We start from the raw sequence: 576,716 nt of genomic DNA on the forward strand, positions 1-576,716 counted from the left end.
TTTACCAATTTCTCCGACGGGAAATATTAAATGAACTTCACCAGGACTAAGCCTAAATGCAAGACCAACCAATATAAGGCGAAGTCTGTCGACGCATAGGCTACTCCGTTATTTACAAGTTATTTTAAACAAGTTGACCATGTTCATTTGTAAAACATGAAAATGACGTATAACTGTTAACTGATTGTTGTAAACATATTAAATAGTGTCTTTTAATCAATTCATTGTTAATCTCAGTATTAGCAAAGCAGGAACAATTTCAATGTTTAACAAAAATTTAAAGTACCAGTAAACGCATCTATTGTAACCCTTTGCTCATGTGCGAGAATTGATCCAAAAGTTCATGGATATTAGTAATATTTAATATTAACGGACGCCAATATAAACATTTTAACTAGACTATTCGAAGAAGAGGGCTATTGTACTCAATCCAGGCGTCGATGTAGCCGTCGCGAGTTATATTTAAGAAATGATTTATAGCAAAACCGTGTTTCAACACTATTTATATACGCCGAGCGTAATAATTTTACGAGGGCGTATACCGAGAAAATATTTCATACGACGTATAATCTGCGGAGTGTATAGTGTTCAAACATAGCTTTGCTATGAACTATTTTGATTCTAATATGTCTATTGTAAAATTTTATTCAAATATGATGGAACTGTTTCTTCGCATATAACTGTTTCTCCTTTTGAAAGGCTTATTAAAATCATCTCCGAACATGCCCGGATCCAGGGACGGGCAGATGGTGCCCCCGTCCCAAGTTTGCTGAGAAGTGACCTATACTCATCAAAGATGCACCATGTACTGTATGTACTTGCACGCAAAACTTTAACCAGGATTTTCTAAGTCCAAAGGGGGCATAATTTGGCTAAAATGCAGGTCAGAGTTATGGGACTTGATGCTGTCAACTAGTTTTATAACCCCAAAGACACATGTGAAGTTTCAATTCAATATCTGCATTATGATGGGATAGAAGTTTAATTGAGAGAAAGCTATATTAAATCAAATAAAATTTATGATATATCTTGTTTCACGAAAATGCTTGCTGCTTGCCTTTAAACCAAAAGAGCTCTTGGCTTACAAGCAATTACATTGAGCGTTTTAAGGTTGGTCAAAAAGTTGGTTTTTCTTAAACATTTCTTTATTTCTTGTCTCTCTTGCGAAAACTGCTGCCACACTATAAATTCCAAATTGCTAACGACGTTCACGACGACATCCAAATACAACCGTCGCTTTACGAACGTTGGTGTTTCTAATATTAGCACGACATAACGTTTCAATAACTTTTAACCCAACCCATTTGTATATATGACATATATGATGTATGTGATTGTTGTTTATGTTTCCGTATATATGTACAATAAAATATGATTAAACTAAATGATTGAGTAGTAATTGGGAGTCTGTAATTATATTTAAAGGCGAGTGTTTTAGAAATTATATTTTACTGAACTATTCATCCTTTATTCTTATGAAAAACAAATGCTTAATTTTCCTTGGAAAAAAAAAAATCAGTTAGTTTATACATTTAAAATGTATGGCGCGAAATATCACGTAGACGAAGTCATGGTGGAACTGACGTCTATATGTGCACAAAATAACAACTATTACAATTTCATCAAAACTCTTTTGAGCAATAATAATGAATAAGACATTTGACATCGGTCTTAAAATGAGCAGGTTTCGAAAAGTGGACCTCTGTCAATTTTAGTACACTAATTAGTCGGGCCACAAAAGTGGTCACCAGGCAGTGCAGTCTTAGGGTTAAGGTTTACAAGCTAAATCTTTCAAACAAGGTTCCTTAATAATTTTTGCCTTAATAATTTTGCCTATAGAGGTAGCTTTTAAACACTGCTAGATCTTTTAAGCTAATGTTATCTTTTAGCTAATGTTAAAACTGATTCCTAAAACCTTCGACCTACAACATGCGCGGTTCCAGAGGGGGTTGGGGACCGGGGGTCCGGACCCCCTCTGGAAAATCCTTGAAAATGGAAAGAAGAGAAGAAGGAAAAAAAATGTTTGTTTTTTCGAAAAAGGCAGTATTAGGACCGCATTCAAAGTATATGCGGCTGCTGCTTCATACGATCCCGACATAATTCATATTTATATCAATTATCTAAAAGAAACTAAGAATTCTACCTTGAAGAAAACTGGATTTTATCATTTTCCCCAAATTTAACAGGTTATCACATAAAACTGTGAAAATAAGGGGTATATTATATATAAACTTGCAGTGGAAAAGTGTTCTTAAATGCTCCTAAAATGCCCAGAATGCTGAAAGCGCTAAATTTCAAAATTTTCCGGGTGGGGGAGGGGGTCGGACCCCCTCTGAGAAAATAAGCTGGATTCGCGCATGTACAACTCCAAATTTCCCTGACTTTTGCCCAAAATCCAAATTTCCCTGACTAATTACAAAATTCACCGACTTTCCCTGACCGTGGGAACCCTGACAGAGTTCAGATGCGTATGAATTGAACGCCCGACTTGTTAAATACCGATCTAGAACAGACAAAAATAGTTCCGTCTCGGCCGAAAGTGACCTTGGCCTTTCAGCTAGGGATGTGGATCTTGCACATGTCTCATTATTTATATAAAATTCAAATATTCGTTTAACTCTCTCTCTCTCTCTCTCTCTCTCTCTCTCTCTCTCTCTCTCTCTCTCTCTCTCTCTCTAAGAGTCTTAATTACTGTATATTTTCTCTTAATTACAGTACTATATTTAGCCCACTTTATATATTTTTTCCTACTGAATTTTGTGATCTATTCCCGAGAATATACTCAATAATAGTGTTCCGAAAAACTAATGGCATATCAACTTGTGGTCCGACGGTTTTGCTTTCTTTAACATGGTGTGTGTATCTTCTATATATTGTATATGTTGTGAAAAAGAGGAAGAATAGAATAGTATTTAAATAAAGTGAAGCATTTTTTGACAGTAAAATCTTTTAATTACCGAATATCACGGCGAATTTGTAGGTTCCAGTCATTAAATCTGGTCATCCTTTGTTTTGTTAAGTTTATGCCTAGAGAGAAGAAATTAATGACGAGTAACTTGGTAAACATGATTTATTCCCCTTTATCGCTCTTCACGGTAGATGCTATTTTTTTTTTATAAGAGCTAATTTCATGAGAAATAACCTTTACAATTTTGTTTGATCAGAGTGACTAGATAAAAGAATAATTGACTAGTTGAAACTTACTAAATCTTATAGAACATTGATAATCGTATCATGCAATCAGGTCTATATAAATTCGTTCTTTGATATTGGTTAGAAACAGTGGTTAAGACATTATTTCACGGAATTCAATGAAAAGTTATTTATTTAAGCCCCTTCTCGAGACAACACATAAAATACAAGAATATAAATAGTTTAGAAAATAAATGAAATATTGCAATAAATGTCTTTTATCAGCACGCAATTAAAAAGTCAACCAGCAATGTTCAATTAACACATGTACCGGAAACGCAAGTAGGACCACAGAACGTTGCAGCGCCGCAAAATGGGAACCCTTACGTATGAGTTACTATGTCCTACGTAGGAGATACTAACTCCTACGTAGGAGATACTAACTCCTACGTAGGAGATACTATGTCCTACGTAGGAGATACTAACTCCTACGTAGTACTTAATATCTCCTACGTAGGAGATACTATGTCCTACGTAGGAGATACTAACTCCTAGATACTATGTCCTACGTACGAGATACTAACTCCTACGTAGTACTTAATATCTCCTACGTAGGAGATACTATGTCCTACGTAGGAGATACTAAGTCCTACGTAGGAGATACTAAGTCCTACGTAGGAGATACTATGTCCTACGTAGGAGATATTAAGTACTACGTAGGAGATACTAAGTCCTACGTAGGAGATACTAACTCCTACGTAGTACTTAATATCTCCTACGTAGGAGATACTATGTCCTACGTAGGAGATACTAAGTCCTACGTAGGAGATAGTAAGTCCTACGTAGGAGATACTAAGTCCTACGTAGGAGATACTATGTCCTACGTAGGAGATATTAAGTACTACGTAGGAGATACTAAGTCCTACGTAGGAGATACTAACTCCTATGTAGTACTTAATATCTCCTACGTAGGAGATACTATGTCCTACGTAGGAGATACTAAGTCCTACGTAGTAGATAGTAAGTCCTACGTAGGAGATACTAAGTCCTACGTAGGAGATACTATGTCCTACGTAGGAGATATTAAGTACTACGTAGGAGATACTAAGTCCTACGTAGGAGATACTATGTCCTACGTAGGAGATACTAAGTCCTACGTAGGAGATACTAACTCCTACGTAGGAGATAGTAAGTCGTACGTAAAACAAATTTAAATCTCTCTGCTGGCACCAGGACGCTTCCATATTTTTGTATGTTTCAGTTCATTTTGTAATATTTCTGTGTAGTAAAAGCATCATATAATAATAATATTATTTGAAGCTTTGTCTGCAGGAGAAAAAACAAAATTCGTGTGTACCTTGGATAAAGCTTTCTAACTTCGAAGTGAAAACTTGGGTTTAGAGGGTAATAAGGAAGGGTTTGATTCATAAAATTTAACTTGAGTTTTTATGATTTTAAATATATCCTTTTTCCATTCAGTGAGAGCGTTCTGATTTGCATTTTCTTTCCGACACCATTTTTTAATATAGTCATCAAAAGACTGAGTTATTTCAGAAATACATTTTTCAAAGACGAGGGAATTTGGACCTTTGGAGAAAATATTTCTGATTCTTTTATCATTAAAAATCTTAAAATTACCCGTTATGATATGGCTGGCTGGTTGGTAACAGTTAAGCTCTATGTCTAAATCTGAGACAATTTTATTGTGATTAAATATAACGTTTCTCATTTGTAACAGATAATAGGTGTTTCTGAATTCTTGAAATATTTAGGAATTGAGTTAACTACAGATTGGTCTCAGAAAATACTAGGTAAATCAATAAACTCGATTCCATTATTTACGAAAGATAATTTTAGAAAGTTCCGTGATCGGATTCAGAATCAATATGAGGTCTAAGAAACTGTTGCGTATAGCTTTGAATCAATGAAGCAGTGTCGTAAAATGGATGTGTGATAAATATTATCAGCTTCTTGATCAATTTGCCTCAACGAAGAAACAGGTAAAGAGGTTAAACATGATAACATAGCATGTCTACCAGAGCGTTTTAGTATCAGCAACAGTCATTCTTTTGCAAAGTTTACGTTTGATATTCACATTTCGTCGAACACCATGAGAACGATACAGTTGCACTGAAATCTCGAGTAATAGATTTTTAGTCCGAATAGGTTCATTTATATATGAAATTTGACCTCGTTTGATACATAATTTATGTTTACATTTCACTATCATTGTATACTTATTAAGATCATAATGTTTCATTACACATGATACCTGGTCATTGAAGTGATATGTTACTGAGGTAACATTATATACTTTGCATCTATAATAAATATTTACGATATTTATATTTGTTTTCAGTTGTCTATCTGGCATTGACAGAACCCACTCTACAAAATAAATGTATGCCGACTGGGCTACGTCGACACTTGTATAGACTGTATTATTCATCCGCAGCTTTTATTATATTTGACTGGCATATCATAGTAGGTTGTCCCCCTTGAAAATTATCCGATAAACAATATTGGTTTCCCTGCTGATATCACTTTGAGCAATGGATTATATAGGAAATTTATTTTCAATGATTAATTCCAAATATGTCTTTTGGTTTGTGAATATTTTAGCAGATATGACAGTATACATCGATTTCTCCCCTTCAATTTAATGTGAAAATATTTATTCTAACTGAACATCTTCTTTAAAAGTATCACCGATCACTTATATTGAGCATATATTGAAACTCACTAAACTTTTCAATTTCTTTTAACTTTAGAGGCAAATAAATTATATTTTCCAAAACATGACAACTTAATAGCACATATGTAGGTGCACTTGACTTTATAAACAATACAATAGTATATCTATAATTGTAATAGGATAAAAGCTTCTTGCTTCCATTTAACGTCAAAGTGTATGATTTGGATTTCTTAAAGTTCTGATGTAACTTAAACGGTTACGGAACTGCATATACCAAAATTTTGGTATCGTATGCAACCTAAATTGCTATCAAATATTTATATTCAAAACAAAGAAATGCCAAAATAGTGCACACGAGCGTTACTTTTTCAAGAAAATGTCGTTAAACATTCTAATGCGCAAAACACGTGCACAGTTTTTCTAAAATATTTTGCCGCCATGTTTATCAGTGTTTATTTCAAGGAATTAAATATATGATTGTTCTTTTACCTCAAATTTCCTTACTGAAATATGTAAGTCTCCTTATTCATGGTTAGATATATCCATTTAGTATAGTTTTGCACTGTCCGATCTCGTTAATCTGTTACCGATCCTTTGCATTTAAAGAATAAACGCAATGTGTAATGATAGCTTTTTCTTGGACAAGAAAGCCGTTTCACTTAAAATTTGTAAGCATTCGCTGGCAAAATATTAATGGCTTTTTCTAAAATAAAGTTCAATTTCAATCATTTTCAAAAACGGGAAATATTGCACATTGTGTTGATTTTATAAATAAAACAAAAATCCCAAAAATAAACCATTTTAGAACTTTTCCGGGAACTATACGTTTCAGCCGAACAACGCATTTCAAGATGACACAAAACTGATTTCTTTTTGTAAACAATGTCAAAGTTCACCTGAGGGGCATTGCTGAAAATGTAAAAGTGCTTACTTGTTTCAGTTTTACGTCTTGTAGAAAACAATCAACTTTAAATGCCTATATGTTCTATAATTATTCCAATATCAAAAACCGTCCGATCTTTTACGTGAAAATTAAAACGAAGCAATTCTAAATATTTGTTTACACTTCAACTATGTGAAATTAAAGGCATGTACTATCACGAGACTCCCGTGCATTTTGAACCTCGTGGTGAATAAACTGAATTTACTTTAAAGTATGGTGTCTCAGTTGAGCCAGTTATTTGTTAATTTCACAGAACATACATTACAGAAGTGTTTATGAGATTATGCATGTGTAAGAATATTTCAAAGTCTACTTTATATTAATGACGATAGAAAACAAGTGTGCACTCGGCAAATAGCAAGTGTATTATTTTCAGGTGTATACTGTCAATTTCTATGCCGGAATTGCAATACACATTTTTTATCAGTTTAAATCTATGGAAGTGTGAAAAATATCATTCATTAACGAAGAACCAAGATACAAAAAAAAAGATACTTTTGAGATATTTCTGATTTTAATCATAAGGTTTTCGCGCGAAAAGTTCAACCGATTGCATTTTGTATGTTTCGTAGTTATCTACAATTGTATACAAATTGTATTACCTCCTAACATATTTGGCTGTGCATTTTTTTCTGCGATTTATACTCACTGTCCTGCATAAATTTTCATATTGTATAAAAAAAATCGATAGATCAAACTTGGTTAGTTTACGACGCATGAAACATCTAATAAGGAATCACTATACACATCTAACTTGTCCAGGACCAGTATGCGGAAATACTGTTGCCCAATGTTTCAAGATTTGTCTTTTATATTTGCATATATCGTAATCAAGCAAATTGTTTTTATAATTTATCAATATACAATCACGTATGTGTGAGAAAGTTACGTTACGTTAAGTAATTTTGGTAGTTTCCGCAGAAAGTGCCGAAAATTCCATTTCCACAAGTACATAATTCCAGTAGAATGAATTAAACCTTTCGTATACTTGCACAATCTTTGAAACGAATTTTGGATCGTTGCCAAATCTTGTTCTGATTGAGTCTGAGACTTACAATTTAGGCAGTACACCATATATGGAAAAATCATTCGCACATTGCACTTCTTTTATTTATGCTGAAAATAGCAACATGTACAAATGTATTTTCGTTTCAATACATGAAGTGGTCAGATTTGAAAACAGATTTTGTAATAAGTGTAATTCTATTCAGTAAGACAATTCTCCTATGCATTAATTGAAACTTTGAACTAACTTTTGCCATTCATGAATTTTTAATAAAGTATTTGGAAAGGATTTATAAATCTAACCAAAAATTTGGAAAAATACAGGTAAAATATCTGCTTTGTTTATTTCCAAAGTTCAGTATCACTTTTTATACAGCTAGTTTTAATTCAGATCTTGTTGCAAACTGAGATGTTTTTGTGCTATGGAACGAATTTGAAAGCCTTTGTTCACTATATTTTCACTCGTTTATAAAACAATCCTCGGATGTTTAGCCTTTATTTTCTGGCGGAATTCAAAGTTTCAAAAGAAAAGAAAAGACATTTATTTAAATGTTTTCATTTTCAGTTATATGACAACACAAATTCCATAATATCACAAGTTAAAGCATAGCAAAAGTTCCTTCTAGGGCACATCTATATAAATATATAATGATCATCTTGTAAAATTTTGGTTGCAATGTCTGTTTTATATTGCCAAAAAATGTCAAGTAAGTATTTACGCTAGTTATTTAACATAAATTGTTAAATCCAACAACAAATTAAATCTGTTGTGTGTGTGTGTGTTGAGGTTGTTTACCCTCGCTACCGGTTAAAAACCATATGGGCGAGCATAGCTACAACTAATTAACTACACTTTATATGCTACATGTAGAGTGTGTACCATAATTCACAGTCCAAAGTAAGTTAAAGTAACCGCCAGTGGGCTGTGAATAAGATAGGAACTTAATCCCATACATTTACTTTAAAAACTACAGTTAGAAGAAAAATAGTAGACTGTCTTATTTGTGTGTCATCATTTATATGTATTAGGCCTCTGTTATGTACCTCATATAGTGTATCAAGGCATTTTGCTTTCCCCATTTTAAGATATATCATTTATTAAAACTTATTTTTTATTTAAAAACTATATTCAAGGACTGACAGAGACAACAAAGTCCTAAATTCCCTAAGAAACTTTGGTTTGTTTACATTTACCAGCCGAACCACGCTTTTGGTAGGCCAGCGCTGATTGGCTTAGACCTCATTGCATCCTTTGTCGTGATTGGCTGACTGAAAGTTGTTTACAAATCAAGTAGGTCAATCCGATTTTTATGAAAATCCAGAAAAACCGAACTGAGCCACCTGATTGTTGCTGTAGATGGAAAATAATCATTTTTAATACTTAATAAAATAATTTTGAATAGCAATTTACCTTTTTTTTATATGTTGTCTCAGTCATTTTATCTATATTCAATTTTCATACTTATATATTGTCTGGACCTTATTATTACTGGGTTTTGCTGATGACCATATATGAATAACAATGTTGCCAAGTAACACATTGAGATTCGAACCCCTCAGAAAAATTCTGAGTTGTACAATAGTGCCCCATTTTGCTATCAGTAATTTCTGTGTTGCCTGGTATGTGGTGCGGCTATCTTGATGAACATATATAAGATAGTCCCACTCTTGTATGGGCTCAAGGTGACTTATGCTCCATATTATTTACAATGAGCCCATTATTGCAGTAAACTGCTAAAATTATATATGTTAAAAGAGGAAAAAATATTTATGTACAATATGGAGTCTTTTAACATATCAGGCAACATGTAGCTTCCAACCTCCCATATAAACAATATTGGTCATCAGACAAAAACATTTAAGACAATGCCTCTCATGTGACCCTATTTAAAATGTAAGTGACAAAAACAATCAATAAGTAAGCCGTGAAGCGGTGTCTTTCATATATATGAAAGACACCGCTTCACGGCTTACTTATTAGGGCCACTGTTAAAATAACAGAATATATAAAATAATTACATGTGAAATATATACAAGTTAAGGGTCACATGATATGGCAACAATTAAAATTATGCAATTTTAATATAAACATTCGTGTACACCATGGCGTCTGTACTGTCTTATAAGGATACAGGTCATCTAAATCTGTTACCACTTTCAGTTGAGTAAATACGGCAATAAGACATTGACCCGGTCAATCCATTACGACTCGATGCGTGAATTTGTTGCGCATAATTAGAGGGTCGCAATGGGGTTTGTTTTCACATATTAACCATGCATTTGAAGGTAACGATAATATTTAGTTGTTTACATGTAAATTTGCTGATATATGTCTATCTGTTTGTACAATATATATGTTATGTTCTTCAAGAATGGAGGAAATAAAAGAATCAATCAACCATCCTCGGGTTTAGTAATATGTAATCCACGGAACGCGTTCAGTCAGAGAGTCGCCTCAATTAGGAAAGAATAGATTTAACGTTAGAGATTATTTCTAAGGTCACGGAGTTTGATTGGCCAGCTTGTAATGACAACAGCTTTCGATATCAGTAGCTCAGTCAAGTGTGATTTACCGAATCATAGTGTTCCTTCTGAAGAGAAGGAACAATAAGCTAGCATAATGCTTTTTTACAGAAATGTTTTATATCTTTACAAGAATAATATTTCTATATGAATCTATAAAACAACATGATTTATATAACTGCCTACATGTTTTGTTGCTTTCTATGGAGTAATATGTGAGCTTTATTTCCGTGTATTTCCCAATACACGGGGGAGGAACTGTTACACGAGACTCGGTTGTGGAGGATATCATGTTACAGATTTAGGATGCTTCTGTTACAGTATTCCTGGATAACGTTACAGCATTCGGAGGATAATAATAGCTGTCGGTATTTTGTTTGCCAAAGATGTGGTAAAGATTTATCTCTTTTTCCAAAAATAAAAATTGTTTTTCTAGATCAGTGATATGCACGTCTGGCTTTCATGGCTTAACCTGCGAAACACAGTATATTGATGTCAATCAAGCGTTTTATGAAAAAATTCGAAATTTTGATAAAAAAATAACTAAAAGAAATTGATTAAAAGATATTCCAACCGTATTTCATGCAAATTTGCATTGATTAAAACCCTCTTCAGGCATGGACTTATAAAACGAGGTAGAAAAATTACTGTTGATCTAATATTTCGTGGTTTTATAGAATGTTGCAGTTTAGCCGGATATGTTACTGTTGTGGGGTGCTGCTTTTGAATGTGTTACAGATTTAGGATGATACTTTTTCCTTCTTCAGGATTCTGTTGTTAGATGTAAATACTGCTAAACCACATTTATTTTGTCATTTGAGGCAGTCAGACATGTACTAGAGTGGCGTTGCTGTAACGAAGGAACACAGGGAAGTCCACCTAACGGGAGAAGATGTCGGTTGTGATATGTCAAGAATCACATATGATGAACAGTTGATGATACAAGTTATGCAGAGCAAATCTCCCATCCCTTTTCCATGCAAATTGACCGATTGTTTGAACAATCTCTAAATACATCGGTTGTTAAATGTTTTTCCATAACCTCTAAATAAATCACCAAAGATATCGCGCAGCGAAATCGAAAAATGGTTTAAGTGTGTATTTATTTATATTCACATAGATTAATTACTTTCGTTCAAATCTAAAAAGAGAGTGAGTTACTATGTTTATAAGGTAACTCCTAATTTTTGAACAACCCGAATTTAATGTGCTCGTGCTCGCGTTTACGCAATGCCTACAGTCCTGAGACATGCCTTCTAATGGCGCACAGTCCTGAAAAGCCCTTGCCACTGTCATACAAAGTCAAAGACGCATATGCTTTTAGATGAAAATCCTGAAACATTATCCATTTTAATTATGAATTGCATATAAAATCCTCTGTTAAATGATTTAGGCTCCTAACTGTGACCAAACAGATTCAATGCTTCAGATTAGCCTATTTGATTGGGCATGCTTGCCAAATCTTCATTGCGCAGATGCATATCTGCTTGTAGGCAGCTACGCGCCTGCAAGCAGACTATGATTCGATGGTTGTTCCAACAGTTAACACGTATACATGTTTAACAAAAAAGAATTTTTTGTTATTTGAAATGAAGTTTTATTGCACATGTGCGAGTTGTCGTGAGAAAAGCCAATTAATTTCTTCAGTTCTCCATTAGCGTTTCCGAGAGGATATTTTCTTTTAAGCTTATTAGTAATTGAAATCGTTGATAAAGACACGCATTGCCAAGCTCTTCTGAAGCTAGGACACATCCACGGTGCACAATCACGTGGTCTATGACGTCATGCTATAGGTATCGCGCCAAGCAATTTTGTCAACAAAGCGTCGATTCAAGAAGAAAATTCGTCGTAAATATTTTGTTACGAATTTTTGTAAAATGTCTTTAGTATGTTGCAAGTCCTTTTATAGATGCGTACCTCCGATCACATAGCATCTGCCCCGTGTCTGCTTTAGTTTTGCTGGAAAACGGGACAAACTGACCAAAATCTCAATGGCGGAAAGCCTTGCCATGCTGGCTGCACACGTTTGTCCTAGCTTCATCAGCCATTCTGCGTTTGAATCTGCAAATAAAAAACACCGTTAGCCATCTTATTTATTATGATTGAGAAAAAAAGCTAATTTGGAAATTGAATACTAAAGCTGTAAAGTGGGTTGATTTTGCGTAGGTAATTTTTTCGAGATTTTTAAAATTTGAATATTTAGCGGTGCGTTAAGCAAGAAATAATTATTACGCTTGTGTCTTGAATGTGTGCTTAAGTGAAAATCGCGTATATAAAAAAATAATAGCCTCGCGAATATACCGCTCTAAATTAAAACATGAACATATTTATTATGCTTCAAAGCCTTTGTTTTATCCTGAAAATCTAGCTAAAACCTTTCAAGCCACCGTCATTGCACATAAAAGTTTCAGCTTGTTGCGATAGCATTTATCTTTTAGAACTTGCCGCAATATCACATCTTTTTATCCTTGGTTTTTACCGGAAAATAACACCTTTAACGTGAAAAATAATCAATCAGCGGATGTTTGAAGACAAAAAGTACCAAACCAAAACGGCCATTTGAAGACTTCAGCAAGAGAAAGCTGGTTTTAAGCTGGTTCTGGAATCAGCTTGGAGCAATAGCAAGAGCGATTTTGAGATTTTGGTCAGTTTGTCCCGTTTTCCAGCAAAACTAAAGCAGACACGGGCAGATGCTGTGTGATCGGAGGTACGCATCTATAAAAGGACTTGCAACATACTAAAGACATTTTACAAAAAATCGTAACAAAATACTTACAACGAATTTTCTTCTTGAATCGATGCTTTGTTGACAAAAAATGCTTGGCGCGATACCTATAGCATGACGTCATAGACCACGTGATTGTGCACCGTGATGTTTGGTTTTTCGAAAATTCGTATGGAACAAGTGCTTTAATCACACATTTTACTGCAAGAATACATCATGCATAGGGCCGGATCCAGAAATTTTTGACTGGGGGCGGGGAGGGCAAGGTATTGGAGGTTAGTGCCTTTGCCAATGTTAGACGTTAGGCAGGGGTTCCGGGGTCATGGGGCGGGTCAGGGGGACTCCTGGAATTTTTTGAAATACAGGCAGAAAATGATGTCCTCTGGTGTATTTTAGGTCTAAATTTCATAGTATTGGAGGGGTACGATACTTCCCTCTTGATTGGGGTGTTAGGGGGGCTCTCCCCTGGAAAATTTTGAAGGTTTTAAATGGTGGCCTCTGGTATATATATCTGGGTCTAAATTTTGAGAAATAATGATTTGCCAAAATAGTAGGGTGCATCTTTGATGAGTATGTCACTTCTCGGCCAACTGGGGAGGCACGGGCCCCCTCGGCCGGGCCCTGTATCCGGGCTTGATGCATGAAATGAGATGGTTTATGTTTATGGGCCTACACTCCACACTGCAAGTTTTGCGGATCGAAACCGAAAGTAGGGGTTTATTGTGCGAACATGAGCATATTTTAGGGTAGCAGACTACAACTGACTGACATTTTACTAGGAACTATTACACTCCCACTTTATTTTCATCGTTACTTTAAATTATGATAGAACTTTCATGAAAAATAGGTTTTGGAAAAAATGATGTTCTACTATTTAAGATAGGTAAAGAGGTCATGAAGTTTAGTAGGTTTGCAGGTTTGTCGAACAATTCAAGCATCGAGGAATTTGCTTATCATCAAAATCAGAGCTAAAAGAATGGGAAATGAAAAAAAAAAAAAAAAATGACGAGAAATTTTGGTGAACTAGGTCCACCCTATGCTTGCTCTGGGTAACTTTTTGTACATCATTTCAAAGTTATTACAGCTCGTCTGTTACTTAAACTTTAACAAAATATCATCTTACCTGTCTTATCGTCTGTTGCTAATTCTGTATTGCAAATGGTGATTATGAACCTAAAGGGGAGTAAGTTAAAAACAAACCAATCTGTTTTTATATTTGCGCCTTTGTAGATTACAAGAAAGCGTTTGATTCTGTCGATCGTATGTGTTTATGGAATAAATTGCTGCAGCATAACATCGATGACAAAGTCTTTGAGGCTAAATATGCAATATATGATAAAGCCAAATCTTGTATAAAGTCTAGCCAAGGTCTATCAAATTTCTTCATTATAGCTCAACTGGTGTACGACAAGATGAACATTTATCACCTATCTTATTTTCTGTTTTCTTGAATGATTTAGTCTCACGAATGCCTATTTTTTTTTCAGGACTAGTCAATTTTTTTTCATGACTAGTGGAATTATCAAACAATGTAAAGGACCTGCTAAATGGTTATATTTCAGAAAGGTTTTCAAGTTATTTTTGTTACTTTATGCAGTGTTATTTGCAGAATCTGAAAATGATTTATAAACTGCATTAAATGTTATGTCAGAATATTGTTATATTTGGAAACTTACAGTTTATTCCAATGAAACTAAGGTTGTTATTTTTTCACGTGTAAAAATGCGAAACAAGCCTACCTTTTATTCTAATAATGCGGCATTTGAAGCAGTAGATGACTTCAGTTATCTAGGAATTTAATTTAACAACAATGGTTACTTCAATAAAACTAAAATGTATTTGGTTGACCAAGCTAGAAAATATATGTATGCTCTGTTGAAAAAAATGTAGGAAGTTGCAGTTTAGTATTGATTTACAATTATGTTTATTTGAGTCTGTGGTTCAACCAATATGGATCAAAGGTATGGGGTTGTAGTGACGTTAGCATTGTTAAAAGTTTTCAGCTTAATTTTTTTTTTAAAATGGTACTCAAGGTTAAAAAAGTCAACACCTAATGTCATGTTTTTGGGCAAGCTTGGTGTATTACCAATAGATGTTATAATCAGAAATAGAATATTGAACTACTGGTGTACAATTATTAATGGTAAACAAAAAAAAAAAAGATAAATTGTATATTTTAAAGGTTCATGTAGAAACTCCATCAGAAAATGTAAATCATTGTTCTTGGATTTCATACGTAAAAGAACTTTTAGAGCAACTTGGATTTGCTGAATACTGGTTGAATCAATCAGTATTTACACCAGCGTATTTCCGCAATATTGTACAACAGAGGTTGAAGGCCAGTTTATTCAATCATGGAATGAAAAAGCAAACATTGCAAATTTCCAGAAAAATTTTTTGTGTTACAGAATATTTATAACAACCTTTGAGTTTGAAAATTATTTTAAAGTTTTACTAACAAATCTCCCAATATCCATGTGTCATTTCCGATGTAGAAACAATTTGTTACAAGTTGAAAGAGGGATATTTTCGAAAATTGAGCTCAATAACAGGACTTGTTATCTGTGTGATAATACATCTTTAGGAGATGAATTTCATTACATTATAGAATGTCCGTACTTAAATTTAGACAGAGTAAAAAATACACCAAATGACTTTCAACAGTCTAATGTCATTTCAATGTTTATTTCATAGTAACGATAGTACTCTTCTTTTTAAGTTAGCATTGTTTCTACAGAAAATACTTCAATTTTTTTTTTTTTTGGAGGAATGGGATTTTGTCACTGGCAGTTATTTGCTGGCCACACTGTTTAAACCTGGTTAATTCTAAATGTGCATCGTCCTTTATCTTTTAGCTTACAAAATATCTGTATCAGATCTATTATGACCGTAAAACTACTGTTTTATTTTATGTAGGCCCTTTAAGTGTTTGTTTTGTTAAATTTGTTATTATAATACTGATGCCCGTATGGGTCCAGTTATAAATAAAATTTTGAAATCTTGAATCTCACAGATTTCCTCTCTTGACGTACATTTAACGTTTACAACCACTGTGAGGTGTGTGTGAACAAACATAAAAAGAGATTGGATCTGATAACCAGACTTCCATATCTACTTCTTTTTCTTCAGTTAGTCACCTGTAAGACACTTATACAGTAGTGTATATTGTATGCACTTGTAAATAAGTCGCATAATTAGCACGAACTTAATGGAGGGTGCACCTATAATTACAAGATACGATAAAAGGCAGATTTTGAAGCCGCAGCCTCTCCCTATACGAATACACGCCCAGAGAGAGGGTCCGATTTCCCTTTCAGGAAGAAAAAGAAGGTCAGTCTTAACATAAGCACTTTTGCACGGTGCGACGACAAGTCTGACCGCTTTCATAATGAGACTGAAGAGAAAAAGAAAAACTCCAAGTAGGCACAATGATAGAATGTGTAGAATAGAGGGGTAGGTGTGAGGGAGTTTTTGATATTGGTGAAATACTGCTAACTCACATCTTTACATTTTTAAAGTTAACATTCTAATCATATAGATCTACTGAAGGTCGGGTTTCACATTTCCAGTTGTTATTTCCAGATCCTCAAAGCGATTATTTAAGTGTACCATATTGCGAAAGTAATCGCTGCGGGGAGTTTTATAAATGTTCATTGACATAACGAGGACGGTACCCATGTGCAAACGGGCATTTTTATTTTCATTGTTTATTTTCATCCATCGTCAGAGGTACCATCAAAAACAGCGGCAGGATGCATATAATTGAAAATTTATCAACAAAAATAACTTGCATGTACACGATCCATTCGTTTTGTAGTTGAGTATGCATAGTTTTACCAAGGAGAGTGCCAAATTCAGTTATCTCGACTTCGAACAAAGAAAAATACGTCTCAAAACGTCAAATTACATGAATTTCGTTACATTTCTTCAAATTTTGTAGTCATATCAATATTAGTGAGGACTGATATTTTCACCAGTGCGAATTAATGCATTTCCTCGGACGATTCTGTCTTTAAAATGTTCAACATGCTTAAATATGTGTCATACGTTGGTATTGTTTTTATATACCCTATACAACCTACATGTATATAAATCACACGAGGGTGGTATCGCTCATTCGAGTAGGTACCCGAATAACCAGTGTGAATTTACAGCAATGAAACACATCTTTATGTGTGTTAATACAAAGGTCTATGGCGCTAGACAGAATTTGTCACTTTTACTTTCAAAATTTTGGAAAAAATGAAGAAAAACCACATCCTCATTTGTTTAGATTTTTAGAAAAAATGGCACACTTGTCTAATTAACGGAAAAACGTCTCGAAATTGTCTTGCCAAGTTTTTATATTTTCAAGATGATATATCTGATATATTCATGTTTGATAGAATATTAAAAAAAAGTAGTTTTACCTTCAGTTATTTTTTAATTAATGTTTATTAAACATATCCGTCAGTAAAAAGTGACGTCAAAATATAACGCATAAAACTCTATCTAATTAACGTTGCGTCAATAGAATAATATGGATGAACAGACACAATACGTTTTCACTCACGGTTTGTGCATATGACAAAAGTACCAAGGTATCAAGCTTTAAGTATTTTTGTATCACGTATTTTTCCTTAAATAATTACTTTATGTTAAATGTATATATGCATGTATAAGATATTATGTACTTCCTGTGTGGAGGTAATGAAAGAAATCTATTCTATTTTCTATTTAGAACAATTTTTTAGTGAAAAAAAAAACAAAACATTTTATAAGTGGAATAAACCACTAACAGTGTGGGGAATCACGTGACTTACAAAGGCTTGTGATGAGAATCGGGCAGCTGAAGCAGAATCGATTAATCGGTCCGATTTTAATCTCTCTTCGATTCGATTAATCGAAAGAATCGGAACCGAAAGATCAATACAGACTTTTGTAATGTGGCAATATGGTAGTAATAGCAAACCTTTCTCAAGACTTTCAGATTGTTGTATGACTATTTTTATTACTTTTTATGAAGAATTCTATGACACAGCTGCTGTACTGTACAGCCTTTAGCAATTGATGGGCAATTATGGCCCAGTTGTTCGAATCTTTAACCGGCTGTTAACCTATCTGCTGGTTACATCTTGATTCAAAATATTTGTCTTGATGGGATTTTTTTATTTCACTATAAAGGCAGTCCTTAACTCAAAGATTTGTTTTTCAAATTCTTCTAAAATGTCGACAAATAGCCTTAAAAGTTAACCAACCTATAACTTAAAACCGGCTGTTCAAAAGGTTCGAACAAATAAATCCAAACTGCAATCTGGGAGGAACTATTGGACCAAATGCAAAAGTAACAAGAATTCATCTTTTCTCTATGACTCAAGGCCTGGGATTCAAGTCATGCTAGATGCACTGCCAAATTTGACACGGAATATATGCTGGGGACATTGCTGGCAGGTCTGGAATTAGTGTATCATCTTTTTTTTAAGTAAATCCACTATTTTATATTGAAGGAATAATAAAAGCTTATCAAATAAAATCTGAAAATTATTTCCAATTAGAAAAAAAGTGGGTGGGGTACATTCGTTAATGTTTACGCTTTAAAACATAGTTTACAAACAGCTCTTGTAATATCAAGGTTTTCCTTAAAAGGAGCCAACACCCGGCATTCAGGCTTCATGCAGAACCCAAAATATTTCAAGGCGTCTGATTTTTTACTGCCAGGGCAACAAAATGTTTATTATTGAGTGGCAGGGGCCGAGTACATTTTTTAAAGAAAATAGACAGATGCACTTTAAAGGCAATTTATATTCAACTGGTTATTTATGATGTTTATAGAACTGAGGATTCCTGCGTACGACTAGTTATTGTGTAAAGTAAATATGTACTTGAATCGATTTTCCTAGCTCCGTGTAGACGGCCGGGTCCAAAGTAACGGAATTGAGACGAAATGGAAACGGTCATTCATCCATCCAGATTCAGCTCAAAATAGTGGAAAAAGTAAACAGTTATGAACTTATGAGACACTTTTCTTCCTACTATTATTTTCGTCTGGCCACATGCTTTAAAAATATGCATGTGTTTTAGGTCAGTCATTTGCAGATAATACGGTACAGGTCGCGCAAGGTGTGCATTTTGGGCCATTTTTGCCTCAAACTTTAGTGTCCTGAAACCTACGTTTTACTCGTTTTTATCACAGAAGCAATAGAATCGGCAGGCTGAAAATGTCACACAATGAAGTGCATAGTCTATGCAATACATTCGCTCAACAATTGTCTTGAATTTATCAAAATTGGATTTTTCATGATTTCTTTCGCACTGGTATCAGCGCAGATTTGTTGAATTTTCAAATTAACTGTCCGTTGCCGCCCATGTTACGATCATGACAGCTGGCCTGACAGTCCATTTTAAAGAGCAGATATTTTGATACTAACCCAAAGATTATAAAAGAGCAAAAGTATTTAAGCTAAACAGCGAGAAGTATCTGAAAAAGTCATGAAAGCGGGATTTTAATTTTTTTAACAAAATCAGTGACTAGAATCGATTCTTTTTGGTCAGAATCGATGTCGCCGACTTTGAAACTTTGGCGATGATTAATCGAACATCGGCGACAATTGGAACATCACTAACAAAGGCAGATTACACGGAAAAATGGCCGATAATTCTTTCGATTCGTCAGGAAAATCCAGGTATTTCTATTGATGAACATTTGTTTTAGATGTTCTAACATATCCTATCATATGCCCCTCACCTTCCGATTTTCTCCGGTACCCATACTTTGTTGCATTCACCTATATTTTCCGAGAACACTTGAGAAGTTTGAATACATTCGCAGTTTTTGGGATGACGGTATCCACGGACCGACATTATTTTGTCCAAAAAATACAAATTACTGAAGTAAATGACAGTACAATCACATGTAAAGTTAACCAAGTATCTAGTCCATCATAAACTTGTAACGGCAAACAACAAAGCTGCTAAAAAGAGAATGTCGAAATCTATGAAATGGCGCTGAACACGTACAAAGTCTTCAAAGGCGCTGTGCACGTACAAGGAACAACTATTTTATACTATTGAAATACTTATGTTGCCACGAGGCTTCTATTAAACAGATATGTAAATATGACTTTAAGAAGTTCTTTTGCTGCGACTGTGTACTTCATTTTATGTTTAGTGGTAACGTACACTTTACGGAATGACATTCGTATAAATGATAAAGTGGTTGTAGATCTATTTGTAAGTACTATTGTTATAAATTGTATTTGTATTTCTATACACGCAAGATATATGTAAGCTTTTATCTGAGAAAAGTGAACAACATTGAAGTTCGTTTACGCAAAGAAGTATAAAATACACAGAATGGCAACTTGCTATATTCTCGCGTGATCTCGTGTCAGAGCGTGAATCAGCGTTATATCTTAGTAAAAACAACCATCGGTGAGCATGGAGTTACAATTTGTACCTTTAAAACTACATTTCAAATACATGTTAGCTTCTAAAACAACATTCATAGTTTAATGTGAAATAGTCTTAAGACAAAAAGTACACGTTTCTTGCCATCAAAATAAGTGTGGTCACACGGTGATAATTAATTTAGGCCACACCAAATTGATAAGTTGTTCATCGGATTTTTTTCTGAAAAAATTGAGGCGGCGAGCGAAAAAATAATTTAAATATTTTTTTTTTTGGTTTTTGAGAAAATCAGGAGCGAGCGAAGAGCGAAGAAATATATTTGTCTTCATTTGGCTCTCGACTGACTGATAAAAACCTTAAAATAGAATGTATAGCTCTTTCAAATTAAAAAGTAAGTCCCCAGGGATTGAGAAAATCTGACCTGCAGACGCACAACAAAGCGAACTCGTGGAAAAAGGGTAATAATATTGTCATACAGTACACTGTAATCAAATAATGCATGCTTTTGAAAATGCTCTTAGAAAATATTTAATAAACAACAATGCATCCCCTTACACCATACTTATCACATACATATGTGACTTGAATATTTACTGCCATGAAAATGTAGCATTTTTAGTTGACTTTACAAAGTTTTTGATAAACCATACCCTTAAGTCTGAATCTAGACAGAGATATGCCCCTTTTAACATAGAATATTTTTAATTAAGTTTTATGTAATGACCAATAGCTCTGTTACTTTCTGACTATTATGCCCCTTTTACTGGCAAAGCTCTGTTTCAAAAAAGTCGACTATTATCAGATTATGTCTTATGGTACAGCCCTTTTTCTAACTTTAAACTTCCATAACACATTAAATTTGTTGAAACAAAGTCTCAATTAAGGTCTGAAATGGAGATTAACGTGCATTAACATTAGTCTACTAGATGATTGGAAAATTTGAAAATCGAAACTGTTCTAAAAAACAACTCGTAATGTAAATTCCTTACCCCACCAACTTTCGTATGCAAATGCTGATAATTTGGACAGGAAAAACAGAAAACAGATAAGTGACATGCATCAATAAGTATTTACCCTTACCAAAATAATGTAGATTGATGTTATCAAACAAATTAGTATGTTTTTCTTCATCCAGTTTTCATTGAAATAAATCGATTTTTGCAGCATGTAATTTGGTAAACATTTGAAGAAAATGGCGTGACTGCATAAAGGGGAAATGCAACTAAATGTAAGTGTTATGATTTATCATAGACGGTGTGTGCGTAGTATATATTTGTTTTGATTAAAATCCGTTTGAGAACAATCGGGGACTGAAATTATAACCATTTATACACTTTTTCCGTGTAATCTGCCTTTGTTAGTGATGTTCCAATTGTCGCCGATGTTCGATTAATCATCGCCAAAGTTTCAAAGTCGGCAACATCGATTCTGACCAAAAAGAATCGATTCTAGTCGCTGATTTTGTTAAAAAATTTAAAATCCCGCTTTCATGACTTTTTCAGGTACTTCTCGCTGTTTAGCTTAAATACTTTTGCTCTTTTATAATCTTTATGTTGAAGAGGGTACTTGGTTAACTTTTCATGTGTTTGTACTGTCATTTACTTCAGTAATTTGTATTTTCTGGACTAAATTGTGTCGGTCAGTGGATACCGTCATCCCAAAAACTGCGAATGCGTTCAAAGTTCCAAAGTGTTCTCGGAAAATATAGGTCAATGGAACAAAGTATGGGTACAGGAGGAAATTGGAAGGTAAGGGGCATATGATAGGATATATTAGAACATCTAAAACAAAGGTTTATGAATAGAAATACTTGGATTTTCCTGACGAATCGGAGAAATTATCGGCCATTTTTCCGTGTAAGCTTCCTTTTTTTAGTCACGTGTTTCCCCACACTGACTAAACAAAAGTAAAAACTGTCCTGCATATCACAACTTTGTTTTTAGAATAAATCAAAAATGGCTATTGAATGAAAAGAACACGGTGTCACGCAGTTTCTGCATTAACTCTTTCTTCTTAGCAGTTGGGATTAGTGTATTATTGCATTTGATTAAACATTCGATATAGGCTGTTCTACGCAGTATCGATGCGATCCCATACTGTTACACGTACGTGCAACGAACTTCTATGAATGTTAAAAAAAACTTGCTTACTAGTAATTTTTTACAAATAAAATCCATCTTTTGCCCGTTACACATACAGGGGTACTGGGGTGGTATAGTGCGTCACCAACAGGTGCGCGCAACACTTCCCGATGCGGCTTTGTTGTGTCAAAACATCTCGATTCGGTGAGTAAACTTGCTATTATTACATTGATAACTAATAGATTCGGAAATGGCATATAGTCTAAAGTACCCGCACATGCGTCTAGTTATCATTTACGTTTGCATTTTTCAAGAAAGCCTTCCGTTAAGAGAACATTTGTGCACAATGGAAACACTTCCCTATTCACCACACCATATTATGTCGCATAACAAGAGTTTACATGCATTTCTGATAAATCCAAGCATTGACGGGTGTTCTTTTATGGTAAACAGATGTCAGTGATACCTTGGTTAGTCAATGGAATCTAAACTTTCCGAAAAATCAGTAAACTAAAATTTCGCCTTCCCGGTTCACCAACTGAATTGATGTCCTTCCCGGCTCACCAATTTCCAGCATGACTAACATCGGGCTGGTGCTCATGTTAATGTGATCACGCTTGCCTAGAAGTTCTATTAATCCGAATAACTAATTGTTAGAGTGCTTGCACTAGATGGTCCGTAAACTTCATTTAAACATTTGAAGATAATATTGAAAGAACGAGGCATATCTTAAACATATGTTGTATACTATAAACGTGCATATGTATGATATGTGTTCTATCATGTCCTTATATTTGTTATTTTAGGTACATGAAAGATGAAAAAGGAAACAAAACTTCTAGTCTGCATCAATGGAATTGTCAATATATTTTAAAAAGGATTGCTGAGTTGCAAGACATAATTGACGTATTATATTAACCAAAAGCTGTACGACATAATATTTGAGAATCGGAGAACATCCTCTAACGGAATTACCCCAGACAAGGATTTCAACTCTCAACTAGGTCTCCGTACCAAACACGACTATGTCGGTTGCTGTTTGAAGGTATGAATATAAATAACTGATTTAATTTCAGTAATGTTACAGTAGACAAACCTTTATTAGGGGTATAGTTAGATAGGCACTTCGACACGTGATAATATAAATAGAAAGTATTTTGAAAACCATTAGTTAACTTGTTACTCTAATTATTTTTTCATGATAACTATATATATGGCGTGTCATCGAAAATAGTCGAGTATGATTGGCTTTGATTCCGAACTTGAGTTCAAGGCAAGACTCGATGAGACAAATAAGAATATGCATTGATAATATGCTAAGTAAAGCAAAATTATATAGTTAAATTATTATCATGTGCTGTTTTTTAAAGGAGTAACCTTATATTAACTATAACTATACTTAACTATATTTTTAAAGGTATAAAGTCGCACCAATGCAGTTTAGTTTTTAATTATATGCTACTATTTAATTTTGTTTAACGTTTCAGGGCCACGTGATCATCACAATTGCTCGGGGAAAATGAGAAATTACTGTATCGCGCCAAAGAAATGTTCTTATTAAGCAGTTTTAGATGTGCGCAGGGAAAGAACAAGAGTGACTGCAACCAAATTATAATTACCACGTAGAAGAATGGGACATCGATTGAATCTACACAAGAAAGCGGTTCAGGATTTAACATTTGACTAATGTTCGGATTTTGCTTCCAAATCTTAGTGCACCCAATTACATGTTAAAACTCGAAGTGAGCTTGAACAGTGGTAGAACAAGTTTACTTGCAATGTAAATTATTTTACTTTTCTTAAACTGTTTAGTTGTTGAAAATGTTGTATAAAAGATTATTTAAAATAGGAATTTTTACTGATTTTTTTATTTAAACCCTTACACAGTGGAAGCCGTTGTGACATAAACATACGCACATACATTTTCAAGATATAGCAACATTTTCCTTTTTATCAGCTAATGTTATATATTTACACAAATCAACGCAAGTAGATTTATTACTTGATTGTAGCAATTCTAAATTTTATACACACTTATACGAGTATAATGATAACGTTTCATTAATTTGGACGTAATTCTTTACAACTCATTTTTTTTAAAAAAACGAAATTCACCTTAAGTTTCATTAAGATCGCATATCTGACAAATTCGTTCCACATTGTATGCCATAATTTTCTTCGATCAAGAAGTAGTGTACGTCTCTATGTCACATATTCTCAACAATTGGAAATATTCAGACAAGACAGGGAACCCTAAAATAATTACAAAACTTTTGTGGTAATTTTAGTGTAAAAGAAAAACGATAAAAGACTATTGGTAATTTATTATCACATATTCTAAAACGCACAATATCCTCAACAACATGATTATTATGAAATTAAAGGTGTTTTATTTTAAATGGCCGTTTGTTTTCATCCACATTCTGAATAGACGACAGCAGCTTTCTGTGGAAAAAATGTCGAAGAATATATCAACATCTATAGAGGAAGGAATTACACGGAAAAGAAAGCTATGAATGTTACTGATAAATTACCGTTAAAACCAGTTATTGCCATGATATACACCATGTACATGTTTTTGTAATTATGAAAATTTTAAAAAGGTTGAAGTGGAAATGCACTGCCTATACTTCAAAATCAACAAAAAAAATCAGAATATAATAACTCTTGAAAGCATTAAACTGGAAAATGTTGAGGTTTTGCGCAACTTCACTAATTATAACTCAGAAATTTCATTAAAAACACACAAAAATTGATAAAGTGGCAATGTATTATAATCTGTGAACGTTATTGGCTGAAACATAGAGATAACAAGAATATTTATATTGTTGTGTTTTACGAGCATTAGTGTCAACTACATTTCATACAAAGTTTAATTCTGCTGTTGCCTTTCATCAAAATCTGTCAAATGATATTTAGAAGAAAGGAGAGGCAATGACAAGACTCTGTGACTTCAACACAGACAGACAAAACAAAAAATGTTTCAATAAAAAAATCACAATTGTTTGAAGTCACGCAAAATCACATTAAATTCCGTGTACAAAAGCTGTTCATGGCTAAATATTGTACAGTAGTGGTCACACGTAACAGTGAGCTTTTTTAAACGGTGTCTGCACATATTGCCAGTGAGTGAACCTCAAACAACGACTACTCTTGTGGTCTTCATTTCTGACTTTTTCACAAACATTCACAACAACCGTATTGTTCTTTCTGGACATATACGCGAAAACTTGAAATTAAGCATCTAATTTCAACTTTTCGTGCTATAAATTTACCGCGAAAAGTCGAAATCTTGAAGTTTTTGACCCGACAATTGTCGTGCAAACGTCAACTTTTCGACCTAGAATCTAGCGCGAAAAGTAGAAATTAAGAGAGCTAATTTCAACTTCTCGTGCTAAGATATTTCCTCGAAAAGTTGAAAAGTCGAAGTTTGTAACGCGACAATTGTCGTGCAAATTTCAACTTATCGACTGAATTTTGTAGGGCGAAAAGTATAAATTTAAATCTTAACTTCTACTTTTCGTGCCAGTTCTTTGGCCGATAATTTCGCGATGTTATCGCTTAAATTTCGACTTTTCGTTCTAGGGTTAGGGTTAGGGTGACATAGTTTAGGGTTAGGGTTAGGGTTTGTTAGTTATTCCCAGAACGAAAAGTCGAAATTTAAACGATAATATCGCGAAATTATCGGCCAAAGAACTGGCACGAAAAGTAGAAGATAGGCCACTTAATTTGAGCATTTCGCGCTAAATCTAGCGGCAAGTTGATGTTTGCACGACAATTCTCGGGTCAAAAACTTCAAGATTTCTACTTTTCGTGGGACATCTTTGCGCGAGAAGTTGAAGTTGAGGCTTTTAAATTTCTACTTTTCGCGCTTGATTCTAGATCGAGAAGTTGATGTTTGCACGACAATTGTCGTGTTAAAAACTTCAAGTTTTCGACTTTTCGCGGTAAATTTTTAGCGCGAAAACTTGAAATTAGATGCTTAATTTCAAGTTTTCGCGTATCTGTCTGGTCGAAAAGTCGATGGCGGAAACAGGATTCCGTAGAAATTGCATTTGCTAAAGTACACTTTCATTTCCTATATATGATGACAATGAGTTGATAATTTTTGACCTGTTAGTTACATTAGCACTTTTTCCGACCTTCTCAGTTAATATTGCGCGTATGCCCTGCTCACGGTCACGACAATGTGCCAATTTAAGCATTTCATCCTGTTGGAAAAAAAGTTGCAAATAGTTTTAATGTTGACATACGTTTAATGTCTTTATTCTTTATAGAAAAATCCCTGTAAACAAGATCGAACTTTACAGTGTTAATATTTTCAGGATACCAGCATTGCATTATGTCATGTTAGTTTAGGAAATGTAATTTTATCATCTTATCTCGAGCCAACGATGCCTTATCTCGAAAGCATGACATCTTATCTTGTGTGTTCGACATTTTATCTCATGCGCGCATCTCATCAACTGCGCATGACATCTTATCTCTTCCCTTAAATAATGCAGAAACGAGGCCATGGGGTTCTCCTCCATCATCAAAAACTGGAAAGCCGCTTTATGACTAAAATTGTGTCGGTGTGTCAATCTAAACCCCTTATCACTGCAAAGTACTATAATTTTAAAGGAAAACAAGGGATTTTCGAACTACATTTAAGAAAAAGTCTTCCTGTAAAACATTGTCTTTATCACTACACTTACATGAATCTGTTATGCCACATGTTCTTGTGACCCTTTGTTTGCCTTGGGTTTTTCAACAGTATTTCAGTTCTGTAACGGTGGGCAGTTGATTAACCAGTCTTCCTGGATTCTGTACCAGTACAAACCTGTTCTCCGCCAAATAACTGCCCTCATGAATCAGAGGTGGAGGACGAATGATTTCAGACACTAGAGAGTTTGAGATTTCAACCTTCGCCTTCCCCTTCAACGTCTCTCATATATAGTTTGGGTAAAACGTCACCGATATGAGTGTATTTTATTTATATCCGTCGTTGCTACTGAAGTTTTCCATATCAAGTAAGCCTAAGACCTCTCTTTATTACTATGTGAAATAAAAAGCTTTGTTTCAGGATTTCTGCTTATTAAGTTATTCGATTATCCATATGTATAATTAGACTAAATTTGATGCGGAACACTATCAATAAGTATAAGAATAATGAAGTTTTGTATTGCTAATAATGTTAACTAAATACATTGAAATGAACCTGAAAGTATGAAGTTATCAATTGATTTTGAGAAGCATTGAGATTTTGTTCAAACTTTAACTTCTACGGCATATTTGTGTCCCCAGGCGGTATCGATTATACTAGATTGGCCTTTTTGTCGTATGAAGTGAAGTTTTGAACGTCCGAAGATGTGATATCACGAAAGTCAAAACTTCAGTCTTTTTTTAACTACTCTGTCCACATACTCGGCATCAAAGACTGAAATCTGGATGGAGGTACACGGCATGACAGTCATTTTACTTGAAAAATAAATAATAACGCGCGATTATCGTTTAGTGGAACATTTATTTTCACTACCAGATAAAAACAATCCGTTTCTGTCTGACACTTTATACGACAGTTGCGTTTTAAGAATAAACATAAAATGATACTAGTAAGACGGAAAATTCTTTTGAGGTATCAGACAATTTTAAATCTATAATATCATGATGCGAGAAGTTTCCTGTGTCAGACGTATGGGATAACTCCATTCTTTACATGCACGGACCCAGGGCCTTGCAAGAGGGCCATTGTGGGTTAATCCCCCATTTGATTCTTACATTTTACAAAGAAAATCGGTCTTGAAACTCGATGTGACCCCCCCCCCCCGCCCCCCAATCGGTGACCCCCTGTTTAAAGTTAGTGTCCCCCTAACCGAAATTCCTCAATCTGCACATGCTTTACTTATAAAAATAGTATATTCAAACAAATACATGTATATGCCCACATGTTATTTTGTGCGACAATTTCCTAACATTTCTTGATTGTTTCGCTAGACACATGGTGACTTAGCAAGATGATATTGTGCTGTCAGGGAGTTTGGCATTATACAGAGTCATTTAGAGCGTCATGATGCCAACACGTATAATATCACGAGACTATCTTACTTTTGTTTAAATTCGCTTGTTAAATGTATCCATAACATATGTATATTAGCTTATGTTATCAACATAGGTTAGATTTTCATCAGGTACATTGTTTATGAGTGTTTACAAGTAAAACGCGTATTTTATGTAATTTTAAACTTTTGTGTTTGCTTTATCGCATATATTTAACTTAATTTCAAAGTTTTTCGACAAATGCATTTGTAATAGTTGGTGTTGTATGTTTTTGTTTGAAAAATATTAATTGTATACTGTCATCATTTTACATAAAATCTAAATGTTTCGAGCAACACCAACGAGGTTTTACATTGTTCACATTGTTTCGCTTTTTTATCGTAATCGAACTAATATCCGTGCGATAATTATATTAATAGAAATGTATTTAAAACCTCTTGTAAAATTCCCGCCCTTTTGGACAATTTATATCAAAATGCACGAAAAAAACGATCATAATTACGGATAAATTGAATAGGCGGATTAAATAAAGTAAGGTCCATTATAAAGATTGAAATCTCAAGGAATTTTTATCGAACTTCAACTTCATACGTTAACTTCGCCAGAGACATTGAAGGGGAAGGCGAAGGTTGAAATCTCAAAATCTCTACTGTCTTTTATCAACGTACGCCTCCCTCAGGGCCTCAAACTCACTAACCCGCGATCCGTAGATCTGCGCTCTCCCTATTTGGGCGAAGTGGGCGGGCTCGAGATCCTTCTTTAACGTTCTTCAGCTTTTACGTTCTTCAGCTATTACAATTTAAAAAAATCCTTTTCATGAAAAATAAAGAAATAAGTAAATTTATAAATGACCTTGATTGCCTACATGACGGCACATTTTTGCCAGATTGAAAAAAAGATCTGGAAACAGAATTGTTATAAAATTTAGTCATGAAATATGTTAATTATAAAACAATTAAAAATTGAGAAAATACAAGTACATTTATACGGCAATATTCAGTGCACCCGACCGCTTAGCTCAATAGGTAAGAGCGTTGGTCTACGGACCTCGGGGTCGCGAGTTCGATCCTCGGGCGGGGCGTATGTTCTCCGTGACTATTTGATAAACGACATTGTGTCTGATATCATTAGACACCTCTGATTCATGTGGGAAAGTTGGCAGTTACTTGCGGAGAACAGGTTTGTACTGGTACAGAATTCAGGAACACTGGTTAGGTTAACTGCCTGCCGTTACATGAATGAAATCCGTCGTTTATATGACTGAAAAATTGTTGAAAAAGACGTTAAACCCGAACACACACACACACACACACATGACTGAAATACTGTGAAAAACGGCGTTAAACTCAAATCAAACAAATAAACAAAGCATACATGCCTTTTTATGTATATAGAATATTTTTACGAAACCAAAGTATATAAGAGCGCACTCTGATGTCACTTTTTGTTCGTTGAACAAAATTTTTTTGGGGGGAACAAAAATCTGTGATTTAAAAGAATACTAGATAGTAAAAGTCCTTATTATTTTTTAATTTTTATCAAACAATTTAACCTTGATTATATAAAATTTTGGCCAAAAAATTTTGAGAATGTCGTTTTTCTTCATTTTTTCCATCGTTTTGAAAACAAAAGTGACAAATACTGTAAAGCGTAGATCTTTATATAATACACAGTGTCATTGCTATAAAATAAAAAAAAACAAACAAATGAAAAAAATAAACCGATTTTTTATCGCTTTTTAACGTGGCGCTAAAACAGACGTGCATGGTAATGTTTACGATGTCACAGCTAAAAAGTTTCACTTAAAACCAAGAAAACAGTTATACATTTAAGAAGGGGTTAACTACTACTTTAATATGATATCAAAATCACACGCGGGTTTTAAAAATTTACAAAGTGCTACTTCCCCTTAAGGTGAAATTGCGCATAATTTGAAATTATTGGGTTTCATTTCGAAATTTTGATTAATATAAAATTCAGCATATTCCTCATAGACTGCGTATTGTACTTTTTTGATATTTCTGTAACTTTTTTCTCTGCAAACCTTCAAAAACGACCATTGACGTCCATTTTTGATGAACCGCGATTTCACGTCCGTCAGACGGTTTTCGTAAATCGTGTTGTTCATTCTACAAGAATCGATTTGCTTGTTGCTCATCACACTTTCATTTAAAAATGTCTTTAAAATGGTGTATAATTTATGGAGATCATTTTAACGTAAAAGTCGATATTTACGTTAAAGTGACGTCAGAGCGACAAATATGACGTTGAGTTTCGAAGAAAAAGTTTGCTATAATCTTGTCTCATGTAAAACCCAAACGATAGAATTTGAGAAAAAACTAACATGATGATTTTCTATGGATAAAATTATTGGGTCACCGAAATCATTTTCGCGTAAAATTACATTAGCGCTACCCCTACCCCCATACCCCTTAATCACAACATAGCTTAGTTTACGTGCTTTTCTGATATATGTCTTTTTAAATCTTAGTATTTTACACTCTCATTCATCAGAGGCTTACTACAAACGTGAAACGAATTTTGGTACGTGAGAAAGAGGGTTTTCTTTTCAAAAGAGGTCTTTATAACTTTAAAACTGGCGACCGGTGCGAAATGGTTTCAATGCAATTTTTTCTATATACGCAAATGCGAGAACTTTGCGTAAAATACTGATCATGTTATTTTTTAAATCGCTTTAAATATATTTCTTTCTAATGATTATTTTTTTATCTTTTTCTTATTCAAAATACCAATAAACAAGTATCCCATTGTAATACACAGCTAAAATGAAAAATTTATGCATATGCAATTGTATACTTCGGAGTTTTCACACTTGAAACATAATTATTGTAAAATATCATAGTTCAATATTATACAAGTTCAAATATTTTAAAGTTTGTTATTTCAGAGGTATGACCATTGACTTAGCCGCACCGCTAAGGAAGTAAAGGTTGTTTGAATCTTGTTTTTCTTTTTATTATCCCTAACACTCCCTAAGCACGCACGCACGCAAGCACGCACGCAAGCACGCACGCATGCACGCATGCACGCACGCTATTTGAAATAAATCATAACTTGTATAATTTCCGTAATCATGATATAAGAGATACTATCACTAGGTTACATATACGTGTTAGCGTACCTTTATAAACTTCCGATGAATGTTGAAAATTGTTACATTCTGAATTTTGACACCTAAGACGATTACAAAAATAAAAACATTCTGAAGAATATGATTTTGAGATGTTTTATTGATGTTCCACGGTCCTGCAGTTCAGTTTTCCTCCCGACCGACGTCCATAACCATTAAAAATATCGCACGGCACTTTTGCGCAAAAAAAAGTTGTACACTGCTGAGGAAATGACGTCATAGACGATAAAAATGATAAGAAAAAAGGGGAAATTCTCTTCGTTAAATAATCTTTCGTTAATCATCGTTAAAAACGCAGAGAGATTTTGAAACAAAATTCGTTTAAGAACTCGAGTTCTGTACAGACAGATAATGCTGAAGACTCGGATTAGATTTCCTGGAATCACGGGCGAAGAATAGTGGTATTGGAATTCCTTGCAAGTTGGCTTATCTTGCCACAACTATCGGGAACACCTGCATTTGTCGGACATTGAAAAGAAGAAACGATTTGGCCTCGCGTCTATTTTAGACATAAAATGTCGAGGCTGTACTATGATATTTTCGGTAGCGACAGGAAAAAAGCACACCATAGATGGATCAGGAGCGGCCCAATGCTTTGATATTAATACCAAACTCGCTGCAGGTTTGAATAAAATTTCAGTGTTTTAGTTAATTCTAACACATTTGATTGTTTTACTTTGAATAGATGAACAGATTTTCTAACAAATTAACGTGCACATCGTGCCAACTGTGTGCGTGGCAATATGTTCAGTATGCCTTTATGTGTTAAAATAGTTATATCAAATTCACTTTTAGCTATGGTAAACGCTGGTGTCGGTGAAACTCAAATTACAAATATATTTGCAACACTAAATATCCCATCCCCACATCACACTACAATAAAGAAGAGGGAGAGAGAGACTGGAAAAACATTTGAAAAGATTGCTGCTCAGTCTTGCAAAAAGGCCGTCTGCGAAGAAATAGCTGCAACAAATAGGTAAGAATACGTAAACTTGACTAAATCAATGACTTTCATGTCTAAAAATTGCAGGCTTCTGTGATCTAGTCGTTGTAGTAATTACTTCGTAATTCTAACACTACTCGCAATTTGTCTCCTATATACAAAGAAGGATTTCTGCGTGTTAAATTATACGGTATATCACATTGGACGATCAGAACTACTTCAAGTTGGGACACAGTTGTACCCCTTTTTCAAGTGAAAGTGTTAGAATAGAAATAGATTTTACTTTTGCGTTATATACCGTTCAGAAGCTTCGGCCTTCTTGATTAAATTACTATGCATCTGAACTCTAAATCGTGATATATAAATCGCTATGTAACTCAAAAGTAAAATATATTTAAATTTCAGCTGAATTTCAATAACATGGCGGTAGGTTTTCGTATTATAATTCTCCATAGCATCAAATGAGAAAGTCACTTACTTTCTGGGCGTTCGTTACTGTAATGAAAAGAACTACACATAAATAACTGTTTCACAGGAACGGATACGACGATGCCACTGTATTACTGGATGGAGGCTGGCAGAAGAGAGGAAGCGGTCAGAACCATAATAGTTTATCAGGTAAAAACCGTTCAAATTTCATTGAATATTTTGAGTTACATAGCGATTTATATATCACGAATTTCATTTCACTCGTTTACGCTTTTGAAAGGAGCAATGTACGTCAATTCGTCTGTTCATTTTTTCATCTGCACGTGCATTTATTCAACACTCGGTCCTCAACTAAAAGATCATAATCACACGTTCGGTGTTAATGTCCCACTTCGGGGTATATGTCGCTCCTGTTTGTTTAACAGCCCAGTTGTTCGAAACTTTAACAGGCGATTAAGCGGATGATTGAATTTTAAAGTTATTTTTCGACATTTTTGAAGGCATAGAAAAACAAATGTATAAGTTAAGAATTATGAACTTTAAAATATCTTTACAATAACATCAAAACATCATACTAGTGTTTCCCACCAAGACACTAGGTTTGAATCAAAATTTAACCAGCAGTTAGTTTAAACAGCCGGTTAAAGTTTCGAACAAATGACCCCAGATCTGCGTTCTCTGTACCGAAACTACGGCTTACAACTGCATATATTTACTTTGTGATAATTAAGTTTTGTACTTGTTAATTTTATTTTGTACTAGTAGCCAAGTATGACTTTCCATTTAGCAAACTATTCGAATTCACATTTTGCCTACTGAACAGTGTTACTTGTTAATATTTTTATTTTATTTTGATCTAAAATTTGACTCACTTCAGCAAACTAATCAAATTCATTAACTCACCAGTTTTACATGTTAATGTTTACTTGATAGTTTTATTTTGTACTAGTAGCCAAATATGACTTTCACTTTAGTAAACTAATCAAATTCAGTTTACCTATTAAGAACCAGTAAAGGAAGCACTAAAGCCCCTAACACCTCAAAAGGAAAAGGACCCCTTTGATTTTTAATTAATCTAAAAAATTAAATCTGACATTAAAAAATGGCAGCTATTGACGGTAAACAAATTGCGAATATGATTTATCATGCAGGTGTGTGGAATCCATTCTTACAATTGGGTACTCACAGCTTACCAAAAAACTTCTAAAAATGCAAACACCCAAAGTAGATTTCAACATGGGTGACATAGGAATACTTGACAGTGGATATTATGCTTGCGATGGCAACGCGGGATATGTTACAAATTAAGCAAGGAATTATTTAAGCTGATATTATGAAATAATTTTCAAAACAAATATACATTGAAAAAAATGGCAAGCGCAATAGCGATGATGGCTGGTGGGGCAATAGTTATCGCCCTTGCATTCAGTGGTTCAAATTATCTGTTTTCACATATAGGTGATTCAGCGGCTGAAAGAGAGCGACATGACAAAGCAATTGAACAGTTACAAGCAGCACAAGCTGCGTGGAGTAAAAGAAGAACAGAAAGATTAGATTACATTAATGAGCAGATGCAAAAGGAGTTGCATGCAAAGCAGACATTTGATGATGTCGACCAAGCTATAAAGCAGTACTATTATTTGACAGGAAAAAAACTAGAATTTACCCCCAAACAACAATTGAGTAATTATTATACGCCGTCTCCAGCACAGAAAAAAAGAGAAATTATGTTTATTGTACTTGGAATAAGAATTACTGGCGTTTTGGCATAAACAATATTGTAGACAAAAAAATAAAAAATAAAAAGACAAATTGTTAAATAATTTACCATTCTGGAATAACTAAATCATAGGAATGATACTTATTTTTTTTATTGTTCTTACACGGCCTTAATCCGAGTGGTAGGAAAATGGTGGGTTTGCATAGGTATCACCTTTGAATATTTTGTCTCTGAGCTAGGTGTTCTGGTGCCCATACTTCACTATTATTCAACAAAGACAATATCGTAGACTTACCATTTTGTGTTATCAACAAGTCTTGTCTTTGTTTATTTCTAGATCGGAGGGCCTCCGTGGCCGAGTGGTTAAGGTCGCTGACTTCAAATCACTTGCCCCTCATCGATGTGGGTTCGAGCCCCACTCGGGGCGTTGAATTCTTCATGTGAGGAAGCCATCCAGCTGGCTTACGGGAGGTCGGTGGTTTTACCCAGGTACCCGCTTGTGATGAAATAATGCACGAAGGGGCATCTGGGGTCTTCCTCCACCATCAAAGCTGGAAAGTCGCCATATGACCTATAATTGTGTCGGTGCGACGTTAAACTCAACAAAAAAAGAAATATTTCTAGATCGGACCATTTCTTTGTGCCATTATGATTTTGCTCTTTGAGCAGTTCATCGAATTGTACAGTTGTGAGCTCTTTGAATTCTTCCATTTTTTATATATATATATTTTATTCTTTAAATAAAAGATGGAAAAGATTTATTACAGCCCAAAAGGATTTTTGAGTGGATATTCGGTAGTGAAAAAACTGGCAAAAGAAGCCAAAGTTAGTGAAAAACATGCACTGGAGTTTCTTAAAGGGTAAGGAAAGCCTGACAATAAGTTAATTTTATATGAAAGCCATCCTCAAGCCTTTCATAAAGCTGAAAGAATTTTTAAAATCGGACCACTATTAAAAAAGATATGGCATTTTGAAATTTAGGAAAATGGCTTATCATGGAAGCAGCATTTTAGTGTGTTTATGACGTCATTTATACACTGCTGAATTCTTTATTTAGCAAAATACCTTATAAATAGATTAATTTTCATATGTTTCTTGAGTGTTAGGTGTAAAACATGATAATTTCTTTTGTTATAGCTGGAAAAAGTAGAGAAATTATTTTACAGAAACAAGTAAATTTTATACAGTTCAAATTTTTATACAGTTCTAAAAAATTAATAAATCCGCCATTTTGTTTTTTGTTACCATGGAAAACAAAATGGGGTCTTCCTCCACCATCAAAGCTGGAAAGTCGCCATATGACCTATAATTGTGGTTTGACCAAATATTTAAATGCTCATAGCTTTCTCATTTTTACTCCGATTTTAAAAATTCTTTCACTTCTTTAATTGATTTAAGAAATCCCAGCTGACGAAAGTGACATAAGAATAACGTTACCTTTCCCTTTAATATGGCAAATATATTTACCTGCACCCAAAATGTTAATCAGGCCAAAGTTTGACGTTTCATCTAAGAATGGAGTGCATCAAGCTGATTTGCTGTTTCTGCCACATGATACTTTCGGCAAAGGACGTGGATGTAAGACATACAAATATGCTCTGACTGTCGTAGATATTGCGAGTAGATATAAAGAAGCAGAGCCGCTTACTTCTAAGGACAGCAGAGAAGTTGCACAGGCTTTTGAAAAAATATAATAAGAGAAAACTAACATACCCGAAGTTATTGCAAGTAGACCCGGGCAGAGAATTCATGGGAGCTGTAACACAGTTGATGGAAAAACATGATATTAAGATTAGACGGAGCCAAAGAGAAATACATAGAGACCAAATGATTGTTGAAGGGTTTAATAGAATATTGGCCGAAAGATTGTTTGGCTATCAGTATGCTGAACAATCCACACAAACGCAACTGAGAATTGGTTAAGAGATTACCAGATGTTATCAAGGCAATTAACGAGGAGACAAAACCTCCGCCAGGAGAACAAGAAGATGGCAATAGAAGACGTGCAACTGATCCGATATTGAACGTTGGTATACACAAGATTAATGATCATATTATTACCCAGGGTATAAGAGTTTATTATTTGAAAACACCAGCACCACAGAGAGGCTTTTTCAAGGAAGAGATACTTATTGTCCCACCTGATACCCAAACGCGTATGTCTTGATGCCATCCGGTGCTATAAATCTTTTTGTATCAAGTGGAGAAAGTGTGGTCTTGTTTATTTTAAGTCCGTATATTTGATGCTTCTGTGATCGTAGCATGTTCATTTCATGGGTGTATTTTTGTTTGTTTAACAGTGCATCTTTGTAGTTGTCAAAGTTGATACGTTTCTTTATTGACATATTTTTTTACACCTTTGGCCTTCTTGATTATTTGCTCATCAGCTCTCAATATTGAGTAAAGCTTAGGACGCAGACCTATATACTTAGCAATAGGAGTTCCGGCACACTCATCTTTCATTTTACCAATCACTTCTTTGTTTGTCCTTATGATAATCAGAGAAGTCATACTCATCTATCATTTCAGCCATGTCTTGATATACATCTTGTGTTCTGATGTCTACCAATAATGAATCTGTGTCAGTGTGCAATAGGGTACAGTTTTCATCATACTTCCTTTTCAGTTTGTTGTAATACCAGTTATACATCAGGTGTTTTGATAGGCCAAGGACACAAAAGCCAACGTAGATTGGTTTGTTTAGTGTTAGTATTGTTTTGTTAACATGTACTGCAGATAGGTCATCGGAGAATTTCAAACGTCTGTTAAAGTTGGGTCTGGCTATAATTTTTCTTATTTTCTCGTTTTCGCTTCCATCAGTTCTGACTTATTTTATATCCACTCTATTACGGAGGTTTTCCATTGTTTTACCATACACAGAGTTATTGTTTTACCATACACAGAGTTGTTTTACCATACAGAGATTGTTCATAAGTTTGTAAAAGTCATTTTCAAATGCAGAAGTAGCCTTTTTATGGAACTCAGTGTTAAGTCGGATGTAAGGTGCCATCCAAGGTTTCTCATCAAATTCAAAGATTCTGTGTACTTTCTTGATTTTCATGCCAAGAGATGTATACAGATGTAGATTTTTATAATGCACTACGTATTTTTCTTTGTCCATCAAATTGGGGACAAGTTTCTCTGAGTTTATCATGCTATTTTCAAGCAATTCTGTTTGATATTCTGAGAGCCATGCTTTTTTCACTGCTAATTTTTCTGGAGCAAGTGGATAATCATTATGAGATTTGTGTAATTCTTTGGGATATTCTAAATCTACTTCAAGTATCCAACCTTTTCCTTTTTCTCTTTTTCCAACTTTTCCAGTCTTCCATTTGAATCCAGAGTACGGGAGTGGCTGTCTCATAGCCCAACCACAGAGATTGTTTCCATCATAGTACATTATGTAGTTGACTTCATTGTCCGGATTGTAATCTGCAACATGCGGGTGCTTTGGCATTTCTTTTTGACACCATACTTAATACCACCATGCATACACTTTTCTATGAATAAATGCATATCAATGTCTGTTAGGAGTTCTAAATCTGTCTTTGTATATTTGAGTAAAGCATCCCATGATAAGCCGGGTGCAGTGTAATAATGTAGTGGGTCAAGTTTGTATGCTTTCATGCATGTTTTTCTGAAAGTTTGGAATACGTCAGCTAGTAGAAGGACGTCTGTTTTCAGGTATAAATCATGATAATGACCAATAGTTCTGCAGATGAATTCTTTCCATACATTTAAAAAAAAAAACATGCTCGTAATCTTTTTAGTTGATACTTTCATCTCTAAGCCTGCTTTAAAATTTATCTATGGGTGGTAATTTCGTTTCATTAAATCTTTCTTGGCTGTCAATATATTCGTATGGGTAAACACCTTTACGTAGAATTATATCTGCCTTATCACCAAACTCACTTCTCGTTATTTTAAAATCAGCCTTGTCAGTTGCATCCACCAATTTCTACAATGAAGATGCTATAAACTGGAAACTATCTAAGAACTTGAGTTGCCCAATGCTAAACGATATATACTTTTCTGAATTATTTGGTATACATGTAATATTACCATTTGCTTTGTATATTTTCTGCATAATAAGATGGCAGTCATATCCTTTGAGGTTGTGGAATATCACAGGTAAGTTGTTTTGTTTGGTTTTATTCTGAGTTTAGATTGTAGTTCTTGTGCGCAGCACCTCTGTATTCACCTGTAAAATGACAGTGGTCTCTTACTTTTTCCTTTTTAATTTCTCCATCGCATATCCAGGTCTTTGCCTTTCGATGGCATTTCTATTCTTAATGAGTTCTTGTTAATGTTTTTACAATCTTCTCTGTGTTTGATGAGCAAATCTTCCCTTGAGAAGCCTTGCAGCGGTCGCAGAAGTAAGTTCTGCATTTATGTTTGTTTTGATCATACTGTAATCTGCTTAGGTTCTTAATCCAGCAATAATGTTATTTTGTTTCTCTTTGTAGTTCTGGATGGTCAGCATCTGAATAATAAGTCTCATTTATTATTCCCTCTTCTTCATTATTGCTTTCAACTTCTACATCTTCTGATATCAAGAGCAGGTTAATTCTCTGCATTTCATTTGGTTGTTCTGATGATACGGAAAGATCCTTATCTTTTCTGTCTTTTTGTCATGGTATATCCATACACATCTATTGCTAGTTTATTTTGTTTCTCCACTTTTGAAATTTGAGCAATTGGTGCGGGAAAGTCAATTCCGTTATTGTTTTAAGTACGGTGAAAAGTCAGGATACTTTGATAATCTGTCCGAAGGATCTGATGCTGGATAAAGAGCAGAGTTTATTGCGTGGAAAAGGCATTTATTATCTTTATTTTTCCCATTAATTATAGCCTTTTTGTTTGCCACTGCCTTAAGGAGCGGAATATAAGACGAACCTTTGAGTGGTGCATATTTTGCTATATTGAGGTAAAGTTTAAGACAGTGGTCAATCTCAAGTCCTCTAGCGGTGTTTGTAAAGTTATCTGTATAGACTTGAAAATGGGCACATGATTCGTCGTAAAAATCACCAATCTTTTCAGTGTTTAAGATAGCATATTGACTGCTGTGAAATACTCTGGTTATTTCTTTCTTTGAAGCACCTTCATCTTTGAAAAACTTTACAGTAAGACCCAGTTGAAATTTTAAACCATTAAGCTCTTTCAACTCTTCTCTGATTTGCTTGTGAATAATAGATTTCTTATCCTTCAATGATTGGGAGTCTTTGTATTTTGTGGCAGATATTTCTTATGCTTTGAAATAACCACATTTTGGTTTATCTACCAGTTTTAGCTGAGTTGTGTTATCTCTATTTTTAAGAACCTGCTTTAGCTCCTCTACAACCTTTTCATAATTATTCTTATTTTTGTGTAATTCTCTTATGTTTCTTCTTGTTGCGCCAAATTTTCTAATGTCGATGATTTGGCCTCAGATTTTTCTGGGATCATACTCTTTGACGGATCTTTGAGCGCATCAACTATCTTCCGAAGCTGTTCATTATTTATTACACCATGACGGTGATGAATGTCTGTAATCTGTGAATCGCTACTCATTTTTGATATATTTTATAATATAAAACAGTTTGATAAAAGGGAACAAAAATGAGCGAGGCTTGCCAATTTCTTCAGGTTGGATCAAACGAACATTGTAAAAACAAACATACAAAAACATCAAATTATTGCAGTCTTCACAATAATAAAATAAAGCAAAGTAAGGTTGTGACATGCATACTATGTGGAAAAGGGACATTAACTGGTTCACAAGTCCAAATCAACCTGTAGTAGATGCTCCCAAAAAGGTACACTTGAAAATTTGCGTCGAAGGACGTGTTCGTAATCATATATGCCAAGTGTGTGGCAGTAAGTTTTTGGAAAAAAGATATCTGCAGACACCTGCATTCGTACGAAGAACAGTTTGAATGCATTTTCTGTATTTGTAAAGTTTATCCTTTAAAAATGAGGATCCCGCGTTGAACGGGTGAAACCGGTTATTTATTTCTTTATTTTTATTGATTTTTAAATGTTTATAGACAATATTAAAATGTAAAGACTTAAGCATCTTTCATCCACATCTTTGTTTCCCTGTATTTAATCCGTATTGTGCTTTTCAATTCGGATATATATATATATATATATATATATATATATATATATATATATATATATATATGGTAACATATATACTATAATGGAAAAGTAGATTTTCAGTGATTTCATGATTTTTCAGATATTGTAATTGTTGTTCATTATGAAATAATAAATGCATATTTCTGAAAAGGGTTCCGAAACTTTTAGATCAAAAAATGTAAATCTAGACTAACAAATGTTCAAAAATCTCATGTAAGAAAACAACAGAATATTGAGGACATTGTTAATTTATAACACTTTCAAATTGATTATAGCTTTGAAAACGAACAAATAACAAATAAAAAAATGTTTTAGAATAGTCAGGCTCATTCTAAATAGCCTCGACTTCAGTCATTCTTATCTTGCAATTAATTCTTATTTTTGTTTAAGGGTCAAGGTAACATTTTCATCAGTGGTTTAATTTTAGACTCGTCACACTTAAAAAACTCCCTTCTCAGTGGCTGGGTTCCTTTCGGAGGTCCATCTAGATCTCTGTTTACTGTCCCTGGCTTCCTGTGAAGGCTCTGTCCTTTTTCATTCAAGTCTATCAAAGAAGTGGTTCCTGAAAAAATCGTCTCTGTTTAAAATTTCATACCTATTTAAAACGTCTACATTTGTTTCCAAATATGTGTATAAATTCTTCGGCTCAAAATAACTTGACGTATAGATTATTTCCGAAAAGTTCTGTTTTGAACCATAGGTTACACTTTATTTTTGTTCTCAATATACACATTTCATATTTTTATATATGAATCAGATGAAACTTTTTTTTAGATAAATATAACCGTTAATCCTCATCATGCACTGCCTTTGCGACCATTGCAGATCATGACCAGCCTGCATATCCGTGCAGTCTGATCATGATCTTCACTGTTCGCCATTTAGTTAGTATCGTTTTGGTATGCATCCATTTTAACAGTTAATGGTACTGCCCTAATTGAAAGATGGATTATTTTAGAAAAGCAATGAAAGTCTATTTTTATCACATTTCGAATCGTTTGCCGGTTTAACGTTGTAAACTGACCCCCATAGAATAATGACCCCCGGTCATAATATTATGACCCCCCGGTCATTATTTTATATAGAATAGTGACTCCTGGTCATAATATTATGACCGGGGGGTCATAATATTATGACTCCCCCACACGTAGAAAAATGACCCTCACATAGAATTGTGACCCCCTATAGAATAACGACCTCTAATCCAAACCCTATCTCTAACCCATCTAAGGTACACTTACAACATTTTCTCCCGCCGATAGGCATCGGAGGAGAATATGGTAATTGCACCCGTCCGTGCGTGCGTCCGTGCAATATTTCTGTGACTGCAACTCCTCATTTCATCCCATTGCGCCACCGAGGCTCACAAAAGTGGTAAGTATTTATCAACAAATATTTAGCTGATATGCAATAATGTTTGTAACGACATAAAAATAAATCAAATATTACACAACTTGCTCGGGAGGAAAAACAATTAAAATGAGTGACCAGTAAAAATGTGATTAGCGGCAGATCGCTGATAGCACATGATGTGAATCTTTCTAATCTGGTCCTCTTCGGGCAGTGTTTATCAAATGCCATATCTAGAGGGGCAAAGAAACAAATCTTCTCCGTAAAATATATAAAGGCTCAAAATCGATGACGAACCAGCATATAAAATATATTTCCAAATGTTTCTATTTTCGTTAATGTTTTATTTCTTAAGGATGATCTCAATTTCTATCAAGAAAACATGACTAGAATCATTTCAGATGAATAATTGATTATCCTCTAGCCTAAATATCGGTTCTCTCTATTTCTATAGTAACCTTAAAACGACTTAGGTATATTTTCTATTATTGTAATACTTCTCCTTAAGTACAATAATGATAATTCAAATGAAACCCCTTTTAAATTTCATTTTTCAATAGATGTACGTTTATTTCTTAGCTGGGCCTCCAAGTTATACTGCTGTTGTGTCAGCTGTAGACGCAGTAGCAGCAGCAGCAGCAGCAGCAGCAGCACAGCAGCAGCAGTAGAAACAACAACAACAAATATAAGTAATAGAAACACGACAGTGACTCGAATTGATATAAAGTATGTTAGAGGTTAGGTGGGGGTCAATATTTTATAGATAAAATCAGGGGGTCATTATTTTATAAAGGAGGTCAGCATTTTATAGAAAAGGGTCATTATTCTATGGGGGTCAGTTTACAACGTTACACCGGTCAATAATCAAATTTATAGGTCATCGGGCAATAGGCAATACTGACCGGCAAACCATTAAGTGTATCATATTACATTACTCCTTATATACATATTATCCAGTTGCATTTTTATTTAGACAGGAGTTAATCATTCTAAACTCCCCCACTGCTGCTAGTAAGGTGTATTAAAAAAATTTAAAATCTTTGCATAGAATTATTGCTATGATGCAAAGATAACTGAACGTTTACAACATGTTTTAATAAAAAGTTTTGAAATTTTTGACCTATCTTTTGTCCAAACTGGCTAATATTCAAGATGAATTATGTTCTACAAAAATCATTCAGGATAAATTAAAAAATGTGCATTATCACCTTCGGGGTTCATTTAATAAATTACATGTAATACTAGTATATTCAAAGAGATATAAATATTAATTTTGTTACGGAAATACGTTTATCATAATTTTCTACCAATCAAATGATGTTATAGTGTGATTTTAGAATACAATGTCACCCACCCTGTCTCATCTAACTTCTGCGCTTATGTAAAACATTAGTTCTGGTGTCAATAAATAAATCTTCGAACCTCTTGTAAAGAGATTCAACGGTCCGTAGTTTGTGCTGTTCACAGGTCTATAGTTCAACATAGCATGCCGCACTTAAGTAGAAAAAAAAATTGTTTTTTGATCTCATTTAATAATAAAACTACATTTAATGTCTTACCGGTCTCCAGTTAACACTATTTAATCATTCGCACATAAGACAATAGTTGCATGGTAAGCTATTATATAAGTGTTTCATTACATATCATCAGAAATAGATTTCATTCTGTCTGTCTAACTGTTTTGAGTACTGGCATTTACAGACTAGGTTCAAAAACAAAACATTACAGGAACAGATTTGTGATCAGCTAACCTGTTTGGGTTACACTTGATCGTCATGATTTCAGTCAAACTGGACATTATTTTTGGAACATCTTTAACTTTGACCGATATATCTTGAATACCTCCAACGCAGGTTTCGGCCGGTAGGCTTGATGCTGTCCTAACACAGTAGGAACCACACATACTATAAAGCTGAATTTTTGTGTCGATTCCAGTTCTAAAACTTTCAAAAGCTAATCCTTTTATATACTGACTCGGAGGATGGAAGGATGCAAAATTAACGCCTTGTAAAAGGTATTCCTTCAAATTTAACCACCTGTTTATGCGGTCTGAGACACTAAGGGAAGGTGCGTCCTCAGCCTCATACCAACGCGGATAAGTCTGCAAAACTGTGCTTCGTTTAAATCACCATTTTCAACCATTACATTTTCAAATTCTTCTGAAAAAAGTGTCTGTGCATTAGAGTTAGACTGTTTGTCAATAAGGTCATCGACCATAGACGGAGTACTATATGACTTTGCCACTTTTTTTCCATGCATCCGGTGATATATTTTTAAGCCCTGTGGTACTTGTTTTCGTTCTAAGATTAGTTAAGAGGTGGTGAGAGTCCAAACATTTGCATAACATTGCATCCGTTGAAGAATTCCACTCTGGATGATACCAATCCATTGATAAGTCACAGCCTTCAACGATGACATCAGAAGATATCTTCGATGTCTGTTTCCAGTCTTCCAAGCGTGCAGGAAATATTTATTCTGCATAACTGATATTTAATGCGGCCTTTGGTACTTTTGAACTGTTTACAACTTTCTCTGAAATACTTTTCAAAGACGGTACTTCTCTGTTCTTTCTCTTGACTAATCTGAATAAGGGTTTGGTCACCAAAGGCTTTTGAGATTGCATTAACCTTTTCTGCTTTGACCCAACTCTTCCTATATGTAAACATTGTCTTTTACTTTTTCCGCTAATATATCCAGTTCTGTCCTTGTTAACTTATTAAGATTTTCTGCATTTTGCTTTGATTTCTTCAATTCTTTTACTGTCCATTTATCTAGTTTACTTTTTTCTCGAATTGTTTCACAAATACATAATCTGGATCTTCAAGTGCTATTTTTCTTAATTCATGTTCAGTCGGTACAAGGCTGCCTTTCCACGTGTTCTAGATTTTCTTCACTTTGATGTTCGACACTTACTTCTTCTGGTGTAACAAGTTCTTTGTTAATGTCACTTAACGTCCTGAGCAGCTCATTATCTCCCTTTTCCTCAATTATTCTGAGAATACTTTCTGGTAACCAACTTATCTGAATACTACTTTCTGTTTCATCTTGAGAACTTTTTATAGTTTTTGCCTTTGCTTTCTGAACTGTTCGATATTTTATACATTTAAAATCACGATCAGTCGATTCAACAACAATTTGTCCCGTTACGCGAGTGATCGATATTTCTCTTGAAGGTAAGTTGGTTTTCATTTGCACAAGGTTAAGATCTTTTATTGCATTGATAATATCCTTCTTTTTTAGTTTTGAAACCTCATTCCAAATGTCCTTTTGTAATTGTAGCTTTGTGAGAGGGTTACCGCTGCCATTAATATTAATGAATGCCGCTGGCCGTCAGACGTAAGCATTGGATGTTTATTCCAATCTTTGTTTGACAGTACCCACACCATCACTTCATTCGCTTTTTTCCTTGACAGTTGGTGACCAGTTTCTAAAAGCTCACTTGTTTTGTTCAATGTGTAATGTATGTCTTTAATATTTCATGAATGTGTCTGGAACCATGAGAATCATACGGGGATTCATTAAGGAAGTGCGTTCCGAAAATCAGTATTCTGAAGCTCGATAGATGGCATCTCAACTAGCAGCTGGACCTTACTTTCTACGTATTCCTTAATTGCTTCCTTAAGTGTTCTTACATTAGAACGAAGCTTAGTTGGCCGCCGTGGATCTTCAACACCATACAACTCATCTGTTTCAAGACTTATCATTGTCCAAAGTTCTTCGTCAAACTGCATTGAAAAATATGTTGTACTTTCCTTGGAGTAGCAGACAAATACTAAAGAATCCGTGTAAGGCTTTCATCTCACTAAAAAACTGACTGACAATATATGCCGGTACTTTATATACTACTGTACTTTTATGCTGTTTAAGGAAGGGACATTTAATTTCAACGTCAGAAATGCATGTACTTCCTGGTACCCGGTCTTGTGTTCTGGTTCTGATACTTCCATCTATCTGGAGAAGCTTCAATACACGACTTTCCAGGTGACGACATAAGGTAACAACCCTCCTCTACGTAAACCCAGTCCGGATAAAACAGAGGCATAAATCTTCCAAGTGTCGCTTGTGCATGTGGTTCGTTTTTAGTACCATGATCCATATACATCTTAACTGTATCGCTCAGCTCTTCTGGTTCCTTCTGTAGTAAGCAAGTCTACAAGATAGATTAAGCTCCGCCTGTGATATCATATTTCATTATTGTTTCTGTATGTAAGATATATACATATTTCTATAGAGGGAGTGTGAGTTTATACTTTGGATGCAACACATATTAAATATATAATCCATCCTTCGGGTTTGTGTGTCAATAAGCCATCTCAATAGATCAGTACATATATATATTACAATAGCGACGAGGATCGGATTATTTTAAAACCGAGGATTAAGTGATTATGTGACAATGGCGATTCCCAAATTTGATGTTTACGCTGACGAAAATTCCCTAGGTGTTCGATGTAGATAAATTGGAGAATTTATTTCTTAGGCTAGGTTTATACCTAGCATACAAGAAAAATGAAAAAGGCACTGTTACTGCACTATGCTGGAGATGATGTATATGACATTTATAATACGTTAAATCTGCATGGAGAAAGTGAAAATTACGATGAAACAAAAGCTGGACTTACGAACTAATTCAAACCTAGAAAAAACACTTAGTTTGAAATTTTCGAATTCAGGAATATTAAACAGTCTCACAGAAATTGACCAATATGTAACTAGATTGCGACAAAAAGCTAAAAACTGTGAATTTTCGGACACTGAGTCAGAAATTAAAAGCCAAATCATACAGGGTGTTATTTCGCAAAAATGAGAATGTGATGTTTGCAAGATTCAGAAAAATCACTTAATGACTTACTTACAATGATGAGAACAATGGAAATTTCGAAGACTCAAGCAACAAGTATGTCAACACTAGTAGTCAGCAGGTAGTGCGTGTAAAAAGCAATCCACATTTTAGTCGGAAATCAAAGGGATTCATACCACAACGTTCGCAACAACGTTCTAGTTCATACCAAGGTTTACCGCAAGCAGGCTCGTCGTCGGGAAGGCGAATCAGTCCTCAACAAACCAGCAAGAAATGTCGTAACTGTGGAGGAAAATACCCACATATATCACGTTGCCCCGCGCTTGGAGCAGAATGTAATTATTGCCATAAAGAAGAACCATTATATATCGGTTTGTAGAAAACGTAAGAAGCAGGTGACATTGATCGAGGATAAACAACTAGATTTAGAAGTTTTAACAGATGAATACGCGACGGATTGCAATGCGGATGAATGTGATGTGCTATTTGAATTTATGTCAGATGGGAAAAAAGTGCCAAAAAAAGGATAAAATTAAATGGCGTAGATGTGAATGTTTTGATTGATAGTGGGTCATTAATCAATATTGTTAGTGAAATTGTCCTTGAGAAAATGAAAAAATCACCGGAAATGAAGAAAACGACCTCGAAAGCGTTCGCAGTTCGACAGAAGTCTCCACTGCCATTCCAAGGTAATGTTCTTTGCTTGTTGAGTCGGATTCAAAATTCGTGTCCAGGGATTTCCATATCGTTACGGGTAATAAAGAATCATTGATTAGTTATGAGCTGTCCGTAGAGCTTGGGATTTTACCGCAGATACAATCTGTTCAAACCAAAAACGAGTATGAAGGACTTACTGAGGAATACTCGCAAGTTTTCACTGGGTTAGGATGTCTGAAAGACAGAAAAGTTAAGTTTCACATTGATGAAAGTGTTGTGCCAGTAGCTCAGCCTCCTAGGAGAGTGCCATTTCATGTGCGTGAGCAAGTTGAGCAGGAACTTAAAAGTTTGGAGGATATGGATGTTATTGAAAAAGTGGAAGGTGTAACATGGGTATCGAACCTGGTAGCTGCTCCAAAACCAAATTCACCGGGAGAAGTAAGAGTGTGCATAGATATGAGGAAAGCCAACACCGTAATCAAAACAGAGAAAAATGTTAGTCCGACGGCGGATGATATAATCTTAACGTTGAACGGCGCAAAAGTGTTTTCGCGATCTGTAAATTGAACTGGATGAGTCATCACGTGTAATGACAACGTTTCAGACACATGTTGGACTTTTTCGATATAAACGTTTAAATTTTGGAGTGTCAGCAGCACCGATTCTGTTCCAAAATGAGCTTCGTCAAGCACTTCAGTGTCTGACAGGCGTGTTAAACATTGCTGACGATATCGTATGCTACGGCAAAACGCGTGAAGAACATGATATCAATCTGCGAGCATTACTTCAACGTCTTCAAGAACGGAACCTGACATTGAACAAGAAAAAATGTTCGTTCGGACAATCAAAAATCAAGTTTTATGGGTACGTGTTTTCGGAATCGGGAATTTCACCTGATCCTGACAAGGTATAGATGCAGTAAAAACATGGACAGACCAAAATCTGTATCCGAAATTCGTTCATTTCTTGGTCTCACAAACTATTTGTCTAAGTTCATAGACGGCTATTCAGTCCTAACGGAACCATTACGACGACTTACACATCAGGATGTAAAATTCGAATGGAATGACGATCAGGAAAAATCGTTAACTTCACTAAAAGAGGCATTGACTAGTGACAAAGCCATGACGTATTTTGACCCGAGGAAAGAAACTGAACTCTGGGTAGACGGCAGCCCAGTAGGCTGTTCAGGAATACTTATTCAGAAAGGAAAAACAGTGTCGTATGGAAGCAAAGCGCGCTTTTCGCAAACAGAGGGAGAAGCTTTAAGTGCTGTTATTATGATTTAACATTTTCATTTGTACTTATTTGGCAAGCAATTCAAATTGATAACGGATCACGCTGCACTTCAATCAATGTTCAACAACGTAAACAATATATACAGTCACCAAGATTAGAACGTTGGCGTTTGAAGTTGTTAACGTATGATTTCCAGAAGATTTATAGACCAGGTAGTTAATGATCTCAGATTATCTTTCCAGACATCTACACGCGAGACACGCGACCAACACAGTAGCCGAACAATATATCAGTTTTATCACTGATAACACTTTGCCAGATGCATTGAAGCTATCAGACGTAGCAAAAGCTACTAAATCAGAATGTGTATTAAGTTGTGTCAAGGATGCAATAAAAACAAATGACTGGAAAAATCAGAAATGCCAATCCGATGAAAGTTTTCGGCTATACGAAAACTTAAACAAGAATCAAGAACTTGCAGTTGCATATACCGATGAAGGATATGTGTGCTACTTTCGCACGTCGGTCACCAAGGCCAATCAAAGTGCAAAGGATTACTTCGAGAATATTGTTGGTTCCCTCATATGGAAAATGGTTGAAGAAGCATGCAAATCATGCATTGTGTGCCAAGCTGCATCACCAGGATGTACTCCAGACCCGATCAAACCAACACCTCTGCCACGAGATGTGTTTTCTGAAGTCAGTTGTGACTTCTGTGGACCATTCCCGGACGGGTACCTGTTATTAGTAGTAGTAATATGCGATTATAGTCGTTTTCCAATAGTTGAGAGAGTCAGGTCAACATTCGCAGAAACTGTCATACCGCGTTTGGAATCAATATTTTCGATATTTGGATAGCCAGACGTATTGAGAACGGACCTCCATTTCAGAGTCGTGCTTTCAGAGAATATGCTGATAAAGTCGGGATTGAAGCATAAACGGATTACTCCATTGCACCCACAAGGTAATGCAATAGTCGAGCGATTCATGGCACCATTGCAAAAATCAGTCAAAACCGCAATAGCATCAGGTCAAGATTATAAGAGAGCGTTGAATAGATATCTAATGAATTTTCGCAATTCGCCACAATCTTCAACACAAAAAGCTCCTAGTGAATTAATGTACAATCGGAAAGTAAAAACGAAATTACCATCAATGACATTTGAAAAGGAAGACACAGATGTTCGCGACAGGGACAATCTGTCAAAATCGAAAAACAAAATTTATGCGGACAAAAACAGAAGAGCACAGCCAAGTGCATTGAAAATTGGAGACCATGTGTTACTAAAACGGGAACAACGTAACAAATTTGAGACAGTGTTTGACCCTACACCTGGCATTGTCATTGCTAGGAAATGTTCGATGCTAACAATCAGGCACAGAGGAAAGGAAATTACACGAGACGTGTCAAAGTTCAGGGTAGTTCAAGGTGGTCATGAGCCGGCGCAGACGAAACCTGCAGATCCTGCATTTGCACCACGTCAAAGGTCGCAAAGGAAATGACGACCGCCTAAACGTTTTGTCAATGAATAATTGGATTAATCAGTGACATAATGTCACATGTTTCAGTGCACAAGATTAGTCACCAAGTGTTGTGTGGGCCATAATAATGCCCTATTTGCTACAATAGCAGTGTAGTCATGCTGGATTTATTATTCTTTGGACAAATGATCAGTTTGTGAAAATATTATGTTACTCTTGGGAATTCTTACTTGTTTGTTTCACAATTACATTATAATTAGTTTTTGGGCGGTAGAACTGAAAACTTAATTTATAATTTTGATAAAAATAACAGTTGATTGTACACATTTTAGGGTTTTGAGATAAAACACGAAACTGTTAGATAACGACGGAACATTCCGAGGACTTTCCCAGGATATTTCAATTTACAGTGACATTTTAAAAGTACTTAGCTAAAGCAGATGCTCTATAAACTGATTATGTTGATAACAAGGGTTAATGAACATTGCTGAAAAAAAGGGGAGATATTATGATAATAGATTTGCTAACTAGCTTATTTCATTAGAACAGAATTTTCATGTTTTGAGTATATATTTAAACTTTGATTATTTTCAACAATAAAAATAACAGATCAATCTTAAAATGACTCAACAATATAATGAAAATTATGAAACACTATATAAACAAAGACTAGATTTTAGAATGACTAGAGTTTTAAACAACCTTCTTTGAAAATAATACTGAGTTTTAAACAACCTTCTTTGAAAACAATACTGATTACTGCACTGTGAGTGCATTTGTTCAACATAACTTTCTATTAATTCCTAATGTTCTAATATATAACTGAGATGGATGTACAATCTAATGTTTGCATCAAAAGTTAACATTAGCACAATGTTTCAGCACAATGTTTCATCTTCGTTTTAATATAATACAGCAACAGTTCTGTCAAATGTTTCTTCGTCTTAGATTTACAAGTTTTCAATGTTTTAATGCTGTAATTAACATTCCTCCAAGTATGTTTGAATTTCTCTTCCTGTTTCTTACACTTATATTTTCTTATATTTTTGAGGATTATTATGCCCGTGATGGGAAATTAGAACACTGAAGTATTTTTTTTTTTTTTTACTGCAATTTGTAGTTAGTTGCTTATATGGGATTATTATGCCCAACACATTTCATCAATTAATGTTTTACGAAATCTTTCAGATAATTTGATTCGCGTCTCATTCTCACAGGCCTTTCCTGTTCCGTTGAAGTTCCCTGTGGTGATTTTTGAATTGAATTCAACAAGTGTTTCGGATTTTTCAGTTGGATTTTCGGTGATCGGTTTTTCAGTAAGATTTTCATTGATCAGTTCATCTTCGATGTTTTCATTGTCATTTTCAGACTGTAATTTAGTCCAGATCTAACCTTTTTAAACCGTGAATCATTTCGTGTGACTTCGTGGTTTTCATTTTCTGCTGTTATCATGTTTCCTTTTTTCCCTTTAACCACATATGGAGATGGTATATACTTTGGTGATATTTTTGTTCTCATTTTCTAGAAGTACCTTATATCCAACATTACGATTGTATTTTACAGCATTGTGTCTTCTGTCGCTGTAAGATTTACTCTCTGACTTGGATTGCTCATCGCGTTGTCTTACAACTTCGTCAACTTTAGATTCTGCATCCTTTTCGAATACTTTAGGCAACTTTGTGTTCGGTTCTCGTTGGAACATTAGTCGGTACGGTGTGGGGAGTTGCCCTATATTGTCTAAGAAATTTGAACAGTTCTTGTTTCCAATTCTTGCCTTCGACAAGTGGCTTACTGAATGCTTCTGCTTTGCGATTTAGCTTTTGGCCACCGCGGAGTTACGCGTCGATGTGTGAATCCACTGTATGCTGCAAACTGTCTGAATGAATCGGAATTGAACGGACTTCCATTATCAGTTTTGATGGTCTTGACCATACCAAATTCGGATAGCGTTTTGTCCAATATAGGTATGACACGGCTAGATGATACCGACTTCACTACTTCCACCATAGGGTATCTTGAATATTCATCTGTTATGACAAATAGATATTCCTCGCTTGGTAATGGTCCGTAGAAGTCTGCGCTCAGATCCTGCCATGGGCCAGAAGGTAATTCAGACATCTTTAGAGGTTCCGTCCGGTTTCTTTCTTTTGTTGTAGCCAAACACGCTATGCAGCCTTTTATAATGTCTTCTACCATTTCATTCATGTTTGGAAACCAGACTTTTGATCTTAGAAATGCTTTTGTTCTGGTTGTTCCTTGATGACCTTCATGTGGGATGTGTATGGCTCTTTCACGGAGGGACTTTGGTAAAACACTGTCACGTAAGAGGACTGTTTCACCGTGCACAGTTAGCTCATCTTTGATGCTTCTAAGCGAAGTAAGTTCTTCCACACTTATCTCTGGGTCTTCTATTGATTTCATATTGTGCCACTTGCCATACTTTGCATAGTCAAATGGCTTGCCTTGGACTGTAGCTAACTTCACTTCATCAAGAGTCATAGCATTTAGCACTGAGCTTTCAGCTATAAAGTTAACATATTTTTCAGCAATGTTCAGTTTTTGTTTTTCGTTTTCAGAGTTTACCGGGTGTCGCGACATGTAGCCCGAAGGATTATCTTTTCCTGGTTTGTATTTTACTGACATTTTATACGGTTGTAAGCGCAAACCCCACCTTTCTATACGCAATGGAGGTTTTGGTTTCTCCCATATTTTCTCTAGCGGTTTGTGGTCACTGAAAACTGTAAAATGTGGAGCGCCACGTAGATATATTTCGAAGTGTCCACATGCCCACACCCACAGCTAACGCTTCTCGTTCTGTCTGGCTATAGCGACTTTCCGTATCGGTTAAAGTGCGGCTTGTCTATGCGACTATTTTATCGTTTTGTGTCACTATAACGGACAATCCAACAGGACTTGCATCCGTCATTATTTGTGTTTCTTCACTTGGATTGTAGTAACACATAACAGTTTCACTGGATAGTTCATTCTGAAGCATTTTAACGGCACTTTGCTCACTTTTGTCCCATTGCCACTCTACATTTTTCTTTGTTAGTTTTCTAAGCGGTTCTGTAATACTGGCATAATCGCGTATGAATCGCGAACAGTAACTGGTCATACCAAGGAAGTTTTTCAGTTCGGTGACATTTTGCGGCGGTGTCATTTCCTGTATCGCTTTTACGTTCTTCGGATCGGCAGATATACCTTCGCCGCTAAAAACAACACAGAAAAATGTGATTGATTTTTTGTTGTATTCACATTTTTTCTCGTTCAGTGTTTATCCCGTTTTCATGTATTCGCTGAAATACCTTTTCGAGCGCTTGGTCATGTTCAGTTTGAGTTTTGCCGTATACTATGATGTCGTCCGATATATTCTTCGCTCCATGTATGCCTTGTATGACGTTGCGGGTGGTATCTTGGAAAACATAACCCAAAATTTAGACGTTTGTATCTAAAACCTCCGACATGAGTGTTGAAGGCAGTTCTGTATCTTGAAGCAGGGTCAAGGACAAGCTGATGGTATCCGGCACGTAAATCAAGTTTACTGTAGACTGTCGAACCATTCAAATCGTTGATCAGCTCTTCGATTGTTGGAAGGAGATGGCGCTCGCCATAGCTTTATTCGCTTCACGCACATCAATGCATAGTCTTATCTCATCTGTGTTTTTCTTCGGTGGTGTTACAATTGGAGTAATCCAAGGTGTTGGCTCTCCTTCAACTTTTTCGATAATGTCTTCTTTCAGCAATTTGGCTCTACTTTAGCACGCAGATGAAATGGTGTTCTCCTTTGTCGTTGTGGGACAGGTTTCACAGATTTATCAATGTGAAGTTTTACTGTGCGACTCTTGAGTTTGCCTATTCCTGTAAATAGACCAGGATATTTGTTTTCTCTGTTTTTGACTGTGTACACGTATCACACCAAGTGTCTTTGCTGTGTCGAACCTAATAAGGCACCATGATTCCCTTTTACAATGTAAAACGTGTCTAAAACAAATGTGTCACTCTTTTCAATTAACAGTTCGCATTTACCTTTCACTGCAAGGGTTTACTACCACCGTACGGCATGAGATTTGGTAGATTTTTCTTTGATAATTTGACTTGACCCACTAACTTGTGTATTTTCATCCAAAATATTTACAGAGGCACCTGTATCTACCATCATGGTTATTTTCTTCTTATTTATTGTGACACTAGTTCTGGGACTTTTATTTCCAACTTGGCCAATTATGCCATAACAATATTTTCTTCATCAGAATCTGACTGTCCCCCGACTGCCCCTTCTTGAATTTCGTTTACATTTTGATTACGACGCTTTTTCATGCATACTTTCATGAAATGATTTGGTTTCTTGCAATAGTTACACAGTTTTCCTTTTGAGGATATTCACCTCCACAGTTGCGACACTTCTGATTTGATTTGTTGTGTGCCATGAATGATTATTTTCACTAAAGCTTTTCTGGGGTCTTTGTTTACCTTTCCCTCGACTTCGTCCTCGATTAATAGCATTGACAGATTCCCTTTCCTTCTCCATCACCTGGGCTTGTTCCTCCGACAATTCAAGTGAACGACCAAAAGCATGTATCTCTGCTAGAGTTTTATCTGGCTACAGGTGCCCTTCTCCTTAGTCTATTAGATTTACCGTGCTGTATTAACTGCTGTAAAATTTCAGCATCACAATCTGCAAATTCACAGTTCTTTGCCAAAGTTCTGAGTTCTGTTACGTACTCGTGTAATGTCTGACTGTTCGTTTGTTTATATGAACGAAATTTATAGATTTCCATCTGCACATTTTTCTTTCGTAAGCACTGTTTTTGTTGCTGCGAACGTTTCCTCTGATGTATCTTTTTCGGCATCGTAGATGTCGTAGACCCTTTCCCAGCATAGTTTCCTTCCATCGTTGGTGATTGCCATGCCAACTAGAAGGTTCTCCAGACGACCGACCCATTTTTCCTAATGGGGCCAGGCATTTGATTTGTCTGCATCGTAGTCAAACGACGGAAATAACGGCAGACTCATGGTTAGAATTGACGATAATTCAGCGGAGAATGCTTATTTGTCTACCTCGTAGCCAAATGTTGTGTTCATGGTGAGGATTGAGGACGATATTTCAAGAATAACTGAATATGCAATGTTGTTTTTGTATTTATTTCGGATGTTATATTTTTACTATGACAACGGTACATGTTTATTATGCGGATCATATAAAGGTTAAGGTACACTAAAAGATAGGTCACTACACTAACCAGTGTGAGAAGACAGATTCAGATTGTTTGTTTAGAATTGTTGCTTTATCATATGGTTTGGTATAAGCTTTTCCTTCAGATTTTAAGGGTGCTACACCATGATTGTCTGTTTTTTATGTTTCACAAAAGAATAAAACTTTTTTTACCAGTCTCTGAGTCATTAGAAAAGATTACTGATTTTAAATACTCCCAGTATGATTTGCGTATTTCTCTTTGAATGGTGGCTTTAAGAATAGTAAGTCTGTTTCATTTTACTATGATGTTCTTTTCCTTTAGCATTTTTACATTTAGTGTGTAATTTATCTCTTTTATGTATCATTTTGATGATCAGGGAAGATCACTTCTGGGTTTAGTCATTTTGGTTGGTATGTATTTACTTGATAGCTCATCGATTTTATTTTTAAATTTTCCCCACGGTATGTTTGGGTCATTATATGGGAGTTTAACAAAAACATTTTTAAAGGTGGATAATCAGATTTTGGACATGTAACGGATTTGTTCGAAACTTTAGCATCTGATCATTTACACTCATTTATGTTCACTTAACACTTAATACAAATTAGATTTTCACTGGAGGTTTTTTTAAAATTTCATTTTCCTATCCTGGTTGCCCAACCAAGATGGAGTTATTTTATCGTAAGTATAAATTTGATAAACATACTTTGCCTAAGGAAATGTATAAATATTAGACATACTGTAATATATTTGTAAAATATTCGCATTAAAAATTATGTATTTAGATGGAATTCATTAGAAACGCAAGTTTGAAAAATTATTATTACCTCCATTTGCCTATCTTGGTTGCGCAACCAAGATAGATTGGAAATAAATGAATTCAGAAGCTACACAAAGCTTTTAAACTTGCATTTTGGTTCAGATTGTTCAATAGTTGATATGTCTATCAAATGCAAATGTAAAACTAGACGTTGTATCGAAATAAAAAGAAATACCCAGCTTTTTATATACTTTCATATTAAAGGGGAGTAATTACAAAATTTTATAAAAATAATAAAATATACATTTCAAATAGGAATCTAACTCTATGTAATCGGTCTTTTTGTTCCTTAAATAATTCTCTACCAGAATATACAAAAAGTGAAAAATGTCATTTCATGTTGTTTAAATGTGATTGACCACCTTTAAAGTATTCATTGAGATCAGACTTGAATGAATCCCAACTGGCTTTTCTAAATTCTTTGATTTCACGTTTTACTTGTCGAGGTCTACAAATTTTGATGTTCATTTCATGAAAGACAGTATTTATGATCTGACGATCCAAGACTAGGTAATATTTTGGTAGAATAAACTTGAGAAGGCGTCGTGGTATCGAATCGTGGTGATCTTGATCGTCATGATCGTAAGGATCGTTACAAAATTTTTGAGGCAAACAGACACTAAATAGAAAAAAATATGGTAGTCGCATAATGGCGGATACAAATAGTACTCAGTTTTTTTTTGCTCTGTAGAGCTTTTTTCCTCATTTTCTATGCAAATTGGTTTGCTAAAATCAAATGACAGATCTAAGCTTGACATGTATCACGGTGCACAATCACGTGGTCTATGACGTCATGCTATAGGTATCGCGCCAAGCATTTTTTGTCAACAAAGCGTCGATTCAAGAAGAAAATTCGTCGTAAGTATTTTGTTACGAATTTTTGTAAAATGTCTTTAGTATGTTGCAAGTCCTTTTATAGATGCGTACCTCCGATCACACAGCATCTGCCCGTGTCTGCTTTAGTTTGGCTGGAAAACGGGACAAACTGACCAAAATCTCAAAATCGCTCTTGCTGTTGCTCCAAGCTGATTCCAGAACCGCATTAAAACCAGCTTTCTCTTGCTGAAGTCTTCAGATGGCCGTTTTGATTTGGTACTTTCTGTCTCAAAACATCCGCTGATTGATTATTTTTCACGTTAAATGTGTTATTTTCAGGTAAAACCAAAGATAAAAAGATATGCTAGATATGCTCTTGTGGCAAGTTCTAGAAGATAAATGATATCGCAACAAGCTGAAACGATAATCTTATTTTAAGTCCGTTTTCCCATCAGTTTTCATACGTAAATCAACCGCGGCGTATCACTTTTTCATCTAAACACGATCTGTCAGTTGAATTTATCTTGTGTATAATGCGAGTTTATAGGCAAAACACGGAGCAAAAAAATATGCCATCGCGGCTAGTTTTAAAAGATAAGTGATGTTACAACAATCTAAAATTTTAACTTGGAATTTAATACATAGCTCCAATTAATTTCCACAATTACCGCTTGGTACTCTTTCATTGAAATACAGCTAGGCAAAAACAGGGAGCTAAGATTATGCTACTGAGAAAGATCAATGATATCGCTACAGGCTTAAACCTTTCTTAAGCCAATATTGTCATATAAATCAAATATCGCATAGAAAGTACTGCACAGATAATGACAAATTTCAATGGCTAATCAATATATCTGAGAAAATAATTATTTTAAGATACATGTATGGGGTCCCAAGAAAAAAACGAAACTGGTTAAATGATAATGCAAATGCTAATACAAGTATTTGATACTTTTGTTTTAAGAAAATATAAGACATTGGATTATACGAGCTATTCTTGTTTTATAGGTCCTATATACTATATATATACCTATATACTATCGAACTAGCCGGGAGACTGTTTTCAAGCTGGTGGACAAATATGAGCGACGAGCAGATGGCAGGTCCATACAACGTGTGCCCACTAATAAACGTTGTATATTGGAAGACAGGTAATACAATGCAACCTCTGTAGAACAAGACCCTCTGGAACTGGACTCGACAATGATGATACACAGCATGTTGGCGTGTTAATTGATATTTCTTCTTTTCGGCTAAAAATTCAGTTAATTCTCTTAAGCCTTTAAGGCCAATTATCATGATGTAGATTGAATTTTTCGTTTAAACATTTGTAACATTTTACGACTAACACATTCCATAACTGTCAGCTTAAATTTTATTATTTTTAAAGACATGTAACTTCATGTATAATAATACGTAAACAATGATTGTAAAATAATGTATTATGTCCCGAAAATTCAGAAAAGTCAGAAATTTAGATAGTAACAGCGATATTTGACTTTATCAAAATCTTTAACCAAAACATTCTTAGTTGAAACGGACATAACTCTGTCAAATTCAAACAAAGTAGCAGGAATTGTTTCATTGGTGTAGACTTTGATAGCAAATAACTGTTTTATGTTACAAGTCAATGGCTTTGATAGTAACAGATATTTGAATTTGAAAGCCGCTTAAGAACAAAAAATTGAGAGGCACGAGGGTTGCATCATGCCAAAAATGCTATTTGACCTTGACCAGAATGCACCACTAAAAATTCGAGATCAACATGTCTTCATCAATTTTTCAAAGTATTCACTGGTTTAAATTACACACACATTCCTGCGACGTTGCCTTATATCCCGATTCAGGAATGGCCGGTTCTTATTCATTGCACCACATTGTATGCAGGCAGACTCCGGTTGTATTAATGACTGCGCATGTGCTCGGTGAGTTCGTAACGGGTCACCACCAGATAGCCGCAAATGTCAGAACTGAAAGTCTGAGGATTGTTCCCTCTCCTGTCGTGAGCGTTTAAGTGTGAACTTATGCTCTCTTCATCTGAAAATTAATCGAAATAATGCCGTGATACTTTCCAAATTTTAAATAAAATATATTATGCACTTTTGTCGTAATTATCTGCATATTTGGGAACCATGTCATAGATACATACCAAAATTATAGTCATTCAGAATTGTTGTATTCACAAGAGGAGAGGCCAAGAGCTTGTACGGCGGCCGTCCTCTGAATGTTGCTGATGCTGATGCAATTGAGCATAGAATAAACAGAACAAATATTTCGTAAATACACTCAAAACACGTAAAGGATCAATTGATAATTTTCCATTGATTTACAAGTAAACTGTTTCATTTTTAACCAGCTGTAATTTCAGTATTTATCACACCCGTTAACCGGTTCCGAGCAAAACAGTTCGTGGCGGACAAAACAGTTTACCGATGTTTTTGCCGGCATCTGCATTGCGGAAAGTATTCTCCATCCAATAATCGGTTGGTGCAAAATATGTTGAAGATTTTTATTTCTATAAAGAGTAGCATGAACGAAGAACATGTCATGTGCTTCCCGTTTAAAAATAACCTATATTAAGTAAGTTATGGCGAGTTAAAAGTGTGATTTTGTTGAAAAACTGTGGAAATGAAAGTTTAACGCTGTATATTTAATTAACTTTTCAAAATAGGGCTATTGTATTAACGTCAACCTATAAAATAATGTTTGCTCTGAATATTGTCTAAGTTTTAAACAACAAAACGCAATATTCAACGAGTTATAGACATTCAAACATGACATGGTCGAAAAAATGTGTGGCGGCATTGCACAGTTCAAACTTATTCGTGTGGCGAGCAAGAGCGGTCCTGTGTCTTTTTTTATTTTATTCTAATAATAAATGGTATCAATAGTGATATCAAGCTCGTAACTCTTTAAACATAACGTTTTTAATTAGACAACAGCAATTTACACTAGCTTTTATCAACAAATAGATGTAAGCCAAAGCATAAGTAATCACCGCATAACAATGTAATATATCATCAACACTTCTTCCTACATTTTTGAATTATGATTACAGTGGTACAGTAATTTGATGTGATGCATTCTCGTGCTTTAGGAACGTTCCACTTAAACTTTTTTGAGGATCACAATGCATATGTACCTGTGCTACTTATGCAATGCAACAGCTGACTTTTATAGGCACTTAATTCAGCACCTCTGCAATAGCCATAGGTTTGACACGTTAAAGTACAAGCAACTTGAGCTTGACTGACTGACAGGAAAGCCCGATTCAGTAAGGAGTTTGAATTATGTCCAGAATATATGCACGTGTTGAACAGATTGAAAAAGAACATGTACCGACAGAATTGAAAGATTTAAGAAATGAAATATATGAAACTGTCTGAGTAACTGGTGACAGAATAAACGATTTGAGGGAGTGTATATAGATCTTACATTCCTGCCTGTGTAAGACGGGGTTTTCCCTACCCGAGGGACAGTGTGGAAAGGAAAACCGAGAGTTAGCGAGGTTTTTTATCCATGCTGTCCCGAGGGTAGGGAAAACAGCTGTCTTACACAGGCAGACATGTTAGATCATTTTTCTTGCCTATCATGTTCAAAATAGATCGTTACGACAAATAGGTTTTTGGTATTTCTTGACATTATTTATAAAGTTTATGACGTCACAATGGTACCAGTACTATGTGACCTCACCTTAGTGCATATTATTTTAGACAAGGTTTTCCCTAGGGAAAGACAGGAATATCTATCCTCGGCGCGTGCTCGGATGAATTTATACTTTCCCCGCTAGCCTAGGTAGGCAAGAATATTTAATATCTTTAAATCGCGGCATTGAAAATTTCATAAGCGGGGAAACATTGAAGGTAAACAGAAGACGAAATTAAGATTTGCCCCAGTGATCGTTCGCTTGAATGAAATTTCTTGGCCTTAAAGTGCATATAAACGTCAGCTGTTGTACTGCAGTAGTTGCACAGGTACATATACATTGTGATCCTCAAAGAAATATTACAAGTCATATGATATGATAACTTAAGTGGAACGTTCCTAAACTGGAATGCATCACACCAAACTTCTGTACCACTGTAACCATAATTCAAAAATGTAGGAAGAAGTGTTGATGATATATTACATTGTTAGGCGGTTGTGTGGTTACTTATGCTGTTGTCTAATTAAAAGCGTTATGTTTTAAGAGTTACGGGCTTGATATCACTATTTAGACCATTTATTATTAGAGTATAATAAAAAAAGCCACAGAACTGCTCTTGCTCGCCACACAAATAAGTTTGAGCTGTGCAATGCCGTCACACTTTTTTTCGACCATGTCATGTTTGAATGTATATAACTCGTTGAATATTGCTTTTGTCGCTTAAAAATTGGACAATATTCGGAGCAAACATTATTTTGAAGGTTGACGTTAACACAATAGCCCTATGGTGAAAAAATGAATTAAATGTACCGCGATAAACTTTCATTTTCACAGTTTTTCAACAAAATCACACATTTAACTCGCCATAACTTACTTAATATAGGTTATTTTTAAACGGGAAGCACATGACATGTTCTTCGTTCATGCTACTTTTTCACGGGTACTAAACAGTGCCTGCGGCACCGCCTATGCCGATGAGAAATGAAGGCACTTCGCTTCCGGTACCGCAGGCATTCCGCTAATGTTGACAAATCAAGCGAGATAGGTGAGTGATATTTTTTCAGTTTTGTCATTTTGTTACTGCATGTAGCATTTTTTAAAAAATCGGGGAATGTAGCGGGGTGTAGAAGTACCTCATGAACATATCCATGCTAAAGCTTGTGGGAAATAATCAATTTCCTAGAAATGTAAGGACAAATAAGTTAGGAATGAAACGTGATTTTTTTCATATCAGTGACTGTTCAGACTCATTTCTTTCCGCTGACCCAAACCATATCGTCTCTGCCTTTGTAAAACATATTTATAAATGATATGTGATCTGCAAAAACATGAAATGTGTCCAGAAAATTTCGAATTTGAACGTTATGCCTATTTTGAAAATGTGCCGCAGGCATTTCGACGGTGCCGCAGCCCCTTGGAGGTGACGCAGGCACTTCTTAAAGTATCGGGGCATAGATTTGGGGGTTCTAGATTTCGCCCAAAACTTACCAAATCTCGAATAACTTGCATTCGTGCGATTATATATAACATATTCACAAACATTTTCAATATCAATATATTGATAGCAAAATGGATTTCTGTCTGTGTGTGTGTGCGTGCGTATTCTTGTTTTCCTTTTTTAGAGGAGCACAATCGTATAAGTCACTTATCTACTTTCCTTGCGTTTCCTTGCGTTTTTCTAAGTTGTTCCACTGAAAAGCAGTTTTGTTGAAAAGATAGATGTAGTCATACAAAATGAAACGTAAGTTAAGTATATTTCTAGATGGGCTCGATTATTTACTCCTTTTTTGTCCTGTACCCCAATATCAATTTTCATTCGTTTCAGTCGGGCTAGTTGCACGCGCATGAATTCGGTACATTTTTGGGACATGTTAAATAGCCCGATCGAAACATCAAGGCGCAACTCAGTGTACCTGTCGCGTGATCCGGGTAGTCCGGCTTGGTATTATGTCTGTCCCCTGTGCGAAACATAGGGAACACTTCTTTGTTGTTTGTGTTTTGCAAACAAGTAACTATTACAAACTAATGCAAATACTGAATTGAAACCTACCACATTTCTCAAGGTTTATTCGACGCCGCCCTGAAGGCGGCGTCGAGTATATGGGATACACTTTTATTTCGGACCCTGTAAAGATGGTAATGAATAGTTTCGGAGTGATAAACTGAACACAGTGAATAGTTTGTAAAAGGATCAACGATATTGCACAATAGATTTTAGTGAATAAACAAAAAAATGGCAAAAAGAAAACATAAAAAAATGCATGTAATGCACTATCTGTCTTTCCTGTCCATATTTGTAGAGCAGAACTTATTTTTTTTTATTTACAATTTCGTCAAAATGTTGATCCGATTTATTGATAAGGGAGGTTACTCTGTAAGTCAAGTTTTCTATTTCTATTCTTAGCATGACCTACTTACCTATCTCATTTTCTATAAATATGTTGAAATGAACGAAGGAAGTGCCGCTGTTAACTTATTTTTAACCTTTTGTCTTATTTTCTTTGTTGATAGGTACAGTGATGTAATTTTAGAATGCGCACACTTTTGCAAATTTCTATTTCTATTTGTTTTTTGTTTGTTTGTTTGTTTTTTCTTTTTTTGCTTATGTGTCATATACTCATTGTTTACAGAAATACGCTGTCAACTAAGGTGTGCAATAGGCTAAAGAGCATTTGGCTGAATTTGTCAGTGACAAGTTAATACTTCTTTAAATGTGGTTAGATCGAAATATCAAAAGCCATGGGGCCATAACTTATCAAAGCATCAGTGACTTTAAAATAGAATTCCTTGTTGAATATATATGTTCATTGATCTTATATGACTAGTCGGTTGCTCTGGTTGTATTATATCTTGTTACTTGCTTCTTTTTTCTTTTTTTACTTTAATAGATAGTTTTTGTATCTGTCCATTCCTGACAAAGAAAACATTTTCATTGAAATATTTTCTACACTTTGGCAGTGGGTTATTATGCTTGCTTAATTTTTTGTAATATTAGATTTGAATCTAGACACTGACATATTCCTAGTAACCTTACGGTTCAACGAGGACTTCAAGTTTATCGTTCGTCCGAAAAAAAAAAATGAATTCTATGATATTCCAAAAGTATATAAGAAAGATTCATGCTTTGTGAATAGGGGCAATATAGAGATTATTTATGTTATATCATTCTTTGCTTGGACAAATTTTTTGGTTGTTTTGGTAACGGAAACAGTAAAATGCTGTGTATAATCTGCATTCTGAAATCTATAATGTAGGTGACTAAGGTCCATGAAACTTCATCAGTAAATAGAAAACACTCATTACATTACATGATAATAAAAATAATGGTTTCTGTTAACCACTACTTTGAAAAAATTTCAACATTTCCTCATTTCCCAACAAACTGCATTTCTGTGAAACTTCATACACACGCTCCTGCATATAAGAACTTTTCACAGGTGTTGACCTTAGTTAGTGAAATAATTACTTTAATTTTGTATGTAAAGGGACCACCTACTCGCAATGTTAATGTCATTGCAGGTAGAGGATTTGTATTACATGGTAAAACTTTTCTATCATGTTTATTCTTCATGTTTTAAACAGTTTATAACATATATGGTTTTATGTGCTAATGTTGATAACTTGTAGCCAGTCAGACTAATAAAGTAATGATTAGGTGATTTCTCATATTGCAATAAATGTACTTCAGACGCAACACTTGGCGGCGTCTTTGATGCTTGCATCAATGAATTTCCTTGTAAACCTATGTTATAGCATAAAATTCCACAGATACCGATTGAAACTTTATAGATATTTTAATATTAAATGTTATATTCCCGAATTCGAATAGTCAAGGTTTTGCTGTCTTGTGGCTCTTGTTATAAAAGTTTTGACAATAAGTTTTTGAGTAAGACAGCACGCCAAGACAACATGGTTATTCCTGTCAACTTATTATTGTCTCTTGTCTAGAGTTTAAGATTACTTGCGAATATAAGCTAATTGCTGTTCATACTGTTGTAGAGGCCACATGTGATTAAATCCATTTAACATATCATTTCTGACTGCTCTTTTCTTTGTGTTCTCCCAAATTCTTCGTCAGTAGCAACTTCCGTATACATGATGCATTCTTTACACACGTTATATTCTTATAAACTTATAGTCATCACATCATTGATAGCAACTAGCCTTACATTTTATGGAAAGTCCCGCCCAATGTTTATTTAAACGCGAATTAAATGCATTTACTGAGGGTGCTGACACTACATTATCAGGTATAATTTGCTAAACATTTTTATTGATAACTCATCGCATGTATCGAAAATGTTTGTGAATATGATATATAATCGCACGAATGCGAGTTATTCGAGATTTGGTTAGTTTTGGGCCAAATTTATGCCCCCGATATTTTAAGAAGTACCTGCGGCACCTCCAAGGGGCTGCGGCACCGTCAAAATGCCTGCGGCACATTTTCAAAATAGGCATAACGTTCAAATTCGGAATTTTCTGGACACATTTTATGTTTTTGCAGATCACATATCATTTATAAGTATGTTTTACAAAGGCAGAGACGATATGGTTTGGGTCAGCGGAAAGAAATGAGTCTGAACAGTCACTGATATGAAAAAATCACGTTTCATTTCCAACTTATTTGTCCTTACATTTCTAGGAAATTGATTATTTCCCACAAACTTTAGCATGGATATGTTCATGAGGTACTTCTACACCCCGCTACATTCCCCGATTTTTTCAAAAAATGCTACATGCAGTAACAAAATGACAAAAACGAAAAAAATCACTCACCTATCTCGCTAGAATTGTCAACATTGGCGAAATGCCTGCGGTACCGGAAGCGAAGTGCCTTCAATTTCTCATCGGCACAGGCGGTGCCGCAGGCACTGTTTAGTACCCGTGTTTTTACAGAAACAAAAATCTTTAACATATTTTGCACCAACCGATTCTTGGATTGAGAATACTTACCCCAATGCAGATGCCGGCAAAAATATCGGTGAACTGTTTTGTCCGCCACGAACTGTTTTGCTCGGAACCGGTTAACGGGTGTGTTTATTCTCCTGTAATAAACTGATTCATACACTACAGTTCTTCGGTCATGAAGTTATTCCTTCATGAGTTTAGTGTCTCACACGTCTTCGAGAGTCCAAAGTATAAAATTTAAAGTTATAATTTTAAAGAAAATGCACATTATTTTCAAAAGCTTCTGAATGTTTTCAAAACTACAAGTTCAAGCTTCGCATATATGGCCCATTTTCTGTCCATTTGCTACACACATATAAAATTACAGAAAATAGTTACCAATGCCTATCGAGAGCTGAAACCCCTAGGGAAACGTTTCTGTGTGACTTTTCTCGAGCGTATGCAAATTTCGCCTATGGCGGAAAGCCTTGCCACGCTGGCTGCACACGTTTGTCCTAGCTTCATCAGCCATTCTGCGTTTGAATCTGCAAATAAAAAACACCGTTAGCCATCTTATTTATTATGATTTAGAAAAAAAAGCTAATTTGGAAATTGAATACTAAAGTTGTAAACTGGTAGGTAATTTTTTCGAGATTTTTAAAATTTGAATATTTAGCGGTGCGTTAAGCAAGAAATAATTATTACGCTTGTGTCTTGAATGTGTGCTTAATTACGGCTCTATATTTACACATAAACATGTTCATTATGCTTCAAAGCCTTTGTTTTATCCTGAAAATCTAGCTCAAACCTTTCAAGCCACCATCATTGCACATAAAAGTTTCAGCTTGTTGCGATAGCATTTATCTTTTAGAACTTGCCGCAATATCATATCTTTTTATCCTTGGTTTTTACCTGAAAATAACACCTTTAACATGAAAAACAATCAGCGAATGTTTGAAGACAAAAATTACCATATCAAAACGGCCATTTGAAGACTTCAGCAAGAGAAAGCTGGTTTTAATGCGGTTCTGGAATCAGCTTGGAGCAATAGCAAGAGCGATTTTGTGATTTTGGTCAGTTTGTCCCGTTTTCTAGCCAAACTAAAGCAGACACGGGCAGATGCTGTGTGATCGGAGATACGCATCTATAAAAGGACTTGCAACATACTAAAGACATTTTACAAAAATTCGAAACAAAATACTTACGACGAATTTTCTTCTTGAATCGACGCTTTGTTTACAAAAAATGCCTGCCGCAATACCTATAGCATGACGTCATAGACCACGTGATTGTGCACTGTGTATGTAGCATTTTCATAATGAAATAACAACATGACAAAATTTTTCATGGAAACTTAGATCATACACCACCAGTATAATTTGGTGTCTCATTTTTTTAGCTGATTTTGCAGTTTGTGTGTTTGACTGAAATTATTTTTCTTGCATCAAACATGGACCCCACTTTTCTTTTGATTTTTATTTAGCACTGACAATATTCTTCAAGAAAATGTAGGTTACAGACTTTTAAAATGGGTCCTGATGTGTGCTGCGGCCATTGGAAATAGGTCAATTTTATATAGAGTAAAGAACAACAGCTATTTAGTGTGTTATAACCTTGACAGTCAAAAATGTTTCCACGATTAACCCAATTTATCGTTAAATTCTGAGAGAGCGTGATAAAACGCAGACCTTAACATAGCGCATAAGACCTTAATGCTCCATCGTAGGGATATGGGTGAAACACGATTCCTTAAGTTCAAATGAGATCCTGCAGGTCCTAGGCCTTCTATTTCTTCATTTCCTTCCTCTTTCTTCTATCCTGCCCTTTTCCGTCCCTTGTTGCTGCTGCCGACCAGTAACTATATACACGGTGTATACCCGTATCGGATCCCTCTCTGTGGAAATTGAGAAAACGGATCCCTCTCTGTTCGCGCACAGGACACTCTCTGTGCTAAACAATGAACTCCACTGTCAGTCAACTCGGAAAATCAAATTTTTCGTTATTGTGTGCATAAAAACATATGGCCCACGGAATGACGTAGATATATGCCAATGTCTTTTTATCGTTACATTTGTTTTATCAGTTCACACAAGTCCAAACGAAGATGTAATGTAAGACGGAGGGTACTGGCTTGGATGAACATCATGTGATGTTTATGAAACTTATATACGACTTTCTCAAATATAGCAAATAACTGGTCCTTATTGTGAGGTCGTTGATCCCATCATACTTGTAAACACACTTTATGTGGTGGATATTTTCATTATGTTTCCTTAAAACGCCCTACTTTCGATTTCGTTGAAGCACGGGACCCCTCTCAGTCGGTGCAATTTTGCCTCACAGGATCACTCTTGACTCTCAGCACCCGGCACGGGAACCCTCTTCGACAAAATATTCTATCGGCACCGGTACCCTCAACTTCAGTGTTTGAATTTTGAGATGGTATTCTTATTGAAAACAACATCTGTTTCTAAGGGTATAGATCATGGTGTCTTTACTTCCCTTAATATGCTTTTAAATTGAAAATAAATCAGTAATTTCACATAACGTTCAAGTTGAGATTTCGAGTTACTTAGTCGAAATTTCGAGTTAATATCTCGAAATTTCGAGTTTGAGCCCATATGTCTTGAAATTTCGAGTCACTAACTACAATTGTTTACGTTGATGTAATAGGTCCTGGCCAAGATTAGGTACCTGGTGTAGTCATTGGGTAGCCTTACAGGGTCACAAGGCAGCGTTTGCTCATAAAAATATCTCTATTTAAACAATGTTTCTTTATTCATTGATTTTGTTGGGTGTAACGTCCCACCGACAGAGGCGACTTCTCAGCTTTTATGTTGGAGGAAGACCTCAGGTGCCTAAACCATGCTTAAGTCTGGCAGGTTTCCGACCTAGATTGAGCCCATATGTCAATGAAATATAGACATACCTAAATGAAAGTGTAATTATGAGTCTAACCAAGATTGGGTACCTTGACAGACCTTGATTTTGAGGAGAGGTCATAGAAGGTGACCGGGAAGTATTCAAACTTAAAATATTTCGCTATTTTGACCATGTCTGGAAGGTTTTCGACCTAGTTCGAGCCCCTAACACATGAATATATTATGCATGTAAATGAGGGTATATATATCCTGAATACAGTTTGAAATCTGGCGTAGCTTTAGATGCTATAGTAGGTCATACATTGATGTATTGTAGTATATGTTCAAGTCCCTACATGTTCGGTACAATATATGGATGTGTATATAGATGATTCCACTTTGAAGAGTCAAAAGTCGTCCATTACATTTTTGGCCTTTGACTGACGGACGGACGTTCAAATTTTGCTGATAAAAGGGCAAGACAGTAACTCAAAACAAAGAGCTATAAAAGATAAATAGATTGGCAACTTGAAAGGCACATAGAGCAAATCTCGCCAACCTCCCGGGACAAAAAAACGAGATCTCGTAAGAGTCGTTTACCGGAAGTGGCGCTTTCTCCACGCGCCATTTTGTATGCGAAAGCAATTATTCATCGGTAAAATAATTATCACCGTATGACCATGCTTCTTTCGATGGCAAAAAAACGTGTACTTCGTGTCTTAAGACCATTTCACATTAAACTAATTTTGTTTTAGAAGCTAACGTGTATTTTAAATGTAGTTTTAAAGGTACAAATTGTAACTCCATGCTCGCCGATGTTTGTTTTTAGTAAGATAACGCCTAATCACGCTCTGACACGAGCTCACGCGAGATTACAGCCAGTTGCCATTCTATGTATTTTATACTTCTTTGCTCAAAATTCGAAATTTCGAGTTACTAACCCGAAACGCACTTGACACTAATGCTCTTCCGTAGATATCTTAGTGATACACAAGTAACTTTTAAACGCGAATTTGTATAATTTGATTTGATACAAAGAGGGGGCATTCATGCATAGCTAGTCTGAAAAGGTTCAGCAACACATCTGTACTTATCATAACAAAACCCCGTCCGCCCGGGCACACAAGTCTGTACCGAAAACATCGGTACATACACTGACGCCTGACTTTCATATCGGATGCGTGGCGTAACTGAATGTGTGTCGTGGCATTAACTTTTTTTATTTAGTTCAGTATTGTCAATCTTATTCAGACTATTGAAAAAAAAATATAGTGCAGTTACATTACATTGTATGCGTATGTAATAAGAAGGTTACCATCTTTGCATCGATAAATATGCACTCGATCGTTCTTCAGCGAAAAAATATTGCGCTCCTAAAATCGTACTATCTATTTCCGCTGCAAAACTTGTGCATAGGTAATAACCTATAATTATTGTTTACCTATAATTATTGTTTTGCTTTTAAATACGAACACCATTTCATAACTCTAACATTGAAGTTAAATTGAGAGGGCACCTGTGCCGATAGAAAAATAATTGTGTCCGAGTGGGTTTCCGTGCCGTGTGTAGAGAGTCAAGAGGGATCCTGTGAGGCAAAATTGAGCCGAATGAGAGGAATCCCGTGCATTAACGAAATCGAAAGTAGAGCGTTTTTAAGGAAATATGATGAAAATATCCACATATTGTGTATTTACAAATAAGATAGGATCAACGGCTTCACATCTAAGGTACTAGATATTTACTATATTCAAGGAAAGTCGTATATAAGTTTCATAAACATAAAACAATGTTCATCCAAGCCAGTACCTCCGGCTATACTCCATCTTCGTTTGGACTTGTGTCAACTGATAAAACAAATGTAACAATAAAAAAGCAATGGTATATAGCTACGCCATTCTGTGGGCCATATGTTTTTATGCACAAAAATGTGTTTAGGATGAAAAATTTGATTTTCCGAGCTGACTGACGTTGGAGTTCATTGCTTAGCACAGAGAGTGTCCTGTGCGCAAACAGAGAGGGATCCGTTTTCTCAATTCCCCCAGAGAGGGATCCGATATGGGTATACACCGTGATATAAGCATACATGAAAATTGCCAATTCAGCATCTTCTTCGTCTCTTGCATTGCATGTGTCATCCTCTCATTCTCTCCAAAGATTCCAAAGAGGAACGAGCTATGCATCCAAGAGATGAACAAGATGCTGAATTGGCAATATTCGTGTATGCCTATGTAGTTACTCGTAGGCAGCAGCAACAAGGAACGGAAAAGGGCAGGACAGAAGAGAGAGGAAGGAGAAGAAGAAATAGAAGGCCTAGGACCTGCTGGGTGAGACCATGGTTAAGTGAGAACAGAAGGCATTAGTTGGGACAATACTCTCAACTTTTCAACAGAGAACTTAGGCGTGAAGATGTTGGCTCCTACGTCAACTATGTAAGGATGCCTCCAGATCTAGTGGAACTTAGAATCGTGTTTCCAAGTTCACCAAGATCCCCCAAAGGCGACTATTGATACTGTTTGTTGAAATGATGTTTTTTACATAACATATAGTCTAAACTCATTCTTTAAATGTTGTAGCTGATTGTGCTTATGAATTGTTACACATCAATGTCATTTATTTCAGTATTACTTAAACATTTCTCTTGGAGATATGAAATTATGTGTTTCATTTTATTTTTTTATTTATAATGTATTTTATTGCTTGTTGATAATGATTTATTTATTGTAAGGCGGATAGGCGGATGCTCCCCGACCCCTATCACGCCATTGACGGGGAAAATAAATGGGGTAACCCGTTTCGAAGGCGCCTGAAAAAAAATCCCCCTACGATAGAGCATCAAGGTCTGATGCGCTACGTTAAGATCTGTTAAGCTGCATTACGCTCTACTACGATTTCAACGTTCTTTCACACTCTCTCAAGATTTAACGATAAATCGGGATAATCGTGGAAAAAATTTTGACCGTCAAAAGTTTTGTCACGATCCTTACGATCATAACGATTCCACTAAGTTCCCTTACGATCATCACGATTCCACCAAGTTCCCTTACGATCATCACGATTCCACCAAGTTCCCTCAACATCACCACGATTTGATCCCAAAACCTCCAACGCTCATCACGCTTCTCTCAAATCGTGGACATCGTGGACATCGTGGCTAAGTGTAAACGCAGCATTAATATTTCAAATAAGTGAGTATTATTGCGAGAGGCAGATTGAGAAAGTTAGAGTACTTCTGACATTATTATTTTAACAAATTTACACAAGTTTTACACAAGTAAGAACTTCCGTACTTGAAAGTATTGTTTTAAAACAAAAATCACTGGTACCATGGGTATTATATAAATGTTACTAACGAGCCTATTTCTAGATTGCTGAAAGAAGTCACATGAAAATAGATAATGTTTGTTTTCTTGCATACCAGACGGGGATTTCCGGTATTTGTACCGGTGCTGGAAAAATGTAAGATAACTCTCGTGCTGTAAATGACGTATTTACGAACTACATATATGTAGAAGATTTATGTAGTAATTTATATTTTATTTAAAAAACGGAATAAAAATCCAATACCTTGAGAGTTCCTGATAGTATATTTCTCGATTTAAATCACGTTATTTTATCAAAAATTCATAACGTTACGCTGCAAACTGATAAAACAAAACCGGAACTAAACATTGTTATTTGTCTTTGAAACGTCATGACGTCTTTCCTGTTTACGGACGTTGGTTTCCCGCATTTTGTTTAAATACGCTGCTATAGAAAAAGTTCTAAAAAGAAAGCCGTTCGATTGATTTTATTTTTATTATCATTTCTTGAAATCGGTATGCAAGAAAAAGATTCTGTCACTGGTTATAGGTGCAGATGGAAATATCCGGCACTCGGGTAACTGTTTAGGCGGAACTCGGCAGGAGCCTCGTTACCGCCTAAACAGTTACCCTCGAGGCCGGATATTCCCATCTGCACCTACAACCAGTGAAAGAATCTTATATTCTCGAGCCAATTTCATCATAGATCGGTGTACCATCCCATCTATCAGTTTCAATTGGTACTGTGATTGGCAGTCCTGAATTTAAAGAGGGTGATATAGTCTGATTAAAAAAAAAAAAAAAAAAAAAAAAAAAAAAAAAGTATTGACGACTTCACATTTATGCCTATTAACCGGTTATGCAAGGAAACATTCTGGATTCATAAGTTAAAAACACTCAATCCTGATGGACTTAATTCTAAAACATTGCTTAATGTGTAATGAATTTTACATGTATATGTGTTTGTTTAGTGCTATTGCGTTTTTTTTTTATATATACTGCTATAGGAAATCCTGTATTCTTATATCCGTAATGTACTAAACTTGCTATCTGTTATTCACATTAATTTATGTAATTTTTTAAAAAAAACAGTATATATTTTTTCCGCCATTCAACGTCACGTCCGTTGTTTTATTATGTATTTATCCTGATGAAAGCGCCGAAACGTTGATAAAAGATAAATATTCACGTGTTGTTGTTGAATTTTACCATCGCATAGTCTGATTGAGAAAGTAATGCAAAATATTGTTCTAACTCGAAACAATCTTTAAAACTCATATATATTTGCCTCTTAATCGATTAGTTTACTCGAACCAAGATTGCCTAAAAATTGGTCTTTTAAAATCTGTTTCACCTGCTTATGAATATTAATTTCAGTGAAATTGTTTTGATTAGTACAACATCATTTAATATGCTTTTTACTCTGTTTAACCACTTATATTCACAATTTGTGTCATTTTAACATGTAACTAGACATTCTGAAATATATTTTATCATGTTAACCCGCAAGTATTCTCGACCAAAAGGAGATAATACGCGTTTTAATTATTATGGAGATAGGGTATCACCCAACTCGCATATATCATGTACATTGGCGTTGCCCTCAAATTTCTGGAATTTGTGTCTTAACGGAAGGTCATATTTAAAAACATTAAAAACATTAAAAACATTTTCTATAAAAGAATTCGTGAAAACACGTCAAATAAACTTCTTATGGATGTTTTCAAATGTGATGAAATGTTACAGGCTAGCGGATCCAAGTCATGGCTCAATTCCATAAAAGATCTGGAGGAAAGGTTTAATATTGTAAGCACCCATGCTTTTGTGTTTCTGTCAAATATGTATACAGGATGGACTAGGAATATTTAATCTGCACTCTTAGTCACTCTTATCATATTCGCTGAGTAAATCGCATCATTGCTGTGTCAGTCTTGTCGAGTGGAAGGTCTACGTTGTTTCAGATGATCAGTTTTGGTGGAGAAAGCCGAGTGCGAAAGTTGAGCCAATGGTGAGAAAGTTGTTTGTGACTAAGAGCACGGATTACGAAGAAACCATTTCTATAAAATGGTTTGTTGTAGATATGGATCGGGCTATGGTGGAGGAACTGATCCTATAAATACACTTTAAATGATAACAGTAATGAAGTTCAGAGTTTTATATGTTATTTAATTTAACGATAACGTATTCAATATATTAACGACAAAATATGCTTCTTACAATAAAAATGAGAAACACGTAGGAGATTAAAGGCAGACACAGCAATGGACCAGTTGCAAAGAACTACTTTCAGCCATTTAGTTTTTATCAAAGTTCTACTAAAACCATATTTTATAGAGATCTACGATATAATTCACGATTCTAGAATATAGCGATAGTATATTAAAGGAAATTTGGTAAACCGCTTGTACCTAAAGCTTCAGAGCTTGACTGCATTTTTGAAATTTGTTGAAGATCGAACTTTAAAAGTAGATCAATGTTATTGTTATTGTTGCAACTGACCCAGATTGCTGGAACGTGCGTCCTTTTATAACTGACGCAATGCTGGAAGGGATGCTGGAATGCTGGGGACCAATCAAAATCCTTGACACAAAAAGCGCGCTGTCAGTGTTATCGGGTCAAGTCACAGTAAACATTAAATAATATGGAATTAACGTAAACTGTGCTGCTGTAAAGGGATTAAAAGGTAAGGGCAGATACAAAGAATTGATTTAAAAAGGGGAACTGATATAATTGTCTCCGATAAACCAAACTAGAGACGAAAATATAGCGTTCCAGCATTTTCCAGCATTGCGCGTTCAAAGCAGACAAATAGTTACACGGAGCGTTCCAGAATATTTCTGAAGTTTGCTAATTACATATTCGCTTCCGAATAAGATTTACTTTTAAAACAATCAAAGTTAACAAAACAGTATTCTATGGCAATATAAATCAGTCATTTAAGCATTCCCTGCAAAATTACCAAAATTCATGCGCAAACATTCATAACAAAAATGGCGGACATATTCAACTTGTAAATACATCATGCAGGAATGCTGGAAATCGAAATATTAACAAAAGTGATTTATAACAAGCAAAGATTCTCTGATGAAATCAAAGTGTTATGTCAGTACTAAACATACATTAAAGGAAACTGGATTAAAATCTGTATTCTACACATGGTGAGTACTGGTTCGTAAAGTGAATGATATCCGGATACACGAAAGTTGGGTTATCAGATTTCCAGCTATTACAATATTAAAGTCAAAAATACGGACAATAAGTCTATCAAAACAGTTGTAAATGAAAACAGTAAGCAAAACATGTTAAACCACATCGAATACCTTCGAAACTCCAAGGATGATAAACTAAACTTCTTTGCAAAAATATATGGCACGTTTCAGTTACAACCATATCACACAATAGGATTAACTAAGTCAGTAACAAAGAATTTAACTGCGCTAAGGATATCCAGTCATAAATTACTAATAGAACGAGGTAGATATACAAGGTCCAAAACACCAAGGTCTGAAAGGCTTTGCTCAGTCTGTAATATAGTTGAAGCTGAAACGCATTTTTTACTCGAATGCAGGAGAGTTAATAACAGAGAACAGTTATATGATACTTTAAATCTAACATTCGGAGACATACAATCTAATAAACAAGAAATAAAAAATAAATTTCAGTTATGGCAGCGTGACGAAAATCGTTTCGCATTGAAAACATTGTATTTTATCTTTTTTTTTTCTTCGTAGAAAATGTATTTAGCACTAAAATCAGACGCTCATTTACATTTTTATTCTACGTTCAAAGCAGTAAGCGAAACGCTTTTGTCAACCGTAAACAGCAAGCGTCTACTGACGTCTTACTGATTAATTACTATGAGCATTGTGTGCTGGAAGAAACCCGAACAACACCGATTCCAAAAAAGTACCACGAATTTTCAACTCTATAGTAATTCTATACACAGTTTTATTCATTTTCTTTTTCACACGTCTAACCGTAATGCGACGCTGTCGGCGCCGCTTTGCGGCGCCGGTAGCTCTGCTATTAAATACTACGCATTATAAGTTATGTGTGTCCTTTAATGGTTGGAAAGCCATACTACTGCATGCATATGTTAAAAGTTCGCTTAAAAAAATGAATACAGCCCATGCATGAAAATCTATCTATCGATCGATCGAGAGAGAGAGCACACTGGCCATAGCTTTATCAGATCAAGTGGTTCCAACGTTGTTTGTCCATTTAGCTGTGATTTTTGCCGTTTATTCAAACACTTCTGTACAGTCCGGCGGGGGAAGGAGATTTTTTACAGTTTTTGACAATATCGCACCAAATATAGTGTTAATCGGGAACAAGTAACTGTTAAAACACTTTTTATGTAAATGGCTACCTCTTAAAATAAAGCGTGTGTGTTTTCATAGAATTATTCAGGGTTATTTCTGAAAAATCGGCCGAAAACCTAATGCAACGCCGTTTCGAGTGGGTGGCTATGCAACGCAATCAAGTTTCATTTTTGAAGACGGTTAAGACTCCGCAAGTAAGACACAGAACGGTTTCTACTTGATTGCGTTGCACAGCGACCCACTCGAAACGGCGTTGCATTAGGTTTTCGGCCGATTTTTCGGCGACGCCGTCTAAATTTGTTTTCGTTACCTATGCCACGTGACTTCAGTTTGCAAATCAAACTACTTGATAACGCATTATAGATAATTTATCAAAATGGAAGATTTATGCAACACTCTGCCTGACTGGACGAGAGTGTCAATTTCTTTCACTCTATTGATTGTGCTACACTGAGTGAAATGTAGACAAGCGTTTATCCTAAACGACGCTGTTCACAGTTTTAAAGCTAACTTTGGCTCAGTATATTTAGCAAGAATATTGATATATCTCAAAATGATAAGTAAGTGTAATAAATATGATAAAAACCTGTTCAAATACCAACATATATCAAATTAAAGAAAGAGCTGAATACGGTCTGTGTATCACACGAATAAGGGTGTGATAAGAGTCTTTTATGTAGAGAAGTGCTTTTTAAAAGATTTTCCTTGTTACAATTGTCGTCTGTATATGAAAAGGTTTCTTGCTTTTGTGACTTATTCAGATTGCATATTAAAATGAGGACTTGTTTGCTTTGATATATTTGTTATAAATTATTTAACTGATTTATTATATATGAATATTTTTCTTTAGTATGGTATGCAAGTACTGAACTCAGTTGAAATCTGTTTTATTATATATATGCTATATAATGACTGAATCTCATTACACTGAAATGAAGGTACGCTGCATACAGTTTATCTATGTGATATGACTACGGTCAAACTTTGCTTATGAAACAGAAATATTGAAATAATTGCAATTGTATGTTTTGCTTGACCTTCACTTTTTTATAGGTGTGACGTCATTGTCCAAAGATTCATGAATAGCGAATATGTATTTGTTAAAGCGGAATCAGTTGGCCTATTTTAGAAATAAATAAAAATAATAAATAAAAAATCCTTTAATTGATTTTTTCTCAAGTATTCTAATCAAACTTGATTTGTAGCATTTGTAGCTTTATTAGGCGCGCAGCGTTTAATGACCTCTTCTCATGATCCGCTTCATGAATCTTCACCAAACTACTGCTGTAATTATTCGTCTAAGGATAAATGAAACAAAATTGCAACCCTACGAAACCTTTGCGAAAAATTAAAAGAGAACCATTTAAATTGTTAAAGTGCGGTGTTTAGTTTTGCAATTTGAAAAATGTTAGATGAAAGATGAATGTTAGATGAAAAATTCATAAACTTCTTTCCTTATTACAATTCGCCGACCATCATTTTTAAAGATATTTCTTGTTCAGAAATAACCCTGAATAATTCTATGAAGATACACACGCTTTGTTTTAAGAACTAGCCCTTTACATAAAAAGTGTTTAACAGTTACTTGTTCCAGATAAACACTATATTTGAGGCGATATTGTCAAAAACTGTAAAAAAATCTACTTCCCCCGCCGAACTGTACAGAAGTGTTTGAAGAACAAAGAAGTATAAAATACATTTATTTTTATAGCTCTTTGAATAAACGGCACAAATCTCAGCTAAATGGACACATGTGCTAAAACATAGATACATTTGCGCACCAGGTGCACCCATCGTTTTCATTTGATTCGTTATTTAACGGGTAGAAATTCCTTTAAATCATACTTACAATACCGGAAATTTGTAGTATCGGCCATATTTCTCCATCTGATCGGCGTAAAATTCATCGCTAAAACAACGTCGGAACCATTTGATCTGATAAAGCTATGGCCAGTGTGGAGAGAGAGAGAGAGAGAGAGAGAGAGAGAGAGAGAGAGAGCTGTGTCAGGTCATGCATAATAATGAAAGTAGTCCGGCTATGACAGAATGAATTTCATTGAAAAAAAGAAGATACTAATTTTGAATTTTCATGAATATCATATATTTATGTCAATTTAAGTAAGTTGAATATAATAGGGTTAATATAACAGTAGCTCGATCTGCGCGCCGAGTGTGATCCGACCTTGCAAAATCCATGAGAGCCGAATACAAAATCCCATATCTAGCTACTATTATAATGACTCTTTTTCTATATACCTCTACCTTTTTGTTTGTTGTTTTGTTATTGAACGAAATCTCCACTGTTTATCGATATTATAATGGAACTAGTGAAGTTTTTATGTGCGCTTTTTATAGAGCTGTGTCAGGTCATGCATATTAATGAAAGTAGTCCGGCAGCATAAAATACAAAAGGTACAATACGGAATTTAAAAGATATAATACGGGTTGTTTTCTGCCTGTTCATATTAAATTGTGAAATAGGAGCCGATTTTTTACATAATTTATATAATATGCTTGTCTCTGTTAAAACACTTTTACGCTAGAATGACGTCACGTTAAAGCGCGGTGACGTCAATTTTTTTGTTGCGACCAAGAAAGAGTGCTTCTATATTTTATCTAGTGTTTGAGATTAAGGGCATATTAGAATCGAAATAATTTATAGCACAAGCGTGCTTTAACACTATATTTATACACTCGGGTGGTAATGCGTCGTTCAAATAATTTTTATTACGCCCGACGTATAACCACCCATCGTGCATAAATAGTGTTAAAGCCTTTGCTATAAATTATTTCTTAAATATAATAAATAAGATTAATTATTGTCTGTATTTGGATATATATATATATACGTCTATCAAAATTGAAATTCGAACTTAATTTTTAATAATGTTCATACATATTACCGGTGACAGTATCATTATAATAATACTTCACATAAAGGCTATATTTTATATATAGGCTATATTTTATATATAACAAAAATGCCAGTGCAGCTGACCTGAGGTCTTGTGACCGTGCAGCAGACCTGAGGTCTAGTGCACGCACCGATGACGGTTCACTAGCCACTGCCTTCCCATTTACTTTCCCGATCTGTAGGGTGTCAAGATCATGTTGTAACTTATTGCAATCAGTTGTATTATTAATAGTTAGATAGACAGCTGTGTCATCAGCAAAAGTCGGACCTGGGATTTAACATGGTCAGGTAAGTCATTGATGTACAGAAGAAAGACTAAAGGAGAGGCCCGAGGACAGACCCTCGGGGCACACCAGATGTCACAGGAACTTCAACAGTTTTCTCGCTCTCGAGAACAACCACCTGGGTAAGAACAAATCCAGTCAATCTTTAGTCAATAATAATAATAGTCTGGGCCAAAACAACTAATGGCCTATTCCAGAAAATATCCTCAACTGTGGAAGCAGTTTTTTTTGGACAAGGGTACGGATAAGAGAAACAGGGGGTGTCTAGAGGGAAGGAAGTGGGGTTGTATTTTGTTTGTGCAGTGTGGAAGCAGTTCACAAGCCGGGGAGTGGGTATTTTACAAATAAATGGGTTATCTGCAGGACCAGATGGGAGGACGGGATATTGTTAAGGAAGGGGAGGGGGTATTTTTAGGTAACCGGTGTGTAAAAGGGGGAGGAGGGTAAAATGTCTTCGGGAATGGGTGGGGGGGGGGGGTAATTTTCTTCAAACAAACTGCTTCCACAGGGGGTGGGGGATATTTTATAGACTCTTCCACGCGTTTATACTACATATTACTTGTATTGCTAGACAGACCAGTGTAACAGACTAGGATATTTTATGGAAGAATCCCAAAACCCAAAATAATTGGCCCGTTACATTTTCACATCTACCTCTTTTGTCTATTTATTACTAAACTGCCGCCTAAAATTATTCATACGTGATATAGCATTATTTAATAATTACAAGATCAGCAAATATAACATCTATAACCATGAACTGTATTTCACGCTCTCCAACGGCTTTGTTTACACCGGAAACAGTTTGGAAGGAAGTGTCAGACCTCGGTGTTTTGTTTTGACCCCTCAAAGAATATTGCTGCCTCGGGCAAACAAAAATATTACATTAAATAAAATCATTACACTATTCTTAAACAAAATGATTACCGAACGCTTAGAAAAATCAAAGCACTGAAAGTGCTGACAGCAAGGGACTCATTGCAGATCATGAAAAAAAGACTCTTCGTTTTATTGGTGCCATTTGTAGTCTGTTCCACTGATCTGTCTTAGCTATGGGGGCATGGAATAGTAAATTTTGAGATTCCACAAATCTGTGTTGATACCAGTGCGAAAAAAAAATCCAATTTTGAGAAATTCCCGGGAAGTGTTGAGCGGATGTAGAGCATATATTTAACTAGCCTTACTCATTTGGTTTATCGGGGTGACTTATTTTATGATCTGATAGTTTTTAGTTGTCATCCCTCTAAGCCTTACCCGTACTGTTAGGAAAATGAAGACATTAAAAAATCCCAAAAAGCCATAATTTACTTGTCAGACTTACTTGCTCTCATAAATTAGACATTTAATATTCACGCAGAAACTTCAAATGAGTTGAATATAACTCATAATTTGAAATAAGAGACTTAAATCTTCGAAAATATGAAGTGACAGGTGTGAGGAGATATCTACCCTGACACCGGTTTCAGTATACACATCAGACTGCCAATAACACTAAATTGTAGAAACAAAACACAAAATATACATTCATAAAATATCAGCAAGGTAAGTTTATGCTTTAATGTCAACATAAATTCATTATCAGAGATGTAATCATTACAAATACTTTGTACATGTACCAGAAATTGTTCCCAAAGGATTTCTATTTGGGATTTCCTAACAGAAATATGCAGAATAAGTTTGGACGTGACGGGACAGCGACAGTAAAAAGTTATCACGTTGTCCTGAAACGTCCTATTATTTGGACTAATATTTAACACTTCATCATGCGACATTTTCAGCCTGTCGATTCTGTTGTTTCTATGATAAAAACGAGTAAAACTGCAGTTTTAGGACACTAAATTTTCAGGCAAAAATGGCCCAAAATGCACACCTGTAACGCATTATCTGCAAATGACTGACCTGAAACATATGCATATTTTTAAATCATGTGACCAGACGAAAATAATGGTGGGAAGAAAAGTGTCTCATAACCATTTACTTTTTACACAAATTTGAGCTGAATCTGGATGGATCCTATTTTTTTCTGACTTCCGTTACCTCAGGTAAGATTTTAGACCCGGTCGCCTGTACACGGAGCCAGGAAAATCGATTCAAGCATTTATTTAATATTTATTTTGCATAATATTTTTGTTTTGTTTGTTTTTGGGTTTAAACGCCGTTTTTCAACAGTATTTCAGTTATGTAACGGCGGGCAGTTAACCTAACCAGTGTTCCTGGATTCTGTACCAGTACAAACCTGTTCTCCGCAAGTAACTGCCAACATCCCCACATGAATCAGAGGTGGAGGACGAATGATTTCAGACACAATGTCTTTTATCAAAACGCCACGGAGAACATACGCCTCGCCCAGGGCTCGAGCTTACGACCCTGAGATCCGTAGAAATTCGCTCTCCCTATTGAGCTAAGCAGACGGGCTCCTTAGTTCTATAAACACCAAAAAAACAAGTTGAATATAAAGGCCATTAAAGTACATCTACCTATTTTATTTAAAAAATGCGAAACTGTCCACTGTCCGTGACTCAACGACAAGCGTACAGACTTCTGTATCAACACCATGATCCGCCGCTCGGATGCTAATCTAAAAATAGCCAGGCTTTCCCTAATAGAAATTGGTATTGAATTGTGTTAATCCTCATAAAAGCAAAGAACTCAACTTTAAACATTACATGTTAAATCTACAACTATGAAGGTTTAAAAAATACACAACTGGTAAGCGCAGATAATTCCAGTCATATGTAGTTCATGGTGTAAAATATAATAGTATAGATCTAATTCTCTACATTGTAATTAAGTATACCTAATTGGGGTTCTAAAGATAGTTTAATTGTCTGTGTATCCATCATTTACTTTTTGTAACACATTCAACTTGTTTGAAAATTGTTTTTGTGTTTATTTCTTTATTAATGCAAAACATACATACTTGGTTTTTGCTGAAAACTCTAATATTTTTGTAAATTCCATCGCATAATGAAATAAGTCTTAATGTATATAGATCTACCATAGCAAGCAGCCGACCAAAACGATAAAAAAGGGAAGCTCCGTGTGATGTTTACATCGATATATACACTCAGCCAATCAACGATTGCTATCTTTCACTAATTTTATACCTGGCTTGTTTAATGAATCGATAAGCTGCTCCCCAACGAATATATACAGTTCACGCGTGATAGGCATGATTCCACTTTCGCGTAGGAATACATTTCTTTTAAATTCTGTAATTACAATATTTTAACAGCGAATTTCTCTTGGGTGATTTTTATTTTGTAAGTAATATCATTTCAAATACATTTTTTCCAGTTGATACCGCAAAAGCTTACCGCTGCTTTCTTTTTGTTTACCTAGGACTACTTTCTTCATGCGCATTTGGCGGTTCAAATCTAAAGGTTTTCAATGAGTGTCTACTCTGTATAGGTCAGAGACCACCAATTCAAAAAAGTACAGGGTCTACTCTGTATAGGTCAGAGACCACCAATTCAAAAAAGTGCAGGGAACTTCCTGGGAATGAGATTAGTTTATACCTGGGAATAAGGTAGCGTCTGTGCGTTCTGATTGGTCAGTCATGTAAACAAACCCAAGAAGTGATTATTTTTTTCAAAATATAATGTTTTACTGCATTTACAGTATTGCATTATACATTTTGACAAAACTGGCTACGTTTTATGTATATTAAAAAAAAGTTTTATCAAATGAATTTCTCCCGCCATGACAGCGATGTAAACTGGGGGTCATCTCATTCACAAGAAAATTACTTAAACAAGCAAATTCGATGAATTGGTATCCCCCGCCGAAAGGGTTTGTGGTGAGGAATGGCAAAAAAATATATCCGGGAAAAAAGTTAAGGATGTTACTAAGAAGCAAATAATTTCATTAGTCAAAATCAATTTAACAGAAAACTAATGTGCACATAATAAATGCATGATACGTTGATCCTGACTAAAGAAATTATTTTGAATGGAATATGTTTACTGTAATAAGCTTAGCTTTTAGAATTAAATGGAGTTATTTGAAATGTGAGCTTGAAGTGTAATTTGAACGAAATATTGTCTTTGAGTAGTTTGGCACCAAGTGTTGCTGTTTAACATGTACATTTGAACTTAAAAGAACAGAATCTGATGTCCTTAAGAGAACACAATCAAGTAAGATATCTTGAACATGGCTGGGGGCAAGGTGGGTGTGGTTACAACTTCACATGTTGAAGGTTTTAACATGTTTTAAAAAAAGGAATGAAAAAAAAAATCTTTTTTTTTGTGTTTGTGTGTGGAGGGGGGAAGGTGAACGGGTGAGGAAACAAAACTTCACATGTTGATTATAAATATTGATGGAAAATTAAAAATGAAAAAAAAATGTTGAGGGGTGGGGAGGGATGCATGATCGGTGGTGGGCATGACTAGGTGGAGGAGCGAGGTGGGGGAATTGTACAACTTGCATGTTGATAAATATTCGTGGAAGGTTTGAAAAAAATCTAAAACAAGAAATGGAATTTTTTAAAAAAGATTTTGGGGCGGGTGGGGGTAGGGGTAGCGGTGGGGGAGGGGTAGGGGTGGGGGAGGGGGAGGGTGTTACCAAAGCAAGGGGGTGACCAGGTGTGGGTACACAACTTCACATGTTTATAATAAATGTTCATGGAAAAGAATGAAAGAAGTTTAATGAAATTCTACCAATGGTAAGTTTGTTATGTACAAATATGTGGATTTTTAAACAATTAAAGGGAAATAACTCTGAAGTTACTAAAGAACATTATGGTGATCTAAATTCAAATTAAGTTTCATAGTTTTAGGTCAAAATTATCAAAAGTTATGAAGCAGAAATTGCCATATTTATAGTACCCTATATAGTTAACACTAGAAACTTCATAACTCTGCTGTTACTTGGGCAATCTGACTGAAACTTGATGGGCCGCATAACCGCATAGTGGTGAACATGTAAATGAAGTTTTATTTAAATATTCCCAACCACTTCCTAGGTTAGGCTCCGGACGGAAGGACGGCCAACGCCAAAACTATATCCCTCCGACTTTCATCGGGGGATAATAAAGTATCACTATTCATATGTTTTTTGTCCGATATTTTGATGGAACTAAGATAGTTCTTGAAAAAAAAATGTCATTGGATATACATGTTTCGATATATGGAAGGCTGTACACGCCATTTTTATAGGCCTAACCAAAGGAACCAGCGTGGGAACTATCTGGTCTAGTCGCGTAATGGCGGACAGGTTTTTGAACACTAATTTTTCACTTGGCATGTGGATGTATTTTTGACATTTTGGTAGGAAAAATGGGACAGCAGGTTGTATTTGGTGAAGTGAAGCTCAATTTTAGTATGAGTAGTACTTACAGGTCACAGCAAATGTGACAAGAAAAATCTCTCTTAGAAGATACATGACCCCTACTTTTCTCTTCATTTTATATCAGTTTTATCATAACTCTTTTAAATGAGGTAAGGATTTGTTCTCTGAAATGGGTCTAGCAATGTATGGTAGCTCTTTTGAAAAATGTCAGTTTTATATAGAATATGTAGGGAAAACTATTTACTTGTTTTGTGACCTATATGTTATGATGGAAGTCTATGGGAAAAACAATTAGTGTTCTCTAACCGGTACTCGGACTGCTAGAACGGGTAGGCGTCCGGTTACCGGACGGCAAGACACTTTCCTTCCAAACTGTTTCCGGTGTAAACAAAGCTGTGGAGAGCGTGAAAGACAGTTCATGGTTATTTATGTTATATGGTTATTTATGTTATATTTGCTGATTTTGTAATTATTAAATGCTATATCACGTTTGAATAATTTTTAGGCGGCAGTTCCGTAATAAATAGACAAAAGGGGTAACGGGGCAATTTTTGGGGGTTTTCCCGTACGAATACAGTTCTGTAGTGAAATGGCCTGCAAGTACGGCAGTTTTGTATGTCCTTACAGTCCTCATTTACCAATTTTCGGTAGTGACATGTAATCACATTTGGTCATCATGTTACAAATAAAATGTGGGGCCTGAATCATAACTTTATCATGTCATCACAGTAATATACTGGTACTGATGGTAAACCCGAATAGAAAATGAGGTTTTTTACATGTAACTTTTTTATTTCTGCAAATTGTAATCAATGGTCGGTATCAAAATAAAAACTTTACATAATTCAAATTTATATTTAGTAAGTAAACTAACACGAAGTGAGGCCCTGAAAGGGGTTTGTAAAATGGGGACTATATGAACGTTGACTGATGATAAATTCGACCACTTTGTCATTTACAAAATTTTCTTGGTATTATTATATTGAAACTTTCTCAAAAAGCTGCAACAGTCATTCCTGATCAAGTAATGAAAAGTGTGACCCTATGTCAGGCCTTCATGTTTTGGCAGTGAGCATGCGCAAAAAACACTATTCCCCAGTAATTTTGGATAAATATTTTTTATACAAATAAATGTAAGTCATTTATTCGTACAGAATATTTACCAATTTTGTTTTTGTTTACACCAGTTGGTGTTGTAAGTGGAACCTATTAGATGGTTTGTTCAATTTTATAAATAACTGATTGCAATCTAATATTTCCAAGGTGGTCGACTTTATCATCTGTCCGGGTTTATCATCAGTACCAGTACCGAAAACTACTTCATTACCGAAAACTACTGAAAACCAGTTTTGATTACCGAAAACTACTTATAAATATTTTAAAAAGTATAACAGTTATGAAATTTAAGTTAATATATACTGATAGCATATAATAATATAGTTTAACAGACGAAATTTTGAAGAAATTTGTCAAATTTAAAGTGGTTTAATTTGGATTTTATCAAAGTGAGTGATAATTGTATACTGAGTTACTTCCCTTTGATAAAGTAATCGAATAGTATTAAATATCATTGTCGTCACAAGTTTGTTTTATTTGAAAATGATTTTATAAGTAATTGAATTATTGAACATTATCAAATTATGGTTGCATATGATTTTTTAAAGACCAGTGTTTTGATCAGTGGATATTAATGGATTATATTATGGGTAGATAAAATAAATAATTGTATCACGTATCGTAGAGAAATGAATAATTTAGTCAGGTACACAAGTGTTAATACTGTATCATGTTTCTTGAGCTGTTCTCACATTTAATTAATATAAGCAAATGAGATAGTGCGTGCTTTGGGGGAAGAAGTTGCCAATTTTTTAAAGATTTCCGCGGTTTCAAGCTTGCTGCCCAGATATCACACCAGTTTAAGTTAAAGCGAGATCGCTTTTTATAAACGTTTGAGACAATGTGAACATGAATTCCGAAAGTCTTTGGCGGACGAAATAGAAACTCTTTCTACGGAAAATCCAAATTACTTCTGGCAGAAAGTAAAATCTCTAGGTCCCAGAAAGTGTTCAAGCATTCCAATCGAAATAATAGATGAGTCAGGTGAAATATGCTATGACGAAAATTTGGTTTTTGAAAAGTGGAAATGTGACCTTACAAAATTGTACAATGGCGATCAAAGTGAAGATTTTGACGAAATCTTTTATAATCAGTGTAAGCAACATAAATCTGTGATAGAGAATGAAATGCTTGATCCTTTGTATGTAAGTCATATGCGTTTAAACCATGACATTGCAATTGAAGAATTATTCTATGTGATTAGGTCTGCCAAAAACAAATCTTCTGTTGGTATTGACCGCCTGGGTAGCCTAGTGGTAGAGCGTCCGCTTCGAGTGCCGGAGGTCGTGGGTTCGATCCCCGGCCGCGTCATACCAAAGACGTAAAAAATGGTACTAGCAGCTTCCTCGCTTGGCGCACAGCATTAAGGGGATAGTGCTAGGACCGGTCAGCCCGGTGTCAGTATAATGTGACTGAGTGGGGTATCATGCCAAGTGTCTACGGCGTGATATTCCAGTGAGGCAGCACTATAAAGTTGGGCATTTTGCTCACTGCTACAAGTAGACACCGTCGTTTATATGACTGAAAAATTGTTGAAAAAGACGTTAAACCCGAACACACACACACACACACACACTCTGTTGGTATTGACTCGATTCTGTACATTGTACTCAAGTTTAATAACGTCATCATAGTGCTGAAGGAGCTATTTCAGTTAATATTTGACTCCGAGGCAAAACAAAGATTATTTAGATTTTATGCTGACGAGTGGCTGGAAAAACTGAATTATTCGCCGAAACTGAGAACCTATAAATTGTTCAAACGTAATTACGAAACAGAAACATATGTTAAACTTAATTTATCCAGAAGAGAACGCTCAGTCATGGCACAGTTCCGTTGTGGAGTCCTTGCCCTTAGAGTGGAAACTGGCCGTTTTATTGGCGAAGACCTTAATAATAGATTATGCAAATACTGTACAAAAAATGATATTGTAGATGAAAGGCATTTCCTCTTAAAGTGTGACTTATGTAATGATTTAAGGCAAGGAACATTTCAAAGAATTATCTCAGACTCTGAGCGAAACTCTTTTTCAGATGTTGATTTATTTAAAACATTATTAGTTGACTTTCCAAGGAAAATGGCTAAGTTCCTGTCATGTGCATTCGACCGTAGAAAATGGTTAACATTTAGATGAATATGAATACTGTTTACTAACATTTAGTCTAAAAATGATCAGATGTTTGAATCAGCCATCTACAGATTTTTTATCCATGTCAAAATTAATTTAAGTTATAAAATAGTGACTTATGGCCCATTGGGCCAATGGGCTGGTTGTACTGTAAAATAGTTATATTTTGCTGTTGTATTTATTATGTTGTACAAATGTCACTGTAATAAAAGATCTCTCTATCTATCTATCTATCTATCTATCTATCTATCAAACTCACAGACCATTTATCATACAGACATAAAATTTATATTTTCTGAAAGCTTAGATATTCAACTCTTGCTGCAGGTAAAATATTTTCATATTTGCATTTATCTTTTAAATTTTACCCTCATATATGATAGGTGTGTTTTTTTTTTTTTTGGATTGATGAAGTATTAATTGACTAAACACTGCTAGTAGATAACTTTTACCTAGCTTTTTTAATATTACATGCAAAATATAGTTTTGAAAATTTCAGCAGCAAGAGTTCATACTTAATGCTTTTAGGAAATGTAAAGTTTATGTTTGTTAAACAAATACCTTAAAAAAGTTATATTTGCTACAAAATGAGCAATTTTGGAAATTTTTGCAGACGCGTGATATTTGAAGCAGATAACAGGTCAGTAATGGAAGTTGCTTTTATACGTCTCTGGAATTATGAATCACACAACAGTCTTTGATGGTAAGCTAAATAAAAGAAATTGTACTAAAAAGACTTTATAAAAATAACATGTTCTCCAATTTCAGTTAAACTACATTAGATTTAAATAACAAATAACATTTTGACGGGTCATGTCATATAATATTTATTATGTCCGTACTGGACAGAAAATAGACACGAACAGTTGCGAGACTTTCTTGCACGTGTTATGAGCGTTGCAAATATCCTGCATATTTGAGTAGTTATTGTAGTGGAGTTGAAACTAAGTTTAATAGATATTGTTCACTGTTTGATAAATGCTTATAAATATCCTGCTGGTTTATGGAAAAGACATTTTTATTTTAAAAAAGACGTCAGTCAAAACGATTTCTTGAAGATTAATGAAAGTTTTTATAACTGGTCAGTGAAATACGTATCTGTTTTAATGCATACAAACTTTGAAAATATTTCATTATTATCCAAAAATCATTACAACAACAAATGATTCTAAAATCATAACGGCTGAATATAAAGAAGTTATATTTACCTTGACAAAGCTGCACTTGCATCATAGTTAAATCCAGAGGAAACACAACATTTGCACAGAAAGTTTAAGTGAGCAGCAGACCAAGTTTTCAAGTACTTAGAACAATCACAATGTACCCAATTCTGACAGTTGGAACAATGTATGCCTTCAAGGCACTCAAGAGCACAGACAGAGCATGGATATTCCATAATGAAACCAAAGACAATGGTACTGAGGCTACTTTTTCGGAAGCTTAAATACGGTATACGTTAAAAACAAAGAAGACAACAAACTATGAAGAATTAAAATGAGTGACAAAACTTTTTTTATGTTGTTTCTTCTAATGTTATGTAGATTAAAGAGAAGCAGTTTCAAGATATATTGTTTTTAATAATTACCTTTAATGTGTCGTTTGAAAGCTCAGATTAAAGACACATTATTATCACCTTAAGGCCATACCAAATTGATTAACAGTTCTTCAGAAAATTTTCAAAAAAAATTGGAGCGAGCGAGTGAATTTTTATTTATTTTTTTCTCAATTTTGATTTTTTCATAGGCGGGTAGATTTTACATGGAGCGAGCGGGTATTTTTTTTTTTTCCTGCTTGGACCCTAAAAGGAGGCATAACCAGTTATGATTATACATTAAGTTAACCTTTCTTTAAGAATAACACAGAAATCAAACATTTACAGTGTGACTAACACAGTAGATACCTTTTCTATATGTTTTAAAGACTACATGAATGGTTTTGTAAATAAATTCTTGCCAAAATTCACTGAATCAGTTTGTTTTTATTTTGTATTTATAATTACTAAGGGATTTTCTTTTGTAACTTCAGAGTTATTGCCCTTTAATTGTCTAAAAATCCGTACAAAATTGTGTGTGCACAACCACATTATAGTGCTCTAAATTCTGTTTAAGTTTCATAGTTCAAGGTCAAATATATCAAAAGTTATGATGCAGAAATTGCCATATCTATAGATCTATAGTACCCTATATTATAGTTAACACTAGAAACTTCTAAGGGCCATAACTCTGTTGTTACTTGGGCAATCTGTCTGAAACTTGATGGGCCCCATAACCTCATAGTGGTGAACATGTTTATGAAGTTTGTCTGAAAAAAATGTAAAATAATGATTTTTTTTGGGGGGGGTGGGGGGGGGGGGTCGGGGGAGGGGTGTGATCAAGGTAAGGGGGTGACCAGGTGTGGGTACACAACTTCACATGTTTACAATAAATGTTCATGGAAAAGAATGAAAGAAATTTAATGAAATTCTACCAAATGGTAAGTTTGTTCTGTACAAATATGTGGATTTTTATACAATTAAAGGGCAATAACTCTAAATTTACAAATAAATCCAAACGAAATTGTGTGTACACAACCACATTATGGTGATCTAAATTCTGTTTAAGTTTCATAGTTCTAGGTGAAATATATCAAAAGTTATGATGCAGAAATTGCCACATTTATAGTACCCTATATAGTTAACACTAGAAACTTCTAAGGGCCATAACTCTGGTGTTACTTGGGCAATCTGACTGAAACTTGACGGGCCGCAAGAAGTCATAGTGATGAACATGTATATGAAGTTTTAAATAAATATTCTTAACCATTTCCTAGATATGGCTCCAGACGGACGGAAAGACGGACGGACAATGCCAAAACTATATCCTTCTGGCTCGTCGGGGGATAACAACTGTACATGTACATACTCAAACTTTTCCCTACCAAAACTGAAAATGAAAATTATACAACATTTGTTTTTCCTTTATTTTTGTACAAAAGATGACCTATGCATTTAATACAGACTTTTTACATTTATTAATCTAAATATATTAAAATTAATAAAATATCTCATAACTCATTGTATGATTAAAATTATAATCATTAATAAACTATATCAAACATGAACCTGAAGTGTTCTAATTTATAAAGCTGCAATTAATATGGAAAAAAAATGCAACTATTGTATACAATGTATATTTAAAAAAAGTATCATGAAACTGATTATAAGACAGTCTCAGTTCAAATGTAATAACACATGACTGTCAGAAAATCAATGTATGTTGTACTTTAATGATATCATCATACATGAATGCCATCAATAAACTTCATATATAACAAACTGTACCACTATGGCAGCCTCTTTCTTGTTATTTCTACAGCTTCCAAAGACAGACTGTAACTACATGTATCAGACACTGTAAGTAAAATATACAAATTATCATTACACAAGAGAATTTTTCATGTTAAATAAAGGGAGTTAATTAAATGCAATCTGAGAATTTTTGCTAAACATAAAGGGAAGTAATTATCAATAAAATGAATGAAGAAAAATGCATATATAAGGGAGGTAATTTAGGAAAAAAAACTTCAAATGTCAGTATAATGTTGGTTGACATTGACAATGACCTATATCAAGTATGCACAACATAAGAAACAGCAAGCACTTGAAAAATGCATTAAATTTCCTTGCAATATCAAGAATATTTGACTGTATGTAAGGGTTCTCTACATGCTGTTATACTGAAAAAAAAACTTTAAATATAGCTTAGATCTATTTATATCTTCAAAAAAAGGAAGTCCCAAATTTCCACAGCTATTTACAGGCTGAAAATTTTAGGTACTAATATCAGCAAAGAGGTTGATATCTATACTTTTTAATAACTATTGTCAAAGGTAGGGAAAAACTTACTGGAAAGGCATAAACTTCTGATCTAGTCATTTCAATACATTTTCAGCTCATTTGCATATAAGAAGAAATTTACAGAATTCCCCCTGTTTCTCTTCATTTTAAACAAAATCTGTAAGATGGATATAAACCAAAACATTCTCCTATGTGTCAGCTATCAAATATATATTTCAACAAAAACTGTCAACTTAATTACCTTGTTTTTAGAAGAAGACAAAATTCCAGCAACTTTCGCTTCCCCGCAAAACTGTACCCGTGCACACATAAAAAAATCTCAACTGTGATTTTCAAAATAATACAGTCAGACCACAATTACTTCCCTTGAAAATAAAATGCTCTAGGTAAATGCCTACTATTTATTTTGTTATTTAAGAAGATATAATGATAATCGGCACGGAACTGATTGTTTAATAATCAGTAACCGACATTAAGTAAAAGAAACTGTTTGTGAAAACATCCCTTGTATCTCGTAACAGCTGCCAAATGTCTGGAAAACACAAATACCCTAAGAGTTATTTATCATTGAAAATAGTTTTTTTTCACAACATATTTAGCATTATATTTTTTAATCTTTATATCTTTTTTTTCTGCCAGTTCGAGTCCTCGTGATTTATTTGTTGTTCCTCGATTATTTACGTTTCGAAGGAAATTGTAACAAATCGGATGAACATTGTTATCTGTAAACCATTTAGGTCCAAGTTTAAGGTGAATACTGATGAAGTCTTATTTGTTATTTCATTTTCAATAAAATTTGAAATGTAAATGACCCTTAATCTCTAGAAAAATGAAGGTCCATACCCCTAGAAAACCCTTAACAGCCTTGTCTAGAGGTACGGATCTGTACCTCTAGAATCAGATTCAAGTTTTTGGAAGCTGTCGGTAGTAAGTATTTTAATGTTTTTCTCTGCTATTTGAAATAAATATTCTTGTTGAGTATATTTTTCAGTGTATGATAAATGTCTCTGCAACACACAGTCGTTAAATAGACATTAACGCTTGAAATTAAAACGTATTTTCACCAAAAACACAGATGGTCAAAGCAAAAGACGAAGCATTCAGGCAAAAAATGCCCATTATTTTGGAATTGCGAATGAAATTCGTGTCAGAACCGCTTATGAATGTTTCATTATCAATCCATGCACAGTCATGAGTTTATACCTACAAATATGCATTTACAATCCTGAATAGTACAAATATTGTTTAATATAACATGCATCTGAATTATGCACTGGTCACGAAGTGACAAGGTGAGCTATTGTGACCGCTTGATGTGTGTCGTCAGTCGTCCGTCATGCGTCGTCCGTCAACAATTTCTAAAAAATCTTCTTCTTGAAAACCACTGAGAAGAATTGCACCAAACTTAACAGGAATGATCCTTGGGTGGCCCCCTTTCAAAATTATTCAAAGAATTGAATTCCATGCAGAACTCTGGTTGCCATGGCAACCGAAAGGAAAAACTTTAAAAATCTTCTTGTCCAAAATCACAGGGCCTAGGGCTTTGATATCTGGTGTGTAGCATCATCTAGTGGTCCTCTACCAAAATTTTTCAAATTATCCCTCTAGGATCAAATATGGCCCCTCCCCGGGGGTCACATGGTTTATATAGACTTATATTGGGAAAACTTTGAAAATCTTCTTGTACAAAACCACATGGCCTAGGGATTTGATATTTGGTATGTAGCATCATCTAGTGGTCCTCTACCAAGATTGTTCAAATTATCCCCCTAGGGTCAAATATGGCCCCTCCCCGGGGGTCACATAATTTATATAGACTTATATAGGGAAATCTTTGAAAATCTTCTTGTACAAAACCACATGGCCTAGGGCTTTGATATTTGGTATGTAGCATCATCTAGTGGTCCTCTACCAAGATTGTTCAAATTATCCCCCTAGGGTCAAATATGGCCCCTCCCCGGGGGTCACATGGTTTATATAGACTTATATAGGGAAAACTTTGAAAATCTTCTTGTACAAAACCACATGGCCTAGGGCTTTGATATTTGGTATGTAGCATTATCTAGTGGTCCTCTACCAAGATTATTCAAATTATCCCCCTAGGGTCAAATATGGCCCCGCCCCGGGGGTCCCAATTTTTTCATAGACTATATATATAGGAAAAAAAGTTTAAAAATCTTCTTGTCTGAAACCACAACACTTAGACCTTTGATATTTGGTTTGTAGCATTGTCTTATGGTCCTCAACCAAAATTTTTCAAATTGTACCCCTTAGGTGAAAAGAGGCCCTGCCCTGGGGGTCCCAAGTTTTATATAGACTTGTATAGGAAAAAGCTTTAAAAATCTTCTTGTCTGAAACCATACGACCTAGGCTTTTGATATTTGGTTTGATGCATTGCCTAGTAGTCCTCTACAAAAATTATTCAAATTATGCCCCTGGGGTTAGTTATTATGTGAGTTATATAGGAAAAATACTTAAAAAATCATCTGATCCTATTTCCAAGACTGTTTAATTATAATTACCTGATGACCCCAAGTAATATGATGTCACTTGACTGTGACCTTGACCTACTGACCTACTTTCTTGTTTTTTAAGATACAGCCTTGAAATTTTGATGACATACACAGTTTTGCACACAAATCGTAAAACTGAATTTCATTGACCATGAATGTGACCTACTGACTTTCTTAATATTTTATCATCAGTTTGACATTTGAAACATGTAGTTCATATTACTCAGGTGAGCCATCAGGGTCATCATGACCCTCTTGTTTTCTTTTGCTTATATCTTACTGTAACTTCACGCATACAAACAAAGCCTTTTTATGCAGGGGCTGTGTCCATTATACCCTAGGTCAGGGTCACCCAAGGTGTTATACTTAGTGTTTGAAATTATGTTTTCTTTACAAATTTTAGCTCGGCATACAGACACACGTGCTGTCTACCTGATTAATTACCCAGTAGAGTCAAACGAGTCCCGCTTATTCAAATTAGTTGTACATGTAGAACAACTGATGTAATCACTAGTAACCAAGTCATTTTCAGTTTGTTCTGTAGCGAATAATGCAATAATTTTGAATGAAAACGAGAAGGACCTGGATGTTAGCTTCAATCTGCTTGATTTTGAATGATATCAGCGGTGCTCTGGAGCCGGATTTTGTTCCTACTCTTACACTATGATTCGGTAAGTCACACTTGACTGAGCAACTGACCTCGGAAAGAAGCTGGCCAATCAAACTGCGTGACCTTAGAAATAACCTCTGACGTCCTAATTGAGGGGACTCTTCCGCGGACTACATATTACTAAACCTGGGGATGGTTGATTGATTCTTTTATTTCCTCCATTCTTGAAGAGCATAACATATGTACAAACAGACATATATCAGCAAATTTACATGTAAACAACTAAATATTATCATTATCTTCGAATGCATGGTTAATATGTGAAAACAAACCTCATTGCAACCCTCTAATTATGGGCAACAAATTCACGCATCGAATCGTACATTACATGTGGAAATGGATTGACCGGGTCAATGTCTTATTGCCGTAGTAGATAACGGATTTTCTTTGTTGCTGGATTTAACAGTTTAATTAAATAACTAACGTAAATACTTACTTGACATTTTTTGGCAGTATAAAACAACATTGTTCTTTTTTCAAAATTTTAGTTGTTTTTTTGGTATTTTGTTACAGTATATATTGGAAACAATACCAAGTAAAGTAAATCACCCAGCACTGAACACTAGTCGGGATATCAGCTGCAACCGGGAATCGAACCCAGATCGCTGTCTGATAACCACTGCGATACTGACTCCCTGATTAAACCGGGGGATATGGAATGTCAGTAAGGTAGAATGGTCTTGTCCTTGTGTCTGATTGTGGGGTTCCACACACTGATGACCAATATTTAAAACAGACTTTACAAGATGATCATTATGTATTACATTGTATATAGATGTGCCCTAGAAGGAACTTTTGCTATGCTTTAACTTGTTAAAATAAACTGAAATTACCAGTTACCGACTTCTGTGAATGATTATAAAGTCCCCGTTGTAAAGTCCGAACAAGTCCCTGAGATGCTGGAAATGGATCAAACACTGAGTTGTGTCATGTAACGATTACATGAATGATGCGTTAGTGATTAATGTTCCTAACTGTGTAAAGAATCTAGTCATTACTACAAAAATAATTTCAAACATTATGCAGGTTAGAGTTTATTAGTTTTTGTTTGTTTGTTTTGGGTTTAACGCCGTTTTTCAACAGTATTTCAGTCATGTAACGGCGGGCAGTTAACCTAACCAGTGTTCCTGGATTCTGTACCAGTACAAACCTGTTCTCCGCAAGTAACTGCCAACTTCCCCACATGAATCAGAGGTGGAGGACTAATGATTTCAGACACAATGTCGTTTATCAAATAGTCACGGAGAACATACGCCCCGCCCGAGGATCGAACTCACGACCCCGCGATCCGTAGACCGACGCTCTACCTACTGAGCTAAGCGGGCGGGCTGAGTTTATTAGTACGCATGTATCAAATTAAACTGGTTGGACCAATGTAATTTGTTTGTTTGTTTGTTTGTTTTGGGTTTAACGCCATTTTTCAACAGTATTTCAGTCATGTAACGGCGGGCAGTTAACCTAACCAGTGTTCCTGGATTCTGTACCAGTACAAACCTGTTCTCCGCAAGTAACTGCCAACTTCCCCACATGAATGGTCAGAGGTGGAGGACCAATGATTTCAGACACAATGTCGCTTATCAAATAGTCACGGAGAACATTAGCCCTGCCCGAGGATCGAACTCGCGACCCCGCGATCCGTAGACCAACGCTCTTACCTACTGAGCTAAGCGGGCGGGCTCAATGTAATTTGGTAAATGCTTACTTATAAATACTAACCTAAACGAAAAGTGGAATCGAAACTGCAGTAACAACATCTAAACTGGTCCATCACTGTTCTGAAAACAAAAGAAATTATAACTATTATTTTTTAACTGTTGGTTATCATAAAACAAAGTCAAAACATTGAAATGTAAGAATGAAAAGAAGTTTTGAATAGGCGTACAGTTTTTCGACTAAGCGTACAGTCTGGATTTTAAAAATTGCGATTATTGGGCCAGTAATGTATCGAATAGTGAGACAGTGTAATCGGCATACATGTCTCATAAAAACACATTTTCCTGAAAACGTATTCGTTACCATAGAGCCGTGCTAGTATTTATTGATGCGTAAGATATTTTTCTACGAAGTAGCAAAGGTTTCAATTCATTGCAAAAGCTCAAGATACATGTATTTCAAAGAGTTGATAGTTTCATTACAAAATCGAACAAATATCAACACGTAATTTGACTTGAAATTAAGTATATAATGAGTTTTATCAGGCGTGTTTGGTATCTACGTAAACAGTAGCTCTTACACAATACGTAAATTAAAACAATATACTTACTTTATGCGATATTAATGAAATAAACAAAGAAAATCCAAGCCATCTGCGACAGCAAAAATTTGTGTTTTGATTTTTGAAAGCCAAGTTTTTGGCGACTTCCGTTTGGGCGTACAGAGAGTCTATACACTGTGAAGGTGATGTGTGACAAATGTCAAGAATGAAACTAAATTAAACTAAAGGGCTATTTTCAGTAGATGTGTTTAGATTCCTATGACCACCTTGATATTAGGGTCCTTAATAGATTATGCAATTAAATGTATATGATGTATGTTAAATAACCACTGATGCCGATCCTAAGTGGTTATTTATTAAATGAACCTTTATTAAATGATCCTTCTTAATTGTAATAATTCCAAAGTTCTGCCGTTGCTACTGTGAACACAACAATGACTGGTATGTTTAGTAAGATTTTTGGTTGCGGGTTTATCCCGCTACCAAAGTTAAGTGTATTTCTGACAATCATTTAGCATCTTTATTTGATTCCAAATCACACCCAAAGATGTTCATGTGCTACACAAAGTAGTCCCATTCATGAACAATGCGGATGAATTATCAATGATCATGCAGTTCTTATTCATCCTCTATCCATTCATACATTTAGATTATATAAGATCTGTCAATGATTAGGTATTCCAGCCCATGGTTACATCACTGACTTCCAGCTGTTCATGTAAGGTCAGGCAGAGTTTATCTTAGATATGAGGCACATTAGTATGTGTTTCTTATACATGTATATTTATAGATTGGCATTTAAAATGAAAATAAATCTAGCAAACCCGCAACCACCAGACATCTCAAGGCTTTGATTTGTACTGTTGTGACAAATTGCAAGTATACTCAGCATCACTGAAAAGTTACCACCCTAATGGCCTTATATTTTGAAAATCGCATTGGACTGTGTTAAAAGCATAACTGGACTACATTTTTGACACAACTGAGACGTTACTGGTGTAAAGATTTGTCAAATTCGATGAACTCCATTTGAGGTACGGGCTGCACGTGCAAAATGACTTTTTCGAGCAATGTCGACATGTACGAAAATTCCATTGCAAACATTCATCGCACTTGAAAGTTAGTCGACAGACTAAAAGGAATACGTTAAAAAACCAGAATATCTTTGCTAAGAATTCCACGTTTTAGGCACGATCAACGCCATCAGGCCATTGGCACGGTTGACGCCAACTTTCATGTCATGAAATTGCACGTCGTATGTGCTGTTCTAACCTGACAGTCATGAAATGGGTTACAAGACATGATCAGACAGGGTCTATGAGTAATAGACCGCACACAAACCATGAAAAGTGACGTCGATATTGTATAAAAAAATAAAGAGGTATATATTAAGTGGTAACTTTTCAATGACGCCCAGTATATATATATATATGAAACACAGATGATTCTCTAACTGGTTTATTTGATAACACTTGGTCAATGTTTTTAGTGTTTCAATACTTTTATGTATTTAGAAGACAAATTCCAGTTAAATAAATATAATTTAAACTTATGATAAATTAACAGTTACTGTATTAAAATAGTTTGTGTATGATGTAACAAAGGGAAGTAATAAAATGCATTATAGTATGGGGACAAATTTTTGGCTTAAGTTGTATAATGGAAAGTTTGTTTCGTTTTAAAATATGAAAACTTCCCTTCATATTTCAGATGATTATTATATAAGTTATATCCAATTAAATATATTAATGACAGTCTCATCCACACTACTAATATCGAAATAAGTATCATTAATCTCTTCAAAAATGCACATGAAACATAACCCGACGTCCAATAACAGCTACGAAAGCAAACAGAGGCCGACTATAAAAAAACTCGAATTTCGTCTAACACGAATTCTTGATAATTCCAACAGATATAGAATAAAACTAGTGCAAAAATCGACAGCCCTGAATTTTATGTAACTATTACCCTGAAATTAAAAGTAGCGCATATTATCAGCAGACAATCAATATGTAGTTTAATTATTTCTTCCCCACTTAATACCTCGGCAAGTATAGTCCACACTGCACACTTCCATTAAAAGCAGTTATTATAAAAACACATAAAACATAAAAATTCAGTAATAATCAGTACAGTACTTACCAGCAATTTTTAACTTTGCAACACTTGAAAAGAAATGGAAGGGCATTTAAGTAAAAAAATCCATTCATGTAAATGACTTATTCTTGCATGTTTGTTTGTTTGTTTGTGTTGGGTTTAACGCCGTTTTTAGCTCGACTATTCGAAGAATAGTCTAGCTATTCTACTCACCCTGGCGTCGGCTTCGGCGTCGGCGTCGGCGTCACACCTTGGTTAAGTTTTTGCATGCAAGTACATACAGCTATCATTTAAAGGCATATAGCTTTGAAACTTATTTATTCTTTTTCTAGGTCAATTACCAACCTCACTGGGTCAAGTTCCATAACTCTAACATGTATTTTGAGCAAATTATGCCCCCTTTTGGACTTAGAAAATTCTGGTTAAAGTTTTACATGCAAGTTACTAGCTCCAAAACTAATGTAGATATTGAATTGAAACTTCACATGTGTCTTCGGGGTTATAAAACTAGTTCATAGCAGCAAGTCCCATAACTCTGACCTTCATTTTGGCCAAATTATGCCCCCTTTTGGACTTAGAAAATTTTGGTTAAAGTTTTGCGTGCAAGTACATACAGCTATTACCAAAAGGCATATAGATTTGAAACTTATTTTTTTCTTTTTCTAGATCAATTACCTACATCACTAGGTCAAGTCCAATAACTCTGACATGTATTTTGGCCAAATTATGCCCCCTTTTGGACTTAGAAAATTCTGGTTAAAGTTTTGCGTGCAAGTACATACAGCTATTACTAAAAGGCATATGGATTTTAAACTTATTTTTTCTTTTTCTAGATCAATTACCTACCTCACTGGGTCAAGTCCCATAACTCTGACATGTATTTTGGGCAAATTATGCCCCCTTTTGGACTTAGAAAATTCTGGTTAAAGTTTTACATGCAAGTTACTATCTCCAAAACTAATGCAGATATTGAATTGAAACTTCACATGTGTCTTCGGGGTTATAAAACTAGTTGACAGAATCAAGTCCCATAACTCTGACATGTATTTTGGGCAAATTATGCCCCTTTTTGGACTTAGAAAATTCTGGTTAAAGTTTTACATGCAAGGTACTATCTCCAAAACTAATGCAGATATGGAATTGAAACTTAACATGTTTCTTCGGGGTTATAAAACTAGTTGATAGCATCAAGTCCCATAACTCTGATATGCATTTTGGTCAAATTATGTCCCCTTTCAGACTTAAAACTCTTGATATTTAACATTTCGGGTAATAATTTCCTGCTTCTGTGACAATATTTCGAATAGTCGAGCTTGGCTGTCTTACGGACAGCTCTTGTTTCAACAGTATTTCAGTCATGTAACGGCGAGCAGTTAACCTAACCAGTGTTCCTGGATTCTGTACCAGTACAAACCTGTTCTCCGCAAGTAACTGCCAACTTCCCCACATGAATTATCAGAGGTGGAGGACTAATGATTGCAGACACAATGTCGTTTATCAAATAGTCACGGAGAACATACGCCCCGCCCGAGGATCGAACTCACGACCCCGTGATCCGTAGACCGACACTCTACCTACTGAGCTAAGCGGGCGGGTTTATTCTTGCATGTAAATTACATCGATATAATGATAAATCAATATTCTGTCATTATTGCTAACATGTGTATGCATACTATTGTTACGTGCATATAGGGATGTTACAACTGCTTAGTCTCAAATCCCTGTCATATATGAGAAACTTGAGTTTTCTAGTTACATTAATAATTAAACTAATTCTTTGATGTATATATCACCTTGCTTTGTGTTAATTTTAGATTTTATTCACATACGTGACAAATGTATGCTGACTACTGTCACATGAATCAAAACGTATAGTTCATTTTATTTACAAATTAAAGAGTTTAAGTTCTGCTAAGCCAAAACGCCAACATTAAGTCGCCCCTATTGGATGTACGCACATATCGAGTTTACAATATACTGACTATGCCGACCTGAGCGAAAACAATCAGCACTAAAACACAGCTAAACAAGAAGGATATCAAAGGCATTTGCATAGCTGTCAAGGGTCTACAAAGGCCGCAAGTGTGATCAGGGTTCGAAAGGTTGGGGGTCTGGGGGCGAAGCCCGCTAGAAGCCGAAGACACCCTCACATGGAAAATTTAGTTTTTTTACACAAAATAGATCTGGTTTTGAATTGTCTCCCTCCATGTTTACTTTTTGTGACGTTTATACATGCGGTAGAAATTACACGTTGCACAGGTGAATGTAAAAGCCGTATTATACGGTATGAAACAGTATGAAAACACCGTGTCAGTGCCGCCGGGCAAATTCGATTCAGTGATTTTCTATGAAAAAACATTATATTGTTTTATTTTTTAGAATGTATGTGACTTTGAATAGTAGGCATGTGAGCGTGATCTAGGGCCGAAATGCATGTATGGTATGCATTTTTATACATTTATGACAAATCTGAATGTATACAATGCTGGGAACCATCATCTTTGGCCTTTTTTGTAATCAGGTTAGCCATGCCCCAGTTTTACCTGAAAAAATACCAGTGAGTTGTGCACCAGCAGTTTACTTTGTATTTAAAGAATATCTAAAAATATCAAAAGGTGCATCATCTTATTATTTAGAAAATTGAATCAACATTATGTTATAAAAATCTATTTTAGGTTGATAGTGATTTGTTCTGTTTTGCGTTCTAACGCCGTTTTTCTACAGTATTTCAGTTGTAAAGACTGGCAGTTAACTTAACCAGTCTTCCTGGATTCGGTACCAGTACAAAGCTGTTCTCCGCAAGTAATTGTCAACTTCCCCACATGAATCTGAGGTGAAGGACAAATGATCTTAAGACACAATATCTCGTAATATCAAATCGTCACAGAGAACATACGCCTCGCCAAGGGATCGAACTCTCGATCCGTAAAACTGTACCGCATCCTCTTATTGAGCTTGTGAAGCAAGTTCTACATACATGCCATATCTGCCGCCGGGAGCCTTTTTCTCCTGTATTTTCAGTATATCTCCCGGTCTCCCGCCGGGACATGAAAACCTCCCATAAAAAAAAAAAATTAAAAAAAAGTCCTCTGTCGAAAAATCGTATCTCGGACCCAATGTAGACCTTTAGAACGAGTTAATGTCAGACTACACAGAATTTCGGACAAACATGAATTCAGATAAGTGAATTTTATGAAATAAACTGCAATTCATACTGCCCGAAGAATTGACTGCCATTCCTTTGTGATATTGTCATGTTGTAATAATTAATATAACCAGAAAACAGTTGAAAATGTGTGTTTAAACAAAACTCGCTTACATCTACGCCCCAACCCTTTAAGCAAATTGGTGACAAAGCATTTTTATGCCCCCGAAGGGAGGCATATTAGTTTTCAACTGTCCGTCCGTTAGTTGGTTCGTTCGTCACAACGTTAACTTTTTGCATGAAGGCACTTTACTTGCGAACCACTGCACCCAGGACCTTCAAGCTTCACATGCTGATATTACTTATTGATAACACGACCCCTACTGACTTTGGGGTCACCAGGTCAAAGGTCAAGGTCACCAGGTCAAAGGTCAAGGCGCTGCGGGGGCATTTGTCACCATTAGTGACAGCTCTTGTTTACACTATATCTTTCAGTATTCGTCAGAATGTTTAAAACGAATTTAGTATAAAAATAGCCTTTAAAAAAAAAAGGTATAATGTGGTCATTTGTTTCTTCTCATGTTACTGTGGCAATTTCCGCAGCGATTACGTCCCGTAGTACCTATAGCAAATGATCTGAAAGAATAGATTCTTAAAACTGAAATCCTAAATATCAGACCTGACATAGCTCATATCACTATAAGTTCATTTTAATTGATATTTCATATTACTAATTTTCCACGTTATGTCAGGTCGCGAATAATGCGCAGTATAACTCATATCGAAGATTGTTTCTCGGAACCAGTGTTTGTTTAATTAGCTACATATAGACAGGGGTCATAATCCATAACGAAGTGGTCAACGTTGAGTTACGAAAAAGTTCCATTCATACGGACATTTCATTCATAGAGGCGAATTAATTTACCATCATTATGTAATATTTTCTAATGTTATCTTTCAAGTATTTACTGTTAGAAAAATAAAACATTATTATAACATGTTTGAGCAAATAGATCTACTGAATCAGGTAAGTTTAACAATCTTTATACAACTCTATGGCAAAACGGATAAACGTGGCGGACTGTTTGAATTGCGTATGAAATTATATTTTGTGTTGTCAGCCTCAGCACCTGTTAAACTTTATGGAAACTCGATATATGGTTATGATAGTCTGGCAAATATCGCCAGCCTAAAAAACCTTGTGTAAGCAATAGGGGCTGCATTTTACACTGGATATTCATAAAATTTAGTCAGAATGATTTCCTTGATGAAATCTAGGTCAAGTTAGATTATGGGTCATCTGGGGTCAAAAACTAGGTCACTAGGTCAAATCAAAGAAAAACCTTGTGTATGCAATAGAGACTGTAGTTTTCGATTGATCTTCATGAAATTTGGTCAGAATGGTTAACTTGATAAAATTAAGGTCAAGTTTGAATATGGGTCATCTGGGGTCAAAAACTAGGTTGCTAGGACAAATCAAAGAAAAACATTTTGTATGCGATAGAGGCTGTATTTTTCAATTGAGGTTGATGAAACTTGGTCAGAATGATTGCCTTGATCAAATCTAGGTCAAGTTCGAATGTAGGTCATCTTGGCTCAAAAACTAGATCACTAGGTCAAATTGAAGAAAATACTTGTTTACACTTAAAGAGACCACATTTTTGGTCCAATCTTAATGAAAATTGGTCAGAATATTTGTTTCCATTAAATCACTAGGTCAAACATGTTTACACTGTTATGGTATGTTTCTCATCTTGGCCCTCTTGTTGTTTTTCTTGTACACAATAGAAAACAAAAGCTTGCAAGCTTAAATTGCCCACACACTCACAAATGAACTATTCTGAACTTGTTTATATCTCATCATCTCAGTATATTGTTGTTTTATTTATGTATAGCTTGTGTGCATGATGCCATTTTCCTTTAATAAAAGAGGTATAGACTTAGAAAGTCACCAATGATATGTATTATTTGTGTTTTTGTATCTATCTATACACTTGTGGAAACATTTTTCTTAATAAACTATACAGATACATGTAATGTAGCATCACCTAGTGGTTCTCTACCAAGTTTGTTCAAATTATCCCCCTAGGGTCAAATATGGCCCCACCCCGGGGGTCACATGGTTCATATAGACTTATATTGGGAAAAATTTTCTTGTCCATAATCTACAGCATTCAGATTTGGACCACATGTATAGTTTTGAGTGGCAAGATGAACCTTGACATGAGTTGACCTTGATCTTGACCTAGTGACCTACTTCCACATTTCTGTAGCTACAGCCTTCAAATTTGGATCACATGCATAGGTTTGTGTACCGAAACAAACTATGACCTTGGCATTGACCTAGTGACCTACTTTCACATGTTTGAAGGTACAGGCTTCAAATTTGGACCACATGCATAGTTTCGTGTTCCAAAATGAAATTTGACCTTGATTTTGACCTGGTGACCTACTTTCACATTTCTCAAGCTACAGCCTTCAAATTTGGACCACATGCATAGTTTTGTGTACCGAAATGAACTTTGATCTTGAGATTGACCTAGTGACCTACTTTCACATTTCTGAAGCTACAGGCTTTAAATTTGGATCACATGCATAGTTTTGTGGTCTGAATTGAAATTTGACCTTGAAATTGATCAAGTGACCTACTTTCACATTTCTCAAGCTACAGCTTTCAAATTTGGATCACATGCATGAACCACATGCACAGTGTTATGTACCAAAATGAAATTTGACCTTGATTTTGACCTTGAGCTAGTCTTTAAATTTATTGGGTGTTCAGGTCATCAGTATGACTGCTACCATTTTTGCTTTTGTTTCGTTATACTTTCGTTTGTAGGGTAATAATTTAAATACACAAACTGAACAAACAAAGCCAGCAAAAATTTAGTGATGATGCAAACGAATATATTTAAGTCCTTGGCAAAATACAGATTTAATATATAGGCTTTACCCATATATCAAAGAATTTCCATGTGTCCCCTTAATTCATGCATGTAACTTTATAACTTTTCTGACAATGTGCGATTTGATTCTATCAGTCAAACTGCGATTAGTAGCTACTCTAACATGTAGTAAGGTCATTAATTATGTTCTTTTAATTTTGAAGATAGGATGTCCAATTATGTGCACTCCTCTCCCAAATGATGTGATAAACTTGTACTTATGGGAAGTTTGGTTAACATTTAAATAGGCGGGACCCTAATTATCTACTTGTCTATATGTTTTTACTAATGACCTAAATTTACACAAAGGGCCCTAATATATATAGAAAAGATGTCAAGCGCTCGAAAAAAGATATCGTAAGCTTGAGAAAAGATGTCGAGCGATCGAGATAAGATGTTGAGCGAAAGAGATATGTCGTGCGCACGAGATAAGATGTCGAGATAATCTAATCTAATAAAATAAATGCATGTCCTAAAGATACCACCGTACCATTATGTGTTAATCAGTGTCAAAGGCACATGTGGCATAGCCCATACGTACTTTCAAAGGGTCTTCTTACAGATTTTTTTAGACATGAGAATAGTGCTGTGAGTTTCATGTTTGATAAATATCTTTTGAGTTATGGTATCTGGCTTGAACTTTTGTCAAACTTATTTGACCAGATCTTTAGAAATATTGAGATAATCTTTTCATATGGGCAGTATCGCCATTTGGTTAGATTGCCAATCACAAATATTAAACAATCTAACCGGCCAATTATTTTGACTAGTTTGAACTTTTTATCACATAATTATGTATTATTCTGTCAAGCATTTGCAGGGGACATGTGTCATTAAACATTGACATTGAACTTTGTTTTGAACAGAACTTTAAAAATTGTGGTATTAGTTATTTTTTCTTCTCTTTAACCCTCAAGACTTCAAAGTTTGAAAGTTAATAAAAATGTGTTTGCACGTTGATACTCACTTTTGCTCTTCCATTTTGCCATATTTTTGGTTTCTTTCCTTTTTAGCTCACCAGAGCACAAAGTGCTCAAGGTGAGCTTTTGTGATCGCCCTGTGTCCGTCGTCCATCGTCGTCAGCAATTTGACTGTTAACACTCTAGAGGTCACAGTTTGGCCCAATCTTAATGAAACTTGGTCAGAATGTTACCCTCAATAAAATCTTGGACGAGTTCGATATTAGGTCATCTGGGGTCAAAAACTAGGTCACCCAGTCAAATTAAATGAAAAGCTTGTTAACACTGTAGAGGCCACATTTATGACCCTGTCTTCATGAAACTTGGTCAGAATGTTTATCTTGATGACCTCTAGGCCAGGTTCGAGTCAGGGTCATGTGGGGTCAAAAACTAGGTCACCCAGTCAAATCAAAGGAAAAGCTTGTTAACACTCTAAGAGGCCATATTTATGATCCTATCTTCGTGAAACTTGATCAAAATGTTTATCTTGATGATCTTTAGGCCGTGTTTGAATCTAGGTCATGTGGGGTCAAAAACTAGGGCACTCGGTCAGATCAAAGGAAAATCTTGTTAACACTCTAGGGGCCACATTTGATTCGATCTTCATAAAACTTGGTCAGAATGTTTGGTATCATGAAGTCTTGTATGATTTCAACTCTGGGTCATGTAGGGTCAAAAACTAGGTCACTTAGTAAAATCAAAGGAAAAGCTTCTTTATACTCTAGAGGCCACTTTTTTTGCTCCAATCTTCACGAAAATTTGTCAGAATGTTTGTTTTCATGAAATCATGGATGTGTTTTAATCTGGGTCATTCGGGGTCAAAAACTAGGTCACAAGGTCAAATGAAAGAAAATGCTTGTTTACACTCAGGCCACATTTTTGGTCCAATCTTAATGAAAATTGGTCAGAATATTTGTCTCCATGAAATTTCGGACAGGTTAAAAATTAGGTCCGGTTGGGTAAAAAACTAGGTTACTAGGCCAAATCGAAGAAATAAAATCACGAGGCCACATTTTTGCTCCAATCTTCATGAAACTTGGTCAGAATGTTTATTTCCTTGAAAACTCAGACAAGTTTGAAACTGGTTCACTAGGTCAAACATGTTTGTTATGGTGTGCTACTCTGGAGAGCAACCTAGGGCCATCATGGCCCTCTTGTTATCAATTGTGTTATTTTTCTGGCAGTCCCACATGAATTTGATTGTTGTCAAATTATGATATACAGACAACAAATCTCGTACATGTGATATGCCAGATTTTTCAACATCTGGACAGCGTTGATACAGGTCATTTTTCGTAGTTTTACGTGATTATTCCTAATGTTGAGCTTTAGCTGCTCTGATTTCTACTCAGATCCAATTGGTTTACAATACTTGTTATACCTATTCCAAAGATTATTGTCTGTTAACTTATATGTTCGTATAGGGCAGATGGTCCAGCGTCCGTCGTCCATTGTCGTCAACAATTTGACTGTTAACACTCTAGAGGTCACAGTTTGGCCCAATCTTAATGAAACTTGGTCAGAATGTTACCCTCAATAAAATCTTGGATGAGTTCGATATTAGGTCATCTGGGGTCAAAAACTAGGTCACCCAGTCAAATTAAATGAAAAGCTTGTTAACACTGTAGAGGTCACATTTATGACCCTGTCTTCATGAAACTTGGTCAGAATGTTTATCTTGATGACCTCTAGGCCAAGTTCAAGTCAGGGTCATGTGGGGTCAAAAACTAGGTCACCCAGTCAAATCAAAGGAAAAGCTTGTTAACACTCTAAGAGGCCATATTTATGATCCTATCTTCATGAAACTTGATCAAAATGTTTATCTTGATGATCTTTAGGCCGTGTTTGAATCTAGGTCATGTGGGGTCAAAAACTAGGGCACTAGGTCAGATCAAAGGAAAATCTTGTTAACACTCTAGGGGCCACATTTGATTCAATCTTCATAAAACTTGGTCAGAATGTTTGATATCATGAAGTCTTGTGTGATTTCAACTCTGGGTCATGTAGGGTCAAAAACTAGGTCACTTAGTAAAATCAAAGGAAAAGCTTATTTAAACTCTAGAGGCCACTTGTTTTGCTCCAATCTTCACAAAAATTTGTCAGAATGTTTGTTTTCATGAAATCATGGATGTGTTTTAATCTGGGTCATTCGGGGTCAAAAACTAGGTCACTAGGTCAAATGAAAGAAAATGCTTGTTTACACTCAGGCCACATTTTTGGTCCAATCTTAATGAAAATTGGTCAGAATATTTGTCTCCATGAAATTTCGGACAGGTTAAAAATTAGGTCCGGTTGGGTAAAAAACTAGGTTACTAGGCCAAATCGAAGAAATAAAATCACGAGGCCACATTTTTGCTCCAATCTTCATGAAACTTGGTCAGAATGTTTATTTCCTTGAAAACTCAGACGAGTTTGAAACTGGTTCACTAGGTCAAACATGTTTGTTATGGTGTGCTACTCTGGAGAGCGACCTAGGGCCATCATGGCCCTCTTGTTATCAATTGTGTTATTTTTCTGGCAGTCCCAAATGAATTTGATCGTTGTCAAATTATGATACACAGACAACAAATCTCGTACATGTGATATGCCAGATTTTTCAACATCTGGACAGCGTCTGCTCGGATCCAATTGGTTTACAATACTTGTTATCTCTGCCAACTTATTCCAAAGATTATTGTCTGTTAACTTATATATTTTTAGCTCACCTGCACCGAAAGTTCACAGTGAGCTATTAGTATAGGGCGGATGGTCCAGCGTCCATTGTCCACATTTTTAGCTTGACTATACGAAGTATATGGAGAGCTATCTTACTCAACCTGGCGTCAGCGTCCTTCCGCGTCCCCACCTTGGTTAAAGTTTTTTTACACTTTCTCTTTTTTCTCCTTATCTCTGTAATTACTTGATGGATTTGTTACAAACTTAAAATAGTTATTTCTTATCATCACGCACATCATATGGCACAAGGGCCATAACTCTCACACCAATATTTCATGAATTATCCCCCGCTTTTTAATTAGAATTTCAGGTTAAAGTTTTGATGCACTTTCTTTCTATCTTAATTATTACTAAATGGATTTAATTCAAACTGAAAGCAGTTGGTCCACATCATATGACACAAGGTCCATAACTCTGGTACCAATATTTCATTAATTATCCTCCACTTTTACCAGTACTTAGAATTTCAGGTTAAAGTTTTGGTGCACTATCACTCTATCTCAGTTATTACGAAATGGATTTGATTCAGACTTAAAATAGTTGTTCAATCTTATCACCCACATCACATGACACAAGGTGCATAACTCTGGCACCAATTTTTCATGAATTATGCCCCCTTTTACTTAGAATTTAAGGTTAATTTTGATGCATTTTCACTATATCTTAGTTTAATTACTAAACAGATTTGATTGAAACTTGAAGTAGTTGTTCCACATCATCATCCACATCATATGACACAAGGTGCATAACTCTTGCACCAGTATTTTATGAATTATGGCCCCTTTTTGCTTAGAATTATACTTATTTAGTGTTTTGATACACTTTATCTTTATCTCTCTTATAACTTAATATTTTTGACACAGACTCAAGCTATTGTGCAATATCTACATCCACCACTGGAGTCATTAAACACTCCAGTGACAGCTGCAGCTTCCTCAGATGTGCCCCGTTTCACTATCCAGCATCGAAATAGTCAAGTGCGCTAAAAATAGAAAAACCTTTAAACGACTTCTTCTCATAAACCCCTTGATGGATCTTCATCAAACTTGGTCTGTAGCATTATTATGAAGTCCTCTCCCAAGTTTGTTCAAATAGGGGCACTTGGCCCCTTTTAGGGGCTGCTAGAGCTAAAAATAGAAATACATTTAAACAATTTCATAATATGAACCGCTTGATGGATCTTTATCAAACTTTGTCTGTAGCATCATTATAAGGTCCTCTCTCAAGTTTATTCAAATCGGGGCACTTGGCTCCGTTTAGGAGCCGCTAGAGCTAAAAATAGAAATACATTTAAACGACTTCTTGTCATGAACCACTTGATTGATCTTCATCAAACTTGGTCTGTAGCATCATTATATGGTCCTGTCCAAAGTTTGTTCAAATGTGGGCATTTTGCCCCTTTTAGGGGCCGCTAGAGCTAAAAATAGAAAAACCTTGACACGACTTCTTCTCATGAACCGTTCGATGGATTTTCATCAAACTTGGTCTGTAGCATCATTATAAGGTCCTTTTTCAAGTTTGTTCAAATGTGGCAACTTGGCTTCTTTTAGGGTCTGTTAGGGCTAAAAATAAAAATACCTTGAAACAACTTCTTCTAGGGCTGTCATCGATAGAAACGATATCGATGTATCAACGATATTTTTTTGTCGATCGATTATCGATTCCCATTTTCAAAAATCGATATTTTACAGAGAGAAAAAACTACCCAAATAAACACTCAGACCCTAAAAAACAACTAAAGTTCACAAAATTGTAAATTTGGATAAATGCAAAAAATGGAGTGAAGGCAAAATAGAAATGAAAGATGTTATTAATTTTTATACGCCCGTTTGAAAAACGGGACGTATTATGGGAACGCCCCTGGCGGGCGGGTGGGCGGGCGGGTTGGCGGGCGGGCGGGCGGGCGGCGTCCACAGACCTTGTCCGGAGCATATCTTCTACATGCATGAAGGGATTTTGATGAAACTTGGCACAGTTGTTCACCATCATGAGACGGAGTGTCATGCGCAAGAACCAGGTCCCTAGGTCTAAGGTCAAGGTCACACTTAGAGGTCAAAGGTCAAATTCAAGAATGACTTTGTCCGGAGCATATCTTCTTCATGCATAGAGGGATTTTGATGAAAGTTGGCACAATTGTTCATCATCATGAGAAGGAGTGTCATGCGCAAGAACCAGGTCCCTAGGTCTAAGGTGAAGGTCACACTTAGAGGTCAAAGGATACAAGAATGAAAACTTTGTCCGGAGCATTTCTTCTTCATGCATAGAGGGATTTGATATAACTTGGCACAAATGTTCACCACCATGAGGCGGAGTGTCATGCGCAAGAACCAGGTCTCTAGGTCTAAGGTCAAGGTCACACTTAGAGGTCAAAGGATACAAGAATGAAAACCTTGTCCGGAGCATTTCTTCTTCATGCATAGAGGGATTTTGATATAACTTGGCACAAATGTTCACCACCACGAGACGTAGTGTCATGCGCAAGAACCAGGTCCCTAGGTCTAAGGTCAAGGTCACACTTAGAGGCCAAAGGTCAGATACAAGAATGACTTTGTCCGAAGCATTTCTTCTTCATGCATGGAGGGATTTTGATGTAACTTGACACAATTATACATCATCATGAGACGAAGTGTCATGTGCAGTTCCCTTCTTTAGAATTACTTCCCTTTGTTGTTACTATAAATAGCTTATATTGTAAGTTTTTCATTACTAGTCGTAGGGAAAAATCGAGACCACTTTTCTGTAGTACAACATGCATGCTACATCCAATTTTGAGGTGTATTTTGACCAGTCTCTACCTGGTAAAGATTTTTGTGAGGACTTACATTTTTTTTTTTTTTTTTTTTTTTTAAGATTAACTTCCCTTAGTTGTTACTATAAATAACTTATATTGTAACTTTTTTATAACTGAGCGTAGGGAAAAACCAAGACCACTTTTCTGTGGTACAACATAGATGTTACTTTCCAATTTTAGGTGTATTTTAAGGTATCTCTACCTGGTAAGGAGTTTTTTTGTGGACTAAGAAAAACAAAACACTTAGTTATTACAAAAATTACCACAAAATTAAAATTCCATTTGCAAATACAGGTGCTAGAGTAAAGAAATTTGCTGTGACGGGCGTATATTGTGACATTCTTGCACTCTTGTTATGTATTTCTTTTATTTTATAAATACAAATACAACACAATCAAACAGAAATATGGAAAGTAGGCAATAAAACTACAGATAGCATTTACAGGAAGGTATATAGTATGCATATGAACAAATAGGTCGTTAATCTAACTTAATAATCAATATATCGATGTATCGTCGATATTTGTCTTCTGATATATCGGTATCGCCGATACGCCTAAGACCCAATCAATGACAGCCCTAACTTCTTCCCATGAACTGCTTGATGGATCTTCATCAAACTTGGTCTGAAGCATAATTATATGGTCCTCTCCCAAGTTTGTTTGTTCACTTTAAGCTAAAAATAGAAATACTTTTAAAAGTCTTTTTTTTTAATTCAAAATTTCTAAAAAAAATTTAAAGGTCTTTTTTAAATTTAATACTTTGTCACTAGCAAGATCTAATTAGGTCAAAGTCGGCCTCAGGTGAGCGACTTTGGCCCACTCGGGCCTCTTGTCCTATTTAATTTCACACAATTTACATTCAATGCAGGTCGCCATTTTTCATGCGTCTGTTGTTCTTGATCAAACAAAATCTCCCTACCATAAAGTAAAACTTTTATTTTTGGCAGTAGCAGTTATGGATGGTCGGCGGGTAAAATGAAAACAAAAGTACTGAAATTGACTTTTATAAATGTTATTTCAAAAAATAGGGGCGGTGCTCCCATTGCAACAGTCCAGTTTTTACCCCAGTCAGTTTTCCCCCCCTGGTTGGTTCCCCCCCCCCCCCTCCCCCCCTCTCCCCGTTATTTTTGTACACAAAAGGGGAGAAAAATCCAACCAGTTGTTTTTTTCTCCACCATGATTATTTTTATGCCCCCCCCCCCCCGCACTCCCACAAAGCTGGGCATATTAAATAAAATTGCAGTGTTCGTGCGTGCGTCTGTACACTCATGTGTTAATTCTTGTCCGGGCTGTAACTCTGCTATCCGTAAAGGGATTTTGAAATAACTTGGCATAAATGTTCACCATAGTAAGACGATGTGACATGAGCAAGACCCAGACCCCTAGCTCCAAGGTCAAGGTGACATTTAGAGGTCAAATGTTAACAGGGTCTGTTTCATGTCCAGTCCATAACCAACCAGTCTTACTTCCCCCTTCACCACCTGTTATTCATCCATGCTGATACATACACAATAGGGGGAAAGGACCAACTACCGTATAACTGGTCATTTCTGCGGGTAGGTAATTTCTGCGATATTTTGCGGGTCTCTTCCAGCCGCAAAAATAAAATTCGCAAATATTTCGTAGTTTCGTATATCGGATCGCCCCGTTTGTCGCCTCTTTTTACCTGTACTTTAAATTACTTAATCAATACACGTATCCCGCTAGTAGCCCCTCGCTTAACTTTTATCGATAAAGATTTGTAACACTAGCCACAGACACTTGGGGTTCGGACCCCCACCCACCCCATTCTCCTCCGTCCCTGGTTAAGTTTAGCCAATATTTTTTAGCATTTTACCATGTATTGAGGTGACGATCATAAAACGCATTTTGTAACATCTCAGCGTGTTTTAAAAAAAATGTATTTTTTACCGTCAATGCTCTCAATATTGCAAGATTTGAAACATCGCACGAACAATGGGAACACTTGTTTGTGCTGGACCCTTGCTTTGTGTAGCGCATGTCATAAACCGGGTACCAAAATTAATACTCTTACAACTATGTTAAACCAGATCATCACTTCTTTATGTAAACAAACCACTACAGAGCCATGTCCCAAACATTAAAGCAACTCTCCATGGATAAAACGCAGAAATTAAACTAACCTCTCTACAGAAATCTGCAGAAATTAAAATTGCGGAAATTAGTATACCCATTTTCGTGCCCAAAACACAAAAATTTGCACCCGCAGAAATAACCAGTTATAGGGTAGTCAGTTTCTTCCCCCTGCACTGTGTATTATTCAGCCAGTCATTTTCTTCTCCCTTCACCGCCTATTATTCCCACATGTATATACATACGCATTAGGGGGAAAGAACCAACCAGTCAGTTTCTTCCCCCTTCACTGCCCATTATTCACATATGCAGATACATACATATTAGGAGGGAAAGCACCAACCAGTCAGTTTCTTCCCCATTTACTGTACATTATTCACACATGTTGACACATACCTACTTGCAGGGGGGTGGGGAAGAATAAACCAGTCAGTTTCTTCCCCCTTCACTGCCTATTACTCACACATGTAGATACATACACACTAGGGGGAAAGAACCAGCCTTTCAGTTGCTTCCCCCTTCACCATCTATTATTCACACAGACACATACATACTAGGGGGTGGGGGAGGGGGGGAAGGACCAACCAGTCAGTTTCTTCCCTCTTTACCGCCTATTATTCACACATGTAGACACATACATTCTAGGGGGGAAAGAACCAACCAGCCAGTTTCTTCCCCCTTCACTGCCTATTATTCAAACATGTAGATACATACTTACTAGGGGGAAAAGAACCAACCAGTCAGTTTCTTCCCCCTTCGCTGTGTATTATTCAGAGATGCAGATACATGCACACTATGGGGGGGAAGAACCAACCGGTTAGTTTCTTCCTCCTTCACCATGTATTATTCAGACATGCAGATACATGCACACTAAGGGGAAATTGAGCAACTAGTCAGTTTCTTCCCCCTTCACCATGTATTATTCAGACATAAAGATACATGCACACTAGGGGGGAAAGAACCAACTGGTCATTTTCTTTCCCCTTCAGCATGTATTACTTTTCTGGTATGTAGATGTATGCATACTAGGGGAGAAAAAACAAACTAGTCAGTTTCTTTCCCCTTCTGCATGTATTGTTTTTCTGGTATGTAGATGTATGCATTCTAGGGAGGAAAGGACCAACTATTCAGTCTATTCTTTCCGGTTTGTGTACAAAAGCTAAGGTAGAAACAACTAGCCAGGGAGGAGAAAAAATCAACTGGTTGGTTTGTTTTTCCTTTGTGTACAAAAACCACGTTGATAAAAACTAAGCAAGTGTCTGAAAAAACAACTGGTTTTTTCTTCACCCTGTTTTTTGTGAAAAGAAAAAAATAGGGGGGAAACTAATCAGAAGAGGGGTGGGGGAGAAAAAATCAACCAGTTGGTTTTTTCTCCCTTGTTTATGCGCAAAAACGAGGGGGAAAAAACAACCAGGGGGAAGAAAAAAACAACCAGTTGTTTTTTTCTCCCTCATTTATGCACAAAAACTTAGTTATTAGGGGAGAAGAAAACAACCGGTTGGTTTTTTCTCTCTTGTTTATGCACAAAAACTAGGGGGAAAACAACAGGGGGAAGAAAAAAATAACCAGTTGGTTTTTTCTCCCTTATTTATGCACAAAACTTAGTTATTAGGAGAATGAAAAACAACCAGTTGGTTTTTTCTCCCTTGTTTATGCACAAAAACTTAGTAGGGGGCGGGGGGAACAACCAGGGGGGAGAAAAAAAACCAACTGGTTGTTTTTTTCCCCTTGTTTATGCACAAAAACTCAGAGGGAAAAAACAACCAGGGGGGAGAAAAAACCAACTGGTTGTTTTTTTTCTCCCTTGTTTATATACAAAAACTCAGGAGGAAAAAACAACCAGGGGGAAGAAAAAAACCAGTTGTTTTTATGCCCCCAAAGGGAGGCATATTAGTTTTCAACTGTCCGTCCATTCATTCGTTAGTCACAATGTTAACTTTTTGCATGAAGGCACTTTACTCATGAACAACTGCACCCAGGACCTTCAAACTTCACATGCTGATAGTACTCATCGAGTACACGACCCCTACTGACTTTGGGGTCACCAGGTCAAAGGTCAAGGTCACAGGGGCCAATGTTAACTTTTTGCATGAAAGCACTTTACTAGCGAACCATTGCACCCAGGACCTTCAAACTTCACATGCTGATAGTACTTATTGATAACACGACCCCTATTGACTTTGGGGTCACCAGGTCAAAGGTCAGGGTCACAGGGGCCAATGTTAACTTTTTGCATGAAGGCACTTTACTCGCGAACCACTGCACCTAGGACCTTCAAACTTCACATGCTAATAGTACTTATTGAGTACACGACCCCTATTGACTTTGGGGTCACCAGGTCAAAGGTCAGGGTCACAGGGGCCAATGTTAACTTTTTGCATGAAGGCACTTTACTCCCGAACCACTGCACCTAGGACCTTCAAACTTCACATGCTAATAGTACTTATTGAGTACACGACCCCTATTGACTTTGGGGTCACCAGGTCAAAGGTCAAGGTCGCCAGGTCAAAGGTCAAGGCGCTGCGGGGGCATTTGTCACCATTAGTGACAGCTCTTGTTTCTCCCTTGTTTATGCACAAAAACTTAGTAGGGAGTAGGGGAAAACAACCAGGGGGGAGAAAAAAACAGCTGGTTGTTTTTTCCCCCTTGTTTATGTACAAAAACTCAGGGGGAAAAACAACCAGGGGGAAGAAAAAACCAACCAGTTGGTTTTTTCTCCCTTGTTTATGCACAAAAACTAGGGGGGGAAACAAACAAAAAAAAACCAGGGGAGAGAAAAAACCAACTGTTTTTTTTCTCCCTTGTTTATGCCCAAGAACTAGGGGAAAAAAACAACCAGGGGGAAGAAAAAAACAACTAGTTGGTTTTTTCTCCCTTGTTTATGCCCAAAAACTAGGGGGAAAAACAACCAACCAATTGTTTTTTCTCCCTTGTTTATGCGCAAAAACTTAGTTATTAGGGGAGAAAAAAACAACCTGTTGGTTTTTTCTCCCTTGTTTATGCACAAAAACTAGGGGGGAAAAACAATCAGGGGGGAGAAAAAACCAACTGGTTGTTTTTTTCTCCCTTGTTTATTTACAAAAACTCAGGGGGAAAAAACAACCAGGGGGAAGAAAGAAACAACCGCTTGTTTTTTCTCCCTATGCACAAAAACTTAGTAGGGGGTGTGGGGAACAACCACGGGGGAGAAAAAACCAACTGGTTGTTTTCTTTCCCTTGTTTATGCACAAAAACTCAGGGGGGAAAAAACAACCAGGAGGAAGAAAAAACCAAAAACTAGGTGGGGGGGAACCAGGGGAGAGAAAAAAAAACTTTTTTTTTTCTCCCTTATTTATGCACAAAAACTAGGGGGAAAAAACAACCAGGAGGAAGAAAAAACCAGAAACTAGGGGGGGAAAAACCAGGGGAGAGAAAAAAACAACTGTTTTTTTTCTCCCTTGTTTATGCACAAAAACTAGGGTAAAAAAAACAATGGGGGGGGGGGGGGGGGGGGGGGGGAAACCAACCAGTTGATTTTTTCCCCGGGGAAGAAATCAACCAGTTGGTTTTTTTCCCCAGGGAAAAGACTGACTGGGGAAAACTCTGACCATTACACTGTAAACCAGAAAAAAAAAATGCTGGCCTTACCAGGAATCATCCTAGGTCCTAGGTTGTTTTTTTCTCCCTTGTTTAATCACAAAAACTAGGGGAAAAAACCAACCAGGGGGGGGGAACCAACCAGTTGATTTTTTCCCCGGGGAAGAAATCAACCAGTTGGTTTTTTCCCCAGGGAAAATACTGACTGGGGACAACTCTGACCATTACACTGTAAACCAGAAAAAAAAATGCTGGCCTTACCAGGGATCATCCTAGATCAAAATTTTAGGAGAAGTCACTTCTCCACAGAATTTAGGGAGAAGTTGAGGAATTTAAGGAGAAGAATCGGCATAGCATTCAGTTTCCTGCCTATATATATCCACTTTCTATGGGTCTAGCTGTAGCTTATAAACAGTAATTATTTAAGGAAATTGATTCTTGCATTATCATTTTCATGAATTTCTAAATAAAGTATAAATTTAGCTATGAAAAAGTCGCCTTTAAATTTTTATCCGAAATTTACATGTCCGAAACTCGTAAATTTAACAGGTGCATGATCAAAACGCCGTGAAATTTTTCATTCATGTTTCGATTCTCGTAATTTTATAATGCCTGATTTTTGCATCAACTTGTTCAGATTTATACATTTAATTTAATTATTGTACCCCCGGAAAACAAAGTTGTAAGGGGGGGTATACTGGTTTCAGGTTGTCTGTCTGTCTGTCCGTCTGGCCGTCTGTCCGTAGACGCAATCTTGTGCGCACCATCTCTCCTTATCCCCTTGACAGAATTTTATGAAACTTCACACAAGTGATCAGTACCAACAGTAGTTGTGCATGGGACATGTTAGGTTCTTTTAGAATTTTTTTTTGCAGAGTTATGGGACTTTGTTTTTTTGTTACTATACTATATACATAGACACAATCTTGTGCGCACCATCTCTCCTCATCCCCTTGACACAATTTAATGAAACTTCACACAAGTGATCTGTACCAACAGTAGTTGTGCATGGGGCATGTTAGGTTCTTTTAGAAAAAAAATTTGCAGAGTTATGGGACTTTGTTTTTTTGTTACTATACTACATACATAGACACAATCTTGTGCGCACCATCTCTCCTCATCCCCTTCACACAATTTAATGAAACTTCACACAAGTGATCAGTAACAACAGTAGTTCTGCATGGGGCATGTTAGGTTCTTTCAGAAAATGTTTTTTCAGAGTTATGGGACTTTGTTTTTTTGTTACTATACTATATACATAGACACACTCTTGTGCGCACCATCTCTTCTCATCCCCTTGACACAATTTAATGAAACTTCACACAAGTGATCAGTAACAACAGTAGTTGTGCATGGGGCATGTTAGGTTCTTTCAGCGACAAAAATTGCAGAGTTATGGGACTTTGTTTCTTGTTAACATACTATGTACATACAGTCTGCATATGCAATCTTGTGCGTGCCTAATCTACCAAACCCTTACACACAATTTAATGAAACTTCACACAAGTGATCAGTACCAACCCTAGTTGTGCATGGTGCATGTTACATTCTTTTAGATAAATATTCTGCATAGTTATGGGACTTTGTTTTTTGTTACTATACTGTATACATACAGTCTATATACATACAGTCCACATAATTATGCAGTCTTGTGTGCGTCAAATTGCAATGTACTGAGTCAGTGCATGCGGGGGGTACATTCATCACCTTTAGTGATAGCTCTAGTTTATTTATGTTTTCGAAAATAATACCGAACTCGTAGGTAATGGCGATCTTTTTACAATATTTTGTACGGCAGTTCTGACGTCCGCGAAATCATTTTTTATCCACAGTACCCAAGCAATTCATTTACAGAAATTGACCGTAATCATGGTAATTGAAATAAATTTTGAAGTAATCTTTAATAAAATGAAAGAATAATATACAATTGTTGCATAAGATTATGCTCTTGTTAAGTTTATCGGCTTTTTCACGCCGATTGAAAATTTTCAAAATGGTGGCGGCTTACAATATTATTGAATGACACTGTGGGATATTAACGCTACGATTGGCTGAAGTTTGACAGGCGAGTAGGCGGGGTTGACTATGGATTTATCGATAATTTAATCTAGAATATGCATCAAGTTTACAGCTTTAAGTAAACAGATAATAACTCGCTGAAAAACTCGGCGATTTGGATTTCACCCGGAGGCGATAATTAGGCGAAGTGGCCGAATTTAAAGCGACGATATCGCTCAAATCGCCTTGTAGGATGATCCCTGGCCTTACTTGTGTTATGTATGCCTTTATTTAAATATACATTACCTACATCCCAAGTTAGATGAAATTAAGCATTTTTAGCTCACCTGTCACAAAGTGACAAGGTGAGCTTTTGTGATCGCGCGGTGGTCGTCCGTCGTCCGTCCGTGCGTGCGTCCGTGCGTGCGTGCGTCCGTCCGTAAACTTTTGCTTGTGACCACTCTAGAGGTAACATTTTTCATGGGATCTTTATGAAAGTTGGTCAGAATGTTCATCTTGATGATATCTAGGTCAAGTTTGAAACTGGGTCACGTGCCTTCAAAAACTAGGTCAGTAGGTCTAAAAATAGAAAAACCTTGTGACCTCTCTAGAGGCCATATATTTCACAAGATCTTCATGAAACATGGTCAGAATGTTCACCTTGATGATATCTAGGTCAAGTTCGAAACTGGGTCACGTGCCATCAAAAACTAGGTCAGTAGGTCTAAAAATAGAAAAACCTTGTGACCTCTCTAGAGGCCATATATTTCACAAGATCTTCATGAAAATTAGTGAGAACGTTCACCTTGATAATATCTAGGTCAAGTTCGAAACTGGGTCACGTGCCATCAAAAACTAGGTCAGTAGGCCAAATAATAGAAAAACCTTGTGACCTCTCTAGAGGCCATATTTTTCATGGGATATGTATGAAAGTTGGTCTGAATGTTCATCTTGATGATATCTAGGTCAAGTTCGAAACTGGGTCATGTGCGGACAAAAACTAGGTCAGTAGGTCTAAAAATAGAAAAACCTTGTGACCTCTCTAGAGGCCATATATTTCATAAGATCTTCATGAAAATTGGTCTGAATGTTCATCTTGATGATATCTAGGTCAAGTTCGAAAGTGGGTCATGTGCCATCAAAAACTAGGTCAGTAGGTCAAATAATAGAAAAACCTTGTGACCTCTCTAGAGGCCATATTTTTCATGGGATCTGTATGAAAATTGGTCTGAATGTTCATCTTGATGATATCTAGGTCAAGTTTGAAAGTGGGTCATGTGCCATCAAAAACTAGGTCAGTAGGTCAAATAATAGAAAAACCTTGTGACCTCTCTAAAGGCCATATTTTTCATGGGATCTGTATGAAAATTGGTCTGAATGTTCATCTTGATGATATCTAGGTCCAGTTCGAAACAGGGTCATGTGCGGTCAAAAACTAGGTCATTAGGTCTAAAAATAGAAAAACCTTGTGACCTCTCTAGAGACCATACTTGTGAATGGATCTCCATAAAAATTGGTCAGAATGTTCATCTTGATGATATCTAGGTCAAGTTTGAAACTGGGTCACATGCCATAAAAAACTAGGTCAGTAGGTCAAATAATAAAAAAACCTTGTGACCTCTCTAGAGGCCATACTTTTCATGGGATCTGTATGAAAGTTGGTCTGAATGTTCATCTTGATGATATCTAAGTCAAATTTGAAACTGGGTCAACTGCGGTCAAAAACTAGGTCAGTAGGTCTAAAATTATTAAAATCTTTTGACCTCTCTAGAGACCATATTTTTCAATGGATCTTCATGAAAATTGGTCAGAATTTTTATCTTGATAATATCTAGGTCAAGTTCAAAACTGGGTCACATGAGCTCAAAAACTAGGTCACTATGTAAGATAATAGAAAAAATGACGTCATACTCAAAACTGGGTCATATGGGAAGAGGTGAGCGATTCAGGACCATCATGGTCCTCTTGTTTAGATGAAAATACTGAATTAGATGTGCTATGTTTATGTGAAACTTTTCTAAGTGATTACTTTTCAGACAATGAACTATACTTATCAAATTATCAAATGTTTCGGAAAGACAGAAAAAACCTTAGGAGGAGGAATTATTGTTTATATAAAGTCAAAATATCCATGTTGGCAAAGGCATGACATTGAAACTGACAATCTGGAAACATTGTGGTTAGAAATTAAGCCAGATATGCAGAAATCTTTTTTATTGTGTTACACATACAGACCTCCTTCCTCAAACCAATCTTGGAATGAAGAATTTGAAATGGCACTCGATAAAGTATTTTCTGAAAACAAAGAACTAATATTACTCGGAGACTTTAATTATAATTACATTGAAAATAAAACAGTTAATAATGCATGGAACAATATAATAAATGCTCATAGTTTTACACAATTAGTGGACAAACCCACCAGAGTAACACCTTTATCATCTACTATTATTGATCATTTATACACAAATTATCCTTTAAACATCATGAATGTGCAAATACCCCATCTTGCATTTAGTGACCACTTTCCTGTCTGCTTCACCCGAAAACTTGCTAATCAAACTAAAAATGGCCCTTTACATTCAACAATTAAATACAGATCATATAAGCATTTCAACGAAGAAGTTTTCTTAAAGGACCTAGAAAGGCAACCGTGGTCTGTACTGCATATATATGATGATCCAGATGATGCTCTGGATTTCTTTCTTAAAATCCTTCATGATGTCATCAATAATCATTTACCTAAAAAAGAACGTCGGGTTAAGTATAAACAACAGCCAGACTGGTTTAATCTAGAAATAAAAAATGCTGTAAATTCAAAAATAATGCAAAAAAAATCAGGAAACTATCAAGAATTTAAACTTTGGAGACAAAAAGTAAAAAGTTTATCAAAAAAACCCAAAAGGACATTTTATTCCCAAAATATTGATGACAACAAGAAAAACCCTAAAAAAACTTTGGAAACATCTAAATGAATTATCTGGTAAAGGTAAAACGTACCAAACTAATTACATAAATGATGATAATGGTAACCCAATATTGGATCCATGCACAACAGCTGAAACTTTCAACCACTTTTTTGCAAATGTTTTTAAATCCATTTCAAATCCACCACAACACCTTAAAATTGAAAGTGAGGAACTCATTCAACATTTTGTTGACAGTAAATTAGAAAATGTTTCATTTAAGATACCGCCAGTATCTGAGGAATTTATTTTAAAAGAACTTAAGTTATTAGATGAATCAAAGGCAACAGATCTTGATGACATAAGCTCAAGAATTTTGAAGTTATGTCATAAAACAATCTGCAGACCACTCACAAAGGTAATAAATTTAAGTATAAATAAGTGTAAATTTCCAGAAACATTTAAGACAGCAATGGTAATTCCAATCTTTAAAAAAAATTCTAAAACAGAAAAAAAGCAACTACAGACCAATATCAGTCCTCCCAATATTATCTAAACTCATAGAAAAACATGTCTCTAATCATATAAAAAACTTCTTAGAAACAAATAAACTTCTGCATTCCAGACAATCAGGATTTCGTTCAAACCATTCATGTGAAACTGCTCTTACAAATATAATTGATGAGTGGATTCAAGCTATAAATGATAAATCCTATGTTGGAACTATATTTTTAGATCTGACCAAAGCATTTGATCTAGTGAATCATGCACTATTGATAGAAAAATTAAAACTGTACAAGTTTAGTGAATCTGCTGTAAAATGGCTATCTTCATACCTACAGAACCGCTCCCAACAAGTATGTGTATCTGGAAAGCTTTCTTCTACCCAACATATTTCTGCAGGTGTTCCTCAAGGCTCCGTCCACAGTCCGATACTGTTTATACTATATATCAATGACCTACCATTGCACACAAACAAATCATCTGTTGACATGTTTGCAGATGATACGACAATGTCTGTGTTTGGTAAAACAGTAATGGAGGTACACAATACACTGCAGACCAACATTGATATTGTTGATAAATGGTGCAAAGGCAACTCGATGCTTCCAAACATATCAAAAACTAAAGCTATGTATATCACTGCTTCCTATAACAACAACAAGATAAAAGATCACACAAACTCTAACAATATTCAAATGCAAGGTCAACCTATATCATACTCATCAAATGAGAAATTATTAGGAATTCATGTTGATGAACACCTAAACTGGAAATGTCAAGTTGAACAAACCTTAAAAAAATGCAATACCAATTTATATCTTCTCTTACGTATAAAACAATACCTAAGCTTACATTCTCGAAAGTTATTTTACAATGCCTACATTCTACCACACCTAGATTATTGCTGTACCATTTGGGGGAACTGTAATGATGAGCTATTAAAAACTGTTCTAAAATTCCAAAAGCGTGCTGCAAGAATTATTCTCGACAAAGATTTCAATGCTCCATCATCAGAATTATTTCTTGAACTGAAATGGATGACATTTCCTGACAGAATAAAATACAAAAAAGCTATCCTAGTATATAAATCAATAAATATGCAATCGCCGGACTATCTTACTTCAAAATTTAACCACAACCAAAACCAAACATGTGATCATGAACTTAGATCAAATCAAAACAATGAACTAAAGGTACCAAAACCAAGAATAGAATTTTTTCGTAAATCTTTGAGCTACTCTGGACCCACAATCTGGAATAACATACCCAATCATATACGCTCATCTGATACTCTTGCAAAATTCAAACAATCCTATCTTCAATGGCACTTTTCTCACCCAATATTACTATCAGAAAATACTGCCTACCAAATTCTTTAAGTTTCTACATGTACAGACTTTTAATGTAAGTCATTAACTTTACTTAGAATATTTTTGTTTGTTTATACATGTATATAATTTTTAGCTCATCTGATTTTTTGAAAAAAAATGATGAGTTATTGTCATCACTTGAGCGGTTGTCGGCGTCGGCGTCGGCGTTGCCTGGTCAAGTTTTATGTTTAGGTCAGCTTTTCTCCTAAACTATCAAAGCTATTGCTTTGAAACTTGGAATACTTGTTCACCATCATAAGCTGACCCTGTATAGCAAGAAACATAACTCCATCTTGCTTTTTGCAAGATTTATGGCCCCTTTTGTACTTAGAAAATATCAGATTTCTTGGTTAAGTTTTATGTTTAGGTCAACTTTTCTCCTAAACTATCAAAGCTTTTGCTTTGAAACTTGGAATACTTGTTCACCATCATAAGCAGACCCTGTACATCAAGAAACATAACTCCATCTTGCTTTTTGTAAGAATTATTGCCCCTTTTGGACTTAGAAAATCAGTTTTCTTGGTTAAGTTTTATGTTTAGGTCAGCTTTTATCCTAAACTATCAAAGCTATTCCTTTAAAACTTGCAACACTCGTTCACCATCATAAGCTGACCCTGTACAGCAAGAAACATAACTCCATCCTGCTTTTTGCAAGATTTATGGCCCCTTTTGGACTTAGAAAATATCAGATTTCTTGGTTAAGTTTTATGTTTAGGTCAACTTTTTCTCTTAAACTATCAAAGCTATTGCTTTAAAACTTGCAACTCTTGTTCACCATCATAAGCTGACCCTGTACAGCAAGCAACATAACTCCATCCTGCTGTTTGCAATAATTATTGCCCCTTTTGGACTTAGAAAAATCATTTTCTTGGTTGAATATTATGTTTAAGTCAACTTTTCTCATAAACTATCAAAGCTATTGCTTTAAAACTTGCAACAGTTTTTCACCATCATAAATGGACACTGTACATCAAGAAACATAACTCTCTCCTGCTTTTTGCAAGAGTGATGGCCCTTTTTAGACTTAGAAAATCATGGGTAGGACAATATTTATATTATAAAAAAAAAATCAGATGAGCGTCAGCACCCGCAAGGCGGTGCTCTTGTATTTCAGTTCATATTGCTTTTTTTGTAATTGTAGTTGTGGATTATATCTCATAACAGTTGCTGTCATGTTCTGTAAAATTTTCTCTTATTATTGTTTATAATCATGTTTATTGTACTTGCACATATTTATACAGTGGACCATATTGTAAATTGGCGCTGCCAAATATGTCATCCACTATAAATAAAGTCGTTACTTATTTACTTACTTACTTACTTACTTAAATGGTGTTTTAGGGTTATAGTATTTCATTTGTCTCATTTCATCTATTTAGATACACTGAGCTTGTCTGACTGAAAATTGCTCATGATGCCAGGATCAGCCCGAGGTGAGCGACATGGTTGGCCAGAGAATGTGGGAATTATTGCCATGGAAATTTATTTCCCATCACAGTATGTGGATCAGGCAGAACTTGAAATATTTGATGGTGTTTCCACTGGAAAATATACCATAGGACTTGGACAGGATAAAATGGGTTTCTGTTCAGATAATGAGGATGTGAATTCACTGTGTTTGACAGTTGTTCAAAGGTTGATGGAGAGAAATGAAATATCTTACACTGATATAGGTAGACTGGAAGTGGGCACTGAGACAATATTAGATAAATCAAAGAGCGTTAAGACAGTACTGATGCAGTTGTTTGAAGGATGTGGTAATACTAGTGTAGAAGGAATAGATACAACAAATGCTTGCTATGGTGGCACTGCAGCTCTCTTTAATGCTGTCAACTGGGTAGAGTCTAGCTGCTGGGATGGTAAGCTTAATTCTGGTTATAAGAAAACATGTGAAATGCAAATTCAACTCAAAATGAACTTTAGTCCATACAATTTTTTACATCATGCAAAATGAAGGGAGTTGTGTCATAATACTTTGGGTTTCAAAAAATGGACTCTAACCAGAAAAATTCAATTTTTATTACTGGCAACTCTATTATTCAAAGAATAGGTAGAGTTATTGCACTCCTCCATTTGTCAGCATTGGCATGGGTATATATGTCAGCACCACAATTTGGTTAAGTTTTTGTTTGTAAGCTGGTATCTAAGTAACCACTTGAAGGAAAGGACTGAAACTTCACACACTTATTCATTGTGATGAACTGACGTGCAGTACACAAGTTTCATAACTTTTTTAGCTCACCTGAACTTTGTTAAGGGTGAGCTATTAGTATAGGTAGATGGTCCATCATGCATCGTCCATCATCAGTTGTCCATCATGCTTATTACTTATAATACTTAAGGTAATAGAAAAACAAACCAGCAACTGTTAACAATAACAAAATTTTATTTATAAAAGTAACAGTTCAAAGACCTAAAAATGTAACTAACTGCAAAGTCCAATCTAATAGGCAGTGGCTAGGTAGCCGGTTTCAGTTACCTAGACCAAAGGTCTACGCAGCCGGTTCCAGCTACCTTGACTAAAGTTCTACATAACCGGCTCTATATATGCATATCTAATATGAACATGTAAGTCAAGGTAGCCGGCTCTTTAATAAACTGTATTATAATTTGATAAACTATATTATAAAGGATCATTATATTAGTTAATATGTTTGATTTAATACCTGTTTATTTTGCCGTATTTACTCACTCATATCGGCCAACATTTTGTTATCAACAGATGATCAGAGTGGCGTTATCGTCATCGGCGTGTTAAAATGACATATTTATAAATTCTTAAAGTTTTTAATGATTTGTTAGCTCACCTGAGCTTGTGATCGCTCCAGGATAAAACCAAGAAAATACCAGGAATTTAATGTTACAATAAAAATAACCGGGAGACCTAGGAATTTAACATATTAAATACCAGGAAAACCAGGAGGAGCTAGGAATTCTTTTTTTCAGATTTGTAAGCTACACACAAAAAGTCAAATTCCTGGTATCCTGGTACCTGGGAAAAGTAGTCTTCATACAATTCCCAGTAAAGTCCTGGTAGCCAGGAATAGAAATTGCGGCAGAAAAAGTTTTAAGTCAGAACAATGGGAAAAGTTTTTAAATTCATTAATTCATTACTTTCCTCTTTTTTATACAGGTACACGTTTTCAAATAAATTGAAATAAAACAAGAAATCTAAATTAAAAAAAAAGTCACTTCTTATAGTTTACAAAAAACACAAGTTTCTAAATTAATTAAATATAGTAATCATTTTAATATAATTGCTTCTTTTCTTTATTACTGAACATCTCAGACAGTAGCACAAACAAGTATATGTTAAGTAAAACATTAAGTTTCATTAGGGTTAAATGTCATATAGCCAAAGAAAGGTACTATTCTGTAGTCTGTTGCATCACCATAACATGATTAATCTATAGCTTGACTGATTCACAGTCATTAGATATCTAAGGGTCAATAAAATATTCTGCTGTTCAGTTGATGTATGAATAGATAGAGAGAGATAACTGATACCAGATGGTATCCTTATATTTAGAAACCTCATCAAGATAAGAACCAATGAAAATGAAGATGCAATGTTTGGCTGCCAAAGCTCAAAAAAGTAGTCCCAATTTTTTTCTGTTTTTTTTACTATTATAATCATCTATGCAAATTAGATCAGTAAATACATGAACAAATCCCCCTTGTACTGTACATACTGTAACCTTAAGGACGGGAGGAGTGTAGTGTAGTCGTCTCTCTTTTATTACGTTCTGGAATGGCACCAGAGTTGACTTTTGATGAGGATCACTTTATTATGACTTCTAAGATTTATATTATAATAAAAGGTGAAAAGCTGAACTTTGTTTGTTGTCATTTATATCCCTGAGCTATATCTTGATAAACACAAGATTTGGTGGTGTAACGCCTTTTTACACAAGATTAAGACCGATAAGAACACAACACAGAATATTTCAAACAAAGAGAATTTTAATATATGAACACTTTTAATGTTTATTAAATAATAACCAATAGCTTCTAATTCAAAGACTTTTAACAAATCATACTATCGTCCCTTGGTAGATGGTGTCCAAATACATTAGTCTCCATGTACTCCATTTCACGGAAAGGGTACCTTTTCGTTTAAATACATACAGTTACGCAAACGGTTACGGTTGCGCATAAATTTACGTAGATTCCGTGTATTACCGTGTAATACGAAATGGTTGCGCCGTAACTAGAAATATAACAGTTGCGCCGTAATTAGAATGTAACAGTTGCGCCGTAATTAGAATGTAACAGTTGCGCCTATAATAAATCCATGATGGTCGTTAAACTTTGATATTGTTTACCTTGGTTACGGAATTTCAGTTGCGGACTAGACTATTACTGTATAAACTACCCTAGTGGAACTTTTAAGTTTAACCTATTGGTTGCGCTATTTTGAACCAGAACCGCCAAATGAAGTTTCTAACCTCTGTTTATAGGATTTTGTCGTGTATGAGTTCCGCTCCTCAACTAGATGATTTTTCTATAGGTTTCTAGTGGTGGAGAGTTCCTGGAATTGGTTGCGGAAAGGGTTATTTGCCCCGAATTCGTACACTTCAAAAATACAGTTCCGTAACTCAACGGTGTAACTCAAATTAAAAGTTAACTACTATATTGTTAAGAAAACCGATTACAAATCTGTTATTGGCTACAAAATCTATGTCGAAATACCTTTTTGTCATTTGGTAATCTTTCCGTTTAGAATTGTCGTTCTGGCACTATATTCGTAAACAAAGTTTTATAGACTTTGGGAAAATGCGTAAACACACACAAATTGCAGCCACTCTCGAGGATGTCGTAGGCCGCTACCGGTTTACATAAATTAAGTAAGGTTTATTCATTACAGTTGACTAAATACTGTGTCTGAATTCGCTTTCTGATATGAGTTACGGATGATTTGTCACACATTTTCTGTCAAAAGTGCGTTCCAAATTTCAAATTACAGTTTTATTGGTTGTAGGTCATTATTAATGATGATGAACAGATTGTGTATTGTTGTTTTGTATATTTCTCATGTTTAATGCATTCTGAAGTTGATTTGTCACTGAATATTACTTTTACCATTTTGGTCAATATAACCCAACTTTATCAAGGCACCCATTTCCTAACAATACAGATATTATTAGCTCTCTAGATGCTCAATTCAGAACTTAAGTATACCAAAGGAAATTGCCCATGAATATGAAAATTTGAATGAACTGTAAACAGGAAGTTCTTTCTTGGAGGAAAACAAAATGGAGATAAACTTTGTTAGAAATTTTAAAATGGCTATTAGACAGACATTAGGTAAGTCTCTTATACTAATTTATTTCAAAAAGTAATTTAATTCAGAACACAACAAGATTAGAAAATATTAGATGGAAACAGGAACTTTATCAATCACAGAGGGGTATGACTTAACACCGAATATGAGTCATATTCACGAATATGAGATCAGGAAGGTCTAATACTGGGAGTAGAAACTCCGTAAAAATCAATACATTTATCTGTATTATGCTGTAGTCCATACCTGTAAATATCGACCAGTCGTTAGCGATCGATATTTTGTTTTCGCCACTATCGATTAGCGTGTAATTAGCATATTACCTCATGTTAATCATGGAGCTATAACACTTATTGTTCAAAGGGTTTACCAGTCACATGTTAAGTGGCGATAATTAGATGATCAGAGATTGATCTAAAGGGATTCTGAAGCAAAAACAGCATGCGACTGCATGTGGTGATATGCTTAATTATTACGAATTAACTCAAGCTCACTTCCCTGAAGAAATATTTTACCACGTAACTTCAAACCTTTATCAAAGGGCCGATTTTTGTTGGATTTGAATAAAAAAATTGGAAAATAACAGAAAGCTGACACTTTTCTTAATCTTGTAGAGCCATAATTATAATTATTGTTTATAATGTCAGATTTCTACATACAGAAACAAACATTCTTCTTGAACGTAGGGAATGTTTCAAATGAAATTGTTGTTTAAACTCCAAAAATTAGTTGAATAAATTTAATCTTAAAACTGATGTGTGAAAAATACAATGTATTTGTATATTTCTCATGTTTAATGCATTCTGAAGTTGATTTGTCACTGAATATTTGTTGAATTTTTTGTTGAAAACAAAAGTTCTGCCATGAAATTATTGCCTGCATCTGTTTTTATATGGAAAATATTTACATTAATGTTACTTTTCGCCCTGTGAAAATGGCTAAATCTAGGATTGTCTTACCCAGAGAGAAAGATGTTGTTTTTTACATGATATTTGCCTTGTTGATTCAGGGTATTTAGAACAATAAAATGAGGACATATTTTAAAGAAAATAGCAAGTCGAAACTGTAAACTGTTGCCTGAAAATATTTGTTTATGATATTGCTTTGTTCTTCACCATTTAAATGAGTGTTAAACCTAGATGATTTTCTGCAGTTTTATCTAAAAGTTCGGAATACTTAATGTAACTTCGTTGTCGGCCTTTTTTAAAATTTTATTATTTTAATTTAAATACATTGTATTTTTCACACATCAGTTTTAAGATTAAATTTATTCAACTAATTTTTGGAGTTTAAACAACAATTTCGTTTGAAACATTCTCTGCGTTCAAGAAGAATGTTTGTTTATGTATGTAGAAATCTGACATTATAAACAATAATTATAATTATGGCTCTACAAGATTAAGAAAAGTGTCAGCTTTCTGGGTTTTTTTAAATATTTTTTTCCATTTTATTTATTCAAATCCAACAAAAATCGGTCCTTTGATAAAGGTTTGAAGTTACGTGGTAAAATATTTCTTCAGGGAAGTGAGCTCGAGTTAATTCATGATAATTAAGCATATCACCACATGCAGTCGCATGCTGTTTTTCCTTTAGATCAATCTCTGATCATCTAATTATCACCACTTAACATGTGACTGGTAAACCCTTTGAACAAAAAGTGTTATAGCTCCATGATTAACATGAGGTAATATGCTAATTACACACTAATTGATAGTGGCGGAAACAAAATATCGATCGCTAACGACTGGTCGATATTTACTGGTCGATATTTACAGGTATGGACGACAGCATAATACAGATAAATGTATTGATTTATACGGAGTGTCTACTCCCCGTATTAGACCTTCCTGATGCGTGGTAAAGACCGAATATGACATGTATTTTTTTTTTCTAAAACTTAAATGTATTATTTTTCATATCAAACTGTAATGTATATTATCATAATATTTCAGGAGAAATTTGGGTTGATTTGAAGCATTTATAAGGTATTTAATTAGAATAATTCACCCGAGCACTTAGAATCTCATATTCGTGTTTGTGGGGTTAAGACCGAAAATGAGATATAAATTCATCATTTATGATTTAAATGAACCATTTTTTTTTTATACCAAACTGTAATATATATTATCATAATATTTCAGGCGGAATTTGGGTTGATTTGAAGCACTAATAATGTATTTATTTGAAATAATTCACAAGCTGAATCAATGTCATATTCGTGTATGTGTGTGGTAAAGACCGAATATGACATGTATTTTTAGCTCACTGCTCAGGTGAGTTTTTCTGATCGCTCGATGTCCGGCGTCCGTCGTCTGTCAACATTTAGCTTGTGTATGCGATAGCTGTATTTTTCAGTTAATCTTCATGAATATTGGTCAGAAATATAACCTTGATGAAATCTAGGCCGAGTTCGAAAATGGGTCATCTCGGGTCAAAAACTAGGTCACTAGGTCAAATCAAAGAAAAACCTTGTGTATGCGATAGAGGCTGTATTTTTCAATTAATCTTCATGAATATTGCTCAGAATGATAATCTTGATGAAATCAAGGCCAAGTTCGAAAATGGGTCATCTCGGGTCAAAAACTAGGTCACTAGGTCAAATCAAGGAAAAACCTTGTGTATGCAATAGAGGCTGTATTTTTCAACTGATCTTCATGAATATTGGTCAGAATGATTACCTTGATAAAATCTAGGCCAAGTTCGAAAATGGGTCATCTGGGGTCAAAAACTAGGTCACTAGGTCAAATCAAGGAAAAACCTTGTGTATGTGATAGAGGTTGTAGTTTTCAATTGATCTTCATGAATATTGGTCAGAATGATTACCTTGATGAAAACTAGGCCAAGTTCGAAAATGGGTCATCTTGGGTCAAAAACTAGGTCACTAGGTCAAATCAAGGAAAAACCTTGTGTATGCGATAGAGGCTGTATTTTTCAATTGATCTTCATGAATATTGGTCAGAATGATTGCTTTGATGAAATCTAAGCCGATTTTGAAAATGGGTCATCCGGTATTAAAAACTAGGTCACTAGGTCAAATCAAGGAAAAACCTTGTGTATGCGATAGAGGCTGTATTTTTCAACTGATCTTCATGAATATTGGTCAGAATGATTACCTTGATGAAATCTAGGCCGAGTTCGAAAATGGGTCATCTGGGGTCAAAAACTAGGTCACTAGGTCAAATCAAGGAAAAACCTTGTGTATGCGATAGAGGCTGTATTTTTCAATTGATCTTCATGAATATTGGTCAGATAAATTACCTTGATAAAATCTAGACCAAGTTTGAAAATGGGTCATCTGGGGTCAAAAACTAGGTCACTAGGTCAAATCAAGGATAAAACTTGTGTTTGCGATAGAGGCTGTATTTTTCAATTGATCTTCATGAATATTGGTCAGAATGATTGCCTTGATTAAATCTAGGCCAAGTTTGAAAATGGGTCATCCGGGTCAAAATCTAGGTCAATAGGTCAAATCAAGGAAACACCTTGTGTATGCGATACAGGCTGTATTTTTCAATTGATCTTCATGAATGTTGGTCAGAATGATTGCTTTGATGAAGTCTGGGCCGAGATCGAAAATGGGTCATCTGGGGTCAAAAACTAGGTCACTAGGTCAAATCAAGGAAAAACCTTGTGTATGCGATAGAGGCTGTATTTTTCAGTTGATCTTCATGAATAAAGGTCAGAATGATTACCTTGATAAAATCTAGACCAAGTTTGAAAATGGGTCATCTGGGGTCAAAAACTAGGTCACTAGGTCAAATCAAGGATAAAACTTGTGTATGCGATAGAGGCTGTATTTTTCAATTGATCTTCATGAATATTGGTCAGAATGATTGCCTTGATGAAATCTAGGCCAAGTTTGAAAATGGGTCATCCGGGGTCAAAATCTAGGTCAATAGGTCAATCAAGGAAAAACCTTGTGTATGCGATACAGGCTGTATTTTTCAATTGATCTTCATGAATATTGGTCAGAATGATTGCTTTGATGAAGTCTGGGCCGAGATCGAAAATGGGTCATCTGGGGTCAAAAACTAGGTCACTAGGTCAAATCAAGGAAAAACCTTGTGTATGCGATAGAGGCTGTATTTTTCAATTGATCTTCATGAATAAAGGTCAGAATGATTACCTTGATAAAATCTAGACCAAGTTTGAAAATGGGTCATCTGGGGTCAAAAACTAGGTCACTAGGTCAAATCAAGGATAAAACTTGTGTATGCGATAGAGGCTGTATTTTTCAATTGATGAAATCTAGGCCAAGTTTGAAAATGGGTCATCCGGGGTCAAAATCTAGGTCACTAGGTCAAATCAAGGAAAAACCTTGTGCATGCGATACAGGCTGTATTTTTCAATTGATCTTCATGAATATTGGTCAGAATGATTGCTTTGATGAAGTCTGGGCCGAGATCGAAAATGGGTCATCTGGGGTCAAAAACTAGGTCACTAGGTCATATCTAAGAAAATACTTGTTTAAACTCAAGAGACCACATTTTTAGTTCAATCTTATTGAAAATTGACCAAATATTTGTTTTCATGAAATCACTAGGTTAAACATGTTTACACTGTTATAGTTTGTTTCTCAGGTGAGCGACATAGGGCCATCTTGGCCCTCTTGTTCAACTGATCTTCATAAAATTTGGTCAGAATGATTGTTTTGAAGAAATGTAGGTCAAGTTTGAATATGGATCATCTGGGGTCAAAAAGAAGGTCACTAGGTCAAATCAAAGAAAAACCTTGTGTATGAGATAGAGGCTGTATTTTTCAATTGATCTTCATGAAATTTGGTTTGAATGATTGCCTTGATGAAATCTAGGTCAAGTTTGTGGGTCATTTGGGGTCAAAAACTAGGTCACTAGGTCATAACAAAGAAAATACTTGTTTAAACTCAAGAGACCTTATTTTTGGTCCGATCAGAATGAAAATTGGCCAGAATATTTGTTTCCTTGAAATCACTAGGTCAAACATGTTCACACTGTTATGGTGTGTTTCTCAGGTGAGCGACCTAGGGACATCTTGGCCCTGTTGTTGTTGTTTGTTATATATTGAAAAACATTTTTGATAGATGATGTGCGAAAATTATGATCACTTAAAATTATCACATAAAAAAGGCGCATGAAAGTATGTTCAGAAGAGCCGCATCATTAAATGTACTTTGATACTCTCTAATTGTCCTTTTGTTTTTATGCCCCAACTTTGGGGGGGGGTGGGGGGGGAGAATGTTGTGTCGCGCCTAGCTCCAAAAGTATTTGATGTAGAGTCACAAAACTTCACAGGAATGTTGGTCAGCATGTGTAGTTGTGCACCTGGGGTTTTGGGTCCGGATTCATTCAGTCTTGTAGGAGTTATGGCCCCTGACTTAGTAAAAAATTGGTCATTTTAATGTTGTGTTGCGCGTAGCTCCAAAAGTATTTGACCTAGAGTCACCAAAGTTTACAGGAATGTTGGTCAGCATGTGCAGTTGTGCACCTTGGGTTTCGCGTCCGGTTTCATTCAGTCATGTAGGAGTTATGGCCCCAAAAGTATTTGACCTAGAGTCACCAAAGTTTACAGGAATGTTGGTCAGCATGTGCAGGTGTCCTTTGTCATGTAGTGGGGGCGTCGGTGTCCCATGGACACATTTCTAGTTTAACTGTTTGTTTTGTTTTGTTTTAAGAATGAATCACGGTATCTCAAATATGTATCGAGTACTTTTTAGAAGGTATAAAAACTCACGTGTCAAATAAAACAAAACAAGAAAACTTTTAACTGCCAAACTTTGATAAAACACGTCTGCATTGATCATGCTTGCAAGCATAAAATTTACGGTTATTTATTTAGGGCCAATTATTTAGGATAAGATACAATGTCATGTCTGTTTCTTTTTGGCTGTTCGTCCGTCCGTCCATGTGTCAACACAAAACAAGAAACCTTTAATAATGTCTACATTGATCGCGCTTGCAAGAGTAAAATCATTTAGGGCACTTTTTACATGACAGTGTCATGTCTCTGTTTTTCGATAACAACAATCTGATCATTTGTTGATAACATATCAAAATATTGGCCGATATTATATGAGTGCGTAAATACGGCGAAATAAACAGGTAAATCACAAATAGTAAATAATAAATCACAAGATATGTAATTTATTCAATTAATATAATGATCCTTTATAATACAGTTTATTAAAGCTGGCTACCTTGACTTACATGTTCATATATGACATGTATATGTAGAGCTGGCTACCTAGACCTTTAGGAACTGGCTACCTAGACACTGCCCATCTAATATGCAAGAATAGTCTAAATCCTGTCCTGGTCAAAGGACTTGATTCGTTTTTAGTGAAAAATGGCCCATCATTATTTTTTAGCTCACCAGAGCACAAAGTGCTCAAGGTGAGCTATTGTGACCGGTCATTGTCCGGCGTCTGTCGGCGTGAATCAGTGTGTCGTCCGGCGTCCGTCAACATTTGCCTTGTGAACACTCTAGAGGCCACATTTGTGACCCAATTTTTATGAAACTTGGTCAGAATGTTAGTCTTGATGATCTCTAGGTCAGATTCGAAACTGTGTCATGTTGGTTCAACAACTAGGTCAGTAGGCCAGATCAAAGGAAAAGCTTGTGAACACTCTATAGGCCACATTTGTGACCCAATCTTTATGAAACTTGGTCAGAATGGATGTCTTGATGATCTCTAGGTCAAGCTTGAAACTGGGTCATGTGGGGTCAAAAACTAGGTCAGTAGGGTAGATCAAAGGAAAAGCTTGTGAACAGTCTAGAGGCCACATTTGTGACCCAATATTTATGAAACTTGGTCAGAATGTTTGTCTTGATGATTTCTAGGTCAAGTTTGAAACTGGGTCATGAACTAGGTCAGTAGGCCAGATCAAAGGAAAAGCTTGTGAACACTCTAGAGGTCAATTTGTGACCCAATCTTTATGAAACTTAGTCAGAATGTTTGTCTTGATTATTTCTAGATCAAGTTCGAATCTGGGTCATTTGGGATCAAAAACTAGGTCACCCTGTCAAATCAAAGGAAAAGCTTGTGAATACTTTAGAGGTCACAGTTGTGACTCAATCTTTTTGAAACTGGGTCAGAATGTTTTTCTTAATGATTTTTAGATCAAGTTCGAAACTGGGTCGTGTGGGGTCAAAAACTAGGTCAGTATGCCAGATCAAAAGAAAAGCTTGTGAACACTCTAGAGGTCACATTTGTGAACCAATCTTTATGAAACTTGGTCAGAATGTTTGTCTTGATTATTTCTAGGTCAAATTAGAATCTAGGTCATGTGGGATCAAAAACTAGGTCATCCGGTCAAGTCAAAGGAAAAGCTTGTGAATACTTTAGAGGCCACAGTTGTGACTCAATCTTTTTGAATCTGGGTCAGAATGTTTTTCTTAGTGATTTCTAGGTCATGTTCGAAACTGGGTCATGTGGGATCAAAAATTAGGGCAGTAGGCCAGATCAAAGGAAAAGCTTGTGAACACTCTAGAGGCCACATTTGTGACCCAATCTTTATGAAACTTGGTCAGAATGTTTGCCTTGATGATCTTTAGGTCAGTTTTGCAACTGGGTCATACGGCCTCAAAAAGTAGGTCAGTAGGCCAGATCAAAGGAAAAGCTGGTGAACACTCTATAGGACACAGTTGTGACTCAATCATTTTGAAACTGGGTCAGAATGTTTGTCTTAATGATTTCTAGGTCAAGTTTGAAACTGGGTCATGTGGGGTCAAAATCTAGGTCACTAGATCAAAGGGAAATCTTGCCAACACTCTAGAGACCACAATTCAAGTTTTAAAGTCATTAGAATTAGTTAAAATAATTATCTTGATTATCTATAGGTCAAGTTTGAATTTGGGTCATGTGGGGTCAAAAACTAGGTCACCAGGTCAAATCTAAAGAAAAGCTTGTGAACACTCTAGAGGCCACAGTTGTGACCCAATCTTTACGAAACTTAATCAGAATGTTTGTCTTGATGATCTCTAGGCTAAGTTCGAATCTGTGTCATGTTGGGTCAAAAACTAGGTCAGTAGACTAGATCAAAGGAAGAGCTTGTGAACACTCTAGAGGCCAATGCTTTGACTCAATCTTTATGAAATTTGATCAGAATGTTTGTCTTGATGATCTCTAGGTCAAGTTCGAATTTGGGTCATGTGGGGTCAAAAACTAGGTCAGTATGAAACTTTGTCAGATTGTTTGCCTTGATGATCTCTAGGTCAGTTTTGAAACTGGGTCATATGGGGTCAAAAAGTAGGTCAGTAGGCCAGATCAAAGGAAAAGCTTGTGAACACTCTATAGGCCACAGTTGTGACTCAGTCTTTATGAAACTTGGTTAGAGTGTTTGTCTTGATGATCTCAAGGTCAAGTTTTAATCTGGGTCATTTTGGGTCAAAAACTGGGTCACATGGTCAAATCAAAGGCAAAGTTTGTGAACACGCTAAAGGCTATAGTTGTGACTCAATCTTTATGAAACTTGGTCAGAATGTTTGTCTTGATGATCTCTAGGTTAAATTCAAAACTGGCTCATGTGGGTTAAAAAAAAATGGTCAGTAGGCCAGATCAACTCTTGTGAGTGATATATAGGGCCATCATGGCCCTCTTGTTTCTTAAATTTTTTGAGTTAACAATCCAATATCTCTAGACCAAAAATAAAGTTTTGTATTGTTTTAAAATGACAGTTAAGTAAAAATAGTACATTTTGCGTGACTATGTAATAACAGAAAACCCCGTTTTTCTTACGACGTCGTTATGTTGCCACAACTTAAATCGCGTTGATTTTTTTTTCGCTCTGTCATGAATGATGTATAACCATCTAAATATGAGATATGATAATATTTCATTTAAGTAAGGTCAAAATAAAATGCTGTTTCATCAAATTATACTGAAAACAAAATGTAAATGATATTCAACTTTGTCTGTAAATGCTGACAGAGACGTGTATTTTTATTGTTTTGCTTCTAAAAGTAATCCTGTATATGGTTTTAATACTTCTTTGCATTCATTATTTAATTGAATGAATGTAGAAACATACGTGGAAAAAATCTGACATCCATCTTCATATTTTATTTGTAAATTTCGGCAAAATACTATATCAAATTTTGATCAACCAGTTTTACTTACAATCTGATATTCCCACGGTTATGCACATGTACATGTACAGTGTATTTGAATCAACTTCCCGACTGCTACCTTTAATGTTTATATCAGAGGAGGTACTGACTGGTGTATTTATCGACCATTAGATACACATGTTTTCTTCACTAAATAATGACCTGAGCATCATTTAGTAACAGATGAACAATAACTTACTTATTGGTAAGGTAATAACCATCGTTTTTTTGTTTTGTCTTTGCTTTCTTTAATGGTTTTATTATATGCCTGAAGGGACGTATTATGTTATGGTCCCGGTGTCCGTCCGTCCGTTAGCAGTTTCGTGTCCGCTCTGTAACTCTTGAGCCCCTTGAAGGATTTCAAAGAAACTTGACACAAATGTTCACCACACTGAGACGACGTGCAGAGCGCATGTTTTGGTTGTCTCATTTCAAAGGTCAAGGTCACACTTAGGGGTCAAATGTCATATGAGTGTGTTTCGTGTCCGCTCTGTAACACTTGAACTGCTTGAAGAAACTTGGCACAAATGTTCACCACACTGAGATGACGTGCAGAGTGCTTGTTTAGGATGACTAGCTTCAAGGTCAAGGTCACACTTAGGAGTGAAAGTTCATATATGACTTTGCTGTTTCTGCTCTGTAACTCTTGAACTGCTTGAAGGATTTCAAAGAAACTTGGCACAAATGTTCACCACACTGAGATGACGTGCAGAGTGCTTGTTTAGGATGACTAGCTTCAAGGTCAAGGTCACACTTAGGAGTGAAAGTTCATATATGACTTTGCTGTTTCTGCTCTGTAACTCTTGAACTGCTTGAAGGATTTCAAAGAAACTTGGCACAAATGTTCACCACACTGAGGCGACGTGCAGAGCGCATGTTTTGGATGACTCGCTTCAAGGTCAAGGTCACACTTAGGGGTCAAAGGTCATATATGACTTTGCTTTGTGTATATTGCTATGCATTGCAGTGCTCTTGTTTTTATTTGGCAGATCCCTTTTGTTCTCTTACAATAATTTTTTTGAATTACTTCCCTTTTTTGTTACTATAAATAGCTTATTTTGAAACTTTTTTATTATTGGCAGTAGGGAAAAACCGAGACCACTTTTCTGTAGTACAACATGGATGATACATTCAATTTTTAGATGTATTTTGACATAACTTTACCTTGTAAGAATTTTTTTGTGGACTTTGAATTTTTTTTTGTTTTTTTTTGGAATTTCTTCTTTTTGTTGTTCCTGTCCTTTGGGCTTCAACAGTCAAGTTCTTTAGATTTTACTCCCATCCTCTGAAGTAACCCTTAGGGCGTATATTGCCCCGCTTGGCGGTGCTCTTGTTTCAACATATTTTAGTCAGCATTATTTTTGCATGTTTTAGGCAGAAACCAAGTGGTGTACCCGTAAAGCGCGGCACTCTTTACCCGAGGGAGGTGGGGGGGGGAGGGGGAGGGGGAGGTTTAAATTCCGTCACATGAAATTAGACTATGACCATCACAATCCCTCGCTTAAGAAGAAACGGTCATGGAGAGCAGTACACAAAACAAAGAAGTAAAGAAGAACTGTGGGTGTAGAAATTTTAATCTCACACACATATGAAAAATATATAGAACAGAATATATAATGATCGTATTTTCACTATATAAGAATAATTTCGCCGTCATAATAATTTATATATTGCATTCCTATAATCTATGACAATATTATTTATTTCCTTGAATACAAATTCATTTTACATATAATTATAATTGTGCACATCTTTCAGTTCTTATCTGTAGACAGATGGGCACAAATGTCAAAACTGTGCAAAAAATATAAAAATTATAACTATTGGAAGCCGTATTTCAGTATATTATTAGAAATTAATACATTTTTATGCCCCCGAAGGGAGGCATATAGTTTTTGAACTGTCTGTCGGTCTGTCGGTCTGTCCGCAATTTTCGTGTCCGGTCCATATCTTTGTCATCGATGGATGGATTTTCAAATAACTTGGCATGAATGTGTACCACAGTAAGACGATGTGCAGTGCGCAAGACCCAGGTCCGTAGCTCAAAGGTCAAGGTCACACTTAGACGTTAAAGGATAGTGCATTGATGGGCGTGTCAGGTCCATATCTTTGTCATCGATGGATGGATTTTCAAATAACTTGGCATGAATGTGTACCACAGTAAGACGACGTGCAGTGCGCAAGACCCAGGTCCGTAGCTCAAAGGTCAAGGTCACACTTAGACGCTAAAGGATAGTGCATTGATGGGCGTGTCCGGTCCATATCTTTGTCATCGATGGATGGATTTTCAAATAACTTGGCATAAATGTGTACCACAGTAAGACGACGTGTCATGCGCAAGACCCAGTTCGTAGCTCAAAGGTCAAGGTCACACTTAGATGTTGAAGGATAGTGCATTGATGGGCGTGTCCGGTCCATATCTTTGTCATCGATGGATGGATTTTCAAATAACTTGGCATGAATGTGTACCACAGTAAGATGACATGTCACATGCAAGACCCAGGTCCGTAGCTCAAAGGTCAAGGTCACACTTAGACATTAAAGATCATTTTTCATGATAGTGCATTGATGGGCATGTCCGGTCCATATCTTTGTCATTCATGCATAGATTTTAAAATAACTATGCATGAATGTGTGACACAGTAAGATGATGTGTCGCGCGCAAGACCCAGCTCCATAGGTCAAAGGTCCTAAACTCTAACATCGGCCATAACTATTCATTCAAAGTGCCATCAGGGGCATGTGTCATCCTACGGAGACAGCTCTTGTTGACTGGTAACTTTTCAATCGTTTGAAGAACTGCTCAGTAATTGTAAAATAACATCAGATATTAATCTACTGATTTGTTCTTTTCTTCTTTTCAAATAAAGTATAATCATGAATAATTGATAAGTTAATACGATATTATGAATTCAACAAGTCCGCATAATAACTATAGCTTTATAACATCAGAATAGCTCTAAACATTTTTTTTCGTTCTACTATCAAATGAAAAAATACTCTTCATCATACTTCTTCAGAAATGATTAACCATTTGAAAGTTCAATATCTGTAACAGGTTTATTGCATTTAAAAAAAAAAATTGATGACTCATTTGACTGCCTCTCAGTTTTTACCTAGTCAGCTATCTACGGACAGCCCTGACCGTGTTCGTTATTAAAACAAATAAAGGTATATGGAATACACTCAAAACCCTTTATAACGCTATTCGATATACTGCGATATTCGGTATCACGCTGAACGCTCTTGGCTCCCGAATTTTCAAAGACCAAAAAAAAACAAAAAAAACACGGCACTTGCAGTCGTAATTATTTTGATCATAAACATTTATAAACTTAACACCTTTTCCTGTCCTGCAGACACATTCTTGTTTTTAGCTCATCTGAGTTTTGGAAAAAAAATGATGAGTTACTGTCACACTTGATCGGTGTCGGCGTTGCAAAGTTTTATGTTTAGGTCAGCTTTTCTCCTAAACTATCAAAGCTATTGCTTTAAAACTTGCAACACTTGTTCACTGTCAACAGTTGACTCTGTACAGCAAGAAACTTAACTCTGTCCTGATTTTTGAAAGAATTATGGCCCCTTTTTGGCTTTGAAAATATCAGATTTCTTGGTTTAGTTTATGTTTAGCCAAGAAAATAAAATGGCAGCCACATGAGCACACACCCTGACAACATGACTACCAGCTCAACACTTACAATACCAGGAAACAACTTCAGTCGCGTTATGATGAATCCAAAGTGTGTAAGCCTTAGATGACACGTGCCTGCTTTGAATTTTGACCCTTAAAAGAGTATAGTCTTCTCTATGTACATAATTGTCTGAGTTTCCATCAATATGCTCTTGCATATAACCAGCTGACATTTTAAGTTGGTAAGTACCACATGTTAATTCTCTCAACTGAATTTTGTCTAAGCGCGGAAATTCAATATCTGATTCAGCTGACTTCCAACAGGCTGATTTTTCGTTCTAAGCTGTGATTTTCAATCTAAGTTTTAAGGTCATTATTACCCTTTGACAAATCTAACATTTTCTGGTGTCATCGTCATTGTTTCTTGTCGCGCTCAATGGAGGAAAGTTTTTGTTGGATATCACGCATACTATTCTTACGAAATCCCCGATGAATGGAACCTGGGTTGTTGGTAAAACATGATCAAGTACTTCCAACGCTTGATCCTGGCGTTAGCAGATTCTACTACCCATCTGACCTAAAGAGATAAAAAAGAATGGATGTAAAGTAATACTTAAGATAGCAGAAAATGTTGAGATTGATTTATCTTTTTACAGTGTAAGTGGACATACATTAAGCGGCCAGTATCTTAGTATTTTCTTATTGACATAATAATTCATACGGCCAAACCAAAGTTAGCAGTCACACATGTAGCAAACATGTTTTAGTTTATGCTGGTACTAAATCACTGTCCGCATTATGGAAAACCAGTTCTTGTGTTTTATATGAGAAGGCATTACCATTAGTACAATGGTAAATTTTATGTTTAGGTCAACTTTTCTCCTAAACTATCAAAGCTATTGCTTTAAAACTTGAAGCAGTTATTCACCCTTAAAAGCTGACTCTGCACAGCAAGTACCATAACTCTACATTGCTTTTTGCAAGAATTATGGCCCCTTGTGGACATAGAAAATCATGGGTAGGACAATATTTCTATTATCCAGAGACAAAAAAATCAGATGAGCGTCTGCACCTGCAAGGCGGTGCTCTTGTTAAATGTTATTCCTTCATCTTTTATCATGAATACAGTTTTATAAGGCAAGAGTTTTTAAATAGTTGTTTCTTGTAGGCCTGTTATTACATTTAAGTTTACCGCAGTCTGAAAAAAAAAACTCTGTAAAGAAATTAAAGATAAGCATCAACCAAAGGTCTCTTCCACCCAAGATCTTTAGATTATAAAACTTTTCTGAGACCAGTCTGAAATGTGCAGCTACTGATTCATCACTTTGGAATCTGGCTTTAATCTATCATGTATGTATCACATTTAACCCTTAGCCTGCTGGTGGCAAGTAATTCTGCCTTTGCGACCAGTGCAGACCAAGATCAGCCTGCACATCCATGCAGTCTGATCATGGTCTGCACTGTTCGCTATTCAGTCAGTAAATTTTTAGTAAACACCCCTTCAAATGATAAATGGTACTGCCCAAATTGGAAGATGGACCGGTCCATAATAGAAATTTAGCATGGTAAGGGTTAAGAGCATACTCAGATGTAAGTTTTATAAACTACAGCGACCGGCAAAAATATAGGACTCAAATTTTTCATACTGGGACTCAAGGATCCTACTTTGAAAATCCTAGTGAGAACACTGAACACTAATGAAACTGCCTGCCTGATTTTAAAATAATTTCACACAAATGGTTCTTGTGTGACCCTATACCAAGATTTTTAAAGTTAATTGGATTTGTCAAGAAACATGGCAGCCGGGGGGGTGTGGTCACTTTTCCCACTATGTATATAGTGTAAACTTAAAAGATCATCTTGTATGAAACTACTGGCCCAATTTTAACCACACAGATGGTTCCTTTGGTAACTTTACGAAGACTTTCAAATTATTCAGGTTCGTCAAAACACATCAGGTCACCAGGGTGTGTGGTTATTTTTCCCTCTATGTACATAATGGAAACTCTAAAACTCTTCTTGTTTGATGTTGTCTCTAATAATTCCCAAAACCTCTTACCTCTGCTTCCCCTCCCCACCCCCACACACGCAAACACATTACCAGCCTGTATTTATTTTGTATACCTAAAATATTCTTGTAAGAAAACACTTGCATTATTATACCCCCACAAACAAAGTTTGGGGGTTGGTGGGGGGGAGGGGGGGTGCGGAGTATATACAGTGATAATTGTACCCCCCGACAACAAAGTTGTAAGGGGGGGTATACTGGTTTCAGGTTGTCTGTCTGTCCGTCTGTTCGTCTGTCTGTAGATGCAATCTTGTGCGCACCATCTCTCCTTATCCCCTTGACAGAATTTAATGAAACTTCACACAAGTGATCAGTACCAACAGTAGTTGTGCATGGGGCATGTTAGGTTCTTTCAGAAAAAAATTTGCAGAGTTATGGGACTTTGTTTTTTTGTTACTATACTATATACATAGACACAATCTTGTGCGCACCATCTCTCCTCATCCCCTTGACACAATTTAATGAAACTTCACACAAGTGATCAGTAACAACAGTAGTTGTGCATGGGGCATGTTAGGTTCTTTCAGGAAAAAATTTGCAGAGTTATGGGACTTTGTTTTTTTGTTACTATACTATATACATAGACACAATCTTGTGCGCACCATCTCTCCTCATCCCCTTGACACAATTTAATGAAACTTCACACAAGTGATCAGTAACAACAGTAGTTGTGCATGGGGCATGTTAGGTTCTTTCAGTGACAAAAATTGCAGAGTTATGGGACTTTGTTTCTTGTTAACATACTATGTACATACAGTCTGCATATGCAGTCTTGTGCGTGCCTAATCTACCAAACCCTTACACACAATTTAATGAAACTTCACACAAGTGATCAGTACCAAACCTTGTTGTGCATGGTGCATGTTACATTCTTTTAGATAAATATTCTGCATAGTTATGGGACTTTGTTTTTTGTTACTATACTGTATACATACAGTCTATATACATACAGTCCACAAATTATACAATCTTGTGTGCGTCAAATTGCAATGTACTGTGTTAGTGCATGCGGGGGGTACATTCATCACCTTTAGTGATAGCTCTAGTTTTAGGTCTGCGTCCTGCGTCATATACACATAAAATTTGCCAGGGACACAAAGTCCTGAAGTATGAGCATCCTGGGGACGCATCATCGAACCGAAATGTGAAAATTACAGAAATTACAGAAGGGCGTTCGGTAGACCCGAGGTTTCGGGTTTTGACCCGCGAAAAAATCATGTTTGTTCAAATCATTACCCTGGGGTGAAAAGAGGCCATGCCCCAGGCGTTACAAGTTTTACATGGACTTATATAAGAAAAAACTGTAAAAATCTTGTCTGAAAGTTCAAGGGTTAGGCCTTTGATATTTGGCATGTAGCATTGCTTAGTGGTTTTCTAACAAGATTGTTCAAATTATGCCCCTGGGGAGAAAAGAGGCCCTGCCCCGGGGGTCACTTGTTATATGAGTTATGTAGGAAATAATACTGCAAAAATTATCAGATCATATTATGTCTCGAGGTGACATATTGTTTTTGCCCTGTCCGTCCGTACGTACGTCACACTTCATTTCCGATCAATAACTGGAGAACCATTTGATCTAGAACCTTTAAACTTCATAGGGTTGTAGGGCTGCTGGAGTAGAGGACACCTACTGTTTTGGGGTCACTTCATCAAAGGTCAAGGTCACAGGGGCCTGAACATTGAAAACCATTTCCGATCAATAACTAGAGAACCACTTGACCCAGAATGTTGAAACTTCATAGGATAATGGGTCATGTAGAGTTGATGACCCCTATTGTTTTTGGGGTCACTCCGTTAAAGATCAAGGTCACAGGGGCCTGAACATTGAAAACCATTTCCAATCAATAACTTGAGTACCACTTGACCCAGAATGTTGAAACTTCATAGGATGATTGTACATGCAAAGTAGATGACCCCCATTGATTTTGGGGTCACTCTGTTAAAGGTCAAGGTCACAGGGGCCTGAACATTGATAACCATTTCCAATCAATAACTTGAGAACCTCTTGATCCAGAATGTTGAAACTTCATAGGATGATTGAACATGCAGAGTAAATGACCCCTATCGATTTTGGGATCACTCTGTTAAAGGTCAAGGTCACAGGAGCCTGAAAATGGAAAACAGTTTCCAATCAATAACTTGAGAACCACTTGACCCAGAATGTTGAAACTTCATAGGGTGATTGAACATGCAGAGTAGTTGACCCCTATTGATTTTAGGTCAGTCTATTAAAGGTCAAGGTCACAGGGGCCTGGTCATGTAAAATCATTTCCGGAAAATAACTTGAGAACTACTTGACCTAGAATGTTGAAACTTAATAGGATGATTGGACATGCAGAGTAGATGACCCCTATTTATTTTGGGGTCACTTGATAAAAGGTCAAGGTCACAGGAGCCTGAACAGTGACTTGAGAACCAGAAGGCCAAGAGTGTTGAAACTTAGCGGGATGACTGGACATGCCAAGTAGATGATCCCTATTGCAGCCAACCATCAGTGTCTCTTTGACTTTCACTCCTGACCCCTATTGACTTCTTGCCTATATGACTTTGCATTGGGGGAGACATGCGCTTTTTTACAAAAGCATCTTCTAGTTTCCTAGACTGTTTAATGTAACTACCGTAATTAGGGGTCACTTGACTTTGACCTTGACCTACTGACCTACTTTTTTAGCTTGACTATTCGAAGAATAGTCTAGCTATTTTACTCACCCTACTACTTGAGGTCAGTTAGCATTTTGCATGCAAGTACATGTGGCTGTCATTACATAATTATAACTTTGAAACTTATTTTTTCTTTTTCTAGGTCAATTACCAACCTCACTGGGTCAAGTCCCATAACTCTGACATGTTTTTTGACCAAATTATGTCCCATTTTGGACTTAAAAAACTTCTGGGTAACGTTTTGCATGAAAGTTACTATCTCCAAAACTAATGCAGATACTGGATTGAAACTCTGTAGATATTTATGCCCTCCTTCGAAGAAGGAGGGGTATATTGTTTTGCAGATGTCGGTCGGTAGGTCGGTCGGTCGGAATGTAGACCAATCCGTTTCCGGATGGTAACTCAAGAACTCTTGGGCCTAGGATCATGAAAGTTGATAGGGAGGTTGGTCATCACCAGCAGATAACCCCTATTGATTTTGAGATCTGTATGTCAAAGGTCAAGGTCACAGTGACCCTGAATAGTAAAACGGTTTCTGGATGATAACTCAAGAACCCTTGGGCCTAGGATCATGAAAGTTGATAGGGAGGTTGGTCATGACCAGCAGATGACCCCTATTGATTTTGAGGTCAGTATGTTAAAGGTCAAGGTCACAGTGACCCTGAACAGTTAAACGGTTTCTGGATGATAACTCAAGAACTCTTAGGCCTAGGGTCACAAAAGTTGATAGGGAGATTGGTCATGACCAGCAGATGACCCCTATTGATTTTGAGGTCAGTATGTCAAAGGTCAAGGTCACAGTGACCAGGAACAGTAAAATGGTTTTTCGGGCAATAACTCAAGAACGCTTGGGCCTAGTGTCAGGAAAATTAATAGTTAGGTTGGCCATGACCAGCAGATGACCCCTATTGATTTTGAGGTCATTAGGTCAAAGGTCAAGGTCACATCGGCCAGGAACGGTCTCTGATCTTCTTGTCCAAAACCATAGGGCCTAGGGCTTTGATATTTGGTATGAAGCACAATCTAGTGGTCCTCTAGCAAGATTGTTCAGATTATTTCCCTGGGGTCAAATATGGCCCCATCCCGGGGGTCACATGGTTTATATAGACTTATATAGGAAAAAACTTTGAAAAACCTCTTGTCCAAAACCACAGGGCCTAGGGCTTTGATATTTTGTATATGAAATCATCTAGTGGTCCTCTACTAAGATTGTTCAAATTATTCCCCTAGGGTCAAATATGGCTCTGCCCTGGGGGTCACATGGTTTACATAGACTTATATAGGGAGAAACTTTGAAAATCTTCTTGTGGAAACCACAAAGACTATGGCTTTGATATTTTGTAATGTAGCATCATCTAGTGGTTCTCTACCAAGTTTGTTCAAATTATCCCTCTAGGGTCAAATACGGCCCCGCCCCAGGGGCCACATGTTTCATATAGACTTACATAGGGAAAAACTTAGAATCTTCATGTTCATAACTTACATCATTCAAATTTGGACCACATGTATAGTTTTGAGTGGCAACCGATGAACCTTGACATGAGTTGACCTTGGTCTTGACCTAGTGACCTACTTTCACATTTCTGTAGCTACAGCTTTCAAATTTGGACCACATACATAGGTTTGTGTACCGAAAAAAACTTTGACCTTGTTATTGACCTAGTGACCTACTTTCACATTTTTGAAGGTACATGCTTCAAATTTGGACCACATGCATAGTTTTTTGTTCCAAAATAAAATTTGACCTTGATTTTGACCTAGTGACCTACTTTCACATTTCTCAAGCTACAGCCTTCAAATTTGAACCACATGCATAGTTTTGTGTACTGAAATGAACTTTGATCTTGAGATTGACCTAGTGACCTACTTTCACATTTCTGAAGGTACAAGCTTCAAATTTGGACCACTTGCATAGTTTTGTGTTCCCAAAAAAAATCTGACCTTGATTTTGACCTAGTGACCTACTTTCACATTTCTCAAGCTACAGCCTTCAAATTTGAACAACATACATAGTTTTGTGTACCGAAATGAACTTTGATCTTGAGATTGACCTAGTGACCTACTTTCACATTTCTGAAGCTACAGGCTTCAAATTTGGACTGCATGCATATTTATTTTTATGTTCCGAATTGAAATTTTTACCTATTACCTACTTTCACATTTCTCAAGCTACAGCCTCCAAATTTGAAGCATATGCATAGTTCTGTCTACCGAAATGAACTTTGACCTTGAAATTGATCTAGTGACCTACTTTCACATTTCTCAAGCCACAGCTTTCAGATTTGGACCACATACACTTTGTTTTGTACCAAAATGAAAATTGACCTTGATTTTGACCTTGAGCTAGTCTTGAAATTTGGAACATTCAAAAATGGCTCAGTGGATGGCGCCAAGATCTCTCTGTTATATCTTGTTAGGTTAATAGGTTAAAGGTCAAGGTCAGATTAAACCAGAATGGTAGAACTTTTGTTTACAGTGAGCATATAATTTCTGTTCCTTGTGCAATTACTGAATGCATCAAGGGGGGCATTTCGTGTTCTACGAGCTCTTGTTTAACATTAGGGTTATATTCCTGGTTCTGGGACAATGATTTGAATAGTCGAGCACTGGCTGTCTTAGGGACAACTCTTGTTTGTTTTTAGCTCACCTGTCACAAAGTGACAAGGTGAGCTTTTGTGATCGCGCGGTGTCCGTCGTTCGTCCGTCCGTCTGTCCGTAAACTTTTGCTTGTGACCACTCTAGAGGTCACATTTTTCATGGGATCTTTATGAAAGTTGGTCAGAATGTTCATCTTGATGATATCTAGGTCAAGTTCGAAACTGGGTCACGTGCCATCAAAAACTAAGTCAGTAGGTCTAAAAACAGAAAAACCTTGTGACCTCTCTAGAGGCCATATATTTCACAAGATCTTCATGAAAATTGGTCAGAACGTTCGCCTTGATGATATCTAGGCCAAGTTAGAAACTGGCTCTGGTGCCATCAAAAACTAGGTCAGTAGGTCTAAAAATAGAAAAACCTTGTGACCTCTCTAGAGGCCATATATTTCACAAGATCTTCATGAAAATTGGTCAGAACGTTCACCTTGATGATATCTAGGTCAAGTTCAAAACTGGGTCACGTGTCTTCAAAAACTAGGTCAGTAGGTCTAAAAATAGAAAAACCTTGTGACCTCTCTAGAGGCCATATATTTCACAAGATCTTCATGAAAATTGGTCAGAATGTTCACCTTGATGATATCTAGGTCAAGTTTGAAACTGGGTCAGGTGCCTTCAAAAACTAGGTCAGTAGGTCTAAAAATAGAAAAACCTTGTGACCTCTCTAGAGGCCATATATTTCACAAGATCTTCATGAAAATTGGTCAGAACGTTCACCTTGATGATATCTAGGTCAAGTTCAAAACTAGGTCACCTGCCGTCAAAATCTAGGTCAGTAGGTCAAATAATAGAAAAACCTTGTGACCTCTATAGAGGCCATATTTTTCATGGGATCTGTATGAAAGTTGGTCTGAATGTTCATCTTGATGATATCTAGGTCAAGTTCAAAACTGGGTCACGTGCGGTCAAAAACTAGGTCAGTAGGTCTAAAAATAGAAAAACATTGTGACCTCTCTAGAGGCCATATATTTCACAAGATCTTCATGAAAATAAATCGGAACGTTCACCTTGATGATATCTAGGTCTAGTTCGAAACTGGGTCACGTGCCATCGAAAACTAGGTCAGTAGGTCTAAAAATAGAAAAACCTTGTGACCTCTCTAGAGGCCATATATTTCATGAGATCTTGATGAAAATTGTTCAGAACATTCACCTTGATGATATCTAGATAAGGTTCGAAACTGGGTCATATGCCTTCAAGATCTAGGTCAGTAGGTCAAATAATAGAAAAACCTTGTGACCTCTCTAAAGGCCATATTTTTCATGGGATCTGTATGAAAGTTGGTCTGAATGTTCATCTTGATGATATCTAGGTCAAGTTTGAAACTGGGTCACATGCGGACAAAAACTAGGTCATTAGGTCTAAAAATAGAAAAACCTTGTGACCTCTCTAGAGGCCAAATATTTCATGAGATCTTCATGAAAATTGGTCAGAATGTTCACCTTGATGATATCAAGGTCAGGTTCGAAAGTGGGTCACATGCCATCAAAAACTAGGTCAGTAGGTCAAATAATAGAAAAACCTTGTGATCTCTCTAGAGGCCATACTTTTCATGGGATCTGTATGAAAGTTGGTCTGAATGTTCACCTTGATGATATCTAGGTCAGTTTCGAAACTGGGTCACGTGCAGTCAAAAACTAGGCCAGTAGGTATAAAAATAGAAAAACATTGTGACCTCTCTAGAGGCCATATTTTTCAATGGATCTTCATGAAAATTAGTGAGAATGTTCACCTTGATGATATCTAGATAAAGTTCAAAACAGGATCACGTACCTTCGAAAACTAGGTCAATAGGTCAAATAATAGAAAAACCTTGTGACCTCTCTAGAGACCATATTTTTCAATGGATTTTCATGAAAATTGGTTAGAATTTTTATCTTGATAATATCTAGGTCAAGTTCAAAACTGGGTCACATGAGCTCAAAAACTAGGTCACTATGTCAAATAATAGAAAAAACGATGTCATACTCAAAACTGGGTCATGTGGGAAAGGTGAGCGATTCAGGACCATCATGGTCCTCTTGTTTTAGATACAGCCTTGAAATTTGGATGACATATACAGTTTTGCACACCGATCTTAAAAGTGGCTTTCAGTGACGCTGAATGTGACTTAATGACCTACTTAAAGGCTCAGAGTGAGCTGTTGTGATCACTCACTGTCCGTCATCCGTCTGTCCGGCGTCCGTCCACACTTTCCTTTAAACAACATCTCCTCCTAAACCACCAAGCCAATTTTGATGAAACTTCACAGGGATGATCCTTGGATGGTCTTCTTTAAAGATTATTCAAAGAATTGAATTCCGTACAGAACTCTGGTTACCATAGCAACCGAAAGGAAAAACTTAAAAAAATCTTATTGTCCAAAATCACAAGGCTTTGATATTTTGTATGTAGCATCATCTAGTGGGCCTCTACCAAGATTGTTCAAATTATCCCCCTAGGGTCAAATATGGCCCAGCCCCTGGGGTCACATGGTTTATAGGGAAAAACTTTGATAATCTTCTTGTCTAAAACCATAAGGCCTAGGGCTTTGATATTTAGTATGTAGCATCATCTAGTGAGCCTCTACAAAGATTGTTCAAATTATCCCCCTAGGATATAATATGGCCCCGCCCTGGGGGTCACATTGTTTCTGTAGACCTGTATAGGGATTAACTTTGAAAATCTTCTTGTCAAAAACAAAAGGGCCTAGGGCTTTGATATTTGGTATGTAGCATCATATAATGGGCCTCTACAAAGATTGTTCCAATTATTCCCCTGGGGTGAAAAGAGGCCCTGCCACAGGTTTCCCTAGTTTTACATAGACATATATAGGAAAAAACTTTAAAAATCTTCTTGCCTGAAACTGCAAGGCTTTTGATATTTGGTATGTTGCACTGCCAAGTGGTCTACTACCAAAATTGGTCAAATTATGCGCCTGGGATGAAAGAGGCCCTGCCCTGGGGGTCCCAAGTTTTACATAGACTTGTATAGGAAAAAACTTTAAAAATCTTCTTGTCGGAAAGTTCCAGGCCTATGCCTTTGATATTTTGTATGTATCATTGCCTAGCTGATCTCTTACAAGATTGTTCGAATTATGCCCCTGAGGTGAAAAGGGGCCCTGCCCCAGGGGTCACTTAATATATGAGTTATATAGGAAAAAATACTTCAAAAATTATCAGATCATATTTCCTAGACTGTTTAATTATATTTACCACCCGACTGTGACCTTGACCTACTGACCTACTTTCTTGTTTTTTAAGATACAGCCTTGAAATTTGGATGACATGTACAGTTTTGCACACTGATCTTAAAACTGCCTTTCAGTGACCATGAATGTGACCTACTGACCTACTTTCTTGTTTTATAAGATACAGCCTTGAAATTTGGATGACATGTACAGTTTTGCACACTTACCTTAAAACTGACTTTCAGTGACCATGAATATGACCTACTGACCTACTTTCTTGTTTTTGAAGCTTCAGCAAAGAAATTTGTTCAAGCAAGCAACTTAACTCAGGTGAGCAATATAGGGCCATCATGGCCCTCTTGTTAATATTTTAGCATCAGTTTGATATTTGAAACATGTAGCTTATATTACTCAGGTGGGCGATCCAGGATCATCATGACCCTCTTGTTTATAATGGTGTCGTACCTCATGATTCGAAGAGAGGGTATCTAACATGCCATATGCCATCAGAATTTATTACTAATCGAAAAATACATGTTACTGTTGTGAGGTACTTATGAGGGAAGTGCTATGAAAATTGTTTTATCATAATTTTCTGTGTATTTCATTTTTAGCTCACCTGAGCACGAGGTGCTCAAGGGTGAGCTCTTTTGTGGTCAGTGATTGTCCGTCGTCAGTCGTCCGTCAACACCTCCCAGCCTAAACCGCCAGTCCAGTTTTGATGAAACTTCACAGGAATGTTCCTTGCATGATCCTTATTGATAATTAGTCAAAGAAATGAATTCCATACAGAACTCTGGTTGCCATGGCAACTGAAAGGAAAAACTTTAAAAATCTTCTTGTCCAAAACCGCAGTAGTTAGGTCTTTGATACTTGGTATGTGGCATCATCTAATGGTCCTTTACCAAATTTGTTCAAATTATCCCCCTAGGGTCATATATGGCCTCGCCCTTGGGGGAGAGAGGGGTGGGGGGGGGGGGGGGGGGGCTGGTCGCATGGTTTACATAGATTTATATAGGGGAAAACTTTGAAAATCTTCTTGTCCAAAACCACTGGGCCTAGGGCTTTGATATTTGGTATGTAACATCATCTAGTGGTCTTCTACCAAGATTATTCAAATTATCCCCCTAGAGTCAAATATGGCCCCGCCCCGGGGGTCACATGGTTTATATCAACTTACAGAGGAAAAAAACTTTGAAAATCTTCTTGTCCAAAACCACAGGGCATAGGGTTTTGATATTAGGTATGTGACATCATCTAGTGGTCCTTTACCAAGATTGTTCAAATTATGCCTCTTGGGTGAAAAGAGGCTCTGCCCCAGGGGTCTCAAGTTTAACATAGACTTGTATAGGAAAAAACTTTAAAAATCTTCTTGTCTTAAACCACAATACATAGGCCTTTGATATTTGGTATGTAGCATTGCCTGGTGGTCCTTTACCAAGATTGTTGAAATTATTACCCTGGGGTGAAAAGAGGCCCCGCCCCGGGGGTCCCAATTTTATATAGACTTATATAAAAAAAACTTTAAAAATCTTCTTGTCTGAAACCACAAGACCTAGGCCTTTGATATTTGGTATGTAGCATTGCCTTATGGTCGTCTACCAAAATTGTTCAAATTTAAACTCTGGGGTGAAAAGAGGCCCCACCCGGGGGTTCCAAGTTTTACATAGACTTATATAGGAAAAAACTTTAAAAATCTTCTTGTTTGAAACCACAAGACCTAGGCCTTTGATTTTTTACTGAGTTTGTTTAAATTTTGTCCCTGGGGTTAAAAGAGGCCTCGCCCTAGGGGTACCAAGTTTTACGTAGACTTATATAGGAAAAAACTTTAAAAAATCTTTTTGTCTGAAAGTTCAAGGCTTAAGCCTTTGATATTTGGTATGTAGCATTGCCTAGTGATTAAATACAAGTGAAGATTGACTTTGAGGTCAGTAAGTCAAAGGTCAAGGTCACAATGACCCGGAACAGTTAAACAGTTTCCGGATGATAACTTGAGAACACTAATGGGCCTAGGGTCATAAATTTTGGTACACAGCTGTTAACATAATAAAGTTAAGGATGGCTATGGTTAACCGAGTACTCGCTCGGTGTTCAGAGTATCGATTACGAAATTTCATAATTGAGTACTGGAAAAACATAAATGAAAAAAAAAAAAGACAAGAAACACGTCAGTTTTAACGCAGCCGTTTAAATGACTCCAAAATGTCTACCAGTCATCTTTTCGATCAATTACTCAGATTTAAAATACTACAAACACTAAAGTGTGAATTGATGCACAATGGTCAATAATGACTCCTGACACATAACACGTGTTTGCTGTAAATTGTAATTATGCCGTTTATTGCAGAACCCCTTATATCATAAAGAATTAGAAAATCACACCACACCTGTGTGCAAACATTAAAATTAGCAGTACATCATAAAAAACATATCCTTTATAATTTAAAAAGTAAACCAGTCCAATTTTATGCCGACTACTCAAATTAAGACTGTTATTATCTGTGTTGGTTTTAAATTCTGGAGCTTTCCCTTTAGCACAAGTAATTATTTACAAATGTATACAACAACAAAACAATTGTTTTGAAACATTATATCACTGCTTATGGGAGCCATAGTGAAACAACTAATGATTTTGAATTATCTCCCTAATAGTGAACAGATGCTAAATACGGCGGATTCTCGCCTATTCCAGTTACGGAAAGTACCTTTAACAAGTAACTAAGTATCGGCGAGTACTCGAGTATCAAAATTGGTACTCGTTACCATCCCTAGATAAAATACAGGTCAAGTTCAACTTTGAGGTCAGTAGGTCAAAGGTCAAAGTCACAATGACCTGAAACAGTTAAACGGTTTTCAGATGATAACTTCCGAACGCTTGGGCCTAGGATCACGAAAATTGATAGGACGTTGGTCATAACTAGCAGATGACCCCTAATGATTTTGAGGTCAGTAGGTCACAGGTCAAGGTCACAGTGACTTGGAACAGTTAAACGGTTTTCAGACAATAACTTCAGAACACTTGGGCCTAGGATCATGAAACTTCAAAGGGAGGTTGGTCATGACCAGCAGATGACACCTATTGATTTCAAGGTCAGTAGGTCAAAGGTCAAGCATGTTTTGCTTTGACATTGGCTTAGTTCTGTGACAAGGCCGTATTCACGGCCGGTAAACACTGGCTCGTCCTCTTTGAGGAGATGAGCTGAAAAAAGAGCCAACGATACTTCCGAGGCGGCGCCAATGACTGGAACTTTAAGCAGAATGTACACAAAGAAGAAGGGTGAGTTGATTGTTTCCTTTCTCAGTTAAATGTAAGGCCCTATTTCAAAAAACACCCAATGTAGTTCCACTCAGAAATGATTATACTTTTTATATATGCAGGCCATTTTGCAAGGTAAATGCATTCCTTGACGTGAGAACTTTTGAAAGTTGGAAAATGGGGCAAGTTCGAACCAAAAGTGGAGATTTACCAATATATTTCGCCCTAATTTACACAAATAAGAGTAGACATACATTGTACCAATTTTTCTCATAATGGTATGTTAAATCTGAATTATTTATGTGTTTTAATGGCGGGTTTTACCCCTCTATGCTCAAGTTTGGCTAAGAGGAGGAGCCAAAGCCTTGGAGGAGGCGCGAAAGTCCAGAGTGGGAGCCACTGACCAGTTCTTTTCCTGGGTGATTAACACTCGTATAAAGCGTTTTCGTTCTCGCATTGTAATATCTATTCCGTTTTAATGTTTGTAATTTGATGCTTGAAATTGTATTATACTACCCAAATGCACATAATCTACCTAAAATAACAAGAGCTGTCCGTAAGACAGCGCATTCGACTTTTCTCAGTGCTTGACTCTGAATTAGAGCTTTGCCAGTAAAACTTTATAAAACTTTAACCAAAAAAATCTAAGTTAGAAAGGGCATAACTCTGTCAAAATTCAAATCAGAGTTATGGGGTTTATTTCTCCTAGGGCAGAGTTTAATAGTAAATAACTATTTTAAGTTTCAAGTCAATAGCTTTGATAGTAACAGAGCTATCTGACTTAATCAAAAACTTTTACCAAAAATTCTAAGTTAAAAAAGGAGCATAACTCTGTCAAAATTCAAATCAGAGTTATAGGGATTGTTTCTCCTGGTGTAGACTTTGAAAGTACTAAACTATTTTAAGTTTCAAGTCAATAGCTTCGATAGTAACAAAGATATTTGATGCTATCAAAAGGGTTAACCAAAAATTCTAAGTTAAAAACGGGCATAACTCCATCAAAATTCAAATCAGTGTTATAGGGATTGATTCTCCTGGTGTAGACTTTGATAGTAAATAACTATTTTAAGTTTCAAGTCAATAGCTTTGATAGTAACAGAGATAATTGACTTTATAAAAAAAAACAACGCCGACGTCAACGCCGGTGCGAGTGCAATAGTACTACTTTTTCTTCGAAAAAACGAGCTAAAATATATGTGTATGTATCAATGCAACGGCTACACAGTTTAATGATAAATGGTCAATTTTAATATAAATGTTTGAAAGGAATCGCAAAGAAAGGATTCTCAGTTCTGAATGATATTATTACTTTTGTTCGTTCCAGATGGGTCTGTTTAAAGGCAAACGTAGGAAAGGGTTATCATTGACAAAGAAAAAGAACGATGTAACATACAATTGTAAAAGAAGTGAAAATAAAACATAGCAAAGCACATCAAATTTACACGAACACTTTAGAAATGTAACCACGAGCACCCCAAATAAAAAGAAGCGCAAGAGAACGGCTGTCACCAGCATTAAAGTGAATACATTCAGATCTCCTTTGCACAAAAAAAAAAAAAATGTAAAGTATTATCGCCGATTGTTCGCTTGTACAATACACACCAGGACCGGAAATGGTAATACTTCTTGTGGAAATGATGACGATTTATTCTGCAAGGCCATTAATCAGCTTAGTATATCTGTAAATTAAGCAAAACAGTTGTGCAATTTGCCATTTAGTTTTATACTTGCTACTAAGTAAAATGTTTGATTAAACTTTGAAGCGCTATTCCTGGGTGCATACATGGCGCTAAATACAACGTCCACGTGATGTAAACATAATATCGTTTTGACGATTTAAGCATTGCTAGTCATGTTAGAATGTACACTTTATTTATAAAACTCCCTCGATATTTTTGCTAATATGTTTTTTTCTATCTTTTCAGTATATTTATGTCTTTTCTAATTCATTGAGAAACAAATGTTTTTAAGAGTTTATTTGAAAGCATAAATAAAATCGAGTAAGGTAGTGATACTATATGATGTAAATATAAGAAATAATATTTTTCGGTATTCCTCAGAATAGGATCGGCAAATCAATGAATCGCGCTAGCTGGAAATTAAGTATCAACATACACGTTTCCTTGCAAACGTTATTTAAGTAAAATTAGAAAACTGTATTTATAATTCTGTAACTGTAAGCCCAGTAACGGTCAATACCCATTCTTACTGCGTAGCATTAATTAAAAACAAAGTCTGACAGCAAATATTGCCTCAACAGATGCCACCCTATTTACAAAGTCCCAGTACTAAATTATAACTCAATATGACATTGACTGCAGAACGACTGACAAACGGACAAGGATAAGACAAAACCTATATAAAACGTGCGGTTCGACCGGGGAATAAATATCTAACATTTTCAGTTTCATTGTTATCGTTAGAATGTCTGGGAGAAGTATTTCGAGTGTTAGCATTTTCATATATATGTAATCGAATTTTAAGCAATTTATAAGTAAACAAAAATATTTATTTAGCATTTGTAAGTACCCAGTGAAGCACATATTGCAATTGCATTTCAAGACTACTAAAAAGTTAACACTAACTATTAAAAATTTCAAAATGCGTTGGACACGAAAACCGCACATTAGGAAATGTCTCTTTCATAAAAAATATCATAATTATACAACTTATAACGCCATGATAGCCCATCATTAGACAAGTGAAAAAGAACAAAAAGAAGTGCAAATATCTCACAATACATTCTAAGAAAATGAATAGGATGTTGTTACAATATCATCCATCAGATGTTTGTCACAATCAAAGGGAACCATGATAAAGCTCTGGTATGTGAGAATTAATGATACATTAAAAAAATCTCAATTTCATAGTGCTTTGGCTCCCACTCCGGTTCTTAGCGCTTCCTCTGCCTCGATGGCTCCTCCACATGTAGATAAATGGACATGTACGTGATAAACACGCTAGTAAACCACATAAATCATGCAGTACCAATATATGCTTTTCAGCAAGATTGATGCAATGACTATAAAATCTTAAATTTGTGTAAATTAGGGCGAAATATATGGGAAAATGTCTACTTTTGGTTTGGACTTGCTCTATTTTCTAACTTTCAAAAGTTCTCACGTCAAGGAATGCATTTACCTTGCAAAATGGCCTGCATATATAAAAAGTATAATCATTTCACAGTGGAACTACATTGGCTGTTTTTTTTAAATAAGGCCTTACATTTATCTGAGAAAGGAAATAATCAACTCTCCCTTCTTTTTAGCTCGACTATTCGAAGAATAAGTAGAGCTATCCTACTCACCACGGCGTCGGCGTCGGTGTCGGCGTCGGCGTCACACATTGGGTTAAGTTTTTCGTACCAGTCCACATTTTGACAAAGTCTTTTGAGATAAAGCTTTGAAACTTTCAACACTTGTTTACCATCATCATGGCCAGTTATGGGCAAGAGCACATAACTCCATCAAGGATTTTGGCTGAATTATGGCCCCTTTTGACTTAGAAATCATGGTTAAGTTTTTCGTACCAGTTCATATTTTGACAAAGTCTTTTGAGATAAAGCTTTGAAACTTTCAACACTTGTTTACCATCACCATGTCCAGTTATAGGCAAGAGCACATAACTCCATCAAGGATTTTGGCTGAATTATGGCCCTTTTTGACTTAGAAATCTGGGTTAATATTTCGTACCAGTCCACATCTTGACAAAGTCTTTTGAGATAAAGCTTTGAAACTTTCAGCACTTGTTTACCATCACCATGTCCAGTTATAGGCAAGAGCACATAACTCCATCAAGGATTTTGACTGAATTATGGCCCCTTTTGACTTAGAAATCATGGTTAAGTTTTTCGTACCAGTTCATATTTTGACAAAGTCTTTTGAGATAAAGCTTTGAAACTTTCAACACTTGGTTACCATCACCATGTCCAGTTATAGGCAAGAGTACATAACTCCATCAAGGATTTTGGCTGAATTATGGCCCTTTTTGACTTAGAAATCTGGGTTAATATTTCGTACCAGTTCATATTTTGACAAAGTCTTTTGAGATAAAGCTTTGAAACTTTCATCACCTGTTTACCATCACCATGTCCAGTTATAGGCATTAGTATATAACTCTGTCAAGCATTTTGACTGAATTATGGCCCCTTTTGACTTAGAAATCTTGGTTAAGTTTTTCGTACCAGTTCATATTTTGACAAAGTCTTTTGAGATAAAGCTATGAAACTTTCAACACTTGGTTACCATCACCATGTCCAGTTATAGGCAAGAGTACATAACTCCATCAAGGATTTTGGCTGAATTATGGCCCTTTTTGACTTAGAAATCTGGGTTAATATTTCGTACCAGTTCATATTTTGACAAAGTCTTTTGAGATAAAGCTTTGAAACTTTCATCACCTGTTTACCATCACCATGTCCAGTTATAGGCAAGAGTACATAACTCCATCAAGGATTTTGGCTGAATTATGGCCCTTTTTGACTGAGAAATCTTGGTTAAGTTTTTCGTACCAGTTCATATTTTTTGTAAAGTGTTTGACATATGGCTTTGAAACTTTTATCACTAGTTTAGTATAATAGTCTCTATCTGTAGGAAAGAGAACATAACTCTGTCATCTGTTTTAGCTGAATTATGGCCCATTTTGGACTTTGAAATTGGTTCTGTTTCCATACAAGTCCATGTTTTGTCAAAACTATTTGACATATGGCTTTTAAACTTTGAACACTTGTTTATAATTATGATTTCCATCTGTAGGCAAGAGTACGTCACTATTTTGACTGAATTATGGCCCTTTTTGGACTTTGAAATTGGCTCATATATTGCCATTTAGTGCAAGACTTATCGAAATCAAAGTAATACAGGAACATTGTTTGTCTAATCTATTTATTTCTTTTGTCTGAATATCCGTGGAAATATTTTGACACCATTCTTCAATCAATTCTTCGAATAGTCGAGCGCGCTGTCATCAGACAGCTCTTGTTTGTTTACATTCTGTATAAAATTCCGGTCATTAGCGCCGCCTTGGAAGTATCATTGGCTCTTTTTTCAACTCATCTCCTCAAAGAGGACGAGCCAGTGTTTACAGGCCCTGGTATTGTAGGGGTATAATTCATCACTCCTTTGACAACTCTAGTTTCAAAATAACTTCACAGGCATTTTCCTTGCATAACCATCTACCAAAATTTTACAAGCAAGCAGTGTAACTCCGATGTGCGATCTGTTGTAGTTCAACACTGAATTTCTCCAGATCAAAAACAGGTAATAAATCATTGAATGGCTTTCTGGTTAGTAATACAAATAATTTTGACTTTTGATCATCAAGTCATTCAGTAAGATTAGTGTCTACCAGAGCTCTTCACAAACTTTGATTTTTCAAAATATAGTGGTCTTTACAAGTGCACCAGTTATGATTAAAATGTAAACAACAGAACCCTGACTATTAATCATTGGAATGAATGACAGTCGATCTTAGTCATAATACTGATTGACAGCAGGGATGTGCCTAATTATTTTCAAAAATAATTAATTAATTCCAGTTACATTGAGAAAATCGCTAATTAAATTAAATCAAATTACAAGCCATTTTCAAAAAGTAATTAATTAATTACAATTATTTTGCCAAAAGTAATTAATTATAATTAATTATTTTATCTCTAACAATTCAGTCATTTGCAAAACAATTTTTATTATTCAACATTTACAATTCAAAGCTTTTTTGACAAAATGTGCATAAAAGCAGCAAATCATATCACTTGAAAATTTCCACTAGTATCCTTTGGAAGGATAAAATGTTTGAGAGCTGATGAATTCATGATCTATGTGTAATACCACGACAGAATGACAAGTTTCAATATCAGTTTTTCTGTACATTCCTAATACCGTGTTCAGACTACGTTTTTAATCCTACATTAACTTGGGTTTATTTTTTAAACTAGTTTGCGTCCACACTATATGTGGTGTAAAACGTGAATTTTGTAAAGGTCAAGTGGTTTCTGTAATGTAGCATTAAAACTACCTCAGGAGGTGGTTTTAATACTACATTAAAAAGTAATGCTACATTATTTTACAAATGTGAACGCAAATCTGGGTTATAACTGGTTTTACAATCCCAAATCCACAGATCTTACCTTTTGGAGGAAGAATACCATGTGTTTCTCTTTTGTATCAAACAATTGATGCTGTGGCTGGCAAAATTAATTGGACTGTTGTTGAAACAAAAACATTAAATTGCGATATGGAGTCATGCTGACGCTCAAAATGGACAATAGATGGAATGAACAGAAATTCTTAGATGAACACAGAAGTTTAATATTGATGACCCCTTCTTGTTTCTGTTAGCTTCAATTCTTTGTAACCTTTTTTGCTTATTGCAAGATATCTGTTAACTTCCAACATTGCATGTATATATTTAAACCACATTTCTTTGCCTAGTGTGGACGCAAACTGGATTATATTTTGATGGGTTTTGAATGTCAAATACCAATTATAGCCAATTAGTGCCTAATAAAAATAAAACCGTTCGGCTAGTGTGAACACGGTATAATTATTAGGTTTAGTGACTAAAATATTCACCCAGTGATCACACTTATAAGTACCGCACAGTATTATGGCGTTTTTATTTTTAGCAACATGTAAATAAACAATCATGATCAGTACTTAGCAATCTCTTTTCTTAAAACAGAAGATATTGGAAGTAAGATCAACAGTTGGCTTGATGGCGCAGTAGGTTGAGTGGATAGAAATGTTGCCATTTTGTAGTGACAGTTTTGATGGTTTGAACCTTGCATCCGTCATTTGTTTTTATTTTGCATTTAATTTATACACTGTGCCTAAGTTTGTGTTTTTGTCTGGTTTCTAATTTATTCACGAAAGCCTCAAAAACATTAGATCATATTAAAGATGAAGAGTACTATTTAAATATGATTACGTGTTGACAGTGACATAAATAAGTTAGTGAGCAAGTTAGTACTAGATTAACAAACTTGTGTTGTTTTCGTTGAATCTTATTGGAAAAAGAGAAATTAAATACACTTTCCAAAATACATGTACTATGTTACGGGTCCGGGAATCGAACTCCCGACGAAAAAGTATAAGATGGGTATCATTACTGCTCGGCCTACGAGGAATTACTGTTGTCAGCGTAAACGTTGTGTATTGACTTAAATTTATGCTATTGCATGTTTTGTTTGTTTACATTTCAAAGCGCCTTATTACTGTACGATACCTTTAACAGAACTGAATAGGGATTAACACCTCTAACACCTGATTGTTAATACAACAATACCTGTCAGCTATTTACTGTCACTGCGAAAATTTCACACGCCCATTGATCAGTAAAAAAAACAAAGTAATTGATATTAATTAGATTTAATTGACAATTACAACCCAGATCTAAGTCAGTAATTAATTAATTTCAATTACTTTAATTTAGTTTGTGCTTAATTATTCATTATTTTCAATTACCGGTAGATCAAAATTTGTAATTAATTATAATTAATTAAATTACAATTTTAATTAGGCACATCCCTGATTGACAGTGAATGCTAATGACTTTGTGTGTTGCAGAAAGGTATTTAGTTTGTAACTGTAATTGCCTATCAATTGAAATCCTCTCAAAACTTGTAAATTGATTGCTTAAATTTGGACAAAGGTCACTGTCTTTGCTGTTCGCCAGCTGCTAAAAGGGCAAATATAAAAGATTCAGTGTAAGTTATAATTCACCGGTACTACCTACCAGTTAGTAAGTTCATACACTAAGACACACGTCAGAGAAATTTGGGCAGTTTTGACCGATTAAAATGTTGGCAAAATTAGATTATATTTTTTCTTTAAAAGAAAATTGCCGTTATGTAACAAAGTGAATACGTCGATAATCCAGAGTGGTCTGTCTTCCGTTCGTTAACAATTTCTCGTTGTCGTATCTCCTCAGAAACTACTGGGGGGATTTTGACCAGACTTTGTCAGAATGATGTATTGGTACCCTAGTTGTGTCCCCCTGAAAATTGGACTGGTTCAACAATTTTTGGGTGAGTTATGGCACTTTGTTTATTTTTATAGTTTGGCCCTTTGTTTATTTTTATAGTTTACATAGATTTATATAGGGAAAAACTTTGAAAATCTTCTTGTCCAAAACAACAGGGCCTAGGGCTTTGATATTTTGTATGTAGCATCATCTAGTGGTCCTCTACCAAGATTGTTCAAATTATCTCCCTAGGGTCAAATATGGCTCCACCCCAGGGGTCACATGGTTTATATAGACCTACATAGAGAAAAACTTTGAAAATCTTCTTGTCCAAAACCACAGGGCCTAGGGCTTTGATAGCTGGTATGTGACATCATCTAGTGGTCCTCTACTAAGATAGTTCAAATTATTCCCCTAGGGTCAAATATGGCCAGCACTCTTGGGGTCACATGGTGTACATACCGTAAAAACTTGAATATATCACGCTAGCGTGTATATGACGCACCCCCGATCTTGTATCAAAATCTTGGGAAAAATGCTTACATTGGAATATATCACGTGCCGAAAAATCAGTCGAAAATGTTGTTTACAAAGTAGAAATCAGCCATTAGTGGCATGCGTAAAAACGATTTCTCGTGAAAATCACAATTGCTGCATGATCGGTTACAGACAACAGTGACAATAACTGACAGACAAATTCTTTCTAAAGTATTTGAGAACTTTTTCAAGCTGTCAACACCTTAGCACTTTAACAGACGTGCGAACAAACATCTCATAATTATGGGCACATCAAACGAAAAAATCACGGCTAATTAGCGTGTTTGTTTTACAATGTACGAGCTGCTATATTAATCAGTAATAATTTGCTGGAAATAAAGAAATAACAAACGATCTGTTTTAATTGCAATTTATTTGAGCATCCTTGAAAGATAATGATTTTAATGATCAAACACCAACAACCCGGAACCGCGAAATATTGTATTTTGCCTAATTATTAAACTGACACATTATCCGGTGCTCTGGATATGTACGATACTTATTAATTAAATTTACAAATACAAAAAATTTAAACTCACAAATAAAATCAACTTTACCGTATATCATCAGAGGTTCTGTTCCGTACGTGTTTTTAGACCCACCCAATAAAACGCTCTTCAAGAGGAGGTTAAAAAAGCATGGCCCAAAATGTAAACACATGACAGTTGACAAAATTGTCCGATTTTCGCCGATATTTTTGGGTTTTCAAGCTGGAAAAAAATGTTTGAAGCTCTACCTTGGTATATATTATGCATCCCTTTAAGAAAATGAAAAAAATCGTAAAAAAACTGCGTCATATATTCAAGTTTTTACGGTAGACTTATATAGGGAAAAACTTTGAAAATCCACAAAGCCTAGGGCTTTGATATTTGTAATGTAGAATCATCTAGTGGTTCTCTACCAAGTTTGTTCAAATTATCCCCCTAGGGTCAAATATGGCCCCGCCCTGGGGGTCACATGGTTTATATAGACTTATATAGGGAAAAACTTTAAAAATCTTCTTGTCCATAACCTACAACATTCAAATTTGGACCACATGTATAGTTTTGAGTGGCAAGATGAACCTTGACATGAGTTGACCTTGATCTTGACCTAGTGACCTACTTACCATTTCTAATAAACAGTTGAATAATATAAGTTACCACCGTGATTTCGTAAATTTGGACGGTAAAGCCGATCCTGATAGTAGTTCATCACCGCGCAATAGTGACTATAACATGGGCTCTCTCACTCATACAGAAAATCAAATTAAAATGCTATCTTTAAATGTCTGCGGTCTCCAAAGTAAACTATATTGCCCGGAATTTCTAGATTTAATTTATCAATACAGTTTGGTAGGAATACAAGAATCAAAACTTAATGATTTAGACTCAGTAGAGGTTAAAAATTTTGTTATACATGTTAAAAACCGTAAATCAATCTCCAGACGAAAGTCAGGGGGACTAGCGCTACTAATAAAGAATGAACTGTCCAAATATATAACTATTTTGAATACAGAGAGTACACTCGTGCTATGGTTTACAATATCAAAACTGTTAACGAAAACTGAAACAGATTTACTCTGCGGTGTAGTATATATACCACCAGAAAATTCTGAATATGCATCTTCTGATCCTTTTCTGGAAAGGGGCCTCCGTGGCCGAGTGGTTAGAGTCGTTGACTTCAAACCATTTGCCCCTCATCGATGTGGGTTCGAAACCTCATTTGGGGCGTAGAATTCTTCACGTGAGGAAGCCATCCAGCTGGCTTACGGAAGGTCGGTGGTTCTACCCAGGTGCCCGCTCGTGATGGCATAGTGCACGGAGGGGCACCTGGGGTCTTCCTCCACCGTTAAAGCTGGAAAGTCGCCATATGACCTAAAATTGTGTCGGTGCGACGTTAAACCCAACAAAATAAATAAAATAAAATAAATTTTCTGGAAATTCAAACCGAATTTAATAGTTTTGTCAACAAATACTCTGCTCATTGTATTTTTGGAGACTTTAACTCGAGAACTAAATCCCTTAATGACTATATTATATTCGACAATGAATTAAGTGAGAGATTGCATTTAGATGAAATTTCCGATAAATATAATTTAGAAATGTCGAAATTTGATATCGCGCCAAACATAAATAAAATACGATGCAATAGCGACAATTCAGTTAATAATTACGGATATCGATTAATAGAATTTCTGCAAACTAATAATTTGTATGTAATGAATGGAAGAATAAACGGTGACAAGAATGGCTTAACAACATGTAAAAGTGTAAGTATGATAGACTATGTCATTTGCAATTCACTTCTTTTTAAAGATATTTGTTCAGTTAGTGTACTCGACTTTTGTCCGCTCTTTTCTGATGCCCACAACCCGGTTGAGTTTTGTTTTAGTTTTGAAAATAGTCCGGCAGTGAAACCCAAAATAAATAAAAATCCATCAATAAAGCTGTGGGATAAATCTAAACAAAACGACTACATTAATACGTTAGATAATAACAAAATACGTGAAATCAATGAAAAACTTTTAACATTTACACTTGTAAATGACTTTAATCAAACTGAAGCTGATGAAATCGTTAACGATATAGCTTCTTTATTCATAGACACATCTGTCAAGGTATTTGGATATCGAAATGAACCAACAACTGAAAATAAGCAAAATAATAACCAAAACGCACCGAAATGGTTCGGATTTAAATGCAAAAAGGCTAGAAGAGATTTCCATCGAGCCAAATACCTATATAAACTAAGAAAATCAGAAGTAAACAAAACTAATCTGAAAACAAAAAGCAAAACATATAAAGATACATTAAAATTATTTCATAACAAATCAAAATCTAAAACTATTAGAAAACTGGAACGACTTAAAACTAATGATCCCAGACAATTTTGGAAAATATTGAATGAGAAGAAAGCAACTGCTACTGAAGCACCCATCAACGATTTATATAATTTCTTTAGAGATGTGAATTACGCTGACAATATTGAAAATAATGATTTAAATATGCATTCAGATAATACAAATAACCATGAAACTGAAGAGATATTAAATGTAGAAATAAATAGAATAATTACAGAAGATGAAATTGAAAAATCAATAAAGACTCTTAAATCAAACAAAGCTAGCGGATATGATAAAATAGTCAATGAACACATTAAACATACGTATTCCCAAATGAAACATATTTATGTAAAATTATTTAATCTCGTTTTAGATACCGGTGTTATTCCAGAATCATGGACCATTGGAATTATCAATCCTATTTACAAAAATAAAGGTGATATAAGTAAACTGGAAAATTACAGACCCATTACATTACTGAGTTGTTTAGGAAAACTTTTTACGTGTATATTGAACGAAAGAATCACAAAATATGTTGAAAGCAATAATCTTTTGCATAACACTCAAGCAGGATTCCGGAAAGGCTACTCTACATCAGATAACATGTTTATTCTACATCAACTCATACAATCACTAAATAATAACAAAAAGAAACTGTTTTGTGCTTTTATAGACCTAAAACAAGCTTTTGATACAGTTTGGAGAGATGGATTATGGTTCAAAATTGCAAATTTAAATATAAATGGAAAATGTCTTAACTTAATTAAAAATTTGTATAAGAATATAAAGTCTTGCGTAAGGGTAAATTCTGAACTATCAATTTTTTTCCCAAGTAACATCAGCGTACGTCAAGGTGAAAATTTATCGCCCTTATTATTTTCTATGTTTTTAAACGACTTACATGAATACTTTAGTACTAATGGAAGTATTAACGGCGTAAATATACCAATTGCACATTAAGATGGAACAATAGATCTAATAAAATTATTTATACTTTTATACGCCGATGACACAGTCATTATGTCTGATTCAGAAACTGAACTGCAAAATGCACTTAACACATATGCAGAATACTGTAACCATTGGAAGCTTACTGTAAATACTTCGAAGTCAAAAGTTCTTATATTCTCAAAAGGTCGACAGCGAAACTTTAATTTTACTTATCATAATCAACCAATTGAAATCGTTAATGAATATAAATACCTAGGTATATATTTCAGTAGAAGCGGGTCTTTCTATAAATGTAAGAAACATATTGCATCTCAAGCAACAAGAGCTATGTACAGTCTATTGAGAAATTCAAATCGTTTACAACTGCCAATAGATATGCAAATTGAACTATTCCAAAAAACAATCAAGCCAGTTCTACTGTATGGTTCTGAAATTTGGGGATTTGGGAACATAGATGTTATAGAAAGGGTTCAGTTAAAATTTTTGAAACACATTCTTAAAATGAAACAGTCAACTCCGAGTTATATGGTCTATGGTGAAACTGGATGCCCCCCGTTACGATTAGATATTGAAGAACGAATAATTAGTTTTTGGGCGCGAATATGTAACGGTGACAATAATAATCCAATGTCCAAGTTATCTTCAAAAGTATACCAAGGTATTATATTAACATCAAGAACACTAAATGGTGACAATTTCAAAAAACAATACCCATGGTTATATAATATTAAGCAAATCTTTATAAAGTGTGGTACATTTAATATATGGAACGATCACACATTCCCGAACATTAAATGGCTTAAATTGACAATAAGACAAAAGCTTAAAGACCTTTTTATAAACGAATGGCACTCCAGCATTGAAAATTCATCCAAAAGTTCATTTTATAGAATATTCAAAACAGAATTTGGATTTGAAAAGTACCTAGCAAAATACTCAAGTTCTTTATGTTTAACCTTTGCAAAGTTTAGAACTAGGAACCACCGAATGCCAATAGAAACAGGTAACTGGGCAAGAATTCCCTTAAGTGACAGAAAGTGTATATCATGTGATAAAATAGGAGATGAATTTCATTATTTGCTAGAATGCCAAGATCTTAGACAAGAAAGAATTAGATATATTAAACCTTACTATTACAGAAGACCAAATACTCTTAAACTGTCCCAATTAATGACATCTGAAAACAAAACTGAACAAACGAAACTGAATAAGTTCATGAAATACATCCTTTCTAAGTTTGTACGTTGATTAAATTATATCTTCTATGTAAGTTACAGACTATACTTTTACTTGTGTCTAATTTTGTTGCTCTTCACTGCTATACATATTCGAAACAAAAGTATCTTAATCAAGATGTGAATATGATAACTATTGTGCCATATTCCAATACCATAATAACACATGTCGACTACTTAGAAGTAAGTCTATAGAACTTGTATAGCAGTTACGACTTATACTTCAAACGCATTTTTGTACCTTGACAAGTATTGAATTGTTTTGATTTGACATGTTCTTGTCCATTAATTTAATGAATTGCATTTGATTCAGTCTTCTGTTTCGTTTCCTGGGCTTTTAAATAATGATCTATCTGAAATTCCACTTTATTTCCCAATTTCAATCCGAATCATGTTACAAATAGTTTGACCACACATGCCACCTATATCAATTAATTTGACTTACCTATACCATACTGTCAAACTTAACAGACTATCAAATGCTCACAGATGTTTTGTTTGTTTATTTTTCTGTGTGGCCCTCCACAATTATATTATATTTTACTATTTTATTTAAAAACAAAAATATCAAGGTATTTCATCATGTCTGATATAAATTATACTTCGATAAAGTAGATTGTTGGAAACCAATTTATAGATGTAGATTTTGCTTAGTGAGTATAATCATTGTTGTAGTGTACATTTTCTTTACTTAAATACACATTAATATAACTGTTCATATAAAGAGCCTCGATTATAAAATGTTACATGTTTTACCTCATGTTTTCATGTATGCCATGAATTGAGAGAATAAAAGAGTTTGAGTTTGAGTTTGAGTTTGTAGCTACAGCCTTCAAATTTAAACCACTTGCATAGCTTTGTGTACCGAAATAATCTTTGAGCATTGACCTAGTGACCTACTTCCACATTTTTAAAGGTACAGGCTTCAAATTTGGACCACATGCATAGTTTTCTGTTCCTACATGAAATTTGACCTTGATTTTGACCTAGTGACCTACTTTCACATTTCTGTAGCTACAGTCTTCAAATTTGGACCACATGCATAGGTTTGTGTGCCAGAATGAACTTTGACCTTGACATTGACCAAGTGACCTCCTTTCACATTTCAGAAGGTACAGGCTTCAAATTTGGACCACATGCATAGTTTTGTGTTCCGAAATGAAATTTGACCTTGATTTTGACCTAGTCGCCCTACTTTCACATTTCTCAAGCTACAGCCTTCAAATTTGGACCACATATGCATAGTTTTGTGTACTGAAATGAACTTTGAGCTTGAGATTGACCTAGTGACCTACTTTTACATTTCTCAGGCTACAGGCTTCATATTTGGACCACATGCATAGTTTTGTGTTCTGGATCGAAATTTGACCTTGATTTTTACTTAGTACCTACTTTCACATTTCTCAAGCTACAGCTTTCAAATTTGAAGCACATGCATAGTTTTATGTACCGAAATGAACTTTGACTTGAAATTGATCTAGTGACCTACTTTCACATTTCTCAAGCTACAGCTTTCAAATTTGGACCACATGCATGGACCACATGCACAGTTTTGTGTACCAAAATGAACTTTGACCATGAATTTGACCTTGAGTTAGTCTTGAAATTTGGAACATTCAAAAATGGCTCAATGGTTCAATGGTGGGCACCAAGATCACTCTGTGATATCTTGTTGCTGTTATCAGACTGTTCCAGATGTTCTATATTTTTAGCGAACAGTATCATGGATCATTATTTAGCAATGTTAAATCAAATGCACCCAAATAGAAAATACCCAATATATTATGTCCCTTTGATATTTCTGCTCTCCATATTCAAGAAGAGTTACATTTCCTTGATCACAAAATTTTCTTTTATATGAAAATATTAAATTCTCATAACTCTACGCTTCTGGTTAAAATATTGTTGATATATCTATTTTTGAGAAATATATGGACATTTGCCTTTATTTCAAAGCTTCTTAACTTCATTCCTATGATTTGAAAAAATAGTGTATATGTAGTGGATTATCATGTATTTCAGGTCGCTATGCCCTGGTTGTAGCTGGTGATATAGCAGTGTATGCTACAGGCAATGCCAGATGTACTGGTGGGGCAGGGGCCATAGCTATGCTTGTAGGACCTCATGCACCATTAATCTTAGAAAGGGGTAAATTTTGTTTTACACTAGTAGTATACTGCTGTTTGTAATCCCGCTCGAAAGTACTTGAGAAATATAGCCACATATACACAAATGTAGGTCTAAGACAAAAATAATATGTATGTATCTCTTCTTGGGACCGCAACTGGATCCGGAAATGACGTCATCAATATTGCAACCCATTACGAAAATAATACTGCTGGAAAATATCAGTAAAATTGCTTATAATATCGGATATTATGTCAGTTAAATTTCAGTTGTTTATATTTACACTTTCTCAGAAAAAAATATATTTAATTCAGAGCGGGTTTGGGTATTCATGAACATTCGGTAGTTAGTGAACTTTAGATAAAACTTTCCAGTCAGTCATTTTAGAACAAAATATGATAAAATTATTTTATTCATTCGGTCTTTTACAACTTCTGGTCATCTGAAATTTTCTAACCTTGCTAGGTAAGTTTAAATTCTTAAATATGTATTTTACAACCCGACTATTGCTGGAAATTACGCATGTAGCTTGATTTTTAGCTCACCTGAGCCAGAGGCTCAAAGTGAGCTATTGTGATCGCTCACTGTCCAGTGTCTGTCAGTCCACACTTTCCTTTAAACAACATCTCCTCCTAAACTACTAGGCCAATTTTGATGAAACTTCACAGGGATGTTCCTTGGATGGTCTTCTTTAAAAGTTTTTCAAAGAATTGAATTCCATACAGAACTCTGGTTGCCATGGCAACCGAAAGGAAAAACTTTAAAAATCTTCTTGTCCAAAACCACAGGTCATAGGGCTTTAATATTTGGCATGTAGCATCATCTAGTGGTCCTCTACCAAGATTGTTCAAATTATCTTCCTAGGATCAAATATGGCCCCGCCCCGCCCTGGGGGTCACCTGGTTTACTTATATAGGGAAACTTTGAAATTTTTTTTGTCCAAAACAACAAGGCATAGAGCCTCAATATTTGGCATGTGACATCATCTAATGGTCCTCTATAAAGATTGTTCAAATTATGCCTCCAGGGTGAAAAGAGGCCCCCTCCCGGGGGTCCCAAGTTTTACATAGACATATATAGGAAAAACTTAAAAAATCTTCTAGTCTGAAACCAAAAGACCTAGGCCTTTGATATTTGGTATGTAGCATTGCCCTTTGGGTTCCCTACTAAAATTGTTCAGATTATGCCCCTGGGGTGAAAAGAGGCCCTGCCCCGGGGGATCTCAAGTTTTACATAGACTTAAATAGGATTTTTTAAAAAAAATCTTCTTGTCTGAAACCACAAGACCTAGGCCTTTGATGTTTTGTATGTAGCATTGCCTTGTGGTTCTCTACCAAGATTATTCAAGTTTATTCAAGTTATGCCCATGGGGTGAAAAGAAGCCCCACCCTGGGGGTCCTTAAGTTTTACATAGACTTACATAGGAATTTTTTTTTAAAATCTTCTTGTATGAAACTGCAAGGTCTAGGCTTTTGATTTTTGGTATGTTGCATTGCCTAGTGGTTCTTTACCAAGATTGTTGAAATTATGCCTCTTGGGGTAAAAAGAGGCCCTGCCCTGGGGGTCCCAAGTTTTACATAGACTTACATAAGAAAAAACATTTAAAAATCTTCTTGACTGAAAGTTCAAGGCCTATGCTTTTGATATTCAGTATGTAACATTGCCTAGTGGCTCTCTAACAAGATTGTTCGAATTATGCCCCTGGGGTGAAAAGAGGCCCCGCCCTGAGGGTCACATAGTTTTTATATGAGTTATATAGGAAAAATACTTCAAAAATTATCTCATCATATTTCCTAGACTGTTTAATTATCATTACCGTATGACCCCAAGTAATTAGGGGTCATTTGACTGTAACCTTGACCTACTGACCTACTTTCTTGTTTTTTAAGATACAGCCTTGAAATTTGGATTACATGTACAGTTTTGCACACTGATCTTAAAACTGACTTTCAGTGACCATGAATGTGACCTACTGACCTACTTTCTTGTGTTTTAAGATACAGCCTTGAAATTTTGATGACATGTACAGTTTTGCACACCGATCTTAAAACTGATTTTCAGTGACCTTGAATATAACCTACTGACCTACTTTCTTGTTTTTTAAGATACAGCTTTGACCTTGATGATATCTAGGTCAAGTTCGAAACTGGATCACGTGCCATCAAAAACTAGGTCAGTAGGTCTAAAAATAGAAAAACCTTGTGACCTCTCTAGAGGCCATAATTTTCATGGGATCTTCATGAAAATTGATCAGAACATTCACCATGATGATATCTAGATCAAGTTCGAAACTGGGTCACCTGCCTTCAAAAACTAGGTCAGTAGGTCAAATAATAGAAAAACCTTGTGACCTCTCTAAAGGCCATATTTTTCATGGGATCTGTATGAAAGTTGGTCTGAATGTTCATCTTGATGATATCTAGGTCAAGTTTGAAACTGGGTCACGTCCGGTCAAAAACTAGGTCAGTAGGTCTAAAAATAGAAAAAGTTTGTGACCTCTCTAGAGGCCATATATTTCATGAGATCTTCATGAAAATTGGTCAGAATGTTCACCTTGATGATATCTAGGTCAAGTTCGAAAGTGGGTCACGTGCCATCAAAAACTAGGTCAGTAGGTCAGATAATGGAAAAACTTTGTGACCTCTCTAAAGGCCATATTTTTCATGGGATCTGTATGAAAATTTGTCTGAATGTTCATCTTGATGATATCTAGGCCAAGTTGAAAAAGGGTCATGTGCGGTCAAAAACTAGGTCAGTAGGTCTAAAAATAGAAAAACCTTGTGACCCCTCTAGAGGCCATACTTGTGAATGGATCTCCATAAAAATTGGTCAGAATGTTCACCTTGATGATATCTAGATCAAGTTTGAAACTGGGTCACGTGCCTTAAAAAACTAGGTCAGTAGGTCAAATAATAAAAAAACCTTGTGACCTCTCTAGAGGCCATACTTTTCATGGGATCTGTATGAAAGTTGGTGTGAATGTTCATCTTGATGATATCTAGGTCAAGTTTGAAACTGGGTCAACTGCGGTCAAAAACTAGGTCAGTAGGTCTAAAATTATTAAAATCTTTTGACCTCTCTGGAGGCCATATTTTTCAATGGATCTTCATGAAAATTGATCTGAATGTTCACCTTGATGATATCTAGGTCAGTTTCGAAACTGGGTCATGTGCGGTCAAAAACTAGGCCAGTAGGTATAAAGATAGAAAAAACATTGTGACCTCTCTAGAGGCCATGTTTTTCATGAGATCTTCATGAAAATAGTGAGAATGTTCACCTTGATGATATCTAGATAAAATTCAAAACAGGGTCACGTACCTTCGAAAACTAGGTCAATAGGTCAAATAATAGAAAAACCTTGTGACCTCTCTAGAGACCATATTTTTCAATGGATCTTCATGAAAATTGGTCAGAATTTTTATCTTGATAATATCTAGGTCAAGTTCAAAACTGGGTCACATGAGCTGAAAAACTAGGTCACTATGTCAAATAATAGAAAAAACGACGTCATACTCAAAACTGTGTCATGTGGGAAGAGGTGAGCGATTCAGGATCATCATGGTCCTCTTGTTTTAAGATACAGCTTTGAAATTTTGATGACATGTATAGTTTTGCATGCCAATCTTTAAACAGACTTTCAGTGACCATCAGTATGACCTACTGACCTACTTTTTTGTTTTCTAAGTTACAGCAAAAGGATTTGGACCACCTGTAATATTTTTTTATAGGCTTCAAAAGTAATCTTGCATTATCTTTACCTTGACCCACTCTCCTATTAATAATTTTCTTGTTTTTAAAGCTTTAGCTAAGAAATTTATTCAAACAAGCAATTCTACTCAGATAAGTGATATAGGGGCATCATGGCCCTCTTGTTTTACTTTAGAAACATGAGTCACCAAACTGGCATTAGAAAAAGTTACTCAATTGAAACGTTAAGGCATGCAGCTGACATGGTCAGAAATGGTTCTATGTCTATATGTAGAGCAGCTAGAGCTTTTCAAATACCTAAGAGCTCATTATCTTTCAAAAGGTCAACAATATAACAGAAATAGGTTGTTAGCCAAGGCCAGATACTGTGCTGTCAAGCTCTGAAGAAAATGCATTTTATGCATTTTCCTCAGATATACACTTTTTAAAATTTATATTTAACCAGAAAAAAAAGAACGACTGATGACTATAAATTTCAGGCGCGGCTTCAGGGCCAGCCCAAGGGTGGCCGTTCCCCCTACCCCAGTTGGCTGTGAAGTGACCTTTACTCATCAAAGTTGCACCAAACTATTTTGGGAAAGAAATGATACTTAATATTTTCTCAAAATTTAGACTCAAAACGCACCAGAAGCCACCATTTCATACTTATATTTCAAAAAGTCCCCTTAACCCCCCCAAAATAATAACAGGGATACCATCTCCCATACTTCGAAATTTAGACTTAAAAAATGCACTGGAGCCCAGCATTTCATACCTGTATTTTAAACTTTTCCTGAGACCCACCCTCCCATCCCAAAATAAGGGGAGTATCTCTCCAGTACCTCAACATTTAGACCAAATAAATGCACCAGAGGCCACCATTTCATACCTGTATATCAAAACATTTCAGTAAGACGACCCCACTCTTCCCCTCTCCCTTCACGATACGGACAGGTGCCCCCTCTCTTACCTGCCCCATCTCGGCGCTATGCATGCTGGTGGTATACCTTTGTTCTTAACTGGTGCCCTAGGGTTAGTGTTAGGACCCGGGCCTGTGGTGTGGGAGACATATTGATTTACTCCAGTCTGTGCGTGTGACGTGTGTGTGTGTGTCTGTGTGTGTGTGTATGTGTCTGTCACAAAGCTTGTCTGCACTCTAAGTCGAACATTTCTCATCCGATTTTCACCAAACTTCAACAAAATGTGTTTGACCATAAGACCTCGGCCAAGTTCGATAACTAGCCAAATCGGACCAGACGTCTTGGAGTTATGGCCCTTGAATTACCAAAAATCGGTCTTTTTACTCTTGTCTGCACTCTGATTCGAATATTTCTCATCCAATCTTCACCAAACTTAAACAAAATGTGTTTGACCATGAGACCTCGGCCAAGTTCGATAACTAGCCAAATCGGTCCAGGCATTTTGGACTTACGGCCCTTGAATTATCGAAAAATTGGCCTTTTTACTCATGTCCGCACTCTTAGTCAAACATTGCTCATCCGATCTTCACCAAACTTGAACAAAATGTGTTTGACCATGAGACCTCGGCCAAGTTCGATAACTAGCCAAATCGGTCCAGGCATTTTGGAGTTACGGCCCTTGAATTATCGAAAAATCGGCCTTTTTACTCTTGTCCGCACTCTAAGTCGAACATTTCTCATCCGATCTTCACCAAACTTGAACAAAATGTGTTTGACCATGAGACCTCGGCCAAGTTCGATAACTAGCCAAATCGGTCCAGGCCTTTTAGAGTTACGGCCCTTGAATTATCGAAAAAATCCGTCTGTTTACTCTTGTCCACTCTCTAAGTCGAACATTTCTCATCCGATCTTCACCAAACTTGAACAAAATGTGTTTGGCCATAAGACCTTACCCAAATTCGATAACTAGCCAAATCTGCCCAGGCACTTTTGATTTATGGCCCATCTAATTGGATCCACTTGTCTAAAACATCTAGAGAAACTAACATTTTTAGCTCGACTATTCGAAGAATAGTCTAGCTATTCTACTCACCCTGGCGTCGGCGTCGGCGTCACACCTTGGTTAAGTTTTTTGCATGCAAGTACATACAGCTATCATTTAAAGGCATATAGCTTTGAAACTTATTTATTCTTTTTCTAGGTCAATTACCAACCTCACTGGGTCAAGTTCCATAACTCTAACATGTATTTTGAGCAAATTTTGCCCCCTTTTGGAATTAGAAAAATCTGGTTAAAGTTTTACATGCAAGTTACTATCTCCAAAACTAATGCAGATATTGAATTGAAACTTCACATGTGTCTTCGGGGTTATAAAACTAGTTGATAGCACCAAGTCCCATAACTATGACCTTCATTTTGGCAAAATTATGCCCCCTTTTGTACTTAGAAAATTTTGGTTAAAGTTTTGCGTGCAAGTACATACAGCTATTACTAAAAGGCATATAGATTTGAAACTTATTTTTTTTTTTCTAGATCAATTACCTACCTCACTGGGTCAAGTCCCATAACTCTGACATGTATTTTGGCCAAATTATGCCCCCTTTTGGACTTAGAAAATTCTGGTTAAAGTTTTGCATGCAAGTACATACAGCTATTACTAAAAGGCATATTGATTTGAAACTTATTTTTTCTTTTTCTAGATCAATTACCTACCTCACTGGGTCAAGTCCCATAACTCTGACATGTATTTTGAGCAAATTATGCCCCCTTTTGGACTAAGAAAATCCTGGTTAAAGTTTTGCGTGCAAGTACATACAGCTATTACTAAAAGGCATATTGATTTGAAACTTATTTTTTCTTTTTCTAGATCAATTACCTACCTCACTGGGTCAAGTCCCATAACTCTGACATGTATTTTGAGCAAATAATGCCCCCTTTTGGACTTAGAAAATCCTGGTTAAAGTTTTACATGCAAGTTACTATCTCCAAAACAAATGCAGATATTAAATTGAAACTTCACATGTGTCTTCGGGGTTATAAAACTAGTTGATAGAATCAAGTCCCATAACTCTGACATGTATTTTGGGCAAATTATGCCCCTTTTTGGACTTAGAAAATCCTGGTTAAAGTTTTGCGTGCAAGTACATACAGCTATTACCAAAAGGCATATAGCTTTGAAACTTATTTATTCTTTTTCTAGGTCAGTTACCAACCGCACTAGGTCAAGTTCCATAACTCTTAACATGTATTTTGAGCAAATTATGCCCCCTTTTGGACTTAGAAAATTCTGGTTAAAGTTTTACATGCAAGTTACTATCTCCAAACCTAATGCAGATATGGAATTGAAACTTAACATGTTTCTTTGGGGTTATTAAACTAGTTGATAGCATCAAGTCCCATAACTCTGATATGCATTTTGGTCAAATTATGTCCCGTTTCGAACTTAAAACTCTTTTGATATTTAACATTTTGGGTAATAATTTCCTGCTTCTGTGACAATATTTCGAATAGTCGAGCTTGGCTGTCTTACGGACAGCTCTTGTTCATAGGGGCAGTTGTGGGAGACATGCGCTTTTCTCAAAAGCATCTCTAGTTTATTGTGATTTGCTTAGTTTTGTTAGTTTTAAGTAAAAAAAGTACAGTACAAACAGTTTTCAATGAAACTAAAATCTTTTCTTGTTTCATTGTCCATGTTAATTACTTTTTAGCCCACCATCATCAGATGGTGGGCTATTCAAATCACTCTGCGTCCGTGGTCCGGCGTCCTTCCGTCCGTCCGTCCGTCCTTCCGTTAACAATTTCTCGTTATCGCATCTCCTCAGAAACTACCAGGGGGATTTTGACCAAACTTTGTCAGAATGATGTATTGGTACCCTAGTTGTGTCCCCCTGAAAATCAGACTGGTTCAACAATTTTTTAGTAAGTTATGGCCCTTTGTTTATTTCTATAATTTACATAGATTTATATAGGGAAAAACTTTAAAAATCTTCTTGTCCAAAACCACAGAGCCTAGGGCTTTGATATTTGGTATGAAGCATCATCTAGTGGTCCTCTACCAAGAAGATTCAAATTATTTCCCTGGGGTCTAATATGGCCCCGCCCCGGGGGTCACATGGTTTATATAGACTTATATAGGGAAAAACTTTGAAAAACCTCTTGTCCAAAACCACAGGGCCTAGGGCTTTGATATTTTGTATGTGACATCATCTAGTGGTCTTCTACTAAGTTTGTTCAAATTATCCCTCAGGGTCAAATATGGTCCTGCCCTGGGGGTCACATGGTTTACATAGACTTATATAGGGAAAAACTTTGAAAATCTTCTTGTCCAAACCACAAAGCCTAGGGCTTTGATATTTGTAATGTAGCACCATCTAGTGGTTCTCTACCAAGTTTGTTAAAATTACCCCCCTAGTATCAAATATGGCCCCGCCCTGGGGGTCACATGGTTCATATAGACATATATAGGGAAAAGCTTTTAAAAACTTCTTGTCAATAACCTACAACATTCAAATTTGGACCACATGTATGGTTTGATTTGACCTTGATTTTGACCTAGTGACCTACTTTCACATTTCTGTAGCTACAACCTTCAAATTTGGACCACATGCATAGTTTTGTGCACTGAAAAAAACTTTGACCTTGACATTGACCTACTGACCTACTTTCACATTTTTGAAGGTACAGGCTTCAAATTTGGACCACATGCATAGTTTCGTGTTCCGAAATGAAATTTGACCTTGATTTTGACCCAGTGACCTACTTTCACATTTCTCAAGCTACAGCCTTCAAATTTGGACCACATGCATGGTTTCATGTACTGAAACAAACTTTGACCTTTACATTGACTTAGTGACCTACTTTCACATTTTTGAAGGTACAGGCTTCAAATTTGGACCACATGCATAGTTTGACCTTGATTTTGACCTAGTGACCTACTTTCACATTTCTCAAGCTACAGCCTTCAAATTTGGACCACATGCATGGTTTTGTGTACCGAAACAAACTTTGACCTTTACATTGACCTAGTGATCTACTTTCACATTTTTGAAGGTACAGGCTTCAAATTTGGACCACATGCATAGTTCTGTATTTCGAAATAAAATTTGACCTTGATTTTGACCTAGTGACCTACTTTCACATTTCTCAAGCTACAGCCTTCAAATTTGGACCACTTGCATAGTTTTGTGTACCGAAATGAACTTTGACCTTAAGATTGACCTAGTGACCTACTTTCACATTTCTGTAGCTACAGGCTTCAAATTTAGACCACATGCATAGGATTGTGTACCAAAACAAACTTTGACCTTGACATTGACCTAGTGACCTACTTTCACATTTTTGAAGATACAGGCTTCAAATTTGGACCACATGCATAGATTTGTGTTGTGAAGTGAAATTTGACCATGATTTTGACCTAGTGACCTACTTTCACATTTCTCAAGCTACAGCCTTCAAATTTGGACCACTTGCATAGTTTTGTGTACCGAAATAAACTTTGACCTCAAGATTGACCTAGTGACCTACTTTCAAATTTCTCAAGCTACAGCCTTCAAACTTGATGCACATGCATAGTTTTGTGTACAAAGAACTTTGTCCTTGAAATTGATCTAGTGACCTACTTTCACCTACAGCTTTCGAATTTGGACCACATGCACAGTGTTGTGTACGGAAATGAAATTTGACCTTGAGCTAGTCAATAAGTCTTGAAATTTTGAACACTCAAAAATGGCACATTGGTGGGCGCCAAGATCACTCTGTGATCTCTTGTTTACCAAAGGCTCATGGTGGGCTTTTGTGACCGCTTGATTGTGTGTCCATCAACAATTTCTAAAAAAATCTTCTTCTTAAAAACCACTGGACAGAATTACACCAAACTTCACAGGAATGATCCATGGGTGGCCCCCTTTCAAAATTTTTCAAAGAATTAAATTCCATGCAGGATTCTGGTTTCCATGGCAACCAAAAGGAAAAACTTAAAAAAAAATCTTGTCTAAAACTGCAAGGCGTAGAACTTTGATATTTGGCCTGTGACATCATCTAATGGTCTTCTATGAAGATTGTTCTAATTGTGCCACTGGGGTGAAAAGAGGTCCCACCCTGGGGGTCACAAGTTTTGCATAGACTTATATAGCAAAAAACTTCAAAAATCTTCTTGTTTAAAGCCACTAGACCTAGGCCTTTGAAATGTGGTATGTAGCAGTGCCTTGTGGTCCTCTATCAAAATTGTTCGAATTATAACCTTGGGGTGAAAAGAGGCCCTGTCCTGGGGTGTCTGAAATTTTACATAGACTTATATAGGAAAAAACTTTAAAAATCTTGCCTGAAACTGCAAGGCCTAGGCTTTTGATATTTGGTATGTTACATTGCCTTGTGGTCCTCTACCAAAATTGTTCAAATTATGCCCCTAAAGTGGAAAGAGGCCCTGCCCTGGGGGTCCCAAATTTAACATTGAATTATATTGGGAAAATAATTAAAATCTTCTTGTCTGAATGTTCAAGGCCTAGGCCTTTGATATTTGAAGATGCAGCATTTTTTAACAGATTTCAGTAGTTATCTTGAATAATCTACCATGATTTTCTCACTAGTTTTTTGTTTTTGAAGCTTTAGCAAATAATAATATAAGTATTAAAAGTAGTCAAAACTACAAAAACTTTTTAAAAACAAGTCACTTTATTTTTAACCAACGTTTCGGCTACATCAGCCTTCTTCAGGGTTCAAAATAAACATAACAAAGGTTATGCAAAGAAATTTGTTCAAGTAAGCAATTAAACTCAGGTGAGGGATATAAGGCCATCATGGCCCTCTTGTTAACGTTTACAGGTTTAAGGCGGAAATATTGATTATATTTTTCTCAAGTACCATAACTATGACATGTACATGTATTTTGGGCAAATTATGTCCCCTTTTGGACTAAGAAAATTCTGGTTCAAGTTTTGCATGCAAGTTACTATCTGCAATACAAATGCAGATATTAAATTGAAACTTCACATGCGTCTTGGGGTTATAAAACTAGTTGATTGTATCAAGTCCCATAACTCTGTCATGTATTTTGGCAAATTATGCTCCCTTTTGAACATAGAAAACTTCTGTTAAAGTTTTGCATGCAAGTTACTATCCCCAACATTAATGCAGATACTGGATTGAAACTCTGTAGATATTTTAACATTAGGGTAATATTCCTGCTTCTGGGACAACAATTTGAATAGTCGAGCACTGGCTGTCTTAGGGACAGCTCTTGTTATTTGGATGAAAGGGACTGGACTCCAGATTTAGGGTAAAATTATGTCTCCCACCACACAGTGGTGTGGGAGACATATTGATTTACTCCAGTCTGTCTGTGTGTCTGTCACAAAGCTTGTCCGCACTCTAAGTCGAACATTTCTCATCCGATTTTCACCAAACTTAAACAAAATGTGTTTGACCATAAGACCTCAACCAAGTTCGATAACCAGCTAAATCGGCCAAGACACTTCGGAATTCTGGCCCTTGACAATAATTTATGAATCACCTAGATGCATAAATATGCTGAAGACTTCATTCTCAAACATGCACCAAAAACCATTCATCTTGTCTGCACTCTAAGTCGAACATTTCTCATCCGATTTTCACCAAACTTGAACAAAATGTGTTTGACCATAAGACCTCAGCCAAGTTCGATAACTAGCTAAATCGGCCAAAACACTTCGGAATTATGGCCCTTGACAATAATTTATGAATCACCTAGATGCATAAAAATGCTGAAGTCTTCATTCTCAAACATGCACCAAAAACCATTCATCTTGTCTGCACTCTAAGTCAAACATTTCGTATCCGATCTTCTCCAAACTCGAACAAAATGTGTTTGCAAATAAGACCTTGGCCAGGTTCAATAACTAGCCAGATCGGTTAAGACACTTCGGAATTATGGCCCTTGACAATAACTAATTAATCACCTAGACTCATAAAAATGCTGAAGTTTTCATTCTCAAACATGCACCAAAAACCATTCATCTTGTCTGCACTCCAAGTCAAACATTTTTTATCCGATCTTCACCTAACTTAAAATGTGTATGACCATAATTCCTCTCCCAGGTTCGATAACTAGCAAAATTGGTATAGGCACTTCAGAAATATGGCCCTTGAATTACTGAAAATCAGGCATTTTACTCTTCAAAGGTATATTTGTTGTGACTAAACAGTATAAAAACACTGACTTAGTGTTTAGATGATTAGGCAGTTGTGGGAGACATGCGCTTTTCTCAAAAGTAGCTCTATTTATCTTTTAAAATTGGTAAAATTGAAAGGACATCGGACATTATGCAAAGGATTTTGTCCAAATTTCAATGCTATCTCATGACTTCAATAGCTGATAATTTTATATAATGGCTTCAAATTTTCATAAATAAATTATATTTCTATCAAACTGTCACAAAAAATAATTTTATTTCATAATTGTTTTCTTGAAATTCGAACAGTTTAACAGAATAATGTAAAATGTGTATTTTTAGCTCACCTGTCACAAAGTGACAAAGTGAGCTTTTGTGATCGCACAGTGTCCGTCGTCCGTCATGCGTGCGTGCGTCAGTCCATAAACTTTTGCTTGTGACCACTCTAGAGGTCACATTTTTCGTGGAATCTTTATGAAAGTTGGTAAGAATGTTCATCTTGATGATATCTAGGTCAAGTTTGAAACTGGGTCACGTGCCTTCAAAAACTAGGTCAGTAGGTCTAAAAATAGAAAAACCTTGTGACCTCTCTAGAGGCCATATATTTCACAAGATCTTCATGAAAATTGGTCAGAATGTTCACCTTGATGATATCTAGGTCAAGTTCGAAACTGGGTCACGTGCCATCAAAAACTAGGTCAGTAGGTTAAAAATAGAAAAACCTTGTGACCTCTCTAGAGGCCATATATTTCACAAGATCTTCATGAAAATTGATCAGAATGTTCACCTTGATGATATCTAGGTCAAGTTCGAAACTGGATCATGTGCCGTCAAAAACTAGGTCAGTAGGTCAAATAATAGAAAAACCTTGTGACCTCTGTAAAGGCCGTATTTTTCATGGGATCTGTATGAAAGTTGGTGTGAATGTTCATCTTGATGATATCTAGGTCTAGTTCGAAACTGGGTCACATGCGGTCAAAAAACTAGGTCAGTAGGTCTAAAAATAGAAAAACCTTGTGACCTCTCTAGAGGCCATATATTTCATGAGATCTTCATGAAAATTGGTCAGAATGTTCACCTTGATGATATCTAGGTCAAGTTCGAAAGTGGGTCACGTGCCGTCAAAAACTATGTCAGTAGTTCAAATAATAGAAAAACCTTGTGACCTCTCTAGAGGCCATATTTTTGATGGGATCTGTATGAAAGTTGGTCTGAATGTTTATCTGATAATATATAGGTCAAGTTTGAAACTGGGTCAACTGCGGTCAAAAACTAGGTCAGTAGATCTTGAAATAGAAAAATCTTGTGACCTCTCTAGAGGCCATACCCTTGAATGGATCTTCATGAAAATTGGTCAGAATGTTCATCTTGATGATATCTAGGTCAAGTTTGAGACTGGGTCACGTGCCATAAAAACTAGGTCAGTAGGTCAAATAATAAAAAAAAACTTGTGACCTCTCTAGAGGCCATACTTTTCATGGGATCTGTATGAAAGTTGGTCTGAATGTTCATCTTAATGATATCTAGGTCAAGTTTGAAAATGGGTCAACTGCGATCAAAAACTAGGTCAGTAGGTCTAAAATTAGAAAAATCTTTTGACCTCTCTAGAGGCCATATTTTTCAATGGATCTTCATGAAAATTGATCTGAATGTTCATCTTGATGATATCTAGTTCAGTTTCGAAACTGGGTCATGTGCGGTCAAAAACTAGGCCAGTAGGTATAAAAATAGAAAAACCTTGTGACCTCTCTAGAGGCCATATTTTTCATGAGATCTTAATGAAAATTAGTGAGAATGTTCACCTTGATGATATCTAGGTAAAATTTAAAACAGGGTCACGTACCTTCGAAAACTAGGTCAATAGGTCAAATAATAGAAAAACCTTGTGACCTCTCTAGAGACCATATTTTTCAATGGATGTTCATGAAAATTGGTCAGAATTTTTATCTTGATAATATCTAGGTCAAGTTCAAAACTGGGTCACATGAGCTCAAAAACTAGGTCACTATGTCAAATAATAGAAAAAACGACGTCATACTCAAAACTGGGTCATGTGGGAAGAGGTGAGCGATTCAGGACCATCATGGTCCTCTTGTTAGTGAAATAAGCCCTTGAAGTTCAGCTATGTTTGTAAGAAGAGATGTTTTAAATAAATAAATAAACGTTTACAATGCAGATTATCCATTTAATGAACATTTTTCAAAGTAACTGAAAACAAGCCTGGTAAACAACAGTCTCTCAACAACAGTCTCTCAGCTACCTCTTTCAGAGCTATACAGCAAATCGCTCTGTTGCAACTTCCATGCTAGTACATGTTGCGATAAAAGAATGTCAACAAAGGTGAGTGTCATCATATTTTTTGTATTTTTACAAACATTGTATCGAATATCAAAAATCGGGGAATGGTAGGCGATGTAGATTTGATTTAACTTTACAGAGAACTTAAAGTTCGCTAATTTATTCTTGATTTGTGGTCGTGGTGATGTTTACCAGCAAGCTGATTTAGCGGTGAACTGGGCCGATTCGTCATGAAAGCACTTTCATTGTCACATATGTTTGCATTTTAACTGATTTCAAGAAGCAAACCGAGTAGAAGTGAGATAGCTTTAAGGTATATAATGTATTTGGAAATAAAATCTGTACCGTAAATGGTTTGGGAGTAGAAATATTCACTTATTATTGTGAGAGACAGCTCTGTCTTGTAGGAGATAGTCATGTCGTCAAGGAGATAGCTCTGTTTTCATAAGAGAGCTCTGTGTTCATAAAATACAAACAAACTGGCCGTGTCTTCCACGAAAAGTAATTATGGTATCATTATATTCAGATTTGATTTTACAAGACTTTAGTGTAATACGTAATGTAAACAAGTTTCAGAGCCACTGCCACTAAAGTTGGCATCTTAAAAAAATGGGTAACCCTTGCTAAAAATTCACAAGCTAATTTCCCGTAGTACATTTTCTCTTACTGAATTAGTTTATTTTATAGAAAAAGTAGCACATATAGATTCTAAGAAAATATAGCCCGCCCGCATAGGTCAATAGTGAGAGTGAAGATCTATTGATTGTGGGCTTTGAGTCTGATCTCCTGACTATATGACAGTGAGTCTGAAAGCATTTGCTATTTACCATATACCTTTGAAAGAGGTGGCTCTGTTGTTTACCAGGTGTGTAATAGTTCTCATCCAATTCAAATGAAACTTGGTGTAATATTATCACCAACATGAAGTTGTTTACCGAGGCGTAGAAAAGCAAAAACTTAAAACTTTTAGCACACATCTCTACTTCAGTTCTTTACACCTGAGTGCCCATAATAACTTTTGCAATGATCATAGCCTATTGTCTATTTTCTTAACATCTATTATACGACTATACCCCCAGCAGAGCTATTGTAAAAGTGTCTTCTTACGGTTGTTAGCGGACACTTTATTAATAGAAGTGTCCTGTATTCTATACTCTATCAGTTAACTACCTGCACGTGAAAGTCATAAACTGTGCCTGATGTAAGAATGTCCCTTTTCAAGGTGAATTAATTTTTGACTATCTTCTGTTGAAGGTATCAATAATTTAAAATTGCAATGCAAATAAAGCTTTTGAAACAACATAAGAAAGGATTATTAATTTCAACTTATAAACAGAATGGCAGTGATAGCTTTAGACCGCACTGCAATACCTGACAAATTAAAAATTAAGTGGGCCGCGCCGTGTGAAAACTAAGGTGTTCCGTTAAAGCCAGCAACTGCTCCCTATGAAGGCGAAAGTATGATTGTACGATGACGAAGCGCTACAGTACGATAACGATAACACGACAGTCCGATGGTGGAGCACGACAGTATGATGGTGACAGTCCATCGTACTGTTGGGCTTTGCCATCGCATCTTCGTTCTTCACCATCGTACTGTTGCCGTCCTGTCAATCATGCGCAGAACTTATTTGTACGACTTATTACCGCCCGAATGTACAGTATGTCCAAAATGAAAAGTTCCAATGGACAACCATCACCATGATACCAGACTAGCGTGTTCAAAGAAATTTGACCACCCAGCTGGGTGATTTCACCGCAAATCGCGGTAAACAGCGTGTCTGGACACGGTGCTCTCCGAACACGCTGTTTCGCGGTGAAATCGCGGTGAATTGCGGTGTTCATGATATTGTTTTAAAATATGCTATTTTTCATTTTATTTTAACCAAACATTAAAAGATATATTTATGTGTATGTTAACACAAAATACCATCGTAATTTTTCAGTTTCAGTGTTCGTCTGCAAGGTAATTTTGGAAACTTTTCGTATTTTGCAGGTACAGCACTAAAGTCTTGACACAAGCATATACGATGAGACAGTGCTTAATAAACAATAAAACTTGTAAATTCAGTTGTTTTATTTAGAGTTCACTTTTGCAGTTTTGTATGTTTGTTGCAAACTTCAGTTGTTATACTAACAATTACTTTAATTTAATACGATTACGTTATTTAAAACCCTAACGAATAATCTTCGTTCACAGTTTGGCATGGAGTTTGATAATTATTTAAGAGGTAAGTTACCAGTTAAAATTAATAGTTTTTGAATAACTTGTTAATTTGTAACGAATTTATTTGCTTTTGTAAATATCAAAAAAGAATTTGAAATTTAATTTTAATACAGTATAGAATATCGGCATTAAAGTTTTCGCTCAGGAAAGAAAACAGTGGTATTCACTTAAAGTAAACAAAGTAATTATCCATTTAAACATTTAGATGCATGTCTACATGTCTGAAACAACAAAATAATCGAATTATATCACATGACATTTCAAATTTCAGGAAACTACTAATGTGTAACATACAGCTGTTAAAAATTATGTTTTATCTGCTTTTTTTTTTTCAGGGCAAGATTACGAAAAATAGTGCTGAGTAAGAGCCTTGGAAGCAACAACTTACAATTTAATATTTATTTTTTTTTGTAAACATAATTTTATTAGCATTAAATGTCATATATGTTTATAGCCTCATATAAAACAAAAACCTGTGTATCGATAATGCTTACAGAAATTATTTTGTGTTTATTATATAATTCATATTATGTATTCACTACTGACAAAAATTGTTTATTCTCCATTCTGTATTATTTTTGGCAAGATTAAGATACTTTCATATTCGTAATATTTGCATATTCGTAATAACGTATAATTATGATCTTTTTCATAAAATTTTGTCTGTGTAATAGACTAAAGGGAACAGAAACAAAATATGAAATAGGATTATACTGTTTAGTTTAAACAACTGCATGTGTATTTATCACGTTATGTGTGTGATTATTACATAATGATTTATAGAACATGTCTGTCCGTCTGTATTTTGTGTAAATAATCTTCGATTGTTGGTATCGTTTATATCTATGTACATGTTATGAATAAGAAATAAAATCAAATGGAAGCATTATATGAGAACACAACATAGCAAAATATTTTTTTCTTTCTAGTGTAAATCATTCTTGGCTTTATTTGTTTGAATTGTTTGTGCTTCCTAATAAATATTATATTCCGTTAAATTTCGTATAGAAAAAAAAGTGAATTAATAAAAGATATAGAAGCCCGATTTTCGTTTCCTGCTTCTTCCCTCCTCTGGTGTTGTGCTGTAATTTTCACTCTTGTTGAAAGTTTCTACAAGTACCCGTAAGTATAGATAACAACTACTTTAAGCTTTCATTATTTATTATAAACCATATGGAAATGATACATATTTATTAGTGGCTTTAAAACATCCTGTAGTGAACGGTCCCGTACGACGGCCAAAAATCTAGTCGTATGTGATTATCACTACTCTTGTAGTCAAAGCAAGACTGTCTAGCTGAAGGTGCCTCACGTATGACTAGCTTTAGGACCGTGCGGGACCGTATTACTAACCACAACCGCGTCTTGCTCCGAAACTTCACCTCTGTTTTTTTTTTCTATTTTTTATATACTAGTAGTTGGTGTGTACCTGAAATATAAAACAATTCCTTCGTAACTTTTGATTTATCCCTTGTTTCATTGTAAATTTTATGATAATAAATCATTGCAAATTGAAAATAAACGAGACTACATGTACATGTGAAAATGATATTGATTTAAACATCGAACAATTTTAACTGTTTGAAACTGCATTTTATAGAAAGAAGTTTTTCTCGAAAACTGTATAAAATTTAAATACTCTTTATTGATGTCGACAACTATCTAATTAGCACTTGTTATACCAACATGAACTTATTAATCATAAGTAACTTAACAAATAATTTCGCAACATGTGAAAATGGGCAAACATGCTAAACGAAAGAAAGACTTAGGCAGTTTAATTGCAACAGAGGTGAGTAAAACATTTATTCCAACATGTAATGTTTGTAGTAATTGTTAGTGGACGTTTTAACATTTTTAGCTCATCTGATTTTTTGAAAAAAAATGATGAGTTATTGTCATCACTTGAGCGGTTGTCGGCGTCGGCGTCGGCGTCGGCGTCGGCGTCGGCGTCGGCGTCGGCGTCTGCGTCGGCGTTGCCTGGTTAAGTTTTATGTTTAGGTCAGCTTTTCTCCTAAACTATCAAAGCTATTGCTTTGAAACTTGGAAGACTTGTTCACCATCATAAGCTGACCCTGTATAGCAAGAAACATAACTCCATCTTGCTTTTTGCAAGATTTATGGCCCCTTTTGTACTTAGAAAATATCAGATTTCTTGGTTAAGTTTTATGTTTAGGTCAACTTTTCTCCTAAACTATCAAAGCTATTGCTTTGAAACTTGGAATACTTGTTCACCATCATAAGCAGACCCTGTACATGAAGAAACATAACTCCATCTTGCTTTTTGCAAGAATTATTGCCCCTTTTGGACTTAGAAAATCAGTTTTCTTGGTTAAGTTTTATGTTTAGGTCAGCTTTTATCCTAAACTATCAAAGCTATTGCTTTGAAACTTGCAACACTTGTTCACCATCATAAGCTGACCCTGTACATCAAGAAACATAACTCTATCCTGCTTTTTGCAAGATTTATGGCCCCTTTTGGACTTAGAAAATATCAGATTTCTTGGTTAAGTTTTATGTTTAGGTCAACTTTTTCTCTTAAACAATCAAAGCTATTGCTTTGAAACTTGCAACACTTGTTCACCATCATAAGCTGACCCTGTACAGCAAGCAACATAACTCCATCCTGCTTTTTGCAATAATTATTGCCCCTTTTGGACTTAGAAAATCATTTTCTTGGTTGAGTATTATGTTTAAGGCAACTTTTCTCATAAACTATCAAAGCTATTGCTTTAAAACTTGCAACAGTTTTTCACAATCATAAGTGGACACTGTACATCAAGAAACATAACTCTGTCCTGCTTTTTGCAAGAATGATGGCCATTTTTAGACTTAGAAAATCATGGGTAGGACAATATTTCTATTATACAAAAAAAAATCAGATGAGCGTCAGCACCCGCAAGGCGGTGCTCTTGTTTACATACAACTATGAACATAAACAAAGGAAACAAAACAGTTTATATACACATCTTATAAGCTTAGTGTTTACCTGAAAACAGAAAACAATATTGTTAAAACAAAATATAGGAGCAAAAATTATCTTTCTACAATCAAAAACGGGATTAATTGAGATGATCTGAACACGGAGAATCACCGCAATTGCACACCGCGACGCACCGTGTCCGCCGATCGCTGGGCAGCCGATAACGGACTCGGTGTCCGTTTCGATGTGCTAGCGTGTTCTGGACACCGCAAAAGGACACAGTCAATTGTTTTTTGTCATGGAGGTCGCGCGAAAAAATGACTTTTCATCTTGGACGTACTATATAAATAGTGTTAAAACATGGTTTGCTATATATTATTTCGATTCTAATATGCCCTTTATCTAAAACAATAGATAAGATGTAGTAGCGCTCTTTTTTGGTGACAACAAAAACTTTGACGTCACCGCACATTAACGTGATGTCATTCTAGCGTAAACTTGTTTTAACAGAGACAAGCATATTAGAATTACTAATAATCTTGTGTAACGTAAATTTATAAGAACATAACCGAACTTTATTGAAGGAACACAGATTTCCAAAAGATAAGCGATAACGAACGACTGTTTTCTAGACCTAATCAAATATTATTTATAATAGGCCCTAAATATTTTTAATTTCTCACGAGAAAAGTAAACAATTTGTTATTTGTTTATAAATAACACTCTGCCTGGTGATATTCGTTTGAGTATTGTGTTCAAGTTAGATACACAATGATTTAGCAAGGTAATCAATATTAACACGGAGCAGGCATTCATCGATCCTTTCAGAGCATTATGTCCTCAGTTGAGCTTAGTAACCATTCTTTTTGTGAGCCTACATAGCTCACTTTACCTCTTGTGGCCTTTTTCTGTTTAACAGGCTGTTTTTAAAACATTAAGGGGAGTGTATTGCTAACAGATATTATAGACCCCTTTTACGAAGTCCAAGATTAAAATCACAACAAACCTCTATTAAACTGTTGAAACGTAATATTTATAAACAGATAAAATATATCGTACCTACATTACAAAATTACACATCCAGCCTCAATGTAAACAGTCAAGGATGGTACTAAGAGGTCTAGGATTTCGTCCTGTTCGTTCGTTTCCTCGTCAAAAAAGCATCAGTCATTTTTAAGAACTTGTATATCATGTAGTGATGTATACCAATGTACAAACACATGTACAGCTACCCATTTGAAATTTGAATGCACGCAAATTTCGGGTTATACCACTAGTTGATACAGTATATTTAGAAAGGCACACGATAATAATTTAATGTTTATCTTTCGAAAAAAATTCTATTCATTTATTTATTCATTCATTAATATATTCTGTACAATTATTGTCGTATAAGTCAGATACAGTTACTTTGCCTCAGACAATATTGGTGACTTCGCCTCGGACAATATTGGTGTTCATCCTAGCGAAACGGCTTCTTACGTCTGTAAGAGGACACTTTTGAAGAAAAACTCGCACTGTATCTATTACTTGTTATACTGTATTGACACATGCATGTACAAAACTGACAGGTTATATGTTGAATACATGCAGTGATATAGCTGGCCTCAAAATTTTTGACATACATTGGCATAGCTGGCCTTTTTCAGTTGTAGCGAAGGGGTGTAGGGGACTGCCTAGGCCACTGTGGGTCAAAGGGTGCCTGGGTTTAATTATTTTGTGACATATTTGGGCAAGTTCTACATTTTCAAGGTTCCTTAATATTGTCCACTATGCTCACCTGAGCACGAAGTGTTTTTATAGCTAAGGTGAGCTTTTGTGAACGCCCTGTGTCCATCGTCGTCTGCCCGTCCACTGTCCGTCTGCCCGTCGTGATCAACAATTTGACTGTTAACACTCCAGAGGTCACAATTTTGGCCCAATCTTAATGAAGCTCGGTCAGAATGTTACTCTCAATAAAATCTTGGATGAATTCAATATTGGGTCATCTGGGTTCAAAAACTAGGTCACCAGGTCAAATCAAAGGAAAAGCTTGTTAACACTCTAGAGGTCACAATTTTGGCCCAATCTTAATGAAACTTGGTCAGAATGTTACCCTCAATAAAATCTTGAACGAGTTCGATATTGGGTCATCTGGGTTCAAAAACTAGGTCACCAGGTCAAATCAAAGGAAAAGCTTGTTAACACTCTAGAGGTCACAGTTTTGGCCCAATCTTAATGAAACTTGGTCAGAATGTTACCCTCAATAAAATCTTGGACGATTTCGATATTGGGTCATCTGAGGTCAAAAACTAGGTCACCAGGACAAATCAAAGGAAAAGCTTGTTAACACTGTAGAGGCCACATTTATGACTGTATCTTCATGAAACCTGGTCAGAATGTTAATCTTGATGATCTCAAGGTCTAGTTTGAATCTGGGTCATGTAGGGTCAAAAACTAGGTCACCAGGTCAAATCAGTGGAAAAGCTAGTCAACACTTTAGAGGCCACATTTATGACCATATCTTAATGAATTTAAGTCAGAATGTTAATCTTGATGATCTATAGTTCATGTTCAAATCTGGGTCAGGTGGGTTAAAAAACTAGGTCATTTGGTCAAATCATAGGAAAAACTTGTTAACACTCTAGAGGCCACATTTACAACTGTATCTTTATGAAATTTGGTCAGAATGTTAATCTTGATGATCTTTAGGTCAAGTTCGAATCTGGGTCATGCGGGGTCAAAATCTAGGTCACCTGGTCAAATCAAAGGAAAAGCTTGTTAACAGTCTAGAGGCCACATTTATGACTGTATCTTCATGAAACTTACTCAGAATGTTAATCTTGATGATCTTTAGGTCAAGTTTGAATCTGGGTCATGTGGGGTAAAAAACTAGGTCACCAGGTCAAATCGAAGGAAAAGCTAGTTAACACTTTAGAGGACACATTTATGACCATATCTTAATGAAACTTGGCCAGAATGTTAATCTTGATGATCTTTAGGTCAGTAGGTCAGGTGAGTGATACAGGGCCTTCATGGCCCTCTTGTTTGTGGTCAGTGATTGTCTGTTGTCGTCCGTCTGTCATCGGTCAACACCTCCCAGCCTAAATCACCAGTCCAGTTTTGATGAAACTTCACACTTGCATGATCCTCATTAAAATTAGTCAAAGAAATGAATTCCATACAGAACTCTAGTTGCCATGGCAACCGAAAGGAAAAACTTTGAAAAATCTTCTTGTCCAAAAACCACAGTAGCTAGGGCTTTAACATTTGGTATGTGGCATCATCTAATGGTCCTCTACCATGTTTATTCAAATTATTCCCCTAGGGTCAAATATGGCACCGCCTTCGGGGGGGTGGGGGTGGAAGGGTCACGTGGATTTATATAGGGAAAAACTTTGAAAATCTTCTTGTCCAAAACTACATGGCCTAGGACTTTGATATTTGGTATGTAGCATCACCTAGTGGTCCTCTATCAAGATTGTTCTAACTAATTTCCTGGGGTCAAATATAGCCCCACCCCTGGGGTCACATGGTTTATATAGACTTATATAGGGAAAAACTTTGAAAATCTTCTTGTCCAAAACCACATGTGCCTATGGCTTTGATATTTTGTATGTAGCATCATCTAGTGGTCCTCTACTAAGATTGTTCAAATTATTCCCCTAGGGTCAAATATGGCCCCGCCCCGGGTGTCACATAATTTATATAGACTTATATAGGGAACAACTTTAGAAATCTTCTTGTCCAAAACCTCAGGGCCTGGTGCTTTGATATTTTGTATGTAGCATCATTTAGTAGTCCTCTACCAAGTTTATTCAAATTATCCCCCTAGGGTCAAATATGGCCCCGTCCTGGGGGGCACATGGTTAATATAGACTTATATAGGGAAAAACTTTGAAAATCTTCTTGTCTTAAACCACAGGGCCTAGGGCTTTGATATTTTGTATGTAGCATCATCTAGTGGTCTAATATTATTCAAAATGTCCCCCTAGAGTCAAATATGGCCCTGCCAAGGCCTGGGTCACATGGTTTATATAGACTTGTATATGAAAAACTTTAAAAATCTTCTTGTCTGAAACTGGAAGGCACAGCTAGCTAGCTTGGCTGTATCTCACCTATGCTGGAACTCCTTTTGATGTCATTCCAAAATCCATATCAGTCTACAGTTTTGCTGATGATCATATAGCAAATAAAAGCTTTCATCCTGCATCTGTTTCCATAGAATCACAAGCGATCGGAGACCTTGAAAGGTGCGCAGTTATAATCAATGACTGGATGAATAGAAACAAACAGAAAATGAACTCTTCCAAAACTGAATTTATTATGTTTGGTAGCAGACCTCAATTGAACAAATGTTTTACAAATTCCATTAACATTACTGGTGATGATGTCAAACGTGAAAGCACAGTTAGATATTTCGGTGCATTTCTTGACGGAACCTTGAACTTTAAAGATCATATAAATCGCAAATGTCGTACAGCCATGTTGAATTTCCTACGAATTAAGAACATCCGAAAATACTTAACAAAAGCAGCCACTGAAATTTTAGTTTTGTCTCTTGTTATTTCACATCTGGATTATTGCAATGTCATACTGTATGGTGTAGCTAATTGTGAGGTGCGTAGATGCAACGTATTCAAAACATGTGCACAAAACTTGTCCTTAACAGGAGGAAATTTGACAGTTCTAAACAAGCATTGTACTACTTACATTGGTTGCCGGTGACAGCAAGAAGTGACATGAAAATACTCTCTTTCATGTATAGCTGTCACATTGGCAGAGCACCTCTGTACTTAACATAATTGCTTACAGAGTATATTCCTAATAGACAAGGTTTGAGATAGTCTGAAAATTCTGAATGTCGTTATGTTGTTCCATACAACAAGTGCAAAACATTCAAGGATAGAAGTTTTTGTATATTGGTCCAAAACTTTGGAATGAACTGCCGTTAGAACTAAGCAAAAGTAAATCACTTGACACATTCAAAAAAAATCTTAAGACACTGTATTTCAGAGATTTCGCTGCATTGTTTTAAATTTTTGAAAACAGCAGGTGATAGTTCTTAAATTTTTAGCTCGACTATTCGAAGAATAAGTAGAGCTATCCTACTCACCACGGCGTCGGCGTCGGCGTCGGCGTCACACCCTGGTTAAGTTTTTCGTACCAGTCCACATTTTGACAAAGTCTTTTGAGATAAAGCTTTGAAACTTTCAACACTTGTTTACCATCACCATGTCCAGTTATAGGCAAGAGTACATAACTCTGTCAAGCATTTTGACTGAATTATGGCCCCTTTTGACTTAGAAATCTTGGTTAAGTTTTTCGTACCAGTTCATATTTTGACAAAGTCTTTTGAGAAAAAGCTTTGAAACTTTCAACACTTGTTTACCATCACCATGTCCAGTTGTTGGCAAGAGTACATAACTCCATCAAGCATTTTGGTTGAATTATGGCCCCTTTTTGACTTAGAAATCTTGGTTAAGTTTTTCGTACCAGTCCACATTTTGACAAAGTCTTTTGAGATAAAGCTTTGAAACTTTCAACACTTGTTTACCATCACAATGTCCAGTTGTAGGCAAGAGTACATAACTCCATCAAGCATTTTGACTGAATTATGGCCCCTTTTGACTTAGAAATCTTGGTTAAGTTTTTCGTACCAGTTTATATTTTGTGTAAAGTGTTTGACATATGGCTTTGAAACTTCTATATCTTGTTCAGTATAATAGTCTCTATCAATAGGCAAGAGTACGTAACTCTCTCGTCTTTTTTGGCTGAATTATGGCCTTTTTGAACTTGGAAATTGGTTTTGTTTTATATATGTCCATGTTTTGTCAAGACTATTTGACATTTTGGCTTTTAAACTTTAAACACTTGTTTATCATTATGATTTCCATCTGTAGGCAAGAGTACATAACTCTGACAACTATTTTGACTGAATTATGGCCCTTTTTGGACTTTGAAATTTGTTCAGTTTTTTTTAACAAGTCAGCGTTTTGTCAAAACTATTTGAACTGTGGCTTTGAAACTTTTAACACTAGTTAATCAACATGATTTCCATCTGTACGCAAGAGTACATAACTCTGTCAACTATTTTGACTGAATTATGGCCCTTTTTGGACTTGGAAATTAGTTAAATTTTTCATATAAGTCCATGTTTTGCCAGACATATAACTTAACATATTTGCCATCATGGTCACACATTGCCAGTTAGTGCAAGACTAATCGAAATCCACAAATACAGGAACATTTTTTGTTTATCCATTTTTTTGTTTAGTCTGAAAAACTATGGAAATATTTTGACCCCATTCTTCAATCAATTCTTCGAATAGTCGAGCGCGCTGTCATCCGACAGCTCTTGTTGTAAAAGGCTTTACATTTTAACATTTTTATCTCCAAGGTTTGTTTTATAAACGCACTTGTTGGTAAGGCTCTATGGGTAGGGAAGTGTGTAATATTTCTTTCTTAAATAATATATGATGGCACCATTAACCGGGGGCTTTGAAGCTCTATATGCAGCCCGTCTGGGCGTACCAGATGCTTTAAGCACTGGTATTGGCAATAGGGGTAAAATGACCTCAAGGGGAGGGGTGCGATCAGGACTGTTTATTACAATAAGGCTGTTATTATTATTATTGTCATTATTAATATTGTTACAATAACTATTGTTATCATTATTATGTACAACGTCATTGAATATAGGCATTTAATCAAATTATTCAGTTTCAGTTTCAGTTTAGAAAAAAACTTTGAAAATCTTTTTGTACAAAAAAAAAACAACAGGGCCTAGGGCTTTGATATTTTGTATGTGACATCATCTAGTGGTCCTCTACTAAGATTGGTCAAATTATTCCCCTAGGGCCAAATATGGCCCCTCCCTGGGGGTCACATGGTTTACATAGACTTATATAGGGAAAAACTTTGAAAATCTTCTTGTCCAAAACCACAAAGCCTAGGGCTTTGCTATTTGTAATGTAGCATTATCTAGTGATTCTCTACCAAGTTTGTTCAAATTATCCCCCTAGGATCAAATATGGCCCCGCCTTGTGGGTCACATGGTTTATATAGACTTATATAGGGAAAAACCTTAAAAATCTTTTTGTCTATAACCTACAACGTTCAAATTTGGACCACATGTATAGTTTTGAGTGGCTAGATGAACCCTGACATGATTTGACCTTGATCTTGACCTAGTGACCTACTTTCTCTTTATTGTAGCTTCTGTAGCCCTAGTAAACTGCTTTTACATTTCTCAAGCTACAGCCTTCAAATTTGGACCACATGCATAGTTTTGTGTACCGAAATAAACATTGACCTTGACATTGACCTAGTGACCTACTTGCACATTTTTGAAGGTACAGGCTTCAAATTTGGACCACATGCATAGTTTTTCCAAAATGAAATTTGACCCTGATTTTGACCTAGTGACCTACTTTCACACTTCTCAAGCTAATTTGGACCACTTACACAGTTCTGTGTTCTGAATGGAAATTTGACCTTGATTTTTACCTAGTACCTACTTTCACATTTCTCAAGCTACAGCCTTCAAATTTGAAGCACATGCATAGTTTTGTGTACAGAAATGAACTTTGACCTTGAAATTGATCTAGTGACCTGCTTTCACATTTCTCAAGCTACAGCTTTCAAATTTGGACCACATGCATGGGCCACATGCACAGTTTTGTGTACCGAAATGAACTTTGACCTTGACTTTGACCTTGACTTAGTCTTGAAATTTGGAACATTCAAAAATGGCTCAATGGTGGGTGCCAAGATCACTCTGTGATCTCTTGTTGATTCTATCTTCATAAAACTTGGTCAGAATGTTTGTTAATATGAAGTCTGGGATGATTTCAAATCTGTGTCACGTGGGGTGGGATGATTTCAAATCTGTGTCATGTGGGGTCAAAAATTAGGTCACTAGGTCAAATCAAAGGAAAAGCTTGTATACACTCCAGAGGCCAATTGTTTGCTTCAATCTTCCCGAAACTTTGTAAAAATGAATGTTTTCATGAAATTTTGAACAAGTTCGAATCTGGGTCATGTTAAAAAACCAGGCCGAGTTCGAAAATGGGTCATCTCAGGTCAAAAACTAGGTCACTAGGTCAAATCAAGGAAAAACCTTGTGTATGCGATAGAGGCTGTATTTATGTCTCCCACCACACAGTGATGTGGGAGACATATTGATTTACTCCAGTCTGTCTGTCTGTCTGTGTGTCTGTCACAAAGATTGTCTGCACTCTAAGTGGAACATTTCTCATCCGATTTTCACCAAACTTAAACAAAATGTGTTTGACCATAAGACCTCAGCCAAGTTCGATAACTAGCTAAATCGGCCAAGACACTTCGGAATTATGGCCCTTGACAATAATTTATGAATCACCTAGATGCATAAAAATGCTGAAGTCTTCATTCTCAAACATGCACCAAAAACCATTCATCTTGTCCGCACTCTAAGTTGAATATTTCTCATCCGATCTTCACAAGACCTGAACAAAATGTGTTTGACCATAAGACCTCAGCCAAGTTCGATAACTAGCTAAATCTGCAAAGACACTTCGGAATTATGGCCCTTGACAATAATTTATGAATCACCTAGATGCATAAAAATGCTGAAGTCTTCATTCTCAAACATGCACCAAAAACCATTCATCTTGTCTGCACTCTAAGTCAAACATTTCGTATCCGATCTTCACCAAACTTGAACAAAATGTGTTTGCAAATAAGACCTTGGCCAAGTTCGATAACTAGCCAAATCGGTTAAGACACTTCAGAATTATGGCCCTTGACAATAACTAATTAATCACCTAGACTCATAAAAATGCTGAAGTCTTCATTCGCAAACATGCACCAAAAACCATTCATCTTGTCCGCACTCCAAGTCAAACATTTTTTATCCAATCTTCACCAAACTTAAACAAAATGTGTATGACCATAATTCCTCTCCCAGGTTCGATAACTAGCAAAATTGGCATAGGCACTTCAGAATTATGGCCCTTGAATTACAGAAAATCAGCCATTTTACTCTTCAAAGGTATATTTGTTGTGACTAAACAGTATAAAAACACTGACTTAGTGTTTAGATGATTAGGCAGTTGTGGGAGACATGCGCTTTTCTCAAAAGTAGCTCTAGTTTTCAATTGATCTTCATGAAATTTTGTCAGAATGATCACCTTGATGAAATCTAGGCCGAGTGCGAAAATGGGTCATCCGGGGTCAAAAACTAGGTCACTAGGTCAAATCAAGGAAAAACCTTGTGTATGCGATAGAGGCTGTATTTTTAGCTCACCTGAGCACGAAGTGCTCAAAGGTGAGCTTTAGTGATCGCCCTGTGTCCGTCGTCCGTCGTCGTCCGTCGTCCGTCCGTCCGTCCGTCCGTCGTCAACAATTTGACTGTTAACACTCTAGAGGTCACATTTTTGGCCCAATCTTAATGAAACTTGGTCAGAATGTTACCCTCAATAAAATCTTGGACGAGTTCGATACTGGGTCATCTGGGATCAAAAACTAGGTCATCAGGTCAAATCAAAGGAAAAGCTTGTTAACACTCTAGAGGTCACATTTTTGGCCCAATCTTAATGAAACTTGGTCAGAATGTTACCCTCAATAAAATCTTGGACGAGTTCGATATTGGGTCATCTGGGATCAAAAACTAGGTCATCAGGTCAAATCAAAGGAAAAGCTTGTTAACACTCTAGAGGTCACATTTTTGGCCCAATCTTAATGAAACTTGGTCAGAATGTTACCCTCAATAAAATCTTGGACGAGTTCGATATTGGGTCATCTGGGTTCAAAAACTAGGTCACCAGGTCAAATCAAAGGAAAAGCTTGTTAACACTCTAGAGGTCACAATTTTGGCCCAATCTTAATGAAACTTGACCAGAATGTTAATCTTGATGATCTTAAGGTCCAGTTTGAATCTGGGTCATGTAGGATCAAAAACTAGGTCACCAGGTCAAATCAAAGGAAAAGCTAGTTTACACTGTAGAGACCACATTTATGACCATATCATAATGAAACTTGGTCAGAATGTAAATCTTGATGATCTTAAGGTCAGTTGTAAATCTGGGTCAGGTGGGGTCAAAAACTAGGTCACTAGGTCAGATCAAAGGAAAAGCTTGTTAACACTGTAGAGGCCATATTTATGACTGTATCTTCATGAAACTTAGTCAGAATGTTAAACTTGATGATCTTTAGGGCAGGTTTGAATCTGGGTATGTCGGATCAAAAACTAGGTCACCAGGTCAAATCAAAGGAAAAGCTAGTTAACACTTTAGAGGCCACAGTTATGACCATATCTTAATGAAACTTTGTCAGAATATTAATCTTGATGATCTTTAGATCAAGTTTAAATCTGGGTCAGTTGGGGTCAAAAACTAGGTCACTAGGTCATATCAAAGGAAAACCTTGTTAACACTCTAGAGGCCACATTTATGACTGTATATTCATGAAACTTAGTCAGAATGTTAAACTTGATGATCTTTAGGTCAAGTTCGAATCTGGGTCATATCGGGTCAAAAACTAGGTCACGGGGTCATTTCAAAGGAATGGCTAGTTAACACTTTAGAGGCCACATTTATGACCATATCTTAATGAAACTTGGTCAGAATGTTAATCTTAATGATCTTTAGGTCTGTAGGTCAGGTGAGCGATACAGGGCCTTCATGGCCCTCTTGTTCATTTTATCTTCATGAATTTTGGTCAGAATAATTACCTTGATGAAATCTAGGCCGAGTTCGAAAATGGGTCATCTGGGGTCAAAAACTAGGTCACTAGGTCAAATCAAGGAGAAACCTTGTGTATGCGATAGAGGCTGTATTTTTCAATTGATCTTCATGAAATTTTGTCAGAGTGATTACCTTGATGAAATCTAGGCCAAGTTCGAAAATGGGTCACCCGGGGTCGTAAACTAGGTCACTAGGTCAAATCAAGGAAAAACCTTGTGTATGCGATAGAGGCTGTATTTTTCATTTTATCTTCATGAATTTTGGTCAGAATGTTACCTTAATGAAATCTAGGCCGAGTTTGAAAATGGGTTATCTGGGGTTAAAAAGTAGGTCACTAGATCAAATCAAAGAAAACCCTTGTGTATCTGATAGAGGCTGTATTTTTCAACTGATCTTCATGGAATTTTGTCAGATTGATAACCTTGATGAAGTCTAGACCAATTTTGAAAATAGGTCATCTGGGGTCGAAAACTAGGTCACTAGGTCAAATCAAAGAAAAACGTTTTGTATGCGTTAGAGGCTGTATTTTTTAATCGAGGTTGATGAAATATAGTCAGAATGATTGCCTTGATCAAATCTAGGTCAAATTCGAATATAGGTCATCTTAGCTCAAAAACTAGGCCACTAGGTCAAATTGAAAAAAATGCTTGTTTACACTTAAGAGACCACATTTTTGATCCAATCTTAATGAAAATTGGTCAGAATATTTGTTTCCATGAAATCACTATGTCAAACATGTTTACACTGTTATGGTGTGTTTATCAGGTGAGCGACCTAGGGCCATCTTGGCCCTCTTGTTTAAGGTTAAAGTTTTTCGGCAACCTTTGTTTTTCTGTCATATCTTTGTTGCTATTGCTTATATCTTACTGTAAGTTCACATTAACATTGTCTAGCATACAAAGAAAGTGCAGGGGCCGGGGCCCATTATACCCGAGGTCAAGGTCACCAAGTTGTTGGAATTATTTTCATGTTAAATTTTTTCGAAAGCTTCATTTATAGACATATCTTTGGTACCTTAAAAGATAATGACATGAAATTAAAATTATTTCTTTATAGTTATTGAATTAATAATCTGTTGCGAAAAATAGAAAATTATTTCTCATAAATAACTTAGTAAGAAATAGGTTATTGTGTTCAAACTTCAAATTGAAGATGCTTGCATGGTGGCCATGGTTATAGATGCATTCTGAGTTGCTAAGGTTAAGGTCAAGATCCTTGTTGCTAAAAATAGAAATGTGTTTTGTTTTTTTTCTTGTTAAATTCAGTTAGGAATGAGGTAAGTTGACCATTTTTGGTAGCTTGAGTCAAGGTTGTTACTATTAAATATAGAAAAATGGTTTTTGATGAATAATTTAGAATGAATAACTATGAAAAGGGCTGGATTTCAATTGCATTTAAGTGCTTTTTGAAGGCAGAGAATGCTTCTTTAAAGCTGAAAACTTTATCCTATTTTGTGGGGGATACCAAGTTGCTGAATATGCTTGTTGCAATTGGATATTGTAACCAATCTGACTGATATAGGCTTTGCGTTTTGGTCTTTGGGGTCAACGTCAAGTTCACTGCTGCTAAGAATAGAAAATTGTTTCTATTCAATTAATACAGTATAGTAAGGATCGGGTATTGCATCAAACTTATTATTTAGGAAGCTTCATGGAGGCCTTGGTTTTAGATGTATTTTGGGTTGATCATATTTTCTCATGATAATTTCAGTTAGGAATTAGGGAAGCAGACCAAACCTGGTAAATATATAGCATTCATTATAAGAGTCCAATTTTTTTGTTGCATTTTAGGTAACTTAGGTCAAGGTCATTGTTACTAAAAACAGAAAATGTTTTCTACCGATAAATTATAATGTTGCATTTTAGGTAACTTGGGTCAAGGTCATTGTTACTAAATACAGAAAATGTTTTCTATCGATAAATTATAATGAGAGGTTTTCAAAAACACTGAAATTCAATTGCATTTAAGTCTTTTTTGTAGGCAGAGAATGCTTCTACAATGGCAAAACCTTTATCCCATTCTGCAGGGGATACCAGTTCACTGAATTTGCATGATATCGGTTGGTTTTCACATTTTATCTTGCCAAGGTAAATAGCTTAACACTTAACTTTATGTTTTGAGAAAAAAAAATCAAACAACACCAAATCATAGAAAGAAAGAGTTGTTTCACATGAAAATTGAACAGCATGTAAAACAAGTATATTACTTTACAAAACAAGTGCGTGTGTGTGTTCGGGTTTAACGTCTTTTTCAGTCATATAAATGACGGTGTCTACTTGTAGCAGTGAGCACAATGCCCAACTTTATAGTGCTTCCTCACTGGAATATCACGACGTAGACATGTGACATGATACCCCACCCAGTCACATTATACTGACACCGGGCTGACCAGTCCTAGCACTACCCTCTTAATGCTGAGCGCCAAGCACTAGTACCATTTTTTACGTCTTTGGTATGACGCGGCCGGGATCGAACTTACGACTGCCGGCACTCGAAGCGGACGCTCTACCACTAGGCTACCGAGGCTGTTCTACAAAAGAAGTGTCAGTATACTGATATAAACATTGAATTCAGGAAAAGGGCTGCATAAAGGGTCCATACTTCCGGACAGTTAAACGCCTTTAAAAACACCATTTTCAAAGAACTGTTACATAATTATGTTTGTTTTGATGCATTTGCAATAATGTACCAGTGTTGAAATTTCACATATCTAGGTGGAACGCAGTTTTCAGCAATTGTTTATTTTTATTAGCTCGACTATACTAAGTATATGGAGAGCTATCCTACTCACCCTGTCATCGGCGTCTTTCCGCGTCCCCACCTTGGTTAAAGTTTTTTTTACACTTTCTCTTTTTTCTCCTTATCTCTGTAATTACTTGATGGATTTGTTTTAAACTTAAAACAGTTATTCCTCATCATCACCCACATCATATATTGGCACAAGGACCATTATAAACTCTCACACCAATTGTTCATGAATTTTCACTCTATCGCAGTTATTCTTAAATGAATTTGATTCAAACTGAAAGTGGTTGTTCCACATCATCTCCAACATCATATGACGCAAGGCCCATAACTCTGGTACCAATATTTAATGAATTATCCCCCCTTTTACTTAGAATTTCAGGTTAAAGTTTTGATGCACTTTCACTATATCTCAGTTATTACTAAATGGATTTGATTCAAACTTTAAATGGTTGTTCAACCTTATCACCCTAATCATATGACACATGGTGCATAACTCTGGCACCAACTTCATGAATTATGCCCCCTTTTAATTATAATTTAAGGTTAATATTGATGCATATTCACTATATCTCAGTTATTACGAAATGGATTTGATTCAGACTTGAAGTAGTTGTTCCACATCATCACCCAAATCAGGTGCGTAACTCTTGCACTAATATTTTATGAATTCTGCCCCCTTTTTGCTTAGAATTATACTTATATAGTTTTTTGATACACTTCATCTTTACCTCTCTTATTACTAATATTTTTGACACAGACTCAAGCTATTGTGCAATATCTTCATCCACCACTGGAGTTATTAAACACTCCAGTGACAGCTCCAGTTTCCTCAGATGTGCCCAGTTTCACTATCCAGCACCGAAATAGTCGAGCGTGCTGTCTCCTGTGGCAGCTCTTGTTCCTTTACAAATGGCATTCATTTTCAAAGGGGGACAACTTTTTCAGAATATGTTAAGTATCCGTCGTATGGAACAGTACGGCAGAAGATGTAATGGTCAGGTAAAATATGGTAAAGGTGTTGTTCGTTTATCAAATATTTCTGTGTTTTGATGATATACTCCTAAACCTTAAGGCCAGAGTTTTTATATTTTTCGTTTTACGGGAGCGCCGGTCCTAATTTCCCAGAAATTGAAATAAAGATAAAAGTGAAATTCCTGAATTTTATTTTATTTTTTCAGCCGATTTATCCGGCTCTGGCCAAAATGAAATAAAATAGGCCACATATATAAGTGCCGGGCACACAGAATAGTATTTCATGCGAGTATTTCTTGACATTATCGTGTAATTTGGTGTAATTTTTGTTGGCGTTTTATCAATTAGTGCTGTGTGACCTAATGAAGCGCTTTGATGATGGTACGCCTAAAGTTCGCAATGGAAGTAAAGTGTGCAATGGTGTGCAGTGGAGGTAAAGTGCGCAATGGAGTCAATTTTTTGTTTAGGGTTGATTTTTGGGTAAAGTTGTTGTCTATAGTTAATGGAAATGTAGTTAAAATGCTAAGAAATGAAAATGTCACACAAGCAGAATATATTTGTGCTAAGTCAAATTGCATGCAATGGAGGCGAAGTACACAATGAACTCATTTTTTAGGAGCGATAATTGGATAAATACTTAGAAAGATACTCCCAGCTAGCTATTTTTGAAAATCGTTTTACATTATTTATTTCGGTAAATGCTATTGCAATAAAATGATAGGTACATCATGATTACCGTATAGCGGGTTAATTCTGCGGGTTTTTATTTTTGCTTATTCTGCGGGTCGAGGCTGTAACGCAGAAATAAATTCCGCACATTTAAACTATCAGCAGATTTTTTGACGCAGGAATAAACTTTGATACTTCACTTGATATAATGACCCGTTACCTTTATCTCTCGAGTTTTTCGTCAGCTGTCAAGTTATTCACACCCTATCGATTGTGGTTGATTGCTTTTGTTATTATATCACTCTATTGTCCACGAATGAATGATTACCGTTACGGGCGTGTAATCTTTACAAGTGTATATCACAAAACACGCTAGGTTTAACGCTATTTAAATTTTGGAAAATAAAAATGAGCAATTTGCAATAATTTAAAAAGAAGGACCCTATTCCCAATGGGAATGGAGCGCTATCAGAGCTGCTCCATGGGTACAGCAGATTTATTATGATGTAGTGAAATTTAATGCAGTAGCTAATTCCCATGCGCAGAATTTACTTCTGGTTCATGCAAACAGCAAAAAATAATTTCTGCTTTTCTCGAAGGTCGCAGAAATAAAAAACGCAAAAATAAATTAGGCCCATTTTAAGACAAAACCGCAGATTTTTTTGCCTGCAGAATTAACCTGCTATACGGTATAATGAATTTTAATAACCCTTTTATTTCCATATATAAGATGGTGCGCAATAAAGGTAAAATTTGCAATGGACTCAATTGTATAGGAACCATTATTGGGTAAACTTATTGGCTATAATGGAATAGTCGTTAAAATTCTAATAAAAGAAAATGGCACACAAACAGCAGATATTTGTGCTAAATCAATGGCACGCAATGGAGGCAAAGTGCGCAATGGACACATTTTTATTAGGAGCGATAACTGGATAAATATTTAGAAAGATACTCCTAGCTATCGATTGTCTGTTTAAAATATTTTGACTTCATTTACTCTCGGTAAATGCTATTGCAGTAAAATGATAGCTACATCATAATTATAATTATACGAATTTTAATAACCCTTTTATTTTCCTATCTAAAATAAGCTGCTGACTGACTAAGGTGTATAATTGGATTATCAGGATTATCACACCTATGCCAGCTGATTAAATCACGCCTCTGGTAAGTACTTCACGCTCTTTTAACTGGTTGCATCAAGAAAGTGCGCATGTGTTTACTGATTTAATTATCAAAGTATAATGTCTTTTAATGTATAAAAGAGTAAGTGGTTTGTTTCTTATAATGTGTGTCGAACAAAAATATATTTTTCACGGCTTCAAACAGAAAAGTAGTAATTAAAAACCATCACCTCTTACAAACTAAGATTGTTGTTACACATGTCACTATAATATATATATATATTTCTTTTCTTATCTGTAGAAAAATGTATCAAGATCTACATGTTTTTGCTTTTTTTTTCACAGCATTGTTTCTTTTAAATAATTTACTTCCATTTTAGAAAAAAAATGATAGTAAACTTTAGACTTTTAGCATGTTGTAATAATGAGTTTCAAATGTATTAAATTCACATTTTTGTATGTTTTAACATATATTTTATATCATTTTTGGAGCTTCTGGAACATTGTTTGGAGAAATAAAACACTTTATAATTTTTTCAGCATGATTAAATTATGGATTCGAATCTATCTGCGGTAGAGTCAAATGTTTGTATATATTATTTTAACATAATTTATATATTTTAATTCAGTTGTTTGTTGTTTTTAACTTTGTTTGTGTTTCAGGAAAATTTGATATAGAAAAATTCTTTTATGATTTGTTAGAATGTTAAAAAAACTTAGAGCCTCGTGCCAACAGCATGTTGTAAATGATTACATTCATAAAACCGCCTCGGTAGCCTAGTGGTAGAGCGTCCGCTTCGAGTGCGGGAGGTCGTGGGATTGATCCCAGGCCACGTCATACCAAAGACTTAAAAAATGGTACTAGTAGCTTTCTCGCTTGGTGCTCAGCATTACGAGGGTAGTGCTAGGACTGGTCAGCCCGGTGTCAGTATAATGTGACTGGGTGGGGTATCATGTCACATGTCTACATCGTGATATTCCAGTGAGGCAGCACTATGAAGTTGGGCATTGTGCTCACTGCTACAAGTAGACACCGTCATTTATATGACTGAAAAATTGTTGAAAAAGACGTTGAACCCGAACACACACACACATACTTTCAAATGTTCTAAATTCATGTGTTTGTATATTTTTAACATCATATATATCATTCAAATACATTTAAACTTAACATAAATATATAAAAATAAAATGTAAAAATATTTGATGTTTTTGTTTCCTTTTTAATTATCATTATTTAATTACCCTTCCAATGACATTTCCTTTAAATAAATGATCATTCCTAAAAAAATTGAGTCCATTGCACACTTTACCTCCATTGCGCACCATTGCGCAGTTTATCTCCATTGCGCACTATAGGCGTACCCCTTTGATGATACTGATTTATCAAGGGAAGTTACCCTTATTAACCGGTGTCGAGGTAAACAAAATGTGGACTGTTTTCTATTTAAAAACTAACATACATAGTGAATTATGATTCAATTGATTGGCGATTTTTCTTTACATATCAGGAAGGGAAAAACATACTACTTTAGCGGGGGAATGGGGCTGAATTTTGCCAAATATTTTGGTAAAAAAAAACGCTGATTGTCTATCTATCTAGCTGCCGTTGACGTCAAACCCCTTGCGAGAATGCAGACGTTTTGCGTGTCAAAATCAAAAAGAGAAAGAATATAGTGATAAAAAATTTAGAGTGGAAGAAACTAAAAATAACTTTGGTGATATAAAAAGGTTAAAACTTGAGTTAGCAGGATAACTAGGGCGAGACATGTTCTAGGCTGCAAACTGCAGCACTGAACTGCCCTAGGGTAGGGAGGTGGGCGACACTGAGAGGAAGTTGGTTCCAATGGTACACAGTTCTCGGAAAATAAGAAAACTTGTAATAGTCAGTGGTTGCAGTAATTAACCTATAACTTAGGGAATGGCCAAAGCGGACACATCGGGTCATTGGGGTCAGGTAATCTACGATTTGGATAGCAACCAGATCATGATGAATCTTACAGAAGAGTGATAACCTAGAATCTATATGCCTTAAATCCAGTCGACGAAGGTTTAGGGAGTGTAGCATATCTGTTACACTGGAAGTACGGCCGTAGTCGGTCTTGATCCAACGGGCGGCTCTCCTTTGGACGCTTTCAATTTGTTCAATTTGAGTTTGGGTGTGGGGTGACCATACCTCGGAGGCATATTTGAGCTGGGGTCGGACTAGAGTCTGGTAAGCAATGGTCTTAATGGGTTGGGATTTGACCTTAATATTTCTTCGTAAGAACCCTAGTGTTTGGTTAGCTTTCTTGGTTGACCTGTTTATGTGATTGTCCTATGATAGGTCATTTGAGATATCCACACCTAGGTATTTAGCTGAGCTGACCGATTCAAGTTGGACTCTGTGTAGGTAATACTGGGTAGGGATAGGATGTTTCCTTCTAGTGGCATGGATCACTTGACACTTTGAGGGGTTGAGCTCCATATCCCACTCCAACTCCCACTTTTCTAGAAGTTTGAGGTCATTTTGGAGAGTGACAGATTGGTCTGCAGATGACAGAGTTAGATATATTGCCATGTCCTCTGCAAACAGACGGACTTTGGAACTGACGTTTTGTGGGAGGTCATTTATGTAAGCTAGGAAGAGCAGGGGACCAAGTACAGACCCCTGTGGGACACCTGATGATACTGGGATGGCATCAGAGGTAGTGCCATTTAGGACTACAGATTGGATCCTATTATCTAAGAAGCCTTTGACCCATCTTAGTGTGTTACCTCTGACTCAGTATTCGTGCATTTTTAGAAGGACTTTCTCATGGCTAACCTTGTCGAAAGCCTTACTCAAATCTAGTAGTATAAGATCTACTTGTTTCTTATTGTAGACTGAAGTGACCAGATCATTTACTAACATAACTAACTGAGTAACGCATGATCTTTTTTCCCTAAATCCATGCTGTAGGTCATACAGAATACCATGGTTGGTGAAGTGCTTAACAGTAGATGAGGAAACAATGTATTCCAGAACTTTGCATAGGACACATGTTAATGAAATTGGCCTATAATTTACTGGATTTGACCTATCACCTTTTTTAAAAATGGAGGCAACATTATGCGGATTTCCACTGGGATGGAAATGATCCTTCCTCCAGGGATTTCTGGAATATGACCTCAAGGATGGGGGATAGTTCTACAGAGTGTTTTAAGTATTATAGGCTTGATTTTGTCAGGACCACTGGCCTTATGGGGGTTCAGGTTGCTGAGAAGTTTCTCAATACCATTTGTGCCTATCCTAATATCTGGCATAGTAAGGGACTGATTTACCATCTGGAGTTAGTTTCATTTTGCTGAGCGAGGCAAGGTTTAGTGGTGAGTTGGGGCTAAAAACAGACTGAAACTGTTTGTTCAGTACTGTTGCCTTAGCTTGATCATCCTGATGGAGTTTATTTTCATACTTTAGGGGAGGGATAGAGGAAGATTCCTGTCTCGAGTGTTTAATGAGCGAGTACAGTTTCATAGTATTTGGTTTATTTGGGAGTGAGGCATCAGTGTTGTTCAGGTTTAGGGTGTGCTCAAGATACTGACTATAAGCCTCTTTGACCTTTTTCCGCACTAGATGCTTTAAGTCTAGGAATTTATTTCGATCAGAATATGAGTTAGTTTTCTTAACCTTTTTAAAAGCTCTGTTCCTCCTTCTGATTAGTTTCTTAATGTCCTGATTGACCCATGGAAGGTGATCTCTTATAGTTGACTGTTTGGATGGAATCCATTTTTCTGTAAGGTTGTTTAGGGTATTTGAGAAATTTTCCCATAACTCTTCTGTGTTTAGTGCAGAGTATTTACCTTCATTGGTCATAACCTGGTGGTAGTCAATTAATGACTGTTTTATTTCCTGGCAGTTTGCTTTTTTTATACAAGGGAATTTTCCGAGGCTTCTGGTAACATATCCTTGCGGATGTATTGACTTTTGTTTCTACTACATTATGATCACTGATGCCCGGTATGATGTTGACCTGATTTACTAGAGTTGGGTTTGTAGTAAGGAATAAGTCTAGAATATTATTTCCTCTAGTTGGTAAGTTGACCATTTGGGTTAGGCTTGCATCATTAAATGTTTCGATAACCTGACGGAAAGGCAGGGTGCTTACATTCAGGGGATGGACTGCTGGTGTCCCAGTCCAGTTTTGGAAGGTTGAGATCCCCGGCCACCCAGACATTTGAAAACTTTTTATTAACCTTTTCTTTCTTTTGAGAAGAAAAACTAGATCTGAGCTTGTCAAAGTCGCACTTAATGAAGTAGTGGCCACGGCTCTTTCATAGGTGACACGATCAAGTAATAGACAGGATGGAAGCCCTAGAAAGGATTGGCATACTTCCGTTCTTATGCCATCTCGACATGCTGGTACAAGCAGTTCAGGAACATGGAATTGTTAGTGTTTATTTTAAAGGAGTTCATCACAATATTTTGTGCGCAGCTCAATCGCGCAGCAAGCGATATCCACTGTAAAGTTCAGAATTCGCCGCTGAAAGTGCATAATTGTCGGATATGCAGCGCACTCGCGCAAAATATATCGTATGTACTGACAATATAGGTTGTGCATCCATATTTTACCTTTAAAAGTGATGGTGTTTTATTGGAGGAGTAGTTGTATGAAGTGCTCGAATCAAATACATTGTGGACAGCCAATTTGAAAGTAAACTATTTCGTCCAGTAATGATGCAGACAACTCCAAGTCAAATGAAATTCCAGAAAATCTTAACGTAGATATATCTCCTTCAAGTTCAAATGTGACTTCCTAAAAATGTTGTTATACTTTTTGTGCCCCATCCCACATTTCAAGTAGTAAGACCAGAGTTATGGCCCTTGATAGTCAAATTGTACATAAAGGGTCTAAACATTTGTGTCGCATGTACCTCAAAATTATATGTGCCAAGAGTCATTCTTGCATAAAAACTACTTTTTTCACTGGATCCGCCCATGCATTAACGGGAGAAAAATCGTGTGCAAACAAGGCAATTCACGTGCTGTTAATACATGATTTTTATTTTTGAAATGCTTTGCCAGGGACGTATGTATGTATTTCTGCGCAAACTGATATTTGGCATCTGCATCTTGTTTCTTTCATAATAACATCATCTTGTAGCATTATAGATACAATGTAATCCATAGTATGTTTAGCTGTATCGGTTTCCAACCCCAAACGTACTGCCCCCATCAATGTACGCTCTAGCTTCTCTTAGAGTTTACTCCCTTTACAAAGCGTCTGTTCAGTTATTGTAAATAACTGTGAATAAATAAGTATCGCGTGTAACTTGTGCTGTTGCCCGTTTTTAGGTATTATATTAATGATTTTTGTTAGTATCAGTCGGTTTGTTTTTACCTGATTTTTCGCAGAATTCATATAATAAACCTCAAAAGCTAGTCACTAGCTTCGTACTCATCCGTACTCTGTGTTCGTACCCAAAATAATTCGAATGTAAAATTGTACGTTATTCTTAAAATTATGTTCCTGTTAATCAAATTTTTAAGTTATATGCAAAATTATGTTTAATGTAACGTTTGTTATAACTAAAAATAAAAATAAGATGCTCAAAAACCTTCAAATCACGCTTTTGGTAGTGTTGTTGTTATGTGTGCCCTGGTTATGGATATTTAAAACATGTTTACCGTTTCCAAGAACAACCGAATGGTAACTAAAAATGTACCGGAATCGTAAAGTCATCACATATGAAAACAATGCATTTAGTCGTCGTGTAATGTTTTTTAACGCCTGCAGAAGCCCTTGGGATATGTTTGTGACCTCGACCTTCGGTCTCGGTCACAAACAATCCCGCGGGCTTCTGCAGACGTTAATACACAAAAAAACGTGTATTATCCCTACATGAAACCACACAAGAATTAAATTCAGCATGCGAAGTTGTGCATCAGTGCTTTTATTTGAGGTTTCACTCAATAAAAACAGATTTATGTCCCTTGACATGGTCAAATATATACATAAATGGGATGTGAAAGCTTGCGTAGCAAGTATCTCAAAAAGTATTTGACCTAGAGGCATGCAACCTTAAAGGAGCACTATTCCGCATGTGAGTAAGAATATTGGTTAAGGAACTGATAATAACATTGTGCAATTTGTTTTGTAAGAAAAAAAAATGTTCATAATTTTTAGGTGGGTGGGGTAATGAAAAAATACTTTTGTGGGTGGAGTGAATATTTTTTAATTTTTCTTGAAAACAAGCACGGGTTGATGTTATTTTTTTGGTTTAGATTTTTTTGTCTTAGTTCTAGCTTACATAATATAAAATTTGGAAAAATTCTGTCTGCTAGATTTTTCATATCATTAAGAAATACTTCATGTTTTTCTCAGTTTCAGATACTTTCGACATCTGTCAAGAGTAATTTTTCTGAGTATATATATCTATATCTTGACATTTTATGTATAATTATAGCGGTGTTATTAATTCGGATGCATAAACAGTAACATCAGAGTGAAACTTCGAATAAATAATTGTTTGCAGTAGTTTTATTATGACATGTATGTACTGTTTCTTCAGACAAAAATACCGATTTGGTGTTCTTAATAAACTTTGATTATTGAAAAAAGAAGCACGGGTACCTATTATTTTTATTTTTTATTTTAACTTGTCATACATCAATCTATAAATATGCAAAGTTATAAAAAATTCTGTCCGCTAGAAATAATTGTGAAAAACATCTTTAAATAGCAATTTGAACTTCGTGTGCAAGTGGAAGCTGTAAAATATGGTATGCTGCCTCGGACAGTTTTCTCCCATCTTCTTTTAAAGACTTCAGTGATTTCTTTTGTCCCTAGTTGTTTTGTCCACAAGTGAGACCCCCAAAATGAAATTTTGCCCCTCATTTTTTACCTTTATACACAGACTAGACACATATGACAAGCCCAAAACTGTCTGTAAGAAGTAGAATGCATACAAGCTTTCTACAATGAATATTTTGTACTGGGATGTATTGATTCTTTTCTACACACAATTTTTTGAATACTCGAGGTCAAATTTGTACAAAACCGCAATCTTCTTCATTCAAAACATCTTTTCTCAAAACAGGTCATTTTCACGTGTGCAGTATGCTTATCTAGGTAGTCTGAGTGTTGAAAATGAAAATTTCATCGGATGTTTGAAAATATGTCTAAAAAATCCAAAATTAACGTGAAAAAAAAAAGAAACTACTGAAATTTTGCATTAGGCTATTATCTTATCTGTCTTCCAATTAAGTCAAATCCCCCGGGGACGTAGACATTTCATACATCAAAAAATGCTTATTACTGTAGGTCTGTAGAGGGAGTACACAGGGTTTATATTTTATATGAATTCTACAACTACTGCTTTTAATTAAAAGCCCACAATTATGTTGTTCATGCTATCATCATCAAGAAAATTGAGAAACTTTACTTTCAAAAGAAAACTTAAGATTTGAGGAGAGGCCTGTCTTTCAAAAGAAAACTTCGGTTATGAACTGTGTAAAAATACTTGGAATAAATTGATGGTTGATGGGCATTTTTGTTTCCATTTAAGAAGAGACCCCGCACACTTTACACAGGCTTGGGACTGTCTGGTAAGAGACTGTTAGCATGATTGGCTCTGAAGTTTGTAAAATGCTTCATTTTAGCATAGTAAGAATGCTAACAGTGTATTTTATGCAAGCATTTGCAATAATTTAGTGCCTACTTGTCACTTTATCCAGTGCAAATCCCCAGAATAAGATTCATTGCCATATTAAAGTCCTATGATATTGATGAAAATACATGCAGCTACTATTAAAAGCAAGTGAAAAGTTCTGATCAAGCATGCACACCGAACCACCAGAAATGATACTCAACTACTTTAATACCAGGGTGTTTAGTCTCTGTTTTAAATGGACACTGAAATTCGTTTTACAGGTAACCACCCTGATTTCTGATTAAAAAGTGGTATTTTTTCTAGCAAAAATAGATAGTGACCATGATCAGAAAAGAAGACCATTAAAATACTGTTACTCTTACTGTCAAACTATTAAAGTAGTATATTTACTTTTTGTTCATCTTGCAAAAAGTAACTGCTTTAGTACATATAACTACATTATAACACACAATATCTTGTAAAACAATGAGTACAAACCACTTAAAAAAATTGTTCCGAAAATGAAAAAAAAAATAGAAAAAATCTCTGTTTTATTTTTAGCTCACCTGAGCAATGCTCAGGTGAGTTTTTCTGATCCCTCGATGTCCGGCGTCTGTCTGTCGTCTGTCTGTCCGTCAACATTTAGCTTGTGTATGCGATAGAGGCTGTATTTTTCAACTGATCTTCATGAAAATTGGTCAGAATGATAACCTTGATGAAATCTAGGCCGAGTTCGAAAATGGATCATCTCGGGTCAAAAACTAGGTCACTAGGTCAAATCAAAGAAAAACCTTGTGTATGCGATAGAGGCTGTATTTTTCAATTAATCTTCATGAATATTGGTGAGAATGATAACCTTGATGAAATCTAGGCCGAGTTCGAAAATGGGTCATCTTGGGTCAAAAACTAGGTCACTAGGTCAAATCAAAGAAAAACCTTGTGTATGTGATAGAGGCTGTATTTTTCAGTTGATCTTCATGAATATTGGTCAGAATGATTGCCTTGATGAAATCTAGGCCGAGTTTGAAAATGGGTCATCTGGGTTCAAAAACTAGGTCACTAGGTCAAATCAAGGAAAAACCTTGTGTATGCGATAGAGGCTGTATTTTTCAATTGATCTTCATGAAATTTTGTCAGATTAATTACCTTGATGAAATCTAGGCCGAGTTCGAAAATGGGTCACCCGGGGTAAAAAACTAGGTCACTAGGTCAAATCAAGGAAAAACCTTGTTTATGCGATAGAGGCTGTATTTTTCATTTTATCTTCATGAATATTGGTCAGAATGATTACCTTGATGAAATCTAGGCCAAGTTTGAAAGTGGGTTATCTGGGGTTAAAAAATAGGTCACTAGGTCAAATCAAAGAAAACCCTTGTGCATGCGATAGAGGCTGTTTTTTTTCAACTGATCTTCATGAAATTTTGTCAGAATGATAGCCTTGATGAAATCTAGACCAATTTTGAAAATAGATCATCTGGGGTCGAAAACTAGGTCACTAGGTCAAATCAAAGAAAAACGTTTTGTATGCGATAGAGGCTGTATATTTTAATCGAGGTTGATGAAATTTAGTCAGAATGATTGCCTTGATCAAATCTAGATCAAATTTGAATATAGGTCATCTTAGCTCAAAAACTAGGTCATTAAGTCAAATTGAAGAAAATGCTTGTTTACCCTTAAGAGACCACATTTTTGATCCAATCTTAATGAAAATTGGTCAGAATATTTGTTTCCATGAAATCACTATGTCAAACATGTTTACACTGTTATGGTGTTTTTATCAGGTGAGCGACCTAGGGCCATCTTGGCCCTCTTGTTATTTTTTAGCTCACCTGAGCAATGCTCAGGTGAGTTTTTCTGATCGCTCGATGTCCGGCGTCCGTCGTCCGTCGTCTGGCGTCTGTCGTCTGTCGTCCGTCGTCTGTCAACATTTAGCTTGTGTATGCGATAGAGGCTGTATTTTTCAATTAATCTTCATGAATATTGGTCAGAATGATAACCTTGATGAAATCTAGGCCGAGTTTGAAAATGGGTCATCTCGGGTCAAAAACTAGGTCACTAGGTCAAATCAAAGAAAAACCTTGTGTATGCGATAGAGGCTGTATTTTTCATTTAATCTTCATGAATATTGGTCAGAATGATAACTTTGATGAATTCTAGGCAGAGTTCGAAAATGGGTCATCTCGGGTCAAAAACTAGGTCACTAGGTCAAATCAAAGAAAAACCTTGTGTATGTGATAGAGGCGGTATTTTTCAATTAATCTTCATGAATATTGGTCAGAATGATAACCTTGATGAAATTTAAGCCGAGTTCGAAAATGGGTCATCTGGGGTCAAAAACTAGGTCACTAGGTCAAATCAAAGAAAAACCTTGTGTATGCGATAGAGGCGGTATTTTTCAATTTATCTTCAAGAATTTTTGTCAGAATGATAACCTTGATGAAATCTAGGCCGAGTTCGAAAATGGGTCATCTGGGTTCAAAAACTAGGTCACTAGGTCATATCACGTAAAAACCTTGTGTATGCAATAGAGGCTGTATTTTTCAATTGATCTTCATGAATTTTGGTCAGAATGATACCCTTGATGAAATTTAGACCAAGTTCGAAAATGGGTCATCTGGGGTCAAAAACTAGGTCACTAGGTCAAATCAAAGAAAAACCTTGTGCATGCAACAGAGGCTGTATTTTTCAACTGATCTTCATTAAATTTAGCCAGAATGATAACCTTGATAAAATCTAGTCCGATCGAAAATGGGTCATCTGGGGTCAAAAACTAGGTCACTAGGTCAAATCGAAGAAAAGCATTGTGTATGCAATAGAGGATGTATTTTTCAATTGATCTTCATGAAATTTGGTCAGAGTGATTGCGTTGATGAAATCTAGGTCGATTTTGAATATGGGTTATCTGAGGTCAAAAACTAGGTCACTAGGTCAAATTAAAGAAAAATCTTGTGTATGCGATAGAGACTGCTTTTTTCATTTGATTTTTATGAAATTCGGTCAGGTTGATTGCCTTAATGAAATCTAGGTTGAATTTGAATATGGGTCATCTGAGGTCAAAAACTAGGTCACTTGGTCAAATCAAAGAAAAAACTTATGTATGTGATGGAGGCTGTATTTTTCAGTTGATCTTCATGAATTTTGGTCAGAATGATTGCCTTGATAAAATCTAGGTCGAGTTTGAACATGGGTCATCTAGGGTCAAAAACTAGGTCATATCTAAGAAAATGCTTGTTTTATCGCAAGAGACCAACTTTTTGGTCCAATCTTAATGAAAATTGGTCAGAATATTTGTTTCCATGAAATCACTAGGTCAAACATGTTTTACACTGTTACGGAGTGTTTCTTAGGTGAGCGACCTAGGGCCATCTTGGCCCTCTTGTTTTATTGACTCCTCACTTTTCCTGCTCTTATTTTTATTTCCTCCTCTTACTGCTTTTTAAAAAAAAATTCCCGTAAAACAAAAAATAAAAAAACTTCGGCCTTACATCGAACTTGGTCCTCTGCAATAAAGTATACTAATTACTTAGATACCATAACAGCTCTTCAAAACATTACATGCAGCTGGTTATATGTATAGGATAGACAACTCGTGCCGTTGTCTACGGGATATATACAACGAGCAAAGCGAGTTGTATATATCCCGTAGACAACGGCACGAGTTGTCTATCCGACTTAGACCACGTGACATAAAAACTGCAATTATTGAAAACTCTCCCACGCGTTCTATAGAAATTAGGATTAGCGTGTTTTTATGAGAGTAATATCATCTTTGTACCGTTAGCGCTTAATTATCAGTAGGGCATATGAAAGAATGCAGGTTATTTGTATAAATTCAGTTTTACTCAAATACCGGATTTACTAAGATTTAACGTTCATTAACACTTTGAGTCATTTGCAATCACAAAATTAATGCTAAACAGTTAAATATGGATTTCTCAAAAATACTCAAAATTGGACTGCATGCTGAACAATTAGTTTTTGTGAGGAGTTTGCATGTTGGCGAAACACGATGACAGATACGTTGATTCGTTGATTCAAGAAGATAGCCAGGTTATTTATTTATTTATTAGCCCACCATCATCAGATGGTGGGCTATTAAAATCACTCTGCGTCCGTGGTCCGTCCGTCCGTCATTCCGTCCGTCCGTCGGTCCGTTAACAATTTCTCGTTATCGCATCTCCTCAGAAACTACTGGGGAGATTTTGACCAAACTTTGTCAAAATGATGTATTGGTACCCTAGTTGTGTCCCCCTGAAAATCAGTCTGGTTCAACATTTTATGAGTGAGTTATGGCCCTTTGTTTATTTCTATATTTTACATAGATTTATATAGGGAAAAACTTTGAAAACCTTCTTATCTAAAACCACAGAGCCTAGGGCTTTGATATTTGGTTTGAAGCATCATCTAGTGGTCCTCTACTAAGATGATACAAATTATTTCTCTGGGGTCAAATATGGCCCCGCCCTGGGGGTCACATAGTTTATAATGACTTATATAGGGAAAAACTTTGAATAACCCCTTGTCCAAAACCACAGGGCCTAGGGCTTTGATATTTTGTATGTGACATCATCTAGTGGTCTTCAACTAAGATTATTCATATTATACCCCTAGGGTCAAATATGGCCCCGCCCTGGGGGTCATATGATTTACATAGACTTATATAAGGAAAAACTTTGAAAATCTTCTTGTCAAAACCACAAAGCCTAAGGCTTTGATACTTGTAATGTAGCATCAGCTAGTGGTTCTCTACCAAGTTTGTTCAAATTATCGCCCTAGGGTCAAAAATGGCCCCGCCCCAGTGGTCACATGGTTCATATAGACTTATATAGGGAAAAGCTTTTAAAATGTTCTTGTCAATAACTACAACATTCAAATTTGGACCACATGTATATTTTTGAGTGGCAAGATGACCCTTGACATGAGTTGACCTTGATTTTGACCTAGTGACCTACTTTCACATTTCTGTAGCTACAGCCTTCATATTTGGACCACATGCATAATTTTGTGCACTGGAAAAAACTTTGACCTTGATTTTGACCTAGTGACCTACTTTCACATTTTTGAAGGTACAGGCTTCAAATTTGGACCATATGCATAGTTCCGTGTTTCAAAATGAAATTTGACATTGATTTTGACCTAGTGACCTACTTTCACATTTCTCAAGCTACAGCCTTCAAATTTGGACTACATGCATAGTTTTGTGTACCGAAAAAAACCTTGACCTTCACATTGACCTAGTGACCTACTTTCACATTTTTAAGGTACAGGCTTCAAATTTGGACCACATGCATAGTTTTGTATTCCGAAATAAAATTTGACCTTGATTTTGACCTAGTGACCTACTTTTACATTTCTCAAGCTATAGCCTTCAAATTTGGACCACATGCATAGTTTTGTATACCGAAATGAACTTTGACCTTTACATTGACCTAGTGACCTACTTTCACATTTTTAAGGTACAGGCTTCAAATTTGGACCACATGCATAGTTTTGTATTCTGAAATAGAATTTGACCTTGATTTTGACCTATTGACCTACTTTTACATTTCTCAAGCTACAGCCTTCAAATTTGGACCACTTGCATAGTTTTGTGTACCGAAATGAACTTTGACCTTAAGATTGACCTAGTGACCTACTTTCATATTTCTGTAGCTATAGGCTTCAAATTTGGACCACATGCATAGGATTGTGTACCGAAACAAACTTTGACCTTGACATTGACCTAGTGACCTACTTTCACATTTCTCAAGCTACAGCTTTCGAATTTGGACCACATGCACAGTGTTGTGTACAGAAATGAAATTTGACCTTGAGGTAGTCAGTAAGTCTTGAAATTTGGAACACTCAAAAATGGCACATTGGTGGGCGCCAAAATCACTCTGTGATCTCTTGTTTATTTACTTAGTTAGTTATTTTGTTTTATTTGTTTACTTTGTTTATCAGGATATAGTTAGTGCGTAGATGCTCGTAGGACTACGAATACCTTTTACTATATCGTGCCCTTCTTGTAATAATGATGTAGTTGTTTTACATTCTAACTGGGCCAAGTTGTTCGAAACTTTAACGGACTGTAATTTAGTTTAGTTTATACTAATTTGTTTTAGCTCGATTGTGATGAAAGCTTTAACTGTTTAAGCTTATTGTAACCACTCTCGAGTCCGTTTCCTATGAAAACTAGTACTGGGGTCATATGAGAAGTCATGGTCGTGACCCCAATGATGCTCGAACCCACGACCACTGCATTAAGCTGTTAAACTAACCGCCTGTTAAATTTCTATTTATGATACTAGTCTTGGTGGGTGGGAAACACTAGTATGATGTTTTAATTTTACTGTAAAGATGATTTAGTGTTTATAATCCTTAACAAGTGCATTTGATTTTCTAAGTTTTCTAAACTAAATCTACTGCTAAAGTCAATCGACCGTTAACTCAGTCGCCTGTTAAAGTTTCGAACAACTGGATCCAGTTGGTTGCAAATGTAAGGATCGTGCTGACATGTCTTTTTATAACAAGTGAACATAAAAAGTTACAACTGTTGGAAACGTTTCAGTGAATGTGTAAATTACGTTTTTACCCAGTTGGTTCTACACTACAAATATGTAGTTTATTGTAATTCATTTTTATTGATATCTAATAACATGGGGTCATTTTTACAATATTAATATTTAGACGTTGTCAACTGAATTTACCTCCAAGTCAGTCTTATTTTTTATCCCATTGATAACTGGTGAGAATATTGCAAGGTCCTTTAACTCCGGCGTTAGCCTGTATTGTTAGATTGTAAATTGACACGAAATTCACGCGTTTTTTGCCCAGTTTCCCCCCCCCGATATATATACAACTCTACTGTTGTATATGAAATATAGACGGGTACAAGTCTGCTTTGCGATTGGCTATTTACGGATTATTGTGGTCTAACAGTCTGTTTCAATTTGATCTGCTTGTTCAAGTTGTATATGATATTAGTAATGTAATTTGTCCCACCTGTCACATCATCATTTTTAGCTCATCTGATTTTTTGAAAAAAAAAAATGATGAGTTATTGTCATCACTTGATCGGCGTCGGCGTTGCCTAGTTAAGTTTTATGTTTAAGTCAGCTTTTCTCCTAAACTATCAAAGCTATTGCTTTAAAACTTGCAACACTTGTTCACCATCATTAGCTGACTCTGTACAGCAAGAAACATAACACCATCCTGCTTTTTGCAAGAATTATGGCCCCTTTTGGACTTAGAAAATATCCGATTTCTTGGTTAAGTTTTATGTTTAGGTCAACTTTTCTCCTAAACTATTAAAGCTATTGCTTTGAAACTTGCAACACTTGTTTATCATCAAAGGTTGACTCTGTACAGCAAGAAACATAACTCCATCCTGCTTTTTGCAAGAGTTATGGCCCCTTTTGGACTTAGAAAATCAGATTTGGGTTAGCTTTTCTCCTAAACTATCAAAGCTATTCCTTTAAAACTTGCAACACTTGTTCACCATCAAAAGCTGACTCTGTACAGCAAGAAACATAACTCCATACCCCTTTTTGCAAGAGTTATGGCCCCTTTTGGACTTAAAAGATATCAGATGTCTTGGTTAAGTTTTGCATTTAGGTCAACTTTTCTCCTGTACGGTCAAATCTATTGCTTTAAAACTTGCAACACTTAATATTTACCATCAAAAGCTGACACTGCACAGCAGGTACCATAACTCTGCATTGCTTTTTGCAAGAATTATGGCACCTTTTGGACTTAAAAAATCATGGGTAGGTCAATATTTCTATTATAATGATGCAAAAAAATCAGATGAGAGTCTGCACCCGCAAGGCAGTGCTCTTGTTTAAAATGTATATGCATTAAATTTCATTCATAGTACACATTTCTTCCTAATTGTAAATATGGCATTAATTTATCTGTATTATGTTACAAAGTTTTATACTAACCCACTTTTCACTTCGTTGTTGATGTTATGTTTAAATTTTTAACGCATTACCTAACAATTTTTTAGGTTGTCGTGCAACACATATGCAACATGTCTATGACTTCTACAAACCAAACATGGACTCTGAATATCCAGTTGTAGATGGGAAATTATCAATACAATGCTATCTGCATGCTCTGGATAAATGCTATGAAATTATCTCAAGGAAACTACAGTCAGGAGGACACAAATGTAAGACTTTTAAGAGGAAATTTATTAGTTGTTAATATGATATCAAGATTGGCCAGAAGAAAAAATACCTGTGTATATGTTTACCCAGCTGACCTTGAAATATAACCCTGACCCTCACATTTTTATACGCCCATCTCTGAAACAGCGGGGCGTATTATGTGAACACCTGTGGCGGGCGGCTTGGGCAGTCGGTGTCCAAAGCATGTCCTCTCTCTAAGTCGAACAGTTTTTATTGGATTTTCACCAAACTTGCTGACAATGTTTGTGGGCATAATATCTCAGCCAAGTTCGATAACTACCCAAATCGCTTTAGGCACTCTTGGATTATGGCTCTTGAATTACTAATAAAAGTGCGAATTTAGCCTTGTCAGCTCTCTAAGTCAAACAGTTTTCATCTGATTTTCACCAAACTTGCTGACAATGTTTGTGGGCAAAGTTTGATAACCACCCAAAATGCCCCAGGCACTCTTGGATTATAACCCTTGAATTAGGCCAAGTTCGATGACGGGCATATTTTGTGACAGTCTGGCACTCTTGTTTTCCTGTTGAAGAAATCAAAACAGAAAATGTTACTAAAAGTAAGAAACTGGTTTGGATTGATTAAAAGAATGAAAGTAAGTAATGAAAAGATGATTGAATAGAATCAAATAATCTCTGCTATCAGCTATGCCACTTCTGATATGCCCAGTTGCTTTTGCATAGGTACTTTATTATCCCCCCGCCGATGAAATCGGGAGGGGGATATTGAAATGGCGTTGTCCGTCCGTCGGTCCGTCCGTCCGTCCGCAGCCATTTCTCAGTAACTACATGGTAGAATTTCATGAAACTTGAAATAAACATGGACCAACATACTGCGATGATGCCCGTCAAGTTTTTAGCTCACCTGTCACAAAGTGACAAGGTGAGCTTTTGTGATCGTGCGGTGTCCGTCGTCCGTCCGTGCGTCTGTCCGTGTGTCCGTCCGTCCGTAAACTTTTGCTTGGGTCACGTGCCTTCAAAAACTAGGTCAGTAGGTCTAAAAATAGAAAAACCTTGTGACCTCTCTAGAGGCCATATATTTCAGAAGATCTTCATGAAAATTGGTCAGAATGTTCACCTTGATGGTATCTAGGTCAAGTTCGAAACTGGGTCATGTGCCATCAAAAACTAGGTCAGTAGGTCTAAAAAAAGAAAAACCTTGTGACCTCTCTAGAGGCCATATATTTCACAAGATCTTCATGAAAATTGGTCAGAATGTTCACTTTGATGATATCTAGGTCAGGTTTGAAACTGGGTCACGTGCCTTCAAAAACTATGTCAGTAGGTCAAATAATAGAAAAACCTTGTGACCTCTCTAGAGGCCATATATTTCATGAGATCTTCATGAAAATTGGTCAGAATGTTCACCTTGATGATATCTAGGTCAAGTTTGAAACTGGGTCACGTGCCGTCAAAAACTAGGTCAATAGGTCAAATAATAGAAAAACCTTGTGACCTCTCTAAAGGCCATATTTTTCATGGGATCTGTATGAAAGTTGGTCTGAATGTTCATCTTTATGATATCTAGGTCAGGTTCGAAACTGGGTCACGTGTGGTCAAAAACTAGGTCAGTAGGTCTAAAAATAGAAAAACCTTGTGATCACTCTAGAGGCCATATATCTCATGAGATCTTCACGAAAATTGGTCAGAATGTTCACCTTGATGATATCTAGGTCAAGTTCGAAAGTGGGTCACGTGCCATCAAAAACTAGGTCAGTAGGTCAAATAATAGAAAAACCTTGTGACCTCTCTAGAGGTCATATTTTTCATGGGATCTGTATGAAAGTTGGTCTGAATGTTCATCTTGATGATATCTAGGTCAAGTTCGAAACTGGGTCACGTGCCATCAAAAACTAGGTCAGTAGGTCAAATAATAGAAAAACCTTGTGACCTCTCTAAAGGCCATATTTTTCATGGGATCTGTATGAAAATTATTCTGAATGTTCATCTTGATGATATCTAGGTCAAGTTCAAAACAGGGTCATGTGCAGTCAAAAACTAGATCAGTAGGTCTAAAAATAGAAAAACCTTGTGACCTCTCTAGAGGCCATACTTGTGAATGGAACTCCATAAAAATTGGTCAGAATGTTCACCTTGATGATATCTAGGTCAGGTTTGAAACTGGGTCATGTGCCTTTAAAAACTAGGTCAGTAGGTCAAATAATAAAAAAACCTTGTGACATCTCTAGAGGCCATACTTTTCATGGGATCTGTATGAAAATTGGTCTGAATGTTCATCTTGATGATATCTAGGTCAAATTTGAAACTGGGTCAACTGCGGTCAAAAACTAGGTCAGTAGGTCTAAAATTATTAAAATCTTTTGACCTCTCTGGAGGCCATATTTTTCAATGGATCTTCATGAATATTGATCTGAATGTTCACCTTGATGATATCTAGGTCATTTTCGAAACTGGGTCATGTGCGGTCAAAAACTAGGCCAGTAGGTATAAAAATAGAAAAACCTTGTGACCTCTCTAGAGGCCATATTTTTCATGAGATCTTCATGAAAATTAGTGAGAATGTTCACCTTGATGATATCTCGATAAAGTTCAAAACAGGGTCACATACCTTCGAAAACTAGGTCAATAGGTCAAATAATTGAAAAACCTTGTGACCTCTCTAGAGACCATATTTTTCAATGGATCTTCATGAAAATTGGTCAGAATTTTTATCTTGATAATATCTAGGTCAAGTTCAAAACTGGGTCACATGAGCTCAAAAACTAGGTCACTATGTCAAATAATAGAAAAAACGACGTCATACTCAAAACTGGGTCATGTGGGAAGAGGTGAGCGATTCAGGACCATCATGGTCCTCTTGTTTTTTTGATTGGTCAATTTCCCTCAGAGTTATTGCCCTTGATTTAATAAAAAATGTCCGTCTGCAGCCATTTCTCAGTAACTAACAGGTAGAATTTCATCAAATTTGAAATAGAAATGAACCAAGATACTGTGCTGATGCCTGTCAAGTTTTTTTTTTGATAGGTCAATTTCCCTCAGAGTTATTGCCCTTGATTTAATGAAAAATGTCTGTCTGCAGCCATTTCTCAGTAACTAGCAGGTAGAATTTCATCAAACTTGAAATAGACATGAACCAAGATACTGCGATGATGCCCTTCAAGTTTTTTTTCGATTGGTCAATTTTCCATATAGTTATTGCCCTTTAATTGTTTAAAAATCCACAGATCTGTACATAACAAACCAACCAATTGGAAGAATATCATTAAACTTCTTTCATTCTTTTCCATGGACATTTATTATAAACATGTGATGTTGTGTACCTACACCTGGTCACCACCTTACCTTGGTCACCCCCCTCCCCCTCACCACTCCCCCCCCCCCCCCCTTTTTTTTTTTTTTTTTTTTTTTTTTTTTCATTTTTCGTTTTTTTTTTTCATTTTTCGTTTTCTATCAATATTTATAATCAACATGTAAACTGTTGTATCCTCACCCCACCCCCCACCCAAACAAACCATTCATTTTCTTTTAATTTGATTTTGACTAATGAAATTATTTGCTTCTTGGTAACATTCTTAACTTTTTGCTGGATATATTTTTTTGCCATTCCTCAACTCTGACTCTTTCGGTGGGGGATTCCAGATCATCGAATTTGCTTGTTGTTTTTAGCTCACCTGAGGCAAAGGCTCAAGGTGAGCTTTTATGACTGCTCATTGTTTGTTGTGTGTCTACAATTTCTAACAAAATCTTCCTTTTCAAAACCACTGGGCAGAGTTACACCAAATTTCACAGGAATGATCCTTGGATGGCCCCCTTTCAAAATTGCCCAAAGAATTGAAATCAATGCAGAACTCTGGTTGCCATGGCAACCAAAAGGAAAAACTTTAAAAATCTTCTTTTACTAAACCACAGGGCCTAGGGCTTTGATATCTGGTATGTAGCATCATCTAGTGGTCCTCTACAAAGATTGATCAAATGATCCCACTAGGGTCAAATATGGCCCCGCCCTGGGTGTCACATGGTTTATATAGACTTATATAGGGAAAAATTTGAAAGTCTTCTTGTACAAAAACACATGGCCTAGTGCTTTGATATTTGGTATGTAGCATCATCTAGTAATACTCTACCAGGATTATTCAGATTATCCCCCTAGGTTCAAATATGACCCCGACCCAGGGGTCCCAAGTTTTACATAGACCTATATAGGAAAAAAAGTTTAAAGATCTCCTTGTCTGAAATCACAAGACCTAGGCCTTTGATATTTGGTATGTAGCATTGTCTTATGGTATTCTACCAAAATTATTCAAATTATATCCTTGGAGTGAAAAGAGGCCCCGCCATGGGGGGTCCAAAGTTTTACATAGACTTGTATAAACAAGAGGGCCATGATGGCCCTATATCGCTCACCAGAGTTGGTCTGGCCTACTGACCTAGTTTTTGACCCCATATGACCCAGTTTCAAACTTAACCTAGAGATCATCAAGACAAACATTCTGACCAAGTTTTGACTAAGTTTCATGAAGATAAGATCATAAATCTTGCTTCAAGAGAGAAGGCTTTTCATGTGTTTCATAAAAATCAGAAGGAATGTCATATTTGATGAATAAGGAATCGACTCTCCTAAAACTGTGGACTCTAGATTGTTTACAAGATTTTTAGCTCACCTGAGCCAAAGGCTCAAGGTGAGCTTTTGTGACCGCTTGATGTCTGTCTTCCGTCGTCCGTCCTGTGTCAACAATTTGTAAAAAAATCTTCTTTTTCAAAACCACTGGGCAGATTTACACCAAACTTCACAGGAATGATCCTTGGGTTGCCCCAAGAATTGATATCCATTCAGAACTGTGGTTGCCATGGCAACTGAAAGGAATATCTTTAAAAATCTTCTTGTCAGAAACTGTTAGCCGGATTTCAAAAATATTTTGTAGAAATGATCTCTAGGTGACCCTCCACCAAAATTGCCTAAGCCATTCTGTTTCGGTAAAAAACATGGCCGCAGGGGGATGGGGCTTATTTATTCTATATGGCTATATTGAAAATTTCAAAAATCTTCCTCAAAACCACTGGGCAAATTTAAACTAAATTTCACAGAAATGATCCTTGGGTGGCCCCCTATCAAAATTGCCCAAAGAATTGAAATCCATGCAGAACTCTGGTTGCCATAGCAACCGAAAGGAAAAACTTTGAAAATCTTCTTGTTTAAAATCACATTAGCTAGGGCTTTGATATTTAGTATGTGGCATCATCTATGGTCCTCTCCCATGTTAGTTCAAATTATCTCCCTAGGGTCAAATGTGGCCCCGCCCTAGGGGTCATATGGTTTACTTACATAGGAAAAACTTTGAAAATCTTCTTGTCAAAAACCACAGGGCTAAGGGCTTTGATATTTTGTATGTAACAACATCTAGTGGTCCTTTACTAAGATTGTTAAAATTATCCCCCTAGGGTTACATTTAGCCATGCCCCGGGGGTCACATGGTTTATATAGACTTATGTAGGGAAAAACTTTGAAAATCTTCTTGTCCAAAACCACAGGGCATATTTGATATGTAGCATCATCAAATAGTCTTCTAACAAGTTTGTTCAAATTATCCCCCTAGGGTCAAATATGGCCCCGCCCCAGAGGTCACATGGTTAATATAGACTTATACAGGGAAAAACTTTGAAAATCTTCTTGTCCAAAACCGCAGGCTTTGATATTTTGTGTGTAGCATTGCCTAATGGTCCTCTACCAAAATTGTTCAAATTATTACCCAGGGGCGAATAGAAGCCCTGCCCTGGGGGTCCATAGTTTTCCATATACTTATATAGGAAAAACTTTAAAAATATTCTTCTCTGAAACTGGAAAGCCTAGGCTTTTGATATTTGGTATGTTGCATTGCCTAGTTGTTCTCTACCAAGATTACATGTACAGTTTTGCACACCGATCTTTAAACTGACTTTCAGTGGCCATGAGTGACCTACTGACCTACTTTCTTGTTTTTAGTTTGACTATTTGAAGTATATGGAGAGCTATCCTACTCAACCCGGTGTCAGCGTCCTTCCGTGTCCCCACCTTGGTTAAAGTTTTTTTTACACTTTCTCTTTTTTTCTCCCTGACTCTGTAATTATACTCCACCAAACATGTTTTAGGGGTATATAGGAGGCATTATTCCCCCACCAAACATGTTTGGTGGGGGGAGTATATAGGAGGCAGTTTTGTCGCGTCCCATCGCGAAATCTATTATCTCAGTTACTACTAAATGGATTTGATTCAGACTTAAAATAGATGTTCCACCTTATCACCCACGTCATGTGACACAAGGTGCATAACTCTGACACCAACTTTTCATGAATTATGCCCCTTTTTCTTAGAATCTAAGGTTAATTTTGATGCATTTTCACTATATCTCAGTTATTTCTATATGGATTTGATTAAAACTTAAAATAGATGTTCCACCTTGTCACTCACATCATGTGACACAAGGTGCATAACTCTGACACCAACTTTTCATGAATTATGCCCCCTTTTACTTAGAATTTAAGGTTAATTTTGATGCATTTTCACTATATCTTAGTTATTGCTAAATGGATTTGACTCAAACTTCAACATCATCACACACATCATATGACACAAGGGCCATAACTCTTGCACCAGTATTTCATGAATTATCTCCCCTTTTTACTTAGAATTTCTTTATCTCTCTTATAACTTAATATTTTTGACCCAGACTCAAGCTATTGTGCAATATCTACATCCACCATTGGAGTCATTGAACACTCCAGTGACAGCTCAGGCTTCCTCAGATGTGCCCCAGCATCAAAATAGTCGAGCGCGCTGTCTCATGTGACAGCTCTTGTTTAAAATACAGCCTTGAAATTTGGATGACATGTACAATTTTGCCAACCGATCTTGAAACTGACTTTCATTGACCATGAATGTGACCAACTGGCCTACTTTCTGGTTTTTAGCTCACCTCTCACATAGTGACAGGTTGAGCTTCATCCGTGGTCCATCCGTCCATCGTCCGTCCGTCCACAATTTCTTGTGAACACGATAGAGACCACATTTTGCAATCAATTTTAATCAAACTTGCACACAACTTGTATTGGCATAATATCTCGGTTCCTTTCAAAAACTGGCCAGTTTCCATCATGGGTTCCAGAGTTATGGCCCCTTAAAGGGCCAAAATTTGCTATTTTTGGCATGTGAACACAATACAGACCACATTTTGCAATCAGCTTTAATCAAACTTGCACACAACTTATATTGGCAATATATCTCGGTCTTTTCGAAAATTGGCCAGATCCCATCATGGATTCCAGAGTTATGGCCCCTTAAAGAGCAAAAATTTGCTATTTTGGCTTTTGCAGCCACATAGAGACTTCATTTATGGTTTGATTTGATACAAACTTGCAAAATACCTTCAACAGCTATAAATCTTGGATTCCATGATGAATCTGTCAGATCCAACCATAGGTTCCGGAGTTATGGTCCCTGATTGACCCCTGAAAGAGCCAAAATTTTGTTAATTTTTACCTTGTGAACACGGTAGAAGTGACATTTTATATTTAATTTTAACCAGACTTACACACAACTTAATATAATCTGAAAAGTAGATCCCTCGGAATCACCGAGGACAAGGCAAACAGTGAAAATTGCAGACTCGGTTTGATTTAGTCTGTTTATGAGCAGTAATGGAAAATGCAACACCGCCCACGCCCCCTAGCACCGGTTTAAGCAGTATTCAATCTTCAAATCTAAATGAGTTGAAATCAATGATCCCGAAGGACCAGAAAATATAACAACTTTGAGGTGAAGTCGGGGCGACTTTTTATGGCCGCCACACAGCACTTAACACCCGCTGTTGTGAAGTAAATAAAATCTGAAAAGTAGATCCCTCGGAATCACCGAGGACAAGGCAAACAGTGAAAATTGCAGCTCAGTTTGACTGAATCTGTTCATGAGCAGTAAGTCACAATAAGATCTCGGTTCCTTTAGAAAACCTGCTAGATTTCACTATGGGTTCTAGAGTTACTGTCCCTGAAACGGGCAAGATTTTCTATTTTGGCCCTTTCAGCCATATAGAGGTTTCATTTATACTTTGATTCGATACAAAATTGCACAGAATGATTATCTTGATGATCTCTAGGCCTGGATCCAAACTGGGTCATGTCGGGTCAAAAACTGGGTCATAAGTCATATCAAAGGAAAAACTTGTGAACAACCGGAGGCCACATTTATGACCCTACCTTCATGAAACTTTATCAGAATGTTTATCTTGATGATTTCTAGGCCAAGTTCGAAACTGGGTCATATGGGGTCAGAAACTAGGTCACCCTGTCAAATCAAAGGGAAAGCTTGTTGATACTCTTGAGGCCACATTTATGACCCTATCTTCATGAAACTTTGTCAGAATGTTTATCTTGATGATTCCTAGACCAAGTTCGAAACTGGGTCATATGGGGTCAAAAACTAGGTCACCCGGTCAAATCAAAGGAAAAGCTTATATACACTTTTGTTAATTTGATGTGCATGAAACTTGGTCAGAAAGTTTGTCTGCATGAAATATCGAATGATTTTTTAGCTCACCTGAAGGTGAGTTTTTGAGATCGCCCTGTGTCCGTTATCCGTCGTCGTCCTTCGTCAGTCGTCCGTCGTCAACAATTTGACTGTTAACACTCTAGAGGTCACAATTTAGCCAAATCTTAATGAAACTTTTGCAGAATGTTGCCTTCAATAAAATCTTGGACGAGTTTGATATTGGGTCATCTGGGGTCAAAAACTAGGTCACCAGGTCAAATCAAAGGAAAGTCTTGTTAACACTCTAGAGGTCACAATTTTGGCCCAATCATAATGAAACTTAGTCAGATTGTTATTCTCAATAAAATCTTGGACGAATTCGACATTGGGTCATCTGGGGTCAAAAACTGGGTCACCAGGTCAAATCAAAGGAAAAGCTTGTTAACACTATAGAGGTCACAATTTTGGCACAATCTTAATGAAACTTGGTCAGAATGTTACCCTCAATAAGATCTTGGACAAGTTTGATATTAGGTAATCTTGGGTCAAAAACTAGGTCACAGGGTCAAATCAAAGGAAAAGCTTGTTAACACTCTAGAGGTCACAATTTTGGCCCAATCTTAATGAAACTTGGTCAGAATGTTATTCTTAATAAAACCTTGGACAAGTTCGATATTGGGTCATCTGGGGTCAAAAACTAGGTCACCAGGTCAAATCAAAGGAAAAGCTTTTTAACACTGTAGAGGCCACATTTATGACTATATCTTCATGAAACTTGGTCAGAATGACAGGAACATCTTGGTGCCTTTAAAATTTCGGACATTTCGTATAACTTTGTTTTTGGTAATTCTCGACAAATTTAACAATAATTTGCCTTTTCTTCTGAACTGGTGGTTTTCCTAACCGATGGACTATGTCTATATCCTTGTTGGTTATCTTCAGATCTGGAATTTTTCCATTCAAAGTTTCTACTACTTGTTCTATCGTTTTTTCTGTGGTTTCTTTCCCATTTTTTGGTACGCCATTTATTCTTATGTTGTTTGATCTATTATACTGCTCCATTTCATTTAAATACTCCATGGCGTTATTGTCATTATTTTGCATTTCAATTTTAATTTTACGATTTTCATCATCCTTTTGTTTCATTTTCTTTTGTAAATTTTTTACCTCATTTTCCTTTTCTTTTTCGAATAGTTCACTTTCTAGGATGTCAGTTTTTTTTTTCGACAGATTTCAGTAGGTAGTCTTTCATCTGTTGGATGTTTTCTCGAATCATATTTAGAAGATTTCCATCGTTTTTTGTCATAACGTTAGACATTTTTATACGCCCGTTTGAAAAACGGGACGTATTATGGGAACGCCCCTGATGGCAGATGGGCGGGCGGGCGGGCGGGCGGGCGGCGTCCACAGACCTTGTCCGGAGCATATCTTCTACATGCATGGAGGGATTTTGATATAACTTGGCACAGTTGTTCACCATCATGAGACGGAGTGTCATGCGCAAGAACCAGGTCCCTAGGTCTAAGGTCAAGGTCACACTTAGAGGTCAAAGGTCAAATTCAAGAATGACTTTGTCCGGAGCATATCTTCTTCATACATAGAGGGATTTTGATGAAAGTTGGCACAATTGTTCATCATCATGAGACGGAGTGTCATGCGCAAGAACCAGGTCCCTAGGTCTAAGGTCAAGGGCACACTTAGAGGTCAAAGGATATAAGAATGAAAACTTTGTCCGGAGCATATCTTCTTCATGCATAGAGGGATTTTGATGAAAGTTGACACAATTGTTCATCATCATGAGAAGGAGTGTCATGCGCAAGAACCAGGTCCCTAGGTCTAAGGTCAAGGTCACACTTAGAGGTCAAAGGATACAAGAATGAAAACTTTGTCCGGAGCATTTCTTTTTCATGCATAGAGGGATTTTGATATAACTTGGCACAAATGTTCATCACCATGAGGCGGAGTGTCATGCGCAAGAACCAGGTCTCTAGGTCTAAGGTCAAGGTCACACTTAGAGGTCAAAGGATACAAGAATGAAAACCTTGTCCGGAGCATGTCTTCTTCATGCATAGAGGGATTTTGATATAACTTGGCACAAATGTTCACCACCACGAGACGTAGTGTCATGCGCAAGAACCAGGTCCCTAGGTCTAAGGTCAAGGTCACACTTAGAGGCCAAAGGTCAGATACAAGAATGACTTTGTCCAAAGCATTTCTTCTTCATGCATGGAGGGATTTTGATGTAACTTGACACAATTATACACCATCATGAGATGAAGTGTCATGCGCAGTTCCCTTCTTTCGAATTACTTCCCTTTGTTGTTACTATAAATAGCTTATATTGTAACTTTTTCATTACTAGTCCTAGGGAAAAATCGAGACCACTTTTCTGTAGTACAATATGCATGCTACATCCAATTTTGAGGTGTATTTTGACCAGTCTCTACCTGGTAAAGATTTTTGTGAGGACTTACAATTTTTTTTTTGATATTTTTTTTTTTTTTTTTTTTTTTTTTTAATTAACTTCCCTTAGTTGTTACTATAAATAACTTATATTGTAATTTTTTTATAACTGACCGTAGGGAAAAACCAAGACCACTTTTCTGTGGTACAACATAGATGTTACTTTCCAATTTTTGGTGTATTTTAAGGTATCTCTACCTGGTAAGGAGTTTTTTTGTGGCCTTAGAAAAACAAAACACTTAGTTATTACTAAACAACCACAAAATTAAAATTCCATTTGCAAATACAGGTGCTAGAGTAAAGAAATTTGCTGTGACGGGCGTATATTGTGACATTCTTGCACTCATGTTTTTTTCTTTTTTTAAGATTAACTTCCCTTAGTTGTTACTATAAATAACTTATATTATAACTTTTTTATAATTGACCGTAGGGAAAAACCAAGACCACTTTTCTGTGGTACAACATAGTTGTTACTTTCTAATTTTAGGTGTATTTTAAGGTATCTCTACCTGGTAAGAAGTTTTTTTGTGGACTTAGAAAAACAAAAGAATTACAATGATTACTAAACAACCACAAAATTAAAATTACATCTGCAAATACAGGTGCTAGAGTAAAGAAACTTGCTGTGACGGGCGTATATTGTGACATTCTTGCACTCTTGTTGTATTTATCTCTGACAACTGCTTTTGAATTGAGGTCAAATCCTCCTCAGTATTTTTCCCTGGTTTTGTTCGCGTTTTGTTTGGAGGAGTGCTCATACTTCAGTCAAGGTCACTTGCACTGCTGACTGCATTCCGACCCCGTTTTTTAGAATTCTCGTTTCCACACTGTTTTTCCTTATTATTGTCTGCCATTTTCCTATCGGAGTCTCTTTCTACTGTTTCTCAAGATTGTATTTGTTCACTTTAAATTTACTCAAACAATCAAATAAACAACATGGCGGCGCCCATACATATAAAGAGCACGTTTTACATGATCAAGTTTTCAAGAGTTTATGATATATACTACAGCTTTTTGGTCACATCTTGTAGTTTAAAGGTTTACCCTGTGTTTCCGTTACAAAGTATCCATGAATTTATTCCGCAAAGTTCCTTAGAAACACATTTAAATTGAGAAAAAGTCAGAACGTAGAGAAAGAACGCCTTCTGAAAAAACCACTACCGTACCCTCTTCCCTTCGAAAACTGGCCAGATCCCATGGCCCTTTAAAGGGCCAAAATTTGCTTTTTTCAGCTCACCAACCAGAGCACTAAGTGCTCAAGGTGAGCTATTGTGAGCGGTCATTGTCCGGCGTCTGTCGGTGTGCATCATCCTTCGTCAGTCATCTGTCGTCCGTCTACATTTGCCTTGTGAACACTCTAGAGGCCACAGTTGTGATCCAATCTTTATGAAACTTAGTCAGAATATTAGTCTTGATGATCTCTAGGTCAAGTTTGAAACAGGGTCAAAAACTAGGTCAGTAGGTCAGATTAAAGCAAAAGCTTGTGAACACTTTTGAGGCCACAGTAATGTTGTGACCCAATATTTATGAAACTTGGTCAGAATGTTTGTCTTGATGATTTCTAGGTCAATTTTGAATCTGGGTCATGTTTGGTCAAAAACTAGGTCACCCGGTCAAATCAAAGGGAAAGCTTGTGAATACTCTAGAGGCCACAGTTGTTTCTCAATCTTTATGAAACTTGGTCAGAATGTTTGTCTTGATGATTTCTAGGTCTAGTTTGAAACTGGGTCATGTGGGGTCAAAAACTAGGTCACTAGGCCAGATCAAAGGAAAATGTTGTCAACACTCTAGAGACCACAATTTAAGTTTGAAACTTATGAGAATTAGTCAGAATGTTTGTCTTGATAATCTATAGGTCAAGTTCGAATCCGGGTCATGTTGGGTCAAAAACTAGGTCATCCGGTCAATCAAAGGAAAAGCTTGTGAACACTCTGGAGGCCACAGTTGTGACTCAATCTTTATGAAACTAGGTCAGAATGTTTGTCTTGATGATCTGTAGGTCAGTTTTGAATCTGGGTCATGTCGGGTCAAAAACTAGGTCAGTACGCCAGATTAAAGGAAAAGCTTGTAAACACTCTTAGAGGTCACAGTTGTGATCCAATATTTATGAAACTTAATCAGAATGTTTGTCTTGATGAAGTTTAGGTCAAGTTTGAAACTGGATCATGTGGGGTCAAAAACTAGGCCAGTAGGCCAGACCAAAGGCAAAGCTTGTGAACACTCAAGAGGCCACAGTTGTGACTCAATCTTTATGAAACTAGCTCAGAATGTTTGTCTTGATGATCTCTAGGTCAAGTGTGAATTTGGGTCATGAGGGGTCAAAATCTAGGTCACATGGTCAAATCAAAAGAAAAGTTTGTGAACACTCTAGAGGCAACAGTTGTGATTCAATCTTTATGAAACTTGGTCAGAATGTTTGTCTTGATGATTTCTAGGTCAAGTTTGAAACTGGGTCTTGTAGGGTCAAAAACTAAGTCACCTGGTCAAATCAAAGGTAAAGCTTGTGAACACTCTAGAGGCCACAGTTGTGACCCAACTTTTAGCTCACCAGAGCACAAAGTGCTCAAGGTGAGCTATTGTGACCGGTCATTGTCCGGCGTCCGTTGGCTTCTATCATCTATCAGCATTTGCCTTGTGAGCACTCTAGAGGCCACATTTGTAACCCTTGGAGCCTCACTCGGGGCATTGAATTCTTCATGTGAGGAAGCCATCCAGCTGGCTTATGGAAGGTTGGTGGTTCTACCCAGGTGCCCGCTCGTGATGAAATAATGCATGGAGGGGCACCTGGGATCTTCCTCCACCATTAAAGCTGGAAAGTCGCCATATGACCTATGATGTGTCGGTGCGACGTTAAATCCAAAAAAAAAAAAAACCATTTGTAACCCAATCTTTATGAAACTTGGTCAGAATTTTAGTCTTGATGATCTCTAGGTCAAGTTCGAAATTGGGTCATGTGGGGTCAAAAACTAGGTCAGTAGGTCAGATCAAAGGAAAAGCTTGTGAACACTTTGGAGACCACATTTTTGACCCAATCTTTATGCAACTTAGTCAGAATGTTAGTCTTGATGACCTCTAGGTCAAGTTCGAAACTGGGTCATGTGGGGTCAAAAATTAGGTTAGTAGGTAAGATAAAAGGAAAAGTTTGTGAACACTCTAGAGACCACATTTTTAACCCAATCTTTATGAAACTTGGTCAGAATGTTAGTTTTGATGATCTGTAGGTCAAGTTTGAAACTGGGTCATGTGGGCTCAAAAACTAGGTCAGTAGGTCAGATCAAAGGAAAAGCTTGTGAACACTGTAGAGACCACATTTTTGACCCAAACTTTATGAAACTTAGTCAGAATGTTAGTCTTGATGATCTCTAGGTCAAGATCGAAACTGGGTCATGTGGGATCAAAAACTAGGTCAGTAGGTAAGACCAAAGGAAAAGCTTGTGAAAACTCTAGAGACCACAGTTTTGACCCAATCTTTATGAAACTTGGTCAGAATGTTGGTCTTGATAATCTCTAGGTCAAGTTCAAAACTGGGTCATGTGGGTTCAAAAACCAGGTCAGTAGGTCAGATCAAAGGAAAAGCTTGTGAACACTATAGAGACCACATTTGTGACACAATCTTTATGAAACTTGGTCAGAATGTTAGCCTTGATGATCTGTCGGTCAAATTTGAGACTGGGTCATGTGGGGTCAAAAACTGGAACAGTAGGTCAGATCAAAGGAAAAGCTTGTGAACACTCTAGAGACCACATTTATGACCCAATCTTTATGAAACTTGGTCAGAATGTTAGTCATGATGATCTCTAGGTCAAGTTCGAAAGTGGGTCATGATGGGTCAAAAACTAGGTCAGTAGGTCAGATCAAAGGAAAAGCTTGTGAACACTCTGGAGACCACATTTTTGACCCAATCTTTATGAAACTTAGTCAGAATGTAAGTCTTGATGATCTCTAGCTCAAGATTGAAACTGGGTAATGTGGGATCAAAAACTAGGTCAGTAGGTAAGACCAAAGGAAAAGCTTGTGAACACTCTAGAGACCACAGTTTTGACCCAATCTTTATGAAACTTGGTCAGAATGTTAGTCATGATGATCTCTAGGTCAGGTTCAAAACTGGGTCATGTGGGTTCAAAAACTAGGTCAGTAGGTCAGATCAAAGGAAAAGCTTGTGAACACTATAGAGACCACATTTGTGACACAATCTTTATGAAACTTAGTCAGAATGTTAGTCTTGATGACCTCTAGGTCAAGATCGAAACTGGGTCATGTGGGATCAAAAACATTTTTGACCCAATCTTTATGAAACTTAGTCAGAATGTTAGTCTTGATGATCTCTAGCTCAAGATTGAACCTGGGTCATGTAGGATCAAAAACTAGGTCAGTAGGTAAGACCAAAGGAAAAGATTGTGAGTCTAGGTCAAGTTCAAAACTGGGTCATGTGGGTTCAAAAACTAGGTCAGTAGGTCAGATCAAAGGAAAAGCTTGTGAACACTATAGAGACCACATTTGTGACACAATCTTTATGAAACTTAGTCAGAATGTTAGTCTTGATGACCTCGAGGTCAAGATCGAAACTGGGTCATGTGGGATCTTTATGAAACTTAGTCAGAATGTTAGTCTTGATGACCTTTAGGTCAAGATCGAAACTGGGTTATGTGGGATCAAAAACATTTTTGACCCAATCTTTATGAAACTTAGTCAGAATGTTAGTCTTGATGATCTCTAGCTCAAGATTGAAACTGGGTCATGTGGGATCAAAAACTAGGTCAGTAGGTAAGACCAAAGGAAAAGATTGTGAACACTCTAGAGACCACATTTGTGACACAATCTTTATGAAACTTGGTCAGAATGTTAGCCTTTATGATCTGACGGTCAAGTTTGAGACTGGGTCATGTGGGGTCAAAAACTGGAACAGTAGATCAGATCAAAGGAAAAGCTTGTGAACACTCTAGAGACCATATTTATGACCCAATCTTTATGAAACTTGGTCAGAATGTTTGTCTTGATGATCTCTAGGTCAAGTGTGAAACTGGGTTATGTGGAGTCAAAAACTGGAACAGTAGGTAAGATCAAAGGAAAAACTTGTGAACACTCTAGAGACCACATTTTTGACCCAATCTTTATGAAACTTGGTCAGAATGACAAGTGTTAAACTGGGTCATGTTGGATCAAAAATTTGGTCACCTGGTCAAATTGAAGGAAAAGCTTGTGAACACTCTAGAGGCCACAGTTGTGTCCCAATATTTATGAAACTTAGTCAAAAAGTTTGGCTTGAGGAATTCTAGGTCAAGTTTGAATCTGGGTCATGTGTGGTCAAAAACTAGGTCACCTGGTCAAATCAAAGGAAAAGCTTGTGGACACTTTAGAGGTCACAGTTATAACTCAATTTTTATGAAACTGGGTCAGAATGTTTGTCTTATCATTTCTAGCTAAAGTTTGAATCTGGGTCGTGTGGGTTCAAAACCTAGGTCACTAGGCCAGATCAAAGGAAAATGTTTTCAACACTCTAGAGACCACAACTTAAGTTTGAAACTAATAAGAATTAGTCAGAATGTTTGTTTTGATAATCTGTAGGTCAAGTTCGAATCTGGGTCATGTGGGGTCAAAAACCAGGTCACCCGGTCAAATCAAGGGAAAAGCTTGTGAACACTCTAGAGGCGACAGTTGTAACCAAATCTTTATGAAATTTAATCAGAATGTTTGTCTTGATGATCTTTAGGTCAAGTTCAACTCTTGGTCATGTGGGGTCAAAAACTAGATCAGTAGGCTGGATCAACTCTGGTGAGCAATATATAGGGCCATCATGGCCCGCTTGTTAATAATCTTGGTCAGAATATTTGCCTTAATGATCTCTAGGTCTAATTCGAATTTGGGTCCTGTGGGGTCAAAAACTAGGGCAGTAGGCCGGATCAACTCTGGTGAGCGATATAGGGCCATCATGGCCCTCTTGTTTTTATGTGAACACGAAAGAGACCGCATTTTGCAAATTGATTTAATAATACTTGCACACAACTTGTATTGGCATAATATCTTGGTTCTTTTCAAACACTGGCCAGATCCAATCATGGGTTCCAGAGTTATGGCCCCTTAAAGGGCCAAAATTTGTTATTTTTGGCTTGTGAACACAATAGAGACCACATTTTGCAATTGATTGTAATTAAACTTGCACACAAATTGTATTGGCATAATATCTCAGTTCCTTTCGAAAACTGGCCAGCTCACATTATGGGTTCTAGAGTTATGGCCCCTTTAAGGGTCAAAAATTGCTATTTTGGCTTTTGAAGGCATATAGAGACTTCATTATGTCTCCTATCACACAGTGGTGTGGGAGACATATTGATTTACTCCAGTCTGTCTGTCTGTCTGTCACAAAGCTTGTCCGCACTCTTAAGTCGGACATTTCTCATCCAATTTTCACCAAACTTGAACAAAATGTGTTTGACCATAAGACCTCGGCCAAGTTCGATAACTAGCCAAATCCGCCCAGGCACTTTTGAATTATGGCCCTTGAATTACTGATTGAGTCCACTCGTCCAAGCCGTCTAACTGAGTCCATTCATCTAAGCCATCTAGAGAAACTAGACATTTTTCATAGGGGCAGTTGTGGGAGACGTGCGCTTTTCTCAAAAGCATCTTTAGTTTATGGTTTGATTTGATACAAACTTGCAAAATATCTTTAACAATAGATCTTGGATTCCATGATGTATCCGGCAGATCCAATTATAGGTGCCAGAGTTACAGCCCCTGATTGACCCCTGTAAGTGCCAGAATTTGTTATACCCCCACAAAATGAAGTTTGGGGGGGGGTTTATATAGGAGTGAGCGTGGCGGTCAGTCGGTTGGTCTGTCCGTTGGTTTTCATGGTTTCCGGATGATAACTCAAGAATGGCTTGACCGATTAAAAATTTTTTTGGTACACGGGTGTAACATCAGAAAATACAGGTCAAGTTCGACTTTGGGGTCAGTAGGTCAAAGGTCAAGGTCACAGTGACCCTGAACAGTTAAATGGTTTCCGGATGATAACTTGAGAACGCTTGGGCCCAGGATCATAAATTTGGTACACAGCTATAACATCATGAAATACAGGTCAGGTTCGACTTTGAGGTCAGTAGGTCAAAATTCAAGGTCACAGTGACTATGAACAGTTAAATGGTTTCCGGATGATAACTTGAGAACGCTTGCGTCTAGGATCAAAATTTTTTTGTACACAGGTGTAACATGATAAAATACAGGTCAAGTTCAACTTTGAGGTTAGTAGGTCAAAGGTCAAGGTCACAATAACACGAAACAGTTAAATGGTTTTCGGATGATAACTTGTGAACGCTTGGGCCTAGGATAGTGAAAATTGATAGGGAGGTTGGTTATAACCAGCAGATGACCCCTACTGATTTTGAGGTCAGTAGGTCACAGGTCAAGGTCACAGTGACCCGGAACATTTAAATGGTTTTCGGACAATAACTTCAGAACACTTGGGACTTGGATCACGAAACTTAATAGGGAGGTTGGTCATGACCAGCAGATGACCCGTATTGATTTTGAGTTCCAAAGGTCAAAGGTCAGAGTGACCCGGAACATTTAAACCTTTTCCGGACAATGACTTGAGAACGCTTGGGGCAAGGATCATGAACCTTCATAGGGCGGTTGATCGTGACCAGCAGATGATCTCTATTGATTTTGAGGTCAGTAGGTCAAAGGTCAAGCAAGTTCGGCTTTGACATTGGCTTAGTTCTTTGACAAGGCCATATTGTGGGGGTATAATTCGTCACTCCTGTGACAACTCTAGTTAATTTTACCTTGTGAACAGGTTAGAAGTGACATTTTACATTTGAATCTTAAAATGGGAAGTTGCTGATGACCAGCAGATGACCCCTATTAATTTTGACAGTAGGTCAAAGGTCAAGGTCACATTGACCCAGAACAGTAGATTTTCTTTTGCCAAATAACTAGAGAATATTTTGGTCTAAGATCACATTTGATAGGAAGGTCACTTATGACTGGTAAATGACCCATAATTATTGATTTGAGGTCAGTATGTCAAACGTCCAGTGCACAGTGACTGTTTCTTGAGCAGTTACTGAATGCATCAAGGGTGGCATTTCATGTTCTACGAGCTCTTGTTCAAAATGTACTCGCATTTTGCAAGCTTCAATTCGAACCCTGAACAATACAGACTGGCGGGATGGCATCTACATTCCGGCTGTGACAATGAAAACTTGTACATAAAAAAAGCAGTTTGTCATATTGATACTTAATTTCATGCTGATACTTTTATTGGTCAAGAGCTTTAATAATTTACCTGAAATCATACCTAAAAAGATGCATTATCCAATATGGAATATATTGTATCCAAAACAATTATATAGGGGACGGTCATGTGTTGCCATTGTGAATCGGAGAAGAAAGGTAGGTATAAGATTATAAACAATATGGCACATTCTAAACTAGTCTTTTTGCATATTTTGGTATTTTGAAATTGTATATTTCTGCATTTTCAGCTGACTCTAGTTTATTAGACAGTGCTGATGCATTTGTGTTTCATTCTCCATTCTGCAAGCTGGTACAGAAGTCTGTAGCTAGAATTATGTTAAATGACTTTCTTCGAGAACCAGACCCAGGAAAGAAACAGGTTTATTCTGGTTTAGAAGCATTTAGGTAAATACACAGTTTTATCACTTAACCTGAGTTACATTTAGAAAAGCATATGATGTCATCTGAAAAGTTACAACTGATGTTAAGGTTCCATAGTGTTGTGTAAGACAAATAGATATAATTTCAAAGCCATTTAGTCATAATGTTATGTAATATAAACATTTAAGCAAATTCAGGGAATTTATATCCCCTTCCGAATGAGATAAAGGTTTCACCCTTGTAGAAGCATTCTCTGCCTGCAAAAAGCACTTAAATACAATTGAATTTCCGTCATTTTGAAAGCTACCTATTCTGAATTATTGATTGAAATCCATTTTTCTGTATTTAGTAACAATGACCTTGACCCAAGCTACCTAAAAGCAAAAAAAAATGGTCTCAATGGAAGCTACCTGTTTACTAGGTTTGGTCTGCTTATCTCATTCCTAACTGAAGTTAGTGAGAAAACCACTTTTCTATTTTTATGCTCCCCGAAGGGCGAGCATATAGTTGCAGCTTTGTCCATCCGTACGCCTGTCCTTCAGTCCCTGCCTCTAAACTTGGTTTGCGAATTTTAGTGCCCCACAGGTGACTAGAGGGTCAGTATACAATAAGGGGCCATCAGGCCCTTGTTTTTTGCGTAAATGAATCACGGCCTCAAGGGAGGTAAAAGAATTGTTTTCAAGAAATGGCCCATAAAGCTAGTCACACATACGGATATGTCCGTGCATTGAGGTATGGTGCGGATGGGACTGGTCTGTAGGTGGGCGGACATGGATAAGTACGGAACAGTACGGAAAAATGGCTTTAAACGTGAAACAAAAAAATTACAGAACGCAAATAAGTACGGATAGGTGCAGCGTACTACGTTGAAACTACGTTTTACTGCGCCTGGCAACTTGCCTAGCACGTGGACGAGTCTGCGATGAACTATGTTGAACTATGCTTATGTACGGTCAGCATCGGATTACTATGTTCAGCTACGGCAAAGTACGTTTCAGTACGGATAACTACGTTTTAGTACGTTTAACTACGAATGAAAGTTTCAACCAAGTTTGACTAAATTCACGCTCAAATGGCTACAGATCGCTCAAACTTTTGTGCATGTTCAAAAGTTGGAGAAACTTACAAGTTTGGGATAAGTCTTGAGTATGTTTTGACCAAGTGTTGGTAAGGATTGATACGGATTACTACTTTGAGGTATGGCTCAGGTATGGATCGGTATGGATCGGTATGGATCGATATGGATTACTACGTTTCTATCCATGGCTAGACGTAGCTATCCGCGCCGTATGTGTGACTGGGGTTTTACACAGTGTGTCCGAAACTAGGAGGGTGGACCCTTAAGGGGCCATTTTGGTTGTTCAGCAGATTATTTGGGGCCATTGTTGGCCCCTTAAAAATAGGCTTTTTGGCTGTTGGCCCACTTTGAACCTAAAGTAGTAGACCGTTCGTCTGTCACACTTTTGTCTGGAGTATAACTTGAGAAGTATTAATGGCATTTGATTGAAACTTCACATAATCATAGAGGCCATTGAGACAAAGTGCATTGTCAAAGAATCATAACCATACCTTACCTAGTTTTTTAATTATCTCCCTTTAATATACAAAAGAAGGGTTTTCCGGAGCATTACTTGAAAAATATTAATGGCATTTCATTGAAACTTCACAAAATGAAAGAGGTTATTGATGGGAAGTGCCCATGCGAAAATGGAACAGGAAACCCTGGGATCATCCCAGGAAGTCCCAGGACTGTCCTGGGATAATGTCCTGAAAATACCTCAAGAATTCCTGGGATAGTCCTGGGACTTTTCACGCCAGTAAATGAGAATGGGACAATCCCAGGATTTTCCTATGAACAGGAAAAAAACAGGACACCAGAATTCAATGCTGTCCTGCTATCCTGAAAATCCCAGGAATGTCCCGGGATTTCCTGATGTCAGGAAATAAAAGTACATATTGTCCTGTTCTCAGAAAATCCCAGGAATGTCTTGAGAATTTTTTAAGTCAGGATATCTCAGGACAATTGTCCTGTCTTCAGGAAATCTCAGGAATTCCTGATGTCAGGAAATTTAAGGAGAATTGTCCTGTCTTCAGGAAATCCCAGGAATTCCTGATGTCAGGAAATCTCAGGACACTTGTCTTGTCTTCAGGAAACCCCAGCACATGTAATTGAATACCTTGTAAACATGATTTGAAATTCTCTTTTGTAGGAAATACAGTTAACAAATTGAATGTTAAATTTCAATAGTATATACAGTAAGAATATAAGGATTATCATTTCCAAATACATGTATTAAAAGATATTTTGTTGTTAAAAAGTATATATCATATACATTGAAACAAGACAATCTGTCATAGCAGAAATATTTTCTTGGCGCATCATAAATAAGCACAAATATGTGCACTCTAGACTCTTAATGTGCACTCATGGCAAAACATCTAGGTGAAAATACTACTATTTAGTCTAGAAGTTAGAATTTAGTCATCAAATTATGAGCTTCTTATTGAGCAAAAAGCTCATTCTAGGATCTGTTCACTAGAGTGAAACTGTCTTTGATCAGACATGTACAGATAACCTTAACTGTACTAACACATTTCACTTTTTATGCCCCCCTTCGAAGAAGGTGGGGTATATTGTTTTGCAGATGTCGGTCGGTCGGTCGGTCGGAATGTAGACCAATCCGTTTCTGGATGATAACTCAAGAACGCTTGGGCCTAGAATCATGAAAGTTGATAGGGAGGTTGGTCATCACCAGCAGATGACCCCTATTGATTTTGAGGTCTGTATGTCAAAGGTCAAGGTCACAGTGACCCTGAACAGTTAAAACGGTTTCCGGATGATAACTCAAGAACGCTTGGGCCTAGGATCATGAAAGTTGATAAGGAGGTTGTTCATGACCAGCAGATGACCTCTATTGATTTTGAGGTCAATATGTTAAAGGTCAAGGTCACAGTGACCCTGAACAGTTAAACGGTTTCCGGATGATAACTCAAGAACGCATAGGCCTAGGGTCACAAAAGTTGATGTGGAAATTGGTCATGACCAGCAGATGACCCCTATTGATTTTGAGGTCTGTATGTCAAAGGTCAAGGTCACATTGACCAGAAACAGTAAAATGGTTTCCGGGCAGTAACTCAAGAACGCTTGGGCCTAGTTTCAGGAAAATTACTAGTTAGGTTGGTCATGATCAGCAGATGACCCCTATTGATTTTGAGGTCATTAGGTCAAAGGTCAAGGTCACATTGGCCAGGAACAGTTAAAATGGTTTCTAATCTTCTGGTCTAAAACCACAGGGCCTGGGGCTTTGATATTTAGTATGAAGCATCATCTAGTGGTCTTCTTCCAAGATGATTCAAATTATTGCCCTGGGGTGTAATATGGCCCTGCCCCGGGGGTCACATGGTTTATATAGACTTATATAGGGAAAAACTTTGAAAATCTTCTTTTTCAAACTACAAAGACTAGGGCTTTGATATTTGTAATGTAGTATCATCTGTTGATTCTCTACCAAGTTTGTTCAAATTATTCCCCTAGGGTCAAATATGGCCCCGCCCTGGGGGTCACATGGTTTATATAGACTTCTATCGGGAAAAGCTTTTAAAATCTTCTTGTCAATAACCTACAACATTTAAATTTTGACTACATGTATGGTTTTGAGTGGCAAGATGAACCTTGACATGAGTTGACCTTGAATTTGACCTAGTGACCTACTTTCACATTTCTGTAGCTACAGCCTTCAAATTTGGACCACATGCATAGTTTTGTGCACCGAAAAAATTTTTGACCTTGACATTGACCTAGTGACCTACTTTCACATTTTTGAAGGTACAGGCTTCAAATTTGGACCACATGCATAGTTTTGTGTTCCGAAATGAAATTTGACCTTGATTTTGACCTAGTGACCTACTTTCACATTTCTCAAGCTACAGCCTTCAAATTTGGACCACATACATAGTTTTGTGTACCAAAAAACATTTTGACCTTGAAATTGACCTAGTGACCTACTTTCACATTTTTGAAGGTACAGGTTTCAAATTTGGACCACATGCATATTTTTGTGTTCTGAATTCAAACTTGACATTGATTTTTACCTACTACCTACTTTCACATTTCTCAAGCTACAGCCTCCAATTTGAAGCACATGCATATTTCTGTCTACTGAATTGAACTTTGACTTTGATATTGATCTAGTGAACTACTTTCACATTTCTCAAGCCACAGCTTTTGTAATCTCTTGTTAGGATAAAGGTCAAGGTCAGATTAAACCAGAATGGTAGAACTTTTGTTTACAGTGAGCATATAATTTCTGTTCCTTGTGCAATTACTAAATGCATCAAGGGGGGCATTTCGTGTTCGACAAGCTCTTCTTAATGCTGTGACTGATTTTAAAGAAAAATACTTTTCAAAATAACTTATTGTTTTATAAATCATTAAATGAAGGAGTTTATATACATGTAGTATTGTCAAATAGTTTGCTAACTTACCAGAAATACAGAATATATTCCTTTTACACTGACAACACCACAATCACATGTGCTTAATGAAACAGTTTCTCGCAAAACATGGGTCTTCAATACAGGATGTAATTAATTAAACTTACTAGACCATTACAAGATCATGTTTCAAATTTATTACCAGATCTTTCAACCTGTATCTTTTAGAATATGTCCTGTCTTTTTCCTGTGAACAGGACAAGTTTTCTATCGAAAGTCCTGTCTTTTAGTGTAAAAGTCCTGTCTTCAGGACTTTTTTGCAGCCTTGCTAAAAGAATCTAAGGATATCCCAGGATAATCCTGGGATTTCCTGAGAACAGGAAAACCTTTCTGCACGGGTGCATTGTCAAAGAACCATAACTCTACCTTACCTACTTCTTGAATTATCTCTCTTTAGGCCAAAAAAAAAATGTTTAGTTTCATAGGCCCCACCGCATACAATATTGACACACCGCATCTAAATTTTTTATCAAAGAAAAATTGACGAAATTCGGGAAAAGAGAAAATTCAACATAAACAATGAGGACGGAAGAACAAGAATAAGTGAGTACGAATAAATTGTCAAGAACGGTTACTCTGTTAATCTCGATTCGTTCTCGGATATACCCATAAAAAAATTGTTCTTTGTTTCATATAAAATTCAGCTATTTCAGAACAATTTTGATACAGTTTCTAGATTTTCACTTGGTCATAGACGTATTATACACAAGATATCCATGCATTTGCTTCAAGAAAACGAAAAGAAAAAGAAGTGTTGGATAGTTTACAGTGAAAGCAAGTCAACTGATGTGAGGTACCGTCATATTACCGCATTTCAGAAAGCGGTCTGAGGAATAAACATTCTTCTTACGTTTTCAAGTAAACAATCCAAAAACATGTGAATATTATCATGAAAAGCCACTACACCACAGAAACACATTTTTGACCGAATTACTGCTGTATTGCCTATAAGGGAACTATTTTATTTAATGTTCGGCAATTTTTGCACTTATTTCTTAGAAAACCTTCAGTAAAGACAGCCTGCGCTGTTCCATTTACAATTCATAAGTTAACTACGAGAAATTTGCATTTTTCTGAGGCCAACACATGTCCTTTATTTGGCCAAAAATATTACCTCATATGCAAGTTTTCACATTTTTCGAGTGTTTTGCATGAGTTCAGCAGTGTTTTAATGCACAGAAGGTGAAATATTAAAGCACTGCTTCATCTAAAATGCCATGGATTTAACAAATCCATCGTGATTTAATGTCTTAATCATACAAATAAGGGATTTGATCTGCACCAGATTTAGCGAAATTATAACCCCATGTGGTGTTCTGTTTATTCTATAAGCGTACATAATACATTGATGAATCGTGCCAAAATGAAACTAGGAAATGTTGTCAATGTTTAGTTTCCAGGTCCAATCTGGACCCAAAGTGACTGTTCCCTGGACAATTGTTGGCACATATGGTGTAAAAGATACTTTTTTGTTTGGTTTTACGCCCGTTTTCAACATTATTTCAGTTATATCAGGCGGTCAGTGCACCTAACCATCACTCCTGGGAAAGACCAGTACTAGACCTTAAAGTCTGTAAGCAACTGCCTACTTTCTCACATAAAGCATCCTATTCGGTAGCAGGGTTCGAACCTACGACCCTGTTTCAGTCAGAGATTACAAGTCCAGGACTGTATCCCCTACACCACGAACCGGGCTTAATATGGGCTGCCAGACATGGGTTGAATCTGCCAACATTCCACCATAGTGTTCCTATCAACACAAATTGAAAAACATCATCAAACATAAAATTATTATATACAAACGTTCATGGTTTCTTTTAATAGATAATATGTTTAATTTGTTTTAGCTCAATTGTCGCGTAGTGACAATGTGAGCTTTTGTGATCATGTTTTGTCTATCGTCAGTTTTGTCTTGTGTCTATGCTTCAACAATTTCTTGTTTAATATATATTTAGTAATTTTCTCAGAATAATTATATGGAGTGCCAAATGCAACCTTCAGAACAAGTATTGTCTTATAAATTATTATCTACATAAGATGTGATTTTTTTAAGTGTGTTAAAAATGGATGTACATCACTGGATTCCATACAGAACGGGCACTGTTGTTAATAAAAAACAAAACAAATAAAAATCAAAAAAAATCCGCACTGCCTCATTAAATTTTGCAAAAAGTGGCCTGAGAAACTAAACATTAATTTTTTTTGGCCTTATACAAAATAAGGCTTGTACGGAGCATTACTTGAAAAGTATTAATGGTATTTCATTGAAACTTCACAAAATGATAGAGGCAAACATTACACTTAATGATATGTCCCTTGCTTGAATTATGTCCCTTTATTCACTCACCTGAGCACAAACTCAAGGGTGAGCTTTTGTGGTCAGTGATTGTCCGTCGTACGTTGTCCGTCAACACCTCCCAGCATAAACCACCAGTCCAATTTTGATGAAACTTCACAAGAATGTTCCTTGCATGATCCTCATTGAAAATTAGTAAAAGAATTGAAATCCGTACAGAAATATGGTTGCAATGGCAACCCCAAAGGAAAAACTTAAAAAATCTTCTTGTCCAAAACCACAGTAGCTAGGGCTTTGATATTTTGTATGTGGCATTGCCTTGTGGTCCTCTACTAAGTTTGTTCACATTATGTCCCTAGGGTGAAAAGAGCTCTTGTTCTGAAACTCCAAGGCCTAGGCTTTTGATATTTGGCATGTTGCTTTGCCTAGTCGTCCTTTATCAAGATTATTCAAATTAAGCCCATAGACTTATATAGGAAAAAAAAAATCTTCTTGCCTGAAACTGCAAGGACTAGGCTTTTGATATTTGGTATGTTGCATTGCCTAATGGTCCTCTACCATAATTATTCAAATTATGCCCCTGGGGTGAAAAGAGGCTCTGCCCTGGGGGCCCCAAGTTTTACATAGACTTAAATAGCAAAAAAATTTAAAAATCTTCTTGTCTGAAAGTTCAAGGCTTAAGCCTTTGATATTTGGTATGTAGCATTGCCTAGTGGTTCTCAAACAAGATTGTTCAGATAATGCCCCTTGGGTGAAAAGAGGCCCCGCCCCGGGGATGAATTGTATATGAGTTATATAGGAAAAAATACTTCAAAAATTATCTGATTATATTTTCTAGATTGTTTAATTATAATTACCTGATGACCTCAAGTAATTAGGGGTCACTTGACTGTGACCTTGACCTACTTTCTTGTTTTTTAGCTCACCTGTCACATAGTGACAGGGTGAGCTTTTGTGATCGCCCTTCGTCCGTCGTCGGTCCATTCACAATTTCCTTGTGAACACGATAGAGACCACATTTTGTATTTGATTTAAATCAAACTTGCACACAATTTGTATGGGCATATTATCTCGGTTCCTTTTAGAAACTGGCCAGATCCCATTATGGGTTCCAAAGTTATGGCCCCTTAAAGGGCCAAAATTTGCTATTTTTGGCTTCTGAACATGATAGAGACCACATTTTGCAATCAATTTTAATAAAACTTGCACACAACTTTTATTGGCGTAATATTTCGGTTCTTTCGAAAACTGGCCTGATCCCATCATGGGTTCCAGAGTTATGGACCCTTTAAATAAAAGGGCCAAAATTTGCTATTTTGGCTTGTGAACACAATAGAGACAACATTTTGCATTCAACTTTTATCAAACTTGCACGCAACTTGTATTGGCATAATATCTCGGTTCCTTTCGAAAACTGGCCAGATCCTTTCATGGGTTCCAGAGTTATGGCCCCTTAAAGGGCCAGAATTTGCCATTTTTTGCTTGTGAACACAATAGAGACAACATTTTGCAATCAACTTTAATCAAACTTGCACGCAACTTGTATTGGCGTAATACCTCGGTTCCTTTTAAAAACTGGCCAGATCCCATCATGGGTTCAAGAGTTATGACCCCTTACATGTCCAAAATTGGCTGTTTTGGCTTTTGCAGCCATGTAGAGACTTCATTTATGGTTTGATTTGATACAAACTTGCAAAATATTTTCAACAACAATAAATTTTGGATTCCATGATGAATTTGTCAGAACCAATCATAGGTTCTGGAGTTATTTTATATCTGATTACCTCCCCTGATTTTAATCAAAATGGATTTATATCAGTAAGTACTTATAGGACTCATTTGAAATTTCATTATTGTCATTAGTTGGACTGAGACAATCAAGGTAGATAACTATGGACTGATTTTATGTCAGATTACCTCCCTTTTTTCAAATTAAAATGGGTATATCTGCGTAACTAATCACGATACTGATCTGAAATTTCATTTATGCCATCAGATAGACTTGGACAATCAGTGAAGATACATATTGACTGAATTTATGACAAATTACCTCCCTTTATTTTTATTATGTAAATGAATATACCTAGCAGCTTCTAATGAGATTGGTTTGAAAGGTTATTTATGTCTTCCATGGTAAGAAATAGACATGTTAGATAACTCTTGATTGAATGTTTATCAATATGAATACTTTTCTAATATATTGTTGTAAAAGCTTGTACTCTGTATCTTCTACATGCATATACCAATTCATGATTACCTCCCCTGATTTTTATAAAAATGGATTTATCTCAGTAAGTATTTATAGGACTCATTTGAAATTTCATTATTTTCTTTAGTTGGACTGAGACAATTAGTGTAGATAATAATGACTGATTTTATGTCAAATTACCTCCCTTTGTTTCAAATTAAAATGGGTGTATCTCAGTAACCAATGAAGATACTGATTTGAAATGTCATTTATGCCATCAGATGGATTGAGACAATCAGGGTAATTAACTTTTGACTGAATTTATGACAAATTGCCTCCCTTTATTTTATGTAAATGAATATACCTCAGCAGCATCTAACGAGATTGGTTTTAAATGTTTAAGTCTTCCAGGGTAAGAAATAGTCATGCTAGTACAAAAATGCAGCATTTGAGCCTAGGACCCTCAAACTTGATATGGAGATTGGCCCTGACTAGTATGTGACCCCATAGGTCAAAAGGGACAGTTACAAGAAATTTATTTTTTATCCTGATGATATTTAATGTGTATGCCCATGTGATCTGTGTCAAAACTTGATCTTATCATTAAGAGCAATGCTACTCAGGTGAGCGATATAGGGCCATCATGACCCTCTTGTTAAGATACAGCCTTGAAATTTGGATGGCATGTACAGTTTTGCACACCGATCCTAAAACTGACTCAGTGACCTTGTATGTGACCTACTGACCTACTTTCTTGTTTTTAGCTCACCTGAGCACGAAGTGCTCAAAGGTGAGCTTTTGTGATCGCCCTGTGTCCGTCGTCCATCCGTCGTCGTCAACAATTTGACTGTTAACACTCTAGAGGTCACAATTTTGACCCAATCTTAATGAAACTTGGTCAGAATGTTACTCACAATTTAATCTTGGATGAGGTTGATATTGGGTCATCTGGGGTCAAAAACAAGGTCACTAGGTGAAATCAAAGGAAAAGCTTGTTAACACTCTAGAGGTCACAATTTTGGCCGAACCTTAATGAAACTTGGTCAGAATGTTACCCTCAATAAAATCTTGAAATAGTTCGATATTGGGTCATCTGAGGCCAAAAACTAGGTCACCAGGTCAAATCAAAGGAAAAGCTTGTTAACACTCTAGAGGTCAAAATTTTGGCCCAATCTTAATGAAACTTGGTCAGAATGTTACCCTCAATAACATCTTGGACGAGTTCGATATTGGGTCATCTGGGATAAAAAACTAGGTCACCAGGTCAAATCAAAGGAAAACTTTTTAACACTGTAGAGGCCACATTCATGACTGTATCTTCATGAAATTTGGTCAGAATGTTAATCTTGATGATCTCAAGGTCCAATCTGAATCTGGGTCATGTAGGGTCAAAAACTAGGTCACCAGGTCAAATCAAAGGAAAAGCTAGTTAACACTGTAGAGGCCACATTTTTGACCATATCTGAATGAAACTTGGTCAGAATGTTAATCTTGATGATCTATAGGTCATGTTCAAATCTGGGTCATATGGGTTAAAAAACTAGGTCACCGGGTCAAATCAAAGGAAAAAGCTTGTTAACAGTCTAGAGGCCATATTTATGACTGTATCTTCATGAAACTTAGTCAGAATGTTAATCTTGATGATCTATAGGTCAAGTTTGAATCTGGGTCATGTGGGGTAAAAAGCTAGGTCACCGGGTCAAATCAAAGGAAAAGCTAGATAACACTTTAGAGGCCACATTTATGACCATATCTTAATGAAACTTGGTCAGAATGTTAATCTTGATGATCTTTAGGTCAATAGGTCAGGTGAGCGATACAGGGCCTTCATGGCCTTCTTGTTTAAGATACGGCCTTGAAATGTGGATGACATGTACAGTTCAGCACACCAATCTTAAAACTGACTTTCAGTGCCCATGAATATGACCTACTGACCTACTTTCTTGTTTTTTTTGAGATACAGCCTTGAAATTTGGATGACATGTACAGTTTTGCAGACTGATCTTAAAACTGAATTTCAGTGACCATGAATATGACCTACTGACCTACTTTCTTGTTTTTCAAGATACAGCCTTGAAATTTAGATGACATGTACAGTTTTGCAGTCTAATCTTAAAACTGAATTTCAGTGACCATGAATGTGACCTACTGACCTACTTTCTTGTTTTTAGCTCACCTGTCACAGGGTGAGCTTTTGTGATTGCCCTTTATCCGTCGTCCGTCGTCTGTTCACAATTGCCTTGTGAACATGATAGAGACAAGATTTTGTATTTGATTTTAACCAAACTTGCACACAACTTGTATGGGCATAATATCTCGGTTCCTTTCGAAAACTGGCCAGATCCCATCATGGGTTCCGGACCCGCCCGCTTAGCTCAGTAGGTAAGAGCGTTGGTCTACGGATCATGGGGTCGTGAGTTCGATCCTCGGGCGGGGCGTATGTTCTCCGTGACTATTTGATAAACGGCATTGTGTCTGCAATCATTAGTCCTCCACCTCTGATTCATGTGGGGAAGTTGGCAGTTACTTGCGGAGAACAGGTTTGTACTGGTACAGAATCCAGGAATACTGGTTAGGTTAACTGCCCGCCGTTACATGACTGAAATACTGTTGAAAAACGGCGTTAAACCCAAAACAAAACAAAAAAAACCCATCATGGGTTCCAGAGTTATGGCCCCTTAAAAGGCCAAAATTTGTCATTTTTGGCTTGTGAACATGATAGAGACCACATTTTGCACTCAGCTTTAATAAAACTTGCACACAACTTGTATTGGAAAAATATCTCGGTTCCTTTCGAAAGCTGGCCAGATCCCATCATGGGTCACACAGTTATGGCCCCTTAAAGGGCCAAAATGTGCTATTTTTGGCTTGTGAACACGAAAGAGACAACATTTTGCTATCAACTTTAATCAGACTTGCACACAGTTTGTATTGGCATAATATCTCAGTTTCTTTCGATGACTGGCCAGACCCTTTCATGGGTTCCAGAGTTATGGTCCTTTAAAGGTCCAAAATTTGCTATTTTGACTTTCCCAGCCATGTAGAGACTTCATTTATGGTTTGATTTGATACAAACTTGCAAAATATCTTCAACATCAATAAATCTTGGATTACATGATGAATCTGTCAGTTCCAATCATAGGTTCCGGAGTTACGGCCCCTGATTGACCCCTAAAAGAGCCAAAATTTGGTAATTTTTACCTTGTGAACATGGCAGAAGTGACATTTTATATTTGATTTTAACCACACTTACACACAACTTAAGTCACAATAAGATCTGGGTTCCTTTCGAAAACCGGCTAGATTCCATCATGGGTTCTAGAGTTACTGCCCCTGAAAGGGGCAAAATTTCCTATTTTGGCATTTTCAGCCGAATAGAGGTTTCATTTATGCTTTGATTTGATACAAACTTGCACAGAATGATTATCTTGATGATCTCTAGGCCTGGATCGAAATTAGGTCATGTCGGGTCAAAAACTAGGTCATCAGGTCAAATCAAAGGAAAAGCTTGTTAACAACCTAGAGGCACCATTTATGACCATATCTTCATGAAACTTGGCCAGAATGTTTATCTTGATGGTTCCTAGGCCAAGTTTGAAACTGGGTCATGTGGGGTCAGAAACTAGGTCACCCAGTCAAATCAAAGGAAAAGCATGTTAACACTGACTTGTTCATTTGATGTGCATGAAACTTGGTCAGAATGTTTGTCTGCATGAAGTATCGTACGAATTTTTATCTGGGTCATGTGGGGTCAAAAACTAGGCCACCAGGTCAAATCAAAGGATAAGCTTCTTTACCCCCTAGGGGGCACATTATTTTTATTCTGTCTTCATAAATTTTGGTCAGAATGTTTGTTATCATGAAGTCTTGGACAAGTTCATTTCTGGGTCATGTTGGGTAAAATAACTAGGTCACTATGTGAAATCAAAGAAAATGCCCCCTCATCCAATCTTTAGTGACGGATGAGGGTCATTATTTGAGTGTAGCCGGAGGCTAAGCATATTTAAATTTGCATGTTTCTCAAACTGCTACGCCTGTGTATCACTGTTCAAAAACCGTGAAACGGGTACCTGTTACTCCGTATATAAGCGTGTGTAAACCCCAAACTTGTCATAATTCAGAGCAACTATTTTGTTGCCATATATTTATAATAATCAGGGAGGGATAGAAAAAAGACAATGGTTATAAAAATCAAACCTTGTAATATACATAACCAAGGGAGGGTAATTACGTATGCTTAGCCTCCGGCTTCACTCAAATAATGACCCTCATCCGGCACTAAAGATTGGATGAGGGGGCATTATTTTTTGTAAAGCCTTCAGCTTTCACATATTTAAATTTGCATCTTTAAAGAATGGCAACAAAATACTTCTCCTCAAGAAAAATCAGCAATAATAAATTTATCCATATAATTATTAACTTCAAAAAATTTCATAAATTATATGAAAACTACATTTTAAGCAAATAATATAATTCATTCAACTTCTTACAACACAGGTTAACCTAAACCCGAGAATTCACTGTCATTTATACAATATTATAGTATTAAATGTTCAGTCTATACTCTGAACACATCATATTCCTCTTTTTTTCCAGAAGACAGTTTATTCAACCTTTTTAAATAATCATCATCTGCTATCACTTAAACACAGCTTTCATAAAAGAGATACCATCTTTTTCAACCACTTGTCTACGATAAAACTTGAAAAAAATTTCATCCGATTTCCAACCCGCCGTATCACTCTTTAAGGCTGCAGATGTAGATGCAGACCTAAAAGAATGTGCCTTAAAAATAGACACATCAATACCCGCTAAGTGTAAAACACATTTAAGCCACCTTGCTAAAGTGCTTGATGTTACAGCATTATATGTAACATATGAAACAAATAGTTGAGAATCATGTCTCAATCTTTTAGTAACCTTAATATAATACTTCAAAGTATAAAAAACACATAATCTTTCATCTTCATACTGTTCTAGTTTTAAACTGTATAGTTACTGTTTTTTCCAATCTGTGAAGTTTTTAACAGATTTGGAAAATAAAAAATAATACAGGAATCATAGACCTTTATGTAGTTCAAATCCAACGAGACTAATGTTTATGCTCTAGATGCAGTTGCTAATGCAATTAACGATATTAATTTCAAACTTAGCCTTTTTAAACTCAATGTTTCTAAAGGAAACCAGTCTGATAAGAACTTCAAGACCGCATTGACATCCCATGTAAACTTATACCTTGGTAAAGGCGGTTTCTTAATAAAAATTCCTTTCATGAACCGGCTTATTAAAGTTTGACTTGAGCACCACTTATTCCCAAGGATCATCAATGTCTGTAACAACATAGCCTAATGAGTGTTAATCACAGAGTAGGATTTCTTATCCTTAAACAATGAATATAAATAATTCATTACCGTAGCTTCAGTGGTTTTAATGGAATTTTTACCTTTCCCTTTACACCAAAGAAACCATCGTTTCCAAGCCAGCGTGTATTGTTTGGATGTACCTTCTTTCCATGATGTAACGATAATTTCTGTAACTTCTGCATTAAGACCTTGTTCTTGTAAAGATAACTGAATGGCGACCATGGTCATCTTCCTTCCAAAAGGTGGTAAAGTCCCGTCCTGTGGAAGCATCAATATATCTCTATGTCTTGGTAACCTAACAGGAACAGATATTAAATGATCTATTATTAAAGGAAACCAAAATTGAGATCTCCATAAAGGTATGATCAAAATAGCTCTCTGAACTTTATCCTGAACCAATTTATTAATGTCTTTGCCTATGAAGGCAAAAGGCAGGAACAAATATGGTTCATATTCTGTCCATACAAAGGAAAAACTATTATTACGAAAACTCCCTGGAGATGGGAAAAAAGTAACATATTTGTCCACCTGAAAATTAATTCTGGAGGCAAACATACATATATCTGGGGTAAAAAACTCTGAACATAATTGTCGAAAAATATATTTTTTCAACATCCATTCAGATGATCCCAAAAAATTTCTAGAATAAAAATCTGCCTTGTAATTTTCAGAGCCCTTCAAATATGATGCAGATAAATAAATATTTCTATTCAAACACCATGTCCAGATCTCCCATGCTAATTCATCAAGACTAGTAGAATTCATTCCTCCCATATCATTAATATGCTACAGCAGACACATTATCTGAATAGAAATGAATATGCGAGTTGCATACATCCTTATATAAGGACTTGATTCCGAAGAAAATGGCAAGAAGTTCCAAATAGTTTACAACAGGCTGTCTAGCGTCCCTAAAATTCCTACTTTTTCCTTTTTTTTTTTTAATTTGGCTAAAAGTCCTATTTTTTTTAAAAAATCAAAGGAAAATCCTAAAAAGGCCCTGTTTTTTCACAAAGATTCCTAATTTTTTAACTTTTTTGCAATGATCAAAAAGAGAAAATGTTTTAAATGTTGTTTAAAAGTTCTAATTCAGAAAAAAACAGTTTAGCACAGTTCAAAGCAGTTTACCAGTGGATCCATGTGTTCAGCTTGTTATTGGTTGTGACTAGATGACAGAGATAGGATTTCTGAAGGTAAATTGTGATACTTGAAAGATCTATTTCCCAGTGAAGATTATCTGAGGGATATTTAGTGCTCCTTCACTGGAAGTGTAGCATACACATAGTGCAGAAGTAATACCTAGTTAATAGGTGTATATAGGTGTAGACATAATAAAAAATCAGGTCAAATTCTGATTATTTACTTGGCCTGTTCTTCATAATTATGTAATAAGTGATCACAGTTCAGATTTATTCTTTATACATGTATGTATTGTTTGTAAGCTATACAAGTTTCTAGTCAAATATGTAACTGATGCCCATCAACATTTTTATTAGACTATTAGATGTATACTTTTCCCACTGCAATTTTTTGAGCTGTCAGTGCTTCAAATTAACAAATTGTTTATTGTGGAATGTGATAGCTGAAAAGGGTGAAGAGGAGACGATTCTTGAAATTTTTCTCACAATCATGCACTGATGTCAACAAATGTATGGCTTCGGACCAGTTTTTGTGAATTTGCTAATTTAATGACCTGTGCTGGTTTAATTTGTATTTTCTAAGTATATCAAGTACCTGATGTCCATGCTGAATGTTGTAAAACTATGTATTTGTTGGTAATAAGTGTGTTATAATTTCTGTACAAGTTAATCATAGTTATGAGTTTGTTGAACACTTGTCTTAGTTCACTCTCAATTTGTGTACTCTGATATGCACTGTTGCTGGCAATACACTGTACTCCAGTTGACAGCATTTCTTACTTTTTGGCATTGTTTCATTGTTTAAAAAATTAAAGAATGAAAAAATATGGTGTGGATTGTGATGGCTATAAGGGGAGAAGAGGAGGCCATAATTAAACTCTTTACAGTCAGACATAGTAAGTGTATAGCTAGTGACACTGTGCTCTTTTTAATGTGTACTTTTAGTCAAAGTAGTTAATTCTCATTTCTGTTTATTTCCAGGATACAGCCAACAATAGCTGAAAACAGTGGAAAGCTGGTAGACGTCTTTTCTGTAAATAAAGCACTATTTGTGAGTTACTTTTATGTCAATCACATAAAGGTAAGCACATTACATGGTCTTTAAAGTCCATATTTTAATTTGAAAATTCCTAAATTTAGCCCTAAAATTTCCTTAAAATTGTACCAAATTCCTAATTTCAGCCCTATTTTTTTGTACAAATTGCCCTAAAATTAGCCCTAATTTTTTGTCAGGGTATGCTAGACAGGTTGTTTATATGATTTTGTTTTTCATCTCTTGACCATTGACCATTCACATATTGTTCAGAATCTTGGTCATAACAAGACCAACCAATCAAAAAAGCATCCGACTGACATGTATAGTCTACCTTCTTTGGTCTTATTCTTTTACCATTCTTTTTAACCACATTTGTTATCCACCACTGTAATTCTGTCACACTGTCTCCATTTACAACAATTCTATTGTCATAATTTTTATTTCTACCTAACCCTAATATTTTACATTTTCCTAAATGTCTGTAATGTAATGGTGCTTCAAGCACAGCATAAAAAGCATTGATAACCAGTCCAATAAAGGATGCCAAATCTCTGACCAGCACATTCCTTGTTTCTAATAAATAGGTTGCTTTTGTAATAATCTTCTGTAAATTTTCGTCAGTTAAGAAAACCATAAATTGAACTGAATCTAACAAAAAACCAAAAAATATGATTTTTTGTGTCGGTATTAAAACACACTTTTTTTCATTTATTGAATAACCTAATTATTCCAAAGTGTTGCACATTATCTTTGCGTGCTTTCCACAAATCTGTCTGTCTTGATTCATGTTCAACGAATCATCAATGTAATAAGAGCATCTAATATTTTTAGCTCTGAACCATGCATAAATTGGTTTTAAAAGTTTGGTAAACAATTTTGGAGCTGCACTGTATCCAAAAGGGAGGCAAACAAAATGATACAAAACACCTCTCCAGACAAATTTCAGGTATTTCTGAAAATCTCTATGAATTGGTACTGAGAAATAAGCATCTTTTAAATCTGCTGAACAGAAAAAATTGTTCTCTTGTATTAGATCTAACACAATTTTAAAATGTTCTTGTTTAAAATGTTCATAAAGAACAAACTGATTTAACTTTTTCAAATTTATAATTGGTCTATATTTGTTATTAGGTTTTTTAACCACAAAAATATTTGAAACAAACTGATTTTGTTCATAATGAGATTGACAAATAGCACCCTTTTCTAACAAATCTTTTATTTCCTGGTCTATAATATCCATGGTTTCATCATTAAACTGCATTTCTTTTGGAAACATGTATTGCTTTGGTTCTGTTTCAAACTCTAGAAGATAACCTTGCACACTTTCTAAGATCCAAGGATCATTGGTAAAAGTTTTCCATACAATGTAAACAATGTTTTAATCTACCTACCTTATCTAATTCCCCCGGTTTGGGGCCTGTGTAACAGTGGCTGACGGTTTATTATAAGCTCGACGTCTTTGTCCTCTGAATTGGCCACCATAACCTCCACATTACACTTGACCATACGGCATAAATCTGCCTCTACCTCTGTTAAAATTGTGAGGATATTGACCTCTACCTCTGCTGAAGTCTCTGTTCCCAGAATACGGCTGATAATTATATTCTGTCTTTTGCTAAATAATTGCCAAGACTCATACCAGTGTCACAATTTTTCATTTCTTTGGAAATGTTATCACCAAACAACATAGCAGTAACTGGCTTACTGACATTACAAAGATTCTTGTATTTCTTATTAATATTGGGTCTTATCAAGTAACGCCTCCTTATACTGAGGTTATGTTGTATCTGACCAAACATTGTCAATGAGTCCGAAATCAACAGTTTTGTCTCTTCGTTTCCCGAGATATGAGACTTGAGTGTTTCTACTAACATTAAAATCGGCTCAATACCTGTGGCCAACATACCCTGAATGTCTTGAAACAATTTATCATACGACCTTGATCTTTGATCACAATTCTCAGGAATTTTATACCTTTCTGTTATATCATCTGTGTCACACAGAGTTGAACAAGCAGTATTTACTAATTTTGCTAACGAATCTGGGATAGGTCGACCCTTAGATTTTGTCTTAATCTTTGGCAATTTCCATTCAGAATCAGAGTCATTTTCCTTATGCTCCTCAAATAATTCATTAATCAATTTCTTACTCAAATCTTTAGATTTTTGCTTTTTAATTGGTCTTCTTTTCCCAATACTGTCAATTTCTGAATCTGAACTGTCGTTCATCAATTCCACATGTAAATTTGGCGCATTATTAACATCAACATGTTCATTTGTATCTTCATACTCGTCATAGTTCATCATATCATCATCTTGTGTATGATAACGCCCATCATAATAGGCTGTGTAATTAGGCTCGGACAGTCCTAACTTTGATTTTAACATTTCAATATGTCCATCTGTTAAATTGTTTAAATCAATTTGAACTAAACATTGTTCATTTTTAACACTCGTTTTTTCCTTGGTAGTATCTCCTACCTTTGACTTTGTCTTTTCTGTTTTTTCTTTGGTAGAATTACTTTTACTATTTTTACATTTTTCAGAAAGAGTTTTCTTCGGTGGAACCTTAGAGACTACAGACTTTAGAGTTTTCTTATCTTTTTTCGTATTTTTGCTACACAAATTCTTTTCTGCGAACCCCAAAAACTCTGACTCTGAATTTAAAGAGAGCACATCGTGCTCCAACTCCGCCATTTTTTAATACCTGGACAACGTCCGAGGTAATGTTTACTTTTGAAAAATTGTATTTATACAAAAGAACCTGGACTAAGTCCTAGGAATAAGGAGTCAGTTATTCAAAACGAACACAAAGTTCACTGAAAACGAAGAACTTACCAAAAAATGGCACTACAAACCGTAGAAATAAACTTCTTTAGAAAAACACACGCACTCTCAGCTATGACAAGTTTGGGGTTTACACATGCTTATATACAGGGTAACAGGTACCCGTTTCAGGGTTTTTGAACAGCGATACATGGGCGTAGCAGTTTGAGAAACATGCAAATTTAAATATACGACAGCTGAAGGCTTTACGAAAAATAATGCTTGTTTACACTCAAGATGCCACGTTTTTTGGTCCAATCTTACTGAAAATTGGTCAGAATATTTGTCTCCATGTAATCACTAGGTAAAACATGTTTACACTGTTACGGTGTGTTACACAGGTGAGCGACCTAGGGCCATCTTGGCCCTCTTGTTTAAGATACAGTCTTGAAATTTGGGTGACATGTACAGTTTTGCATACCGATCTAAAAACTGACTTTCAGTAACCATAAATGTGACCTACTGACCTACTTTCTTAATGTTTTAGCATCAGTTTGACCTTTGAAACATATAGCTCAAATTACTCAGGTGATTGATCCAGGGTCATGATGACCCGCTTGTTCAATTTTCTTCTGTTTATTATCTGCATTTTTAGCTCATCTGATTTTTTGAAAAAAAAAATGATGAGTTATTGTCATCACTTGAGCGGTTGTCGGCGTCGGCCGTTGCCTCGTTAAGTTTTATGTTTAGGTCAGCTTTTCTCCTAAACTATCAAAGCTATTGCTTTGAAACTTGGAATACTTGTTCACCATCATAAACTGACCCTGTATAGCAAGAAACATAACTCCATCTTGCTTTTTGCAAGATTTATGGCCCCTTTTGTACTTAGAAAATATCAGATTTCTTGGTTAAGTTTTATGTTTCGGTCAACTTTTCTCCTAAACTATCAAAGCTATTGCTTTGAAACTTGGAATACTTGTTCACCATCATAAGCAGACCCTGTACATCTAGAAACATAACTCCATCTTGCTTTTTGCAAGATTTATCGCCCCTTTTGGACTTAGAAAATCAGTTTTCTTGGTTAAGTTTTATTTTTAGGTCAGCTTTTATCCTAAACTATTAAAGCTATTGCTTTAAAACTTGCAACACTTTTTCACCATCATAATTTGACCCTGTAGCAAGAAACATAACTCCATCCTGCTTTTTGCAAGATTTATGGCCCCTTTTGGACTTAGAAAATATCAGATTTCTTGGTTAAGTTTTATGTTTAGGTCAACTTTTTCTCTTAAACTATCAAAGCTATTGCTTTGAAACTTGCAACACTTGTTGACCATCATAAGCTGACCCTGTACAGCAAGCAACATAACTCCATCCTGCTTTTTGCAATAATTGTTGCCCCTTTTGGACTTAGAAAATCATTTTCTTGGTTGAGTATTATGTTTAAGTCAACTTTTCTCATAAACTATCAAAGCTATTGCTTTAAAACTTGCAACAGTTTTTCACCATCATAAGTGGACACTGAACATCAAGAACATAACTCTATCCTGCTTTTTGCATGAATGATGGCCCTTTTTAATTTAGAAAATCATGGGTAGGACAATATTTCTATTACACAAAAAAAATCAGATGAGCGTCAGCACCCGCAAGGCGGTGCTCTTGTTAAATTTGAAATAATTTTACACAAATGGTCCTTATGTCACCCTCTACCAAGATTGTTCAAATTATACCGATTCGTCAAAAAACATGGCCACTAGAGGGCGTAGTCAGTTTTCCCTATAGTGGAAACTTTAAAAATCTTCTTGTATGAAACTGCTTGCCCGATTTTAGAATAATTTTAATAACTGGTCCTTGTGTGACACTCTACGAAGATTTTTCAAATTATTTTGATTCGTCTAAAAATATGGCCACCAGAGGGCATGGTCACTTTTCCCTATATGTAGATAGTGGAAGTTTAAAAAATCTTCTTGTTTGAAACTGCAAGCCCGATTTTAAAATAATTTTACACAAATGGTTCTTGTATGACCCTCTACCAAGATTGTTCAAATTATTCCGATTGGTTAAAAAACATGGCTGCCAGGGGGTCGTGGTCACTTTTCTTCTCTGAATCAATAATAGCTAAGGCCTTGATATTTGGTGTATGATATCAGGTTTGTAATGTCCACCATAATTGTTCAAATTATTGCCCTAGGTTCAAGTGTGTGTGACATGTATATAATATAGGCTACCATAGAAGAAACCTAACTCTGTACTTACAAAAACACACTTGAAGCCTTGTACACAGGTGAGCGATTTAGAGTCAATGACCCTCTTGTTATTTGATAGCTGACATGCAGAGCGTGTTAATATAGCCATATAGAGTCCTGAAACCATCAAACTGATCAAAAATGCACTTCAAAATTATATTAAGTGAACCGCTGACGTACTTATCAACTCTTTTTAACATTTGCTTTCGTGCTTATCAACGACTGCCATAGTCTTATCCATACTTACATGCCCCGCTCTCAGAAAGTACACAATATAGGGTTCATACTTTATTAACGGTAGTCAAATACAGCTGCCATGGGTAGGGTAATGATTAATTCATATGGATCTGGCCTACTTGTGTGAACAGAACACCACCAGTGCTCTCAGATTTAAAATATGTTGACAAATTACGAGCAAATTGTCTAATCCAGGAGTCAAAATCCTTTTAACTTTGTCAAACGTGGTAATATTACAAAAAAAAGACGCCAGTATGAGGTCACAGGTTAGTATCATAAAACTGGTTCCAAGTTTCACATCTTACTGTTCAAGATATATTTTAAAATATTTAATTGATGTCTATGGGTTTTTCCGACAACCGTTGATTACCTTATCCAACCGCTGTTGTATTATTTGCATTCATGGGGTGATCCAGTCAAAGCGACGATGATACTTGACAGGAAATGAAGAAATAAATGAATAACTTTATCGTGGTTCAAGGGCGCTGTTTCACAATGAATCAGTGTTACTGGTCCACTGATACAGGCCAAAGCTATTTATTTTGCCTAGGTCTAGGAAAAACAGATTTTAAAGCATCAAACCAATGGCTTGGGAGTTTCATCAAACGTATCAATATGGAACTATGAGTGGTGAATGCTGGAAAAAAGAGTTGCCCACACTTTGTGAGGGTTATCATGAAAAGGACATTGTGAATATGGATGAAACCGAGCTTTTTACAGAGATACCATGTGTAACACATTTCACTTCAAAGGGAATGATTGCGCTGGAGGCAAACGCTCAAAGGAGAGAGTAACTGCTGCATTGTGCTCAAGTTTAACAGGAGAGAAAATGAAACCAATTGTAATAGGCAAGTCAAGAGACCGAGATGTTTAAAAAATAAAATAAACTCACTGCCAGTCCATTATTACAACAACATGTATTAAGAGACTCCCTGTCTTATGTGACCTTTTGATGCTGGTCCCTTTCATGGTCACATAATTATGACAGATTTCACTGTATTTCAAAGTTGAGAATGGGCAATAACTCCAGGAAAAATAATTAGGTCTCATTACAATGCTCACATCCCCATCATGTCGATGATGTATACCAAACTTTGAGGTAGCAGTCCAAATCATAAATTGTACATACCAGCTTGTAATGAATATGTGTGCCACATAATGTAAGCCTCAGTCCATACCTAAAAAGTTACAGACAAGAAAAGAAAATCATTGTTTAATTTTTATATGCTCATTTTGAAAAAATGGACGTATTGTGCGATGGCATGTGCGTCTGTTTGTCGTCCATCCATCTGTCTGTTACACTTCATGTCCGATCAATAATTTGAGAACCATTTGACCTAGAACCTTCAAACTTCATAGGGTGATAGGGCTTACAGAGTAGATGAAGTCAATTGTTTTTGGAGTCACTCAATCAGAGGTCATGGAAAACTGTTTCTGATCAATAACTTGAGAACCACTTGACCCAGAATATTGAAACTTCATAGGATGATTGGACATGCAGAGTAGATGACTCTTAATGATTTTGAGATCACTCAGTCAAAAGTCACAGAGGCCTGAACATGCAGAACTGTTCCTGTTCAATAACTTGAGAAACATTTGACCAAGAACTTTTAAACCTCACACTCAGGGTGATAGAGCTTACATAGTTGATGACCCCAATTGTTTTTGGAGTCACTCAATTAAAGGTCAAGATCACAGGAATCTGAACATGGAAAAATGTTTCTGATCAATAACTTGAGAACCACTTGACCAAGAATGTTGAAACTTAATAGGATGATTGAACATGCATAGTAGATGACTCCATTATTGGTTTTGGGGTCACTTGATCAAAGGTCAAGGTCACAGGAGCCATCGGTCCTTCCATCAAACTTTATTTCTGATCAATAACTTGAGAACCATTTGACCCAGAATGTTGAAACTTAATAAGATAATTGAACATGCAGAGTAGATGACTCCTATTGGTCAAGGTCACAGAGGCCAGAACATGGAAAACCGTATCCAGTCAATAACTTGAGAACCATTTGACCCAGAACCTTCAAACTTCATGAGGTGGTAGATGACTCCTATAGTTTTTGGGGTCAAATGATCAGAGGTTAAGGTCACATGGGTCTGAACATGGAAAGCCGTTTCGAATCAATAACTTGAGAACCACTTGATTAAGAATGTTGAAACTTCATAGTGTCAGAATAATTTGTATATTTGATATATTTATAATGTTACACTTAAGCACAGATAGTGCTTGACTCCCTTTTCATGCTACCATTGCTATAATTATATTTGAATTGCTGTAAATAATAGGAGTTAGGTCATTTATGGACAACTTGGTTTAATTATAGTCATAGCTGGATCCCAGCATCGCACATTATGTTATATACGACAGTTAAAGGGAACCAACTACTGTATAAATACTTATTTCTGCGGGCTTAATATTCTGTGATTTTTCAAAAATAAGATGTTATTAAATTTCTGCGTACCTTATTTCTGCGGTGTCTTCTTTTTCATGTTGAAGGGATTTATTTCTGCGGTTCTGTATTCTACGGTTGTTTCATTGATTTCAAATAGACAGGTACGTATTTTGTTGTTATTTTGGCTTCTGGTTTGAAAATTAAAGTTGACGGGTACTGATGTAACATCGTCATCATCAGTTAATTATTAAATGCAAGGTGAAACAGTCATTTTATTAATAAAATCATGCCAAACAGACACGAAATATGTCTGAATCTATATTTTGCAAACATTCTCATCTATGCATTTTAATTGTATGATAAGTTTTGTTAATCACGCCTTTTTCAAGTCCCATACAATTAGCGGTAAGCATGACCATCGCCAGACGGATCGGTTGACAATAGACACAAAGGATACAATGGATTGTGTTTGTCACATAATTAAAGAAAATTGATGGTGAAAGAAAATCAAAACAAATTCGATTTTTTTTTATTATGGTTTATTAAACAGCAAAACAATAAACAAAACGGTTCTATTATATTACCGTTACTACTAAATTTTCAGCTTGCTTCATCGGCATTCGGCTACATGTGGGACAAAAGCCGATAACGCTATCAGACATTGTCTTATACTTAACCAGATTATAATGGCGGCTTGTATCGTGGTATCACGGCATATCAGGACAAAATTTTCTGCGGATTTTAAATCCGCGGTCTTATTGTCTTCCGCAGAAAATGCAGAAATAAAGTTCCCGCAGAAAAAAGTACTTACACGGTATTTGTTAAAACAAGTACTCTTTGTAAAATACTATGTACGAATTTGGACCAATCAGATGCAAGTTCTATAAATAGCACCGATCAAAGCTCACGTCTGCTAAGGTATAAATAGGTAGATGGGTGACAGAGAGAATATTCTGTATCCAGCAGTTGAAGAAGACACATCGAGGATTCAACTAATAATTTATCCCAGTACCTTGATAAGGAAGTTATTGCAACTACACTGTCAGGGCAGATCAGTTATTAAAAAGAAGACGTTTTTGATATGCATAGACTAAAGAAGAGTTGCAGAATTTCAACAAGGTTTTGAGCTATAAGGCCAGCGCATAGGAGCTTTACCTTAAGGGTAGTTGAATGCTATAAACGATAGCATATATAGGCTGAGCATCGGGAAGTACAGCCAAGGCATTGGGGTTATACCTATATGGTAGTTGAATGCTACATGTGATAGCATATAGGCGCTGCGCATCCAGGATTCAGGGCAAACACATAGAGTTGCAGCTTTAATTAAGAGTACATTGGCTGAGCATCTATGCGATAGGACTCATACATTGTTGTTCAAAGACATTGTCTGATGGGAATTAGACACAAAGACCTGTCAAGTATAGTATCTCCAGCCTATTGGAGTTTGAGCTGATTTTGAGCTGAAGGTTGATAGTTGTATTAAGTGATTTTTGCCTGATCCTGAAATTAACTAGCTCATAATTGGAATCTTTTACGAATCATTGGTACACGAATCATTTAGGCAAGGTAGCCATAGGAAAATTTATGTATGAGATATTTGGTCTCACCAGCTATATGTTTTAACAAAGGACATTCTCTTTCGTTTGTCAGCTAGTCTAAGACATAGTCACCTTAGTGATTGGACCCATTTCATTGTTCAAGATACTAAAAGCGTAGGCACTTCCCTGGGTCATAACTCGTATCCTGATACATAGAATGAGTAGATGACCCTTATTCATTATGGGGCACTCGATTAAAGGTCAATGTCACATGGCCTATCCACCCGTCCATCACACTTCAATTGCGATCAATAATTTGAGAACCATTTGACCTAGAACCTTCAACTTCATAGAGTGATAGGCTTACAGAGTAGATGACTCCTATTGTTATTTGGGGTCACTCAATTTAAGGTCAAGGTCACAGGGGCCTGAACATGGAAAACTGTTTTCGATCAATAACATGAGAACCACTTGACCCAGATAGTTGAAACTTCATAGGATGATGCAGAGTAGATGTGTCTTCAACTCCTCCCACACTATTGGCCAGATTTGCCTCAAAGTTTCAGCAAATCTCCATAAAGGAAAGAACTTTTACTGTGAGAATTTTTACCACAGTTATGGCCCTTTGATAGTTTTGGTGTATAGAATATACAGAAAAATCTTGTGTGTCCAACTCATCAAACACTATTGAAAGGGTATGCTTGAAAGTTTCACAGAATGATGAAGAACCTTGATGTGAAGATGACCATAAGTAATAAACCTTTTTCTGTGGCTACTTTTTAGCTCACCTGAGCCAAAGGCTGATGGTGAGATTTTGTGACCACTCAATATCCATCGTCCATCATGCGTAGTGCGTCCGTCAACAGTTTCTAAAAAAATCTTCTTGAAAACCACTGGGCAGAATTACACCAAACTTCACAGGAATGATCCTTGGGTGTCCCCCTTTCAAAATTGTTCAAAGAATTGAATTCCATGCAGAACTCTGGTTGCCATGGCAACTGAAAGGAAAAAATCTTCTTGTCCGCAAGGGATAGAGCCTTGATATTTGGCGTGTGACATCGTTAAATGGTCCTCTATGAAGTTTGTTCAAATCATGCTCCTGAGGTGAAAAGAGGCCCTGCCCCAGGGGTGACAAGTTTTACATAGACTTGTATAGGAAAAAACTTTAAAAATCTTCTTGTCTAAAACCACAAGACCTAGTCCTTTGATATTTGGTATGTAGCATTGCCTTGTGGTCCTCTACCAAAATTGTTCAAATTATAACCCTGGGGTGAAAAAAGGCCCTGCCCGGGGGATCCCAAGTTTTACATAGACTTATATAGGAAAAAACATAAAAATCTTCTTGCCTGAAACTGCAAGGCCTAGGCTTTTGATATTTGGTATGCTGCATTGCCCTGTGGTTCTCTACCAAAATTATTCAAATTATGCCCCTGGGGTGAAAAGTGGCCCTGCCCTAGGGGTCCCAAATTAAACATAGACTTATATAGGGAGAAAAAATTTTTCTTGTCTGAAAGTTCAAGGCCAAGGCATCAGATACTTGGTATGTAGCATTGCTTAGTGGATCTCTAACAAGATTGTTCAAATTATGCCCCTGGGATGAAAAGAGGCCTGACCCTGGGTGTCACTTGTTATATGAGTTATACAGGAATAAATACTTAAAAAATTATCCGATTATATTTCCTAGACTGTTTAATTATAATTACCTGATGGCCACAAGCGATTAGGGGTCACATGACTGTGACCTTGACCTACTTTCTAGTTTTAAGCTCACCTGAGCCAAAGGCTCAGGATAAGCTATTGTGATCACTCACCGTCCAGCGTCCGTCTGTCGTCCGTCGGGCGTCCATCCACATAAATAGCATCTCCTCCTAAACCACCTGGCCAATTTTGATGGAACTTCACAGGGATGTTCCTTGGACAGTCTTCTTCAAGAATTGTTATCCCCCGACAAAAGTCAGAGGGATATAGTTTTGGCGTTGTCCGTCCGTCCGTCCTTCCATCCGTCTTTCCGTCCGTCCATCCTTCCGTAACACCAGAGTTATGGCCCTTAGAACTTTCTAGTGTTAACTATATAGGGTACTATAAATATGGCAATTTCTGCATCATAACTTTTGATATATTTGACCTAGAACTATGAAACTTAGACAGAATTTAGATCACCATAATGTGGTTGTGTACACACAATTTCATTCGGATTTGTTTGTAAATTAAGAGTTATTGCCCTTTAATTGTATAAAAATCCACATATTTATACATAACAAACTTACCATTTGGTAGAATTTCATTAAATTTCTTTCATTCTTTTCCATGAACATTTATTGTAAACATGTGAAGTTGTGTACCCACACCTGGTCACCCCCTTACCTTGATCACATACCTCCCCCCCCCCCCCCCCCCCCCCCCCCCCCCCCCCCCCCACACACACACAAACAAACTTCATATACGTGTTCACCACTGTAAGGTTACGGGACCCATCAAGTTTCAGACAGATTGCCCAAGTAACACCAGAGTTATGGCCCTTAGAAGTTTCTAGTGTTAACTATATAGGGTACTATAGATCTATAGATATGGCAATTTCTGCATCATAACTTTTGATATATTTGACCTAGAATTATGAAACTTTAACAGAATTTAGAGCACTATAATGTGGTTGTGCACAGACAATTTTGTATGGATTTCTTTTGTAACTTTAGCGTTATTGCCCTTTAATTGTCTAAAAATCCACATATTTGTACATAACAAACTTACCATTTGGCAGAATTTCATTAAATTTCTTTCATTCTTTTCTGTGAACATTTATTATAAACATGTGAAGTTGCGCACCCACACCTGGTCACCCACATGCCTTGGTCACACACCCTGCCCCTCCCAACCCCCCCCCCCCCCCCTCCAAATTTTTTTTAATTTTTTTTCATTTCTTATTTTAGATTTTTTTCAAACCTTCCAAGTTGTACCATTCCCCCACCTTACTTCTCCACCCAGTCATGCCCACCACTGATCATGTATCCTCCCCCCCCCCCCCCCCCCCCCACTTTCCCCCCAACTTCATTTTTTTTTTTTTTTTTTCATTTATAATTTTCAATCAATATTTATAATCAACATGTGAAATTTTGTTTCCTCTCCCGTTCCCCTGCACACCCACCCCCTAAAAAAATAAATATATACATATATCTATATATATATATATTTCCATTCCTTTTTTTTTTTTTTTTAAATGTTCAAACCTTCAACATTACGTGTTAAGTTTTGACTGCACAAACCTTGCCCCTCAGCCATGTTCAAGATATCTTACCTGTGTTCTCTCAAGGACATCTGCTCTTTTAAGTTCAAATGTACATGTTAAACAGCAACACCTGGTGCCAAACCACTCAAAGACAACATTTCGTTCCAGTTAAACTTCAAGCTCACATTTCAATTAACTGCATTTAATTTTAAAAGCTAAGCTTATTACAGTAAGCATATCCCATTCAAAATAAATTCTTTAGTCAGGATCAAAGTATCATACATTTATTATGTACTCTTTAATTAAACATTTGTTTTCTGTTAAATTGATTTTGACTAATGAAATTATTTGCTTCTTATTAACATCCTTAACTTTTTGCCGGATATATCTTTTTGCCATTCCTCACCACAAACCCTTTCGGTGGGGGATACCAATTCATCGAATTTGCTTGTTAGAAAAATGGAATTCCATGGCAACCGAAAGGAAAAACTTTAAAAATCTTCTTGTCCAAAACCACAGGGCCTATGACTTTGATATTTTGTATGTATCATCATATAATGTCCTCTACCAAGATTGTTCAAATTATCCCCCTAGGGTCAAATATGGCCCAGCCCCGGGGGTCACATGGTTTATATAAACTTATGTAGGAAAAAACTTTAAAAATCTTTTTATCTGAAACGATAAGACCTAGGCCTTCAATATTTGGTATGTAGCATTAGCTTGTGGTCATCTTCTAAGATTGTTTAAATTATACCCCTAGGGCGAAAAGAGGCCCATATACTTATATAGGAAAAACTTTAAAAATCTGTTTGTCTGAAACTGTAAGGCCTAGACTTTTGATATTTGGTATATAGCATTGCCTAGTGGTCCTTTACCAAGATTCAAATTATGACCCTGAGATGAAAAGAGGCCCCACCCAGGGGGTCCCAAGTTTTACATAGACTTATATAGGAAAAAACTTTAAAAATCTCCTTGCCTGAAACTGCAAGCCTAGGCTTTTGATATTTGTTATCTTGCATTGCCTAGAGGTCCTCTACCATAATTGTTCGAATTATGCTCCTGGGGTGAAAGAGGCCCTGTCCCGGGGGCCCCAAGTTTTACATAGACGTGTATAGGAAAATAATTTAGAAATCTTCTTGTCTGAAAGTTCAAGGCTTAAGCCTTTGATATTTGGTATGTAGCATTGCCTAGTGGATCTCTAACAAGATTGTTCAAATTATGTCCCTTGGGTGAAAAGAGGCCCCGGCCCGGGGGTCACTTGTATATGAGTTATATAGGAAAAAATACTTCAAAAATTAACTGATCATATTTCCTAGACTGTTTAATTATAATTACCTGTTGACCCCGAGTAATTAGGGGTCACTTGACTGTGATCTATACTTTCTTGTTTTTTTAAGATACAGCCTTGAAATTGGGATGACTTATACAGTTTTGCACACTGATCTTAACAGCATAGAAATTTGGACCACGTCAATAACTTTCGGAAAAGATTTCAGTTCTTATCTTTAATTTCTTAGCCCTGACCTACTGACCTACTTTCTTGTTTTTGAAGCTACAGCAAAACGATTTGGACCACATGTATAATGTTTGATACAGATTTCAATACTCATCTTGAATAGTCTTAATCATGACCAACTGACCTACTTTTTTGTTTTTGAAATTTGGACCACATGTAGAAGTTTTGATGGAGATTTCAATACTCATCTTAAATATTATTAACCCTGACCTACTTTCTTGTTTTTGAAGCTACAGCAAAGAGATTTGGACCACCTTTATAATGTTTTAACAGACTTCAGTACTTATCTTGAAGAATCTTTACCATGACCTTCTCACATGCACCTTGTCCAACGTATACGTCACATTTACAGCGGATACGCTACATACATGGTATATTGTACGTTCCATTACCGGCATTTCCTGTTGATTTTGTCAACATTCTATATGGTGAGGTAAGAAAAACTACTTATTTTCATTGAAATTCAACGTGTCTATAGAAGCGATATATTCAGTACGAGCTGCAGATCATTCACGCTCCCCATGGTAATGTGATTTGGGGCAGTAATTCTCTAGTTTCTTCAAACATTCGAGTAAACTGACGTGTGATGTCGGATGTTCACTTTCAGGTTCATTTTCTTTCTCTTAAAATCATTCTGTTGACCTTTCACCTGTTTAACGTGAGAATGGTATATCAAGTTACAAATGAAAATATATATCATGGCGTAAATTCATGTTTTAGGGGAGCTTTATGCCAAAATTAGCAATGTATGCCCTATAAAACGGCGCGTCTACAGAAGTACGTCACATAAAAAGGCTGTTATATTTATAGTAACTGATTACAAATGTCTTCACTTGCATCTATTCTTTCATTTTATTTTCATTTTTTAACATTTATAAACGGTTTTGGAATTACATAATGTAATAATGGTAATATTAATCATTCGAAAGATAAAATAAACATGCTCGTTTTGTATAAACAGTACAGTATAGAATTGCCCGTTAAAGTTTTTATTAATGGATTGCGATCATTTAATTTTAACGGTACTTGGTAAAATCCAAAAACAGGTAAAGCAGGTGTGTTATCCGATGTGGTGTTAATTTGTATATATTGTAGAATTCTTAAGTCTAAATACGATCCGTTATTCCATAACAGATTTGTAGTCTAGTGGATAGTGTGTTTTTTTATGTTTGTACGGTGCAGGTTCAAGCTAGTGATGGGCAAATCGGTTAGATTTGCCAACCGATTAATCGGCATAATCAGACAAGCCAACCGATTCGAGTAATCGGATATAATCGGATAATCGGTTAACTCTAGTTGCATATCTATAAGTTCACCTCACAATGAATGTTTTATGTCAATGAACCTCACAGACATCAAATATCCTATTTCTATTGTATCCCTTCATAAATATGAGTAAGTTAACAGCATAAAAGTAAAAAAATTGTGAAGATAGTAACCTTCAAATCAGGTACTGTCTTAATTTCACCAGGGACTTATCCAGTGATATTATGTTATTAAATTAAAATTTGGAGCAAAAAAAGTATTAACGATTTATTAATTCTTAGTTAACGACTGGAATGATTTCAATCCCTCAAAATCAAAAATTGAAAATACTTTTGCTAATATGCTTGCATAAGTCTTACGTTATGCTATGCATACTGCCATACTAATGTCAAGAGTTTAGGCTGATGGTTTTCCCGGCTTAATTTTGTAAAAGTCATATATCTCCCAAAATTTGGGTGATCACAGATGACATCAATTTCTTTTGACACTTTGGAGGAAGCCATTTTTACGCAGAGTAATTTCCCTTGGCGTAATTGTCCCAAAGAACCGTAAATACCAGAAAGAAAAAGGTCAGAAAAAACTAAATTATCCGTTAGGGTGAAAAGTAATTAATTGGTCAGGGAAAAGTGATGTCGGCGATCGCGCTCATGAATGCAACGCCGACGATTATTCTATTGTCGCCGATTGTCGGCCCATCACTAGTTCGAGCCCTTCCTTTTTAAATGATTTTTACTTATTCTATTTTAGAGGTTTTGGTTTATATCGTCTTTTGTATCTTTTCTTTCATTATTTTTAGCTCACCTGTCACAAAGTGACAAGGTGAGCTTTTGTGATCGTGTTGCATCCGTCGTCCATCCATGCGTGCGTCCATCCGTAAACTTTTGCTTGTGACCACTCTAGAGGTCACATTTTTAATGGGATCTTTATGAAAGTTGGTCAGAATGTTCACCTTGATGATATCTAGGTCAAGTTTGAAACTGGGTCACGTGCCATCAAAAACTAGGTCAGTAGGTCTAAAAATAGAAAAACCTTGTGACCTCTCTAGAGGCCATATTTTTCACAAGATCTTCATGAAAGTTGGTCTGAATGTTCACCTTGATGATATCTAGGTCAAGTTCGAAACTGGGTCACGTGCCATCAAAAACTAGGTCAGTAGGTCAAATAACAGAAAATCCTTGTGACCTCTCTGGAGGTCATATTTTTCATGGGATCTGCCTGAAAATTGGTCAGAATGTTTATCTTGATGATATCTAGGTCGAGTTCAAAACTGGGTCACATCCGGTCCAAAACTAGGTCAGTAGGTCAAATAATAGAAAAACCTTGTGACCTCTGTAGAGGCCGTATTTTTCATTGGATCTGCATGAAAATTGATCAGAATGTTCACCTTGATGATATCTAGGTCAAGTTCGAAACTGGGTCAACTGCGGTCAAAACTAGGTCAGTAGGTCAAATAATAGAAAATCCTTGTGACCTCTCTAGAGGCCATATTTTTCATGGGATCTGCATGAAAATTGGTCAGAATGTTCATCTTGATAATGTTTAGGTCAAATTTGAAACTGGGTCACGTCCGATCCAAAACTAGGCCAGTAGGTCAAATAATAGAAAAACCTTGTGACCTCTGTAGAGGCTGTATTTTTCATTGGATCTGCATGAAAATTGGTCAGAATGTTCATCTTGATGATATCTAGGTCAAGTTCGAAATTGGGTCAACTGCGGTCCAAAACTAGGTCAGTAGGTCTAAAAATAGAAAATTCTTGTGACCTCCCTAGAAGCCATATTTTTCAATGGATCTTCATGAAAATTGGTCAGAATGTTCACCTTGATGATGTCTAAGTCGAGTTTGAAACTGGGTCACTTGCAGTTCAAAACTAGGTCATTAGGTTAAATAATAGAAAAACCTTGTGACCTCTCTGGAGGTCATATTTTTTATGGGATCTGTATGAAAATTGTTCAGGATGTTCATCTTGATGATATACAGGTTAAGTTCGAAACTGGGTTACATGCGGTCAAAAACAAGGTCAGTAAGTCAAATAATAGAAAAACCTTGTGACCTCTGTAGAGGCCATATTTTTCATGGGATCTGCATGAAAAATGGTCAGAATGTTCATCTTGATAATATCTAGGTCAAGTTTGAAACTGGGTCACATGCGATCAAAAACTAGGTCAGTAGGTCAAATAATAGAAAAACCTTGTGACCACTCTAGGCCATAGTTTTCATGGGATCTGTATGAAAGTTGGTCTGAATGTTTATCTTGATGATATCTAGGTCAAGTTTGAAACCGGGTCAACTGCGGTCAAAAACTAGGTCACTAAGTTCGAAACTGGGTCACATTCGGTCAAAACTAGGCCAGTACATCTAAAATAGAAAAACCTTGTGACCTCTCTGGAGGCCATATTTTTCATGAGATCTTCATGAAAATTGGTGAGAATGTTCACCTTGATGATATCTAGGTCAAATACAAAACTGGGTCACATGCCTTCAAAAACTAGGTTATTATGTCAAATTATAGAAAAACCTTGTGACCTCTCTAGAGGCCATATTTTTCAATGGATCTTCATGAAAATTGGTCAGAATTATTATCTTGATGATATCAAGATCAAGTTCAGAAGTAGGTCACATGATCTCAAAAACTAGGTCACTATGTCAAATAATAGAAAAAACGACGTCATACTCAGTTCATGTGGGGGCAGGTGAGCGATTCAGGACCATCATGGTCCTCTTGTTATTTATGTATTTGTTTAATTATTATTGCAATGTTTATAGATTCAATGTCTATTCTAATAAGAGATCCTCTGAAGAATATCAATAAATACTCAGTAAAACTGCACGAGAAAATCATGATATAAAAAGTAGCTCATCCTGTATTCGAACCAGCACCATAATCTTACAAATCATACGTGTTAACCACTAGACCACGCCGCTACTTGCATTGGATTTGCGATATAAGATATTTGTCATATAATGTGTCCACTTGATTCCCTATTTCATTGTTATGGGTTAATCCGGTATTAGTAAATAAAGGCCACAGTTATCGCATTTTGTTAATACCTGGGAATCATAATTATTCCATAAAAAATTATATTTTCGTAAATTTATCTTCGGTGTCTGAACCTAAAACGAATTAAAAACTGTAAATGTATTTCACAAGTAACATAATGTCACATTTACAGGTAGCAGTGCGGACAAAACCTTTCTCACTCCTAATTTCGCATTTTAAAAAAAAAATTTGTTGCCTATATCTGACCATATCTTTTTTTCAAATTTTATCTGCAGACTTAACAAGAAGGAAAATTCTCATAATACCCCAGTCACACATACTGGCGGATAGCTACGTCTAGCCACGGATAGAAACGTAGTAATCCGTATCGATCTGTACCTGAGCCGTTTCTATCCGTGGCTAGACGTAGCTATCGGCGCCGTATGTGTGACTGGGGTATAAGGGAGAACGATTTCAGGTTGAATATGCCATTTTTCATATTTTGCCTTGTTCTCGAGCGCTGTTTCAGTTTATCAGTACATTAAGACCATGTTTACATGAAATAATATTTCTGTTAAAAAAATGAGATGTAACAATAGCGGATACAGTCTTTAGTTTAAGAATACTGCTAGTGTAAACATGGCCTGTCAAACATCACAACTTACCCCGAATCTGGGGTAGGTTGTGGCAGTATGCGGGGTACACTGTGCGAGGTACACCCTTACCTTACAGTATGGTATAGCATTATAAAACTACATGGCATTTAACCTTTTCGTATTTCTGAATTCACATAACTCAAAATGCTGAATTTCATAATATATCTTATGTCGATATATCTACAAAATAACGAACTGTCAGAACACGTCAAGTGTTTAATACGTCAAAAATTACTTATAGTGGTCCAAATCGGTATTTAAAACACAGTTGCGTTGTCCTTTTGTTTACAATGCTTGCGCTTTCCAAGACGTGTAATTGAAAAATGGAGCGTTTAAAGTATTTGCAAATGACGTCTACACCATCCATTGGCACATTCAACATTCTCCCCTTCTTATCTGATCAAACTAATAATCATCATTTCTTGTTCATTTCCTGAATGAAAAACACTTGTATTCAAGATAACCGTAGAAGGAATTGTCGAATTTTCTTTTGAAGTATCTTAGAAAACAAAGAAAGACAGATTTCATGTCGTATGTGTTTCCAGAAAATAAAATGAGCCGCGCAATGAGAAAACCAACAAAGTGCCTTTGCGACTAGCATGGATCCAGACCAGCTTGCGTATCCGGATGCATGCACACGCAGGCTGGTCTGTATCCATGCTGGTCGCAAAGCCAATATGTTGGTTTTCATGGCGCGGCTCAAATCTACAATAGAAAACAATTAAAATTCGTAAAAAATGTTACATGTACGTGAAATAATATAAGAATAAAATCAATGCCGATAACATAACGTTGTACTGAATCAAAATATAATGGTGCACGCCGGTAATTTCGAACCCGTGGTATCGAGCGTAGACACTACTACGCCATCGTGTAATTTGTGTTTTCTACATATGTTACTATTTTCAGGATACGATTCTTTCATAAGCTAACGTAAACGCCCGAAAATATTGGCCAACATAATAAGTGCCAGGTAAATGCTTATGGCCAACTGACTGAATATTCTAATTGTACATGTAGCTCTACAAACACAGTGACTTTATATATTAGTCAAGTTTATTTGATAACATTCGACATTAAAATTATTATTTTAAAAGAGACTATTTACAAGGAATTTATCATAGTACGCAGTGGTCGGGTTAAGGTATCCTCCCTGGAAATTCCTTACAATAATGACAGTAACTGTTGCATTTAAGCTAAAGATAACGGCCTTTTTATGTGGCGTACTTCTGTAGACGCGCCGTTTTATAGGGCGTACATTGCTAATTTTGGCAAAACCTCCCCTAAAACATGAATTTACGCCATGATATATATTTTTATTTGTAACTTGACATACTATTCTCGCGTTAAACAAGTGAAAAGTCAACAGAATGATTTTAAGAGACAGAAAATGAACCTGAAAGTGAACGTCCGAGTTCGAAACCGAATTCACACGTCAGTTTACTCGAATGTTTGAAGAAACTAGAGAATTACTACCCCAAATCACATTACCATGGGGAGCGTGAATGATCTGCAGCTCGTACTGAATATATCGCTTCTATAAACATGCTGAACTTCAATGAAAATAAGTAGTTTTTCTTACCTCACCATACAGAATGTTGACAAAATCAACAGGAAATGCCGGTAATGGAAAGTACAATATACCATGTATGTAGCGCACCCGCCGTAAATGCGACATATACGTTGGACACGGTGACATAGTTTTTTTGTTTTTGAAGCTTTAGCAAAGAAATTTGTTCAAGCAAGCAATTAAAGTCAGGTGAGCGATATAGTACCATCTCGGCCCTCTTGTTTTAAGATGCAGCCTTGGAATTTGGATGACATATACAGTTTTGCACACCAATTTTAAAACTGACTTGAGTGACCATTAATGTGTCCTATTGACCTACTTTCTAATATTTTAGCATCAGTGTGCTATGTTAAACATGTGGCTCTATTACTCAGGTGAGCGATTCAGGGTCATCATGACCCTCTTGTTTCTAGAATTATGGCCCTTTCTATGGGTGGTAAACACGCAATCCAATTGCGCGATGTCCAGTGCTGGTGTTGCGCGTAAAAAATGACGAAATTGAGGTATGTGAAGTTGTGATTTTGTTTAACATGAGACAAGAATATTTTTTCTCGAAAAAAGCAAAATGCTATTTGACACAAATACGATAATATATCATATGTTTAAAATATCTGGTTTGTAATTTATGATTTGGCTCTATTATTACAAAAACTCTGGATACACAAAGCGTGAAAAAAGTATGAAATCAACAAAAATGGCAGTTTTTGACCTCATATACCTAATCTTAGGACATCTTATGCTTCTAATGATAAACCGACTGTAATAAAGTAATGAATATTATTTATTTGCTTCAAATTCTGCTTACTAGGACAAAATTGACAAAAAATCATTGGAAATGGGGTTGCGCCCCGGGAATGGAGTTGCTCGTAATTGCATCATGTCAAACCTTTCTGTCACATATTTGACTGCACGAAAAGTTTGCATATAACTCTACAGTTTCAATGGAAATAATTGCCTGAATTATTTCAAGAAGAATGGGACCATGATTTGGATTCCTTCAGAGATTATAAAAGAAACATACGTATTATATCATTGTATGTACCAGTGGTACAGTGGATGTTAGAAATGTTAATGTAATTATATTTCCCAATTTCCCACCACAGAGTTGTGTGGGAGACATATTGATTTACTCCTGTCTGTGGGTGTGTGTGTGTGTGTGTCTGTCTGTCACAAAGCTTGTCTGCACTCTTAAGTCAAACATTTCTCACCAGATCTTCACCAAACTTGAACAAAATGTGTCTGACCATAAGACCTCGGCCAAGTTCGATAACTAGCCAAATCGGCCCAGGCACTTTGGAATTATGACCCTTGAATTACCGAAAAAAACCCAGAGTGCATGTGCTTTGTTAGAGCCAAAACGTACCCTATACTACTTTTTATTAGTAGTATAGTGTACCTTTTGGCTCCAACAAAGTGCATGCGCTCTGAGTAGTATATGGGTCCTTTTGGCTTGGTGAATGTGCATGCTTTCTAAAAGGGAAAGTCAGATAATGAGCCAAATTGGCCCAGGCACTTTGGAGTTATAGCCCTTGAATAACCGAAAATCAGCCTTTTTACTCTTCAAAGGTATATTTGTAGTGAGTTAACGATATATAAAGACTGACTTACTATTTAGATAATTAGGCAGTTGTGGGAGACATGCGCTTTTCTTAAAAGCAGCTCTGGTTAAAATGGAAATATAGTCATGAGGAAAACATGCATTATCATTGTCTATATCATTTGCATAATTATATGACAATTTTCAGACAAACAAATGGGCAACAATTGCAATTCTGGACTAACATTGAGCAAATACTGCTGACTGCATTTACACAAATCTAATATTCCACGGTGAAGGAATGCTGCTAGTAAAGTTTCTCTGCATTTCTGGACACTATTGTTGTTGAAAGACTTAACTCCTTGGGGCCGAAATGCGACTAAAGGCGCTATATTTTCTAACCCTGTAGCATCGATATCCGACTATAAGCGCGTTATTAGGACTCCCGAGGACGGCGATTGACGAATATAGTCGCGGAACCGAGATCATGTTGATTGCGTCATGTACTTGTTATTTTTTGATGATCCTTACAAAAGCAAAATTAATTTGCACACCGGCTATTATTTCTTAGATGTTCTAATTATTAATTGAATTAATAATTAGTTCCCCTGTTCAAATAAATGTTTGTAATTAGGCGGTCATGAACAGGAAATAGAAAAGACGAACTGCTGTGTTTCATTCATACTTTATTTGACTTTTAAAGAGTACAAATATGTTGTCTGCAAGTGATGATTTTGAAAATGAAGAAAATGTTTATTACCATTCTAATTCTGACATATCAGTCCCGTGGAAATGTTAAGTTTTGAAAGATTGAAATATTCGTAGACGTACATCGCAAACTATACAAATGGATAAAATTAACCCAACAAAATATGCTTCATAAAATACAAAAAAATGAGTGTTAATATACGCAAATGCCATGTTTGTAAATTTAATAATTCTTCAAAAATTAATTAAATATAACAACTGCTCTGTACTTTACACAAGCTCTCAGCGCGTATCACACAACGCTCGTGTACATGTTCATAAATAAATTATAGAAAAAAATCGTCTATATTCATACAAAAACGGACATAAATTTCAAGTAATGCTGATGTAAACATTCTTTGTTGATAATGTTTTTATATTTACTGGAATTCAATATGTTTAAATTTGAAAAAGGTAAGAAAATCAGAAATGTTCTGATATTTATTAAACGTATTAGGTGTGTTAAAACTGTGAATATTTCGAAGTGAAAATATCAATCTATTTGGATATAAGTTACGGACAAAATTGAATTTTTTTTTTAGCTCACCTGAGCACAAAGTGCTCAAAGGTGAGCTTTAGTGATTGCCCTGTGTCCGTCGTCTGTCCGTCCGTCCGTCGTCAACAATTTGACTGTTAACACTCTAGAGGTCACATTTTTGGCCCAATGTTAATGAAACTTGGTCAGAATGTTACCCTCAATAAAATCTTGGACGAGTTCGATATACGGTCATCTGGGATCAAAAACTAGGTCATCAGATCAAATCAAAGGAAAAGCTTGTTAACACTCTAGAGGTCACATTTTTGGCCCAATCTTAATGAAACTTGGTCAGAATGTTACCCTCAATAAAATCTTGGACGAGTTCGATATTGGGTCATCTGGGATCAAAAACTAGGTCATCAGGTCAAATCAAAGGAAAAGCTTGTTAACACTCTAGAGGTCACATTTTTGGCCCAATCTTAATGAAACTTGGTCAGAGTGTTACCCTCAATAAATCTTGGACGAGTTCGATATACGGTCATCTGGGGTCAAAAACTAGGTCATCAGGTCAAATCAAAGGAAAAGCTTGTTAACACTCTAGAGGTCACATTTTTGGCCCAATGGTCAGAATTTTACCCTCAATAAAATCTTGGACGAGTTCGATATTGGGTCATCTGGGGTCAAAAACTAGGTCATCAGATCAAATCAAAGGAAAAGCTTGTTAACACTGTAGAGGTCACATTTTTGGCCCAATCTTAATGAAACTTGGTCAGAATGTTACCCTCAATAAAATCTTGGACGAGTTCGATATTGGGTCATCTGGGGTCAAAAGCTAGGTCACCAGGTCAAATGAAAGGAAAAGCTAGTTAACACTCTAGAGGTCACAATTTTGGCCCTATCTTAATGAAACTTGACCAGAATGTTAATCTTGATGATCTTAAGGTCCAGTTTGAATCTGGGTCATGTAGGATCAAAAACTAGGTCACCAGGTCAAATCAAAGGAAAAGCTAGTTTACACTGTAGAGGCCACATTTATGACCATATCATAATGAAACTTGGTCAGAATGTTAATCTTGATGATCTTAAGGTCAAGTTCAAATCTGGGTCAGGTGGGGTCAAAAACTAGGTCACTAGGTAAGATCAAAGGAAAAGCTTGTTAACACTGTAGAGGCCATATTTATGACTGTATCTTCATGAAACTTAGAATGTTAAACTTGATGATCTTAAGGGCAAGTTTGAATCTGACTCATGTCGGGTCAAAAACTAGGTCACCAGGTCAAATCAAAGGAAAAGCTAGTTAACACTTTAGAGGCCACATTTATGACCATATCTTAATGAAACTTTGTCAGAATGTTAATCTTGATGATCTTTAGGTCAAGTTTAAATCTGGGTCAGTTGGGGTCAAAAACTAGGTCACTAGGTCATATCAAAGGAAAACCTTGTTAACACTCTAGAGGCCACATTTATGACTGTATATTCATGAATCTTAGTCAGAATGTTAAACTTGATGATCTTTAGGTCAAGTTCGAATCTGGGTCATGTCGGGTCAAAAACTAGGTCACGGGGTCAAATCAAAGGAATAGCTAGTTAACACTTTAGAGGCTACATTTATGACCATATCTTAATGAAACTTGGTCAGAATGTTAATCTTAATGATCTTTAGGTCTGTAGGTCAGGTGAGCGATACAGGGCCTTCATGGCCCTCTTGTTTCAATATTCGAAGGTATGTAAGTTTATTTTAATTTATTCCCACGTTATTAATGTTTTCCTGCATGATTTCAATTGATTGTATGCGAGTATGATTATGATAAGATCAAATAATCTTCCCCGACGTCAGGTGGTAATTCTTATCTCGCCGCAGCAGGTATGCTATGATATCGGCCTCAGGGAGTTAAGATGTCTTCTTGCTTGAATCAGGGAGATAGCAGATCTACGTATCGCAGGGTTATGAGTTCAGTTCTCTGGAAAAGTGTTCAATGCCTGTGTCCGTTCTGCCCTACTGCATGGTAGTGAAACATGGTCGCCTTCTGCTCCAGATTTACAGCAGCTCCGTCGAAACGACAGGTCAATGATTAGATGGATCTGTGGCATCAAACCCAATGACGACGTACCCATAGCAGCACTGTACGCAAAGCTGGGGATACAGGAGGTGACAGAGGCTATTCGTACCAGACGCCTGAGGTGGTATTGCCATGTCATTCGTGCATCCTCATGCATCAACTCAATCTTGAGTATGTCCATACCAAACTCCAAAGGACGTGAGAGACCTAAAAAGACCTGGTTGGAATGTGTCAAGCGGGACTTGAAGGCTTACAACCTTGACAGCTTTGACCCACATGACAGAGAAGCATGGAGACTGGGTGTTAAACAATCTAGCCACCTGCTGCCTACCCTAGTTACTGGGACACCCGCAGCAGTTGACAAATAAACACTGGATATGATGATGATGATGATGAGGCGTATGGTCTCTGCTATGATAGAAGACATTGAGTCTAAAATCATTTGTCCTCCAACTCTGATTTATGTAGAGAAGTTGGCACATACTGAAAACAGGTTACCAAATCTCGGGCTAGGTTAACTGTCCCTCCAAACTTAACTGAAACACCGTTGAAAACAGCGCTAAACCCAAAATCTAAAATCACGTTTCCTGCTCTAATGTCGATTAAGAACATTTGAAGTCAAATTCCTTTAGGCAAATGTTACATGTGTTTAACCTCAATATGAACAGCAAGTACTTAGTGCCTGTGTTGAAAACATTCCAATGAATGATCTTTACTTGTACTCCCAGCAGAGCGATAACTGCACATTTGCTGATGAATACTTCCACTCAGGATACAAAGGAGTTTTCTTGCCAAAAACTAAATAAATAAAAATAATATAAAAAGGAAACAAGGACATTGTAAAAACTATTGGGATGTAAAAAGGACAATTTGATTATATAATCTCCATTACGTGGGCACAACCCCATTCCCAATTATTTTTTGACAATCTTTTCCCCAGGAGCTACATTTTATTCAAGTATATGTAATATTCATGACTGTTTTACACCTGTTTGATCATTAGAACATCACATTTCCAGAAAGAAGGCACAAGAGTTAGAAAATTTGCATTTTTCATGGTTCCATACTTTTTTTTGACAGTTCGAGCCAGCAGAGTTTTCATGATAACAGGGCTGATCCTTAAATTAAAAAGCTGGTATTTCACACATATGATTTTTATTCATTTTTGTGTCGATTAGCATTTTCCATTTTTCGAAAACACTTGTAAATGTGTCATTATTTACAAAAACAAAAACCCACCTATCTGGATATTGTATATATTAATGCGCAACACCAGCACTGGAAGTCGCGCAACCCATTTTAAGCGTGTTCCAAGGGGCATTGCGGGTTTACCACCCGTGCTTTCTTAATGTCACAAAATAGGCCATAGTGAAGAAATTTATTGTGTTCAGCTCCTCACACTTTTTAGCCCACCATCATCAGATGGTGGGCTATTAAAATCACTCTGCGTCCGTGGTCCGTCTGTCCGTCATTCCGTCAGTCCGTCCGTCCATTAACAATTTCTCGTTATCGCATCTCCTCAGAAACTACTGGGGGGATTTTGACCAAACTTTGTCAGAATGATGTGTTGGTACCCTAGTTGTGTCCCCCTGAAAATCAGACTGGTTCAACAATTTTTGAGTGAGTTATGGCCCTTTGTTTATTTCTATATTTTACATAGATTTATATAGGGAAAAACTTTGAAAACCTTCTTGTCCAAAACCACAGAGCCTAGGGCTTTGATATTTGGTTTGAAGCATCATCTAGTGGTCTTCTACCAAGATAATTCAAATTATTTCTCTGGGGTCAAATATGGCCCCGCCCTGGGGGTCACATGGTTTATATAGACTTATATAGGGAAAAACTTTGAATAACCTCTTGTCCAAAACCTCAGGGCCTAGGGCTTTGATATTTTGTATGTGACATCATCTATTAGTCTTCTACTAAGATTGTTCAAATTATACCCCTAGGGTCAAATATGGCCCCGCCCTGGGGGTCATATGGTTTACATAGACTTATATAAGGAAAAACTTTGAAAATCTTCTTGTCCAAACCACAAAGCCTAAGGCTTTGATACTTGTAATGTAGCATCATCTAGTGGTTCTTTACCAAGTTTGTTCAAATTATCCCCCTAGGGTCAAAAATGGCCCCGCCCCGGGGGTCACATGGTTCATATAGACATATTTAGGGAAAAGCTTTTAAAATGTTGTTGCCAATAACTACAACATTCAAATTTGGACCACATGTATATTTTTGAGTGGCAAGATGAACCTTGACATGAGTTGACCTTGATTTTGACCTAGTGACCTACTTTCACATTTCTGTAGCTACAGCCTTCAAATTTGGACCACATGTATATTTTTGAGTGGCAAGATGAACCTTGACATGAGTTGAACTTGATTTTGACCAAGCGACCTACTTTCACATTTCTGTAGCTAAAGCCTTCAAATTTGGACTACATGCATAGTTTTGTGCACTGGAAAAACCTTTGACCTTGATTTTGACCTAGTGACCTACTTTCACATTTTTGAAGGTACAGGCATCAAATTTGGACCATATGCATAGTTCCGTGTTTCAAAATGAAATTTGACATTGATTTTGACCTAGTGACCTACTTTCACATTTCTCAAGCTACAGCCTTCAAATTTGGACCACATGCATAGGTTTGTGTACCGAAAAAAACTTTGGCCTTCACGTTGACCTAGTGACCTACTTTCACATTTTTGAAGGTACAGGCTTCAAATTTGGACCACATGCATAGTTTTGTATTCCGAAATAAAATTTGACCTTGATTTTGACCTAGTGACCTACTTTTACATTTCTCAAGCTACAGCCTTCAAATTTGGACCACTTGCATAGTTTTGTGTACCGAAATGAACTTTGACCTTTACATTGACCTAGTGACCTACTTTCACAATTTTAAGGTACAGGCTTCAAATTTGGACCACATGCATAGTTTTGTATTCCAAAATAAAATTTGACCTTGACTTTGACCTAGTGACCTACTTTTACATTTCTCAAGCTATACCCTTCAAATTTGGACCACATGCATAATTTTGTGTACCGAAATGAATTTTGACCTTTACATTGACCTAGTGACCTACTTTCACATTTTTGAAGGTACAGGCTTCAAATTTGGACCACATGCATAGTTTTGTATTCCGAAATAGAATTTGACCTTGATTTTGACCTAGTGACCTACTTTTACATTTCTCAAGCTACAGCCTTCAAATTTGGACCACTTGCATAGTTTTGTGTACCGAAATGAACTTTGACCTTAAGATTGACCTAGTGACCTACTTTCACATTTCTGTAGCTACAGGCTTCAAATTTAGACCACATGCATAGGATTGTGTACCGAAACAAACTTTGACCTTGACATTGACCTAGTGACCTACTTTCACATTTCTCAAGCTACAGCTTTCGAATTTGGACCATATGCACAGTGTTGTGTACGGAAATGAAATTTGACCTTGAGCTAGTCAATAAGTCTTGAAATTTGGAACACTCAAAAATGGCACATTGGTGGGCGCCAAGATCACTCTGTGATCTCTTGTTAACTCACCTGAGCCAAAGGCTCAAGGTGAGCTTTTGTGACCGCTTGATGTCCGTCGTCTGTCCATCAACAATTTCTAAAAAAAAACTTCTTCAAAAATACTGGGTAGATTTACACCAAACTTCACAGGAATGATCTTTGGATTAAAATCTATTTAGAACTGTGGTTACCATGGCAACCAAAAGGAAAAATTTTAAAAATCTTCTTGTCAGAAACTGTTCGCTGGATTTCAAAAATATTTTGTAGAAATGATCTTTAGGTGGCCCTCTACCAAAATTGCCAATCTGTTTTGTTAAAAAAATATGGCCACCAGGGGCGGAGCTTATTTTCCCTATATAGTAATATTGAAAATTTCAAAAATCTTATACTCTGAAACCTGAATACCTTGAGCTTAGATATTTGGTATGTGGCATTGTCTAGTGGACTTTTACCAAGATTGTTCAAGTTATGATCCCAGGGCCAATATTGGCCCCGTGATCCCTTTAATTTACATAGAGTTCATTGGAAAAACATAAAAAAATGTTCTTCCCTAAAACTGACAAGCACACAGCTTAGATATTTTACATGTGACATTGTGTATTGGTCCTTACTAAGATTGTTCAAATCATGACCCAGGGTCCATTTAAAGCCCGGCCCCCGGGGTCACTTAGTTTTTATATGAGTTATATAGGAAAAATATAATTATCTGATCATATTTCCTAGACTGTTTAATTATAATTACCTGATGAACCCAAGTAATTAGGGTCACTTGACTGTGATCTTGACCTTTCTTGTTTTTTTATGCTCCCCAAAGGGCGAGCATATAGTTGCGGCTTTATCCGTCCGTCCTTCCATCCATCCGTTCATCACACTTTTGTCCAGAGTATAACTTGAAAAGCATTTGATTATACCCCCCTTCGAAGAAGGAGGGGTATATTGTTTTGCAGATGTCGGTCTGTCGGAATGTAGACCAGATGATAACTCAAAAGAACGCTTGGGCCTAGGATCATGAAAGTTGATAGGCAGGTTGATCATGACAAGCAGATGACCCCTATTGATTTTGAGGTCAGTAGGTCAAAAGTCTAAGGTCACAGTGACCAGGAACAGTTAAACTATTTCAATGTGATAACTCAAGAACGCTTGGGCGTAGGATCAGGAAAGATGATAGGGAGGTTGGTCATGACCAGCAGATGATTTTGATTTTGATTTTGAGGTCAGTAGGTCAAAGGTCAAGGGCACAGTGACCAGGAACAGTTAAACTGTTTCCAGACGATAACTTGAGAACGCTTGGGCCTAGGATCAAGAAACTTGATAGGTAGGTTGATCATGATCAGCAGAAGACCCCTATAGATTTTGAGATTGGTAGATCAAAGGTCAAGGTCACAGTGACCCAGAACAGTTAAACGGTTTCCGGGTGATAAAGCAAGAACACTTGGGCCTAGGATCATGAAAGTTAGTAGGGAGGTTGGTCATGACCAGCAGATGGCCCCTATTGATTTTGAGGTCAGTAGGCCAAAGGTAAATGTCACAGTGACCCAGAACAGTTAAACCCTTTACGGAAGATAACTTGAGAACGCTTGGGCACTGGATCAAGAAACTTAATAGGGAGGTTGACCATAACCAGCAGATAACCCCTATTGATCTTGAGGTCAGTAGGTCAAAGGTCAAGGACACATTGACCCAGAACATTAGAACTTTTGTGTACAGTAACCAAATAATTTGTCCTCGGTGCAATTACTGAATGCATCAAGGGGGCATTTCGTGGTCTATGAGGTCTTGTTGAAACTTCACATAATTATAAGAGTGAAGTGTCAAAGAATCATGACTCTACCTTACCTAGTTTTTGAATTATCTGCCATCATGCAAAATAAGGCTTGTCCGGAGCAGTACTTGAAAAGTATAAATTGCTTAATATAATGATAGAGGCCATTGAGGGGAAAGTGCAGTGTCAAAGAACCATAACTCTACTTTACCTACTTTTTGAATTATTTCCCTTTATTTAATACAAAATAAGGTTTGTTCCGGAGCATTGCTTGAAAAGTATTAATGGCATTTCATTCACAAAATGATAGAGGCAAAAATTACACTTAGTGATATGTCCCTTGCTTTACTTATCTCCCTTTATTCAATTTTATTCTTTTTATTATCTCCATTTTTAGCTCTTTCTGTGTCTTCACCTTGGTTAAAGTTTTGATGCACTTTCTCTTTGTTATTACTTGATGGATTTGCTTCAAACTTAAGATAGTTATTCCTCATCATCCCCCACATCATATGGCACAAGGGTCATAACTCTGGCATCAATAGTTCATGACTTATCCCCCTTTTTATGCCCCCCTTCGAAGAAGGAGGGGTATATTGTTTTGCAGATATCGGTCTGTCGGTCAGTCGGAATGTAGACCAATCCGTTTCCGGATGATAACTCAAGAATGCTTGGGCCTAGGGTCATGAAAGTTGATAGGGAGGTTGGTCATCACCAGCAGATGACCCCTATTGATTTTGAGGTCTGTTCCAGATTCCTTTATGGGTTCCAGAGTTATGGCCCCTGAAAGGGCCAGAATTAGCTATTTTGACCTTGTCTGCACAATAGCAGCTTCATTTATGATTTGATTTTTACCAAACTTGCACACAACTTGTATCACTGTGAGATCTTGGTTCCTTTCTTGAACTGGCAAGATTCCTTCATGGGTTCCAGAGGTATGGCCCCTGAAAGGGCCAGAATTAGCTATTTTGACCTTGTCTGCACAATAGCAGCGTCATTTATGATTTGAATTTAATTAAACTTGCAGAAAGCTTGTGTCACCATAAGATCTCAGTTCCTTTCTTGAACCGACCAGATCCCATTATGTGTTCCAGAGTTATGGCCCCTGAAAGGGCCAAAATTAGCTTTTTTGACCTTGTCTGCACCATAGCAGCTTCATTTATGATTTGATTTTAATCAAACTTGCACAAAACTTGGGTCACCATAAGATCTCGGATCCTTTCTTGAACTGACCAGATTTCCTAACGGGTTCCAGAGTTACGGCCTCTGAAAGGGCAAAAATTAGCTTTTTTGACCTTGTCTGCACAATAGCAGTTTCATTTATGATTTGATTTTAACCAAACTTGCACACAACTAGTATGGAACCAAGATGTTGGTTCCTTTCTTGAAATGGTTCAATTCCTGTATGGGTTCCAGAGTTATGGCCCCTGATAGGGCCAGAATTAGCTGTTTTGACCTTGTCTGCACAATAGTAGCTTCATTTATGATTTGAATTTAATCAAACTTGCACAGAACTTGTGTCACCATAAGGTCTTGGTTCCTTTCTTGAACCGGCCAGATCCCATTATGGGTTCCAGAGTTACGGGCCCTGAAAGGGCCAAAATTAGCTGTTTTGACCTTTTCGGCATAACAGCAGCTTCATTTATGATTTTATTTTAACCAAACTTGCACACAACTTGTATCACCATAAGATCTTGATTCCTTTTTATACGCCCGAAGGGACATATTTTGTTATCGCCTTGGTGTCTGTCAGTCTGTATGTCTGTTAGTAAGCAATTTCCCTTCTGCTCTGTAACTGTTGAACCCCTTGAAGGATTTCAAAGAAACCTGTTCACCTCATCGAAACAATGTGCAGAGCGCATTTGATTGGCTCACTTCAAGGTTAAGGTCACACATAGGGGTCAAAGGTCATATGACTTTGTATATTGCTTTGCATTTGTGTCAATTGCAGTGCTCTAATGTTTTTATTTGGCAGATCCTTCTTTTGTTGACTTACAATAATTTTTTTCAGTTACTTCCCTTTTATATTACTATAAATAGCTTATTAAGTAACTTTATTATTATTGGCCGTAGGAAAAACCGAGACCACTTTTCTCTGGTACAGGGGCCTCCGTGGCTGAGTGGTTAGAGTCGTTGACTTCAAACCATTTGCCCCTCATCGATGTAGGTTCGAAACCTCATTTGGGGCATAGAATTCTTCACGTGAGGAAGCCATCCAGCTGGCTTACGGAAGGTCAGTGGTTCTACCCAGGTGCCCGCTCGTGATGAAATTATGCACGGAGAGGCACCTGGGGTCTTCCTTCACCACTAAAGCTGGAAAGTCGCCATATGACCTAAAATTGTGTCGGTGCGACGTTAAACCCAACAAAATAAAATAAATAAATTTCTGTGGTACAACATGGATCGTACCTCCAATTTTTAGGTGTATTTTGACATATCTGTACCTTGTAAGAATTGTTTATTTCTTTTTGGTTAAATTTTGCCCTGTGTTGTTCCTGTCCTTTGGACTTTGATATTTTTTCTGAGGACTTTTCTTCCCTTTGTTGTTCCTGTCCTTTGGGCTTCATCAGTCAAAATTTTGCTCGATGTAATCCTTCGGGCATGGAACTACTGGCCTGATTTGAAAATAATTTTATTTGAAGTAACTTTAAGAAAATTTCAATTATATTTTCTCATAATTCTTTTGATTGATCTTTATTATGATTTTTTGATCTTCTTGTCCTTAAGTGTAGTGATAACAGGTGAGCGATATAGGGCCATTTTGGCCCTCTTGTAATATAGTTTAATGTCACCATGAAATATCAAGTTATCTATTATAAAACTAATGAAAATGGAAATTTTATTTTGTTTTCATTTTTATGCATTACATAAATATATTCCTTTAATAGTATCAACATTGTTTTCATGTTGGGTTGCAACTTTTGACATTACGTATGATTTGTATTTTTTTTTTTTTTCAGGGACATTAGGTTGGAAGACACATATTTCAACAAAGAGATTGAAACTGCCTTTATAACAGCAAGTAAACCAGCATTTATTAAGAAGACTAAACCTTCACTGTTACTTGCCAACCAAGTAGGGAACATGTATACTCCATCAGTATATGGGGGACTTGTCTCTTTTTTAATTAGGTAATCATATTTATATTATGCGATGACTAGAAAGTGTATAGCATTTATTCAGATGTTGTTCTGAGGAAGATAGTGCATGCCTTCCTTTCCAAGTTGGAACTTGTCCAATGTTAGTTCACCTGGAACAGAAAGTGCTCTAAGAAGAGCTGTTATGGCACCTTTCATCTGCCTATTAGTCATCTTGTCAACAATTTTTAGCTTGACTCTACGAAGTATAAGGAGAGCTATCCTACTCTACCCGGCGTCGGCGTCTTTCTGTGTCCCCACCTTGGTTAAAGTTTTTTTACACTTTCTGTTTTTTTAGCTCACTTTAATTTCTGTGATCGCTTGATGTCTGGCGTCCGGCTGTCTGTTGTCTGTCACCATTTAGCTTGTGTATGCGATAGAGGCTGTATTTTTATGCCCCCTTTCAAAGAAGGAGGGGTATATTGTTTTGCAAATGTCGGTCGGTCGGTCGGTATGTAGACCAATCCGTTACCCGATGATAACTCAAGACGCTTAGGCCTAGGATCATAAAAGTTGATAGGGAGGTTGGTCATCACCAGCAGATGACCCCTATTGATTTTGAGGTCTGTATGTCAAAGGTCAAGGTCACAGTGACCCTGAATAGTAAAACGGTTTCCGGATGATAACTCAAGAACACTTGGGCCTAGGATCATGAAAGTTGATAGGGAGGTTGGTCATGACCAGCAGATGACCCCTATTGATTTTGAGGTCAGTATGTCAAAGGTCAAGGTCACAGTTACCAGGAACAGTAAAATGGTTTCCAGGCAATTACTCAAGAACGCTTGGGCCTAGTACCAGGAAAATTGATAGTTAGGTTGGCCATGACAAGCAGATGACCCCTATTGATTTTGAGGTCATTAGGTCAAAGGTCAAGGTCACATTGGCCAGGAACAGTTAAACGGTTTCTGATCTTCTTGTCCAAAACCATAGGGCCTAGGGCTTTGATATTTGGTATGTAGCAAAATCTAGTGGACCTCTACCAAGATTGTTCAGATTATTTCCCTGGGGTCAAATATGGCCCCATCCCGGGGGTCACATGGTTTATATAGACTTATATAGGAAAAAACTTTGAAAAACCTCTTGTCCAAAACCACAGGGCCTAGGGCTTTGATATTTTGTATATGACATCATCTAGTGGTCCTCTACTAAGATTGTTCAAATTATTCCCCGAAGGTCAAATATGGCTCCGCCCTGGGGGTCACATGGTTTACATAGACTTATATAGGGAAAATATTCTTGTCCAAACCACAAAGACTATGGCTTTGATATTTTGTAATGTAGCATCATTTAGTGGTTCTCTACCAAGTTTGTTCAAATTATCCCTCTAGGGTCAAATGTGGCCCCGCCCCAGGGGTCATATGGTTCATATAGACTTATGTAGGGAAAAACTTAGAATCTTCATGTCCATAACTTACATCATTCAAATTTGGACCACATGTATAGTTTTGAGTGGCAAGATGAACCTTGACCTGAGTTGACCTTGATCTTGACCTAGTGACCTACTTTCACATTTCTGTAGCTACAGCCTTCAAATTTGGACCACATGCATATGTTTGTGTACCGAAAAAAACTTTGACCTTGTTATTGACCAAGTGACCTACTTTCACATTTTTGAAGGTACAGGCTTCAAATTTGGATCACATGCATAGTTTTTTGTTCCAAAATAAAATTTGACCTTGATTTTGACCTAGTGACCTACTTTCACATTTCTCAAGCTACAGCCTACAAATTTGAACCAAAGCATAGTTTTGTACTGAAATGAACTTTGATCTTGAGTTTGACCTAGTGACCTACTTTCACATTTCTGAAGGTACAGGCTTCAAATTTTGACCACTTGTATAGTTTTGTGTTCTGAAATAAAATTTGGCCTTGATTTTGACCTAGTGACTTCAAATTTGGACCGCATGCATATTTTTGTGTTCTGAATTGAAATTTGACATTGATTTTTACCTATTACCCACTTTCCTATTTCTCAAGCTACAGCCTCCAAATTTGAAGCACATGCATAGTTCTGTCTACCGAAATGAACTTTGACCTTGAAATTGGTCTAGTGACCTGCTTTCACATTTCTCAAGCCACAGTTATCAAATTTGGACCACATACACATTGTTTTGTACCGAAATGAAATTTGACCTTGATTTTGACCTTGAGCTAGTCTTGAAATTTGGAACCTTCAAAAATGGCTCAGTGGATGGCGCCAAGATCACTCTGTAATCTCTTGTTATATTAATAGGTTAAAGGTCAAAGTCAGATTAAACCAGAATGGTAGAACTTTTGTTTACATTGAGCATATAATTTCTGTTCCTTGTGCAATTACTGAATGCATCAAGGGGGGCATTTTGTGTTCGACGAGCTCTTGTCCAACTATTCTTCATGAAATTTTGTCAGAATGATAACCTTGATAAAATCTAGGCCAAGTTTGAAAATGGGTCATCTGGGGTCAGAAAGTAGGTCACTAGGTCAAATCAATGAAAAACCTTGTGTATGCGATAGAGGCTGTATTTTTCAATTGATTTTCATGAATTTTGGTCAGAATGATTACCTTGATGAAATCTAGGCCAAGTTCGAAAATGAGTCATCTGGGATAAAAAACTAGGTCACTAGGTCAAATCAGAGAAAAACCTTGTGTATGCTATAGAGGCTGTATTTTTCAAACGATCTTCATGAAATTTTGTCAGAATGATTACCTTCATGAAATCTAGGCCAAGTTCGAAAATGGGTCTTCTGGGATCAAAAACCAGGTCACTAGGTCTAATAAAAGAAAAACCTTGTGTATGCGATAGAAGATGTATTTTTAGCTCGACTATTCGAAGAATAAGTAGAGCTATCCTACTCACCACGGCGTCGGCGTCGGCGTCGGCGTCACACCCTGGTTAAGTTTTTCGTACCAGTCCACATTTTGACAAAGTCTTTTGAGATAAAGCTTTGAAACTTTCAACACTTGTTTACCATCACCATGTCTAGTTATAGGCAAGAGTACATAACTCTGTCAAGCATTTTGACTGAATTATGGCCCCTTTTGACTTAGAAATCTTGGTTAAGTTTTTCGTACCAGTTCTTATTTTGACAAAGTCTTTTGAGATAAAGCTTTGAAACTTTCAACACTTGTTTACCATCACCATGTTCAGTTGTAGGCAAGAGTACATAACTCCATCAAGCATTTTGGTTGAATTATGGCCCCTTTTTGACTTAGAAATCTTGGTTAAGTTTTTCGTACCAGTCCACATTTTGACAAAGTCTTTTGAGATAAAGCTTTGAAACTTTCAACACTTGTTTACCATCACAATGTCCAGTTGTAGGCAAGAGTACATAACTCCATCAAGCATTTTGACTGAATTATGGCCCCTTTTGACTTAGAAATCATGGTTAAGTTTTTCGTACCAGTTTATATTTTGTGTAAAGTGTTTGACATATGGCTTTGAAACTTTTATATCTTGTTCAGTATAATAGTCTCTATCAATAGGCAAGAGTACGTAACTCTTTCTTCTTTTTTGGCTGAATTATGGCCCTTTTGAATTTGGAAATTGGTTCTGTTTTGTAAATGTCCATGTTTTGTCAAGACTATTTGACATATGGCTTTTAAACTTTAAACACTTGTTTATCATTATGATTTCCATCTGTAGGCAAGAGTACATAACTCTGACAATTATTTTGACTGAATTATGGCCCTTTTTGGACTTTGAAATTTGTTCAGTTTTTTTACAAGTCAGCGTTTTGTCAAAACTGTTTGAACTGTGGCTTTGAAACTTTTAACACTAGTTTATCAACATGATTTCCATCTGTAGGCAAGAGTACATAACTCTGTCAACTATTTTGACTGAATTATGGCCCTTTTTGGACTTAGAAATTAGTTAAATTTTTCATATAAGTCCATGTTTTGCCTAACATATAACTTAACATATTTGCCATCATGGTCACACATTGCCATTTAGTGCAAGACTAATCGAAATCCACAAATACAGGAACATTTTTTGTTTAATCCATTTTTTTGTTTAGTCTGAAAATCTATGAAATATTTTGACCCCATTCTTCAATCAATTCTTCGAATAGTCGAGCGCGCTGTCATCCGACAGCTCTTGTTAACTCACCTGTCACATAGTGACAAGGTGAGCTTTTATGATCACCCTTCGTCTGTCGTGCGTCTGTCTGTGCGTGCGTCAACAATTTCTTGTCTGCACGATAGTGGTTTCATTTGTGATTTTATTTTAACCAAACTTGCACACAACTTGTATCACCATAAGATCTTGGTCCCTTTCTTGAACTGGCCAGATCCCATTATGGGTTCCAGAGTTATGGCCCCTGAAAGGGCCAAAATCAGCTATTTTTACCTTGTCTGCACAATAGCAGCTTCATTATGTCTCCCCCAGAATAAATTTCTTTCTTCGTTCGCTGAAGAGATATGTCTTGTAAATACAGTATGTTATTATACTGAGTAAAATATTAATATCCTGGTATTCTTTATAATCAATTTTTTAACCAATTACTATGTTTTTCATATTTTTCACCAATTTATTTAAACCACACTAACTAAGTGCTTCATGAACGATCTTCCAGAAATCTGATAAGTAACTGCAATTAATGAAGAAATGACAACTGTCTTCAATGCAATTACAATGATAGCAGTTCGGACTATCTATTATTTTCCAAGTAAAAAGATTCAAGTTTTTAGCAACAATACGATGAATCAATTTATTATACCCCCACAAAACGAAGTTTGTGGGGGTATATAGGAGTGAGCTTGGCGGTCGGTCGGTCCGTTGGTTTTGCATGGGTTCCGAATGATAACTCAAGAAAGGATTGACCAATTGAAATAATTTTTGGTACACAGGTGTAACATCAGAAAATACAGGTCAAGTTCGAATTTGGGATCAGTAGGTCAAAGGTCAAGGTCACAGTGACTCTGAACAGTTAAACGGTTTCCGGATAATAACTTGAGAACGCTTGGGCCTAGGATCATAACTTTTGGTACACAGGTGTAACATCATGAAATGCAGGTCAAGTTCAACTTTGTGATCTGTAGGTCAAAGGTCAAGGTCACAGGGACTCGGAACAGAAATGGTTTCCGGATGATAACTTGAGAACACTTGTGCCTAGGATCATAACTTTTGTTACACAGGTGTAACATCATGAAATGCAGGTCAAGTTTGACTTTGAGGTCTGTAGGTCAAAGGTCAAGGTCACAGGGACTCGGAACAGTTAAATGGTTTCCGGATGATAACTTGAGAACGCTTGGGCCTAGGATCATAAATTTTAGTACACAGGTGTAACATCATGAAATACAGGTCAAGTTCTACTTTGAGGTCAGTAGGTCAAAGGTCAAGGTCACAGTGACTTGGAACATTTAAACGGTTTCCGGATGATAACTGAAGAATGCTTGGGCCTAGGATCATGAAAATTGATAGGGAGGTTGGTTATGACTAGCAGATGACCCCTAATGATTTTGAGGTCAGTAGGTCACAGGTCAAGGTGACAGTGACTCGGAACATTTAAACAGTTTTCGGACAATAACTTGAGAATGCTTGGGACTAGGATCAGGAAACTTAATCTGGAGGTTGGTCATGTCAAGCAGATGACCCATATTGATTTTGAATTCCAAAGGTCAAAGGTCATTGAAACCTTTTACGGACAATAACTTGAGAACGCTTGGGCGGAGGATCATGAAACTTCATAGGGAGGTTGATCATGACTAGCAGATGACCTCTGTTGATTTTGTGGTCAGTAGGTCAAAGGTCAAGCAAGTTCGGCTTTGACATTGGCTTAGTTCTGTGACAAGGCCATATTGTGGGGGTATAATTCGTCACTCTTGTGACAACTCTAGTATTTTAGCTGTTTGATTTTATTGTCAGGAATAATTTTGTTTAAAAAATAGTAAAATGCATTCCAATTTATTTGATGACCAATTTGTGTTTCCCAATACCTATGAATATACGGTGATTCAATTTTCTTGCTAACAAGTACCATGTATATATCCTTATTGGTAACGTCAGTAAAAGAATTCTTTTTACATCAGGGAAGGTTAAATTTGTTCTAACTTTAGTCAAATAAGAGTCTTTTGATTTTAAAATTATTTTCCATTCCTTAGGAATTGCATTTTTCAGTATATATATACCCCCACCAAACATGTTTGAGGGGGGTATATAGGAGTCAGTTTTGTCGCGTCCCCTCGCGTCCCGTCCCGTCCCACCTCATCACCCACATCATGTGACATAAGGTGCATAACTCTGACACCATTTTTTTTATGAATTATGCCCCTTTTTACTTAGAATTTAAGGCTGATTTTGATGTATTTTCACTTTATCTCAGTTACTACTGAATGGATTTGATTCAAACTTAAAATAGATGTTCCACCTCATCACCCACATCATGTGCCCACATCATGTGACACAAGGTGCATAACTCTGGCACCAAGTTTTCATGAATTATGTCCCCTTTTACTTAGAATTTAAGGTTAATTTTGTTGTATTTTCACTATATCTCAGTTATTACTAAATGGATTTGATTCAAACTTAAAATAGTTGTTCCGCCTCATCACCCAGATGATGTGACATAAGGTGCTTAACTCTGACATAAATTTTTTATGAATTATGTCCCCTTTTACTTTAAATTTAAAGTTGATTTTGATGTATTTTCACTATATCTCAATTATTACAAAATGGATTTGATTCAAACTTAAAATAGATGTTCCACCTCATCACCCACATCATGTGACACAAGGTGCATAACTCTGACACCAATTTTTCATGAATTATGCCCCTTTTTACTTAGAATTTAAGGTTAATTTTGATGTATTTTCACTATATCTCAATTACTACTGAATGGATTTGATTCAGACTTAAAATAGATGTTCCACCTCATCACCCACATCATGTGACACAAGGTGCATAACTCTGACACTATTTTTCTTGAATTGTGCCCCCTTTTACCTAGAATTTATGGTTTATTTTGATGTATTTTCACTATATCTCATTCTGATTGGCTTAAAGCCAAAGGGAAGTAACCTTTTTTTAACCTTTGTACTGAGTTTCTTCCCCTTAAATTCCAGGAATTAGTCTATTTTTAGAAATCCTATTTTTAGATTTTCAATATTTTAGGTGTTTTTCTAACTTTTTTATTTTAAGTCCTATGTAAAAAGTAAAAACATTTTTCCGTGGTAACATGGGTCGGTAAGACACTTTTTTGTATTCACTTTTAGTGTATCTCTAATATTAGAGATTTAATATATTTACTAGTATTACTATACTAGTATTACTTATATGTGGAAGCCCAGGATGAAGTACTCCAAAGTATTTTTAAGATTCCTTATGGTTGCCATTCTTCTGTGACAAGACCGTATGGTGGGGGTATGAGTCACTCCTGTGACAGTTCTAGTTATTTCTGATATCCAGTTATTTTTTACCTTGAGACTATTGAGTATTTGAGTTATATCAAGTTCACCTTTCTCTGACAATAAATCATTAACAAAAAGTATATTAGAATCTATCCACTTTTTGAATATAATACATTTTCCTTTATGCTTAATGAAGCTATTACCCCATATTAACTGTTGTCTTATTTTATCAAAAGTTTCTAGTTTACTATTGTTGTGGAGAGATCTGTTAAACTCTATCCATATTTGTAGTACATTTTTATAAAAGGCAGGTAATACAAGTTCTGACTGTGGTAGTGATTTAATAGAATCTAAATTCATCCTAAATACTAAGAAATTCCTTCCATATATTGATTTAGGAAAAAAGAATGGATAACCTTCCAATTCGCGTTTTCAGCAGAAGTTAATTTTTTTACCCATTTAATTTTCATTGTTTTAGAAAAAGAATCAATATCTACCATATCAAGGCCTCCATCACTTTCATGGCTAATTGTAATTGAACGTCTAATTTTATCATTTTTACCATTCCAGAGAAACCTAAAAAATATGGCGTTAATCTGGTTAATGATATCTTTAGGTTCTTCTAAATTTTGCAATAAATATGTAAACTTTGGTAAAGCTAAAGATTTCAATACAAGAATTTTCCCATAAAATGTTAAGTTTCTTTTGCTCCAGTTTGAGAGAAGTTTTTAGCATTGCAGAATTTTTTCATTCCAGTTAAGGTTATTACATTCATCTTTTTTGTTACCAAAGTACATTCCCAAAGCTTTCACATAATTGTTTGTAAAATTTATATCATAAATATTTGTGCATGTATTTTTCTTCTGATTTCCGATCCATAGACCTTCTGTTTTTCTTTTATTTAATTTCAAACCTGAATATTTGCCAAATTCTTCAATCTCGGCGATTGCAATAGGAATTTCATTGTGATTTTTTAGAAAAAGGGTGGTATCATCCACTAGTTGTGTCAATTTTATTTGGTTAGATACATCAGTTTTTACAGTTATTCCATTAATGTCTTGGTTTGATCGTATTTTTATTGCCAATATTTCGACTACTATGATAAAAAGAAGAGCTGATAATGGACAGCCTTGTCTTATGCCTTGTGTTATAGAAAAAAAGTCGGAAATCCATCCATTGTTGGTGACACATGCAGATATATTAGTATAAAATACTTTAACCCATCTTAAAAATGATTCCTGAAAGCCAAATTTTTCTAAAGTTTTAAACATAAAAACCCAATCAACCGTATCAAAGGCCTTTCTGAAATCTAGAAATAGAATTGTTCCATCGATATCTAATTTATCAGTATAGTCTGTTATACCTTGGATTTGTCTAATATTGTAGCCAATGTATCTATTTTTAGCTCACCTGTCACATAGTGACAAGGTGAGCTTTTGTGATCACCCTTCGTCCGTCGTCAGTGCGTCCGTCTCGTACGTCCGTGCGTCAACAATTTCTTGTCTGCACGATAGTGGTTTCATTTATGATTTTATTTTAACCAAACTTGCACACAACTTGTATCACCATAAGATCTCGGTTCCTTTCTTGAAGTGGCCAGATACCATTACAGGTTCCAGAGTTATGGCCCCTGAAAGGGCCAGAATTAGCTATTTTGACCTTGTCTGCACAATAGCAGCTTTATTTATAATTTGATTTTAACTAAACTGGCACACAACTTGTATCACCATAAGATCCCATTTCCTTTCTTGAACTGGTCAGATTCCATTATGGGTTCCAGAGTTATGGCCCCTGAAAGGGCCAGAATTAGCTATTTTGACCTTGTCTGCACAATAGCAGCTTCATTAATGATTTTATTTTAACCAAACTTGCACACAACTTGTATCACCATATGATCTTGGTTCCTTTCTTGAACTGGCCAGATTCCATTATGGGTTCCAGAGTGATGGCCCCTGAAAGGGCCAGAATTAGCTATTTTGACCTTGTCTGCAAATAGCAGCTTCATTTATGATTCGAATTTAATCAAACTTGCACAAAACTTGTGTCACTATAAGATCTCGGTTCCTTTCTTGAACCGGCCAGATTCCTTAATGGATTCCAGAGTTATGGCCCCTGAAAGGGCCAAAATTAATTATTTTGACCTTGTCTGCACAATAGCAGCTTCATTTATGATTTGATTTTAACCAAACTTGCACAAAACTTGTATCACCACAAGATCTTGGTTCCTTTCTTGAACTGGCCAGATTCCTTCATGGGTTCCAGAGTTATGGCCCCTTAAAAGTCCAAAATTGGCTATTTTGGCTTTTGCAGCTATATAGAGACTTCATTTATGGTTTTATTTGATACAAACTTCCAAAATATCTTCAACAACAATAAATCTTGGATTCCATGACAAATCAGATCCATTCGTAGGTTCCAGAGTTATTTTATATCTGATTATCTCTCCTGATTGTAATCAAAATGGATTTATATCAGTAAGTACTTATAGGACTTATTTGAAATTTCATCTTTGTCATTAGTTGGACTGAGCCAATGAGGGTAGATAACTATGGACTGATTTTATGTCATATTACCTCCCTTTATTTCAAATTAAAATGATTATATCTCCGTAACTAATGAAGATACTGATCTGAAATTTCATTTATGTCAACAGATTTATTTGGCAGATCCTTCTTTTGTTAACTTACAATCAGTTTTTTTAATTACTTCCCTTTAACGTTACTATAAATAGTTTGTTTTTAGTAACTTTTTTATTATTGGCCGTAAGGAAAAACCGAGACCACTTTTCTGTGGTACAACATGGATGGTACCTCCAATTTTTAGGTGTATTTTGACATATCTGTACCTTGTTAGAATTTTCTTTTTCTTTTTGGTTTAATTTCTTCCCTTTGTAGTTCCTGTCCTTTGGACTTAGATATTTTTTCTGAGGACCTTCTTGTCCTCAAGTGCAATGATAACAAGTGAGCGATATAGGGCCATCATGGCCCCCTTGTTAATATAGCCTTGTTGATCTAGACTCACTATTTTCGGGATTACGATTTGTAAATGTTTGGCTAAAACTCTTGCAGATAGTTTAAGATCTACATTTAAAAGAGATACAGGCCTCCAGTTTTCAATATTCTCCGGGTCACCTTTTTTATAGATCAATGAAAATACACTTTGTTTCTGAGATATTGATAATTCTCCATTTCTATAACTATAATTCGAAGAATTTATTACAAAATTCCCTATAAGATCCCAAAATTTCCTATAAAATTCAACGGTTAATCCGTCTAAACCTGGACTTTTATTAAGATTCATTTCATTGATAGCTTGAGTGCATTCATCATAAGTAAGTACTCCTTCACAGACATTTGCAAGATTGGGTGATAAATTATTTTCTAATATTATGGAGTCCAGATATGTCCGAATATTCAAGTCACTTTCATCTGAGCTACGAGTATATAGTTTTTTTTATAAAACTTAACCTCTTCCTTGAAGATTTCGTCTTTGTTTGTAATTCTTTCGTTATTTGTAAAAAGTGAATTTATAACCTTTCTAGTTTGGCGTGATTTTTCTGAACTAAAAAAATATTTAGAATTTTTTTCACCTTGTTCTAAAACATTTACTCTCGAACGAATTTGTGCTCCACGTGCTCTAAAGTTATAAATTTCTTCTATTTCTTGTTCAATTTGAACAATTTTGTGTTTGTTTATATCATTGGATTTCTGCTGTATCAAGGTACTTAATTCTTCTTCTAATTCAGAAAGACGAGTTTTTCGGTCATGTGCTGCTTTTCTAGAGAAAAAGATTGTTTGCTCTTTAATTTCTAGTTTAAATAGTTCCCATTTGGTTTGTTCATTCTTAATGTCAGGCTTCATAAAGTTTGAAATAACTTTTGAAATATAGGAAACATATTTATCATTTTCAAGTAAAGAGTTTCCAAAAACCGGGACCACGGGTGCTCGGTATCTTGAGTTTCAAGGAAATAGCAAGATGATCAGTAAACTGGATTTGTGCAGGTCTAATATCAGCTGAGAGGACTAGTGGTATAATATTTTCATCTATTAACCAGATATCAATCCTACTTTTTTCGATTCCGTTTTTACGCCGCCAAGTAAATTGTTCTTTTGGTCCATTTATTTGTCTCCAAATATCTACTAAATTGTGTATTTTAGTAAGTTTCATCAAGTTTGACACAGGAAATTTAGTATTTGTTGTATGCGTTTTGCAAATTCTATCTTGTTTAGAAAAAATATCGTTAAAGTCTCCTGCTATTAGAGTCAGCCCTTGACTATTTTCTGTTATAAGGTCGTTAAGTTTATTGAAATAAGCATTTCTATTCTTTTGATCATTGGGAGCATATCTGATGTCAATTAAAGTGTAAGTATTATCATTCATTTCAATGTTAAGGATTATATATCTTCCGTCGGCATCATAAAGTTCATCAATTAATTTATAGTTTACTTTTTTTAAAATAAAGATCGAACAACCTCGACTATTTGAGGTTCCAGATGAATGAAAGCAATCCCAGTCTGTAAATTGTAAAGATAACTCTTGTTTCATTTCTTTTACAAAATGTGTTTCTTGGAAGAAAACGAATTGTACCTTTTGTTGATTCAGCCATTCCATTACTCTGTATCTTTTATTTCTATCTTTTAAACCCTGTACATTCAACAAAGCAAAATGGTTCTGAGAAAAGCTACAGTTTGACTTTGCCATAATTAATGATTAGGTAATTAATATATTTTACCAATATTGAAAATGTATAGATCAGAAATGTTTCATACGTATGACAGTATTCATATCGCAAAATGTTATCATTAAAAAAACAATAAAGGGTTTATGTACCTGTTTATTAAGTTTAAAGTGCAACGCATCTCTTTTTTAGCTCACCTGTCACATAGTGACAAGGTGAGCTTTTGTGATCACCCTTTGTCCGTCGTCAGTCCGTGCGTCCGTCAACAATTTCTTGTCTGCACGATAGTGGTTTCATTAATGATTTTATTTTAACCAAACTTGCACACAACTTGTATCACCATAAGATCTCGGTTCCTTTCTTGAACTGGCCAGATCCCATTATGGGTTCCAGAGTTATGGCCCCTGAAAGAGCCAAAATTAGCTATTTTGACCGTGTCTGCACAATAGCAGCTTTATTTATGATTTGATTTTTACCAAACTTGCACACAACTTGTATCACCATAAGATCTTGGTTCCTTTCTTGAACTGGCCAGATTCCATTATGGGGTCCAGAGTTATGGCCCCTGAAAGGGCCAGAATTAGCTATTTTGACCTTGTCTGCACAATAGCAGCTTCATTATGTCTCCCCCAGGAGACATATTGTTTTTGCCCTGTCCGTCCGTCCATCCTTCCGTCCGTCCGTACGTCACACTTCATTTCCGAGCAATAGCTGGAGAACCATTTGACCTAGAACCTTCAAACTTCATAGGGTTGTAGGGCTGCTAGAGTAGACGACCCCTATTGTTTTTGGGGTCACTCCGTCAAAGGTCAAGGTCACAGGGGCCTGAACATTGAAAACCATTTCCGATCAATAACTAGAGAACCACTTGACCCAGAATGTTGAAACTTCATAGGATGATTGGTCATGAAGAGTAGATGACCCCTATTGATTTTGGGGTCACTCCATAAAAGGTCAAGGTCACAGGGGCCTGAACATGGAAAACCACTTCCGATCAATAACTAGAGAACCACTTGACCCAGAATGTTAAAACTTCATAGGATGATTGTACATGCAAAGTAGATGACCCCTATCGATTTTGGGGTCACTCCATTAAAGGTCAAGGTCACAGGGGCCTGAACATTGAAAACCATTTCCGATCAATAACTAGAGAACCACTTGACCCAGAATGTTGAAACTTCATAGGATGATTGGTCATGAAGAGTTGATGACCCCTATTGATTTTTGGGTCACTCCATCAAAGGTCAAGGTCACAGGGGCCTGAACATTGAAAACCATTTCCGATCAATAACTAGAGAACCACTTGACCCAGAATGTTGAAACTTCATAGGATGATTGGTCATGCAGAGTAAATGACCCCTATTGATTTTGGGGTCACTCCATCAAAGGTCAAGGTCACAGGGGCCTGAACATGGAAAACCATTTCCGATCAATAACTAGAGAACCACTTGACCCAGAATGTTGAAACTTCATAGGATGATTGTACATGCAAAGTAGATGACCCCTATTGATTTTGGGGTCACTCCATTAAAGGTCAAGGTCACAGGGGCCTGAACATTGAAAACCATTTCTGGTCAGTAACTTGAGAACCACTTGACCCAGAATGTTGAAACTTAATAGGATGATTGGTCATGCAGAGTAGATGACCCCTAACGATTTTGGGGTCACTCTGTGAAAGGTCAAGGCCACAGGAGCCTGAACATTGAAAACCATTTCCGGTCAGTAACTTGAGAACCACTTGACCCAGAATGATGAAACTTCATAGGATGATTGGTCATGCAGAGTAGATGACCCCTAACGATTTTAGGGTCACTCTGTTAAAGGTCAAGGCCACAGGGGCCTGAACATGGAAAACCATTTCCAATCATTAACTTGAGAACCACTTGACCCAGAATGTTGAAACTTCATAGAAGTTTGATTGAACATGCAGAGTAGATGACCCCATATTGATTTTGGGGTCAGTCTATTAAAGGTCAAGGTCACAGTGGCCTGTTCATGTAAAATCATTTTTTGGAAATAACTTGAGAACCACTGGACCTACAATGTTTAAACTTAATAGGATGATTGGACATGCAGAGTAGGTGACCCCTATTTATTTTGAGGTCACTTGATCAAAGGTCAAGGTCACAGGAGCCTGAACAGTAACTTGAGAACCACTAGGCCAAGAGTGTTGAAATTTAGCGGGATGACTGGACATGCCAAGTAGATGATCCCTATTGCAGCCAACCATCAGTGTCTCTTTGACTTTCGCTCCTGACCCCTATTGACTTCTTGCCTATAGGACTTTGCGTTGGGGGAGACATGCGCTTTTTTACAAAAGCATTTTCTAGTTTATGATTTGATTTTAACCAAACTTGCACACAACTTGTATCACTATAAGATCTTGGTTCCTTTCTTGAATTGGTGAGATTCCTTTATGGATTCCAGAGTTATGGCCCCTGAAAGGGCCAGAATCAGCTATTTTGACCTTGTCTGCACAATAGCAGCTTCATTTATGATTTTGTTTTAACCAAACTTGCACACAACTTGTATCACTATAAGATCTTGGTTCCTTTCTTGAACTGGCGAGATTCCATTATGGGTTCCAGAGTTATGGCCCCTGAAAGGGCCAGAATTAACTATTTGACCTTGTCTGCACAATAGCAGCTTCATTTATGATTTGAATTTAATCAAACTTGCACAAAACTTGTGTCGCCATAAGATCTCATTTCCTTTGTTGAACTGGCCAGACCCCATAATGGGTTCCAGAGTTATGGCCCCTGAAAGGCCAAAATTAGCTATTTTGACCTTGTCTGCACAATAGCAGCTTCATTTATGATTTTATTTTAACCAAACTTGCATGCAACTTGTATCACTATAAGATCTTGGTTCCTTTCTTGAACTGGCGAGATATCATGATGGGTTCCAGAGTTATGGCCCCTGAAAGGGCCAGAATCAGCTATTTTGACCTTGTCTGCACAATAGCAGCTTCATTTATGATTTTGTTTTAACCAAACTTGCACACAACTTGTATCACTATAAGATCTTGGTTCCTTTCTTCAACTGGCGAGATTCCATTATGAGTTCCAGAGTTATGGCCCCTTAAAGGTCCAAAATTGGCTATTTTGGCTTTTGCAGCCATATAGAGACTTCATTTATGGTTTTATTTGATACAAACTTCCAAAATACAAAAATGTATCTTCAACAACAATAAATCTTGGATTCCATGACAAATCAGAGCCAATCGAAGGTTATTTTATATCTGATTACCTCCCCTGATTGTAATCAAACTGGATTTATATCAGTAAGTACCTATAGGACTTATTTGAAATTTCATTATTGTCATTAGTTTGACTGAGCCAATCAGCCAATCAAACTATGGACTGATTTTGTTTCAAATTACCTCCCTTTATTTCAAATTAAAATTGGTATATCTTTGTAACTAATGAAGATACTGATCTGAAATTTCATTTATGTCAACAGATTCCTTCTTTTGTTCACTTACAATAATTTTCTTTTTAATTACTTCCCTTTTACGTTACTATAAATAGCTTATTTTGGCTTAAACCGAGACCACTTTTCTGTGGTACAACATGGATGGTACCTCCAATTTTTAGGTGTATTTTGACATATCTGTACCTTTTAAGAATTTTTTTTTCTTTTTGGTTAACTTTCTTCCCTTTGTTGTTCCTATCCTTTGGACTTAGATATTTTTTCTGAGGACAAGAAGTGCAATGATAACAGGTGAGCGATATAGGGCCATCATGGCCCTCTTGTTTTTTTTTTTTTTAAACGCCATTACCGACTACAGTTAACAGATATTATGCGTTATCTACGAATTGTATTACATTAGTCAAATACATGTACATTATCGATCAAGACTTTGTAGTGTATTATGTATACACAATTGAAATAATCTTCATCTTTCTTGTTGATTTTTTTAAATAGACTTATTATTGCATATGAAAAAACAACATTTTCAATGTATATATAACTACTGAAGTTCAGTGACAAAATAACAATAAAATAATGTTTCAATGAGCAAAGTACAGACAAAAGACAAAAACTTCACAAAAATATTCACGTATGTACGAAAACATCTGCATAATTCTTTATGCGTATGAGAGTATTCATATAGCAAAATATTACTTTAAAAATAATAAAGGGTTTATGCACATATTACTAATTCAAAAGTACGCATGTACGCATCTCTTAAACTTTAAAAGTTAGCAAATGTTATGTGTAAGTGTTACCTACACTTTACAATTTATGTTTAACTCTTAAGTTCAGTGACAAATTATTCTTACGAGTTACTGTGTATAAAATAATTTTGTTGTATATATCTTCATTATGTTTATCAAACACTACACAATAAGATAATGTTTCGATCATTTTGTTGTATATATTTTCATTATGTTTAACAAACACTACACAATAAGATAATGTTTTGATCAGCAAAGTACATACTACAGTAAACAAATATGTGTATAGGTTTACTCTTATGAAACAAAACAAAAGACAAAACTCAACAAATTTGTTCAAGTATGTACAAAAACACCTGTATAAATTCCCTTTACACAGTAAAGAAGAGTTAAAAGGTTTGCTTATTAATTTACATGTCATTATTCACAAGTAATTTGTGTTTATTTATTCTAGTGGTTCTGTCATAACCATTTTTTTTTAGCTCACCTGAGCACGAAGTGCTCAAAGGTGAGCTTTAGTGATCACCCTGTGTCCGGCGTCTGTCGTCGTCCGTCGTCCGTCCGTCCGTCCGTCCGTCGTCAACAATTTGACTGTTAACACTCTAGAGGTCACATTTTTGACCCAATTTTAATGAAACTTGGTCAGAATGTTACCCTCAATAAAATCTTGGACGAGTTCGATATTGGGTCATCTGGGGTCAAAAACTAGGTCATCAGGTCAAATCAAAGGAAAAGCTTGTTAACACTCTAGAGGTCACAATTTTGGCCCAATCTTAATGAAACTTGGTCAGGATGTTACCCTCAATAAAATCTTGGATGAGTTCGATATTGGGTCATCTGGGGTAAAAAACTAGGTCACCAGGTCAAATCAAAGAAAAAGCTTGTTAACACTCTAGAGGTCACATTTTTGGCCCAATCTTAATGAAACTTGGTCAGAATGTTACCCTTAATAAAATCTTGGACGAGTTCGATATTTGGTTATCTGGGTTCATAAACTAGGTCACCAGGTCAAATCAAAGGAAAAGCTTGTTAACACTGTAGAAGCCGCATTTATGACTGTATCTTCATGAAACTTGGTCAGATTGTTAATATTGATGATCTTAAGGTCCAGTTTGAATCTGGGTCATGTAGGATAAAAAAACTAGGTCACCAAGCCAAATCAAATGAAAAGCTAGTTTACACTGTAGAGGCCACATTTATGACCATACCTTAATGAAACTTGGTCAAAATGTTAATCTTGATGATCTATAGCTCAAGTTCAAATCTGGGTTAGGTGGGGTCAAAAACTAGGTCACTAGGTCATATCAAAGGAAAAGCTTGTTAACACTCTAGAGGCCACATTTATGACTATATCTTCATGAAACTTAGTCAGAATGTTAAACTTGATGATCTTTAGGGCAATTTTGAATCTGGGTCATGTTGGGTCAAAAACTAGGTCACCAGGTCAAATCAAAGGAAAAGCTAATTAACACTGTAGAGGCCACATTTATGACCATATCTTAATGAAACTTGGTCAGAATGTTTATCTTGATGATCTTTAGGTCAAGTTTAAATCTGGGTCAGATGGAGTCAAAAACTAGGTCACTAGGTCATATCAAAGGAAAAGCTTGTTAACACTCTAGAGGCCACATTTATGACTATATCTTCATGAAACTTAGTCAGAATGTTAATCTTGATGATCTTTAGGTCAAGTTTAAATCTGGGTCATGTGGGGGCAAAAACTAGGTCACCAGGTCAAATCAAAGGAAAAGCTAGTTAACACTTTAGAGGCTACATTTATGACCATATCTTAATGAAACTTGGTCAGAATGTTGATCTTGATTATCTTTAGGTCAATAGGTCAGGTGAGCAATACAGGGCCTTCATGGCCCTCTTGTTTTTAATGAAATAACCCCGTTGTAGTACAAAATCGCAATTCAAACTCATTGTCCGTAAAGTGTAATATCAATCAGTATAATTTAGTAGTTACTGTAGTATACTATAGAAAGGATTAACGTCTCTTTTTTCCTCGCTTCGTGTTCACTTGTTGATTATCGTGTAAATCTTCGGGTGGCATTGGTGGTGACCGCTCGCTGACGACTGGCTGTTTGCCTCGGTTCGGAGTTTCGCTACTCCCTCTATTTGCAAACTTGTGCAACGTTTGTTGAATCCACGTGCCTTTAGCGACGAATTTTCACTGTTCGCATTTACAGTCGAGTCAGCAGGACTAGACTTTGGTGTAGAGTGATCAGGCTGTGCACATTTTATCGTAGTGTCTGCGTCCGCCTCATCTGAGTCGGAAAACTGATCCCCTTTACTAGTTTCGTCTTCGTCCCCGTTGACGTCTGACTCGGTTTCAGTTTCGTTGGTATCTCTGGAGAAGCGATCACATTCGTTCTGCTTATGTCCAGAACATTTACACGTCGCACACACCCAGTCATTAGGGCAGCTAGCAAACACGTGCCCGGACATGAAACATTTTGTACATTCCTTTGGCCTGTCATTGCCTTTTTTCTGTCCCAGGTGTATCACGCGACCTGTGAAGTGTCCGAACTGCATAATGCTAGGTAGGGGCTCCTGAAGGGAAGAAGCCTTAGCCAGAATTATCCTGTCTCCTGTTGCGCAATTAGTCAGTTTGCCGTTCAAACGGAGCATTTCATGATAACTTGGTATTATATTAACGTTTTTAAGAATCAAAACTCTCGTGATGGTTCCATCATCGACAGAGAGCGGAATGTTCTGCACACAAATCCTAATTGCATTTTCACCGTCCAATCGGTCTGGATTATTTGACAACACTGGGATAATCTTTCCCCTTAAAGGAACCCCCTGGGCTAACAAGGTTACTTTGTCATCAAGATTGTCTAAATATACCCGCCACATACCATGTATGCGCTGAAGTCCTTTTATATGAGATGGGTCAATTCTTTGGCTAATCGCACAATACAACTCACATGTGTAATCCATTCCTCCCGAGTGGGCTTTCTATTTCCGAAAACAGATCTTTCCGACATGAACACGAGCGGAATGTTATTTGTGTCACTGTTGTTTTGTGGGCCACTGTCCGCCATGTTTGATGCCCCACTTTCACCACTCTCATGGTTGTCCTCCTTAGCACTATTTAAATCCATTTTAGGTCCGATTTTCATTACGCAAATAAATCTATTACAACTTTAATCACTTTTGGTCCAAAATTCCCATTTTCACGACCGTCATTTGCATCGAAAATACAACTTATGTGGACCGTAAGTAAACAGCAGCCATAGCATTTGTGTCGCTTACATCAATCTTGGTTCCTTGAACTGGCCAGATTCCATTATGGGTTTCAGAGTGATGGCCCCTGAAAGGGCCAGAATTAGCTATTTTGACCTTGTCTGCACAATAGCAGCTTCATTTATGATTTGAATTTAATCAAACTTGCACAAAACTTGTGTCACCATAAGATCTCGGTTCCTTTATCAACTTGTATCACCATAATATATTGGTTCCTTTCTTGAACTCAGCTTTAACAGGCCAGATTCCATTATGGGTTCCAGAGTGATGGCCCCTGAAAGGGCCAGAATTAGCTATTTTGAAAGTTGATAGGAAGGTTGGTCATGACCAGCAAATGACCCCTATTTATTTCTATTTATTTTGAGTTCAGTATGTCAAAGGTCAAGGTCACAGTGACTAGGAACAGTAAAATGGTTTCCAGGTGATAACTCAAGGACGCTTGGGCCTAGTGTCAGGAAAATTGATAGTGAGGTTGGTCATGACCAGCAGATGACCCCTATTGATTTTGAGGTCATTAGGTCAAAGGTCAAGGTCACATTGGCCAGGAACAGTTAAACGGTTTTTGGACAATAACTTGAGAACGCTTAGGCCAAGGGTCATGAAAGATGATAGAGGTTTATCATGACCAGCAGATGACCCCTATAGATTTTGAGGTCATTAGGTCAAAGGTCAAGGTCACAGTGACCCTAAACAGTTAAACGGTTTCCGGATGATAAGTCACAAAACTGTACTTTTCAATCTTCATGAAATTTGGTCAGAATGATTGCCTTGATAAAATCTAGGTCAAGTTTGAATATGGGTCACCTGGGGTCAAAAACTAGGTCACTAGGTCATATCTAAGAAAATACTTGTTTAAACTCGAGAGACCACATTTTTGGTCCAGTCTTAATGAAAATTGGCCAGAATATTTGTTTCCATGAAATCACTAGGTCAAACATGTTTACACTGTTATGGTGTGTTTCTCAGGTGAGCGACCTAGGGCCAACTTGGCCCTCTTTTCTCTGTAATTTACTTGATGGATTTAATTCAAACTTAAAATAGTTATTCCTCATCATCACCCACATCATCTGACATAAGGGCCATAACTCTGGCACCAATATTTTATTATTTATCCCCCTTTTTCACTTAGTTTTTTAGGTTAAAGTTTTGATGCACTTTCACTCTATCTCTGTTATTACTAAATGGATTTGATTCAAACTTGAAATAATTGTTCAACATCATCACCCACATCATATGACACAAGATGCATAACTCTGTCACCAATTTTTCATGAATTATTCCCCCTTTTTACTTAGAATTTCCGGTTAAAGTTTTGATGCACTTTCACTCTTTCTCTGTTATTCATGAATAGATTTGATTCAAACTTAACGTAATTGTTTAACATCATCACCCACATCATATTGTAATGTGCACCGAGCATTATAACTATATTTACAGATAATAGATTTTCCTCTAGGCTTCTTTGCCTATATGATTTGAGACCAATGATTTGTAAATGATTAGTATACAACAACAATTAACTATATAATTACTAAAGATCAGAATCAAATAAACAATCTCTGGCTCTCTTATTTAATCACAGCCCTGTCCACTTTAGAGTCAGCCATGTCAGTTCAAGGTCAAGGTCACAGCTAAAATCAAAGGTTTTACCCTTTCACTATCCATAGCAGTGGCGGGGGATTTAGCTGTCTTTCAGACTGCCTTGTTAAGTAATATTTTTTAAAGTAAAAACATGTATATATAGCCCCGAGCAGAACTGGATATAACAGTCACGTTCGGGCCATTCTGTATTTCATCGGAAATTGATGTTTCAGATACTGCCAATTGGTTATTTTAGTGCTGCTGATACTGCGCTAATACAGGTATGCACTAATAAGTCGAAACTACTTAATTTAAGGTGTTTGCACTAAAATTTAGCTGCTCTAATATAAGTACACTTACTGTATCTAAAGCAAAAGGAAAGTGAGTTCCTATTCAGGATATTCGATCCAAAGTTAACAATGTAGAAACTTCCTTACTGCAGACAGAACAAAAATAGTGCCGTAGGTGCAAACAAATAGTTCCGTGCCATACATTTATTTAACCATCAAAATATAATTATTTTGCCACGACAATATTTTCAGCTGTCGAACATCAATTTAAACGTATCTTTCAGTCAGTATAATATACATTTCTGTTGTTTTTTGTTCTGACTACAGTAACATATTAATGCGTGAAAACTAGGTCAAAACTAGGTCACCGGACAAACGCCAAAGATATAAATAGATTTATTGGCTAATATATTTACGACTATTTTGGATTCTGGCTAATACATTTACAATTACAGTAGCATAGCATAGCGAGACAAAAGAAAATTGTGATTTGTAAATATTTGTGAATGAGATATATTTGTTCCATTTTACAGATGTTTTGTTTTTGTTATTCATTATGTCAGTAGTGTTTAAATACAAATGTACATGTATTCCATCAAAATGTTGATACAGTTACTGTAATGAACGGTGCTAGGAACATTACACGTTATTAGCTCATCTGTCACGAAGTGACAGGGTGAGCTTTTGTGATCACCCTTCGTCCGTTCGTCCACAATTTCCTTGTGGACACAATAGAGACCACATTTTGTATTTGATTATTATCAAACTTGCACATAACTTGTAGGGGCATAATATCTCGGTTCCTTTTGAAAACTGGCCAGATCCAATCATGGGTTCCAGAGTTATGGCCCCTTAAAGGGCCAAAAATTGCCATTTTTGGCTTGTGAACACGATAGAGACCACATCTTGCAAACAACTTTAATAAAACTTGCACACAATTTGTATTGGCATAATATCTCAGTTCCTTTTGAAAACTGGCCAGATCCCATCATGGGTTCCAGAGTTATGGCCCCTTAAAGGGCCAAAATTTGCTATTTTTGGCTGGTGAACACGATAGAGACCACATTTTGCGATCAGCTTAAAAAATAAAACTTGCACACAACTTGTATTGGCATAATATCTTGGTCCCTTTTGAAAACTGGCCAGATCCCATCATGGGTTGCAGAGTTACGGCCTCTTAAAGGGCCAAAATTTGCTATTTTTGGCTTGTCAACATGATAGAGACAACATTTAGCAATCGACTATAATCAAATTTGCACACAACTTGTATTGGCATAATATCCTGGTTCCTTTCGGAAACTGGCCAGATCCCATCATCATAGGGTTCCAGAGTTATGGTCCCTTAAAGGGCCAAAATTTGCTATTTTGGCTTTTGCAGCCATATAGAAACTTCATTTACGGTTTGATTTGATACAAACTTGCAAAATATCTTCAACAACAATAAATCTTGGATCCCATGATGAATCTGTCAGATCCAATCTTAGGTTTTGGAGTTACAGCCCCTGATTGACCCCTGAAAGAGTCAAAATTTGGTAAGTTTTACCTTGTGAACACGATAGAAGTGACATTTTATATTTGATTTTAACCACACTTACACGCAACTTAAGTCACAATAAGATCTCGGTTCCTTTTGAAAAGTGGCTAGATTCCATCATGGGTTCTAGAGTTACTGCCCCTGAAAATGGCAAAATTTTCTATTTTGGCCCTTTCAGCCATATAGAGGTTTCATTTATGCTTTGATTTGATACAAACTTACACAGAATTATCGAAACTGGGTCATGTCAGGTCAAAAACTAGGTCATCAGGTCAAATCAAAGGAAAAGCTTGTTAACAACCTAGAGACCATATTTATGACCCTATCTTCATGAAACTTGGTCAGAATGTTTATCTTGATAATTTCTATGCCATATATGAAACTGGGTCATATAGGTTCAGAAACTAGGTCATAAGGTCAAATCAAAGGAAAAGCTTGTTAATACTCTTCAGGCCACATTTATGACCCTATCTTCATGAAACTTGGTCAGAATGTTTATCTTGATGTTTCCTAGGCCAAGTTTGAAACTGGGTCATACGGGGTCAAAAACTATTTTTTTTGTTTTTTTTGTTTTGGGTTTAACGCAGTTTTTCAACAGTATTTCAGTCATATAACGGTGGGCAGTTAACCTAACCAGTGTTCCTGGATTCTGTACCAGTACAAACCTGTTCTCTGCAAGTAACTGCCAACTTCTCCACATGAATCATCAGAGGTGGAGGACGAATGATTTCAGACACAATGTCTTTTATCAAATCGTCACGGAGAACATACGCCCAGCCCGGGAATCGAACTTGCGACCCCACGATCCATAGACCAATGCTCTCCCTACTGAGCTATGCAAGCGGGCTGGGTCAAAAACTAGGTCACCCAGTCAAATCAAAGGAAAAAGCTTGTTAACACTCTGGTTCATTTGATGTGCATGAAACTTGGTCAAAATGTTTGTCTGCCTGAAATATTGTATGAATTTTTACCGGTATCTGGGTCATGTGGGGCCAAAAACTAGGTCACCAGGTCAAAGAATAAGCTTGTTTACACCCTAGGGGGCACATTTTTATTCTATCTTCATAAAATTTGGTCAGAATGTTTATCGTGAAGTCTTGGATGATTTTAAATTTGGGTCCCATGGGGTCAAAAACTAGGTCACTAGGTCAAATCATAGGAAAAGCTTGTATACACTCTAGAGTCCACTTTCTTGCTCCAATCTTCCTGAAACTTTGTCAGAATATTTGTTTTCATGAAATTTTGGACAAGTTCGAATCTGGGTCATGTGGGGTAAAAAACTAGGTAACTAGGTCAAATCAAAGAAAATGCTTGTTTACACTGAAGAGGCCATGTTTTTTGGTCCAGTCTTAAATGAAAATTTGGTCAGAATATGTCTCCATGAAATCACTAGGTAAAGCATGTTTACACTGTTATGGTGTGTTACACAGGTGAGTGACCTAGGGCCATCTTGGCCCTCTTGTTTTTAGATCAAAGGTTCACTTTGAACAGCATGTTACACTTTACTATTGATTATTCTCTGCACCTAATTCATAGATGTGTCACTCAGTTTGCATGCCTGTATCGGATTGACAGCAGTCGGAATATTGGCAGGTAGACGCTATGTCTGCTCGATATATAAATATCACCCACACCATTTTTTCCTAACGATTAGGCTAGGCGTAGTGTTATGTGTGTAAGATATGATTAAAAATCCACTTAGTCAGTACCTTACCATTCATATATGTTAAACACATCAAAAACAACAAAGGTCAAGTATTGGCCAGATGTCGTAAGAGATGCAACTTAAATGTAATAAATGTAAGCTGTTTGGTATGGGGATTTCAAAATGTTTTTTTTCTTTTGTCAATAACAGTGAACTGCGTGAAAGGAGTATCCCCAGTGACGGATAGACGGTTTGATACCTGATCTATATCGGACCTAGACATGATATTGGTCCGACTTAAAACCAGTGAGCAAAACTATAATGGTCTGACATCAGTTTACAATATCTGTCCTATATAAAAGAGATATTGGTCCAAGGATGGTTAGATATGAACTGGATTAGATAACACTTTTATAAAGTACTGAAACGTTTTCAAAATGGAACAGAAATTAAAGACCTTCATTTTGGAAATTTGTATAGAAATGTTTTATTTTTTTGAAAAATATATTATGTACTAGTAAATCAAACAATAATTTGTTTCTAAATGCTTAAAAGCATCAAGTTCAGTTAAACGGTCAAAAGAATTCATGAATGCAATTACGGGCTAATACTGATGGCGGTTATGGTTTTATCGGTCACGCTAGCCTAAATATTTTTCAAAGGGCTCTGTCTTAACATACTTTTAATTCATATGTACACAGAGTATAGCTTACAGATAACAGAGCAGAGGCTAATAAATTATATGTTTCGAGAAATAATTGATGAGGAGTATGTAACAATCATATTTTTACATGCGAAGAAGGCAGTGGCTAGGTAGCCGGTTCTGTCAATGTCAAAATAGCTAATGTTAATTGATAAAATGATAAATGGTAATTGTCAAAATCTTGTACAATATGTGTTGTTCAAAGACAATTGATCATCCAGTACTTCCATTCCTTTGATTTACCCACTGAGGGCCTCGGGATTGCTGCAGCTTTGGAAAAACCATAAATTTGCCTCTAAATTTAGCATCTTTTTCCGCGTTCTGATTGGCTCTTGGTCTCAGTCTCATGTGATTTTGTACATGGTAACTCTACGAATAGAAACCGGAAACGTAAACAATTCAAATTTGGACTACATGCATAGGTTTGTGTACAGAAATAAACTTTGACCTTGACATTGACCTAGTGATCTACTTTCACATTTTTGAAGGTACTAGCTTCAAATTTGGACCACATGCATAGTTTTGTGTTCTGAAATGAAATTTGACCTCGATTTTGACCTAGTGACCTACTTTCACAATTCTTAAGCTACAGCCTTCAAATTTGGACCACATGCATAGTTTTGTGTATAGAAATGAACTTTGACCTTGTGAATGACCTAGTGACCTACTTTAACTTTTCCCAAGCTAAAGGCTTCAAATTTGAACCACATGCATAGTTTTGTGTTCTGAATTGAAATTTGACATTGATTTTTACCTAGTACATACTTTTACATTTCTCAAGCTACAGCTTTCAAATTTGAAGCACATGCATAGTTTTGTGTACAGAAATGAACTTTGACCTTGACATTGATTTAGTGACCTACTTTCACATTTCTCAAGCTACAGCTTCAAATTTGGACCACATGCATGGACCACTTGCACAGTTTTGTGTACCGAATGAACTTTGACCTTGATTTTGACCTTGATCTAGTCTTGAAATTTGGAACATTAAAAAATGGCTCAGTGGTGGGCGCCAAGATCACTCTGTGATCATCTCTTGTTTTTTTTTTTCAAAATTATGCCCCTTTTTCGACTTAGCAGTTTTTATGCCCCCGAAGGGAGGCATATAGTTTTTGAACCGTCTGTCGGTCTGTCGGTCTGTCCGCAATTTTCGTGTCCGGTCCATATCTTTGTCATCGATGAATGGATTTTCAAATAACTTGGCATGAATGTGTACCACAGTAAGACGACGTGCATTGCGCAAGACCCAGGTCCGTAGCTCAAAGGTCAAGGTCACACTTAGACGTTAAAGGATAGTGCATTGATGGGCGTGTCCGGTCCATATCTTTGTCATCGATGGATGGATTTTCAAATAACTTGGCATGAATGTGTACCTCAGTAAGACGACGTGCAGTGCGCAAGACCCAGGTCCGTAGCTCAAAGGTCAAGGTCACACTTAGACATTAAAGGATAGTGCATTGATGGGCGTGTCCGGTCCATATCTTTGTCATCGATGGATGGATTTTCAAATAACTTTGCATGAATGTGTACCACAGTAAGACGACGTGCAGTGCGTAAGACCCAGGTCCGTAGCTCAAAGGTCAAGGTCACACTTAGACGTTAAAGGATAGTGCATTGATGGGCGTGTCCGGTCCATATCTTTGTCATCGATGGATGGATTTTCAAATAACTTGGCATAAATGTGTACCACAGTAAGACGACATATCATGCGCAAGACCCAGGTTCATAGCTCAAAGGTCAAGGTCACGCTTAGATGTTAAAGGATTTGTCATCGATGGATGGATTTTCAAATAACTTGGCATGAATGTGTACCACAGTAAGACGACGTGTCACACGCAAGACCCAGGTCCGTAGCTCAAAGGTCAAGGTCACACTTAGATGTTAAAGATCATTTTTCATGATAGTGCATTGATGGGCGTGTCCGGTCCATATCTTTGTCATTCATGCATTGATTTTAAAATAACTATGCATGAATGTGTGACACAGTAAGATGATGTGTTGCACGCAAGACCCAGCTCTGTAGGTCAAAGGTCCTAAACTCTAACATCGGCCATAACTATTCATTCAAAGTGCCATCGGGGGCATGTGTCATCCTACGGAGACAGCTCTTGTTTGTTAAGTTTTTGTATGTAAGATGGTATCACAGTATCTGCTAATAGGAATGGATTGAAACTTCACACACTTGTTCACTGTCATGATCTGACATGCATTGTGTAGGTCCCATAACTCTACTTTGCATTTTTACAAAATTATGCCCCTTTTCAGGGATCATCCTAGGTCAAAATTTTAGGGAGAAGTGACTTCTCCCTCCACAGAATTTAGAGAGAAATCGAGGAATTTAAAGAGAAGTTTCGGCATAGTATTCAGTTTCCCGTCTATATATCCAATTTCCATGGGTCTTTCTATAATTTATAAACAGTAATTATTTAAGGAAATTGAATATTGCATTATTATTATCATGAATTTCTAAATAAAGTAAAAACTGAGCTATGAAAAAGTCGCCTTTAAATTTTTGTCCGAAATTTACATGTCCAAAACTCGTAAATTTATCAGGTGCACGATCGAAACGCCATGACTTTTCATTCATGTTTCGATTCTCGTGCTTTAATAATGTTGCCGGATTCTTGCATCAACTTGTTCAGATTTATACATTTAACTGATTAATTTATTAATCTTTTCGAAAGTAATACCAAACTTGTAGATATTTGCGATCTTTTTACAATATTTTGTACGGCAGTTCAGACGCCCGCAGAATCGGTTTTTATCCACAGCGCCCGGGCAATTCATTTACAGAAATTGGCCATATTTGAAATAATTTTTGAAGTAATTTTTAATAAAATCAAGAAATTATATACAATTGATGCATAAGATCATGCACTTTATCAGCTTTTTACACGGCGATTTGAAAAATTCCAAATTGGCAGTGGCTTATGATATTATTGATTAACTACAGTGGGATATTAACGCTATGATTGGCTGAATTTTGACAGGCGAGCAGGCAGGGTTGACAGTGGATTTATCGGTAATTAAATCTAGAATATGCATCAAGTTTTACAACTTAAAGTAAACAGATTACAACACTGAAAAACTCGGCGATTTGGATTTCGCCCGGAGACGATAATTAGGCCAAGTGGCTGACTTTACAGCGACGATATCGCTCAAATCGCCTTGTAGGATGATCCCTGCTTTTTGGATTTGGCAGTTTTTGGTTAAGTTTTTGTATGTAAGCTGGTATCTCAGTACCCACTAACGGGAATGGATTGAAACTTCACACACTAAATGTACACTGTCATGATCTGACGTGATGCTTAGGTTACATAACTCTACTTTGTTTTTTTACAAAATTATGTCCCTTTTTTGACTTAGCAGTTTTTATGCCCCCGAAGGGAGGCATATAGTTTTTGAACCGTCTGTCGGTCTGTCAGTCTGTCGGTCTGTCAGTCTGTCGGTCTGTCAGTCTGTCAGTCTGTCCGCAATTTTCGTGTCTGGTCCATATCTTTGTCATCGATGGATGGATTTTCAAATAACTTGGCATGAATATGTACCACAGTAAGACGACGTGTTGCACGCAAGACCCAGGTCCGTAGCTCAAAGGTCAAGGTCACACTTAGACATTAAAGGATAGTGCATTGATGGGCGTGTCCGGTCCATATCTTTGTCATCGATGGATGGATTTTCAAATAACTTGGCATGAATTTGTACCACAGTAAGACGACGTGTGTGTCGCGCGCAAGACCCAGGTCCGTAGCTCAAAAGTCAAGGTCACACTTAGACTTTAAAGTATAGTGCATTGATGGGCGTGTCCGGTCCATATCTTTGTCATCGATGGATGGATTTTCAAATAACTTGGCATGAATGTGTACCACAGTAAGACGACGTGTCGTGCGCAAGACCCAGGTCCGTAGCTCAAAGGTCAAGGTTGCACTTAGACGTTAAAGGTTAGTGCATTGATGGGCGTGTCCGGTCCATATCTTTGTCATCCGTGGATGGATTTTCAAATAACTTGGCATGAATGTGTACCACAGTAAGACGACGTGTTGTGCGCAAGACCCAGGTCCGTAGCTCAAAGGTCAAGGTCACACTTAGACATTTAAGGTCATTTTTCATGATAGTGCATTGATGGGCGTATCCAGTCCATATCTTTGTCATTCATGCATGGATTTTAAAATAACTACGCATGAATGTGTGACACAGTAAGATGACGTGTCGCGCGCAAGACCCAGCTCCGTAGGTCGAAGGTCCTAAACTCTAACATCGGCCATAACTATTCATTCAAAGTGCCATCGGGGGCATGTGTCATCCTATGGAGACAGCTCTTGTTGTATGTAAGCTGGTAGCTCAGTACTCACTAATTGGAATTCATAATTTTAACATGTTTAAAACTATTGTGGAATGATATTTATTTAACTTGGGTATTGATTACATTTTACTTGGACTTTATCATAGGCTCCCTGTGTAAAATCTAAAACTTTTAGCTAAAATAAACTTATTAAATCGATATAATATTTCAATGTAACTTTGTAAGTTTTGTTGTTTGTAGCATCATTTGGGCATGTGCAGTGAAAAATCTTAATTTGATTTCTAAATAGTGTGCTATTTATTTCTAAAGTCACTATACGTTCATTGAAAATATACTTTGTTATACCCAAGTGGAAAGTGGCAGGTGCTCGAAAATGCAGCTCTCTGATTGGTCAATTAGAACCCCTAATGTACTGTGATGTCATGATAAAGTTATGAATGGATTGAAACTTCACACAATTGTCAATTGTCATGAACTGATACGCATTTTACAGTTTCCATAAACCTGTTTTTGCAGTTTTACAGAAGTATTCCCCTGTTTCAACTTTTATTTTCATTCAACTGACAAGGCTGTTGAATAGTCGGGTGTTGCTGTCCTCGAACAGCTCTTGTTGTTACAGCAATACATTTCGCTCACTTAATCCTTACAGCATACCACCATACGTCCTCCCCCCTGATGATACCTGCTGCAAAAGTATGAAGGGGATTTTGTAACATTCTGTCTTTTTCAGTGAAGGGAATTTTGATATACACTCAACCAGCCGCTGCAATAGGTTGCACAGTAACAACTCAGGGTCCATGCTTTTAGGCGATATGAGCAAAGTGGTCGCTTTTTTTTTCATGACCGCACTTTTTGTACAGAAAAGCAAAAAACAATTTGCCCTAAAATCCGGTGCCCAAGGCTGTTACCATTCATGTGTAAATTGTATCTATCCACTTCTAATCAGCTTGTAAAAACATTACATAATCAGTTAGGGAAAACCATGAACTTCACCTGTCACTAAAGTATGCTCCGCCTATCACTGAATACCATTATGATGATTTTTATTGGTGGAAAACTTTGGAAACACCAATCAAACGTGGCAAAACAAAATGGCCTTTAATTGATTTGCACAGATAAAAATTGTGTGCATCACGTGTGAAAACAAGGTTACATTCTACCAATTCAATTCCTTATTTATTATGTCTCCCACCACACAGTGGTGTGAGAGACATATTGATTTACTCCGGTCTGTGTGTCTGTCTGTCACAAAGCTTGTCCGCACTCTTAGTCGAACATTTCTCATCCGATCTTCACCAAACTTCAACAAAATGTGTCTGCCAATAAGTGCTCGGCCAAGTTCGATAACTAGCCAAATCGGCCTAGGCACTTTGGAATTATGGCCTTTGAATTACCGAAAAATGCTCATTTTTTAGACGCATTCCTGGAGCCAAAAAGACCCCTATACTACTCATGAGTAGTATAGGGTTCCTTTTGGCATGAGTAGTATAGGGGTCCTTTTGGCTCCAGGAATGTGCATGCAGTCTGAGTAGTATAGGAGTCCTTTTGACTTGATGAATGTGCATGCGCTCTAGTAGGGCAAGTTCGATAATGAGCCAAATCGGTCCAGGCACTTCGGAGTTATGGCCCTTGAATTACCAAAAATCGGCCTTTTTACTCATGTCCGTGCTCTAAGTCGAACATTTCTCATCCGATCATCACCAAACTTTAACAAAACGTGTTTGACCATAGGTCCTCGGCCAAGTTCGATAACTAGCCAAATCTGCCCAGGCACTTTGGAATTATGGCCCTTGAATTACCGAAAATTGGCCGTTTTATTGTCGTCCGCACTATAAGTCCAACATTTCTCACCCGATCTTCACCAAACTTAAACCAAATGTTTTTTACCATAACTCCTCGACCAGGTTCATAAACTAGCCAAATCGCCCGAGGCGCTCCAGAATTATGGCCCTTGAATTACCCAAAATCGGCCTTTTTACTCTTCAAAGGTATATTTGTAGTGATTGTTTGTTTGTTTTGGGTTTAACACCGTTTTTCAACAGTATTTCAGTTATATAACGGCGGGCAGTTAACCTAACCAGTGTTCCTGGATTCTGTACCAGTACAAACCTGTTCTCCGCAAGTAACTGCCAACTTCCCCACATGAATCAGAGGTGGAGGACTAATGATTTCAGACACAATGTCGTTTATCAAATAGTCACGGAGAACATACGCCCCGCCCGAGGATCGAACTCGCGACCCCACGATCCGTAGACCAACGCTCTTACCTACTGAGCTAAGCGGGCGGGCTGTATATTTGTAGTGAGTAAACAGTATATAAAGACTGACTTGCTATTTAGATGATTAGGCAGTTGTGGGAGACATGCGCTTTTCTCAAAAGCAACTCTAGTTTCATATTAATAACAAAACATTCAGACCTCATTTTCAGCACTTTAGAGCATTTCAATGATATGAAAACCATATATGGTCATTTAGTATAACATGTCTTCCTATCAAAAATAGAAAAATATTGACATGTTATGTTGTATATAAGAAAAATAATCTGTTCTAAGAAACATCACCCTCTAAAAATGCACCCATGAAAACAGCCGTTTAGCAATTACGCGTAGGTAGACATTTTTCACAAAGAATAAAACTTATTCCAGGAAATTCACAATGAAAATGGTCTAGATCTTTTCTCAATACAATAAGCAATAAAAGGGGTCATGACACACAAGCCAAAACAACAAATCACACCAGACTTGCCTGTTGTAATACTGATGGTGATTTAGTATAAGTACAGCTTTATTGCATATCATTTGATCATTGAGGTTATAAATCACTTATAAATAAAATGTGTTGTTTTGAAATGTTATTCTTTTATGTTGTACCATCAAAATGGTAATATATGGTGTAATTAATGACTGTTTTGACCCACAGCCTCACTACTTCCTGTTCTGAGAAAGCTTCTCCCTATTTTCACTGGAGAGAGAAGTCACTTTTCCCATTTTTTCTGGGCTAACTTGAACCCTGCAACTACCAAAAATGCTGATGCAACATGTAACTGACATGTTTGTATAGATCATTTAATTGTAATAATTTTCTTTCATTTTTTATTTCAGTCGACCAGTTGAAGATCTGTCTGGTTGTAGAATTATACTGTTTTCGTATGGGTCTGGTCTGGCTTCTTCCATGTATTCAGTGCGGGTCACTGATGACCTTTCACCCCTTTCACCTCTTCATCGATTGGTTAATAATCTCAGCGATGTAGAATTGAGGCTCGTCAGAAGAAAGAAAGTTACTGCAAAAGAATTTGATCAGTTGATGAAGCTAAGGGAGACTACACATCATAAAGGTAGAAATGTAGTTATCACGATTGTAAGAATTATGTGCATTATTAAAATAGAAAACTGGTTAATTCAGCTGGGAAAAGAACACTGAAAAGGTATAAGATGTAAAGAAAATATGTTTGCTTTACATGTTAGGTACATATTTTGATCTTACACTGAAACAAAGGAACGTCCTCTTCTTTGGTCATGTTATAGTCGATTTGGAAACATACAAGGATTGTTTTGTTCAGTCATTCAGTAGTTGAGTGATAGATCAACAGACTTGTGTTAAGGATGTGGTATATCAGGAACCGAAAGGTGAAAATTAATCAGATTTCCAGCAAATGGTATTTAATCTTTAATATAGTCATAGTGTAAATTGACTTCTTAACAACACTGTGCTTTTGTCTGTCCTTTGGTTAATCCCTCTGTTGGTAGACGCTTTGAATTCCAATCAGTGCTATGATGTATATATAGTGTTTAAATGGGATGATTGCCAGCCGTCAGTCAAGTAAAATGTTAAAGTTTTTGGGGATAGTAGGTCACAGGGCAAGGTCACTGTGACCTGGAGAATTATTGGTCCATAATGGTGAAACTGCATGGGATTATTTATAGTTACTAGGAGGCCCTGCTGCTTTTTGGATAAGGAGGTCAAAGGTTCTGAGACTGGAAATGGTTTCCCATCAGTAATTATGTCTCCCACCACACAGTGGTGTGGGAGACATATTGATTTACTTCTGTCTTTGTGTGTGTGTGTGTGTGTGTGTGTCTGTCTGTCACAAATCTTGTCTGCACTCTTAAGTCCAACATTTCTCATCTGATCTTCACCAAACTTGAACAAAATGTGTTTGCCAATGAGTCCTCGGCCCAAGTTCGATAACTAGCCAGATCAGCCAAGGCATTTTGGAATTATGGCCCTTGAATTACCGAAAAATGCTCAGGTCTGTGCTCTAAGTCCAACCTTCACCAAATTTTGAACAAAATGTGTTTGCCAATAAGTTCTCGGCTCAAGTTCGATAACTAGCCAAATTAGCCCAGACACTTCAGAATTGTAGCCCTTGAATTGCCTAAAATTGCTTAGGTCTTTTGGCTAATAGGACTCATATACAATTAATCATTAGTAGTATATGAGTCCTTTTAGCCCCAAGTCCTAATCATGTTAGATGATTAGGCAGTTGAGGTCCTGGTGCATGGTTGACTCATATACTACTATTCAGTTGATTAGGCAGTTGTGGGAGACATACGCTTTTCTCAAAAGCAGCTCTGGTTGGAGAATGTTTTGGCCTAGGAATGATAAATTCTGTTTTGTTTGGAAATAAAATTTCACCTAAGATGTGTATGTACTTGCACATACCCAATCAGTGTGCTTCCGTTTCATGGTGTAGAGAAGACAGTACGTAGTGTGGACAATTTTTATTGCAGGTTTCTCTGTTCTCTACATTCCTAGGGTGTTAGTTGTGGTTTGTTAAAACAGGCGCAGGTATTAGTTACTGCGTGCGCACTTAAAATCTAATACTTGCGCACGTAATAAGAAATATGTTACATCGCATGTATTATTATAAAAACATCTGCACACATATAGGTATAAAAAAAACTCTGCGGGCTTATCACCCGGCATGTTGGAAAGCTTACTATCGCCATCACTTATTAGCTATTACATGGGCAGATGTTTGTTAGACTAACATGTGCGTACTGAGCAATTTGTTTGTTCTTTATCGCTGCAGCTGTTTCGTCTCGAATCTGTCTTGAAAGCTAAAATTGGCTTTCGATTCGAGGAAAGGAAAAGCGGTAGTCCAGAGGAAAGCCGGGTCATCTGTTTTTATGCCCCGGAAGGGAGGCATATTAGTTTTCAACTGTCCGTCCATTCGTTCGTTCGTTCGTCACAATGTTAACTTTTTGCATGAAGGCACTTTACTCGCGAACCACTGCACCCAGGACCTTCAAACTTCACATGCTGATAGTACTTATTGAGTACACGACCCCTACTGACTTTGGGGTCACCAGGTCAAAGGTCAAGGCGCTGCGGGGGCATTTGTCACCATTAGTGACAGCTCTTGTTCATTCTGCAACCATGGCCTATTGTTATTTGATATCAATTTATACCTACCATTCTAATGAATTCAGTGTTTAAAATCATTAGAATGTCTTCATGCACGCATAAAAATATTACTACTTGGGTATATCCCAGGTTGTCTTATATAAATATATATGCCGTGTATACTGAGGATAGTGACTAGCACTATGCCCTATAGTGAAAACTTGATAATTTCCTTTTGTTGACAAACAATAATCGCCAATATCATAATAATTAAAAAGGTCAAACAAGTGAAAGTGATCTTATATTAATGTTTATAAACAAAAACTGTAAACGGATTTTAACATAAATGCGCAACAAATGTAAATGGAATATAACATAATGGAGTAAAATCAAATAATTTTCTTTTATCTATGACCCAAAATCTTTTTCAGGGAATCGGAAGCATTTATGTTACATATATAAAGGAATTTTGGCGGGAAGATGCACTTGCCTTTCATGTCACTCCTTCTGTAATGATCTAACATACGCGTATGTTATGTACTTCTCATATCGATATTATAGTTTCATGTCAGAGGAAATGTTTTTGATTTAATCCAAGAAATTAAGTTGAATAAACTTCATAGATATGCTTCCATCAGTTATTATACCGATCTAATTCGGTTCCGGCGACGTTTCTGCGGGTGCGTGTTTTAGTTATGTGGTAAGGATTTAATAATATTCAACTTGTATAATATTTATTCAAGTAAAATGACCATCTTCATTTCTTCCACTTACTTGATGAAAATAATTCATAACATATTTAAATAAAAAATCATCGAAAATATGAGAAATGGAAACTTGTATGTCCTGTCTCCTGATGTTTCTTAATATTTATCCAACAAAAGTTTTGTTTTGTACGAATGTTATTCAACAAGAAGTACATTCCGTATGTGAAACAAAACACACTAAATATGTAAGGAGATATAGAAGCAAAGATGTTTTTAAAAGTTATTTAATCAAGTATGTGAAATAACTCGCTATATTACTATAAATCCAAACAATGCAAAACTTTCTCTATGTTGCTATGGTAACACATATGAAACGAAAGTTTCGGATTTTAGTTTTAGAAATTTTCTTGATACAAATTCAAACAAACAGACATAATAGTTAGAGAATAAGCATATGTAGATTGTCAGGATACTGGTTATATGACCCAGGGAAGTGCCTACGCCTTTAGTATCTTGAACAATGGTTTGGGTCCAATCGCTAAGGTGACTATGTCTTAGACTAGCTGACAAACGATGTAGAATGTCCTTTGTTAAAACGTAAAGCTGGTGAGACCAAATATCTCAGATACAGAATTTTCCTCTGGCTACCTTGCCTAAATGATTTGTGTACCAATGATTCGTAAATGATTTCTTATTATGAGCTAGACAATTTCAGGGATCAGGCAAATCACTAAATGTTTCAAACTAACAATCTTCAATTAAAAATGATTAGCTCAAACTCCTATAGGCTGGAGACTCTATACTTGACTGGTCTTTTTGTTGAAGTTCCCGTCAGACAATGTCTTTGAATCAACAACATACGAGTCCTATCGCATAGATGCTCGGCCTCTATCCTCTCAACTCTATATGATTGCCTTGATTCCTGGATGCTCAGCGCCTATATGCTATCATATATAGCATTCAACTACCATATAGGTATATCCCCGATGCCTTGGCTGTACTTCGCCAATAATGCTGAATCGTCTATAAGCTGGAACCCTCCTACTATCTCAGTAGATTACCAAACTCTGGGTCTCTGTCTCAGCTTCCCGATGCTCAGCCTATATATGCTATCGTATATAGCATTCAACTACCCTTAAGGTAAAACTCCTATGCGCTGGCCCTATAGCTCGAAACCTTATTGAAATTCTGCAACTCTTCTTTAGTCTATAAACTTCCAAAGTCTTCTTTTTAATAATTTATCCGCCCTGACAGGGTTACTGCAATAGTCTCCTTATCAAGGTACTGGGATAAAGTATTAGCTTTGAATCCTCGATGTGTCTTCTTCAACCGCTGGATACCGAATGAGCTCTCTGTCATCCGTCTACCTATTTATACCCCAGCAGACGTGCTATTTTTAGAACTTGTTTCTGATTGGTCCAAAATTAAACATAACGTTCTACAACGAGTACTTGCTCTATCAAATATCTGGTTCCCTTTAACCTTTGTATATGATATAATGTGCGAAGCTGGGACCCAGCTATCCACATAATGAACCCAAATCAACCATAAATGACCCAAATTCTATAATTAACAGCAATTCAACAATAATTATAGCAATGATAGCATGAAAAGGGAGTCAAGCACTATCTGTGCTTATGTGTTACGTTATCAATATATTAAATATAAAAATTATTCTGACAATAGCCCCCTTCTCAAGAAAATACTTTTAGTTTTTCAAACACTTAAGGAATAATTTGTGTACAAAACAAAATCTCCTTTTCTTTTTACTATTTCTCGATTTTTACAAATCAGGTATCACTGCTTATTATTAACATACATTCACTAATATACTGACAAATCAGTATCAAAGATCAAACATCTCTAAAAGACTCAACAAATAGTATATGATCTCAAGAATATCATACAACGTTAATCTCCTGACCTTTTAATTTCCTATCATCATTCTTCATGAAAGATGTTCATTTGTTTCTCTGATTGTGAGAGTACTTGTCACCTTTTCTGTTGACATAATAATTGTTTTCACCAAAACCTCCTTTTACATGATAACTCCCGTCAGACCTACGTATAAACCCTTTTCTGAGATCATTTCTCATGTCATTTTGTCTCCATGACTTCTTATGCTCAGATTTATTTGAGCCATAGACTTTATAACCCTTATCATCTCGTCTGTTATGATCTCTATCATATATATTCTTTCTGTTATGCCAACGTGATCCTCTGTTCGCGTACTTAATAGATGACCTCTCATGATACAGGTTGAATCCTTGATCATCAAAATTGTATGACTCTAGTCTGTCATCAGATTGTCTCCAGTTTCTTTCTGTTCTATCATGATGCTTATATTCTTGCAAACCATGTCTACCGTAACTGCTCTTTGATGCCAGATCAGTCTTTACATTCTGGCATACATCACATGACCGGCAAAACCTTGTTACTTCATTTGTTATACCAGGCCAGTGAAAACTTGAGCGTATTTCATCAACTGTCTCTTTAGCTGATAAGTGTCCCCTGAATTTTGACTTATGAGCTAATATCATAACACTTCTCCTGAACTGTGTTGGGACTACTGTCTGTTTAACAACTCTGCCCTTCTTCTCCTCGAAGATCCTATATAATACGTTTTTCCTCACTTCATAATGAAACCCGAAACCTCTTTTTGTTTTCAGTTTCGCCTTATCTTTAGCATAAGTCCAAAGTTTCTGTAACGTCTCATCATCTTTCTGAGCAATTTTCATTTGCTCAACATTAAATGTTTGCTCTTTGACTTCGCAAACCTCAGAGAGTTCTGTAATACCTACATTTATTGCGTGCTGGGTTTCCGTCATCCCAGTTGCAGCAATATCTTCGCCGGATGAAGACTGTCTTTCATCTCGGGTTTTCCAGTTTATGTCTGGCTTATCTGAAACTCCATTTATATTACCGATTATCAAATCGCATATCATATTTGACACCACCATTGCCTCAATTTCACCTGTAAAATATGGTGTATCAACTTGTATCTTTGCTGCAGGAACTGTCCTTGAACGTCCATCAATCGCAACCATAAGAAACGTCTTATCCAACATTTGATTCTCTGATATGTGACCTTTCTTGACAGCCGCCAACTCACAGCCTGTGTCTCTCAAAACCTGGACTTCTTTATCGCCTATATATCCTTTCTTTAATATCAAGTTCCTTTCACCGTTTGTTGAATCAATGGTACAGGTGCTTGCTATAACCGAAATGGATTTTCCATGTGCTAGCATAAGTCTTCCATCTTCTATGCAGTCTTTTAACCGTTCGTCATCTAATGATATCGCTACAACTGAGGCTGCAACTTTTCTGTCATCCGACTGTCTGTCTTTCTGCGCTTGGCCTTCCTTTCTCCAATCTATAGGTGTAGAATCTTGCGTTCCATGCCTATTTCTCTGTCTTTCCTCATAGGATCCCCTACTAGCTAAAACAGCACCGCTTATTTTTCTCTTGGATAGGTCTCTGCATTCTCTAGCTATATGACCTTCCTTGTGGCATACAAAACATACAGGCTTTTTAAAAGCTGGTCTTTCTCTTTGTTGGGGCTGAGATGAAGGTGTCATACTTAGACGTTGTGGTGGCCTATTGGATGAGGAATTATTTTTCATAACCCTGTTTGAGGTTATAGTACCACCATGTGCTTCAATGTATTGTTCTGCAAACTGTGTGATCTCAGCTCTCGATTTTGCAACTCTTTCCTTTAAGAACAAAGCAAGGTCTGTGGAGCAAGTTTGGATGAACTGTTCTCTGATCATAAGGTCTTTCAGCATTTCAAACGTATTGTCAACTTCTGCCATTTCTGTCCATCGACTGAAATATCTGTCCAGCCTTGCCATAAACTGAAAAACAGTTTCACCACGCTCTGGCTTGCATTCCCTGAACTTCAATCTAAAACCTTCTTCTGTTAACTGATAACGCTTCAGAACTGCCTTCTTCAATGCTGGGTAGTCATTGGCATGGTCTGGAGGCATGCTTGTGTATACGTCCAGGCCTTTTCCTGTAAGTAATGAGCTGAGGCTCACAGCCCATGTTTCTTCTTTCCATCCCTGGCTTTTTGCAAAACGCTCAAATCGCTCGAGGTACGCATCCATATCATCTTTACTTTCCTCGAACTTCGGAAGCCTTGGCCGCAATGTTTTACTGCTTAAGTGCTCAGCACCTTTATCAGCTCTTAAAGCTCCGGCTTCAGCCTTTAGTTTTAACATTTCAAATTCCTGCGCTTTCAAAACTCGTTCTTCCTCTTTCAAAGCTCGTTCCTTTTCTAAACGTTCCAACTCAAATAACCTTTTCTCTTTTGCCTGTTGTTCCTCATACTGCCGCAACTTCTCGGCCTGTTCAAGCTCAAAAAGTCGTTTCTTCTCAGCTTCCTGTGCCTCGAACCTACGTTGCTCATCATCATGACGCCGCCTTTCCTCATCTCGTCTCAGCATACGCTCCTCACGTTCCGTATATTCCTTTTCTTTCCTATCTATAAAATCTATGAGCTCTGAACCTGAGAGACCCATACGTTCACCCATCTCAACCCATTTATCGTAGTTCATCTTTAAGCTTTAGGATGGAACTAACTCTAAAATTCAACTATATGTGACTCAGACTACCTTCAGTCACAGCGCCTTCTGGTACACCCACAGACCGTTTAAACCACTAGTCTCTGTACCTCCTTGGATATAGATCCCGGACGAGCCCCCAAATTGTCAGGATACTGGTTATATGACCCAGGGAAGTGCCTACGCCTTTAGTATCTTGAACAATGGTTTGGGTCCAATCGCTAAGGTGACTATGTCTTAGACTAGCTGACAAACGATGTAGAATGTCCTTTGTTAAAACGTAAAGCTGGTGAGACCAAATATCTCAGATACAGAATTTTCCTCTGGCTACCTTGCCTAAATGATTCGTGTACCAATGATTCGTAAATGATTTCTTATTATGAGCTAGACAATTTCAGGGATCAGGCAAATCACTAAATGTTTCAAACTAACAATCTTCAATTAAAAATGATTAGCTCAAACTCCTATAGGCTGGAGACTCTATACTTGACTGGTCTTTTTGTTGAAGTTCCCGTCAGACAATGTCTTTGAATCAACAACATACGAGTCCTATCGCATAGATGCTCGGCCTCTATCCTCTCAACTCTATATGATTGCCTTGATTCCTGGATGCTCAGCGCCTATATGCTATCATATATAGCATTCAACTACCATATAGGTATATCCCCGATGCCTTGGCTGTACTTCGCCAATAATGCTGAATCGTCTATAAGCTGGAACCCTCCTACTATCTCAGTAGATTACCAAACTCTGGGTCTCTGTCTCAGCTTCCCGATGCTCAGCCTATATATGCTATCGTATATAGCATTCAACTACCCTTAAGGTAAAACTCCTATGCGCTGGCCCTATAGCTCGAAACCTTATTGAAATTCTGCAACTCTTCTTTAGTCTATAAACTTCCAAAGTCTTCTTTTTAATAATTTATCCGCCCTGACAGGGTTACTGCAATAGTCTCCTTATCAAGGTACTGGGATAAAGTATTAGTTGAATCCTCGATGTGTCTTCTTCAACCGCTGGATACCGAATGAGCTCTCTGTCATCCGTCTACCTATTTATACCCCAGCAGACGTGCTATTTTTAGAACTTGTTTCTGATTGGTCCAAAATTAAACATAACGTTCTACAACGAGTACTTGCTCTATCAAATATCTGGTTCCCTTTAACCTTTGTATATGATATAATGTGCGAAGCTGGGACCCAGCTATCCACATAATGAACCCAAATCAACCATAAATGACCCAAATTCTATAATTAACAGCAATTCAACAATAATTATAGCAATGATAGCATGAAAAGGGAGTCAAGCACTATCTGTGCTTATGTGTTACGTTATCAATATATTAAATATAAAAATTATTCTGACATAGATGTATAAAATAAAAAAAAATCTTATTTCTTAAAAAGAGTTTTCGGCCAGCATTATATGAAAGAGTTATCTCCCTTGTTTATGCACGATCATTCTGTTGTAGAATACAAAATAAAAAATTGTTTCCAGAAGTTGAATCACTCTGTATTGTGACGACAAACAATTTATAGGGTTAAACAATACAAATTCTAATATGACTAACAATGCTTTAATCATCACAACGATATAATGTTGATGTCACGTCGACATGATATTTAGCGCCATGTACACATCTAGAAATAGCGCTTTCGAATTTGATCAAATGTTTTACTTAATAGCATGTTTAAAGCAAAATGTCATATTGAACAACTGTTTTGATTAATTTACACATATATTAAGTTGGTTATTCGCTTTGCAGAATAATCCGCCATCTTTTGCGCCCAAACAGAACTCTTCCCCAAGTCGTGTTACCATTTCCGGTCTTGACGTGCATAAACAAAGGAGCGTGATGACCTTACAGTTGGCACCATGCATGGGTGAAGAAACAGTTCTATATATTTGATCTAAATTTTACAATAAAATTCATATTAGAATTGAAATAATATATAGCAAAACACTATTTATACTCTCGGGCAGTTATACGTTGTTCGAAAAAATTATTACGCCCAACATATAACCACCCATCGTGTATAAATAGTATTAAAGCACCGTTTTGCTATAAATTATTTCTTAAATAAAATATATTGCACAAAATAGTTTTCTATACCCTCTTTCTAAATGATCAAATATCTTTCCAGCATAAGTCATTGATAGCTGTAATAGTCAATAAATATTTGTTCATTACCTACATCTGATCATTATATCTTGGTGGATTTTGAAAAATATAGTTAATTACCAGTTAATTGGTGTTATTTCAAATGCATATCTAGTGGGGGCCATTTTTGAGAAGAGTCTGTTTGAAGGGAATAAAGATACAGTCTAACCTGTACTTACGGTCACCTCCGATCAGCGGTCACCTCCGTTCAGCGGTCATTTTATGATGCCCCCGACGGATTTTCCTTTATTTCATCACTTAATTTTGAGCCACGTCCTGTCCGTATTTGACCCCTTTCAGCGGCCATGTTACTTCCAAAACCAATTATTTTTAGGCGATAATCGCCGAAGATACCCGATTTTTGAGAAACACTTGATTGCTAAGTTTCGCGTGACTTCACCACAAGAACGACAAAATGACATGATCTTCTCAATTAAAACTGATAACCAAAGGTGTGATCCTCTTTTTGTACGCCCATTTGAAAAACTGGACTTATTATGGGATTGCCCCTGGCGGGCGGGCAGGCGGGCGGCGTCCACAGACCTTGTCCGGAGCATATCTTCTAAATGCATGGAGGGATTTTGATGAAACTTGGCACAGTTGTTCACCATCATGAGACGGAGTGTCATGCACAAGAACCAGGCCCCTAGGTCTAAGGTCAAGGTCACACTTAGAGGTCAAAGGTCAAATTCAAGAATGACTGTCCGGAGCATATCTTCTTCATGCATGGAGGGATTTTGATGAAAGTTGGCACAATTGTTCATCATCATGAGATGGAGTGTCATGCGCAAAAACCAGGTCCCTAGGTCTAAGGTCAAGGTCACACTTAGAGGCCAAAGGATACAAGAATGAAAAATTCAAGAATGACTTATATTGTTTTCTTACATCTGTGTAGCAAGGACATATAATGATAAAATGAAATTCATCCTCTATATCCCTTTCATTACAACATTGACAATAACGTTCGTTTCTTTGTAATCTATTTCTTGCGTATCATCCAGTATGTATTCTAAGGCTATGTGCAGAAATTCTAAGTCTAGTAATATACAATCTCAAATTGTTTGGTAATAGATCTAAGTAGGTAAGATGTCGTGCGCATGAGATAAGATGTTGATCACTCGAGATAAGATGTCGTGTGCACGAGATAAGATGTCGATCGCTCGAGATAAGATGTCGTGCGCATAAGATAAGATGTCGAGAAAAAACCACCGTATTTTGCTAATTGCACAAACTGAAATTATTTATTTTTTAATTTCATTTATTTTATTCTTATCACCTATCCAAGAACACTTAAGAAGACCTCAAGGGACTGAGCACTGCTCACACATTTTAAACAAAGAGATTCAGTCTCTGCTGATGGGCTCTGGTGCTTTGTAAAAAGCAAGATGAAATGAAAGTGTTTTCTCTCTTTTTTAAAACGCAAACTGAAAATTATCTTCAGTAATGTAATTTGTAATTATCAGAAAAGATCTGAAGCTATTAGTAATTTGATCAATTAAGGTGTTTATTATACAATTTGATAGATTAATTAATTGGCTCTGACAAACAATTCCATTATTTGTTTGTATACTACGGGAGGTTTTTATGTCCTGGCGGGAGACCGGGAGATATACTGAAAATACGGGAGAAAAAGTCACACGGCGGGAGATATGGCATGTATGTCATGCGCAAGAACAAGGTCCCTAGTTTAGAATTACTTCCCTTTGTTGTTACTGTAAATAGCTTATATTGTAACTTTTTTATTACGACCTGGTAAGGATTTTTGTGTGGACTTAGGATTTTTTTTTTTAAGATTAACTTCCCTTAGTTGTTACTGTAAATAACTTATGCCTGTGACCTTTCTCATATTGCTGGGGCATCCGTGTCTGTGACACATTTCTAGTGCTTGATTGATTTGAAAAATTTGGACTCACGCAATTTTTCATAATGGGAGTCTATCGGAGAATCACAACTTCCATCACAATTTCGGAATAGAAATTTTTCTACAATGTAGATTTTAATAAACTTCTCACAGTTGTAAATAAATGTATGATCTATAATGTGGTGAAATAAAATGTGCAGGTCTTGTGTGCCTATTTTTGAGATATTTGACCATGCTTGAAGCGAACTTCACATTTCAAGCTAAATTTTAGACATTATTTTGAGTTCTTTAATGCCAAGTGGCCTATCAGAATTATATGAAATGAACACATGACCAATGGACGCTGATAAGCCTCAGTAACAAACTGGCTTTCGGAGAAAGTGGATGCTCTTGGAATTAATTAAAACACTGGAATCTATGTTTTTAACCAGGTTTTCATAGAAAACCAGTTATTAGATTGGGGTATGTCGTCGGGCGGGCAGGTGGGAGCTTCACAGATAATTCAAACTACGATCGCTTAAAATATCTACATGTATTATGTGGATTTGATTTAGTGTGAGCAGAAGATGAGTATGGCTGGTGTTCCTCAAGGAAACAGGAGTGCCAGCGAAAGCACACAAGGTGCTGTGGTTTGCGATAGACAATTCGCTCCTGAACACAATGTCATTTATGTCATCGACAATGAAAATTTTGCGCAAGAGCAAAAAACTATCCATTCCATTGTTTGGAATCGTTAAAGCACGGAGCGAGATCCCATGGATCCTGGACAGCCACGTGATTCCGACAGTTCCGCTTGGGTGACTCAGCCAATCAGCTATCAACATGTGATACTGGCCGAAACACCCCAGAACATAAATAAGACGAGTCATCCAGTCACGCAAGAGCACAAAAGTTTATTAATGAAAGGTTTTGGAAAAAGGAAAGATCGTACAAGGGAATTAACTTTTGTGAACCATCGGGCTTGACTCGCAGGAAAAGAACATGTGCGATTATGGGGACATTTTATTGTACATGAACCAAAAAATTGACACGTTGGTATCGTCCAGATGAAAATGACTTGGATGTTAGTGATGGGGAATACAGTACACATGAAACCGGTAGTCGGTTTCCAGTCAAAAATGTAGACATGGAAGAAGATGTTAAACTGAAAAAATGGTAAATTGATGGCAATTTCATCAAAACCAGAAGGATGTTAGGAGTTAGGCACTGCTGTTAATTGAACTGTAGCTACTGCAGTTACGAATTACTTAAATACTAACTATGACATCGAAAAAGGGAAAAAAACTTTGCGAAGCTATTTAATATCCGGAAAACAGCTATCTTCTCGCACCACCAAAAATTAATGAAGAAATGTGGAATTATGATGTCTTATCTAAACCACTTCGTATGCAGAATTGTGGGTTTCAAACAACACAACAGTATGTCGGTAAAGCAATGGTACTGTTAATTCAATTGATAGACTCTATGGAATTATTCAACAAGGCTTTTGAATGTATGGAGTTACTGCCATTTGCAAATTGAGACATCACAATTTTCCATGGAAAAATGCTAAAACCAGGTTTGAAAACAGAATTTGGCAAGTTCTGTCAACCCCAAACCCCAGTCTCCAAAAATCTGTTTGGGGACAACCTTTCAGAATGGGTTAAAACAATTTCCGATATGAAAAAGCTTGAGAAAGACCTTGCTAAACCAGACAAAAAGGGAAAAAAGAGGTATCATGAGGGTGGTAAAGATGACTCAAGTAAGAAAGGATCTACACCCAGCCACAGGCCAACATATGGTTATGGGCTATCCCCAACAAAGTGTCCTTTCAAACAAGCGGGAAAGGATTTTTTATCCAGACAGGGCCTGTCCCACAAGCACATGAACAAGCCAAGACCTCAGGGACAAGCCAGGAATCAAAAGAACTGAATGTAAGTAAAAATGGCATGTATGAACATTTAATAAATAAATGGGAATTTTTCAAAGCAGGAAACATATCTAATAATGTTCAAGCCTGGTATAAAATAACATCAGACAAATGTAAAGCAAGGTTGCAAAATTGAATTTGACTGTAAAAACATCTCTGACATTATTGGTTCGCACCCTAAAATTGTTTTTTCTGACAAAGAGGAAAAAATTATAAGAGGAATAGCTAAAGTTACTTTTACAACACGAAGTCATAGAAGTTGTTAATCAGACTCCGGATCAAGTGATATCGAACATATTTTTAAGACCAAAAAAGAATAGTTCTATGTATATAGACTTAAATTTGAAACCACTCAACAAATTTGTAAAGAAACATAATTTTGAAATGGAAACTTTAAAACACATTTTTACAATGATTAAACCTAATGCATGGTTTGCAAGCATTGACCTGAGACAAGCTTACTATAGTATTCCAATTCACAAAGACTACAGGAAATTTTTGGGATACTTGTTTTGAATTCCAAGTGCTACCTAATGGGCTGTCTAGCTCTCCAAGATTGTTTACAAAAATATTAAAGGCTGTTTTTTCTGCCCTTAGGAAAATGCTGTGTATATTGATGATAGATTTCTACAGTCAAGATTCGCATAGTGAATGTACAAGAAATATTAGAGATACTTGGACACTAGTAAATGACTTGGGGTTCACTTGTGCATACTGAAAAATCAGTAGTAGAACCTACTCCAGTTATTGCATTTGTTGGGTTTTTGATAGACTCTGTGACAATGACAGTAAGATTGGCACTTGAAAAATGTGATGATGTTAAACAATGCTGCACATTTATACTTAAGGCTAAAGCACAAACAATCAGGGAGTTCCCTAGTGTGATAGGCAAATTAGTAGCTAGAGAACCAGGTGTTCAGTATGCAGGTTTATATTACAAACATTTAGAGATTGAAAGAGATGCTGTGTTGAAATTTCACAAAGGCAACTTTAAAGCAAAAATATTGATGTCTGATAAACGTAAGCAGTGTTTACCATAATTGGCCGATTATAGGTCGCACTCGTGTATAGGACGCTGTGAAAAAATATCAGCAGAATTCTGGAAAAATGCTTATACCCACTTATCACTTATCTGAATTTAATTTATGTTTGTCCGAAATTCCCTATAGTTTCTACGAACTCGCTGGTTTTTGCTAAATCATTGTCAATGTTTTTGCATGTTGTGCAAGTATTTAAATTGAAAAGCATAAACTCTGTGTAAGCACTAAACTGCCGCATCCTCTGATCACTCCATGAATACTGACGCCAGTGAAAACGAAAGTACACTTTGGCATGTGGCGGTAAAATGACGTAATCTTAAGACTGGTTTGCAAATTGTTTTGAACATTATGGATCAGCAACTATGATCATATTGGATCAGTCTAAAATCTCGCATGCACATGTTTACAATTGCCTCCGGGTATGACTAAATGGTTAATTGTTTGCAGATTGTGACAGTAGATGTAAGATAAGTAATGCATCGGGTGTGAACAAGAGGATTATAAACAACTATCAAAATTATGTTTGAAGACTAGATAATCGATTTCCAGGCTACCTGATATGGAGTTTCAAGTATTTTAAAGCTAAATGTGTGAAAACACGCAGGGAAAGTTTTACACAGGTCTTGTTAAAAACTTAATGATCAGTTACAGAAATGCATTGTAAAATATATTTTAATGAAAAACAGCATTTATTTATCTTAAGATTTTACGTGAGCTCTAAATTTTACATTTTATACAATAGTAATTTAAGACGCCGGGTCCCGATACCGACTATTAGCTATGCCCGAGTCATTGGTATTTACTCCCCTTGAATTCTCTTCAATATAGAGGTACGCGGTGTAAACAAAGATCAATTTTCTTAATTTTTGAGTTGGGAGAAACGTTTAGTCTTTTTCTATCCCCATATATAGGACGCATTGGTCCTTCGAGACCAGAATCTCGGTAAAAAATATGCGTCTTATATTTGTAGGATGACGGTACTTTGGTGGATAAATAACATTGACACTGCATTCAGGCCAATACAGTTACCTGAACCAGTTATGCAAATAGAATGGGATAGCTCAATGTCTGGATGGGGTGGCTATGACAAAACTATTGATGTGAAAGTGTCAGGTTTATGGTCTGTACAAGAAAAAGTCCATCACATAAATTACCTTGAACTCAAAGCAGCTTTCTCTGCGTTATGTGAAGGCCGCACAGATGCACATGTTCATTTTTTCTTAGATAACACGGTTGCTATCAAATATCTTTCAAAAATGGGTGTTTGCATAAAAGAATTGAAGGAATTGACTTATGAAATAATTGGTCGTGGTGTGAGAACAGAAAAAACACACTAAGTGTTTTTCATATTCTGGAATTGAGAATGTTACTGCTGACAAATTATCAAGGTTAACTTCAACGGACATGGAGTGGTCAATCAAACAAGAGATATTTACAAAGATTCTGCAAAAAATGGCTGTGACATGTGACATAGATCTTTTTGCATCAAAACTTAACCACAAATTGGCAAAATAAATCTCATTTACACCTGATGCAAATGCCTACACTGTAAGTACTTTTTCATTGAATTGGAACAATTTTAACTGTCTGTATCTTTTTCCTCCTTTTACCTGTAGTTTGGTAGCAGCAGTATTGCAGAAAAAAGACAAAGAACAAGAAACAGCAGTGTTGGTGGCACCAGTTTTTACAACGCAAGTCTGGTTTCCATGGCTTTAGATGATAACAGGACAAAGCTATTTACTACCACCAGTGGAGGAAGTTCTTTACAATTCGAAAAAAGAGAGCATTCTTTAAGTCAGATGACTCTAGGTGTTTTCCTGATATCAGGGAAAAACTCATTAGTGACTGACTACCAGCAGAAGTTGCAGACTTGCTCTTATCATCCTGGCAACTATCAACAGCAAAATCGTACTTCTCGTATTACCAAAAATGGGTGCAGTTTTGCGATTTACAACAAGTTGATTAATTTAATCCCAGTATAAAGGAAGTCCCAGCTTTACGTGTTGAAAAATGCTTATGCCTAAGACAATCAGACTTAATAGACTTTTTGTTAAGGTGTTCAGTAGGTCAAAGGTATTCTTGAAACTGAAAACTAGATGCCTAGTTACTTCTGACAGGACTATATATGGGGCATAAGTGTTTTACAAACAGCTCTTGTTCAAGATGTGAACTTTAGGTATAATAAATCTTTAAACAGTTTATCACACATTTCAGCCCCCTATAAGCCAGTGGGAAATACAGAACATATCTTCCCTGGTACATGGTATCTAACAGATATAGATGACAAACATCGCAGAAAGTATGAAAGAAAACCATTACAGTCACCAGTAGACTTAAATGACCAATCAACAGAAAAGCTGATCCCACTGGTTTGTTGTAAATCTATTGATTTTTAGCTCACCTGAGCACGAAGTGCTCAAGGTGAGCTTTTGTGATCGCCCTGTGTCCGTCGTCAACAATTTGACTGTTAACACTCTAGAGGTCACAATTTTGGCCCAATCTTAATGAAACTTGGTCAGAATATTACTCTCAATAAAATTTGGACAAGTATGATATTGGGTAATCTGAGATCAAAAACTAGGTCACCAGGTCAAATCAAAGGAAAAGCTTGTTAACACTCTAGAGGCCACATTTACGACAATATCTGTATGAAATTTGGTTAGAATGTTAATCTTGATGATATTTAGGTCAAATTCAAATCTGGGTTAGTTGGGATCAAAAACTAGGTCACTAGGTCAAATTAAAGGAAAAGCTTGTTAACACTCTAGAGGCCACATTTATGACTATACCTTAATGAAACTTAGTCAAATGTTAATCTTGGTGATCTATAGGTCAAGTTCGAATCTGGGTCATGTGGGGTCAAAAACTAGATCACCAGGTCAAATCAAAGAAAAACCTAGTTTACACTCTAGATGCCACATTTATGACACTTTGTCAGAATGTTAATCTTGATGATATTTAGGTCAAGTTCAAATCTGGGTCAGGTGGGGTCAAAAATTAGGTCACCAGGTCAAATCAAAGGAAAAGCTTGTTAACACTCTAGAGGCCACATTTATGACTTATCTTCATGAAACTTGGTCAGAATGTTAACCTTGATAATCTTTAGGTAAAGTTCGAATCTGGGTCATGTGGAATGTGACCTACTGACATACTTTTGTTTTTTAAGATACAGCCTTGAAATTTGGATGACATGTACAGTTTTGCACATCGATCTTAAAACTGACATTCAATGACCATGAGTGTGACCTACTGACCTACTTTCTTGTTTTGTTTAAGATACAGCCTTGAAATTTGGATGACATGTACAGGTTAGCACACTGATCTTTAAATTGACTTTCTGCGACCATGAATGTGACCTACTGACCTACTTCTTGTTTTTAGCTCACCTGAGCACTTTGTGCTCAAGGTGAGCTTTTGTGATCGCCCTGTGTCCTTGGTCCGTCCGTCGTCGTCAACAATTTGACTGTTAACACTCTAGAGGTCACAATTTTGGCTTAATGTTAATGAAACTTGGTCAGAATGTTACCCTCAATAAAATCTTGGACAAGTTCGATATTGGGTCATCTGGGGTCAAAAATTAGGTCACCAGGTCAAATCAAAGGAAAAGCTTGTTAACACGAGGTCACAATTTTTGCCCAATCTTAATGAAACTTGGTCAGAATGTTACCCTTAATAAAATCTTGGACGAGTTCGATGTTGGGTCATCCGGGGTCAAAAACCAGGTCACCAGGTCAAATCAAAGGAAAAGCTTGTTAACACTCTAGAGGTCACAATTTTGGGCCAATCTTATTGAAACTTGATCAGAATGTTACCCTCAATGAAATCTTGCATTATTTTGATATTGGGTCTTCTGGGTTCAAAAACTAGGTCACCGGGTCAGATCAAAGGAAAAGCTTGTTAACACTGTAGAGGCCACATTTATGACTGTATCTTCATGAAATTTAGTCAGAATGTTAATCTTGATGATCTCAAGATCTAGTTTGAATCTGGGTCATGTATGGTGAAAAACTAGGTCACCAGGTCAAATAAAAGGAAAAGCTAGTTCACACTATAGAGGCCAATTTTTTGACCATATCTTAATGAAACTTGGTCAGAATGTTAATCTTGATGATATGTAGGTCAAGTTCAAATCTGGGTCAGATGAGTTCAAAAACTAGGTCACTAGGTTAAATCAAAGGAAAAGCTTGTTAACACTCTAGAGACTACATTTTTGACTGTATCTTCATGAAACTTAATCAGAATGTTAATCTTGATGATCTTTAGGTTAAGTTCGAATCTGGGTCTTAAGGGGTCAAAAACTAGGTCACCGGGTCAAATCAAAGGAAAAGCTAGTTAACACTCCAGAGGTCACAATTTTGGCCAAATCTTAATGAAACTTGGTCAGAATTTTAACCTCAGTAAAATCTTGGATGAATTCGATATCGGGTCATCCGGGGGCAAAAACTAGGTCACCGAGTCAGATCAAAGAAAAAGCTTGTTAACACTGTAGAGGCCACATTTATTACTGTATCTTCATGTAACTTGGTCAGAATTTTAATCTTGATGATCTCAAGATCCAGTTTGAATCTGGGTCATGTAGGTTCAAAAACTAGGTCACCAGGTCATATCAAAGAAAAAGCTAGTTAACACTGTAGAGGCCACATTTATGACAATATCTTAAAGAAATTTGGTCAGAATGTTAATCTTGATGATTCCTAGGTCAGATGAGCGATACAGGGCCTTCGTGGTCCTCTTGTTTAGGATACAGCCTTGAAATATGGATGACGTGAAAAGTTTTGCAGACTGATCTTAAAACTAAATTTCAGTGACCATGAATGTGACCTACTGACCTACTTTCTTGTTTTTTAAGGTACAGTCTTGAAATTTGGATGACATGTACAGTTTTGCATACCGATCTTAAAACTGACTTTCAGTGACCATAGATGTGACTGTTGACCTACTTTCTTAATATTTTAGTGTCAGTTTGACATTTGAAACATGTAGCTCATATTACTCAGGTGAGCGATCCAGGGTCATTATGACCCTCTTGTTTTGTTCAGCATTGGTTTTATGGTACCGTAATCGGCCGATTATAGGTCGCATTCGTGTATAGGACGCAGTGAAAAAATATCAGCAGAATTCTGGAAAAATGCTTATACCCACTTATCACTTATCTGAATTTATGTTTGTCCGAAATCCGCTATAGTTTCCACGAACTCGCTGGTTTTTGCTAAATCATTGTCGATGTTTTTGCATGCTGTGCAAGTATTTAAATTGAAAAAGCATAAACTCTGTGTAAGCACTGCCGCATCCTCTGATCACTCTATGAATATTGACGTCAGTGAAAACGAAAGTACACTTTGGCATGTGGCGGTAAAATGACGTAATTTTTTATATGCCCGTTTGAAAAACGGGACGTATTTTGGGAACGCCCCTGGTGGGCGGGCGGTTGGGCGGAACCGGGCGGCGTCCAAAGACTTTGTCCGGAGCATATCTTCTTCATGCATGGAGGGATTTTGATGAAACTTGGCACAGTTGTTCAACATCATGAGACGGAGTGTCGTGCGCAAGAACCAGGTCCCTAGGTCTAAGGTCAAGGTCACATTTAAAGGTCAAATTCAAAAATGACTTTGTCCGGAGCATATCTTCTTCATGCATGGAGGGATTTTGATGAAACTTGGCACAGTTGTTCACCATCATGAGATGGAGTGTCATGCGCAAGAACCAGGTCCCTAGGTCTAAGGTCGAGGTCAACTTAGAGATCAAAGGTCAATTTCAAGAATGACTTTGTCCGGAGCATATCTTCTTCATGCATGGAGGGATTTTGATTTAACTTGGCACAATTGTTCACCATCATGAACCGGTGTGTCATTTGCAAGAACCAGGTCCCTAGGTCTAAGGTCAAGGTCACACTTTGAGGTCAAAGGTCAAATTCAAGAAAGACTTTGTCCAGAGCATATCTTCTTCATGCATGGAGGGATTTTGATGAAACTTGGCACAGTTGTTCACCATGCTGAGACAGAGTGTCATGCGCAAGAATCAGGTACCTAAGTCTAAGGTCAAGGTCACACTTTGAGGTCAAAGGTCAAATTCAAGAATGACAGTCCGGAGCATATCTTCTTCATGCATGGAGGGATTTTGATGAAACTTGGCACAGTTGTTCACCATCATGAGACGGAGTGTCATGCGCAAGAACCAGGTCCCTAGGTCTAAGGTCAAGGTCACACTTAGAGATCAAAGGTCAATTTCAAGAATGACTTTGTCCGGAGCATATCTTCTTCATGCATGGAGGGATTTTGATTTAACTTCAGGCTGTCTAGCGTCCCTAAAATTCCTACTTTTTCCTTTTTTTTTTTAATTTGGCTAAAATTCCTATTTTTTTTAAAAAATCAAAGGAAATTCCTAAAAAGGCCCTGTTTTTTCACAAAGATTCCTAATTTTTTAACTTTTTTGCAATGATCAAAAAGAGAAAATGTTTTAAATGTTGTTTAAAAGTTCTAATTCAGAAAAAAACAGTTTAGCACAGTTCAAAGCAGTTTACCAGTGGATCCATGTGTTCAGCTTGTTATTGGTTGTGACTAGATGACAGAGATAGGATTTCTGAAGGTAAATTGTGATACTTGAAAGATCTATTTCCCAGTGAAGATTATCTGAGGGATATTTAGTGCTCCTTCACTGGAAGTGTAGCATACACATAGTGCAGAAGTAATACCTAGTTAATAGGTGTATATAGGTGTAGACATAATAAAAAATCAGGTCAAATTCTGATTATTTACTTGGCCTGTTCTTCATAATTATGTAATATGTGATCACAGTTCAGATTTATTCTTTATACATGTATGTATTGTTTGCAAGCTATACAAGTTTCTAGTCAAATATGTAACTGATGCCCATCAACATTTTTATTAGACTATTAGATGTATATTTTTCCCACTGCAATTTTTTGAGCTGTCAATGCTTCAAATTAACAAATTGTTTATTGTGGAATGTGATAGCTGAAAAGGGTGAAGAGGAGACGATTCTTGAAATTTTTCTCACAATCATGCACTGATGTCAACAAATGTATGGCTTCGGACCAGTTTTTGTGAATTTGCTAATTTAATGACCTGTGCTGGTTTAATTTGTATTTTCTAAGTATATCAAGTACCTGATGTCCATGCTGAATGTTGTAAAACTATGTATTTGTTGGTAATAAGTGTGTTATAATTTCTGTACAAATTAATCATAGTTATGAGTTTGTTGAACACTTGTCTTAGTTCACTCTCAATTTGTGTACTCTGATATGCACTGTTGCTGGCAATACACTGTACTCCAGTTGACAGCATTTCTTACTTTTTGGCATTGTTTCATTGTTTAAAAAATTAAAGAATAAAAAAATATGGTGTGGATTGTGATGGCTATAAGGGGAGAAGAGGAGGCCATAATTAAACTCTTTACAGTCAGACATAGTAAGTGTATAGCTAGTGACACTGTGCTCTTTTTAATGTGTACTTTTAGTCAAAGTAGTTAATTCTCATTTCTGTTTATTTCCAGGATACAGCCAACAATAGCTGAAAACAGTGGAAAGCTGGTAGACGTCTTTTCTGTAAATAAAGCACTATTTGTGAGTTACTTTTATGTCAATCACATAAAGGTAAGCACATTACATGGTCTTTAAAGTCCATATTTTAATTTGAAAATTCCTAAATTTAGCCCTAAAATTTCCTTAAAATTGTACCAAATTCCTAATTTCAGCCCTATTTTTTTGTACAAATTGCCCTAAAATTAGCCCTAATTTTTTGTCAGGGTATGCTAGACAGGTTGTAACTTGGCACAATTGTTCATCATCATGAGACGGAGTGTCATTCGCAAGAACCAGGTCCCTAGGTCTAAGGTCAAGGTCACAGAGGTCAAAGGATACAAGAATGAAAACTTTGTCCGGAGCATTTCTACTTCAAGCATAGGGGGGATTTTGATATAACTTGGCACAAATGTTCACCACCACGAAATGGAGTGTCTTGCGCAAGAACCAGGTCCCTAGGTCTAAGGTCAAGGTCACACTTAGAGGCCAAAGGTCAGATACAAGAATGACTTTGTCCGAAGCATTTCTTCTTCATGCATGGAGGGATTTTGATGTAACTTGGTACAATTGTACACCATCATGAGACAAAGTGTCATGCGCAGGTCCCTTCTTTAGAATTACTTCCCTTTGTTGTTACTGTAAATAGCTTGTATTGTAACTTTTTCATTACTAGTTGTAGGGAAAAATCGAGACCACTTTTCTGTAGTACAACATGCATGTTACATCCAATTCTGAGGTGTATTTTGACCTATCTCTACCTGGTAAGGATCTTTATGTGGACTTAAAAGTTTTTGGGGGGGGGGGGGATTTTTTTCTTTTTTTTAAAGATTAACTTCCCTTAGTTGTTACTATAAATAACTTATATTGTAACTTTTTTTATAATTGACCGTAGGGAAAAGCCAAGACCACTTTTCTGTGGTACAACATAGATGTTACTTTCAAAGTTTAGGTGTATTTTAAGGTATCTCTACCTGGTAAGGAGTTTTTATGTGGATTTAGAAAAACAAAAGAATTACAATAATTACTACCACAAAATTAAAATTCCATTTGCAAATACAGGTGCTAGTGTAAAGAAATTTGCTGTGACGGGCGTATATTGTGACATTCTGGCACTCTTGTTTAAGATTAGTTTGCAAATTGTTTTGAACATTATGGATCAGCGACTATGATCATATTGGCTCAGTCTAAAATTGCACATGCACATGTTTACAATTGCCTCCAGGTATGATAAAATGGTTAATTGTTTGCAGATTGTGACAGTAGATGTAAGATAAGTAATGCATCGGGCGTGAATTTCTCGATGAACAAGAGGATTATAGACAACTGTCAAAATTATGTTTGAAGACTAGATAATCAATTTCCGGGCTACCTGATTTGGAGTTTCAAGTATTTTAATGCAAAATATGTGAAAACACGCAGGAAAAGTTTTACACAGGTCTTGTTTAAAACTTAATGATCAGTTACAGAAATGCATTGTAAAATATATTTTAATGAAAAACAGCATTTATTTATGATATCTTAAGATTTTACGTGAGCTCTAAATTTACATTTTATACAAAAGTAATTTAAGACATCGGGTTTGATACCGGCTATTAGCTATGCCCGAGTCATTGGTATTTACTCCCCTTGAATTCTCTTCAATATAGAGGTACGCGGTGTAAACAAAGATCGATTTTCTTAATTTTTATACGCCCGAAGGGACGTTTTATGTTATGATGATGGTGTCCGTCTGTCCGTCCGTCCGTCAGCAATTTCGTGTCCGCTCTGTAACTCTTGAACCCCTTAAAGGATTTCAGGGAAACTTGACACAAATGTTCACCACACTGAGACGACGTGCAGAGCGCATTTTTTGGATGTCTTGCTTTAAGGTCAAGGTCACACTTAGGAGTCAAAGGTCATATCAGTTTGTTTCATGTCCGCTCTGTAACTCTTGAACCCCTTGAAGGATTTCAAAGAAACTTGACACAAATGTTCACCACACCAAGACAACGTGCAGAGCGCATGTTCGGGATGACTCGCTTCAAGGTCAAGGTCACACTTAGGGGTCAAAAGTCATATCAGTTTGTTTCATGTCCGCTCTGTAACTCTTGAACTGCTGGAAGGATTTCAAAGAAACTTGGCAGAAATGTTCACCACACTGAGACGATGTGCAGAGCGCATGTTCCGGATGACTTGCTTCAAGGTCAAGGTCACACTTAAGGGTCAAAGGTCATATATGACTTTGCTTTGTGTATATTGCTCTGCATTGCAGTGCTCTTGTTTTTATTTGGCAGATCTCTTTTTTGTTCACTTACAATAATTTTTTTTGAATTACTTCCCTTTTATGTTACTATAAATAGCTTATTTTGAAACTTTTTTATTATTGGCTGTAGGCAAAAACCGAGACCACTTTTCTGTGGTACAACATGGATGGTACCTCTAATTTTTAGGTGTACTTTTACATACCTGATAAGGATTTTTTTTTTTTTTGTGGACTTTGAATATTTTTTTGTGGACTTAGATTTGTTTTTTGAAGTTTTCCTTTTGTTGTTCCACTCCTTTGGGCTACAACAGTCAAGTTCTTTAAATTTTTCTCCCATCCTATGATGTAATCCTTTGGGCGTATATTGCCCCGCTTGGCGGAGCTCTTGTTGAGTCGGTGGAAATGTTTGGTCTTTTTCTATCCCCATACATAGGACACATCGGTCCTTCGAGACCAGAATCTCGGTAAAAAATGTGCGTGTTATATTTGTAGGATGACGGTAGATTACAATGTTTGACACAGTATGTCCCTTTTTAGCTCACCTGAGCCAAAGGCTGAAGGTGAGCTTTTGTGAACACTTGGATGTGCGTCTTGCTGTGTGCGTCGTCAGTCCTTCAACAATTTCTAAAAAGATCTTCTTCTTCAAAACCACTGGGCAGATTTACACTAAACTTCACAGGAATGATCCTTGGGTGGCTCCCTTTCAAAATTGTTCACAGAATTGAATTCCCCGGCTGAGAAAATTCCAGAGGTTTCCATTGAATGTCTGAATTTCCATGGAAGTCCGGAGTATTCAGACAAACTTTCCGTAGTTGGATATGTTTTGTTCAGCATTGGTTTTCTGGTAGATTAACAATGTTTGACACAATATGTCCCATCTTAGCTCACCTGAGCCAAAGGCTTGAAAGCTTGATGTGCGTCGTCTGTCATGCGGTGTGCATTGTCCGTCCGCCAACAATTTCTAAAAAAATCTACTTCTTCTTGAAAACCACTGGGCAGATTTACACTAAACTTGACAGGAATGATTCTTGGTGGCCCCCTTTCAAATCTGTTCACAGAATTGAATTGGACCACACAGAACTCTGGTTTCCATGGCAATCGAAAGGAAAATCTTAAAAAATTTTCTTGTCCAAAACCGCAAGGCGTAGAGTCTAGATATATGGCATGTGACATCATCTAATGGTCCTCTATGAAGATTGTTTAAATTATGCCCCTGGGGTTAAAAGAGGCCCCGTCCTGGTTTACATAGACTTACATAGGAAAACAAAATTCAAAAATCTTCTTGTCTGAAACTGCAAGGCCTTGGTCCTCTACCAAAATTGTTTAAATTATGTTCATGGGGTGAAAAGAGGCCCTGCCCAGGGGGTCCAAAGTTTTACATAGACCTATATAAGTAAAAAGCTTTAAAATCTTCTTGTCTGAAAATTCAAGGCCTAGGCCTTTGATATTTGTTATGTAGCATAACCTAGTGGCTCTCTAACAAGATTGTTTAAATTATGCCCCTGGGGTGAAAAGAGGCTACGCCCAGGGGGTCACTTGTTATATGAGTTATATAGGAATAAATACTTCAAAAATTATCTGATAATATTTCCCAGACTGTTTAATTATAATTACCTGATGACCCCAAGTAATTAGGGGCCACTTGACTGTGACCTTGACCTTCTGACCTACTTTGTTGTTTTTTAAGATACAGTCTTGAAATTTGGATGACATGTACAGTTTTGCACACCAATCTTAACACTGACTTTCACCTGAGCAAAAACTAGGTCACTATGTCAGATCAAAGAAAAACCTTGTGTATGCAATAGGGACTGCATTTTACACTGGATCTTCATGAAATTTGATCAGATTGTTTGTCTGGATGAAATCTAGGTCGAGTTTGAATATGGTTCATCTAGGGTCAAAAACTATGTCACCCGGACAAATACCTTGTGTACGCAATAGAGGCTGCATTTTACACTGGATATTCATAAAAATTAGTCCAAATGATTGCCTTGATGAAATCTAGGTCAAGTTAGAATATGGGTCATCTGGGGTCAAAATCTAGGTCACTAGGTCAACTCAAAGAAAAACCTTGTGTATGAAATAGAGGCTGTATTTTTCAATTGATCTTCATGAAATTTGGTCAGAATGATAGCCTTGATGAAATTAAGGTTAAGTTTGAATATGGGTCATCTGGGGTCAAAAACTAGGTCACGAGGTCAAATCAAAGAAACACCTTGTGTATGCAATGGGGACTGCATTTTACACCGGATCTTCATGGAATTTGATCAGAATGTTTGTCTGGATGCAATCTAGGTCAAGTTTGAATATGGGTCATCTGGGGCCAAAAACTAGGTCACCTGGTCAAATCAAAGAAAATCCTTTAGTACACAATAGGGGCTGCATTTTACACTGGATATTCATAAAATTTGATCAGAATGATAGCCTTGATGAAATCTATGTCAGATTTGAATATGGGTCATCTGGGGTCAAAAACGTTACTAGCACAAATCAAAGAAAAAACGTTGTGTATGTGATAGAGGCTGTATTTTTCAATTGAGGTTCATGGAATTTGGTCAGAATGATTGCCTTGATGAAATCTAGGTTAAGTTCGAATACGGGTCATCTGAGGTCAAAACTAGGTCACTAGGTCAAATCAAAGGAAAACCTTGTGTAAGCAACAGGAACTGCATTTTACACTGGATCTTCATGAAATTTGATCAGAATGTTTGTCTGGATGCAATTTAGGTCATATTCGAATATAAACAAAAACTAGGTCACCTGCTCAAATGAAAGAAAAACCTTTTGTACGCAATCTAAGGGGCTGCGTTTTACACTGGAAGCCCGCCCGCTTAGCTCAGTAGGTAAGAGCGTTGGTCTACGGATCGCGGGGTCGCGAGTTCGATCCTCGGGCGGGGCGTATGTTCTCCGTGACTATTTGATAAACGACATTGTGTCTGAAATCATTAGTCCTCCACCTCTGATAATTCATGTGGGGAAGTTGGCAGTTACTTGCGGAGAACAGGTTTGTACTGGTACAGAATCCAGGAACACTGGTTAGGTTAACTGTCCGCCGTTACATGACTGAAATACTGTTGAAAAACGGCGTTAAAACCAAAACGAAACGAAAAATTTACACTGGATATTAATAAAATTTAGTCAGAATGGCTGCCTTGATGAAATCTAGGTCAAGTTTTAATACGGGTAATCTGTGGTCAAAAACTAGGTCGCAAGGTCAAATCAAAGAAAAACTTTGTGTATGCAATAGGGACTGCATTTTACACTGGATCTTCATGAAATTTGATCACAATGTTTGTCTTGATGACTTCTAGGTCAGGTTTGAATCTGGGTCGTGTTGGGTCAAAAATTAGGTCATCCAGTCAAATCAAAGGAAAAGCTTGATAACACCTTAGAGGCCACATTTATGACCATATCTTCATTAAATTTGGTCAAAATGTTTATATTGATGTTTAAAGTTTTGGATGATTTGGAATGTGGGTAGCGTGGTACCAAAAACTAGGTCACTAGGTCAAATCAAAGGAAAAGCTTGTATACACTCTAGAGGTCACTTTTTAGCTCACCTGAGCAATGCTCAGGTGAGTTTTTCTGACCACTCGATGTCAGGCGTCTGTCTGTCGTCTGTCTGTCCGTCAACATTTAGCTTGTGTATGCAATAGAGGCTGTATTTTTCAACTGATCTTCATGAAATTTGGTCAGAATGATTACCTTGATGAAATCTGGGCCGAGTTCGAAAATGGGTCATCTGGGGTCAAAAACTAGGTCACTAGGTCAAATCAAAGAAAATCCTTGTGTATGCGATAGAGGCTGTATTTTTCAATTAATCTTCATGAATTTTGGTCAGAATGATAACCTTGATGAAATCTAGGCCGAGTTCGAAAATGGGTCATCTGGGGTCAAAAACTAGGTCACTAGGTCAAATCAAAGAAAAACCTTGTGTATGCAATAGAGGCTGTATTTTTCAATTAATCTTCATGAATTTTGGTCAGAATGATTGCCTTGGTGAAATATAGGCAGAGTTCGAATGTGGTTCATCTTGGGTCAAAAACTAGGTCACAAGGTCAAATCAAAGAAAAACCTTGTGTATGCGATAGAGGCTATATTTTTCAATTGATCTTCCTGAAATTAAGTCAGAATGATTGCCTTGATGAAATCTAGGTTGAGTTTGAATATGGGTCATCTGAGGTCAAAAACTAGGTCACTAGGTCAAATTAAAGAAAAACCTTATGTATGCGATAGAGGCTGTACTTTTCAATTGATATTCATGAAATTTCCTCAGAATGATTGCCTTGATAAAATCTAAGTTGAGTTTGATTATGGGTCATTGGACTCAAAAAGTAGGTCACTAGGTCAAATCATAGAAAACCCTTCTGTATGCGATAGAGGCTGTATTTTTCAATTAATCTTCATGAAATTTGGTCAGAATGATTGCCTTGATGTAATCTAGGTGAAGTTCAGTTATGGGTCATCTGGGTCAAAAAGTAGGTCACTAGGTTAAATCAAAGAAAAACCTTGTGTATGCGATAGAGGCTGTATTTTTCAACTGATCTTCATGAAATTTTGTCAGGATGATAGCCTTGATGAAATCTAGGTCAAGTTCGAATATGGGTCATCTGGGTTTTAAAAACTAGGTCACTAAAGTCAAATCAAGGAAAAACCTTGTGTATGCAATAGGGACTGCATTTTACACTGGATTTCATAAAATTTGGTCAGAATGGTTGGCTTGATGAAATCTAGGTCAAGTTCGAATATGGGTAGTCTGGGGTCAAAAACTAGGTCACTAGGTCAAATCAAAGAAAATACTTATTTATACTCAAGATTTTTTGCTCCAATTTTAATGTTAATTGGTCAGAATATTTTTTTTCATGAAATCATTAGGTCAAAAATATTTACACTGTTATGGTGTGTTTCTCAGGTGAGCGACCTAGGGCCATCTTGACCCTCTTGTTTTCATTCTTCCTGAAACTTTGTCAGAATGTTTGTTTTTATGGAATCTTGGACAAGCATGGATCTGGTTCATGTGGGGTGAAAAACTAGGTCAGTAGGTCAAATCAAAGAAAATACTTGTTTACCCTCAAGATTTTGGATCCAATCTTAATGAAAGTTTGTCAGAATATTTGTTTCTATGAAATCACTAGGTCAGACATGTTTACACTGTTATGGTGTGTTTCTCAGGTGAGCGACCTAGGGCCATGTTGGCCCTCTTGTTAAGAAAGCTTAAGCACCAATGTAGATCCCACAACTTGCATGCCCAGCTGTTAACTTTCATTGGGAAGAGTATGGAAGCTTGAATGAGCAGCATTTAGAAGCAACCAAGTCATTATTAGCTCACCTGAGCCAAAGGTTCAAGGTGAGCTTTTGTGACCGCTCGATGTGCGTCGTGTGTCAGCAATTTAAAAAAAAAAAACTTTTCTTTAAAACCACTGGGCAGATTTACACCAAACTTCACAGGAATGATCACTTCGGTGGCCTTCTTTCAAAATTGGCCAAAGAACTGAAATCCAGGCAGAAGTCTTGTTGCCATGGCAACCGAAAGGAAACTTTTAAAAATCTTCTTCTTCAAAACCACAGTAGTTAGGGCCAGTGTGAGGAATCACGTGACTTAAAAAGGCAGCTTACACGGAAAAATGGCCGATAATTTCTCCGAATCGTCAGGAAAATCAAGGAACTTCTATTGATAAACATTTGTTTTAGATGTTCTAATATATCCTATCATATGGCCCTTACCTTCTGATTTCCTCCGGTACCTATACTTTGTTCCATTCACCTATATTTTCCGAGAACACTCAGGAAGTTTGAATGCATTCGCAGTTTTTGGAATGCCGATATCCATGGACTGACACAATATTGTCCAAAAAATATTAATTACTGAAAGAAATGACAGTACAATCACATGAAAAGGTATCCAAATATCCAGTCCATCATAAGCATGTAACGAACTGGCAAAAAACAAAGCTGCCAAAAAGAGAATATCGAAATCTACGAAATGGCGCTGAACACGTACACAGTCTTCAAGGGCGCTTTGCACTTACAGGGTCAATGATTCATATTTCATACTATAGAAATACTTATGTTTCATGAGACTTCTATATTTAAATGTGTTTATACATATTTATTGTGTCAAAGGATAAAATCGCATTTTTTGAAAAACAGGATCTACCAAAGTTCATGCATGTATGGCACTGAAGCAGACATACTCTATATCTGTCCACATAATTTAATTCTGAATGTTCATGAAAGAACAAAAGAACACGCAAATGAAAATAAAAAGATTTTTTACAACGTATTTATAGGTTGACTGCATTTTACCCCATTTTATTACATAAACGCAGTATTTAGAGTAATATCAACGGTAAAACTTGATGACGCTACGAAATTAAATTACATGCTGTTATATGATGTCTTAAAGACACTGACGTACCTTCCTATAGGCACTTTAGACATGTGCCTACACGATTTCTTCAAATATGAAAAAAAACGAAAATGCCAAAAATGCAATAAAAATACAAGGGTGTAGGGGATAATGGGTGTTACATATATTTCCTAGTTTCTGTACATTTTTGTGAAAGTCATGTTTATATTTACATATTTTCAGAATGTTTGGTGATAAACAGCGAACATTCAATGCAAAATGGCTGTCCAGGTACAAGTGGCGCAAAAGACGAAGTATATTGTGCTATTTGTTTTGGCGCATTGGCGATAGTGAGAAAGCCTTCATATTAGAGCTACCAGTAACAGATTCGAAGATTTTTTCTATCTGGCACAAAAGACGTTATAAACAATCCTGTCGCCACGATGCGTCGAACCTAGAGGGAAATTATGCGACTTTCAAGACAGGAAAAAAACCGATTCGATCAACAAAAAAATATCTGATTCAACAAAGAATTCAGTACAAAGAAATAGACACATACTAGGGGTAATAATAAAGGTTACTGCAGTTTGTACGATGCATAATCATTTGCGCATGATGGTGATATTTTAAGAGAGCACTTGGGCAATGCACAGTATAATTAAAAAAACACATCTCAAATAAGAGAAAAAATGTAAGCGACTGCCTAAATGCTCCTTTTTTGCTATCATTGTTGATAAAGCAACTGACAGATCAACCAAGAAACAACTCTCGCTATGCATTAGGATTAGGTCTACTGATGATAAATGTGACTCCGTACAGAGTTTCTTTAGGATTTTTTAAATGTGAAAATCTATCAAAGATCTTATTAGATCGCAATATCTTGGATTTCTTGCAAGAAGCTGATCCAGGTATTTTAAAGTTAAGAGCGCAATGCTATGATGGGGCATCAAACATAAAAATACTGTGGTGTGCAAACGCTTATAAAAGAACGATCTCCACATGCAGTTGATGTACATTGCAAAGCTCATTGTTTGAATTTAGCTTTAGTACACAGCTCTAAAATCCCAAATAGCAACTGTGCTGTTTGATTACTCAGCTAAATGATCGGTAGCGTTTACCGAGGAACTGGCAAGGGATCCAAGGAAGGAAATAGAGCAACGCACTAAAATGTGAACCGTTTCTGAGTCTCTGTGGTCAAGTCGAGCCTTCTGCATGTTTAAGAGCAAGTTTACAGTGATAAAATAGAAAAAGTGGAAACTTGACAGGTCGCCCAACACGACAAAAACGAAATTGTTGCAGGCTCGGTTTGATTGAGCCTGTTCATGGACAGTAGTGGAGGTAGTGGAAATGCATGCTACCGTCCATGCCCTCTAGCCCCGGGTTGAGCATAACTCAACATTTACACATGCTACAAGTACAAAAATAATTTAGAGACATCCGCAGATGCGGTGCACATGGAAATCCATGCTCAGGAAACACTGCATGAAGATGAAGATGAGAAGGCAGGCTAATGTCTTGCTGCAGTTCTTAGATTTGACTTTATCATTTCTCTTGTATCTGAAATGGTGTTGAGTACCATTGTAGCGCTGATGAGCCTTTTGCAGAAGGAAGATATTGACTGTAGGATATTCTTCCTTGTTTTTTTTTCACTAAATGCCGTTACAGAGACAAAGATACAAGTTCTCTCGAATGAGCGGAATGACTGCAGTGTGGCTTGCCCGATACAAAAAGGCAATGCGTATGATCAGAGACTTCATCACTAAAACATCTAAACCAATTTGTGTTGGAAGGCGAACGCATAGAGACAACCATGATGCAGAATATGTCTTGGATTACTGGCAGTTTACGGTATACAATGTATTTGTCAACCATTTTGTCTAGAAATGGCAACTCGCATTTTACAAATTGCAGACCATTTTGCCGCCGAAAATGTAGTGAAAACCAGTCAGAAGTGCCAGTGCCTATTTACACCGCATATGCACCAGATCTTCATGGCACATTTAAGATATCTCCAAATGAGGTACCAAAGTAGAAACTAAACTGGAATATTGCCAATCAGAAACCACAGACTTCAGACCACTCTAATACCTCCCAGCAAGGTCTTGTATCCGTGTGTAAACACTATTCTGTCTGTGCTTCTGACCATGCCTCCAACATCTGCATTTTGTGAACGCTCATTCAGTGCAATGAAATGCATTCAAAAACTACCTATGTTCAACAATGATGAGTGATAGAATGTTTTACTAGCTCTGATACACATTTACAAGGATGTTTGCATTGATTTAGACCACGTGATCAATGGTTTCGCTTCACGGAAATGCAGAATATGGACTTTTTCTGACCCAAAGCCTGCTCTTTACGAATTTATAAATGTAACAGAAACGGAATAAACCTTTTCCCTCTATATCAGACATAGTTATTGAATATTGTTAAATGCAAACAACATATTGTAGCGGTTGTTAGAAATGATTAATAAATAGATATAACTATTCAAAACTGAACCCATGGTGAAATTTTGAATAGCTAAAAGTCGATTTTGTGCATGGTGTAGTATTTTTAAGTGTGTGAAATCAAATGATAACTCTTATTTCTCAAACGTGTAGTCCAAGATGTATTTTCAAATATAACAGAGTTGTGGAAATGGTCGCTGAGTTAAAAGGGACAAATAACCAGGTCAGTTTTGCCTATTTTGCATTGTTATTTCTTAGTGTCTCAGTCGTTCTGTGGGAAACTGTGAGTGAGATAGGTCAGTACCGGCATCTGACACAATTTCAAATGCTGGAAAAAAAAGTCAACTAAATGTATAAAAGTATATTGACAGTATGTTGCTGGAGAGGTGCTCAGATGTGCCCAGAATGTAGCAGAGGGCGTATGAATGCCAAACAATTAGCCGGGGGAGCATGTCACCGAACTCTTAGATAATGTGCCAACACATCTATTTCGGGAAAGGAACTCCCCTGCAAAAGAAAATAAATCTAACAAATCAGTTTCATTATTCACAACTCGAATGCATAGTAGATTCACTTTATATGATAAATAGTGTTGTGTATTCAAATGTTTTCAGTACAGTCTTTTGCACAATGGCCGAGTGAGTAAATCAGAGTTTTCTGCCAATATTCTCTGTTGTGTTTAAACAATACAATCATATTTTGTGGTATAATCTACCCGCAGACTTAGCATGAATCTTTGTGATTTCCAAGAAACATTATCTAGCATTGGTACGTTAAACAGCAGTGATGTATTAAAGATGAGATGTCACAATATTATTTATAACGAAGAACAATCATGTAGTGTGTGTAAATACAGAAATCTCGAGGCAACTTTAGTATTTCTATAAAATAAAACAGAATAGTTGTTCATGTACATGCACAGCGCCTTTAAAGACTGTGTACGTGTTCAGCGCCATAACGTAGATTTCGACATCACTTTTTTGGCAGCTTTGCTTTTTGCCAGTTCTTTACATGTATATGATGGACTGGGTACTTGGTTAACTTTTCATGTGATTGAACTGTCATTTACTTCAGTAATTAGTATTTTTTGGACAAAATTGTGTCAGTCCGTGGATACCGTCATCCCAAAAACTGCGAATGTAATCAAACTTCCCGAGTGTTCTCGGAAACTACAGGTGAATGGAACAAAGTATGGGTACTAGAGGAAATCGGAAGGTAAGGGGCATATGATAGAATATATTAGAACATCTAAAACAAAGGTTTATCAGTAGAAATACCTGGATCCTCCTGATGATTCGGAGAAATTATCGGCCATTTTTCTGTGTAAGCTGCCTTTTTAAGTCACGTGTTCCCCCGCACTGGGGCTTTGATATTTGGTATGTGGCATCATCTAATGGTATGTGGCATCATCCAATGGCCCCGCCCTGGGGGTCATATGGTTTACATAGACTTGTCTAAAACCACAGGGCCTAGGGCTTTGATATTTGTAATGTAGCATGGCGGAGACATATTGTTTTTGCCCTGTTCGTCCATCCACCCGTCTGTTAGTCGCACTTTATTTCTGATGAATAGCTGGAGAACCATTTGACCTAGAACCTTCAAACTTCATAGGGTCACGGGGCTTATGGAATAGATGACCCTTATTGTTTTGGGGGTCACCTCATCAAAGGTCAAGGTCACAGGGGCCTAAACATGGAAAACCATTTCCGATCAATAACTTAAGAACAACTTGACCCAGAATGTTGAAACTTCATAGGATGATTGGATAATAGAGTAGATGACCTCTATTGAGTGTGGGTCATTTGATCAAAGGTCAAGGTCACAGGGACCAGAACATGGAAAACGGTTTTTGATCGGTAACTTGAGAATCATTTAAACCAGAACCTTCAAACTGCATAGGATGATAGGACTTACAGAGTAGATGACCCTTATTGTTTTTGGGGTCATTTGAGCTAAGGTCAAGCTCACAGGGGCCTGAGCATGGTAAAATCTTTCTGATCAATAACTTGAGAACCACTTGACCCAGAATGTTGAAACTTCATAGGATGATTGGACATGCAGAGTAGATGACCCTTGTTGATTTTGGGGTTTCTCGATCAAAGGTCAAGGTCACAAGGGCCTGAACATGGAAGATGGATTCCGATCAATAACTTGAGAACCGCTTGATCTAGAAAGTTGAAACTTTATAGGATGATTGGACATGCCAAGTTGATGATTCCTATTGCAGCCAACTATCAGTGTCTCTTTGACTTTCACTCCTGACCCCTATTGACTTCCTGCCTATTACGACTATGCACTGGTGGAGACATGCGCTTTTCTACAAAAGCATCTTCTAGTTCCTATCTAGTCTATGAATCCTCGTCAGACTTATTATATGAAGTCTTTGTCAGGTTTAGAACTTGTCATTTAGTCAGAAAATGAGGTAATTGGGTCAAATTACGGGAGAGCTTTGTTTTCTGCTTAGTCTATTTGAAACTTTGTCAAAATGTTTGTTTTTAGCTCACCTGAGCAATTTGCTCAGGAGAGTTTTTGTGATCAACCTGTTTCTGTCATACGAGGGTGTCTGTCTTCTGTTGGCATCAACTTTCTACTTAAATATCTTCTTCTTTGAAACATCTCTCCTGTATTACACCAAATTTGGTTTGTCGAGGTCCTGGCAAGATCCTCTCTCAAGTTTATTTAAATGGTTGCGCTTGGTTGATTTTAAGGGCAGCTAGGGCTAAAAATAGAAAAACCTCTAAACAGTTCCTTCTTGTGAAACACTTGATATACATAAAAGTGGGGCTTTTTACATATCTGCAATAATCAAAAACAGTATTTATGTCCTGAAAATAAAGAGTTTGATCTCTAACTGAGCCAAACTTCATACTTTTCCGTCAAACTTCTGAATTCCGGTCCTAAGGTGTGGATCAACCTTAAGCGCTTTTTACAGGCAAAGCATGGTCTTCAAGGAAATGAAATTCTCAGGATATACAGCTGATTCTTTTAACAGTTAACAGTGCTAACATGCCAAAATTGCAGTCAAATACATTGTATTTATATAATTTCTTTTAGTGCTCCTTGGATAGAGTTCTACCAAGGATGGCTGAAACATACTTGAAATGTGAAACTCAGGTGAGTGATCTAGAGCCATCACGGTCTTCTTGTCATGAAATCTAGTTAATATTAAAAACTGGGTCATATGAGATCATAAACAGGTCACTTGGTGAAGTTTCATGTAGATCAGGATGCAGATATTGCCTCTCAAGAGTTGACAAGTTTTCTTTGTGTCTCTATGAAAGCTTTGCCAAATTTGAAACTGGATCATCTGGGGTCAAATTATAGAAAAAAATACATGTCAACAGTCTAAAAGCCACAGTTTCTGCTTTGTAGGACGCATTTGAAACTGGACCATCTGAGTTTGAAAAAAAAAAAATTCACTAGGTCAATATTTGTATTTTATTTATGAAATTTTGGACAGTTAAGAAAGTGGATCATCCAAGTTCAAAAATAAGGTCACTAGGTCATACCATAGAAAAGCCATGTTTAAAGTCCAAAGGCTACAATTTCTGTCTTCATGAAGTTTTATGAAAATGCTTGTCTTTATGAAGTCTAGGTCATTTTTGAAAATGCATCATTTATGGTCAAAAAACTAGGTCACAAGATTAAATCATAGCAAAAGCTTTTTAAGTTTTCAGAACCAAATTTTCTACCTGAATTTCATGAAACATTATAAGGGGCCTACTTGATTGAACAGTTAATGTCCCTGACTTCAGATTACTTTCCTTACACCTTTGTGGGTTAGAAACCTTGCTTAAGGTGTAGAATTCTTCACATGAGGAAGCCATCCAGCTGACGTATGGAATGTTGGTGGTTCTACCCATGTACCCACCATTGATGAAGTTTTGCTAAGAAGGGCACCTGGGTCTTCCTCCACCATTAAAAGCTGGAAAAGTGGCCATATAACCTAAATTGTGTCAATGTGACATTACACCCTAACAAGAAAGAAAAAAATCTTTATCACAATGTTTATCTTGATGAAATCTAGGCCTTGTTTAAAACTGGATTATCTGAGGTCAAAGACTAGATCACCAGGTTAAATCATAGTCAAAACCTTATTAACACTTCTCTACCTTTGTCAAAATTTTTATCATAAGGAAATCTGTGTCAGGTTTGAAACTGGTTTATCTGAGGTCAGAAGGTGGGTCATTTTGTTTAATAAACCAAGACTAATGTTTCTACCTGATCTTTATGAATCTTTGTCAGAATGGTTGTCTTTACAAAAACTAGGTCAAGTTAAACAAAGTAAGAAATAAGTCAGTTTAGCAGGGTCTTTATGGCCCTCTTATGTTTTTAGGTCACCTGAGTCAAAGGATCACGATGATATATAAGTGGATGGTCATGTGTCCATTGTCCAACATATGTCGTCCACAATTTATACAAAATTAACATCTTTTCTAAAACTACAGATAAGAATTATGCCAAACTAGGTTTATAGCATCCTGGCAAGGTCCTCCCTTAATTTTTTTCAAATGCAGACACTTGTGCCCATCCCAGGTCTGGGAATTAAAAACAAAAAAAACTTTAGTAAATGAATTCTTCTTATGAGTTGCTGGATAGTTCTTCATCAGACTTGGTCTGTAGCATCATTGTAAGGTCCTCATTCAGGTTTGTTCAAATGAGAAGCGTTTTTGCCACTTTCAGGGGCTTTCAGAGAAAAAGAAAAACCCTGTAAATGGCTTGTCATGAACTGCTTAGTGGATCTTCATTAAACTTGATGTGTAGCTTCATAGTAAGGCCCTTTCCTTATTTTATTCATATGGGCAGTTGTTGAAATGGGGCACATAGCCTCTTACATTGCAAGCTAAATATACAAAAACCTTGAAACAATTTGATGGATCTTCCTGAAACTTGGTCTGCAGGATCATTATACAGTTGTCTCCCAAATTTACTCACTGAGAGCACTTGGCTCCTTTTAGGGGCAGCTAGAGCTAAAAATAGAAAAACCATTAATTTAATAAAAACAACTAATGCCCATGGACCGCTTGATTGATCTTCATCCAAGTTGGTCTGTTGCATCATTGCAAGGTCCTTTTTGGCCGGGTTTGCGAAGAAAAATCCGGCTTGAAGATTAGGTCTGTCCGGGCGGATGGATGGAATAATGAGTCTCATGTTAACCTTTTTGTTCACTCAATATCTGGACAAGTATTTCTCCTAGGACCTTGGAACTTCATAGGTTTGTTGATCTTGATGTGTACATGACCCTACTGATTTCAGGGTTACTGGGTCAAAGGTCAAGGTCACAGGGACCTGAACATTGAAAATGATTTCCACTCAATATCTGGACAAGTATTTCACCTAGGACCTTGAAACTTCATAGGTATGTTGGTCTTGATGTGTACATGACCCCTACTGATTTCAGGGTCACTTGGTCAAAAATCAAGGTCACAGGGACCTGAGCATTGAAAATGATATACGCTCAATATCTGGACAAGTATTTCACCTAGGACCTTGAAACTTCATTGGTATGTTGGTCTTGATGTGTACATGACCCCTTTTGATTTCGGAGTCACTGGGTCAAAGATCAAGGTCACAGGGACCTGGACACTGAAAATGGTTTCTGCTCAATATCTGGACAAGTATTTCACCTAGGACCTTGAAACTTCATAGGTATGTTGGTCTTGATGTGTACATGACCCCTATTGATTTCAGGGTCACTGGGTCAAAGGTCAAGGTCACAGGGACCTGAACATTGAAAATGGTTTCCGCTCAATATTTTGACAAGTATTTCATCTAGGCCCTTGACACTTCATAGGTATGTTGGTCTTGATGTGTACATGACCCCTATTGATTTCAGGATTACTGGGCCAAAGGTCAAGGTCACAGGGACCTGAACATTGAAAAATGGTTTCCACTCAATATTTTGACAAGTATTTCATCTAGGACCTTGAAACTTCATAGGTATTTTAGTCTTGATGTGTACATGACCCCTATTGATTTCAGGGTCACTGTGTCAAAGGTCAAGGTCAAAGGGACCTGAACATTGAAAATGGTTTCAGCTCAATATCTAGACAAGTATTTCACCTATATATAGGAACTTGAAACTTCATAGGTATGTTGGTCTTGATGTGTACATGACCCCTATTGATTTCTGGGTCAAAGGTCAAGAGTGTTTTTCTTAACTTTATTTTTTTTACACCAGTTTATTTCTTTAGTTCCATTTTCTACCACCTGTCCATTTCTTTTTAGATCACCTGTCAAATAGTGACAAGGTGAGCTTTTGTGATCACCCTTCATCCGTCGTGCGTCCATGCGTGCGTCCGTCAACAATTTCTTTTCTGCACGATAGTGGTTTCATTATTGATTTTTATTTTAACCAAACTTGCACACAACTTGTATCACCATAAGATCTCGGTTCCTTTCTTGAACTGGCCAGATCCCATTATGGGTTCCAGAGTTATGGCCCCTGAAAGGGTCAAAAATAGCTATTTTGACCTTGTCTGCACAATAGCAGCTTCATTTATGATTTTATTTTAACTAAACTTGCACACAACTTGTATCACCATAAGATCTTGGTTCCTTTCTTGAACTGGCGAGATTCCTTTATGGGTTCCAGAGTTATGGCCCCTGAAAGGGCCAGAATTAGCTATTTTGACCTTGTCTGCACAATAGCAGCTTCATTTATGATTTGAATTTAATCAAACTTGCACAAAACTTGTGTCACCATAAGATCTCGGTTCCTTTCTTGAACCGGCCAGATCCCATTATGGGTTTCAGAGTTATGGCCCCTGAAAGGGCCAGAATTAGCTATTTTGACCTTGTCTGCACAATGGCAGCTTCATTTATGATTTTATTGTACCCCCCGACAACAAAGTTGTAAGGGGGGGTATACTGGTTTCAGGTTGTCTGTCCGTCTGTCCGTAGACGCAATCTTGTGCGCACCATCTCTCCTTATCCCCTTGACAGAATTTAATGAAACTTCACACAAGTGATCAGTACCAACAGTAGTTGTGCATGGGGTATGTAAGGTTGTTTTAGAAAAAAAATTTGCAGAGTTATGGGACTTTGTTTTTTGTTACTATACTATATACATAGACACAATCTTGTGCGCACCATCTCTCCTCATCCCCTTGACACAATTTAATGAAACTTCACACAAGTGATCAGTACCAACAGTAGTTGTGCATGGGGCATGTTAGGTTCTTTTAGAAAAAAAAATTGCAGGGTTATGGGACTTTGTTTTTTTGTTACTATACTATATACATAGACACAATCTTGTGCGCACCATCTCTCCTCATCCCCTTGACACAATTTAATGAAACTTCACACAAGTGATCAGTAACAACAGTAGTTGTGCATGGGGCATGTTAGGTTCTTTCAGAAAAAAAAATTTGCAAAGTTATGGGACTTTGCTTTTTTGTTACTATACTATATACATAGACACAATCTTGTGCGCACCATTTCTCCTTATCCGCTTGACACAGTTTAATGAAACTTCACACAAGTTATCAGTAACAACAGTAGTTGTGCATGGGGCATGTTAGGTTCTTTCAGCAACAAAAATTGCAGAGTTATGGGACTTTGTTTCTTGTTAACATACTATGTACATACAGTCTGCATATGCAGTCTTATGCATGCCTAATCTACCAAACCCTTGCACACAATTTAATGAAACTTCACACAAGTGATCAGTACCAACCCTAGTTGTGCATGGTGCATGTTACGTTCTTTTAGATAAATATTCTGCATAGTTATGGGACTTTGTCTTTTGTTACTATACTGTATACATACAGTCTATATACATAAAGTTCACATAATTATGCAATCTTGTGTGCGTCAAATTGCAATGTACTGTGTCAGTGCATGCGGGGGGTACATTCATCAACTTTAGTGATAACTCTAGTTTTAACCAAACTTGCCCACAACTTGTATCACCATAAGATCTTGGTTCCTTTCTTGAACTGGCGAGATTCCTTTATGGGTTCCAGAGTTATGGCCCCTGAAAGGGCCAGAATTAGCTATTTTGACCTTGTCTGCACAATAGCAGCTTCATTTATGATTTGAATTTAATCAAACTTGCACAAAACTTGTGTCACCATAAGATCTTGGTTCCTTTCTTGAACTGGCCAGATCCCATAATGGGGTCCAGAGTTATGGCCCCTGAATGGGCCAAAATCGGCTATTTTGACCTTGTCTGCACAATAGCAGCTTCATTTATGATTTGATTTTAACCAAACTTGCACACAACTTGCATCACCACAAGATCTTGCTTCCCTTCTTGAACTGGCCAGATTCCATCTTGGGTTCAAGAGTTATGGCCCCTTAAAGGTCCAAAATCGGCTATTTTGGCTTTTGCAGCCATATAGAGACTTCATTTATGGTTTTATTTGATACAAACTTCCAAAATATCTTCAACAACAATGAATCTTGGATTCCAGGACAAATCAGATCCAGTCATAGGTTCCAGAGTTATTTTATATCTGATTACCTCCCCTGATTGTAATCAAAATGGATTTATATCAGTAAGTACTTATAGGACTTATTTGAAATTTCATTATTGTTATTAGTTGGACTGAGACAATCAGGGTAGATAACTATGGACTGATTTTATGTCAAATTACCTCCCTTTATTTCAAATTAAAATGGGTATATCTCCGTTACTAATGAAGATACTGATCTGAAATTTCATTTATGCCAACATATTTATTTGGCAGATCCTTCTTTTGTTCACTTACAATATTTTTTTTTTAATTACTTCCCTTTTACATTACTATAAATAGCTTATTTTTAGTAACTTTTTTATTATTGGCTATAGGGAAAAACCGAGACCACTTTTCTGTGGTACAACATGGATGGTACCTCCAATTTTTAGGTGTTTTTTGACATATCTATACCTTGTTAGAATTTTTTTCTTCTTTTTGGTTAAATTTCTTCCCTTTGTTGTTCTTGTCCTTAGGATTTAGATATTTTTTCTGAGGACCTTCTTGTCCTCAAGTGCAATGATAACAGGTGAGTGATATAGGGCCATCATGGCCCTCTTGTTTTCCTTTATCCTTCAATAGTGCTTATTTATTTGGGGCTTATTTGTTGTATACCTTTATTAGAACTTTAACTTATCACCTAATTCGGAAAACCTGGCCAAAACGGCGTCAGGCGTTAGCTGCTTGTATTCAATGGGGCACTTAGCCCAATTTTGGGCTACTATAGCTAAAAATAGAAATACCTTGAAACAACCCTTTTCCTTCTTCATCCAGCTAGGTCTGTAACATTCTTAAAAAGTCATCTGTCAAATGGCAACTTTCCAAGTTTTGATGGCAGAGTTAGAACCAAGATCCCAGGCTTGCATTATTTCAAGCACATGCAGGCACCACAAGCCGGCTGAATGGCTCACTCAAACGGAAGAATTCTACACCCCAAGTGAGAATTGGAACCCTTACCGGTTTGGCCAAGGGGCAAATTATTGGAATTCTCCAACATAATCATTCAACAATAGAGGTCCCTTGAAGGGAAAGATTAAACAATATTTCTGTTGTAAAAGATGTAAACTGTCATTGTGTATTTATATTGAAGTTCTGTTACAATTTTGTAATTCTATTTTTTGCAGAATGAGCCTTCAGAAAAATACTGATCCAGGGAAAGCTTTCGAGACAATTATATGGTATATATGCAAGTAGAAATAAATCCTGAATGAAAAATGTGAAATGGAGATTGAGAAATAAAGTTGTCTGTCATGTTGATAGCTTTTATCCCTATGTAAGCAGATAATTGTTTTTTTTAGCTCACCTGTCACATAGTGACAAGGTTAGCTTTTGTGATCACCCTTCGTCCGTCTTCAGTCCGTTCGTGCGTCAACAATTTCTTGTCTGCACGATAGTGCTTTCATTTATGATCTGATTTTAACCAAACTTGCATACAACTTGTATCACCATAAGATCTCGGTTCCTTTCTTGAACTGGCCAGATCCCATAATGGGTTCCAGAGTTATGGCCCCTGAAAGGGCCAAAATGATCTATTTTGACCTTGTCTGCACAATAGCAGCTTTATTTATGATCTGATTTTTACCAAACTTGCACAAAACTTGTATCACCATAAGATCTTGGTTCCTTTCTTGAACTGGCCAGATTCCTTCATGGGTTCCAGAGTTATGGCCTCTGAAAGGGCCAGAATTAGCTATTTTGACCTTGTCTGCATAATAGCAGCTTCATTTACGATTTGAATTTAATCAAACTTGCACAAAACTTGTGTCACCATAAGGTCTCGGTTCCTTTCTTGAACTGGCCAGATCCCATAATGGGTCCCAGAGTTATGGCCCCTGAATGGGCCAAAATTAGCTATTTTGACCTTGTCTGCACAATCGCAGCTTCATTTATGATTTGATTCTAACCAAATTTGCACACAACTTGTATCACCAAAAGATCTTGGTTGCTTTCTTGAACTGGCCAGATTCCATTATGGGTTCCAGAGTTATGGCCCCTGATAGGGCCAGAATTAGCTATTTTGACATTGTCTGCACAATAGCAGCTTCATTTATGATTTGATTCTAACCAAATTTGCACACAACTTGTATCACCAAAAGATCTTGGTTGCTTTCTTGAACTGGCCAGATTCCATTAAAGGGTTCCAGAGTTATGGCCCCTGATAGGGCCAGAATTAGCTATTTTGACCTTGTCTGCACAATAGCAGCTTTATTTATGATTTGAATTTAACCAAACTTGCACAAAACTTGTGTCACCATAAGATCTTGGTTCCTTTCTCGAACCGGCCAAATCCAATAATGGGTTCAAGAGTTATGGCCCCTGAAAGGGCCAAAATTAGCTATTTTGACCTTTTCTGCACAATAGCAGCTTCATGTATGATTTGATTTTTACCGAACTTGCACACAACTTGTATCACCATAAGATCTCGATTCCTTTTTATACGCCCGAAGGAACGTATTATGTTAACCTCTTGGTGTCCGTCTGTCTGTCTGTTGGTTAGCAATTTCCCTTCCGCTCTGTAACTCTTGAACCCCTTGAAGGATTTCAAAAAAACCTGACACAAATGTTCACTTCATCGAAATGATGTGAAGAGCTCATGTTTTGGATGGCTCACTTCAAGGTCAAGGTCACACTTAGGGGTCAAAGGTCATATGACTTTGTTGTGTGTATATTGCTCTGCATTTGCATTGCATTGCAGTGCTCTAGTTTTTATTTGGCAGTTCCTTCTTCTGTTCACTTACAATAAAATTTTTTTAATTACTTCCCTTTTATGTTACTATAAATAGCTTATTTAGTAACTTTTTTATTATTGGCTGTAGGGAAAAACAGAGACCACGTTTCTGTGGTACAACATGACTGGTACCTCCAATTTTTAGGTGTATTTTGACATATCTGTACCTTGTAAGAATTCTTTTTTCTTTTTGGTTAAATTTCTTCCCTTTGTTGTTGATGTTGATTATGATTTTTTGACCTTCTTGTCCTTAAGTGCAATGACAACAGGTGAGCGATATAGGGCCATTATGCCCTCTTGTTGTGATACTTATTCTGGTGTAAAATTGTTTCCATAATCATACATTGTAATCATGGTAATTTCTTTGGTAATTTCTTTAGTAAAAATAATAAAGACATTCAAAAGAGATAAAACCTTTTTGAAATATATCTTGAATAAAACTGCATCTTTAAACAAATATATACATGTGGTTTAAGAGACATGCCTAGTGAATTCAAAGTGTTTAAACAGATCTACAAATAATCTTAATATCATTTCAGTTTGTATTTTTAGCTCACCTGAGCACAAAGTGCTCATGGTGAGGTATTGTGATCACGCTGTGTCCATCGTCCGTGCATGCGTCCGTGCGTCAAGTCGTCCGTCGTCAACAATTATGTTTAAAGGACATCTCCTCCAAAACCAGTGAATGGATTTTGATGAAACTTGGTCATTATGTTCCTTGGGTGGTCCTCTACCAAAGTTGTTCAAACAGTTCCACTTGGTTGCACATTGGGGCTGCCAGAGCTAAAAATAGAAAAAACTTCAAACAACATCTCCTAAACCGATAGTCAGATTTTGAAATAATTTCACATAAATGGTCCATATGTCACCCTCTACTAAGATTGTTCAAATTATTCCGATTCGTCAAAAAACATGGCCGCTAGAGGGCGTGGTCACTTTTCCCTGTATGTATATAGTGGAAACTTAAAAAATCTTCTTGTATGAAACTGCTTGCCCAGTTTTAGATTAATTTTACACAAATGGTCCTTGTATGACCCTCTACCAAGATTGTTCAAATTATTTTGATTTGTCAAAAAACATGGCCGCCAGAGGGCCTGGTCACTTTTCCCTATATATATATAGTGGAAATTTTAAAAATCTTCTTGTTTGAAACGGCAAGCCCGATTTTAAAATAATTTTACACAAATGGTTCTTGTGTGACCCTCTACCAAGATTGTTTCTGATTCGTCAAAAAACATGGCTGCCAGGGGGCGTGGTCACTTTTCTTCTCTGAATCAGTAATAGCTAGGGCCTTGATATTTGGCATTTAATATCAGGTTTGTAATGTCTACCATAATTGTTCAAATTATTGCCCTATGTTCAAAAGTGTGTGTGACATGTATATGATATAGGCTTACATAGAAGAAACCTAACTCTGTACTTATACTTGTGAACACACTTGAAGCCTTGTACACAGGTGAGCGCTTTAGGGTCAGTGACCCTCTTGTATAAGAAAGCTGTTCAATGCATTACTGAAAATTGTTACTGTATAACATTTTAACATAATATTGTACAAGTGTTTATATACTGCATAGAAATTAATAAATCTTTCATTTACAACAGTTTCTATTATGAACAGATTCTTTCATGGTGGCCCCTCAGGTTGCCCTCATAACCTTAGGACTACCAGCACATTTTTAGCTCACCTGTCACATAGTGACAAGGTGAGCTTTTGTGATCAACCTTTGTCCGTCGTCAGTCCGTGCGTGCGTCAACAATTTCTTGTCTGCACGATAGTGGTTTCATTTAGGATTTTATGGCCCCTGAAAGGGCCAGAATTAGCTATTTTGACCTTGTCTGCACAATAGCAGCTTCATTTATGATTTGATTCTAACCAAATTTGCACACAACTTGTATCACCAAAAGTTATGGCCCCTGAAAGGGCCAGAATTAGCTATTTTGACCTTGTCTGCATAATAGCAGCTTCATTTATGATTTGAATTTAATCAAACTTGCACAAAACTTGTGTCACCATAAGATCACGGTTCCTTTCTTGAACTGGCCTGATCCCATTATGGGTTCCAGAGTTATGGCCCCTCAAAAGGCCAAAATTAGCTATTTTGACCTTGTCTGCACAATAGCAGCTTTATTTATGATTTGATTTTTACCAAACTGGCACACAACTTGTATGACCATAAGATCTTGGTTCCTTTCTTGAACTGGCCAGATTCCATTATGGGTTCCAGAGTTATGGCCCCTAAAAGGGCCAGAATTAGCTATTTTGACATTGTCTGCACAATAGTAGCTTCATTTATGATTTGAATTTAATCAAACTTGCACAGAACTTGTGTCACCATAAGATCTCTGTTCCGTTCTTGAACCGGCCAGATTCCATAATGAGTTCCAGAGTTATGGCCCCTAAAAGGGCCAAAATCAGCTATTTTGACCTTGTCTGCACAATAGCAGCTTCATTTATGGTTTGATTTTAACCAAACTTGCACATAACTTGTATCACCACAAGATCTTGCTTCCTTTCTTGAACTTGCCAGATTCCTTCATGGGTTCCAGAGTTATGGCCCCTTAAAGGTGCAAAATTGGCTATTTTGACTTTTGCAGCCATATAGAGACTTCATTTATGGTTTTTTTTTTATACAAACTTCCAAAATATCTTCAACAACAATAAATCTTGGATTCCATGACAAATCAGATCCAATCATCTATATAGGTTCCAGAGTTATTTCATATCTGATTACCTCCCCTGATTGTAATCAAAATGGATTTATATCAGTAAGTACTTATAGGACTTATTTGAAATTTCATTATTGTTATTAGTTGGACTGAGACAATCGGGGTAGATAACTATGGACTGTTTTTATGTCAAATTACCTCCCTTTATTTCAAATTAAAATTGGTATATCTCCGTAACTAATGAAGATACTAATCTGAAATTTCATTTATCTCAACAGATTTATTTGGCAGATCCTTCTTGTGTTCACTTACAATATTTTTTTAGCCCACCATCATCAGATGGTGGGCTATTAAAATCACTCTGCGTCCGTGGTCCGTCCGTCCGTCATTCCGTCCGTCCGTCCGTTAACAATTTCTCGTTACCGCATCTCCTCAGAAACTACTTGGGGGATTTTGACCAAACTTTGTCAGAATGATGTATTGGTACCCTAGTTGTGTCCCCCTGAAAATCAGACTGGTTCAACAATTTATGAGTGAGTTATGGCCCTTTGTTTATTTCTATAATTTATATAGATTTATATAGGGAAAAACTTTGAAAACCTTCTTGTCCAAAACCACAGAGCCTAGGGCTTTGATATTTGGTATGAAGCATCATCTAGTGGTCCTCTACCAAGATGATTCAAACTATTTCTCTGGGGTCAAATATGGCCCCGCCCTGGGGGTCACATGGTTTATATAGACTTATAAGGGAAAAACTTTGAATAACCTCTTGTCCAAAACCACAGGGCCTAGGGCTTTGATATTTTGTATGTGACATCATCTAGTGGTCTTCAACTAAGATTGATCAAATTATACCCCTAGGGTCAAATATGGCCCCGCCCTGGGGGTCATATGGTTTACATAGACTTATATAGGGAAAAACTTTGAAAATCTTCTTGTCCAAACCACAAAGCCTAGGGCTTTGATACTTGTAATGTAGCATCATCTAGTGGTTCTCTACCAAGTTTGTTCAAATTATCCTCCTAGGGTTAAATATGGCCCCGCCCCGGGGGTCACATGGTTCATATAGACTTATATAGGGAAAAGCTTTTAAAATGTTCTTGTCAGTAACTACAACATTCAAACTTGGACCACATGTATATTTTTGAGTGGCAAGATGAACCTTGACATGAGTTGACCTTGATTTTGACCTAGTGACCTACTTTCACATTTCTGTAGCTACAGCTTTCAAATTTGGACCACATGCATAATTTTGTGCACTGGAAAAAACTTTGACCTTTATTTTGACCTAGTGACCTACTTTCACATTTTTGAAGGTACAGGCATCAAATTTGGACCATATGTATAGTTTCATGTTTCAAAATGAAATTTGACATTGATTTTGACCTAGTGACCTTCTTTCACAGTTCTCAAGCTACAGCCTTCAAATTTGAACTACATGCATAGTTTTGTGTACCGAAAAAAACTTTGACCTTGACATTGACCTAGTGACCTACTTTCACATTTTTGAAGGTACAGGCTTCATATTTGGACCACATGCATAGTTTTGTATTCTGAAATAAAATTTGACCTTAATTTTGACCTAGTGACCTACTTTTACATTTCTCAAGCTACAGCCTTCAAATTTGGACCACTTGCATAGTTTTGTGTACTGAAATGACCTTTGACCTTTACATTGACCTAGTGACCTACTTTCACATTTTTGAAGGTACAGGCTTCAAATTTGGACCACATGCATAGTTTTGTATTCCGAAATAATATTTGACCTTGATTTTGACCTAGTGACCTACTTTTACATTTCTCAAGCTACAGCCTTCAAATTTGGACCACATGCATAGTTTTGTGTACCGAAACAAACTTTGACCTTTACATTGACCTAGTGACCTACTTTCACATTTTTGAAGGTACAGGCTTCAAATTTGGACCACATGCATAGTTTTGTATTCCGAAGTAAAATTTGACCTGGATTTTGACCTAGTGACCTAGTTTTACATTTCTCAAGCTACAGCCTTCAAATTTGGACCACTTGCATAGTTTTGTGTACCAAAATGAACTTTGACCTTAAGATTGACCTAGTGACCTACTTTCACATTTCTGTAGCTACAGGCTTCAAATTTAGGACCACATGCATAGTTTTGTGTACCGAAACAAACTTTGACCTTGACATTGACCTAGTGACCTACTTTCACATTTTTGAAGGTACAGCCTTCAAATTTGGACCACATGCATAGATTTGTGTTGTGTACGAAAATGAAATTTGGCCTTGAGCTAGTCAGTAAGTCTTGAAATTTGGAACACTCAAAAATGGCACATTGGTGGGCGCCAAGATCACTCTGTGATCTCTTGTTTTTATTACTTCCCTCTTACGTTACTATAAATAGCTTATTTTTAGTAACTTTTTTATTATTGGCCGTAGGGAAAAACCAAGACCACTTTTCTGTGGTACAACATGGATGGTACCTCCAATTTTTAGGTGTATTTTGACATATCTATAACTTGTAAGATTTTTTTTTTTCTTTTTGGTTAAATTTCTTCCATGTTGTTCCTGTCCTTTGGACTTTGATATTTTTTCTGAGGGCCTTCTTGTCCTCAAGAGCAATGATAACAGGTGAGCGATATAGGGCCATCATGGCCCTCTTGTTATGCAATTTTGCTAGGCATTATAATGTAACATATGTTTTTGACAACACAGAAAATGATGCCAGATGACCTTCGGCTTTTTTCAGATGTAAAGGAAATGATAGTAAACACTCGGGCTAAATTTGAAAACGAAAGATGCATTTGCATTGGTCTATAGTCAGGGGTCAAGTGCAGGGGTCACCCTGTCTAAATGTATACTAGTGGATTGTTTTGGTTTTTTTTGGCCAATGGGGAGTCAACTTTCAGTACTTTCTAACGATTTGAAAATACCTGGGCTTTAGCCCCACATGTCAGCTTTTCATCTACAAAAAAATATTTGAACTCAGAATAAAGACAAATCCCACAGGGGTCTGTAATGGAGCATTGTCAGGGTATATGGAGATTTTTAGAACTTCGTTTAATCGTTCAAAAGGTCTTTTTTGATGTTGTCTGAAAGTGTCATTATATGCCTCAGATGTAAGATATTTCCATATTTGAGAGCTGCAGACCTAGACATTTCAGAAGTATTTTCAAAATGAATTTCGTTTAATAAATGTTGATTCTACGGAAGCGTGAAAGGGCCATCAGACGCTAATACGTTTTACTACGTTACGGTAGCAGAAAGGATATGCTATTTCCCAGATGTCTCTCATATTTACTAATACGGTAGAATAAAGGATATACAGATTTCCTAAAATACATTTTTATCTCACCAGAGCACCGGTCATTGTCCGGTGTTCGTCGTGCGATGTGCGTCGTGTGTCAACATTTGCCTTGTTAACTCTCTAGAGGCCATATTTGTGATCCAATCTTTATGAAACTTGGTCAGAATGTTTGTCTTGATGATCTCTAGGTCAAGTTTGAAACTGGGTCATGTTGGTAGAAAAACTAGGTCAGTAGGCCAGATCAAAGGAAAATCTTGTTAACACCCTAAGAGTCCACAGTTTAAGTTGGAAACTCATGAGAATTGGTCAGTGTTTGTCTTGATGACCTCTAGGTCAAGTTTGAATCTGGATCATGTTGGGTCAAAAACTAGGTCACCCAGTCAAACCAAAGGAAAAGCTTGTTAACGCCATAGAGGCCTTCAAGGGGTTTAGGAGATACAGAGCGGACACAAAATGTTACAGACAGACGGAAGGATGGATGGAGACCATTCCTATAACCACCCCCACACACATGAGTGGCAGGGGATTAAAGATTTGTTAACACTCTAGAGGCCACAGTTGTAACCCAGTCTTTATGAAACTTAGTCGGAATGTTTGTATAGATGATCTCTAGGTCAAGTTTGAAACTAGGTCATGTGGGGTCAAAAACTAGGTCAGTAGGCCAGACCAAAGGAAAATTTTGTTAATGCTCAAGATTCCACAATTTAAGTTGGAAACTCATGAGAATTGTTCAGCATGTTTGTCTTGATGACCTGTAGGTCAGATTTGAATCTAGGTCATATGGGATCAGATACTAGGTCACACGGTCAAATCAAAGGAAAAACTTGTCAATAATCTAGAGGCCACAGTTGTAACCCAATCTTTATGAAACTTGGTCAGAATGTTTGTATAGATGATCTCGAGGTCCAGTTTGAAACTAGGTCATGTGGGGTCAAAAACTAGGTTAGTAGGCCAGACCAAAGGAAAATTTTGTTAATGCTCAAGATTCCAGAATTTAAGTTGGAAACTCATGAGAATTGTTCAGCATGTTTGTCTTGATGACCTGTAGGTCAGATTTGAATCTAGGTCATATGGGATCAGATACTAGGTCACCCGGTCAAATCAAAGGAAAAACTTGTTAATAATCTAGAGGCCACAGTTGTAACCCAGTCTTTATGAAACTTGGTCAGAATGTTTGTATAATTTATCTCGAGGTCCAGTTTGAAACTGGGTCATGTGGGGTCTAAAACTAGGTCAGTAGACCAGATCAAAGGAAAATCTTGTTAACTTTAGAGTCCACAGTTGATGTTTGAAACTCATGAAAATTGGTCAGAATGTTTGTCTTGATGACTTCTGGGTCAAGTTTGAATCTGGGTCATGTAGGGTCAAAAACTATGTCTCCCATTCAAATCAAAGGAAAAGTAACCCAATCTTTATGAGACTTAGTCAGAATGTTTGTATAGATGATCTCTATGTCAAGGTTGAAACGTATGAAAATGTCTTTGTTTAAAATGACATAACTGAATTCACCATGCTCACAAATAACACATAACGAACAGTATGCTTTTTTCAAACTTTGTACATAGCACAGCCATGAAATGTGCTAGTATGACTTTAAAAAGACCAAGTACCACTTTTTGATGTTGTTGAATTGGGTTCAACACCATATTGCCATATATGACTGACAGTCACCAATCAATGATGCAAAACCAACAATATCTATGCACAAGAAAGAGGGCATAACTTGTCCAAAATTAAGGTTATGGGAATTGATGCTTTGACCTTCCTTTACAACTCTGGAGAAATGTATGGAAGTTTCAATCCAATATCTGCATTTGTTTTCGAGATAGTACCAGCTTTTTCTAAGTTTAAACAGTGGGGCATAACTTGGCCAAAAATCAAGTAGTAGTTATGGAAGTTGATGCTATGTCCTTTACAACATGGAAGACATCTGCGAAGTTTCAACTAGTATCTGCATTATTTTAAAAAATATAACTTGCATGCAAAACTTTAACCCCATAAAGGGGTCTGACTCAAGTAAGAGTTATGAGGCTTGTTGATATGACCTTATGTTACAGACCCAAAGAAATGTGTGAAGTTTTAACCAAACATCTGCATTAGTTTGAGATACTGACTTGCATGTAAAACTTAATAACTGCATTTTTAGCCCACCATCATCAGATGGTGGGCTATTCAAATCACTCTGCATCCGTGATCCATCCATCCCTCCATCCTTTCGTCTGTTAACAATTTCTCGTTATTGCATCTTATATGGAAATTACTGGGGTATTTTGACCAAACTTTGTCAGAATGATGTATAATGGTACGCTAGATGTGTCCCCATGAAAACAAGAGCTTGTAGAACACAAAATGCCCCCCTTGATGCATTCAGTAATTGCACAAGGAACAGAAATTATTTGGTCACTGTACACGAAAGTTCTATTGTTCTGGGTCAATGTGACTTTGACCTATTGACCTCAAAATCAATAGGGGTCATCTGCTGGTCATGATTAACCTCCCTATCAGCTTTCACGATTCTAGGCCCAAGCATTCTCAAGTTATAGTCCAGAAATGGTTTAACTGTTCTGGCCACTGTGACCTTGACCTCTGGTCTCAAAATCAATAGGGGTCATCTGCTGGTCATGACCAACCTCCCTATCAATTTTCATGATCCTAGGCCCAAGCGTTCTTGAGTTATCATCCGGAAACTGATTGGTCTACATACCAACAGACCGTCCAACCTACCGACTGACATCTGCAAAACAATATACCCCTCCTTCTTTGAAGGGGGGCATAATCAGACTGGTTCCGGGTCACTGTGACCTTGAGCTTTTACCTACTGACCTCAAAATCAATAGGGGTCATCTGCTGGTTATGACCAACCTCCCTGTCAACTTTCATGATCCAAGGCCCAAGCGTTCTTGAGTTATCATCCGGAAACTGATTGGTCTACATACCAACAGACCGTCCAACCTACCGACTGACATCTGCAAAACAATATACCCCTCCTTCTTTGAAGGGGGGCATAATCAGACTGGTTCAACAATTTTTTAATGAGTTATGGCCCTTTGTTTATTTTGATTTCTAATATAATTTTATATCCAGTGGCCCTCCAAGTAGTTAATTGGTTTTTTATGGCCGTACCTGGAGAAGGGTCATAAAGTCTGCAGACACTAATGAGATAATGATTCAAGTTGTTCATTATTTTCCTATTACACCTCAGCAGTCTAGACTGATGATAAATGATAAATTTGTTTAGTACTCAAATTTCTGGGTTTAATTATTAGTTATAAGGTGCATTCTTTGCATCCATAAGGCCAGTATTTTTTATTGTTTTGCAGATGTCGGTCGGTCTGTCAGACTGTATGTAGACCAATCCGTTTCTGGATGATAACTCAAGAAAGCTTGGGCCTAGGATCATGAAAGTTGATAGGAAGGTTGGTCATCAGATGACCCCTATTGATTTTGAGATCTGTATGTCAAAGGTCAAGGTCACAGTGACCCTGAACAGTTAAACGGTTTCCGGATGATAACTCAAGAATGCTCGGGCCTAGGATCATGAAAGTTGATAGGGAGGTTGGTCATGACCAGCAGATGACCCTATTATATTGAGGTCAGTATGTCAAAGATCAAGGTCACAGTGACCCTGAACAGTTGAACGGTTTCCGGATGATAACTCAAGAATGCTTGGGCCTAGGATCATGAAAGTTGATAGGGAGGTTTGTCATGACCAGCAGATGACCCCTATTGATTTTGAGGTCAGTATGTCATAGATCAAGGTCACAGTGACCTGGAACAGTTAAACGGTTTCCGGGCGATAACTCAAGAACGCTTGGGCCTAGGATCAGGAAAATTAATACGGAGATTGATCATGACCAGCAGATGAATCCTATTGATTTTGAGGTCATTAGGTCAAAGTTCAAGGTCACATTGGCCAGGAACAGTTAAACGGTTTCTGGACGATAACTTGAGAACGCTTGGGCCAAGGGTCATGAAAGATGATAGAGAGGTTCACCATGACCACCAGATGGCCCCTATTGATTTTGAGGTCAGTAGGTAAAAGGTAAAGGTTACAGCGACCCGGAACATTTAAACCGTTAACAGACAATAACTTGAGAACGCTTGGGCCTAGGATCATGAAACTTGACAGGGAGGTTGGTCATGACCTGTAGATGACCCCTATAGATTTTGAAATCAGTAGGCTAAAGGTCAAGGTCACATTGACCCGAAACAGTTAAACCCTTTCCGGACAATACCTTGAGAATGCTTGGGCCTAGGATCATGAAACTTGACAGGGAGGTTGGTCATGACCTGTAGATGACCCCCTATAGATTTTGAAAATCAGTAGGCTAAAGGTCAAGGTCACATTGACCCAAAACAGTTAAACCCTTTCCGGACAATACCTTGAGAACGCTTGGGCCTAGAACCACTAAACTTAATAGGGAGGTTCATCATGACCAGCAGATGACTTCTGTTGATTTTGAGGTCAGTAGGTCAAAGGTCAATGTCCCATTGAACCAGAACAGTAGAACTTTTGTTTACAATGAGCAAATAATTTCTGTTCCTTGTGCAATTACTGAATGCATCAAGGGGGGCATTTTGTGTTCTACAAGCTCTTGTTTATCTTTATTTTTACCGACCTTCCTGCCCTAAAATATGGGAAAAGATAAAAAAAAACAAGAGGGTCATGATGGCCCTATATCGCTCACCTAAGTAGCATTGCTCTTAATGATAAGATCAGGTTTTGACACAGATCACATAGGCATACACTTTAAATATCATCAGGATAAATATTTTCTTGTAACAGTCCCTTTTGACCTATGGGTCATGTAATAGTCAGGGCCAATCTCCATACCAAGTTTGAGGGTCCTAGGCTCGAATGCTGCATTTTTGTAATAGCATGACTATTCCTTACCCTGGCAGACTTAAATAACATTTAAAACCAATCTCATTAGATGCTGCTGAGGTATATTCATTTACATAAAATAAAGGGAGGTAATCTGTCATAAATTCAGTCAAAAGTTATCTACCCTGATTGTCCGAGTCCATCTGATGGCATAAATGACATTTAAAATCAGTATCTTCATTGGTTACTGAGATACACCCATTTTAATTTGAAACAAAGGGATGTAATTTGACATAAAATCAGTCCACAGTTATCTTCCTTAAGTGTCTCAGTCCAACTAATGACAATAATGAAATTTCAAATGAGTCTTATGAATACTTTCTGAGATAAATCCATTTTTAGCTCACCTGAGCACGAAGTGCTCAAGGTGAGCTTTTGTGATCGCCCTGTGTCCATCGTCCGTCGTTGTCATTCGTCCGTCCGTCCGTCATCCGTCGTCAACAATTTGACTGTTAACACTCTAGAGGTCACAATTTTGGCCTAATCTTAATGAAACTTGGTCAGAATGTTACCCTCATAAAAATCTTGGACGAGATCGATATTGGGTCATCTGGGGTCAAAAACTAGGTCACCAGGTCAAATCAAAGGAAAAGCTTATTAACATTCTAGAGGTCACAATTTTGGCCCAGTCTTAATGAAACTTGGTCAGAATGTTACCCTCAATAAAATCTTGGATGAGTTTGATATTGGGTCATCTGGGGTTAAAAACTAGGTCACCGGGTCAAATCAAAGGAAAAGCTTGTTAACACTCTAGAGGTCACAATTTTGACCCAATCTTAATGAAACTTGGTCAGAATGTTACCCTCAATAAAATCTTGGACGAGTTCGATGTTGGGTCATCTGGGGTCAAAAACTAGGACACTGGGTCAAATCAAAGGAAAAGCTTGTTAACACTGTAGAGGCCACATTTATGATTGTATCTTCATGAAACTTGGTCAGAATATTAATCATGATGATCTCAAAGTCCAATTTGAATCTGGGTCATGTAGGGTAAAAAACTAGGTCACCAGGTCAAATCAAAGGAAAAGCTAGTTAACATTCTAGAGGCCACATTTATGACCATATCTTAATGAAACTTGGTCAGAATGTTAATCTTGATGATCTATAGGTCAAGTTCGGAATCTGGGTCATGTGGGGTCAAAAACTAGGTCACAGGGTCAAATCAAAGGAAAAGCTTGTTAACACTCTAGAGGCCACATTTATGACTGTATCTTCATGAAACTTAGTCAGAATGTTAATCTTGATGATCTTTAGGTCAAGTTCGAATCTAAGTCATATGGGGTCAAAAACTAGGTCACCAGGTCAGATCAAAGGGAAAGTTAGTTAACACTTTAGAGGCCACATTTATGACCATATCTTAATGAAACTATCTTGATGATCTTTAGGTCAATAGGTCAGGTGAGCGATACAGGGCCCTCTTGTTATTAAAATCAGGGGAGGTAATCATGCATTGGTATATGCATGTAGAAGATACAGAGTACAAGCCTTTACAACAATATATTAGAAAAGTAAGTAAAAGTAGAAACTTCTTACCATGGAAGACATAAACAAAGGACAGGAACAACAAAGGGAAGAAATTTAACCAAAAAAGAAAAAAAAAATCTGACAAGGTACAGATATGTCAAAATACACCTAAAAATTGGAGGTATCATCCATGTTGTACCACAGAAAAGTGGTCTCGGTTTTTCCCTACGGCCAATAATAAAAAAGTTACTAAATAAGCTATTTATAGTAACATAAAAGGGAAATAATTTAAAAAAAGAATATTGTAAGTGAACAAAAGAAGGATCTGCCAAATAAAAACGAGAGCACTGCAATGCAACGCAAATGCAGAGCAATATACACAAAACAAAGTCATATGATCTTTGACCCCTAAGTGTGACCTTGACCTTGAAGTGAGCCATCCGAAACATGCACACTGCACGTCGTTTTGATGAGGTGAACATTTTTCTCGGGTTTCTTTGAAATCCTTCAAGGCGTTCAAGAGTTACAGAGCGGAAGGGAAATTGCTAACCAACAGACAGACAGACAGACAAGGCAATAACATAATACTTCCCTTCAGGCGTATAAAAAGGAATCGAGACCTTTGATGATACAAGTTGTGTGCAAGTTTGATTAAATTCAAATCATAAATGAAGCTGCTATTATGCAGACAAGGTCAAAATAGCTAATTCTGGCCCTTTCAGGGGCCATAACTTTTGGTGATACAAGTTGTGTGCAAATTTGGTTAGAATCAAATCATAAATGAAGCTGCTATTATGCAGACAAGGTCAAAATAGCTAATTTTGGCCCTTTCAGGGGCCATAACTCTGGAACCCATTATGGGATCTGGCCGGTTCAAGAAAGGAACCAAGATCTTATAGTGACACAAGTTTTTTGCAAGTTTGATTAAATTCAAATCATAAATGAAGCTGCTGTTGTGGAGACAAAGTCAAAATAGCTAATTCTGGCCCTGTCAGGGGCCATAATTCTGGAACCCATAATGGAATCTGGCCAGTTCAAGAAAGGAACCAAGATCTTGTGGTGATACAAGTTGTGTGCAAGTTTGGTTAAAATCAAATCATAAATGAAGCTGCTATTGTGCAGACAAGGTCAAAATAGCTAATTTTGGCCCTTTCAGGGGCCATAACTCAAGAAACCATTATGGGATCTGGCTGTTTCAAGAAAGGAACCAAGATCTTATGGTGACACAAGTTTTGTGCAAGTTTGATTAAATTCAAATCATAAATGAAGCTGCTATTGTGCAGACAAGGTCAAAATAGCTAATTCTGGCCCTTTCAGGGGCCATACCTCTGGAACCCATAAAGGAATCTGGCCAGTTCAAGAAAGGAACCAAGATCTTGTGGTGATACAAGTTGTGTGCAAGTTTGGTTAACATCAAATCATAAATGAAGCTGCTATTGTGCTGACAAGGTCAAAATAGCTAATTTTGCACCTTTCAGGGGCCATAACTCTGGAACCCATTATGGGATCTGGCCAGTTCAAGAAAGGAACCGAGATAGGTGACACAAGTTTTGTGCAAGTTTGATTAAATTCAAATCATGAAAGAAGCTGCTATTGTGCAGACAAGGTCAAAAAAGCTAATTCTGGCCAATTCAGGGGCCATCACTCTGGAACCCATAATGGAATTTGGCCAGTTCAAGAAAGGAAACAAGATCTTAATATGGTGATACAAGTTGTGTGCAAGTTTGGTTAAAATCAAATCAAAAATGAAGCTGCTATTGTGCAGACAAGGTCAAAATAGCTAATTCTGGCCCTTCCAGGGGCCATACCTCTGGAACCCATAATGGAATCTGGCCAGTTCAAGAAAGGAACCAAGATCTTATGGTCATACAAGTTGTGTGTAAGTTTGGTAAAAATCAAATCATAAATGAAGCTGCTATTTTGCAGACAAGGTCAAAATAGCTAATTTTTGCCCTTTCAGGGGCCATAACTCTGGAACCCATAATGGGATCTGGCAAGTTCAAGAAAGGAATCAAGATCTTATGGTGATACAAGTTGTGTGCAAGTTTGGTTAAAATAAAATCATAAATGAAACCACTATTGTGCAGACAAGAAATTGTTGACGCACGCACCCATGCACGGACTGACGACGGACAAAGGGTGATCACAAAAGCTCACCTTGACACTATGTGACAGATGATGAGCTAAAAAAAGGTAAGATTTGAAAAAAAACTCAGTGTTTAAAAAATTATGCACACACAGTGATCATAGATGGTAAACTTATTTTTATGCCCCCATTAAAATCGCACCGTCTGTCTGTGTGTGCTTGTGTGTGTGCATCCGGTAAATTCTTGTCCGGGCTGTAACTCTTTTATCCATCAAGGGATTTTGAAATAAGTTTGCATAAATGTTCACCATAATGAGACAATGTGTCAAGCGGAAGACCCAGACCCCTAGCTCCAAGGTCACACTTAGAGGTCGAATGTTAATATGGTCTGTTTCGTGTCCCGTTCATAACTCTGCCATCCATGAAGGGATTTTGAAATTACTTGGCATAAATGTTTACCATTATGAGACGACGTGTCATGCGCAAAACCCAGACCCCTAGCTCCAAGGTCAAGGTCACACTTAGGAGTCAACAGGGTATGTTTCTTTTCCGGTCTGTAACTCTGCCATTCATAGAGGGATTTTGAAATTACTTGGCATTGATGTTCCTCATAATGAGACAACGTGTCATGCGGAAGACCTGGACCCCTAGCTCCAAGGTCATGGTCACACTTAGAGGTCAAAGGATAACATGGTCTGTTTTGTGTCCGGTCCATAACTCTGCGATTCTTAAAGGGATTTTGAAATTACTTGGCATAAATGTTCCCTATAATGAGATGAGGTATCATGCACAAGACCCAGACCACTAGCTCTAAGGTCAAGGTCACACTTAGAAGTCAAAGGAGTTTCTTGTCTGGTCCATAACTCTGCCATTTATCAAAGGATTTGAAAATAATTTGATTCAAATGTTAACCATATTGAGAAGGTGTGTCACGCTTATAACCCAGGCCTCTTAGGTCAAGGTCAAGGTCACAAAATTATATTTGATTATTATTGCGCATACAACTGTGGCATTCTTGGGCGTACTTCGGGGGCATTTGTCACCAATAGTGACTGCTCTTGTTTTATGTTGATTTTCATAGTATTGGGCATTTTACCTTTTTTTTTTCAGGAAAATTAATGTGATGTTTAAAAAAAAAAAAAAAAATTAAAATAACAGTTTAAGGGCAGGAATATCAGAAAACAGGTTCCATACTGATTGAAAATAATGTTTAATGCTTAAGAACAAATCATATGCATTTTAAAAAAAAAAGATGAGTTTTTGAATATGGATTGGGATATAATACAACAAGAAATGTCCTGACTCCATATTTGCTGCAAAAAAGGTTCTATTCCAGTTTTTTATTAGCTCACCTGAGCACAAAGTGCTCAAGGTGAGCTTTTGTGATTGCCCTGTGTCTGTCTCCAACAATTTGACTGTTAACTCTCTAGAGGTCACAATTTTGGCCCAATCTTAATGAAACTTGGTCAGAATGTTACCCTCAATAAAATCTTGGACTAGTTTGATATTGGGTGATCTGGGGTCAAAAACTAGGTCACCAGGTCAAATCAAAGGAAAAGCTTGTTTACACTCTAGAGGTCACAAATTTGGCCCAATCTTAATGAAACTTGGTCAGAATGTTACCCTCAATAAAATCTTGGACGAGTTCGATAATGGGTCATCTGGGGTCAAAAATTAGGTCACCAGGTCAAACCAAAGGGAAAGCTTGTTAACATTCTAGAGGTCACAGTTTTGGCCCAATCTTAATGAAACTTTGTCAGAATGTTACCCTCAATAAAATCTTGGATAAGTTCGATATTAGGTCATCTGGGATCAAAAACTAGGACACCAGGTCAAATCAAAGGGAAAGCTTGTTAACACTGTAGAGGCCACATTTATGACTGTATCTTCATGAAACTTTGTCAGAATGTTAATCTTGATGATCTTTAGGTCCAGTTTGAATCTGGGTCATGTAGGGTCAAAAACTAGGTCACCAGGTCAAATCAAAGGAAAAGCTAATGAACACTCTAGAGGTCACATTTATGACCATATCTTAATGAAGCTTTGTCACAATGTTAATCTTGATGATTTTTAGGTCATGTTCAAATCTGGGTCAGGTGGGGTCAAAAACTAGGTCACTTGGTCAAATCAAAGGAAAAGCTTGTTAACACTCTAGAGGCCACATTTATGACTTTATTTTTATGAAACTTAGTCAGAATGTTAATCTTGATGATCTTTAGGTCAAGTTCGAATCTGGGTCATGTGGGGTAAAAAACTAGGTCACCAAGTCAAATCAAAGGAAAAGTTAGTTAGCACTTTTGAGGCCACGTTTATGACCGTATCTTAATGAAACTTGGTCGGAATGTTAATCTTGATGATCTTTAGGTCAACTTTAAATCTGGGTCAGCTGGGGCCAAAAACTAGGTCACCAGGTCAAATCAAAGGAAAAGCTACTTAACACTGTATAAGCCACATTTATGACCATATCTTAATGAAACTTGGTCAGAATGTTAATGTTGATGACTTTAGGTCAAGTTTAAATCTGGGTCAAGTTGGGTCCAAAACTAGGTCAAATCAAAGGAAAAGCTTGTTAGCACTCTAGAGGCCACATTTATGACTGTATCTTCATGAAACTTGGTCTAGAGGCCACGTTTATGACTGTATCTTCATGAAACTTGGTCAGAATGTTAACCTTGATAATCTTTAGGGCACGTTCGAATCTGGGTCATGTGGGGTCAAAAACTAGGTCACCAGGTAAAATCTAAGGAAAAGTTAGTTAACACTAGAGGCCACATTTATGACCATATCTTAATGAAACTTGGTCAGAATGTTAATCCTGATTATCTTTAGGTCAATAGGTCAGGTGAGCGATACAGGGTCTTCATGGCCCTCTTGTTTATAAGGGGTACATCGAAAAAATGTAAACTATATAGTAAGTGTATTTTTTATTGCTGATATCTTACTATTTAAAGTCAAAGAAAATTATTTCAATGTGAGAAAAAAAAATATCACGATTGTCAACTTGTTTCACAGATGGGGTTTGTTGAGCATTGGTATTCAAACCGTATTCCACAGTTGATGGTATGACATTGTGTAAGGATATAAAATTAGTGACCTTAATCACTTAACATATAAAGGTAATGGGCTATAGCCGGATTTGAACCAGTACCTACTCGGCACCAACTGCTGAGCAATTACAAGCCTTCTTGAATAAAATTACAAGAACAGTAAAAATGCATATTTCGAACATGTTGAGAACAACTTAGCACAGGGTACACTAGGTTAGCTTTTGTGATCAACCACTGTCTGTCTTCTGGCTGTCAGCGTTTGCCTTGTGAACAGAGATGTGGCTATAGTTTGATTCAATAATCATCATTTCATTTGGTGAGAGTGTTGCCTTGTCGGTAGTTTCAGTTCAGGTTGAACAGAGCTCCATTTGAGATTTTGCAAAATTAATTAACAATCGAGGACACTTCTTTTTTTTCTCTCTTTTTCCCTCCTCCTGCCCTACCTTTTTTCCAAAAAAAAATCGGTAAAACTTACAATAAAAAAAAAATGGCCTAATAAGAAAAAAATAATAATTGCATATAACTCATTAATGGTGTCATCTCTCTTGTTTAAAGGGTATGGGTTTAATTATTAGTTATAATAGAAGTAATTGTGCATTCTCTGTTTCCATAATGAGAAAAAAATAATAATTGCACAAAACTCATTAATGGTTTCATCTCTGTTGTTTAGGGTCAAGGTCACTTATTTTGATCTAGTGACCTACTTTCACATTTCTGAAGCTAAAGCCTTCAAATTTGGACCACATGCATAGGTTTATGTACCGAAATAAACTTTGACCTTGACATTGACCTAGTGACCTACTTTCACATTTTTGAAGGTACAGGCTTCAAATTTGGACCACATGCATTATAAGTTTTGTGTTCTGAAATGAAATTTGACCTTGATTTTGATCTAGTGACCTACTTTCACATTTCTCAAGCTACAGCCTTCAAATTCAGACCACATGCATAGTTTTGTGTACTGAAATGAACTTTGACCTTGACATTGACCTATGACCTACTTTCACATTTTTGAAGGTACAGCTAGGCTTCAAATTTGGACCACATGCACATTTTTGTGTTCCGAAATGAAATTTTACCTTGATTTTGACCTAGTGACCTACTTTTACATTATCAAACATTAGAGGTAAGTGGTGTGGCTCAAAGTCAAGGTCAACACTGCTTGAAATAGATTTTTCAATTTTTGCTCATAGCACATTCATATATTGAACAATCTTTTTGATATTTGGTATGTAAGTACCTTGTATGGAGCCAAAACTACCAACTGGCATTAGAGGTCACTGGATCCAAGGACTATGATGACCTGGATTTGGACATAGTTACCTACTTTTAGGATTTTGAGCTAGTCTTGAAATTTGGAACATTCAAAAATGGCTCAATGGTGGGCGCCAAGATCACTTGTCTAAGTCCAAAAGGGGCATAATTTTGTCAAAATACATATTATTACAGTAATGGGACTTGATCTTCTGTGTTTGGTTAATGACCTAAAAAAGTAAAACTAGTTTCAAAGCAATATGTCTATAAATGAGGCCCATAATTTACATTAGATTCTATCAAGAGTTATCTAACTTGGTTATTTTGGTAGGTCTGATGAGTGGAAAGGCTTGTTTGAAGTTTTAATTCAATATCATCTGTGGTTATCGAGATAAAGCCTTGATACTTCAAAGTTGGTAGTAATTGCACCCAAAACTTAATCAGTCTACCAGCGATGCCATTTTTGAAGTGTTAATGAATTTGGATACGATCACCCGCCTTTCCCAGCTTCAGGAGATGGGTAGAATTCGGATAGCCCGTGTTAAACGAGTTATACTTGAGCAATACCCAGGTCACTCGGGTTAGCTGGAGTATGTATGCCGAACGCACCCAATGGTATGCGTGACGTAAGCAGTAAGGTATGGAAGGCGGAGTTAAACCATTAGACCATTGTTTAGTGACCGTGCCGTAATTTCAGCAACTTGCTCTGCGCGATTTACCAAACGTGCAGTGCAAATAACAAATGTTACTATAAATATCAGTAATTTGCTTTTCATGTTTTGTAAATCCTGCACTTGGTAAATTGGTAAATTAATAAAAGTCATATGCTAAATGTGTTGGTATTTATGTGTTATAAATTTGTTTCTACATCAGTAAATTCACAGCAGTCGATCACCAAGTTCAAATATCTCCAATCCGATTCAACATGCAATAAAACCCAAACATGCGTGAAGGTGTGATTTCCTCCGGTTAGCACAGGGTTTTAGGCTATTTTTATAATAATATTATTTCTACTACACTCGAACACACACACTTAGCAAATTTCACCAAATCGCTTGTATCATATTGAAATATCATATTCATGCCATGAATTCCCAGTCAAATACTACCACTTTATATTTCCCGCAGTAGCGTACTATGACAAGTCTATATCTGCATGTAGTTCTCGTGTGGCTATCAGTGTGTAACATTATCGTATTCGCATTAACCGTTAATAAATAGGCTATAGTGTATATTTTTAACCATCTGCTGCGTGAAGAACGTACATAATAATCCTTGATTACATGTTAGAATCAGAATATTATATCTCAAACAGCGATTTTCGCGTGAATAAAATCATTGTCGTTTAGATGCGTATTATTATATCACTTGGGCGGCGCCCTCGTAATTAATTCCTTCGCATCCTCCAACGACAAATCACTGTTTGGGATATGTTATTTCTTAAATACGTTTAAATTGGGTTTGCTTGACGTCCAGCGCTTGTGGTGCGTGTAAAAAAAAGACGGAATTTAGATAGATCTAGGTGAAGTTATTTTTGCTCATTATAACACAATTATAAATGTTCTCGAAAAAAAGCAAAATGCAGTTCGACACAAACATGATAAAACATCATACCGAGGGTTCAACGCAATAAGGGCGTAACTACATTTTTGAAAACTTTACAAGAGAAGAAAAAAACTACTTTGTTTTCTTCTGTGTTCAGTCACATACAAATTTACCAAAGTTTTTCACTTAATATTAGACATGTTATATGAAACATTAAACAACATGAATGGAATTTGACAAAATAACAGTATATTTTAAAACATGTGACTTAAGCCCTTATTGCATGATTTTTCATGTAAATCTGGAGTAATTTTATATGCAAGATGGGCGTAAGTGGACTTACGCCTTTATTGCAGGAAATTTTCTGTTGAAGTTGATAAAACTGTGTCCTGCAACATGGTAGTATGTACAAAAAAGTAAATACAACTAAAGCATACTAGCACTTCTATACTCATTTTAAATGAAACATGTAAGAACATAATTGAAACTGAAGAATATAACAGCCTATTTTAAAGTATCAGACTTAACAGCAAGATTTTTTCATGTAAATCCGGAGAGATTGTATTTGCAAAATAGGCAAAAGTGTTCTTTTGCAGTAAAATTTCAATTAAAGTTTCTGATGAATTTAATATTTTTTTCACGTAAAATGGTATTACTATACAACAGAATACAATCATAAAAAACTAATTTATGTCTGCATTTTCTTTAATTAAACTGAATATTACACATTTCATTTTTTTTCCTCCAGACCTGAATGAATATCTTTCTATTTGGCACTATAATAAAGGGAAAATAACAACAACAAAAAAGACTTTAAAATAGCAAAGCGGTATATAGGGAGTCTATCAAATATCAAATAGGACAAATGAAATCTGTCAGTCACTCTATTTCTTAAATTTCAGTCTTGCAAGCTTTATCAAAGACAAATGAGATTAAATGTATATCTGACAAAATGAAAACACCACAAGATGCAGGACAGGACACACAGGAGATGGCCTCAGTTACCACAGCACAGTAACAGCATCTCTGCTGCAACTGATATAACATGGCAATTTTCCTTGCCTATTAATTAATAAACTGAAACGGGGAGCGGTAGTCTAGTGGATAAGGTGTCAACCACTCATTCATGGGGTGGTGAGTTTGAGCCCCACTGGGGTCACAACCATGACCTCTCATATGACACCAGTATTGGATTTTCCAGAAACAGACACAAGAGTGGTTTCAAACTGAAAACTAGATGTGTGTATAAAGGACACAAGTGCCCCCACCTCCTGTCACTGTACATAATTATTATTATTATACCAGATTTATATAGCGCCCTTTTCATGATCAATTTCACGTTCAAAGGCGCTTTACATACCGGTAGTTCAAATGCAGCCACACTGGGCGCATAATTCATCCTCTACTAGTACAGACACATAGGGACAGAGTGAGACAAAGCCCCCACGACAGAGATTTGAAATCAGATACAGGCTTGTCCGGCTAACTTAGCCTAGCTCGTTGCGAATAGACAGCCTGGTTCTTTAACGTGCCCAGTGTATAGCACTGATACATGCAAGGATTGCCTGGGTTCCTGACCAGTACACCTCTAGTTGGGTGGGAAACACTGAAAAGCGTTTCTGAAAATTCCAGAATAGCTGCCGGAGATCGAACCCCAGACCTCAGGATTGGAAGGCCAGTGTGCAAACCACTGAGCTATTCATCCACCTATACATCATGGTTTCATGACTCTGGGTGAAATATCTTAGATACATGCAACACAATTAAAAGTTTCATCACTTTAATGTGTATTTTTCGCTAAGTCAAAGACCATAACTCCTGACTGGCTGAATGAAATCTTAAACAGAACACCCAAATGTACCAGTTCACATGTTATAACAATCCCCTGATGTTTTCTGACTCTAATTCAAATACTTCTTGAGATACAGGCAACACAAACTTGTTTGCACTTACGCATTTTTTTTTTACTTAAGGCCCGTAACACTAGTATGACCAAAAGAAATCCTGAATGAAACCTTAGGTGCACAAATTTCGATGCTGAATAATATTTTTCCTCTTTGACCCGTGGTCAAATACGTTTTAAGATAAAGTGTGACATACACTTTTATATTCATTTTATGCATATTTTTTATTAAGTGAAGGGCCATAACTCTGGTCTGGCTGAATAAAATCACAAACAAAACCCAAGGGGGCAGGCACAGAACTGCTGAATAATAATCCTGTAATGTTTCATAATCTCTAATGTCAAATACTTTCTGAGTTACTGTTATATGACACAGACTTAAAATAAAATGTTGGTCATCTGTGAGAGATCCAAATTAAAAAACTAGCTAGGTGCACAATTTCACTTAATGGAGCTTGATGACACTTTGTAAAATACCTTTTTTGAGATATGCACAACATAAATTTGGACCAAAATACAAGGGCAACTCAAAGTGCCTCCATCCAACCCTTGCTCACGAAATTTTGGATGGCTCAAAAATCACACAGTGACTGTAACAATGTTAATACCAAAAGAATCTCGAGGGCTGAGCATGAAACTATTGTAACTGTATATGAATAAAGAACAAGATACAATAGTTTCGCGCTCAGCCCACGATCTGTATAGTTGCAGATTTAGCATGCCTATCATGTGACATATTCCACCTGAGCACAATGCAAGTAAATATAAGATAAAAATGCCCAGGAAATTTGCTGAAATGGCATAGAAAATATGTGGTAAGTACCGGTATACAAAACAAGAGCACAGCCTTGTGGGTGCAGATGCTCATCTGATTTTATTGTCTCTGTATAATAGAAATATTGTCTACCCATGATTTTCTAAGTTCAAAAGGGGCCAAAATTCTTGCAAAAACAATTTAAAACTATGGTACTTGCTTTGCAGAGTCGGCTTTAATAGCGAATACCTTCACCAAGAATTAAAGCAATAGCTTTGACCTTTAAGGAGAAAAGTTGACCTAAATGCAGAATTTAACTAAAAAAAAAAAACACTAAAAAAACTGTTATTTTCCTATTCCAAAAGGGGCCATGATTCTTGCAAAAAGCAGGATGGAGTTATGTTTCTTGCTGTACATAGTCAGTTACTGATGTTGAACAAGTGTTGCAAGTTTTCAAGCATGTGGACACTGACGCAGATGTTGACGCCTATCAAGCGATGACAATAACTCATCAATTTGAAAAAAAAAAAAAAATCAGATAAGCTAAAAAGCTTCGAATATTACCAAACTGGCTTCATGTATTATTATGTTACTGAATAATACAGTCACACTTACATTTCAAAGAATGTATGCTGTATGTCTTAGACTGTGGCTGTTCACTGTAAACTATAGCTTGAAGTACTGGCTTTTGATGTATTACACCTTTTTGATTTTCATTTTATTATTAAAGTAACTAGATTTTCTAAATTTTAAAAAAAATTGCACATTTCTACCTCATTTTGAATATTTTGTTTCTTTTAGTGCCATACAACTAAAATTTTGGTACAGATTATTGAGGAGTTTTTCCTAGGCCAAACGCCTTTCATGTATTATCACATTTCATTACTGGACTTCCCCTTTTATATGTATATGGAGTTTCACTTACAGTTTTCGTGGTCTATAATCCTTTTGCAATACTGTACCGAGTAAGCAGGCACAAGTATAAAAATCTTCAAGTAATTGGTACTGCAATTTATTTGTTTTCAAGAAAATCATTTTTTAACTCCCTTAATTACATTTTTCAAGGGCATAAAATATTTTTAAACCATGATACATCTTAAAAAGCCTGCAAGGATGTAGAACATGGACTTACTTCGACCATGGTACGACTTTACAAAATTCAAGGAAATTGAAATATTTCCTACCATGATACACCTTTAAATATCTTTAAGAACAAGGATAAACCTTTAAAAATCTTTAAGAATACAGAATATAGACTTACTTTAATCATGATACACCTTCTGAAGTCTTCAAGAATAGAGTATAGCCTTTTTATAACCTAGCCCAATTAATATTTTTTAAACTGTTAATTTTGGATAAGATTATTCATTTTATTTTACGAGTATAGAAATCTTTCTTTTTGGCAATAATTATTGTGAGGCAAGTATGGCTTTCACTTTGAAAGACTTTAAGTAGTGCATTAAGTAGCAGTAAGATGAATGGGGGTCTATCATTTAACTGTAGCTAAATTTGATAATAACATATCAATGCACACAGGATGAATCTACCATTTGTAAGTACTGACTCTCATAAGCATAAAAAAGCTTTTCTTGACTTCAATGTCATAAGATGTGACAATACTACATTTACTTTAAGGGTCATGCATCAGGATAATGCCCTTATGATGTCATCATTATGACATCACAGAAATTATCTGATTACATAAGCCTGTATTGCAGGATAGATATTAAGACTACTGGATACTTTTTTGCATGCAATAAGGCAGTAAGTCAACTTACTTCCATATTGCGCGTAAAAATCAAGGCAATCTGAGATACGCCCTTATTGCAATATCAAAATAATGATACAAATAACTGAAATATCTGGTTTAAATTTTCACAGTATATAAATTAGGTCAAAATAAAGTGAAAAATCAAAAAAAGTGATTTTTGGTAAAATATGTAGATACGCCCCTATTGCGTTGAACCCTCGAATTACGTGTGTGTCTATCTGGTTTTTAATTTGTGATTAGGCTCTTTTATTACAAAAACTTTGGCAACAAGAACACACTCTATAAACGACTGTACTCCCCCTCTTCCTGTTGCGACCGATCAAAACAATAAACAGACAGGCCGATGGTAAGAAATCTTCTTAAAATTAATTATTTTGCTTTACTTGCAAAATGTTGACTGATCATTTTAGTCATTGCATGAAAATTCACTTGACCAAGTCACGAAACTGGTGAATAACAAAAATTCTAACACGATCTGCAGCAGTTGCTATATAAACATATAGCGAAATTGCCTATACATGAATCTACGATAAAATATAGCTCTTCCATTCCACCCTACGATTGTAACACGACTGTGATATTCTACTCTGCTTCTGTTGTATACCGACTAAATACTCGACTTTTTCAGTACTATGTAGTATAGTAATAAAAAGTACATCAAATTTTCTGAAACAAACAATTTCTAACTGATGAATTTATTTGTTTATATTTTTACCGTAAGAAAATGTTTCAGCCCGGTAAGTTTCAACTTCAACACCAGTGCATCTATGTCTGGTCGTGTGTGTAGTTTACTGGTTTCAGACCAGTTTCCGATAAAAAATGAGGGTTTTCATTATATTTATTTTTAAATACAAATTGTTTACAAAAATAATCTACAAATCGTTAAACCCTAATCTTTACTCTTTGCAAGGATGTAAACAATTCCGGTCTTATCTGCGCATGCGTCCAAAAACAGGGGCTCCAAAAGGGCAGTCTAATTAACGTTAATTGGTTTATCTACAGTACCAGTTTCCGACAAATGGTTTTGTAAGCAGCTTTAAAATTATTATGACTGAAAATCTTTTATAATTTTGATTTTAAATCATGTAATTAACCTTTACTACTTTTTCCCATATATCGTACAGGGTGTGGCTATCTTCCGTTCCGTTACGTACGGTATTGTACAGCACCTATATAATCATATTATGCAACACTTCAGACAAGCTCCTTTCACATTGTGTATTTGTCTAGCTTGTAGACAGTAGTTTATTTGATTACTGTATACATTGTACTCTCGGTATATAGGAGTTTTATATCGACTTTAAGTCCTTAAGCTGTGTTATAAATATATATTTGAAAAAGAAAAAGTAAAAAAAAAAGATAAAAATTTTAAGCGTTGACTGGGATTCGAACCCACGACCTCTCACACCTGAGACGACACTCTACCTTGATACTAACTACCCATGTGATGGAGATGCAATATAATTTCCTTCATACTGTAGATTTACCTCCCTGGAATTGGACAAACATAGGTTTGTCTTCCACGAATGTGTGTCATGTGGAATCACCCAGATGTAAACAAAACAGAAAGTTGATTGCTTAATAAAGAAGGTAGAATTTCTCTGTAAACACTTGCCATTGATGAACGAAATTTCGCTCGATGCTTGCTTGTGAAACAGCGTTCCAAAACATATAGTACTCCCTTTATGAAGGGATCCCCATTAGCGAAATGCAATGGCACTGAAACATCATTGAATTACCATTTATTCTTTGGAAATTTAACCATTGAAATACCATTTTTATTCGCATATACGTTATAGTGCAATCATTGAAAAACCATCGAAACACCATCGAAAAACCATTAAATTACCATTAAAATGGGCCGAAATATGCAAATGAGCTCTCTTTAAAAAAATGAAATTTCAATGATTTTTAATGGTATTTCAATGGAGGAATTCTAATGGAAAATAAATGATATTTCAATGGTACATCATTGAAAAAAAAAATGGTACTTCAATGATATCTAATGAAAATCAATGGTAAATCAATGAATATAAATGGTACTTTAATGATATCTTAGAATGAAATTCAATGGTGAATAATGCACTGCATGGACAGCATTTTTCCAACTGCAACTGCATGGCGGGCAATTAGGGGACACTGGACAGACTATTCTGACAGGTGGCCTACCCTTGCAACTTTTAATACAGACCCTGTCTTTTAGTGGATATTCCTTTATCAAGTGACTTAAATCTTTGCGTTAGGTAAATATATACATGATAAATCTTGCAATGTTGCTTTTAATTAGATGTTGATGTCATGTGTAAAATAGGAGATGTGCAAGTTTACATTATGATAAAGATTCTAGGTGAGTCACAAGGTGAAAATGTGCATTTTGTCACTATTTTAGGGGCCATAACTCTGGGAATAGGCGGTTGAGCCACAAAAAATAGGAGGTGCCCAAGTTCATATCATGTTAAAGACTCATGCAAGGTTTCAAGGTTTATATGAAATTCTTTTATAGGTAGGTGCATCATCACAAGATGAAAATGTGCATTTTTCACTATTTCAGGGGCCATAACTCTGGAAATTGGGAGAGGGCCTGGTGCCAGCTGGAAAATAGGATGTGCACAATTAGGTCATATCATAATAAAGACTCCTGCAAGTTTCTATATCAAATACTTTTTGAGTTTGGTGCGCCACAAGATGAAAATGTGCATTTTTGACTATTTCAGGGGCCATAACACTAGAAATAGGGAGCAGAGACAGAAGAAAACTAAGAGTTGTCACAGAAGTGATGAATTACAATCCCACAATATGGCCTTGTCACAGAACAAAGCCAGTGTCAAAGCCGATCTTGCCTGACCTTTGACCTACTGACCTCAAAATCAATAGAGGTCATCTGCTGGTCATGATCAACCTCCCTATGAAGTTTCATGATCCTCGGCCCTAGCGTTTTCAAGTTATTGTCCGGAAAGGTGTAAATGTTCCAGGTCACTTCAACCTTTGACCTTTGGAACTCAAAATCAATATGAGTCATCTGCTGGTCATGACCAACCTCCCTATCAAGTTTTGTGATCCTAGTCCCAAGCGTTCTGAAGTTGTTGTCCGAAGACTGTTTAAATGCTCTGGGTCAATGTAACCTTGACATGTGACCTACTGACCTCAATATCATTAGGGGTCATCTGCTGGTCACAACCAACCTCCCTATCAATTTTCATGATCCTAGGCCCAAGCGTTCTCAAGTTATCATCCGGAAACTGTTTGACTGTTTCATGTTACTGTGACCTTGACCTTTGACCTATTTATCTCAAAGTCAAACTTGACCTGTATTTTATCATGTTGCACATGCGTGCAAAAATTTATGATCCTAGACCTAAGCATTCTCAAGTTATCATCCGGAAACCGTTTAACTGTTCTGAGTCACTGTGACCTTGACCTTTGACCTACTGATGTAAGAGTCGAACTTGAACTGTATTTTATGATATTACACCTGTGTACCAAAATTTATGATCCTAGGCCCAAGTTTTCTAAAGTTATCATCCGGAAACTGTTTACCTGTTCTGAATCACTGTGACCTTGACCTTTGACCTTCTGATCTCAGTCGAATTTGACCTGTATTTTTTGATGTTACACCTATGTACCAAAACTTATGATCCTAGGCCTAAGCATTCTCAAGTTATCATCTGGAAACAGTTTAACTGTTCAGCGTCACTGTGACCTTGACTTTTGACCTACTGACCCCAAAGTCGAACCTGACCTGTATTTTCTGATGTTACATCTGTGTACCAAAAATTATTTTAATCGGTCAAGCCTTTCATGAGTTATCATCCGGTAACCATGAAAAACAACGGACCAACCGACCGCCAAGCTCACTCCTATATACCACCCCAAAACTCAGTTTTGTGGGGGTATAAATAGGAGGTGCAGAAGTTCATATCATGTTAAAGACTTATGCAAGATTTCATCAATTTATATCAAATACTTTTTGAGCTAGGCACGTCACTTTTTTTTCCGGACACACATACGGATGGATGTACAGATGCAAAGACTTAAATCATATTCCCCCACAACTCATAGTGGGGGCACAAAAATACATTATTTTGACAAAGTTCTCTAAGAAGCATGGAAATCAAAAACTGATCAAACATGTATAAAAATAATAGTCATGAAAACCAATGACAAAAATATGACTGCATCTGACTAGAATTATATGAATCAAAGAAACAGAAAAAATGTCACATCTTATTATTCATTTAAGGTTTAGGGGTATATCACCAAAACACAGAAATATTTTATAAACGAACAACATCGTTACCAATATTTTACCTGACCATTACATGTTCTGCAGTACTGTCCCGTACTGAAAATATTCTGAAAAAGTTGTCCCCCTTTGAAAATGAATGCCATTTGTAAAGAAATAAAAATAAACAATCGCTGAAAACTGTGTTCCACCTAGTTATGTGAAATTTCAACACTCGCACGCTATTACAAATGCATCAAAACAAACATGTGTTAACAGTTCCTTGAAAATGGTGAGTTTTTAAAAGCGCTTGACTGTCTGGAAGTGGGGCCTGTTTAAACTGTCCTTTTTTCGGAATTCAATGCTTATATCAGTCAATCTGACTAAAGTACTTGATCTTCTAAACGAAGATCTGAGAACGACCCATTCACATTCGTCTTCTGTATATTTTGGATTTCCAATATTGCTATTTTTATTTTCGCAATTTTATTTTTGTTTGAACCAATCAGACAACTTGTTTGAATGTCAAAGTGTAAGAAAAAATTGTGGTTAATCCAGGGCTCGAACCTGGGACCTCTCGTTTGAAGAGCAACTACCCTACCGACTGAGCTAACCGGCTATCTGAAATCTTTTGACATAGAAATTTTATGATATCAAAACCCAAGTCTTTATAAAGCTTACAGAATGCTGTAAGGTAGCTTTTGATTGGCTAGCGGAAGGGTTATCAGAACGAGGCCATCAATAGCTCGTTGTCAGATCCTATGCGTAGCGTAATAGGATATGTACTTTAGTCAGATTGTATATCAGTATACTGACACTTGTTTTGTAGAGTAATATAAGTAATATACACGCTATCATTACAAAAACAACAAAACAAGTGTCAGTATACTAATATAAACATTGAATTCCGAAAAAAGACTGCCTAAATGGGACCCACTTCCAGACAGTCAAGCGCCTTCAAAAATTCACCATTTTCAAAGAACTGTTACACATGTTAGTTTTGATTCATTTGCAATCGCATGCGAGTGTTGAAATTTCACATAATTTAGTGGAACACAGTTTTCAGCAATTGTTTATTTTTATTTCTTTACAAATGGCATTCATTTTCAAAGGGGAACAACTTTTTCAGAATATTTTCAGTACGGGACAGTACGGTAGAACATGTAATGGTTAAGTAAAATATTGGTAACGATGTTATTCGTTTATAAAATATTTCTGTGTTTTGGTGATATACTCCTAAACCTTAAATTTCTTGTGTATTCAACATATATAAAGACACTTTCTGTAGCTGATACCATGCTATTCACATAAATCTGGGCCAGAATTTTAAACTCTACATCATCATTTTTCCGCCAGAACAGGTGCTATTTTATTTACAAATCATGAAATTCAGTTACTACATTTAGAAATGGTAAAATAATGGTTTTTCAATGACAAACAATGGTGCAAACTGATTGAACAAACTTTAAGCAAATTCTAAAACAATGGTTTTTCAATGAAAAACAATGAACCAACTGATATAAAAGAATAAGTATATTCTGCAATGAAAAACAATGGTGTTTAAATGGTAAAGTGTTACTTTGATCATTGATTTCATCCATTGTTTTTCCATTTTTTGAAAAAAATGCTATTCTAATGAAGAAAAAGTCATTGAAATCAGTCAAGATAAATGGTTTTTAAATGATTTCTCTGAAAAAATGGTACTTCAATGGGGTTTTAATGGAGTTTCAATGCTTTTTTAACCATTACATTTGGCCAAAGAACTAAAAATACACAGAATGGCACCTGGGGATAATCCCGTGTCATCTCGTGTTAGAGCGTTATCTTATTTCAAAGCATTTGCCGACTTGATCAATCGTGATCAGATCGACAGACGCTTACTGAAGTATAAAATTGGCTGTACGCCTGGCGCGTAATAAACCGAATCGAGTCCTTTTTTTCAAACGAAAACTGTTGATTTCTTAGACTTCCAATCATAAATTCATTCCTTCCCCGAGTAGAAAATACTAACATTAAAAAGGCACCATTATCATTATAAACAATCGATCCGAAAGTAACCTTATTTAAAAGCGTTTGCCGACTTGATCAATCGTGATCAACAGACGCTTACAACGAGATCTCATTCAGTTGTCACGGGATGTTGGCGAGATTTGCTCTATATGCCTTTCAAGTTGCCGATCTATTTATTTTTATAGCTCTTTGATTTGGCTAAGGGACATGAAAGGAGAAATTATGAGAATTCGGATACTGGTACTGTTACGATACAGTTCCGTCAACTAGATTCTACTTTGACAGTAAATAAATTATAATTCATGTTCCAATCTTCCAGACTCAAATGTTTACGTGTTTATATGCCGCCAAAATGTTCTGGCGTGTATGTTTCAGTGCCATCATGTAGGTGACATGCACTATTTTTAGAAACTGCAAATATAAACTTTGAATGAAGTATTTACTTCTGATCTCTATATCCGACCTTAGATGTTACTGAAAATAACATTTTTACAGCAGTAACTACTTAATACTTTAATTAAAATTTGCTGAATATCGGAAAATTTCCTTTTATGCAACGCTTTCCATTTGTGGGGAGGTTTTTATAATAGCATATGGCCAGCCGAATGACATATCGAGCTAAACTGTAGTGCTGTTAAATGCGAAGAATTTGCGTGGTTAGAATCGAAATAATAAGTATGTTCCAATAATTTTATCAGTTAATAAAATATGGGCAGTCTTTCGGATGCGAATATTAAATCACACGTGCTATGCACTTGTGATTTAATTATTACGCATCCGAACTCCTGCCCATATTTTATTATCCCCCGACGAAAGTCGGAGGGATATAGTTTTGGCGTTGTCCGTTCGGAGCCATATCTAGGAAATGCTTAGGTGTATTTAATTAAAACTTCATATATATGTTCACCACTATGAGTTCTTGCTGCCCGTCAAGTTTCAGTCAGATTGCCCAAGTAACACCAGAGTTATGGCCCTTAGAAGTTTCTAGTATTAACTATATAGGGTACTATAAATATGGCAATTTCCGCATCATAACTTTTGATATATTTGACCTAGAACTATGAAACTTAAACAGAATTTAGATCACCATAATGTGCTTGTGTACACACAATTTCATTCGGATTTATATGTAAATTAAGAGTTATTGCCCTTTAATTGTATAAAAATCCACATATTTGTACATAACAAACTTACCATTTGGTAGAATTTCATTAAATTTCTTTCATTCTTTTCCATGAACATTTATTGTAAACATGTGAAGTTGTGTACCCACACCTGGTCACCCCCTTACCTTGATCACACACCCCCCCCCTATCCCCCCCCCCCCCCCCCCCCCAAAAAAAAAAATCATTCCTTATTTTAGATATTTTTCAAACAAACTTCATATACATGTTCATCACTATGAGGTTATGGGGCCCATCAAGTTTCAGACAGATTGCCCAAGTAACACCAGAGTTATGGCCCTTAGAAGTTTTTAGTGTTAACTATATAGGGTACTAAAGATCTATAGATATGGCAATTTCTGCATCATAACTTTTGATATATTTGACCTAGAACTATGAAACTTTAACAGAATTTAGAGCACTATAATGTGGTTGTGCACAGACAATTTCGTACGGATTTCTTTTGTAACTTCAGAGTTATTGCCCTTTAATTGTCTAAAAATCCACATATTTGTATATAACAAATTTACCATTTGGCAGAATTTCTTTAATTCTTTTCTGTGAACATTTATTATAAACATGTGAAGTTGCGCACCCACACCTGGTCACCCACTTGCCTTGGTCACACCCCCCCCCCCCCCCCCCCCCCCCCCCCCAAAAAAAAAAAATTTTTTTTTTTTTTTGCATTTCTTATTTTAGATTTTTTTTCAAACCTTCCAAGTTGTACCATTCCCCCACCTCACTTCTCCACCCAGTCATGCCCACCACTTATCATGCATCCTCTGCCCCCCCCCTCCCCTCCCCTCCCCTCCCCCCAACTTCACCCTTTTACCTTTTTTTTTTTTTATAATTTTTAATTTTCAATCAATATTTATAATCAACATGTGAAATTTTGTTTCCTCTCCTCCTCTCCAGTTCCCCTGCATCCCCACCCCCTTGAAAAATAAATATATACATGTATCTATATATATATATATACACATATATATATTTCCATTCCTTTTTTTTTTTTAAATGTTCAAACCTTCAACATGTTAAGTTGTGACTGCACAAACCTTGCCTTCAGCCATATTCAAGATATCTTACCTGTGTTCTCTTAAGGACATTCTGTTCTTTTAAGTTCAAATGTACATGTTAAACAGCAACACCTGGTGCCAAACCACTCAAAGACAATATTTCTTTCCAGTTAAACTTCAAGCTCACATTTCAATTAACTGCATTTAATTTTAAAAGCTAAGCTTATCACAGTAAGCATATCCCATTCAAAATAAATTCTTTAGTCAGGATCAAAGTATCATACATTTATTATGTACTCTTTAATTAAACATTTGTTTTCTGTTAAATTGATTTTGACTAATGAAATTATTTGCTTCTTATTAACATCCTTAACTTTTTGCCGGATATATCTTTTTGCCATTCCTCACCACAAACCCTTTCGGCTGGGGATACCAATTCATCGAATTTGCTTGTTAACTGATAAAATATAGGTACATATTTATTATTTCTTAAATAACACGTCAGATTGATTTGCAATCCAATAATCCATGATGTTTTCTGAAATAAGCATGTATACTCCATAACTATATGTAAATAAGATGTTGCATATCTGTTGTGTTTTTGAAAGAAATTACCATAGATAACCATGTATAATGGGCACCCCCTATTTTGGCCCAAAATCCTGGAAAAAACAACATTTTTGGTCAATTTTGAGGGGATGGAAAACGAAAGTAGAGTTTACATAGACACCGGTAATAAATATTATCTCTGTGGCGAAGAGCAGCATTGGTCTCGCAGTACTGCAGATTTTTGTTTTCGCGAAAATAAAACTAGTAAAATATTGTTATATTTGTTGTTTTACCTTTTTAATTAACTATTTTGAATAAATAAACAGCAGCTGATTCAATATTTCAGAATGGTATCTTTCAAAATGACATGAGCTTCTCAATTCAAACCGATAACAAAAGGTGTGATAGTCTTTTTGTCACAATGAAATAGCCAGTAATTACCGGCAATTAACGTGACACCTCGTGTCAATTATGTTGTTCACAGTTTGATCTCAGTTAAAGATAATTCTCGATCTTTAATAAGTATCATAATTTTTGTGATTTATTAACATTTCTTCATCAAAATACTTTTAAATTTATATGAAATTAATTTTGTTTGAAAGAAAAATAAACCATTCGATCTTTTAAGGGAGGGTCTTTTCACCCCAAGACACCCCAAAACACCCAAAGACACCTAAAAAAAACAATAATTATCCTATTGTTTAGTATTAAAATCACGGGTGGTAAACGCGCAATCCAATTCCCACTGGGAATACGCTAAAAATGGGTTGCGCGACTTCCGGTGCTGGTGTTGCGCATCAATATATACAAAATCGAGGTAGGTGGGTTTTTGTTTTTGTAAATAATGACACATTTACGAGTGCTTTCGAAAAAAAGCAAAATGCTATTCGACACAAAAATGAATAAAGATCATATGTGTGAAATACCAACTTATAAATTTAAGAATCGGCCTTGTTATCACAAAAACTCTGCTGGCTCGAGCTGTCAAATAAAGCATGGAATCATGAAAAATGAAATTTTCTAACTCTTGTGCCTTCTTTCTGGAAATGTGACGCTTCTAATGATCAAACGCGTGTAAAACAGTCATGGATATTACATACACTTGAATGAAATGTTGCTTTTGGGGGAAAGATTGGCAAAAAATAATCTGGAATGGGGTTGCGCCCTGGGAATGGAGTTGCGTGTATACATTATATACATTATGATGTATACGAGCAGCTCCATTCCCGGTGCGCAACCCCATTCCCGATGATTTTTTTGTCAATTATGTCCCCGTAAGCAGGATTTGAAGCAAATAATTTTGATATTTGTTACTTTATAACAGTTGAGTTATCATAAAAAGCATCAGATGTCCTCAGATTAGGCATATGAGGTCAGAAACTCCCATTTTTATTGATTTCATACTTTTTTCACGCTTTGTGTCGCCTGAGTTTTTGTGATAATAGAGCTGAATCATAAATTAGAAACCAGATATTTTACACATATGATGTATTTTCATATTTGTGTCGAATAGCATTTTGCTTTTTTCGAGAAAATTTATTCTTGTCTCATACTAAGCAAAATCATAACTCCACATACCTCAATTTCGTCTTTTTTTACGCGCAACACCAGCACCGGACGTTGCACAACCCATTTTAAGCGTATTCCCGGCGGGAATTGGATTGCGCGTTTACCACCCGTGAAAATGTCAAAATAATAACATATTTCAATGTTATAGGTAATAATTTTCTCTTTTTTTCTGAATCATAAAAAAGGAAACTTTCGAACATAATAATTCAAGGGGAACAGTCCAAAAAGCTTAACTATGATAAAGCCTAAAGGAGATCCAGTTATTTCCCTTCCATTCAAAAGTTATTGTGTTTGTAAGATATGTAAGTCAATTTGAGTAAAAAAATGTTTTTAACTGTAAGGGCGTCCGGGATCTGCAAAGTGACTAAATCCAAGGGAAATAAATTAATATGTAATTTACATAGTAAAGTTGGCTTTACCTCCCTTTCACATTAATAAAAAGTTCGTTTCAGCTGATGTTCTTAGATGCATTTCTTTGAACAAATCTATTCTGAAGGTCATCTTAACTGTATAAGCATGTCTTTAAAATATATTTTTTTAATAAATGATACAAATAAACTAATATTCTATATGTCTTTTGGTGTTTTTGGGTGTCTTGGGGTGAAAAGACCTTCCGATCTTTTACGGAATGTAACAGCAATCTTAGATTTTAGCGGTGACAGTAAGCGCGGGGAGTAGTTTCCCTTTACCAAAATGGCGAACATCGGTAACAAACTTGTTTTGAGGTTGGAAAATTGTCTATACCTGTGTATTATGCGCACCTACGATTCGGGGGGTGGTCCTGGGGGTAAAAAAACTGTGCATTATACATGGGTATCTACGGTACTTTTTATCTAGTCGGTAAAAAAACATTCACTGTATGCTGACTTGCAAATATTGATATTTGATCTGAACTCGTATTTGCGACTGACACTGTATTCCATTTTGCGACTACAGTAGGTGATTTATGTCCTTTAAGGGCGTAAATAAAATAAAAAATACATACTAAATTGTCTCTATTGATCAGTCGTCATGTATATAATGCCATTTAATGTCGAACCCCTCGTGCAATGCATGTACTAATCCATTGGTGGCGGGGGCGGGGTCTGTGACTCGCTATCCTAGCTTATTATATAATACATTGAATGCTTCAGAATTGTTTATATGCAAGTATTCCGTGTTGGTTTATCAGACATATACTAACACAAAATACAGAATTAGAAACTGAAAGTATACACAGGGTCCCTGCTATGTCATGCAAGAAATTAACCATCTGTCGATTCCCTATGGAAGTCAGGCGAAGAAATGTTACCTGGGGACTTCAAAATGTTGATGAGCAGACAGGAGGGGACTTTAGACTGACCCCCGTCCGTCTGCCAACAAAATGATCATCTGATTTTTTAATCAAAGCGCTGAAAGCACAGAAAGGTTAAAACCTTTTGATATGCTGTTAACAAATTATAATCTGAAGAAATACATGTTGTTCTGGGAAGAAGTGTGTATGTAGCCTTCATTTTCAAAGGAACTGGTATTAAAGGAATGAAGGTAGTTATTCGCCGGATATGCCACCGTGGTCTACTCAATTGTATTCCATATTAATATATAGTGCAATTTTCCCGACTAGTAAAGGCTATTTTCATGTCAGATATCAGCTTTATTGATGCTCGATTGTAAAGAAGAATTCTGCTGATGTTTTTAAGCTACATTATATGATTCAAAAAGTTAGTCGAACCTGTTTGGTAAAACGAAAGTAAAAGTATGTATTTCCTGATGTCTACCTATACAATATTAGAGTTTCCATCACGTGTATCAGTTACTTGACCATGGCTTGACTCCCATAATTAGTCATGTGCATCTCCTCAGATCTTTTTCTACACAAAGAGCTAGGTTTAACATGTAATAAAGTAGTAAAATATATCTCCGATATGGATCTAGAATCTGAGCAGACGATGTAATGAGAAAAATAGAGGGTAAGTCAATGTCTGTGCACCCTGAACAATGAGAACAATGGAGAGTAGGTCAACACAGCCTAAACAAAGGCACTGGTGACGGACTCTCTTAGGTATGATAATCAGTAGCAGACGATGTTTTCTAAACAATGTTTATTCAACAGTAACTACAAAATTATTGTGTACATAAATGCGCCCCCGGTGTTCCCAAACTGCACATATCATTTAAGAAAGATAAAACAAACAAAAAAGTCATTGTGGTCCTACTGCTCAGAAGGTTATCAGACTATTCTCCAAGTAATCAGATCTCCAACAGTTCAACTCCAATATTATTTATGTTTGCTATGTGTCAAGTTTTTTTATAATTGTAAGTTGAAGCATATTTCCAAGAATTACTTAATTGTGGTGATCAATTAGTAAATCAAAAGAATTATCAAGCGTAAATTAGAAGGATATGAAAATAATATCGTTGAATCAGACGACTACAGGCAGTGCACATCGTTCAGTACCAGAATGCACTTACTGCAGCCACAACACCCAGAAAAGTTCAACTCCAAGAATTCAGCACCTCAAAAGTTCAACTCCAAGAATTCAACACCTCAAAAGTTCAACTCCAAGATGATTCTCAAAGTAACCAGATCTCCAAGATTATAAATTTGCTCAACTCCCAAGACTATCAATGTTTGCCAGGTTTCAAGTTGTATGTTCCCAGCAAACACACCACGTTGTTACAACGTTGTTACGACGTCTTTTCCTGACATTGTAACAACGTTGTTTTTTGGTTGATAATGAAAGGTGCGTTGACGTCTTGTCACAACGTTGGAAAGACGTCTTTTTTGCAATGTTGGAAAGACGTCTTGTCCACAACGTTGGAAAGATGTTGTTTTTTGGTTGATAATGAAAGGTGTGTTGACGTCTTTTTCACAACGTTGTAAAGACGTCTTTTTCACAACGTTGGACAAACGTTCTTTTTTGGTTGATAATGAAAGGTGCGTTGACGTCTTTTTTGCCACCTTGGAAAGACGTCTTTTTCACAACGTTTGAAAGACGTAGTTTTTTCTTTGATCGTGAAAGGTGTTTTGACGTCTTCTGCAGTGTTGGAACGACATATTTTTCACAGCTTTGGAAAGATGTATTTTTTACATTTGAATGACATCTTTTCTCAATGTTGTTTCGTCTAAAAGCACAAAAAAAAAACAACAGTCTATGGTTTTAAACAAAAGTGTACTGAATAATAGAATAGTCACAAGACGTATCTTAACATACTGGGTCTAGTAAGAAAACATACTAAATATGATTCAACTGAAATGTTTTTATTAAAAAGTACATATACCATTCAATCAAAAATAAATTTTGTTGATGCATGTAATCTGTAAAAAGAGCTGTTCAGGGACAGCAACAGTCAATCGACTATTCAATAGCTTTTTAACAAAATATTTCATCAATGAATAAAACGATAAACACTTGTGGAAATGGGCAACCATTTTGCTTGAATGTATTAAAGGGTCATAGCATATAAAAACAAGAGCTGTCATAGAAGCAGCATGTTTAACTATTTTAAAACATGATACTAAGTGAAGAAACATTATCTTGAATTCTAGCATAAAACTGCTGTTATTGTCACTTTTCGGGGGTGTCTTAACAGAGAGATTCTCGCGCTCACATGCTGTTGTAACACCTTTTTATTTATGCGCGTTCCGTGGCAAAGCGTAAACATATTACGGCCCCAAAACGAATAATTCATAAGGAAATGACGTGAACGTGATAAAACAAACTTTACCACGCATTTCATGGGAATTTAATGACGTTGAGGGACAATATATTCATTTACTTGGTTTTGCGTTTTATGCCAGAATAGCGTAAGCGCATGTTATTTTCGTGTTATAACATCTACAGAATCCCTCGGGAATCATTGGTACCTGGGTTGGGTACCAACCAATCCCTCGGGATTCTGGAGATGTTGTAGCACGAAAAACATGCGTTATCCCTATACAATTACTTTATGTTTGAACAAAAAGCATTGAATAATAGCCATTAATGAGTGAAACTGCCTAAAATTCCTTTAAATAATTCAAGAAATACTGGTTCGATACCACACTTTGGTCTGTGAAATCTGATCTTAGATGCTGACAGAAAACAAGTAGGATAGCTCTGCATATAGTTTGTACAGTCTAGCTAAAATCTTAAAGTTACTCACCCACAGTTTGGGTGAAATTTTTCAACATCTTCCTTTCAAAAAGTTTAGCAGGGAATGTGTATTTGACACAGAAATGTGATCTAAAACGGTTGAGAATAAAATTTAGATATTGGTAAAAATGCAGCAGGAATGTAAATTTTCTGCAATATTTCAAATTTAGTATACTACATTCTGCACAAGATTTATTGTTATTTAATGGAATATCTTGCTTAATCATTCCAATAAGTTTGACTGAACCAATTTCCAACTCCAAAAAAGACCATAATTTATCCAAACTCGTTGACAGAGTTATCTGCTCTTGCCTACAGATGGAAATCATGATAGTAAGTAAGTAAGTGTTCAAAGTTTCAAAGCCATATGTCAAATAGTTTTGACAAACACGTACTTGTACGCAAACTGAACCAATTTCTAAGTACAAAAAGGCCATAATTCAGCCAAAATAGTTGACAGAGTTATGAACACTTACTTACAGATGGCAATCATATAATAAACAAGTGTTCAAAGTTTCAAAGCCACACATCAAACAGTTTTCACAAAACATGGACTGGTAAGAAATTGTACCAATTTCCAAGTCCAAAGAGTCATAATTTAGCCAAAATACTTGTAAGAGTTATGTACTCTTACCTACAGATACAGACTATGGTATAATAATAATCAAGTGATAAAAGTTTCAATGTCATATGTCAAACAGTTTACACAAAATATGAACTAGTAGGAAATAAAAGGTACCCAAATTCAGCAAAAGTCCTTGATAGAGTTATGTGCCCTTGCCTAAAATTGGATATGGTGATGATAACAAGTGTTGAAAGTTTCAAACCTTTATCCCCAAAGGTTTTGCCAAAATGTAAACTGGTACCAAAAACTTAACCAAGGTGTGACGCAAAGCTGATGCCGTATCGAGTAGGATAGCTATTCTTATAGTTCAAATAGTAAAGTTATAAAGGTCCAATTGCGGCATCTTTTATGCAGTTTCCGAAAATGATTTTAATGAAAAATCTTGCAAAAAAGTTCTATGTAGAACAATCTGAACAAAATACATTTTTTTTTCATATATAACTTTCAGCCAGGTCATTTAATATTGATTTATGTGACAAATTATTTTAATTATTCTCAAAATCACTACAAATGGATAAAGTCTGCCCATCACTTAGCTTGAGACAACATTAACCTTAACCAACAAATTCTTGATTTTGCCTTGTGAATGAGTAATCTAATCCATTCACAAAAATATTAAGAATAAATAAAGTAAAGTTTAAGTGTAATGGACTGGCAAAACAATGAACAAACAACTACAAATTTTTGAAAAACAATTCATTGTGCAAACTTTTTTTCTCGAGATACTATTTGAAATTTCTTCACCTTGTAGAATTTTAAATTATCTGAAAAAATTCCAATAACACTGTGCTTCCAGAAAATGAATTGGATACAAGTTCTTCAGTTTTGTATACAACAAAAAATCAAACTTAACTTGCACTGTTTTCACACATTTCATGTATATCACTTTTCAGCTGCATTTAGAATTTACTGAAAGATTCATTTTGTAAGTAGAACTGTTTTGCATTTAACACATTTTAAATTCAAATGTTTGTGTTTTAGAGCAGATTACACAGTATGTAAGTCATGATTTCTGCTATTTCACTATTTCAGATTTCCTTTTGAACTGGATTTCTATCTGATAGTGCATATCAGTCACAGGCACTTCTCCCACTCCTAGCTCCCCTTCCTGGTCCTATGTCTACGCAGGCTGAAAATATACATTTTAACACACATGTAAACTTAAACGTTTTGTTAAAAACTAGAAGATGATCACACATATTAGAATTATGTATAAAGTTAAATGTATGGTAAGGTGACGGTGTATCATTTTTAATACATGACATACTAATTTCTTTACTTTATCACAAAGTTTATACGGTAATACAGTGGGTGGGATAGCGCCGATGTCGTGAATTCATTTCGGACATTCTGAGTTTTCAAAATTTCTGGAGCCCTGAATACATTGGACGGGTCCATTCAAATTCTAGAATTTCTATTCTTACTAACACCATTCTCACGTAAGTATGATCAAATATCATTTCTTAAATATTTACCCGTCAAGATCGAAAACAATGTTGTCCTTTCTTCTCCCAGTTTGCTTTTCCTCTGATGTTAACATGGTCATTAGTTTCATTGTCATCAACCTATGAAACAGAATGAATTTGGTGATAAAAAGTTAATAAAAAAGGTACAATTTGAATCTATATCACTAAAAATTAAATCAATAAGACAAGTATGCTAAGGAGCAGAGTGTTGAGCCCGCCAGCTGTCAAGTGGACCTTGGACCTAGGGACCTGGTTCTTGCGCATGACACTCTGTCTCATAATGGTAAACATTCATGCCAAGTTACATCAAAATCCCACCATGCATGAAGAAGAACTGCTCTGGACAAACTTCAGTATGACTGTAGGCCTCTTAACTGTGACCTTGACCTTTGAGACAGGAACATGGGGTTTACGCATGGCACACCTTCTCACTTAGGTAAACATTCATGCCAAATATAAACAAGATTGGTTCATGCATGTATAAGTTATGGTCCGGACAAAATCAGACAGACACAAGCACATACATCGAAAGTGGCGACTATATCGACCTCACCGTAAGTGGGTTCAACAAAAACTTGACACAAGACAAATACAACTCTTGCATAATTATTATTTTTCATTCTCTTAAAGTATTCTTCTAAATTTAAAACATGCACAAAAATGCTTGTGAAACACGATTCAGATGAGTTTCAGTTAAGTTCACGCATATTTTATTCAAGAGGAAGTAAAAAAACAGGTAATAAATTTATGGAAACTTTATTCCAATATTACTTACTTATCAAACACCATCATATCCTTGTAAAGCTAGAAATTGTGCCACTGGCCCATGAGTAAGTGTTGTATATAAGCAGAAGATAAAGATTCTATTCACAGTCCCTCATAGATGTTCTTCCAACAGCAGACAACATGGAAACCTGTCAACAGCAAAAAATTTCAAATTAGAGCTACTTTGTAATAATCTACATTTTAAGCACACACAACAGTAGTACACCCATGCATAAAATAAATTTTGAGAATTTAATGTCTTGCATTTTAGATGTAAACAACCTTGAATCAGTTTCACAACTAGTTTACGGTTAACCTTTAGCCTACTAGCAACAAGTGATTGCCTTTGCGACCAGTGCAGACCAAGATCAGCCTGCACATCTGTGCAGGCAGATCATGGTCTGCACTGTTCGCTATTCAGTCAGTAAATTTTCAGTGAACACCCCTTCGAAAAATAGATGGTACTGTCCAAACTGAACGATGGATCAGTTCATTTTAGAAACTTAGCAGGGTAAAGGTTAATGAAAACTTATGCCTGACTAAACACAGACATACCAAAATCTTTGTAAAACAGATCCTAGGTTTTCTGCACGAGGCATATACATGTATGTTACTAGTCAAAATAATTCGCTGTTCAGATTGTTTTATATTTGTGACGGGCAATCTAAACGTCAAAACTTTGAAGGACCAAAATAATGGAATATAAATCACAGAACACAGTCATGTAAAGTTATTGGTTTTGCATATTTGCATGTACCCTTACAGAAGCAAGCCTCTGTGGCGTACATGCTGCGTATTTGCTGTGTATATGCCGCGAACACAGTAGTATGCCAGAGGAGTACATTTTACATACACCGCATGCCGCGTACATGCCGCATACTATTTCGACGAGTACACAGCATGTACGCAGGAGGTCACTAGTACACTTCAAGTACGCAGCACAGACTCTGAAAATTTAAGGAGTACACTGCATGTACGCAGGAGGGACTTGTACAAGAAAATAGTACACTGCATGTACACCGCAGATACTTTGAAATTTGTGCAGTACACTTCATATACGCGGGAAAGACTTGTACAATTTCTTTTGGCATTTATACTCAGTTTTTTTTTTATAAGTTAAAGTCTGAAGTAAACTTCATATACGCGGGAGGGACTTGTTCATTTTCTTTTGGTGTTTATACTTTGAATTTTTTTAGGTAAAAGTCTGAAGTACACTTCATGCAGGAAGGATTTGTACATTTTTTTTTTTTTGGAAGCAAGAACTTGATTTCCGAGTAACTTTTATCTTAATAGCATAGAATAGTTCAGATTACCAGTATTCTGAACAATGAAAATTTGCCATTTACTATTTGCAATGTTCATTTGTGAAGCTTACATGCACCATGCATGCAGTGTAAAAATATATTCTTTTTCATTTTGAATTAATCCTGGAGCTTTCTAACTTGGATAATTGAAAAGCCTTATTTGAACTTCGTTGCATTACATTTTGTAATACATGAAATAATTACCAAGATAATGCCTCAACAGCGCCCGAATGAGAAGAATTAATAGCTCTCACTGTTATTTGAATACTCTTAAGCAAAACACCATTCTATCATGTTTTATAAAGGCTTTAATGCTCATTATGTTAACTCATTAAGGCCTCACCAGATTAAAAAGTTGTTCATCGGATTTGCCGCTCGTATATTTTCAGAACGTTTTTGGCTAATTGCGCTCGCCCCATTGGAAAAAATCAGTCCAAAATTTTTTGGTGCGCTACTTTTTACGGACGTAAAAGTGTATAAATGCTTATATAATTCCAGTCCTAGATTGTTCTCAGATGGATTTTAATCAAAATAAATACATACTACGCACACATCGTCTATAATAAATCATAACACTTATATTTAGTTGCATTAAAGTTGTTTCCCCTTGATGCAGTTACGCCATTTTCTTCAAATGTTTACCAAATTACATGCTACAAAAATTGATTTATTTCATTGAAAAGTGGATGAAGAAAAGCATACTAATTTATTTGATAACATCAATCTACATTATTTTGGTAAGGGTAAATACTTATTGATGCATGTCACTTATCTTTTTTCTGTTTTTTTCTGTCCAAATGATCAGCATTTGCATACAAAAGTTGGTGGGGTAAGGAATTTACATTATCACAGCAGTTTCGCCACAAGAGTACACAGCATGTATGCAGCAGGAGTACACAGCATGTATGCCGCAGGACTCGGGCCAGGAGTACACAGCATGTACGCCGCAGGAGTACACAGCATGTACGCCGCAGGAGTACACAGCATGTATGCCACAGGAGTACACAGCATGTACGCCGCAGGGGTAGTACACCTCAGGCTCATTTGCATGTGAACAGTGTATGTGCCGCGTACATGCTGCGTACTATTTCCCGCATACTAAATTCCTCCAGCGTACATCCTGTGTACTATGTAGTCCACAGCATGTACGCAGCAAGTAGTACGCGGCAGAGCTCATTTGCATGTCAAAAGTGTACTACAAACGTACTATCTGTGTATGTGCGGTGTATATCCTGCGTACTATTTAAAGCCCTTGATTTCAGTACACATCATGTACGCATCATATACGCTGTATGTACACAGCAAGAGTACGCAGCAGGCCTTTTTCTTCTCTAAGGGTAGAGACACGGTAAACTTTAATCGTGTACAGTACATACATACATTTAAATCACCAGAAAATAAGTAATTTTGGATATTATTTGATAATTTTGGCATAAATCATTGAGAAATTGAATCCCTGTTCAATACATGTAAGTTTATTTGAATTTATGACTAATGTTTGAAAATAATCGGCTTTTAAACCTATAGCATGTAAAGCGTTGGCAGCGATGAAAATTTCATCGGAAATTGCTTCAACTATTTTGGTCTTTCGAGTGTTTGACGCAAGTGGGGATACTGCCCATATGAAAAGAATTATCCCAACATTTCCTAAGATCGCATCAGATTAGTTGGACTATTATGTTACTTCTGAAGAGAATCATCAGGCATCAAACGAATGTGAAGCAGTATAATAAATTATATTATATGGAGATGTCCAAATACAACGTAACAGGATGTTTCGGGACAGTGTGATAACTTGACTGTCGCTGTCTCAACATGTCTAAACTTATTTGATACGATTTCTTTCAGGAAATCTCTAAAACATGTGACGTCACGCAATGGCTTTGACTACAAACAAAATGTTAAAACTGTTGATTTTATGTTAGTCAATATGGTGACAGCGACAAGTAAGCATAGTTCCGGCTATATTTCTGTTGCCTTTAGATAATGGAACAACCTGTTCACACTGGCACTTCTGTTAAATTTTCTTGTTGTATGGTGGATGGCGTGTGAATGCATTGCACGTTATTATGCAGAAGTGGGGATGGGCAGGGACTTTTTTCATATACAGACTTTTGGTGGCTTGATAGAATTTTGATCAGAATTGATAAAAAAAAATATTGATAGAATCTGTGTTTTAAGCATATTGATGCAGTTAGAAAAACATCACTGTTTACAAAAAAAAAAAACATGGACGTCTAGCCGCTCTCACTGTCTTATCAGTTCTAAAAATAGAAACTACAACGGATTTGTTTACAAACACCATCTAGTCTAGTCCTGTATCATGACCCGCATAAAATTAGTTTGACTACCACACCCCTAGCCGCTTCCAACAAGTAATGCTGTTTGGTGACAGATATCAACATACAAATGGCATGTAACTGTTAGACACTAAGCATACGTGAATTTATAAACTAAAATCCCTTTGTAAAAACCTTTATAATTTATGGAAAGTTCTAACTATTTTTTGCACTGTAAACAGTAAAAGACTGCAAAATGTTGACAGTCTGATCTTCATCGCATGCAAGATATTTTAAGTAAGTCCATTTCTAGCCTAAAATGCATAATTATTAATTTATCCTCATGCAGCACAACAATGTCAACATACAAATTACCGGTAATAGGCCTACCGCGAAAATATATGACAATATAAGTTATAGCTATAACTTCAACAGTTTTAAAAACGTCATGACAAAAAATAACTGCTGTAAAAACTAACAACATACTTACAGGTGGAGAAGCCATGATTTGACATATAATCTGTACAGGGCGCTTTTTAAATACTTCCACGAACTTTCAAAACTCCGATCAACAACATGAACGAGCGCAAAAAGACACGTGAGCTAGACCTGTTTTGATTGGTCAATTTCGAACACATGTCGGAAATCATGGGACGGAACTCTTTCGAGTTAATGTTAGATGGTAATGTTACTAACCTCACGACATGACGAATAGCGCTAACCGACAAAAATGCAATAAAGTATTCACGCAATGAAATTATTTTTGCAGCTTGAAATATTTTAAAGTTTCAGTAGATCTAATGACGTTGTTCCAACGTTTTTACAACATCGGAATAGCGATGTCGGATTTTGGTCGCTGTAAAGCCGTTGGAACAACGTCGGAATTAGCGACGTCGGATTTTGGTCGCTGTAAAGCCGTTGGAACAACGTCGGGATAGCGACGTCGGACTTTGTTCGGTGTATCGTCGTTGGAACAACGTCGGATTCTGGTCACCGACGTCGCGACCCCAAAACAACTATAAAAAGACGTCTTTGCGACGTCGTGTGTTTGCTGGGTTATAGCGTTTCGAAAAATAACTAACAAATCTACAGTGTTGGCAGCGGGCTACATCAATTGCAAATAATATATATTTTTGACGTAATCAATGCTACTTTCTATGTTCACCAGTGTATTGTACATATAATATTTGAGTAAATGTTTTCTTGACAAAACGTTACGTATTAAATAAATAAGGCTACTAATTAAGAATAGCCATTGTGTCGACTTTCACAAAACAAAAAAAACACAATTTTCAGATATATAGAATAATGTTTTGACAAATAAGGATCATGGGTCCCTTCTCTTATTCTTAACTTAATAAGCTAGAAGACATAATTTTAAAAGTATTTCCATGTAGCTAGGTTGAAAGCATCGAGTAGAATAGAAAAATCTAAATATATTTTTCAAAATTCAACACGATATCACATAATACACCATCACAATTCTTGGAGCACAGGTTGTATAATTCTACACATTTATGTGAAATTAACTTCTAGTTTAGCTGACCCTAGAAATACAATGTATTGATGTCACAACTTAATCATGACACCAATACATTAAAAGTGTTGCAACCCCACTTCTTTAATTCATGGGCTGTTGCCTTTAAACTCCACTACCTTGTTAAAAAAAGTTTCTACAAACGACCGACCCTGCTAAAACAACAGTAGAAGTCATTGGGATCCACCAAACAGGAAACTAGACCTTTCTATCCCAAAATCCTGCTGTTATTACTTCTGCACAGTTTTCAGATAAAAAAAAAAGGAACTGTACACATGAAAATCGTGTTATGAATGTTTTTACAATTAAGGAATACGGATCTTTTCTCTCGATCTCTTTTTTTTTTTCAGAAGATATATATATTGGACTTATATAGCTGCAAGTCACTAAGCAAAGCCGGGCAGGGCACATGAATGGAATTTCCATTGTAGGGTTACATCAAGAGAAGACACAAATGCCCCCTTGTGATGCTTTGATTCTATTTTGCTTAAATGAAATCAAACAGTTTCATTAATTTGGGACACATATGTAGGCCAACATCGAGAAACTTCACATCATGCAAACGACCCCATGTGATATTCTACATAACTGACACTCGTTATTTACTTCTTTGATTCTATTTTGCTTAACAATCAATTTTAAAGACTCAGTGAAAATGATCAGTGAAATTTCAGATATTTCAATGAAATTTCAATAAAATATCAGTGAAATAACAGTGAAAGATTTTGGCAAATTATCAGTAAAATTTTGTTGAAATTTCATTAAATTTTCGCCAAAATAACAGTAAAATTTTGGTGAAATTTCACCAAATTTCAGAAATATTTTGCCAAATTCTTTCGGTGAATTTTGATGAAATTTCATTGATATTTCTGTGAAATTTCACCAAATTTCACAAATATTTTGCCAAATTCTTTCGGTGAATTTTGGTGAAATTTCACCAAATTTCATCAATATTTTACCAAATTCTTTCGGTGAATTTTGGTAAAATTTTATTGATATTTCTGTGAAATTTCACCAAATTTCATCAATATTTTGCCAAATTCTTTCAGAGAAATTTCAGAGACATTTTGTCAAAATTTCGCCAAAATTTCGCAGAAATATCAATGAAATTTCATGTAAAGAATTTGGCAAAATTTCAAGGCTGTATCTTAAAAAGCAAGAAAGTTACTAAAGTCAAGGTCAAAGTCAAGTGACCCCAAATTACTTGGGGTCATCAGTTAATTGTACTTGAATAGTCTAGGGAAAAATATCAGAAAATTTTTTGAAGTATTTTTTCCTAAGTAATTTATATAACAAGTGACCCCCAGGCTTTGGCCTCTTTTCATTCCAGAGGCATAATTTGACCAGATTTGTTAGAGAACCTCTAGGCAATGCTACATAACAAGAATCAAAGGCTTAGGCCTTGAACTTTCAGACATGAACATTTTTAAAAACAAATGCCTATATAAGTCTATGCAAAACTTGGGACCCCCATGGTGGGTCCTCTTTTCACCCCTGGGTAATTATTTGAACAGTATTGGTAGAGGACCATAAGGCAATATTACATACCAAATATCAAAGGCCTGTCTTGTGGTTTCAGGAAAAAAGATTTTTAAAGTCTTTTCCTTTATAAGTCTATGTAAAACTTGGGACCCCGGGGATGGGCCTCTTCTCACTCCAGCGACCTAATTTGAAAAGTCTTGGTAGTAGACCTCTAGATAATGTTGCATATGGTACCCTAATATAAAAGCCCTATGAACTGAGGTTTTGGACAAGAAGATTTTTAAAGTTTTTCCTTTTGGTTGCCATGGCAACCAGAGTTCTCCTTGAATTTCAATTCTTTGAATAATTTTGAAAGGGGGCTACCTAAGGATCATTCCTGTGATGTTTATGTTAGTCTCACACTTATCTTCTTTTTTTTCTACATTTCCCCACCCACTTGTTTACATCAATGTTTTCTAAATTTTCAGCATTGTTTGAAAAGCTTTAAACACTTATTTACAGTAGAACTATCTATTTTCAATTATTCTGCAATTTTTCTTCCACTATTACCATGTTCATGTAATGAAAATATGGTATTTTTCACAGATGGAAACAAATCTTCTATCAATGTGACTTTGCAGACGAAATATGTAATCACCAGTTATTTCCCTTGGTGATAATATAGATTGTAACCCTGAAAAATTATCCTACCCTTAATTGCATTTCAATTTGAAGAAAACACGCTTTGAATTTGCTTTCCCCTGTTAATTAATAACTTGGTGGCCATTTTAGGACATTAATTTGGCACATGTGTGAACATAGTAAGGCTTTACTTCTAAATAATGATGTATAACTTCATCAGATTTTCTCACCAAAATTTTGCTCACAAAAATTTGACAATCAAAATTTCACTGAAAAATAAATTTTGGTGAGAAATGAATTGCACCAAATTTCATTAAAATTTCATTGAAATTTTAGTGAAATTTCACCAAATTTTTATGATATTGTTAAATTTCACCTGTTTCAATGAAATTTGGTGAAATTTCACTGAGATTTTGGTGACATTTCTGTTTAATGTTTCAGCCTTATGGCCTTTATCAAAATGACAAATTTCGACACCATGGCGTTCTTTCAGTTCAACAATAATTGTAATACAAATCCGGAACTGGCGTAACGTTGTTCAATGTCATCGTCAAGTCCCGCTACAATCGAGACATATCTACGATTTACAGGGAATGCCGATATTTATCTTGTAAATAATGAAGTAAGTCTATTTAATATTACATATTGAAACAAACATGTAACATAAAAACCATGCAGATGCAGCACGATTGCATATGTAACTGTTACTTATATTGACACATTGGATGGATTTAACGTCGCACCGACACATGATAGGTCATACGGCTACTTTCCAGCTTTTGAATGGTGGAGGAAGACCCCAGGTGCCCCTCCGTGCATTATTTCATCACGAGCGGGCACCTGGGTAGAACCACCGACCTTCCGTAAGCCAGCTGGATGGCTTCCTCACATGAAGAATTCAACGCCCCGAGTGAGGCTCGAACCCACATCGATGAGGGGCAAGTGATCTGAAGTCAGCGACCTTAACCACTCGGCCACGAAGGCCCCCTATATTGACACATTGAAGCAATGTAGCAATATAATTACTAAAACTAAATTTACATAAAAATTGTAAAACTTAAACAAATATTTTTACTCAATTTTACATCAGTCGTGAAAAAAATATCAAAAGATAAAACTGAATATACATTGGCGTAGGAGCAGGGGGGGGGGGCCAGCGGGGTCCAGGCCCCCGCCACAGCTAGGAGAGGGGGGTCCAAAATATAGTTTGGCCCCCCCCCCCCCCCCCCCGAATATTTTGGAAAAGAGATATAAATTGCAGTCTAATATAACATTTACTTAGCATCATATAATTCTTTTCAACCTGATTTTTGATTTGCATTTGGCCTTCCCTTGTATTCTGACTAAAAATGTCTCTTTCCGTAGTGTGAGTACTGAAATCTGTACGCGCCACGCCAAGAATCGTTTACATTTTATAAAAATAATATATCATTGAGCGCAATCACTACAGTTCCGGTTTGAGCGTCTGCAAAATCAATGAAGGCCTAACTATTAAGCCTGTTTACGCATGTAAACGTTATGTATTTTTTTGTTTTTCATTGTCCATTCAAGGGAAATAATATTTCCACAACTTTATACCACAATTAGACAAATGCAGTGCTAATTGATTGTATGTCCTGGGCTTCAACAGAAGAATGTAAAAAAAATGGCACACTTAATTAGAACAATACATAATATGACTGATTAAGACAGTTCAGTGCCTAGTCGTATGTGTATCATCAGAATAACTCAATGATTGCTAAAACATAAAGGTTTGAGGGGCCTATGGCCCAATTAACCAATTAATCCCTGTACAAGGCTTTGAGGCTTTGTCATGAATAATGCACTGAGGATACCTTGTCGCTAACCACGCCCCCCCCCCCCCCAAACTGCCGGTTGAAAAGGTTTGGCCCCCCCAAAGTTAAACTAGCTCCTACGCCCATGATATAGGAAATAAATAATATGAATCGGTCTTTATCAAAGCTGTACTAAAATAGGAAAAATTTAAGAATAAAGGGAAGTAATTCAAAAATCTAGTCCATTTTTAGACGAAATCAAACAGTTTCTTATACAGCAAACTCCTACGCAGTCATCTCCCTTGCCACTCGAAGAACTGCGTAGGAGTCGGGAGGTAGGAAGAATCGCAGGTATATACATGTACAAAAAATTATTCAGATCAAATGCTGTTTTATTACTGATGAGTGCAATATGTTATTTTAAGGCTAAATTAGAGAAATCTTTATAATACGTTTCGAACTATTTTTATCGGCATATTTTCTCGGCTTCGGTCACATTCGGGGTTTTCTGAAATGTTTTAAAGGAATACACCTTCACTTTTCAAATTAGCCATGATCGGTGGGTCAACAGACCTAAAAACATATTTTTCATGCGAAATGACGCATTCTTTAACGTTTAACATATGTATGAAAATATCAACGGACTGTATCAGAGAACAGTTTATATCAATAAAAATATCTGTCGATTAGCCTGAAAAACGGGTAAAAACCTTGGCGGATTAATCTACCTTTCAGTGAAAACTGTCAGTATGATATTCTTGCAAGTTCCAGAATATGGTAATTATAGGTCTCAACCGCTTCGCGGTTTCAACCTAAAAAATATTACGCCCGCAAGTACCCTGTGGCTGGACATACAGCCGTCGTGTTTACTACCTGTCGTGATTTGACCATTATTTCTCATGTTTGAAATAATTTACATTTGACAGTGATAACGCTTGCACACGCCAGGAATCTGTCCTTGCGGATTTAGTCGTTTTCATGCAGTAGCCTGGCTCTATTAATCCACTTCCGTTGGTCTAAAAATGGTGTGAATTCTACCTTGTCTTTGTTTTAATATCATCGGCAAATTCAGAATATTTTAAAGAAACATTTAAATCGAAAGCAGTGTGTTATTTGTTAAGTATAAATTAATGTGGGTTGGCATTAAATCTCCCGCATTGAGTGTACGCACGCATTGAATGTACACTATTAAACTAACCCTAACCTTTAGTCAGTATATAGTACTCAGTACATGCGTACATCCAATAGGGGCGATTTAATGTTGACATATAAATGTGTCAAATAACGGCAGGTATAGTCAACACGGCGGCTGTATGCATAGGCGTAGGAGCAGGGGGGGCCAGCGGGGGCCAGGCCCCCCCAAAGCTAGGAGAGGGGGGGCCAAAGTATAGTTTGGCCCCCCGAATATTTTGGAAAAGAGATATAAATTGCAGTCTAATATAACATTTACTTAGCATCATATAATTCTTTTCAACCTGATTTCTGATTTGGCCTTCCCTTGTATTCCGACTAAAAATGTATCTTTCCGTAGTGTGAGTACTGAAATCTGTACGCGCCACGCCAATAATTGTTTATATTTTATGAAAATAATATATCATTGAGCGCAATCACTACAGTTCCGGTTTGAGCGTCTGCAAAATCAATGTAGGCCTAACTATTAAGCCTGTTTACGCATGTAAACATTATGTATTTTTTTGTTTTTCATTGTCCATTCAAGGGAAATGATATTTCCACAACTTTGTACCACAGTTAGACAAATGCAGTGCTAATTGATTGTATGTCCAGGGCTTCAACAGAAGAATGTAAAAAATGGCACACTTAATTAGGACAATGATTGCTAAAACATAAAGGTTTGAGGGGCCTATGGCCCAATTAATCCCTGTACAAGGCTTTGAGTCTTTGTCACGAATAATGCACCGGGGATACCTTGCCGCTAACCCCCCCCCCCCCCCCCCCCCCCCGCCACAAACCGCCGGTCGGACAGGTTTGGCCCCCCCCAAAGTTAAACTCGCTCCTACGCCCATGGTATGTCCAGTCGCAGCTAGGGTACCTGTAATTGCACCTACCTTGATACTTCACACACACACACACACACACACACACATAGAGGACAAGCCAATATGTAGTAAATGCACGTATACTATTTTTTCGGATGGGATTCAAGATGGCCTACTGGCAGCCATTTTGGATAAAAATATGTTCCCTTGATTTCTTGAAAACTATTACACCCACCTCTTAAACTTCATATACACACATAGAGGGCAGTATGTTGTTAATGTTCGTGTAATTCTTATCTGGTCATATCCAAGATGTCCGACTGTAAAGCACTTTTCCATTAATAACCACAGGCATGGGTCCAGTGTTTATTTTTTGTTTAAACAAAAAATAAACACTGGACCCATGCATGTGCTAACAAACATACACTTTGGGCCTGTATATCCACTTATGTGGTATTCAACATTTGCCCCCTCCCCACTGTGGGGCTGCTTGTTACTCTCCTACTGGTTGAAAACCAGTTTCGGGGACTATAGTAATGCGTCTTTTCCGTCCCCCTGCAATCGGCTTAAAAATCATATCCTAAATCAACGTGTAACAAGAAGATTGTGCACTTTAGTCAGATTGTATCACAGACCCCCTTAAAATACACATGAAGTACAGTAAAAGTATTAATAATGGTAAAAACATAAATTAGTGTAAGCAGCATAAAATATGCTGCACAAAGATTTCAGGAAATGGACACCCTGTAGGTTATATTGTAGTAATTCATCGTAATTGCCTCCGTTGAAAGAAGTAGCTTAAAAATAAACCCTCAATATTTCATTTTTTGGCACTTCTGCTTGTAAAATAGGGGCTTATTTCATTCGCAGAATGTATTTTCAGTAAAATAAGACAATTAAGTTTCATTCCCTTTACTCCATAGATACTCCTTTTAACTCCTCTATACATTACTCCATAGATACTCCTTTTAACTCCTCTATGCATTACTCCATATATAGATACTCCTTTTATCGCATTCTACTACACTGACAGTTTAAATGCAAAATACCAATAAAATATACTGGCAATGAAGCCTACAAAAGTATATTTGTGAAGTTTAAACTGTTAATAAAAGATCAGTTTCAGAAAAACTTGTAGTTATAATTGTAATTTATTGATAATTATCATTTTTAATAGCGCTCTCTCGTATTCTATAAATAGAACACACCGCAGATATACCATAATGCAACGCGCGAATTGCGGACAAGGGAGCGTTGTTTATATATAATGCATATATACTAAATTTTTACATTAACCTTTCAGTAAACTTCGAAGAGAATTAAAAAAGTAAAATACGGAAAATTTCACTTTGCCTGAAAGACCATCAATAACCATATATATTGAAATGAACGTAGGAAATATATAGACATATTATTTGAGTGTTTCGTTAGACCGGGGCCATTCAAAAGATATGTTCAAATAAAAAATCATTTAAAAAGTACAGTACATTGCATACAAATTACTCAATATTCTGCAAATTACGTCAATAAAGGACTGGCTTCAAGTCTTTATCACAAATATACAATATTTTTGGATTCGAAACAATGGCAGTCGAAAAAGTAAGTGCAAGATTATAATTTTGATTCATGATTTTCAAAGCATATATCAGCACAATCATTAATACATATATTTCTTTTCATACATTTGGTTCACACAACACCGCGCTGAGCCTCAATGAGTTGCTTGAAATGTCAGCTGTGTGATCGTGGTCCATTAAATACTTCCTAATTGAAAAAAAATGTGACAGGATTTAGGTAGAACTGTATGGTGTTGCATTAAATTAGCACCATGTTTTATCAGATCACATCTTAATATCATTGCTAAAAGTCAAATATCTACATGTCACACTAAGGTGTCATTTGTAACATATCATTACAGACGCATTTCACAGAGAAGTTTATTGTTTAAAAGAAGAACTAGATCTAGGTTATGAAATATTGCTGATTATCAGTTATACATATTGTTAATGACATTTCGAAATTTCAATAGGATTACTAGGATGTGCATGTGATATCATATATTCATGTATTTACATTTTGCAAAATACACAGAATAGTGATAAATGTTTGAACACTTGCGAATGAGGTAAATAGCAAATAGATATAATTATATTGATAACAAGAGCTGTCTCCGTAGGATGACACATGCCCCCGATGGCACTTTGAATGAATAGTTATGGCCGATGTTAGAGTTTAGGACCTTTGACCTATGGAGCTGGGTCTTGCGCGCGACACATCGTCTTACTGTGTCACACATTCATGCATAGTTATTTTAAAATCCATGCATGAATGACAAAGATATGGACCGGACATGCCCATCAATGCACTATCATGAAAAATGATCTTTAACGTCTAAGTGTGACCTTGACCTTTGAGCTACGCACCTGGGTCTTGCGCACTGCACGTCGTCTTACTGTGGTACACATTAATGCCAAGTTATTTGAAAATCCATCCATCGATGACAAAGATATGGACCGGACACGCCCATAAATGCACTATCCTTTAACGTCTAAGTGTGACCTTGACCTTTGAGCTACGGACCTGGGTCTTGCGCACTGCACGTCGTCTTACTGTGGTACACATTAATGCCAAGTTATTTGAAAATCCATCCATCGATGACAAAGATATGGACCGGACACGCCCATCAATGCACTATCCTTTAACGTCTAAGTGTGACCTTGACCTTTGAGCTACGGACCTGGGTCTTGCGCACTGCACGTCGTCTTACTGTGGTACACATTCATGCCAAGTTATTTGAAAATCCATCCATCGATGACAAAGATATGGACCGGACACGCCCATCAATGCACTATCCTTTAACGTAAGTGTGACCTTGACCTTTGAGCTACGGACCTGGGTCTTGCGCACTGCACGTCGTCTTACTGTGGTACACATTCATGCCAAGTTATTTGAAAATCCATCCATCGATGACAAAGATATGGACCGGACACGAAAATTGCGGACAGACCGACAGACTGACAGACCGACAGACCGACAGACGGTTCAAAAACTATATGCCTCCCTTCGGGGGCATAAAAATCATAAATGACGGTAACTGGAATGTGTAAAAAATTATAGAACAACATCATCCTTTCATATACTGATGACAATTCGATGTGTTATTACTGACATGGATTTAAAAAATTCAAAACTGTGCTGTCAACATTTTTAAGAATTTGGCAAAATATATTTCTTTGCATTGGAAGAACTGTTCAGTATTTAGGCCTAGTATATAGAAATTGAAATCTTGAGAAACACATTCGTTTGATATGCATCAGCTTAAAAAATACAAAAGGAAATAAATGCAAAATCTGTGATTTACTGATGCTAATGTACAGGAAAAGCACCGATTGTTTGTCCACACATTGAGACCTGTGCTATTTTTAGATAGCAGACATTGTCGGTGACTTCACAGATCCTTACATACGAGACAGCGCTATTCAGGTGGATTTTCTGAAAATCACACTGACTTTATATATATTAGGACAGCTATTGATGAATGGAAAAGTACATAGGTGACCCAAAAACAAGTTATTATTTGCATTCTATCATTCAGCTATGGCAAATTGCTTCCATGACTATTCGTCGAAAGACATTTGGTCGAAAAGACATTAGACAGAAAGGACAATTAGTCGAGTGTACAATTATTGGTCTCATAGGACTTTATGTCGAATGAATATTTAAAAGAATTTTCGTCGAATTTGGTCGAATTTAGTCAAACTTAAAGGCCTAGATTCACTACTATACAAGTGTACCCCCCCAAATCCAATATACAGCTCCCATCTTATCTGCTGCTTATCAGCGATTATGTAATAGCAACTGATTAGAGGGCAATTAGCACAGCAGGGACCCTAACTAGACCATGAAGATGTGTGCAGTGGAGTTGAAAGAAATTAATTTTTCTTCTGTAAATGTGGAATGATAATAATAATAATTATTATTTTGATATTATGTAGATGATAATAACTATTACTTTAATGTTATAATAATGATAATAATAATAATAATAATAGAAATAATCATAATCATAATTATTATTATTCTCATTATTATTATTATTCTCATTATTATTATTATTATTATCATCATGGGTATATTATTATTATTATTATTACTACTATTATATAACATATAGGATGACAAAAGATACAGTAATAATATTGAAAATAATAATGATAGTGAAAACTTCCTGAGTTCTTTGTGCTGACAAACAATATTTTTCGATTTGGAAATTGATTTTCATGTATTCATGTAATCAACATTATTTGAATATAAAATTATTGTGTTCCATCTATATTCAATTTTCATTTTCAGTATGTTGTCAAAAAGGACTTTTTTTCATTCTTTGCTTTGTAACTTTGAAATTCACATTCTGTTTTCAATTTAGACAAATGTTATTTAAAGTATTCTGCAAACTTTAGATGAGTGAAAGTCACATTTTTCAGAAATATCACAATTCTCCGGACAGAATTTGAAAAAATAAAAATTTGCATGTTTCTTTCAGTAAGTTTCTCATTATTTCATTATTGTGAAAATAAGTTTCTGATTATTTTATTATTGTGTTTGATCAACAAATATTTTTTTTTTTACATAGAAATGCCAAAAAAATTAGTATAACTTTAAAAGTTACCATTAATTTAAAATAAATTACATCGTTTCCCCTTCTCACTAATAGATACACTTGTAAGGTAGACTGACTCTCCAATAAACAATGACCCTTGTTTATTGGAGCCATACTGTGATGGTCTTTAGCCCCCAACTGTGCTGGTGAAGACAAAAATCCCTTGGCCCACTGCCAAAATCTAGGCCTTTAACTTACCCACTTTGCCGATATGTTTACAGTTTTCAACTCGATAAAGTAGACTCAGCTTGATTCATCATCAAATATTTATTCATCATAACTTAACCTCAAGTCTATTCCAATAGGAGGATACTACGTCATCGCGCACCTGCTAAAACGATCGTCCGCGGACACCAAAGGTAAACAAACCCGTTGCTCGGAAAGTAAAATTTGATCTTTATTTATCAACACTGACTTTTTGCAAAATCTCTTTCGGTGCATCGAAGAACTACATGTCCTATAGTGTCCCCGGTGTATATACTTTTCTAACAGTCCTTGTAGTTTTATAGATTACGATGTTTAAAATTTTTTTCTCAAAGATCCACTGCGTAAACGGACCCATAGATTTGCATGTCTGGCTTAATAGCCGCTTATAAAACCGTGCACGAGCTCGAATAATTGTCGTCGGGTCTTCCAAAATGCCCATACACTATCATCAACGTTCAAGTTTGTCCCGTGGTTATGTATTTAGGATGTTTTGAGAGAAAATTTAAAAAGATCCATCATGTAAACCGCTGATGAAAAGATCCACCATGTAAACGGGTGATAAAAAATCGATCCACCAGGATGTAAATTAACCTGAACTTCCTCCTTTTCTTTTTTTTTCTAGTTATGCTGATATTCTTTTAATAAATATTAATTGTATATTTCAGAAAATGTTCGTCTGTGCTCTATGCGCTAAAGAATATAAAAGCAAGTCTGGCTTAATTAAGCACGAGAAGCGGCATGCGGGCGTTGGCAAGCATAAATGTCTTCAATGTGGTATACTTGCCTTCTCCAGAAAAGACTTCGAGACGCACATAGCCAGGCACAACAATGACAGACTATATGTATGCACCAAATGTGGTATGTAATTAAGCAATGGCGATTTCTTTTGTAAATTCTGTTAGTTCATTGCTGATTTAATAGCATCCGAAATATTATGACTGATCATCTTTATAAACATAGGTCATAGACCTATAAACGTAGGTCAGTCACAATTCATTACGTCTCGTGACCGAAACCCGGTCTCGTTAGCTTTCAAAATAAAATCTCACTATTTTCACCTACAGTTTTGATTATTTATTTTATATACACATCTAGTATATTTATTATATGAATGAAAAGAAATAAAATATTCCTTCAAAATCTTTTAAGTATGACAAGTTAAAATGACTTAAGTTTCAACATACCCAAATTTTGCTTCTTCACTATGCTAGATCTATATGCTTATACAGTTAGTTAACGGAATGGCAGATCTCAATTCCTAACAACAAAATTATTTTTAAAAAGTGTTTGGACATTATCATTAATTCCAGTTTCAGTGAAGACTTATCATTATTTAGACGCATTTGAAGTGATGATAAGATGCTAAAAATGTATTTTCAATGGTCCCCAAGTCGAACTGTTAAAATGATGCAATAATAATCACACCACACCTGTTCCCGTAGTTTGATTTAAGACTTAGTGTAATGATATTAGTAATGCTAGCGCAAACGATATTTACATATCTACTTTAACCTTTTCAGGCAAGACATTTAAAACGCAAAAAGACATGCAAGATCACTCAAGGCTAGAGGATTCTGATGGGAAATATGAGTGTGACACCTGCGGGTCAAAGTACAAGAAGAAATCGGACCTAACGGAGCATGTGAGAAAACATAGTGGAGAGAAACCTGAAAGATGCATCGGATGTGGGAAGTGTTTCCGGTTCAAGAACAATCTCCGTAGACATTTAAAGACACATGCAAAAGGACCGCAGGCTGGTACAAGTGGCATGTAAATGTTAATGCTGTAACAATGTGTGCCATTTTTAGCTCATCTGATTTTTTGAAGAAAAAAAAGATGAGTTATTGTCATCGCCTGATCGGCGTCTGCGTCGGCGTCGGCGTTGCCAGGTTAAGTTTTTTTGTTTAGGTCAGCTTTTCTCCTAAACTATCAAAGCTTGCAACACTTGTTCACCATCATAAGCTGACCCTGTACAGCAAGATACATAACTCCATCCTGCTTTGTGCAAGATTGATGGCCCCTTTTGTACTTAGAAAATATCAGTTTTCTTGGTTAAGTTTTATGTTTAGGTCAACTTTTCTCCTAAACTATCGAAGCTATTGCTTTGAAACTTGCAATACTTGTTCACCATCATAAGCTGACCCTGTACATCAAGAAACATAACTCCATCCTGCTTTTTCCAAGAATTATTGCCCCTTTTGGACTTAGAAAATCAGTTTTCTTGGTTAAGTTTTATGTTTATAACAGGACAAGAGTAATAAAATATAATCATAGAAGCACTCTTCCTTGAGCAATTTGTAAAAAGTAAATGAAAGACAATAACGAATACTGATTAATACAAGAGCACCGCCATGTGGATGCAGACGCTCATCTGATTTTTATGTGTGATACCTGATATTTTCTAAGTCCAAAAGGGACTATAATTCATGCAAAATGCAGGATGGAGTTATGTACCTTCTGGTACAGAGTCAGCTGTTGATAGTAAACAAGTGTTGCAAGCTTTGATAGTTTAGGAGAAAAGCTGACCTAAGCAGGATGGAGTTATGTATCTTGCTGTACAGGGTCAGCTTATGATGGTGAACAAGTGTTGCAAGCTTTGATAGTTTAGGAGAAAAGCTGACCTAAACATAAAACTTAATCTGGCAACGCCGACGCTGACGCAGACGCCGATTAGGCGATGACAATTACTCATCTTTTTTTTCTTCAAAAAATCAGATGAGCTAAAAATGGCACACATTGTTACAGCATTAACATTTACATGCCACTTGTACCAGCCTGCGGTCCTTTTGCATGTGTCTTTAAATGTCTACGGAGATTGTTCTTGAACCGGAAACACTTCCCACATCCGATGCATCTTTCAGGTTTCTCTCCACTATGTTTTCTCACATGCTCCGTTAGGTCCGATTTCTTCTTGTACTTTGACCCGCAGGTGTCACACTCATATTTCCCATCAGAATCATCTAGCCTTGAGTGATCTTGCATGTCTTTTTGCGTTTTAAATGTCTTGCCTTAAAAGGTTAAAGTAGATATGTAAGTATCTTTTGCGCTAGCATTACTAATATCATTACACTAAGTCTTAAATCAAACTACGGGAACAGGTGTGGTGTGATTATTATTGCATCATTTTAACAGTTCGACTTGGGGACCATTGAAAATACATTTTTAGCATCTTATCATCGCTTCAAATGCGTCTAAATAATGATAAGTCTTCACAGAAACTGGAATTAATGATAATGTCCAAACACTTTTTAAAAATAATTTTGTTGTTAGGAATTGAGATCTGCCATTCCGTTAACTAACTGTATAAGCATATAGATCTAGCATAGTGAAGAAGCAAAATTTGGGTATGTTGAAACTTAAGTCATTTTAACTTGTCATACTTAAAAGATTTTGAAGGAATATTTTATTTCTTTTCATTCATATAATAAGTATACTAGATGTGTATATAAAATAAATAATCAAAACTGTAGGTGAAAATAGTGAGATTTTATTTTGAAAGCTAACGAGACCGGGTTTCGGCCACGAGACGTAATGAATTGTGACTGACTTACGTTTATAGGTCTATGACCTATGTTTATAAAGATGATCAGTCATAATATTTCGGATGCTAATAAATCAGCAATGAACTAACAGAATTTACAAAAGAAATCGCCATTGCTTAATTACATACCACATTTGGTGCATACATATAATCTGTCATTGCTGTGCCTGGCTATGTGCGTCTCGAAGTCTTTTCTGGAGAAGGCAAGTATACCACATTGAAGACATTTATGCTTGCCAACGCCCGCATGCCTCTTCTCGTGCTTAATTAAGCCAGACTTGCTTTTATATTCTTTAGCGCATAGAGCACAGACGAACATTTTCTGAAATATACAATTAATATTTATTAAAAGAATATCAGCATAACTAGAAAAAAGGAAAAGGAGGAAGTTCAGGTTAATTTACATCCTGGTGGATCGATTTTTTATCACCCGTTTACATGGTGGATCTTTTCATCAGCGGTTTACATGATGGATCTTTTTAAATTTTCTCTCAAAACATCCTAAATACATAACCACGGGACAAACTTGAACGTTGATGATAGTGTATTGGCATTTTGGAAGACCCGACGACAATTGTTCGAGCTCGTGCACGGTTGTATAAGCGGCTATTAAGCCAGACATGCAAATCTATGGGTCCGTCTACGCAGTGGATCTTTGAGAAAAAAAATTTTAAACATCGTAATCTATAAAACTACAAGGACTGTTAGAAAAGTATATACACCGGGGACACTATAGGACATGTAGTTCTTCGATGCACCGAAAGAGATTTTGCAAAAAGTCAGTGTTGATAAATAAAGATCAAATTTTACTTTCCGAGCGACGGGTTTGTTTACCTTTGGTGTCCGCGGACGATCGTTTTAGCAGGTGCGCGATGACGTAGTATCCTCGTATTGTATTCGAACAGTACACAATATACTGTTAAAAAATCACATGTTACATTACAACTGATGACAGCAGCACATAATTCGTCTAATATTTTTTCTAATTAAAAGGACTTTAGGGAATCAACAACAAACAACACCTTTAGGCGTTTACTGATCGTTTAATTTGAGTAATTATCAATAATAATTTATTTTCGACCAAGTGTCGTGGCCTGTTAATTTTATCGACTAATTGTCGCATTCTGCATAATGCCCATTAGGCATAATGTCTTTTCGTCCATTTGTCTGTTCGACCAAACGTGTTTCGACGAAATGTCGTGCACCCGGCAAATTATGTAAAAGTGAGACAAAAGATTGGTGTAATAAAAGGTGTGGTTATCATAACAACTATTAAAATCCATAGATCACTTGTGGAATTTATGATAATTGACCTGGACCCCTTGGAAGTGTGTTTATTGTGCACAGCTGTCAAAACAAAGCAATTAGGGTGTTGTTTGCATCATTATTTATGATGTGGATCAACAAATTTTATAGAAAGTGTCTATGATCAGTGCTTCTTATCAAAACATTATGTAATTAATCAATTTTATGATCTATGAAGTTCTGTAAGTTTGGTAGGGGTGTAGATTTTAATGATTAATTAAAGGGGTTTGCTTATTTTGAAAATCCCTTAATATAGACCTTTCTAGTCTTTCATTTACCTTCAATTAATAAAATTGTGCATTTGTAACAGTAAAAATATTTCTTTTCTGTTGTATCACATGCATAAAACAGCTAAATTATAATAATATTCTAAGGTCTTAGGTTTGTAGCTTTCTATTGTTTAAAATATTTATCACAAAATTATGAAAAATATACCATCAGAAAGGAAATTTAATTCTAAAAATAAATTATGTTGGATACTAAATGGTTAAAACAAGTATTCATAGACTAATTTTGATCTGAGTAACACAGGTATAAATTTTGCATTTTTCTCCAATAACCTGTATGGAGATAGTGTACAGATAATGCTTCTGAGTGTATTGGGTATCAATAATCAATACTATTGTATCTGTATGGAGTAAAGTGTTAAATTTCGTGTGTTTATGGCAAAGACAAAATTAAAATAGAGGTGTTTACTGTGCGACACTGTCAAGAAAGCGATCCACTAAGGGCAGGGCTTCGGAAATTTGCCGGTTTGTCGGTTTTGGACCGATTTTTGACTTTTCAGACCGATTCATGAAGTGAAAAAACGAAAAAAATCGGTCCCGTAAAAATGGAGAAAAGTATAAATTTCGGTCTGATATCTCAATACACGATCACCTGCCAAGCAGGAAATTGTTGGTCGCACCCTCAAATAATCAATAAACGTGTCAAACGGTCTGATTGTCACTTTGATAATCGGTCCGCAATTAGCACGTGACGCAATCAGTGCTCGCGCGGCACATCCTTTAATGTTTACAGACAGCCGACTGCAATGTATTTAACATTTTTGACTGATTTCCAAATATGTCTGACTGGATCTAAATCATTTCGACGGGGATCCACTTCTTTTATTTAGAATCCGACGGATGGTTTATTTCAAAAGGCTATGTTTGATCACGGTAAAAAACAAATGGTCACTGCATTTAATCAAAGAGCTATAATTGTACATTATAATGAGACATCACACGGAAAACCGATCAAAATATTTTTTATAATTACTTGATTTGAAAAAAGTACAAGATTCATTTGTTGGGGCTCCAGTTGAAACAAGTGCAGAAAATCGTCTTTGCAACCTGACTGTGCAAAAATGAAAAAGAAAAAAAAGCAATGGACTGGCAAACACGAATGATAAAGAAAACCGGAGTGGCGCTGTTTATCAAATCGGTCTTTTAAAAAACGTTTCAAAATGAGATTTTGTTTACATCAGAAGAGAACATATAACTTTATAAAATGTAGTTGCTTATTAAGTTCAACATAAGTGAAATGAAATATCCGTGGCCAACACGCGTGACCTTTTGGTACTATACATGCGGGAAATTCGATCTCTGCGTTCATATAACGTACACATTCGGTCCGCGGCAGAGTATTCTTATAATACTGAGACTGTTTAGCAGAGAATATGTGTCGTGTAATTCACTTTGACGCATTGTATTTTATAGAATTCCGTCAAAGAATGAGGAAACATCACAAAGTATCTGCCGTGTATACGGTACCGGTCACGTGCGTTGGCTTTTAGACTAGTTACGCACAGGTTATTAATAAAACCCGGCCCGGCCCAAACCACGGAAATAGCCGATTCCGATTGTACGGAAACTACCGGAAACATACGGACGGAAGGCTAATATAATTACGAATGATATCGTGTCGATATCAACTTACATATTAAGAATTTAGAAAAAAAAAACTGAACTTTATGATGCCCGCGAGGAATTTCTTTGATGAATGGGTTAAGACTGCTGTTCTTTCTGGTTGCAAAAACATCTTAATATAATTTGTAACCTTGTACCCAGGAAGTCGTTATACATAGCTTGTTTTGACGAGCCTTTTAATTAGTTCCCGAAATTTTGTAACGTTATCATTATATACTATTTTATAATCACGTTTAGTCCAAAAAGTTGTTATATTTCGAAGAAAGGAATTCCTCTCGGGCCTCAAAGAGTTTTTGTTTCACCTGTGCATTCCCAAAGCTTAAATAGTTCTTTGTGTCCGGTAACATGCCTAAAAAATAGGTAGTACATAGGCAGGTGTTTTTTTAATACTTTTTTTTTCAGTAGGAAATTATTTTTATGTAAAAAAAAATGAATACGAATAATTTCTTATATCACTGACAATTTTTAAAGAATAGAATGAGCAGTTTTTTAAAACTTTTTATTAAAAAGTTTTTAAAAAATCTCAAAGACCATAAAACATTTAGGGGTCATGTAAAAAATTTAGGATAGGTCGGGATACCGATTACGCACGAAGAATGCAGCGTTGAATATTGAAAAGTTTTACACACGGTACCCCATATTTTTTAAATATTCCTGTATTGATATATAGAAACAAATACTGCGATAGGTTAAACCCGTTTGTTCACGCAGTATTCTGAGTATCTCTTGAACCTAGTCGACTGAATTGACGTACGATGAAAGTCACACATTGAATATATTGTGGTACATTGCAGTTTGTGGCATAGTATTTGCACTTTCTATAATCAATTTCATATTCGGCATGTTGCTATGATGTTTTAACATCTTTTTTATTCATTTTTTTTTTCAAGTTTGCAAGTAATCTCTGAATAAACTGACTTACTTAAGTTATATTCAAATTAGTTCAAAACTATATAGAGTAGAATCGAGATACAAATTTCACCTTTTTTCATTTTTGTACAGATGTCTCGTAATCCGGAGGTCACGGGGTCGAATCCTGTCAACGGATTTTGACCGTGACTCTAACAGTCCCTTCTTTCGGTGCGAGTATTGGTTAGTTTCCAGGAAGCAGTCATCGAGTGTATTTCACATTAGTTGGTGAACCAAAACTCGACGCAAAAAAAAAAGAAATCTTTTAAATGGGAACAAAATTACCATTTAACTCCACTCAGTATATAGAACGATTCACACTGTTTCGTGAAAAAAGACCAAGTAAAAACTTGTTAAGGTTCGTTTGGATATTTACCAATGCTCTACACTTTCAGATTATGCATTTAGATACTTCAAGATTAAACTTCAATGGTTAGACATATCTTGCAAAACTTTGCAATTTATTTAGGTTGAATTGATATATTATTGTATACAGAATGCCCTTTCAGTCAGTTTGCTAGTGCTCGGCATTTTTGATACATAACAACAGAAGAATCGTTTGAGCCCGCTAATCATAATTTACAAATAAGTCTGGAAAAAGCAAAATAAAACTTTGAATGGATGTTGTTTCTTCAAATCTCACAAATTTCTCCATTAAGATTTTTTTCTTTTTGTAAATTTATCAATATCACAGTGTACTGCAGACGATTTACTTTAACATTGCTTACTTTACTATGGTCACGTGACCACACCGGAAGTGAACTGTACTTGGATCTATACTGAGCAGCTTTAATGCTGTCGCATTCTGAGACCCTACGTTTTGTGAGTTTTTCACTGGCAGAACCAAACCTGTTGTAATTATGCAAATTAAAATGTTGCTCTTTTTTAAATGTATATAGACAGAGTAATTGCACGATAGTTTGCAGTTTTTACGAAGGATCTGAGTGTAATCTCCAGATAAAATGGTTTGTTAAACTGCCCTATGTGGCCAAATCCATAAAGCATCTCAGAAAAGTTTTAACCTTACATATTTTTTTTCAACTTTGCGGTAAAGAAGGTGTAATGAGCGGGATTTTCCAAAAACAAGTTGCATCCTTCATAACTTGTTTAAATAATAGTAAAAGTTGATCTTCACCCGATATTACATTGTGTTGAAAAGGTAAAATTCGTACTTCTCACGCAAATGGCGTCGAGAAATCACATTTTAGCTCAACCCTAAATATATATAGTTGTGACGTTTCTGTTTTTACGGAGATTAATTTATTTTTTGGGTTGTCCATTATATCCAAAAAATAATTATGTTTCATTTGGTATAACAGGCCGATTGAAACCTATATATTTTCAAACGGAATGACTAAGTACTGTGTTCTTTTTTTTTTCAGAAATACAATTGTGATAAAAAAAATTGAATTATAATACGAGCGAAAAATAAACAGGGGTCTCCTTCGTTTTCGCGGTATTATCTTAATTTTCTCCTACCCTATTTTCACACGCAGCTATTGCACACTCAATTTTTACATACAAATGCTTGTATCTAAGGGAAAAATAAGTTAATCACCAAAAAAATTTTACAACAGCATAGATTTCATTTTGATTATATTCTTATTTTGTTAGCCATTTTCGATTTCTTTCCGATTTTTATTGTTACGCGTGTATCCCTGAATACATGTTACATACAAAAGCGGCGTAATGAAAAACATAATAGTACTTCTTATTAGACATTTTACTGATCGTTCGCCACTCAGTATGTATCTTTTATTTTCTGAAAATGTTCCTGAAATGTTTTTGAATAAAATAAAATTACAAAATGACTACCAGGTTCATTTTCATGCTGCGGCGCTAGGAAAATTTTGACTGTGCATATCAAAGTCCCGACCAACTTAAAAGCCAGAATTAGCCGGGAAGAAATATTTCCTGTTGTGGCCTTTTGGGATTTTAAGCCCATTTTCGTCAGCATTTTATTATACATTTACATTTTAAATACCAAACTCTTTCTCTACAATAACTTACAATTGTCGCATTGAAAAATATTAGTCAGGGATAGAGTTATTTCGAGGGATCACCCTCTCAGGAATACATTATTTATTTTATTATACCGAAAAATTAATGAAATGATTTATTTAACATTTTAAAAGTTATTACTTACCAAATAATGAAGACAGAATTAAGGAAGTTTTACTAGTAAGCACTTAGATATTGTCGTGACTTCGCTGTATAAAATACCTTTTGATAGGTATAGTCTTGAGGTTACATATCGCTGTATTTATGGGCATACTTCAACAAAATCAGCAGCAGTAACATTCGAAAAACGGCGATAACTACGGAAGATATAATGAGAGCACTCATTTTCTTAGTAGTTAGTAGTTAGTCAATTTCCAGTCTGATGGTTATAGTTTCAGTTTAATATTTGATGAAAAATTGTTTTCAAATCATTCAAAAGCAGAAAAGAAAAATAGGCCGGGTTCACACATGTATGAACACAAGATAAAGTAATTTAATCCTATGTATAAATAAGCGCATCGTCTTTCAATCAGTACGAAAGTATCGATCTCTCATAGGGAGACATGAAAATGTAATATCACACGCGCAGAAAAACAAAATAGCGTTGTTGCGCATGTGATATGAAATTATTGTTTTTATCATTAAACCTATATTGATAGTCCTTTCCATTGTTCTAGATGTAGTCACATGTTCAACGATAAAAAGTCGTATTTTCTCAAAGGCGGAGCCAAACACACGTATTGACCTCCAGCTGTAACGTCCACACGTTATTACGTTAAAACAATGCGACGTCGTATACAATAAATTACGAAAGATGACCTAAGGCTGCAGACATTTATATCTAATGTTTATACTTATGAGTAGGCTGGATTTAATAATAAAACAATTGTCGCCTTTTATGTGTGGTCGATATGTGGATTTATCGACCTGTTAAAGCGATATCAAGTCGATAAATTCGCACGAGGTAGATATTGCTTTTATTAGGCCGATAAATCCACATATGAGCCACGCCATGAGAAAACCAACAATGTCTGTTGCGATTAGAGAAACCGTTAGCATCCAGACCAGACTGCGCGGATGTTGGTTTTCTCATGGCGCGGCTCATATCGACCTCACTAAAAGGCAATTATTGTATAATATCACATGCGCAGAAATTGAAAATAACGATTGTGCGCACGAGATATAAAAACGCTTGTAAATATGATATATTATTCAAGTTAAACTTATGGGAAAATTGCATTGGACATTGTGTGGGGTATAATAATTTAACATCTGAATTGCACACATTTGTAATCCATGCTTTAAAATGTTCATTTAAAAACAAAAAAGTTAACATTGTGTGAATAGTTGTATAAGCATAGGCTGAAATAGTTCGTAGTCCGACCAGACCGGTTTTTTTTTAATTCTGTGTTAAAAAGATATGCTAGTATTATTTCAAATATAAAAGAAAGAGAAATAAAAAAATAAATAATCTAAAAATAACGTTAGCAGTAAATTGTTAAAACACGAAAGTTCATTGCCATTACTACCCTCCCATTTATCCATATTAGATATTTACTGTTTTTTATTCTTTTGTTTGAAACAGACTGAGCGGGCATGTTTGGGGTTGAGGGGGGGGGGGGGGGGGGGGGGGGGGGGGGGGGGGGGCGGTCCGGGTTCGAAACTTTGCGACCGATCTTTCATATTTTATACGCCAGTTCATTCATTTCTACAACTTACTGTAACTCCGGGTATCATCTCCATACATATCACCCGGTTTTGTTTAAAGCTAAATCATATGATTTATCATTTGAGCAACATTTTTTGATATTTTTTTTCAGTTTTCTTGTATTTCAGGAACAAAGACCTATTACATAGAGTTATACCTCTTCTGGAAATGTTTACTTTGATACTTTTTATGAAATTTTGTAATTGCCTCCCTTTAATATGAAAAAAAAAATGTAAAAAGTGGACTTTTTTTTAGCTTTTGATATAATTTATAGTTTTATATTCTGATTTGAATACTTCAACAACCTGAAACAAATGGCAAGTATGAAAACAGCGCATAGCTTCGAAGTTCATCTATTTTCGATCTATCTTGGTTGCGCAACCGAGATAGGCAAAAGGAGTATAATAATAATTTCATAAACTTACATTTCTTGTTAATTTTCGCAAAATGTGTACTTATCAATGCAAACCTTTGACAACCTTAATATAAGAGTGTTTATATTCATATGTTCTCTAAGGCAAGATATTTTTATTAAATTAATACCAAATTTGATAAATACTTACAGTGCGCACTAGTGCACGGTATAGACCCCTTCGCCGTACTACACAACCTAGTGTCACATCGTTAGGTGTGAAATAACGACGTACCATTAACTAGCCTGTCAAGTTCTGTGGAAAGTATCCTGCAAAATGCTATCTCATGTCTGTCCGGTACACAAAATGACACACCGACTGCCGAACGTAAATATTACTTCTTTGATTGAGTGTGATTCAAATATCTTGTTATTTTAGGTCTTTGCTTATGTCAAGCGCAATACTTCATCAAACATACGTATCATCAATATTAAATACTTTGCTTCTACTTTTGTAATAATGAAATAAAATACACATAAATTTGTCTTCATTAAGATGACGGTATCACCATTCGTAATTATATTAGCCTTCCGTCCGTAAGTTTCCGGTGGTTTCCGTACAATCGGAATCGGCTATTTCCGTGGTTTGGGCCGGGCCGGGTCGGGCCGGGTTTTACTAATAACCTTACGCACACGGTGTCAATGCCTCGGTAATTTTATCCTTACAAGTATTTTCTCGGAAAAACATCGAAATTTAAACAAAGTAACGATCACACATAACACTGAATAACTGTCTTCATTGTATGGAAACACGCGGTGACCGGTAACTCAGTTTTAATGCATGACATGCTTATTTCTTTACTCTATCACGTTTTACAAAATATGTAATATTGGGAATGCGGTGGGTGGGGTAGCGCCGATGTCAGGATTTTCGTTTCGGACCGATTGAGTTATCAAAATTTCCGGAGCCCTGACTAAGGGTTAGTGGATTCAATCTGGCACTGTTTCACTACAAATCACCCCATTTACTGTTCATAATTTGACAGCTTATTAATCGTAGTTTGCGATGATATATCGGTTTCAATAGGTTAAAATTCTAGAAAGTATAGTCTTGTGCGCGACACATCATCTCATGATGGTGAACATTTGTGCCAAGTTATTTCTGAATCCCTGAATGCATAAAGAAGTTATGGCACGGACACGAAAAATAGACCCTGTTTTACCTTTGTCACATTAAAGAGAAAAGGAAAACAATAAGACAGGCATTAACTACATATTGCCGATGTTTGTGTGTAAAGTTTGAGAGAGGTAGATGTAACAGTATTCAAGTAATTGCACGACCAAATTTATGAGGACACACATACAAACAGACCGAACAGACAGACCGCATGGTGACTCCTATATACCACCCTCCTTCAAACTTCATTTGCGGGTTATAATTATGAAGAAATAATACAGGAGCATAGGAAAAGCCGCTATTTTATAAATTAGTCAGTTGCAAATAGGCATACAGTCTCTTTTACGAAAGTTGAAACACTTGTACAGTACTCAAGTAAACATGCATACAGTCAGGAATTAACACCGAATCTTCTTTCGTTGGCGGTTATAAACAAACTGGAGATTTTAGCAACGATTTTATTTGATTTTACCAAACTAGTATTGTTTCTTTATCTATGAAATAGTGGGATTTATATGTATACATAGATCATTCTTCAAGCAAGAAAATATGTGGCTTACGGAAGGTCGGTGGTTCTACCCAGGTGCCCGCTCATGATGAAATAATGCACGGAGGGGCACCTGGGGTCTTCCTCCACCATCAAAGCTGGAATGTTGCCATATGACTATAAATGTGTCGGTGCGACATTAAACCCAACAAAAAAAAATAATAAAAAAAATAAAAATAATTATGGACTTTTGAAGCCGACATTGTACAATTTCTGGACAAAATCCGTGATCAATCGAGTTTTTCGCTATAATTTTACCTGTAATCAGATTAACACATTATATACAGAAACAAATCATGTCCAGCTTCCAATAAAATTTAAATATACATACCATCAAAGCATATCAGTCACTTTAAAATGGTGTTTTTCAACTTTTTAGCTGTCAGTTTATTGTTTTGATCGATCACAACAGGAAGAGGGGGAATACAGTCATATATAGGCTGTGAAGAAGCGTGAACAAGTATGAAATCAACAGAACTGCCAGTTTCTGACCTCATGTGCCTCGAAGTTATTTGAGGACATCTGATGCTTCTACTGATAAACCAACTGTAATGCAGTAGCGATAATCACATGTATTTGGCAGCCTGGAAAACCTGGGATGGGCTCGTGGGATGGGATGGGATGGGCTGAAGGTCATGGGATCATGGGCCCAAGGTCAGAGAAATATATAGTGAGAAACATGAATTAAAAGTTCAATTGTGCAATTAAGAGGTCAGCTAAGGATAACAGGGACACAGCCTGTAATTACAATTCCCAGAGTGAGACTCACACTGTATTGGCTGCCAAGAAGGGAAACAAAGAAAGAAAATACCAACACTGTCTTCTAACTTGTTAGAATGTACTTCTACGGTTCCAATATAAGTGATGAAAAATTTATGGACTGTATTTTTTTATCATAAGTAAAGCAAAAAAGCAATTATTTTGAACAAAATATAATCATTTATTGTCCACTTGGTGTTAATGTAAACATAATTTTTTGTGATAAGTAGAACTAACAAGAAATATCTTTAAAAATGATAGTCGGCAAATTGTAATAAGGAAAGAAGTTTATGAATTTTTCATCTAACATTCATCTTTCATCTAACATTTTAAAATTACAAAAATAACACCGCACTTTAACAATTTTAAATGTTCTCTTTCAATTTTCGCAAAGGTTTCGTAGGGTTGCAATTTTGTTTCGTTTATCCTTAGACGAATAATACAGCATAGTTTTGATGAAGATTCATGAAGCGGTTCATGAGAAGGGTCATTAAACTGTTTATATTTCAGCTAAATGGTCCCTATCCCATTTGTAACAAATAGCAGGAGACCCTTTCATATTGTTACACATCGGTTTGATAAAAATCCATTACATTTTAGTGGTTAATGCGAAGAAAGGCATATCTACTTTTAGCTATATTGGTCCCTAATAGGCCAATTCCCATATAAATAAATCTGAAGAGGGCCTTATAATGATGCTCCAAACCAAGTATGACAAAGATCCACCATGCTGTTCATGAGACGCTGTATAAATAAAATCTGGAAAGTAGATCCTTCGGAAGCACCGAAAACAAGGCAAACAGTGAAAACAATGAAGTCAAAGGCATTTCTAGTTTTAGCGCTAGAAGCCCTTAAAAGGGGTCAAATGTCCCAGCTGAACAAAGTTGGCTGCGGGCCTAATAAAGATGCTACAAATCAAGTTTGATTAGAATACATGAGAAAAAATCAATTAAAGGATTTTTTCTATTTATTATTTTTATTTATTTCTAAAATAGGCCAACTGATCCCGCTTTAACAAATGCATATTCGCTATTCATGAATCTTTGGACAATGACGTCACACCTATAAAAAAGTGAAGGTCAAGCAAAACATACAATTGTAATTATTTCTATATTTCTGTTTCATAAACAAAGTTTGACCGTAGTCATATCACATAGATAAACTGTATGCAGTGTACCTTCGTTTCAGTGTAATGAGATTCAGTCATTATATAGCATATATATAATGAAACAGATTTCAACTGAGTTCAATATTTGCATACCATATTAAAGAAAAATATTCATATATAATAGATCAGTTAAATAATTTATAACAAATATATCAAAGCAAACAAGTACTCATTTTAATATGCAATCTGAATAAGTCACAAAAGCAAGAAACTTTTCATATACAGACGACAACTGTAACAAGGAAAATCTTTTAAAAAGCACTTCTCTACATAAAAGACCCTTATCACACCCTTATTCATGTGATACGCAGACCGTATTCAGCTCTTTCTTTAATTTGATATATGTTGGTATTTGAACAGGTTTTTATCATATTTATTAAACTTACTTACCATTTTGAGATATATCAATATTCTTGCTAAATATACTGAGCCAAAGTTGGCTTTAAAACTGTGAACAGCGTCGTTTAGGATAAACGCTTTGTCGATGTTACGCGCATATAGCCAATCTGCGCATTTTGTAAATCGCGCAGCGCAAATAACCAATTTGTTATCTGCGCAACGATTTGTAAATCGGGCAACCTTGTATATTTCTTATATGCGCAGGGTAACTGTCTTGCGCGTTTGGTAAATGAGTCTGCGCTTTTAACATATGGATGATATCTCCCGATAAAATTGAATATCATTAGAGGGTTAGACTTGTAGGCCTACATAAAACTGTTTAATTTTAAAACTGACGGTGATCAGGCACGCGTAAAGGTGTTAATTGACTGTGATTAATTTGTAAAGAACATTTTTTTAAAGTAAATGAGCGTATTTATGCGGTAATTTCAATGAGATGCTCACGTCCCTGGTAGTTTATGGACTAAAAATTTCTGTTGACGACGGTATTAAGATTCATTTGTCATAGGTGTTAAAAAACTTTAAAATGATACAAAATATCCAAAGTATATTTAATAACACAAGTTATTTATTTATTTTTTTATTATTTTTTTAACTTTTAAACGCCGTATCCTGTGCGGGATGTCGATCCAGCGCTAATATCAAATCCTGAAATGACACCGATATTTCAAATATATATTGATCATTTCTTACAGATCGTATTGATATTTTTTAATGTTTTGTAGTACAAAAGAGTAATTTTCGCCAGAACGTGAACGAACTTTTGTTGCTGCGCAAGATGTGTCCTGCGCTAATAGAAAATCTGGAAATTACTCTGATAATATGAATAACTGCCATAAACCATGCTAACTTTTACATTGTTTAAAAATTACAGACTGATATTGCAAATCTTGGTTTTAAAAATGTGTCATAAATTTATTTCAACATCAGTAAATTCATGGGAGTCGGTCACCAGGTTTCAATATATGCAGTATGATACAATATGCAATAAAACTCAAACATGCGTGAAGGTGTGATTTCCTTCGGATAGCCAGATCGTCCTCTCTATTCTTTTTATAACTTAAGTATTTTTACTTCATTCGATCACACGCAGTCATTTTATACCGGATATAGAACATAAAGGAGACTTACATAAAAGACTGAATTGCCACACACTTACCACAATTCACCATATCGCTTTTTTCATCATATTAAAAAAGCGCAATTCTTTTTTACCAACGTGAGCATATCTCTTGACATGGCCAAGGTATAAAATAAAACAAAAATAAGCAGAATTAAAAGACAGATCTTTTATACTTATATCATGTTTTAATGTTTTATAGTGAGACAGATAGAATAACTAATAAGTTTCGTCAAAATGTGAACGAAATCTTACATTTTGTAGGTGCGCAAGATGTGTGTCCTGCGTTAATAGAACTTTGAAAATTACTCCAATAACTTGAATATCTTTTATAAACCATTTTAACTTTTACTTCGTTTTTCGATTACAGTCTAAAAATATAGCTTTTGAAAATCTGAATATAATGTTTCATCCGTATCCTGCGCGGGATGTTGTTCCTGCGCTAATAGCACATTCTGAACTGACGCCGATATTTCAAACATATTTCAATTCTAAAAGATACTATTTATGTAACTTCATAAAAAATGTTTTCGGAGTAGAAAAAAATATAGAAAGAAGCGTGATTTCCGTCATAACGAGAACGAAATATTACATTTTTTATCTGCGCAAGATGTGTTTGCCCTGCGCTAATAAAAAATCTGGAAATAATCCTGATAACTTGGATAACTTTCATAAACCATGCTAACTTTATCATTGTTTTGTGATAACAGGCTGTAATTGTAGCTTTTGCCAAATGAATATTTTGTTACATCTGTATCTTGCGCGGGATGTCGGCCCTTCGCTAATAAAAAATCTGGAAAAGATCCTGATTACTTGAATATCTTTCATAAACCATGCTAAATTTAACTTTGTTTTATGGTTACAGACTAAAGTTGTAGCTTTTGCAAAGACAAATGTAATTTTAATTCTGTAACCCGCGCGGGATGTCAGGTCTGCGCTAATAGCAAATCCTGAATTTAAATATATTTAATTTATAAAACATATCGTTTATGTACCTTTTAAAAATGTAGTAGAAATAGATAGAAACAAGAGTGGTTTCCGTCATAACGAGAACGAAAAATTATATGTTTTTTTCTGTGCAAAACGTATGTCCTGCGCTAATAGAAAGTTTTAACATTACTCCGATAATTTCATACGCTATGTCAACTTTAATTTTGTTATTACAATTACAGACTAAAATTGTAGCTAGAATATAAAGTTACTTCTACATAATTCGCGGGATGACGGTCCTGCACTAATCGCAATTCCTGAAATGTCAACAATATACCAAATATATGTCATTTCTTACAATTCTAATTGATATTATTTTTTTTTCATGCTTTTATAATGCAAAATAAATAGAAAAACGAGTAAATTCCATCAAAACGTGCACCAAAGTTTACATTTTGTAGCTGCGCAAAATGTATGTCCTTCTCTAATAAAAAATCTGAAAATTACTCTGTTTACTAGAATATCTTTCATAAACCATGTAAATTTTATCATTGTTTTACGGGCTGAAAGTCTAGCTTTTGCCAAAATGAATATCTTGTTACATCTGTAACCGGCGCGGGATATCGGTCCTGCGCTAATAGCAAATCCTGAAATGATGCCGAAACTTCAAATGTATAATTTTATTTCTAAAGCATTCTATTTATGTACTTTTTTCTAAAAAAAATAAAGAAGAAACAAGCTATTTTTGTGGTAGAAAATAAATAGAAAAAGGAGTGAGTTCTGTCATGAATAGTACGAAATATTACTTTTTTCTCTGCGCAAGATATGTGTCCTGCGCTAATGGAAAATCCGGATATTACTCCGATAGCTTAAACTTTGCTTTACGAGTCCAAACTAAAATTATACTTTCTGCAAAGCAGAATATAACGTTACATCTGTAACCTGCGCGGGATGTCAGTCCTTCGCTTACAGCTAGTTTGACCCTTATCATGCTGGACACGATTGATTCCGCCTTTGCTACTCGTTGAGTTGGTCGGCCTACACGTGGTTAAACAGTTAAAATTATGGAAAGAAAAAATATGGCATTTCCTTTGCGTATATAGTTGATTAATCGTGAACTTGTGATTCAATCAGTGTTATATTTCACATTAAGGGATAAATTAATTTTCAATGCTTTTCTTTTCTTTTTTTAAATTGGTGACGTAATACTACAATAAATAATGGTTGGCTATAAACTCTTGATAAACAGAAGATAACAGAACATATCTTTTATTAGCTTTGTACATAATACATCAAAAATTTAGAATTGACATTTGCATTAACATATAGTACTACATCAGGTCCGACTATATGATAAAATTATAATAAATTTACAGATTATGAAAAGGATGATCATATAAAGTGCAAACTATATGGACAGGCGATCTATGAAAATGTATATATTATCTTGCTTTGATGATAAATCGTCTGTAGCGAATTCCTGTGAATGTTCAGTATTAGGAAATAGTGTTTATTTCCTTAACCTTTTAAAGTATTAAGCAATACATTTGATAGTTGTGAAAGATAGTAAATAGAATAAAGTTTAGAAAAAATCACTTTTACATTTTTCAATTGTAGCCCCGTACGTCCAAATGACCAGATAGCAAAGAAATATTCCTGTTTTGTTGAATTTATTCAGTAACCTGTACAACTGATAATGCATCTCATTATAGTCCAGATGAAAGTTGCTACTGGTATGCTTAAGTCTGATGTAATTAAGTTTAATATTTTCAAGCAGTGATAGTAAACAAGTAAACATGGAAATCAACTGTACTATATCAGGGTGTGTTATTTGTGCAAATTTTTGTCACTTTATATGTTTCATTCTAATATGCCTGCCTCTGTTAAACACTCTCACGATAGAATGACGCCAAAGATTTTGTTGCGACAAAGAAAAAGCGCTTGTATATTTATCAACTGTTTTAGATTAAGGGCATACTAGTATTGGAATCGAAATAATTTATAGCAAAACCATGTTTTAACACTCTTTATACACTCGGGCGTTCATACGTCGTACAAAAACAATCACTCGGGATGCGCCCTGATGATATTATTACGCCCGACATATAACAGCCCGTCGTGCATAAACATACATAGACATACATCTGCGCAGATAAAAAATGTAAAATTTCTTTCTCGTTATAACAGAAATCACTCTTTTTCTATTCATTTTTACAGTACTCATTTGAAAGTTACATAAATAGTGTGTTTTATGAATGAAATATATTTGAAATACAGTGTAGGCCTAATTTCAAACTTTGCTATTAGCACAGGGCCGACCTCCCACGCAAGTTACAGGTGTAACATTATAGATCCATTTAGATTTGTATAAAACAACTATAGTTTTAGTCTGTAATCGTAAATCAAAGTAAAAGTTAATATGATTTATAAAAGATATTCAAGTTATCAGAGTAATTTCCAGATTTATTATTAGCGCAAACACACATCTTGCGCAGATAAAAAATGTAATATTTCTTTCTCGTTATGACAGAAATCACTCTTTTTCTATTCATTTTTTACAGTATTCATTTGAAAGTTACATAAATAGTATGTTTTATGAATGAAATATATTTGAAATACAGTGTAATTTCAAACTTTGCTATTAGCGCAGGACCGACCTCCCACGCAAGTTACAGGTGTAACATTATAGATCCATTTAGATTTGTAAAAAAAAAACTACAGTTTTAGTCTGTACTCGTAAATCAAAGTAAAAGTTAATATGATTTATAAAAGATATTCAAGTTATCATAGTAATTTCCAGATTTATTATTAGCGCAGACACACATCTTGCGCAGATAAAAAATGTAATATTTCGTTCTCGTTATGACAGAAATCACTCTTTTTCTATTCATTTTTTACAGTATTCATTTGAAAGTTACATAAATAGTATGTTTTATGAATGAAATATATTTGAAATACAGTGTAATTTCAAACTTTGCTATTAGCGCAGGACCGACCTCCCACGCAAATTACAGGTGTAACATTATAGATCCATTTAGATTTGTAAAAAAAACTATAGTTTTAGTCTGTAATCGTAAATCAAAGTAAGAGTTAATATGATTTATAAAAGATATTCAAGTTATCATAGTAATTTCCAGATTTATTATTAGCGCAGGCACACATCTTGCGCAGATAAAAAATGTAATATTTCGTTTTCGTTATGACAGAAATCACTCTTTTTCTATTCATTTTTACAGTATTTATTTAAAGTTACATAAGTAGTATGTTTTATGAATGAAATATATTCAGGGCACCGAACACATATCTTGTGCAGCTACAAATATAAAATTTCGTTTACGTTTTGATGAAAATTAGGTCTACTCTTTATTCAATCGATTTTGTACTATAAAATAATAATAATAATATAGATAAGATCTGTAAGAATTTTCTTTTAATTCTGTGACTTTTTTATTTCATCTTTTATCTTAGACATGTTGAGAGGTATGCTCCCGTTGGTAAAAAGAATATTTTGTGAAATTTCAAGATATTTCAATATAATAAAAACGATATTTTGCTAAGTGTGTGCTCGGGTGAAGTAGAAAATTATAAAAAATAGCCTAAAACATACCAGAGGACGACCTGTGCAAGCTGGAGGAAATCACACCTTCACGCATGTTTGGGTTTTATTGCAGCTTGTATAAGATCGGAAGTATTGAAACCTGGTGACCGACTGCCGTGAATTTACTGATGTAGAAACAAATTTATGCCACATAATTTAAGTACCAAGATATTCAGCATTTGACATCTATATTTATTAATAAATTGACCAACTGCATGATTTATCAAACACGAAATGCAAATTTCTGATATATAAAGTTACATTCGTTATTTGCGCTGCGCATTTGGTAAATCGCGCAGGTTAAATTTATCCTGCGCAACGATTGGTAAATCGTTGCGCATATAACCAACGTACAAATATTTGTTATATGCGCTGCGCGTTTGGTAAATAGCGCAGATTGGTTATCTGCGCTCAACATCTACATTTCACTCAGCGTAGCACAATCAACAGAGTGAAAGAAATTGACACTCGATCTCATCCAATCAGGCAGAGTGTTGCATAAATCTTCCATTTTGATAAATTATCTATAATGCGTTATCAAGCAGTTTGATTTGCAAACTGAAGTCACGTGGCATAGGTAACGAAAACGAATTTAGACGGCGTCGCCGAAAAAGTAATTATTTGGAACAAAATATGGTCATTTATTTGTGTTAATGTAAACATCAAAATCTATTACCAATAAATTGAAAATTGCCATATGTTTGAGAATCCCCCTTTTCATAAGTTATAATATGTCTAATTAAATTCATTTCTGTCATCTTTCAAAATTAATTTTCATCAAACAAATTAATGTTATAATAATAATAATGATAATAATAAATTCTTTATTTAAAGAGGGTAAGACTCATTAAGTTTCATACATAACATACAAATCTTATTTTCAATGAGGCCCTCTAACAAACACAAAACCATTTACTCATACAAATGAAAATGTCACAGTCATTCCATAGAGAGACTTGTAAAGAATGTTTAGGTTCATTCTCTGACTTGGGTTAGAGGTTAACTGCTGAATTCATCATTTTTCTCCCTGTGACATGTATACATGTAATTCTACCCTTTATCTTCATAATTCTTCATTATACCAAATTGTTTTGTTTTGATATTCAAATACATTTCCTTCCGCTACATAAGTCTGCTTTTATTTCATAAAGGTATCACTTATAAATACATATGGCAGAAGTATATATTTTTTAATTTTCATAATGCTTTAAAATTATTACTGTTCTACGTGTTTTTATTTTTCATAATATTACTTTAAAATTATTACTGTTTTATTAAGTGTACTACTGACTGGATCAAGAGAATTAACAATAATAATGATAACAATAATAAGAAAATGTAGTTACTGTTATTAGCCTATAGAATAAGACATTAACCTGTTTTGTTCATACATGTCAAGTTTCCTGGATTGTCCGGGAGTTTCCTGGATTCAGACCCAATTTTCCAGACGAACGGAAAACTTAAATATCTCCCGGAAAATCATTTTTCTATAAAAGCATATATCTTAAATGTAATTTCGGACAGATGCCTGCCTTAGCCACACAGTTTTACATTCCAGTGGCTAAAATTTACATCCAAAATTCCAAGCATCAAACTAAATCACTAATTACACACTGGGGCTGACATAATTTACCACTCTACAGTATCGATAACAGTTTAACAAGGTCACGCTCTGATGACATTCTGCAAACAGGTGTATGTATGGCAAGCTAATTGTCCAATAATTACGTGAACCCCAGTTCACGGTCGAAAAACTAGGATTAACGATCGATAAACTAGGTTTTTTGAACGTAAAACTAGGTTTTTCAAATACTAACCTATATTTTTGAATGAAATCAGATATAGGGCGTAAACCATAGTTTACGCTCGTGAACCCAGGTTTATGTTCGATAAACTAGGTTTCTCGATTGAACTATGAATTTCGGTCGTTATCCTATGTTTACGACCGTAAACTTGGGTTTACAAACGTGAACCTACATTTACGAGCGTAAACTATGGTGTACGACGTTATCCTATGTTTTCGCTCGTAAAAATAGGTTAGTATTTGAAAAACCTGGTTTATCGAACGTAAACCTAAGTTCACGCTCGTAAACCCAAGTTCACATTCGTAAACATAGGTTCACGCTCAAAAATATGGGTTCAGGTCCGTAAACTATGGTTCACGGTCATAAACATAGGTTCACGTCCGTAAACATAGGTTCATGTCCATAAACCCATGTTCACGCCCGAAATTCATTGTTGATTCTATAATCCTAATATATCGACCGTAAACCATGGTTTACGTTCGATAAACTAGGTTTCTCGATTGAACTATGAGTTTCGGTCGTTATCCTATGTTTACAATCGTTATCCTATGTTTACGCTCGTAAACCCCGGTTCACGCCCGTAAGCCATAGTTTACAAACGTGAACCTATGTTTACGACCGTGAACTGGGGTTTACAATCGTGAACCTACATTTACGAGCGTGAACTATGGTTCACGGCGTTATCCTATGTTTTCGCTCGAAAATATAGGTTAGTATTCGAAAAACCTAGTTTTACATTCGAAAAACCTAGTTTATCGATCGTTAATCCTAGTTTTTTGACCGTGAACTAGGGTTCACGTAATTATTGGACAATTGGCTTGCCATATAGTTACAAATCGATTAACACAGTTTTACGAACGTGAACCTACGTTTACGAGCGTGAACTATGGTTTACGATGTTATCCTATGTTTTCGCTCGAAAAAATAGGTTAGTATTTGAAACACAGTTTTACGAAGGGTTTACGAACGTGAACCTATGTTTACGACCGTGTACTGGGGTTTACAATCGTGAACCTACATTTACGCGTGAACTATGGTTCACGGCGTTATCCTAGTTTATCGATCGTTAATCCTAGTTTTTCGACCTTGAACTAGGGTTCACGTAATTATTGGACAATTGGCTTGCCATATGTATGGCTATTGATAGATTGTGTTAATTGGCGAGTGTCAGTGATGATGTTGTCGATGATAGACAGGAGCTTGTTTGTGGATGATTTAGGTGAGAAAAGATATTTAGGGATACATTTGAATAAATATAAGAGCCGACCTTTATTGGAGTGCCCTTACAGAAGAAAAAGGCCTGCTGCGTACTCTTGCTGTGTACATACAGCGTATATGATGCGTACATGATGTGTACTGAAATCAAGGGCTTTAAAAAGTACGCAGGATATACACCGCACATACACCGATAGTACGTTTGTAGTACACTTTTGACATGCAAATGAGCTCTGCCGCGTACTACTTGCTGCGTACATGCTGTGGTGTACTACCCCTGCGGCGTACATGCTGTTTACTCCTGCGGCGTACATTCTGTGTACTCCTGGCCCATTCCTGCGGCGTACATGCTGTGTACTCCTGCTGCATACATGCTGTGTACTCTTGTGGCGAAACTGCTGTGATAATGTAAATTCCTTACCCCACCAACTTTCTTATGCAAATGCTGATCATTTGGACAGAAAAAAAAAACAGAAAAAAGATAAGTGACATGCATCAATAAGTATTTACCCTTACCAAAATAATGTAGATTGATGTTATCAAATAAATTAGTATGCTTTTCTTCATCCACTTTTCAATGAAATAAATCAATTTTTGTAGCATGTAATTTGGTAAACATCTGAAGAAAATGGCGTAACTGCATCAAGGGGAAACAACTTTAATGCAACTAAATATAAGTGTTATAAATTTCAAAGTATCTGCGGTGTACATGCAGTGTACTATTTTCTTGTACAAGTCCCTCCTGCGTACATGCAGTGTACTCCTTAAATTTTCAGAGTCTGTCCTGCGTACTTGAAGTGTACTAGTGACCTCCTGCGTACATGCTGTGTACTTGTCGAAATAGTACGCGGCATGTACGCGGCATGCGGTGTATGTAAAATGTACTCCTCTGGCGTACTACTGTGTTCGCGGCATTTACACAGCAAATACGCAGCATGTACGCCACAGAGGCTTGCTTCTGTAAGGGAAATGGCAATCATTACCACTGATGGCAGAAGTGTCAACAACTTGAAATAGGTTCAATCATTTTTTAACAGCTATGATTTTATTTTTATTGAGTAAAAAAAACACTTTAATACTATATAAATTTAAAATGGTGAAATAGATTTATTTTTACTGCTCGTGGGCTAAAATTCTAGGAATGTCAAGAAGTGCAGATTATTCACTGGATACTGTACTACATGAAATAAAGAGATGTGCTAGTAAATTTCATCAATTCCTCTGCTTATTGAATGATAATAATTAAATCAATTTAAATCAATATTTAAAAAAAAAAAGTTTTAAAATGCAACTTCACGGTGAGGATGCGTACACCAGATATTGCCGCCAAGTGATAAGGTATTTTCCGAAAACGTGATTATTTTTCGTTAACAAGGTAAGTAAAATCCCCATTTACTATTGTATTATACTACTACAGAAGAAAAAAACATTACTTTTCATAACTAGATACTATATATATGCTCTCACAAGCGTAAAATGGGCCAATCTTAAGTAGAAATGCTAAAATTTTTGATAAAATGACAAGTTTATCATTTGATAAATGCATGCCGTAAAAACATTTGTCCTGATACCATAACCTATTTGCATTGTGGAGAAAATCTGAATCGTACGATTTATTTAGTCACATACAAAGAAAAAATGTGCAAAATTTCAGCTTTGTAAATGTTCAAATTACGGAGAAATCGGTGATAAATGAGCATCGATGGTGTACTGTGTATTGAGTTTTCAAAGTAATATTTGTACTGTGTATTGCAGTTTGATGTACTGAGTATTGTTATTGGAAAATGTGCATATTTTCAGCATTTATGGTCATTAGATAGACGAGGCACGTAATTTCATCGGCCTAAATGACGAAATATCTTTTTCTGTTTGCAGATGAAATTAGACTTCACAGCGAAAATAACAAGCACCAGTTTGAACACTGATATTACAACTTACAATTACAGCGGCATGCCAATAGTCACTCCGAGAAACTGTCTAAAGACTAGCCACTGCCAAGTAAAGACCCAGCCACAAGTTCAGCCGTGAATTTAAGTTTTATAATAATGGAACACAGGATATGATGACGACAAGTGTGGAAAAGGTCTCACCTTATAAGAAGAGCAAACATGGAAATATGTTATCCTTTCACTTTCATACTACAAAGAGACATAAACCTTGGTCAGTAGACAACCTTTATCGATTATGGTGTCAATAGTTCAAAGGTCAATATGGGAGGGGCTTTGAACTTTTAAAGTTGTTTCTCCCCAGTAACCATAGACTCATTCAACGTAAAACCTTCGAACTAGTTTCACTTGAAATTTTCTTAAATAATATACGGTAGTCAAAGCTATTTTTTTATTGGTTTAAATGCATTGTTCTGAAAGGTAATTAGCTCACCACTTGCTTCATACGAAACAAAATTTGTGTCATATGCACTGAGCAATTTGTGTTAAAAGTAGGAGGAAACAGTGCCATGTGTTATTCTTGAAAGTATTTTGCACACTTCATTTGCAAGATATATGTCATTTCTATGCAAACAGTTCGTTATCACTTTTATGTGATCAACTTCCCTGTTGACCAAAATTGTATATTTATTGTCAAGGTCAACTTTGAACTATAAAAAACGATCGGGAACTCACTTGAAGAACATTTCGATTTTTTTCATGTATTCAAACTGTTGAATGTCAAATGTTTATGATCTTTGGTTTAAACATATTTATTCCCAACAATATACATAACTATATTTATATACTAACATTACAAGTACAGTTGGTGGAAAGGATTAGAACAAAAGACAAATCTTATAGAGTTCTTCTACTATCTTATTATCTTTGCTATTTTATGAATTTGTGTTTACGTTTCAAGTTTGTTTAATAAATATTTCAATGTATATGACTTTTTGTTCTTTATCAAAGTAAAACATGACTTTTACAATATTACTTGGTGGTAAAATAAATCTGTCACAACAGAAACTATTTCAGTATCAATGCCCAATCTTATGTGGAAGTAATGTACACTCATCACATTTATGCAGTAACTAGCTGCTTCTTTTAATGTCAATAAGTATTCGTCTGTCTTGCTTTTCTCTTTCCTCTTAATTTAGCGTCAGAATTGTGGTCTCTGTTATGCAAGAAGTTGTATAATTTTAAAATCAGTGGAAGAGTTATTAGCCTGCTCTTCAAAACAACTTACAGTCTTCACTATACCTCATATTAACCAAGTTGTCGATGAAAACATTTTGCGACGTCAAGAAATGAGATAATTCGTGTAAAATCAACTTGATCAATGCTCAGTGGAAGAATAGAAAATATATATACATTTACAACTGCTAAACGTAACAAAAAATATTGCCCGCTGTTGCACTATGGTGATTGAGAGTTACGTTTAGAGCTTATTACATGAATTACAACAGAGTAAACGCTACAAATATCAATGTAAAACATCACGTATCTTCAGGGCTAAAGAAATTACTGTTTTGTACTTTGGAAAAGAAATGATAATGTACATTTTGTAAGATAAATTCTATAAAACTCAGCGATAATGTAAACAATACACAGTACAGTAAAATGTGATACAAGTCAATACTCAGTACATGTATTTGCAATACACAGTACACCATCGACGCTCATTTATCATCGATTTCTCCGTCATTTGAACATTTATAAAGCTGAAATTTTGCACATATTTTCTTTGTATGTAACTAAATAAATCATATGATTCAGAATTTTTATCACAAGACAGTAAGTGACGATACCAGGAGAAATGTGTCCCCGACCTGCATTTATCAGATGATAAAGATGCCATTTTATCACAAATTTTAGCGTTTCCTCATAAGATTGACTCATTTTACCCTTGTGAGAGCATATACACAGTATCTAGTTATTAAAAACAATGATCTTTTCTTCTATAGAAGTATAATACAATAGTAAATAGGTGTTTTACTTACCTTGTTGACGAAAAATAAACACATTTTCGGAAAATACCTTATCACTAAATGGCAATATCTGGTGTACGCATCCTCACAGTGAACTTACAACCCCTGAAACCATTGCCCAAATCAGTTAATCAAGTCAGAAAGGAAATGGTTTAGATCTAATCTGTTTTACTGTTTTATATTCGACCAAAAATTTCCTTAAAAACGCTGACCGATAAAATCTCCTGGATTTTCATCAAAACTCCTGGATTTTCAGGCATGAATTCCCAGGAGTATCTTTATTAGCCCACCATCATCAGATATTTGTTATGTAGCATCATCTAGGGGTTCTCTACCAAGTTTGTTCAAATTATCCCCCTAGGGTCAAATATGGCCCCGCCCCGGGGGTCACATGGTTCATATAGACTTATATAGGGATAGGCTTATAAAATCTTCTTGTCAGTAACCTACAACATTCAAATTTGGACCATATGTATAGTTTTGAGTGGCAAGATGAACATTGACATGAGTTGACCTTGATTTTGACCTAGTGACCTACTTTCACATTCCTGTAGCTAAAGCCTTCAAATTTGGGCCACGTGCATGGTTTTGTGCACCGGAAATAAACTTTGACCTTGACATTGACCTAGTGACCTACTTTCACATTTTTGAAGGTACAGGCTTTAAATTTGGACCACATGCATAGTTTTGTGTTCCGAAATGAAATTTGACCTCGATTTTGACCTAGTGACCTACTTTCACATTTCTAAAGCTGCAGCCTTCAAATCTGGACCACATGCATAGTTTTGTGTACCGAAAAAACTTTGACCTTGACATTGACCTAGTGACCTACTTTCACATTTCTCAAGCTACAGCCTTCAAATTTGGACCACATGCATAGTTTTGTGTACCGAAAAAAACTTTGACCTTGACATTGACCTAGTGACCTACTTTCACATTTTTAAAGGTACAGGCTTCAAATTTGGACCACTTGCATAGTTTTGTGTTCTGAAATGAAATTTGACCTTGATTTTGACCTAGTGACCTACTTTCACATTCCTCAAGCTGCAGCCTTCAAATTTTGACCACATGCATAGTTTTGTGTACCGAGAAAACTTTGATCTTGAGATTGACCTAGTGACCTACTTTCACATTTCTCAAGCTACAGCCTTCAAATTTGGACCACCTACATAGTTTTGTGTACCGAAAAAAACTTTGACATTGACCTAGTGACCTACATTCAGATTTTTAAAGGTACAGGCTTCAAATTTGGACCAAATGCATAGTTTTATGTTCCGAAATGAAATCTGACCTTGATTTTGACCTAGCGACCTACTTTCACATTTCTCAATCTGCAGCCTTCAAATTTGGACCACATGCATAGTTTTGTGTACCGAAATGAACTTTGATCTTGAGATTGACCTAGTGACCTACTTTCACATTTCTCAAGCTACAGGCTTCAAATTTGGACCACATGCATATTTTTGTGTTCTGAATTGAAATTTGACATTGATTTTTATCTTGTACCTACTTTCACATTTCTCAAGCTGCAGCCTCCAAATTTGAAGCACATGCATAGTTTTGTATACCAAAATGAACTTTGACCTTGAAATTGATCTTGTGACCTACTTTCACATTTCTCAAGCTACAGCTTTCAAATTTGGACCACATGCATGGACCACATGCACAGTGATGTGTACTGAAATGAAATTTGACCTTGATTTTGACCTTGAGCTAGTCTTGAAATTTGGAACAATCAAAAATGGTTCAATGGTGGGTGCCAAGATGACTCTGTGATCTCTTGTTTTTTAGAGAACTGTTCACCTTAAGAAACCTTCGAGAATCTGAGAAAATTTTAGGGGCAAATAAGTTCAGCCCATGTCATTGAGCCCATCCCATCCCATCCCATCCCATCCTATCCCACGAGCCCATCCCAGGTTTTCCAGGATCCCCATGTATTTGCTTCAAATTCTGCTTATGGGGACATAGTAATTGACACAAAAATTGAGAACGGGGTTGTACCCAGGGAATGGAGTTGCTCGTATACATTATAATGTCAAACTTTTATTATAATGCAAATATAGTCGTGAGGAAACATGCATAATCACTGCTCGGAATTTGTCTGAAATATCGCTCTTTCTGAGCCAGGTAACCTCAAGGGCATGCATCATTAACAGATAATTATAATTACATGCATCTTGCTCTGTGGCAGAGAAAAATCAGCATGATTAGATATTGATCTGTAGATTGCTTATGGTAAGGGGAACATATTTCTTTTATATGAGTTTGCAATAGAAAATTATTTGTTTTATATAGATATGTAAAAGTAGATATATATTTCTCTTTTTATAAACAGTTTTATTTTCCACTTTAGTATGATAATAAAAATATTATTAACAATGAGTAAGATATTGCAACAAAGTTTTATCTACAATAGAAATGATTTATAAAGATATTTTTACCATAAAATTGGTTTACATAAGTTGAAATCACCAACATGGGAGTGTATATACTGAAAAAAGGAGATTGCTTCTTTTCACGAATTTGTCGGTTGGTTTATGATTTGATTTGATTTAAGCAAACTGAGGAAGTCCTCAATGCAAATCCACTGTATGCCCTAAACTTCCACTGTCTTTAAATCTTCCCGAGATATCAACTTAAAGGCCATTGCCAAACCCACTGAAAAATATTTTACTTTTTGTTAAAGGTCCACTACTAACACCCGAACGAGTATTATATGAAAACCAGAGTTTGCAGCTGAGACTTCCTATTTACTGAAAATATGACCCACTGCATCGGATCTGACCAAGTAGTCATGAATATGTTCAAGAATAACCAACACATAAACAAAAAAGATTGCTAATTTCAAACCGAAAGTTACATGTTTTCCGACTGCTTACGAACACGTCGCGCATCTTCGGATTTTTTCGGAAGAATCCTCCGAAATGAAACTATAATTTATAAATAGATGCAACATATATTACATTCCCAAACGATTACTTGATTTTTTACAAACTTAGCATAGGAAATTCAACATTCTTGTAACTCACAAAAACTTCATGAAAATCATTCTTATGATGCAGGTAATATACAGCTATACTACAAGTTTTCGGGGGGACAATTTAGACCCTTCCCGAATAAAAGTGTTTTCACAACTTCGTCTGCAAACATTCTCAGTTAATCCCTTTTCAGCACAGTTTTAAGAATATAAATGAATAACTTTCTCACACTGTAGAAACAAAATGTGATTGACAATTACCTAAATACACTGATTTTAGTACATATGGCTACATTAATTCAATAAAATTTTAGAACAGAAAAGAACAGAACAGATATTTTATTAACATATACAATACATGTATCTTGTTAATACAACACAAAATTATACATATAATACAATACACGTGATAGGCAAAATGACTTTTCGGTATATGTAGAGAATGAACAGATCTGATTTTAATAAAATTTTAGACATTAAACACATTGTCTTGGCCTAATATATTTCAATGTCAGTTTGAAAATAAATTTGTACATCTCATATTTTTCATGCTAATCGTGGAAATACAGTCATTTTGTCGCGCAGTTTTAAACGGATATTCGTTTGAATTTAAAACCACGTGATCCCGAAGAATTTCCGACCGATTACGGAAAAGCGATAAACACGTAAGTAGGACAAAATGACCACACATGTCAGTCTAAGACAAGAAACATGGCAATGCCACGAAACCAGGTTTTCAACACTTTTCATAAGAATAAACAAGAGTGCCAGAATGTCACAATATACGCCCATCACAGCAAATTTCTTTACTCTAGCACCTGTATTTGCAGATGTAATTTTAATTTTGTGGTTGTTTAGTAATCATTGTAATTCTTTTGTTTTTCTAAGTCCACAAAAAAACTCCTTACCAGGTAGAGATACCTTAAAATACAACTTAAATTAGAAAGTAACAACTATGTTGTACCACAGAAAAGTGGTCTTTGTTTTTCCCTATGGTCAATTATAAAAAAGTTACAATATAAGTTATTTATAGTAACAACTAAGGGAAGTTAATCTTTCAAAAAAAAAAAAAAAAAAAAAAAAAAAAATACAAAAAAAAAAATTGTAAGTCCACACAGAAATCCTTACCAGGTAGAGATTGGTCAAAATACACCTCAAAATTGGATGTAACATGCATGTTGTACTACAGAAAAGTGGTCTCGATTTTTCCCTACGTCTAGTAATGAAAAAGTTACAATATAAGCTATTTATAGTAACAACAAAGGGAAATAATTCTAAAGAAGGGAACTACACAAGACACTTCGTCTCATGATGGTGTATAATTGTGCCAAGTTACATCAAAATCCCTCTATGCATGAAGAAGATATGCTCCGGACAAAGTCGTACATGAATTTGACCTTTGACCTCTAAGTGTGACCTTGACCTTAGTCCTAGGGACCTGGTTCTTGCGCATGACACTCCGTCTCATGATGGTGAACAACTGTGCCAAGTTTCATCAAAATCCCTCCATGCATGTAGAAGATATGCTCCGGACAAGGTCTGTGGACGCCGCCCGCCCGCCCGCCCATCCACCCGCCAGGGGCGTTCCCATAATACGTCCCGTTTTTCAAACGGGTGTATAAAAAGTATACTGAATCACAGTGCACCACTTTAAAGCACAACCCTAACCCTAACCCTAACCCTAAACCCTAACCCTAACCTAACCCTATTTTTAGTAACAATGACCTTGACCTTGATCCCAGAAACCCCAAAATCAATCCCAAGCTACAACTTTATATAATTTTCTATACACCAAGTTTCATCATGATAGCTCATTCCTAAGTTAAGTTATTGACCGGAAACCCTTTTTCTATTTTAAGTAACAGTGACCTTGACCTTGACCCCAGAAACCCCAAAATCAATCCCAGCCTTTGTCTTGATATAAGCTACATACATACCAAGTTTTATTCAATTATCTTTACCGAAACAAAAGTTATTGACCGGAAACACCAGTTTGACACCGCCGCCCATCCGCCTGCCCGACCAACGACATACCCCAATCTAATAACTCAGGTTTTCGTTGAAAACCTGGTTAAAAATACATGTGTTGATTTCAAGGGAATACTGCACCGCTATCGTAATGTTTAGTAGAATATTTCAAAATGTGTAGTCTTGTTTTAAGATTAATGTCTATTCCTTTGTCTTTATTTTGCACCTTTAATACTACGTAAATAAAAAACCTGTAAATATTGTCTTAAGTATTAAATGCACTGACCTCCAGATTTTAACTGAAAATGCTCTTTCTTTCAAACCGAAGTTTGGTATTATTTTGAACATTGGAATATGAGATTTGTTTTTAACTATTTTTAAAATGCCAAATCAAGTAAAAAAAAGAAAGAAAAGATGACCGCGCCGTGGCAACAGAAAAGTTTTCCGCTGTCACTACCAATAGTGCTATGGAGGATTTAGTGTTCAACCCTTATGATGCTGTACACGATTGGTTCTGCCTTTGTGACCAGTGTAGATCATGCATGATTAGCCTGCAGATCCATGCAGTCTGATCGAGATCAGCACTGTTCGCCATTCAGCCAGTATCTGTTTGTTAAGCAACCCTTTAATAGGTAATGGTAATGTCAAAATTGAATGATGGGCAAGTTCATTGTAGAAATTTAGCAGGGTAAGGTTAATGTGCATTGAATATAGATATTTATAATCGAGGCAGTCTACCTCAAGTAAAGCGTTACAAACGATTTTCGACTTTCATTGTAAAATGTAGTAAAAACAAGTAATTCTCACTTGTTTCCGTAACATATAGTCTGTCAGTAATAACGTTCTTACGAAATATAGCATTAATTTCCAGATATCTAAAAAATCCATTTATTTGTTGTCAAACCATCTGGAGGACAGTGCCAGGCACTCCTGAATATTCTGTATATTTAAGTAAATTAATTTAATTTGGAAAGAGACCTGGGGTTTGCGCGTGGCAGTAATCATGGTAATGTTATTTAAACAAATACTGAATATTGTCAGTGTTCCCAATACCAGTTATTACTCGTTCTGACTTTTAATAGAAATTTAAGAGAGGTTAACATTTTCCACTAGTCCTTAATTTAACTATATATTCTAGATAATCAAATTAAAATGATAATTATGTGGGATGAAAAATTAAGATGAGTATAATAAAAAAAAATGTATCTCGTCACTTTGCAATAATTTTATAATAATTTTTCAATTCAATATATAAAAATGTTTTGGCCGTGTTTTTTTACATAAAGTCTAATCTTTTTCATTTCGCTGATTGTGGTTATTGATACATTCAATTACGCCACGTATCCGATATGAAAGTCAGGCGTCAGTGTATGTACCGATTTTTTCGGTACAGACTTGTGTGCCCGGGCGGACGGGGGTTTGTAATGATAAGTACAGATGTGTTGCTGAACTTTTTCAGACTACTTGCCCTTTTATCAGCAAAATTTGAACGTCTGTCCGTCAGTCAAAGGCCACAAATGTAATGGACGACTTTTGACTTATCTATATACACATCCATGTATTGTACCGAACATGTAAGGACTTTAACATATACTACAATACATCAATGTATGACCTACTATAGCATCTAAACCTACTCCAGATTTCAAACTGTATCCAGGATATATACCCTCATTTACATGTACAAAATATTCATGTGTTAGGGGCTCAAACTAGGTTGAAAACCTTCCAGACATGGTCAAAATAGTACAATATTCTAAGTTTGAATACCTCCAGGTCACCTTCTATGACCTTTCCTCAAAATCAAGGTCTGTCAAGGTACCCAATCTTGGTTATACTCATAATTATATTTTCATTTAGGTATGTCTATATTTCATTGACATATGGGCTCAGACTAGGCCGGAAACCTTCCAGACTTAAGCATGGTTTAGGCACCTGGGGTCTTCCTCCAACATAAAAGCTGAGAAGTCGCCCGTGTCGGTACGACGTTACACCCAACAAAATCAATAAATAAAGAAACATTGTTTAAATAGAGATATTTTCTATGAGCAAACGCTGCCATTTGACCCTGTAGGGCTACCCAATGACTACACAAGGTACCTAATCTTGGCCAGGACCTATACATCAACGAGATAGTAACTCGAAATTTCAACTTAGTAACTCGAAATCTCAACATAGTAACTCGAAATTTCGACTTAGTTAGTTACTAGAAATTTCGAGTTAGTAACTAGAAATTTCGAGTTAATAAATGACATACACTTGGCACTAATGCTCTTCCGTAGGTATCAGTAATAGTCAAGAAGGATCCTGTGAGGCAAAATTGCACAGACTGAGAGGGATCCTGTGCATCAACGAAATCGAAAGTAGGGCGTTTTTAAGGACACATGATGAAAATATCCACATAAAGTCTGTTTACAAGTAAGATGGGATCAACGACTTCACATCTAAGGTACCAGATATTTGCTATATTTAAGAAAGTCGTATTTAAGTTTCATAAACATCGCACGATGTTCATCCAAGCCAGTACCCTCCACCTACATTACATCTTCGTTTGGACTTGTGTCAACTGATAAAACAAATGTAACGATAAAAAAGCAATGGTATATAGCTACGTCATTCCGTGGGCCATATGTTTTTATGCACAAAAATGTGTTTAAGACGAAAAATTTGATTTTCCGAGCTGACTGACGTTGGAGTTCATTGTTTAGCACAGAGTGTGTCATGTGCGCGAACAGAGAGGGATCCGTTTTCTCATTTTCCACAGAGAGGGATGCGATATGGTATACACCATGATGTTTTGATTTAACTTAAAAAATGGTATATACGGAACATTTGCAGACAGCGCACTTAACATTTACGATTTGATATCGACCAGCGTATACATACAGTAATCTCATAATTATTTGATATAATTAATCATTGATTACATCATGCTATTTTTTATTAAATGCATCCATAATAAATTGAACTTTAACCAACTTGGTACTTGCATTTTGTTTCAGTAGTTATATACTATTGACGAATTAAAGTTTACTAACTGTGACTACACGACCTCAAAGAATTAATAGCGAGAATGGCATTGCAAAGAAAATAATACTACAGCAGCAAAAATCATCGTTTCCTTAATCTCTTTTTATCTTGAAAAAAGAAAGGACTGATAACATCAAGCCAAACCATAAAACACATGTGATGGTAATAATATGCAAGATAAATGTATCTGGCTGACCACTAACTGAGTATCCAATTCAACCAGACTGTTACTTAAGCCCTCTACAGACGGTAGGTTTTTGTTGTACAACACCAATTAAATTTAAGATGTACAGCCAAATATTATCGTGTGTACGCTGCTATTCCTTGATTTCGTAAATCTTAAGTCTTGACTTACAGATTAGGACATGTTCTTTTTCGTAAGTTTTGCCTTACGTACCACCCACGTTGACAAGCAACAAATTGGTAAATAATTAGTTGATAAGAGGCAAGTGAATGAAATTCCAGAAACAATTGTCCAAAAAATAAACCCAAATCTGAATAGAAAATGGCTTCTAATGCATAATAGAAAAAGGATGACACTGAAAAGTTAAATGATTTGAGCCGCACCATGAGAAAACCAACAAAGTGTGTTTCCGACCAGCATCCGCGCAGTCTGGTCCATACTGTTCGCTAATGGTTTCTCTAATTGCAATAGACTTTGAAATCAAACATCACTGGTCCTGACCAGACTGCGCAGATGCACAGGCTGGTCTGCATCCATGCTGGTCGCAAAGCCACAATGTTGGTTTTCTCATGGCGCGTCTTATTTGTGTCATGCGTAATCAAATTCATGGGACATAAAAAGGTGAATATCATTTTTATTATTAATGGTTACATTCTTTCCAGTACCTGATGCACTATATGTTATATAGGTAAATCTCTGTGATCTATATTAGAATGGAATACTGTCTGTATGTGAAAAACGTACAATTTCAAAAGTGTACATCTTTGAGATAATTAGTGTTGTACAACAAAAATCTACCGTCTGTAGAGGGCTTTACGGACTTGAGTACGTTTAGGTTTCATTGGCCGTTGTACTTACAGTCGCATTTTGGCAACTAAATTCATGCTCTTTGGACGAAACTCTCTGGAAATTGCAGAGAGGTAATCAATACTCCTATGTTCAAACCAAAATCACACTTTAAGAACATGATAAGCCTTAAAGGGGCATGTTCGCGGGCTATACTCTACGTGGCATTTATATGCTTCATTGTGTCTGAAAGGGCGGATGGACCGTAATTAAACTTAAATAGATAGATAGATATGAGTATCCAATTTGCAGATGACTATTAATTATAATGTCTCCCCCCCTCTGGGAGAGACATATTGTTTTTGCCCTGTCCGTCCGTCCGTCCGTCCGTACGTCACACTTCATTTCCGATCAATAACTGGAGGACCATTTGACCTAAAACCTTCAAGCTTCATAGGATGGCATGGCTTATGGAGGAGACGACCCCTATTGTTTTTGGGGTCACTCCGTCAAAGGTCAAAGTCATAGGGGCCTGATCATGGAAAACCATTTTTGATCAATAACTTGAGAACCACTTGACCCAGAATGTTGAAACTTCATAGGATGATTGGTCATGCAGAGTAGATGATCCCTATTGATTTTGGGATCACTCCGTTAAAGGTCAAGGTCACAGGGGCCTGAACATGGAAAACCATTTCCGATCAATAACTTGAGAACCACTTGGCCAAGAATGTTGAGACTTCATAGGATGATTGGTCATGCAGAGTAGATGACCCCTATTGATTTTGGGGTAACTCCGTTAAAGGTCAAGGTCACATGGGCCTGAACATGGAAAACCATTTCCGATCAATAACTTGAGAACCACTTGACCCAGAATATTGAAACTTCATAGGATGATTGGTCATGCAGAGTAGATGACCCCTATTGTTTTTGGGGTCACTCCATTAAAGGTCAAGGTCACATGGGCCTGAACATGGAAAACCATTTCCGATCAATAACTTGAGAACCACTTGACCCAGAATATTGAAACTTCATAGATGATTGGTCATGCAGAGTAGATGACCCCTATTGATTTTGGGGTCACTCCGTTAAAGGTCAAGCTCACAGGGGCCTGATCATGGAAAACCATTTCCGATCAATAACTTGAGAACCACTTGATTCAGAATGTTGAAACTTCATAGGATGATTGGAGATGCATAGTAGATGACACCTATTGATTTTGGGATCACTCTATTAAAGGTCAAGGTCACAGGGGCCTGAACATGGAAAAACATTTCCTGTCAGTAACTTGAGAACTATTTGACCCAGAATTCTGAAACTTCATAGGATGATTGATCATGCAGAGTAGATGACCCCTATTGATTTTGGGGTCACTCCGTTAAAGGTCAAGCTCACAGGGGCCTGATCATGGAAAACCATTTCCGATCAATAACTTGAGAACCACTTGATTCAGAATGTTGAAACTTCATAGGATGATTGGAGATGCATAGTAGATGACACCTATTGATTTTGGGATCACTCTATTAAAGGTCAGGGTCACAGGGGCCTGAACATGGAAAAACATTTCCGGTCAGTAACTTGAGAACTATTTGACCCAGAATTTTGAAACTTCATAGGATGATTGGGCATGCAGAGTAGATGACCCCTACTGATTTTGGGGTCAACCGATCAAAGGTCAAGGTCACAGGGGCTTGAACATGGAAAACAGTTTCCAAACCACTTAGCCCAGAATGTTGAAACTTTGTGGAATGATTGGACATGCCAAATAGATGATTCCTATTGCATCCAGCCACCAGTGTTGCTTAGACTTTTGCTCCTGTCCCCTATTGACTTCCTGCCTATATGACTATGCATTGGGGGAGACTTGCGCTTTTCTACAAAAGCATCTTCTAGTTGACATGCTGGAATGCTTATATGTTTCCCTGGGAAATGAACATCCCCCTTTAATCTGTATGTTTTCAGTTCTTGCAGTGAATATATCAGGTATTTTTACAGTCAAAATATCATTATAGCTTTTACCGCTAAGAAGCAATAGATTAGGCTAGCATGTGTAAAATTTAGTATTTACCCTTACAGAAGCAAGCCTCTGTGGCGTACATGCTGCGTATTTGCTGTGTATATGCCGCGAACACAGTAGTACGCCAGAGGAGTACATTTTACATACACCGCATGCCGCGTACATGCCGCGTACTATTTCGACAAGTACACAGCATGTACGCAGGAGGTCACTAGTACACTTCAAGTACGCAGGACAGACTCTGAAAATTTAAGGAGTACACTGCATGTACGCAGGAGGGACTTGTACAAGAAAACAGTACACTGCATGTACACCGCAGATACTTTGAAATTTATAACACTTATATTTAGTTGCATTAAAGTTGTTTCCCCTTGATGCAGTTACGCCATTTTCTTCAGATGTTTACCAAATTACATGCTACAAAAATTGATTTATTTCATTGAAAAGTGGATGAAGAAAAGCATACTAATTTATTTGATAACATCAATCTACATTATTTTGGTAAGGGTAAATACTTATTGATGCATGTCACTTATCTTTTTTCTGTTTTTTTTCTGTCCAAATGATCAGCATTTGCATAAGAAAGTTGGTGGGGTAAGGAATTTACATTATCACAGCAGTTTCGCCACAAGAGTACACAGCATGTATGCAGCAGGAGTACACAGCATGTACGCCGCAGGAATGGGCCAGGAGTACACAGCATGTACGCCGCAGGGGTAGTACACCGCAGGCTCATTTGCATGTGAAAAGTGTATGTGCCGCGTACATGCTGCGTACTATTTCCCGCATACTAAATTCCTCCAGCGTACATCCTGTGTACTATGTAGTCCACAGCATGTACGCAGCAAGTAGTACGCGGCAGAGCTCATTTGCATGTCAAAATTGTACTACAAACGTACTATCGGTGTATGTGCGGTGTATATCCTGCGTACTTTTTAAAGCCCTTGATTTCAGTACACATCATGTACGCATCATATACGCTGTATGTACACAGCAAGAGTACGCAGCAGGCCTTTTTCTTCTGTAAGGGTAGTTAAAACATGAAAATTAAAGAAATTTTGTTTTACATGTATGTATCAAAATAGCATTCACTGGTTATAGTTTTAAAATATTGCATCTGGATGAACAGAACAGATCATACACTTTATTTATTTCAGTCTTACAATGAAACAAAGATATATTCTGTATATAATTCATATTGTACAAGTAATTTGAGCCACAAAGTAAAAGAACAAGGTATATCTATTTCACATTTGCTTTTCCCCTTCCTCAGAATGTCCAAGACACAATTTTTATGAAATAAGAAAATGCCTAATCTTTAACACTTTCATCTAAATATCAAATGTATAAATAAGTGCTATTTCAGAAATGATATTTAGCAGAACCACGCTTAGCAGAACCATATTTAAACATGACGAAAATGTTATACGCCAGTGAAATAATTCGCATGGGCATAGCCAGGGCTTTTTCTGGGGTTTTTGGGGAAAAGGCCCCTGGTCAAATTGAAAATTTTATAGGCGATAAATTGTCAAAATTGGGGAAAAAAAAGTATCGACAAATCAAGTAAATTGTGAGTTATTAACATTTAATCATATTACTTTAAAACTTTATTTTCAAGTTTTATGATAGACATTCAAATGAATTACAAATTTAAAGTATCCCCTAATGAAATTTAGAGAATTCAATTTTCGGGAGTTTTTTCTAAGTTGTTGATTCTATGCAAATCTTACTCTTAAACTTTTGTTTACCATGTTAACAGTCAGTAAGTTTTCATCACAATAACAACTGCATTTTCTAAAAAGTAGAGTGACAGTGTGTGTTCCAGTGAAAAAATCGGGTCGCGAAACTATGTGACATTTGATTTTAAATGGTGTAGATCCAATCTGTCAACACTTATTCAATATTATATATGAATAAATGTTAATGTATTTATGTGTTTTGAGAGGTTTTTACTACAAAAATATATAATTTTCAGGCAGAAGCATGTATTTAATTTTTGCCGAGATGCAGACAGTCATGTTATCAAAAACAGAAACAAGTTGTTTTTTCCAACATTTTTTTCATTTGGATTGGGAATTTTTGCTTCAAATTGGGGAAAATGGAGCATATTTGGCATTGGGAATGGGGCTGATATTTGGCCCCATGAGAAAGGTGGAAAAGCCCTGATAACCCAAGTAAACTATTCTATGCCGCATGTAACAGATTCCGATTGTTTAAATATATTAAAACACGGTTCTGCTATATATTGTTTCAAATCTAATATGTCTTTTATGTGAATACTAAGTGAATGAAATAGGGAATTACTATTTCTTGTCATAAGTATGGCCCAAAATAGTAGGTCTGTGTGACAATTTGACCAAGTTTTAACGATATCAGAGCAAGGCAAGGGTTTACACATCCTGTGAAAAATTAGGAGTGCGTAGAGGTCATATGAATAATTGCGGGCCAAGAATGTACCAATTAAATGTAACACCATTCTGTTATACATAATTTTGATTCTGATATGCTTTTTATATAATAGATTTGCCGATCATACTCTTCCATTCATTTCGCATGAACTACGAAAAAAAAATTCTTAAATAATTCCCAACCTCTTACAGTATCTTTAAAAGAAACACAACCATTCAAACACTTGAGTTCCACACATTATTTTTAATTTCATAATTATAACAAATAATGCAAAACATGATTAAAGTTACCAGGTTCCATTACTTTCTACAAGATACCTCATTATTATTAGATCATAGAAAGAAATAGAAAAAGTGGAAACTCTACAGATCGCTCAACATGTCAAATCAAAGCCTTGAAACGTCTGGTGGTTGCGGGTTTTGGTAGATAACTGTTGTGCACTTCAATGCCTTTCATTGACAGATAGATAAAGCAGAGAGCATCTGTATTTACATTATGTCTATTAAAAATATCATGTCACCTGTACAAAATGTAACTTTATGACACAAGAAAATATCAGTAAAAGGATGGATGCTCCCTGTAATATGCAAATATTACTACTGTAACATATCTAAAGAACAAAAGTGGAATTCACTGACGATAATGGCTCTGTATATAGTTTACTTATGTTGAGTAATCAAAGGGCAGTTACAGTATCTCATCTGAACGAAAAATGAAGATAATATGTGCATTTCCTATTGGGAGGGAAGTTTCAAGGAATTCCAGCCAGTGGTTGCTGGGAAATACTCCAGACAAGAAATTGTACTATAGTATACCTGATCTGTTGGTAACAGTATGAGAAACAAATACAAATGTGCCTCATAGACAAGAACACCAGGCCAGATAACGGAGGAATTTATTTTTCACTCTGGTGAGTGGGGGGGTTCAGGACTCTCGGTCCCCAAAATGGATCCACATGTGCACATTTAGTCAGGAATTCCAAGAATTTCAAGTTCCGTGATTTGACTGACCTGTCCCAAGAGAAAGCATTTCCCTAGAAAGACATAATTTAAACTTACTTTTGACAACGTTTAAGCTAAAGGTACCAATCAAATAAGCAGAATAATTAGTTCTTAAATCCTAAACAAGTATTAAATTATCTGAATAATACATATCAAGGGCAAACCAGCCTACTTCGAGTATGATGCACTGTAGACTGAAGCTGTGGGATCTAATCTTGTCATGCCATTTCTCATGCCACAGATGCTTGCCCTCACCTACACTGTACTCTGTATCAGTTAAAATGGAATAAAAATGTCTGGCTTTGGATCCAAATGAGTGTGTTGTCGCCTGATTCAACTTTTTTCAGTCATGTCAAGGCGGTTAGTTAAGTGACATACCGTTTCTGGGCAAGCTACCGCAGTTTACCAGCACTTGGTACACAATTTCCCATACGTAACAATTTTCCTTATTGGAACAGAGGTAGAGTGTGATAGCCATAGAAGAAACTCCCCGACTAAATGCCATGGGAAATGCTCCGACCCGGATTCGGGATCGAACTGAGGTCCCCCGCAGGAGGGACCAGCGCTCCAAATGAATATCAGAATAAATAACCTATTTTTCAATGTTTCAAAGCAAAACAAATAATCCATTCTGATATCACTCCCTATCCCCCCACCCCCTCCCCGGTTCTCCTTAATCAAATAATGACCTTGTTATTCCTGACAAAACAACAATAACATAGCCATCTGAATAATTCCAAATATAACAATAACATTTAACTGTGAGGTAAATTTCTGCAAGTCATATCCCTGGAGATTGTCTAACAGTTCAATGAACCAACTCAGTCTACCTGAAGTTAAACTTTGGTTTGGCAATCTGTTACAAAGGGCAATGAGATATGACCTAAAGATGTAAACAAATCAGTAAGTTTTGGAATGGAATGAGATACTGGAATGGAATGGAATGGAATAAGTATCACATTCCATTCCACAAATAAGTGTATGCCGAAACATAGGCTGGGATACCTTATCATTGAGAGATCTTATATAATTTAAATGGTCAGGGTCAGTGTGAATGGATACAGGTGGAATTAGAACTGATTGATCATTGATAATTCATCCGCATTGTTCATGAAATGGGACTATTTTGTGTAGCACATGAACATCCTTTTGGCGTGATTAAAAATAAAATAAAGATGATATATGATTGTCAGAAATACACTTGTAACTTTGGTAGCGGGGTAAACCCGCAACCAAAAATGAAAACGTTGCAGGTTCGGTTTAATTGAGCTTGTTCATGGACGGTAGTGGAAATGCCGCATGCTACCATGCCCTCCAGGGTTTAGTGTTATTTCTATTACATAAATTTTAACTGGTTACTAGAACAAATTATAAACTCTTTGCACATCTTTTCACATTTTAAAAATTCTATTTTTTAATATACAGGTTGCAAAAATATTAATTATTATTATATTTTTTTCTTCATTATTTATTACTTAAACTCTTTGTACTTATTATATAATGGAAATAATTTTCTAACATGTCCAACTATTTTTCAAAACTGCATGGCTATATGCTATCATGGAGGTAATATAGAGATGGAGTGCGGACGAGATAATTAGTGATAATTATTTATTATACCACATGTTATTCCTTGCTGAGCTCCTTTCAGAATCCTACGAGAGATATCACCACAGACACCTAATTATCACTATTTTACATGTAATTAAGATAATCCTTTGAACACACTGTGCGGCACCGCGGCTTTATCGTAAATCAGCAGATGCATCAAAATTGCAACAAAACGGAAGTTGTGGGTGACATATGCGCACGTTTCATATTTTGAAACTAATTAATACAAACAATGCGCATTGCGGGGGATTCATCAGTAGAATAAATGTACTACTATGCGTTTCTGCGATATTGACAGTGACTCATTAAAGTAAGCGTTCACAGTTTTCTATGTAGTCATTTTAAACCCTAAATTCTTTTAGATTTCCTAAAATATCCTAAAAAATGTAGACATGCTAAATTAAAGTTAAGGTATCAAATTTTCATTTACTGGGTATTAAAAACGTGAGCAGTTGTGAGCATTTCAAATAATGACCATGTTTTAGACTGCATATTTTACATAATTGGTCTTGATTACAAGTTTATGTAAGTCGTTCATATACCTTGAATCTTATTTATTTAAGCATGTATTTAAACAGTTGTTCAGTTAGCAAACCCCTTAGAACTTCGTGTATTTATCTATACATCTATTCATTTTTTCAATTATTTAATTTATTTCGCAGATTTGAAGCTGGTGTAAAATCTCACTGTTAAAAAGGAACATTTTTCTACAATTTTGTCGCACGATCTGGAGGTCAGTGCCTGCAAATGACATTTTATTATTATTTTTTTTTGTTGTTGTTGAAAAATATGTGCGTTGCATTTCACTTACTCGCCTAGAATGTACAAGCATATTGACAAGACATGTTTTAATATCCATATACGCTCTGTACTGCTAAAATTGGATTTGTAAGTCAGTAATATTACGTTATAATCTCATTTATTATAAAGTGAAATTTCGTATTCATATCTTTCTTGTCTTTACATTCTGGACATATCCAGGGACCCTCCGGTATAGTTTCAGCTTTCAAATTTGCACATAAATAGTGCCACCAATCAAATTCGCATTTTACATGTTCGCAATTAATCATTTCTCTATCGTTGGGTGTTCGCGTGTCAATATGGCCAGCCATTGTCAGAATCACTCCACATCCCTGTTACCTGTTACTTGAATCTGGAACAACTGATACGTATTAGACCTTCCTGCTTGAATTAATTCATTGGAAAAGAAAATCTCTTAAAAAATCTTAATTTTCGTAATCTTTATATGCCATAAGTAACACTTACAATAAAGTCTTTCCAAAAAGAACACATTCGATGTAAATCAATTATAATTGCATGACTATGGATGACATGAAAATGCGTGTATTTCGTCAATTTTAATTGCCAAGATGTCAATATTTCCAAAACGACGCCAGAATGTGTATTTGAAATGTCAGGTAGTTACTAAACGGAAAAATATCGGAACATCCCGATCCCATCATCGGACTATTCCGGCTGTTCATAGGGTCTCAATCGATAAACTCCGTAAGGAACAACATGATATGCGATTAACACCTAGTTACTATTGATTGACAGGTACTTATCAGAGGATAACAAAGCCGCGGTGCCGCACAGTGTACCTTTGAAGTGCCTTCATCCGCACTCCATCTCTATATTATGCGCCTGTCAATATTTTGCCCGTCCGGGGGGGGGGCTGACCCAGGGGAATTTGACATTTCAAAAATTTTGTTGTCTAAATCCCCACCCTAGAGACAACCTTTTTTGTCTAAATCCCACCCTAGAGCCTGGTTGGTACATCAAATGTTTGTCAAATTCCCGCCTGTCGGGAATGGTCTTCTGTCTGAAGTCCCGTGTATGCCCGCCGCTCCCCCGGGCGGGCAAAATATTGACAGGTGCATTACCTCCATGATGCTATATAGATATGGAATGAGATGTGTCAGCGTCTATAATCTACTGTATGGACCGTGTGGTACCAGTTAATGTATGGCCCTTATTAATTAGATTTATCATTATTTTCTCAGTACCGTGAAATTAATGTATGGCTCTTATTAATTAGGCGTAAAAAAAAAAATTGTTTGTTTCCGGTATCCCGACCTAACCTAAATTTTTGGCCCGACCCTAAATGTTTTTATGGCCTTGGAGAATATTTTTTTCAACTTTTTAACAAAAAGATGCAAAACTGCACTTTTTATGCTTAAAACATGGCCAGTGATGTTAGAAATCAACTTACTGATGCTCTAAAGGCATAACCCCCTTATTTGTAATCATTTTTGACAAAAAAATAATTTCCGAAAAGTCTCCCTTAATAAAAAAAAATTCCAAAAAAAAAAAAAATTTCCCACCTACCTACCCTAATTTTTTTGAGCATGTTACCGGAAACAAAGAATTTTTTTTTAGGCCTTAGATTTATCATAATTTTCTCAGTACCGTGAAATCCTGATTTAATGCTGGAAAAGGGATATTTTCAGGTACCTTGTGCATAGGTCTGCTATCGGACGCATTCGTCGATTTCCGTACTAATAGTTGTTGTTGTAGTATAACGGGGGGAAAATCGATAATTAACAGCTCACGGGGGAGGTGAACTGTTACACGAGAGTCGGTTGTGGAGGATATCATGTGCTGCTGCTACAGTTTTCCTGGATAACGTTACAGCATTCGGAGGATAATAATCGATGGCGGTGGTTTGTTTGCCAAAGAAATGGTAAAGATTTATCTCTTTTTGGCAAAAATGTAAATTGTATTTCTAGATCAATGGTATGTACGTTATCTGAGACATGGCTTAACATGCGAAACACAGTATATTGAAGTCTATCAAGCATTTTATGACAGAATATTCGAAATTTTGATATAGAATTATCAAAAAGGAATTGATTCAAAGATATTTCAACCATATTTTTATGCTCATTTGCATTGATAAGATAAAAACCTCTTCAGGCATGCACGTATAATATGAGGTAGAAAAAATACTGTGGGTCTAATATTTCATTGTTATGTAAAAAGTTACAGTTTAGCAGGATATTATAAGGTATTAAAGTGCATGCCTAAAGGGTTTTTTATCAATGCAAATGAGCATAAAATATGGTTGAAATATCTTTTAATCAATTCCTTTTTGATAATTTTATATCAAAATTTTGAATTATGTCATAAAAAAGGGAAAACTGTAGCAGCAGCATCCTAAATCTGTAACATGATATCCTCCACAACCGACTCTCGTGTAACAGTTCCTCCCCCGTGCAGCTTTGGTCATTATCTGATGCATTTACGGGCAGTTTACTAAACGAGTTTTAAGTGAAACGCGGAACAAGTCGAAAATGTATATAATACTTTAATTAATTGTCAAATAAAAGTAATATTTAAGAATATGAATACGTTATCTATAACGGTTACATATAATATACATCTAACACAAACATTTTTGTTAATACATGAAACATAATGCTAAACATATCTATGTACACACAACAAATAACTGTCAGTAACAGGAATTACATAATAGATTGTATTAAACTGAATCACTGTCTTTTATACAGTACTACTGTCTTCTACATCTTAAATGACATTTATCAAGGCCATAAGTTTCTCTTTCTTACTTGGTACAGTTTTAAAATAATAGGCTTAACTACGTAATTACTTCATTTTTTTTTTTCGTGAAATTTGGGCAAGGACCTTCACTCAGTACATATTTACGGAACAACTCTATTAACATTTAATGGTATAATCTCAATTTGTAGATGAACAAGTCCATTACGATAATTTATTACTGTTAATTCTAAAGCTGGGTAATAGTTTGTACTGATTCTTCCTACTGTCATAAGATTAAGGAAATACGTGTAAAAATCATAAAACCTCAATCCCGAGAGAAAGAAAAAAGACGATATAAACAGAAGAAAGTGACATATATATTACAACGCAAAAACCATAAAACCATAAAAATACCTATCACTTATAGTAAGTCGGGTAACATATTTTTTATGACCCAGCTTGAAACAACACTTACCGGATATTGCTTACCCCTAGGCAATATTGTAATACACAATGAAATTTAAAGGGTTATTAAACATTTGACACAATTAAATGATTTTATGTTTAATGTAATTGTGTGCAATCTTAGGGCTAAATTAAGTTAATTTTCAAACGAATAATTAAAAATGTAGCAAAAACAGGCTTAAAGGCGCTGGCCACATGATCGTTCGACAACAAAAAAAAGTTGTTTTTTAGACTGCTGGAAATTAATGCTATATTTCTTAAGAATGCATTGAAACTTAATTTCTGAGAGACTATACGTTACGGAAACACACGAGAATTAGTTGTTTTAACTACTTTTTATGGTTAAAATTAAAAAGCGTTTGTGTATTCAAGCGAATTAAACACTAAATCCTCCCTAGCGTTATTGGTAACGATAGCGGAAAACCTCATTATTGCCGCGGCGGCCCGGGTTCGATTCCCGGCGCGTTCATCTTTTTTTCTTGATATGGTATTTTTAAATAGTTTAGAAACCAAAATTCATATTTTAATGTTCTTACGCACATTAACAGTATAAATATAAGAAACAATAACTCTTTAAACAAATATATTAGAACGAACGTAGGGAATGTACAGACATTCAAAAACAGGGTAAGCAAATAAAAAACAAACTGTTGCATGCACATTACACCATATGCAGCAGATAATATTAATAATTTTAACAAGGACGTAAATTGTAGATATTTACGTCCTCGGTTTTAATTACAAATTACGGTATTTCCGGATTCGAACCGCCGAAGAAAAACCCTTGGGGTTAAAACATTAATAACAAAATTTAATCAGAGATGGAGGACGAATGATTTCAGACACTGTCTTTTATCATATCGTCACGGAGAACGTACGCCTCGCTCAGGGCTCAAACTCACGAACCCGCGATCCGTAGATCTGCGCTCTCCCTATTAAACGAAGCGGGCGGGCTCGAGATGCTTCTTTATACCCCAGTCACACATACGGCGCGGATAGTTACGTCTAGCCACGGATAGAAACGTAGTAATACGTATCGATCCGTACCTGAGCTGTACCTTAAAGTAGTAATCCATATCAGTCCGTACCAATCCGTACGGATCCGGTACGGATCGATACGGATTACTACGTTTCTATCCGTGGCTAGACGTAGCTACCCGCGCCGAATGTGTGACTCGGGTATTAACGTTCTTCAGCTTTTACGTTCTTCAGCTATTAAAATTCTTAAACAATTTCCTTTTCATAAAAAATGAAGAAATTGGTATATTTATAAATGACCTTGATTGCCTACATGACGGGGCACATTTTTGCCAAATTAAACAAGATCTGGAAACAGAATTGTTATAAAATTCAGGCATGAAAAATATTTTAATTATAAAACAAGAATTGAGAAAATACAAGTACATTTATTATACGACAATATTACGTGCATACATGCCTTTTTAAGTATATAGAATATTCTTACGAAGCCATACCCGCGTTGTATCTAAGAGCGCACTTTGACGTCACGTTTTGTTCGTCGGATATGGGACAAAAATCAGTGATTTAAAAGAATACTAGATGGTAAATGTTCTCATTTTTTTTATTTTATAAAACATAATTTAATCTTGAATATATAAAATTTTGGCAAAAAATTTCGAGCCGTTTTCCCGTTAATTAAATGAGTGTGCGATTTTTTTCAATAAAACTAAAATTTTGAGAATGTCGTTTTCCTTCATTTTTTCCATCGTTTTGAAAAGAAAAGTGACAAATACTGTATAGCGCCGTAGATCTTTATATAATACACATAAAGATGTAAGTTTCATTGCTGTAAATTGAAAAACAAACAAATGAGAGAAAATGAACCGATTTTTATCGCTTTTTAACGTGGCGCTAAAACAGACGTGCATGGTAACGTTTGCGATGTCACAACTAAAAGGTTTCACTTATAACCAAGAAAACAGTTACACATTTATGACGGGAGTAACTTCTACTTAAATATGATATCAAAATCATACCGGGTTGTAAAAAAATACAAAGTGCTACTCTACCTTAAAGCATATATCAGCACAATCATTATTACTACATTTATTTTATTTTAATAAATCGTTGACGCAAACTTAATGATGACCCCATATGAAGTGGTTAAGATCATTTCCTTATTGAAAATACAGTGTGCATGATTTGGTAAAAATGTATGGTGTAGCATTAGATTAGCAGCATGTTTCATCATATTATTACGGTGTCAGATATCTTTATGATACACTAAGGGGTCAATATATCTACATTTTTGTATATTAAAAGTTACTCCTGGACAAGTATATAATAAATAAAAAAAGAAAAACATCCAATGGGGTTTCCTCTATTATTTTTGTCTACCGACCGGTTTCATGCCGGCAAACAAATATATACATAGAGGAAAACACATGTATATATATGTGGCCGAAAAAAACTGTGTATGACTGTGTGAAATAATGAAGACTTTATACGAGGGTTGATCCAAAAGTAATGTCACTGTAGCTGTAAAATCGTGTATAATGAAAGGAAATAAGCAAAAATGCATACCGAAGTACCTTAATCTATTTGCAATATTGTCTAAAAATATCGATAAGATATGTTGCATATTTAATTATGAGTTTTAACGATATTGACATATACGGAAGGCATACTTGTAGCGATCGCCGCACGTCACTGACGTTATTGACGTCCGAGACGACGTTTTTTACTGACTGCCATCAACATTCATTCCTTTTCAAAGTATTGTCCTTGATTTTCTATACATCGCTCATGTCTGTTCACCTATTCACGGAAAGCAGCAATATACCAGAGATGAAAATACATTCAGTTTACGGACTCATCGCTGTCCCTGAAACGCTCATACCACCTGCATACTAGTCTCCTGTTCACTGGTTTTGGTCCATATGTGTTATTTATCGTCTGCATGGCCTCTAACGGCGATTTTCTTAATTTAAAACAAAAACGCAGAACAGCGCGCTGCGGTGTTTTGTCAGAAATCGACATATTTGTTCTCAGCACAAACAAGCTTTAACACTGCAAAGATATTTTCAACGAGCGATGACGTCAATAAAATTTCAACAGCAAACGGCGGGGATACGTGATGTCACGTTGTAAAAATTTCATATGATTCAGCGCGTTATTTTGATAAAGATCAGTTGCTTCATTTAACAGTTTTATTAATGAACCAATAATAGTTTAGCGTGCGGCGACATAGCGTCAGTGATATTTTTTGAATTCATGTGCATTTTAAACGAAGAAACGCCGGAAATAAATATTTTGCCGTATTAGCAGAATTGAATTTTTGTACATTTAGATATATTTTTTATTATTATACTCATATGAATAAGCGCACCATGGACGCAGTGACATTACTTTTGGATCAACCCTCGTATATGCATGTTCATGACATTTCGAAGCTCCAACAAATCATAACATTTTTTTATTTAAGAAATAATTTATAGCAAGAGTGCTTTAACACTATTTATACACGATGGGCGGTTATACGTCGGGCGTAATAATTGCACGAGGGCGCAGCCCGAGTGAAATTATATTTTGTACGACGTATTATCGCCCGAGTGTATAGATAGTGTTAAAACACTCTTTTGATATAAATTATTTCGATTCTAATATGCCCTTAATCTAAAACAGTAGATAAAATATAGAGGCGCTCTTTCTTGGTCGCAACAAAAACTTTGACGTCACCGCACGTCATTCTAGCGTAAGAGTGTTTTAACAGAGACAAGGATATTAGAATTCATTTTATAAAATGCACATATGTTAGATTTATAAATTCTTCTAAATAATGGCTGACGAGTTTGCGATTTCCTTATGGCTGCTGTCATACCCGATTATATACGGTACATGATAAAATAAGTAGCAAAATGTTATTCCAAAGACTTTGTGTTTTTGCAGTAGCACAGTTATATTTCATTTTCTTGTTATTGTTACAAGTAATAGTTGTTTGGTATATAGAAAGATTGTGATATATTTTGTGTTGTGCTGCTATTTTTAAGATAAATACCTTGCAAGTACACGATAAGCCAACACATGATTGATATGGCGAGATTAAAGTTACATAAGCACACTGAGCTCGAGCCTTGATATACTGATAATACGCTCATATTTACAGTTTCTTAATTAATTCAGACAGAACAGACGTGCGTAATATTGTGTTTCCTATATTCTGATAGTCAGACAAAGACCTTGATGGCCGCTTTTGATTTAATAAGATAACGAGTAGTGACTTTGATGGCACGTGTACACGAGGCTTTTCGTATTTCCTCTGCTTGTTCGATTGATAGCGTTCCGAGTTCTGCTGGGGCGCATCGTGTATATTTGTAAAACAAGCAAACTTGGATTGGAAATATAATAACTGAAAGAACTTTTTAACAGAATTTTCTGCAGATGCATTAAACTGAGGGATATAGTTTTAAAAAGGAATGAGGAAACGTCGATTTAAAAAGGAATGCAGCCAACGGAGGATACAATGTTTTTGCCGTAGCACATTCATATTGCGTACAGTTTAAGATATTTATCAGTTGTATGTTGAATGTAGCCTAGTTACAAAATATAGAACAGAACGAAATCATGGACATCTAATCAATTGCCTAAACTTTGAAAACTGAGCGTTCAGTGTGAACATTTAATTTGACACAGGTTTTTCAAGTATTTGGTGCGAAAGATTGGATATGGAGAACCCAGACAGTGCCCTGTTCTTGAGACATCTAAATATTATTTTATTATCGCCGGTGATCGTTTTTGGACTGCTCGGCAACTGTTTGAGTATGCTCACATGGAGTCGTGGTTGCCACAGAGACACGTCAACAGCGGCGCTTCTAACGGCATTAGCCATTGCCGATACCATCGTGCTGACAATTCCTGCGTTAGAACGTTGGTTTCATAGAGTAATATTTTTCTTAATAAGGAGTGACAACATTGTAACATGTAAAATCTGGGCGTTTTTATCGTATTTTGGACCGACCGTATCGTCGTGGATCATAGTCATTGTTACAGCGGAAAGATTTGTCAGTATATGGTTCCCTGTGAAAGTTCGCTTCGTTTGCACCAGAATCAAAGTGACCTTGGCGATGCTAGGAATGTGCCTGATAATTGCAGCACTGTATATTCCTTTAATGATTAGTGCGAAATTATTTAAACTTGAAAATGGCGGAAATCAGTTAGGCGTCAACTCAACGAATATTACGTCATATACAATCATGTGTGACGCTCCGGAGAAAGAGACGTTCCATGAAGTTTACTTTCCAGTATGGATGTGGTTAGACATGGGATTCCTCTTTATGGTTCCGTTCGTGTTAATTGTCGTCGGAAATATATTGATAATGTATAAAATTTTTAAAAGCCGGACAATTTTGATAAAAGAGGGCCGTTATATTTCCTACAGGACAAGAATAGCCAATTCCTTTACTATCCGTGCCATTGCTTTAAGCATAACGTTTTTGGTTTGCCTATTACCAGTAACGTCTTACGAAGTTATTAGCACAAACAGCGAGTACACAATACCAGATTACGCCGACGATATTATACACATTCTTTTGTATGCGAACAGTGCCTTTAATTTTATTCTTTACTGCGCGATAGGGTCTGGTTTCAGAAAGGATCTTAAAGCTGTGCTAGCCAATCTTTTTAGCAGGAAAAAAGTGCGTCTTGATCACATGGATTCTAGTATGAATCATACGCACAGTCGTCTTACAAATTGTACGAAACAAGACTCTAGGTGTTAAAGGTGTTCTTAAGCTCCCCGAAGGGGAAGCATATACTAGTAGTCCCCACTTTGTCCATCCCGCTGATTTGAATACAGCGAAACTTCACAAGAAGCTTCACTATAAAGTAGAGATGCGCGTATTGTCTTCATGTTTATACTATAGTTAAATTCCTAGTATTTGGAATTCATCGAAACTTCGTAGGAAGCAACACCATTATCTTAATGTTTCCATGGGACGATATTTCAATTGATTATTTAACATTAATAATATTAAGTGAATGGCGCTTTTGTTCTTTTAATATGCAGTATCATATTTCAGGGAGCATCCATCGGTTTTAACGATATTTTCATGTTTTGTTTATGTGAATTTTGCTGAGCAATGGCAAAAAAGTATTTATTTCAAAATTGAGCCTAATAATCCATGTTTGTTTGCAAATTTATAACAGGAAAACGCAACAGGTGGAATAATTCAACTGATTTGTCTGTCTGTTGGAAATTAAGAAACTAAGAAAGAAACGGAAAAATCCACGTTGTCTTGGTATACTTCTAGCGTACAATCTTGGTCAAAACTTCTTTCATATTCATGACTGGTCACTGGCTTGATAGATTAATTTTGTGCCCCACCCCCTCCATTATTTTGGTGTGTGTGTTGGGGGTGGGGATGCGCATAGAGTTGTCCTTGTCCGTCCGTCTGTCTGTGCGTCCGTCTGTCCGAATTTGTGTCATGCATATCTCAAAAAGTTTTTAACCTAGAGATATCAAACCTCACAGGATTGTTATTAAGGATGACACCCAGTCAAAATAAGCATAAAAAAGGCTCGAAAGATTGTGCCGCATGTATCGCAAAAGATATTTAACATAGGACTATAAAACATTACGGAAGTATTATTCAGCATGAGAAGTTGTGCATCTTGGGCTTTGTTAGAGATTTCACACAGCCAAACCAAAGTTATGGCCGTTGCCTTAGCAAAAATGTGCGTAAAAGGGCATAATTGTTTTTGTCGTACTTATCTTAAAATGTATTTTACATAGGGTCATGAAACATAATTATTAAGAATATTATTCAGCATGTGAAACTGTGCACCAAGAATTTTTTTCTGGATTTCTGTCCATAAGATCAGAGTTATTGCCCATAATTGTCAAAAATATACATTAAGGGCATACAAGTTTGTGTTCCAAGTATGTCAAACACTATTTGACTTAGAGTCATAAAATATAAGAGGATTGTTAATATGTGAAGTTTTGCACCTGGTGTTTTATTTGGGATTTCACTAAGCCAAAACCATGCGAAGTTATGGTCCTTGACTTGGTGAAAAAAATACACATAAAGTACTTAAAAGCTCGTGTTGCATATATCTTAAAAATATTTCACCTAGAGTCATGGACCCATGTAGGAATATTATTCAACATCTGAATTTGTGTACCTAAGATTTCTTTTTATTTCACTTTGCAAGACTAGAGTTATGGCCTTTGATTTATCAAAACTATCCATTAAGGGAATATAAGGTTCTCAATATGTACTTGACCTAGAGTCATAAAATATTAGGGGATTGTTATATAGCATGTGAATTTGTGCGCCTGGTGTTATGTTTGAGATTTCAGTTAGCGAGACCAGAGTTATGGTCCTTGACTTGGTGAAAAATACACAAAGTGTCCGAAAGTTGTGTTGCACGTGTGTTAAAAATATCTCACCAAAAGTCATGAAACTCTGTACAGTGTCAGGAAGGGAAGAGGGAGTGGGGTTGGGGGTACACCAGTGTCCTTATTTATAAAAACACATCTAGTTTGTGAATGAATTAATGAATTGACATTATTTAAAAGTTGTGTCCTCCACACATTTTTTTTTTGGTGGGGGGGGGGGGGCACCTAGAATTGTCATTGTCCGTCCGTCCTTCCTTCCGTCTGAAATTGCGTCGTTCATATCTCAAAAAGTATTTGATCCAGAGTCATCAAACCTCACAGGATTGTTATTAAGCACGGAAAGTTGTGCACCAGGGGTTTTAATTTGGATCTCAGACAACTTGGGTCAAATGATCACCTCATCAACGATGTGCAGAACTTATGAGTCAGCCTTGTCGGCTCAAGGTCAATGTCACAACTCAAGGTCAAAGGTTTTAGCCTTCCAGAGTTATGGCCCTTGACTTAGTAAAAATTATGCATAAAAAGGGCATAAGTTTGTGTCGCACGTATCTCAAACAGTCTTTGACCCAGTATTATGAGGAATATTATTATATATGTGAAGTTTTGGCACCTAGGGTTTTGTTTGAGATATCACTCAACCAGACCAGAGTTAAGACCATTGACAAAGTCAAAATATGCATATAAAGGCATAAAAGTTGTGTCGCACTCAAAAAAGTTTTCATCTAGGTTCATGAAACATGACAGGAATATTATTCAGCATGTGAAGTTGTGCACCTCGGATTTTTTTTGTCAGACTAGAGTTAAAGAACTTGATTGTCAAAAATATGCTTAAATGTGATACAAGTTTGTGTCTCATGCATCAATCAACCAGACTGGAGTTATGGTCCTGAACTTAGTGAAAAAACACACATACAGTGCTTAAAGGACCTCCAGATTTGGCTTAAATATAATCTTTCTTTCAAATTGAAGTTTGGTCATATTATGAACATTAGAATATGAATTTTTGTTTCTAAAGTATTTAAAAATTCCAAATCAAGAAAAAAAGATGACCGCGTCGGGAATCGAACCCCGGACCGCCGCGGCAATAAAGACATTTTCCCGTCGTCGTAACCAATAGTGCTATAGCTGAAGTAGTGAAAAGTAAAAGCGTGACAAACACTTTTTGATTTTCATCGTAAAAAGTAGTAAACACAGCAAATTCTCATGAGTTTCTGTAACATAAAGTTTGTCAGTAATTAAGTTTTAAAGCCTTCATAAGAAATATAGCATTTATTTCAAGCTATCTGAAAAACATTTTTTTTTGTCGAACGATCTGGAGGCATGCCGCTTTAAAAGTTTATGCTTCAAATATCTTAAAAATATTTCACCTAGAGTCACGAAACCATGTAGGAATATTATCCAGGACGCGAATATGTGCCTGTGAGTTTTATTATTTCATTATGCATGACCAGAGTTATAGCCCTTGACTAAGCCAAAAAGTAAAAGTTTGTGTCCATGAGCTAGAGTCATGAGACATACGAGGATTGTTTTATAGCATGTGAAGTTGTGCACCTAGAATTTTTTTTTGGTGGGGGAGGGGGGGGGGGGGGGGAGGGGTTTCACTCAGCTAGACCAGAGTTAAGACCATTGACAAAGTCAAAATATGCATATAAAGGCATAAAAGTTGTGTCGCACTCAAAAAAGTTTTAATCTATGTTCATGAAACATGATAGGAATATTATTCAGCATGTGAAGTTGTGCACCTCGGATTTTTTTCGTCAGACTAGAGTTAAAGAACTTGATTGTCAAAAATATGCTTAAATATGATACAAGTTTGTGTCTCATACATCTCAGAAAGTATTTGAGTAAGAGTCTTAAAATTTAGGGGATTGTTATATAGTATGTGAAGTTGCGCACCTGGTATTCTGTTTGGGATTTCAATCAACCAGACTGGAGTTATGGTCCTGAACTTAGTGAAAAAACACACATACAGTGCTTAAAGGACCTCCAGATTTGGCTTAAATATAATCTTTCTTTCAAATTGAAGTTTGGTCATATTATGAACATTAGAATATGAATTTTTGTTTCTAAAATATTTAAAAATTCCAAATCAAGAAAAAAAGATGACCGCGTCGGGAATCGAAGCCCGGACCGCCGCGGCAATAAAGACATTTTCCCGTCGTCGTAACCAATAGTGCTATAGCTGAAGTAGTGAAAAGTAAAAGCGTGACAAACGCTTTTGGATTTTCATCGTAAAAAGTAGTAAAAACAGCAAATTCTCATGTGTTTCTGTAACATAAAGTTTGTCAGTAATTAAGTTTTAAAGCCTTCTTAAGAAATATAGCATTTATTTCAAGCTATCTGAAAAACATTTTTTTTTGTCGAACGATCTGGAGGCATATGCCGTTTTAAAAGTTTATGCTTCAAATATCTTAAAAATATTTCACCTAGAGTCACGAAACCATGTAGGAATATTATCCAGGACGCGGATATGTGCCTGTGAGTTTATTTATTTCATTATGCATGACCAGAGTTATAGCCCTTGACTAAGCCAAAAAGTAAAAGTTTGTGTCCATGAGCTAGAGTCATGAGACATACGAGGATTGTTTAAAGCATGTGAAGTTGTACATCTAGTATTTTTTTGGTTGGGGTGGTGGGGGGGGGGGGTGGGGGGGGGGGGGGGGGGTTTCACTCAGCTAGACCAGAGTTATGGTCCTTGACTTAGTGAAAAATACACATAAAGTTGGTAAAAGGTTGTAATAATAATATAATAATTCTGAACAACAACAACAACAACAACCAAATACAATTTACACTATAACATAACCTAATTAATATCACATTCATTCTTGGACAAATACCCCTTAAACAACATTTGACATTAGGCCAGAAAAAAGTACCTGTAATAGGTTACCAGACAAAAATTAGAGTAGGAAGGTAGGCGTTTATTTTCAGAAGAAACTGTATTCTTTTCTTCTTTTTTTTGTAATAGATTTCAGTATTGATAGATCATTCATGTACAGTTATCTAGATAGAAAAAAAGAAATGTTTAAAACACTTGCAATAATTTCAAATTACTTGTCTCGTCATCCCCATACATGTAAGAGAACAATCTGTCATCAAGTTAAGGATGTAGGAACGAATTTTTCTATCGTTAATAATTTTTTCATACTCTGAGCTTGAAGAACATTAGTTTTCAAGACAAACAAGAGAAGAAAAAACACAGGTCACCGAACTCGTTTTAATTTTATAGGACATTTTCTTCACCCACTGTTTCAGCATTTCTGAACATTTGTAAATTGAAAAAATGGTGGTACTTTATAAAACATATAATATCCCACTTAATGTTATAGAGATTTCAGGTCTTACAGGTTAATATGAATATAAGGGGAAGTCAGTATTATATAAGCATAAATGTCACTAGCAAATCTCTTTCATTTTTACATGTTGACATAACTACCCCACCCACTTTATAAATCCCCCGCCACGAGTGGTGGGGGTTATAGGAATGGTCTCCGTCCTTCCGCCTGTCCGTAACACTTTCGTGTCCGCGCCATATCTCCTAAACCCCTTGAAGAATTTTCATGAAACTTGGGTCAAATGATCACCTCATCAGGACGATGTGCTGAACTTATGAGTCAGCCTTGTCGGCTCAAGGTCAAGGTCACAACTCAAGGTCAAAGGTTTTAGCCTTCCATTTTATGTCAGCTCTATATCTCCTAAACCTCTTGAAAGAATTTTATAAAACTTGGGTCAAATGATCACCTTATCAAGACAATGTGCAGAACCTATGAGTCAGCCATGCCGGCTCAAGGTCAAGGTCACAGCTTAGGGTCAAAGGTTTGAGCCTTAAATTTTGTGTCCACTCTGTATCTCCTAAACCCCTTGAAGGATTCATATGAAACCTGGGTCAAATGATCACCTTATCAACTTATGAGTCTGCCATGCCGGCTCAAGATAAAGGTCACAACTTAGGGTCAAAGGTTTGAGCCTTCCATTTTGTGTCCACTCTGTATCCCTTGAAGGATTTTCATCAAACTTGGGTCAAATGATCACCTCTTCAAGAACTCATGAGTCAGCCATGTCAATTCAAGGTCAAGGTCGCAACTCAAGGTCAAAGGTTTGAGCTCTGTATCTCCTAAACCCCTTGAAGGATTTTCATGAAACTTGGGTCAAATGATCACCTATCCAAGACGATATGCAGAATTCATGAGTCAGCCATGTCAGTTCAAGGTCAAGGTCACAGCTCAAGATCAAAGGTTTACCCTTTCACTATCCATAACAGTGGCGGGGGATTTAGCTGTCGTTCAGACTGCCTTGTTTTCAGTGGGGAAAAAAAAAACGTATTTAGATCTACAAAACAAGTTAAGATTTTCAAAATATTTTGAAGCTTTAATGACACACAAAAATGCTTCCAAATGGAAAGAAAAAAAGTTGGGGTCACCGTGCATCTAAGAGATTAAAAAACTGTTAAAAACTGGTGAATTTTGATATTTTTTGTTCTTTTTGTTTTAATTTATATTTTCTAGATAATATAAAGTGCTATCTTGAAAACTTTTATTTCAATTGTAGCTTATTATCATATGTATCGGTCAGGAAAATATAAAAACCAAAGCTGGTCTACTTTAACAGATATTTGACATAACCTACTCCAACGCCATTGTAAATCTTATATTCCATACCTCATGTTTTTATTTCGATGTAAATGAGATGTGGAACCAAAATTTGTAGTCCTGTTTGGCGCCATATAACCTATACTGTGTTGGTGCGCCGTAAAACCCAAATAAATAAATAGATAAATGTAAATCTTATACGTCAATTTTAGGCAAATGCCAGCCGAAAATTTGGGTGGAAATTTTTACACGGTACATTATTAGCCATTTTTTTTTTTAATTATTTTGCATTAATTTTTGGCAAAATTTTTGTTAGAAAGCAATATTCGGAGAAACATCTTTCAAAATGGCGGATATACTAGAAAAAACGCTCGTACATTCTTAAACTAAGTACAATGATTCTAAAGCAAAGGATGTATATTAGTCAGGTGGTTTTAGTGACAAAAATACCATAGAAATCATTCAATGAGGGTCGGCATGTTAATGTCCGAAGAAAACATATTTGTTGAAGCTTGAAGCTTCCCGGGTACTTTGATAGCTGTCTCCAAATAATATAACAATGTTTTATGTAACTTAGAGGGGTCAAAAGGTCATGCTATGGAATTCTGATTTTGCGATTTTTAGACGGTTGTCAAAGACAAACCGGCTAGTGCAACCAATCCCCCCCCCCCCCCCCACCACACAACCTTTCTCTCTCCCCCTCTCTCTCTCTCTATCTCTCTCTCTCTCTCTCCCCCCCCCCCTTCTCCACCCCTGCACAAAAATATATATATACGAAAAAGCTCTTATTCGATTTTTTAATCGCTTAGTAAACCTCCGTTGGAATAAAATAGTTCCTACATGAGTCGCCTTGAAAAAATGCAACCAACAATATGATGATAAAAGAGTCTGCAAAATTATAATCAAGAGTGATATAGAGCTACCAAAATATTGTAACAAAACAGATATAGGTGTATTACAAGTTGTCCTTTTATTTATTGATTTTGGTCGTAGGAATATGCATTGCCTGATCGTGAAACATCAGGCATTTCCGTATTCTCCGAGAAAACGTTTGATATCGAAGTGGTGTATCTATATAAATTTCCAAAAGCCAATAGCCCGATATTGCTGTAATGCAAAAAGATCGCGCCAAAACTGACCACATGACGGGTCACGTGACCCCCTTCTTCGCTTCATTGCCGGGGACGACGCCATATTTGGACGGCTGTCGAAGACATACCGGCCTGTGCAAATGCTTCTTCCCCCTCCAATAAATATATATATACGGGGAAAATCTTTATTCGATTTTTAGCTCACCAGAGCACGAAGAGCTCAAGGTGAGCTTTTGTGATCGCCCTGTGTCCGTCGTCCGTCGTCAGTTGTCCGTCGTCCGTCCGTCGTCCATCGTCAACAATTTGACTGTTAACACTCTAGAGGTCACAATTTTGGCCTAATCTTAATGAAACTTAGTCAGAATGTTACACTCAATAAAATCTTGGACGAATTCGATATTGGGTCATCTGGGATCAAAAACTAGTTCACCAGGTCAAATCAAAGGAAAAGCTTGTTAACACCCTAGAGGTCACAATTTTGACCCAATCTTAATGAAACTTGGTCAGAATGTTACCCTCAATTAAATCTTGAATGAGTTCGATATTGGGTCATCTGGGGTCAAAAACTAGGTCACCTGGTCAAATCAAAGGAAAAGCTTGTTAACACTCTAGAGGTCACAATTTTGACCCAGTCTTAATGAAACTTGGTCAGAATGTTACCCTCAATAAAATCTTGAATGAGTTCGATATTGGGTCATCTGGGGTCAAAAACTAGGTCGCCTGGTCAAATCAAAGGAAAAGCTAGTTAACACTCTAGAGGTCACAATTTTGACCCAGTCTTAATGAAACTTGGTCAGAATGTTACCCTCAATAAAATCTTAAAAAGTTTGATTTTGGGTCATCTGGGATCAAAAACTAGGTCACCAGGTCAAATCAAAGGAAAAGCTTGTTAACACCCTAGAGGTCACAATTTTGGCCCAATCTTATTGAAACTTAGTCAGAATGTTACTCTCATTAAAATCTGGAAGAGTTTGATATTGGGTCATCTGGGGTCAAAAACTAGGTCACCAGGTCAAATCAAAGGAAAAGCTTGTTAACACTGTAGAGGCCACATTTATGACCATATCTTAATGAAACATGGTCAGAATGTTAATCATGATGATCTCAAAGTCCAGTTTGAATCTGGGTCAAGTAGGGCCAAAACTAGGTCACCAGGTCAAATCAAAGGAAAAGCTAGTTAACACTAGAGGCCACATTTATGACCATATCTTAATGAAGCTTGGTCAGAATGTTAATCTTGATGATCTTTAGGCCAATAGGTCAGGCGAGCGATACAGGGCCTTCATGGCCCTCTTGTTTGATTACTCCTGTGATTTCGAAACCCCGTTGACATAAACTAGTTCTATACTTTAACAGTATTTTGTTTGTTTGAATCGGAGTCAATAGACGCTTACAGTTTACGGATGATTAGCGACCCGCTTATTCTTTTGAACTGTGAATAACAATGTAAATGAGTGTTTGATACTAAAAAACAGTGCCCAATATAATTACACAAAGAGTTATAAAATAAATGTATTTTATACTTCTTTGATTTATCTTAATTTTCAGCGTATGCTGCCGAAACTGAAATCAGTTATTTCACTGAAATGTTACTGTTCCGCTGTAGCTTGGAGGTAGTGTGCTCGCTTTCCATGTTAGAGGTCTGGAGTTCGAACCCCTCTGAAATATTTTTTTCTATTTCACCAGTTTTTTTTATGAATTTAACATGAATTTTGCAAATATTGTCAGAAAAATCTTTTTTCGAAAACGGTTTTCGTTTGGTGTCAGATTTCAGTGTAGATCTACTTCCTATACAGTAGTCTGAATAGAATCTTCATCAAACTATAAAAAGAGGGGTTCCAAATTATCAGACGTGAAATATGTTTGAAAAGCATATGTTGCTGCGCTCTCCATTCACATATATTTCATCCATAAATCATTAGAAATCACTGACCAGTGTTGGGAAAAAATTGTTGCTATACAAACGAGAACTTACATTCCACCCCTACTCTATAGAGATGATAAGTATAAACCTTTAAAAAGCCCTAGATCTAGACTGTTAGCAGTTTGGAAAATTAAACATAGGGTTTCGAGAATTTCTATGTTCAGTGGTTTTTCTCTGTTTAAATCTCTGATTAATAACTTTTTAAAAAGTTTTTGTTTTGAATTTCTTTTCAGACAGAATTTTGATTTTCTTCACACGAGTATCTAGCTCTAGTTAGCAAAGTTGGTCAGGCTTTATTTCTATTGTCTGATGGTCGCATCAAATAACTTTAGCGAGATCCGTAACCGTACATAAACTCTCTAAAGCTGAAATTGTACTGTTCTTGCACTGAATGTCTGAAATTAGTTTGTTTGTTTTGGGTTTAACGCCGTTTTTTCAACCGTATTTCAGTTATGTAACGGCGGACAGTTAACCTAACCAGTGTTCATGGATTCTGTACCAGTACAACTTGTTCTCTGCAAGTAACTGTCAACTCCCCCACATGAATCAGAGGTGGAGGACGAATGATTTCAGACGCAATGTCTTTCATCAAATCGTCACGGAGAACATACGTCCCGCCCGATGATCGAACTCTCCGTAGATCTGCGCTATCCCTATTGAGCTAAGTGGGCGGGCTCCTATGCTGCTATATAACCTGTATATATAGGCCTACTTATGTTTAGTATTGTACTCGCACTGAATGTCTAAAGAGTAACATATCTTTTTTCATAAATGGGCCCCGGGCTACGAGGAAACCTACATTTTGCGTTTTAAGGTCACTGAGTTTTAGGTTGAAACCACTAAGTGGTTTACCGTATTCCAGAGCTTGCAAAAATATCAGACTAACCATTTTCACTGAATGACAGATTAATCCGTTGTAAGGCTTTTGCCCGTTTTTTCGGGCTAATCGACAGATATTCTTATTGATATAAACTGTTTTCTGAACATTGTTCTACAGTCGGTTGATCTTTTCATGCATATGTAAATACAATAAGGTTAAAGAATGCGTCATTTCGTATTAAAATTATGTTTTTAAGTCTCTTGATCCATCGAGCATGGCTAAGTTGAAAAGCGAAGGTGTATTCCTTTAAAACACTTCAGAAAAAAAACCCAGACGTGACCGAAGCGCACGAAAATATACCGTGAAAAAAATAGTTCAAAACGTATAATAAAGATTTCTCTAGTTTAGCCTTAATACATAATGCACTCGTCAGTAATAAAACAGCGTATGATCTGAATCATTTTTATTAGTTGTATAGGATATAGATCTGCATGCGATTCTTTCTACCTGACCTGATTCGAATGACAAGGGAGATCACTGTGTAGGAGTAAGCTAAATGATAATTTAAAAATAGATTTGCTTTCTGAATTACTTCCCCTTATTCTTATTTTATCCTTATTTTTGTACAGCTTTTATAATGACCGATTCATATTATTTATTATTTAACATTTTATTTTATCGTTTTAATATCTTTGTAAGATTTATGTAAAATTGAGTCAAAATATTTGTTTAAGATTTCCTTTTTATAAATAATTATAACTGTAGTATATTAACTGCTATAATAGTCCACCTTAGCACGGAAAGCTACACATTAAAAGTTAAGCAAGTGCTGCATGTGCAGGTCTGGATAACTTACATATTTGTCTCGATATGTAATGTAACAACCTATATTAGTACTTGCAAGATAAATAATTGATATTCCTTGCAAATCCTGAATATATATTTAGATATGAGCGGTACTTTACTATGACTTTTAACAACATTACATCAGTTCCGGATTTGTATTTTAATTGTTGTTGAATTGAAAAATTTACATGAAAGTTGTCATTTTGATAAACGTTAATAAAACAGAGTAAAAGCTACGGAGTTTTTAAAATAGACTATTAAGCAAAATAGAATCAAAGCAGTACATAACGAGAATTTATAGTCGGTTTAAAATCTCATTAGAGCTTATGTTACTTGTAATTGTCTTTCCGACTCAATTGATAAATCTTATCTTAGAACATCAAATGTGGGTGTTTGCCTGATGTGAAGTTTCTCGATGTTGGCCTACATATGTGTCCCCGATAAATGAAACTGTTTGATTTCTTTTAAGCAAAATTGAATCAAACCACAGCAAGGGGGCATTTGCGTCTTCTCCCGACGATTTTCATGTGTATAGTTCTTTTTCTTATCTCAAAACTGCATGGAAGTCGAAACAGCAGGATCTTGGGATAGATACAGGTCTAGTTTCTAGCTTGGTGGACCCCACTGACTTCTACTGTTGTTTTAGCAGGGTCGGTCGTTTGTACAAACATTTTTAACAAGGTAGCGGAGTTTAAAGACAACAACCCATGAATTTAAGAAGTAGGGTTGCAACATTTTTAATGTTTTGGTGTCACGATTACTGAAGTCGTGACATCAGTACATTTTATTTCTAGGGTCGGCTAAGCAAGAAGTTGATTTCGCAGAAATGTGTAGAATTATACAACCCTTGCTCCAAGAATTGTGAAAGTTGGTGTATTATGTGATATCGTGTTCAATTTTGAAAAATAATTAGATTTTTCTATTCTACTCGATACTTTGAACCTAGCTACATAGAAATACTTTTCAAAGTATGTCTTCTAGCTTATAGAATAAGTTAAGAATAAGATTCTTATTTGTCACAACATTATTCTATATATCTGAAAATTGTGTTTTTGATTTGTGGAAGTCGACAAAATGGCTCTTCTTAATAAGTAGCCTTATCTTTTAACACATAACGATTTGTCAAGAAAACATTCACTCAAACATTATATGTACAATAGATTGGTGAACATAGAAAGTAGTATTGATTAGGTCAAGAATATGTATTATTTGTTGTTGCCTGCTGCCAACTGTAGATTTGTTCTTTAGTTTTCAAAACGCTATAACATACTGTAATCCAAAGACCGACACGCAGAGGTACATCCAAGATGGTATACATGTGTAGCCTTTGAATTCTGAACCTTTCTAGAACAGTTCACACTTATATGCCAATCCTGCTAGAACAAATCATAATTCTCGTTTAATTTATCTATTAAGCCTCACAATTTAGCAACTGTACAAAAAAAACAGCTTGAAACCTAGAAAACAGACATGGGAGGTGAGCAAATTTAAAATCTGGGCGATCTGATTACTTGGAGAATGATCTTGGAGTTTAACTTTTGAGGTGTTGAATGTTTGGAGTTGAACTTTTCTGTGTGTTGTGCCTGCAGTAAGTGCATTCTGATACTGTACGATGTGCATTGCCTGTACATAGTCTTCTGATTTTACAATATTATTTTCATATCCTTCTAATTTACGTTTGATAATTCTTTTGATTTACTAATTTATCACCACAATTTAGCAATTCTTGGAAATATGCTTCAACTTACAATTATAGAAAAACAGCTTGACACATAGCAAACATAAATAATATTGGAGTTGAACTATTGGAAATCTGATTACTTAGAGAATAGCGTTTGATACCCTGGTGAGAAGTAGGACCACAATGACACTTTTGTTTGTTTTATCTTTCTTGAATGATAAGCGCACATGGTCAGCCTTTAACGAGAATTTGCAAGCATTCTCTCCCTTAATTATTGACTGTGTTAAAGTAATTCCCTTCAAATTAGATTGCCTCCCTTACATTAGCTAAAGTCGTGTCATTCATGACCTAAGTCAATAATTCTTTGTCATGGATTTTGCATTGATCTAATATTTTGCTTTAGGTAATACACGGAAATTAAGCTCGCATGTTACTCCATAGAAAGTAACAAAACATGTAGCCAGTTTTTGATATAAATCATGTTGTTTTATAGATTCATATAGAAGTATTATTCATGCAAAGAAATAAAACGTTTCTGTAAAAAACCATTATGTTAGCTTATGATATTGCAAAATTCGTGTTGTCATGTAACAGAAAATGAAAACATTTAAATAAATTTCTTTTCTTTTGAAACTTTGAATCCCGCCAAACATTGAAATCCGAAAATTATTTCATAAACGAGCTTTCCCACAAACACATGTATACATAATAGTTTTCCTCGAGAAAAACGAAACTTGTGTGAAGATACATGTATTCCCATTTTGACTGGTTGTTCTTGTCCATCTAACGGTACTTTTGTTTAACTTTCATGCCTAGAAGTTTACTCTTTAAAAAATGATAAAATAAAGTAATAAACTAAGCAATACTGTATTTGACAGGCAATGGAAAAGAAAAACCCGAGCAATTTAACTACCTTAAAAACATACATGTTACTAAAACACGCACACACATGTTTTATTAACTGGTCTTGATCCAAGGTTTTTCATAGAAATCAAAGAAAGAAACAATCTATTGAATTATGAATCAAGTTTCTGATTTTTTTTCTGATCAGCATTGGTTATGTGTATCATAGAGATCCTAACTTATTTTTTTAAACAATTAGCTCTGATTCATTCTGTCTACTTATTTATAGTGTCTAAGTTACTTGATTATACATAAATCAAATATGCCATTCAGTTATAAATGTGTTTATACATACTATACAATTCAATCATGAAATCAAATTTATTGTGTAAACTAAAGTCTTAGCTGTACAGGTGGCTGTTTTTCATGCTTTCCACGAACAAAACTGTGACAAAAAATGTAGGTCGTACTAAAGAGATTATCCTACCGTGCAAACTCATGGAAAGCATGTCAATTTTTTTTCAAGCTTGGATTTCATTTCTAAAATAGACAAGATATTGCGCGTCTGTTAATTTCACCCTTTCTTTGCACATCGTGGAAACCATGCTGTGTCTTTTGTTTTAAGTAAATGTACACATTCTCTTGCCCCTCTCACCAGCTTTCAATGAGCGCTTAACTTGCAAATTACACTATTTCATTAGAAAATTATTCTTTGAAGTAGTTTTTCTCCTGTCGTCGAATGTTTCAATATTCCAAAAATATTTAGCTTTCTGTCAAAAATTATGTAATTTATGTTGATTCGTATTGTTCTCATAAACAGTTTGGTGAAAAATCAAAGCTCTGTTCTATTCTGTTCTTTTCATTTTTTTTCTTCACTTATTAGACAATTATGAACGTTATTATTTCAAAAGACTATATTGAATCGTACGTTAGTTGTTGGTATATGCAGATCCGTAAATTAACACGGTTTAAGTTACATCAAAACTTTAAGAAATCTACAAGTTTTTATTTCTTGATATACTTTGAAGTAAAATGGAAGCAAGAAGCCTTAACCCTATTACACTTAAAATTATATTATTGTATTGTTTATAAAGTCAAGAGCACCTACATATGTGATAATAAATTGTCATGCTTTGGAAAATATAATTCATTTGCCTCTAAAGTAAAAGAAATTGAAAAGTTTACTGTTTTTCACTATATGTTCAATATAAGCGACGGTGATACTTTTAAAACAAAATTGGAAGCAAGAAGATGTTCAGTTAGAATAAATATTTTCACATTAAATTGAAGAGAAGAAATTGAAGTTTACTGTCATATCTGGTAGAATATTCACAAACCAAAAGACATATTTGAAATTAATCATTAAAACTAAATTTCCTATATAATCTATTGCTAAAAGTAATATCAACAGGGAAACCAATATTGATTATCGGATAATTTTCAAGGGGGACAACCTACTATGATAAGCCAGTCAAATATAATAAAAGCTGGGATGAGTTTGGAAACAAGGGAAGCCCATTTATGTACACAATGAGTTTGTAGTTTCTGTTGAATAAACATTGTTTGGAAACGCAAATATGGTATAGGTACACAGCAGGAAATACAAACTTTACTTTAACTTTACCAAACAGCTTCGACTAACTTTTTGAGGCATATAACGTAGCTTAAAACATCAGTAGACATTCTTCTTACAAACAAGCATAAATAAAGCGGATATTTGACATGAAAATAGGTTTTACTAGTCGGGAAAAATCTATTTATATGGTGGCATATCCGGCGAATAACTACCTTCATGCCTTAAATACCAGCCCCTGTGAAAGTGAAGGTTACATACACACTTCTTACTAGTTCGATAAGTAAACGTTGGACTTCAGTATTTCACGATTTTGACATTTCATATAGTCCGATGTTTTATCGAAGTTTTTATAAATTTCCCGGTAGACCTTTCCGCAAAATATCTTGCGGAAGGTTTTACAAGTTCACGGTGAAAGTGACTAAAATGTGATAGGTAAATACCAACAACGGACAAAGAAAACCTATTTTACACATACATTGAACATACTGTCTTACTGAAATTAGCGAAGACCAGTCCTTACTTTGAAAGAGAAATTTACATGCATTCGCTTTTGCATCACAACACGAAACTGTCCAATTTTCTTTATTATAAAAAATGATTTTAGACGCAAAGTATTCTCATGGTCGGATTTTATAAAAAAAGAAAATGCAGCCCGTTACTAAGGTATTGTCTGTGTAGTGTGCATATGATTATAATTGATGGGTGTAACCAGCATTTATTGGTTGTGTTAAATTAAAATTTATTTCATTAAGTTATGAGTTCATATAAAAGCGGTTTAAAAATCTAGTCTACATGCATTCGGCGGTACAAGTGCGTTAAATAATGGCCGCAGTTTTTTTACTAGTGCGTTGTATTGTTATTTAATTAAATTACGCTAGAATAGTCTGTGCTATGTGTAGAGGAAGTAATTCCTGGCGCAGTTTAAATTACGGTAAACCAATATATCACGTGTTTGAGAGTTTCCCTACATTACACTTCAATAAAATAAGGTTGAAATTTTTGCTATGTAAATGGCTGTCATTCAATTAAACTTGACAAAGGGACATGTTGAACGTCCAAATATTAAAAGGCGCCCTGTGCAAATTTAATGTTATTGAACTAACTTCTTACCAGAACCACATGTTTTTCGGAAGGTTTCAACCTTTCTGTGCTTTCAGCTCTTTGATTAACTATACAATAACATCTCTGATAGACGGAGGACTGGAGACTAGCACTGGTCTTTCCCATGTATTATGTTTCGGTAAACCGTCTTTCTGTGAAAATAGACGAAATATTGTTGAAATCTAAAAGTAATCCAAAAGAACATAATAAAACTAGAAAATGTGTTGCAGGCTATCGTTGATTAATCTGGTGAACATGATAGATACATCATCGATCTGGCGTAAAGTCTTGAAAATTCCAAATGTAATAGTATTTTAGTGCCTTGTTAAGTTTAATACAGATAAAATGTAGCTGTAACTCGGACCAAAAACATGCGCAATATTCAGGAGGACGTATTTTTGTGTAAGTTTGCTGTTCTATAACCTGTATAATGTGCACATTTTTGTTGTGTACTTGCGCTGAAAGGGGGTGGTCATATTGGCTAAATTTCCAGTCAAACCAACGGGTGGGATATGTATGTTAATCGATTGAATACAGTGTATTGTTTTAAGTCACTGTTTTCCCCTAATATTCAAAACTTTTCCCTTTAATAATTTCAATGAAACATTTCACAGGCATTAACGCTTATATATTTAATAGCCTTACGTTTTGAGAAAAAATATCAAACAACACCAAATCATAGAAAGAAAGAATTGTTTCACATGAAAATTGAACAGCATGTAAAACATGTATATTACTCTACTAAACAAGTGTCAGTAGAGCTATACTGATATAAACATTGAATTCCGGAAAAGGACTGCCTAAAGGGGCCTCACTTCCGGACAGTTAAACGCCTTTAAAAAATCACCATTTTCAAAGAACTGTTACATATGTTCGTTTTGATGCATTTGCAATAGCGTACGAGTGTTGAAATTTCACATAACTAGGTGAAACACAGTTTTCAGCAATTGTTTATTCTTATTTCTTTACAAATGGCATTCATGTTCAAAGGGGGACAATTTTTTCAGAATATTGCAAGTATCCGTCGTACGGGACAGTACGGCTGAACAATGGCCAGGTAAACTATTGGTAAAGATGTTGTTCGTTGATCAAATGTTTCTGTGTTTTGATGATATACTCATAAACCTTAAAATGATTTGCATTAAATAAAATGAAATTGAAAGTAAAAAATTCAAGTATTTGTGATTACAGTCTCTCTCTCTCTCTCTCTCTCTCTCTCCCTCTCTCTCTCTCAACTGAAAGGAAACACAGTTAGGAAAACAATTAATTAAAAAATAAAGATGCTTTAAGAATCTAAGCCCAGAAGTGTAGTGCATAAAACTATTATTTTTTTTAATATTACTGTTATTTACTTTTTGAATTATCTCCTTTTATTAATCTTATATATAACATTTCTTTTCCAAAGAATAGCTCCAAAATAATCCAATCGTTTTTGTTGAAATTTCACACAATGATGAAGGCCATTAAAAGATACTGAAGTGTATAACAATCATGAGTCTATCTCGCTCACTTTTTAAATTATCTCCCTTTATAGAATGTAGTTGTCTGAACCATATCGTTAAGCACTAAATGACACTAATGAGGCACAATATGTTGTTAAATTGTTTACCCATTTTTAATATCAGCAAATTATCCATTTCATTAAACGAAAGTAGAGAGAGAGAGAGAGAGAGAGAGAGAGAGAGAGAGAGAGAGAGAGAGACTATACTGGCTACTGACATACTACTAAAAGCATTTTATTTTGACATCGTTACTGGAATTAGTTGATAGTTACTGGCATCAGTTGATAAAGCTTTTCTCAAAAGGTCTCTGGTAACCTACTTGCTTAAGGGATTCAATTAAATAGAAAACATCTCAGCAGATGGTCACAATCAATAGACACTGAGATCAATATTTACTGTATTATGTACTTGTTTAAGCACACATCAAATTTTCGACCTCAGCTCCTTGACACTTACGTTATCCTCAATAGATATCATGTACAGCTCAGCAAATGATCTTTGATAGTTGTATATTCCCTTTGTCTGCATATTTTACATATAATTTAACACAAATATTTTAAGTATTGTTATAGAAAATGGGGTTCCTTTTTTATTTCAGCATGCGTCCACGGTAACGTATGTACCGATACTTACATCATTTACTTTTGAAAAAAATGTACTGCATAACACAGGTGTAATTCGATTTCTTTTTATATTTGTGAGTTCATATTACAGGTAACTTTCATACAATTTTGATGAACAAAATGCCCCCTCGCAACATTTACCAAACTTTGAGTGCCTACCACTGAGTATTATCATACTCTGTTTAGTTTATCATTTATTTCACCCAAATCTACGTTACATTTTAACACTTAAAATTAACAAAACTTTTCAAAGTTACACAATGAGCATTAAGTTTCAGTGCTTAGTTAACAAGCATTTCTAAAGTTAATGACTTTTAAATAATTCTTTATGGAAATTGTTTTAAAGTACATCATTTTGCCAGATGCAGCTTATTGGTACATAGGTTACTTAATTAGATTATGTCAAAACAAGTAAATGTTGTGTTATATAACTTAGATGAGTTTTCATATAGATACGCAGTTAAATACTTCTGAAAGTTTATATGAATTATTTGACAATACTGAATATTGTTCTGTAATCATGAGTGAACCAGTACATGTACATGTTTTTAGCGACTCCCATATACAACAGACATCATCTTTCATAAAAAAAACTTACATAATACATGTATTGGCTTGCAATTTTTGTTGGTATATTCCCTGACCCCGCTTAAAGACATACGTACCATACAGGTGTATCTCTATTGTTTATGGAGGCAATAAACAGTTTTCAGAGCTTCTCGGCCTAGAGTCGCCTACCCAACTTTCAAAACCTCACACAAAAGTCTGTAACCACACACCTGAAATAAAGATATTGCAACATTAACATGACTGTATGTCTATCGTTACAAACCATCTGCAATACACCCCTAATATCTAGTTTTCTATTTACAAGACCTGAATTTTTTGCTCTCCCAGTCGCGGAAACTGATGACGAAAAAAGCTAAATTTGCCAGTTTTCAAATCGCTGTAGAAAATTCCCTGCAAATGATAGCCCCAATGCTACACGGTTTCATACTCTGGTAACACTGTACAATCTGAAAATAAGCTCAAATATATGTGCCATCCGTACCGTTTTTTCACTATTCCAGTTTTCCTGAGGCCCCTGCTAAAATGACAACTCCGCTTTAAGCTAGCTCGGCGGAGGCATGTATTCGCATCTGCAAGTCAATACGTCATAATATCAAGATCAAGGCTACTCAACTAATTTTTTTTTTAAATAAGTGAAACTCAATTCTAGCCGCTGAAACTTCAATTCTAGCAATTATTATTATTTTGAAGTTCAAATATGCACTTCATTCCGTAAATTGCCTCTTATTTGTAAATTTGACCTGGCCAATTCGACACTAACAGCTGAAAACTGTTTACTGTCTCCTATGTTACCTGGTCGTTACTGCGAAAACACATTTCAAATACGTCTTTTTTGTATGATAAACGTTTGATAGCAGCAAAGAGTTACATGTTTCTCTGGACATATGTTTTTCGACTTTCTTGGTATAAAAGTTACAGACAAAAACTTATTTGTTGCAAAAAAGCCATTCAATTTAGAAGAAATTACATATCCATGCTAATTGAGTCTGATGTTGTTCCTTTAATGAATACGCTGATACTCGAATGCAACAGACCTGGAGAAAACTGGTATATATAATTATCTATTTGATTAAGTCAAGTAGTCAGCGAAGTCTAATATATATCTTAGTATTTTTCTTTAAAAGTGCCTCACTTCAGTAAAACATTACTTTCTTCAACTAATCTGGGGATGAAACAATTTCATTGGCGACTTTTCACATAATTATTAAACTGTTTAAACTGTACTGAAACACTACAAATCAATATATCTGGAAAGTTTTTGCCCGAAGAAAAATGGGACTGCGTTCATCCGTCCGTCCTACCGTCTGTCACACTTCGTGTCCGGTTCATAATTCTGCAATCCACGAAAGGATTTTGAAAATACGTGGCACAACTTTTCCCCATAATATATCGCATGCAAGACCCAGGTCCCTGGCTCAAGTTCAAGGTCAGAACTTAGCAGTCAAACATAGTAAATATTTTTTTGTTCAGGTCATTTAGTTGTTGTTGTTTTTTTTTTGCATGAATGGATATTCAAGTAACTTGGCAAAAACAGTCACCATAGCAAATTGATTTGTGCCATATAAGACCAAACCTCTAGTTCAGGGTTAAGGTCTCCTAGATATAAAACATTCTGGTATTTTTGTCTGGCCTGTAACTTTTAATGCATGAATGCATATTTACATAACTTTGTATAAATATTCACCATTACAAACAATGTGACATGGGCAAAGGTCAAGGTCACATGCGCCCAAATTAAGTGTCTTTTTTGTTTGTACATGCAAGTACTTCCCTTTTATATCATACAGTACAATAAATGTGCTTTTTAACATTTTTCTAACTAACTCAAAAATGAAATAGCGATTGATATTGATAGATATAACAATTATTAGATTTCTAGAATATGAACACAGACACAAGTCACAACTTTATTGTTTATATACGTAATACAGCATTATTATGACTGTAATACAACACGTTGATGCGCAGTGCAGATCTGCATTGACCAACACTGGTATTAACTTTCACTGGTGTTTTATTTAAAAACAAGTTTTATTAGTATAGTCTATAAGATTCTTTCACTAGTTGTAGGTGCAGATTGGAATATCTGGCTCGAGGGTAACTGTTTAGGCGGTAACGAGGCTCCTGTCGAGTTACCGCCTAAACAGTTTCCCGAGAGCCAGATATTCATATATGCACCTATAGCCAGTGACCGAATCTTTTTCTTGCATACCATATTCCACAAATACTTGCAAAAATAAAATCAATCTAACATCTTTTTTGTTAGAACTATTTTTTATATAGTAGCGCATTTAAACAAAGCGCGGGAAACCAACGTCCGTACACAGGAGAGACGTCATAACGTTTCAAAGACAAATGGCAAAGCTTAGTTCCGGTTTTGTTTTATCAGTTGCAGAGTAACGTTATGGTTTTTTGATAAAATAACGTGTTTTGAATCGAGAAATATACTATCAGGAACAAAGAGGAACTGTCGAGGTATTGGATTTTTATTCCGTTTTATGAAATAAAATATAAATTACTACATAAATCTTTTACAAATAGTAGTTCGTAATACGTCATTTACAGCACAAGAGTCATCTTACACCACCCCGGGGTGTAAGATGGATTTTTCCAGCACCGGTAAAATACCGGAAATCCCTGTCTGGTATGCAAGAACATTTTAATCGACATGGCGGGGTGGGGTTTCGCGACGGTCCACTGCATTATTTTGCAGGATATGTAGTATATTAGGCGACCTGATTTCTTATTCACTGGCCATCTACCTTACACTGTAACCTACCTCTACCTATTTTGCTCATTTTTGAGTCGGCTAAACGCTGAAAGCGTTTTGACGAGTCCTTGCTGTTCAGCGATTCTCTAAATGGACCAAATAACACAGTGAAGGGATGTAGTTCCATTAGATTTCTCAAACTTCAAACAGTTCACTGCATGAATGAAGTTAAGTTGTGTCAATTCCCTTTGCTATGACCAGGATACGATGTAATCTGTCATATTTATGACTTGTAATTGTGCAATACTCGAATGTAACTCATTAAGCATAAATGTGCATTTTATGAATTGCGCAGGCTTACAAAGCTTGCGTAACATCCAGCGAAAGACAAAAAATAGTTCCAGCAGGGCTCCAGATAAGATGCGTATTAGCGTAAATTACGTATAGAAATAATGCAAATACGCATGTCTAATAATTTCTAAGCGTATAAAAACGTATATAAAGTTACAGAAATGCACACAATGCTTTTTTAAAAACAAAATCTGAATCGTCTGGATGCGTTAGGTAACATAGCCGATCCCGATCAGCCTTAATTCTCCCGCATTGAACGTATACACGCATCGTATGATTTCTATAAACATTGCGTGGGTTGAATTTTGCAGTCAGTAAACGGATAAATTATCGGAAGAAGAAGCTCTTACTGGTTTGTTTAGTTACCACAGATGTTAAAAATGATTTTAATTCTTATTTTTCGAGAAATAAACAAATCGGCGAAACATTAAATTGTATTTTCTTGTAGTTTTTGAAATCGAAAGTAGATCGTCTATGTTTGGCTGCTTTCACGAAACGAAACAACTTTTTTATGAAAAGATTTAAATAAGAGGTAATTTAACTGTAAACTTCAATGTCAGATACTGCCAATTGCTGCTAAATGTCTTCGTATCATCACAATTTGAAAAATATATTGTTGAAACTGGAGAAAAGTGTAATCGTATCCGGATGTAATATTTTGGGTAAATATCGAGCTGTGTTATGAAATTTTAACATTCAAGTAACATACATGATAGATATTATTGTAACAGAAATGATTCTAGAATTTATTTTTATTACACCTACATATAATCTATGTCAGACTCGTATTCTAGTCCTGAGGCATGATCTGAAAGTAAAAAGATGAAGTGACAGTCAATACTTTGGATATTGTAATACTAGAAAGAATCTAGATCGTAACCTTTCTGGAATTTTGACTGGTTTGGATAATTTGCTTACGATTCAAGTTCGCAAAACAATGAAACCGTCACCCATTCTGCTTTTCATGATGACACATGGCTTGATTTTTGCAGTCAGTAAGTGGATAAATTATCCCGAGAAAGAGCTCTTACTGATTTGTTTAATTACTATTGATTTTAGAAATGATTTTTTTTTCTTATTTTTCGAGAAATAAACAAATCGGCGAAACATTAAATTGTATTTTCTTGTAGTTTTTGAAATCGAAAGTAGATCGTCTATGTTAGAGTGCTTTGACGAAACGAAACAATTTTTTTATGAAATGATTTAAATAATTTCACCGTAAACTTCAATGTCAGATACTGCCAATTGCTGCTAAACTGTCTTCATATCATCACAATTTGTAAAACATATTGTTGAAACTGGAGATTTTGGCAGTATAAAAGAAAGTGTAATCATATCCGGATATAATATTTTGGGTAAATATCGAGCTGTGTTATGAAATTTAAACATTAAAGTAACAGACATGGTAGATATTATTGTAACAGAAATGATTCTAGAATTTATTTTTATAATACATACATACATACAATATCAGACTTATATTCTAGCATTCATGACACTATATATTGACACTCAGCAACATTTACATATCTTTAAACGCAAAAGTAAGTATACTTCGATAAAGAAAACGCGACAACACGATGATTATAACGCGATACTACGACAAAGAAAACGCGATAATACGATAGTACGATGATGATAATGCGATAAACTATCGCGTTTTCACCATCGTACTGTCGCGTTTTCATCATCGTACTATTGTATTATCGTGTTTTCGGTACCGTAGTGTCGTGATTTCGCAATTTCATTATCGTACTATCGTGTTATCACCATCATACTGTCGCGTTATCACCTACTAGGAATTATTTCGTATGACTGTGATTTTTTGCTTCAAACTCGTAAAAATGGAGCCTAATAGGCATTGGGAATGGGCCGATATTCGACCCCGTATGACAGTTGGTAAAAACCCTGCTTGTCTAATCCCTTATCAAAACAAACAATTAATCATGTTATCAAAATTCACCTGTTAAAAACAACTCTAGATATCCTCCAGCTACATGTGTGTCACACATGTATAATACACAGCAGTCGGTGACGCTTTGATTTACCGTGTAATTATCAACCCAGTCATAATAATAATGTCTAAAAATTGCTTTTTGGTTGCGGGTTTACCCGCTACCAAAGTTAAGTGTAATTCTGACAATCATATAGCATCTTTATTTGATTCCAAATCACATCCAGAGGATGTTCATGTGCTACACAAAATAGTCCCATTCATGAACAATGCGGATTAATTATCAATGATGTATATATGATCAAGCAGTTCTGATTCAATCTGTATCCATTCATAGATTGTTTAAGATTATATAAGATCTATCAATGATAAGGTTTTCCAGCCCATAGTTACATCACAAGCTAGGTCAGACAGAGATCATCTTAGATATGAGGCACATTTGTATTTGTTTTTCATTCATGTATATTTATAGATTGCTATTTAAACAGAAAATAAATCTAACATCCGCAGCAACCAGACAAAGGCTTTGATTTTGAAAAGCGGGAGAATTAATGCTTTTGGTCGGGAGACGGGAGGCAATGTGAAAAAATCGTGATTTTGACCTTCCCGCGCGGGAGATCACATGTATGCGGGCCAAGCGTCTGTGATTTTGATCTGAATCGCTGAATATACATCATACATTCCTTGCAAATATAAACTGGTGCCTTTTTCATTCGTACATGTTTTTGTTTCAGTTTCGTTTTAAGTTTCGGCGTATATGTGAAATGGCTCATTCGGTTTCGGTTTGGTGTAACGTGAAAAAACTTTTAAGAAATACAGTACTGTTTGTTGCTGATATATTACACAAAACTAACTATGTTGACAATTACCAAATGTCTTCTTTTTCTTAAATTTCTCAATTAACCTTAAGTGAAAATCATTTTAACTTAAAATATTTTCGTTTCTTTGTTTAGTCCGTTCGAAAGGGTTTATCATCACATGTCGAAGGTGTAACAAGTCAAATAGTAGAAATAAATTCCGATCGTTCACTTTAGAAAACAATTTTGGAGAGTCCAACACAGTGAAACTATCAACACATGCAAACACATTATAAATTTAATCATATCCTTTGTTGCTCGGGGACCTACTCATTCACAATATTTTTTTTACATTTTATTTCTTTTTCTCTTTAGCATTGTTCATGATTTGTTTCCTTAAAATTTCAATACAGATGCTCCAAAAAGACACATCTGTTAAACCAAATGGCCAAAGTCTTCACTGATTGTTCATAAACAAAAAAGATATTTGCGTCAAACTTTGGATTTTTGTTCAATTTTTCCAAAGAGCTATAAAAATAAATTGTATTTTATACTTCTTTTATTTTTCAGAGTGAAGAAAGTGTTAGAGTATATCTAAAGTCATAACGATCATTTTTAGACCATAAGTTGTATATGTAAGCCATGCACCTCCTTAATAATACTGTCAAGTTGATTTGCAAGAACCAGCTTCGTATCAATAGAAATCAATGAAAAAATCGAACTACCCGTTTACATCGGGTTAATTTTTTCGTGGGGGGGGGGGGGGGGGGGGGGCTTATTTGTCCATATTGTGTCGGGATAGTCGCTTATCCAGTGTGATATGAATCGCGCGTATTTACGGGCATGTTTAGCGATATTTTTTGTATTACAGCTACTTTGTTACTGTGTCCGCCTTTTTATCATTTCCTTACGAAATACAGTCATTAGACTTTGTGTGGGTCAGCAATTTAAACATCTTGGACATTTATATTGCCAGCTGTTTAATGACATGAAATTTTCCGCCTTATGATTTGCGTCAGGAGGCCTTTAGTGCCAATCTGTTGTTGTAAGATTAACTATAGGTGTTAGAGTTTTTTTACTGATGAAAAAGAGACAGTTATTTCTCATATAATCCCATGTATCACAGCACATGCTTTCGTTGGCTATTACATTCACCTTAACGTGACGTATAAGAATTGTAGACATTGTGGAATTCTATTGAATTTAGAAAAGAGTATGTTTTCTGTGCTTTATTTTTTACGATTTTTGGGACGGGGCTTAGCTCCGCCTCAATGGAATAGCCTATAGCCACGCCTACCAGTTTTCAGGGGGAACAATTTATGCTAGGCCTGACAAACAAAGGAATCAAATGGCGACGGCAGAAATATTTTGCCGGACATTCTAGTTGATTTCGGCGTACGCTACCTCAATTCACACGTATTTCTAAAGTAAAAGACAAAACACAATCGTTAATAAGTGGATGTTCTGTAGCGAAACATATATTCTACAAAAAACAACGATACGTTGTTGTTAAAAGCCGGGAACTGCACCCGAGTATGAGGAAAACTAAACAAGGCAGGGGGCCGAGCGGAAAACACGTAAAAAAGACGGAAATCTCTGAAACCATTATAGCTGATTTTGTGTTTTTTTTTAATTGTCCGTTTCTTTTTCATTATAGAAACGTCAAATTTCGATCTCCCGGAAATCATGTAGGGTATGACTATATTAAGCAGACTAGAACATTGATTTTTATTAATTAATTTCAAAATAATTAGATAAATTAAATAAGGTAATTTACATGTAAAAATTGTCACTTGTGTCATTTAAGAAACGTCGGATTTCGAAATACCGGAACTCATTTAAGATGCTCATATCATTGTTCAACATTATTCAGATACATAGCATTCAATGTCTAATACTTGGACATGATGTGTTTTAAGTATAAGTAAAGAAAGTTCTCTTATTAGAATTAAAACGTGTAAATGATAAATAAATAAGAAATAGTCCAAGGCGATGATATAGTCCATACTCATATTTCAAGACTTATACCGGCGCATCGCAGCTTAAAACAATGTTTGAGCCTACCAAATTTCTTCATAAAGTATACAGAATGAATTTACAATTTTTTGTTTAAGAACATATCTTCTTTATACGAAATATGCTATTTTTTCTGGAATTTTAGACGAAGTTTACGCTGTCTATTAAAATGAAATTTAGAACGAAAGCACACACCGAGTGCTAAGTCAAAACTTTGAGCTCCTGGAAAATTATTGATTAGACTCATTAAAAATAATCTTATATTAATCATAGTTTTTTATCATGTTTATTATTTGTTGTATTATCACCCAGGTATGACTTAACATACACCAGTGGGAGATTGATGTAAACCTTAAAAAATGCATAAATCATGTTTCCGGTACATTAAGGCATACTATTTACACGTTACCATTCAAATAATATAGAACATCAAATATTTGTGTTTTATCAGTACATACCAGTTACTCTGGTAACTGATAGAATATTTTTACTATTGAATAAAGAATACTAGGCACTTTTGTTAAATAAGAAAGTTAATTTTCATAGAATTTTACACTGATTTAAATGAAATAATTAAAACGTTATAACACAGTGAGTGCTAAGTCGAATTGCTTTGCTTTTAAACACTCTTATAAGATTTTTAAGATCAACTATTCTTGAGGACGTCCACAGAGCCTGATACATCGTTGACAATATTCGAGGTCTGAGAGTGGATTTGGAAAAGGGAAGCGCTCTAGTATTACACTCTCTTCCCTGTGTCTGATGTAAAGGTGTCCTAACGTCACCTTTTTACCATTTTGGACGATTTTTCGGTGGTATTTATATTCTTTGACTGGCGAGTCCGGCACTAAGTTTGACGGACAAAATGGCGGCTAACAACAAGGCTTATCAGTTCTGTTATCTGATTCGTCAGTTGGAACCTGTCAATCAACACTGGCGTAAGGAAAATGAAATGTCACTACGGTTAGTGCAAAACGGCAAAAAATATATTCTTCATCCTCTGAAAAATAAGTGCAGCTACAACAATGCGCATGAATATGGCCTATTTACGGCTATTTTTAGAATGCAATCGCTAGTGACGTCATCAATATATCATTTTTATGTGTACCGCGTGATAGTCTGTACACAACAAACACGGTGGCTTCTGAGAAATTGTTCTCAATAAAAATTGACGGAGGCGAAGTTTCGCTCAGGTGATATAAATGAGCGTTCAGTATTTGAGCTGAAACATTGGCTTGAATGCCGTGGATTATCTACCAGTGGAAATAAACCGGAAATTATAGTAGAAAAGGTTCCTAAAGATATAACGTCGCTCTGCAAACACTTGATTCAGCCTGAATCCGTTTCTTGCAGCATCGAATGCTCGCTTTCACATTTTGAACCTAGCTTATTTTGTTGCATGTATATCTTAAATACTGTACATTTTTTAGGCTGGCGAACTCGTTCACCAGACTATTATTACCACAAATCGAAAGTCACAAAGATCAACCGAGTGCTGAGACTTACAACATAAATCATTTCTTGCGCAATTCAAACAATTCCGTCATGTATATAAGTTTTACCACGGATTTGTTTAAAGATTGTTAAACTCATCTGTTGTGAATATAAACTTTTTTTCAACCATTTTGTTATCGTGTTTTTCTTTTAAAGAAAGAATATTTGAAAGTAAAAACAGACGTTTATAAAGGCGTCGCTATAATTACATATTCAAACTTAGTACGCGTTTCTTTAGTAGAGTAGGCTGATGGGACGTCACTCTGCTTGTTCATTCAATTTTGTATAGACTCATTCATTATATATGGAAACAATTTATTTTTGGATTGTGGGATAGTCTATTTTAAGTAGAGGTAGTGCGTTAAGTTCTTACACAAACTAACGCACTTAAAATATTGCAGTTAGAGTTTTGATAACATTTTTATATCTATTTATGAACCTAAATTATATTACATTTTTGGGGCGATTAGCCCTAGAATGAACAATACGGTTCAGATTCTCTTAACACCATATGCCTACAGGCAACAGTAAACAATCGCCACCTAACATTTCCGCAGAACACTCGGATGGATGAAATTTTCTGAACGATGCAAATACCATTCTGGAGTAATGATATATAAAACTACAAAAAATCTTGTACCATCTTACATATCTGATATTTTAACATTCTCCAGCAATGAAATTTATGGCCTTAGATCAGTTGTACATAATGATATTTTAATACCTAAATGTCTTACAAATTATATGAAAAGATCATTTGGCAATAATAGTGCTAAAGTATGGAATTTCATTCCACAGAAAATTAGTTGTCTGGATTCTCTTACTTCTTTCAAAAGTAAATACAAAGAAATACTGATTAGGATCTGAATAAGCTACACTTTTTTCTGCAATTGCTATTTATTATTTTCTTTTAACGGATGAACGCATATCTGAGTGATTTTACTTTTTTATGATTGTATATATACATTTTTCTAATTAAATGGAGTGTTTGTCAAGAGTGATTGTATTTAGATGTTTATCATTCAAATTCTGTCTTATATTATAATTAGATAATCAGTTTTTATCTTTTTTTGTGTGTTGAACTGTTTTATTAATATTACAGAAGGCCACATTGAAACTTAAGATGTTTAATATGTTCTAACACTGTTATATATCTTTATGTGTTACCTTCTTTAAATAAAGTTATTATTATTATTATTATTATTGTTATTATTATTATTATTATTATTATTATTATTATTATTATTATTATAATAACATGTATGGCATGTAAATTTGTATCGCTGTCCAAAATGCATAGAATACTATAATTTCTACGTGATTCTGTAAATTATTATGTCATGCATCTCTCTGTTATCCTTTAAGATAACATTAGAAAATATTACATAATGAAATATCCGTATGAATGGAACTTTTTCGTCTTTGGCAATGTAAAACTCAATGACATAATACGCACACTGTGTAATATGCAGAGATGAAGCTGATAAAACATGCGAAATGTAAGACGTATTTAACTAAAATATACAACACATCGAATTAAAATTTTATCGAAACACTTAGAAAATGTTTATGTTGTTTAAATGGAAACGAAATTCCAGCGACCACTTCGTTATAGATTATGACCTCGGTCTATAAATAACTCATTAAACAAACGCTGGTTCCGAGCACAGTTTCATTCATAACAAATGTCGATATGAATTATACTGCGCATTATTAACTAAATGTTTAATAAAAGTATTACTTTTACTTGGTATGATTTTGCATATAATGCAATAAATAATGAGCACAAAATATGTATGATGTAAAAGGGAAGCATAATTTTTAAAAATCAATTCTTCCAGATCAGTTGCTATAGGTTCTACGGGACGTAATCGCTGTGTGGAATTGCCACAGTAACGTGAGAAGAAACAAATGACCACATTCTACGATTTGTATACAGAAACAGCGTACATGTTATATTTTGCTACAGAGATAATGTTTACATTAACAATAGAAACTATAATATTATTTGATTTTACGGCAGTTTTTTTTTTTGGCTATTTTTATACTAAACAAATTCGTTTTCGTTTTAAGAAACATTCTGACGAATGCTGAAAGTACTGTATTTCAGGTTATATTAAGATAGTGGACCTGTAATGGTAATGTTTAACAATTGCATTAACTTGAAACAGTCCTGAAGTTAACATTGTTTCGCACTGTGTTGCATTTTTAAACGACTTTTACCGTGTCGTTTTTTTGTGTGTTTTTATAGCTCACCTGAGCACAAAGTGCTCGGGGTGAGCTATTGTGATAGCTCACCGTCCGGCGTCCGTCCGTCCGTCCACACTTTCCTTTAAACAACATCTCCTCATAAACCACCAAGCCAATTTCATCCAAACTTCGCAGGAGTGTTCCTTGGGTGAAGGTCTACAAAAATTGTTCAAAGAATTGAATTCCACGCAGAACTCTGGTTGCCATGGCAACCGAAAGGAAAAACTTTAAAAATCTTCTTCTCAAAAACCAGAAGCCATAGAGCTTAGATATTTAGTGTGAAGCATTGCCTAGTGGACCTCTACTAAATTTGTTCAAATCATGACCCCGGGGTAAAAATTGACCCCGCCCCAGGGGTCACTTGATTCTACATAGGAAAATCTTAAAAAATCTTCTTCTCAAAAACCAGAAGCCGTAAAGATTAGCTATTTCACATGTAGCATTGCCTAGTGGACCCACTACTAAAGTTGTTCAAATCATGACCCCCAGGGTCAAAATTGACCCTGCCCCAGGGGTCACTTGATTTTACATAGGAAAATCTTCAAATTTTTTCTAAAAATAAACCAGAAGGCCTAGAGCACAGATATTTCACATGTAGCATTGCCTAATGGACCTCTACAAAATTTGTTCAAATCATGACCCCCAGGATCAAAATTGATTCCCCCAAGGGGTAACTTGATTTTACATAGGAAAATCTTCAAAAATTTTCTTAAAATAAACCAGAAGGCCTAGAGCTTAGATATTTCACTTGTAGCATTGCCTAGTAGACCTCTACAAAATTTATTCAAATCATGACCCCCGGGGTCGAAAGTGACCCCGCCCCAGGGATCACTTGATTTTACATAGGAAAATCTTCAAAATTTTTCTAAAAATAAACCAGAAGGCCTAGATCTTAGATATTTGACATGTAGGATTGCCTAATAGACTTCTACAAAATTTGTTCAAATCATGACCTCTGGGATAAAATTGGCCCCGCCCCAGGGGTTACTTGATTGTACATGGAAAATCTTCCAAAAAAATTCTAAAAATCATCAGTTTGTCATTGGAAACATGTAACTCATATTACTCTGGTGAGTGGATCCAGGGTCATCATGACCCTCTTGTTTTGTTGTTTTTTATTTTGTTTGATTTATGTTATTTCCACAAGCTCAAACAGAGACAAACTTCAAAGTTATAACCACTGCGCAAAACGATCGCAGGAAGGTCTAATATGTCATATTATCGTATCAGTTGTTCCAGATTATACCAAATATTTTGCTAAAAGAAACCTCAAAGTATTGCGTAACAATTATAAAACACAAAATAAAACTGTCGATAACAATTTTTCTGGGGCGCTTCAAGTAAAAGGATTTAATCGAACAGAAATTAAGCTCCAACACTGAAAAATTATGGTCTTGCTCTCTGCATTCAAGCACACCCTTCTTACATGTGGCGGCGACATTTTGCAGAAAAGAAAATACGTATTATTTGTGTTTGGATGACAATTAATCAGGAAAACACATTGTAAACGATATATATTGGTTTACGGTATTGCAGTGACATTTATTCCTGTAGGTGCATCCGATAAATAGGTATACAGACACTAAATAGAAAAATGGCGCGAAAAAAAATGGTAGTCGCATAATGGCGGATACAAATAGGCCTCAGTTTTTTTGCTTTGTAGAGCTATTTTCCTTATTTTCTTTGCAATTTTTTTGCTAAAATCACATGACAGATGTATGCTTGACATGTAGGTAGCATTTTCGTAATGAAATAACAACATGACAAAATTTTTCACGGAAACTTTGATCATACACCACCAGTATAATTTGGGGTCTCATTTTTTAGCTGATTTTGCAGTTTGTGTGTTTGACTGAAATTATTTTTCTTGCATCAAACATGACCCCCACTTTTCTTTTGAGTTTTAGTTAGCACTGACAATATTCTTCAAGCAAATGTAAGTTGCAGACATTTAAAATGGGTCCTGATGTGTGCTGCGGTCATTGGAAATAGGTCAATTTTATATAGAATAAAGAACAACAACTATTTAGTGTGTTATAACCTAAGGTTTAGTGTCTGTATGCCTATAAGAAAAACTTTTTTCTCTGACAATGTGCCAGTTTCATTTGAAATGTACAAGAAACCCAAATGCATGAAAAAATACAAGGTTTTAGCTTGATATCAACAGTTTCCAAGTTTTTACGGCATTCTCAGTACCATAAGACAAAGCGTCAGATTTTGTCAAAAATAGCTGTCGCGACATAATTTTGAAGCAGTTACCCTAAATGCAGCATTGTTTTGCCCTGTTTTGACATTTTCTACTCTGATCTGCATGCAAATTACACATCTAAGCTGTTAAATATGTTCACTTTTACCTCTGATGGCCAGAAAATAGCAGTCAGTAGCCTGTAAGTATGCAGTTTTTGAAAAAAAATACACTCAAAACAGTGAAAATGTGATATTTTTGGGTTTTATCCTCATTTTCAACAAAATTGCAATTAATTTGTCATTTTCTATCAAATTCTAATCAAAGTAGCTAATTTCCACCATCATCTGGCCAGATTTCATTTTTTACCAATGTCATCTTATAAGGAAAAAACGGGAATATTCTGTGTCGGACTATTGACACGAGGCGACACGGTGCAACTTCACCGCCTTGCGGGAAGCTGTAAACAGTTTTCGCGAAGTGTGTTTAAACTCAAAAGGTTAAAGGTCAGTAATTCAAATCCTTCTTTGTTTCATATTAAAAACGACAACTTCATGTCGTCTTTACGTATCTTTAGAGAACATCACCTTTTCCTACACCAATTTTTCATGAAAGTTCTATCACAAATTAACGAAAAAATGAAAAACAAATATGGGGTTGAATAGTTCCTAGTGAAATGCCAGTCAGTTGTGGTCTGCTACCCTAAAAATGGCGCATATTTGCTCTCCTCCGCGCAATAAACACCGACTTCCGGTTTCGATCTGCAAAACTTGCCATGTGGGTTGTATGAACATGAAAACCATCTCATTTCATGCAGAATGTATTCTAGTAGCGAAAAAGTGTGATTAAAGCACTCGTTCTACACGAATTTGCGCAGAAAATGGGAAAATTAGGATCTATTTATTATGGACTTCTTTCGACTACACCACGGAAGCACATTTTCGACCGAATTACTGACCTTATTCCTATAAGAAATGTTTCTTATCAAATTTCACACCATTTTCATCTCTATTTCCAAGAAAGATGTAACACCAAACATATTGCCAAGTTTCATTGTGAAATTTCGAGATTTTAGAGAAATATAGACATTTAATAGAAGCCATCCCCTACCCATTTACAGGGCTATATTTTGGCCTTATGGACATTTTATGTATATTTTGGTAAAAGTTTCACTCTTTTGCATCATTTTTCACTGGGATTCTGAAATATCATTCATTCCGTCATGAATAAGACCCAGAAGGATGCATTTTGTGCATTTTCTGACATTCTGGAGACAAAGTATTGGCTTTTTAATCCCAGAAATCGCTGCTGAAATAGGCGCATCTACATAAAATAAGGTCAAAATTCAAAAAATTTCAAATTTCATTATTATTTTGCACTGGAAACACTCTTTTATATCATATACAACCGATTTATGGCTATAAGGACTAACTGCGATGTGTTCCGAGAATAGTCTTTTTTCAGCTCTTATAGGTTAAAGGTCAGTAATTCAAATCCTTCTTTGTTTCATATTAAAAACGACAACTTCATGTCGTCTTTACGTATCTTTAGAGAACATCACCTTTTCCTACACCAATTTTTCATGAAAGTTCTATCACAAATTAACGAAAAAATGAAAAACAAATAGGGGGTTGAATAGTTCCTAGTGAAATGCCAGTCAGTTGTGGTCTGCTACCCTAAAAATGGCGCATATTTGCTCTCCTCCGCGCAATAAACACCGACTTCCGGTTTCGATCTGCAAAACTTGCCATGTGGGTTGTATGAACATGAAAACCATCTCATTTCATGCAGAATGTATTCTAGTAGCGAAAAAGTGTGATTAAAGCACTCGTTCTACACGAATTTGCGCAGAAAATGGGAAAATTAGGATCTATTTATTATGGACTTCTTTCGACTACACCACGGAAGCACATTTTCGACCGAATTACTGACCTTATTCCAAAAACCGAAGAGTCAGTATTGGATATTATTTTGACGACGTAATGGAGTAAAATTTCCACTGCCGTAAATCGGCAAACTAAATCCTCTGACCGCTTGGAGAAATGGCGGAAAACATATTTAGCAATGTTTTATAAAGAAATTGTTGATTATCCATGTTATTAAATGGAATTGTACACAATTATTTTAACCTCTACCCTCAAAAACAATTTGTTAAAACATATTTTATTGAAAGTTAACGTGTTAACGTGTGAAACATGGCAGAAGGTGACATGTTTGATATAAATGACGCAAAGAGTTATGTTGACAGTGTTTTGAGCATGAATTGTGAAAAGACAGTTCCGTTTACTCCAGCTTCAAAAAAGAGACATCTTAGCCTTCCGGAAAACGATGAATTAAGTTCAACATTGAAGAAAAGTAAATGTGACAGTGAATCTTATGAGCAGTAAGTCTCATCTGAACGCATCAAAGCACAGGCTCGGCGTTCACTATATGGCAAAACTCCAAGAACCAAGGATGTCATAAACCCGGAAATGGCAAATTCAAACGGTGCCTCAAACCAAGACTGCCAACAACCAAAGGATGGAAATGTACCATCGACAAGGTTTGATGATATAACACAATTAATACTTAAACTGTCTAACGACGTGAACACTTTGAACAGCAATATTAATGAAAGAATAGATAAACTTGAAGAAACTCTGGAAACAAAAATAACTCACAAAATTGCTAACACCCTGGATAAGAGATTTAACACAGAAATGGGCCGTATTAAAAAGACATGGATAGCAAAATGCAGAGCCGCAGGGATAGTGTACAAAGCGATATATCAAAGCTAAAAACTGACGTACAACAGTTAAACTCCAATGACGTTTACAACAAGGAAATCAAAGATAAGAACATAGTGATTCGTGGTCTACCATACCATGAAGGTGAAAATTTAAACATCAAAGTAAATAAGCTCGTAAAAGATGGGCTAAATTTAAAAAACATCTCGGTGTTGGATACAGTTCGTAAAAATTCTGATAATCCGGCGGCACCTGGAGTTGTTATTGCTGGATTGCAGTCCCAAGAGGAACAGAAAAGCATTCTTGCTGCTAAGACGAAACTTAAATCAAATCAGCAGTTTGAAAATGTATTTATATACAAAGACCTGCCAATAGAAGACAGAGTGCTACATAGTAACTTCAAAACAATCATAAATGGACTAAGAGAAAAAGGATGCAACGTTTCAATACATGGAAATCGTGTTGTCAGCTCCAGTCCTAGAAATGACTACAATGCATCAAAATCAACTGATAGTGGTTGGCGGAGATCAGCAAACAGGAATTCAGACAATCGTCACAAGGAAAATGACAGATATAGCTATCATAATTCAAAACGTGATAGAAGTAGGGAAAGTGTGAATGAAAATGACAGACATATTTCTTTTTCAGATAAGAACAAATACCATGATAAATCATACTATAACAAAAAAGACAGACATGATTCCTTTTCAGGGTTTAGTAGTTAGAGAGGTAGACCAGATAGCGAGAACACAAGTTGTTCAGGTTCTGGACGCTACAACCGTCGCAGATAGGTATTAGCAGGTTGTTGGAACATTCGTGGATGGAGCAAGGAGGGCTCTAGTAGTAATGTTTTAAGATCAGCTTGCATTAGTTCACTAAATTTTGATATTATAGGACTAGTAGAAACTCATTTGTTAGGTAATGCAAAAATTAACTTACAAGGCTATATTTGGATTGGCAATAACAGAAAACAGATACACAAGAACGCAAAGGTTGGCTCCGGCGGAGTCGGGTTTCTATTAAAGAATGAATTATTATTAGATTTTGATGTTTCTGTTTTAAATAACAACCGTGAAGGTGTTTTATGGCTAAAACTTAAACATAAAGTAGATCAGCTAACACTTATACCTTGTATATGTTACCTACCACCGGAAAATTCGAGTCGCCAGACAGACGTAGGCAATTTTTTTTAGTGCATGCTTACAGATATATATGAGTATCAGAATGAAGGAATTGTCTTTGTCTGTGGTGACTTGAATAGCCGTTGCGGGGATATTGATGATTATATAGTAGGAGTTGATAGTGTACCATCACGAAATGTTGTTGATTTTAAATCAAATGCATATGGAGATCATTTAGTACAATTTCTTGTCGATTGCAATATGTGTATTTTAAATGGACGCAACTGTATACAAAATGATTACACTTCAGTATTTGTAAAAGGTTGCTCCGTTGTGGACTATTGTCTTGTTAATCATGAAAACCTTCCTAATTTTACAGATTTTAAGGTTATACCTGCTTCTGATGTAGTAAGTGTTGTTGGTATTCAAAATGTAATGCCTGGAAGTCTACCAGATCACTCTGTATTGTCATGGATTATTCAAGTTGAGGTCGGACTGCAACGTCAAGCAAAAACTACATCTAACTCAGCTTCCAGTTATGAAAAATTTGATGTTGGTAATGTTCCATCAGACTTTTTGAAGCAAAATAAGTGTATTTCAGAAATTAATACAGTTATCTCTGAGTTAGAACAAGGCTTGAGATTACAATCCGACTTTGACAAAGCATACAATAGTTGCTGTAAAATTGTAAAAACAGAAATGTATGATAGACTGAATTTCAAGGAAATTTCCCCATTTAACAATTGTATAAGAAAACACCGCACCAGTAAACCATGGTGGAACTCGAATCTAACAGATTTATGGAAAAATCTTCAGGCCTAAGAACAAAACTGGCTGAAGTGTAAAGTTTCAGCACAAAAAATTAAGCTTTTTTTACTTTTATTTTATTTTATTTACAACAACAGGTAACATAACATGACATGCAAAATATGAAGGGTTTTACGTTCAGCAATGCATCATATATCATATATAGATTACAATGAAATGTCTTACTACCCGTACATATGGATAACATTATACTGATTATTAAAGTCTGAAATTTAAATAAATCTTTTACATTTGATATGATTTTTCTTTCCATCACAGCACTTCAATGCTTAACATTTGAAAATTTTAATTCGTTTCTGTGTTTCCAGATAGTAAATTTCGTTTCAAAAATGAAAGTATTTAAAACGTTAGAGTTTCTCGAATAAATTGTACTTATACCTAGTGCTATCTTGAAATAATCGAGAGTAATGTGCTCCTCGGGCAGAATTAAATGGAATATTTCGTTTACAAAAATCCATAATCGTTTAATATCACAGCATTCCCAAAAAAGATGTTTTAATGTTTCCATCTTCGTTTTACATATGTTGCATAACCCGTTAGATGTGTTCATTAAGAATAATTTGTGTTCCGTGAGTGCTCGAAGGGCAATATGATTTGTAAATGTTCATCCAAATTTTGTCCCAACTGAGAGAGGAAAGACTTAAATTTTGTTCCTATTTCAATTCAACTTTTGATGGTGATTTATTATCACAGTATACTAACTGTTTCATTATATCACGTACATGCAAGTTCGATTAATGTACCAATTTACACCCATTTGTCAAAAGTTCAAGATTTTTAAACTTAAAAAAGGGCTTATTTGCTGTTTTTGAGTCTTCATTTGACTTTAAAATAGATAAATACTTTGCTGGAATACTACTTCTTACAACTGACCATTCAGATATCCAATTTACCCTTCTTTTTAGCTTTTGAAAAATCTGATTACTTGATATAAATTGCTTTTTTTTCGAGATCCCATATATGTCTAATACTTATAATACCGCTTTCTAAAAAGGATTTAATGAGAATAGGATTCATATGAAAAAGTATACCTCTGTTATTAAATAAGGAAGTATCTAAAATATCTTCTACCGTCACTGGTTTTATTTTTTGAAGTAGTTTACTCCAGTGCTTTATTGCCAGTGCATAATACGAAGACATTCTTCTTTCATAATCGATATTACTTAAATATGAACATCTGCAAAGAAAGAATGTCTGTGAATAGATGTTATCTAACGACTGTAAATAATATTTACCAATTGAGTTCCAGTTATCTAACTTTGAGTGTATGGTTTTATAAATGATTTTAATGTTAAGTGATTCTCGTATATCTGAAATATTATATAAATTTATTCCCCCTTGCCATTTCTCTTTTTTCAACGTCAGTTTAGCAACAAGCGACTTTTTTCCGTTCCATTAAAAGTTCGAAATCAAATCTTCAAGCTCTTTTTTAATATTTTTCCGGAATACCTCTACTTTCAATTTCAAAATTCAATACAGAAAAAACATACGTTTTTATCAATAAAGATTTACCCTGTATGGTCAGATTTCTTGATTTCCAGACTTGTAAAGAGCTCTTTATTTTATTTATTTTAGCCCGCCATATTGCATCATTGTCGATATTGTAACCGTGGTGAACGCCAAGTGTTTTTACATAAGATTTTGTCCATTTGATTTCCTTGAAAGACGGCGTTTTCCCTTTTAGTTTGCCAATAAAAAGTCCAAATGTTTTATCTTTATTGAGTTAAGCACCGGATGCTTTTTCGTAATATGTCAAATCTTTGAATATGTATTTCAGCGACGTTTCATTTTTAGCAAAAAATTGTGTATCATCAACAAACTGATTTATTTTCGCCGTTAATATAAGATCTGTTGACGGTAGCGCTATGCCTTGAATATTTTCATTTTGTCTTATGCAGCATGCCATTGGCTCTGCTTGAATAATATATATAATTGGGGCGCACGGACAGCCCTGCTTTATAGACCTTGAAATAGGGAAGAACCCAGACAAAAAACCGTTTGTAATAATTGCTGTTTTTGAGAATTTAAGTAGTGTTGTTATCCAGTTCCGAAATTTCAAACCAAAACCAAATTTTTTAAGGCACATGTCGATCCACTGCCATTCACATCTATCAAAAGCTTTAGTTTGATCTAGAAATATGATAAGCCCCTCCTGATTTTCACGATCTGTATATTCTATCAAATCTTGTATAAATCTGTTTGCTTCCTTCAACGTAACCTTTTTGATCAGAATTTATTATAGTCGAAAGCAATGGTTTTATTCTATCCGATAAGCATTTAGCAATTATTTTATAGTCGACGTTTAAAAGGGTGATTGGCCTCCAGTTTTTTAATGTTTCGCGTTCTCCGTTTTTATACATGAGTGACAAAATACCTTTATATTGCGAATTCGTCAGAGTGTTATTATCTTGGATCAGTTTTGAAAGCGAGTGAAATTCATGTTTGACTAAGTACCAATTTTTTTTTATACCATTCCGCAGGTAGACCATCTTCTCCTGGAGATTTTGATTGTTTAAATTTGAAAACAGAGTTTTCTAGTTCTGAGAGTGAAATATACTCATCGAGTTTATCTGCATCTACCTGTGAAATTTTTGTTGAGACCTTCGACAGTAAATAGTTTGCAGCTTGTTCATTCACCCCTTCCGACGTAAATAACTTTTTATAGAACTGACATTGTTCTTTTAATATATTATCTATTCCATACTTTATTTGACCGGAATCTGGTCGAATTTTCGACCATAATTTTTGTTTTCCCCGTTTCTTTTCTAAATTGAAAAAGTAGGATGTTTATTTTTCATTTTCTTGTATATACTTCTCTTTTGAACGAATTTTTGCGGCTTCTGCTTGCTTTTCGTAATATTCATTTATTTCCGTTTTCAAAGAATCTATTTCAGCTTCATCTGAAGTCGAATTGTCTTGAAGTTTTTGAAGTTTATTTTCTAAAACGCCTATATTTATTTGCGAATTTCTTTTTGTTTTACAATAATCAGTTGTTATGTTTTTTACATCATGTTTGAACATATCCCACCAGTCCTGTATTGAATTAAATGTTTCCTTCCTTATTAGCCAAATATCCCAAAACTGTTCGATTAGTTCTATATAATCATTATCATTAAGTATACTGACATTTAATTTCCATATCCCCGGGCCCCTTTGAACATTCTCTGTATTTATTTTCATCGAGATAGAGTCATGGTCTGAGAACGGGAAATATGTAATACCGGTGTATTCTATTTCATTATCTATGCTTTTTGAAGTTAAAAGATAATCAATTCTCGACTTGGAATCGTTGCGTGAAAATGTGAATTCTTTTTTGGTCGGATTTCGTCTACGCCAGACGTCTTCTAAATCCAACAGTGATTGAAAGTCAAGGCGCTCACGTGAGGTGTTATCTTCATGTATCACGTGATTTTTTGCCGCGCGGTCATATTTATTATGTTGTGTACAGTTAAAATCGCCTCCCACAACTTGGTATGTAGACTGTGACTCGCATAAATATTCGCTTACTTTTTGAAAGAAAGACTTCCTATCAGAGCTATTATTAGGTGCATACAAACTAGATATTCTATAAAACTTTTCATGATTCAAAACAAGATCTACCGTTATTAACCTGCCCTCCGTATTAAATTTACGTGATGGTTTATTCGCTGTTATGTCTAGATTTGGTTTAATTAGAATAGCGACCCCTTTCGTCGCGCTGTTGCTACTTTCCCAAAAACTTGTCCCGCCCCATTGATTGCCCCATTGAATTTCTTCCGTATTATTTTTGCAGTGTGTTTCTTGTAACAATGCTATGTCAAATTTCTTTTCCTTTAACCATAAAAAACCTTATTTCTTTTCCTATTATCTCGAATGCCATTTACATTTAGAGAACATATGTGAAACATACAAAGAGTATAAACAGAAGTACAATAAAAATCTTAATCATAACAAAATTACACTTCATTTCTACCTTGTTTGGATTTTCGATCTGCCGACGACGGCGTTGTCGAGCTACTGCCCCTTGCACGCTTTCTAGAGTCAGTGGCAAGAGGAGTTACCGACTCAAGCTCGTCTGACTCACCCTCGAAGAAGAAAGCGAGAAAGGATTCATATAACTCTTCAGCACCCTCGTCAGAGACATGTACACCACTGGGATCTTGAGCATCAAACAAGTTTTTTCTAAACCTGCCCTCTGAGAAAAAGATCTGTTCATTGTCAAGATAATGAAAGTTCTTAGTAGTTTTGCAAAAGGCACGCACCACCGCGTTGACGGTTTTCGCACTCGCGTTTATAGCTTTTATAAGCTGATAATTTCCGCGCCGTGGGATGATGCTCGAGAAAGCAATAGGTGTATTTGGCCATTTTGTAGCTACATTTTCCATAGCACTTTTTACATTTTTGATGATTGTCTCTTTTTCACACGAAGCCATGTCTACAGTCCCTAAATGTATAACAACCGAGCCAATTTGCTCATTTTCTTCAAAAGTCACTTTTGAGATAAGAGTATCTACGGATGTCAGAGACTTCCCCGAATACGATACAGTACATTTTTGATATTTGCATTTTTAACATGAACACGCTTCATGTTTGAATCTCCTATGATCAAATGAACTTTAGTGAAGTTGAGCAAATATTTTTGTTCATATTATTTACACAATTTCCAAGTTCCTCAGTTTGCGTTTTCACATCATCTGGGAGAGCCTCATCATCATCATCATCATCGTTATCATCAGCCCCGTCGTCATCATCACTATTGCTTTTAGTATCATCATTTCTCACTAGGTTGATTCTGGTAAGGTCGTTCTTATTTTGAGCAGAATGTTCGGCTGACTGCTTTGTTTTGTTTATCTGTATACTTTTGATGGTCTCATCCTCGTTGCAGCGCTGACCTTCCAGAATCTCATCCTTATATTCGCCATATAAAGACGTCGGACATTCCATCTGAGTGTGCTCTTCTTGTAAACAAGAATGACAAATGATATCACGCGTACAGTTTTTTCTCTCATGGTCGTAACTTTTACAGTTAAAGCATTGCTTTGTTTTTACAACGGAACTGTATGTTGGTGATCTTTTGTCCCCCTCTGCTTGCCTGTCTGAGTGTTTATTTAGACATCTGAAGTAGGCATGATTGGTTTGGCCACATATTTTGCATGCCGTACGGTTATTGTCCGCAAAAAGGTGGAGGGTAAACCGACCTATTTCCATTGTGTAGGGGAGAAGTGGGACATAGTTCAGTATTTTGACATAACGTGTTCCATTTTCTATGTTTGTGTTTCGTAATTTGCCTCTAATAACACTGCCATTTAAAACCTCTCCAAACTGGCAAAGCTGACATAATATTGTAGTATCTGCCATTTCAAATGGAGCATCTTTGATCGTCAAATTTGTTATTATATTGTCAACAACAGATAACGGTATATAACGGTTATGTAACGTGAGTCCGCTCAGTATGAGACTTTGTTTTATATCTGAATCAGTCACAGTTATAATGCATTTTTTCTCAGTTATTTGAATCGCTTTAATTGTAGTCATTGGTACCTTTTCTTGTACAGCTTCCATTACTTCGTCATGTGTAAGTCTATTCAAATACTTTGTGTTGAAACTAAAAGACATCGGCCTTGACAAAAGGTCCGCCATTTTGTTACAACTCGGATCCTTTGTTCACTATGGCGCCAAGGAAAAACGAGTTCTAAACACACTATTTACATCCAAAAATATAAATTTCCACACAGAATACATAGCGAATATGCTAAACGTTTAAAGTTTGTGAAAAATCCATGAAACTGTAAGAATTTTTAAATTATGATAGAGATCCATGAACCACGTCTAGTCTGATCAAGACCGACAACTAAGCTTAAAGCTGTGTATGTAACTAACAGAAAGAAATTTGATAAGGAAGTTCAATGCTGCAAACGTTTTTACTGGCACCAAGAACAGGAAAATTTATTGAATAGTCTTAGCAGTAATGATGGAAAATTTTGGCAAAATTATGGAAGAACAGGCATTGCTTCACATAAGAAACAAATAATTCCAATGCAAGTTAAGCTAGAAGATGGATCTCTTTCATCTGATATGGATGATGTACTGGGACGCTGGAAAAAAGATTTTAGTATATTTCTAAATAATGATGATTTTATTGAAAATTTAGAAGATGGTTATGTTAACACTTCTATGGATGCTTTTTTGGACAGTAACATTAACATTTTAGAAGTTAAAAAAGCTGTTGACAAAGCTAAAATGGGTAAATCTCCTGGTATTGATACAATACCCAGCGAAGTTTTGAAAAATGATACATCAGTTGCAATATTACATGTTCTTTTTAATATCTGTTTTGAAACTGGTCGAATACCTTCTTTACGGACTAAAAATATCATACAATAAAACCATCTGTTCCCGACAACTGTATGTCGTTAAATCGAAATGATAACTGTAGATCAATAATCTGATAATTTTTCACTAGGATAACTGTAGGTCCTTTTACAATAAACTACCTCTTCACGACAACTGTAGGTCGTTAAATCAAAATGGTAACTGAAGATCAATAATCTGATAATTTTCACTAGGATAACTGTAGGTCCTTTTACAATAAACTATCTCTTCACGACAACTGTAGGTCGTTAAATCGGAATGGTAACTGTACATCATTAATCTGATAATTTTTCACTAGGATAACTGTAGATCCTTTTAAAGAACATTTATGAAAAAATTATCCGAATCTATTCACTATAACTAGATGCTGACCATAGTTCCTTTTTAAAATTATTTGGTTAGAAAGGCGTAACTTTAATATTGTATATGACAGTGCAGTTAGAGCTACAAAGGGAGGTAATCAAAGACAACAAATTCAAAGAAACCTAATATATTCATAAATATTCAAACTGTTGTCAAACATTATAGAAAAAAAAAATTCATACAAAGGATTTAAAGTTGAACATAAAATTCCCTTTTTTGACAAAACTTTAAAGCTTTTATTTGACCCTCAAATTTCATTTTTTCTATTTGACCCTCAAATCCTTTCACTTTACCTTTGATTTCATGTATATTTATATGCCGCAAATCCAGAATACGACTGTTTACGGATACGGTCAATGGATTTACACAGTAGAGCTGATGGTCTACTTCAACAATACATTTCTCATCTAAAAGCTCCAAAAATCGCTGATATGACATAATTGTGGTGTTTTAAATAATAGATTTTATTTTTCAAACTTACAGAACTTGGCGACGTCGCAAAAGGATTTTAAACCCGTTTCTGATTACATCTTTTATAAACGTGTTTACTTTCAGCTCTTGTAAACAAAAAACTACATTTTTTACAGTCTTTTACGGTAATTGATATACTTTTACGCTCAAATGGAATCAAAACATTTCAATTATCATACTTAACTTTACTTTCCGTTACTGTTGCCACCTGGCTGCTCTGTGATGACTGCTGGTTGGAGTGCCTGCTGTGGTCTGATAACTGTACAGGCAATCTCTAACGAAATGACCTGGCAAGTGACAGGAGAAGCACTGTCCGGAGAACCCTCCATTCCTGAATATTTCCTTCATGTGTCAACTTCTTGGCACTAAACGACCAAAAACTGAATACTAACTCGTCCAGAATAATGTCCCTTTATTTGTCCAACGCCTGCACAATTTGTGTTGTTATTTCGATATTGATGTGTCTTATGGAATCCGGAGGCGTTCCATTAGGAATTCTATGCTCGTTTTCCGCTGGGAAATAGATTCTCGTCTTCGCTGATTGAAAATACTATGCCAGGATTTGGCGAACCTGCATGTTATCGCTTTGTGTAGTAAACCTCGAATGAACTATAGCCCGCGCTAACTCATGAAAACTTCGTGCGTAAATTTAAACCAAATTTAACAAAAAACAAGAAAGGACCATAAAGTACCAAAAAGAAAAAGATAAGAAATGTGTCCCCATCAAAAGCATTTTGATCCAGTCGAAAGCATTTGGAAACCAGTCAAAAATAGTCAGCTGTCTGCAAACATTAATAGGTGGGGGCCAATAAGGTCTACCATGCATTCCCCACCCCCCACCCCAAGACTTTTTTTTCATAGGATCCAAATTGTTCGGCAGGACCAACCTTTTCGAAATAAAAAATGTTCCCTTGAAAAAACTCTTTTGAACTATATAAGATTTCACTGTTTCCATGGCAACCGTTCATTTTTGGAAAATACGCCCATATAGAGGATAATCAGTCATATCTTGGTCAGTTTTGGTGATAAAACAATAAAAATGGTGTCAAAATGGAGCTAAGACATTGGCCTTTGAATAGCAACATTTTTCTGTTAATTAACTTATTTGCATATTCATGAATATTAATGAGAATGTTACAAAATGACAAAATTTTATTATAAAATAATATTTTTTAAGTTTTAAATCAATTTAAATGTACCAAACAATTTTGATCTGTTCTGAAAGTCTCTCAGTGTTTTCTTAAATAGTACTTTGTAACACTGATGGTAACTTTTTTACTCCAAAATAGGTATGTTTAGCTAATTTGCATAAAATTAACCATAACCACAACCAACATCTAAGGAAACAAGATACCACTAAAATTTAATAAAATGATATAATTAAATGTTATTAATGAAATAACATTTATGTGAGCTATATTGTTTGGAAATGAAGTTTGAACACCTTTTTGAAGGAGGAATCAGTATGTAACACTTATAGATATATATATAAATAACTGGAGACAAGATATATGTTCAAGATCTTCTTTGTTTTTATATAAAGAATTAAAACAAGATTTTGAAATGTCAGAATATATTAGTAAAATGAATTGTCATAGTTTAATAAATATTTTAGCTAAATTACGTTTATCTTCACATCAGCTTTCTATTGAAACTGGTAGACATAGAAATATAGATAGAAACGATAGAAAATGCATACTTTGTCAAAGTAACGACCTTGAAGATGAATATCATTTTGTTTTAATATGTCCAATGTATGCCTTATTAAGAGCACAATATATTCCTAGATATTACTATAAACACCCAAGTATGTTAAAATTTATTCAATTGTTAAATTCTACAAATGTTAAAGTGTTGAATAAATTGGCTCTGTTTTGTAAAAAAGCCTTTAAGCTAAGATCAAATCATGTGAATTCATTGCAATAGATTATAATTATATTCTTTTTACTTGCATTACTTTATTGTCATTATTTGGTATTATTTATTACATTACTGCGTGCATGTATGATTTTATTTGTATATAACGATGAACTGTAAATGTTCAAGTTAGATATAATAAAATGTCTGTTCTGTTCTGTCTGTTCTGTAACATACTTTACACAAGTTACGTTACCATTTCAATAACCTTGTTTTGTTACATAAATTATTTAGAAAATATAGATCAGACAGTTTTGATCTGGTCTTTATGTCTCTCAGTGTTTTCTGGAATAGTATTTTATTACTGAGAAGGTAAATATTTTTTCTACATTAAGTATTTTAGCAAATTTGCATAAATTAATTTATGCTGAAACAGACATCTCTGAAAACAAAATATAACTAAAACTGAACAACATGATGAACTAAACTGTGATCAATAAACTTGTGTTATTTGAGCTAAAGCACATGAAAATGTAATGTAAATACTTATTTGAAGGAGGAATCTGTTTGTAACATACTTTACACATGTTACGTTACCATTCCAGTAATCTTGTTTTATTGTATCATTATTTTCTCAGAAAATAGTAGAGGAATATTTAGTTCTTCACTTTTGTCAACAAAGAAATCATCTGAAACATTCATTACACATTCAATGTTCCTTTTTCATTTTGAATTAATGCATCTATCAGTTTAATTAATCCCCCGCCGTGGCGGAGGGATAATAGGAATGGTCTGCGTCCGTCCTTCCGTCCTTCCTTCCGTCCGTTCGTCCTTCCGTCCGTAACAAAATCGTGTCCGGTCCATATCTCCTAAACCCCTTGAAGGATTTTCATGAAACTTGGGTCAAATGATCACCTCATCAAGACGATGTGCAGAATCCATGAGTCAGCCTTGTTGGTTCAAGGTCAAGGTCACAACTCAAGGTCAAAGGTTTGAGCCTGCCATTTTGTGTCCGCTCTATATCTCATAAACCCCTTGAAGGAATTTTATAAAGCTTGGGTCAAATGATCACCTCATCAAGACGATATGCAGAACCCACGAGTCAGCCATGCCGGCTCAAGGTCAAGGTCACAACTTAGGGTCAAAGGTTTTGAGCCTTCCATTCTGTTTCCGATCTATATCTTCTAAACTCCTTGAAGGATTTTCATGAAACTTGGGTCAAATGATCACCTCATCAAGACGATGTGCAGAACCCATGGGTCAGCCTTGTCGGCTCAAGGTCAAGGTCACAACTGAAGGTCAAAGGTTTGAGCCTTCCATTTTGTGTCCGCTCTATATCTCCTTAACCCCTTGAAGGAATTTTATCAAACTTGGGTCAAATGATCACCTCATCAAGACGATGTGCAGAACTCATGAGTCAGTCATGCCGGCTCAAGGTCAAGGTCACAACTTAGGGTCAAAGGTTTGAGCCTTCCATTTTGTGTCCGCTCTATATCTCCTAAACTCTTTGAAGGATTTTCATCAAACTTGGGTCAAACGATCACCTCATCAAGGCGATGTGCAGAACTTAAGAGTCAGCCATGTCGGCTCAAGGTCAAGGTCACAACTGAAGGTCAAAGGTTTGAACCTTCCATTTCGTGTCCGCTCTATATCTCCTAAACCCTTTGAAGGAATTTTATAAAACTTGGGTTAAATGATTACCTCATCAAAACGATGTGCAGAAATTATGAGTCAACCATGCCAGCTCAAGGTCAAGGTCACAACTAAGGGTCGAAGGTTTGAGCCTTCCATTTTGTGTCCACTCTGTATCTCCTAAACCCCTTGAAGGATTTTCATCAAACTTGGGTCAAATGATCACCTCATCAAGAACTCATGAGTCAGCCATGTCGGCTCAAGGTCAAGGTCACAACTGAAGGTCAAAGGTTTCAACTCTGTATCTCCTAAACCCCTTGAAGGATTTTCATGAAACTTGGGTCAAATGATCACCTCATCAAGACGTTGTGCAGAATTCATGAGTCAGCCATGTCAGTTCAAGGTCAAGGTCACAGCTAAAATCAAAGGTTTACCCTTTCACTATCCATAGCAGTGGCGGGGGATTTAGCTGTCTTTCAGACTGCCTTGTTATACTAATATCTGTTCCTTAAATATGTTGTTCTTTTATTTGATGGTTTCAATATTGTTGTCAATAACTACATTTTACATTGATTATATATTTTTATGTATATATTCTGTATATATTAATAATGCATACATCATTGCTAACATCCATACACTGATAATAGGGTTACAATTTGGGGCTGCCTTTCATGGAAAATGTTTTAATGGAATATTTATCTCGTTTTGTGTTATTGTGAAGTGCATCTATGCAGTTATTTACGTGAGAAATAAAGCATTTTGGTTTTTAGTTTCAGAAACACATGCATTGTATTGAGATATTCATGGGCTTATTGATGAAATATTCACTGTTGAAAAACTGCACTGAACAAAAACTAAAAAGCAAAATGAAATTTCAGGTACTTTAAGTAATCTTTAGATTTAAACTTGTAAAATTGGAAAAAGCAGTCAAGAATGTGAATGATATTAAGTGTTTGACAACCAAAATCGTTAGGAAAATAATCACATAATGCAATTTAAAACTGCTAGAAAGATACTGAGTGCTTTATGAACGGCACTTCAGAGTTGCTGAAAACATTTTGCAATAGACTTTAAGAAGATCCTTTTGAAGCAAAGATCGCAACCAAGTAAATAAATAGCAAACTCAGTAGGATCATGGCTGTTTATGAGAGGTTATGAAGTGTGAAAAGCACCTTACGCCCCCTAGCACTAGCTTAAGAGGAATTCGATTTTAGTAAGTATGGTCCAAAAGGACCAGAAAATCTAACAACACTGAAAGCGAGTACGAGGAGACTTTTTACAACCATCACATGGCACTTAAAGACTTTTTAAGGGGTAGCAAATTGTTTTTTTTTAAGATCATCCTTTGGAAGCATAACAACACAATCAAGCAAAATAATAGCCGACTTGATTTGATTATGTCTGTTCGTTAGATGTAGTGAAATGTGAAACTGCCCTCAAGCCCACTATTGCACTAGCTTAAACAGTGTTCTGTTGTAGAAAAAAAATATGGATTACTAAAAATTTGAACTTAAAATCAGATGAAATATCTGAAAAATATGAAATGCACACAATATGAGGCAGCAGTGTTACAAGGATCAAATTCTGCACGTCTTGACTGAGATGTTACTTACGATGTTTTCACTTTAATGTTAATATAGCATATTTGCTCTCTTGTTGGTTATCTGTTATGAATAATATGTTGCTTTATAGCATATTATTTATAAATTAGAAAGCAAATGACAAAAGAAGATCATAGGCTCTCAAAAATCACTTTAGTTTTGACATTTGATTACACCTTGATTCTGAAGTAATTTGTATCATACTCTCGAGTTTCTTGCTACAGTTTGAACTTTTGACAAAGAGAGGTCATGCCTTTGTCATAACCTTTGACATGTAACTTAATTGATAATCAAACTTTATTTGTTATGATTGATGCATAGTACTCTTAGTAGTGTTTCTCTTAATGTTCCGGTTTATCTGGGAATATTCCACCACATACTACAATTTAGTCCTTGTCTGTACAATTTAAAATACCAAAAAATATTTTGTACATCCTGTCATTCTTGTAAATGTTTTAAAATGATTACAACAGTCTTCTTTATTTCATATCTATAAAGTTTTATATATTTCTTTTATCTTGATTTGGTATCACTAAAACAGTTTTGTCCAGCTGGTTTTAGTTTTAAATCTAAAGTTTTTGCTTTAAATACCAGCATATTTTCTTTTGTTTATTAGTTTTGGTTTAGCACCGCTTTGCAACAGAAATTCAGTCATGTAATGTTGGGCAGTTAACCTAACAAGTGTCCATGGATTCTGTACTGGAACTACTCATTTCTCTGCAGGCAAGTGCTAAGTTCTCAGCATTGTACACGTGTAAATCTACTTCTACTAAGCTGACTTTAGACACGATGTCTTTATTTAATCGTCATGGAGAGCAAAGTCCTCATCCAGATATCTGACTCAGGACCCTATGATTCATCCTACAAAGCTAGAGTTGGTTTTGTATATGTTCTTATAATGCTACTTTTTCTAAAATTTAAAAAGTACTTTTATAAAACTTGACTTTTACTCACAGGAAGACTGAAAATATCAGCTGTATGATCATAATATTGTGGATGCACAGATGGATATTATTGCATGTTTTATTGAAATTCCATCTAAAATTACAGTTACATGGATGGTGCAATATATACTGTAGGCAATTTCTGAAATAACAAAAGAAAACCTTCTTAAAACTAACAGCTAACAGTTTAAATAAATCAGTTTGCGACAATATGGGCTTCAACTTCTTCTTAAATATCTTTTTAAAAAGCAATGGTAGTGGTAACGTATTTTAAAGTGTGTTACGGAAAAATACCACACTGTCTGACAAGTAAAGAAGTATATTGTATTATTATAGTACACAATAAGTAATATTAATCAAAGCGCTCAAAGCGCTGATGGTGGCTAGTAGTATATAACGAGGCATTTCGGAGAGTTGGGGCATTGGGGCAATGGTGCAATAGTGCAATGGGGCAGCGGGGCATTTTAATCCGACATAATCCCTAATCCGGTTTAATCCCCTCCTATTCGGGGCATTGGGGCAGCAGCGGCTGTTGAGCAGCGGGATTTACGTAAGTAGGACATAAGAGTGTTTCGGGAATTGCGTTTTGGTTCTAATCCTACTTAATCCCTAAGCCGACGACCCTATTACGGTCTTTATTTATTAGCAAACCGCACTGACAGCGAAGAACAGTCTGCAAAACGTTTCCGAGACGAAAAGACAAACCTCCTTCCTATTAGTTTGTGTCGTGATTTATTGAGGACTTAAATTATGAAGACAACTCGGTCTTGAAAAAAGTACAACACGGATTATTTTGTATAATACAAACGAAAGCGGTAAGCACATTTTACTTTGTTATTATTTGCACGTTTATCATTATCTTATTTATTTCCCATAATTTTAAGTAACTGAAAGAAAAACATACTCCGACGGGCCGTCTGCGACTTTTTTTTTTTTTTAGGTTTTCCTGTCTAAGAATTTATAAAATCTAGCACAAAGTTACAAAGTCATTTACTGCATAATATAGTACAAAGAATAGCAGTCAAAAATCAAATAATAAACCACAATCTGTAACCTTAGAGTAACCTTAGAGGACGAAAACATTTTATATTATGGCGCTGTTCAAGGTTATTACGTACGATGTTTTTTTTATCAGCGATTAGAAAGCTTACCTAAAACATAACACCCTCAGCCGGTTTACAAATAAAAGGTGATGTTTATATCCTTTTCTTTTCATTTTACGACTATGATACAGAGAACTAACATACGCGCTTATTCTTCAACAATATCGAGTCAACCGGTGCAAATTTAAAAATTAATTCGAAAGTTGAATGTTCAAAACTCAGATAAAGCAAATGTCTGTTTAGATGAAATACATTATTACACGAACAGAAAATCTCTACCTACAATATCACGCATGAACGTTTTAGTTATAGCGATAAAGGGAGGTAATCACAAACAATAAATTCACTAATATTTTCCACTATGTAAACAACATTCAGATCTTTGGCAGCTTCATCAGAAAAGTAAAAAGGTTGTTTCTGTTCTGTTCCGTTAAGTAAACATTTGACTTTCCATGTACATATTTTTCATTATTTTCAACCAGCACTTTATTCATCTTTCTGTGGCTATAGTAGACAACGGAAATCTTCCTAATTCACCATGAACTGCACAAGTCGGCGTTTGTTTCCGGTCTCCTCGTACATAATTGTAAAATCTTAAATGTAGTTTAACAACATCTTTATAATTATAGATAACCAATATCTCAGATCCGTACAATAACAAGGAACATCCAGAGAATCAAACAATAAAAGTTTTGTTTTCATATTCTATTTTATAAATACACGGGTTTTTTGTTTTATTTGCATTTATTTTAAGATACTTAATCAACTTCAATGCGCAATCGTTGACAATCGGGATTGTAAAGTAAAAAGCGCTACCGGAGTAACGAAAACCAACCTGTATTGTAGAAAAACAATAAGTGAAATTCTATTATAGGATGATACACTATCCTATTGTAACGTTAATCGCAAGTAATAGCACCAACATATATGGGAGAACGAAATTATGTATTATTATTACACTTACACAAAACGAAAAGATTAAATAATAATTACGAAATATTCTGTATTATACAAACGAGATATAGCGATAAGCGCATTTTACTTTATTATTATTTACACGTTTATCATTATCTTATTTATTCCCCATAATTTTAGGTAACTGAAAAGAACCTACCTCCGATTGGCCTTCTGCGTTTATTTTTCTTGGTTTTCCTGTCTAAGAATTTATAAAATCTAACACAAAGTTACAAAGTCATTTAATGTATAATATAGTAAAATGATAACAGTTAAATACCTATATGAAATATCTTAAATATAGTTTAACAACATCTTTATACTTATAGATAACCAATATCTCTGATCCGTACAATAATACGGAAACCACCAGAGAGTCAAAGAATTAATGTTTTGTTTTTATATTCAATTTTATTTATACACGGGATTTTTGTTTTATTTGCTTTTATTCTAAGATACTTAATCCCCCTCAAAGGGCAATCGTTGACAAACGGGATTAAAGTAAAACGTGCGACCGGAGTAACGTAAAACTAATCTCTATTAGAGAAAAAACAACAATAAGTAACATCATATTATAGGATGATACACTACCACTGTCGTAACGTTAATCGTAAAGAATAACACCAACGTTAATATATAATATAGTGTATCTGCAACATTAAAACACGAATGGTGGATAGGATAATCTTGTTAGGCATTTAATCTAGTATAGGAAGATATATTTTGACTTTTTCGTCTCATAGAGGGGAGCAAAGTGTAAATGCAAGTAAAAAACTTTACAAAGTTATTACTGTAGAACGAAATTATGTATGTATTAGTATCATAATAAAACAAAACGAAAAGTTTTGATAATAAAAGCGTTGAAGAGTACTAAATTAACTGAAAATGTAATACGTTAAAAAATCAAAGCGCTAAACGTACTGAAGTAATTTAAAGGTACGTTAAAATTAATGTTCTTAAAACTGTAAAACTAGAACGTTGACTGGTTGTAATCAAAGCGTTGAAAGTACTTTTATCATTTCAGTCGGGGATATCTTTCTTCGTTATTCATGGGAAGATCATTTTAATCAGCTCGGTGCCCTTCGTCGCCCTAATTGTAATCCCGAATACCGGTAGAATTACCTAAACTATAGACTGGTTTTAAAAACATGGAATCCGTAATTCACGCTCTGCTACGGGAGGGTGTAAGCGTAGATGAATTTTACAGTTTCGTCACCGAGTACGGAATCCAAGAAGACCCCTTTATTCAGGAGATACTCCATCAGCTGTTGATTGAACAAGTAGCTTTAAATCCCGGATCTCCCAGACAATGGATTACGGACGACGCAGATGATTTATTGGAATTATTAAAATCCCCGGAAAAGTCTTCTGATCGTCAAAATGAACGCGCTTTGTAAGTTCATTCATTCATTCGTTCGTTCGTTCGTTCGTTCATTCATTCATTCATTCATTCATTCATTCATTCATTCATTCATTCATTTTTCTAAGCATAAATCTGATTTTTTTTTTGCCACAAGTTTATAACATCATTTATCTATTTCAGGAGGGAGATAGACTCTAATGTTCTGCCTGGAACTTCGGGAGGTCAAATTGGGGCGGGTAAACAAACCCCCTTTATTTGCGTCCAGTGCGGAAAACAGTTTAGTCAACAATACAATTTAAATCAGCACATGAAAGGTGTACACGAAAAAGCGTTACTTCCGTGCCGCAAATGCGGTAAAACCTTTACCAGAAACACCAATCGACTAGAGCACGAGTCAAAATGTCGCGGGTCTGTGGCCTTCTCTAGCGGCAAGTGTCCCAAAGTATTGTCCGGAACTCCCAGAAAATGGACTACGGACGACGCCGATAATTTATTAGAATTATCAAAATTCCCGACAAAATCTTCTGATCACCAAAATAAACGCGCTTTGTGAGTTCATTCATTCATTCATTCATGGACTACTGACGATGCCGATAATTTATTGGAATTATCAAAACCCTCGGAAAAATCTTCTGATCATCAAAATAGACGCTCTTTTGTAAGTTCATTCATTCATTCATTCATTCATTCATACATTCATTCATTCATTTTTTTTTCTAAGCATAAATCTGATTTTTTTTGCCACAAGTTTATAACATCATTTATCTATTTCAGGAGGGAGATAGACTCCAATATTCTGTCTGGAACTTCGGGAGGTGAGATTGGGGCGGGTAAACAAACGCCTTTTATTTGCGTCCAGTGCGGAAAACAGTTTAGTCTACAACACAATTTAAATCAGCACATGAAAGGCGTGCACGAAAAAACGTTACTTTCGTGCCGCAAATGCGGTAAAACCTTTACCAGAAACGCCAAGCGCCTAGAGCACGAGTCAAAATGTTGCGGGTCTGTGGCCTTCCCTTGCCACAAGTGTCCCGAAGTATTGAAAACGGCCAGGCAACTAGAGTTTCACCAAAACCTTAAACATAAAGTCAAGCCGACCGCACGAAAAACAACAACAACAGGGAGCACACAGCACGGATCTTCTACTTACAACTGTCGGCGCTGCGACGCCAAATTCCAGCATCAGAAACAATTACAAGCGCATAACGCCAGGCAGCACGGCGGCGGTCCATCAGCTGGCGGCTCGAATCCAGAAGCCGGACCCAGTACCTATAAATGCCGCCGATGTCCCGCCCAGTTTCCGGATCGTCGGGCCTTGCACGCTCATACGATGGAACGACATTACCAAGTTGGCGCCGGCTTGCACCCGGAACCGTTTGCCGAAGGTCGGGAACCCTGGATACACGAGGACGGGAGTATCGACGAAGGGCTTCGGGACTGTTACCGTACCAACAGAGCACTAATCTTGGAGCGGTACAGGGAAGGTTCCGTGGACTCCGTCTACAATATACCCATGTTTCCAGGGATGTCCATGGGCGATATCGGCGAGGCCCTGCAGGGTATCTACGACCGTCAACGGCACTCCTTTAAAGTCAACCTGTCCTTCGGATTCATTATGAGGCACGTGGAGACGGGACGTCACAGGTACTTCCGGCCGTACGATAACGTCAACGTGTTCGACGCCCCGATTTTGATTTCACGCCGGTCCGATATTGGCAAAATATTGAAGAAATTAAAAGCGTTAGATATTATGGCGGAGTTGTCGAAAAATAGATCCGATACCAAATAGAGGCTGGTCCTCTTGACCAACATCCGAGTCAAAGTTTACAACACCAACTTTCCACTGGGCGCCATTAAAAATGCTGGGCTTCCGATTTATATTACCAGAAACATGTCAATCGTGCCACTAGACAAGGACCCCGTCACAAAACTGAAGTATAGCGACAACTTATGCCTTTTCCGATGTCTGTGTTTACACCGCTACGGGTCAGTTAACAAAACCAAAGTGTTAGAGCTTTATAACCAGTGGGAAAAGTCGCATAATCAACGAGAATACGAAGATTTTCTAGGCTGTCGAACTTCGGTCAAGATAACTCCGGCCTCACAATTTAAAGGATTTCAACTTCGAGACCTCCCGGAGTTCGAGCAGCGTTTCGAGTTGAACGTATACATGTACTGTCTGCACGAAGACGGGATAGTGTCGTCCGTATTCAAGTCTATGGACAGGTACGCGGACACAATGTACGTGAACCAGTACGAAAACCACTGCTCGTACGTTACAGAGTTTGCCCAATACGCAAAGACATTTAAGTGCGAATTGTGCGACCGGATGTTTGATGATAATTGGAATTTCAAGCGACATGCCAAAATATGCGACAAAAAGACCGAGTTCGAATACCCGGGTGGGTTCTACAAGGAACAGCGCACCGTGTTCGATTAATACGAGATCGGTATCAACGTACCTCAAGACGATCGTACGTATCCGTGGTTCGCCGTATTCGATTTCGAATCCATGCTACTTAAACTAGAAGGTGACGCCACGGAGAAACTGGAATGGACCCACCAGCACGTTCCCATCAGCGTCAGCATCTGCTCCAACGTCCCCTCTCACAAGGAACCCGTGTGTATCGTCAACGCGGAGCAAGACGAATTGCTGAATGAAATGGTGGAAGCCTTAACCAGAATACAAACAGCGGCCGCCACGTACGCAAGCGAAAAATGGGGCCAGTATTTTGAGAAACTGAAAAAGTATTTGGAGTCTCTAAATGAAGACGGCGAGGAAGGCGCGAAGGAAGTCGAAAAGACGAAACTTCTTTATGGCAAATTGAAGGCGTACATGTCTACGTTGCCCGTACTCGGCTTTAACAGGTAACTATTCATTTAGCTTAATCAAAGTACTGAAAGCACATTTTATATTCAATCGTAAAAGCCGCTAGGCGCCGGAAGTTGCATGAACTTTTACCATAAAATCACTTTCAACACGTAGGTCTTTAATTCTAAAAATCAAAGTATCGAAAGTACTTATAACACGTAGGTATTTATTTAAAAACCAAAGCATCGAAAATTCCATAAAACTATAAAATCAAAGAACTGAAAGTACTTATAGCACATTTGTCTTTAATTCTAAAAATCAAAGTACCGAAAGTACTTATACCACATAGGTCTTTATTTAAAAACCAAAGCACCGAAAGCATTTGTAAAAATAGTTACTAGTAGTAACACTTAGGATTATTATTAATTAATTGATTATTTTCAGCGCCAAATACGACCTGAATTTAGTAAAACAAAAGCTGGCCAAACATCTGCGCATGCACGAGCAAAAGTATGGGTTCGTGGTCAAAAAAGCCAATTCGTACGCCTGTCTGACGACCGACCGCTTCCGGTTTCTGGATATTAGCCACTTTTTGGCTCCTGGAACATCTTACGCCGGGTTCCTGAAAGCCTATAGGGTCGAGGAAACTAAAGGCTTCTTCCCCTACGAATGGCTCGATGACCCGGCCAAGCTGGAGCATACTGAGTTACCTCCTCACGAGGCCTTTTACAGCGCCCTTAAAAATGAGAATATCTCAGAGGAGGCATATACCTTTTGCCAGAAAGTGTGGACGGAACGCAACATGTCCACATTTAAAGACTTTCTTGTCTGGTATAATAACCTGGATGTGGGTCCCTTCGTCACGGCAGTGGAACGTCTACAAAAGTTTTATTTCGATAAAAGCATCGACGTGCTCAAGACGGCCATGAGCGTGCCAGGTATAGCCCGACAGCTGCTTTTTGAATCGGCGACAGAAAAGGGAGCCGAATTTTCATTGATCGATCGGAAGAACGCCGACCTCCATGCCACCATCAAAGATAATATCGTCGGAGGTAGGTTTATTTATTTATTCATTTATTTATTTATTTATTTTTATTTATTTATTTATCTATTTATTTATTTATTTATTTATTTATTTATTTATTTTTATTATTGTTGTTGGTATTCTTTCTTGTTTTATAATATATTTATTATATCATTCTAGGTCCTTCCATCATTTTCACCCGTCACCACCAGTCAGGAAAGACGAAAATCAGGGGAGGTAAGACTTGTGAAAAGGTGGTGGGGTACGACGCTAATGCCTTGTACCTGTGGGCAATTGGACAGGCTATGCCAGAAGGCATGTTCGTGCGTCGTAGAGTCGAAAACGCTTTCAAACCGGAACATAGGGATCAGTATATGCAGGCGTTTAACTGGTTGAATTATTTAAACCAGTACGAAGGGACCCATATCCTCCACCAAAGGAATCACGGCAAGGAGATCCGCTTCGGAAAATACCCCGTAGATGGTTATGACTCCGAGACCAAGACCATCTACGAATTTCAGGTAAATATCCTTCATTATTATTATCTCTATTATAATAATTATTTATATTACCATGCATAGTAATAACACTTTTCATTATCATAATTATCTCCCCTCTAATTATCTCCCCTCTTATTATCTCCCCTTAGGGATGTTATCACCACGGACACCAATGCGTCGTCACCAAAAACGTCACCAACGAAAGGTGGCATCAAATCAAAGACGCCCTGTTGGAGAGGACGGAAAAAAAGGTGGCTCAACTGCGCCGTATGGGCTTCAACGTCGTGGAGATGTGGGAGTGCGAGTTCCGGGACTATTGTAAAACCCATCCCAAAATCTACTGGATTCGGGATCAGTGTCGCCCTATATTTTGTCAAAAACACCGCGGCAAAGTGACCGAAAACCAAATTTTAAACGGGGTTCGAACTGGTGAGCTTTTTGGCATGGTAGAGTGCGACATCGAGGTCCCGGAAGAATGGGGTTGCGAAAAGTCTCACATATCTTTATCTCCCCAGCAATATTTCGAGGAAATGTGCCCTATTTTCTGCAATACGGAAGTTGGGTTTGACGATATCGGGGAGCATATGAGAGCCCACGTCTGGGAATACCAGTTGAGTGACAAACCAAGGCGACTTCTTGTGGGTGGTACTAAAGCTCGCCAAATCCTGCTCGCAACACCTCTTCTTAAATGGTACTTGGATCATGGACTTCAAGTGACTAAAATCTATCAGGTGGTTGAGTACAGAAAGAAAGCTTGCTTCGAAAGTTTCGTGAAGGAAGTCAGCGACGCCAGACGTGCCGGGGACGCATGTAAAGACATGGCCATCATCGCCGACACCATGAAGCTCATTGGCAATAGCGGGTAAGTGTATCTATTTATTCCTTTATTTTGTTTGCTAGTTACTTTTCAAGGTAATTTATTTGTATTTTTATCTATATAGTTTTAATGGTTTTTATTATTATTATTTATTTAAAACTTTATTTACATATTATTTTTTTTAAATCATTTATTTAATGTTTTCAGTTATGGTTCAATGATAATGGATAAAACCAAACACCGCAATGTGTTTTACGTGGAAGGGGAGAACAGGGCGTGCTTCGAGGTCAACAAACCGCAGTTCAGACAAACCATGTGTCTGGACGACGACGATCAATATTACGAAGTGGAGGCGGCTAAACAAAGAATCAAACTCGACCTTCCTGTGCAATTGGGTTTCTTTATTCTGCAGTACGCCAAACTAAGGATGCTGCAGTTTTATTACGACCTTTTGGACAAATACGTGGACCGCTCCGACTTTGAATATATGAAGATGGATACGGTGAGTTAATCTTTCGTTTTAAATTATAAAAAAAATTCAATCGATACGATTCGTTAGGTATATGAACGCAAAATGTTATTGTTTCGATTCGTTTCACGGATAATTATTTTCTCATTTCAGGTCTATGCGTACATGGCTATATCAGCTTCGAGTCTCCAGGAGGTCGTAAAGTCCGAAAAGCTGGCGGAATACCGGCATGGACTCACGGGACTGTGCGACGATAAGTACAATCCCGTTGGAGACCGCTGGTTTCCCCGCGAAAGCTGCGACAAGCACGCCAAATATGACAAAAGAGTGCCCGGACTCTTCAAAACGGAATATGAAGGTGAGGAGATGATAAGTCTCTGCTCTAAGACCTACATCGTAAAAAGCACAGAACAGGATTATAAATTCAGTTCTAAGGGTGTGTCTAAGCGCCTGGTTGAAGAACCTCTAAATATCTTTAAAGAGGTGCTGCGTACAGCAAAGCCCGCATCCGGTAAAAACAAGGGGTTCCGCGTAAGAAATAACGGGGTGTATTCTTATCAACAGACCAGGTGCGGATTCTCGTACTTTTATTGTAAGCGGAGAGTCCTGGACGATGGTATTCACACAGTACCTTTAGACATTGTTCTGTGCCCTAGAAAAGAGAAAACGTCTAACGGTCCAGAACCCATGGAGGTAGAGGATTTGATAGACGAACTTTCGGAACAGGATTTAGGGGACATGTTATCATAAAATGTATAGTGAAATTTGTATTTCAGTTTGGATATGTGTATTTCATTCAAAATGTTGTATAAAGTTTAAAACTTATTTTGGAAAGGTTTTGAATTCATTTTGAAAATTTATATTTATATGACTTTGTAAATTTGACAATTATCTGGTTCGAACCACAGTTTTGAAAAAAAAATGTTTATTTTGAACTTTGTGCTTTGTATCATTTTTGATTTTGTATTTCTTTTTTTATATTTTTTAATTTGTATATTTGAAATAATTTGTTAATGATTTTAAAGATTGTAAATGTTTTATCATTTGAAATGTATTGTAAATATATATGAAATGTTTTATATTAATTTGGAAACTTTATTTATTTGACGTGTATAATAAACATGAATACCTTTATCTGAATTCTCGTCTTATTATTATTATTATTATTATTGCAATATATCAGTTCTATATAAGAAACGGATTTAAGGTAATTTGTAAAAGATCCAAAATATAAAAAAGTTTCAAACCGTGCTGAAAAAAAGTCAGGCATATCATCAACTTAGTATCCATATAATTATATCTAAGAGCCAAATGTATGTTTGTTTTTATTTTGTTAAGGTAATAAGCATTTTCTGTGGCGTTCGGGTAAGTTTTTGTAAACGCTAATCAACTTCTTGTATAGAGTTAGTAAGTTTTTGTAAAGACTAATGATGTTTTTGCGCGAACAGCTTCAAAAAATGTTAAATCCCGTTAAATTATATAGTGTTAAAAATCGAGTTTTTGTTTAGTTCGAGTAAGTTTTTGTCAGTGTCGATCGATTTTTTGTATTAACCGGATCAATTTTTGTAAACTCTCAGGAAGTTTTTGTTAAAGGTAATGGCATATTTTGTTGCTTCCGGATAAGTTTTTGTAAACGCAAATCAACTTTTTGTATAACCTAAGTAGGTTTTGGTAAAGACTAATGATATTTTTGCGCGAACACCCACAAGAAATGTTAAACCCCGTTAAATTATATAGTGTTAAAAATCGAGTTTTTGTTTAGTTCGGGTAAGTTTTTGTCAGTGTCGATCGATTTTTTGTATTAACCGAATCAATTTTTGTAAACTCTCAGGAAGTTTTTGTTAAAGGTAATAGCATATTTTGTTGCATTCGGGTTTTTGTAGTTTAAATACAGCGTTCTTACACTATATGTGCTTGATATAAATGCGTAAGAAGGCACTCTGACCCACTTGAAATTCATCATAATGACTGACATGGAAAGAAATGTCGCTGAAAGGGATAGTTTAATTGGTTTTCCCAAATCTGATTCTGATATTCGCTCAAACGGAGACAAATGGAACTTATTAGGTACTAAAGTACCACAAGCGGAAATAGTCTTTTTTTTCTCAAATGATTATAATGTACGCCATCATACTTACGTCTATCATCAACTTTTCAATACAAAACGGATCAACGGAGCTGTGGATTAGTCTTCTCAGCAGTTGTATTGGACTCGCACTTCCTTCACCGAAACTAAGGAAGAAGTAATGTCCTTACTACCTTTTGAACCATGTTCTTCCATATGCGTATGCGCGCAGACGGGTGCTGGAAAGAGCAGATGGGTGTACAGATTCTTGATGCACGTGCACGACATGTATTCCAGAGAGCCTCCGGAACACGTGCTGTATTGCTACGGTATATATCAACCTCTATACGATGAGATGGAACGGACAATACCTAACTTAACATGTAAATTTGGACTACCTACGACCGAGGAATTGGACGACTTTACCAGGGATCGCAAACACAAGCTCATCATCATAGATGATTTGATACACGAGGTCGTACAACATAAAGAGATGGAGCTGCTCTTCAGCCAGGGAACGCATCATAGACGCATAAGCGTAATACTGCTTTCGCAAAACCTCTACCCAAGGGGTAAACATGCGCGAACAATAGCCTTAAATACGTGGTACCTCGTCCTAATGAAAAATCTAAGAGACGTTTCCCAAGTCAACGTTTTAGCGAGACAGCTGTACCCCGGTAAATCTAAGGGTTTCAACAAAGCCTATCAGGACGCATTATCCCAAAGATTCGGTTACCTAGTCATGGATATGAGCCCTCATTCGGACGACAAATATCGTTTGAGAACCTGTGTATTTCCCGGAGAGGACCCCGTTGTTTATAAACTAACGTAAGAGAGACAGACAGACAGAGAGTTGTAAGAGCGAATGAAGAGTCATGGATCTAATGAAGAGGCAGCGTTATTTTCTACATCTTTATTTGCGAACGTCACCGGCGCAGAGGAAGGCTTTACTAAACACTATCAGTGACCAGCAAATCAAGGCGCTCAGTCAAATAGCCTACAACGTAATTAAGTCAACCATTCGTATCCAGGAAGACGAAAAGAAGAGGCTTAAAAGGGACAAGAGAATTGTGCATTTACTGGGGACTAAACGAGTTAGCTACGACAAGAAAAGTTAGAGAATTCGTAATAAACCTAAACTGGTGCTGACCCTCGTGTCTTTGGCTCTGAGCTACTTTAAACAGACGCTAAATTAGATGGAGAAATCCATTCTCGTACCGTACGATAAATATCGACGTATGTTGGAAGCCATGAAACAAAATGGCGGTAGCGGCGGCGAAAGTGATGGAGAGAAGACTCCGGCAAAATCCGAGCATCAAACTATCGAACGGGCGGACGAAGGTGAAACTCAAAAGCGTGAGACCGTTAATGTTACCCGAAGTAAAAAAGGGATAAAGCGAAAGAAGAAATTGTATCCACAACCCCCGGGACAACGCCTTCAAAAAGGTGGTGGTGGTAAAAAGAAAACATATGACACTGAACAGACGTTAGAATTGAAGTGGCTGACCTTTTAGCAAGATTTCTATGGATATTATACTTACAACAAAAATATTTCTTTTGAAATACAAAATTTTATTAACTTCATACAAAATATTCAATTACGTTCACTGTACACTTGTTGAATAAATTTTACTAAAATGAACATTTATTTATCTTGAATATATAGCTTAAAAGTCTGTCGTTTATTTCCCGGTCAATCGCGTCAAATGGCCGCACAATATTGTCCATAGTCTCTCCCGAGTGTCTACACACGACATAATAAATGCAATACATTCCGCACAAGTCAGATTCAGAGTGTTGAATTTGATCTCGGAGCATTATGTACGACTTCGATGTCAAACTTCTCGGAAATCCGTAGTAAGCCGGCGTATGTCCCATTGAATCAGTTTTGTTTTCATATTCTATTTTATAAATACACGGGTTTTTTGTTTTATTTGCATTTATTTTAAGATACTTAATCAACTTCAATGCGCAATCGTTGACAATCGGGATTGTAAAGTAAAAAGCGCTACCGGAGTAACGAAAACCAACCTGTATTGTAGAAAAACAATAAGTGAAATTCTATTATAGGATGATACACTATCCTATTGTAACGTTAATCGCAAGTAATAGCACCAACATATATGGGAGAACGAAATTATGTATTATTATTACACTTACACAAAACGAAAAGATTAAATAATAATTACGAAATATTCTGTATTATACAAACGAATATAGCATAAGCCATTTTTACTTTTATTATTTAAAGTTTATCTTTATCTTAAATTTATTCCCATAATTTAGGTAACTAAAAAGAACCTACCTCCGTTTGGGGCCTTCTGCTTTTTATTTTTTTTGGTTTTTTCCTGTCAAAGGGTTTTTATAAAATCTAACAAAATTTACAAAGTCATTTAATGATAATATAGTAAAAATGAAAACTTTTTAAATACCTAAAAATATCTTAAATAAGTTAACAAATCTTTATTTTAAGAAACCAATATCTTGATCCGACAATAAACGGAAACCACCAAGATCAAAAAATTAATGTTTTGTTTTTTATATTCAATTTTTTTATAAAGGGGTTTTTGTTTTTTTTCTTTTTTCTAAATACTTAACCCCCCAAGGGCAACGTTGAAAAAGGGGTTTAAAAAGAAAAACGGCGCCGGGAAACAAAAACAAAATCTCATTAGGAAAAAAAAACATAATAACATCTATTATAGGATATACACTACACTGGTAACGTTAATCGTAAAGAAAACCCCAAAAACGTTAAAATAATATATGATCTGCAACTTTAAAAACACAAAGGGGATAGATAATTTGTTGGGCATTTAATCTAGTATAAGGAAGATATATTTTGATTTTTTTCGTCCATAGGGGGAGAAAGTGAAAATGCAAGTAAAAACTTTACAAAGTTATTATTGTAAAACAAAATTTTTTATGTATTAGTTTATAATAAAACAAAACAAAGTTTTGATAATAAAAGCTTTAAGAGTATAAATTCTGAAATTAAATACGTTAAAAAAATAAAAGCGCTAAACTACTGAAGTAATTTAAGGGGCTTTAAAAATTTTAAGTTTTTAAAAATTTGTAAAAAAAAACGTTTACTGGTTGTAATCAAAGCTTTGAAAAGTATTTACATTCAGTGGGGGTATCTTTCTTCGTATTCATGGGAATCATTTAATCATCGGTCCCCTGCGCCCTAATTGTAACCCCGAATCCCGGGTAGAATTACCTAAACTATAGACTTTTTTTAAAAACATGGAACCGAAATTCACGCTCTGACGGGGGTGTAAGCGTAGAAAATTTTTACAGTTTCTCCCGAGTGGGAATCCAAAAAACCCCCTTTTATTAGGAGATACCCCACCATTGTTGATTGAACAAACCCCTTAAATCCGGACCCCGACAATGGTTTACGGACGACGCAATGATTTTTTGGAATTTTAAAAACCCCCGGAAAAGTCTTTGCGTCAAAATGAACGCGCTTGTAAGTTCTTTCCCATTCTTCGTTCGTTCGTTCGTTCTTTCGTTCATTCATTCTTCATTCATTCATTCATTCATCATTCTTCATTTTTCTAACAAAAATTTGATTTTTTTTTGCCCAAGTTTAAACATCATTTTATCTTTTCAGGAGGGAGATAGACTCTAATGTTCTGCCTGGGAACTTCGGAGGTAAAATTTGGGGGGGTAAACAAACCTTTTTTTTTGGGTCAGTAGGGAAAAACTTTACAAAAAACATTTAAAAATCGCACATAAAAGGGTACACAAAAAAGCGTTATTTCCCGGGGCCGCAAATGCGTAAAACCTTTTACAAAAAACACCAATGACTAGAGCACGTTTCAAAATTTCGGGGGGTCTGGGGCCCTTTCCTACGGCAAGGCCCCCAAATATTGTCCCGGACCCCCAGAAAATGGACAGGGACGCGCCGATAATTTATTAAATTATCAAAATTCCAAAAAAAAATTTCTGATCCCAAAATAAACGCGCTTTGAGTTCTTTCTTATAATCTGGATATACGATGCCGTATTTATTGGAAAAAACAAAACCCTGGGAAAAACCGACACAAAATACGCCTTTTGTAATTCATTCATTCATTCATTCTTTCTTCTTACAATCACATTTTTTTTTCTAAGCATAAATCTGATTTTTTTTCCACAAGTTTATAACATCATTTTTCTATTTCGGGGGAATAGCCCCAAATATTCTGTCTGGAACTTGGGGAGGTGAATTGGGGCGGGAAAACCCAAACCCTTTTATTTCGTCCAGTGCGGAAAACATTTTTAGTCTAAAACCCAAATTTTAAATCAGCACAAAAAGGGCGGCACAAAAAAAGTTACTTTCGTCCCCAAATGGGGAAAAACCTATACCGAAACGCCCAATCCCCTGGCACACAAATTTTGGGGGTTGGGGCCTTCCCTTCCCACAAGTGTCCCGAAAATTGAAAAGGCCAGGCAATAGAGTTTAAACCAAAAACCTTTAAACAAAAGTCAAGCCGCCGCACAAAAAAACAACAACAACAGGACAACACCCGGGATCTTCTACTTACAACTGGGGCGCGCGACCCAAATTCCATCAGAAAAAAATTACAAGCGCAACCCCCGGGCAGCACGGGGGGCGGTCCACACTGGCGGCTCAATCCAAAAGGGGGCCCGCCTATAAATGCCGCCGATGTCCCCCCATTTCCGACGGGGGGTTTGCACCTAAAACAGGGCGACTTCCATTCCCCGGGCTTGCACCCAAAACCGTTTGCCAAAGGTGGGGAAACCCCTGGATACACAGGAGGGGTATCGAAGGGCTCGGGAGTTACCGTCCAACAGGCACTAATTTGGAGGGGAAAGGGGAAGGTCCGGGGACCCCGTCTAAAATATACCCGTTCCAGGGATTCCAGGGGCGATATCGGCGGGGCCCGCAGGGTTTCTAACCTAAGGGCACCCTTTAAAGTCAACCGTCCTCGATTCATTATGGGGCCGTGGAACGGGACGTCACGGGGTATTCCGGCGTACGAAACGTCAACGTGTTCGACGCCCCATTTTGATTTCACCCCCGGCCCATATTGGAAAAATTGAAGAAAAAAAACGTTAGATATTATGGCGGAGTTGTCAAAAAATTTAATCCATACAAATAGAGGGGGTCCTTTGCCAACATCCGAGTCAAAGTTTACAACCCCAAACTTTCCCGGGCGCCATTAAAAAAATCTGGCTTCCGATTATTTTCAAAAACATGTAAATCTGCCACTAGAAAGGACCCCGCACAAACAAAGTAAGCACAACTTATCCCTTTTTTCCAGCGGGTTTTTACACCGCTACGGTAGTTAACAAACCAAAGTTTAGAGTTTTAAAACCAGGGGGAAAAGTCGCATAATCAACGAAATACGAAGATTTTCAAGGCTGCGAACTTCGGTCAAGATAACCCCGGGCCCTCAAAATTTAAAGGTTTTAAACTTCGAGACCCCCCGGAGTTCGAGCGCGTTTCGGTTAACGTATACATGTCTTCTGCACGAAGACGGGATATGTCGTCCGTTTTCAAGTCTAGGCAGGTACGCGGACACAATGTACGGAAACCTACAAAAACCCACTGCTCGACGTTACAGAGTTTGCCCAATACCAAAACTTTTAAAAGGCGAATTTGCACCGGATGTTTGATGATTTTGGGTTTTAAAGCGACATCCCAAAATGCGAAAAAAAACCCGAGTTCGAATCCCCCCGGTGGTTCTACAAGGAACAGCGCACCGTGTTCGAAAATACGAATCGTATAACGTACCTCAAGACCGTAGAAACCGTGGGTTTCCGTTTTCGTTTTCAAACCCCATGCTACAAAACTAGAAGGTGACCCCAGGGGAGAAACTGGAATGGACCCACCACACTTTTCCCTCAGCGTCAGCATCTGCCCCAAAAACCCCCCCTCTCAAAAGGGAACCCGTGGGTATCGCAAGCGGAGCAAGACGAATTGCTGAAGAAATGGTGGAAGCCTTAAACCCAAAAATCAAACAGGGCCCGCCAGTACCAAGCGAAAATGGGCCAGTATTTGAGAAACTGAAAAAGTATTTGGATCTCTAAATGAAGAGGCGAAAAAAGGCCAAAGGAATCGAAAAGCAAACTTCTTTTGGCAAATTAAAGGGCGTCATGTCTACGTTGCCCGAATCGGCTTTAACGTAACAATTCATTTAGCTAACAAAGTACGAAAGCCATTTTTATACAATCGAAAAACCCCTTTGGCGCGGAAGTTGCTAATTTTTCCCCAAAAAATCACTTCAACCCGAGGCTTTAATTTTAAAAAATAAAAGTAAAAAGTACTTAAACACGAGGTATTTTTTAAAAAAAAACATCAAAAATTTCCCATAAACTATAAATAAAAAGAACTAAAAGTCTTATACACATTGTCTTTAATTCAAAATCAAGTCCAATATTAACCACTGGGTCTTTATTTAAAAACCAAAGCACCAAGCATTGTAAAAATTTTTACTAAGTCATTTGGGATTATTTTTAATTAATGGATTTTTTTCAGCGCCAATTACGACCTAATTTAGAAAAAAAAAGCGGGCCAAAACATCCCCAAAGCCAGCAAAATTGGGGTTCGTGGTCAAAAAACCAATTACCCTGTCGCGCCCGCCCGCTTTCCGGTTTCCGGGTTTTTTTACCCCTTTTTTTGGCCCTGAACTCTTACGCGGGTTCCTAAAAACCCTTGGGGCGGGGAAAACTAAAGGCTTTTTCCCTGAAGGTTCATGACCCGCCAAGCGGAGCAAAAGGGGTTTAACCCCCCTCACGGGTTTTTTTACGCCCCCTTAAAAATGAAAAAAACTCAAGGAGGCTATCCCCTTTTTGCCAGAAAGTGTGGACGGAACGCAACATGTCCACTTTAAAGCTTTTTTGTCGGGTATAAACCTGGATGTGGTCCCTTCGCACGGCAGGGGAACGTCTACAAAAGTTTTATTTCGAAAAAAGCATGGGTCTCAAAGGCCGACGTGCCGGAAAAACCCGCAGCTGCTTTTTGAATCGCGACAGAAAAGGGAGCCAAATTTTTCATTGATCGATGGGAAGAACGCCGACCTCCATGCCCCCACAAAGATAATACGTCGGAGGTGGGTTTTTATTTATTTATTTTTTTATTTATTTATTTTTTTATTATTTTTTTACATTTATTTATTTTTTTTTTATTATTTATTTTTTTATTTTTTGGGAATTCTTTTTTGTTTTAAAATATTTTTATTATTCATTCTGGTCCTTCCATCTTTTTCACCCTCACCAAGTCAGAAAGAGAAACAGGGAGGAAGACTTGTGAAAAGGGGGTGGGGTACCACCTAATGCCTTGTACCTTGGCAATTGGACGGGATGCCAAAAGGGCATTTTCGTGCTCGAGAGTCGAAAACGTTTTCCAACCGAACATAGGGTAGTTATGCGGGCTTTTAAACGGGTTTAAATTTATTTAAACCGTAAAAGGGGACCCAACCTCCCCCAAAGGAATCACGGCAAGGATCCGTTCGGAAATCCCCCTAATGGTTTTAACCGAAAAAACCATCTACGAATTTCAGGAAAATACCTTCATTTTTTAATTATCTCATAAAATAATTATTATATACCATGCATTTTAAATAACTTTTATTTTCATAATTACCCCCTTAATTATTCCCCTCTTATTACTCCCCTTAGGGTGTTTTCACCACGGCCCACCAATGCTTCGTCCCCAAAAAAATCACCAACAAAAAGGGGGCATCAAATAAAAGACGCCCTGTTGGAGAGGGACGGAAAAAAAAGGGGCTCAACTGCCCGAAATGGGTTTTCAACGTCGGGAAGTGGGAGGCATTCCCGGGACTTTTGTAAAACCCTCCCAAAATCACTGGATTCGGATCAGTGCGCCCATATTTTGTCAAAAACACCGCGAAAAGTGACCGAAAACCCAAAAATTTTAAACGGGGTTCGAACGGGGTAGCTTTTGGCAGGGGTAGAGGCGACATCGGGGCCCCCGGAAAAGGGGGGTTTGCAAAAGTCTCACAACTTTATCTCCCCAGCAATTTTTCAAAAAATGTGCCCTTTTTTCTGCAATAGGGAAGTTGGGTTTGACGATATCGGGGGCAATAACCCCACGTCGGGAAACCATTTGTGAAAAAACCAAAAGGCGACTTTTTGTGGGGGGTACAAAAGCCGCCAAATCCTGCTCGCAACCCCCTTTTTAAAAGGGGACTTGGATCAGGGACTTAAAGTGACAAAAATCATCGGTGTTGATACAGAAAAAAGCTTGTTTCGAAAGTTTCGTGAAGGAAGTCACGACCCCAGACTCCGGGGACCAGAAAAAACGGGGCCATCATCGCCGACACCAGGGAAGTCAGGGGCAAAGGGGGTAAGTTACTATTTATTCCTTTATTTTTTTTGCTAGTTATTTTTTAAAGGTAATTTATTTGTATTTTATCTTTTAAATTTTAAAAGGTTTTTTTTATTATTATTTATTTAAAATTTATTTACATATTTTTTTTTTTAAAATTCATTTATTAAGTTTTCATTTATGGTTCAATGATAATGGATAAAACCAAACCCGAATTTTTTTTTACGTGGAAGGGAGAACAGGGGCTTCATAAACAACCGCAGTTCAGACAAACCATGTGTCTGGACGACGACGATCAATTTTACGAAGGGAGGCGCAAAACAAAAATCAAACTCGCCCTTTCCCTTCAATTGGGTTTCTTTTTTCTGCTACGCCAAAAAAGGATGCGCATTTTTTACGACCTTTTTGGAAAAAACGTGGCCGCTCCATTTGAAATATAAAGATGGTCGGTGATTTAACTTTTTTTTTAAATTAAAAAAAAAATTCAAATCGATACATTTCTTTAGGATAAACGCAAAAGTTTTTGTTTGATTCTTTTCAGGGAAAATTTAATTTCTCATTTCAGGCATGCGTAATGGCATATCAGCTTCGATCCCAGGGGGTCGTAAAGTCCAAAAAAAGCGGCGGAATACCGGCATGGCTACGGGCGGGTGGCGACAAATCAACCCGTTGGGCCGCGGGTTTCCCCGCAAAACTGCGACAAGCACGCCAAATATGACAAAAGATGCCCGGATCTTCAAACGGAATATGAAGGTGAGGAAGAAAGTCTCTGTTTAAAGCCCACATCGAAAAAGCACAAAACGGGTTTTTAAAAATTCATTCTAAGGTGTGTCAAGCGCCGGTTGAAGAACCCAAAATATCTTTAAAGAGGTGCTGCGTACAGCAAAGCCCGCATCGAAAAAAAAAAAGGGGTTCCGCGTAAGAAAAACGGGGTGTATTCTTACAACAGACCGGGTGCGGATTCCGTACTTTTTTTTAAGCGGAGAGTCCTGGCGATGGATTCACACGTCCTTTAGACATTGTTCTGTCCCTAAAAAAGAGAAAACGCTAAGGGTCCAGAACCCAGGGAGGAGAGGTTTGATACACGAATTTTTGGGGAACAGGATTTGGGGGACATGTTAGATAAAATGTTTAGGAAATTTGTTTTTTCAGTTTGGATATGTGTTTTTTCATTAAAAAATTTTTATAAATTAAAAAAATTATTTAAAGGGGGTTTTAAATTCTTTTTAAAAATTTTATATTTATATAAACTTTGAAATTTGAAAATTACGGTTCAACCACAGTTTTTGAAAAAAAAATGTTTTTTGACTTTTTGTTTGTATCATTTTTGATTTTTTATTTCTTTTTTTTATTTTTTAATTTGTTATTTGAAATAATTTTTTAATGATTTAAAAAGGTTGAAAATGTTTTACCGCAAATGTAGGGGTAAATATTAAGGGGGAAATGTTTTATATTAATTTGGAAAATTTTTTTTTTTTCAGTGTAAAAACTGAATACCTTTACTGAATTCTGTTTATTTTTATTTTTAAATTTTTATTGCAATTTTCAGTTCATAAAGAAACGAAAAAGGAATTTGTAAAAGATCCAAAATTAAAAAATTTTCCCAAACCTCAAAAAAAGTCAGGATATCTCAACTTATTTCCCATAAAATTAAAATTAGACCAAATGTATGTTTGTTTTTATTTTTTAAAGGTAATGCATTTTCGTGGCTTCGGGAAAGTTTTGAAAACCCTAATAACTTCTTTATAAGTTATAATTTTTTGAAAGAAAAATGATTTTTTTTGCGCAACACTTAAAAAAATTTTAAACCCCTTTAAATTATATAGTGAAAAAAATCGGTTTTTTTTTAAAATTCGGTAATTTTTTGTCATGTCGACGATTTTTTGTATAACCGGATCATTTTTGAAAAACTCTCGGGAAAGTTTTTTTTAAAAGGTAATGGCATATTTTTTTTTTTTGGTTTATTTTTTTTTAAACGCAAATCAATTTTTTTGAAAAACCTAAGTGGGTTTGGGGAAAAGAAAAATGATTTTTTGCGAAAAACCCCCAAAAGAAAATTTTTTTAAACCCCGTTAAATTATTAGGTTAAAAATCGATTTTTTTGTTAGTTCGGTAATTTTTTGCAGGGCGCGTTTTTGTTTTAAACCCAAACAATTTTTGAAACCTCAGGAAGTTTTTGTTAAAGGAATAGAATTTTGTTTGCTGGGGGTTTTTTGATTTTAAAAATACAGCGTTCTTACACTATATTGTTTGATATAAATGCGTAAGAAGGCACTCTGACCCACTTAAAAATTATCAAAATACTGCCCTAAAAAAGAATTCGCTAAAAGGGGATAGTTTAATTTTTTTTCCCCCCAAATCTGTTTCTGTATTCGCTCAAAGGGGAGACAAAGGGAACTTATTGTATAAAGACCAAAGGGGAAATGTTTTTTTTTTCTCAAAGATTAAAAAGTACCCATCAATTTTACTTTATCATCAACTTTTCAATACAAAACGGATCAACGGAGCTGTGGATTATCTTCTCAGCAGTTGTTTTGGGACTCGCACTTCCTTCCCCGAACAAAGGGAAAAAAAGTTTTACACCTTTTGAACCATGTTCTTCCATATGCGATGCGGCAACGGGGCTGAAAGACAATGGTGTAAGATTTTTGATGCACTGCCGAATGTATTCCAGAGACCCCAAAACGTGCTTATTGCTACGGTTTTATCAACCTCTATACATAGATGGAACGGACAATACTAACTTAAAAGTAAATTTGGACAACCCACGACCGAGGAATTGGACGACTTTACCCGGGATCGCAAACACAAGCTCATCATCATAGATGATTTGATACACGAGTGTACAACATAAAGAGATGGGGCGCTCTTTACCAGGGAAAAAGCATCAAAGAGCATAAGCGTAAACTGCTTCGCAAAAACCCTTTCCCAAGGGGGAAACACGCGAACAAAAGCCTTTTAAAACGTGGTACCCGTCCTAAGAAAAATCAAGAGACGTTTCCCAAATCAAACCCTTTTTAGCGAGACAGCTGACCCCCGGAAATTTAAAGGGGGTTTAACAAAGCCTATCGGACGCTTTTCCCCAAAATTTGGTTTCCTATCTGGATAACCCCATTCGGGGCACAATCGTTTTAAACCGGTATTTCCGGGGAGGACCCCGTTTTTTTAAACTAAAGAAAGAGACAGAAGACAGAGATTTAAGAGCGAAAGAAATCATGGGGCTAATGAAGAGGCGCGTTATTTTCTAATCTTATTTGCGAAAAGTCACCGCGCAAGAAGGCTTTAAAACACATCAGGACCCAAAAACGCTCAGCAAATAGCCACACTTTTTTTTTCAACCATTTTTACCAGGAAACGAAAGAAAAGCTAAAAAGGGACAGAGAAAATTTTCATTTATGGACAAACGATTTGCTACACAAGAAATTTTTAAAAATTCGAAAAAACCCAAACTGGGTGACCCTCGTGCTTTTGGGTCTAGCACTTTAAACAGACCAAATTAATGGGAAATCCATTTCCGCCGACATAAATACGAGATGTTGGGAACCCCTGAAACAAAAAAGGGGGTAGCGGCGGCGAAAAGGGGGAGAAAGACTCCGGCAAAATCCGAGCACAAAATATCGAACGGCGGGCGAAGGGGAAACTCAAAGCGGAACCGTTTTGTTACCCAAGTAAAAAAGGGGTAAAGCGAAAGAAGAAATTGTATCCACAACCCCCCCCACAACCCTTTAAAAGGGGGTGGTGGAAAAAGAAAACATAGCACTGAACAGACTTTGAATTGAAGGGCGACCTTTTTAGCAAATTTTAAGGATATTAACTTACAAAAAAAAATATTTCTTTTTTAATAAAAATTTTTAACTTCTACAAAAAAATTTAAAAACTTCACTGTAACTTTTGAAAAAATTTTTAAAATGAACATTTATTTATCTTGAATATTTGCTTAAAAAATCTGCTTTATTTCCCCGGGCAATCGCGCAAAAGGGCCCCACAATTTTTCCAAAATCTCTCCGGTTTTCTACACGACATAAAAAAATGCAATACATTGCACAAGTCAATTTAGAGTGTTGAATTTGATCCGGAGCATTATGTACGACTTTGATGTCAAACTCTCGGAAAACCGTATAAAACCGGCGTATGCCCTTTTAATAAAAAAATTCGTTCGGGCCCCTTTTTTGGGAAAGTAGAATGTTTCCCGTGTTTTCCCCGGGGTCCCGGGACTTTTTGCAACGTAAAACCAAATTTTTTTGATTTTCCCACGGTGTCCGCCCAACAACGGGGGGCTGGTTTCCCTTTAAGTGGGTTTATAATTGAAATTTTTCCCTTTAAAATTTCCTTCTGGGTTTTTCATGTACATAAACCCCGGAAAAGGGGGTATTTTAAAGAATTCAAAATCCTGGGACGGCTTTGCAAATTTCAAATCCAAACGGCGGTCCCTTCTTTTGACGTCAAAAAGTGACGTAGGGGTGGCGCTTAAATACAAAAAAAATATCCTTTGGGAAACGTTTTGATCTATGTCCAAATCTCGCCAAGTTCCAGCGCCTGTAACAGCTACTTTTGTTCTTTTGGGCAAAAATTTTTTGGGGCAGCGGGTTTTTTAGGTACGACTACGGGCAACTAAAAGGGCAACGATTGCAAACGAACGGAGAAAATTCAAGGGGTTTTTCTTTTTATCTCCGGAAAGGGCTACTTTCCCCCCAAACCGAGAAAGAGTCGATTGGAACGAGCCCCGGAAAACGTATCGGGGTTACGTTATAATTTCCCCGCGGTCGGATAACGTTTTGATGACGCTACTTGATACGGGATAGGGGGGTGTCGTCCGAAAAAAAACTTCGTGACCACGATTTTTGGCCGATTTTAAACGTTAACGCAGGTTTTAAGGGCGCCACATCTGTAGTTTTACGACGTGTCCCCGGGCAGATGCGGAAGGGGTGTAATTTTTCCAAGTTTTTTGCGTGATCCCCCTTGACGATAATCCTGGTTGAAAAATGTCTAAACCGGCCTTTCCCTGCGACTTTCTTTCCCCCCTTTAACGTTTATGACGTAGGAAGAGTCCGAGATTATCACCATTTGCGTCCGTTTCGTCCAAATTTTCCGGGCTCTTTTAAGAACATTTGACTGTTACTGAGAATGGGGCGGGCTTTTACTTCTCGAAGAATGGATCTAGTAGCTCTTGAGGGGTAGTATCTTCCCCTTTTTGTTAAGGCGTCTTTTGAAAACGCACAATCTGTCGGAAAAATGGTGTAAATGGTTTATTGACTGGGGCACGTCCCCCTTTTAAAAGGCACGCCACGAGTCGAGACGTATTTCAAGGAGTAAACTTCTTTTCAAGTCCATTACTAGAGGGTTTACAGGAAATTTTAACTCGAGCCCCCGAGTTAACCCAGTTGGCTGCAAATTTCTATCCTTCTCTACTTTGCAGTGAAGTTCAGTTTGGAAAGGGGTTGAAATTGAATTTTCTCGGGTAGTATATCCTCCATGGGGGTTTTATCCGTCCATTGAGTTAAAATGAAACCCGGGTCTCTTTGGTTTTCTCGGCTTTTGGGCCCTTCTCCCTTTTTTTTTACGGGCTTCTTACCCATGTCGGCCTTTGGGGATTTTGATTGGTTCCGCCTTTGTTTCCCATTTTGCCCGCACGGCTCGCAGAGGGGACCTCCACCAAGGTCGATCATCGGGTTTTTCCTGCCTGAAGTTTTCTAAGGTGGCACCGCTACCACAACAACCGCCGTTCTTGTTTGGGCCCAGGTAACCTCGGCAACTCTTTCAAGGTCGTACCCCGTTCGAAATCGGCACGTACGGTACCATCCTTTTTCCTTCAATCAAACACTTCTACGGAACCCATCTTCCCAAAATGTAAAAAACGTAAAGCGCTCAAGTCCAAGTTTTGGGGTTACAATGATCCCATAAGGTGAGTCTGAAAATTTTCTGTCGCCCGGGCTAATAAAAAAGTAAAACAATCGTATACTCGATGGACGTCGTTTTTCTAGTATCAAAGCTGTTAACCCTGTTTCATTGTTCGTTTCACGTAGGACTCTTTAAGCAGGTCGCAACACAAAAAACACCCGCGACTGTCGGGTTTTTTTTTAAAAAAATATCCAAAATTTGAAATGCCACTCCCACACTTGTCGTTGAAATGAAAGCGGGGAGAACGTGACCCCTCTTCGCTCTTTCACGGAGAGGTCAAGTACACGTCAAGACTGATTTAGTTTTGGGTTGCTACTCACACGCCGTTCTTACGCTTTTTGTAGCTCGTTTACTTTACTTTTAGATCCAGCTGTTGTCTTATCGCCCACCCCTCCATTCACCCGCACTCATTTCCAGATTCTTTAAAACCTCTCTAAATTAATGTCCTTTTTTTTCCATATATTTTTGTAACTTGTTTTGAGTAGGAACGCTTTTTTCTCATTTCCCGCAGGTCTTTTAATTTTTAAAACAAATTTCCGGGCCTTTTTGCCTCTCTCAGCAACGATAAATCCCAGGGGCCTCTTTCGGTTTCTCGGCAAATACCCTTTTTTAAGGGGCAATTTTCATACCCATTTTTGAACCGAAGCGGGGGGGGCTGACTACCGGACGTCCCCTTTTCCCTTTCCTTATTGATTAAGCTATATTCCAAAGTTCCGCTTTTGTTTATCTTTGGGCACACCCCGGACTCCCCTTTATCCCTGTGGTACGTTTGTTGTAAAATGTCTGTTACTTTAGATAAAAATCAAACCAAAGTGAGTCCCATCCCCGGTCGTCGAGCGATCCGGCTTGATGGACTTTTAACGCCCCTTTGGCAAAGGCGCATTTTCTCTCGTTTAGGGAGTAAAATCTGGGCCCCGGACTTTTAAACCCCTTTTTGAAGCGTTTACTCTTTAAATCGGGCCCATCCCGTTCTAAGTTTCCCAACGGCGGTTTTTTATCGTCTTAAAGGGCCTTTTAACCTCCTCGCCGCGACTCTGCACAAATGTCCATACAAATTAAAAATTTCCCTCGATGAGAGTAGAAAATAGCAACCGCGTTATCATTTCATAGGGTTCAAAATTTTCCCTGCGCCTCCCACAATATCTAATACGAACTACGATTTTTGCGTTTGAATTTTGAATCCGCCTTTAGAAGAGATATGTCTCCTGTTTTATCAACCTTTCCTAATTTTGGCCTGTCCAGAACAAATTTTTCCCTCCTTTTTACGCTTCTGTAGATTTGTCTAAGCCGGAATACGAAGCCCGGGGGAGCAGGACGAAGTAATTTTTTTTAAATAGCGTTTTGGGACTTCTTTTCAATGTTCATTTTTTGATGGCCAGAGTAGGGTTCTTTTCCTGACAAATTCAGTCCTCCTGGGAAAGAGCCTTTTGAAATACGAAACGTGATAGTGTCTCCTTGTAAAAACAGGAAGAGTTGTGCCTGTCTGTAGGATCTTTCCCGGAAAAAGGTACTCGATCGCTCGCCACCACCTCAGCGTAACGTTTCTAAAAAACCGAATCTCTGTCCATAAGGTACCCCTCCTTCTACGATGTTCTTGCCAACGTATCATTCCATTTGACCAAATAAACCCTGACATTATTTGTCGATCCCGACATTCGATTTTCCCCAAATCTTGTAGAAAAGGAAACCTGATAAATTTTTGAGGGTCCAAAGTCGGTATTCCCCTTTTGTGCTGCTTCTTTCTCGTAAAGTATTTTAACTCAACGTGGGGGACACGACGTCTTCTATCCTCTCGGTGACTTTATTCCGGTGTTATTACTTTGCCCGTGTAAACAACTCATTGCTAAAGGACCCTTCCCGCACCCCTGCTGGGGAAATTTTCCCGGGTCGTGCCACACCGTTCTCGAGCAGACGCTCCAAGTCTAAAAACCGCCATTCGGACAGCGGGAAAGGTCAAAACACGGATCTATTAAAATTTGAACAACAGCCCAACTTTGCGAACCCGGGTATCGTCTCAGTCTGGGCATCCGTCTTTTAATCTCTGCTTTACCCCTACAGTTTATTTACCATTGCGAAAAACAAAAAATTACCGCCTATTCGTCATGGCCAAATTTTTAAACCGAAAAGGAGGACGGTGGATTTAAGTTGCTAACGTACCGAATTTACTCAAAACAATAAAGGGTTTAAACTGCGCGCACACGACTTTTGACCCTCATTCTTAGATTGCTGGTTAAAAAAGGATCTTACAGGCAAAAATTGGGGTTTAAACGGTCTGAATTGGGGAAACCCAAGAGCAAATATAACAAAAGCAAAAACGTGTATAAGTCAATCGGGTTTTTAAAATTTTTGTTTATACAAAAACATCAATCCCCATACATAAAAAAATTTAACATCAAAAGTATTTTTACATAAAGTCTCTAATAAAAAGTGTCAAAATAACGCAAATCATGTATATCCTGATACACCATTTTGGCGTGCATTCTGGGCATCGGCAAAAGTTTGTTTTTGTTGGGGTGAGCACGGGAAGACGTCGCGCAACCGGGGACAAAACATCTAACACCTTTGCCGTTCCTCAGCTCCTGAACGACCAGTTTAAAGACCGCCTTTTCTCGTAGCTTTAATGTCCTTGGCTCGTCCCGGAAACCAGAACTTTTTAATGTCCCCGCTTTGATCCATCGCACTGGACGACCCCGCTTCCACCCAAAGGGGCGTCGAAGAACGTTCCGGTCAACTCCTTTTGATTAAAATGCACCCCTCCACTTCCGGGAAGCTTTTTTAAAAAATTCGTTTCCCTTTGAAACGTGAGAGGATACCGTCTTTTTTCGGAATCTGTTTGTTAATTAATTTCCGTATATTTATTTAAACCTTTCCGAAAAACTGCTGTCAAATAGGAAATGTTTTTACCCCAAAAGCTGGTGTGGAGGGTTGGGTCCTGCTTCGCTATGGATTTCTTCGATTCCTTTGACCCTTTTTATTTTTTTTCCAATGTACTGCTCTTCACTGATATTTTTTGGGAAAATTTTTCACAAAAAATCACTTTTTACCCCAAAATTTTTTTTTACTTAATTTACACTATAAAATCAAAATTTTTTTTTTTAAATAATGTACGTTGTTTTACAAGATGTATACACGCTCGACCCCTTTTTAAAAGACGCTTAAAGGAACAAAAATCCAGTACGGGTTTAAACCCGCATTTTGATTGGTTGCGTGAGTAATGTAAGCGAAACTCCCGAAGGGGGGAAAAATACTAGGCCGACGTCACTGCTCCCCAAGCCCCCGATTAGGGGGGGATTTAACCGGAATTAAAACCTTGGGATTTAATCGGATTAAAACCCCCCTGCTCCATTGCACCATTGCCCCAATGCCCCAATTTACAAACCCCTTTAAAATCGTGATATTTCTTACACCGACCGGAATGGGCACATCTTTTTCCGCACTAAGAAACCCCACGGTCTGTTGGCCGCTTCCATGGCTTTGAACGTAATTGTATTAGGTAAAAATGTTCTTTTAAAATCGGGAGAAGGAATATAGCATCGACACTATTTGCTGTTTATGTGTGTTTTTTGAACCCCCAAAATTTAGGCAAAAAGTTAGGGCAATTTGCCACTTAATCCAGGGGTTTTGTGAGCTGACCCCAAAACAAATTTTTTTTGACCCGTTGCTGAAATTAACAACCGCTCCCCTTTTATGCAGCTGTAGTTTGGGGGGTTTTTGTAATAATTTTTAAGTATGCTCCGGGGAACCACTTCCCCGTGCCTTCCCAAGGGTCGTCGTTAGACCCCACTTCCCACATTTCGCGCAGTCAAAAAAAAAAACCTTTGTGGAAGTCCAAAATGAAACCAGCCTTTGATAAAGAAACTTTTCCCTCTTTTTTCTTGACCAAAGTTCAAAAGAATTTAATCTGTCTTCGTAAAACCGTTCGTTGCCCTTTTAAAAAACTAATTTTGATTTCTGGAAAAAAACCATTTAATCCTCATAAATCAGGAATTAAATAAAGGAAAAAGGTTTTTCTTTTGTCTCGAAAAATTTTTTGACTTTCTTCGCTGTCGTGGGTTTTTTTAATAAATAAACCCTAAAGGGTCGCGGGTTAGGGTTTTGTAGGATTAGAAACCCAAAAGCAATTCCCAAACACTCTTTTGCCACTTCGTAAATCCCGTTGCCAACAGCCGTTGCTGCCCCAATGCCCCCCATTTGGAGGGATTTAAAACCCGGTTGGGTTATGTCGGGTTAGGGGTTTTAAATCGGGAAAAAAACCCCCTGCCCCTTTTCACCATTTCACCCTTGCCTCAATGCCCCCAATCCCCAACTCTCCGAAACGCCCGTTATTTAAAATACGGGCTGTAAACAAAGTTTAAAAATTACAAAGAAAATGACAACTGAGGGGAATTTTTAAAAAAACTATAAGAAATTTTTTTGCATTTTTTTAATATTCGGCTTTGGGTTTCAAAAAAATCCCTTTTTTACTGCCCGTATTGTTTGCTTACACATGATTTGTCCCCTTTTAAAGAATAGTTTTGATTTTTGTGAGGAAAACGACACAAATTTAAAATCGAAAAAATGTTTTTCGAATAAATAAATAACTTTTTTTTCCAAATCTCGTTTTTTTAAATTTTCTTTTTTAAAAATTTGGGGGATGTCTGCATAATTATATACACCTGAAATTTGCCTTTTTCAGAAAACGTGGTTTCAGAGACTTTTTTGAAAGAAAAAAACACAAACAGCACCACAGATGCCCTAAATGTCATTCTGCAGCAGTGTATTTTGAGGGGCATTAATACACTCCTTGGGAAAAAAGCTGGACAAAAAGGGAGACAAATTACAATTTAGTCGACCGAAAAAAATCGAAATAAATTTAAAGGCAAAGAAAGTTTTTTCTTTTTATAATATTTTTTTAACCCGATTATTTTAACGCACATGGAAAACCCAAAAGGGGCTTTCGAAAAAGCAAAATCTGACCAGAGGGGTATGGATCCCAGTTTGATTTGGGCCCCTGCTGGCACAATCCTATGTTTTTTTTCTCATGGTCACTCAATGAAAATTTGCTGATGACAAATCTGTCTTGAAAAAAATTTAATTTTAAGTTGGTCAAATCTTTTTCCGACACTTTCTACAGCTACATATTCCTTTCAAAAAAGGGGAGATTAGACATCGCTGCCCCCACTTTATGGGGCTTACAATTTATGAAATCGGGCAGTAGCACCACTTTTTCCCCAAACGACTTTAACACTTCTCGCTTGGGGACCTGGGTTTCCACGTTTAAATTCGTGTTTTTCTGACGAAATTTTACCGAAAAACAGTGATCTATGCACAATAGTATCTTTTTAATGTACATTTGCTGAAGGAAATTATCCGTGGGGAAAATTATTAGAAAACAACATGCTTTTGATTCTCAGGCAGGGCCATTCAAACATTCAATGCCTTTTAACGAATGTTCTTATTTTTGTTCACTCCGTATTGTAAGCATTTTTTATAATTTTTTTTTCTTGATATAACTTTAAAGTAATTTCAATTTTTATCAAAAAGTACTGTTTTGTTTTATAAAACATCCCCCTAAATTTGCGCTAATTAGTGTTAATTGGCAGTATCAACGCCTGAAGAAATCCATATCACTGTTTCTATAAATAGCCTAATTAAAATGCGGTCATATTTTTGCGTGCTTGAAACGAAAACGAGACAATGCAGTCGAAAATTCAGTAACATTCTTAGATCACTAGGGTTGCATTAATATAATATCTTACAATTTGATAGCTATGACGAAATTTAAGTTTGTTCTGGCATATTTGAAAAGTATTACAACTTGCTAGAAAAGCTATCAGCAGTACAAACTGGTATTGTCTATGGACCGGAAATGTTTGGAAACTTTTCCGTTGAAATTCCGTTTCTATTTTTAGCCGCGGATTATTGCTGTCAGACGTCATTGTTCTTTATCAAATAAAGCCTTAAATTTCGGAAGTTATACATGTGAAACTGCGGTTAGGAAACATTTTTGAATTGTCAGTCTGGATTCCCAGGCTAGGTTTCTATATACATAAGCTACCTTTTTCAACGTTATAAGCTACGTGACCTCTGGGGCAGTACTATGCAATAGCTAATCAATATCATCGCTCCAGTTCAGGTGACATGAGGTCATCGTTTATTCACGTGACCATAAATTTGCATATTTGTATTCATACACGTTGTCGTTTTAATTAAAACGTTTACCTCAGTTTGTATTGATTTTAGTCGCCGAATTTACATTAAAAATGGTATTAAGGCATATATTGTAGCTTTTCAAATTATGCACGTTGTGTAGATAATTGTTTACCTAGAAAGCTTGGAACTATTTTTGGTTGTGTTGTTAGGATGGTCTTAAGAACTGACAAGATTTTTCAAACGGAGTATTCTTTTTGACACTGGTGGCAGCTAGCAGCCACCAATTATGTTTCTGGAATATTTTCTGAATAATTGATGCAATACAACAAGGTTGTTGAAATGGTTACGTAACATGTGTAATTATGTTACATTTTTATTCTTCCTTTAATAAAGTGTTAATACTATGTCTGCAAACATTAAAGACCACATAAAAATTGTTTTTTTCATTGATAACAATTAATTATATCATTTTATTCAGTTTTAGGGGTTTCAGAATTTTATTCGTTGTTTGTGATACTGGTTCATTTTATGCAAATTAGCTGAGCACATCCAGATTTTAGTAAACAAAAGTGCCATAAGAGTAACAAAATAATATATTGCAAAACACTGAGAGACTTTAAGACCAGAACAAAGCTGATTGGTACATTTAAATTGATTCGAAACTTAGAAAATGTTATTTTTTAACAACATTTTATTATTTTTTAACATACTCATTAATATTCATGAATATGCAAATTAGTTAATTAATATTAAAATGCTGCCATTTAAAGGCCAATGTCCTAGCTCCATGTTGACACCATTTTTATTGTTTTTTCACCAAAACTGACCAAGATATGACTGATTATCATCTATATGGTCGTCCTTTTCAAAAATGAACGGTTGCCATGGAAACAGTGAAATCATATATAGTTCAAAAGAGTTTTTTCATGAGAACATTTTTTATTTCGAAAGGGTTGGTCCTGCCGAACAATTTGGTACTTATGAAAAAAAGTCTAGTGGGGGATGCATGGTAGACCTTATTGGCCCCCGTACTATAAAGCATGCTAATGACAAACCAATTACCAAGGTGACAATCAGACCTTTTGACACGTTTATTGATTATCTGAGTGTGCAATCAACAATTTCCTGCTTGGCAGGTGATCATGTCATTAAATTTCAGACAAAAATATATTTTTTTTTCTAATTTTTACCGGACCGATTTTTTTCATTTTTTTTTCACTTCACGAATCAGTCTGAAAAGTAGAAAATCGGTCCAAAACCGACAAACCGGCAAATTTCAGGAGCCCTGTATATACAATCTTGTGCGCACCCAATCTCCTGAACCTATGCACACAATTGAATGAAACTTCACACATGTGATCAGTACTAACCCTAGTTGTGCATGGTGCATGTTAGGTTTTTTCAGAAAAAAAATCTGTAGAGTTATGGGACTTTATCATTTTCAGTGATAGCACTAATTGTAGTTTATTTAAACATAATTATTATAGTCTGGGAAATAATTACATTTAAGACAAGCTTTTATTAACAACAAAAAAGCATTCTGTTTAATTGTTGACAGGTTTTTAGCTCACCTGAGCCAAAGGCTCATGGTGAGCTTTTTTGACCGCCCAGTGTCCGTCGTGCATCGTCCGTCCGTCAACATTTTCTGAAAAAATCCTTGAAAACTACTGGGCAGATTTACACCAAACATACATCACAGGAATGATCCTTGGGTGGTCCCCTTTCAAAATTGATCAAAGAGAATTCCAAGCAGAACTCTGGTTGCCATGGCAACCGAAAGGAAAAACTTAAAAGATCTTCTTGTCCAAAACCACAGGTCCTTGGGGTTTTGTATTTGGTATGTAGCGTCATCTAGTGGTCCTCTATCAAGATTGTTCAAATTATCCCCCTAGGGTCAAATATGGCCCCGCCCTGGGGGTCGCATGATTTACATAGACTTATATAGGGAAAACTTTGAAAATCTTCTTGTTCATAACCACGGGTCCTAGGGTTTTGATATTTGGTATGTAGTATCATTTAGAGGTCCTCTATCAAGATTATTTAAATTATCCCCCTAGGATTAAGTATGGCCACATGGTTTATATAGACTTATATAGGGAAAAACTTTGAAAATCTTCTTATCTTAAACTACTGGGTCTAGGGCTTTGATATTTTGATATTTTGTATGTAGCATTATATAGTGGTCCTCTACCAAATTATCCCCCTAGGATCAAATATGGCCCCGCCCGGGCCCCAGGGGTTCACATGATTTATATAGACTTGTATAGGAAAAAACTTTAAAAATCTTCTTGTATTAAACCACAAGACATAGGCCTTTGATATTTGGTATGTAGCATTGCATGGTGGACCTCTATCAAGATTGTTCAAATTATTACCCTGGGGTGAAAGGAGGCCTCGCCCCTGGGGTCCCAAGTATTACACAGACATATAGGAATTTATTTTTAAAATCTTCTTGTCTGAAAGTTCAAGGCCTAGGCCTTTGATACTTGGTATGTAGCATTGCCTAGTGGTTCTCTAACAAGAATGTTCAAATTATGCCCCAGGGGTGAAAAGAGGGGTGTCACTTGTTATATGAGTTATATAGGAAAACTACTTTAAAACATTTCTGATCATATTTCCTAGTCTGTTTTATTATAATTACCTGATGACCCCAAGTAATTAGGGGTCACTTAACTTTGACCTTGACCTACTGACCTACTTTTTTGTTTTTTAAGATAGAGCCTTGAAATTTGGATGACAAATATAGTTTTGCACACCGATCTTAAACTGATTTCAGTGACCATGAATGTGACATACTGACCTACTTTCTGAATATTTTAACATCAATTGGACATTTGAAACATGTAGCTCATATTACTCAGGTGAGTGATCCAGGGTCATCGTGACCCTCTTGTTGGAGTGTACTGTGGAAGTGACTGTTACATGCCTTTCAGAAATAAAGAGAGAACTTTTTGAATTATTGTATTTTTTCACCTTGTGCGTAAGAAGATTGATATTATTTCCTATGCAATTTAAGGTAATGTATTTAGAACAGTTAATCAGATTTTGGTGGGGAAATTGATTTTGTTCGAACACTTATTTGTGTTAACTTACCTCTTAAGACCACTTACATTTTCACCAGAGGTATTTTTAAAATCTTATCCTTGTTTCTCAAACAAGGTAGCGTTATTTTGCAATCACTGATTTGAAAAACAGACATTTCCTAAGATAAGATATAACACATTGTAAAAGATTTGCATTACCAGTAATATATTTATATGGAATTCATTAGAAACACATGTTTGAAAAATAGTTATTACCTCCCTTTGCACATCCAAGATATATTGGAAAAAATGAATGCTGAAATAGTTTTTAGGCTGGCGCCAGACTATTATTACCACAAATCGAAAGTCACAAAGATCAACCGTGTGCTGAGACTGACAACATAAATCATTTCATGCGCAATTCCGTCAAGTGTATCAATTTTACCACGGATTTGTTTAAAGATTGTTTAACTCATAAGTTTCAATAAAAACTTTTTTCAACCATTTTATTATCGTGTCTTTCTTTTAAAGAAAAAATATTTGAAAGTAAAAACAGGCGTTTATAAAGGCGTCGCTAATTACATATTCAAATTTAGTACGCGTTTCTTTATTAGGCTGGTGTGACGTCACTCTGCTTGTTGATTCACTTTTGTATAGACCCATTCATTATGTATGGAAACAATTTATTTTTAGATTGTGGGATAGTCTGTTTTAAGTAGTGGTAGTGCGTTAAGTTCTTACACAAACTAATGCACTTAAAATCTTGCAGTTAGAGTTTCGATAACATTTTTATGTCTATTTATGAACCTAAATTATATTACATTTTTTGGGGCGATTAGCCCCAGAGTGAACAATGAGGTTCAGATTCTCTTAACACCATATGCCTACAAGCAACAGTAAACAATCGTCCCCTTACATTTCCGCAGAACAATAATAACATGTATGGCGTATAAATTTGTATAGCTGTCCAAAATGCATAGAATACTAATTTCTACGTGATTCTGTGAATGATTATGTCATGCATCTCTCTATTATCCTTTAAGATAACATTAGAAAATATTACATAAGGCTTTAAAAATTGTTTGTTTACCTACCCTTTATTTTTGGCCCGACCCTAAATTGTTTATTGCCTTGGGGAATATTTTTTTTCAACTTTTTGCCCTTTTTCTGCTTTAAACATGGTCAGTGATGTTAGAAATCAACTTACTGATGCTCTAAAGGTAAAACCCAGTTATTTGTATTCATTTTTTGACACAAAAATAATTTCTGAAAAGTCTCACTAGATTATGACCTCGGTCTATAAATAGCTCATTAAGCAAACGCTGGTCCCGAGCACAGTTTCATTCATAAGAAATGTCAATATGAATTATACTGCGCATTATTAATTAAATGTTTAATAAAAGTATTACTTTTACATGGTATGATTTTGCATATAATGCAATATAAAACAATGAGCACAAAATATGTATAATGTAAAAGCGAAGCATAAATTTTAGAAATCAATTCTTCCAGAACAATTGCTATAGGTTATACGGTACGTAACGTAATCGCTGCGTGGAACTGCCACAGTAACGTGAGAAGAAATGTAACGTTTGTACTGGCAACCACACGGCCAGACACACACAAATCCCGCCTGTGAAAAGCTAGCTCATCACCAAAGGTGATTTATTATGCCTATATACTGTCATTTTACTCCAATGACAATTGACAAGTTTACAAATTTGCATATTAATGGAATTACTTCCCTTTATGCATTCAGTAATGGTTACAGAAACAAATGACCACATTCTACGATGTGTATACCTAAACAGCGTACATGTTATATTTTGCTACAGAAATAATGTTTACATTAACAATAGAAACTATAATACTTGTTATAACGGCAGTTTTTTGGGGTTTTTTTTTTTTGGCTATTTTAATACTAAACAAGTTCGTTTTAAGAAACATTCTGACGAATGCTGAAAGTAATATTGTAAAAAGTGCTTTGTCTCTAATTCGCTTAATGGGTTGGGGCGTAGATGCAAGCGATTTTTGTTTAAACACACGTTTTCAACTGTATTTCAGGTTATATTAAGAAAGTGGACCAGTAATGGTAATGTTTAACAATTGCATTAATTTGATACAGTCCTGAAGTTAACATTATTTCGCACTGTGTTGCATTTTTAAACAACTTTTACTGTGTTTTTTTTTTGTTTGTTATAATTTATGTTATTTCCTCAAGCTCAAACAGAGACAAATTTCAAAGTGATAACCACTGCGCCCAAAGATCGCAAAGAATTCATTATACCAAATATTTTGCTAAAACTCAAAAGTTTTACGTAACAGTTATAAAACACAAAATAAAACTGTCGATAACAATTTTTCTGGGGAGCTTCAAGTAAAAGGATTTAATCGGACAGAAATTAAGCTCAAACACTGAAAAATTATCCGCTTTTGTACAACAAATCAATGATAGGAAGTCTTGAAAAAAAAAACAACAGTTTATCTTACTAGTTAAAAGAACTATAATGAAAAAAAATAAGTTTGGTCCTAGTGGGGCTTGAACTTACGCCCTCCTGAAAAATTAGTTAAAGTAGTCTCCTAAACACGGTATATTGATATGAGATGTTACTTATTTATAAGCAAGTCCATGCTATATTAAAGTCAATGAATCAACTTGGCTTTTTAGTGTTAACTTTGTTAAATTAACCTGTGGTGTGTTTGCCACCGACATTTACAAGACGGTGCCCGACTTTGTACCTTTCGTTGTTCATTTTGTCCCCGTTTGTCTATATTTTATGCCCCCAGCATCTACTGATGCGGGAGGCATATAGTGATTTTCCTATCCGTTCGTCCGTCCGTCCGTCCGTACGAGGTTAACCAAATGGGACCGTTTCATCTAGCATCAATACCCTATACTAGAATGACTTGATACTAATGCAGATGTAACCTGTGACCATTCCTCATCTTCAGACATCACCTGACCTCAGTTTGACCTTGACCTTGACCTCATTTTGGACTTAGGTTGCTTTATATGGGCCATCTCTTGGTTAACCAAATGGGACCGTTTCGTCTAGCATCAGTACCCCTTATAAGAATGAATTGATACTAATACAGATGTAAACTGTGACCATTCCTCATCTTCAAACATCACCTGACCTCAGTTTGACCTTGACCTTGACCTCGTTTTGGACTTAGGTGCAAAATCTATCGACAAGGATGCCACTGGGGGCATCAAGCGTTTATTGAACGCAGCTCCTTGTTTACTTCATTTATATTTTGAAGACATGTTTATGTGTACAAATCAATACATACACTGTTATGAGGTTGTGGTTTGATTGGATTGCGTTCTCGGAACCTGACTTTTTTGTTAAATATTAATCTTTGCGTTTTTCAGATTTTAAAGTGAGAATTATGCGCCGTTTGTCTCACTAATTATTTTATCCCCAATGGAGCAAACACAATGTATTTTTTTTCACCATCTATAGTCTGTAATATCCTTACACTACCTTCTCAAGTTAATCAAGATGATTCATCACAATAGTACCCTATGTCCGCCTTAGTTTTATGAGGAAAACCCATAATATCTAAGATTTTGCAAACATCTTTCCCGCACAGTTTTCATCCGGTGTTTTATGGTAGCCAGCCTTTCTGTACTTTCAGTACTTTGATTTAAGTATGGCTTGTTGTCAAACAATCACCCCTGCCTCCAAGCAAATCACATGATAATGGTAAAATCATGTGATCCTGAAATGGTGACATGCTTGGTAAATCAAAGGCTTGTACGGGCTTGTCATATTATATAGGCACGTACGTTAGAGTGGTCCGTATTCTGACACTGCGTAGAACATAACATTGAAGTTTTACTCAAATTATGTATCAGGTACATCAGTGGAAATTTGTGTTTTTGTTTTTCTAATGAAATAAGTTTGCCTTTAATTTGTTGTTTTCATTTTTGCATATTAAAGAAATTGAGTGCTGTAGAGTACGGAATTCCGTTAAGGCCATCGCCTTTGAATGTGTTGATCTGAAACGCAAATGCGACAATACGACCAATTTCACCATCGTACTGTCGCGTTTTCACTATAATATTATCGCGTTTTCGTTATCGTAGTATCGTGATTTCGCAATATCATTGTCGAACTATCGCGTTATCACCATCGTACTGTTGCATTGTCACCATCGTACTGTCGCATTATCATCATTGTACTGTCGCGTTATCATCACCGTACTGTCGCGTTATCACCATCGTACTGTTGCGTTATCATTATCGCACCATCGCCTTCCGGTGCGCATGTGCATGCTAAAAATGAGAAGATTAGAAGTTATGCTTTTAGAATTACAGCTCCTGCTCTAGCGACAGGGCGATATGCAGATTCGAACGCGGGTGCTCCTGTGTGAAAAGCTCCTGTGTGAAAATCATGATTTTTATTGATGATCCTCCTATAGCTACAGCTGCTAGTTAGTCAAAAGCAAAACATAATTGTATCATAGCTCGGTGTTTTTTCTTAACAAATCTGGTGCAGGAAAATCGTATACACTGAGTGCAGGGTGCGGTAACTAAAAGTGTGCAGGGGGCCTCCGTGGCCGAGTGGTTAAGGTCGCTGACTTCAAATCACTTGCCCCTCATCGATGTGGGTTCGAGCCTCACTCGGGGCGTTGAATTCTTCATGTGAGGAAGCCATCCAGCTGGCTTACGGAAGGTCGGTGGTTCTACCCAGTTGCCCGCTCGTGATGAAATAATGCACGGAGGGGCACCTGGGGTCGTCCTCCACCATTAAAGCTGGAAAGTCGCCATATGACCTATCATGTGTCGGTGCGACGTTAAATCCAACAAAAAAAAGTGTTCCGGTATTTAATAACCGCACGCTAGTTACCGCACTGTTGGATAGGAAAGTTTATCTTGCCTCTTACAAGTTTCTTGCATTTCTGTTGGTCAATAGACGTCACGTGGAGACAGGATATATTCCATATCCTGCTAGTACATTTCAGATATGAATTTTGATTTAAAAAAAATGGCTGCCGCTTTGTTAATTTACAAAATATTAGATAATAGCGTGTAAGTAAAGGGTAGTCGGCAAGATAAAATCGTTACACAGCTTGTTGGTGACAGGATACGGGATATACGCTGTCTCGAAAATCCATATCAGGCTCGAGCGAAACAAGCAGTGTAACTAATAACGCCAGCGTGTCTGGAACAGGATACAGCGAAGTGTATTTTATTGATTTTCTGCTCTCGCACTGGTTTATTTTACCTGGGATTTACATATTTGTAAAGCAATGATTTAAAGTACTCACTGAACTGTTGTATATTGCAATGTGGAACGCCTACTGAACTACCATATATGGATGTCTATGATACAAAACAGAAAGAACATTAAAACTCTCGGGTAAACGATTTATACTCGGGGGCTATGCCCCCTCGTACAAATCGTTTACCCTCGAGTTTCAATGCTCTTTCTATTAACCATTTATTTTGCATGCTTTTTCAGCTTTCGTCAATTTAAGAGGCATTTACAGAAAATTGAATTTAAGGTGACAAAGCGCGTGTGGTGTCGAACAGTTTCAGAATGCTGTGCAGATATAATTTTACTGCATTTCTCATTCTGTAAAATCATAAACAAAATGTCTGAGTAAAGGGGCATTAACTCTGTCACTTTTGATTGTAAACCGCTTTACTTTTTATTTTATTTTTGCAGAAAATTGCCAGACTTTGATGCATTAAAATGATAATATGTGCCATGAAAACTGCAAACAATATTCTTCGAATATATGCGATGCTCCAATTTCGGTGTTGTTATGCGTCTTACGTATACGGAATTCAACATCGATAACTTCAGTTTTACGAGACAAGCATTTGCTTTTCAGTGTAGAAATAAAAGCCATCATATTTGTGAAAATATTCATCATCATATTTGTGAAAATATTCATGTCAGACCAAAAAAACCGTCCTGATCATGGTAAATATAACATTTTTGTTGTTGTTATTAATCTTATACAATATAGAAAACTCAAAGCGATTGACCTGCATAGTTTTTGCCAAGGTACATATTTGGTTTTAGCTGAAAAACGTTTTACAACCCATTAGCAAGCAATAGAAATCATTTTGAATTTCAACAGTGCTTAAATAACAAGATAAATAGAAACCAAAACACTGGAGGGGAATGTCTTCTATGCGAATGGGCACCGGAAGGCGACAGTACGATGATGATAACGTGATAGTACGATGGTAATAACGCGAGAGTATGATGACGATAACATGACAGTACGATGGTGATAACGTGACAGTACGATGGTGATAACACGACAGTACGATGACAATAATGCGACAGTACGATGGTGATAACGTGACAGTACGATGGTGATAACGCGACAGTACGATGACAATAATGCGACAGAACGATGGCGATAACACGACAGTACGATGATGATAACACGACAGTACAATGGTGATAACATGACAATACGATGGTGATAATGCGATAGTACGATAATGAAATTGCGAAATCACGATACTACGATAACGAAAACGCGATAATACGATAGTGCGGTGGTGAAAACGCGACAGTACGATGGTGAAAACGCGATAGTATATCGTATTATCGCGTTTTCGTTATCGTAGTATCGCGTTATCATCATCGTGTTGTCGCTTTTTCGTTATTGTAGTTTCGTGATTTCGAGTTTTCATCATCATACTATCGAGTATCGCGTTTCAGATTAATACATTCAAAGGCGTTGGCCCTAACGGAATTCCGTAGTAGAGACACAAGTTCCTTCGCAAATTCATACTTGGTTCAGTTGTGAAATGACATTGAGATATTTAAGCCACATAAATTTAGGGACCAAATTTACTTCTCGATTTATCAAACGATTCCAATGTGGCATATCTTGTTGATTTTAAGGTAGTGGACCAGGAATGAAAATCGTCATTTTCCATTCGATCACATATTTTTGGTATACATGTACTATGATTGTATTTTCCCAGTTCACGGTTTACAAAATAAATTCGGTTGTGTCTAAAGGATGCTGAAATAGTATACAAGAACACATAATAAATCAGATGGAAATTGCCAATTGTTTATAGGGGTCCACTACCTTAAATATATCAAGCTACTGATATGGTTGCATCTACCTATCTGTATTACTGTGTCCAAGAATCAGTGCTACAATATTTAATCTGGTATTTTACATTAATGAGGTATCAGAATCAAAGCAGTTTATAGCAGAAGCATATCTTAATTAATTTAAACACTCCAAATTTGTTACATGCTGCACAGCATGATTGGCGTTTGAAATTATTTTGCAGGATGTATAACCTTTTCCTATCTGAATAAAGTTTTAAAAAAATATGCTTCTATTTATAATTATTTCTTAATCAAAGACTTTTAGAGAAGATTAGTACTGAAGTTTATCGAATATAAGTGTACAATTTGTATGTCAACTTCATGGTACATCTTTATAATTGCCAAAACTAGCTATATAGTATTGTCATAATGTCTTTAAACCACATTTGGTGTGATGGTCACACAGTCTTTGGAGTTGATACCAGTAAAACAACTGTGCCACATTTGTAAACATTGCAGTTGAAAATTATAGCATTCTCTGTATAGACTTATTTACCTGCTCAAGATATCAAAATACCAAATTTGATATCTGTTGCATTTTTAAAGGATAATAATCAGTTAATTGCACAACTTACTAAACAGAGCAGATTTTGCTATTGCTTTCCTGTAATTTCTTTTAGAATTATTGAATACAACCAAGCACTGAATATTTGATCTTGTCTATTCATGCAGGGCACTCGTTTGGCCATTTTTTTGGGGCCGAATATGGGTACCATTCCCCTCCTAAAATAATATGTTTTTTCCCCTTTCTCAGAAGAAAATTCCCCTGATGATAGGTTGTATGACACAAATAGATATGAACTGTTTCTTTTAATATTATATAGTGCCTCTAAGAAAGATTACTGTTGCAATATAGACACATCAGTTAGGAATGATTGAAAACAGTATTAATAAGTGTGAAAAGTAGTTACATATACATGGCTTAAACTTCCCCTTTTCGTCTTAAAATGCCGAAAAATTCCCCTTCCTGAGGGTATGGGTACCTGTCTCCAAAAGTTGTCAAGTGCCCTGTCATGAGAGGTAATGAGATGTGCAACACGCTCCCCCTCCCCACCCTACTCCACTCCCTCAGTTTCATTGCCATGATCAGGAGAGTAACCTTCAAGTTAGATACAATATATGCAGATTTTGACACCATATTATAAATGACCTATTTTCAGCTACTTGCAAGAAGTAATGCTATTATCATAGAGCACAGAAGTTGAAGGATGGCTAAATTCTTCTTCATATAATTGTTTGTTATTTAGATGCCCCATATTTCTAGAGATTATTCCCATTAAACCATTGTGTTCAATGCTGTATACCTGTTACAGTGCAGAAAGTCGGGTACATTATGTAAATGTGTTACATTTGAAATTTATTGTGTGTTTGCTATAGTATTTGTTGGAGCTTTAATATCTCCAGGTACAACCAGGCAACCATACAGGCACGAACTATGAGCATAGTTGCTTAACTTAAACTATTCCAAACCTTACGACTTCATTGATGAAATGCTATATCAGCAAAGCTGTTGCAAGTGTCCTATATACAGTCACAACACTCCTCTCTTTAACCTTAAAGGACCAGGCGTCAACTGAACATACTGACAGTTTCTAGTCTCCAGCATCAATTCAATATACTGACAGTTTCTGCTCTCCAATATCAACTGAACATACTGACAGTTTCTAGTCTCCGGCATCAATTGAACATACTGACAATTTCTGTCTCCAGCATCTATTAAACATACTGACAGTTTCTAGTCTCCATCATCAATTCAACATACTGACAGTTTCTAGTCTCCAGCATCAATTCAACATACTGACAGTTTCTAGTCTCCAGCACCAATTGAACATACTGACAGTTTCTAGTCTCCAGCATTAATTGAACATACTGACAGTTTCTGGTCTCAAGGGTCAACTGAACATACTGACAGTTTCTGGTCTCCACCATCAATTCAACATACTGACAGTTTCCGGTCTCCAATATTAACTGAACATTCTGACAGTTTCTACTCTCCAGCATCAATTCAACATACTGACAATTTCTGTCTCCAGCATCTATTGAAAATACTAACAGTTTCTAATCTCCATCATCACTTCAACATACTGATAGTTTCTAGTCTCAAGCATCAGTTCAATCTACTGACAGTTTCTAGTCTCCAGCATTAATTGAACAAACTGACAGTTTCTGGTCTCCAGGGTCAACTGAACATACTGACAGTTTCTAGCATCCAGCATCAATTGAACATACTGACAGTTTCTGATCTCCAGTATCAACTGAACATACTGACAGTTCTAGTCTTAAGCATCAATTGAACATACTAACAGTTTCTGTCTCCATCATCTATTGAACATACTGACAGTTTCTAGTCTCATTCATCAATTCAACATACTGACAGTTTCTAGTCTCCAGCATCAATTTAACATACTGACAGTTTCTAATCTCCAGCATCCATTCAACATACTGACAGTTTCTGTCTACAGCATTAATTGAACATACTGACAGTTTCTAGTCTCCAGTATCACTTCAACATACTGACAGTTTCTGGTTTCCAGCATTAATTAAACATACTGACAGTTTATAGTCACCAGCATCAATTGAACATACTGACAGTTTTTAGTCTCGAGCATCAATTGAACATACTGACAGTTTCTGGTCTCTAATATTAACTGAACATATTGACAGTTTCTGGTTTCCAATATCAACTGAACATACTGAAACTTTCTGGTCCCCAATATCAACTGAACATACTGACAGTTTCTAGTCTCCAGCATCAATTGAACATACTAACAATTTCTCTTCTCTAGCATCAATTGAACATTCTGACAGTTTATAGTCTCCAGCATCAATTGAACATACTGACAGTTTCTACTCTCCAGCATCAATTGACCATACTGACAGTTTCTAGTCTCCAGCATCAATTGAACATACTGACACTTTCTCTTTTCTAGCATCAATTGAACATACTGACAGTTTCTAGTCTCCAGCATCAATTGAACATACAGACAATTTCTCTTCTCTAGCACCAATTGAACATACTGACAGTTCCTAGCCTCCAGCATCAATTGAACATACTGAAAGTTTCTAGTTTCCAGAATCAATTGAACATACTGACAGTTTCTAGTCTCCAGCATCAGT

General features: G+C 36.2%; 6 protein-coding genes and 1 long non-coding RNA gene across 16 annotated transcripts in view; 5 read left to right on the forward strand and 2 right to left on the reverse strand.

Annotated features, from left to right (window-relative positions):
* The window catches only part of LOC123524453 (uncharacterized), an 8,995-nt gene extending 7,501 nt beyond the window's left edge, over positions 1-1,494 (forward strand). Inside the window, exon 2 of the mRNA XM_045302663.2 lies at positions 1-1,494. This exon is cut by the window's left edge and continues 286 nt beyond it. Within this exon, the coding sequence (XP_045158598.2) occupies positions 1-50 (50 nt within the window). The 3' untranslated portion in view covers positions 51-1,494.
* Positions 1,495-47,114: 45,620 nt separating this feature from the next.
* LOC123525707 (uncharacterized) lies at positions 47,115-48,270 on the forward strand. Its single transcript, XM_045304850.2, has 2 exons — positions 47,115-47,167; positions 47,781-48,270. The coding sequence occupies exons 1-2, from the start codon at positions 47,115-47,117 to the stop codon at positions 48,268-48,270; spliced, it is 543 nt and encodes a 180-aa protein (XP_045160785.2).
* A 1,581-nt stretch (positions 48,271-49,851) lies between these two features.
* On the forward strand, positions 49,852-50,445 carry LOC123525706 (uncharacterized). The gene has a single exon (XM_045304849.2). The coding sequence runs from the start codon at positions 49,852-49,854 to the stop codon at positions 50,443-50,445; it is 594 nt and encodes a 197-aa protein (XP_045160784.2).
* A 1,767-nt stretch (positions 50,446-52,212) lies between these two features.
* Positions 52,213-53,067, reverse strand: LOC123525704 (uncharacterized protein K02A2.6). The gene has a single exon (XM_045304848.1). It carries the CDS (start codon positions 53,065-53,067, stop codon positions 52,213-52,215), a length of 855 nt encoding a protein of 284 aa, XP_045160783.1.
* A 32,007-nt stretch (positions 53,068-85,074) lies between these two features.
* LOC123524452 (hydroxymethylglutaryl-CoA synthase 1-like) lies at positions 85,075-454,859 on the forward strand. Of its 8 annotated transcripts, none has more exons than XM_045302659.2 (10): positions 85,075-85,181; positions 125,722-126,201; positions 171,681-171,806; positions 222,809-222,973; positions 242,399-242,555; positions 292,500-292,670; positions 325,269-325,501; positions 341,965-342,119; positions 361,389-361,448; positions 367,918-371,120. In XM_045302659.2, the coding sequence occupies exons 2-10, from the start codon at positions 125,754-125,756 to the stop codon at positions 367,939-367,941; spliced, it is 1,539 nt and encodes a 512-aa protein (XP_045158594.1). In that variant the 5' UTR covers positions 85,075-85,181; positions 125,722-125,753; the 3' UTR covers positions 367,942-371,120. The 8 variants fall into 8 exon arrangements, with proteins under 8 accessions (XP_045158594.1, XP_053394829.1, XP_053394831.1 ...); XM_045302658.2 differs by having other exon boundaries at positions 85,087-85,198; XM_053538854.1 differs by lacking the exon at positions 361,389-361,448.
* Positions 407,936-417,291, reverse strand: LOC123524451 (uncharacterized). Its single transcript, XR_006681274.2, has 4 exons — positions 415,755-417,291; positions 411,692-411,830; positions 410,926-411,015; positions 407,936-410,579 (listed from the first exon to the last, which is right to left on the reverse strand). It is a non-coding gene; the product is annotated as an uncharacterized LOC123524451 (long non-coding RNA).
* An 83,076-nt stretch (positions 454,860-537,935) lies between the features above and the next one.
* LOC123525701 (uncharacterized) lies at positions 537,936-541,075 on the forward strand. 3 transcript variants are annotated; one of them, XM_053539961.1, is made up of 3 exons: positions 537,936-538,326; positions 538,715-539,815; positions 539,944-541,075. In XM_053539961.1, the coding sequence occupies exons 2-3, from the start codon at positions 539,600-539,602 to the stop codon at positions 540,658-540,660; spliced, it is 933 nt and encodes a 310-aa protein (XP_053395936.1). In that variant the 5' UTR covers positions 537,936-538,326; positions 538,715-539,599; the 3' UTR covers positions 540,661-541,075. The 3 variants fall into 2 exon arrangements, 2 of the variants coding, with proteins under 2 accessions (XP_053395936.1, XP_053395935.1); XM_053539960.1 differs by lacking the exon at positions 539,944-541,075 and having other exon boundaries at positions 538,715-539,899.
* The last annotated feature ends 35,641 nt before the right edge of the window (positions 541,076-576,716 follow it).

This window comes from Mercenaria mercenaria, chromosome 3 (assembly GCF_021730395.1).
Source record: "Mercenaria mercenaria strain notata chromosome 3, MADL_Memer_1, whole genome shotgun sequence".
In the NCBI taxonomy this organism is placed as follows: Eukaryota; Metazoa; Mollusca; class Bivalvia; order Venerida; family Veneridae; genus Mercenaria; species Mercenaria mercenaria.

Bases quoted from the DNA above. Each gene is read 5' to 3' on its own strand.
- LOC123525707 (XM_045304850.2), top strand. From the start codon at position 47,115: ATGGAAATTTCGAAGACTCAAGCAACAAGTATGTCAACACTAGTAGTC. The intron at 47,168-47,780 runs GTAGTGCGTGTA...ATTCGTGTCCAG, and splicing joins TCAACACTAGTAGTCAGCAG to GGATTTCCATATCGTTACGG.
- LOC123524452 (XM_045302659.2), top strand. From the start codon at position 125,754: ATGATGCCAGGATCAGCCCGAGGTGAGCGACATGGTTGGCCAGAGAAT. The intron at 292,671-325,268 runs GTAATCATATTT...TTTTTATTTCAG, and splicing joins CTTGTCTCTTTTTTAATTAG to TCGACCAGTTGAAGATCTGT. The intron at 325,502-341,964 runs GTAGAAATGTAG...CACACATTTCAG, and splicing joins GGAGACTACACATCATAAAG to CCCCCTATAAGCCAGTGGGA.
- LOC123525706 (XM_045304849.2), top strand. From the start codon at position 49,852: ATGCTGATAAAGTCGGGATTGAAGCATAAACGGATTACTCCATTGCAC.
- LOC123525701 (XM_053539960.1), top strand. From the start codon at position 537,971: ATGCTACTTAAACTAGAAGGTGACGCCACGGAGAAACTGGAATGGACC. The intron at 538,327-538,714 runs GTAACTATTCAT...GATTATTTTCAG, and splicing joins CCCGTACTCGGCTTTAACAG to CGCCAAATACGACCTGAATT.
- LOC123525704 (XM_045304848.1), bottom strand. From the start codon at position 53,067: ATGTCAGTAAAATACAAACCAGGAAAAGATAATCCTTCGGGCTACATG.